Here is a 576716-nt window from a genome sequence, read left to right on the forward strand (position 1 = left end):
TCTGCCTATTGGGGACCTGTGCTGCCTATTGGGGACCTGTGCTGCCTATTGGGGACATTTACCTGCCTATTGGGGACCTGTGCTACCTTTTGGGGACCTGTATCTGCCTATTGGGGACCTGTACCTGCCTATTGGGGACCTGTACCTGCCTATTGGGGACCTGTACCTGCCTATTGGGGACCTGTGCTACCTGTTGGGGACATTTTTCTGCCTATTGGGGACCTGTGCTGCCTATTGGGGACCTGTGCTGCCTATTGGGGACATTTACCTGCCTATTGGGGACCTGTGCTGCCTATTGGGGACATTTACCTGCCTATTGGGGACCTGTACTGCCTATTGGGGACATTTACCTGCCTATTGGGGACCTGTACTGCCTATTGGGGACCTGTGCTACCTATTGGGGACCTGTTCCTGCCTATTGGGGACCTGTGCTGCCTATTGGGGACCTGTGCTGCCTATTGGGGACATTTACCTGCCTATTGGGGACCTGTGCTACCTATTGGGGACCTGTGCTGCCTATTGGGGACCTGTGCTGCCTATTGGGGACATTTACCTGCCTATTGGGGACATTTACCTGCCTGTTGGGGACCTGTTCCTGCCTATTGGGGACCTGGTGCTGCCTATTGGGGACCTGTTCCTGCCTATTGGGGACCTGTGCTGCCTATTGGGGACATTTACCTGCCTATTGGGGACATTTACCTGCCTATTGGGGACCTGTGCTGCCTATTGGGGACCTGTGCTACCTATTTGGGACCTGTGCTGCTTACTGGGGACATTTACCTGCCTTTTAGGGACCAATGCTGCCTCTTGGGGATTCTTGCACCACACTAGTCTGAGCCTGAGGTAAAAGTGGAGTTCCACCAATATGGGCACTGGTGAGGCTGCATTGATGGGCACTGATCAGGCTGCTTTGATGGGCACTGATCAGGCTGCATTGATGGGCAGTGCAGTCTGTATGTCTCTGTATGGGCAATTTTATTGCTGGTATATTGTTTTTGTAGCGCTGTATATATGTTGGTATTTTACTAATAGCAATTTTGAATCCCTAGGAAACAATGATATCAAGAAAGAGAAAAAATTGACTCGAAGTGTAGGATATTCGAAGAACCCAAAAGAATCGGTAAGTTTGATGATTTAACTTTACTTCTTCATTTTTAATATTGTATTTGTTCCTATTTTGTTTTATGATTTCTAAATAAGATATGTGCAGAGTGCCTATGAATTTGGTGCTAATTTTTTTTAAACTATATTCCGGCCCACCAATGGTCCGAGAGACCGTGATCTGGCCCCCTGTTTAAAAAGTTTGAGGACCCCTGGCCTAGAATCAGTCTTTCGTTGATATAACAGTGGGATTCCCTGACTGCTGTGGCCTTGCAACGACACCTCAACATTTGCTGCTGTGCTAACCGGTGGGCTTACAGTGGGGGAAACAATGTAGCGTTGCTGACTACCTTCGTTGTGATCAGTTGCACATGTGGCACTTGAGGTTTGGTGTTGTGTCCACGCTTGCAAGTGCATGCTGGTTAAATGTCTAAGCATGCAACTGGTATTCAAATTTTTCAGATTTTTCCCTCGGCTAAAGGTCTTTGCGCACTTCTTACAGATAACCTTGGCCTGATCATGAGGATTTTGTTCAAAAAAGTGCCACACTGCACTCTTCCTACTTTGGCAGACATTTTGCAGCCTAGCACGCGGTGATCTTTTGACCCTCTGGACAAGCTGTCCAGCAACTCTTTTGATGTTTGGAACCTGTCTTTGGAGTGCTCCGGGCCTGCCAGATAACAGCTGTTGCGATGTCGATGTCTGCTGTGGATGCTCCTCATCTGAGCTATTGGAAGCAGCACCCTCTTCCCCCAATGGATGCCAATCTGGGTCAACAACTGGGTCATCCATCACCTCCTCTTCTATGTCATGTGCACCTTCCTCTGTGTCACCGTGTATGGTGGTATAGTGTGCGGGAAGGGGCACCTGAGTCTCATCAGGGTCAGAATCTGGCTCTGTACACTGCGAGGACAATGTATTGTTCTGAGTGAATGTACCAGCAGAATCATCCATCAGCGGCTGTGCATCAGTGCACTCCATGTCAGATTCATCTTGGCCTGGGTAATTCACCATTTGACTTGATAATCCAGGCATGGTATGTGAAAACAGCTCCATGGAGAAATCAGTAGTATGGCCTGCGTCATCCTTCAATCTTGGTTGGGGTGAAGGACACAAGGAAAGGTGTGGTTCATGAACATGAGCCTCCAATGACGACTCAGTGCTTTTACTTTTTACAACTGAAGAAGAGGAGGCGATAGAGCTGGAGGCTGAGTCAGCAATGTAAGACAAAACTTTTTCCTGATGCTCTGGCTTTAAAAGCGGTTTGCCAACTCCTAGAAAACTAAGCGTTCGAGGCCTTATGTAGCCAGACGATGACGCAGGCTCAACACCTCCTGTATTCGGTCCTATTTTGCTCTTGCCACTACCATCAGATCCACCACCAACACCATCATTACCAGCTGCCAACCCCCGCCCAATTCCACGGCCTCTTCCACCAGCCTTCCTCATTTTTGGTAGAAATGTAGACAAAATCCAACAAACTATATAGTAATGTAAAACAAGGTACAAAGTGTCTATAGGACAGGGGAGATTTTGAATTTCTGCAGACACTTGTGGACACTGGACACTTTTGGATTGTGTGAGGCCCAATGAATATCTGAGCGCTATGTGACAGGCTCGATGGCACAGCTGTGACCAAAGTGACTAGAGGATAAGGGAGATTTTGAATCTCTGCACACACTTTTGGACACTGGACACTTTTGGATTGTGTGAGGCCCAATGAATATCTGAGCGCTATGTGACAGGCTTGATGGCACAGCTGTGACCAAAGTGACTAGAGGATAAGGGAGATTTTGAATCTCTGCACACACTTTTGGACACTGGACACTTTTGGATTGTGTGAGGCCCAATGAATATCTGAGCGCTATGTGACAGGCTCGATGGCACAGCTGTGACCAAAGTGACTAGAGGATAAGGGAGATTTTGAATCTCTGCACACACTTTTGGACACTGGACACTTTTGGATTGTGTGAGGCCCAATGAATATCTGAGCGCTATGTGACAGGCTCGATGGCACAGCTGTGACCAAAGTGACTAGAGGATAAGGGAGATTTTGAATCTCTGCACACACTTTTGGACACTGGACACTTTGGGATTGTGTGAGGCCCAATGAATATCTGAGCGCTATGTGACAGGCTCGATGGCACAGCTGTGACCAAAGTGACTAGAGGATAAGGGAGATTTTGAATCTCTGCACACACTTTTGGACACTGGACACTTTTGGATTGTGTGAGGCCCACTGATATCAGAGCGCTATGTGACAGGCTCGATGGCACAGCTGTGACCAAAGTGACTACAGGATAAGGGAGATTTTGAATCTCTGCACACACTTTTGGACACTGGACACTTTTGGATTGTGTGAGGCCCAATGAATATCTGAGCGCTATGTGACAGGCTCGATGGCACAGCTGTGACCAAAGTGACTAGAGGATAAGGGAGATTTTGAATCTCTGCACACACTTTTGGACACTGGACACTTTTGGATTGTGTGAGGCCCACTGATATCTGAGCGCTATGTGACAGGCTCGATGGCACAGCTGTGACCAAAGTGACTAGAGGATAAGGGAGATTTTGAATCTCTGCACACACTTTTGGACACTGGACACTTTTGGATTGTGTGAGGCCCAATGAATATCTGAGCGCTATGTGACAGGCTCGATGGCACAGCTGTGACCAAAGTGACTAGAGGATAAGGGAGATTTTGAATCTCTGCACACACTTTTGGACACTGGACACTTTTGGATTGTGTGAGGCCCACTGATATCTGAGCGCTATGTGACAGGCTCGATGGCACAGCTGTGACCAAAGTGACTAGAGGATAAGGGAGATTTTGAATCTCTGCACACACTTTTAGACACTGGACACTTTTGGATAGTGTGAGGCCCACTGATATCTGAGCTCTATGTGACAGGCTCGATGGCACAGCTGTGACCAAAGTGACTAGAGGATAAGGGAGATTTTGAATCTCTGCACACACTTTTGGACACTGGACACTTTGGGATTGTGTGAGGCCCAATGAATATCTGAGCGCTATGTGACAGGCTCGATGGCACAGCTGTGACCAAAGTGACTAAAGGATAAGGGAGATTTTGAATCTCTGCACACACTTTTGGACACTGGACACTTTTGGATTGTGTGAGGCCCAATGAATATCTGAGCGCTATGTGACAAGCTCGATGGCACAGCTGTGACCAAAGTGACTAGAGGATAAGGGAGATTTTGAATCTCTGCACACACTTTTAGACACTGGACACTTTTGGATTGTGTGAGGCCCAATGAATATCTGAGCGCTATGTGACAGGCTCGATGGCACAGCTGTGACCAAAGTGACTAGAGGATAAGGGAGATTTTGAATCTCTGCACACACTTTTGGACACTGGACACTTTTGGATTGTGTGAGGCCCAATGAATATCTGAGCGCTATGTGACAGGCTCGATGGCACAGCTGTGACCAAAGTGACTAGAGGATAAGGGAGATTTTGAATCTCTGCACACACTTTTGGACACTGGACACTTTGGGATTGTGTGAGGCCCACTGATATCTGAGCGCTATGTGACAGGCTCGATGGCACAGCTGTGACCAAAGTGACTAGAGGATAAGGGAGATTTTGAATCTCTGCACACACTTATGGACACTGGACACTTTTGGATTGTGTGAGGCCCAATGAATATCTGAGCGCTATGTGACAGGCTCGATGGCACAGCTGTGACCAAAGTGACTAGAGGATAAGGGAGATTTTGAATCTCTGCACACACTTTTGGACACTGGACACTTTTGGATTGTGTGAGGCCCACTGATATCTGAGCGCTATGTCACAGGCTCGATGGCACAGCTGTGACCAAAGTGACTAGAGGATAAGGGAGATTTTGAATCTCTGCACACACTTTTGGACACTGGACACTTTTGGATTGTGTGAGGCCCAATGAATATCTGAGCGCTATGTGACAGGCTCGATGGCACAGCTGTGACCAAAGTGACTAGAGGTTAAGGGAGATTTTGAATCTTTGCACACACTTTTGGACACTGGACACTTTGGGATTGTGTGAGGCCCACTGATATCTGAGCGCTATGTGACAGGCTCGATGGCACAGCTGTGACCAAAGTGACTAGAGGATAAGGGAGATTTTGAATCTCTGCACACACTTTTGGACACTGGACACTTTTGGATTGTGTGAGGCCCAATGAATATCTGAGCGCTATGTGACAGGCTCGATGGCACAGCTGTGACCAAAGTGACTAGAGGATAAGGGAGATTTTGAATCTCTGCACACACTTTTGGACACTGGACACTTTTGGATTGTGTGAGGCCCACTGATATCTGAGCGCTATGTGACAAGCTCGATGGCACAGCTGTGACCAAAGTGACTAGAGGATAAGGGAGATTTTGAATCTCTGCACACACTTTTAGACACTGGACACTTTTGGATTGTGTGAGGCCCAATGAATATCTGAGCGCTATGTGACAGGCTCGATGGCACAGCTGTGACCAAAGTGACTAGAGGATAAGGGAGATTTTGAATCTCTGCACACACTTTTGGACACTGGACACTTTTGGATTGTGTGAGGCCCAATGAATATCTGAGCGCTATGTGACAGGCTCGATGGCACAGCTGTGACCAAAGTGACTAGAGGATAAGGGAGATTTTGAATCTCTGCACACACTTTTGGACACTGGACACTTTGGGATTGTGTGAGGCCCACTGATATCTGAGCGCTATGTGACAGGCTCGATGGCACAGCTGTGACCAAAGTGACTAGAGGATAAGGGAGATTTTGAATCTCTGCACACACTTATGGACACTGGACACTTTTGGATTGTGTGAGGCCCAATGAATATCTGAGCGCTATGTGACAGGCTCGATGGCACAGCTGTGACCAAAGTGACTAGAGGATAAGGGAGATTTTGAATCTCTGCACACACTTTTGGACACTGGACACTTTTGGATTGTGTGAGGCCCACTGATATCTGAGCGCTATGTCACAGGCTCGATGGCACAGCTGTGACCAAAGTGACTAGAGGATAAGGGAGATTTTGAATCTCTGCACACACTTTTGGACACTGGACACTTTTGGATTGTGTGAGGCCCAATGAATATCTGAGCGCTATGTGACAGGCTCGATGGCACAGCTGTGACCAAAGTGACTAGAGGTTAAGGGAGATTTTGAATCTTTGCACACACTTTTGGACACTGGACACTTTGGGATTGTGTGAGGCCCACTGATATCTGAGCGCTATGTGACAGGCTCGATGGCACAGCTGTGACCAAAGTGACTAGAGGATAAGGGAGATTTTGAATCTCTGCACACACTTTTGGACACTGGACACTTTTGGATTGTGTGAGGCCCAATGAATATCTGAGCGCTATGTGACAGGCTCGATGGCACAGCTGTGACTAAAGTGACTAGAGGATAAGGGAGATTTTGAATCTCTGCACACACTTTTGGACACTGGACACTTTTGGATTGTGTGAGGCCCACTGATATCTGAGCGCTATGTGACAGGCTCGATGGCACAGCTGTGACCAAAGTGACTAGAGGATAAGGGAGATTGGATTGCTTTTAAAAAAGCAGTATGCGGAGCAGTGGGTAAACAGCAATGCCAGCCTGTCAGGAAGCCTTAAAAGGCAGCCCAACAACCAACACCACTGATACACCACAATGTAGCCTCCCCTTGCACTGCAAACACAGTGACTGGTGTGTTGTGCAGGCCAAATTGCTAGCAGCAGAAGTAGTTTTTTTTTCTTCTCAGCAGGACAAAAAAAAAATTGGGATTGCTTTTAAAAAAGCAGTTTGCGGAGCAGTGGGTAACAGCAATGCAGGAATGTCAGGAAGCCTTAGAAGGCAGCCCAACAACTAACACCACTGATACACCACTATATAGCCTCCCCTTGCACTGCACACACAGTGACTGGTGTGTTGTGCAGGCCAAATCGCTAGCAGCAGAAGCAGTTTTTTTGTCTTCTTCCCTGCCTAACGCTCTCCCTACAGAATCAGCAGCAACCTCTCCCTATACTGAGATCGGCAGAAGTAATATGGCGGTCGGCGTGCACGCCCTTTTATACCCCCTGTGACGCCCACCAAAGCAAGTCAATCACTTGCATGCCCTTCTGAAAGATGGTGGTGACCCCTGCCTATGTCATCACGTTGCCCACAGTGTCCGTGGATCCTGATTGGCTGAAAAAGAGCGCAAAACAAACTTTTGAAACGCGACTTTGGCGCGTAAGTCGCCGACCTCGTGGCCGACCTCATCCTAGGGTCGGGTTTCGTTTCATGAAACCCGACTTTGACAAAAGTCGGCGACTTTTGAAATTTTTCGACCCGTTTCGCTCAACTCTACTAATAAGTATGATATGATGAGGACAGAGATACATATGGAATCATGAGGAAAAATGAAAACCTTTAAGATAAGTGATTCTAGAGGATCCACAATTATGCCAGTGTGCCCAAGGTACATCGCCTTAAAGGTAAAAACATACACATAATGACATGTAAATAGCGAGATCTATTGGTGGTGCAGCGGTGGTTATGGGAATCTCTTCCATGTTACTCACAATCATTGGTGGCAGTGGTGGATGCAGGCACCGCCGTGCCTGTGCAGTGAATGAGCGCTGTGTCTGTATCAGCGCTCTTTAATGGTGGCAGGGTCGGTCATCTGACCGGAAGTGACGTCAGACGCCGGTGCCTGCGCAGTAAGGAGTGGAACATGTCGCCCATAAGGGGAAAACCACCAAGAAAATGGCGCGGGTAACCCGCGCATGCGCAGTAGCGCTTGGGGAGAGACTTACTCACAGGAGAGGCGCCGAGGGGCGGGAGCAGATATCGCCATGGGCAAAGTTAGATAAAAGGAGATGAAAGCTCCATATGGAGCGGATAAAAATACATACATATCGGTTGTAAGGCACAACATGGTGAACATGAGAGATATAAACCAATGACAATACTTACAGCAATACATTACACAGATTTAATAAAAATGACAATACTCTATTGTAGGAGTCCAAACTGAAACGAAGGGAGAAAAGGAAAGGGAAGAAAAGAAAAAAGGGAAATAAAGGAAAAAAAAGGGGGGAGGGAAAGAAATGTTTTAATGATATTATGTAAAAAAGGGAAAGGAGGGGGGAAAAAAGGGGGGAAAAAAAAGGGGAAAAAAATATATATAAATAAGGGAAAAAAGTGGAGAATACACAAAAAAAGAGGTGGTTGAACCTAAACGGATAAAGATATACTCAAATCATGCTAAAAAGTGGAAACAAATAGAAAAAAGTAAAAAAGAAAAAAGAAAAATTGAAATATAAAATAGAAAATAAATATAAATAAGAAGACCCAGCACCAAGATGCTTCCGGTCAAGAAATCGTCGCCAACCGGGAGGATACACAGCCTCCGGGGGATCCTCTCCTGTCGGAGGGTCTTCACCAGGTTCCGGGAGCGATGCTGGTGGAACATCTCTTCCAAGAGCTCCTTTTTTAGGCCAAAGAATAGGCCAACAAGGCGGTCGAGGAGGAGGAGAACAGAATCGACAGATGATACTCCGATCACAACAGGTAGGAGTCCAAACCTAGTCATCAACATTTCTGATTACTCTCTCTCCCTTAGAACTGAAGGTACTTAATCTGGGCCTCTCCTTTTGCCCAACACCCAGATGGGATTCCTTCCAGTTAGAAAAAGATCTACAACAGTTCTATCGGAACATTAGACTCAAGGTACACTTTGAGGACACAACATCAAAAACGACCAACACTGTAGGTATAGCCCCGAGTCGTGACACTAACCCTTCCATCTCCATAGATTCTCTAGGACTACGAAATCCTAGTAGTTTTATTCCACCTAAAACAAACCATGCTGTCGAGACCTTTGTGAATCTACTCGATAGAGACATTAAACAAACTATACATGAACAACGTTTGGGCCTACTCCCTGTCCGCCACAATTTACCATCAGCCGAGAAACAAGCAATTATATCCTTAAAAGACAATCCAAACATCATCATAAAACCAGCAGATAAAGGTGGCGCCATCGTTGTCATGAATAAAAACCAATATGTTGACGAAATTAGGAGACAGCTCTCTGATACAAAAACTTACAAAAAAATTCATAGTGATCCTACATATCAGATTCGTAAGAAAATCGATTGCATCCTTAATAAACATACACAACAAAGGACCATTGATACCAAAACCAAGACTTTTTTGACCAATTTACATCCAGTAACGCCAGTTCTGTATATTCTTCCCAAAATCCATAAAAATCTACATAATCCACCCAGACGTCCCATCATCGCATCCACAGATTCAATTCTCAATCCCTTATCCATTTTCTTAGAAAAACTGTTAACCCCCTATACCCACATCACCAAATCGTTTATCCTGGACACAGGAGACTTTCTTAGTAGAATTCGTACTATCAATTGCATTCCACCTAATAGCATCCTTTGCACATTTGATGTCAATAGTTTGTACACATCTATTGCACATGACAAAGGAATTGATGCAGTCTCATTAACCCTAGACCAAGCTGGCATTGATTCAGGCATACATGAATTGTGTCTAGACCTATTGAATTTAGTTTTACGTGAAAACTTCTTTCGCTTTGAGGATGATTTTTTTGTCCAGATATGTGGGACCGCTATGGGCTCTAACGTAGCCCCTGCATATGCTAATCTTTACATGGACAAGTTCGAACATGATTATGTATATTCTAATACATTATTCCAACAATTCGCTGTTGTCTGGTACCGATATATCGACGACATTTTTTGTATTTGGCAAGGTGATTCTAATAGCCTATTCACATTCTACAACATAATCAATAGCGCCAGACAGGAACTGAAATTCACCATTTCACACAGTTTAGAATCCATCAATTTTTTGGACACCACAATACATAAGGGTTCAAACGGTCAACTTACCTCTGATATTTACACCAAACCTACAGATTGTAATAATCTTCTTCTGTATGACAGCTGTCACCCGAAATCTACCCTCAACAGCCTCCCCCGGTCTCAATTTAAGAGAGTCACCAGAATTGTATCAGATCCCACTACCAGAGACTCAAGACTGCGGGAGATGTCAACAAAATTCAAAACAAGACACTACCCATCCACACTTTTAGCCTCCGAGATGACGAAGGCACTCACTATTCCTGGCGACACCACTCACACTACATCAAAACCACCGAGACTCCCATTTGTCCATGGCCACCATCCTTCCATGCGAAGAATCCACAACTTAATTCGTAAGCATTGGTCTTTACTTACCAAGTCATATCCTAGAATTGAGATCTTTAAATCTCCACCTCTTATGTGTCTAAGAAGGCCCCAAAACATCAGGGACAAATTGGTTAGGGCTGATTTAGGATCTACCAATCAGACCACTCAACGTACACTTACAGGACAAAAGAGAACAGGCACCTTCCCGTGTCTTAGCTGCATGAGTTGCTCCAACATCATTAAAGGAAACGAAATTATTCACCCACGCACTGGTAAACCTTATCCCATCAGGGATTACTTCACCTGTGAATCAAATTTTGTCATATATATTATCAAATGTCCCTGTGGTTTACTGTATGTAGGTGAAACCACCCAAGCCATTAGAGATCGCATCTCTAGTCACAAGTCGACCATCAGGTGCGGAAAAACATGGCTTCCACTCCCTGCCCACTTCAAGGAAGCCCGGCATAATGTATCCCAGTTGAGGTACCAGATCATAGAAAAAGTTCCTAGGCCCAAGAGGGGGGGCAACCATGTTCGCTTATTAAAACAACGCGAAACCTACTGGATCTATACCCTTGACACTTTATATCCCAAGGGTCTCAACCGCGAAATTGATTGGTTAATCTAATAACCCCTTTTTTTCTTTTTAGACCAATTGATCGTTTTCTTATATGGGTCTCTTTTGACATCCTCCATGGCGGTAAGACATATCAACCCCATTTTTCTTATTTTACTTTTATTTTTATTTTTATTTTCATTTTTTCATTTCTTATTTTTATTTATATTTTTATTTTTATTTTTATATTTTTTTATTTTTATTTTTCATCTATTTTTTCATCCATTTATTTTTTTCATCCCCTTTTTCCTTCGTTTACCATTATTTTATTTTATTTTTTCATCCCACCTTCCCCCCCCCCAACTTTTTTTCCCCCAAATTTCCCATAATTTTTTCTCTCTCCATTTCTTATTTATATTTATTTTCTATTTTATATTTCAATTTTTCTTTTTTCTTTTTTACTTTTTTCTTTTTGTTTCCACTTTTTAGCATGATTTGAGTATATCTTTATCCGTTTAGGTTCAACCACCTCTTTTTTTATGTATTCTCCACTTTTTTCCCTTATTTATATATATATTTTTTCCCCTTTTTTTTCCCCCCTTTTTTTTCCCCCTCCTTTCCGTTTTTTACATAATATCATTAAAACATTTCTTTTCCTCCCCCCTTTTTTTTCCTTTATTTCCCTTTTTCCTTTTTTTCCCCTTTCCTTTTCTCCCTTCGTTTCAGTTTGGACTCCTACAATAGAGTATTGTCATTTTTATTAATTCTGTGTAATGTATTGCTGTAAGTATTGTCATTGGTCTATATCTCTCATGTTCACCATGTTGTGCCTTACAACCGATATGTATGTATTTTTATCCGCTCCATATGGAGCTTTCATCTCCTTTTATCTAACTTTGCCCATGGCGATATCTGCTCCCGCCCCTCGGCGCCTCTCCTGTGAGTAAGTCTCTCCCCAAGCGCTACTGCGCAGGCGCAGGTTACCCGCGCCATTTTCTTGGTGGTTTTCCCCTTATGGGCGACATGTTCCTCTCCTTACTGCGCAGGCGCCGGCGTCTGACGTCACTTCCGGTCAGATGACTGACCCTGCCACCATTAAAGAGCGCTGATAAAGACACAGCGCTCATTCACTGCACAGGCACGGCGGTGCCTGCATCCACCACTGCCACCAATGATTGTGAGAAACATGGAAGAGATTCCCATAACCACCGCTGCACCACCAATAGATCTTGCTATTTACATGTCATTATGTGTATGTTTTTACCTTTAAGGCGATGTACCTTGGGCACACTGGCATAATTGTGGATCCTCTAGAATCACTTATCTTAAAGGTATTCATTTTTCCTCATGATTCCATATGTATCTCTGTCCTCATCATATCATACTTATTAGTATGCCTTTTTGGCGCATACCTATAAAAGATTTTCTCTTTTAAGGCAATTAGCTTTTGGCACATTCACACAGTTGTGGATCCCCTTGAACCAGGACCACTTGCTACAAAGGTATTCTAATTTTCCTGTTGATTTCATTCCTTTATTATACAAACTAGTCATTTAGAGTGTTACATCAGTTTACCATAGGCCTACACCGTATATCCCACATTTACATGATCAATATACAAGTTTCCATTGGTCACACTATAAATGAAATATTTCTGTCTACATTTCTGATCTTAGTAGTACTAGGAACCATACGGTCTATAGACTCTTATAAAGACCTTTTCATTACTTTGTAACATGTTTGTCGACATTGCAATCATTATACTCTAGTATTGGTTCCCATCTAATTATATTCCCATCTAATTATATTCTCAAGTATTGGCCCCCATCTAATTATATTCTCATTCAACCTCCACTTACAGGACAATCCATTTACTCTAAAAACATTGTCTAACAGTGAAACTATCTAACCGATGACTACAATCTTTCTTCTCGAAGGGGTATGATATCAATATTTACTTATCGAGTGATACTCTGTCTATCGCCATGCTTTCCTTTTCTCTGTTTTTTGTCTTAAAAATGTCTCTATACTCTCTAATGATCGTTTGGCACATAACATAAAGATGCTCCTCAACGAGATACTTATTCTAAGATCTATTCTACATGTTATTTTTATTGTATATATTTGTCTGTAATTTTTATTGTATATATTTTATTTTTTCAGCGACTATATGATAAAGGCCATTGTGAGGCTGAAACGTCAAAAAAGCTGTCGCTTCTTCACCGTCCAATAGAAATAAAGATTTTCCACTTTTGCAAAAATCCACGTGTGCAGTGACTTTATATTTGACCTAGGTCTAGGTAGTAATCGAGGAGGCTACCCAGACCTTCAGGTACAATTTTCCTCATGTGCAAAAATGGTGCTGCAGGTGGAACTGGAACTTGGTTATGGTCCTGTTCAGACTACTGCTTTTATTGACTGCGGTTCGGCTGTAAACCTGATTGATACCAAGGTTATGACTCTTTATAAGATAGGGACAGTCAGGCTTCACGATCCTGTTAAACTTGTGGCAATTGACTCATCTCCTCTTACCCAAGACGGTATCTGTTGCAGGTCTGAACTTTTTTCTCTAAAAGTGGGTTCCACTCATGTGGAGAAACTAGGTTGTCTGGTGGTAGATAACTTGCCTGCAGGACTGGTACTGGGGATGCCTTGGCTTCAACGCCATAATCCTACCATTGATTGGGTTACAGGGGAAATCACTCAATGGGGATGCAATAGTAAATGTGGTAACCGGGGACATCTTGTTAACGCTGTTAAATCAGTGTCTGTGTCGTCTGTCGATCTGGAAGGTATTCCGGAGTACCTGAAAGATTTCGAAGACGTTTTTTCCGAAAGTGAGGCTGAGGCGCTGCCACCACATAGACCCTATGATTGTGCCATTGATTTAGTACCCGGAGCCAAGTTACCTAAGGCTCGATTGTTCAATTTGTCTGGGCCTGAGCGCCAAGCCATGAAGGAGTACATAGCTGAGAGTCTCCGCAAAGGGCATATCAGGCCTTCTGTGTCACCTATGGCAGCAGGGTTCTTCTTTGTGAAGAAAAATGATGGTGGTTTGCGGCCGTGCCTCGACTTTCGGGAACTGAACAAGATAACGGTTAGGAACTCTTACCCGCTTCCCCTCATCCCAGACTTATGTAACCAGGTAGCTGGGGCCCAATGGTTCTCCAAGTTGGATCTGCGGGGTGCCTACAATCTGATAAGGGTTTGGGAAGGGGACGAGTGGAAAACGGCATTCCTCACATCAGAAGGACTCTTCGAGAACCTGGTAATGCCAATTGGGTTAACTAATGCACCCGCTATTTTCCAAAATTTCATCAATGTTGTGTTTTCTGATCTGATAGGCCGTTTTGTTATTATTTATTTGGATGATATTTTGGTGTATTCCCTGGACAGTCAATCTCACTTGCAACATCTAAAGACAGTTCTCCAGAGACTCAGGGAGAACCAATTGTTCGCCAAATTGGAAAAATGTTCATTTTTTGTACAGGAGCTGTCTTTTTTGGGGTTGATTGTGTCCTGTGAGGGGTTTCGTATGGATCCTAAGAAGGTGCTGGCGATCGCTGACTGGGTTCAGCCTCGAGATCTCAAGGGGCTCCAGCGCTTCTTAGGATTTGCGAACTATTACCGGAGATTCATTAAAGGTTTCTCACAAGTGGTTAAACCACTCACGGATCTTACCCAGAAGGGAGCTGATGTAAAAAATTGGTCTGTACTCGCTAAGGAATCCTTCTCAGCTATTAAGAAATGTTTTATGTCTGCCCCGGTGTTGGTGCAACCTGACCCGTCCAAACCATTCATTGTGGAGGTGGATGCTTCTGAAGTGGGGGTGGGGGCTGTGCTGTCCCAGGGTCCGGCCACCCTTACCAATCTCAAACCCTGTGCCTTCTTCTCCAAGAAGTTCTCTTCAGCTGAGAAAAACTATGATGTAGCCAATAGAGAACTTCTTGCGGTCAAGCTGGCATTTGAGGAATGGAGGCACTTTTTGGAAGGGGCGGCTCACCCTATCACGGTTGTCATAGATCACAAAAATTTGGCATACCTTGAATCTGCTAAGAGGCTTACTCCTAGACAGGCCCGTTGGTCACTTTTTTTTTTTCACGATTTCAGTTCTCAATTACTTTTCGACCGGGATCCAAAAATGCTAAAGCGGATGCCCTGTCCAGAAGTTTTGATCCAGTGTCTCCCCCTGAGCCGCCGTCCTCCATTCTTCCCCCAGGGGTGGTAGTGGCGGGGGTCTCAACTGAGTTGGAACAAGAAATCCTAAGGGCTCAGGCCCTAGCTCCGGCAACCAGGCCAAGCGATAAACTGTTTGTTCCAGATTCATTGCGGTCTAGACTTCTGCAGGAGTTTCATGATTCTAGGCTGAGTGCTCATCCAGGTATCATGGCCACTAGAGAGGCAGTAACCAGGGGTTTTTGGTGGCCTTCATTAAGGTCCGATGTCAAGGAATTTGTTTCTGCTTGTGGCATGTGTGCCCGTTCCAAAAGCTCGCATAACCGACCGGCTGGGGAACTCATACCTCTACCGGTTCCTGATAGGCCATGGACTCATCTTTCCATGGATTTTATTACCGGTCTTCCACCTTCCAGGGGCAATACCGTGATCTGGGTGGTGGTGGACAGGTTTTCTAAACAGGCCCATTTCATTCCCTTGGCAGCATTACCTTCAGCAGAAACATTGTCAAGGTTGTTTGTGCAGCATGTGGTCCGATTGCATGGGGTACCCCTGAATGTTGTGTCTGACAGAGGTGTGCAGTTTGTGGCCAAATTTTGGAGGGCGTTCTGTATGAAATTGGGCATCTCACTCTCCTTCTCGTCGGCATATCACCCGGAGAGCAATGGTCAGACCGAACGCACCAATCAATCCCTGGAACAAATTCTCAGGTGTCTGACCTCCGCCAGACAGGAGGATTGGTGTGATGCGTTACCGTTGGCTGAATTCGCTTTTAACAACCGGGTGAGTCAGTCCACCAACATGTCCCCATTCCTGATTAACTACGGCTTTAATCCGCATTTTGGGGAGTTTTCTCGGGTGGATTCTGGTTGTCCAGGAGCAGAGGGGTCCGTTCAGCGGTTAAAAAACCTCTGGGCTGAAGTCCGGCGTAATATCTCTCGGGCCCAGGGGAGATACAACTATTTTGCGGACAAAAAGAGAGCCTCGGGAGACATGTTTCAGGTGGGAGAGAAGGTTTGGCTCTCCACGCGTAACATCAACTTAAAGGTACCATCAGTTAAGTTGGGACCAAAGTTCATTGGTCCGTACGAGATTATGGAGATAGTCAACCCTGTGGCATATAGGTTGCGTCTCCCCACCTCCTTAAAAATATCTAATGTGTTCCATAAGTCTCTGTTGAAACCAGCAGGATCTGTCAAAGAGAACTCTGAGACTGTTGTTCCTCCAGTGCTGGTGGAGGGTCAATTGGAGTATGAGGTCGGACATATTGTGGACTCTCGGCGGGTGCGCCGCTCTTTGCAGTACCTGGTCCACTGGAAGGGATATGAACCAGAAGAGCACTCATGGGTCCCTGCTCGTTCGGTACATGCAGATCACCTGGTTCAGGCGTTCCATGCCAAGTACCCGGGAAGCCTGGGGGTCCAGAGGCCCCCCGTTGAGAGGGGGGTACTGTCATGATTCCAGTGCAGGTTTTTGAGCTGCACACCGGGGGTTAATGTCTGGAGCTCTGTGCAGGTTTTGACCTGCACACTTGGGGTTAATGATTGTGGCCTCTTTCTGGTTCTGGAAGAGCTTCATAAACCTCTGGGTAGCTTCAATCCCTGCCAGTTATACTTTTGTCTTTGGCCTAGTGTGCTGACCCCCGTGTGCCTGTATATTGCTATAGCTTGTTTATATGGTCCTGACCCGATTCTGTTTCCCGTTGTGAGTTTGCCTGTTGATTTTGTACTGCGTTATTATCTGTATATGACTCATTGCCTGTGACCTGACTACTCTCTGCTCGCCCCTCTTGTACCCTGCAGCTATCTCTGTGTATGACTCATTGGCTACGTCCTGACTATTCTCCCTGTCTATGCCCCTTGGTAACTTTGTCTCGCAGTTACTCTGCTAGGAATTGTCTTGCAGCTCCTAGCTCTGTGGAGTTTAGGCCACGCCTCTAGCAGTCACGTGCTTCAGGTCCTGCGGGTCTGAAGTACACATCTATTCGGTTGCTGCCCGCTCCACAGGTATCTTTGAGCACGCTTTCGCTTTACTCAGGGCACGCGCACTGGCTCAGTGAGCAAGTTCAGTGCGGTGTCTCGGACATTGTGGTTCGTTTGCATGGGATTCCTTTGAACATTGTGTCGGACAGAGGAGTCCAGTTTGTTTCCAGATTTTGGAGAGCTTTTTGTTCCAAACTGGGAATTCAGTTATCTTTCTCCTCTGAATTTCATCCTCAGACTAATGAGCAGACTGTGAGGACAAACCAGACTTTGGAATCCTATTTGACATGTCTCATATCTGCTGATCAAGATGACTGGTTCTCATTTTTGCCCTTGGCTGAATTTGCACTAAATAATAGGGCTAATTCTAGCACTTTGATGTCTCCTTTTTTCTGTATCTTTGGGCTTCATCCTCGATTTTCTTCGGAGTAGGTGGAAACTTCGACCCGCCCAAGTGTGGATTCTGTGGTAGAGAGAACGCAGCAGATTTGGGCCCAAGCAGTGGATAAGTTGTCCCACTCTCAGGAAAAGGCCCAACGGTTTTCCAACCGGCATACGACCATTGGTCCCCAGTTTAAAGTGGGAGATATGATTTGGTTGTCCTCAAAAAATATTCCTATCAAGGTTGCATCTCCAAAATTCAAGCCAAGGTTCATTGGACCTTATAAGATTTAGGAAATCCTTAACCCCATTTCTTTCTGTTTGACTCTTCCAGTTACGTTTAAGATTCATAACGTTTTTCATAAATCTTTGTTGAAATGGTTTGTGGAGCCAGTAGTTCCCATGGCGGCACCCCCTAACCCTGTATTGGTTAAGGGTAATTTGGAGTATGAGGTAGAGAAGATATTGGATTCTCATCTGGCTAGACCGAGACTCCAGTACTTGGTCAAGTGGAAAGGTTATGGCCAGGAGGATAATTCTTGGGTCTCTGCTTCTGACATTCATGCCGAGAGAATGATTCGTGCTTTTCACCAGGTCCATTCTGATCCGCATGGTGGTGTGAATGAGGGTTCGGCAACCCCTCCTCAAGGGGGGGTACTGTTGTGAATTCTCTGGATCTGACTTCTGAGTCGGGGCTCCCTCTGGTGGTTACTACGGGTAGTGGAGCTGGCCGGGTTGACAGAAGTCTGCCACCTGACGACGATGATTGGAAATCAAGGGTTACTGACTGGGAGGATATAAATGAGCAGGCTTCCCTCAGTTGCTGAGATTCCAAACAAGTACAAACCTCAAATTCTATTCAATAGTAATCCCTTCACTAATAGAACACTATACCAAAAAGAGAAAAATGAAGGAACATGATCCCAATATATAACAAATTTTATTGCACCATGATTAAAAAGTATATATCATACAACACCATATTTTAATAGTACAGTACAGAGTATATATATAGGGAGGAAAATACCTCACCCTAATGTCGGCAAACTTATGGTTAGTGGATAAGAAACAAACTGTATGACGGTACCCAACACCTAAATAGGGCGCAGCATAGGTCTATTATATATTGTTATGCTGAATATACAGCCTAAAAATGACCTACAAGATGCAGCAAATTTGCTATAGGAAAGAGGCACACTCAAAAATCGCCATATAAAGAAATACCAGTGTACCTGTAGTCATGCTGCCACCCAGGTGGAGGGGACCTGTGAACACACCCCGACGCGCGTTTCACCGCCTCTGCAGTTTCATCATGTTGATAAAGCATCCCACGAAACGCACGTCCAGGGTCTCTCCTAGGGAACTGTTCAGCACTTGCGATTACTAATATGGGTAAGCTTGCCTAAATGGCTGTGATTAAAATATTTGCACTATGCACTTTATGCTCACCTTATGTACCTTTTTGTAGTTACTGCTCTAATTTTGTGTCCCGTTTGGGTGAAACAGCAACCATTGATATAGTTCCAATTATTGCATAGCTTTCCCATGTCAATTTTCCCTAGGAGTATTTTTGTGGAATCTTGCCTTGCTTCATGTATTGTGTGTCATATATGATTATTTACTTAATAAAAATTATTGCTATTTATGTAATATTGAAGTCAGCACTCCATTTCTTCGTTTTAAACATTGAAATAAGCCCTGAAATCTGTTTGGTGACTATAATTTTGCAAATGTAAATGTCCATGATTGAGAAAACCAAGTGTTAGGGGTCAGGTGGCAATGGAAAATGAACAATAGCTACAGTAGTTATGACAGATGTTCACCCTTGTTTTCAGGCAAGATTTTATACAGTAATATGGGCATTATTTAAAATAGGCCAGCATATAAATAAATGGGCAGCGGCAAAATCTGTTTTAAATAATAAAGCAACACAAGGGTGAAAAGTGTGAATGGCAAATGAAAAAATCCATATGTCTAATGTATACCGGAAATCTACCATGGCTTCCAGCATAGATACAATGTAAGTGGCAGTTTTGGGTGACGGTGGTGTACCCCTTTACATTTACTTTAGGCTGCAGTGGCCCTTGGTGATTGAGAGGTTAACCTTGCAAGCATGGTGGAAGAATGCAGGCACACATTATCAACTGCAGAAGGATTTTTCTCTCAGAGAGGCAACTAGCTCGATGGTTACAGAATCTCATAAGGGTAGATGAGCTCGAAAAAATAGAAAAAGGCAACAAATTCACTTACATAGAGGGAGACCATTATAGAAGTCAATTGTGAGCTACAACTTATGACACTTTAACTTACACTGACAGTTTCACAGTCCAATACTCCGGTACATATTCTGCATCACTCTATTGGTAGCACAGTACTCACTACTAGAGTTGAGTGAAATAGGTCGGTCAGATTCAAAAATCGCCGACTTTCGCCAAAGTCGGGTTTCACCCATCGAAACCCGACCATAGCGTGAGGTCGGCCATGAGGTCGCCAATCAGCGCGCCAAAGTCGCGTTTCAAATGATGCTTTCAGCGCCTTTTCTCAGCCAATGATGGAGGACGCACACTGTGGGCAACGCGAAGACATACGCAGCGGCCACCACCATCTTAGAGAAGGGCATTGAAGTGATTGGCTGGCTTTGCGTGGCATCACAGTGGGTAAAAAAGGCTGTGACCGCCGACCGCCATCTTACTTCTGCCGATCTTACAATAGGGAGAGGTGCTGCTGCTGATTCTGAGAAGGGAGAGCGTTAGGCAGGGAAGAAGAAAAAAAACTGCTTCTGCTGATAGCGCTTTTCACTGTACATTAGTGTGCAGTGAAAGGGGAGGATTTTTGTTGTGTGCAGCAGCGCTGGTGGTGATTAGGCTGTCTTTTAAGGTTACCTGCTAGCTGCATTGCTGTGTGCACACTGCTGTTCAAACTGCTTTTTCAAAGCACTCCAACTTTTATTATTTTGTCCTGGTGAGTTACTGAGCATTCATTTTTTTCACACACCATATAGCGGTGTACGCTCCTCACACACTACCGTGCACCGGCTGGTATCACGGACAAATAGAAGCTATCTGGGTGTGACTCTGGAAGAACAAGCCGAGGAGATTTTCCATTTTTCCAGACCTACACCTTAGAGTGCTGTCCGTTTTTCAAACAGTTTCATATATCTGCTGTTTGATGATGGTCAAAACTAGACAGAGACAGCATGTGTCAGTCTGTATACAAATACACGGAGATTGACAATTTTCCATACACACACACCGTATAGAGCTGTCCGATTCTCAAACAGTATTGTATACCTGCCGTTCGCATTACAGTCACATTTATACAGAGTCAGCGTGTGTGTGTGTGACACTCCGTAAATACATATACGGAGATTGTTAGTTACACAAAAAACGTATATAGCTGTACACTTCTGATACAGTTCCGCATATCTGCTTGTTGGATTACGGTCCAATACATACTGTGAGAGCGTCGGTGACTAACATAATATATACTGTACGTTGATTTAATTTTTTTAATACACGTTACACAGCTGGACGCTCCTCATACAGTACCATCTCTCTGCTGGTATTTTTGGTACATTTTCTCAAACATGAGGAAGTATGGTGGAAGAGGTCGCGGAGGTGGGCAGGAGGGCGTAGCTGGTACTGATGGTGGTGGTGCATAGGCTGGTTCTGGCAAAAGCACAATAGCAGCTAAGGCAGGAGGTGTTGAGCCTGCGTCATCCTCTGGCCCAAGAAGGCCTGTAAAGATTCCTTTTCTTGGAGAAGGAAAACCGCTTTTAAAGTCGGAGCATAAGGAACAGGTTTTGGCGTACATTGCCGAAACAGCCACCAGCTCTATTGCCTCCTCTTCTGACCATTCGAAACCTGCAAGCACGGAGTCATCAGTGCAGGGTTCTGGTCAGAAAAAACACCTTTCCTTGTGTCCTTCACCCCCATCAAAAGTTAAGGATGCAGCAGCCCACACTACAGATTACTCTATGGAGCTCTTTTCACATACCATGCCTGGGTTATCCAGTCAAATCCTGAATTCCCCAGTCCAAGATGAATCTGACATGGAGTGCACTGATGCACAGCCACTGCTAGATGATTCTGCTGGTACATTGACCCACAGCACTACATTGCCCTTGCAGTCTATTTAGCCAGAATCTGACTCTGATGAAACTCAGGTGCCCCTTCCCGCATACTATACCTCCTTTCACGGTGACACAGAGGAAGGTAAAGAGGAAGGTGCAGATGACTTTGAAGAGTAGGTGATGGATGACACAGTTATGGACCCGGATTGGCATCCATTGGGGGAGAAGGGTGGCGCTGGCAATAGTTCAGATAAGGTGAAGGATCCGCAGCAGGCATTGACATTGCAGCAGTGGTTATCTGGCAGGACCGTAGCTGTCCTAAAATGTGGAACAAAAACTAAAAGAGTTGCAGGACAGCTTGACCAGACGGTCAACTTAGCACAGCGTGCAAGGCCAGAAAATGTTTACCATAGTAGGAAGAGTGCAGTGTGGCAATTCTTTGTCCAAAATCCTACTGATGAGGCAAAGGTTACCTGTAAGAAGTGTGGAAGGACTTTTAGCCGAGGTAAACAACTCAGAAATTTGAATACCAGTTGCATGCTTAGACATTTAATCAACATGCACTTGCAAGCGTGGATGGACTACAAAACCTCAGGTAGCACATGTGCACCTGCTCCGACTGAAGGTAGACAACAATGCTCCATCGCTTCCCCCACTGTAAGACCACCGCCACCGTTAAGCACACCACCAGCACTAAATGTGGAGGTCTCGTCGCAAGGCCAAAGCACTCAGGGAATCACAATGGTTTTGCAACACAACACTGAATCTAGGCCATCACTACCAATACCATCACCAACTCCCTCTCACTCCATCTGGTCCACCACTACTTCCCCCATATGCAGCTCTCCAGACCAGCTCACCCTACCAGACAATCTGAGTAGGACAAGAAAGTACTCATCCTCTCATCCGCGTACACTTTGTTTGAACGCCTACATTACCAAACTAATATCATTAGAGATGATGCCCTACCGTTTGGTTGAAAGCGAAGCTTTCTGCGACCTCATGGCCTACGCTGTCCCACGCTATGACCTACTCAGTCGGCACTTCTTTTCTCGAAAAGCCATCCCTGCCCTCCACCGGCATGTTAAAGACCGCATTGTCCATGCACTAAAACAGTCAGTGAGTGGAAAGGTGCACCTCACAACAGATGCATGGACCAGTAGGCATGGCCAGGGCTGTTACGTGTCGATCACTGCGCACTGGGTTAATGTGGTGGATGCAGGCTCCACTGGGGACAGCACCAGTGGAACAGTGCTGCCTAGGCCATGGTATAGGAAACAGTTGGCTGAAGGCTTTCGCTCCTCCTCCTCTATCAGCGAAAGCTCGTCCACAGAGCGCAGTCGCACGAGCACTCCATCCGCAGCTGCCAGTGTTGCACACGAGCTGTCCCACTATCGAACAGCTAGTGGTAGGCGTCAGCAGGCTGTGTTAAAGATGATGTCTTTGGGCGACAACAGACACACCGCGGATGTAATGGCCAACTGCTTGCAGCGACAAACAGAGTCATGGCTGGGCAGTCTACATCTTGAGGCAGGCAAGGTAGTCAGTGATAACGGCCGTAATTTTGTGGCAGCCATAGCCCTTGCAAAACTCACACACATACCTTGCTTGGCTCACACTTTGAACCTGGTGGTGCAGTGCTTCCTTAATAATTATCCGGAGTTAACATCCCTGCTCCATAAGGTGCGAAGACTGTGCTCACTCATCCGTCACTTGGCCATACACTCCAATTGTATGCAGAAGCTGCAGCGATTGCTCCACCTCCCCAAGCACCACCTAATCATAGTCATTGCAACAAGGTGGAACTCCACCCGGCACATGGCTGAGAGGCTGTGTGAACAGAGGCAGGCTGTAATTCATTTGTGGGAGGATACACGGGCAGGCAGTTTGAGGGAAGACATGGAATTGTCGGGTGTGCAGTGGTCAAAGCTGAAAGACCTCTGTAAAGTCCTTCAGTGTTTTGAGGAATGCACACGGCTGGAAAGCACAAACGACGCCATCATAAGCATGAGCATCCCACTTATGCATCTCCTCATGCAAAGTTTGATGCACATTAAGGATCCGGCGTCTGTAGCGGAGGAGGAGGAGGAAGGAAGCCATGATGACAGTCAGCCATTGTCTGGTCAGGGAACTGTCCTGGACGAGGTGAAGGAAGAAGAGGAAGAGGAGGAGAAGGAAGATGAGGGGGATGATTATTTTGGGCAGGAGGATGCTTCTCAGGGGGCAAGAGAAATTGTTGGCATTCCAAGGTCAGGTACAGTGTTTGTGCGTGACTATAGGGATGTGGATTTGCCAGAAAGTGCTCCTCCACCCACCACTGGCAGTGCATCATTGACACCTGGAACATTGGCCCACATGTGCGATTATGCCTTGAGGATCCTAAAAAGGGACCCCAGCATTGCCAAAATGATGAGGGATGACGACTGCTGGCTGGCCAGCATCCTCAATCCACCCTGCAAAGGCAAATTACACAACATCATGCCACAGGAGAACCTAGAGATAATATTGGCTAACAAACAAGCAACTCTAATAAACCATTTGTTTAAGGCTTTCCCAGCACACAGCAGCAGTGCTGGTTCTCCCACGAGATGCAGTGAGCACAATGGAAGAGGTGTTCATGGTGCACACAGCCAAAGTGGCATTGGAGACAGGGGTTTAATGACCATGTTGTGGAATGATTTCTCAAGTACCGCTCACTAGAGCTGAACGACTTTTGGTTTTTTAGGGTCGCGTTTCGTTTCGTGAAACCCGACTTTTCCAAAAGTCGGGTCGAGCAAGATCGTCCGATTATAGGGAAAAGTCGGGGTCGTCCCGAAACACGAAACCCAATGTAAGTCAATGGGGAATAAAAGTTGGCAGTGAGAGGAGGACAGGAAACACACCTACAGTGCCCATTTGAATGCCAAAAGCATCAATTCTTCTTACTTAAGCTTGTCAACCTTAATTAACTTCATAATACAAGTTACGCACTGAAAAATGGGGGTTATTTGGCTAAAGTTGTGGGGGGGAGGGCTGGCTGCAGGTTTTCATGTGCCCTGGGCGAAAGAGCGCCCCTTTAACACATGCCACAACTCATCATGCTCCGATACGGCAGAGAAATAGCGGTATAGTACAATGAAAAATACCTCACTTTTTACATCTCATGACGAGGCCCATCTATTTCTCCATACAGAATCATTGGTCCCATATAATGTTTGAAACAGTATATGATGAGCTCCACATAATGCTACAGTATATGTTGGTCCCCATGGATGAAGCTCCACTGTCTTATGGGCCCAAATAATGCTCCAAACATAATGGGCCCCATTTCTAATGCTCTAGTGTATAATGGGCCCTGTAAATGCTGCTCCAGTGTCTGATGTCCACCTTTGGAATGTTCCAGTGTATGGTGGGCCCCATCTATCATTCTCCAGAGTATAGTGCTCCCCAAAAATTGCTGTCCCAACATTGAAAACAATCAAATAAGTCTCCTCGCTAGGGAATCCCTGTACTTCTCTGGATTCCTCGTCGTCCCCATCTTCCATCTCACTGCACAGTATTTCAACTTTGCAAGTGCTGTGATCCAGGGCAAGCAGGGGGGGCCCACTCGTTGGCTACGGCACTGGCACAGGGCCCATGATAGTACGGTGGTGTGTCTGGTGGCGGGTGGGCGAACCTGCACTTTCATCTGCAGCTTCCTCTTTGTCACCGTGTAAGATGGAACTGTATATGGGAAGGGTAACCTAAGTTTCATCAGGGTCAGATTCAGGTCGTGTAGCGTGCGAGGGGAATGTAGTGGTCTGGGTCAATGTACCAGCAGATTCATCGAGCAGTGGCTGGGCATCAGTGCACTTGTGTCGCCCCCAGGAGTACGGTCGCCACAGTGGCATTACCTTCTTCCTAGGGAGTGTGATGTCATGCTTGGGAGCAATGAAGGATCTCTCTAGCAGGTTAACTGAGTGGGCGGCGTTATTCCCACGAGTCATGACCCTCCAAACAGCGTTCATGAAGGCAAAGTGTTTGTTTTACGTGGGCAGTATGGTTGCAAAGCTGAATCTTAAAGGAATGTCCAGAAGGGCACCACCAGGAGTGGAGCCTACGGTTAAATTCGACTCCACCTGGGAAACCTCAACCATGCCAGCTACAGAACAGATGCACACATTGCAAGTTTAATTCCGTTAACGAACGAGACTCCGTCATGCCCCGCGGTCCGGCTTACTAGAGGGACACGTGAGGCTCTGGCACATGAGATTGGCCAATAACTGGTGTGTCATGCCCTTACATGTCCGTGGCTGCATGTGCGCTACACTGAAAAGGCCAGCGTTTGTCGCTTACTGGTGCAGATAACCTGCTGAACAACGTTAGTGATGGGGATCACTGATTACAATTATTACCCGCGAACGATGATTTCCCAGTAAGTGCAAGTCAACCGCAGTTCCGGAATTAGGCCTAACCGTCATTCCTGAAAAAATTAAAAACTTACGTGTGCAAACCACAGGTGCTGTAGCTTGCTTAACAGCTCGCCAGCCGTTCTCACGCCCAGTATGGATTACACGTGATTGCACCAAGGTGAGAAAGGGTACCGTATCCCCAGATAACATGTATGGATAGCGTAATCATTCAAAATATATGTCTATACATCAGGAGGCAGGCTCAGACGGTGTTAGGCCCAGTATGGATTGCATGTGATTGCACAAAGGTTAGAAATGGTACCGTATCCCAAGATAACATGTATGGATAGCGTACACATTCAAAATATATGTCTCAGGAGGCAGGCTCAGACGGTGTTAGGCCCAGTATGGATTGCACGTGATTGCACAAAGGTTAGAAAGGGTACCGTATCCCCAGATAACATGTATGGATAGCGTACACATTCAAAATATATGTCTCAGGAGGCAGGCTCAGACGGTGTCAGGCCCAGTATGGATTGCACGTGATTGCACAAAGGTTTGAAAGGGTACCGTTTCCCCGGATAACATGTATGGATAGCGTACACATTCAAAATATATGTCTCAGGAGGCAGGCTCAGACGGTGTCAGGCACAGTATGGATTTGACGGCCCAGATTACACAGCGGAGGAGCAGGGAGAGGTAAAGATTGCAAATGCTGGGGCCCTGCCCAAGCAAGGGGGGCCCACTCGTGGGCGTCGGTACTGGCACTGGGCCCCTCATAGTACGGCGGTGTGTCTGACGGCGGGTGTGCACCACCACCGTCAGAGACACTTGATTGCACTATGAGGGACCCTGTGCCAGTGCCCGCACCCAAGAGTCGGCCTACCCACCTGTCCAGGGCAACGGCACTCGCACGGTGTCGTGCGCTAGGTGGTGACCCCGGCCATGGGGGGGAGGCAGTACAGTTAGGGAGTTTTAGAAAGTGGCATATGTTGATGTTGGACATTCAGCTGATGCAAAAGGCGAAATAGGTGAAGTCCCAGGAAGAGGTGGACCAAAGCAAGCCATTTTTCTGTCACCCTATGTGTCATCAGGGGAAGGTGGGACAAAATCCTTGGAAACCCATGCATGGTTCATTTTAATGAAGGTTAGATCATCCACATTTTGGGTTGACAGACGGGTCCTTTTTTCTGTCAGGATTGATCCAGCTGCACTGAAGACTCTTTCCGATAGCACACTTGCAGCTGGGCAAGCGAGCTCCTGTAAGGCATATTGGGCCAATTCAGCCCAGGTGTCCAGTTTAGCGGCCCAATAGTCAAAGGGGAATGACCTGTGTGGGAGAACATCGATATGGGAGGAAAAGTAGTTTGTAACCATAGTTGACAACTGCTGTCTCCTGTCACTTTCCATCGATGCAGTATTACCAGTTGTGTGAGCGGTATTTGAAAAATCAGTCCACAACATTGTCATGAAACCCCTGTCTCCAACGCCACTTCTGCTGTGTGCACCACGAACACCTCTGCCAAGCTGCCCCCGGCCCGTACGGCTCGTGTGAGAACCATCACCGCTGCTGTATGCTGGGAATGCCTCAAGCAACCGATTTACCAGAGTTGCTTGTTTATTAGCCAATATTAGGTCAAGGTTCTCCTGTGGCATGATGTTTTGTAATTTGCCTTTATAGCGTGGATCCAGGATGCTGGCCAACCAGTAGTCGTCATCGTTCATCATTTTGGCAATGCGGGGGTCCCTTTTTAAGATCTGCAAGGTATAATCTGACATGTGGGCCAATGTTCCCGGTGTCAATGATGCACTGCGAGTGCTGGGTGGAGGAGCATTTTCTGGCAAATCCACATCCCTCCAGTCACGCACAAACCCTGTACCAGACCTTGCCACGCCAACATTTTCACTTGCCCCACGAGATGCATCCTCCTCCCCTAAGTAATCATCCCCATCATCATCCTCCTCCTCCTCTTCTTCCTCCACCTCGTCCAGGAGAGGTCCCTGAGCAGACAATGGCTGAATGTCATCAAGGATTCCCTCCTCCTCTTCCTCCTCATCAACATTGGCTGCAGACGCCTGCTCCAAAAGGTGCGTCAAAGTTTGCTTGAGCAGACGCATAAGTGGGATGCTCATGCTTAGGATGGCGTCGTCTGCGCTTACCAGCCATGTGCATTCCTCAAAACACTGAAGGACTTTACAGAGGTCTTTCAGCTTCGACCACTGCACACCTGTCAACTCCATGTCTGCTCTCAAAGTGCCTGGCCGTGTATCCTCCCACAAATGCATTATGGCCTGCCTCTGCTCGCACAGCCGCTCCACCATGTGCAGGGTGGAGTTCCACCTTGTTGCAATGTCGATAATGAGGCGGTGGTTGGGAAGGTGGAGCAATCGCTGCAGCTTCTGCATACGAACGGAGTGTACAGGCGACCGGCGGATGTGCGCGCACAGTCTTCGCACCTTCTGGAGCAGGGCTGTTAACTCCGGATAATTTTTGAGGAAACACTGCACCACCAGGTTCAAGGTGTGAGCCAAGCAAGGTATGTGGCTGAGTTTTGAAAGGGCTATGGCTGCCACAAAATTACGGCCTTTATAACTAACTACCTTGCCTGCCTCAAGATGTACACTGCCCAGCCATGACTCAGTTTGTCGCTTCAAGTACTCGGCCAGCACCTCGGCGGTGTGTCTGTCGCCCAAACACATCATCTGCAACACAGCCTGCTGACGCTTTCCACTAGCTGCTCGATAGGGAGACACATCGTGTGCAACAGTGGCAGCTGCAGTTGGAGTGCTCGTACGACTGCGCTCTGTGGACGAGCTTTCGCTTCTGGAGGAGGAGGAGGCGGAGGAGGGTCGAACGCCTACAGCCAACTGTTTCCTATACCGTGGGCTAGGCAGCACTGTCCCACCACCGCTGTCCCCTGTGGACCCTGCATCCACCACATTAACCCAGTGCGCAGTGATGGACACGTAACGGCCCTGGCCATGCCGACTGGACCATGCATCAGTTGTGAGGTGCACCTTTCCGCTCACTGACTGCTTGAGTGCATGGACAATGCGGTCTTTCACATGATGGTGGAGGGCTGGGATGGCTTTGCGAGAGAAGAAGTGGCGACTGGGTAGGTCATAGCGTGGTACTGCATAGGCCATGAGTTCGCGGAAAGCTGTGCTTTCCACCAACCGAAAGGGCATCATCTCAAACGAGATTAGTTTGGCAATGTGGGCGTTCAAACCCAGTGTACGCGGATGAGAGACTGAGTACTTTCTTGACCTACTCATAGTGTCTGGGAGGGTGAGCTGGACTTGAGAGCTGCATATGGTGGAAGTAGCGGTGGACAGGGCGGACTGAGAGAGGGTTGATGATGGTGATGGAGTTGGTGTTCTTTCTGATGGCCTAGAATCAGTCTTTCGTTGATATAACAGTGGGATTCCCTGACTGCTGTGGCCTTGCAACGAAACCTCAACATTTGCTGCTGTGATAACCGGTGAGCTTACAGTGGGGGAAACAATGTAGCGTTGCTGACTACCTTCGTTGTGATCAGTTGCACATGTGGCACTTGAGGTTTGGTGTTGTGTCCACGCTTGCAAGTGCATGCTGGTTAAATGTCTAAGCATGCAACTGGTATTCAAATTTTTCAGATTTTTCCCTCGGCTAAAGGTCTTTGCGCACTTCTTACAGATAACCTTGGCCTGATCATGAGGATTTTGTTCAAAAAAGTGCCACACTGCACTCTTCCTACTTTGGCAGACATTTTGCGGCCTAGCACGCTGTGATCTTTTGACCCTCTGGACAAGCTGTCCAGCAACTCTTTTGATGTTTGGAACCTGTCTTTGGAGTGCTACGGGCCTGCCAGATAACAGCTGTTGCGATGTCAATGTCTGCTGTGGATGCTCCTCATCTGAGCTATTGGAAGCAGCACCCTCTTCCCCCAATGGATGCCAATCTGGGTCAACAACTGGGTCATCCATCACCTCCTCTTCTATGTCATGTGCACCTTCCTCTGTGTCACCGTGTATGGTGGTATAGTGTGCGGGAAGGGGCACCTGAGTCTCATCAGGGTCAGAATCTGGCTCTGTACACTGCGAGGACAATGTATTGCTCTGAGTGAATGTACCAGCAGAATCATTCATCAGTGGTTGTGCATCAGTGCACTCCATGTCAGATTCATCTTGGCCTGGGTAATTCACCATTTGACTTGATAATCCAGGCATGGTATGTGAAAACAGCTCCATGGAGTAATCAGTAGTATGGCCTGCGTCATCCTTCAATCTTGGTTGGGGTGAAGGACACAAGGAAAGGTGTGGTTCATGAACATGAGCCTCCAATGACGACTCAGTGCTTTTACTTTTTACAACTGAAGAAGAGGAGTCGATAGAGCTGGAGGCTGAGTCAGCAATGTAAGACAAAACTTTTTCCGGATGCTCTGGCTTTAAAAGCGTTTTGCCAACTCCTAGAAAACTAAGCGTTCGAGGCCTTATGTAGCCAGACGATGACGCAGGCTCAACACCTCCTGCATTCGGTCCTATTTTGCTCTTGCCACTACCATCAGATCCACCACCAACACCATCATTACCAGCTGCCAACCCCCGCCCAATTCCACGGCCTCTTCCACCAGCCTTCCTCATTTTTGGTAGAAATGTAGACAAAATCCAACAAACTATATAGTAATGTAAAACAAGGTACAAGGTGTCTATAGGACAGGGGAGATTTTGAATTTCTGCAGACACTTGTGGACACTGGACACTTTTGGATTGTGTGAGGCCCAATGAATATCTGAGCGCTATGTGACAGGCTCGATGGCACAGCTGTGACCAAAGTGACGAGAGGATAAGGGAGATTTTGAATCTCTGCACACACTTTTGGACACTGGACACTTTTGGATTGTGTGAGGCCCAATGAATATCTGAGCGCTATGTGACAGGCTCGATGGCACAGCTGTGACCAAAGTGACGAGAGGATAAGGGAGATTTTGAATCTCTGCACACACTTTTGGACACTGGACACTTGTGGATTGTGTGAGGCCCAATGAATATCTGAGCGCTATGTGACAGGCTCGATGGCACAGCTGTGACCAAAGTGACGAGAGGATAAGGGAGATTTTGAATCTCTGCACACACTTTTGGACACTGGACACTTGTGGATTGTGTGAGGCCCAATGAATATCTGAGCGCTATGTGACAGGCTCGATGGCACAGCTGTGACCAAAGTGACGAGAGGATAAGGGAGATTTTGAATCTCTGCACACACTTTTGGACACTGGACACTTGTGGATTGTGTGAGGCCCAATGAATATCTGAGTGCTATGTGACAGGCTCGATGGCACAGCTGTGACCAAAGTGACGAGAGGATAAGGGAGATTTTGAATCTCTGCACACACTTTTGGACACTGGACACTTGTGGATTGTGTGAGGCCCAATGAATATCTGAGCGCTATGTGACAGGCTCGATGGCACAGCTGTGACCAAAGTGACGAGAGGATAAGGGAGATTTTGAATCTCTGCACACACTTTTGGACACTGGACACTTGTGGATTGTGTGAGGCCCAATGAATATCTGAGCGCTATGTGACAGGCTCGATGGCACAGCTGTGACCAAAGTGACGAGAGGATAAGGGAGATTTTGAATCTCTGCACACACTTTTGGACACTGGACACTTGTGGATTGTGTGAGGCCCAATGAATATCTGAGCGCTATGTGACAGGCTCAATGGCACAGCTGTGACCAAAGTGACGAGAGGATAAGGGAGATTTTGAATCTCTGCACACTTTTGGACACTGGACACTTGTGGATTGTGTGAGGCCCAATGAATATCTGAGCGCTATGTGACAGGCTCGATGGCACAGCTGTGACCAAAGTGACGAGAGGATAAGGGAGATTTTGAATCTCTGCACACACTTTTGGACACTGGACACTTGTGGATTGTGTGAGGCCCAATGAATATCTGAGCGCTATGTGACAGGCTCGATGGCACAGCTGTGACCAAAGTGACGAGAGGATAAGGGAGATTTTGAATCTCTGCACACACTTTTGGACACTGGACACTTGTGGATTGTGTGAGGCCCAATGAATATCTGAGCGCTATGTGACAGGCTCGATGGCACAGCTGTGACCAAAGTGACGAGAGGATAAGGGAGATTTTGAATCTCTGCACACACTTTTGGACACTGGACACTTGTGGATTGTGTGAGGCCCAATGAATATCTGAGCGCTATGTGACAGGCTCGATGGCACAGCTGTGACCAAAGTGACGAGAGGATAAGGGAGATTTTGAATCTCTGCACACACTTTTGGACACTGGACACTTGTGGATTGTGTGAGGCCCAATGAATATCTGAGCGCTATGTGACAGGCTCGATGGCACAGCTGTGACCAAAGTGACTGCAGGATAAGGGAGATTGGATTGCTTTTAAAAAAGCAGTTTGCGGAGCAGTGGGTAAACAGCAATGCCAGCCTGTCAGGAAGCCTTAAAAGGCAGCCCAACAACCAACACCACTGATACACCACAATATAGCCTCCCCTTGCACTGCACACACAGTGACTTGTGTGTTGTGCAGGCCAAATCGCTAGCAGCAGAAGCAGTTTTTTTGTCTTCTTCCCTGCCTAACGCTCTCCCTAAAGAATCAGCAGCAACCTCTCCCTATACTGAGATCGGCAGAAGTAAGATGGCGGTCGGCGTGCACGCCCTTTTATACCCCCTGTGACGCCCACCAAAGCAAGCCAATCACTTGCATGCCCTTCTGAAAGATGGTGGTGACCCCTGCCTATGTCATCACGTTGCCCACAGTGTCCGTGGATCCTGATTGGCTGTAAAAGAGCGCAAAACAAACTTTTGAAACGCGACTTTGGCGCGTAAGTCGCCGACCTCGTGGCCGACCTCATCCTAGGGTCGGGTTTCGTTTCATGAAACCCGACTTTGACAAAAGTCAGCGACTTTTGAAATTTTTCGACCCGTTTCGCTCAACTCTACCGCTCACACGACTGCTAATACTGCATCGATTAAAAGTGACAGGAGGCAGCAGTTGTCAACTATGGTTACAAACTACTTCTCCTCCCATATCGATGTTCTCCCTCACAGGTCATTCCCCTTTGACTATTGGGCCTCTAAGCTGGACGCCTGGCCTGAATTGGCACAATATGCCTTACAGAAGCTCGCTTGCCCTGCTGCTAGTGTGTTATCTGAAAGAGTCTTCAGTGCTGCTGGATCAATCCTGACAGAAAAAAGGACCCATCTGTCGACCCAAAATGTTGATGATCTAACCTTCATTAAAATGAACCATGCAAGGATTTTGTCCCACCTTCCCCTGATGACACATAGGTTGCCAGAAAACTGCCTCGCTTTTGTCCTCCTCTTCCTCGGACTTGCCCAATTACGCCCTTTGCAGCTGCTGAATGTCCAGCCAACTCATCAACATATGACATTTTTTAAACCTCCCTAACTGGGCTGCCCATCCCCCTCCTCCAACGGCTGGGGTCAAGACCTGGCGCACTCGGGCACGTGCCATCGCTCTGAACTGGTGGATGGGCCCACTGATGGCCGAAGGCACTGGCACAGGGTCCCTCATAGTACAATACAGTGTTTCTGACGGGGGGGGGCCCACTCGCCGTTAGACACACCAGCGTACTATGAGAGGCCCTGTGCCAGTATCGTCACCCACAAATGTACCCCCCTGCTTGGTCATGGCCACAACACTTGCAAATAGCAATACTTACCTCTCCCTGCTCCAATGCTGTGTAGTCTGCGCAGATAAATCCTTCACAGGGACGGCCACTAGAAATTTGGTGCATTGATCGATGATGTTTAAGATGTAGCTATGGCCTGTTGTGCTGGCCTCTACCTTTAGATAATCAATGGCTACCATTTGAAATGGGCGTCAACTTACAAGCGGATGCAGTGGTGGTTTATGATCACCTTTCACAGTTGTGATAGTCACAGACGTGTGACCTTCCTGCCACCATTTTTCAATATCTCCTCTCATGCCAATCCAATAGAATCGCCTACGGCCTGTGGCTTCTGTCTTTTGCACTCCAAAATCACCAGACACATCATGATAGGCAGTGAGGACCATGTGCACATCTCTCCCTGTGATCACAATTTGATGGAGACGAGTAACGGTGATGTGATCCACGCTACAGCGATAAAGCAATCCTTTCTTCACAAAGAACCTTTTTCGCTTTCTCCACAGACACAGTAAATGAGGGTCTGCATCGCCTCTGCAACATCTTGCAGCTGAAAAGAGGAAATCGGTAAACCAGGGGAAGAGTCCTGAGGAGATCATTTGCATATTCCCAGTGCCTTCTGGGATAAGTAAAGAGTCTCCGCGAGCTCAACGATCATTGGATTTTGACTGTTGCAGCTGAAAAGAGGAAATCGGTAAACCAGGGGAAGAGTCCTGAGGAGATCATTTGCATATTCCCAGTGCCTTCTGGGATAAGTAAAGAGTCTCCGCGAGCGCAACGATCACTGGATTTTGGCCGTTGCAGCTGAAAAGAGGAAATCGGTAAACCGTGCGCCGAATTTTGGCTCATTTTTCATCATTTTGAAATCTCTTTAACCATAACAATATGGAAGAGGCTAGAAACCATTTGGTGAGCTGCATTTCTTGCTACATGTTCACCAGGGCTGCCACTAGGTTTTTCGGGGCCCCATACTGGCAAAATTTTTGGGGCCCCCTTGAGACTCTGCCCAGGCTCCGCCCCAGCCCCACCTACACCTTTCGAACTGTCCACAGTCCCACCACTCTCTCTTGGAAAAACGCAACTTCTCACCTATCACACATTAACAGTCCCCATCTCCAGATCACACATATAGAAAGCAGCACTTGTTCTGGCCAAAAGATTTTTTAAATCCACCACCACAAGGCAGACTCTTTTGGCCAGGCCCTACTCTACTCTAACCTATTAAACATTTGTTACAATATCCAATATAATTTAGGTATATTTGTATTTATTTTTCAATTTTTAAAATGACCAATAATATCACAGGCAAGGAACTAATACCACCGCACCATGTCCAGATCACATATTACCACCACATGGTGACTGAATACTATAATACTGATCATTAATTATAAAAAAACATAATACTATCACCATAAGTGCCACTATACACATGAGATCTGTACTTAGTATGCAGTGTCTGTGTACAGGTAATACAATGATCACTGATGACATTATACACAGGAACTCTGTATATAGTGTCAGTGCACAGGTAATACAGTGATCACTGGTGACATGTACACAGGAACTCTGAATATAGTGTATAGTGTCAGTGTACAGGTAACACAATGACTCATCAGTGATGTCTCTAGGTGAGGTCCTTCAGCTTCGCTTTTCATATTTCATCCAGCACTAACCGCCATCCTGTCTTCCAGCCAGGGCTCGTCTATGCAGGAAATAACAGAGTTATCTAGAGCTCCACTTGAAGAACACATTACTTAATTTTTTCCCAACTTCTACACTACACCAAGATGAAGAAAATAAACAAAACAGTGTCGCTTTGCACAGTAACAGGACCTCCCCCCATTTAAAACAGCATCCTCAAAAAAATAAAATAAATACATCATCCCTTAATTAATATCCCTTAATTAGCCCCTATGATAATAATCCTGGCCTCCTGTATCTCATTTCTGGCTCCAGCCATATGTTCTCCCGTCCTGCCTTCATGAGTATCCATTATGCCCCATATGATCTCCCAATCCTGGCCCATCTGTCCCATGATTCTGCCGCCCCATCCGTCTGCATTCTGCCCTATGACCCTGCACCATGTGTCTCCCATCCTGCCCCCTCCTGTGTCACATATTCTGCCCCGTATGTCCATTCTGCCCCGTACCTCCATTTTGCCCCATCTCCATTCTGCCCTGGGTAGACCATTCTGCCCCCGTGCCTCCATTTTGCCCTGTGTAGTTCATTCTGCCCCCATGCCTCCATTTTGCCCCATGTAGTCCATTCTGCCACCTGTGTCCATTCTGCCGCCGTGTCCATTCTGCCCCATGTCCATTCTTCCCCCGTGTCCATTCTCCCCCGTGTCCATTCTTCCCCCGTGTCCATTCTTCCCCCGTGTCCATTCTTCCCCGTGTCCATTCTGCCCCTGTGCCCATTCTTGCCCCTCTGTGTCCATTCTTGGCTCCCTGTGTCCATTCTTGCCCCCTGTATCCATTCTGCCCTCCAGTGTCCATTCTGACCTCCAGTGTCCATTCTGCACTCCTGTATCCATTTTGCAATCCTGTGTCCATTCTGCCCCCTGTGTCTATTCTGCCCCCTGTGTCCATTCTGCCCCAAACCTCCATTTTGCACCCTGTGTCATCCATTCTGCCCAATGTTGTCCATTATGCCCCTGTGCCTCCATTCTGCCCCCTGTGTCATTTATTCTGCCCCCTGTGTCATCCATTCTGACCCCTGTGTTGTCCATTCTCCCCCTGTGCCTCCATTCTGCCCACTGTGTTGTTCATTCTGCCCCCTGTGTCGTCCATTCTGCCCCCGTGCTGTCCATTCTGCCCCCGTGCTGTCCATTCTGCCCCCTCTGTTCTCCATTCTGACCCCTGTGTCGTCCATTCTGCCCCCTGTGTCGTCCATTCTGCCCCGTGTCGTCCATTCTGCCCCCTTTGTCATTCATTCTGCCCCCTGTGTCATCCATTCTGCCCCCTGTGTCGTCCATTCTGCCCACTGTGTCGTCTATTCTGCCCCCTGTGTCGTCCATTCTGCCCCCGTGCTGTCCATTCTGCCCCCGTGCTGTCCATTCTGCCCCCTATGTTCTCCATTCTGACCCCTGTGTCGTCCATTCTGCCCCCTGTGTCGTCTATTCTGCCCCGTGTCGTCCATTCTGCCCCTTTGTCATCTATTCTGCCCCCTGTGTCGTCCATTCTGCCCCCTGTTTCCTCCATTCTGGCCACTGTGTTGTTCATTCTGCCCCTGTGTTGTTCATTCTGCCCCCGTGTCGTCCATTCTGCCCCTGTGTCATCCATTTTGCCCTGTGTCGTCCATTCTGACCCCTGTGTTGTCCATTCTGCCCCCTGTGTCTTCCATTCTAACCCCTGTGTTGTCCATTCTGCCCCTGTGCCTCCATTCTGCCCACTGTGTTGTTCATTCTGCTCCCTGTCTCGTCCATTCTGCCCCATGCTTTACATTCTGCCTCCGGCTTGCCGCTTTCAATAGTAATAAAAAAAAACCCACTTTCTCCTTACCTGGCCGCGGTCCTGCGGTGAAGATCCATGAACTCCGTCTTCATGTTGCGCACTGCCGGCTACTGACAATGATGTCAGATGCCGGCGTGCGTTCACTGACGTCAGCTGCCAGTCTCCGATTGTCTGGTAGCTTTATCTATTGCCGTGCGCGGGCCCGCGTACGGCAATAGAGTAACTGAGCCTGTGTCTCGGACGCTGGTTCAGTTACTTGATGGGCAGTGGGGCCCGATGGGCGAAAGTGACGGGGCCCGATGTGGGCCCCCTCTGCCCACTGGGCCCCATACACCAGTCAGGGCAGTCATGCCCTGATGGCGGCCCTGATGTTCACAGACTTACCAGTGGAAAAGCCAAACTTCACATGCCACAAATGCAAGCTTGTGTCCCTGTTGGAGGAAAAGTTACAAAATCTTGAAGAGAGGTTAGCTACATTGAAGATCAATAAGGAAGGTGAAGAGTTCTTAGAGAGAGCAGAATTATCTCTTCATGTTACAGAAAGAGAAGAAATTCGAAGTGCACCTGGAGAAACAGAGGAATGGAAGCATGTGACCCAGAGAAGCAGGAGGATCGGGAAGCAGTCAGCACCCATACTGCTCAGGAACCAGTACCAGGCTCTCATGCAGGAGAACGATGAAGAAATACATCAGGATAAGACTTTGCCCACAAACAGCAACCTTGTACGCCTTCAGAATCCTCCTGGATGGAGAAAGAAAAATGTTGTGAAGAAGAAACGGAGAGTGGTGGTCATGGGGGATTCCCTGTTGAGATGAACAGAGGCCGCTATCTGCAGACTGGATATAACCTCAAGAGAAATGTGCTGTGTTCCAGGTGCAAAAATTAAAGATGTGTCTGACAGGATATCAGGACTCTTCAGACCTACAGATGACTACCCATTCCTGCTACTACATGTGGGGACAAATGACACCGCAAGAAACGACCTGGAGACCATCTGCAGTGACTTTGAAAACTTAGGCAAGAAAGTGAAAGAACTGGGAGCGCAGGTGGTCTTCTCTTGCATCCTCCCAGTGGATGGCCATGGAACAAGGAGGTGGAATAAGATTCTGCAGGTGAAAAACTGGCTACGTCGATGGTGCCATCAGCAAGGATTTGGATTTCTGGATCACGGAGTGAATTACCTATACGATGGACTACTTGCTAGAGATGGGGTGCACCTTACGAAGACTGGAAAACATGTATTTGGAAGTTGCCTTGCTACACATGTAAGGAGAGCTTTAAACTAGAACAATGTGGGAAGGGAAGCAAAAGGCCAGAAAAAGCCATACACCTGATAAATGCTCTTGAGAACTCAGCTATAAGAAGTGGAAAGGAAGAACAAAGACAAAAGAATCTAAATAGTAAAAATATTGGAGAAAGAGAAACCAATCACAAACTAAAATGTTTCTATACTAATGCACAAAACATGGGCAACAAGCAAGGAGAATTGAAACTACTAACACGGGAAAAGAAATATGATGTCATTGGAATCACTGAAATTTGGTGGAGCGATACACGTGATTGGAATACAAGGCAAGAAGGATACAACTTATTTGCAAGAAACAGACTTGATAAATGAGGAGGAGGTGTCGCTTTGTATGTTAGAAACGTGTATATCTGCACAGAGTTTGAAGCTTCAGAGACTGGGAGTTCTGTGGAAACTGTTTGGGTAAGAATACAAGGACAGAACAATGGAAAGGACACCATTGTAGGCATTTACTACAGGCCACCTGTGCAAGCTGAAGATATGGATGAACTCTTTATGCATCAAATGGCCAAGTTCTCCAAAAAATATGACAGTTGTCATGGGAGATTTCAACTATCCAGACATTTGATGGGAATCGCTCTAAGGCAAAACTAACAGGTCAAGGAAATTCTTATCCTCTCTTGCTGACAACTTTATCTTCCAAAAGGTAGGGGAGAAAACAAGGGGATCTGCTACCTTGGATATAATCCTTATAAACAGGGAGGAAATGGTTGAGGAGGTAAAAGTGGCTGGGACCCTAGGAGGTAGCGACCATGCTATTTTAGAATTTTGGATAACTAGGGGAGGAAGACCTGTGAAGATTCAGATGTCAAGGTTAGATTTCAGAAAGGCAGATTTTAAGGGATTCAGAAAGAGAATTGGAGGGATCCAATGGCAGGATATCCTTAAAGACAAAAATGTCCAAGAAGGATGGGAAATCTTGAAAAATGAAATTCTCAAAGCACAATTGTCAACAATTCCGAAAAGAGGGAAGAATAGGAAGCATTTAAGAAAACCAGGATGGATGAACACAGAACTTAAGCACATGCTAAAAAGGAAGAAAGAAATGTTTATAAAATGGAAAGAGGGAGGCATATCTAAAGAAGAATATAATGCTGTCTGCAGAACCTGCAGGGCACAAATCAGATTACTAAAGCTGACAATGAATTGAGGCTTGCAAGAGACATCAAAAGCAATGAAAAAGGATTTTGGGGATATGTCAAAAGTAAAAGAAAAGTCAAAATGCTATAGGATTTTTACAGGATGAAAATGATGAAATGGTAAGACAGGATGTTGAGAAGGCCGAACTTTTAAGTTCCTATTTTGCATCTGTTTTCTCTCAGAAAGGAAATGTAACATCAACTATTCTTCACTGTCCTATTAAGGGAATAGAAGAATCCAGGATATCTCTAAACAGAGACTTAGTGAGGAAACACTTAGCTTACCTAAATGAATTCAAGTCTCCAGGTCCAGATGAATTACACCCCAGAGTACTGAAGGAGACAGCAGAAGAAATTTTTGAACCCCTCTCCATAATCTTTGAAAATTCTTGGAGAACAGGAGAAGTCCCAGAAGACTGGAGAAGAGCAAATGTTGTTCCTATCTTCAAAAAGGGGAAGAAGGTGGACCCAGGCAGCTATAGGCCGGTGAGTCTGACTTCTATACCAGGTAAGATCTTTGAACAAATTATTAAACAACATGTATGTCAGTACCTGGATAAGAATGAAGTGATTAAACAGATTCAGCATGGGTTTGTAACTAATAAGTCATGTCAGACTAACTTAATTTCCTTCTATGACAGAATCACTGATTGGGTATATCAGGGAAATGCTGTAGATGTAGTATATCTTGACTTCAGCAAAGCATTTGACAAAGTATCTCACACCATCCTTATTGAAAAAATTACTAGGTATGGAATGGACAAAGCAACTGTTAAGTGGATTCATAAATGGCTTAGTGATCGGACCCAAAGAGTAAACTGATTAAATTTGCTGATGACACAAAGCTAAGAGGGATAGCTAATACTAGAGAAGGGAGAGAGAGGATTCAAAAAGATATAAATAAACTGGAGCAGTGGGCAGCAACTAACAGAATGGTTTTTAACAGGGAAAAATGCAAAGTACTACATCTGGGAAATAAAAATGAAAAAAGCATATACAGAATGGGAGGAATAGGGCTAAGCAACAGCACATGTGAAAAAGACTGGGGTATACTTATATATCACAGACTGAATATGAGTCAACAGTGTGATGCAGCAGCGAAAAAGGCAAATGCAATTCTGGGATGTATTAACAGAAGCATACAGTCTAGATCACGTGAAGTCATTATTGCCCTCTACTCCTCTTTGGTCAGAACTCATCTGGAATACTGTGTCCAGTTTTGGGCACCACATTTTAAAAAAGACATCAAGAAACTGGAGCAAGTTCAGAAAAGAGCGACCAGAATGGTGACCGGTCTGCAAACCCTGTCTTATGAGGAAAGGTTGCAGGATTTGGGAATGTTTAGCTTGCAGAAGAGAAGATTGAGAGGAGACTTAATAGCTGTCTACAAATATCTGAAGGGCTGTCACATTGTAGAAGGATCATCTTTATTCTCATTTGCACAAGGAAAGACTAGAAGCAATGGGATGAAACTGAATGGGAGGAGACACAGATTAGATATTAGAAAAAACTTTTTGACAGTTAGAGTAATCAATGAGTGGAACAGGCTGCCACGAGAAGTGGTGAGTCCTACTTCAATAGAAGTCTTCAAACAGAGGATGGACAGACTTCTGTCTGGGATGATTTAGCAAATCCTGCTTTGAGCAGTGGGTTGGACCAGATGGCCCAGGAGGTCCCTTCCAACTCTACTATTCTATGATTCTATGATTCTATGATCTACCGGGAGGTTTTCCCGCGATGAGTATTCCAAAACTTTTCGTCTGTACTTGTATCCATGTAGTTTTCAGTAACGGAGAGTCTGGACTGGCTTACTGAGATTGAAATATATACGAAGATTTAAAAGTACTACAACACTGTATACTGGTGTACACTTTGAATACCTTTCCCTTTTTCTACTTTTTTAATTTTGGTGCAATACATAGTGAGCCTGTGAGTGTCTGTGTCTGACTCCGGAAGTATTGATGGAAATTTACCCCTAGACTGGATACACCTGGCATGTGCTGATACAGTACCTTGGTTCAAAAATTTGTATTACGGTATCATCTGTAGGATAACCAACTGGGGGGGACCCTCTTCTTGCCGCAGACAAACACGAGACTGAGACAGAGTTTGTATTGAACAGGTCCGTTTTTATTGCCCATCCTTCTGTTGACCACAGCAATTCACCACAGCCGTTTCACATTTCTCTGTACAAAGGCCCCGGGACCTTCACTTCCTTTGTTACTATAATCGTGGTGTGCTCTGTGGCTTTTCCACTGGGGCTGCCCTAGGCCCATCCACCACAGCGCTTCACCAGTCTGAGCACACCGTCCGTATGATAGCCCCAGGCTATCTTCGTCTGCGGCTACCATCCTCTGGGCCACCCCTCGTGAATGCCTCAACTGTCAGTCCTCTCTGGAGCCTTTCCACTGTCTCTATTACCTCAGCAGAACTTCCTCTTTACTGTGCTCCCTTCGCTGACTGACTCTTCCAGAACCTTCCCTCAGTCTTTTATACTTCCAATTCTGGTAACTCTGCCCACCATCACCTGACAGTTTCTCTGACCAATGGCAGTTATTCAGTCCCACTCCTACACTCTCCACTGCCCTCCAATGGGTAAGCTAAAACACTGCACCCTTTCTCTTTATCTCAGCGGTTTAACACCTACACTGCGCTACACCTCTGCTTCTCACTACAGGCAGGTTTGTCTGTCAGTCCACCTTCCCTACATCATCCATAGTGAGTGAGCGTGTGTGGATTACGCCTTCTATCTATACAGTGAATCGGAGATACCAATTTTTACACTATAATCAATGCAGCTTGTATCTTGTTATACAGTACGTTTGTTCGACATTTAGCATTACGGTCAAATGCATACTGAGTAAGCATCTGAGAGTGACTACGGGACTATTTATAAGGAGATTTCAATTGTACCCTAAAATATATATACTTGCTATCTCGTTATCCAGTACCTTTTTTACAACATTTTTTATTATGGTCAAACCCAGACTGAGTGAGCATCTGAGGGTGACTCCGGAAATATATACCGAGACTTTCAATTTGGACAACACTGTATACAGCTGTACGCTATTGATACAGTAACCTTTTTAGCTATTTAGATTCTGGTGTAATCCATAATGAGCCTGTAAACGTCTGTCTGTTACTCCAGCAATATATTTGGAGCTTTAAGATTACCCCAACACTGTATACAGCTGTATGCTTGTGCTACATTACCCATTTACAGCTTTTCATATTCTTGTGTAATCCATACTGGTCCTGAGAACGTTTGTGTCTGCCTCCTGAAATGTATACGGAGATTCAGAATGTTTACACTATACTATATACAGTATACCTTGTATCTGGTGATACTGTACCCTTTTTCAGCTTGTTATTTTATTGGGTAATCCATATTGAGCCTGTGAGCATCTGTGTATGACTCATGAAATATATACGGAGATTTATTGTTATCCATAGATTGTATAGAGCTGTACGCTTCTGATACAGTACCATATATCTGCTGGTATTTTGGGTCCATTTTCAAAAACATGAGGAAGTATGGTGGAAGAGGATGCGGACGTGGGCATGGGGGGCCACCTGGTACTGATGGTGGTGGTGGTGCATCTGCTGGTAGTGCCAAAAACACAATAGCAGCTAAGGCAGGAGGTGTTGAGCCTGCATCATGGTGTAGCTATGGAAGGCCTGTAAGGCTCCCTTTTCAGGGAGTAGGTAGTCTGCTTTTAAAGCCGGAGCATCAGGAACTGTTTGTTACATTACATTACTGAAACAGCCTCCAGCTCTATCGCCTCCTTTTCTGAAGTTGTAAAAAATGCAAGCACTGAGTCGTAACTGCAGGCTTCTGGTCAGGAGCAACCTCTTTCCTTGTGTCCTTCACCCACACCAAAAGTGAAGGATGTGGCAGGACACACTTCAGATTACTCCATGGAGATCTTTTCACATACCATGCCTGGGTTAATTAAAAATAGGGCCCATCAGATACTGGCGCATTATAAATGGGGCAGATCAGACACTGGGGCAGCATCTAATAATATTATAGGTAGATGGTCTATTAGATGTGCCAATTGTGGCACTTTGCTCCACTCTGCCCACTTGCCCTGTAGTGGTGGCAAGTGGGGATCATATTTGTGGGGTTGAAGTTACATTTGTATTGTCTTGTGACATCAAACCCACGGCTTAGTAATGGAGAGACGTCTATAAGACACCTATCCATTACTAATCCTATATTTGTATGGTAAGTAAAAAAGCAAGTATAAGGCTGGTTTCACATTTGCGTTTTTTTTCGCGGTAATTTAGCGCTAAATAGCGCATGCGTTTTTTTCCCTATACTTTGCATGGGATGCGCTTATGTGCGCATACACATGCGTTTGTACGCGTTTTACCGCGCATGCGTTTTTTTGCGGTATGCGCTCGGGCGCACAAAATGCAACTTGTTGCATTTTTTGTGCGTCCGATTTGCCTCAAAAAAACGCATGCGCGCGCAATGCATTTTTTTACAGCAAGACACCCATTATAAGTCTATGGTGAGCATATGTGCGCATTGGCATGCTTATGTATGCGTTTTTTTGCACATGCGTTTTTTTTTTACCATTAGTTTAGACAATGGAATTTAGGGGTTTGGGTAAAGTTAGGGTTAGTTAAGGGGGTTTAGGGTTAGGGTTAGGGTCAGGGTTAGGGTTAGGGTCAGGGTTAGGGTTAAGTATGGTTTGGTTAAGGGTTAGGGTCAGGGTTAGGGTTAGGGTCAGGGTTAGGGTTAAGTATGGTTTGGTTAAGGGTTAGGGTCAGGGTTAGGGTTAGGGTTAGGGTTAGGGTCAGGGTTAGGGTTAAGTATGGTTTGGTTAAGGGTTAGGGTCAGGGTTAGGGTTAGGGTCAGGGTTAGGGTTAAGTATGGTTTGGTTAAGGGTTAGGGTCAGGGTTAGGGTTAAGTATGGTTTGGTTAAGGGTTAGGGTCAGGGTTAGGGTCAGGGTTAGGGTTAAGTATGGTTTGGTTAAGGGTTAGGGTCAGGGTTAGGGTCAGGGTTAGGGTTAAGTATGGTTTGGTTAAGGGTTAGGGTCAGGGTTAGGGTTAGGGTTAAGTATGGTTTGGTTAAGGGTTAGGGTCAGGGTTAGGGTTAAGTATGGTTTGGTTAAGGGTTAGGGTTAGGGTCAGGGTTAGGGTCAGGGTTAGGGTTAAGTATGGTTTGGTTAAGGGTTAGGGTCAGGGTTAGGGTTAAGTATGGTTTGGTTAAGGGTTAGGGTCAGGGTTAGGGTTAGGGTCAGGGTTAGGGTTAGGGTTAAGTATGGTTTGGTTAAGGGTTAGGGTCAGGGTTAGGGTTAAGTATGGTTTGGTTAAGGGTTAGGGTTAGGGTCAGGGTTAGGGTCAGGGTTAGGGTCAGGGTTAGGGTTAAGTATGGTTTGGTTAAGGGTTAGGGTCAGGGTTAGGGTTAAGTATGGTTTGGTTAAGGGTTAGGGTCAGGGTTAGGGTTAGGGTTAGGGTCAGGGTTAGGGTTAGGGTTAAGGTTAGTTAGGGTTTGGGTTAGGGTTAAGTATGGTTTGGTTAAGGGTTAGGGTCAGGGTTAGGGTTAAGTATTGTTTGGTTAAGGGTTAGGGTCAGGGTTAGGGTTAGGGTCAGGGTTAGGGTTAGGGTTAAGTATGGTTTGGTTAAGGGTTAGGGTCAGGGTTAGGGTCAGGGTTAGGGTTAAGTATGGTTTGGTTAACGGTTAGGGTCAGGGTTAGGGTTAGGGTTAGGGTCAGGGTTAGGGTTAAGGTTAGTTAGGGTTTGGGTTAGGGTTAAGTATGGTTTGGTTAAGGGTTAGGGTCAGGGTTAGGGTTAAGTATGGTTTGGTTAAGGGTTAGGGTTAGGGTCAGGGTTAGGGTTAGTAAAGTCATGGTTTGGGTTAGTGTGAGGGGCCACCTAATGTTGGAAAAAAACGCAAACGCGGTAAAAACGCACTAAAAAAGCATACAAACGCATAAAAACGCTGCGTTTTTTTCATGCATGCTCATAAAAATGCTTGAAAAAAACGCAGCAGTTGTATGCTTTTGTATGCGTTTTTCAATGCGTTTTTTTGCGGGAAAAAAAAAGCAAGTGTGAAACAGGCCTAAAGTCCTTGAAATCAAAACAAAGCACACTTTTCCATTTTTATTTAAAAATAGCAAACACATTTATACTTACCTAATACCCATTAAACTGAATCCCAAATCTCCTGTAATAAAACAAAAATAAAAAAAATATCCCTCAGCTGCTGATTGTTCTGTCCCAAGCCGTATTCCATGTGTGGGGATAAATAGTTTTCAACCTGGATGGTGCCAAGATGTGACTGTCCAGGCTGAAAACTGTGCTGAAGTCACCGCAGTTCAGCCCTGCTGGGAACGCAGCCTCAGTGAGGTCACCGTTGATCACTGATGCAGCACTTGCAGCAGCTCATTCTCCAGTGGTTCTATGCCTGGGCGGTAACATCTTGGCACTGTCCAGGTTGAAAACTGTTTATCAATTACAGCGTGGGACAGAATGATGGACAGGGATATTGTTGCTTTATTGATTTTTGCTTTTTTTTACAGGTGATGAGAGATTAATTGCATTACAGAAGACGTGGGATGCTGGGGTAGAGTACATTAAGGCTAAGTTCCCACTATGAGTATTTGGTAACTGTTTGATGTTGCAGAATTTCTGAGCTTTTGACACTTCATATTTTTGTTAGACAAAAAATGCAGCATCTCAGACTACGTTACCATCATGAGCTTCTGTTGAGTTTTTGATGTTGCTGAATTTCTGCAGCATTTATTCATTTTATTATTGCCGCTATTTTGTGTGCTTTTTTTAACATGTGTTTTTATTACGTTTTTGAGGCTGTGGTTTTTGTCTTTTGTTGGCGTGTAATGTTTTAAATAAAGCCGCTTTGTTTTTGACACTTCCTGGGATTTGACATTGACAAAACTTTATTGAAATACTTAGGTGCAGATTACATGTATTTTTGATGTGTTTCCACCATGGCAGTGGACTTAAAATGCATGTGCATTTTTTAGCACAAATTTCCACATCTGATTCAAGGCTATGGGTAAATTCTGAACAGAAAACTCAGTGTACTCGCAAGAGAAATTGACATGCTGAGACTATGAAACCCGCCCTGCAGCATTAAAAAGAAGCACAGGGGGCGTGAGATTTTTATAAATCCCATTCACTTTGCTGGGACAGGTAAGACACTGCATTTTTAATGCAGCAAAAATATGCAGCATTAAATACGCACCAAAAGCTCATTGTGGGAACGCAGCCCTAAAGTTCTAGCAAGGTGGATGGGATTTAGAGAAATCTCATGTCCACTGTGCTTTTCTTTACACAGTGTAATCTGACCTGAAATGCGTGTTTGAAATCCTCAACATGTGAAAATCTATGTTTTATTTGTGGATTTTTCCCATAGACTTGAAGAAGATCCACAGGTAAAGAATGCATGTGTATTTTTAGCACATTTCCACAGCTGGAATGAACTAAAATTGCAAATGACTGTATCACTTCAATTTTATCAAAGCAAAGCAATGGGAAGTATCCAAAACAAAGCAGTTTTATTTAAACTATGTCATACAAAAAGGAGACAAAAACTGCAGTAGAAAGAAACGTAATAAAAAAATACATGTTGAAAAAATGCACTCAAAAACGCAATGAAAAAATTCAAGCAACCTAAGGGCTCGCTCACACTGGCGCATAATTCACAGGAGTGCATTCCATTCTCACCAATGTTATTAAATGAGTCAGTGCTCATTTGAAAGTTTTTCCTCAGCTCTAATCATACAGAGAAAAAAATTGCAGCATGCTGCGACTGGTTATGAGAATCGGATTCCACTTGATAATGCAAGTGAAAAGGTGCGAGAAAAAATTTGAATGGCACACGGACCATGGGTGTGCTGATCGATTTTTATGCACACATCTCAAAGGAAGAGGAAGTACAGTAAATTCACAGCCAGATCCATCAGAATAGAATAGATAGATGTCCTGTAGATATTTAATGTCACAAGCCCCCTACATATAATAAACTAGCACTCTATAATGCCTTTCATGTATCAATAAAATGTATTTTTAGCCTCATTTAATCTAGTAAATAAATAATTAAACAAAAATTATGTGGGGTTCCTCCTATTTTTGATAACCAGCCAAGGTAAAGCTGACAGCTGTGAGTTTATATTATCAGCTTGGGAAAGTGTCTGGTTATTGGGATTTTCCCAGCCTAAAAATAACAGACAGCAGCCACCCAAGAACGATGCTCCATAGGTTGCAGTCCAGAATCAAAGTTGCCGGCTCCCGTGAGACCCGGCGGCTCCGAACAGCAGTGAAATCAATAACTACACCGTTCACCAGAGTTGCCAAGTCATGCTGCCCTCCATGAAATTGGAAACTCTGATGAGTTCAGAGCAGCCGGATCTAGCATGAGCCAGCAACTTTCATTCTGTACTGCAACCTATGGAGTGTTGTTCTGAGAATGACACTTCATAGATCACTCTTTGACAGGTCTCGTTACTGAATTACTGATGTCATGGCTTATGATACATACTGTTACACACTTAACATTATGGCTGGTCCAAACAATCAGGGCAACTGTTACCACCCACCTTTCGTGACTACCTTTTTTTCCTCAAAGATTGTAAGCTTGAGAGCAGGGCTCTCATTCCTCTTGGTATCTGTTATGATCTATGTGATTATTGTTATGCTGTAATGTCTATCGTCTGTACAAGTTCCCTCTGAAATGTAAAGTGCTGCGGAATATGTCGGTGCTATAGAAATAAAAATTATTATTATTATACATGACCGGGAGTGACCTATGAAGCGTTGTTCTCAGAACGACGCTCCATGGATTGCAATACAGAATCGGAGGACGCTGTGGAAACGCCATGGATTACGTCGGAGTGGCGGGGATTATTTTTTAATAATAAATTGATGAATGAGGGATTGTTTCTTGTTTTTAGTTCTTTAACTCTCTCATTTTATGTCTTTCAGGTTCCTTTTTGTGGACTACTTTGGATTTGATGGACTACATCGGAATCTCCGCACTGGATGGCTTTTTTTAATTTTTTTTAATAAAATAGTGAGATAGGGCTAGAGTTGAGGGGTGTTTTTTTAAATTTAAATATTAGTGTATGTTTTTTTTTTACTTACCAGTATAGTAATGGGGGTGTCTGACAGACACCTCTCAATTTATAACACCAGAGCTGTATGACGGCTGACATTACAAAGCTGACATCAACCTCATAAACCATTACCCCGATTGGAACCACACCAGCTCAATCAGGATGAGCCGGGGCGAAGTTCCAGAACTGGCGCACCTAATGTGATGGACCAATTCTGGGGTAGCTGCAGGCATATATTTTTAGGCTGTGAACGGCCGAATAACCAGGAGCTTTACTAGCCTGATAATATAAGCCCACAGCTATCTGCTTTAACTTGACTGGTTATCAAAAATTGGGGAGATCCAAAGTAACTTTTTTAATTATTTACCATATTTGTCCGACTATAAGATGTACTGGACCATGAGTCGCAACTAGATTTTAGAGGAGAAAATAAGAAAAAAAATTGAAGTAAAAATTGTGGTCAGTTCTGTCCTTATATACAGTGAGTATAGAAAGTATACAGATCCCTTTAAATTTTTCACTCTTTTTTTCATTGCAGCCATTTGGTAAATTCATAAAAGTTCATTTTTTTCTCATTAATGTACACTCTGCAAACCATCTTGACTGAAAAAAAACAAAAGTGTTGAAATTTTTGCAAATTTATTAAAAAAAACTGAAATATCACATGGTCATAAGTATTCAGACCCTTTGCTCAATATTGAGTAGAAGCTCCCTTTTGAGCTAGTACAGCCATGAGTCTTCTTCGGAATGATGCAACAAGTTTTTCACACCTGGAATTGGGAATTCTCTGTCATTCTTCCTTGCAGATCCTCTCCAGTTCCAGCAGGTTATATGGTGAACCTTGATGGACAGTCATTTTCAGATCTCTCCAGAGATTCTCAATTGGGTTTAGGTCAGCACTCAGGCTGGACCAGTCAAGAATGGTCACAGAGTTGTTCTGAAGCCACTCCTTTTAGCTGTGTGCTTAGAGTCATTGTCTTGTTGGAAGGTGAACCTTCAGCCAAGTCTGAAGTTCAGAGCACTCTGGAAGAGGTTTTCATACAGGATATCTCTGTACTTGGCCACATTCATGTTTCCTTCAATTGCAACCAGTCGTCCTGTCCCTGCAGCTGAAAAACACCCCCATAGCATGATGCTGCCACCACCATGTTTCATGGTTGGGATTGTATTGGGCAGATGATGAGCAGCGTCTGGTTTTCTCCACATAAACCGCTTAATATTATCACCAAAAAGTTCTATCTTCATCTCATCAGACCAGAGAATCTTATTTCTCATAGTCTGGGAGTCCTTCATGTGTTTTTAGCAAACTCTAGGGGGCTTTAATATGTCTTGCACTGAGGAGAGGCTTCCGTCGGGCCACTCTGTCATAAAGGCCGGGCTGGTGGAGTGCTGCAGTGATAGATGACTTTGTGGAACTTTCTCCCATCTCCCTATTGAATCTATGGAGCTCAGCAGCAGTGATATTGGGGTTCTTATTTAGCTCTTTCACCAAGACTCTTCTCCCACAATTGCTCAGTTTGGCTGGATGGCCAGGACTAGGAAGACTTATGGTGATCCCAAACTTATTCCATTTAAGTATTATGAAGGCCAATGTGCTCTTAGGAACCTTGAGTATGACAGAAATTTTTTTTGCAACCTTGACCAGATCTGTGCCTTGCCACACTTCTGTCTCTGAGCTCCTTGGCCAGTTCCTTTGACCTCATGATTCTCATTTGGTCTAACATGCTTTGTGAGCTGTGAGGTCTTATATAGACAGGTGTGAACCTTTATAAATCAAGTCCTATCGGTTTAATTAAACACAGTTGGACTCCAATGAAGGAGTAGAACCATCTCAAGGAGGATCACAAGGAAATGGACAGCGTGTGTTTTAAATATGGGTGTTTGAGAAAAGAGTATGAATACTTAAGGCCATGTGATATTTCAGTTTTTCTTTTTTTAATAAATTTTCAAGAATTTCTACATTTCTGTTTTTTTTCAGTCAAGATGGGGTGTACTGTAGAGTGTACATTAATGAAAAAAAAGAACTTTTTTGAATTTACCACATGGATGGAATGAAACAGAGTGAAAAATATATAGGGATCTGAATACTTTCTGTACCCACTTTATGTTGGCCAAAACCTAAATCGCACAGTTAAATAACAGATTTAGTTATGACAAGTGTATTTTTTTTAGTAAAAAAGCCATATTCAAATCATATCACAACTTAGGATAATATTACATGGAAACATTAAACAAAGAAAGACATTACCCACGAAAGTACACTTTTTTTTTTACAAATTTTGGTAGGAATGTGGAGGTGATGGTGGTAGAAAAGCATGACTTGTTTGATGATGTTGGTTTCCTACATGATTGGGCCCCTGAAAGGTGGATGAGGCTGGATTCTGGGACAAGGCAGGGCCCTGTTGTGGTACATTGTATTGACCACTTAGGTAATGGTATCTATACTCATGTGGATTTGTGTTTGGCATTTGCCTGAACCTCCCAGAATGGCCAAATCGAACATACCCTTGTTGAGACCAGTCTCCTACAGTGAGTATGTTTAAGTGGCCATATTGTGCAGGTGCAGCTGGATTTGAGAAGTGTGAAATGTGATTGTGGTTGGAGGTGTCAGTACAGTATTTGATGTGGCTGAGATGATGGGATCCGTGATGGAGGTGTCTCTGGGATTATTGTAGGCTGGTCATCATGGCTTCCAGGCATGTATAGGTGGTTGTCAGCCTTGGATTGTTAGTTTCTGTGCACGAATCTATCACAATTTGCACTGCATCTCTGGCACGTAGGCTCACCTCGCAGGGAATTGTGTGCATATACCATGCATGACTCCACCTATAGGCATCCTCACCATCATCAGTAACAGTGCGCAATAGATATTCTAAAACACCAGTGTCTACTTGGCACCTGTCACCGGTGGTGGGAAGCTCCCTTCCGGCACCAGCGTTGGATGGCCGCAGCCTGTGGTGAGGTATCCAGGGGGAGTGTAGGATTACTGCTATGTCCACGTTAATCTTAATCTCCATTGGACTCCTGTCCTGCAGAAGATCATGTAGGTGATGTTTGGTCTGTTGTTGATTGTGCAGAAGAAGGTCCAGTCTCCTCTTCAACTTTGCCAACAGGGTCCAAGTTGACCTTGGAATATGATGCTGTTTCTCGTTCAGTAATGTCGGATTCTGCTCTGTTATTTTCCCAAAATCAAAGGAAAGTAAACATTAATTTTTATAGCTTAAGGCCAAGTTTTAAAATGTATGTCAGCCATGCACTTACGAACGGAGATCCAGAATGGGAGCAAGGAAATTCAATCGATATAATATATATTTCTGCTTTTTACTGGCTGCGGCACCATTCCTGGCCCACTGCAGGCGCTCACTGCAATACGGATCACGGCAGCTGTGCACCGTCTTGTGAAATTAGCTACTGCAAAGTGACACAATAAATAAATCTAAGTATTATAACCTTGTTTGCGCTTTTAATGATAGTTTACAGTGTAATCGCATTCAGTTTGCTAAGTGTGTATGACCAAACATGCCAGATATTCTAAATAACATCATGAGGAATAATAAACTTACACTTTTCTTTGCTTGTTTTTACTTACTAATGTCCTGCTGCACCTCTCGTGGACTTTTGGGGAACATCTGGCAGTATATGCTTCTCCCAACTGCATCATTTCTATTGCAGTCCACGTAGTTGGAGTCGCATTGGTCCCAGATTTCAGGTCTCTTCTGCACCAGAACAATCAGGATTTCCACATTAATATGTGTGGCCATTTCTCTGGTATTCGTGGAGGCATGTTCCTGGATTTTTTAAAAGTTGCCAGGACAATCTGCTTGCCAAGCTTCCTGTTCTTGGCTGATGCAATTTCCTTCAGGAAAATGAATGCATATTTGTTGCATGCTATACGGATGGTCCGTGCGGCGTCTGAGTTTTTATGGCACCCATAGGCTTGCATTGGCGAGTCTCGGACGATATACACGCACAATCGCAGCTTGCCGATATGAGCTGCCCTATAGATTAACACTGGGCCGAGTTCTATGCAATGTTTTTTCGCTTTGCACTCGGCCGTATTCTATGGTAGTGTGACTCCAGCCTAACTGCCTAACCTGATCGTGACTGCCTCACAGGCATACATGAGGCTGTCAAGTTCAGGTCAAGAAAGTACTTGGACCTTGTATTGTGGTCCATGCTGGGGCCAAGTTTCACAGACATCTGCACGAGCCCTTATAAATCACATGACATGTTTTCCATGCATTTTAACTGCATACCAAAATAAGTCAGTTTTCATTGTATTCAGTGTTAAATAATCAGTTAACTAAAGTTCCATTTTATTATTGCATTGATAATCACTATATTGTTTCTGTTTCTGAAAAATATACAGCGTACTTACATGCAGTACAATAATTTTCCTTTTCTGACATCCACTTTAATGATACAAAATAGATAAATAAGCTAGCATGCGTACTTTGTGTGCTCTGGGCAGTAGAAAAACCATTTAGAAGCCTGTCTTTGTTACACTATTAATTAGTCTGTCTTGTAAAATGGATTCATCAAACTACCCATAATTTAATGCATAAAAAGTATAATATTAAAGCAATACCTATTATTAACAGTGTAGACTTGATGGATATCATATCATTATGCACATATTATGTGACAAGGTTATGTGACATTGGGGAAGTATAGTAGTTTCAGCGTTTTTAGATGTCACTATATTACATTGCACAGGCCAGTATAATGTACATTCAGTGTGAAACTGAAATACTACAAAGCTGTTATCCTTACACATATATTTAATGGTGTATAACTATGAGAAATGAAGCACATAATCAAAGAAAGACAACTAGTCTGATGTAAATGTGGCCTCAAAATAGAGGATGAGTGGATCAGTCAAAATTCAAATTCCTGTTTGCACATTTCTTTCTGGGGAAATTTGATCCGCAAAGAACCTATTCCCACAAATGTAATGTCTTTTATAAAGGCTAAGTAGACAGCTGTGAGCTGATATTAATGGGCTGGGAAGCCCCAAGGTTATCGGGTTCTTCCAGGTCTGATAATATAATTCAGCGGATGTCTGCTTTCCCTTAGCTGGTTATTAAAAAGATAGGGGACCTCACATCATTTTTTATCCAAAAAATATATTTATTTAATAGGACAAATAAAGCTAAAAACCCTTTAATGCCACATTAAAGGCACTAAAGGGTGATAGTCTATTATAAGTAGGGGGCTTGTGACATTAAATCTCTACATTACATCTGTTTACTATTTATTCTGTCAATGCTCATTCATCAGTGGATCTCAGCCTGGATGGTTGCATCGTGGCACTGTCCAGGTTGAAAACTGTAAATCCCCAGACATGGATTATGGTGTGGGACAGAACGACAGACAGATGATGGATATTGTAAAAATGGAAAAGTGTGTTTTGTTTTTCATTTCAAATAAAATCTTTCTTCTTGCTGGGTCTTTATTTACCAGATAACTATAGGATTAGTAGTGGATAGGTGTCTTATAGATGCTTTTCCATTAGTAATCCATGGGATTGATGTCTTCTGACAATACAAAGGTGACATCAACCCTAAAAATATGAACCAACTTGCCACCGCTACAGGACAAGTGGGAAGAGCTGGGCAAAGCGCCAGAATTGTAGCATCTAATAGATATGCATTTTTCAGGGTGGCTGCAGGATGCTATTTTTAGGCTGGGGGGCCAAAATAAGAATACCATCCCCCAGCTGTCTGCTTATGCTAGACTGGTTGTCATAAAAGGGGGGACATCATACCTTTTTTAAATTATTTATTGAAATAATTAAAAAACACAGTATGAGGACCCCTCTATTCTTGATATTCAACCTTGCTGAAGCTGACAGCTGAGGGTTGCAGCCCCCAGCTGTGAGTTTTGCCTGGCTGGTTATCAAAAATACAGGAGGACTTACAACATTTTTTTAAATTATTATTTTACTGGCATCAGCCGCTCCTGCTCTCACTGTTATTATGCAAAACCACATGTGTGAACATGGACATACAAAAGTGTCCAGTGCACCACAAAAGAACCATATGGCAAAAAGGTTTGTTTAAAAAATCATGTTTTATTGATATATTCATAAAATAAATGAACCATTAGCTTTCAAAATTATCCACAAGGTGCCTCACAACAAGAAAGGAACATTCCAAGCACTATAAATTCATCAAAAGTACAAATGGGTACTATCCCTTAAAAATCTACTGAGCAGCATATCAAAATACCGCAATACAATCATACATAGTAATGAAATTCCATGCTCCAATGTATCACATATGTAGGAAGGGAAAAAATTACCTATTTTAAATTCCCATAGTGCTATTCACAAGAAACATAGAGTTTCAAGAAAAAAGATTATATTGCATGTTACATTAATTTAGAGACAAAAGTGCAATAGCGCTCAGGATTCAATAAAGTGCTGCAGTGCTAATGGTGTTCTTTCATACCCCGACGCACGTTTTGTGATTCCTTCTTCAGGGGGTGTGTTTAGATGTGGGGAATCGTGATTTAAATAGTGTTGCATAACCAATGACGTGCCGCTACGGGAATTTAACATTAAGTACAGCTGCACAAGGAAGACAAATGCCCTGATACATATAGTGCGCTGTCCGCTCTGCGCATGACTGTAAGACAGGCCTCCCGTCCCCGGTAGTTGGAACGCAGGAGACCAGCGCCATCAATATAATGACAGCGGTGCGTTGCAGCGGCCATGGCACCGGAAATCGTCAGACCTCAGTCACCACCCAGCAATCGGCGCACTGATCTAGGACAATTGCTTGCCGTTCAGTTCCATAAAGTTGCCCTAATTCTAATATCTTTTTTGCGGTACCTTATGGAAATAATCTATATATGTGCTGTTTTTCTGGCCCTTCCCACTTTTTTGCTTTTGTTTTGTAAACCTTTTTTTCAAAGAGCTGCTTGATGAATAACAACTTTATGGAACTGAACGGCAAGCAATTGTCCTAGATCAGCACGCCGATTGCTGGGCGGTGACTGAGGTCTGACGATTTCCTGTGCCATGGCCGCTGGAATGCACCGCCGTCATATTGATGGCGCTGGTCTCCTGCGTTCCAGCTACCGGGGACAGAAGGCCTGTCTTACAGTCATGCGCAGAGCGGACGATGCGCTATATGTATCAGGGCATTTGTCTTCCTTGTGCAGCTGTACTTAATGTGAAATTCCCTTAGCGGCGCGTCATTGGTTATGCAACCCTATTTAAATCACATGATTCCCCACATCTAAACACGCCCCCTGAAAAGGAATCACGAAACGCGCGTCGGGGCACGCTGTTATGAATGAGTCACCGTAGGAGGCAAAAGCAGAAATACAAGCTAAGTCCAGAAAACCAGAGAAGTTGGCAACTATCAGATTGCAGACCCCTGAACCTATCAACACAACTAGCAGTAGCTGTGGGGGGTTCCTACGATGCCCTAGACCCCTCGATCACAGCCGGAGAAATAACTAGGCCTAAAGAAAGAAAGGGGAAATCTAAACTGCCCCAGAGCAGACTCCAAAGCAATAGGCAGCCCCCAACATATAATGATGGTGAAGCAAGATGAAAACACTAACACAGACAGAAAGATAGACTGAGCAAAGACGGGGCCCAAAACTACCTAGATAGGAAAGGACAGGAAGGCTGCTGTCTGCAATCTGCCAAAACCCTATCCAAGACATAAGCCAACAAGCTGATATGAAAAAGGCCCTGAAGCAGCTAGGTTTCAAAAACTAAATCAGCACTCAGGTATTTTCAGAAGACAGAGCTAAAGGAATTCAGCACACCCCAGCAGGGAATGGCAGAAATCCAGAAAAACAAAGCAAAACAAAGTCAAAGCACAAATGCAAAAGGCTGAGCAGCAAACTTAGCTTTAGAGGAGCAGGAATTCAGACTGGTCTCCAAGGATCCCACAGAGCAATCACACGCAGGGCAGAAGGGCGTCGGCAGCCTTATATCCAGTCAGTAACTCCACTCAGCCAGTCATCATCATTAGCCTCAGGTGTTTGATAATCAGGCTCACTACCTTTCTTTACCACAAGAGGGAGTTCCTCGGGCCTCAGTAATGAAGGGGAAAATGAACTCACAACAGTACCTCCCCCTTGAGGAGGGGTCACCGAACCCTCAATTACGCCACCAGGGCGATCAGGGTGAGCCCGATGAAAGGCACGCACCAATCTTTTGGCATGAATATCAGAGGCAGAGACCCAGGAATTATCCTCCTGACCATAACCCTTCCACTTAACCAAATACTGGAGTCTCCGTCTAGCCAGACGGGAATCCAGTACTTTCTCTACCTCATATTCCATGTTACCTTCAACCAATACAGGGTCTGGAGGTGCCACCCCCGGAACAACAGGTTCAACAAACCTCTTCAACAAAGATTTATGGAACATATTATGGATTTTAAATGTGACAGGAAGAGCCAAACGAAAAGAGACCGGATTAATAATCTCCACAATCTTGTAAGGTCCAATAAATATAGGCTTAAACTTAGGAGAAGCCACCTTCATAGCAATATTTTTTGATGATAACCACACCATATCACCAACCTTAAACTGGGGACTAGTGTTGAGCATTCCGATACCGCAAGTATCGGGTATCGGCCGATATAAGCTGTATAGGAATTCCGATACTTAGTTCCGATACTTTTTTCATATCGAATACCGGAGTCGGAAGTTCCCATAATGCTAGGAGCCCGCTCGATTTGATTCAGCCAATGGGGATCCTCAGAAGTGTGGGCATACCATGTTAGGCATGTAGGCATGTTAACTACTGGCATGGCTGTGATTGGCTGCTGAAATGATGTCATGAAGCACTATAAAAAGCGCTGCAGCCGCCATTTCTGGTCACTCTGCTGTGAATTCAGTTAGGGACAGGCTGCTGTTGAAGACTGTGAGGGACAGTTAGAAATAGCGATTCCACAAAACATATAGTGCTTAACCCATGCTACATAAACCACCACTGTAGCTTGCTTTTCCCTAGCAGCGCTGTTTTCACAGCTGTCTGCAAGGGCTGTGTGAGTGCAGACCCACGCTGTGTAGTGTGTCCTGCAGGCACGTCTGCTTGTAGGCCGGCCAGCGTGTGTCTCTGCCTCATACACATTTTTCTTTTATTGCTGCTTTTTTTTTCTCCTGTATAGTGTGCTTCCATATGTATCCATATACGTTGGTTGCAAACACTAAAGGAGTGGACAGCGGAGCCTTTCAGCAGCCTTTCAGTGCTATAGCCCATTTCTCTGCACTGTTTTTGGCTGTCTGATAGGTCTCTCTGTGAGTGCAGCTCACGTTGCAGTGTGTTCTACAGCCACCGCTAGCTGTAGTCCGCTCAGCGTGCGTCACTGCCTCATACATAGTCCTTTTTTTGCAGCAAATTTAGCCAGATTTTTGCTCCTATATTAGTGTGCTTCCAACCGCATCCATTGTCATTGGTTGGTTGCAAACACTATATAGGATTAGATAGAGGAGCCTTTTTGCTGGCTTGTGCCCTTCAGGGCCAGCCAGGCTAGTATCACCCTATTTTTTGGAGCCTCATCAATTGCATTGTAGGTTAGCTTCCTGCATTGTAATCGCTCCAAAAAGTTTGTGATACTATAGCTTTCAAACTTTGGTCACTTCCTTTCCTTTCCCCCCACCCAAAAAAAAAAAAAGGAAATAAAGTTCACCAAACACTCCACTTTACAGTTGTCTAGGCCACATTAGATCATATTAAAGTGTAGTACACACACTCTTAGCCAAATTAGTGTTTCTTATACTGGTTAGCAGGTGTTCAGGAATAAGAACACTAAGCCACCCCTTTTTTACTTTTCTGCCTATCTTTATCAGTCTACCAAGATGAAGAAGGCAGGGAGTAAGGCACGTGGTCGTGGCCGTGGAGTTTCAGCAGGGAGAGGACGGGGGGATTCAGCAGGGAGAGGACGTGGGGATTCGGTATCTGCTGCGGCAACCAGTGACCCGGCATCCCCCACTTTTACCAGGCAACAGTCCTTCATGCGCAGCTTTGTAGGACCTCGCCGTACCCCACTGCTGCGTGACGAACAAAGTGAAGCCGTTGTCGGATGGATGGCAGCTAACGCATCCACTTCAATGACTTCCGCATCCTCCCAAGGCCAGAGCACTGAAGAGCAACCATCTGTCTCTTCACCACCTGCCAAATTGCCCAGGCAGTCTGAGAGCCCTGGACAGGAGCCATCTCAATCTTTACTTCTGTTCTCAGAATCTGTTGGCTTGGAAAGAGGTGGCCAGCCAAGCAGCATTCTAGAGCGTGAAGAAGAGGGAGTATGCAGTGATGCGCAACTGCTTTGTCCCTCTGAATCTGAAGAGGCGGGTGGGCCAGTGCCTATGGTCAGCACACCTCAGTATGCATCAGATAATGATGAGACTCAGTTGCCAATTTCTGGTGCGCACGGTGCTGGCGAGACAACCCAGGACCAGCCGGTGCTTGAAGAGGGGAGTGGAGATGATGAGGTCCTTGACCCATCATGGCGTCAGCCACAGGAAGGTGGTGGGAGCAGCTCTGAGGAAGAGATTCCCCGAACGGCCAAAAGAGGAGGGAGAGGGCGGGGGCAGACTTGGTTGCCTGTAGCCTCCACTTTGGCACCCGTGAGGAGCAATCCTCTTCCAAAACACAAAACGGGCGCTCCCAGGACTTGCAGTGCGTGGTCTTTTTTTGACACAGTTGCAGATGACATTTGCTTTGTCAAATGCAAGCTGTGTCATCAGAAAGTGAAACGAGGGAAAAATGTGAGCAACCTCAATACCACAAATATGTGGAAACATGTGCGTACCAAGCACGAGGTGGAGTTACACAGACACAATGAAGATGTAGGCCAACCTTCAGCAGCACCTACCACCTCTTCAGCTCGTGTTGGGGCCTCTTCCTCCAGCTCACACACAGCTGGTTCGGCTTCCTCACTGGAACGCCATGGAAGAACCACTGCCACTGTTGTCCAGAGACCCAGTGAAATTCCACTCACTGAACCACGTTCGCAGTCATCAGCACCCTCCCAGGCCACTCACCAGCAATCGGTAGCACAGGCATGGGAGAAAAAGCGGCCATACTCGGCAAACCATCCCCGAGCACTGGCTCTGAATGCCGGCATTGCCAAACTGTCATTCAGGCTGGTGGAGACTGACACATTCCGGAACTTTATGTCATTGGCAGTTCCACAATACAATGTGCCCAGCCGCTTTTATTTCAGCAGGCAAGCTGTCCCTGCCCTGCAAAAGCATGTGGAGGGAAAAATTAAAAATGCGCTACTAAATGCCGTCAGTAGCAAGGTCCACCTGACCACCGATGCGTGGACCAGTAGCCATGGACAGGGACGATACCTTTCCCTCACTGCCCATTGGGTCAATGTTGTGGAGCCGGGTACAGATCTGGAGAGTGGCTCTGTACGTATTCTGCCAACTCCAAGGATTGCAGGAATGCAGTCTGTACATATTGAGTCCTCCTCCTACTCTAGTTCCTCGGAATCAGCACTGCGTGAGCCTGTTAGGCCAGATATGAGCACAGGTGTGGCCAAACGTCAACAGGCCATCCTTAAATTAATTTCTTTGGGGAATCGGAGCCACACAGCACAGGAGCTCTGGAATGCCATCAAGCAGGAGAGCGATGTGTGGTTTGTGCCAGCGAATCTCCAGCCAGGTTTGGTAGTGAGTGACAACGGCCGAAATCTAGTGGCTGCTCTGGGCCTAGGCAACCTCACTCACATACCATGTCTGGCACACGTGCTCAATTTGGTCATGCAGAGCTTTCTGAGGGACTATCCGGATCTTGATGCACTGCTGCACAAGGTTCGCCTAGAGTGTGCTCACTTGCGGCGTTCCAGCATGGCAAGATCGCGCATTGCATCTCTGCAACGCCAATTCCGCCTGCCAGAACATCGCATCATATGTGACCTCCCCACCAGGTGGAATTCAACGTTACATATGTTGGAGCGGTTGTGTGAGCAGCAGGCAGCAGTAATGGAGTACCAGCTGCATCAGGCGCAAACAAGTCGCACTGTGCGCGGGACACACTTCACCACCACTGAGTGGGCCACTATGAGGGACATCTGCCAAGTTTTGCGTGCCTTCAATGACTCCACGCAGATGGCCAGTGCAGATGATGCACTAATCAGCATGACTGTCCCCCTCATCTGTCTGCTTCAAAAAACCTTACAAGCACTAAGTGAGGAGGTTTTTGAAGAGGTCGAGGATGAGCAGTCAGAAATGCCATCTGCTTCAGGCAAGTCTGCGCAACGTGCTTCCACACAAAGGCCCAGGCAGGGGACACTTAGTGAGGAGGATGACGAGGAGTCAATGGAGGAGGAGGAACACATCTCTCCAGAGGAGGGAGGTACACAAGGCTCTAGTAGTCAGTGTGTACAGCGAGGGTGGGGTGATGCTGAGCAGGCAGAGATGCTGCCTCAAGCTGGGGACAGCATTTCCGGTCCAGTTGGCAGTCTGCAGCACATGGTTGATTTCATGCTGCAGTGCTTGTTAAATGACCGCCGCATCGCCAACATTCTCCACACGGCTGATTATTGGGTGTACACCCTCCTAGATCCTCGCTACCGGGACAGCTTACAAAGCCTCATACCACAGTTGAACCGGGAGCGAAAAATGCGGGAGTACCAAGAAACACTTGTGCAGGCCATCATGTTCTCCATTCCCCCCACAAGTGTTGCTGGTAGTGCTTTTCAAAGCAGCCATGTGGGTAGAGGCAGTGGAGGAAGCTCTGCACAAAGAGGTAGCAGAGGCAGTGCCGCAGGACAAGGCAAGGCCAGTATGGCCCAAATGTGGAAAAGTTTTGTGGGACCGCCACAAACGGCTACACCATCACAGACGGCTCCAGTCAGCAGGAGGCAACGTTTCCGTCAGATGGTGACAGACTACTTGTCGTGCCCTGTTAGTGTTCTCCCAGACGGCTCTTCCCCGTTCAAGTATTGTGTCTCTAAGCTGGATACATGGCCAGAGCTTAGCCAGTATGCATTGGAGGTGCTGGCTTGCCCTGCTGCCAGTGTATTATCGGAACGTGTCTTTAGTGCTGCAGGTGGTGTGGTAACAGACCGTCGCACGCGACTATCAGCCGATAATGTTGACTGGCTTACTTTTGTGAAAATGAACAAGGCCTGGATCTCACCTGAATTTGCCAGTCCTCTTCCAGAATAAATAATTGGCTGGCAACAGGATCCAGGTCTCCTGTTGTGTTCATGTTTCTATGACCTGAACTTTATTTCCTGGGCTACAGCAACGCCCGTTGTTGCTCAGAAGTGCTGTCCGCACAGACAAAACACTCGCTCATATGTAAGTGGGGTTCGGTAACGTCAGCTGATCCCCTGCTGTGTGTACGGCAAACTCTCCTGCTGCCTACAACTTCTGACTACCTCTGATTTAATATGTTCTCTGATTTGCCCTCTGTCTCCACTCTGTTTTGAGCATTTCCTCTGGCCTACAACACCGCCTGTTTCTGCTCTCAAGTGCTGTCTGCACAATCCACACTTGTTCCTGTGGTACCTGGGTCCTGTAACATCTGCTCATCTCCAGAGTTGAGCACGGCAATGTCTCCTGCTTTGTCTACATTCCCACTACTTGTAGTGGAAATGTGGACAGAGCAGGAGACATTGCCTGACTCACCTCTAGGGAGAAGCTGCTGTTACAGAACCCCAGTAACACAGGAACAAGTGTGGGTTGTGCAGACGGCATTTCAGAGCAGCAACTGGCGTGGTTGGAAGCCAGAGGAAATACTCGAAACAGAGTGAAGACAGAGGCCTAATTGGAGTACGTTGACAGTTAGTAGTAGTCTAGAAACAATCGCAAACTGCCACCAAGTAGGCCTCGGCCTACTACCTGATTTTCCCTGGGCTCCGACATCGCCAGTTGGTGCTCAGAAGTGCTGTCCGCACAGACAAAACACTCGCTCACGTGTAAGTGGGGTTCGGTAACGTCAGCTGATCCCCTGCTGTGTGTATGGGAAAGTATCCTGCTCCCTCCACAGTCAAACAACCTCAGATTTACACCTGGCTCCAAGTAGGCCTCGGCCTACTACCTCATTTTCCCTGGGCTCCGACAACGCCAGTTGGTGCTCGGAAGTGCTGTCCACACAGAAAAACACACTCGTTCATGTGAAAGTGGGGTTCGGTAACGTCAGCTGATCCCCTGCTGTGTGGAGGCCAAACTGCTGCTGCCTCCAAATTTTAGCTACTTCAGATTTAAACATTCTCTGATTTGGCCTCTGTCTCCACTCTGTCTCTAGTATTTCCCCTGACCTCCAACACCGCCAGTTCCTGCTCACAGTTGCCGTCCACGCATTCCACACGTGTTCCTGTGTTACTGGGGTTCTGTTACGTCAGCAGATCCCCCAATGTGTGTCCGCCACTGTCTCCTGCGCTGTCCACCTTCCCACTGCAAGCGGTGGGAATGTGGACAGAGCAGGAGACAGTGGCAGACACACATCAGGGAATCTGCTGACATTACAGAATCCCAGTAACACAGGAACACGTGTGGATTGGGCAGACGGCTACTGTACGCATAAACTGGCGGTGTTGGTAGTCATGTGAAATCCTGGAAACAGAGTGGAGACAGATGCCTAATTGGAGCACGTTGACAGTCTGTTGTAGCCTACAAACAATCTAAAACTACCACCAAGTAGGCCTCGGCCTGCACCCTGGTTCTCCCTGGGCTCCAACAACGCTAGTTGGTGCTCGGAAGCGCTGTCCACACAGAAAAACACACTCGTTCATGTGAAAGTGGGGTTCAGTAACGTCAGCTGATCCCCTGCTGTGTGGAGGGCAAACTGCTACTGCCTCCAAATTCAAACAACGTCTTATCTTAACCTGCCTCCAAGTAGGCCTCAGCCTACAAAATGACTATCCCTGGGCTCCAACATCGTCAGTTGTTGCTCTGAAGTGCCGTCCATACAGAAAAACACACTCGTTCATGTGAAAGTGGGGGTCAGTAACGCCTGCTGATCCCCTGCTGTGTGGAGGGCAAACTGCTGCTGCCTCCAAATTTTAGCTACTTCAGATTTAAACATTCTCTGATTTAGCCTCTGTCTCCACTCTGTCTCTAAGTATTTCCCCTGACCTCCAACACCGCCAGTTCCTGCTCACAGTTGCCGTCCACGCATTCCACACGTGTTCCTGTGTTACTGGGGTTCTGTTACGTCAGCAGATCCCCCAATGTGTGTCCGCCACTGTCTCCTGCGCTGTCCACCTTCCCACTGCAAGCGGTGGGAATGTGGACAGAGCAGGAGACAGTGGCAGACACACATCAGGGGATCTGCTGACATTACAGAATCCCAGTAACACAGGAACACGTGTGGATTGGGCAGACGGCTACTGTACGCATAAACTGGCAGTGTTGGTAGTCACGTGAAATCCTGGAAACAGAGTGGAGACAGATGCCTAATTGGAGCACGTTGACAGTCTGTTGTAGCCTACAAACAATCTAAAACTGCCACCAAGTAGGCCTTGGCCTGCACCCTGGTTCTCCCTGGGCTCCAAAAACGCTAGATGGTGCTCGGAAGTGCTGTCCACACAGAAAAACACACTCGTTCATGTGAAAGTGGGGTTCAGTAACGTCAGCTTATCCCCTGCTGTGTGGAGGGCAAACTGCTACTGCCTCCAAATTCAAACAACGTCTTATCTTAAACTGCCTCCAAGTAGGCCTCAGCCTACAAAATGACTATCCCTGGGCTCCAACATCGTCAGTTGTTGCTCGGAAGTGCCGTCCATACAGAAAAACACACTCGTTCATGTGAAAGTGGGGGTCAGTAACGTCTGCTGATCCCCTGCTGTGTGGAGGGCAAAGTGTCCTGCTCCCTCCAAAGTCAAAATACCTCAGCTTTACACATGGCTCCTAGTAGGCCTCGGCCTGCACCCTGGTTCTCCCTGGGCTCCAACAACGCTAGTTGGTGCTCGGAAGTGCTGTCCACAAAGAAAAACACACTCGTTCATGTGAAAGTGGGGTTCAGTAACGTCAGCTGATCCCCTGCTGTGTGGAGGGCAAACTGCTACTGCCTCCAAATTCAAACAACGTCTTATCTTAACCTGCCTCCAAGTAGGCCTCAGCCTACAAAATGACTATCCCTGGGCTCCAACATCGTCAGTTGTTGCTCGGAAGTGCTGTCCACACAGAAAAACACACTCGTTCATGTGAAAGTGGGGTTCAATAATGTCAGCTGATCCCCTGCTGTGTGGAGGGCAAACTGCTGCTGCCTCCAAATTGTAACTACTTCAGATTTAAACATTCTCTGATTTGGCCTCTGTCTCCACTCTGTCTCTAGTATTTCCCCTGACCTCCAACACCGCCAGTTCCTGCTCACAGTTGCCGTCCATGCATTCCACACTTGTTCCTGTGTTCCTGGTGTTCTGTAACGTGAGCTGATCCCCCAATGTGTGTCCGGCACTGTCTCCTGCGCTGTCCACCTTCCCACTGCAAGTGGTGGGAACGTGGACAGAGCAGGAGACATTGGCAGACAAACATCAGGGGATCTGCTGACATTACAGAACACCAGAAACACAGGAACACGTGTGGATTGGGCAGACGGCTACTGTACGCATAAACTGGCGGTGTTGGTAGTCACGTGAAATCCTGGAAACAGAGTGGAGACAGATGCCTAATTGGAGCACGTTGACAGTCTGTTGTAGCCTACAAACAATCTAAAACTGCCACCAAGTAGGCCTCGGTCTGCACCCGGGTTCTCCCTGGGCTCCAACAACGCTAGTTGGTGCTCGGAAGTGCTGTCCACACAGAAAAACACACTCGTTCATGTGAAAGTGGGGGTCAGTAACGTCAGCTGATCCCCTGCTGTGTGGAGGGCAAACTGCTGCTGCCTCCAAATTGTAACTACTTCAGATTTAAACATTCTCTGATTTGGCCTCTGTCTCCACTCTGTCTCTAGTATTTCCCCTGACCTCCAACACCGCCAGTTCCTGCTCACAGTTGCCGTCCACGCATTCCACACGTGTTCCTGGGGTTCTGTTACGTCAGCAGATCCCCCAATGTGTGTCCGCCACTGTCTCCTGCGCTGTCCACCTTCCCACTGCAAGTGGTGGGAATATGGACAGAGCAGGAGACATTGGCAGACAAGCATCAGGGGATCTGCTGACATTACAGAATCCCAGTAACACAGCAACACGTGTGGATTGGGCAGACGGCTGCTGTGCGCATAAACTGGCGGTGTTGGTGGTCACGTGAAATCCTGGAAACAGAGTGGAGACAGATGCCTAATTGGAGCACGTTGACAGTCTGTTGTAGCCTACAAACAATCTAAAACTACCACCAAGTAGGCCTCGGCCTACACCATGATTGTCCCTGGGCTCCAACAACGCCAGTTGGTGCTCGGCAGTGTCTTTGGCACGGGGACTCCCTGTTGCCCAGCCTGGTTCCAGCACGCCTGCTGTTTCCGGGTAGTGTCAAGGTCACTATGCCACCAATCCGTTGTCCTGTCGTCTTGCGGCCGGGTTAGCCGACTCTACGGTGCCTGCAGTTTAGGTGACTCCTATGTGGGCTGCGGGAACTGGCACTGAAGGCTGGATCCGTAGTGCCAATGGGACAGGGACCCCCTTTAGGACTGTGGGTTTAGGTAACTGCGGCCGGCTTGCGGCCTGGCTACTTTGATTTCAATGGGTACCTTCTGCTACCCACCCGGGTTCCAGCACTGTCTGCTGGTTCTCGCCAGAGCCTTTGGCCTAGGTGCCTCCATCTCGGTATCCGAGGTCCAGCACCGTCAGCTGGTCCTTGGTAGGGCTTTCTAGCACAGGTACCTCCTGCCTAGTAACCGTGGTCCAGCACCGTCAGCTGTTCCTCGGTAGTGCCATTGGTTCTTGTAGCTTTTGATACCCATCTGGGTTCCAGCACCGTCAGCTGGTTCTCGGCAGTGTCTTTGGCACGGGGACTCCCTGCTGCCCAGCCTGGTTCCAGCACGCCTGCTGTTTCCGGGTAGTGTCAAGGTCACTATGCCACCAATCCGTTGTCCTGTCGTCTTGCAGCCGGGTTAGCCGACTCTACGGTGCCTGCAGTTTAGGTGACTCCTATGTGGGCTGCGGGAACTGGCACTGAAGGCTGGATCCGTAGTGCCAATGGGACAGGGACCCCCTGTAGGACTGTGGGTTTCGGTAACTGCGGCCAGCTTGCGGCCTGGCTACTTTGCTTTCAATGGGTTCCTTCTGCTACCCACCCGGGTTCCAGCACTGTCTGCTGGTTCTCGCCAGAGCCTTTGGCCTAGGTGCCTCCATCTCGGTATCCGAGGTCCAGCACTGTCAGCTGGTCCTTGGTAGTGCCATTGGCTCTTGTTCCTTCTGCTACCCATCCGGGTGCCAGCACTGTCTGCTGGTTCTCGCCACAGCCTTTGGCCTAGGTGCCTCCATCTCGGTATCCGAGGTCCAGCACCGTCAGCTGGTCCTTGGTAGTCCTTTTTAGCACAGGTACCTTCTGCTTAGTAACCGTGGTCCAGCACCGTCAGTTGGTCCTCGGTAGTGCCATTGGCTCTTGTTCCTTCTGCTACCCATCCGGGTGCCAGCACTGTCTGCTGGTTCTCGCAACAGCCTTTGGCCTAGGTGCCTCCATCTCGGTATCCGAGGTCCAGCACCGTCAGCTGGTCCTTGGTAGTCCTTTTTAGCACAGGTACCTTCTGCTTAGTAACCGTGGTCCAGCACCGTCAGTTGGTCCTCGGTAGTGCCATTGGCTCTTGTTCCTTCTGCTACCCATCCGGGTGCCAGCACTGTCTGCTGGTTCTCGCCACAGCCTTTGGCCTAGGTGCCTCCATCTCGGTATCCGAGGTCCAGCACCGTCAGCTGGTCCTTGGTAGTGCTTTTTAGCACAGGTACCTTCTGCTTAGTAACCGTTGTCCAGCACCGTCAGTTGGTCCTCGGTAGTGCCATTGGCTATTGTTCCTTCTGCTGCCACTATGGGTTCCAGTACTGTCAGCTGGTTCTCGCATGAAGACAACCACCAAGATACAGAACAAAAGACAGAAGAACAAGAAGCAGAAGAAGCAAAAGCAGAAGAACAGAAAGCAGAAGAACATTAAGCATAAGACAAAAAATCAGCATAGAAGAAATCAAAATTATAAGCAGAAGAAGACTAAGCAGTAAATGGGGGTGAGTCCGTTCCTCCTCGTGGTGCCCCTGGAAAATGCCTGCTGCTGCAGGCCAAACTGAACGCGGACAAATCCTGTTGTAAATCTTTAGTGACAGGCAGAATGTAAGGTGTAATCTTATAACTTTTATAGATAAGTACTACAGGAATGCCTGTCACCATAAGAAAATGAAGAAAAAGAAGAATAGGAAGAAGATGAAGAAATAGCATATGAAAATTAATAATAGCTGAATAAGAAGAATATGAAGAATGGAAAAAAAAAATTAATGGGAAGAAGGTGAAGAAGATGAATAAGGTGAAGAAAAAGTTGATGAAAAAAATGCTACTGCTGCGGATCATGAAGGAGAAAGTGTGGGAGAAGTACAAAAGAAGGTGAAGAGCATGGAAGTTGCGAAACATACATATCTGACTAAATATAAAAAAGTTAACATAGTCAATATCTTTTTAACTCCGAACGTCTTGAAAAAAAAAATTGGAATTAATGCTATGCCATGTGATTTGAATAAACCACTATGCTTTTAATGTCTCCTCCACCTCCCACAATACATTCTACATGATTCTTATTTGTTTTCAATTATGTAGAATTAGCCAACAAGGAAATAAAGGCCTTTTTTTAATTCCGATACCGGAAGTCCCATTGACTTGAATGGGACTTCTGGTATCGGAATCGGTGATACCCGATATTTTTTTCGTATCGGGCGATACCATCCGATACAATATTTTTGGGTATCGAACGGTATCGCTCAACACTACTGGGGACCAATAGTCCTATGTCGGTTGGAAAACCGCTGGGCCTTTTCCTGGGAGAGAGATAACTTATCCACCACTTGGTCCCAGATCTGGTGCATTCTCTCCACCACAGTGTCAACACCTGGGCAGGCAGAGGGCTCCACCTGCCCTGAAGAAAATCGAGGATGAAACCCAAAGTTACAAAAAAAAGTTGACATCAAAGTGGCAGAACTAGCTCTATAATTTAAAGCAAATTCGGCCAAAGGCAAAAATGAAACCCAGTCATCCTGATCAGCAGAAATAAAACATCTCAAATATGACTCCAAGGTCTGGTTTGTTCTCTCTGTCTGCCCATTGGTCTGAGGGTGAAAAGCAGAGGAGAAGGACAACTGAATTCCCAGCCTGGAACAAAAAGTTCTCCAAAATCTAGACACAAACTGGACTCCTCTGTCAGATACAATGTTCTCAGGAATCCCGTGCAAACGAACCACCTGTTGTAAAAACAGGGGCACCAACTCAGAGGAAGACGGCAACTTAGGGAGTGGTACAAGATGAACCATCTTAGAGAACCTATCACAAATCACCCAAATAACAGTCATCCTTTGAGAGACAGGCATATCAGAGATGAAATCCATTGAAATATGGGTCCATGGCCTCTTGGGGACAGGCAAAGGCATCAACAACCCGCTAGAGCGAGAACACGATTTAGACCGGGAGCACGTCCCACAGGACTGCACAAAATTCCTGACATCACGAGACAAGGAGGGCCACCAAAAAAAACGACTCACCAGATCTCTAGTACCAAAAATACCTGGATGACCAGCCAAAGCAGAGCAATGAACTTCAGACATCACTCTCTTCTTCCACTGGTCAGGAACATACAACTTTCCACTGGGACAACGCTCAGGTTTGTCCTCCTGGAACTCTTCCAGAGCACGTCTCAAATCGGGCGAGATGGCAGAAAGAACTACCCCTTCGCCTAAGATGGTAGCAGGCTTGGTCACCACAGGAGAATCAGCAAAGAAGCTCCTAGAGAGGGCGTCTGCCTTGACATTCTTCGTTCCAGGAAGAAAATAAACCACAAAATCAAAATGTGTAAAAAACAAGGCCCACCTAGCCTGTCTAGGGTTCAAGCGCTTAGCCGACTCTAGGTAAATCAAATTCTTGTGGTCAGTGAGTACCACGACTTGATGCTTAGCTCCCTCCAACCAATGTCTCCACTCCTCAAATGCCCATTTCATGGCCAACAGTTCCCTATTCCCCACATCATAGTTACGTTCAGATGGAGAGAACTTTCGGGAAAAGAAAGCACAGGGATTCATTTTAGATGTTACAGGATCCTTTTGGGACAAAACAGCTCCTGCACCAATCTCAGAAGCATCCACCTCTACCTGGAATGGAAGTGAGACATCAGGTTGCCGCAAAACCGGGGCGGAGGTGAATCTTCGCTTCAGCTCCTGAAAGGAAGAAACAGCCTCCGGAGACCAATTTAACACATCAGCACCCTTCTTAGTCAAATCAGTCAATGGCTTGGCAATACTAGAAAATTTTGCTATAAATTTCCTATAAAAATTAGCAAAACCCAAAAACTTCTGGAGGGCCTTCAAAGAAGTGGGCTGAACCCAATCGTAAATGGCCTGTACCTTGGCCGGGTCCATTTCAATAGTTGACGGGGACAAAATAAATCCCAAAAAAGAAATCCTCTGTACTCCAAAAAGGCATTTAGATCCTTTGACATACAGGGAATTCTCCCTCAAGATACAGAACACAGTCCGAATATGTTCCACATGAGAATCCCATTCCTTGGAGAAGATCAAAATATCATCCAGATAGATAATCAAAAATTTATCGACAAAATCTCGGAAAATATCGTTCATGAAGCACTGGAAGACAGAGGGGGCATTAGTGAGCCCAAAAAGCATCACCAGGTACTCAAAATGTCCCTCCGGAGTATTAAAGGCCGTCTTCCATTCGTCCCCATGCTTAATGCGAATAAGATTATACGCCCCCCTGAGGTCAAGCTTGGTAAACCAGCAAGCACTAGTGTTGAGCATTCCGATACCGCAAGTATCGGGTATCGGCCGATATTAGCTGTATCGGAATTCCGATACTTAGTTCCGATACTTTTTTCATATCGAATACCGGAATCAGAAGTTCCCATAATGCTAGGAGCCCGCTCGATTTGATTCAGCCAATGGGGATCCTCAGAAGTGTGGGCATAACCTGTTAGGCATGTAGGCATGTTAACTACTGGCATGGCTGTGATTGGCTGCTGAAATGATGTCATGATGCACTATAAAAAGCGCTGCAGCCGCCATTTCTGGTCACTCTGCTGTGAATTCAGTTAGGGACAGGCTGCTGTTGAAGACTGTGAGGGACAGTTAGAAATAGCGATTCCACAAAACATATAGTGCTTAACCCAGGCTACATAAACCACCACTGTAGCTTGCTTTTCCCTAGCAGCGCTGTTTTCACAGCTGTCTGCAAGGGCTGTGTGAGTGCAGACCCACGCTGTGTAGTGTGTCCTGCAGGCACGTCTGCTTGTAGGCCGGCCAGCGTGTGTCTCTGCCTCATACACATTTTTCTTTTATTGCTGCTTTTTTTTTCTCCTGTATAGTGTGCTTCCATACGTATCCATATACGTTGGTTGCAAACACTAAAGGAGTGGACAGCGGAGCCTTTCAGCAGCCTTTCAGTGCTATAGCCCATTTCTCTGCACTGTTTTTGGCTGTCTGATAGGTCTCTCTGTGTGTGAGTGCAGCTCACGTTGCAGTGTGTTCTACAGCCACCGCTAGCTGTAGTCCGCTCAGCGTGCGTCACTGCCTCATACATAGTCCTTTTTTTGCAGCAAATTTAGCCAGATTTTTGCCCTATATTAGTGTGCTTCCAACCGCATCCATTGTCATTGGTTGGTTGCAAACACTATATAGGATTAGATAGAGGAGCCTTTTTGCTGGCTTGTGCCCTTCAGGGCCAGCCAGGCTAGTATCACCCTATTTTTTGGAGCCTCATCAATTGCATTGTAGGTTAGCTCCCTGCATTGTAATCGCTCCAAAAAGTTTGTGATACTATAGCTTTCAAACTTTGGTCACATCCTTTCCTTTCCCCCCACCCAAAAAAAAAAAAGGAAATAAAGTTCACCAAACACTCCACTTTACAGTTGTCTAGGCCACATTAGATCATATTAAAGTGTAGTACACACACTCTTAGCCAAATTAGTGTTTCTTATACTGGTTAGCAGGTGTTCAGGAATAAGAACACTAAGCCACCCCTTTTTTACTTTTCTGCCTATCTTTATCAGTCTACCAAGATGAAGAAGGCAGGGAGTAAGGCACGTGGTCGTGGACATGGAGTTTCAGCAGGGAGAGGACGGGGGGATTCAGCAGGGAGAGGACGTGGGGATTCGGTATCTGCTGCGGCAACCAGTGACCCGGCATCCCCCACTTTTACCAGGCAACAGTCCTTCATGCGCAGCTTTGCAGGACCTCGCCGTACCCCACTGCTGCGTGACGAACAAATTGAAGTCGTTGTCGGATGGATGGCAGCTAACGCATCCACTTCAATGACTTCCGCATCCTCCCAAGTCCAGAGCACTGAAGAGCAACCATCTGTCTCTTCACGACCTGCCAAATTGCCCAGGCAGTCTGAGAGCCCTGGACAGGAGCCATCTCAATCTTTACTTCTGTTCTCAGAATCTGTTGGCTTGGAAAGAGGTGGCCAGCCAAGCAGCATTCTAGAGCGTGAAGAAGAGGGAGTATGCAGTGATGCGCAACTGCTTTGTCCCTCTGAATCTGAAGAGGCGGGTGGGCCAGTGCCTATGGTCAGCACACCTCAGTATGCATCAGATGATGATGAGACTCAGTTGCCAATTTCTGGTGCGTACGGTGCTGGCGAGACAACCCAGGACCAGCCGGTGCTTGAAGAGGGGAGTGGAGATGATGAGGTCCTTGACCCATCACGGCGTCAGCCACAGAAAGGTGGTGGGAGCAGCTCTGAGGAAGAGATTCCCTGAACGGCCAAAAGAGGAGGGAGAGGGCGGGGGCAGACTTGGTTGCCTGTAGCCTCCACTTTGGCACCCGTGAGGAGCAATCCTCTTCCAAAACACAAAACGGGCGCTCCCAGGACTTGCAGTGTGTGGTCTTTTTTTGACACAGTTGCAGATGACATTTGCTTTGTCAAATGCAAGCTGTGTCATCAAAAAGTGAAACGAGGGAAAAATGTGACCAACCTCAATACCACAAATATGTGGAAACATGTGCATACCAAGCACGAGGTGGAGTTACACAGACACACTGAAGATGTGGGCCAACCTTCAGCAGCACCTACCACCTCTTCAGCTCGTGTTGGGGCCTCTTCCTCCAGCTCACACACAGCTGGTTCGGCTTCCTCACTGGAACGCCATGGAAGAACCACTGCCACTGTTGTCCAGAGACCCAGTGAAATTCCACCCACTGAACCACGTTCGCAGTCATCAGCACACTCCCAGGCCACTCACCAGCAATCGGTAGCACAGGCATGGGAGAAAAAGCGGCCATACTCGGCAAAACATCCCCGAGCACTGGCTCTGAATGCCGGCATTGCCAAACTACTGGCCCTTGAGATGCTGTCATTCAGGCTGGTGGAGACTGACACCTTCCTGAACTTTATGTAATTGGCAGTTCCACAATACAATGTGCCCAGCCACTTTTATTTCAGCAGGCAAGCTGTCCCTGCCCTGCAAAAGCATGTGGAGGGAAAAATTAAAAATGCGCTACTAAATGCCGTCAGTAGCAAGGTCCACCTGACCACCGATGCGTGGACCAGTAGCCATGGACAGGGACGATACCTTTCCCTCACTGCCCATTGGGTCAATGTTGTGGAGCCGGGTACAGATCTGGAGAGTGGCTCTGTACGTATTCTGCCAACTCCAAGGATTGCAGGAATGCAGTCTGTACATACTGAGTCCTCCTCCTACTCTAGTTCCTCGGAATCAGCACTGCGTGAGCCTGTTAGGCCAGATATGAGCACAGGTGTGGCCAAACGTCAACAGGCCGTCCTTAAATTAATTTCTTTGGGGAATCGGAGCCACACAGCACAGGAGCTCTGGAATGCCATCAAGCAGGAGAGCGATGTGTGGTTTGTGCCAGCGAATCTCCAGCCAGGTTTGGCAGTGAGTGACAATGGCCGAAATCTAGTGGCAGCTCTGGGCCTAGGCAACCTCACTCACATACCATGTCTGGCACACGTGCTCAATTTGGTCGTGCAGAGCTTTCTGAGGGACTATCCGGATCTTGATGCACTGCTGCACAAGGTCCGCCTAGAGTGTGCTCACTTGCGGCGTTCCAGCATGGCAAGATCGCGCATTGCATCTCTGCAACGCCGATTCCGCCTGCCAGAACATCGCATCATATGTGACCTCCCCACCAGGTGGAATTCAACGTTACATACACTCACTGGCCACTTTATTAGGTACACCATGCTAGTAACGGGTTGGACCCCCTTTTGCCTTCAGAACTGCCTCAATTCTTCATGGCAGAGATTCAACAAGGTGCTGGAAGCATTCCTCAGAGATTTTGGACCATATTGACATGATGGCATCACACAGTTGGCGCAGATTTGTCGGCTGCACATCCCTGATGCGAATCTCCCGTTCCACCACATCCCAAAGATGCTCTATTGGATTGAGATCTGGTGACTGAGGAGGCCATTTGAGTACAGTGAACTCATTGTCATGTTCAAGAAACCAATCTGAGATGATTCGAGCTTTATGACATGGCGCATTATCCTGCTGAAAGTAGCCATCAGATGTTGGGTACATTGTGGTCATAAAGGGATGGACATGGTCAGCAACAATACTCAGGTAGGCTGTGGCGTTGCAACGATGCTCAATTGGTACCAAGGGGCCCAAAGAGTGCCAAGAAAAAATTCCCCACACCATGACACCACCACCACCAGCCTGAACCGTTGATACAAGGCAGGATGGATCCATGCTTTCATGTTGTTTACGCCAAATTCTGACCCTACCATCCGAATGTCGCAGCAGAAATCGAGACTCATCAGACCAGGCAACGTTTTTCCAATCTTCTACTGTCCAATTTCGATGAGCTTGTGCAAATTGTAGCCTCAGTTTCCTGTTCTTAGCTGAGAGGAGTGGTACCCGGTGTGGTCTTCTGCTGCTGTAGCCCATCTGCCTCAAAGTTCGACGCACTGTGCGTTCAGAGATGCTCTTCTGCCTACCTTGGTTGTAACGGGTGGCAATTTGAGTCACTGTTGCCTTTCTATCAGCTCGAACCAGTCTGCCCATTCTCCTCTGACCTCTGGCATCAACATGGCATTTCCGGCCACAGAACTGCCGCTCACTGGATTTTTTTTCTTTTTCGGACCATTCTCTGTAAACCCTAGAGATGGTTGTGCGTGAAAATCCCAGTAGATCAGCAGTTTCTGAAATACTCAGACCAGCCCTTCTGGCACCAACAATCATGCCACGTTCAAAGGCACTCAAATCACCTTTCTTCCCCATACTGATGCTCGGTTTGAACTGCAGGAGATTGTCTTGACCATGTCTACATGCCTAAATGCACTGAGTTGCCGCCATGTGATTGGCTGATTAGAAATTAAGTCTTAACACACAGTTGGACAGGTGTACCTAATAAAGTGGCCAGTGAGTGTATGTTGGAGCGGTTGTGTGAGCAGCAGGCAGCAGTAATGGAGTACCAGCTGCATCAGGCGCAAACAAGTCGCACTGTGCGCCGGACACACTTCACCACCACTGAGTGGGCCACTATGAGGGACATCTGCCAAGTTTTGCGTGCCTTCGATGACTCCACGCAGATGGCCAGTGCAGATGATGCACTAATCAGCATGACTGTCCCCCTCATCTGTCTGCTTCAAAAAACCTTACAAGCACTAAGTGAGGAGGTTTTTGAAGAGGTCGAGGATGAGCAGTCAGAAATGCCATCTGCTTCTGGCAAGTCTGCGCAACGTGCTTCCACACAAAGGCACTTAGTGAGGAGGATGACGAGGAGTCAATGGAGGAGGAGGAACACATCTCTCCAGAGGAGGGAGGTACACAAGGCTCTAGTAGTCAGGGTTTACAGCGAAGGTGGGGTGATGCTGAGCAGGCAGAGATGCTGCCTCAACCTGGGGACAGCGTTTCCGGTCCAGTTGGCAGTCTGCAGCACATGGTTGATTTCATGCTGCAGTGCTTGTTAAATGACCGCCGCATCGCCAACATTCTCCACACGGCTGATTATTGGGTGTACACCCTCCTAGATCCTCGCTACCGGGACAGCTTACAAAGCCTCATACCACAGTTGAACCGGGAGCGAAAAATGCGGGAGTACCAAGAAACACTTGTGCAGGCCATCATGTTCTCCATTCCCCCCACAAGTGTTGCTGGTAGTGCTTTTCAAAGCAGCCATGTGGGTAGAGGCAGTGGAGGAAGCTCTGCACAAAGAGGTAACAGAGGCAGTGCTGCAGGACAAGGCAAGGCCAGTATGGCCCAAATGTGGAAAAGTTTTGTGGGACCGCCACAAACGGCTACACCATCACAGACGGCTCCAGTCAGCAGGAGGCAACGTTTCCGTCAGATGGTGACAGACTACTTGTCGTGCCCTGTTAGTGTTCTCCCAGACGGCTCTTCCCCGTTCAAGTATTGGGTCTCTAAGCTGGATACATGGCCAGAGCTTAGCCAGTATGCATTGGAGGTGCTGGCTTGCCCTGCTGCCAGTGTATTATCTGAACGTGTCTTTAGTGCTGCAGGTGGTGTGGTAACAGACCGTCGCACGCGACTATCCGCCGATAATGTTGACCGGCTTACTTTTGTGAAAATGAACAAGGCCTGGATCTCACCTGAATTTGCCAGTTCTCTTCCAGAATAAATAATTGGCTGGCAACAGGATCCAGGTCTCCTGTTGTGTTCATGTTTCTATGACCTGAACTTTATTTCCTGGGCTACAGCAACGCCCGTTGTTGCTCAGAAGTGCTGTCCGCACAGACAAAACACTCGCTCATATGTAAGTGGGGTTCGGTGACGTCAGCTGATCCCCTGCTGTGTGTACGGCAAACTCTCCTGCTGCCTACAACTTCTGACTACCTCTGATTTAATATATTCTCTGATTTGACCTCTGTCTCCACTCTGTTTTGAGTATTTCCTCCGGCCTACAACACCGCCTGTTTCTGCTCTCAAGTGCCGTCTGCACAATCCACACTTGTTCCTGTGGTACCTGAGTCCTGTAACATCTGCTCATCTCCAGAGTTGAGCACGGCAATGTCTCCTGCTTTGTCTACATTCCCACTACTTGTAGTGGAAATGTGGACAGAGCAGGAGACATTGCCTGACTCACCTCTAGGGAGAAGCTGCTGTTACAGAACCCCAGTAACACAGGAACAAGTGTGGGTTGTGCAGACGGCATTTCAGAGCAGCAACTGGCGTGGTTGGAAGCCAGAGGAAATACTCGAAACAGAGTGAAGACAGAGGCCTAATTGGAGTACGTTGACAGTTAGTAGTAGTCTAGAAACAATCGCAAACTGCCACCAAGTAGGCCTCGGCCTACTACCTGATTTTCCCTGGGCTCCGACACCGCCAGTTGGTGCTCAGAAGTGCTGTCCGCACAGACAAAACACTCGCTCATGTGTAAGTGGGGTTCGGTAACGTCAGCTGATCCCCTGCTGTGTGTATGGCAAAGTGTCCTGCTCCCTCCACAGTCAAACAAACTCAGATTTACACCTGGCTCCAAGTAGGCCTCGGCCTACTACCTCATTTTCCCTGGGCTGCGACAACGCCAGTTGGTGCTCGGAAGTGCTGTCCACACAGAAAAGCACACTCGTTCATGTGAAAGTGGGGTTCGGTAATGTCAGCTGATCCCCTGCTGTGTGGAGGGCAAACTGCTGCTGCCTCCAAATTTTAGCTACTTCAGATTTAAACATTCTCTGATTTGGCCTCTGTCTCCACTCTGTCTCTAGTATTTCCCCTGACCTCCAACACCGCCAGTTCCTGCTCACAGTTGCCGTCCACGCATTCCACACGTGTTCCTGTGTTACTGGGGTTCTGTTACGTCAGCAGATCCCCCAATGTGTGTCCGCCACTGTCTCCTGCGCTGTCCACCTTCCCACTGCAAGCGGTGGGAATGTGGACAGAGCAGGAGACATTGGCAGACAAACATCAGGGGATCTGCTGACATTACAGAACACCAGTAACACAGGAACACGTGTGGATTGGGCAGACGGCTACTGTACGCATAAACTGGCGGTGTTGGTAGTCACGTGAAATCCTGGAAACAGAGTGGAGACAGATGCCTAATTGGAGCACGTTGACAGTCTGTTGTAGTATACAAACAATCTAAAACTGCCACCAAGTAGGCCTCGGCCTGCACCCTGGTTCTCCCTGGGCTCCAACAACGCTAGTTGGTGCTCAGAAGTGCTGTCCACACAGAAAAACACACTCGTTCATGTGAAAGTGGGGTTTGGTAACGTCAGCTGATCCCCTGCTGTGTGGAGGGCAAAGTGTCCTGCTCCCTCCAAAGTCAAAATACCTCAGCTTTACACCTGGCTCCTAGTAGGCCTCGGCCTGCACCATGATTGTCCCTGGGCTCCAACACCGCCAGTTGGTGCTCGGAAGTGCTGTCCACACAGAAAAACACACTCGTTCATGTGAAAGTGGGGTTCAGTAACGTCAGTTGATCCCCTGCTGTGTGGAGGGCAAACTGCTGCTGCCTCCAAATTGTAACTACTTCAGATTTAAACATTCTCTGATTTGGCCTCTGTCTCCACTCTGTGTCTAGTATTTCCCCTGACCTCCAACACTGCCAGTTCCTGCTCACAGTTGCCGTCCACGCATTCCACACGTGTTCCTGTGTTACTGGGGTTCTGTAACGTCAGCAGATCCCCCAATATGTGTCCACCACTGTCTCCTGCGCTGTCAACCTTCCCACTGCAAGCGGTGGGAATGTGGACAGAGCAGGAGACAGTGGCAGACACACATCAGGGGATCTGCTGACATTACAGAATCCCAGTAACACAGCAACACGTGTGGATTGGGCAGACGGCTGCAGTACGCATAAACTGGCGGTGTTGGTGGTCACGTGAAATCCTGGAGACAGAGTGGAGACAGATGCCTAATTGGAGCACGTTGACAGTCTGTTGTAGCCTACAAACAATCTAAAACTACCACCAAGTAGGCCTCGGCCTACACCATGATTGTCCCTGGGCTCCAACAACGCCAGTTGGTGCTCGGCAGTGTCTTTGGCACGGGGACTCCCTGTTGCCCAGCCTGGTTCCAGCACGCCTGCTGTTTCCGGGTAGTGTCAAGGTCACTATGCCACCAATCCGTTGTCCTGTCGTCTTGCGGCCGGGTTAGCCGACTCTACGGTGCCTGCAGTTTAGGTGACTCCTATGTGGGCTGCGGGAACTGGCACTGAAGGCTGGATCCGTAGTGCCAATGGGACAAGGACCCCCTGTAGGACTGTGGGTTTCGGTAACTGCGGCCGGCTTGCGGCCAGGCTACTTTGCTTTCAATGGGTACCTTCTGCTACCCACCCGGGTTCCAGCACTGTCTGCTGGTTCTCGCCAGAGCCTTTGGCCTAGGTGCCTCCATCTCGGTATCCGAGGTCCAGCACCGTCAGCTGGTCCTTGGTAGTGCTTTCTAGCACAGGTACCTCCTGCCTAGTAACCGTGGTCCAGCACCGTCAGCTGTTCCTCGGTAGTGCCATTGGCTCTTGTAGCTTTTGCTACCAATCTGGGTTCCAGCACCGTCACCTGGTTCTCGGCAGTGTCTTTGGCACGGGGACTCCCTGTTGCCCAGCCTGGTTCCAGCACGCCTGCTGTTTCCGGGTAGTGTCAAGGTCACTATGCCACCAATCCGTTGTCCTGTCGTCTTGCGGCCGGGTTAGCCGATTCTACGGTGCCTGCAGTTTAGGTGACTCCTATGTGGGCTGAGGGAACTGGCACTGAAGGCTGGATCCGTAGTGCCAATGGGACAGGGACCCCCTGTAGGACTGTGGGTTTCGGTAACTGCGGCCGGCTTGCGGCCTGGCTACTTTGCTTTCAATGGGTACCTTCTGCTACCCACCCGGTTTCCAGCACTGTCTGCTGGTTCTCGCCAGAACCTTTGGCCTAGGTGCCTCCATCTCAGTATCCGAAGTCCAGCACCGTCAGCTGGTCCTTGGTAGTGCTTTTTAGCACAGGTACCTTCTGCTTAGTAACCGTGGTCCAGCACCGTCAGTTGGTCCTCGGTAGTGCCATTGGCTCTTGTTCCTTCTGCTACCCATCCGGGTGCCAGCAATGTCTGCTGGTTCTCGCCACAGCCTTTGGCCTAGGTGCCTCCATCTCGGTATCCGAGGTCCAGCACCGTCAGCTGGTCCTTGGTAGTGCTTTTTAGCACAGGTACCTTCTGCTTAGTAACCGTGGTCCAGCACCGTCAGTTGGTCCTCGGTAGTGCCATTGGCTCTTGTTCCTTCTGCTACCCATCCGGGTGCCAGCACTGTCTGCTGGTTCTCGCCACAGCCTTTGGCCTAGGTGCCTCCATCTCGGTATCCGAGGTCCAGCACCGTCAGCTGGTCATTGGTAGTGCTTTTTAGCACAGGTACCTTCTGCTTAGTAACCGTGGTCCAGCACCGTCAGTTGGTCCTCGGTAGTGCCATTGGCTCTTGTTCCTTCTGCTACCCATCCGGGTGCCAGCACTGTCTGCTGGTTCTCGCCAGTTTCTCAGCCTTCTTGAACCTTCTGCTACATTTCCAAGATCAAGCTTTTTGAAATTGTCTTTGGTAATCCTTATTGATCTCCATGACGATGACCCTGATGATGACGACCCTGAAGACCACACCAAAGAAGACCAGAAATATGACCCTAAACAATAAGACCAAGAGGACAAAGAACATGAAGACAACCACCAAGATACAGAACAAAAGACAGAAGAACAAGAAGCAGAAGAAGCAAAAGCAGAAGAACAGAAAGCAGAAGAACATTAAGCATAAGACAAAAAATCAGCATAGAAGAAATCAAAATTATAAGCAGAAGAAGACTAAGCAGTAAATGGGGGTGAGTCCGTTCCTCCTCGTGGTGCCCCTGGAAAATGCCTGCTGCTGCAGGCCAAACTGAACGCGGACAAATCCTGTTGTAAATCTTTTGTGACAGGCAGAACGTAAGGTGTAATCTTATAACTTTTATAGATAAGTACTACAAGAATGCCTGTCACCATAAGAAAATGAAGAAAAAGAAGAATAGGAAGAAGATGAAGAAATAGCATATGAAAATTAATAATAGCTGAATAAGAAGAATATGAAGAATGGAAAAAAAAAATTAATGGGAAGAAGGTGAAGAAGAAGAAGATGAATAAGGTGAAGAAAAAGTTGATGAAAAAAATGCTACTGCTGCGGATCATGAAGGAGAAAGTGTGGGAGAAGTACAAAAGAAGGTGAAGAGCATGGAAGTTGCGAAACATACATATCTGACTAAATATAAAAAAGTTAACATAGTCAATATCTTTTTAACTCCGAACGTCTTGAAAAAAAAAATTGGAATTAATGCTATGCCATGTGATTTGAATAAACCACTATGCTTTTAATGTCTCCTCCACCTCCCACAATACATTCTACATGATTCTTATTTGTTTTCAATTATGTAGAATTAGCCAACAAGGAAATAAAGGCCTTTTTTTAATTCCGATACCGGAAGTCCCATTGACTTGATTGGGACTTCCGGTATCGGAATCGGCGATACCCGATATTTTTTTCGTATCGGGCGATACCATCCGATACGATATTTTTGGGTATCGAACGGTATCGCTCAACACTAGCAAGCACCTTTAACTCTGGAGAATAGATCAGAAATCAGGGGTAACGGATACTGATATTTAACAGTAATTTTGTTGAGGGCACGATAATCAATACAAGGTCTTAAAGATCCATCCTTTTTGGCTACAAAAAAAAAAACGGCACCTAAGGGTGACGAGGATGGTCAAATATGACCCTTCTCCAACGCCTCCTTAATATAGGATCGCATAGCCTCATGCTCGGGTACAGATAAATTGAAGAGCCGACCCTTGGGAAATTTACACCCCTGGCTCAGTTCAATTGCACAGTCATAACTCCTATGAGGAGGCAGAGACGCAGACTCATTCTCACTAAATACATCATAAAAGTCCGCCAAATAGTCAGGAACATCATGCGACTGAGGAGAGGTGGAAAACACCGGAGCCTCACTAAAGGCACACCGACAACCCCAACTCACCAAAGACACAGATTTCCAATCCAAAACTGGATTATGAATTTGTAACCAGGGAAACCCCAGAACAATAGTATCATGCAGATTATGCAACACCAAAAATCTGCAATTTTCTTGATGGTCTGGGGCGACCCGCATTACCACCTGGGTCCAAAACTGAGGTTTATTTTTAGCCAAAGGAGTAGCATCAATCCCCCTCAAAGGGATAGGCGTCTGCAGAGGTGTCATCGGAAATCCACAACATTTAGCAAAATCCAAGTCCATTAGGTTTAGGGCTGCTCCCGAATCCACAAAAGCCTTGGCGGAAAATGTGGACAGGGAGCAGATCAGAGTAATAGCCAGAAGAAACTTAGGTTGAACACCCCCAACAGAAAACGTGTGTGCAAAGCGTTTCTCTCATTTAGGACAGACAGAAATAATATGCGAGGCATCTCCACAGAAAAAACACAACTTATTACGCCTTCTGAACTCCTGACGCTGTTCTCTGGAAAAAACTCTATCACATTGCATAGGTTCAGACATTTGATCAACAGGTGGCAACACCTCTCGTGCAGCTTTGCGCTCGCGCAAACGCCGATCAACTTGAATGGCTAATGACATAGAATCGTCAAGACCAGAGGGAACAGGGAATCCCACCATAGTATCTTTTACGGCTTCTGACAAACCCTTCCGAAAGAGAGCAGCCAAGGCATTATCATTCCAGGTAGTAAGTACTGCCCACTTTCGGAATTTTTGACAGTACAATTCTGCAGAATCACGACCCTGGTTCAATGCCAGCAGGGTCTTTTCAGCCTGATCAATGGCATTAGGTTCGTCATACAACAACCCCAAGGCCTGAAAAAATGCGTTCACATTAGTCAGAATAGGATCATCTGGTTTCAAAGAAAACGCCCAATCCTGGCGATCGCCACGCAGCAAAGAGATGACAATTTTAACCTGCTGCGCGGAGCTCCCTGACGAGTTAGGCTTCAAGGCAAAAAATAATTTACAATTATTTTTGAAATTCAAAAATTTAGACCGATCCCCAAAAAATACATCAGGTGTAGGAATCTTTGGTTCAGCAGCATGTGAATGAGCAAGGTAGGCGGAAATTCCCCGCACTTCCGCAGCGAGCTGCTCCACACGATCAGACAATTGCTTTATCTCCATTGAGAGAAAAAAAAATTCCTCCTACGGCCTCAGAGATATAGAGGAGAAAATATACACACTTTTTTTTTTTTTTTTTTTTTTACAATTCTTTCTTGCTATAGAGTACCCTAGGATCTGCGGTATGGCGGGTGATTCTGTTATGAATGAGTCACCATAGGAGGCAAAAGCAGAAATACAAGCTAAGTCCAGAAAACCAGAGAAGTTGGCAACTATCAGATTGCAGACCCCTGAACCTATCAACACAACTAGCAGTAGCCGTGAGGGGTTCCTACGATGCCCTAGACCCCTCGATCATAGCCGGAGAAATAACTAGGCCTAAAGAAAGAAAGGGGAAATCTAAACTGCCCCAGGGCAGACCCCAAAGCAATAGGCAGCCCCCAACATATAATGACGGTGAAGCAAGATGAAAACACTAATACAGACAGAAAGATAGACTGAGCAAAGACGGGGCCCAAAACTACCTAGATAGGAAAGGACAGGAAGGCTGCTGTCTGCAATCTGCCAAAACCCTATCCAAGACATAAGCCAACAAGCTGATATGAAAAAGGCCCTGAAGCAGCTAGGCTTCAAAAACTAAATCAGCACTCAGGTATTTTCAGAAGACAGAGCTAAAGGAATTCAGCACACCCCAGCAGGGAATGGCAGAAATCCAGAAAAACAAAGCAAAACAAAGTCAAAGCACAAATGCAAAAGGCCGAGCAGCAAACTTAGCTTTAGAGGAGCAGGAATTCAGACTGGTCTCCAAGGATCCCACAGAGAAATCACCCGCAGGGCAGAAGGGCGTCGGCAGCCTTATATCCAGTCAGTAACTCCACTCAGCCAGTCATCATCATTAGCCTCACGCCATTAGCACTGCAGCACTTTATTGAATCCTGAGCGCTATTGCACTTTTGTCTCTAAATTAAGGTAATATTCAATATAATCTTTTTTCTTGAAACTCTATGTTTCTTGTGAATAGCACTATGGGAATTTAAAATACTGTCGGTAATTTTTTCCCTTCCTACATACGTGATACATTGGAGCATGGAATTTCATTACTATGAATAATTGTATTGCGGTATTTTGATATGCTGCTCAGTAGATTTTTAAGGGATAGTACCCATTTGAACTTTTGATGCATTTATAGTGCTTGGAATGTTCCTTTCTTGTTGTGAGGCACCTTGTGGATAATTTTGTAAGATAATGGTTCATTTATTTTATGAATATATCAATAAAACATTATTTTTTAAACAGACCTTTTTGCCATATGGTTCTTTTGTGGTGCACTGGACACTTTTGTATGTCCATGTTCACACATGTGGTTTTGCATATGTTATAACTAGAGTTGAGCGATACCGTCCGATACTTCAAAGTATCGGATCGGAATGGATCGGCCGATCTTTAAAAAAAGTATCGGTATCGCCGATTCCGATACCGGAAGTCCCATTCAAGTCTATGGGACTTCCGGTATCGGAATAAGAAAAACCCTGTTTTTGCCTTGTACAGCCTCTCTGGGGTCTGTACGGGCCTTTCGGGGGGCTGTGCCGGCCTGCCAGGGGGTCTGTGCAGGCTCCGGTGGTCTGTGCCGGCCTGCCGGGGGGCTGTGCCGGCCTGCCGGTGGTCTGTGCAGGCTCCGGTGGGCTGTGCCGGCCTGCCGGGGGGCTGTGCCGGCCTGCCGGTGGTCTGTGCAGGCTCCAGGGGGCTGTGCCGGCCTGCCGGGGGGCTGTGCCGGCCTGCCGGTGGTCTGTGCAGGCTCCGGGGGGCTGTGCCGACCTGCCGGGGGGCTGTGCCGGCCTGCCGGTGGTCTGTGCAGGCTTCGGGGGTCTGTGCAGGCATCGTCCGATGGGACTACAAGTCCCATCGGGCGATGCCTGTTACCATGACAGTGATTGACACATTAGCCAATGATGGGACAGTAGTAGTCCCATCATCCGGCTAATGTGTTAAATGTTAAAAAAAAAAAAAAAAAATACTACATACATACTACATGCATGCTACATACATACTACATGCTACATACATACTACATGCTACATACATACAACATATATACTACATGCATCCTACATACATACTACATGCTACATACATACTACATGCTACATACATACTACATATATACTACATACATACTACATACATGCTACATACATGCTACATACATACTGCATGCTACATACATACTACATACATACTACATACATACTACATGCATGCTACATGCATGCTACATACATACTGCATGCTACATACATACTACATACATACTACATACATACTACATACATGCTACATGCATGCTACATGCATGCTACATACATGCTACATACATACTACATGCTACATACATACCACATACATACTACATACATACTACATACATACTACATGCATGCTACATACATACTACATATATGCTACATACATACTACATACATACTACATGCATGCTACATACATACTACATGCATGCTACATGCATGCTACATACATACTACATGCTACATACATACCACATACATACTATATACATACTACATGCTACATACATACTACATATATACTACATGCATGCTACATACATACTACATGCTACATACATACCACATACATACTACATACATGCTACATGCTACATACATACTACATATATACTACATGCATGCTACATACATACTACATACATACTACATGCTACATACATACCACATATATACTACATACATACAATACATTCATACAATACATACATAGACATACAGTACATATAACATAGAGTAACATACTTACCAATACTTGTCACATTGTTCCCCGAAGCCATTGTCTTTTCCGGAATAAATATTAACATAACAAACCACAAAAATACTCACCCACGATCCGAAGCAGTCCACGAGTGTGTCCCACGACGATCTTGGGTAGAGAACTGCAGCATCAGATGATGCTGCCGTTCTCTACGGGCTGCAGGAATCCAATGACGGAAGGTAGGTATTCTTCCGCACTGTATTCCTCCGCCACTTAAAAAAAAAAAAGTCCCTAGTCTCACTTTATGCCATTGCTGCGTGGGAAATTTTTGTGGTTTGTTATGTTAATATTTATTCCGGAAAAGACAATGGCTTCGGGGAACAATGTGACAAGTATTGGTAAGTATGTTACTCTATGTTATATGTACTGTATGTCTATGTATGTATTGTATGAATGTATTGTATGTATGTAGTATATATGTGGTATGTATGTAGCATGTAGTATGTATGTAGTATGTATGTAGCATGCATGTAGCATGCAGTATGTATGTAGCATGCATGTAGTATATATGTAGTATGTATGTAGCATGCATGTAGTATATATGTAGTATGTATGTAGCATGTAGCATGTATATAGTATGTATGTAGTATGTATGTGGTATGTATGTAGCATGTACTATGTATGTAGCATGCATGTAGTATGTATGTAGCATGCATGTAGTATGTATGTAGCATGTATGTAGTATGTATGTAGTATGTATGTAGCATGTAGCATGTATGTAGTATGTATGTGGTATGTATGTAGCATGTAGTATGTATGTAGCATGCATGTAGTATATATGTAGTATATATGTAGTATGTATGTAGTATGTATGTAGTATGTATGTAGTATGTATGTAGCATGTAGTATGTATGTAGCATGCATGTAGCATGCATGTAGTATGTATGTAGCATGTAGTATGTATGTAGCATGCATGTAGTATATATGTAGTATGTATGTAGCATGTAGTATGTATGTAGTATGTATGTAGTATGTATGTGTTATGTATGTAGCATGTAGTATGTATGTAGCATGCATGTAGCATGCATGTAGTATGTATGTAGCATGCATGTAGTATATATGTAGTATGTATGTAGCATGTAGTATGTATATAGTATGTATGTAGTATGTATGTGGTATGTATGTAGCATGTAGTATGTAAGTAGCATGCATGTAGCATGCATGTAGTATGTATGTAGCATGCATGTAGTATATATGTAGTATGTATGTAGCATGTAGTATGTATGTAGTATGTATGTAGTATGTATGTGGTATGTATGTAGCATGTAGTATGTATGTAGCATGCATGTAGTATGTATGTATGTAGTATGTATGTAGCATGCATGTAGTATGTATGTAGTATGTATGTAGTATGTATGTAGCATGCAGTATGTATGTAGCATGTATGTAGCATGTATGTAGCATGTAGTATGTATGTAGCATGCATGTAGTATGTATGTATGTAGTATGTATGTAGCATGCATGTAGTATGTATGTAGTATGTATGTAGCATGCAGTATGTATGTAGCATGTATGTAGCATGTATGTAGCATGTATGTAGTATATATGTAGTATGTATGTAGCATGTAGTATGTATGTAGCATGCATGTAGTATATATGTAGTATGTATGTAGCATGTAGTATGTATGTAGCATGCATGTAGTATGTATGTAGCATGTAGTATGTATGTAGTATGTATGTAGTATTTTTTTTTTTTTTTTTTTTAACATTTAACACATTAGCCGGATGATGGGACTACTACTGTCCCATCATTTGCTAATGTGTCAATCACTGTCATGGTAGCAGGCATCGCCATATGGGACTTGTAGTCCCATCGGACGATGCTTGCACAGACCCCCGGACATCAGCACAGCCCCCCGGCAGGCCGGCACAGCCCCCCGGCAGGCCGGTACAGACCCCCACAGGGTGCACAGACCACCGGCAGGCCGGCACAGCCCCCCGGCAGGCCGGTACAGACCCCCACAGGGTGCACAGACCACCGGCAGGCCGGCACAGCCCCCCGGCAGGCCGGTACCGACCCCGGGCAGTCCACACAGCCCCCCGGCAGGCCGGCAGAGACCCCCGGAAGGCCCGAAATGACGGCGCATCATGATGCGCACACACCGCGCATCATGATGACGTCAGGCCGTCAATCAACTTTGAACTTCCGATTCCGATGCCGAATTCCGATATTGAAAAAATATCGGAAGTCGGTATCGGAATTCCGATACAGCAAGTATCGGCCGATACCCGATACTTGCGGTATCGGAATGCTCAACACTAGTTATAACTGAACTATAAAAAATATTTTTGTGGACTTTTTTCAAGCTGATATTCATGTATTGTTTTCTGTTTAAAGACAGACGTCCATCCATTGTGAAAGCTATTATGGATTTTAAAGCCAGGGAATTGGCCTGGCGGAACAAAGCTTCTGACCTCTTCAAACGTGGTGCCTCCAATACGTTTAATGATACTACTGGTTCTCACAAAGAATTGAAACAGCAGTATCAAAATATACTATTGACGAAAAACAAAATTTGGTGGACTAAAACGTCTCTGGATAATTATTATGAACGCAGGATCATTCCCAGAGGTTTAAGAGTTCAATTATATCCTTCTTTTGACCTCAACAATTAAATTCTGATTAAACGTTGGATAGAAGCAGCAACTAACTGCTCTCTGACATTTATTCAAATTATCAGTGAACACAATACATTGTCCCTGAAGGCATTAGATGATGATATCACTAAATTACAGGAATCCATAAATAAAGAAATTCAAGCTGATGCCTTGGACAAATATTTGAAAGAAATAGAGAAAGACTTGGAAAAATGGAAATCTGATATCAGTAATGGCAAATTCAAAAAATTTTCCAGGGATGTATCAGATTATGATACTAATAAAATATTTTGATGGCAATTCATTAATAAAACTAAAAAAAGTTCCATTTCTAGAAGTGAATCTTCTAATTCTATGATGTCATTGGCCGAGAGTAGCACCTCTAGGAGTGATAATGAGGGTACATCGATTTCTGGTCATGTTACTAGATTTTCGTAGAGAAGGAGATTCTTCCAACCACCCAAACAGCAAAGGAGGGAAAGGAGATTCAATCAGGATAAGAGTAAGGTAATTAACCTCTCAACACATATCCTTTCTGATACTCAATTGCAGGTTCTTGAAAGAGGTCTAACCTTCTCTCCATCTCATTCCTTAGATCCATTTCTAGTCACTAAGGATGTGCATTTATTTGCTAGGAAAATTATCCTACTTAAATTACATCACAAACCTGATTGACATGAAAGTTTTCCTACTACTGTGGAGCAGGAGGCACTCCGTAATCTTGAGTTCCTTCTTGATGAGAATTTGACATCTACTGAGGTTAGTAATTTTCCTAACCAACTTTTCATTATTACATCTGATTTGGAACTACTGACTAGAACAAAAAAGCGATCCTTTAATTTGAACTATGATGAGCACAAAGCCTTGAATGAATTACAACAAAGGCGCGATGTGGTTTTCATACCGGCCGATAAAGGCGGAAATTTAGTTATCTGGCCTTGCTCCCAATATGAGAAACAAGCCAAAAAACTTTTAAATGACACTAGATGTTACAAAAAACTTTCATGTAACCCAATTTCCGAATTTCAGGCTGAGTTGATTCACATTTTAGAAAGAGCTTTCCAGGAGGGTATTATTCCTAAAAAAAATTTTGGAATTTTTTTCAGAATTTTTCTCCTAAACTGCCAACTCTATCTCATCCCTAAAATTCACAAGGACCCCCAGGACCCTCCAGGGAGACCCATAGTCTCGGGTAATGGGGGTCTCTGTGAGTTAATATGTGACGGAGTTGATTTCTTTCTGAAACCCCTTGTGACCACTCTCCCGTCATATATAAGGGACACCACATCTGCCTTACAAAGATTGGACCATGTCAATCTTTCAGATGACATGATAATGGTTACGGCGGATGTGGAGACCCTGTATACAGCCATTAAACATAATGATGGGATTGCGGCGGTATCTTTAGTTTTGCGGTCTAGCAATATAGAGCCACAATATATCCTGATATTATTAAAATATATCCTTACTCACAATTGTTTTATTTTTAATAAACAAATTTTTTACAACTACAAGGCACTGCTATGGGCTCTTCTTGCGCCCCATCCTATGCTAACCTTTTTATGGGGGCATGGGAAATGGAAATCTTTGTCTGTAATGAGGTATCTGGAATTGATCATGTTCATCAATGGATGAGATACATTGATGACGTTTGGTTTATCTGGGAGGGTAATATAGCAGAGCTAGAGTTATTGATGGGTAGATTGAATTCAAATGATAAAAACATCAAGTTGACGTATAAAGCAGGTGGATCACTGGAATTCTTAGATATCCAGATTAATACTTTAGCTGATGTTGAAATTACCCCTGATATTGACCGGAAACCCACGTCCACAAATTCTTTACTTGAGGCATCATCTCATCCCCCTTCCACAATTAAAGGAATACCGATAGGGCAATTTTTGCGTGCCAAATGGATATGTTCCAGTAATAATCTTTTTGAACATCAGGCATTGGATCTTAAGCGGCGATTTCAAAATAGGGGATATTCACGTCACTCCATCCAAAATGGCTATAATCGAGCCAAACCTTTGACATTCGAACAGCTCCTATACAATAATAATCAATGTAAAGAAAAATCTAAAGATATCAGACTGATAACTACATATAACAACCAGTGGTCTGATTTGATCAATATCGTTCATAATCATTGGCCGGTATTGATGTCGGATCCTATTCAGAAAAAATGCCTTCCTGAGAAATGACTAATAACTTCAAGACGGTCCAAAAATTTAAAAGACCTGTTAGTGAAAAGTCACTACGAGAAATGTAACAACAATGAAAATCATAACTGGTTGGATATTAAGGGCTTTTTTCCTTGTGGCCACTGCAAGGCCTGCAGTAATATGGAAAAGAGCAAAACCTTTTCTAATGCTAAGGGAGACAGGGTCTTTGACATTAGACATCATCTCTCTTGTTACTCCAAGGGAGTGATATATTATGCACAATGTCCTTGTGGCAAAATATATATCGGTCTAACCACAAGAGAATTACGTGTAAGGACCAGAGAACACGTAAGAGATATTGAAAAAAGTGCATCAGCAGAAGATCCATCTGGCCTCAAAACACTCCCAAGACACTTTTTTACTCATCATCAAAGTAATTCAAGCCTTCTCAAGGTAAAGGGTATTGATATGGTGTCTTTAGGCTCACGGGGAGGAGATTTGGGCAAAATTTTAGCCCAAATAGAAAGCAAGTGGATCTTCAGGTTGGGGACCTTGACCCCCATGGGTTTAAATGAAAACTTTGGCTTTGGTGCATTTCTTTGATGCATATATATATATATATATATATATGCATGTGTATATCTATGTATTTTTATTTTATTTCAGTAGCATCTTTTTATGGGTTGGGTTATATGGTTTTATAATTTCATGTATTTTTTATATTAATTGATTCTGCTTATATTTCACAGATATATAGGATTTTCAATGAAATATGATGACATCTTTGAATTACCTTCTTAAGGGTCAGCTATATGGCCGGGAGGCTGAAGATCTCAATTTAATCACAATGGACACTTTCACTGTATTTTTACAGGGCACTATTGACTGTATTTTTTACAGGACACTATTGATTGCACTTTATAATCCTGCATTATTTTGTGTTTATCACTTTATTTAAAAATGTTTTGTATAACATTGCATGCAATTGTAATATATATATATTTGTATAGATATTTATTTGCACTTATATAATTGTATTCATGCACTTGCACTATACATGTATTTGCACTATATACAGTATGCATTACATTGATATATTTGTATACATTCACATTTATATATTTATATCATATGTTAATATTTTTTATATTTTCACATTTTGCATTTCTATGCATTGTGTAGGTGTGTACACGTTAATGTGTGTTTGTAGTTTATATTGCTACACATATGTGGATTACTGTCTCCTCTTATGTGGCTTATAATTATATTCATGCATTGCTTTTATATTAATGTGCACTCACGGTACTTTTTTTGAGATAAAAAGGCCCCTATATTGTAAAGTTGCCCTAATTCTAATATCTTTTTTGGGGTACCTTATGGAAATAATCTATATATGTGCCGTTTTTCTGGACCTTCCCACTTTTTTGCTTTTGTTTTGTAAACCTTTTTTTCAAAGAGCTGCTTGATGAACAACAACTTTATGGAACTGAACGGCAAGCAATTGTCCTAGATCAGCACGCCGATTGCTGGGCGGAGACTGAGGTCTGACGATTTCCTGTGCCATGGCCGCTGGAATGCACCGCCGTCATATTGACGGTGCTGGTCTCCTGCGTTCCAGCTACCGGGGACAGAAGTCCTGTCTTACAGTCATGCGCAGAGCGGACGATGCGCTATATGTATCAGGGCATTTGTCTTCCTTGTGCAGCTGTATTTAATGTGAAATTCCCTTAGCGGCGCGTCATTGGTTATGCAACCCTATTTAAATCACATGATTCCCCACATCTAAACATGCCCCCTGAAAAGGAATCACGAAACGCGCGTCAGGGCATGCCATTAGCACTGCAGCACTTTATTGAATCCTGAGCGCTAATGCACTTTTGTCTCTAAATTAAGGTAATATGCAATATAATCTTTTTTCCTGAAACTCTATGTTTCTTGTTAATAGCACTATGGGAATTTAAAATAGGTAATTTTTTCCCTTCCTACATATGTGATACATTGGAGCATGGAATTTCATTACTATGTATAATTGTATTGCGGTATTTTTATATGCTGCTCAGTAGATTTTTAAGGGATAGTACCCATTTGTACTTTTGATGCATTTATAGTGCTTGGAATGTTCCTTTCTTGTTGTGAGGCACCTTGTGGATAATTTTGTAAAATAATGGTTCATTTATTTTATGAATATATCAATTAATCATGATTATTTTAAACAGACCTTTTTGCCATATGGTTCTTTTGTGGTGCACTGGACACTTTTGTATGTCCATGTTCACACATGTGGTTTTGCATATTTTATAACTGAACTATAAAAAATATTTTTGTGGTCTTTTTTCAAGCTGATATTCTCACTGTTATTAGCAGCGGCATGCGTCGGCTGATGGCAGCAGTAGTCCCATCAGTTGACACCAGTGACATTATACCTCCGATCACAGCTGCACATTTAGGCTGTCTTTTGACAGCATGGGGACCAGCGTTGATGATTATAGTACCGATCAGAAGTTGAGTTTGCCACGCTGTCATGCACATGACAGCATGGCCAATATTAGATGTTCGGAAACCCCACTCAAGTGAATGAGGTCCAGGATTGGGTTCAGGTTCAGGTACTGTTCTGGTACTTGAACCTGAACTTTTTTGGAACTGTTTGGCCAAACCCGCCGGACCCGAACATCCAGGTGTCCTATCTCTAGCCACAAACAAATATATAGATGGCAAAAGGACATGAAACAAAGATCTCACCAGGATGTGTGAAGGAGGCCTTATTGTGATGCGGCTGGCCTGCATAGATTCAATAGTCCAGCACCTCGGCAGACTTATTCAACTGCTTGCTGACCGGCCAGGAGGCATGTACCCCTCGGCCCAGCCATCCATGATGTAGACAGACCTGCAGTGTGTTTTTGAAATTTACAACATGTCAATTTCTATTGCTGCAAATATGCATTTTATTTGCAGGTTTTCCCAACACATTTAAATGAGATTATGAAAATCCCCAGAGGAAAAAAGAATATGTGTTATTGTGCATTTCCACAGTGTAAACGAATAGCAAAATGCATGTAATGAACACAGTACTTGATCATTAAAAGTTTATCAAATGCTAAATAGCAGAAGGGAAGTATCCAAAACACAGCAGTAGTATATAAAATAGTGCAAGCCAAAAATAAACAGCGCAAACACAATAAAAACACATATAATCTTCCAATAACTGTACCAATAAAATTAGGTAAAAGTCAAATACCAGGAAGTATCAAAAACAAAACAGCTCATTGAGTCCATGAGGTGTCATGGACCCTAAGGTGACTATCCATCGGCACTCCAGCTGGGCTAAGATCTTCTTGTAATCTCCACCCCTAGTCCCAAAATGTACTCTATCGATCCCTTTAACTTTGAATGTCCGTGGATCGCAATTATGGACTTGCTTAAAGTGCCGAGGGATAGTCTTCAGTATTGTAACATCTGAGATCTCCTTTGCCGCCCTTATGTCCCTTACATGTTCCCTAACCCTGGTGCGGAGCTCCCTAGAGGTGAGGCCCACGTAGATCAAGTCACATGCACATGCAATAATTTTGAAAGAAATATTTCAGCAGCTTCAAAGCATTTCATTGATTGTCATGCTAGAAGTACATTACACTTTAGGGTACAAGGAATTGAGCATGTGAACCTGTCTTCTCGGGGGACAGACGTCAGACGATGCCTTCTCACCCGAGAGGCACTTTGGATTTACCATTTAAATAATAGATATCCGAATGGCTTAAATAAAAGACACGATTTATTGTTGCCCTATTGTTATATGTTTTAGCATATGTGTTGTTGGATGTATTTTTTATATGTCATGTTTTGTTCATGCGAAGGACCTGTCGGAAATGTCATGTGATTTGTATAAGCAATTTCATTGGTTGATCGCATATATATATATCCGATTTGTGATGTTTGTTGAGTATGGGTTTGATATAGACCATGTAGGTCAAAACGCGTAGCCTCTTGTCCTGTTCTGGTGTGGTTACACGGAGAGTCTTATGATGTGTCAATTTTACTTCATTTAATAAAGAAGAATTCCTTGCAGCTGGAGCCACACTTCTTTTTTCTGATTTCCTGACGTTGGTCTGTACGGAGCTCCGTGATACTGCTTCTGCTTACTGGTGAGCTGGCTTCTTCCATTATTTTCTATCATTGCACAGTCTGATTGCCGTGCCCCCAGTTTTTCTCTCCATCCAAAGTGAGTATTATTGCATTGCACAACCCACCAGTCTTGGAACTTTGTTATGTTTTAAAAGGGGCAACATGGCCACGGATATCATGAAAGATTGATCCAAAAAAGCCGCACAGGTGTTCTCGTCAGTCTGATCAAGGTGCGGTGGATTTTGATGAGAGTCTCAGTAAGTTGAAAAAAGCTATTAATACAAGAGAGCAAAATATGGTGGGACCATGCCACTTTAAACAACTATGTGGCTAAAGATATGATACCAAGAGGTCTACGTATAAAAAAATTGCCGACCACTATCTACTCAGAAGAATTTAAAAATGAGTGGAATATGGTCTTAAGCAATTGTTCATTAAACCTGATGAAATTAATAATTAAACACGAGGACTTGAAACTCAAGGAAGTTCAACATGAAATGAGTGCATTAAATGCCTCAATGGTGGAGTATAAATCATTGACACAATTTGACTCTCTTGTAGCTTCCATGAATCATAAGGTTTCCATGTTGGAGGAAGAGATTATGGATCGAAAGAAAAGGAAGTTTGCCAGAGACTTAAATGACTACTCCACAAATAAGGTTTATGAATGGGGCAATTGGGATAATACTAATAAAACTCCAAATCCATCTTGAAATATAGCCAGGCTGACAGTAAACGCAGAAACTTCAAAAGGACATTTAAATCACATGTGTCATTCACCTCGTTGGATTTGGATTCTTCGGATAATCCTCTAAGTGCCTCAGATGTTTATATTAATGAGAACACTCCAGGTCCATCGAAACAAGGTTATCAGCGCTCAAAAAACGCCAAAGGCGTGGGGGCAGAAAGCATCGCAGGAGGTCAAGGGGTAATTACCCGAAGGAAGAAGTACCAGTATTAACACAGGACTATAACAATGTTCTTAATTTATCCTCAGTCAATCTTACAGAAAAAAAAAATCCAAATCCTTTTTGTTAGGTCTTAATTTTGTCCCAGACCAGGACTTCGATCTCTTTTCCACCATTTTGGATGTGAATAAATTTATGCGCAACTTAACAGTTAAAAAGCATTTTTTTTAGTGACATTAATTCATATGAGCATTCTTATCAAATACAACATAATTATTCTCATGGTATTTGTAATGAATATACTGATATGAATTTTAAAGAGCAATTAATTTACAAGACTTGGAATCCCCACCTAAGGAGGGAGAATACGATCAGTCTTTTGCTTTTGTCGCTAAGAATCCTTATTTTTACCCAGTACAGGCAAGACCTAACTGTATGGAGTGATTTCAAGAGATGGTTGAGAGGGATTTGCTCATTCTCTATAACCAAACTAGGTCTTCAAATAAATCAAATAGAAATTTATCTATTCATCAGCATATGATATTAAAGGAATTAAAGGATAATTCTAGTTTGTGACATATTTGAATTCTAATAAATATAATATCCAATTTTCGTATCAATGTGATTCCAAGAAAATTTCATTCCTGGATTTGGATTTGGTGGGTGAGGCAGGTGCCATTATTCACACAAAACTGTCACGCGGGGCTTAGGTCAACTAAGGCAGAAATACCCGGGGCCCCTGTGTTGTCCCTTTAACTAGGGGAAACCCTGTCTGACCCTCAACCCAGGGTTTTTGCTGAAGGTGCAAATGCCTGAGCCTCCACCCTTTCCTTATCTCCTGCTCAGCCCTAAGCTTAACCCTCCACCCTCCACCCAGTGAGGAGACAAACCACCAAAGCCCCAAACAATAAAGACAGACAGGGAGAACTTAAACTGCACCGTGCCGCATACACACAGGACTATACAGTAATGTGAACAGGGCACAACAAAACACAAATATGGGAAGGCGAGAAGGTAACAATGGATCATACGACACCAGATATGAATCTCTCTCTCTCCAACACCTCCACTCCAGACCGGAACCACTTGGTATGAAACATAAGCTATAATCGGCGACGCCCATAGGCCAGCACGACTATTTAAAGACCATGGGCGTGACCAAACATCCAACCTGATCTTCAGCTAGATTAACCCCCGATAGCCTGAGAAACTCAAGCCGGCGCCACTGAGGCTATAGTGGACGGAGGTGGAACTACCTCTGCCTGCCGGACGCTGTGGTGTGAATAGTGTCCGACATGACAGTACCCCGTCTTATACGAGGGACCCCAGGGCCCTCAAGACTCATCGGACCCGGCTTGTCCGGATGACGACGGTGAAAAGAACTGACCAGCCGATCTGCATGTATGTCCGAGGCTGGTACCCAAGACCTCTCCTCCGGACCATACCCCCGCCAGTGTACCAAATACTGAAGAGTACGGCGCACTACTCGAGAGTCCACTACCTTGGAGACCTCAAACTCTAAATCGCCATCCACCATGACTGGAGGTGGCATCGGCGTCGTGTCCACAGAGCCTACCACCTTTTTCAATAAAGCCCTGTGAAACACGTTGTGTATCTTGTATACTGCAGGGAGTTCCAACCGATAAGCAACTGGGTTAATGATGGCAGCAATCTTAAAAGGCCCAATAAACCTTGGACCCAATTTTAAAGATGGAATTTTGAGTTTTATATTTTTAGTCGCTAACCACACCCATTCACCCACACACAGGTCCGGACCTGGCACGCGTCTACTGTCAGCCACCCGCTTGTACCTCGCACTCATGCTCAACAAACGCTGTTTCACCCTCCTCCAGACCGATGATAATTGAGCTCCAAGCTGGTCCTCCTCCGGGATGCCCCCCGAGTCACCCTGACGTAAGGTACAAAATTGAGGATGTTGACCGTAAACACAAAAGAACGGAGACTCTCCCGATGACTCTTGACGGTGATTATTTAACGCGAACTTGGCCAGAGGAAGGAAAGTAGACCACTCCTCTTGGTTGTCGGACACAAAGCATCGTAAATACTGCTCCAGATTTTGGTTCATGCGCTCAGTTTGACCATTTGACTGTGGATGAAACACCGATGAATGTGACAACTTGATCCCCAAACGTGAGCAAAAAGCTTTCCAAAACCTCGCAACAAATTGAGTTCCCCTATCAGATACTATGTCCGACGGAACTCCGTGGAGTCTGACCACCTCCTGCACAAACACCTGAGCCAACGTCTTCGCATTGGGCAAGGAGGGCAATGAGACAAAATGCGCCATCTTTGAAAATCGGTCAACCACCACCAGGATGACCGTGTTCCCCGCCGAGACTGGCAAGTCAGTGATAAAATCCATGGAGATTTCTGTCCATGGCCTATTAGGTACCCCCAGAGGCTGTAGCGTGCCAGCAGGATGGGCTCGGGGCGACTTGGCCCTGGCGCACGTGATGCAAGCTGCCACGTACGAGACCACGTCCTGCCAGATTTTGGGCCACCAGAAACGACGCGATACCAGCTCCAAGGTGCCCTTAACCCCTGGATGACCAGCCAGTACTGAGTCGTGATGTTCCCTCAACACCTTAAGACGAAGATGAAGGGGTACAAATGATTTGTTGGCGGGAAGTCCTGGCGGTACCTCCTCTTGGGCCTCGGCAATCTCCGCCTCTACCTCAGTCGTGAGAGCCGAAACCACTACACCTTCCTGGAGGATGGGTACCGGCTCTTCCCGAGGTTCTACCCCCGGAAAACACCTGGACAAGGCATCCGCCTTGGTGTTTTTAGCCCCGGGACGGTAAGTCACCAGAAAATTGAAACGTGTAAAGAACAATGCCCAGCGAGCCTGCCTAGGAGACAGACGCTTGGCCGACTCCAGATAGAGCAGGTTCCTATGGTCGGTGATGACTGTGACCTGGTGAGCCGCCCCCTCCAAGAAGTGTCGCCATTCCTCAAAAGCCAATTTGATGGCCAACAACTCCCTGTTGCCGATATCATAATTCCGTTCGGCCGGCGACAGCTTCTTGGAGAAGTAGGCGCATGGATGCATATCGCTCAAAGATGAGCCCTGTGACAGTACTGCCCCCACTCCCACCTCAGACGCATCAACCTCCACCACAAAAGGTTTAGACACGTCCGGTTGCACCAGAATGGGGGCTGAAGCAAAACTGTTCTTCAGACGCTCAAATGCACGTATCGCCACCTCAGACCAGCTAGTCAGATCGGTACCTTTTTTTGTCATGTCCGTGAGCGGTTTGGCTATAGTAGAAAAGTGTTTTATAAATTTCCTATAATAATTAGCAAACCCAAGGAACCGCTGGAGCGCTTTCAGATTATCAGGCCTTTCCCATTGTAGCACCGCTTGCACCTTAGCGGTGTCCATTTTAAACCCTGCGGCGGACACAATATATCCCAAAAAAGGCAACTCCTGAACAAAAAATAAGCATTTTTCCAGCTTAGCATAGAGCTTATTCTCACGGAGCAACTGTAACACCTGCCTGACATGCTCTAAATGAATGTCCCGGCCGCTCGAATAAATGAGGATATCATCCAGGTATACAATCACAAATTTCCCCAGGACATGAGCAAACACGTCATTAATAAAATGTTGGAAAACAGCAGGCGCGGTTGTCAACCCAAATGGCATAACCAGGCTCTCAAAATGACCCTCAGGAGTGTTAAAGGCCGTCTTCCACTCATCCCCCTGAAGGACCCTTATGAGATTATACGCCCCCCTGAGGTCAAGCTTGGAAAACCACTTTGCCCCCGCCACCTGGTTGAACAAATCAGGGATCAAAGGCATCGGGTATGGATCACGGATCGTAATCTGGTTTAACTCCCGGAAATCCAGACACGGCCGTAACCCCCCATCTTTCTTCTTAATGAAGAAAAACCCCACTGCTACAGGCGAGGACGAAGGCCGGATGTGTCCTTTGCTCAGACTCTCCGCGATGTAGTCTTTCAGAGCTTGTCTCTCTGGACCAGAAATATTAAACATCCTGGCCTTAGGTAATTTGGCCCCGGGTTTTAACCTAATCGCACAGTCATAGGCTCTATGTGGAGGCAGTTCTGAGCAACCCTTTTCAGAGAAAACATCCGCGAAATCCTGCAAAGCCTCCGGAAGGCTGGGTGTCACGGCGGACACACATGTGGCCAAGCAATTGTCCTGGCAAAAACCACTCCATTGGACTATGTCCTGAGTTTTCCAATCAATCACTGGGTTGTGCCTGGACAACCATGGAAATCCCAAGACCATTTGTGCTGGGAGATTACGGAGGACCCTACATGTAACCCACTCCGAATGTAGGACCCCAATGTGGAGTTTCACCACAGCCACAAACTCCGTAATCTCCCCCTGAGGGAGGGGAGTGGCATTAATGGTAACCACCTGAATAGGATGAGGGAGTTTTTCGATCTTAAACCTGGCAGTGCGTGCAAACTCCTCATCTATGAGATTGGTGGCGGAACCGCTATCCACAAACACTGATATTGGTAGCTCTCTGCCCGCGATAATAACCTTGGCAGGGAGCATACATTGAGATACCATCATGGAGGATATGCATACGCTCAGCTGGGTCTCCTCCATACCCACTGAGCTTAGTAGTTTTCCGCCGGTGTGACCTTCTTCGGTAGCACAGGACAAGCGTTAACATAATGATTCCTTTTACCACAGTAAAAACATGCTCCAGGCTTCGTGAACCCAGGGACGCGACGCTTAACCTGTGACACCCCTGCAATTTGCATAGGTTCAGTGGGCTCACCTGCAGCAACCACACTTGCACCCCTGCTTTCCCCCAGGGGTAGGGTCTCCTGTGCCCCTGACGCAAACGGCGATCAATACGTATAACCAAACTCATGGCAGACTCCAACGATGCAGGAGTCTCATACATCAGGAGGGCCTGTTTAACTCTTCCTGAAACCCCATGAATAAACTGACTCCGCAGCGCTGGGTCGTTCCACTGTGTGTCTACTGCCCAACGGCGAAATTCGGAGCAATAGTCTTCCGCCATACGTTCCCCCTGACGGAGGGCGCGGATTTTAGATTCTGCTAGAGCTAATCTGTCGGGATCATCATAAATGAGTCCGAGTGCAGAAAAAACATTATCGACAGAATGAAATGTAGCAGAGTTAGCTGGTAAGGAAAATGCCCATGCTTGGGGGTCCCCACTCAGTAATGATAACACCAGGCCCTCCCGCTGAGCCTCATTACCTGAGGAGACCGGGCGCATGCGGAAGTATAACTTGCAGGCCTCCCGAAATATGACAAATTTGCTGCGTTCCCCTGAGAATCGTTCTGGCAGCGGGATCTTCGGCTCTGCACCGACACCTGCAGATGCCGTTTGCACCTTCGCTACTACCAGGCCCTGCTGCTGAACTGCCCCTTTCAACTCGGAGACCTGTAAGGACAGCGCCGCCAACTGGCGGGTTATGGAATCCATGGGATCCACGGACTCCTGAAAAATGTAGGCCGATTATAATGTCACGCGGGGCTTAGGTCAACTAAGGCAGAAATACCCGGGGCCCCTGTGTTGTCCCTTTAACTAGGGGAAACCCTGTCTGACCCTCAACCCAGGGTTTTTGCTGAAGGTGCAAATGCCTGAGCCTCCACCCTTTCCTTATCTCCTGCTCAGCCCTAAGCTTAACCCTCCACCCTCCACCCAGTGAGGAGACAAACCACCAAAGCCCCAAACAATAAAGACAGACAGGGAGAACTTAAACTGCACCGTGCCGCATACACACAGGACTATACAGTAATGTGAACAGGGCACAACAAAACACAAATATGGGAAGGCGAGAAGGTAACAATGGATCATACGACACCAGATATGAATCTCTCTCTCTCTCCAACACCTCCACTCCAGACCGGAACCACTTGGTATGAAACACAAGCTATAATCGGCGACGCCCATAGGCCAGCACGACTATTTAAAGACCGTGGGCGTGACCAAACATCCAACCTGATCTTCAGCTAGATTAACCCCCGATAGCCTGAGAAACTCAAGCCGGCGCCACTGAGGCTATAGTGGACGGAGGTGGAACTACCTCTGCCTGCCGGACGCTGTGGTGTGAATAGCGTCCGACATGACAAAAACGCACCACAAACCCTTTAGTGGGAACACTGTTTTACATGCAACAAGTAGTCACAATAAACATAAAATAAAATCAATCCCAGTAGGAGAGTATACCCGGGTTAAACGAAATTGCAGTTCTGATGAGGTTTTGAAGGAAGAGTTCAGGCATGTCACTAACACATTGAAGAACCGCAGGTATCCGAATTGGACTTTAACTACAGCACAAAAAATAGTGCAAAAAAGACACGAGAGGAATTAATTATGCCATCTTTAATGAGGAACAGAAATAAGGATATAGGGAACAAACCATACATCTGTTTTCAATTTAGTCTACAATTTTCATGCATTAAAAAAATAGTCCATAAATTTTTACCTGTTTTATATGAGGATGAGAAATGAGCGCAGATTTTGGCATCCGGTGTAAATGTGGTGTCCAGGAGAGCTCCTTCATTGGGGAACATATTTTCTCCAAGCATGTTTTCATTGGATCGCAAAAAATCTAAAGAAAATTGGCTCACTATCAAAGGTTTTTACAAATGTGGCGCAAATATATGTAAAACGTGCAAACATGCGCAGGTATCCAAAGAATTCAGCAATAGTGATCACACTTCAGTTTTTAAAATTAAAAATTACATTAATTGCAACTCATACAATATCTAATATATAAAGCTCAAAGTGTGTATGAATGTGTGTATGTGTGTATGTGCGTATGTCCGGGATAGGCATCCGCACCGTCGCAGCTACAGCCAAAAAATTTGGCACAGTCGCACGTCTGGACCCCAAGAGCATCCTAAGCTATGTTGTGAGGTGAAATTTTAACCCCGCACATTCCAATTCACCAAACAATTTTGCCCCTATCTACATACTGGGGAAAAAGTGTGTGCGTGTCAAGCCCCGCCCCTCATTATGATGTCATAATGCTCCTATTTGCATAATGGGGAAACAGTGTGTGTGTATCAAGCCCCGCCCCTCATTATGATGTCACAACGGTTGCCATGACGACGCTGATGTCATCATAGGTTGCAAGCCCCACCGCCGCTCATTATGATGTCATAAAGGTTGACTATGGGTTGGAGGATGTGTGACGGGTATATGGGCACTTGACTATGGGATGGAGGATATGTTTGATGGGTATATGGGCACGGGACTATGGGATGGCGGATATGTATATGGTCACGGGACTATGGGATGGAGGATGTGTGATGGGTATATGGGCACTGGTCTATGGGATGGAGGATATGTATGACGGGCATATGGGCATGGGACTATGAGATGGCGGATATGTATGATGGGTATATGGGCACGGGACTATGGGATGGAGGATATGTATGATGGATATATGAGCATGGGACTATGGGATGGAGGATGTGTGATGGGTATATGGGCACTCGACTATGGGATGGAGGATATGTATGATGGGTATATGGGCACGGGCCTATCGGATCGTGGATATGTATGATGGGTATATGGGCACGGGACTATGGGATGGAGGATAATTATAATTTGCTATAACTAACCACAGTTAGTTACTATGCCCGGGCAGCACCGGGCTCTTCAGCTAGTAGTATATAAAATTAACTGTGATCAGTGCAATGTAGCTTATGTCGGGTGTACATCCAGACAACTAAAAATACGGATTAGGGAGCACTTGCATGACATAGTCAATATAAATAATTTTGAAATAAATATTTCAGCAGCTTCAAAGCATTTCATTGATTGTCATGCTAGAAGAACATTAGACTTTAGGGTACAGGGAACTGAGCGTGTGAACCTGTCTTCTCGGGGGGGAGACATCAGACGATGCTTTCTCACTAGTGTTGAGCATTCCGATACCGCAAGTATCGGGTATCGGCCGATATTCGCGGTATCGGAATTCCGATACTGAGTTCCGATACTTTTAGCATATCGAATACAGGAATCGGAAGTTCCCATAATGCTATCAGTCAGTTTGATATGATTCAGCCAATGATGAATCCTCAGAAGTGTGGGCACATCCTGTTAGGCATGTAGGCATGTTAACTAATGGCATGGCTGTGATTGGCTGCTGAAATGATGTCATGATGCACTATAAAAGCCGCCGCCGCCATTTAGGGATCACTCTGCTGTGAATTCAGTTAGGGACAGGCTGCTGTTCAAGACTCTGAGGGACAGTTAGAGATAGCGATTTTCCAAATAATACTGTGCTTTACCCAGGCTACATTATCAATCAGTGTTGCTTTCTTTTGCCTTGCAGCGCTGTTCACAGCTGTCTTCAAGGTCTGTGTGAGTGCAGCTCACGCTGTGTAGTGTGTCCTGCAGCCACGTCTGATTGTAGGCCGCTCAGCGTGCTTCACTGCCTCATACATATTTTTCTTTTATTGCTGCTCATTTTTCATTAATTCTCCTATTAGTGTGCATCCATCCGTATCCATATACAGTCATATGTTAAAGTTTGGGCACCCCTATTAATGTTAACCTTTTTTCTTTATAACAATTTTGGTGTTTGCAACAGCTATTTCAGTTTCATATATCTAATAACTGATGGACTCAGTTATATTTCTGGATTCAATTGAGGTTTATTGTACTAACAGAAAATGTGCAATCTGCATTTTAACAAAACTTGACCGGTGCAAAAGTATGGGCACCTCAACATAAAAGTGACATTAATATTTCGTAGATCCTCCTTTTGCAAAAATAACAGCCTCTAGTCGCTTCATGTAGCTATTAATGAGTTCCTGGATCCTGGATGAAGGTATTTGTGACCATTCCTGTTTACAAAACAATTCCAGTTCAGTTAAGTTTGATGGTCGCCGAGCATGGACAGCCCGCTTCAAATCATTCCACAGATGTTCAATGATATTCAGGTCTGGGGACTGGGATGGCCATTCCAGAACATTGTAATTGTTCCTCTGCATGAATGCCTGAGTAGATTTGGAGCGGTGTTTTGGATCATTGTCTTGCTGAAATATCCATCCCCTGCGTAACTTCAACTTCGTCACTGATTCTTGCACATTATTGTCAAGAATCTGCTGATACTGAGTTGAATCCATGCGACCCTCAACTTTAACAAGATTCCCGGTGCCGGCATTGGCCACACAGCCCCAAAGCATGATGGAACCTCCACCAAATTTTACTGTGGGCAGCAAGTGTTTTTCTTGGAATGCTGTGTTTTTTAGCCTCCATGCATAACGCCTTTTTGTATGACCAAACAACTCAATCTTTGTTTCATCAGTCCACAGGACCTTCTTCCAAAATGTAACTGGCTTGTCCAAATGTGCTTTTGCATACCTCAAGCGACTCTGTTTGTGGCGTGCTTGCAGAAACAGCTTCTTTCACATCACTCTCCCATACAGCTTCTCCTTGTGCAAAGTGCGCTGTAGTGTTGACCGATGCACAGTGACACCATCTGCAGCAAGATGATGCTGCAGGTCTTTGGAGGTGGTCTGTGGATTGTCCTTGACTGTTCTCACCATTCTTCTTCTCTGCCTTTTTGATATTTTTCTTGGCCTGCCACTTCTGGGCTTAGCAAGAACTGTACCTGTGTTCTTCCATTTCCTTACTATGTTCCTCACAGTGGAAACTGACAGGTTAAATCTCTGAGACAACTTTTTGTATCCTTCCCCTGAAAAGCTATGTTGAATAATCTTTGTTTTCAGATCATTTGAGAGTTGTTTTGAGGAGCCCATGATGCCACTCTTCATAGGAGAATCAAATAGGAGAACTACTTGCAAGTGGCCACCTTAAATACCTTTTCTCATGATTTGATACACCTGGCTATGAAGTTCAAAGCTCAATGAGGCTACAAAACCAATTTAGTGCTTCAGGAAGTCAGTAAAAAGTAGTTAGGAGTGTTCAAATCAAGAAAATGATAAGGGTGCCCATACTTTTGCACCAGTCAAATTTTGTTAAAATGCAGATTGCACATTTTCTGTTAGTACAATAAACCTCATTTGAATCCAGAAATATAACTGTGTCCATCAGTTATTAGATATATGAAACTGAAATAGCTGTTGCAAAAGCCAAAATTGTTATAAAGAAAAAAGGTTAACATTAATAGGGGTGCCCAAACTTTAACATATGACTGTACATTGGTTGCAAACACTATAGGAGTAGACAGCGGAGCCTTTCTGCAGCCTTTCAGTGCTAGTGCTCAGTTATCTGCACTGTTCACGGCTGTCTGAGAGGTCTCTGTGTGTGAGTGCAGCTCACGTTGTAGTGTGTCCTGCAGAAACCTCTGGTTGTAGGCCGCTCAGCGTGCGTCACTGTCTCATACATAGTCCTTTTTTTGTTTTATTGCAGCTCATTTTTCCTGAATTTTTGCTCCTATTAGTGTGCTTCCATCTGTATCCATCTACATTGGTTGGTTGCAAACGCTACATAGGAGTAGATAGAGGAGCCTTTTTTCTGGCTTGTGCCCTGCAGCTGCAGCCAGATTAGTATTAGCCTATTTTTTGGAGCCTCATCTATTGCATTGTAGGTTACCTTCCTGCACTGTAATAGCTCCAAAAAGTTTGTGATACTATCGCTTTCACATCTTTGGTCACATCCTTTTTGCTTTTTAGAAAAAAAACATGTAAATAAAGTTCACCAAACACTCCACTTGACAGTTGTGTAGGCCACATTAGCTCATATTAAAGTGTAGTCCACACACTTTATAAAATTAGTGTTTCTTATACCTGTTAGCAGCTGTTCAGGAATAAGCACATTAAGCCCTCCCTTTGTACTTTTCTGCCCATCTTTATCAGTCTACCAAGGCACGTGGTCGTGGGTGCGGAGTTGCAGCAGGGAGAGGACGTGGGGATTCAGCAGGGAGAGGACGTGGGGATTCTGTGCCTGCTGCGGGCACCAGTGACTCAGCATCCCCCAGTTTTACCAGGCAACATGTGCAGCTTAGTAGGACCTCGCCGTACCCTACTGCTGCGGGACGAACAAATTGAAGCCGTTGTTGGATGGATGGCAGCTAACGCATCGACTTCAATGACTTCCTCATCCTCTCAGAGGCAGAGCACTGAAGAGCAACCATCTGTCTCTTCACCACCAGCCAAATTGCCCAGGCAGTCAGAGAGCCCTGTACAGGAGCCATCTCATTCTCTACTTCTGTTCTCTGAATCTGTTGCATTAGAAAGAGGGGGCCAGCCAAGCAGCATTCTAGAATGTGAAGAAGAGGGAGTATGTAGTGATGCGCAACTGCTTTATCCCTCTGAATCTGAAGAGGCAGGTGGGCCAGAGCCTATGGTCAGCACACCTCAGTACGCATCAGATGATGAGACTCAGGTGCCACTTTCTGGTGTGTACGGTGCTGCCGAGACTACCCAGGAGAAGCAGATGTTTGAAGAGGGGAGTGTAGATGATGAGGTCCTTGATCCATCATGGCATGAGGAACAGGAAGGTGGTGGGAGCAGCTCTGAGGAAGAGATTCCCCGAATGGCCAAAACAGGAGGGAGAGGGAGGGGGCAGACTTGGTTGTCTGTAGCCTCCACTTTGGCACCCGTTAGGAGTAGAGTTGAGCGAAACGGGTCAAAAAAATTCAAAAGTCGCCGACTTTTGGCAAAGTCGGGTTTCATGAAACGAAACCCGACCCTAGGATGAGGTCGGCCACGAGGTCGGCGACTTACGCGCCAAAGTCGCGTTTCAAAAGTTTGTTTTGCGCTCTTTTTCAGCCAATCAGGATCCACGGACACTGTGGGCAACGTGATGACCTAGGCACGGGTCACCACCATCTTTCAGAAGGGCATGCAAGTGATTGGCTTGCTTTGGTGGGCGTCACAGGGGGTATAAAAGGGCGTGCACGCCGACCGCCATCTTACTTCTGCCGATCTTAGTATAGGGAGAGGTTGCTGCTGATTCTGTAGGGAGAGCGTTAGGCAGGGAAGAAGACAAAAAAACTGCTTCTGCTGCTAGCGATTTGGCCTGCACAACACACAAGTCACTGTGTGTGCAGTGCAAGGGGAGGCTATATTGTGGTGTATCAGTGGTGTTGGTTGTTGGGCTGCCTTTTAAGGCTTCCTGACACGCTGGCATTGCTGTTTACCCACTGCTCCGCAAACTGCTTTTTTAAAAGCAATCCAATCTCCCTTATCCTCTAGTCACTTTTGTCACAGCTGTGCCATCGAGCGTGTCACATAGCGCTCAGATATCAGTGGGCCTCACACAATCCACAAGTGTCCAGTGTCCAAAAGTGTGCGCAGAGATTCAAAATCTCCATTATCCTCTCGTCACTTTGGTCACAGGCAGCTGTGCCATCGAGCGTGTCACATAGCGCTCAGATATCAGTGGGCCTCACACAATCCACAAGTGTCCAGTGTCCAAAAGTGTGCGCAGAGATTCAAAATCTCCATTATCCTCTCGTCACTTTGGTCACAGGCAGCTGTGCCATCGAGCGTGTCACATAGCGCTCAGATATCAGTGGGCCTCACACAATCCACAAGTGTCCAGTGTCCAAAAGTGTGCGCAGAGATTCAAAATCTCCATTATCCTCTCGTCACTTTGGTCACAGGCAGCTGTGCCATCGAGCGTGTCACATAGCGCTCAGATATCAGTGGGCCTCACACAATCCACAAGTGTCCAGTGTCCAAAAGTGTGCGCAGAGATTCAAAATCTCCATTATCCTCTCGTCACTTTGGTCACAGGCAGCTGTGCCATCGAGCCTGTCACATAGCGCTCAGATATCAGTGGGCCTCACACAATCTACAAGTGTCCAGTGTCCAAAAGTGTGCGCAGAGATTCAAAATCTCCATTATCCTCTCGTCACTTTGGTCACAGCTGTGCCATCGAGCCTGTCACATAGCGCTCAGATATCAGTGGGCCTCACACAATCCACAAGTGTCCAGTGTCCAAAAGTGTGCGCAGAGATTCAAAATCTCCATTATCCTCTCGTCACTTTTGTCACAGGCAGCTGTGCCATCGAGCCTGTCACATAGCGCTCAGATATCAGTGGGCCTCACACAATCCACAAGTGTCCAGTGTCCAAAAGTGTGCGCAGAGATTCAAAATCTCCATTATCCTCTCGTCACTTTGGTCACAGGCAGCTGTGCCATCGAGCGTGTCACATAGCGCTCAGATATCAGTGGGCCTCACACAATCCACAAGTGTCCAGTGTCCAAAAGTGTGCGCAGAGATTCAAAATCTCCATTATCCTCTCGTCACTTTGGTCACAGGCAGCTGTGCCATCGAGCGTGTCACATAGCGCTCAGATATCAGTGGGCCTCACACAATCCACAAGTGTCCAGTGTCCAAAAGTGTGCGCAGAGATTCAAATTCTCCATTAACATCTCGTCACTTTCGTCACAGGCAGCTGTGCCATCGAGCGTGTCACATAGCGCTCAGATATCAGTGGGCCTCACACAATCCACAAGTGTCCAGTGTCCAAAAGTGTGCGCAGAGATTCAAAATCTCCATTATCCTCTCGTCACTTTGGTCACAGGCAGCTGTGCCATCGAGCGTGTCACATAGCGCTCAGATATCAGTGGGCCTCACACAATCCACAAGTGTCCAGTGTCCAAAAGTGTGCGCAGAGATTCAAAATCTCCATTATCCTCTCATCACTTTTGTCACAGGAAGCTGTGCCATCGAGCCTGTCACATAGCGCTCAGATATCAGTGGGCCTCACACAATCCACAAGTGTCCAGTGTCCAAAAGTGTGCGCAGAGATTCAAAATCTCCATTATCCTCTCGTCACTTTGGTCACAGGCAGCTGTGCCATCGAGCCTGTCACATAGCGCTCAGATATCAGTGGGCCTCACACAATCCACAAGTGTCCAGTGTCCAAAAGTGTGCGCAGAGATTCAAAATCTCCATTATCCTCTCGTCACTTTGGTCACAGGCAGCTGTGCCATCGAGCGTGTCACATAGCGCTCAGATATCAGTGGGCCTCACACAATCCAAAAGTGTCCACTGTCCACAAGTGTGTGCAGAAATTCTAAATCTCCCCTGTCCTATAGACACCTTGTACCTTGTTTTACATTACTATATAGTTTGTTGGATTTTGTCTACATTTCTACCAAAAATGAGGAAGGCTGGTGGAAGAGGCCGTGGAATTCGGCGGGGGTTGGCAGCTGGTAATGATGGTGTTGGTGGTGTATCTGATGGTAGTGGCAAGAGCAAAATAGGACCGAATGCAGGAGGTGCTGACCCTGCGTCATCGTCTGGCTACATAAGGCCTCGAACGCTTAGTTTTCTAGGAGTTGGCAAACCGCTTTTAAAGGCAGAGCATCAGGAAAAAGTTTTGTCTTACATTGCTGACTCAGCCTCCAGCTCTATCGCTTCCTCTTCTTCAGTTGTAAAAAGTAAAAGCACTGAGTCGTCATTGGAGGCTCATGTTCATGAACCACACCTTTCCTTGTGTCCTTCACCCCAACCAAGATTGAAGGATGACGCAGGCCATACTACTAATTACTCCATGGAGCTGTTTTCACATACCATGCCTGGATTATCAAGTGAAATGGTGAATTACCCAGGCCAAGATGAATCTGACATGGAGTGCACTGATGCACAGCCGCTGATGGATGATTCTGCTGGTACATTCACTCAGAGCACTACATTGTCCTCGCAGTGTACAGAGCCAGATTTTGACCCTGATGAGACTCAGGTGCCCCTTCCCGCACACTATACCACCATACACGGTGACACAGAGAAAGGTGCACATGACATAGAAGAGGAGGTGATGGATGACCCAGTTGTTGACCCAGATTGGCATCCATTGGGGGAAGAGGGTGCTGCTTCCAATAGCTCAGATGAGGAGCATCCACAGCAGACATCGACATCGCAACAGCTGTTATCTGGCAGGCCCGGAGCACTCCAAAGACAGGTTCCAAACATCAAAAGAGTTGCTGGACAGCTTGTCCAGAGGGTCAAAAGATCACAGCGTGCTAGGCCGCAAAATGTCTGCCAAAGTAGGAAGAGTGCAGTGTGGCACTTTTTTGAACAAAATCCTCATGATCAGGCCAAGGTTATCTGTAAGAAGTGCGCAAAGACCTTTAGCCGAGGGAAAAATCTGAAAAATTTGAATACCAGTTGCATGCTTAGACATTTAACCAGCATGCACTTGCAAGTGTGGACACAACACCAAACCTCAAGTGCCACATGTGCAACTGATCACAACGAAGGTAGTCAGCAACGCTACATTGTTTCCCCCACTGTAAGCCCACCAGTTAGCACAGCAGCAAATGTTGAGGTGTCGTTGCAAGACCACAGCAGTCAGGGAATCCCACTGTTATATCAACGAAAGACTGATTCTAGGCCATCAGAAAGAACACCAACTCCATCACCATCATCAACCCTCTCTCAGTCCGCCCTGTCCACCGCTACTTCCACCATATGCAGCTCTCAAGTCCAGCTCACCCTCCCAGACACTATGAGTAGGTCAAGAAAGTACTCAGTCTCTCATCCGCGTACACTGGGTTTGAACGCCCACATTGCCAAACTAATCTCGTTTGAGATGATGCCCTTTCGGTTGGTGGAAAGCAAAGCTTTCCGCGAACTCATGGCCTATGCAGTACCACGCTATGACCTACCCAGTCGCCACTTCTTCTCTCGCAAAGCCATCCCAGCCCTCCACCATCATGTGAAAGACCGCATTGTCCATGCACTCAAGCAGTCAGTGAGCGGAAAGGTGCACCTCACAACTGATGCATGGTCCAGTCGGCATGGCCAGGGCCGTTACGTGTCCATCACTGCGCACTGGGTTAATGTGGTGGATGCAGGGTCCACAGGGACAGCGGTGGTGGGACAGTGCTGCCTAGCCCACGGTATAGGAAACAGTTGTCTGTAGGCGTTCGACCCTCCTCCTCCTCCTCCAGAAGCGAAAGCTCGTCCACAGAGCGCAGTCGTACGAGCACTCCATCTGCAGCTGCCACTGTTGCACACGATGTGTCCCCCTATCGAGCAGCTAGTGGAAAGCGTCAGCAGGCTGTGTTGCAGATGATGTGTTTGGGCGACAGACACACCGCCGAGGTGCTGGCCGAGTACTTGAAGCGACAAACTGAGTCATGGCTGGGCAGTTTACATCTTGAGGCAGGCAAGGTAGTTAGTGATAACGGCCGTAATTTTGTGGCAGCCATAGCCCTTTCAAAACTCAGCCACATACCTTGCTTGGCTCACACCTTGAACCTGGTGGTGCAGTGCTTCCTCAAAAATTATCCGGAGTTAACAGCCCTGCTCCAGAAGGTGCGAAGACTGTGCGCGCACATCCGCCGGTCGCCTGTACACTCCGTTCGTATGCAGAAGCTGCAGCGATTGCTCCACCTTCCCAACCACCGCCTCATTATCGACATTGCAACAAGGTGGAACTCCACCCTGCACATGGTGGAGCGGCTGTGCGAGCAGAGGCAGGCCATAATGCATTTGTGGGAGGATACACAGCCAGGCACCTTGAGAGCAGACATGGAGTTGACAGGCGTGCAGTGGTTGAAGCTGAAAGACCTTTGTAAAGTCCTCCAGTGTTTTGAGGAATGCACACGGCTGGTAAGCGCAGACGACGCCATCCTAAGCATGAGCATCCCACTTATGGAGCAGGCGTCTGCAGCCAATGTTGATGAGGAGGAAGAGGAGGAGGGAATCCTTGATGACATTCAGCCATTGTCTGCTCAGGGACCTCTCCTGGACGAGGTGGAGGAAGAAGAGGAGGAGGAGGAGGAGGATGATGGGGATGATTACTTAGGGGAGGAGGATGCATCTCGTGGGGCAAGTGAAAATGTTGGCGTGGCAAGGTCTGGTACAGGGTTTGTGCGTGACTGGAGGGATGTGGATTTGCCAGAAAGTGCTCCTCCACCCAGCACTCGCAGTGCATCATTGACACCGGGAACATTGGCCCACATGTCAGATTATGCCTTGCGGATCCTAAAAAGGGACCCCCGCATTGCCAAAATGATGAACGATGACGACTACTGGTTGGCCAGCATCCTGTATCCACGCTATAAAGGCAAATTACAAAACATCATGCCACAGGAGAACCTTGACCTAATATTGGCTAATAAACAAGCAACTCTGGTAAATCGGTTGCTTGAGGCATTCCCAGCACACAGCAGCGGTGATGGTTCTCACACGAGCCGTACGGGCCGGGGGCAGCTTGGCAGAGGTGTTCGTGGTGCACACAGCAGATGTGGCGTTGGAGACAGGGGTTTCATGACAATGTTGTGGACTGATTTTTCAAATACCGCTCACACAACTGGTAATACTGCATCGATGGAAAGTGACAGGAGACAGCAGTTGTCAACTATGGTTACAAACTACTTTTCCTCCCATATCGATGTTCTCCCACACAGGTCATTCCCCTTTGACTATTGGGCCGCTAAACTGGACACCTGGCCTGAATTGGCCCAATATGCCTTACAGGAGCTCACTTGCCCAGCTGCAAGTGTGCTATCGGAAAAAGTCTTCAGTGCAGCTGGATCAATCCTGACAGAAAAAAGGACCCGTCTGTCAACCCAAAATGTGGATGATCTAACCTTCATTAAAATGAACCACGCATGGGTTTCCAAGGATTTTGTCCCACCTTCCCCTGATGACACATAGGGTGACAGAAAAATGGCTTGCTTTGGTCCACCTCTTCCTGGTACTTCACCTATTTCGCCTTTTGCATCAGCTGAATGTCCAACATTAACATATGCCACTTTCTAAAACTCCCTAACTGTGCTGTTCTCCCCCATGGCCGGGGTCACCACCTACCGCACGACACCGTGCGAGTGCCGTTGCCCTGGACAGGTGGGTAGGCCGACTCTTGGGTGCGGGCACTGGCACAGGGTCCCTCATAGTGCAATCAAGTGTCTCTGACGGTGGTGGTGCACACCCGCCGTCAGACACACCGCTGTACTATGAGGGGCCCAGTGCCAGTACCGACGCCCACGAGTGGGCCCCCCTTGCTTGGGCAGGGCCCCAGCACTTGCAATCTTTACCTCTCCCTGCTCCTCCGCTGTGTAATCTGGGCCGTCAAATCCATACTGTGCCTGACACCGTCTGAGCCTGCCTCCTGAGACATATATTTTGAATGTGTACGCTATCCATACATGTTATCCAGGGATACGGTACCCTTTCTAACCTTTGTGCAATCACGTGCAATCCATACTGGGCCTAACACCGTCTGAGCCTGCCTCCTGCTGTATAGACATATATTTTGAATGTGTACGCTATCCATACATGTTATCCAGGGATACGGTACCCTTTCTAACCTTTGTGCAATCACGTGCAATCCATACTGGGCCTAACACCGTCTGAGCCTGCCTCATGCTATATAGACATATATTTTGAATGTGTACGCTATCCATACATGTTATCCAGGGATACGGTACCCTTTCTAACCTTTGTGCAATCACGTGCAATCCATACTGGCCTGACACCGTCTGAGCCTGCCTCCTGAGACATATATTTTGAATGTGTACGCTATCCATACATGTTATCCAGGGATACGGTACCCTTTCTAACCTTTGTGCAATCACGTGCAATCCATACTGGGCCTGATACCGTCTGAGCCTGCCTCCTGAGACATATATTTTGAATGTGTACGCTATCCATACATGTTATCCAGGGATATGGTACCCTTTCTAACCTTTGTGCAATCACGTGCAATCCATACTGGGCGTGAGAACGGCTGGCGAGCTTTTAAGCAAGCTACAGCACCTGTCCAGACAAGTACAGGGATTCCCTAGCGAGGAGACTTATTTGATTGTTTTCAATGTTGGGACAGCAATTTTTGGGGAGCACTATACTCTGGTGAATGATAGATGGGGCCCACCATACACTGGAACATTCCAAAGGTGGACATCAGACACTGGAGCAGCATTTACAGGGCCCATTATACACTAGAGCATTAGAAATGGGGCCCATTATGTTTGGAGCATTATTTGGGCCCATAAGACAGTGGAGCTTCATCCATGGGGACCAACATATACTGTAGCATTATGTGGAGCTCATCATATACTGTTTCAAACATTATATGGGACCAATGATTCTGTATGGAGAAATAGATGGGCCTCGTCATGAGATGTAAAAAGTGAGGTATTTTTCATTGTACTATACCGCTATTTATCTGCCGTATCGGAGCATGATGAGTTGTGGTATGTGTTAAAGGGGCGCTCTTTCGCCCAGGGCACATGAAAACCTGCAGCCAGCCCTCCCCCCCCCACAACTTTAGCCAAATAACCCCCATTTTTCAGTGCGTAACTTGTATTATGAAGTTAATTAAGGTTGACAAGCTTAAGTAAGAAGAATTGATGCTTTTGGCATTCAAATGGGCACTTTAGGTGTGTTTCCTGTCCTCCTCTCACTGCCGACTTTTATTCCCCATTGACTTACATTGGGTTTCGTGTTTCGGGACGACCCCGACTTTTCCCTATAATCGGACGATCTTGCTCGACCCGACTTTTGGAAAAGTCGGGTTTCACGAAACGAAACGCGACCCTAAAAAACCAAAAGTCGCTCAACTCTAGTTAGGAGCATTCCTCTTCCAAAACCCAAAATGGGCGCTCCCAGGACTTGCAGTGCGTGGTTCTTTTTTGACACAGTTGCAGATGACATTCGCTTTGTCAAATGCAAGCTGTGTCATCAGAAAGTCAAAAGAGGGAAAAGTGCCGGCAACCTCAATACCACAAATATGTGGAAACATGTGCGGATCAAGCACGTGGTGGAGTTACAAAGACACACTGAAGACGTAGGCCAACCTACAGCAGCACCTACCACCTCTTCAGCTTGTGTTGTAGCCTCTTTCTCCAGCTCACACACAGCTGGTTCGGCTTCCTCACAGGATCGCCATGGAAGAACCTCTGGCACTGTTGTACAGAGACCAAGTGACATTCCACCCACAACACCACGTTCCCTGTCATCCTCACACTCCCAGGCCACACTACAGCCATCGGTAGCTGTTATGATTGAGTCACCGAGGAGGAAAAAACAAAACACAAGCTCAGCCCAGAAAATCAGAGAGGTTGGAAACTAGGGGATTGCAGACCCCTAATCCTATCACACAGCTAGCAGTAGCTGTGGAGTGTTCCTACGGTGATCCTAGACACCTCGTCACAGCTGAAGATCTTAATAAGCCTAAAGAGAGAAAAGAGAAAAACTGACTGCCCCAGAGCAGACTCCAAAGCAAAAGGCAGCCCCCAACAGATAATGATGGTGAAGCAAGATGAAAACACTAACACAGATAGAAAGATAGGTTGAGCAAACGATGGGGCCCAAGCTAACTAAAAAGGACAGGACAGAAAGGCTGCTGTCTGCAATCTGAGAAAACCCTGCTAAAAATATTACCAACACAACTGATAAGCAAAAAGGACCCTGAAGTCACTAGACTTCAAACCCTATATCAGCACTCAGAATATTCTGAATGCAGAGCAAAAGAGAACACTGATCAAGGAATAAGAATCCAGCACACCCCCGGCCGGGGATGGCTGAACTTAAAAAAACAAGGTAAACAAAACCAAAACTAATAAGTTCAATAGCAGAGCAAAAACTTATCTTTGGGAAGCAGGAATCAGACTGGTCTCCAAGAATCCAGCAGAGAAATCACCAGCAACTCAGAAGGGCGTTGGCTGTCTTATATCCAGTCTGAAGTTCCTGTTACCCAATCACAATCCACCTGATCAGGTGTTTGGTTTCTTTCATCCAAATCAGCCTCACTACCTTCCTTCACCAGAAGAGGGAGATCCTCGGACACAAAAGGTGAATGAACAGATGAGCTCACAACAGGTAGCACAGGCATGGGAGAAAAGGCGGGCATACTTGGCAAACCATCCCCGAGCACAGGCTCTGAATGCTGGCATTGCCAAACTACTCGCCCTTGAAATGCTCTCATTCAGGCTGGTGGAGACTGACACCTTCCGTAAATTCATGGCATTAGCAGTCCCACAATACACTGTGCCCACCCGCTTTTATTTCAGCAGGCAAGCCGTCCCTGCCCTGCAAAAGCATGTGGAGGGAAAAATTAAACATGCACTACTAAACGCCGTCAGTAGCAAGGTCCACCTGACCACCGATGCGTCGACCAGTAACCATGGACAGGGACAATACCTTTCCCTCACTGCCCATTGGGTCAATGTTGTGGAGCTGGGTACAGATCTGGAGAGTGGCGCTGTACGTGTTCTGCCAACTCCAAGGATTGCAGGAATCCAGTCTGTACACATTGACTCCTCCTCATACTCCAGTTCCTCAGAATCAGTGCTGCAGGAGCCTGTTACGACCGATATGAGCACAGCCTTGGCCAAACGTCAACAGGCCGTACTGAAATTAATTTCTTTGGGGAATCGAAGCCACACAGCACAGGAGCTCTGAAATGCCATCAAGCAGGAGAGCGACGTGTGGTTTCTGCCAGCGAATCTCCAGCCAGGCTTGGTAGTGTGTGACAATGGCCAAAATCTGGTGGCAGCTCTGGGCCTAGGCAACCTCACATACATCCCATGTCTGGAACATGTGCTCAACTTGGTCGTGCAGAGCTTTCTGAGGGACTATCCGGATCTTGATGCACTGCTGCACAAGGTCCGCATAGAGTGCGCTCACTTGCGGCGTTCCAGCATGGCAAGATCGCGCATTGCAGCTCTGCAGCGCCAATTCTGCCTTCTGGAACATCGCATCATATGTGACCTACCCACCAGGTGGAATTCAACGTTACGTATGTTGGAGCGGTTGTGTGAGCAGCAGTAATGGAGTACCAGCTGCATCAGGCGCAAACAAGTCGCACTGTGCACCGGTCACTGAGTGGGCCTCTATGAAGGACATCTGCCTTGTTTTGCGTGCCTTCGATGATTCCACACGGATGGCGAGTGCAGATGATGCACTAGTCAGCATGAATGTCCCCCTTATCTGCCTCTTTCAAAAAACACTGCAAGCACTAAGGGAGGAGGTTTTGGAAGAGGTGAAGGATGAGGAGTCACAAATGCCATCTGCTTCTGGACAGTCTGCGTAACGTGGTTCCTCACAAAGGCCTAGGCAGGGGACACTATGTAAGGAAGATGAGGAGGAGTCAATGGAGGAGGAAGACATCTCTCCAGAGGAGGGAGGTACACAATGCTCTAGTAGTCAGTATGTACAGCGAGGGTGGGGTGATGCAGAGCAGGCAGAGATGACGCCTCAAGCAGGAGACAGTGTTTCTTGGGCAGTTGGGAGTCTGCAGCACATGGTTGATTTCATGCTGCAGTGCCTGAAAACGACCGCCGCATCGCCCACATTCTCAACAAGGCTGATTATTGAGTGTACATCCTCCTAGATCCTCACTACCAGGACAACTTACAAAGCCTCTTAACACCGTTGAACAGGGAGCGTAAAATGCGGGAGTACCAAGACACACTGGTGCATTCCATCATGTTCTCCATTCCACCCGAGAGCAGTGCTGCTAGTGCTTTACAAAGCAGCTCTGTGCATCAAGGCAGTGGAGGAAGCTCTGCACAAAGAGGGAGCAGAGGCAGTGCCTCAGCACAAGGCAAGACCAGTATGGCCCAAATGTGGCAAAGTTTTGTGTGTCCGCCACAAATGTCTACACCATTACAGACGGCTCCAGTCAGCAGGAGGCAACGTTTCCGTCAGATGATGACAGACTGCATGTCTTGCCCTGTCAGTGTACTCCCAGACGGCTCTTCCCCCTTCAAGTTTTGGGTCTCTAAGCTGGATACATGGCCAGAGCTCAGCCAGTATGCATTGGAGGTGCTGGCTTGCCCTGTTGCCAGTGTATTATCGGAATTCGTCTTTAGTGCCGCAGGTGGTGTACTAACAGACCGTCGCACGCGACTATCCTCCGATAACGTTGACCGGCTTACTTTTCTGAAAATGAACAAGGCCTGGATCTCGCCGGAATTTGCCAGTCCTCTTCCAGATTAAATAATTGGTTGGCAACAGTATCCAGGTCTCCTGTTGTGTTCATGTTTCTACCACCTGAACTGTAATCTCTGGGCTCCAACACTGCCAGTTGTTGCTCAGAAGTGCCGTCCGCACAGAAAAAACCACTAGCTCTTGTGTCAGTGGGGTTCAGTAACGTCAGCTGCTCCCCTGCTGTGTGTCCGGCAATATCTCCTGCAACCTCCAAAATCACACTACATCAGATTTTAAACTTGCTCCAAGTAGGCCTCAGCCTACACCATGATTGATCCTGGGCTCCAACACCACCAGTTGTTGCTCAGAAGTGCCGTCTGCACAGAAAAAAACACTAGCTCCTGTGTCAGTGGGGTTCAGTAACGTCAGCTGCTCCCCTGCTGTGTGTCCAGAAATATCTCCTGCTCCCTCTACATTCAAGCTACATCACATTTTACACTTGCTCCAAGTAGGCCTCAGCCTACACCATGATTGATCCTGGGCTCCAACACCACCAGTTTTTGCTCAGAAGTGCTGTCTGCACAGAAAAGAACACTAACTCCTGTGTCAGTGGGGTTCAGTAACGTCAGCTGCTCACCTGCTGTGTGTCCGGTAATATCTCCTGCTCCCTCCAAAATCACACTACAACAGATATTAAACTTGCTACAAGTAGGCCTCGGCCTACACCATGATTGATCCTGGACTCCAACACCGCCAGTTGATGCTCAGAAGTGCCGTCTGCACAGAAAAAAACACTAGCTCCTGTGTCAGTGGGGTTCAGTAACATCAGCTGATCCTCTGCTGTGTGTCCAGCAATATCTCCTGTTCCCTCCACATTCAAACTACATCATATTTTACACTTGCTCCAAGTAGGCCTCAGCCTACACCATGATTGATCCTGGGCTCCAACACCGCCAGTTGTTGCTCAGAAGTGCCGTCTGCACAGAAAAAAAACACTAGCTCCTGTGTCAGTGGGGTTCAGTAACGTCAGCTGCTCCCCTGCTGTGTGTCCGGCAATATCTCCTGCTCCCTCCAAAATCACACTACATCAGATTTTAAACTTGCTCCAAGTAGGCCTCAGCCTACACCATGATTGACCCTGGGCTCCAACACCGCCAGTTGTTGCTCAGAAGTGCCGTCTGCACAGAAAAAACACTAGCTCCTGTGTTAGTGGGGTTCAGTAATGCCAGCTGCTCCCCTGCTGTGTGTCCGGCAATGTCTCCTGCTGCCTCCACATTCAAACTACATCACATATAAAACTTGCTGCAATTAGGCCTCAGCCTGCTCCATGATTGACCCTGGGCTCCAACATCGCCAGTTGTTGCTCGGAAGTGCCGTCTGCACAGAGAAAAACATGCTCCAGTGTTAGTGGGGTTCAGTAATGCCAGCTGCTCCCCTGCTGTGTGTATGGCAGTATCTCCTGCTGCCTCCACATTCACACTACTACTGATTTCAAACGTGCTCCAATTAGGCATCTGGCTCCACTCTGTCTCTAGTATTTACCCTGGCCTCCAACACTGCAAGTTGCTGCTCAGAAGTGCCGTCTGCACAATCAACACTTGTTCCTGGGGTTCAGTAACGTCAGCTGAACCCCTGATGTGTGTCCGGCAATGTCTCCTGCTCTGTCCACATTCCCACTACTAGTGGCAGTGCCTTTGGCTTAGGTGCCTCCTTCTCGGTATCTGAGTTCCAGCAACATCTGCTGGTCCTTAGTAGTGCTTTCTAACACAGGTACCTCCTGCTTAGTAACCGTGTTCCAGCACCGTCAGCTGGTCCTCGGTAGCTCCATTGGCTCTTGTTCCTTCTGCTGCCCCTCCGGGTTACAGCACCGTCAGCTGGTTCTCGGCAGTGTCTTTGGCTTGGGTACTCCCTCCTGCCCAGCCTGGGTCCAGCACGCCTGCTGTTTCCAGGTAGTGTCAACGTCACTTTACCACCAATTCGTAGTCCTGTGGTGTTGCGGTCGGGTTAGCCGAGTCTATGGTGCCTGCAGTTTAGGTGCTTCCTATGTGGGCTGCGAGTACTGGTAATAAAGGCTGGTTCCGTAGTGCAAATAGGACAAGCACCCCCTGTAAGGACTGTGGTTTCGGTAACTGCGGCCGGCTCATGGCCTTGCAACTTTGTTTTTCATGGGTACCTTCTGCTACCCATCCGGGTTCCAGTACCGTCAGCTGGTTCTCGGCAGTGCCTTTGCCTTTGGCTTAGGTGCCTCCTTCTCGGTATCTGAGTTCCAGCAACATCTGCTGGACCTTGGTAGTGCTTGCTAGCACAGGTACCTCCTGCTTAGTAACCGTGTTCCAGCACCGTCAGCTGGTCCTCGGTAGTGCCATTGGCTCTTGTTCCTTCTGCTACACATCCGGGTTCCAGTACCATCAGCTGGTTCTCAGCAGTTCCTAAGCCTTCTTGTACCTTCTGCTACTTTTCCAAGTCCAAGCTTTTGGAAATGGCTTTTGGTTATCACTCTGGATCTCCCTGACGACGACCCTGAAGACGACGACCCTGAAGACCACCCCGAAGAAGACGACGACCTCGAAAAGGTTGACCCTGAAGACGACGACCCGGAAGACCACCCCGAAGAAGACCAAAAAGATGACCCTGAAGAAGATGACAAAGAGGACAAAGAACATGAAGACAACCACCAAGATACAGAACAACAAGAGACAGAAGACAAAGATTCAGAAGAACAAAAAGCAGAAGAACATTAAGCATAAGACTAAAAATCAGAGCAAAAGATATTATCTAAAATATAAGCAGAAGAAGGCTAAGCAGTGTATGGGGGTGAGTCCTTTCCTCCTTGTGGTGCCCCTGGAAAAAAAGAATAATAGGAAGAAGGTGAAGAAGAAAAAGAAGATGAATAAGGTGAAGAAGTTGATAAAAAGATGCTGCTGCTGCTGCTGCTGAGGATCATGAAGGAGAAAGTGTGGGAGAAGTAAAAAAGAAGGTGAAGAGCATGGAAGTAGTGAAACATACATATCTGACAAAATATAAAAGAGGTTAACATAGTCAATATCTTTGTAACTCCGAACGTCTTTAAAAGAAAAAAAATATTCCTGCTATTCCATTTGGATTGGGCTAAACCTCTATGCTTTTAATATCTCCTCCACCTCCCCCAATACATTCTACATTATTCTTAGTTGTTTTTCTTCATGTAGAATTAACCTACAAGGAAAGAAAGGGTTTTTTTTTAATTCCGATATTTCTGTCCCATTGACTTGCATTGGTTTCCGGTATCGGAATCGGCGATACCCGATACTTTTAGGGTATCGGTCCAATCCAATCTGATCCGATATTTCACGATATCGGAAGGCATCGCTCAACACTACTTCTCACCCGAGAGGCATTTTGGATTTACCATTTAAATACTAGATATCCGAATGGCTTAAATAAAAGACACGATTTAATGTTGCACCATTGTTAAATGTTTTAGCATATGTGTTGTCGGATGTATTTTTTATATGTCATGCTTTGTTCATGCGAAGGACCTGTCGGAAATGTCATGTGATTTATATAAGCAATTTCATTGGTTGATCGCATATATATATATATATATATATATATATATATCCGATTTGTGACGTTTGAGTATGGCTTTGATAAAGACCATGTAGGTCGAAACGCGTAGCCTCTTGTCCTGTTCTGGTGTGGTTACATGGAGAGTCTTATGATGTGTCAATTTTACTTCATTTAATAAAGAAGAATTCCTTGCAGCTGGAGCCACACTTCTTTTTTCTGATTTCCTGACGTTGGTCTGTACGGAGCTCCGTGATACTGCTTCTGCTTACTGGTGAGCTGGCTTCTTCCGTTATTTAAAACGTGACATACCAAAAAGAGACAAAAAACGGAAAACAGCGTGCACAAAAACGCAGTGGGAAAAAGTAAGTAACCTAATTTACCTAATAGATGCAGAAATGCTACAGATAATCTAGAACCTCAAAAACTCTTCAAATAGTCATCATTTATGATGAATTATGGATCTAAAGATGTCCAGTAACAATGGACGGCCTTATTTGTTTTGATGTGTTTGATATAACAGCTATTGAATGTGTTTGGACATCCTAAAAGGATTTTCCTATCTTGGAATTTTATTCGGACTTTCCCCCCACAAAGCATAAGACGAAAGAGGAATCAGTGCTGACGTAACGCTGCGTTCCTTTCTATTTTTCTCCCTAGAACTTTAAATAAATCTATTTTAATTTACACGTAGCAGATTCTAAATGAATGGAGCGAAAATTAATTAACATATTCCTGTGAATGTGTAGCTGCCACAAGAACGGGTTAAATGCCTGTGATTAGTTTGCCTAAGAAAACATATTAAACATGAAAAATAACAAAAACAATAGCAAAATGTTTACCCCGGCCTGAAATCCTCCCTTTTTTGTCTTAATACTGGGAATTGTGATAATACTGCCGCCTCTTTGAACACATTTTAGGCAAAGCTGCTGGCGAAGAATTCCTAGTGATGCCTTATTGCATTATCTCCACTGCAGTCTTTTTAGTGAAGACCAAAGCAGTCTCTTGCCTTTGGAAAAATTACATTTCTCTGTGCAGCTTTTCATGTGGATAGGATTTCTGAACTACTGTCTTATCTCAGCCTTTCTCTTCTTTTATCATCACAAAGAAATTAATAAGGAGAGTATTTGTGTGTTTCCTGCAGATGGAGCTTCAATGGCACGCCGAAAACAAGCAAGACTTTAAATTGTTGTGCGTGCAGCATTTTCGGATTAAACAGGGATGCGTAAACTCTTCTATGAAAAACCAATTAACGTTTGGTGTCGGAAAAAGCAGTAAACAAGATTTTCTAGAAAGAGATATTTTTCGTGCTGCTGAAAATACTTTTCTCAGTAATTTGACATTAGGTGAGGGAAATAAGAAAATTCATAAGATGCTTTCCGCCATGATAGAAAGCAAACACTTTGCCTACAGTAAACAAAAATGATTCATGGCAACTCCTATAGGTAAAATGGGCAATATTATTGCTATAGTCTAACACTTCATTAATTGCATCATTTAGATAAACCTTGTAGGACACAGCTTAGGAAGAGCATTAAAATGCTTCTATTACTACTTCATTACTTCACAGCATGTTAAGAAGTCATGGACCCCAGGCTAGTGCTATCGGGCAGCCGTAGACTCACCAGATGGATGATTGGCTAAGTAGATGGCTTATAGAAGCAGCAAGGGCACAAAGCCTCTTTATCAGTACACAAAGACTGTAAGGATACTTACTATGGATTAGTAAATGCTCTGCTTTTGGGGAGACCGACTCAATACTTCAAGAGTACATAGAGTCTAATGGAGCATGTTATATTTCGTACATAAGAGGTGATCGGGAATATGCCTCTGATCATCACCCACCATTAACGGTTTACGTTACACTAATACTCAATTTACAGCTGCTGTTCTGATTTAATAACAATCAATGTATATGGCATTGCACTGCATGAACATTAAGAATGATTGTTGCCTGTAGTACTAACCACCGGCCACAAGGGGCCACTGTTTACCTGTTACTCTCATAAAGACTTTACTTGTGACTTGTATACAGGATGTACAAGTGCTTCTCAAAAAATTAGAATATCAGCAAAAAATTAATTTATTTCAGATCTTCAGTACAAGAAGTGAAACTCATATATCATGTAAAGTCATTACAAACAGAGTGATCTATTTCACATGCTTATTTCTGTTAGGCTGTGTGCCCATGTAGCGTTTTTTAAGCGTTTCCGCCGCGTTTTTAAACGCGCGATTCTACCGCGTAAACGCTTAATAAAAGTATTCCGTTCAATCATAATTGAAAACGCATATGTTGTGCCAATGGTGCGTTTTTTACCGCTGCGGAATCGCTTAGTGGTAAAAAACACAGCATGTTCATTAATTTTGCGGAATTGCATGCATTTCCGCATAACCATGAATTGTATGCGCAAAAACGCTTAGGAAAACGCATGCTAAAACACTTGACAAACGCTTAAAAAAGCGCGTAAAAAAACGCATTCGTTTTCCCGGGAGTAGGGTGGGCGATTCTGCTCAGGAATATTCTGCTTAAGAATCGCTACATGGGCACATAGCCTTAATGTTGATGACTATGGCTTACAGCCAATGAAACCCCAAAAGTCAGTATCGCAGTAAATTAGAATACTTTATAACATCAGCTTGAAAAATTATTTTAAAATCCGAAATGTTGGCCTACTGAAATGTTTGCTCAGTAAATGTCCTTAATACTTGGTCAGGGCTCCTTTTGCATCAATTACTGCATCACAGCGGCATGACAAGGAGGCGATCAGCCTGTGGAGCTGCTGAGGTGCTATGGAAGCCCAGGTTGCTTTGATAGAAGCCATGAGCTTGTCTTCATTGTGGGGTCTGGTGTCTCTCATTTTCCTCTTGACAATTCTCTATGGGGTTAAGGTCAGGCGAGTTTGCTGGCCAATAAAGCACAGTCACACTGTTGTTTTTAATCCAGGTTTTTGTACTTTTGACAGTGTGGATATGTGCCAAGTCCTGCTGGAGAATGAAATTTCCATTTCCAAAAAGCTTGTCAGCAGAGGGAAGCATGAAGTGCTTTAAAATTTCCTGGTAGATGGGTGCGCTGACTTTGGTCTTGATAAAACACAGTGGACCTACACCAGCAGATGACATGGCTCCCCAAACCATCACTGATTGTGGAAACTTCACACTAGACCTCAAGCAGCTTGGATTGTGTGCCTCTCCACTCTTTCTCCAGACTCTGGGACCTTGATTTCCAAATGAAATGTAAAATTTACTTTCATCTGAAAACAAACCTTGAACCACTGATCAACAGTCCAGTTATTTTTCTCCTTGGCTCAAGAAAGATGATTCTGGAGTTGTCTATTGGTAATGAGTGGCTTAACACAAGGAATGTGACACTTGTAGCCCATGTCCTGGATACGTCTGTGTGTGGTGGCTCTTGAAGCAATGACTCCCAGCAGCAGTCCACTCCTTGTGAATCTCCCTCAAATTTTTGAAAGGCCTTTTCTTAACAATCCTTTCAAGGCTGCATTTATCTCAGTTGCTTGTGCACCTTTTCTACCACAATTTTCCCTTCCACTCAACTTTCCATTAGTATGATTGGATACAGCATTCTGTGAACAGCCAGCTTCTTTAGCAATGACCATTTGTGGCTTACCCTCCTTGTGGAGTGTGTCCATGACTGCCTTCTGGATATCTGTCAAGTCAGCAGTCATCTCCATTATTGTGGAGCCTATTGAAACAGACTAGGGCTAGATTCACATTTGCGTCTTTGTGCGCAGCTCATCGTGCGCAAGTTGAAATGCATGCAAAAATGCATCATGCGTTTTTGCATGCGTTTGCGTTTTTATGTGCATTCCTTCTCTAGTTGTTAAACCAGTGATTACACATGTTTACTCTTAAAACGCATGTGTACACAAACACAGGTGTGAGCATGGACTTGCGCACACCTGCATTCCCATAGACTGTAATGCGTTGTTTTGATGCATTCCGTGCGCAAGCGTACGCATGTGTTTTTTTTATGCCTTTGGGCAGACCCAAAAATGCAACAGGTTGCGTCCTGCGCATCTAGACGCACACCTTGAAAAACGCATGTGTCCGAAAACACAGACGAGCACATGCAAACGCAAGACCATGCGTGCGTCATGTTAAACATAGGTACGCATGACGCATGCGCACGGATGTGCACGATGCGCTGCGCAAAAAAACGCTAATGTGAAACCAGCCTAAGGGACCTTTTTAAATGCTTAGGAAGCCTTTGCAGGGGTTTATGTTAATTATTCTAATATACTGAGATATTGACTTTTGGGTTTTGATATGTTGAAAGCCATAATCATCATCATTAACAGAAATAAACACTTGAAATAGATCACTCTGTTTGTAATGACTCTATATAGTATGTGAGTTTCACTTTTTGGAATGAAGAACTGAAATAAATTAACTTTTTGATGATATTCTAATTTTGTAAGAAGCACCCATATCTGTACAGTAGGTATATGGAGTTCAGTGAGGAGACGTAAAAACAGCTTGTCTGTTAACAGAGACTTGTGCCATGTTAAATGGGCTCTGTTCTGCTAGTTAGGACTGTACTTTGACAGCAGCACATATACCCTAGGCCTAGAGCAGAGGTCTCAAACTGCATTCCTCGAGGGTCACAAACCATGTGTGTTTTTGAGATTTCTTTAGCATTGCACAAGGTGCTGGAATCATTATCTGTGCAGGTGATTAAATTATCACCTGTGCAATACAAAGGAAATCCTGAAAACATGACCTGTTTGCGGCCCTTGAGGAATGCAGTTTGAGACCTCTGGCCTAGAGGACGCGCAAGCAATTAGGAGGAAGTGCATAACAGGAAAGGGATGATCGCCATGATTGGAAGAAGAAGATGAGAGCTAGAAGAGGAAGGATGTGTTGAATCTCCATCCAGTGTCATCCGCAGAGTCGTGTGTCTTAGGGAAACGAAGACAACACCGGAAAACAGACGATAGCGTAACATTCCATCTACAGGGGATAAGTTTACAGTGACATTGTCGGCAGGAGAGCAGAGGGGAAATCCCTGGGCTCCAGTATCAGAGACGCAGCAAGAGGGCCTTCCAGCAAGTCAGCAGAGGTACCTCGCATTGGCTGGAGACTCACCATAACCTGCTCACGCAGTAGTCAGTCGGGCAGACACAACTCTGCAGTGTTATAGCAACCAAACACATATTGGTAAGTTCTGAGCTCATGGCCACTGCCGAGATCATGATGGGAGCATACACACACACACGCACAGAGTTAGTTTGACTGCAAACTCAGACAGGCAGACACAGGCACTTGATAGCACCAGTGTCCAGCAGAGTCAGCTTTCTGAGCCACCAGTGCCTTACAGAGACCATAGCAGTAATTCAGAATCTACTGGAATATACAGTAGTGTTTAGGGGAGAAGCCCCATTGTGCTCACGTGGTTATTAAAGGAAACACCACTGCATATAATCCGTTCTTGATGTGAATTTACCTACACTTAAGAAATCCTTCATTGGGATACACCGTTCATTGCAGAATTAAATCAATAACTGGATTCTACCTAAGTGGGTTCCCCCCTCCACCACGGTGCCAACTGCAACAGAGCAGTACTCGTTTACCCACCAATAGGGAGAAATGTGGGCGTGGCTGTGCTGCAGTAACAATAGGCCATCCCTGACATTCATTTGATTACTACCGAGTCCCATATGAAAGCTCCCATATGAAAGTTGCTTCAAGGCCTACTGATACTGGTCAGACCTGAATGGCTGTGTGTGAGTTAAATGGGCTGTCTGGTCCAAATCGCTCTGTGTGATTGTAGATGTATGAATCCCCCCAGTGCAAGCACTGTGCACTCTGAGGACTCACCGGTTTCTGACCAAGGTCTGGTGGGTATGTATGAGTTATACATACTCCAAGCCAGTTCTGTCACGGTATCTCTGGCTCTGCATGATGCGACCCGACGATCGGTCGGTCACAAAACCACAAGACAGACAAGGGGACACCAGGGAAACAAATAAAACAGTGGGCCCTATAATAGGAAACAGGGAAGTGGACACCTCCTTCACTCCCTAAAGAAGAGCCCTGAACTCTCCTCACGTTCCCTATACAGGTTCTTTCAACCTCTCACCCACCATTATACCTCAGTCCCTCACTTGCCCTGCACCTATCCCTTACTAGGGAACTGGCAAGTGTGGACACTGGTCCTCACCGCTGTACTGGTAAAACACCAGGGAAGACAACAGACAGGGAAAAACAAACAACTTAGCTTTCTCTGCTGCCAATGCTCCTGAGGCAGTAGAGTATGGCACCCAGACAAAGCTTCCAGCAAAAACACCAAGGCTCCAGATAAGCTGCAACAGGACTGCTCCAAATAGCTCCTCTCTTCTCAAAGGTTGGTTAGTGAATGACCAGTATTACCAACAATGAGCAAAGCACCTGATGACCTTTTATAGGAAGGAGGGGGGAGGTCACTACCTGCTGGCTAATTAAACATGCAGTAACACCAGCGGCCACCGGGGGAAAACCAGCAGCAGAGCAGCTACAGTTGTAGTAACAACAGCGGCCACCGGGGGGGAACCCATCAGCAGACAAACTACAGTTGTAGTAACACCGACGGCCACCAGGGGCAAAAACTAACATTAAACCCTAATGGGCCTAAAAGGAAAAAAGGTTATAACAGAAAATCCAGAATCTGACAGATGCAAAAATGGATTGTGACAAGTTCTTGTCTAGTGGGTGTGACACACTTGCATAGAGCAAGGTCATGCCCCATCTAGTGATGCAGCCATGCAGTCAGCGTGGCCAACTAGTGGGCGTGACCTCATTCCTTACATGTTGCCCACTGGCCAGGAGTATGCATAACTCATACAAACCCTCCGGTTCAGGGTCTGAAACCAGCGAATTCCAGTGCACTGGGGGGATTCATAAACCTGCAGTCACACAGAGTGACTGCAGACATACAGTATCAGTTTTGACCGGACAACCACTGTGTCAATTCATTTCATCAGTGTTTTGCTAAGGAATGTAACCTTAAAAGTTTTTAGCACATTATTAAAAAGTCTACATAAATAACTTTTTAGTATATTTTTGGCATGCCTTTGGTTTAGCATTTCTTTGTGGTGATTTTTTGGATTATACAATTTTCATAGGACTTAAAAACGAGATGTTACAGATTAAAATATGTGCTCAAAATCGCCTATATAAATACAATATAAAGGAGATCTTGGTGTTTTGCCAGTATTTAAATGCCTAATAGGGCACTGTGTACGACACCATGACAGAAGAGAATAGTTCCACAGCTATCCTTAACACCTTTCCGCTTTATATTATTTATTCCCTCTAATGTCTGAGAGTTCTCACATTTGTACACTGAGCATTCAGACTTCAAGCATGTTCTTTTTATTTATTACAGCTAGCAGACAAGCATAGTCCTAGAGGCCACTTTCTGTCTTGTAAAAATGAATAGTTGCATAATATGACAGAGATACTCAGACATTTTGACACATATTTGGCAAATACTTACATTTGTGGTTCCCAATCTAATATGTGCATTTGGCTCTGCCACGCAAACATGCATTGTTATGTACGGACTGTCCTGCAATACTAATATTCAGTCTTGTAAATCAATGGTTTTCAATACTTGGTGTGCCTGGTGTGCTCTATATGAGCTGATGTGGGCAATGAGGCTTCATGGTTTCGCACCATATGTTATTCCAGGTCTGTGAGTGACAGACATAACTAATACAATTCTGCACCAATCAATAAACACGGTTTAGTAAGATACCTATTACCTAGCAGCGTCGCTTTCTGACAGCACAACAGCGTGCTTCATTACACACAAGGCAAGACATCCAATTTCTGATAATTAGCCAAAACAATCCAATCTGATCGATAGTAATCAGGTAACGTCAATTTAAAGCAGAGTGGCCACCGACTGATCAATAAGATCAATTTGAATGAATCAACGGCAGCAGACGCCAAGCGAACTAACACCATTATGGACAATGCTGCCTACAAGTCTTTATATAGAGGCCGTTTCATTGAATTGAGAGAAGTAAGAAAATATATCAAACTCCAATGACTTTAGAATGTAAGTTCATCTTTGAACATTTTTCACAGTCATTGTATACTGCAGAATACAGACTAGAATAGATATAACATGAGTAAATAAATTGCCTTTCCAAACTTGTACTGATACATTACATCCTATATTATCATTCATAGCTGCATTTACAATTAAGCTATGCTGCAGAGCTGAAATCTCTCAGATTTGGGTCCTGGGTAGCTTTGATTCCTGGCACTATACAACAATATGATAAACGGTAATATTCTCAAGGGGTATTCCGGTTGGCTGCAGTCATCACCCATAAATGAAAAATGTGATGACTTGTAGATCAATGCTGGAACCCCACAATCACCAGAACAGATTACTTTTATTCTTGCTATGATTGCAGCTTCATTTATTTTCTATAGGACTGGAAAAGTGTTGTACTCGCTTGTCAATGACAGTACCATAGAGAATAGTTGGAACGGTGGTTGAGCATGAGCACTGCTGCTCCTTTTTAATAGCGATTAATGCACCCCATTTTTACAATCAATTAAGGTTCCACTGGTCATACCACTACTGATCTAAAAGTAACTTCTTCCAACTGGAACACCACTTTAAGGGGATTCTGTCAATAAGATCAACCTTCCCAAATCACATATATGGTCTGCGAAATGTAAATTCTCTTTTATATATTCTATCTGTTGCTGCATTCCTGGGTAGTCAGCATTTTTACTCATATGCAAATGAGGTATTAAACCTCTGTCTCCTAAGATTGATTTGCCGCATACCACCAACTTCTTTATTTTGATTTATAACTCTCTGTCTTATTTTTTTGCTTTCCTCCTGTAGGACCACAAGCTGTATAAGGATGTGGTCCCCGACTGTGGGTAAAGTGCGAGATAACCCCCCTTTCCGTCAGTCCTCTAATAAGTCTAGGTATGCGATGAGTTAAATTGGGTAATCTCATCTGTGAAAACGTGGGGGAGGAGACAGAGTTACTGGGTGTTATAATAGGATTGATGCCCCCTTTTGTTTCTCCTCCCCTTTTATACCCCTGCCCATTTAAGTTATATGGAATAGTTCGGGGTATAAGGTTCTTCCCATGCCTGTGCCTTCCCTCTTCACCGGATACCGCTGACAGCGTTGCATATGGCTACCAGCGTGATGGCCGACGAGGAGTTAATGGCTGCCATTAAGACCAGGTTAGCAGTAGAAGCTAAGGGTTTTATGCAGGGTGTGTTGACTTTTCTTAATGACCCCGCCAGGATTCTGGCTCTGTAAACACACAATTTACTGCTGGCAGGAGGTCTGAGAGGATCTCCCTTTTAGTCCTGAGTTACCAGTCTCAGGGCACAGGAGGGGCAGGGTAAGATCAGACAGTAAACTCATATATTAAATCCCTAAAACGATACTTTATTGTTTAAAAACCACAAATGTGGTACACACCAGAAAAAATGTGAAAGAAAATGAAAAAAAAAAAAAAAAAAAAAAAGAGGTGTTCAAAAATAGCCCACACTAGGGTAACCCCTGTGAGTCCCTAATTGTTTACTGAGCTGTACCCTGCCTGGCTGCGGAGGTTGGCACCCTAAGGGGGGAACGTTGTGGCGCCCCCGCTCACGATGGCTATCCCTGGGGGCCCTGACAAACCCTACAGCCACTAGTGGTCCCTTCTACCCGATATAAGGGAACCCCTAGTTCTAGACAGAGATCAAGCCTGCTCTATAGAGGACCCTGTGTCCCAAGAAAAGAGGTTAAAAACAATTTAGAACACACATGGCATGGGGTGGCATGTTAAAGTCCCACAAAAAAATATAGAGACAACTTCAAGGCAGCCCAGTGGGATAACTCAGTTCAGATCATGCCTAAATCTTATACACAAGATAAGGAGAGGCATCTTTTACTCAATTGAAAGCCATAGCTCAAAAAATGATTGAGAAATTGCTAAAAAATGCCATCAATAGTCTCCCACTAATAGAAATATATGGGGAACGCAGAGCTGCAACAGCGGTACTTATCTGCGTTTTTCGCCACCTGCCATCAAATCATGAATGCCTCAACGCGTTTCGCCTTCCAGGGCTCATCAGGAGGCCCGATGCTACGATAATTCGTGTCCCATAAAGGTGCAAATAGCTTATTTGATGGCAGGTGGCGAAAAACGCAGATAAGTACCGCTGTTGCAGCTCTGCGTTCCCCATATATTTCTATTAGTGGGAGACTATTGATGGCATTTTTTAGCCATTTCTCAATCATTTTTTGAGCTATGGCTTTCAATTGAGTAAAAGATGCCTCTCCTTATCTTGTGTATAAGATTTAGGCATGATCTGAACTGAGTTATCCCACTGGGCTGCCTTGAAGTTGTCTCTATATTTTTTTGTGGGACTTTAACATGCCACCCCATGCCATGTGTGTTCTAAATTGTTTTTAACCTCTTTTCTTGGGACACAGGGTCCTCTATAGAGCAGGCTTGATCTCTGTCTAGAACTAGGGGTTCCCTTATATCGGGTAGAAGGGACCACTAGTGGCTGTAGGGTTTGTCAGGGCCCCCAGGGATAGCCATCGTGAGCGGGGGCGCCACAACGTTCCCCCCTTAGGGTGCCAACCTCCGCAGCCAGGCAGGGTACAGCTCAGTAAACAATTAGGGACTCACAGGGGTTACCCTAGTGTGGGCTATTTTTGAACACCTCTTTTTTTTTTTTTTTTTTTCATTTTCTTTCACATTTTTTCTGGTGTGTACCACATTTGTGGTTTTTAAACAATAAAGTATCGTTTTAGGGATTTAATATATGAGTTTGATTTGAGAACCCTTTAAGGATTACATTTCAGATTGTTAAGATCAGACAGTAAGCAGAGGAAGGTTAGGACAGTTGAGAGAGTGAGTGAACAAGACACGCTCCCCTTTATCCCAGCACCATCTCTGAACCTGCAGGAGCTGTCCTCAAGAGCTTGTGCTGCACAGCCTGCTGCAGACCTGATTATGGGTACTAGGCAGAGTTCATCTGCAAGTGAGGATTTATTAACCCCTCCTGCAACTCAAGCCACAGCACAGTTGGCAGCCCCTGGGGAGTAGCTTTCAAATGAAGGTGTGTTCAGCTACCAGGAAGCCTCTGAAACACTGCACCCCCTGCCCCCACAATTAACTCAGCATAACACTCAGGCAGTCATTCCCCGATCTGCTCCAGATACTGTCGCAGGCAGGTACCGCAGGAGGTCGGCGACACGGTCGCGGTCCAGGTCAAGAAGGCTTGAAAGAAGAGATAGTAGCAGGTCATTGGATTGCAGACGCTGCCGTGGTCGGTCCCATAGCAGCAGGACATCAAGGCATTCAAGATCATCAAGATGGAGGTCACCATCTACGTCGGGTAGTTCTCAAAGTCCAGAGAAAGTGAGTCAATGGCGGGAATTGCCAGTGTCGACCAGTGGGTTGTTTCATGGTGCCAGCCAGGCACGCGTGGTGCCAAATTCCGTGCATGGGCCTCAGAATGCTGCAACAGGATCCGGTGAGTTTAACTTTGCTGGGGCATGGGAGGTGGGTGGTGTAGGCAGCAGCTTGGTTGCTTTTTTGAAGATGCTTTTGGCAAAGTGCCAGCCACCCCCTCCATTGTCGCCTGCGGTGCCGGTAGCCCATGGACTGCAGGCTAGCTTGCATAAGGAAGCCTTTTTCTGCGGAGTTAGCGTGCTGGGATCTCACTTGAGCGTCGAAACCAAAGAGAAAATTTGGGATAATAAGTATGTTGACATTTGGTCTTTAATTTCTACTGACCAGCACACCGTCGATAAGGAGCGCAGACCATCGGTTGGCGATCGCATGTTCGACCGACGTCCAAAGGTAGCGCATACAATGAGCAACTGGCTTCAAGCCTTTGCCGTTCTTGGCTGTGTTATGGGCCAGAGGCACTCTGAGCGCTGAGTTATTTTTCTATTTCTATTCCGTGTACAATGCGTATAAATCCTTCGGTGGTAGTGCTTGGTACTGGTACGATAAAGAGTTCCGCCGTAGGTTGGATCTACAACCTGATATTGGCTGGGGTGTTAAAGCAACTGATATATGGCTGCATCTCATAACTTCCCAGAGGGCTAACTCATTTCAGTTTGCGACCGCTGGATCGGCAACTCACTCCCTGGGTGCAGTGCTCGTTCGGCGACCTGGGGCGTGCTGGCTGTATAATGAGGGCCACTGTTGATTGTACAGTGCAGGTAAGTACAGGCACGAATGTTCAGCCTGCGGCGGGCCTCATACCACTGTCAGATGTACTAAGTCAGGAAAAACCCCCAACAGGCAGAACTCGGCTACCGAAGGGAAAGACTCCAGTGAACATAGAAGTGAAGGGCCTTTGGTTAGACCTTTACCCCAATCAACACGCAGCTGCTGCCCTACGGGTGGGTTTTATGTTCGTTTTTTTCATTCCTTTTGTTTATTCCAAACTTCCATTTTTTTGCTACCAACCTAAAATCGGCTATTGAAAACCCCGCAATTCTAAGAGACAAAATCAGAAAGGAGGTTGAGGTGGGTAGGATATTTGGGTCGTTTAGCACATTACCTTTTCCAAATCTGAGGATTTCCCCCCTCGGGATAGTGCCTGAAAAAGAGCTGCACAAATTCAGTTTAATTCAGCATCTGTCGCACCCGAAGGGTTCTTCGGTAAACGACGGAATAGCAAAGGAAGACTGCTCGGTGACGTACGTGTCATTTGATCGTGCGGTGGCCCTACTAAGGGTGGCCGGCCAAGGAGCCATGATGGCAAAATTGGGCATTGAATCCGCTTTCTGCCTGCTTCCTCGTGCATCCAGATTGCTACCACGTTCTGTTGTGCTCCCTGGATGAGGAATTTTAATATTACACCTATCTCCCCATGGTATGCGCAATATCTTGTTTCTACTTCGAATTGTTCCTTTCTTTCCTCGAATGTGCTATTCGTTATGAGACAAGTTGTAGTGCCGTTACACACTACCTTGATGATTTCCTGTTTGTTTCCCCCGGAGACAGCAGCCAATGTCAGATGATGCTCAATTCCTTCTGGTCATTGATGGGGAAATTCGGTGTTCCCTTTTCAGAGGAAAAAACAATAGGCCCTCTGACATGGTTATCCTTTTTGGGTATTGAACTTGACTCTGTTGAAATGGTTTTTAGGCTCCTGCCTGATAAAGTTGAAAAGATGTTATCCATAATTGGTGACTTCCTGGGAGTTAAAAAGGTAACATTGAAGCAGGTGTGGTCCCTTTTAGGTTTGCTCAATTTTGCGTGCAGAGTAATGCCAATGGGGAGAGCTTTTTCTAGGTGATTGTCACTCGCTACCAAGGGCATTACCCAACCTGTACACCACATTGGTCTGAGCAGGTCCATGAAAGAGGATTTGAGAGTGTGTGGAGCATGTTTCTGCAGTCTTACACCGGGCTCACTTTTTGCGAACACACAGAGGTATCAAATGAGGAGTTGTCATTGTTCACAGACGCTGCGGGCACTGTTGGTTTCGGTGCCATCTTTGGACATGGATGGTGTGCTTGCAAATGGCCGGATGAATGGCAGACCGGCGGTGTGTGCAAAGACATAATATTCCTTGAATTATTCCCAATAGTCGTGGCAGTCGAAATTTGGACGTGTTTGCTTCTGGTCCGACAATGCGAGTGTTGTTCATTCCATCAATCATGTGACATCATCCTTGCGGCCAATTCTGGCTTTGCTTAGGCACTTAGGACTTCGATGCTTGCAGAACAACATATGGTTTAGGGCGCGTCATGTCCCAGGTATACAAAATGTTTCAGCTGACCCCTTGGCCCGTTTTAATTGGCAGGAATTTCATCGTTTAATGCCAGCTGCAGCCCGGGAGGGCAGGGAATGCTCTTCGCAGATGTGGGAGATCCTGGAGAAAGTGTGATGTCTCTCGTGAGAGTGTCAGTGGTACCTGCGACTTGGAACAACAATGGTAAGGTGTGGCGAGAGTGGTGTGTATTGTTGGGCGAGTCATCGGTTTTGAATGATCTGAGATTTCTTCAGTCACGTATGGTAAGGTACCTAGATTACCTAAGAGAATGTGGAATATCTCACGCTGGAGCCCAGTGCATGTTGGCGGGTTTAAGTTTCCATTTGCAGTTACGGGGGTTTCACGATGCTACTAAAGCGTTCATTGTTCGGCAGGCACTAAAACGCTGGAGGAAAGAACGGGTAGTTAGGGAATGTAGGAATCCGGTATCCCATAACCTGCTCAAGGGTATCATATCGGCAACTCATAGTGTTTGTCAAACCGTTTTCGAATCTCTTTTTTGGTGCTTTCCATCTTTGCGAGCTTGTTGCTCCGTCAAAAGATAAGTCGGGTGGTTTACGTTATGATGATGTCATAGTAACCAATAGTAAAGTAAGGATTCGTGTTTGCAGATCTAAAACCGACCAGTTTAGTTGGGGGGCCCTGGCTGCCCCTTAACCGGGTCAGTGACGTTACATGCCCTGTGCGTGCGGTCGCGTCATACATGTCGGTTAGAAAGTGCGGTGTTAATTTTTTATCGCACAAAGACGGGACCCCTTTGACTCGCTATAAATGTCATACGGTCTTTAACCCCTTCCCGACCTGTGACACAGCGTATGCGTCATGAAAGTCGGTGCCAATCCGACCTATGACGCATACCCTGTGTCATGAATTCAAAGCCCCCCTGCGGGTCTGGTGACCGGGGTCAATGAAAGGTCACCTGACCCGCAGATACAGGGGGCTTTGTAATTCACCACAGGGGGCGTGGCTTCGCCCCCACGTGGCTACGATCGCTCTGATTGGCTGTTAAAAGTGAAACAGCCAATCAGAGCGATAGTAATATTTCATTCCATGAAAATTGATGAAATATTACAATCCAGCCATGGCCGATGCTGCAGTAGCATCGGACATGGCTGGAGACACCGATTTGACCCCCCCACCGGCGATCGCCCCCCCTGCCACTGAATGACAGCGGCGATCTGCCGCCGCTGTCATCATCTGCCCCCCCTCCCATTCCCTTCGCTCCCCGCCAGCTTCCGATCCTCCCCTCACCCACTCTCACGGCCCCCGGCACCTTCCAAGTCCCCCCCGTCGCTCCCGGTGGCCGGCGGGTCCGGTTCATGGGCGCCGCCATCTTGGAAAATGGCGGGCGCATGCGCAGTGCGCCCGCCCGAATCTGCCGGCTGCAGATTCCATTATTTCATTTTGATCACTCTCAGAGTGATCAAAATGAAATAAAAAGTAAATGAACCCCCCGATTATCACCCCCATAGGTAGGCAGAACTAATAAAATAAAGAAAATATTTTTATTTTTCCATCAGGGTTAGGGTTAGGGTTGGAAAGAGGGTTAGGGTTAGGGTTGGAAAGAGGGTTAGGGTTGGAAAGAGAGGGTTAGGGTTAGGGTTGGAAAGAGGGTTAGGGTTGGAAAGAGGGTTAGAGTTAGGGTTGGAAAGAGGGTTAGGGTTGGAAAGAGGGTTAGGGTTGGAAAGAGGGTTATGGTTGGAATTAGGGTTAGGGTTGGAATTAGGGTTAGGGTTGGAAAGAGGGTTAGGGTTGGAAAGAGGGTTAGGGTTGAAAAGAGGGTTAGGGTTGAAAAGAGGGTTAGGGTTAGAATTAGGGTTAGGCTTGTGGTTAGTGTTATGGTTAGTGTTGGGGTTAGGGGTGTGTTGGGGTTAGGGTTAGGGTTGGGATTAGGGCTAGGGATGTGTTGGGGTTAGGGTTGTGGTTAGGGGTGTGTTGGGGTTAGGGTTGGAGTTAGAATTGAGGGGTTTCCACTGTTTAGCCACATCAGGGGGTCTCCAAACGCGACATGGTACAACCTTTGATTCCAGCCAATTTTGCGTTCAAAAAGTCAAATGGTGCTCACTCCCTTCCAAGCCCCGACGTGTGCCCAAACAGTGGTTTACCCCCACATATGGGGTATCAGCGTACTCAGGAAAAATTGCACAACAACTTTTGGGGTCTAATTTCTCCTGTTACCCTTGGGAAAATAAAAAATTGGGGGCTAAAAAATTATTTTTGTGGAAAAAAAATGTTTTTTTCATTTTCATGTCTCTGCATTATAAACTTCTGTGAAGCACTTGGGGGTTGAAAGTGCTCACCATACATCTACATAAGTTCCTTGGAAGGTCTAGTTTCCAAAATGGGGTCACTTGTGGGGGGTTTCCACTGTTTAGGCACATCAGGGGCTCTGCAAACGTAATGACGACTGCAGACTATTTCATCAAAGTCTGCATTTCAAAACGTCACTACTTCCATTCCAAGCCCTGACGTGTACCCAAACGATGGTTCCCCCACACATATGGGGTATCAGCGTACTCAGGACAAACTGGACAACAACTTTTTGGGTCCAATTTATCCTGTTACCCTTGTGAAAAAAAAATGCGGGCTAAAAATCATTTTTTTTGAGGGAAAAAAAAGATTTTTTATTTTCACGGCTCTGCGTTATAAACTTCTGTGAAATACTTGGGGGTTCAAGGTGCTCACCATACATCTAGATAAGTTCCCTGGGGGGTCTAGTTTCCAAAATGGGGTCACTTGTGGGAGGTTTCTACTGTTTAGGCACACAGGGGCTCAGCAAATGTAACATGACGCCCGCAGACCATTCCATCAAAGTCAGCATTTCAAAATGTCACTACTTCCCTGCTGAGACCCAACGTGTGCCCAAACAGTGGTTTCCCCCCACATATGGGGTACCAGCGTACTCAGGACAAACTGGACAACAACTTTTGGGGTCCAATTTCTCCTGTTACCCTTGTGAAAATAAAAAATTGCGAGCTAAAAATTCATTTTTTGAGGAAAAAAAAAAGATTTTTTATTTTCATGGCTCTGCGTTACAATCTTCTGTGAAGCATTTCGGGGTTCAAGGTGCTCACCACACATCTAGGCAAGTTCCTTATGGGGTCTAGTTTCCAAAATGGGGTCACTTGTGGGGGGTTTCCACAGTTTAGGAACATCAAGGGCTCTGGAAATGTAACATGATGCCCGCAGACCATTCCATCAAAGTCAGCATACCAAAACGTCACTACTTCCCTTCCGAGCCCTGACGTGTGCCCATACAGTGGTCATCCCCCACATATGGGGTATCAGCGTACTCAGGACAAACTAGACAACAACTTTTGGGGTCCAATTTCTCCTGTTACCCTTGTGAAAAAAAAAATTGCGGGCTAAAAATCATTTTTTTGAGGGAAAAAAATGATTTTTTATTTTCACGGCTCTGCGTTACAATCTTCTGTGAAGCACTTGGGGGTTCAAGGTGCTCACCACACATCTAGATAAGTTCCTTGGGGGGTCTTGTTTCCAAAATGGGGTCCCTTGTGGGGGGTTTCTACTGTTTAGGCACACAGGGGCTGAGCAAATGTAACATGATGCCCGCAGACTATTCCATCAAAGTCAGCATTTCAAAATGTCACTACTTCCCTTCCGAGCCCCGACGTGTGCCCAAACAGTGGTCTCCCCCCACATATGAGGTATCAGCGTACTCAGGACAAACTGGAAAACAACTTTTGGGGTCCAATTTATCCTGGTACCCTTGTGAAAATAAAAAATTGCAGACTAAAAATTTTTTTTTAGGAAAAAAAAAAGAATTTTTATTTTCACTGCTCTGCATTATAAACTTCTGTGAATCACCTGGGGGTTCAAAGTGCTCACTATGCATCTAGATAAGTTCCTTAGGGGGTCTAGTTTCCAAAATGGGGTCATTTGTGGGGGAGCTCTAAAGTTTAGGCACACTGGGGATCTCCAAACACGACATGGTGTCCGCTAACGATTGGAGCCAATTTTCATTTCAAAAAGTCAAATGGCGCTCATTCCCTTCTGCGCCCTGCCGTGCACCCAAACAGTGCCCCCCCCCCACATATGGGGTACCAGCGTACTCAGGACAATCTGGACAACAACTTTTGTGGTCCAATTTCTCCTGTTACCCTTGTGAAAATAAAAAATAGCGTGCTAAAAAATCATTTTTGAGGAAAAAAAAATGATTTTTTATTTTCACTGCTCTTTGTTATAAACTTTTGTGAGGCACTTGGGAGTTCAAAGTGCTCACTACACATCTAGATAAGTTCCTTAAGGGGTCTAGTTACCAAAATGGTGTCACTTGTGGGGGAGCTCCAATGTTTAGGCACACAGGGGCTCTCCAAAAGCGACATGGTGTCCGATAACGATTGGAGCTAATTTTCCATTCAAAAAGTCAAATGGCGCTCCTTCCCTTCCGGGCCCTGCCCTGCACCCAAACAGTGGTTTATGACCACATATGAGGTATTGGTGTGCTCAGGAGAAATTGCCCAACAAATTTTACGATCCATTTTATCCTGTTGCCCATGTGAAAATGAAAAAACTGAGGCTAAAAGATAATTTTTGTGAAAAAAAAGTACTTTTTTTTTTTACAGATCAATTTGAGAAGCACCTGGGGGTTCAAAGTGATCACTATGCATCTAGATAAGTTCCTTGGGGGGTCTAGTTTCCAAAATGGGGTCACTTGTGGGGGAGCTCCAGTGTTTAGGCACACAGCGACTCTCCAAACCCGACATGGCAACCGCTAAATATTCCAGCATATTTTCCATTCAAAAAGTCAAATGGTGCTCCTTCCCTTCTGAGCCCTGCCGTATGCCCAAACAGTGGTTTATAACCACATATGAGGTATCGGTGTACTCAGGGGAAATTGCCCAACAAATTTGAGGATCCATTTTATCCTGTTGCCCATGTGAAAATGAAAAAATTGATGCTGAAAGGAAATTTGTGTTGGAAAAATTAAAATGTCCATTTTTTCCTTCCACATTGCCTTAGCTGTTGTGAAACACCTGAAGGGTTAATAATCTTCTTGAATGTGGTTTTGAGTAGCTTGTGGGGTGCAGTTTTTAGAATGGTGTCACTTTTGGGTATTCTCTGCCATATAGACCCCTCAAAGTGACTTTAAATGTGAGGTGGTCCCTAAAAAAAATGGTTTTGTAAATTTTGTTGTAAAAATGAGAAATCGCTGGTCAACTTTTAACCCTTATAACTTCCTAACAAAAAAATATTTTGCTTCCAAAATTGTGCTGATGTAAAGTAGACATGTGGGAAATGTTATTTAGTAACTATTTTGTGTCACATAACTCTCTAGTTTAACAGAATAAAAATTCAAAATTTGAAAATTGCGAAAATTTTCAAAATTTTCACCAAATTTCTGATTTTTTCACAAATAAACGCAAAAATTATCGACCTAAATTTACCACTAACATGAAGCCCAATATGTCACGAAAAAACAATCTCAGAATCGCTAGGATGCGTTGAAGCATTCCAGAGTTATTACCTCATAAAGGGACACTGGTCAGAATTGCAAAAAATGGCCAGGTCATTAAGGTCAAAATAGGCTGGGTCATGAAGGGGTTAAGCGGTGCCTGTCAGCATTGAGCTACCCTCCCCAAGAATTCGGTACACATTCCTTCAGAATTAGCGCAGCGACGGAAGCGGCTCATGCTAGTTTGTCAAATGAGGAGGTTAAGCGGATAGGGAGATGAAAGTCTGATTGCTATGTCTCATATATTAGACCCGAATTATTGTTGTAAATATCATTTGCTTTAGGTTCATGGCATCCCACAGCTTTCATTCTCGGGCACTCTTTTATTTTCTGGGCATCTCAACGTGCTGCTTCAAACCCAGGTGTTTAAAGATGAGAGAAAGGTTATAACATGGAGGACCGTGAAACCAAGTATAAACACTATAGAGAAAAAGGTCCTCCAAGGATATTATATAAAATATTCAAATTTTATTAAATAACACAAAAAATAAAAAGAAACAGCAAACCATACAGAAAGTGGAAAATAGCATGACACTGGGTGACAAACATAAGAACTATAAAATGACTGGTACAATAATGTAGCACATGAGGGAATATAAAACAATTCTTAAAGTGCTGGTGCAGCAAGCAGAAATAGATAATATTAATGATATAATCTCACATATTAGAGCCTAATAGCATGTTAAATGAAGCCTGCAGCGACATTATGCACAATGAAATAGATGAAACCCAGACATTGCTGGTTTTCCCATAGCTGATCTCCTCAGAAGGAAAAAATCCTTCCTAAAAATGAATGATGTGGGCATAGAGAGGATCAAGTAAGGGAAATACAGCTCATGGTTAGAGAATTAAAACAATAACATATTTACCAGAATGAAAGAATCACCCAGGGTCCCCCTTAACGCGCGTTTCGATGAATATCTTCCTCAGAAGGGGTGCACCTGGGTGATTCTTTCATTCTGGTAAATATGTTATTGCTTTAATTCTCTATTAGGCTCTAATATGTGAGATTATATCATTAATATTATCTATTTCTGCTTGCTGCACCAGCACTTTAAGAATTGTTTTATATTCCCTCATGTGCTACATTATTGTACCAGTCATTTTATAGTTCTTATGTTTGTCACCCAGTGTCATGCTATTTTCCACTTTCTGTATGGTTTGCTGTTTCTTTTTCTTTTTTGTGTTATTTAATAAAATTTGAATATTTTATATAATACCCTTGGAGGACCTTTTTCTCTATAGTGTTTATTCAAGACCAGGTGGCAAGACCCTCGGATTTCTTGCCGTTGACATAGCTTGGAGAGGAATTTGAGGTCTCATGTGGTCTCAGGTGCTGTCCGAGATAATGTACTTCAGCAGGCATGCTCGTTCGCCGGTCATTTTAGTCATCCATGCTGGAGGAAATGATTTGTGCTCTCTCAAATGTGCCGAATTAATGACATTAATGAAAGCTGATATTGGTCAAATGTTGAGTTTATTTGATGAGGCCATACTGGTCTGGTCTGAAATAATACCCCAGGCAACCTGGCAGGGTGCCAGAGATGCGGTGGCTGTGGAACGGGCCCGTAGAACCATGAATTGTAGGGTTTCTTGTTTTGTCCAATCATTGGAAGGGGTAGTAGTTAGGAACAGGCAGTTAGAGGGTAATAACCAGCGGGCGTCTGATGATACAAGACGGGATACACCTAAACGATATTGGTTTGGATATAGTCCTATCCGGGTTACAGGACAGGGTTGAGCAGGCCTTATTTTTATTGGTGGGGTGGGGGCTCGATGTAAGGATACACCGGCCCCTTCGTGGCGGTGAAAAAGTACAAGTTCAGAGCTTGTTCCAATGATGTACTTGTCCTCCGGGAGTCCGGATTTACATACCGTGTTGGAGAGTTTTAAAATTTGATGGAAATATGAGAGAACAGTTAAAAGTTTGTTGCAAAGATAATAATAAAAGCCGTGGAAAACCCCGTCCACAAAAAGGTCAAATTGTTTGAGTTTTAATTGTATTGATTAAGAGGGAAAGGTTATGTTTAAGCTATGGGTATAACCGCAGTCTGACGTTACACAGGCATGATTTACTTGCATACCAGACATGGTCCATGGACAACGTGGTACTTGTTTAGACAAAAAACCACACCTTTTTAAAATTTCTCACTGTTGCAACTAAGCAGGGATCAGAAGGTATGTATGACTTATACATACCCACGGCCAGAGGGCAGCCACACTTCCATACACTTGTAATGAGCTGAGGCCGCATCCCGTCTAGTGACGCGGCTGGTCAGTGGGTTTGTCCATCTAGAAGCAGCGGTTTATGGAGGCTAGGCCGCCCACTCATACCCTTTGATACCTGGTTAGAAACCTGCGAATCCCCACAGCACATAGTGCGTGCCCTGGGGGGGATTCTTAAGACTGCAGTCACACAGAGCAACTGCAGACAGTTTTGACCGGACAATCCCTTTAAATTATATAGAAAATAACTCCCCTCAATATTGAAATTCTTCATCACAGGGTTTTGGATGTAAAAACAGAATGGTGGATATGTGGATATAATATACATGTAGCGTGTTTGTTGCTGCAATAGACCTTTTTGCAGTATAGTACATACAAATGCATGCCAATAACAGAACACAATGAACAACATAACGGTTAAAACACTTTGGCATGCCATAAATCTTAAAATCTGGGCTGCCTATCTCTGAGATAATTCTGTTTTCCATTACAAAATAAGATCCAGAGTTTAACGCTAATCAACATTCTAGACATTTGCTGCAATCTGCAGATTTGCCTCGTCCACAATACTGCATTGTTCTAGTCCAGCTGTAGAACCTGATCGGGAATATACAATCAGATTCGCTTACATCTGTGTCATTATTAGTTTTCATAGCTCTGACAGCCTGGATTAATAATGGCTTTCTGGAATTCCTGCCTTTTCTCTAATTGCAGCTGTATACTGAATCGGTAGCTGGTGGAAATTAGTTTTCAGAGGGTTACAAAAACACAGTAAAGAAAAGCATTGTTGCTGGTAATTCATCTCTAGCTGCCAGTGTCAAAAGTGATTCATTATTTCCAATTTGCTCTCTGTTCTGGATCTAAAGTAGATCGGGAGAGGGAAATCTTGCCCTTTATACATGGGCCTTCTTTCTGACAAAAGCAAGTCTTCAATTAGCATATCTACAACATTCATCTTGTCTGGTTCTCATAGCATAGCTTCAACACGTGTCCTACACAGACCACTGGAAGGACATCCATTTCTACTTGTCAGTGCACACAAAAGGGCTTTAATACAAAGGTGATGGTAAAAAAGTACACAAACATGATTCTGAATCCCACAACTACTAGGGAATCCCACTGTTATTGTGGAAGAGTATAACATAAAAGTTCATTTTCCGTGATCTTTTATGGCATTTGTTTGGGTCATAGAGAACCTTTGTCTATGAAAATCAGATTGCATCACATGGAGTCATGTATGCAAATAGCCCCTTCAGAGAGGAAGAGGACAGGGACTCTATTGTAGGGAACAAATCCTAAAAATCAATATTGATCCTTGCAACATGACTTAGGGTACCGTTACACCTAGTGATGCACCAGCGATCCCGACCAGCGATATGACGCGGTCAGGATCGCTGGTGCATCGCTAGGTGGTCGCTAGTGAGCTGCCGCACAGGCAGATCTCACCAGCGACATCGCTGGGGACGGGGATCGCTACTTACCTGTCAGACGCGGCGATCCTGCGTCCTCACGCCCGGCTCCACGCGTCGCTCGTCGGCGCCACAGGAAGCGCCGCAGGAAGCTGACGACGAGAAATGGTCCAGGAGCTTCTTACGCGATCAGCGATAACCAGCGGGGGAGCCGGTCGGAGGTAAGTATCACATGCAGCGATATCGCTAGTAATATGGCTGCTACGTCACAAAATCGGTGACTTTAGAGCAATATTGCTAGCGATATCGCAGTGTGTAACGGGGGCTTTAGGATAAGAAGCCAATCCATAGACTCCATTTGGATATACATGTCTCAGGATGTTTGCCTTCCATTTATATACAGCAGGAGTGCTGGTTCGGCTGGAATGGAGACCTATGACAGGGGTTATAAAAAGTGTATTTTCTCCTTGTAGTAAGTTCCAAGCCAGTGTAAAGAGATACTGTACAAAAGCAATGCAATCCTACGCTGGGAATTTAAATATGCAAATTAGTTCTTCTGAGAGGGCGACTTTAACTCTAGTGTCATCCATTGGATGTAACAATCCTAAAAGTCAATATTGATTCTTTAAAAAGCCTTGCCACATGACTTAGAATAAGACAAGAAACTCCATTTGCAAACATGCATGTTGTGGTGTTTGCCCCTCATTAGTGCAAAGCAGGAGTACTGCTTTGATTGGGTGAGAGGCTTCAGATAGGAGACCTTGGGGGAAATTTTTCTCTATGTGGAGGGTATGGAGAGAGACCTATAACTGTAAGTTTGAGGAGACTTATAATGGGCTTTGTGAAATGACTACTCAGTTCTACTGTATTTGACATAAAAAATACCTTATGGGTATGTTCACACAGCAAAATGTTCACCTGGGTTTTGGAGCACATTCAAAATATATATTTAATCAGTGTGAAATTTTCTACTATTGTTTTATTTGGAAATCTTTGTCATTGTTCAAATGGTTCATATTTTTCCCATGAACTTCAAATCCAAATTATGGTAGCCTTCAAGGGAATCTGTCATCAGGTTTTTGCTACCTCATCTGAGAGCAGCATGATCGAGGAAAAAGAGACCCTGATTCCAAAAAGGTATCTCAAAGTCTTTGCCTCACTGTGCATGCAGGTACACTTACACTGGCAATATGCTGCCCTTCCCGAGCCAGATGTGCACTGGTGTTGAATCGATCCTGAAGCTGAATCCTCTTTAGACCCTGGCACTTGCAATGACTTTTTTGGTTGCCCTGAAGCCTTCTTCACAGCTATTAAACCTCTCTAGTTTGGGTTTCTTAATGATCTGATAAATTGTTGATTTACGGACTGTCTTTCATGCAGCAATGTTCTTGCCTTTGAAGCCCGTTTTGCCTGTTTTTTATAATTTAATCAGCATGACTCAATAACATCACATGCCTTGTTGTCATTGACACTTTGTACTGATCTAATGAGAAGATCACTGAAATTATGTAAGCAGGTCATTCTGTAGCAGCGCCGAAAATCAGTGGAAATGGGATTTTTGTGATGAATTTAATGTTCATGCCAAGGCATGACTTTGTTATGAAGAGTGATCAGATAAATTGCCATTTCATTGCAATCTGGGCTAAATAGAATTTGCCCGTTTAAAACTGAAGATGCAAACTTTGTGAAAACTAAATTTTGTGTCCGTCTAATAATTTTGCCCATGACTGTACACTGAGCATACTGTAGGAGGAAAACTGCTATTCAGTGATGGGGATCTGGGATATCCAAAGCTCATGTGTAGGAGGGTGGACTGACATGTGGACCTGTCTGATAAAGAAGGAACTTGTAAAATATGTTGTGTACACTGTTTGATGAGAATTTGTATACATGTCTAAGGAAACAGCTAGAATTAGTAGGAGATGGCGTAGGTACCGGGTTTTGGCCACTAGATGGAGATATAGGATAGTGAGTAAAGGGATTAACAGCAGCTGAAGCTGGGAAATGCAGAGTCATGGTGGGCAGAGTTATGGGACTGAGAAGGGGAATTCCAGAGTGAGGAGATAAAATGAAAGAGAGTCCCAGGGTCAGGCAGACACCCAGGAGGAGACTGAAGAGAGAAGAGACGGAAAGCCTGGGGGTGGCCCTGACAGGACAGCTGCTGACTAAAGGACACCTGGTATACCGGACGGCTGGACACTGAAGGGGCAGTAAGTGTCACAGTGGGCCGACTCGACCGGGGAAAGCGCTGTAGCCATGGGCCTAATGGCAGCCATGGTGAAAGAACTCAGAGGGTCATCGCAAACAGAAGTAAGAGGAGGTGATAGGTACCCGGGCCAAGGTGCAGAAGCTGTCATATTGCTGTGGATGTCCAAGAACACACCTAATAATGTGGACTGGATTGAACGTGTTTCTGCGTCTGTCGTTAGTCTGCCTCGCAGCCGAAAGGGACCACCCCCAGTCAGCACACGTACTACACATGATTAGCAAGGTCTCTTAATACTAAGAGAAATAGCTAAGCTGCAGCAGATAAAACTATTTTTTACCAATGCTACAGTAAGATACCAAGTGACAATGCATTAGAATCTGTCACGGTCACGTGTGTCTGGACGCAGCGAGTACCGCAAGGCGAACCTATATGACACACGTGACCCTGGATACACCGCCTCCAGTGGGGCGAATTTAAATACTAAGACATGCAGCTGGATACACCGCCTCCAACTGGCGAATTTAGATATTACACGTATATATAAAAGTCTGGAAACCCCGCCTCCAGTAAGGCGAATTTAAATAATAAAGTGAAACCTGGGAAACAATAACAATGGAGAGCACTGCGATAGGGAAACGGGGAAGTGGAGACCTCCTGCACTCCCCTGAGTCAGTGTCTCTACACTCCTATCGTTCCCTATGCCGGTTCCGCACCGGGCGATGCACAGGAACCTCAAAACCTTGACTCGCCCTGCACCTAAACACTCACTAGAGAATTGGTTGGTGCAGAAACTTATCCCACCACTACACTAAACACACATAAGGAAAAATGACAATACAGGGGGACACCACTTTGCTTTGCTCTGTTGCTTATGCTCCCCACAACAGAGCCCACCACCTGCGTGCATCTTCTTCAACTGGATCCATCACCATAACCGGATCCATCACCATAGTGCAGCCTTGGAGCAGAGTCCACCACCATTTGCAGCTGCCCAGTAAACAGAGTCCCAAAGATGAGTCCAGCTTCTGCCAAAAAGTCCAGCATGCTTGAGTCCAACCTTCAGCAACCAAGTCCAGCATGCTGAGTGCAACTCTCACCATAGTCGCCACTCCACCAAGCCATGCAAGCACTTCCTGCTGACACCATAAACTGCGACTCCACCACGCCATGCCAGCCCTTCTTGCAGATCCCATCGTTGGACTCCATCAATCCATACCAGCACTCCTTGCAGACTCCATAGCTGCCACTCGTCCCCTCTGGCTGGGCTGCCCAGGACTCTAGTTCAGCTCCAACTTTCACCCAGGCTTACTTGTGAATGACTTACTGAAGACCTATCACCAACAGTGATTGATACACCTGACGCTCTTTTATAGAGCATTCACACCTGCTTTATAATTACGTGCACTTAACCAAAGAAACTAAAGTGCACTACCGCTCACCACCACTGGGGCAACTTGACACCACAGTAAAATAATTCTAATGGCCACCGGGGGCAATCACACCACTTTGGCACACAGCCGAAGCAAAAAAGTTCACTTGTGCATTTAAAACTGTCATATCAAACCTGGATCATGACAGAATCATGGTATGTACCTCTACATTATTATGTTTCTAAATGGGGCAGCTTAAACCTAGTGACAAGTTTGCTTTATATATCTAGTACTATATTCTGATTAAGATGTGTTGATATTTGTACCAAGCATCTTTGAACAGGTTTAAAGGGAACCTGTAATGTAAGGGAGTGGAAGTGTTACTCAAACTCCCCATAAAGAATCATAGAATGTTAGACTTGGAAGGGACCTCAAGGGTTATTGTGTCCAACCCCCTGCTCAATGCAGGATTCACTAAACCATCTCAGACAGATCTTCCCATCCTCTCTTTGAAGATTTCCATTGAAGATATGTGAAATGATATAATGTATTGCCGTGTTTGGAATGTCTTACATTGCTAGTGATAGAGTTGTGCTCTGCCCAGCACTAGGTAGCTAACAGGAAAAAAAAGAGTTAGAGAGGTTGTCCACTATTTTTTTGTTGATTACTTATCCTTGGCATAGGTCATCAATGTCTAATTGGCCAGGCTCTGGCATTCCCTCACGTGCCGTTGTTGCCGGTGCCACCGTTGGAACCCTGAGACGCTGCACACCAGAAAACTACAGTCTGATATGTTTTCCCTTTTCTTTCTGAACTATCGTTAGTCTCTGTCCTATCCTGTTCAAACTTCCTGTCCCATCCTTTGTCCTAACATACCCCTTCGTGCCCTGTTACTCCATGTGTGGCGTGTATTTGTTGTTAATAAATTCCTGTTATCTCTTGATCTGTGTCCTGTCCGCGACAACATCCCACGTTCCTGCCATTTCTACAATCACAAGTCTACACTCCCAGCCAGGACTCCCACTTTAACGTTGTGTGTCTGGTCGTGAAGCACTAATACTATAAAGTGCAGATGTGGAGTTAGTCTGCAGGTAAATAGTTTTCTTAAGATGTTTGGCTACTGTACTGAAAGACTGACTACCGAGAGGAAATTAACTTCATATTTCCAAGTAGTCTTCAATGCTCAGTCTAAACATATGAAAAATCGGTCTGAGTCTCCCTGCCGAGAGTCGCACAAGTGTTCACGTGTGGTAATCCATGTGTAATGTGTTTTCAATACAATGATGCAATTTTCTTCCACCCATTTATCTGTATGCCATCCATATGACATCCATATTACATGCGTATGACTTGGCATTTCTCACTGATTTTTAACATTGAATTAAATTGCTCAGTGGGCTGAAATGAATAAAAACATAATCAAGGAGCCTATATTTTGGCTCCACAGCAAGTTCCCTCCTCCAATCTTTCAAATAGAAGCCCTGCTAATGTATTGGTTTTGCTAGTTTGTGTCAAACATGTGTGACAGGCTAAACTTTCAACACAACTGAGCGGGTTCTTTTCATGTGGGTCTTGTCTCAACGTTTTGGGGAGCCTTACCCAGGGATTGTTGATCTGAGAAGGCGGAGACAAATGTGAGTACATCCACTTTTGAGGTGACAGCTGACTAAAGGACATTTCCACCGACTCTATGGTTCTCTATGCAGCCATCCTGACAAGTTCTACCAGTACTGTCAGATGAGCCTTGCTATATTTGACCCTCTTCTGGAGGCTGTAAGACCTGGCATAACCTTCAAGGACACAAAGATGCGCAAATGTATTTAGAGGAGCGTCTTTTACTTTACTTGATAACTATGTTACTATACTTGTGGGATCTTAAATGTCTTTTGAAATTTCAAACCCGCTCCGGCCTTCTTTTTTTGCAAAATATTGTCTGTATGTGTGGAGCCCCTGAGGGTCCTGTCACCACAGAGGTACTTGTTGTGAGTTCATTTTCCCCTTCGTCACTGAGGTCTGGTGAACTCCCTATTCTGGTGAAGGAAGGTAATGAGCCTGATTATCAGGCACCTGAGCCTGATGAAGATGACTGGCTGAGTGGAGTCACGGACTGGATATAAGGCTGCTGACGCCCTCCTGTCCTGCGGGTGATTTCTCTGTGGACTTCTAGGACACCAGTCTGATTCCTGCTCCTCTAAGCTAAGTTTTTCTGCTTTGCCTGTTTGCATTAGTGTTTTGTATTTGTTTTCCTTGCTTTTCTGGATTCTGCCATTCCCTGCTGGGGTGAGCTGAATCTCCTTTTGCCTGTAGCTCTGTCTTCAGAATATTCCTGAGTACTGACATAGCTTTTCTGAAGCCTAGCGTCTTCAGGGCCTTTTTCACTGTCAGTCTGTTGGCTCTTATTTTCATAGGGTTTTTCACGGATTGCAGACAGCAGCCTTCCTGTCCTTTCCTATCTAGGTAGTTTGGGCCCCGTCTTTGCTCAGTCTATCTTTCTGTCTGTGTTAGTGTTTTCATCTTGCTTCACCGTCTGTTGGGGTCTGCCTATTGCTTTGGGGTCTGCTCTGGGGCAGTTTAGTTTTCCCCTTTCTTTCTTTAGGCCTAGTTATTTCTCCGGCTGTGATCAAGGGGTCTAGGGCATCGTAGGAACCCTCCACGGCTACTGCTAGTTGTGTTGATAGGTTCAGGGGGCTGCAATCCGATAGCTGCCAACTTCTCTGGTTTTCTGGACTTAGCTAGCAGTTCTGTTTTTGCCTCCTACGGTGACTCAATCATAACAGAATCACCCGCCATACCGCAGATCCTAGGGTACTCAATAGCAGGAAAGAATTGTGTTTAAAAAAAAAAAAAATAAAAAAAAGGTGTTTTTATATTCTTTCCTCTATATCTCTGAGGCCGTAGGGGGAATTTTTTTTTTTTCTCTCAATGGAGATAAAGCAATTGTCTGATCGCGTGGAGCAGCTCGCTGCGGAAGTGCGGGGAATTTCCGCCTACCTTGCTCGTTCGCATGCTGTTGAACCAAAGATCCCTACACCTTATGTATTTTTTGGGGATCGATCTAAATTTTTGAGTTTCAAAAATAATTGTAAATTATTTTTTACCTTGAAGCCTAACTCGTCAGGGAGCTCCGCGCAGCAGGTTAAAATTGTCATCTCTTTGCTGCGTGGCGATCCCCAGGATTGGGCGTTTTCTTTGAAACCAGATGATCCTATTCTGACTAATGTGAACGCATTCTTTCAAGCTTTGGGGTTGTTGTATGACGAACCTAATGCTATTGATCAGGCTGAAAAGACCCTGTTGGCATTGAACCAGGGTCGAGATTTTGCAGAGTTGTACTGTCAAAAGTTCCGAAAGTGGGCGGTCCTTACTACCTGGAATGATAATGCCTTGGCTGCTCTCTTTCGGAAGGGTTTGTCAGAAGCGGTAAAAGATACTATGGTGGGATTTCCTGTTCCCTCTGATCTGGACGATTCTATGTCATTAGCCATTCAGGTTGATCAGCGTTTACGTGAACGCAGGATTGCACGAGAGGTGTTGCCACCGGTTGAACAGACGTCTGAACCTATGCAATGTGATAGAGTTTTGTCTAAGGCGCAACGTCAGGAGTTCAGAAGGTGTAATAAGCTGTGTTTTTTCTGTGGAGATGCCTCGCATATTATTTCTGTTTGTCCTAAACGAGAGAAACGCTTTGCACACACGTTTTCTGTTGGTGGTGTTCAACCTAAGTTTCTTCTGGCAATTACTCTGATCTGCTCCCTGTTCACATTTTCCGCCAAGACTTTTGTGGATTCGGGAGCAGCGCTAAACCTAATGGACTTGGATTTTGCTAAACGTTGTGGATTTCCGATGACACCTCTGCAGACGCCTATCCCTTTGAGGGGGATTGATGCTACTCCTTTGGCTAAAAATAAACCTCAGTTTTGGACCCAGGTGGTCATGCGGGTCGCCCCAGACCATCAAGAAAATTGCAGATTTTTGGTGTTGCATGGTCTGAATGATGCCGTTGTTCTGGGGTTTCCCTGGTTGCAAATTCATAATCCAGTTTTGGATTGGAAATCTGTGTCTGTGGTGAGTTGGGGTTGTCGGTGTACCTTTAGTGAGGCTCCGGTTTTTTCCACCTCTCCTCAGTCGCATGATGTTCCTGTCTATTTGGCCGACTTTTATGATGTATTTAGTGAGAATGAGTCTGCGTCCTTGCCTCCTCATAGGAGTTATGACTGTGCAATTGAACTAAGCCGGGGGTATAAATTTCCCAAGGGTCAGCTCTTCAATTTATCTGTACCCGAGCACGAGGCTATGCGGTCCTATATTAAGGAGGCGTTGGAGAAGGGTCATATTAGACCATCCTCTTCACCCTTAGGTGCCGATTTTTTTTTTGTGGCCAAAAAGGATGGTTCTTTAAGGCCTTGTATTGATTATCGTGCCCTCAATAAAATTACTATTAAATATCAGTATCCGTTACCCCTGATTTCGGATCTATTCTCTAGAGTTAGAGGTGCTTGCTGGTTTACCAAGCTTGACCTCAGGGGGCGTATAATCTTATCCGCATTAAGCAGGGGGATGAATGGAAGACGGCGTTTAATACTCCGGAGGGACATTTTGAGTACCTGGTGATGCCTTTTGGGCTCACTAATGCCCCTTCTGTCTTCCAGTGCTTCATGAACGATATTTTTCGAGACTTTGTTGATAAATTTTTGATTATCTATCTGGATGATATTTTGATCTTCTCCAAGGATTGGGATTCTCATGTGGAACATATTCGGACTGTGTTCCGGATCTTGAGGGAGAATTCCCTGTATGTCAAAGGATCGAAATGCCTTTTTGGAGTACAGAGGATTTCATTTTTGGGATTTATTTTGTCTCCGTCAACTATTGAAATGGACCCTGCCAACGAACAGGCCATTTATGATTGGGTTCAGCCCACTTCTTTGAAGGCCCTCCAGAAGTTTTTGGGTTTTGCTAATTTTTATCGGAAATTTATAGCAAAATTTTCTAGTATTGCCAAGCCATTGACTGATCTGACTAAGAAGGGTGCTGATGTGTTGAATTGGTCTCCGGAGGCTGTTGCTTCCTTTCAGGAGCTGAAGCGAAGATTTACCTCCGCCCCGGTTTTGCGGCAACCTGATGTCTCACTCCCGTTCCAGGTAGAGGTAGATGCTTCTGAGATTGGTGCAGGAGCTGTTTTGTCCCAAAAGGATCCTGTAACAGCTAAAATGAATCCCTGTGCTTTCTTTTCCAGAAAGTTCTCTCCATCTGAACGTAACTATGATGTGGGGAATCGGGAACTGTTGGCCATGAAATGGGCCTTTGAGGAGTGGAGACATTGGTTGGAGGGAGCTAAACATCAAGTTGTGGTCCTCACTGACCACAAGAATTTGATTTGCCTAGAGTCAGCTAAATGCTTGAACCCTAGACAGGCTAGGTGGGCCTTGTTTTTTACACGTTTTGATTTTGTGGTCTCTTTTCTTCCTGGAACTAAGAACGTCAAGGCAGACGCCCTCTCTAGGAGTTTCTTTGCTGATTCTCCTGTGGTGACCAAGCCTGCTACCATCTTAGGCGAAGGGGTAGTTCTTTCTGCCATCTCGCCCGATTTGAGACTTGCTCTGCAAGAGTTCCAGGAGGACAAACCTGAGCGTTGTCCCAGTGGAAAGTTGTATGTTCCTGACCAGTGGAGGAAGAGAGTGATGTCTGAAGTTCATTGCTCTGCATTGGCTGGTCATCCAGGTATTTTTGGTACTAGAGATCTGGTGAGTCGCTCTTTTTGGTGGCCTGCCTTGTCTCATGATGTCAGGAATTTTGTGCAGTCCTGTGGGACTTGCTCCCGGTCTAAATCTTGTTCTCGCTCTATTGGGTTGTTGATGCCTTTGCCTGTCCCCGGGAGGCCATGGACCCATATTTCAATGAATTTCATCTCTGATATGCCGGTCTCTCAAAGAATGACTGTTATTTGGGTGATTTGTAATAGGTTCTCTAAGATGGTTCATCTTGTACCACTCCCTAAGTTGCCATCTTCCTCTGAGTTGGTGCCCCTGTTTTTGCAACAGGTGGTTCGCTTACACGGGATTCCTGAGAACATTGTATCTGACAGAGGAGTTCAGTTTGTGTCTAGATTTTGGAGGACTTTCTGTTCCAAGCTGGGAATTCAGTTGTCCTTCTCCTCTGCTTTTCACCCTCAGACCAATGGGCAGACAGAGAGAACAAACCAGACCTTGGAGTCGTATTTGAGATGTTTTATTTCCGCTGATCAGGATGATTGGGTTTCATTTTTGCCCTTGGCCGAATTTGCTTTAAATAATAGAGCTAGTTCTGCCACTTTGATGTCACCTTTTTTTGTAACTTTGGGTTTCATCCTCGATTTTCTTCAGGGCAGGTGGAGCCTTCTGCCTGCCCAGATGTTGACACTGTGGTGGAGAGAATGCACCAGATCTGGGACCAAGTGGTGGATAAGTTATCTCTCTCCCAGGAAAAGGCCCAGCGGTTTTCCAATCGACATAGGACCATTGGTCCCCAGTTTAAGATTGGTGATATGGTGTGGTTATCATCAAAAAATATTGCTATGAAGGTGGCTTCTCCTAATTTTAAGCCTAGATTTATTGGACCTTACAAGATTTTGGAGATTATTAATCTGGTCTCTCTCCGTTTGGCTCTTCCTGTCACATTTAAAATCCATAATGTGTTCCATAAGTCCTTGTTGAAGAGGTTTGTTGAACCAGTTGTTCCTGGGGTGGCACCTCCAGACCCTGTATTGGTTGAAGGTAACATGGAATATGAGGTAGAGAAAATACTGGATTCCCGTCTGGCTAGACGGAGACTCCAGTATTTGGTTAAGTGGAAGGGTTATGGTCAGGAGGAGAATTCCTGGTTCTCTGCCTCTGATATTCATGCCAAAAGATTGGTGCATGCCTTTCATCGGGCTCACCCTGATCGCCCTGGTGGCGTGGTTGAGGGTTTGGTGACCCCTCCTCAAGGGGGAGGTACTGTTATGAGTTCATTTTCCCCTTCGTCACTGAGGTCTGGTGAACTCCCTATTCTGGTGAAGGAAGGTAATGAGCCTGATTATCAGGCACCTGAGCCTGATGAGGATGACTGGCTGAGTGGAGTCACGGACTGGATATAAGGCTGCTGACGCCCTCCTGCCCTGCGGGTGATTTCTCTGTGGACTTCTAGGACACCAGTCTGATTCCTGCTCCTCTAAGCTAAGTTTTTCTGCTTTGCCTGTTTGCATTAGTGTTTTGTTTTTGTTTTCCTTGCTTTTCTGGATTCTGCCATTCCCTGCTGGGGTGAGCTGAATCTCCTTTTGCCTGTAGCTCTGTCTTCATAATATTCCTGAGTACTGACATAGCTTTTTTGAAGCCTAGCGTCTTCAGGGCCTTTTTCACTGTCAGTCTGTTGGCTCTTATTTTCATAGGGTTTTTCACGGATTGCAGACAGCAGCCTTTCTGTCCTTTCCTATCTAGGTAGATTGGGCCCCGTCTTTGCTCAGTCTATCTTTCTGTCTGTGTTAGTGTTTTCATCTTGTTTCACCATCATTATATGTTGGGGTCTGCCTATTGCTTTGGGGTCTGCTCTGGGGCAGTTTAGTTTTCCCTTTTCTTTCTTTAGGCCTAGTTATTTCTCCGGCTGTGATCGAGGGGTCTGGGGCATCGTAGGAACCCCCCACGGCTACTGCTAGTTGTGTTGATAGGTTCAGGGGGCTGCAATCCGATAGCTGCCAACTTCTCTGGTTTTCTGGACTTAGCTAGCAGTTCTGTTTTTGCCTCCTACGGTGACTCAATCATAACAGGTACTGCACCTCATCTACAGGTGTGTTATCCCACCCTCCGTTAAGAAGGGAGCACCACCCAGGACTCCTAACATTTACAACCAAGACACATCAGACTGGCCAGGAAAGGGTGTTGGGGAGTTAGTGGGGAAGGTAGGTAGAAGGGGAGGAGCTTAGGAAGTGGAGTGATTGAGGACATCCAATCAGTGACAGTGAGGTGACAGTTAGTGGGAGGAGTTACTGTGAGGTAAATGGATCATCCTGGAAACATCCAGTCAGCTGGTGACAGGACTGCGGAGGAGCAGGACTGACGTGGAGAGTGGAGGAGTGAGGAGGGAAACATCTAGAAGGAAGGAAGCTCCTAGTTGAATAGAAGGGGTCCTTGGGGCACAGATAGTATGGAAAGCCATCCGTGGGGCCTGTATCCAGACGTGGAAGGACCAGGCCACAGTGAGGAAGCCGGCCCCTAAGCATAGTGGAGGAGAACAAATGAGGCTCAGCTAGCAAACCGGAGGCTGAGGTCACTTCAAGTGCCTCAACTGCAACCACAGGCATTCTCTAAAAATGCAGCCAAAATAGGAGCAAGGGGACACTGAGAACGTCACCCAACAGGGTCCGAGGCTGCTGGATTGGGTACACTGCTGTGAGGGCGCAGGGCAGGAGAAGAAGAGGTGAAGAGCAGTGCGGAGAGATGGCCAGAAAAGGAGAACACAAAGAGGAGTTCTGAAACAGTGTCACCAATCTACCTGGGAGTTAGCTGGACCCCTCCCCTAGAGGACAAAGTACCAAGTGGGTCATCGTGTGCACAAGAGTTGTGAGTAAAAACCCAGAAACTGCACCCAACTGTGTCCTTCATGTTATTAACATTTCGCCTGCTTTACACCACATTCACCATCACTGTCTCAACTGCCCTGAGACACAGCTCTGCCCGTGGAGAGCTTCACCATCTCTGCTGCCCTAACACCATCCCAGTGGATCTGCATTGCAGTGTCGGCTGCCCTTGCAGAATACCACAGGTGGCATCACGATTCCCCTTTTCCAACTATTTTCCTATCATTTCCCCCTCCATTAAACATCCATCTTTACTGGACGACCAGGGCCACGGACTGGGTCACTGCCACCATGACACATCCCCCTTTAAAGAACCTGACCAGCCCATTACTGAGTAACCTAAGGCACTGTGGGGGTGCTGCATATGTTTCTCGCATCTTAAGTTTAATTGCATCACCACATTATGTCATTTTCACTCCCTGATGTTTGTCAAAATGATCTGTTCCTTAGCATGTAATAGTGTTGTCTCTTGTTGAGCCAGGGCTTAGTTTGCTATGTTGCTTACATTTATGATGGACTACACGGTTAATATTATTCGATAAGTTTTTTTCTGAATTTGTGTTTGTTTATTGTTAATTTTAGATTTCTATCCACCAGTCTCTCCTATGCGGCATTTCATCTGAAATTTCTGATTGGGAAATCGAACATCTCAGGCATTGTATGTGTAGGGGGAATAGTTTCCACTGTGTAACCGGGCCGGAACCAAGGAGACTGTCACCAGGTTCCTAGGGGAACTGTTTCCAGGGGACATAATTAGAGGACGGACCAGGCACAGTTCGAGAAGGAGTGGGGGCGGAGCAAGTATAAAAGAATATCCGAACGCCAGCAGGGGGCACTCAACAAAGTGGGAGAGAAGGAGAAGGAAGCCTAGGTGGCGCCAGAGAACCAGAAGGAGCGAGCATCTATCAGAGAGATTGGACGGGAACTCACCGGTATTAGGGAGCAGACGACACCGAGCAGCCCAGCAGGGGGACGCTGACCGGATGACCGCGCTCCCACTCCCGACACTCAGACCCGCGGCTGCGGCCTGCCATCTGCCATCCACGGCCACTGCTGCCTGACTCCAACCCGTGGCTGCGGCCTGCCCACTGCCATCCGTGGCCACGACTGCCCGACTCCACCCTGCGGCTATGGCCTGCCCGCTGCTATCCGAAGCCGCCACTGCCCGACTCCAGCTCGCGGTTGCGGCCTGCCCACTGCCATCCGTTGCCACCGCTTCCTGACTCCGGCCTGCGGCTGTGGCCTGCCTGCTGTCATCCACGGCTGCCGCTGCCCAACTCCAACCTGCGGCTGCGGACCACACCTCCAGGCCCCCGGCCGCCACCATCTCGCCTCTGCCAGGAGGCCCAACACTGAGGAACTATTCAGTGGCCTGTTGTGCCCTTGCTCCACCAGGGCGTAGGAATGCCAAAAGCTTACGTCGTTGGCTGGGCCCAGCGGCTGAGGCACATCTCCAACCACTCTGCCGGACGTCATAGAAGGATAAGTGACACGTCATAGTTAGCTAGTTATAGTTCTCGAACTTATAGTCGGCCATACCGCGGCCTGATAGTTACCTGTTCCAACCGGGTAGTTAATATTGTGTTATCTGTGTATAATTGTTTGCATCCCTGCGAGGACAACTGTTGTCAGCTTGCTAGTTACTCAAATAGCCCCTATATAAAAGTTGCATTTAAGCTAGCTCCATCTCTGTCTCATCACTGCATCCTGCGTACCTGTGAATCCTACATTTGGCGTAGTTGGCAGGATGCAGTCTCCGAACACGAGTGGAGATGCTGCGGATCAAGGGGGCGAGGGAGGACCCTGCTCCAGATTATCTTTAGGAGCTATGCTGAGTAACCTGCCCAGGTTCTCTGGCAGCAATACCACGCTGTGGAGCTGGACGGAACGGATGCAAGGGCTGTTTAGGATGCATCCGATGACCCCTGACCTAGAGGTCTAGGTGGCTCTAATGTCGCTGGACGGGGAGGCCCAGGATTCTGTGATGTTGAGGCCCCGGGACAGCAAAATACCTTTATCAGGGTATTGCAGATCTTGGAGGAGACCCATGGGGACCCAACGGACGTGGGAGAATTGAGAACCCGGCTATTCAGTAATATGCAATGGGAAGGGGAGACGGTCACCCAATACATGAACGTCCTGCAAGAGTTATACACGGCCATTGAGCGAAAGGACGGTGTAGGCGTAGGACCGATTGACATAACCCTACGCGACCTCTTAGTGAACAGGCTCCAAGACCCCCTGACTAAGCAAGCATTGTGGGAGTGGGTACTGTTAAACCCACATATGGCCTTCTCCGAAGTAGGGAGTGAGGCACGCGCCTGGGAACAAGAACAGAAGGCAACAGTCCCTGTGGGGAAGGTCCGGAGCACTGAAGTCTCCATGAATGCCATCAGTGAGCCCCAATGGGTGGAAGAAATGAAACAGGAGCTGAAGAGCATTAGTGGCGAATTGGCCGAAGTGAAGAGACGGGCCGAGAAAACAAGTGGCGGGCCTGGGCCGGGCGCGACACCCTGGGGCCCTCGTAATGCCAGAGGCAGTCGGTCCCATGGCCTCTGGTGTGCTTTGAATGTGGCGAACTGGGCCACTTTGCCCGAGAGTGCCCTCAGCATGGGTGATACCCACCCCAGCGGCCATTAAAGTAAAGGGCTCTAAGCTGGGGGGACACTGCTCGGAGCCAGAACCCACAAAGCAGGGTGGTGGAAGTCCCGACGATCTGATTGCAGTGTCCGCTGATATGGGCAGAGTTCGAAGGATGTGCAATGCGCTGCCTGGTGGACACGGGGTCTCAGGTCACAACCATGCCGGAAACCTACTTCTGGCAGCACTTTCCCGAGGCTGTAAGGCCCCAGTGGGGGTCCGTGATAAAGCAGGCCGCCAACCAGCTACCAGTCCCTGTCAGAGTAGCCTGGATACAAATTTTGTTGTGCGGCAAACAACTCGACCGGCGAGGTATGGTCATGACCCATGGAGAAGCAAGCGAAAGACACACTGTCACCCTGGGTATGAATATTTTGAGGTAGTTTGGCAGTGTGCTCCTTAGCGAACCGACGCAAGAGACTTTGAAACAATGGGGACCCCGCACTCCCCAAGAGCAGGTTTTCCAATAGCTGGTGTGAGGGGTGCAGGTCCAACAAGACTGCCAAGAGGGGGAGGTGCTGGGGAGAGTGATCGTGCCTGCGCCCCCTCAGCTCGTGCTGCCGCCAGGACAGACGGTAGTAGCCCTGTCCGTCCAGGCCCATGTACCTCTGGAGTGAGTAGAGGTGCAGGTGGAGCCGTGCTTCTCTGAGCACCTACCCCCCGGAGTCCTAGTGGCCCACGCCCTGGCCACCGTGAGGAAGAGGACAGCCCTCGTACATTGTGTCAACCTAGATCAAGACGTCATCCTAAAACCACGTGCCGAAATGGCGAAACTGGTGAAACCTTTGGAGGAAGTGCTCCCGACCCCAGCGTTACAGTTAAAAGTGAATGCGGGGGACCCATGGGCTCTAACTGTACATTTCATCCAAACCACCGGGTCCCCACCTGAAGAGAAGGGCCAAGCCATCTTAGAGAAAATGCTAGCAGAACTCTCTGGCCTAGCCCCGGCCCAAATACTCCTGGGCTAGTACCGAGAGGTATTCGCCAGCCACGAAGGCGACTTCGGGTGCACCACAGCAATCACACACGGCATTCCCACCGAAGGAACGGCCCCTATCAGAGAACGATACTGGCAGATTCCCCCACAACTACCAAGAGGTAAAAACACTACTGGGTAAGATGCTGCGGAAAGAGGCTATCCGGGAGAGCCAGAGCCCTTGGGCTGTCCCCATTGTGTTGGTGCGAAAGAAAGACGGCACCTTGCGGTTCTGCGTAGATTACCAAAAGTTGAACGCCTGTACCATCAAAGACTCATACCCGCTTCCCCGTATAGAGGAGTCCTTATCGGCCCTGGGGAAGGTGACATACTTTTCTGCCCTGGATCTGGTCAGTGGCTACTGCCAGGTACCAATGTCAGAAGAAGATCTCACTAAGACCGCTTTCATCTTGCCCATGGGACTGTTCGAATTTAATCGCATGCTGTTCGGGCTAGCCAACGCCCCGGGGACCTTCCAACAGTTAATGGAGTGATCTCTGGGAGATGTCAACTTTGAAGCCACTTTGATATACCTGGACAACATCATCATCTACGATGCCACGTTTGAGGACCACTTGCGGCGGTTGGGGCAGGTGCACGGCCGGCTGCAAAAGTACAGGTTGAAGGTAAAACCCCAGAAATGCTACCTGTTCTGCACGCAGATCAAATACCTAGGGCACGTCGTCTCTGCCGAGGGCATTAGACCGTCTTTTGAGCAGGTCGCTGCAATACAGGAGTGGCTTACTCCAGAGACGGTAAAATATATATGAGCCTTTCTGAGGTTGGCCGGATTTTACCGTTGCTTCGTAAAAAACTTTGCCCGCCGGGCCCGTGCCATGCAAGACATGCTGAAGGGGGCCCCTGCTGGAGCCAATAGTTGGAAGATGATAGACTATCCAACCACCAGCCCAGCTCACCAAGGGTACTAGCACTGTCTTGTCATGGTCGACCATTTTACCAAATTCGCCGTGGTGACCTTCAACTCGGGATCAGTCGGCCGCCTTCACGATCTATAGGAATTTTATTCAGGTAAACGGCTGCCCCCAGCGAATTCACTCAGACCAAGGTGCGTGCTTCCTGGGCAAAGTGATGGAAGAACTACATCACTTATACGGCATCGACAAATCCCGAACCACACCATATCATTCACAAGGGAACGGGGTCTGTGAGCGATTTAGCCAGACCTTAATTCAAATGTTACATAGCCTGGAGGACGACTGAAAGGCCTGCTGGCCCAAATACATCCCCGAACTGGTCTGGGTATTTACCAACACCGAGTCACCAGCTACACCCCATACAACCACTCTGCCGGATGTCAGAGAAGGATAAGTGGTACGTCATAGTTAACTAGTTATAATTCTCGGACTTATAGTCGACCATACCGCGGCCTAATACTTACCGGTTCCGACCGGGTAGTTAATATTGTGCTATATGTGTATTATTGTTTGCATCCCTGCGAGGAGAACTGTTATCAGCTTGCTAGTTACTCAATAGCCCCTATATAAAAGTTGCATTTAAGCTTGCTCCATCTCCGTCTCGTCACTGCATCCTATGTACCTGCGAATCCTACATATGTTCTACTTCTACAGAAATATGGGCCTGCCTTCATAATTCTGTAATGCCTGAACTCAAAATAGAAGACTGGCTGTGCATTACCTGTGGCTTTGAGCAAATCTGCCAGTTCCCCAAATGCATACGATCCCTTGATGGGAAGCACATCTGCTTTCGTAAGCTGCCATCTCAGTGTCCCAATATTACAATTATAAACAATATTTTTCTGTAGTGCTGTTGGCCCAGGTTGACAGCACATACATGTTTATAATTGTCAGTATTGGGGCCTATGGAAAAACTGGAGACTCCAGAGTCTTCAATTCTTCCAAAATGGGTCGGTGGCTGCGAAATATTGATTTGGACATCCCACCCCCACGTCTCTTACTGGGTTCAACTTTGGAAGAAGTTCCTTATGTAATGGTTGCTGATGAGGCATTTCAATTGAACCGAAATGTAATGAGGCCATATCCACGGTGAGCCCTGGACCACCCATGCAGAATTTTTAATTATCAGCCATCCAGCACACGACGAATGGTGGAGTGTGCCTTTGGAATTCTCTGTGCAAGATGGAGGGTCCTGATGTTATCCATATAACTAAGTGAAGCAAATGTAAATCTTGTCATTAAAGCCTGTGTCATCCTTCACAATTTCACTAGGATCCATGACTGTTTATCAAATGATGCTGATGATGGATTCTATGGAAATAATGGCATGGCTACAACACATCTTCATAATCCACGTCTTCAGCCCTCTGGCCTTAAAGTGTGGAACATGTTTACACATTATTTTTCATCACCAGAGGGATATACTCCATGGCAAGACAATGCTGTGTCTATGTTATAATAGCCTTTTTGGCTTAATTTATTAGCGAGTTAAACAATATGATGTCAAATTTTTCATCAAAAGACACCCTGGATATCAGAAAAATCAGGTACCCATGGTCCGGTCAACCTCCTTACATTCCCCTCTCTTTGAACTTGCCATTCCACGGGCGAGGTTTCTTCGTACTCCAGGATGCTCACTTGAAGGCCTACAGCTGCTCTCAACTTTCGTAATTCCTCCTACCTCTCTGGCACCAGTTTCTTCCAGTAAGGCTGGTTAAAGACACTCCAATGCTCATCTTCATCCTCAACAGCTGCAAGAAGAAAATACTTCGGACGAACTTGGCTTTGCCTTCTTCTGCTTCTTTTTAGCTTTGCCGCTAACAGACGTTTAAGTCCTTTGTCGTTATTAGAAACTTTAGGGACTCTTTGCTCAGGTTCCTCAGTCTGGGGGCTTAGTACAGGTAATTCTTCTCCACAGCTCCCCCTCTCTTTGACAGGAGCATCCTCGTCCAAACTAGAATCAGATGGATTAAGACCATGCAGGCCGGACCCTTCGTCATCTGTGCCAGGCTCTGTGGGCATCACTTCCCATGGCTTCTCAGTCACACTCTCTGTGTCACACAGCTGCTTCAACTCTTCCATCAGGTCTGGATCTCGTGAGCTGACGGCCGGCACACTCTCCACCTCAAGGGTTGACACTGACGGGTTTGAGATTTGATTCTTATCTCTCAATGGGAGATCGATATGCTGGAGGGTTGCCAGATTATTGGTTTGAGGCCTACTCGAGTAGTGGTGGACAAATACACAGAGACAAGTTAATGTATCTGCAAATGCCACACCTGGCTGATTTAATCAGGTCAAGCTTATATACTCCTTTGAGTAGGCGGTTACATTACATCATCATATTTCATTGGACAGTTGATTATTCAAGAGTAAGTATAAATGGTTTCAACCAATCATATTCATATTCCATAACCAATCAGAATGTATAGTACTGTTAATTATTAGTGGCTGTTAGGACGTGATGGACATGATGGAACTTTTTAGCAGAACAAGTGATAGTTATATAAGACCCCAATATCAATCTCATTAATCTATCTTCATGACGGTTATAGCTCCGTTATCTATGTTATTGAGGGTTACTGAGTGCTATATCCCCAGTATCTATCTAGCATGTGGACTCTACCCCTATTAGACATGTTCCTGTAGTCTCAATGTCCAACTAGGTGCAGTAACTCGTTTATCCATCATGTACAATTTCTTATGAAGAATAAGGTTATAGTTAGTGTTGAGCGATACCACCCGATACTGAAAAATATCGGATCGGAATGGATCGGCTGATCTAAAAAAAGGATCGGGTATCGCCGATTCCGATCCCGGAAGTCCCATTCAAGTCAATGGAACAGAAATATCGGAATTAAAAAAAACCCTTTTTTTCCCTGTAGGTTAATTCTACATGAAGAAAAACAACTAATAATAATGTAGAATGTATTGTGGGAGGTGTAGGAGACATTAAAGCCATAGAGGTTTAGCCCAATCAAATGGAATAGCAGTAATTTGTTTTTTTTTAAAGACGTTCGTAGTTACAAAGATATTGACTATGTTAAAGTCTTTAATATTTTGTCAGATATGTATGTTTCACTACTTCCATGCTCTTCACCTTCTTTTTTACTTCTCCCACACTTTCTCCTTCATCATCCTCAGCAGCAGCATCTTTTTCATCAACTTCTTCTTCACCTTATTCATCTTCTTCTTCTTCTTCACCTTCTTCCTATTTTTTTTTTTTTACATTCTTCATATTCTTCTTATTCAACTATTATTCTTCTTCATATTCTACTTCTTCATCTTCTTCCTATTCTTCTTCTTCATCATATTCTTATTTGTGTCAGGCATTCCTGTAGTTGTAATCTATAAAAGTTTGAAGATTACACCTTCCATTCTGCCTGTCACATAAGATTTACAACAGGATTTGTCCATGTTCAGTTTGGCCTGCAGCAGCAGGCCTTTTCCAGGGGCACCACGAGGAGGAACGGACTCACCCCCCATACACTGCTTAGTCTTCTTCTGCTTATAAACTAGATAATATCATTTGCTCAGATTTTTAGCCTTATGCTTAATGTTGTTCTGCTTTTGGTTTTTAAGCTTCTTGTTCTTCTGTCTCTTGTAGATCTGCATCTTGGTGGTTGTCTTTATGTTCTTTGTCCTCTTGGTCATCTTCTTCAGGGTCATCTTTTAGGTATTCTTCTGTGTGGTCTTCAGGGTCGTCGTCTTCAGGGTCATTGTCAGGGAGATCCAGAGTGAGAATCCAAACCCATTTCCACAAGCTTGAACTTGGAAAAGTAGCAGAAGGTACAAGAAGGCTGAGGAACTGCCGAGAACCAGCTGACGGTGCTGGAACCTGGATGGGTAGCAGAAGGAACAATAGCAAATGGAACTAGCGAGGACCAGCTGACGGTGCTGGAACCCGGAGGGGCAGCAGAAGGAACAAGAGCCAATGGCACAACCGTGGACCAGCTGACGGTGCTGGAACACGGTTACTAAGCAGGAAGTACCTGTGCTACAAAGCACTACCAAGGACCAGCAGACGTTGCTGGAACTCGGATACCAAGAAGGAGGCACCTAGGCCAAAGGCTCTGCCAAGAACCAGCTGACGGTGCTGGAACCTGGATGGGTAGCAGAAGGAACAATAGCAAATGGAACTAGCGAGGACCAGCTGACGGTGCAGGAACCCGGATGGGTAGCAGAAGGAACAATAGCAAATGGAACTAGCGAAGACCAGCTGACGGTGCTGGAACCCGGAGGGGCAGCAGAAGGAACAAGAGCCAATGGCACAACCGTGGACCAGCTGACGGTGCTGGAACACGGTTACTAAGCAGGAAGTACCTGTGCTACAAAGCACTACCAAGGACCAGCAGAGGTTGCTGGAACTCAGATACCAAGAAGGAGGCACCTAGGCCAAAGGCACTGCCGAGAACCAGCTGACGGTGCTGGAACCCGGATGGGTAGCGGAAGGTACCCATGAAAAAAACAAAGTTGCAAGGCCGTGAGCCGGCCGCAGTTACTGAAATCCACAGTCCTACAGGGGGTGCTTGTCCAATTGGCACTACGGAACCAGCCTTTATTACCAGAACCCACAGCCCACATAGGAAGCACCGATACTGCAGGCACCATAGACTCGGATAACCCGACCGCAACACGACAGGACAACGTATTGGTGGCAAAGTGATGTTGACACTACCCGGAAACAGCAGGCATGCTGGAACCAGGCTGGGCAGGAGGGAGTGCCCGTGCCAAAGACACTTCCGAGAACAAGCTGACGGTGCTGGAACCTGGATGGGTAGCATTAGCTACAAGAGTCAATGGAACTACCGAGAACCAGCTGACGGTGCTGGAACCCAGAGTGGCAGCAGAAGGAACAACAGCCAATGGCACAACCGTGGAACAGCTGACGGTGCTGGAACACGGTTACAAAGCAGGAGGTACCTGTGCTACAAAGCACTACCAAGGACCAGCAGACGTTGCTGGAACTCGGATACCGAGAAGGAGGCACCTAGGTAAAAGGCTCTGCCGAGAACCAGCTGACGGTGCTGGAACCCGGATGGGTAGCAGAAGCTGCAAGAGCAAATGAAAGTAGCGAGGACCAGCTGTCGGTGCTGGAACCTGGAGGGGCAGCAGAAGGAACAAGAGCCAATGGCACAACCGTGGGCCAGCTGACGGTGCTGGAGCACGGTTACTAAGCAGGAGGTACCTGTGCTACTAAGCACTACCAAGGACCAGCAGATGTTGCTGGAACTCGGATACCAAGAAGGAGGCACCTAGGCCAAAGGCTCTGCCGAGAACCAGCTGACGGTGCTGGGACCCGGATGGGTAGCAGAAGGAACAAGAGCCAATGGCACAACTGTGGACCAGCTGACGGTGCTGGAACACGGTTACTAAGCAGGAGGTACCTGTGCTACAAAGCACTACCAAGGACCAGCAGACGTTGCTGGAACTCGGATACTGAGAAGGAGGCACCTAGGCCAAAGGCACTGCCGAGAACGAGCTGACGGTGCTGGAACCCGGATGGGTAGCAGAAGCTGCAAGAGCAAATGAAAGTAGCGAGGACCAGCTGCCTGGGAGTGTGAGGATGACTGGGAACGTGGTGCTGTGGGTGGAATGTCACAGGGTCTCCGGACAACAGTGCCAGAGGTTCTTCCTTGGCGATCCTGTGAGGAAGCCGAACCAGCTGTGTGTGAGCTGGAGGAAGAGGCCCCAACACGAGCTGAAGAGGTGGTAGGTGGTGCTGTACGTTGGCCTACGTCTTCAGTGTGTCTGTGTAACTCCACCTCGTGCTTGGTCTGCACATGTTTCCACATATTAGTGGTATTGAGGTTGCTGACATTTTTCCCTCTTTTGACTCTCTGATGACACAGCTTGCATTTGACAAAGCAAATGTCATCTGCAATTGTGTCAAAAAAGGACCACGCACTGCAAGTCTTGGGAGCGCCCATTTTGCCTACCGGGTGCCAAAGTGGAGGCTACAGGCAACCAAGTCTGCCCCCTCCCTCTCCCTCCTGTTTTGGCCATTCGGGGAATCTCTTCCTCAGAGCTGTTCCCACCACCTTCCTGTTCCTCACACCATGATGGGTCAAGGACCTCATCATCTACACTCCCCTCCTCAAACACCTGCTTCTCCTGGGTTGTCTCGCTAGCACCGTATGCACCAGAAAGTGGTAACTGAATCTCGGCATCATCTGATGCATACTGAGGTGTGCTGACCATAGGCACTGGCCCACCCGCCTCTTCAGATTCAGAGGGACAAAGAAGTTGCGCATCACTGCATACTCCCTCTTCTTCACATTCTGGAATGCTGCTTGGCTGGACCCCTCTTTCCAAGCCAACAGATTCTGAGAACAGAAGTAGAGACTGTGAGGGCTCCTGTCCAGGGCTCTCTGACTACCTGGGCACTTTGGCAGGTGGTGAAGAGACAGATGGTTGCTCTTTGGTGCTCTGGCCCTGAGAGGATGTGGAAGTCATTGAAGTCGATGCGTTAGCTGCCATCCATCCGACAACGGCTTCAATTTGTTCCTCCCGCAGCAGTGGGGTGCGGCGAGGTCCTGCAAAGCTGCGCATAAAGGACTGTTGCCTGCTAAAACTGGGGGCTGCTGACTCACTGGTGCCCGCAGTAGGCACAGAATCCCCATGTCCTCTCCCTGCAGAATCCCCACGTCCTCTCCCTGCAGAATCCCCATGTCCTCTCCCTGCTGAAACTCCACGCCCACGTGCCTTACTCCCTGCCTTCTTCATCTTGCTAGACTGATAAAGATAGGCAGAAAAGTACAAAGGGGGGGCTTAGTGTGCTCATTCCTGAACAGCTGGTTACAGGTAGAAGAAACACTAATTTTATGAAGTGTGTGTGTGGACTACACTTTAATAGGAGATAATGTGGCCTACACAACTTTCAAATGTAGTGTTTGGTGAACTTTATTGTTTTTTTTGTGAAAAAATGCTAAAAGGATGTGACCAAAGATTTGAAAGTGATAGTATCACCAACTTTTTGGAGCTATTACAATGCAGGCAGGTAACCTACAATGCAAAAGATGAGGCTCCAAAAAAATTGGGTAATACTAATCTGGCTGCAGATGAAGGGCACAAGCCAGAAAAAAGGCTCCTCTATCTACTCCTATATAGTGTTTGCAACCAACCAATGTAGATGAATACGGATGGATGCACACTAATAGGAGAAGAAAAAATGAGCTGCAATTAAAGAAAAATGTGTGAGGCAGTGACAAACGCTGAGCGGCCTGCAACCAGACGTAGCTGCAGGACACACTACTCAGTGTGAGCTGCACTCACACAGTCAGAGACCTCTCAGACAGCCGTGAACAGTGCAGAGAAATGGGCACTAGCACTGAAAGGCTGCAGAAAGGCTCCGCTGTCTACTCCTAGAGTGTTTGCAACCACCGTATATGGATACGGATGGATGCACACTAATAGGAGAAAAAATGAGCTGCAACAAAAGAAAAATGTGTGAGGCAGTGACACGCTGAGCGGCCTACAACCAGACGTAGCTGCAGGACACACTACTCAGCGTGAGCTGCACTCACTGTTATGAGTGGCGGAAGGCACTAAAAAAAAATAATTAAAGTGCCTTCGCCACTCGGGGTCCACCGTGCGGCAGATGGCAAAACCGCTGCTAAGGGAGGCAGTGCACTACAGCGGTAGTGTGCACAGGGTTCTAAATCACCCAAGTGCAAAAGAGGCAGTCACTGTTATGGGACACAGAGCTGCACAGAAAAATAATAAAGAAAAGGTAACGCTGAGCCTGTTAAACGCACAGGGACACAGCGGCACACGTACTGTAGCCGAGCACAGGAGTAGTTAAAGTGGCACTACAACCAAACGGACTTACCGTGAATGAGCGCGCGCACGGCATCGCAACTGCGAACGCCACAGAAGTCTGCAACCGCAATAACGCAAGCGCGATGCAGGACGCTTTGCTGCTGAGATGGCTGAAGCCTGAGCGCGCTGGCGCTAGCGCTGCTACTGGCTGATCCAATCACTCACACACTCGTAATAACCGAGGGAAGGGGTTTCATAATAAGTCATACACCAGACCAAACATCCATCAACAAACATACAGCAGCAAGTATCAGAAAATACTAGCGCATGGCATAACGGCCATGCGCACTTTTTATAGTGACCGGGACCTTCCGGAAATCTCCAGAGACCTGAGCTGAACCAATGGAATCAGGAGCAGGACCTGAGCACCTGACTCCCGAACTCCAATGGGAGCTCATTCCAGGAGCATGCTCACAAGCTGGCAGAAAGGACTTAGCCTCTGGAGATGAATGTGAGGATCTGGATCTCTGCATTAGTATGGCAGGACACAGATTCCTAACATTACCCTCCCTCCTAAGGCCCCCTCCTCCCTGAGCCCTGGTAGGAGTTACAGTAACCCGAGACACCTGGAAGGCATCAGAGGAACCGAGGTCACCAGGTTTCAAGAGGGACACTTGGGAGATAGTAGGAGCGGAAGTGACAGAGGAACGCTGCCGCGTGTCGGCAGATGTCATCACCCTCTGTCTAGGAGGGTTAGGCTAAGCACACAAGGTGCAAGCCTGGATAAATCTTTTTATGTCCCGAGCTCTATGGGGCCACCAATACGCACCAGCCAGCTGTTTTGAGACCTGCATATAGCCCCGATGGTGGTGCGTGTTAGGCACATGTGCCCAGGCGAGCACCTGAGCCCTAAGATGAGGAGGAACAAAGGTCTCGATTACCGGTTCAGACTCCAACCTTTGCGGGGAGCCAGCTTCTGGAGAAACCGCACAGACATGATGACAACCGCAGATGGATTCCTGGTCGGAGTCTGAATTAAGGTTGGTACGAGATATCTCAATGGGCTCAGGAGGTAGAACCTCTGGCTCCGTCAGCTCAAGAGGTTCAAAAAATTTGGGAGCTGAAACGGATTTGCGCTTGGAGTGCGCCCGCTCCATACCGCGCTCCGAAAAACGGAGGTCTATCCGTGAGGAGACGGAGATTAGCTCCTCTAAGCTGGTGGGGATCTCTCTAGTAGAGAGAGCATCCTTCACATACTCCGCTAGACCTCGCCAAAAAATGGGGATTAGGGCCTTGTCGGACCATTCCAACTCGGACGCCAGTGTCCGAAAACGGACGGCATACTGGCTAACCGATAGTGACCCCTGAGTAAGGGCGAGTAGCTGCAGGGACGTATCACGTGTGACCCGAGGACCGAGAAAAACTTGCCTGATGGCAGTCAGCAAGTTAGCCGCGGACCGAATCTCGGGGTCACCATGCTCCCACAGAGTCGTAGCCCATTCCAGCGCCTTGCCCGACAGTAGGGAGATGACAAAAGCCACCTTAGCCCGCTCCGTAGGGAACTGCGCAGCCAGCAGCTCTAGGAGTATCGAGCACTGTCTGATAAAACCCCTACAGGAGGCGCCATCCCCAGCATATTTATTGGGCAACGGGAGGCGGGTAACTGTCAGCGCAAGGGCGGACATGGACATACGCCCTACTGCGTCCGTAAGCTGAGCCTGTTAAACGCACAGCCACAGCGGCACACGTACTGTAGCCGAGCACAGGAGTAGTTAAAGTGGCACAACAACCAAACGGACTTACCGTGAATGAGCATGTGCACGGCGTCGCAACTGCGAATGCCACAGAAGTCTGCAACCGCAATAACGCAAGCGCGATGCAGGACGCTTTGCTGCTGAGATGGCTGAAGCTTGAGCGCACTGGCGCTAGCGCTGCTACTGGCTGACCCAGTCACTCACACACTCGTAATAACCGAGGGAAGGAGTTTCATAATAAGTCATACACCAGACCAAGCATCCATCAACAAACATTCAGCAGCAAGTATCAGAAAATACTAGCGCATGGCATAACGGCCATGTGCACTTTTTATAGTGACCGGGACCTTCCGGAAATCTCCAGAGATCTAAGCTGAACCAATGGAATCAGGAGCAGGACCTGAGCACCTGACTCCCGAACTCCAATGGGAGCTCATTCCAGGAGCATGCTCACAAACTGGCAGAAAGGACTTATCCTCTTGAGATGAATGTGAGGATCTGGATCTCTGCATTAGCATGGCAGGACACAGATTCCTAACACTCACACACAGTCAGAGACATTTCAGACAGCCGTGAACAGTGCAGCTAAGTGGGCACTAGCACTGAAAGGCTGCAGAAAGGCTCTGCTGTCTACTACTAGTGTTTGCAACCAACGTGTATGGATACGGATGGAAGCACATTAGATATAATTTTTTAAAAATAAGCAGATCAAAAAGAAAAATATGTATGAGGCAGCAGTGAGGCACGCTGGGCGGCCTACAACCAGACGTGGCTGCAGGAACCACTCCACAGCGAGAGCTGCACTCACACAGCCCTTGCAGACAGCTGTGAACACTGCTGCTAGGGAAAAGAAAGCTACAGTGGTGGTTTATGTAGCCTGGTTAAAGCACAATATGTTTGGTAGAATCGTTATTTCTAACTGTCCCTCACAGTCTTCAACAGCAGCCTGTCCCTAACTGAATTCACAGCAGAGTGACCAGAAATGGCGGCGTTGGCGGCTTTTATAGTGCATCATGACATTTCAGCAGCCAATCACAGCCATGCCAATAGTTAACATGCCTACATGCCTAACAGGATGTGCCCACACTTCTGAGGATTCCCATTGGCTGAATCAAAGCGAGCGGGCTCATAGCATTATGGGAACTTCCGATTCCGGTATCCGATATGAAAAAAGTATCGGAAGTCAGTATCGGAATTCCGATACAGCTAATATCGGCTGATACCCGATACTTGCGGTATTGGAATGCTCAACACTAGTTAGGGGTGATTATCATCGTGAGACAGCATTTTCATATACATAGTGTGTATGCAAGACCCCAAAAGTACATAAAGATACAAGAGAACTTATAGGATTCTGTATCAACACTAGCGGCTCTTCTTTCTCATTGACAAGAACCGTAGGAGCGTGCGTCTCCGGAACTCTTGTCACCTCTTCTCCTTAGCCAGTAGCTTGTGGCGAGCTCGGTGGTGACTTACTCTGATGGACAACTCAGGCAGTCGTCCTTTCCTCCTCTTCAGGTTTAATCTCACCGTCGGGACCTCTAGACCCAGGTTGGAGTTCTGATAAACTCACCTCCATGTGTCGGGACAGCACAGACATTTGACCGTGGACAGTCGGCACCCTCTCTATCTCTTCTTGGCGTCCCATGTCGTGACACTGTCTTGCTCTGAGTGGGGCTCTTCTGCCGCTGTACCATTCCCTCCAGGGGCGACGTTCCCTCCAACTAGCAGGACCTTTGGAGGGGTAAGCAGATCTTTGCCGTGGCTTTTCTCGGGTAGAGCAATTTCTGGACAGGTCTCCCACTCTTCCGCACGCCCAGCACCCATGTCTGCATCTGTCTGATGGGCGCTTAGGTCTGGTTTGTCGACCGCGGGGGGAAGCATCTCTCATCTGCAGTTGCTCTTCACTCCTGGACACGGGGTTATACTCTGAGGCCGCCACTGAAGCCTTTTTCATGCTCCGCACCTCTCCTCTAACTTCCTTCACCTGCTTCCATGCGTTACCCCGGGATATGATGCTAGACACCAAGACAGCAGTAAGGGCTTCCCCCAGGCTCTCGACTTTTTCTTAAATTCTTCTCATTTCCATCTGTAAATCACAGGTCCATGTCGGCTCTTCTTTATTCGGGCTAGGTACTCCGCAATGCCGGACCATCCCTGTCAAGACTGCAATCTCCTGCTCCTGCTCGCCTATGCGCACTTCTGCCCCTATGTCAGAGAAAGTCAAACTGGGTTTTATGCGCAAGCACTTCCTCAGAGCCTGCTTCAGCCGCACGTGACTTAGGCCTGTCACTAGCTGGTCTCGCAGCGCTATGTCAACGGACCATACACCTGCACCATCTTGGCGAGCAATGACAGTATGTAGTTCCTGCAGCACATTCATAAACTGGGTCATGGTCTCCCCTTCTCTTTGAATATGCCTGAACAGACATTTACGCAATTCTCCTACGTTCGTAGGCTCCCAATACGTCTCCTCAAGTATTAACAACACTTTTCCCATGGTGTCTCTCATCTGGGGTGGTCGAAACATGACAGAGTTCCTGGCCTCCCCATCTAAAACCATCAAAGCCACCTCTGCTTCTAGGGCTGGAGTCATGGGATACATCTTCATCACCCCCCTTACACGTTCAATCCAACTCCACAGCATAATATCATTCCCAGTGAACTTATGGAGATTGTTCAATATTGTCCCCAGCAATATACTGGCCCTTGGAGCTCCCCCAACTGCTTGGTCTGCCACCCCTGCATTCAGGGACTGCATCCTGCCGACTACACCACTTGTAATAACCTGCAGAAACGCGGGATGCAATTACGCACGTGGAGGCAGAGCAAGAGTTTAACAGGTGTATTTACAGGGGGATGTGCTCCACACAGGGAGTGAGGGATTGTAGGGTGACGGCGAGGAAAGAGGCAGAACTGGAAAGTTGGCAGGGTAGGTGAGGGATGAACGGGAGTTCAGTAATTAAGAGGTTAAACTTATTGGACTGTAGTCTTCAGTTGTGAGGGAGTGCAGGGTTCCAACGGTGGCACCGGCAACAGTGGCACGGGTCATCACGTCGCAGTTCTGACAGGCGGGAATCCAACGGTGGCACCGACAACAGCGGCACATGCAGTCTCTCAAGTCTCTGTCCACGATAAAGAAACAGCTTCCGGGGAAAACAACAAGATGCTGGGCGGTGAGAGGGGGTTCTGCTCTCACCACTCTTAGTAACGTCCACATTCAGAATGTGTCACTGCAGGGACAGTGCCGTACTCCTTGGTCAGTCCAGCTACTACTCTCAGGGGCTCATATCTGTCACTGCGCACGCCAGCCTGCACGCACTAGCGACAGTCTCAGGATTGTCAAGGGAGTCTCCTCCGGTCACGGAGGCAGGTGGGTCCACGTTTACACAGAGAGCGCTCACCACATACTGTCAGTCTGTCTCAGTCTGTCTCAGTCCTCAGCAGGAGGTCTATTTTGAGTATACGGTCACTCTTGGGCGGAGCGGGTGCAGTACTCACTGTCTCCTAGCGTACAGCACCTGGCTTAGCCCCGCTCGCTCCGCTCTTCTGACACAGCTCCGCACACACTGCTCTGCTGGCATGGCTCCGCACACTCCACTCTGCTGACATGGCTAATTCCCCCAGCAACATAGCTCCTGTTCCGGGCAGCAGCAGCACGGCCTGTCACATGGCCAGCACTCTCTGGAGGGGGAAGCAGAGCACGCTTTCCTCTGCTCTGCGCACTGCACTTACTTGGCGTCAACGCCTGTTGCAGCGTGCACTTATTCTCCTTATTCCCCTGTGTCAGCGTGCTCTCTCTGGGCTCTCCCTGCCCCCTTCTGTCAGCAGGAAACTCCATCTCTCCTCTCCTTCCTTCCTGCAGCAGGAGAAGGTCTACCTCCTTCAGTCTTCCCCCCAGAAACAGAGGATACAGCCCCTGCAGTTTCAGACCAGGCATACAGGTACCCACGGACGGTCCACCTCCTTACAGGCATGCTGGCATGGCTTCAGTCACTGCTCAATATACAGTGCAGAGATGCAGAGAGAGCTGTCATTCAAAGTGCTAGGACATGCTTAGGGTCCCATTACACTAAACGACGCACCAGCGATCCCGAGAACGATACAACCTGGTCAGGATCACTGGTGTGTCGCTACATGATCGCTGGTGAGCTCTCAAACAGGCAGAGTCACCAGCAATCAGGACCAGCGAGGACGCTGGTATCCAGGGTAAATAGCTGGTAACTAAGCACGTGCGTCGCTTAGTTACATGTTGTTTACCCTGGATACCAGCGTGCTCGCGCTGGGATCTGGTATCCAGAGTAAACAGTGGGTAACTAAGCGCACGTGCGCTTAGTTACCCGCTATTTACCCTGGATACCTGCTCCCAGCATCTGCTTACAGAGCTCGCTGATCGTTGGTCTCCCGCTGCCACATGCAGTGCTGGCCAGCGGGAGACCAACAATCAAAAAATGGCCCAGGACATTTCTGCACGATCAGCGATACCCGGCGGGGGGGCCAGTCGCTGATGCGTGCCACACACAGCAAGATCGCTGGCGAGATCGCTGATGCGTCACAAAATCGGTGATGCATCAGCGATCTTGCTAGCGATCTCACTTAGTGTGAAGTACCTCTTACAGCAACCACTCATGCCTCTATGATGCTCTGTTCACACCTGCCTTTCCAGTGTAATTTTCTGCTCAGATTTAGGAAACAAGTTGCACTTTTTGTTCAGTTGAAAAGACTTACACAGAATGGAAACCAGGCAGACACCAATAAAGTCAGTGGGGCCCTTCTACATTTTGCATCCATTCTGTAACAGATTAAAAGTCCATATAATTTCCAGCTACTAAAAAAGCAGATGTGAACGGAGTCTTAGCAGAATATTTTTCTTACCATATTATCAGTGGCTGAGTGACCAAAATATTGTAGGAATCTCAAATGTAAACCTTGACCAATTTGAAGGGACACACATCACTGTGATTAGAGTTTAATTGAATTTGCCTCAAGTTTTACAAAGAAAAAATAAAATTCTCCAGAATCTTATCTTTTGTGATTCACTTCTATAGGAATCCAACAAAAATGGGATCTAGCTGCAATTTAGCTGAAATGTATAGGATCAGGAGTCCATTAACCCCTTTCTGACATCAGGTGTAATAGTAAGCCGATCTTGGACTCCCTCCCTTTGATGTGGGCTCCGACATTGAGCCATCATCTTTCCCGGGACAAGTCAGCTGTTTTGAATAGCATACATGTGCCCGTAATAGCGCTCGAGTGGATTCGCGGATCCACCCGCGGCAATTAATCAGTTAAATGCAGTTGTCAAACTCTGACAGTGGCATTTAACAAGTGCTTCTGGCAACGCGGAAATCAACGTGCTGGAAATACACACACCGGTGACCCGCGTCATGTGATCGCGGGTCACCAGTGTGTCGGCATGACAACTGGAGGTCTCCAGGAGAACTCTATGGTTATCAGAGCCGGATTGCTGTGAGCACCACGCAGTGGTCTGCGCTCTTAGCAAGTCAGCAATTCTACTACATAGAGGTGATTTGACCATCGCCTCTAAGTAGCAGAGTCGATCGGGTTGTGGCAGCTTCTTGTCTCCCATGGAGACTATTGAAGCATGCCAATTAAAGTAAAAAATAACAAAATATAAAAGTTCAAATCACTCCCCCTTCGCCCCATTCAAAATACAACTATAAAATCAAACATACACATTTGGTATTGTCACTTTCAGAATTGCCCTATTTATCAGTAAAAAAGATTAACTTGATCGCTAAACGGCGTAGCGAGAAAAAGTCAAAATGCTATAATTACATTTTTTATGTCACCACAACATTGCAATAAATTCCATAAATGGAGATTAAAAGATTGTATCTGCACCAAAATGGTATCATTAAAAACATCAGCTCGGCACGCAAAAAATAAGCCCTCACCCAACCCAATATCATGAAAAATGGAGACTCTACGGGTATCAGAAAATGTCACAATTTTCTTTTAAACAAAGTTTTGAATTTTTTTTCACCACTTAGATAAAAAAGAACCTAGACATATTTGGTGTCTATGAACTTGTAATGACCTGGAGAACAATAATGGCAGGTCAGTTTTAGCATTTAGTGAACCTAGTAAAATAGCCAAACAAAAACAAGTGTGGGATTGCACTTTTTTTGCAATTTTCCCATTTTCTAGTACCCGACATGGTAAAACCAATAATGTCGTTCAAAAGTGCAACTTATCCTGCAAAAAACAAGTGCTCAAATGGCCATATTGATGGAAAAATATAAAAGTTATGGCTCTGGGAAGGAGGGGAGCGGAAAAAGAAAATGAAAAAGCTCCGGGCGTTAAGGGGTTAAAAATAATACCTCGCCACACTATTGTCCTGCCAATGCAGCCCCCCCATATAGTCCCTCCCACTGGTCTCTTTTTTTTTGCTTCTTTAGGCCCCTTTACATGTCAGCTTAAAAAAAATGTACGTGTGAGGCGGTCTGTTTTTACTATCCATGTGATTTTCTTTTGGCCTTCTGTGTGTACATGTGTACCATCTGTGTACCATTCGTGTGCACAAACGTATCATCTGTGTTACAGTTGTATGTACGTGTGTACCAAAAAAATGACAAGAACTTTGGCACTCAAAAGACAGCTTTATTGTCCAATATGAAAAGATGAGTCAAGAACCACCACCATACAAAAATCAGGGAAACCAAAATTTGACCCTATGGAAAAATAAATATATTTCTGCAACATTTCGGCATGGACATGTCTTTTTCAAGCTGAATCTGTATTAAAATATATACACAAAATTAGAATTTGCATGCGACAAGTTGCTCATGTTGGCCAAAGAGATGAATCATAGACACAAAAAATGATGAACAGTAACAATTATCAAAATTAACGGGAATACATGCGTCACCAGCAGTTCCAGTGGTAGAGATAGTAAAAACAAAAATTATAAAAATAATAATAATAATAATAATAATACAGTTAGGTCCATATATATTTGGACAGAGACAACATTTTTCTAATTTTGGTTATAGACATTACCACAATGAATTTTATACAAAACAATTCAGATGCAGTTGAAGTTCAGACTTTCAGCTTTCATTTGAGGGTATCCACATTAAAATTGGATGAAGGGTTTCGGAGTGTCAGCTCCTTAACATGTGCCACCCTGTTTTTAAAGGGACCAAAATTAATTGGACAATTGACTCAAAGGCTATTTCATGGACAAGTGTGGGCAATCCCTTCATTATGTCATTCTCAATTAAGCAGATAAAAGGCCTGGAGTTGATTTGAGGTGTGGTGCTTGCATTTGGAAGGTTTTGCTGTGAAGAAAATGTAAGGGGGTGAAGCACCGAAGGAGCCGAGGGGGAGTTGCCTTCCTAGCTCCGTGCCCGGAACCATCGAGCAGGGCATTAGGTTCCCCGGGGGATGTTTTTGGGAACTGTACTAGAATCAGGAACAGGAAGAGGGCAGGACTGAGAGCGGGGGAATTGCGTGTGCCTTCAGCAGAGCAGTGCAGGGACGGGAGCAGAGAGGAGGCTGACACAGGAGAGGAGAGGAGACGGGTGCAGCGACTGAACACTGAGCACGAGGCTGAGAACGAGAAGCCTGTCACTGCACCGCTTGGAGGGCTGGTTGCTCCCCTCCTGGTAGAGACTTTGTCACACCGACAGACCGCGTGCCTTGACAAGATGCTCCCCTGCAGTGAGACCCTGCCTTATTCTGAGACTAGTGTTGAGCGATACCTTCCAATATCTGGAAATATCGGATCGGATCGGATTGGATCGGACCGATACCCAAAAAGTATCGGATATCGCCGATTCCGATACCGGAAACCAATGCAAGTCAATGGGACAGAAATATCGGAATTAAAATAAACCCTTTCTTTCCTTGTAGGTTAATTCTACATGAAGGAAAACAACTAAGAATAATGTAGAATGTATTGGAGGAGGTGGAGGAGACATTAAAGGCATAGAGGTTTATGCCAATCAAATGGAATAGCAGGAATTAATTTTTTTTTAAGACGTTCGCAGTTACAAAGATATTGACAATGTTAACCTTTTTTATATTTTGTCACATACGTATGTTTCACTACTTCCATGCTCTTCACCTTCTTTTTTACTTCTCCCACACTTTATCCTTCATGATCCTCAGCAGGAGCAGCATTCTTTTTCATCAACTTCTTCACCTTATTCTTCTTCTTCTTCTTCTTCACCTTCTTCCTATTATTCTTTTTTTTTTACATTCTTCATATTCTTCTTATTCAACTATTATTCTTCATATTGTACTTCTTCATCTTCTTCCTATTCTTCTTCTTCATCATATTCTTATTTGTGACAGGCATGCCTAAGGTTGTTATCTATAAAAGTTTGAAGATTACACCTTCCGTTCTGCCTGTCACAAAACATTTACAACAGGATTTGTCCGCGTTCAGTTTGGCCTGCAGCAGCAGGCATTTTCCAGGGGCACCACGAGGAGGAATGGACTCACCCCCATACACTGCTTAGTCTTCTTCTGCTTATAATTTAGATAATATCTTTTGCTCTGATTTTTAGTCTTATGCTTCATGTTCTTCTGCTTTTTGTTCTTCTGCTTTTTGTTTTTCTGCTTCTTGGTCTTCTGTCTCTTGTTGTTCTGTATCTTGGTGGTTGTCTTCATGTTCTTTGTCCTCTTGGTCATCTTCATCAGCCTCATCTTTTTGGTCTTCTTTGGGGTGGTCTTCAGGGTCATCGTCTTTAGGGTCGTCGTCTTTGGGGTCGTCGTCTTCTTCGGGGTGGTCTTCAGGTCGTCGTCTTCAGGGTCGTCGTCAGGGAGAATGATTACCAAAAACCATTTCAAAAAGTTTGAAATTGGAAATGTAGCAGAAGGTACAAGAAGGCTGAGTAACTGCCGAGAACCAGCTGACGGTGCTAGAACCCGGATGGGTAGCAGAAGGAACAAGAGCTAATGGCACTACCGAGGACCAGTTGGTGGTGCTGGAACCCGGTTACTAAGCAGGAGGTACCTGTGCTAGAAAGCACTACCAAGGACCAGCAGACGTTGCTGGAACTCGGACACCGAGAAGGAGGCACCTAAGCCAATGGCACTGCCGAGAACCAGCTGACGGCGCTGGAACCCGGATGGGTAGCAGAAGCTACAAGAGCCAATGGAACTACCGAGGACCAGCTGACGGTGCTGGAACCCGGAGGGGCAGCAGAAGGAACAAGAGCCAATGGCACTACCGAGGACCAGCTGATGTTACTGGAACCCGGTTACTAAGCAGGAGGTACCTGTGCCAGAAAGCACGACCAAGGACCAGCAGACGTTGCTGGAACTCTGATACCGAGAAGGAGGCACCTAAGCCAAAGGCACTGCCGAGAACCAGCTGACGGTACTGGAACCTGGATGATTAGCAGAAGGTACCCATGAAAAACAAAGTTGCAAGGCCGCGAGCCAGCCACTGTTACCGAAACCCACAGTCCAACAGGGGGTGCTTGTCCTATTGGCACTACGGAACCAGCCTTTATTGCCAGATCACGCAGCCCACATAGGAAGCACCTAAACTGCAGGCACCATAGAGTCGGCTAACCCGACCGCAACACGACAGGACAACGTATTGGTGGAAAAGTGACGTTGACACTACCCAGAAACAGCCGGCGTGCTGGAACCAGGCTGGGCAGGAGGGAGTACCCGTGCCAAGGACACTGCCGAGAACCAGCTGGCGGTGCTGGAACCCGGATGGGTAGCACAAGGAACATGAGCCAATGGCACTACCAAGGACCAGCTGATGGTACTGCAACCCGGTTACTAAGCTGGAGGTATCTGCGCTGGAAAGCACAAACAAGGACCAGCAGACGTTGCTGGAACTCGGATACCGAGAAGGAGGCACCCAAGCCAAAGGCACTGCCGAGAACCAGCTGATGGTGCTGGAACCCGGATGGGTAGCAGAAGCTACAAGAGCCAATGGAACTACTGAGGACCAGCTGACGGAGCTGGAACCCGGAGGGGCAGCAGAGAAAACAAGAGCCAATGGCACTACTGAGGACCAGCTGATGGTACTGGAACCCAGTTACTAAGCAGGAGGTACCTGTGCCAGAAAGCACTACCAAGGACCAGCAGACATTGCTGGAACTCAGATACCGAGAAGGAGGCACCTAAGCCAAAGGCACTGCCGAGAACCAGTTGACGGTGGTGGAACCCGGATGGGTAGCAGAAGGTACCCATGAAAAACAAAGTTGCAAGGCCGCGAGCTGGCCGCAGTTACCGAACCCCATAGTCCTACAGGGGGGGCTTGGCCTATTGGCACTATGGAACCAGCCTTTATTGCCAGATCCCGCAGCCCACATAGGAAGCACCTAAACTGCAGGGACCATAGAGTCGGCTAACTCGACCGCAACACGACAGGACAACGTATTGGTGGCAAAGTGACGTTGACACTACCCGGAGACAGCGGGGTGCTGGAACCAGGCTGGGCAGGAGGGAGTACCCATGCCAAAGACACTGCCGGGAACCAGCTGGCCATGCTGGAACCCAGGGTAAATACTACAAACAGAGTGGAGACAGGCCTAATTGGAGCAAGTTTAAAATCTGTAGTTGTGTGAGTGTGGACAGAGCAGGAGAAATTGCCGGACACACAGCTGGGGATCAGCTGACATTACTGAACCCGAATAAAACTGGAGCATATGCTGACTGTGCAGATGGCACTTCTGAGCAGCAACTGACAGTGTTGGAGCCCAGGGTCAATTGTACAAACAGAGTGGAAGCAGAGGCCTATTTGGAGCAAGTTTAAAATCTGTAGTTGTGTGAGTGTGGACAGAGCAGGAGAAATTGCCGGACACACAGCTGGGGATCAGCTGACATTACAGAACCCCAAAAACACTGGAGCATATGTTGACTGTGCATACAGCACTTCTGAGCAGCAACTGGTGTTGTTGGAGCCCAGGGTCAATAGATCAAACAGACTGGAGGCAGAGGCCTATTTGGAGCAAGTTTAAAATCTGTAGTTGTGTGAGTGTGGACAGAGCAGGAGAAATTGCCGGACACACAGCTGGGGATCAGCTGACATTACTAAACCCCAATAACACTGGAGCATATGTTGACTGTGCAGACGGCACTTCTGTGCAGACGACTACTATGTGGACAGAGCAGGAGATATTGCCAGACACACAGCCGGGGATCAACTGACGATACTGAACCCCAGTAACACAGGAGCAAATGTTGATTGTGCAGACGCCACTTCTGAGCAGCAACTGGCGGTGTTGAAGCCCAGGGTAAATACTAGAGACAGAGTGGAGCCAGAGGCCTAATTGGAGCAAGTTTAAAATCAGTAGTAGTGTGAATGTGGACAGAGCAGGAGACATTGTCGGACACACTGCAGGGGAGCAGCTGACATTACTGAACCCCACTAACACAGGAGCTAGTGTTTTTCTCTGTGCAGACGGCACTTCTGAGCAGCAACTGGCGGTGTTGGAGCTCAGGGTCAATCAGGGTGTAGGCTGAGGCCTAATTGGAACAAGTTTAATATCTGATGTAGTGTTAAAGTGGAGGGAGCAGGTGACATTGCCGGACACACAGCAGGGGAGCAGCTGACTTTACTGAACCCCACTAACACAGGAGCTAGTGTTTTTCTCTGTGCAGACGGCACTTCTGAGCAGCAACTAGCAGTGTTGGAGCCCAGGTGTCAATCAGGGTGTAGGCTGAGGCCTAATTGGAGCAAGTTTTATATCTGATTTTGTGTGAACGTGGACGGAGCAGGATATATTTCCGGACACACAGCAGGGAAGTAGCTGGCGTTACTGAACCCCACTAACACAGGAGCTAGTGTTTTTCTCTGTGCAGACGGCACTTCTGAGCAGCAACTGGCGGTGTTGGAGCCCAGGGTGAATCAGGGTGTAGGCTGAGGCCTAATTGGAACAAGTTTAATATCTGATGTAGTCTGAATGTGGAGGGAGCAGGTGACATTGCCGGACACACAGCAGGGGAGCAGCTGGCTTTACTGAACCCCACTAACACAGGAGCTAGTGTTTTTCTCTGTGCAGACGGCACTTCTGAGCAGCAACTGGCAGTGTTGGAGCCCAGGGTCAATCAGGGTGTAGGCTGAGGCCTAATTGGAACAAGTTTAATATCTGATGTAGTGTGAATGTGGAGGGAGCAGGTGACATTGCCGGACACACAGCAGGGGAGCAGCTGCCTTTACTGAACCCCACTAACACAGGAGCTAGTGTTTTTCTCTGTGCAGACGGCACTTCTGAGCAGCAACTGGCAGTGTTGGAGCCCAGGGTCAATCAGGGTGTAGGCTGAAGCCTAATTGGAACAAGTTTTATATCTGATGTTGTGTGAATGTGGACGGAGCAGGAGATATTGCCGGACACACAGCAGGGGAGCAGCTGACTTTACTGAACCCCACTAACACAGGAGCTAGTGTTTTCTCTGTGCAGACAGCACTTCTGAGCAGCAAATGGCAGTGTTGGAGCCCAGGGTCAATCACGGTGTAGGCTGAGGCCTAATTGGAACAATTTAATATCTGATGTAGTGTGAATGTGGAGGGAGCAGGTGACATTGCCTGACACACAGCAGGGAGCAGCTGGCGTTACTGAACCCCACTTACACAGGACCTAGTGTTTTTCTCTGTGCAGACAGCACTTCTGAGCAGCAACTGACAGTGTTGGAGCCCAGGGTCAATCAGGGTGTAGGCTGAGGCCTAATTGGAACAAGTTTAATATCTGATATTGCATGAATGTGGAGGGAGCAGGTGACACTGCCGGACACACAGCAGGGGAGCAGCTGGCGCTACTGAACCCCACTAACACAGGAGCTAGTGTTTTTCTCTGTGCAGATGGCACTTCTGAGCAGCAACTGGCGATGTTGGAGCCCAGGGTTAATCAGTTCAGGTGGTAGAAACATGAACACAACAGGAGACCTGGATACTGTTGCCAACCAATTACTTAATCTGGAAGAGGACTGGCAAATTCCGGCGAGATCCAGGCCTTGTTCATTTTCAGAAAAGTAAGCCGGTCAACGTTACCAGAGGATAGTCACATGCGACGGTCTGTTAGTACACCACCTGCGGCACTAAAGACACATTCCGATAATACACTAGCAGCAGGGCAAGCTTAGAGACCCAAAACTTGAAGGGGGAAGAGCCGTCTGGGAGTATACTGACAGGGCAAGACATGTAGTCTGTCACCATCTGATGGAAACTTTGCCTGCTGCTGACTGGAGTCGTCTGTGATGGTGTAGACATTTGTGGCGGGGACACAAAACTTTGCCACAATTGGGCCATACTGGTCTTGCCTTGTGCTGAGGCACTGCTTCTGCTCCCTCTTTGTGCAGAGCTTCTTCCACTGCCTCGACGCACAGAGCTGCTTTGTAAAGCACTAGCAGCACTGCTCTCGGGTGGAAAGGAGAACATGATGGAATGCACCAGTGTGTCTTGGTACTCCCGCATTTTACGCTCCCGGTTCAACGGTGTTATGAGGCTTTGTAAGTTGTCCCGGTAGTAAGGATCTAGGAGGGTGTACACCCTATAATCAGCCGTGTTGAGAATGTGGGCGATGCGGCGGTTGCTTCTCAGGCACTGCAGCATGAAATCAACCATGTGCTGCAGACTCCCAACTGGCCAAGAAACGCTGTCCCCTGCTTGAGGCGTCATCTCTGCCTGCTCTGCATCACCCCACCCTCGCTGTACATACTGACTACTAGAGCATTGTGTACCTCCCTCCTCTGGAGAGATGTCTTCCTCCTCCATTGACTCCTCCTCATCCTCCTCACAAAGTGTCCCCTGCCTAGGCCTTTGTGAGGAACCACGTTGTGCAGACTGTCCAGAAGCAGATGGCATTTGTGACTCCTCTTCCTCCACCTCTTCCACAACCTCCTCCCTTAGTGCTTGCAGTGTTTTTTCAAGCAGGCAGATAAGGGGGACAGTCATGCTGACTAGTGCATCATCTGCACTCGCCATCCACGTGGAATCATCGAAGGTACGCAAATCATGGCAGATGTCCTTCATAGAGGCCCACTCAGTGGTGGTGAAGTGTGAACGGCACACAGTGCGACTTGTTTGCACCTGATGCAGCTGGTACACCATTACTGCTGCCTGCTGCTCACACAACCGCTCCAACATATGTAACGTTGTATACCACCTGGTGGTTAAGTCACATATGATGCGATGCTCCCGAAGGCGAAATCGGCGCTGCAGAGCTGCAATGTGCGATCTTGCCATGCTGGAACGCCGCAAGTGAGCGCACTCTATGCGGACCTTGTGCAGCAGTGCATCAAGATCCGGATAGTCCCTCAAAATACTCTGCACGATCAAGTTTAGCACATGTGCCAGACTTGGGATGTGAGTGAGGTTGCCTAGGCCCAGAGCCGCCACCAGATTTCGGCCATTGTCACACACTACCAAGCCTGGCTGGAGATTCGCTGGCACAAACCACACGTCGCTCTCCTGCTTGATGGAATTCCAGAGCTCCTGCGCTGTGTGGCTTCGATTCCCCAAAGAAAGTAATTTCAGTATTGCCTGTTGACGTTTAGCCACGGCTGTGCTCATATCGGTTGTAACAGGTAAGCGTTCACGGGTCCATGTGGAGGTAGACCGTGATGGCTCCTGCAGCGCTGATTCAGAGGAACTGGAGTATGAGGAGGAGTCAATGTGTACAGACTGGATTCCTGCAATCCTTGGAGTTGGCAGAACACGTATAGCGCCACTCTCAAGATCTGTACCCGGCTCCACAACATTTACCCAATGGGCAGTGAGGGAAAGGTATCGTCCCTGTCCATGGTTACTGGTCCACGCATCATGGTCAGGTGGACCTTGCTACTGACGGCGTTTAGTAGCGCATGATTAATTTTTCCCTCCACATGCTTTTGCAGGGCAGGGACGGCTTGCCTGCTGAAATAAAAGCGGCTGGGCACATTGTATTGTGGGACTGCCAATGCCATGAAGTTACGGAAGGTGTCAGTCTCCACCAGCCTGAATGAGAGCATTACAAGGGACAGTTTTGCAATGCCAGCATTCAGAGCCTGTGCTCAGGGATGGTTTGCCGAGTATGGCCGTCTTTTCTCCCATGCCTGTGCTACCGATGGCTGTAGAGTGGCCTGGGAGTGTGAGGATGACAGGGAACGTGGTGCTGTGGGTGGAATTACACTGGGTCTCTGTACAACAGTGCCAAAGGTTCTTCCATGGCGATCCTGTGAAGAAGGCGAACCAGCTGTGTGTGAGCTGGAGGAAGAGGCTACAACACGAGCTGAAGAGGTGGTAGGTGGTGCTGCAGGTTGGCCTACGTCTTCAGTGTGGCTTTGTAACTCCACCACAAGCTTGGTCCGCACATGTTTCCACATATTTGTGGTATTGAGGTTGCTGACACTTTTCCCTCTTTTGACTTTCTGATTCCACAGCTTGCATTTCCCAAAGCAAATGTCATCTGCAACTGTGTCAAAAAAGGACCACGCACTGCAAGTCCTGGGAGCGCCGTTTTGGGTTTTGGAAGAGGAATGATCCTAATGGGTGCCGAAGTGGAGGCTACAGGTAACAAAGTCTGCCCCCTCCCTCTCCCTCCTGTTTTGGCCGTTTGGGGAATCTCTTCCTCAGAGCTGCTCGCACTACCTTCCTGTTCCTCACGCCATGATCGGTCAAGAACCTCATCATCTACACTACCCTCTTCAAACACCTGCTTCTCCTGGGTAGTCTCGCCAGCACAGTACGCACCAGAAAGTGGCACCTCAGTCTCATCATCAGATGCGTCCTGAGATGTGCTGACCATAGGCACTGGCCCACCCGCCTCTTCAGATTCAGAGAGACAAAGCTGTTGCGCATCACTGCATACTCCCTCTTCTTCACATTCTAGTATGCTGCTTGGCTGGCTTCCTCTTTCCAAGTCAAGAGATTCAGAGAACAGAAGTAGAGATGGCTCCTGTCCAGGGCTCTCTGACTGCCTGGGCAATTTGGCAGGTGGTGAATAGACAGATGGTTGCTCTTCAGTGCTCTACTGTAGACCTGAGAGGATGTGGAAGTAATTGAAGTCGATGCGTTAGCTGTCATCCATCCGACAACGGCTTCAATTTGTTCCTCAAGCAGCAGTGGGGTACGGCGAGCTCCTACAAAGCTGTGCATAAGGGACTGTTCCCTGGGAAAACTGGGGGATGCTGAGTCACTGGTGCCCACAGCAGGCACAGAATCCCCACGTCCTCTCCCTGCTGAAACTCCACGCCCACGACCACATGCCTAAGGCTAGTTTCACATTTGCGCTTTTGAGCGCAGCGACAGCCTGCGCATGGCCGCCGCTAAGCCCCGCCCCTGCCGTGCCTCCACCAGTAGCTCCGCCTACCGGTGCATGACGCTGCATGCGTCCTGCGTCCCCTATCTTTATCACTTGGGGCGCAGGCCGTGCGCAGTATGCGTTTGGCGGCGCATGCGTCCTTTTCACGGTGCGCCGAGCGCAACCAAACTGCAGCAGGTTGCGTTTGGTGCTTGTCGGCGCACCGTGAAAAGGACGCATGCGCCGCCAAACGCATACTGTGCACGGCCTGCGCCCCTCAAAAGTGCAAATGTGAAACTAGCTTTACTCCCTGCCTTCTTCATCTTGGTAGACTGATAAAGGTAGGCAGAAAAGTACTAAGGGCTTAGTGTGCTTATTCCTGAACAGCTGCTAACAGGTATAAGAAACACTAATTTTATAAACTGTGGACTACACTTTAATATGAGCTAATGTGGCCTACACAACTGTAAAGTGTAGTGTTTGGTAAACTTTTTTTTACTTGTTTTTTTTTCACAAAAGAAAAAGGATGTGACCAAAGATGTAAAAGCGATAGTATCACAAACTTTTTGTAGCTATTACAATGCAGGAAGGTAACCTACAATGCAATAGATGAGGCTACAAAAAATAGGCTAATACTAATCTGGCTGGGGCTGCAGGGCACAAGCCAGCAGAAAGGCTCCTCTATCTACTCCTATATAGTGTTTGCAACCAATCTAGCTGGATACGGATGGAAGCACACTAATAGGAGAAATTCAGGAAAAATAAGCAGCACTACTGAAAAAAAGGACAATGTATGAGGCAGTGACGCATGCTGAGCAGACTACTACCAGAGGTGGCTGCAGAACACATTACAGCGTGAGCTGCACTCACACACAGAGACCTCACAGACAGCCGTGAACAGTGCAGAGAACTGTGCACTAGCACTGAAAGGCTGCAGAAAGGCTCCGCTATCTACTCATATATAGTGTTTGCAACCAATGTAGATGGATACAGATGGAAGCACACTAATAGGAAAAGTGAGCAGCAATAATACAAAAAAGTACTATGTGTGAGGCAGTGACGCACACTGAGTGGACTACAACCAGAAGTGGCTGCAGAACACTACAGCATGAGCTGCACTCACACACACAGACCTTGCAAACAGCTGTGAACAGCACTGCAAGGCAAAATAAAACTACAGCGGTTGATAAAGTAGCCTGGGTAAAGCACTATATAGAAAATTGCTATCTCTAACTGTCCCTCAGAGTCTGAACAGCAGCAGCGTCCTGTCCCTAACTGAATTCACAGCATAGTGAACCCAAAATGGCGGCGGCGGCTTTTATAGTGCATCATGACATCATTTCAGCAGCCAATCACAGCCATGCCATTAGTTAACATGCCTACATGCCTAAAAGGATTCCTCATTGGCTGTATCAAATCAAACTGGCTCATAGCATTATGGCAACTTCCGATTCCGGTATACAATATGCAAAAAGTATCGGAACTCAGTATCGGAATTCCGATACCGCGAATATCGGCCGATACCCAATATTTGCAGTATTGGAATGCTCAACACTACCTGAGACGCTTCCCTGTGACCAAGGGACGTACCGTAACGTGATTCTGACCTGCCAAGAGAGACTGTCCCAGGCAGAGCCCCTGACCCTGGTGAGAGAACGCCGCTGCCGTAGCAGAGGAAAGGACCTTGAGAACAGGGGGATACCGCCATCTGCATACCCTTTGGGCTCCCACGTTAACCCCCCATACGCCAGTTGGACTATACCTAGGACCCCAGAGACAGAAGACATCAAGCACTACATGTGCCTCGGTGCCTACGTGGGAGAAGAGTGATCTCTGCAATCAAGACCTCCAGGAACTGATGTTTCTTCCCCATAAGTGAATAACTTTCTGTTGTTTTGCACCTCTGTTATTTCTCCAGTTTCTGATATAACCTTTTACAGCATTTTCTCTGTTATATTATATGTTTACCAGTATTACGCCCTGTAAATAAACCTCCGCTTTTACTGTTGGTCTGCCTTCTCCGTGTTGACATATATTCCTCCTGCATGTTATTACAGAAACATGCGGTCAAAGGAGCTCTCCATGCAGGTGAAACAAGCCATGATTAAGATGCAAAAACAGAAAAAACCCATCCGAGAAATTGCTACAACATTAGGAGTGGCAAAATCTACAGTTTAGTACATCTTGAGAAAGAAAGAAAGCACTGGTGAACTCATCAATGCAAAAAGACCTGGGCACCCACGGAAGACAACAGTGGTGGATGATCGCAGAATAATCTCCATGGTTAAGAGAAACCCCTTCACTACAGCCAGCCAAGTGAACAACACTCTCCAGGAGGTAGGCGTATCAATATCCAAATCTACCATAAAGAGAAGACTGCATGAAAGTAAATACAGAGGGTTCACTGCACGGTGCAAGCCACTTATAAGCATCAAGAATCCAAAGGCTAGACTGGAATTTGCTAAAAAACATCTAAAAAAGCCAGCACAGTTCTGGAAGAAGTTTCTTTGGACAGATGAAACCAAGATCAACCTCTACTAGAATGATGGCAAGAGAAAAGTATGGCGAAGGCGTGGCACAGCTCATGATCTAAAGCATACCACATCATCTGTAAAACACGGCGAAGGCAGTGTGATGGCTTGGGCATGCATGGCTGCCAGTGGCACTGGGTCACTAGTGTTTAGTGATGATGTGACACAGGACAGAAGCAGCCGAATGAATTCTGAGGTATACAGAGCCATACTGTGTGCTCAGATCCAGCAAAATGCAGCCAAACTGATTGGTCGTCGTTTCATACTACAGATGGACAATGACCCAAAACATAAAGCCAAAGCAACCCAGGAGTTTTTAAAGCAAAGAAGTGGAATATTCTTGCATGGCCAAGTCAGTCACCTGATCTCAACCCAATTGAACATGCATTTCACTTGTTAAAGACTAAACTTCAGACAGAACGGCCCACAAACAAACAGCAACTGAAAACCACCGCAGTGAAGGCCTGGCAGAGCATTAAAAAGGAGGAAACACAGTGTCTGGTGATGTCTATGAGTTCAAGACTTCAGGCATTCCTTGCCAACAAAGGGTTTTCAACCAAGTACTAGAAATGAACATTTTATTTACAATTATTTAATCTGTCCAATTACTTTTGGTCTCTTTAAAAGCAGGGTGGCTCATGTTAAGGAGCTGAAACTCCTAAACCCTTCATTCAATTTTAATGTGGATACCCTCAAATGAAAGCTGAAAGTCTGAACTTCAACTGCATCTGAATTGTTTTGTTTAAAATTCATTGTGGTAATGTCTAGAACCAAAATTAGAAAAATGTTGTTTGTGTCCAAATATATATGGACCTAACAGTAATAACCACCATAGTGATAATAATGACCACATCCACCTCAATCACTTCAGTGACGTGGTTCAAAAGCAGTAATGTCAATGACATGGTTAAAAAATATAATATATAATATCTAATATACAAAATCGATGCATAAACTAAAGCAAAGAAAATTTAACAACAAAGGACCCACGATGAGGGGCGGAGAAAATAATGAAAATGCAGCAGAAAAGCACCAGAGGTATGAAGTAAGCCTAATGTTACCTGTTATGGAGAGGTGCCTCAGATGATGGGAACTAGTTTTCATTTAAGCCTATGGATGGATGACATGTATCTAGTAATGAGACGTTCACAAGAAAAAACAAGAAGAAGAAGAAGAATGGAGCTTGTCTTTAAAATAAGCTTCCATGTAACCGGAGCGTAACTGGAAAAACGTTGGTAGTGCGCCAAACTATTAAGAAGCCAGAAAGTTGCTGTACCAAAGGACCTTACATACAGGTAATAGAGGCTAACAATATATAGCAGCGGTAAATAGTGGCAAGTTGTACCTGTATGGCGTAGGAGTGCCAGCTGCGAGTGCCGGTATCAGGTAGTGTCAGCTACAGACTGTCTTTTAAGCGCTTCCAGGTCCTGCCAGTGGAGGTCACGTTTAAAAGTGCGCCTGCGCGGGTCTGTCAGCCGGCGGTACTCGAGAATTCTTTGTCCGTATCAGCAGGGACTGGGAATCCAACTACACAGGCGCAATGTTGTAAAGCCAAAAGAAGCCGAACACCTCAGTGTGCAAAGCCGATTGCGGGGTAGCACATGCGCAAATGGAACTGTCATCAGTAAAGTGGCCGATCAAAGTTGTATCTGCGGGGAAACCCGAATGCATTGTCCAGAGCCGAATAATTAGTGGGGCTGGAAGCTCATAAGTGGGGTTGGAAGCTAACTTAGTAAAAATGTCTTCCATGGGGGGAACAACTGGTGTTGTGTTATTAGTAGGGTAAGAACCTATTATTACAAAAAAGAAAAAAACTGATGGCACTCACCGGTTAAAAACTTATTTATTCTAATACTTTAAAACATCAGCATAGGGAGGATGGGAGCAGGAGTGGAAAGGATGACAGTCGTTTTGCGCTGCAGTAGCGCTTCTACTTGCCTAGAAGCGCTACTGCAGCGCGAAACGGCTGTCGTCCTTTCCACTCCTGCTCCCATCCTACCTATGCTGATGTTTTAAAGTATTGGAATAAAGAATTTTTTAACCGGTGAGTGCCATCCATTTTTTTCTTTTTTGTATCGATTGTGGCTAATTCCTTTGGAGTGGCACCCCGGTTTATGGAGCACTTCCTGCGGTACGCACGTTTGCAGTACCAGCTCACACAATTACTTGTGCAATGAATGGGCTTCCCCGCTGAGCGGATTAACACTTTGTTGGAGCTATTAAGAACCTATTATTAGTTGAGAGCCACAGACAAGGAACAAATAAGAACAAGAAAAATTTTTTTTTGCAATGGTACATGAGTACCATCCATGTGACATGTACAAGAATAAAAAGCAGAATAGAAATTACAGATTTTTAGGTGTTACAGATGTGCAAAGATAGAGCTAGAGGTTGATGTCAGCTGTGAATTGTCAAAAAACACAGCTAGCATCAAAACCTGGTGTTAGTAAAGGAGAGGTGTCTATTAAAGTTGAGCGAAACGGGTCAGTCAATTTCAAAAGTCGGGTTTCATAAAACGAAACCCGACCATAGCGTGAGGTCGACCACGAGGTCGGCGACCATGGCGCCAAAGTCGCATTTCAAATGATGCTTCAGCGCCCTTTTTCAGCCAATGATGGAGGACACACACTGTGGGCAACGCGATGACATAGGCAGCGGTCACCACCATCTTTGAGAAGGGCCTGCAAGTGATTGGCTTGCTTTGTGTGGCGTCACAGGGGCTATAAAAGGGCGTGCACGCCGACCGCCATCTTACTTCTGCTGATCTCAGAATAGGGAGAGCTGCTGCTGCTGATTCTGTAGGGAGAGTGTTAGGCAGGGAAGAAGATACAAAAAACTGCTTCTGCTGCTAGCGATTTTGCCTGTACAACACACCAGTTAGTGTGCAGTGCAAGGGGAGGCTATATTTTGGTGCATCAGCTCTGTTGGTTATTAGGCTGCCTTATAAGGCTCCCTGATAGCTGCATTGCTGTTTTCACACTGCTGTGCAAACTGCTTTCTTAAAAGCAAAAATACTTTTCATCCTCTTTTTTGCCCAGTTACCAAGTGTTCATTTTTCCACACTTTTGTGCGCAGCAGTCCTGCTTATTAGGCTGCCTGCTGCCATACTTGGGACTGAGAGCATCATTGTCAGCTTGCTAAAATCTCTAGGGAGATTCAAATTCTCCCCAGTCCTAGATAGACATTTTATACACCATCCAATTTCAGCCTGTAATATTGAGATGTAATCTACACTGGGCCTGAGATAATAGTTCAGTGTCCTCAAGTCTGTAGGGAGATTCAAATTCTCCCCAGTCCTATATAGATATTTTATACACCATCCAATTTCAGCCTGTTATATTGAGGTGTAATCTACACTGGGCCTGAGATAATAGTTCAGTGTCCTCAAGTCTGTAGGGAGATTCAAATTCTCACATCAACATATGCCATTTTTTAAACCTCCCTATCTGGGCCACCTCCCTCCTATGGCCGGGGTCACCACCTAGCGCACACAACCGTGCGAGTGCCATTGCCCTGGACAGGTGGGTGGGCCGACTCTTGGGCACCGGCACTGGCACAGGGTCCCTCATAGTGCAATCAAGTGTCTCTGACGGTGGGGGTGCACACCCGCCGTCAGACACACCGCCGTACTATGAAGGGCCCAGTGCCAGTACCGCCGCCCACGAGTGGGCCCCCCTTACTTGGGCAGGGCCCCAGCATTTGCAATATTTACCTCTCTCTGCTCCTCTGCTGTGTAGTCTGGGCTGTCAAATCCTTCTCTGGGACTGCCACTACAAATTTGGTGAACTGATAGATGATGGTTAAGACGTAGCTATGCCCTGTCCTGCTGGCCGGGCTCTAGCTTCAGATGATCAATGGCTTCCATTTCTTATGGATGTTGACTCACAATGAGATGCAGTGGTGGTTTATTATCAGCTTTCACAGTTTTCCTACTCACAGACGTGTGACATTCCTGCCCACATTTTTAAATGTGCCCTCTCATGCCAATCCAATAGAATCGCCTACAGCCTGTGGCTTCTGTCTTTTGCACTCCAAAGTTACCTGACAGATCATGATAGGCAGTGAGGACCATGTCTACATCTCTCCCTGTGATCAAAATTTGATGGAGATGAGTAACGGTGATGGGATCAACGGTACTGCGATACAGCAACCCTTTCTTCACAAAGAATTGTTTTTGCTGTCACCACACACAAAGTAATTTAGGGTCAGCATCGCCTCTGAGAATTCTCCAGGGTGTTTTTCCCATGATTGGTAATTCTTAAATTTCTGCAATCACTCGACTTTATGTCTGCACTTTTATCTATCTTGTTTCCTCTTGCGGAGAGTCTGGACTGTCTTACTGAGACAGAAATATATATGAAGGTTTAAAAATACTCCAACAGTGTATACTGGTGTACGCTTCAAAAACATTTCCTTTTTTCTACTTTTTAGATTGTTGTCTAATCCATACTGAGGCTGTGAGTGTCTTTGTCGTACTCCGGAAATAAACACGGAGATTTTAAATGTTTAAACTATGCTATATATACCTGATATCCGGTGATACTGTACCCTTTCTCAACTTTCTGCAATCTTGTCGAATCCATACTGGGCCTGAGACCGTCTGAGTCTGCCTCCTGATTACAGATGAGTGGTGTTTGAGTGGAACTGTTGGCCAAGTCCAAATTCTAGCTGTTTTGGGCAGTGTTAGATCCGTTCATCGAACTACAACACTATGATTAAAATTCGGCTGTTCGAGTTTCCGTTCAAGAATGTTTCGTAAAACAAAAGCATTTTTTTTTTCACATTAATAATGGTTTTCAATGATAATAGACAGTTTTAGGGAATAGTAGCGGTGTCTGGTAGCCAGCGGTGTAGAACACCTGTGAAGGAGCTATACCATGTGTGTTTCTAATAATTTTTTACCGCATATTGTCCTGATAAACCTTTTGGGCCTAGTAACTGTGTCTGCTACTCAGAAGAGGAGCCCACCCGTGAACCGAGCTATGCTGCCTGTTTATGAAAGAACCAGTTTTTGACAGCTGTGAGAATCATATGGGAATAGTGGATGAGGGCAGGTATATCTCGCCCAGATTCCTTTCCTATGTGGCCTAGTCTGGTCAGTATCGCACCTGCTTGCTAATGAATAATGGGAGGTGGATATAAAAGGATGCCAGGTGGTTGTGTGAGTGTCTCAGCCTGGGAACACAGAGAGCCTGTCTGTGTGAGAGACACACGTGAGTGAAAGCAGTGCCCACTGCAACTGTGGTTTGGCTGGACGGGAGAAGCCCGCCAGTTGGTAGTTAGGTTGTCCATTGTTTAGTTAGTGCAGGACAGGCAAGGATTTGTTTTATGTTTTATTTCCTTTTGCATTGCTTTCACCATTAATAAACCTGACCCAGGGTCAGTTACACCCGAATCCCAGCTCTGCGCCTGAGTTTCATGCTGAACGCACGTGACCTTTGACCCCAGCAAAGCCGATCCCGGAGTGTTTTATCACATTGTGGTGGAGAACGCGGGCATCACTTTGCAAGCATGAGCATGGAGGACGTGGTGAAAGCGCTGGTACAGTCCACCGCCGTCCAGCAAGAAGCTAATCGGGTGATGATGGCCCAGCTGAAGGAGTTGGTGGACATGACAATTACCGATCGTTCGCTTCTCCAGGTGGTGGCGCAGCGCTTGGCAAGCTTACCTGAGCTTAACCTGGAAGCAGAGTCGAGAGTGATTCACGTGAGTCGGTACTGGCAGAAAATGACGACCGAAGATGACGTCGAGACATACCTGACCACGTTTGAACGGACGGTGGTGCGAGAAAAATGGCCGAAGGCACGATGGGCCGGCCTGATTGCCCCGTTTCTTTCCGGTGAGGCCCAAAAGGCTTATTATGACTTAGAGCCTGAAGCCGCGCAGGACTTTGACAAATTGAAAGCCGAGATCTTGGCCCGGCTGGGAGTGACGACCGCTGTCCGTGCACAGAGAGTGCATCAATGGACTTATCAGCCGGATAAACCACCGCGGTCACAGATGTTCGACCTGATCCACGTGACGAAGAAGTGGCTACAACCCGAGGTGCTGACAGCGCCAGAGATAATCCAGAGAGTCGTCATGGACAAGTACCTGAGAGCTCTGCCGCCAGCCCTGAGGAAGTGGGTAAGCCATGGAAATCCTACGACGGCAGATCAACTGGTGGATCTGGTTGAACGTTACTCCGTGGCGGAAGGACTCCGAGACGACGCTACCCCACCTCGTTCTTCATCATCTCCACGTGGAACCGGTAAGACTGTTCCAGGGAGTAGGGGAGAAGGAAAAATCCCTAAGACAGTGGGGGAGGAAAACGGGACTGCCCGCACTGCGAGGCCGAGAGTAACAAACTATGGTCTAAGCAAGGGGCCCGTTAGGTGTTTCCGCTGCCAAGAGATGGGACATATTGCTGCAAACTGTCCGGTCACTACTGAACCCATGCAGTGCGACCTCACAGACTCTAAAAACCGCATGTCTATGGTTGCACGGGTAGTGAGTGTGAATGCCGGTCAAAAGGATGTGGAAAAACACTTGTGTGATTTAACTGTTGATGGCAAAAAGGTGGTGGCATTGTTAGACTCGGGAAGTGTGGTGACTCTGGTGAAGGCCAGTCTGGTGTCAGCCCCGACTGGACCATCAGACAAATTTTCTGTAACGTGTGTGCATGGAGACACCTGTTCGTACCTCACCACGGTCATATGCATTACTACTTCCTATGGGTCTGTGCAACATAAAGTGGGACTCGTCCCGGCGTTATTGCATGATGTTATCCTGGGCCGGGATTTTCCCCACTTCTGGCAATTGTGGGAGAATCAGTTGATACCCCAGGGTAATAGTGTACATGATTCTTCTCCCAGGGCGCGTGTGGGTCCCGAACCCCTGGAAGAGGTCTCCCCGGAAGACTCTGGGGAAGAGTCTGCAGGAAATGACCTGCAGTTCCCGTTTTCAGTCATGGCGGGTGATACGGAGGAGACCGGGGAAGAGGAGGAGGCCGACAGCCGTCCACCTCCCCATTTGCCGGATTTAGAAGTTCAGAAAGATGACTTCCAAAGCGAGCAAATAAAGGATCCTACCCTTTCTCAGGCTAGGACAAATGTAAAAGTGATAAATGGGGTACCCGTAGAACCTGGCTCTAGGCTGGCATATCCTTACATGGTTCTGGAGAATGATTTACTCTATCAGATAGAGAAAAATGGGGAAGATACAGTGCAACTATTAGTCGTGTCAAAACCCTACCGGCGGCAGGTGCTGGACCTGGCCCACGGACATGTGATGGGAGGTCACCTGGGAGTCCAGAAAACCACTGAAAGGATATTACACTGTTTTGTTTGGCCAGGCATGCATCACGATATTCGAGTATATTGTGAGTCTTGTCCTGACTGCCAAGCCTCTGCACCTAAGCCCCGGTTCTGTAGCCCTTTGGTACCCCTACCTATTATTGAAGTCCCGTTTGAGAGGATTGGGATGGATTTAGTTGGGCCCCTTCCACGGTCTGCACGTAGACACCAACATATCCTGGTCATCTTGGATTATGCCACTCGTTACCCGGAGGCCATCCCTTTGCGTAACCCGGCCACCAAGACGATTGCCAAGGAACTGGTGCATGTGTTTAGTCGGGTCGGTATACCAAAACAGATACTCACCGACCAGGGGACCCCCTTTATGTCCAGGGTAATGAAGGAGCGCTGCCGATTGTTACAAATCGAACCGTTACGCACATCCGTGTATCACCCTCAAACAGACGGGCTGGTCGAACGGTTCAATAAAACTCTGAAGCAGATGCTGAGAAAGGTGATAGACAAGGATGGGAAGAACTGGGACTATTTACTTCCGTATTTGCTTTTTGCCATCAGGGAAGTACCCCAGTCTTCCACGGGATTCTCGACTTTCGAGTTATTGTACGCCCGACGTCCTTGCGGACTGTTAGACGTTGCAAAAGAAACCTGGGAGGGTCAGGTCACTCCGTTTAAAACAGTGATAGATCACGTCACACAAATGCAGGACCGTATTGCGGCTGTTATGCCTATCGTCAAAGAACACATGATACAGGCTCAAGGAGCCCAAAAAAGAATCTATGATAGGGGCGCCAAGATCCGTACGTTTGCACCCGGAGATAGGGTGTTGATCCTGGTCCCCACGGCGGACAGTAAGTTCCTGGCAAAGTGGCAGGGCCCCTTTGAGATCAAGGAAAGAGTTGGTGAAGTAAACTACAAAGTATACCAGGCAGGTAAACGGAAACCTGAACAGATTTATCATGTAAATCTGATAAAGCCCTGGAAGGATCGGTCTGCCTTGTCAGCGGAGCTGGCCCGTCCTGTCTGCTCGCACACCGTACCGGAGGTATGGGTTGCAGAGACTCTCTTGGAGCGGCAAAAGACTGAGGTCAGGCAGTTTCTACTTCACAACCAAAAGTTTTTCTCAGAAAAACCCAGGCAGACTATGCTAATGAAACATGACATCGTAACGGAACCTGGTGTCACAGTTCACGTAAAGCCCTACCGAATCCCGGAAGCGACGTGAAGCCGTTTCCCGAGAAGTGAAGGCAATGTTAGAGTTAGGAGTCATTGAGGAATCGCACAGTGCGTGGTCCAGCCCGATTGTGCTAATTCCTAAACCGGACGGCACCATCCGGTTCTGCAATGACTTCAGGAAACTGAATGCGATCTCAAAATTTGATGCCTATCCTATGCCCCGGGTCGACGAGTTAATAGATCGGTTAGGAAAAGCCCGGTATATTACGACCCTAGATCTAACAAAGGGGTATTGGCAGATCCCTCTGGCTGAGGCTGCCAGAGAAAAGACGGCATTTGCTACGCCGGAAGGTTTATTTCAGTATGTGTATATGCCGTTTGGACTGCACGGGGCACCGGCGACCTTCCAGAGACTGATGGATCGAGTCCTGAGGCCACATAGGCGGTACGCTTCGGCCTATTTGGATGACATTGTCATTTACAGCTTGGACTGGGAAACTCATCTCCAGAAAGTACAAGCTGTGATTGACGACCTGTGGGAGGCAGGTCTAACCGCGAACCCCAAGAAATGTCACATCGGGCTAGAAGAAGGCCGGTATTTGGGGTATGTAATTGGGAGGGGTGTTGTTAAACCCCAGGTTGATAAGATTCAGGCGGTTCAGCACTGGCCACAACCTGTCAACAAGAAGCAGGTGCAAGCCTTCCTGGGGATCGCCGGCTATTATCGCCGGTTCATACCCAATTTTGCAGCCATCGCTACCCCCCTGACGGATCTTACAAAAGGGAAAGACTCCGTCATGATTAAATGGAGTTTAGCGGCTGAAGAAGCCTTCCATAGCCTAAAACGGGCACTTTGCTCTCAGCCCGTACTGGTGACTCTGGACTTCCGCAGTGAGTTTGTGGTACAAACGGATGCCTCTGATACCGGTATCGGGGCCGTACTCTCACAAGTGAGGGACGGAGTGGAACACCCAGTCCTCTATCTCAGCAGGAAGCTGAATAAACACGAGCAAAGGTATGCAGTCATAGAAAAAGAGTGCCTTGCCATTAAGTGGGCTCTAGAGGCCCTCAAATATTACCTGGTGGGCCAAAAGTTCAGGCTGATCACTGACCATGCCCCTCTCAAGTGGATGCACTTAAACAAGGAACAGAATAGCCGGGTGACCCGGTGGTTCCTTGCCCTGCAGGCCTACACTTTTACGGTGGAGCACCGCCCAGGGGAACAGATGGTAAATGCAGATGCCCTGTCCCGAGTGCACTGTTTGGCGGGTGTCATTGCTCGACCAGAGTGGTCTGAGCAGAGGGGGGGGATATGTGAGAATCATGTGGGAATAGTGGATGAGGGCAGGTATATCTCGCCCAGATTCCTTTCCTATGTGGCCTAGTCTGGTCAGTATCGCACCTGCTTGCTAATGAATAATGGGAGGTGGATATAAAAGGATGCCAGGTGGTTGTGTGAGTGTCTCAGCCTGGGAACACAGAGAGCCTGTCTGTGTGAGAGACACACGTGAGTGAAAGCAGTGCCCACTGCAATTGTGGTTTGGCTGGACGGGAGAAGCCCGCCAGTTGGTAGTTAGGTTGTCCATTGTTTAGTTAGTGCCGGACAGGCAAGGATTTGTTTTATGTTTTATTTCATTTTGCATTGCTTTCACCATTAATAAACCTGACCCAGGGTCAGTTACACCCGAATCCCAGCTCTGCGCCTGAGTTTCATGCTGAACGCACGTGACCTTTGACCCCAGCAAAGCCAATCCCGGAGTGTTTTATCACACGGCATTTACACCACTTAATACTTTGGGCCTAGTAACTGTGTATGCTACTCAGCAGAGTTGGCCACCCGTGAACCAAGCTATGCTGCCTGTTTATGTAAGAACTGTGTGCTACTCAGCAGAGGAGCCCAGCTGTTAAGCAAGCTACAGCACCTGTGGTTTGGACACTTAATTTTTTCACATTCTTTCTGGAATGCCGTTTAGGCCTAATTCCGGAATTAAAGTTGACCTGCACTTACTGGGTAATGTTTGTTCGCGGGGAAGAATTGTAATCCCAGATCCCCATCACTAATGGGGTTCAGCGTGTTATCCGCACCTGTAAGCGATACACGCTGGGTCCTTTCATTGTAGCACGCGTGCAGCCCCGGACATGTAAGGGCATGACAGACCTGTTTTTGGCCGATCTCGTGTGCCAGAGCCTCGCATGTCCCTCTAGTAAGCTGGACGCGGACCGCGGGGGCATGCCTGAGTCTCGTTCGTTAACGGAATTAAGCTTGCAATCTGTGAAGCTTTTTTGTGGATGGCATGGTTGAGGTTTCCCGTGTTGAGTCCAATTAAGCCGCAGGCTCCACTCCTGGTGGTGCCCTTCTGGACATTCCTTTAAGGTTCAGCTTTGCAACCATACTGCCCCTGGAAACCAAACACTTTTCCTGACAGTGACATTCTGGTCAAAGAGCGCGATGACATCACGTCTGTACGCCCTCTGCCTAAACAGTCCAAGTGCAGAGAGATGGAAGATGGGGACGACGAGGAGTCCAGACTAGTACAGGGATTCCCTAGCGAGAAGACTTATTTAATTGTTTTAAAGTTTGGGAGCAATTTTTGGGGAGCACGATACTCTGGAGAATGATATCTGGGGCCCACCCTACACGGGAGCATTCCAAAGGTGGACATCAGTCACTAGAGCAGCATTTACAGAGGCCATTATACACTGGAGCATTAGAAATGGGGCCCATTATATATGGAGCATTATTTGGGCCCATAAGACACTGGAGCTTCATCCATGGTGAACAACATATACTGTAGCATTTTGTGCAGCTCATCATATACTGTATCGAACATTATATGGGACCAATGATTCTGTATGGAGAAATATATGGGCCTCATTACTCTGTATAGCGCACTATGCGGTGGCCATAATACTGTATGGAGTAATATACTGTCTGTTTTTGGAGTTATTGGAGAATATAAAATGGATATGTCATGTAATGTAATAATTGAAGTATTTTTCATTGTACTGTACCGCTATTTCTCTGCCGTATCAAAGGATCATGAATTGTGTCATGTGTTAAAGGAGCCCAGTGGCACTCTTGGGCCCTGGGCCCACGAAAATCTGAAGCCAGCACTACCCCCCCCCACAACTTTAGCCAAATAACCCCCTGTTTTCAATGCCTAACTATTATTATAAAGTAAATTAAGGTTGACAAGCTTAAGGAATAAGAATTGATGTTTTTGGCATTAAAATGGGCACTGTAGGTGTGTTCCCTGTCCTCCACTCACTGCCGACTTTTCTGCCCCATTGACTTGCATTTAGTTTCGTGTTTCAATCGGACTTCGACTTTTCACAATAATCGGCCGATTTCGTTCGACCTGACTTTTGCAAAAGTCGGGTTTCGTGAAACCCGACTCGACCTGAAAAAAGGCAAAGTCGCTCATCTCTAGTGTCCATCAGACACCCGCATTGCTAACCCAATAATTAAAAAAACACATAAAAAATAATAATTTAAATAAACACTCCCCAATCCTTCCATGGCTCACCAATTTATTTTAAAAAATCCCAAGCAGGGTCGACAAAGTCCAGGGAATTCGAAGTAGTCCACGAATGGAAACCTGAAAACATGAAAAGAGAGAAATAAAAACAAAACTCTGTCCCCTTTTCACAAATTTACTGACATCAGCCTTCATCAGAGTCACCAGGTTTCACATAGCTGCATGACCCGGCGACTCTGATGAGTGGTGACGTTCTGTTATATGTTGCTGCTGAAGCAAGTTAAAAGGGTATTCCCATCTCCAAGATCCGATCCCAATATGTAGTAGGTGTAATAATAGTATTAGCAAGTACCTCCAATTGGAAATGTAGTGTAGTTTTCCTGATTTGCTATATCTCTTTCCCCATGTGCTGGCATTGCAGGACCTTAAGTATGCATGGTTACGACCACAAGCAGCTAACTAACTGTCACAATACCTGTGGTCGTAACCATAGATACCTAAGGTCCCGCAATGCTTGCACATGAGGAACGAAACAGTGTATCAGAAAAACTGTACTACATTTCTAATTGGAGATATATGCTAATATTATTAATATTACACCTACTACAAGGATAGGATGGTGGAGATGTGAATACCCCTAGATCTGATGGGTTATCAGTTCATGGAATAGCAATATACAGGTGAGTATAGGAAGAGTAATACATTACATGTCCAGTATCTGTATCAGGCCATCTCACATAAGAGAAGGACATTACTAAACTTAGATTTTGCAGCCTTTAATGTACTTCCATTACGTACTAATTCCCTTTGTTGTCATGAAACAGACAGTATTTTTAAGAAAGAACCATGACACTGGAAGAAAATAACGAAAACCTATGAACTTGGGAACATAAGTGAAAGGAACATTTCTGGATTGATGCAAAACACATTTTTGCCTTTAACAGTAGGAACTGCAAGATTATAACCTTGGTATGAAAGCGACTTGACATTTGCAGTATCTCATTTTCCAAGTCAGTCATTGTTATCATTAACATTGTGGTCAGTGTTTCTTGCTGTAACCCACGCACACCATTAGATGGCACCAGAGTATTTCTTTGACCTTTTTATTTCAAATTCCTTGGGGAAAGAGGAATTCTACTTTTCTGTAATTTCTGCATTTTGTGCTATTTGTAGCTCTTCTCATTCAAAGATTTGCCCTTTTTAGCTTTACTTCAAAACAAAATGGAGCCCAAGAGTGTAATTAATAAGTAGCCTCCGCAGAGTCCGTTTATAGAAAAATGTGAAGCTGTTGTTACACGGAGAAACGTTCCTTATTCATTTTTAGTGCTTCTCTGAAATGTATGCGAAAAAGAAAGCGTTAGCATTGTTCTTACAGTAGCTAGGCACACGATACTGCAACCACAGGCTAGGGTGCAGCTATAGGGAGTACAGAGTGATCAGTCACAACTAAAACCTCAGGGGTCCAGAAGGCCCCTCCTGCAGATAAGAAGACACCAGACTCAATTATATGGCACATATGATAGGTGGCAGCCTTTGTGTAAATGCTACAGTGGGGCCCAAGGGCTTTATAAACGTATATTTCTATAGGATTAGAAATGAGGGAATCGTTAAACGCGTTGTCCAGCCTTCTACTGCAAGTCTCCTTCACTTCCTCTTCCCAAAAATCAATTAATCAATGCGATCATCCCTATTGATGAGAAAATTATCAAATATTCTCTCCTGAATGCTTGGATCTCGATAATCAAGTTATAACTAATTATAGCTAAACTTGTTTCATGGAATCTGTTTAAAGGTTTTTGATACCCCATCTGAGAGCAGCTTGATGTAGGGACAAAGACCCTGATAAATGATGTATCGCTTATTACGATTCTTGCTGCAGTTTTGATCAAATCAGTTTGTTATCTGCTGCAGATCTAGCAGTTCTCTTAATTCTGGGCCCTGTATCCCAGCAGTGCCAAACAGCAGATTAATACTGGATTGGTTAAATCCACATATACTGTATATACTTAAGAGAACGATAATAGCATATAGTGCATTATTAAAAGTGCTGGTGTAAAGTTAAATGAAATATAGCCAATATCTAGTAATTAGATATCAGACCTATTGCTATAAGGAGTGTACCTCTCCATTCACCATAGCTACATATACAGTATATAGTAATCAGACATGTCGCTATACAGAATGTATATCTCACGAAGCTCCAATGTATTCCACATTATCCAAATCTGGCTCATGCGACTGTAAATAGCAGTAAACTGACCGGCCGCTATTCACATGCGCCTGGTAATGATAACAATAGAGTTGAGTGACTTTGGTCGGATCGGGTTTCATGAAGCAAAACTTGTTTCAGATGAAACTGGTCCGACTAGGGCAAAAAAAGTCGGAGTTTCGTCCAAAACCTGACCCCAATGCAAGTCAATGGGGAATAAAAGTCGGCATTGAGTAGATGAATGTCATCCGCTCAATGCCGACTTTTATTCCCCATTGACTTGCATTGGGGTCGGGTTTCGGACGAAACTCCGACTTTTTTTGCCCTAGTCGGACCAGTGTCATCTGAAACAAATTTTGCTTCATGAAACCCGATCCGACCAAAGTCGCTCAACTCTAGATAACAATGCTCATCAGAGCCGTCGGGTCTCATTGACTGCAGCGCGAACCAGAGATGCTGATGGGCAATGTCATGAATCACAGTTGCTTTACTGCTTTTCACAGTCGTCAAAGCCAGATTTGGGGAACGTTGACTACATTGGAGCTTTGTGCGAACATTTATGGCAATAAATTGATGAACAAGGTAGTCTCTTGTGTTTATTTTGTCTTTTTACGTTTTTTTCAGGTTTCCATTTCTGGACTACATCTTATTTGTTGGATTGTGGCGGACCTGCATGGGATTTTTTTTTCAAATAAATTGGTGGAGGAGGGTAGTGTGGTAGAGTCTTTATTCAAATAAAGTTTTTTCTTGTGGGTGATTTTCTTTTAGATTAATGGGTTGTGTAAGGCAGCAGCTTTCACATCAGTATGGTTATGAGGCAGTGATCCAAGACACTCTAAAAAGCATTTATTTGCCAGCTTACGAAATAAATTCATACTTCTATCATCTGGTTTGCAGCCAGAATGTCCGAAACCCATCCATTACCGTGGGCAACTGCACCATCGTATAACTTGAGGCTGTGGTAATGGTTTTCCTCAAGTCTCTGGGTTTTGGTCTGTGTTCAATTTCACACACCAAACCTCCTGCTCTGCTGCTTGAAAACCAACTCTGACACACCCAAACCCTTACCTGCAGGATTAAATGTGAATCCATGGTCCACTTGTAAGACCCGAAATAGAGGGAGAGATTCGTCCCACTACCTTCCTACAGATCTTTTCAAAAATAAAAACCCATGTCAGGTTTTTCTAATCTTACTTGGTCAAATAACTTGACCCAATCCACACTTATTTTGTGTTATAACCAGAGCTGCGGCTGTAATTAAAACTCTACAGCAGGTTCAGTATGTTTCTACACACATCTTAGAGACACATAATGACCCTTGTTTTAGATTCCCATCACTACCTTACAGTTGGTATTTGTGGTATTAGACACCTCTCCATTAATAACCCCAGGGGTTCGTGGCAGCTGTGATTTTTGACAAATTGCAGCTGTCATCAAACCCAACTACCATTACTCCAATAGTCACCACACAAGGGCATATGGAAAGAGCAGGGAAAAGCACCAGAATTGTTGCTTCTAATGTGATTTGCCAATTCTGGGGTGGCTGCACGCTTGTATTTTTAGGCTCGGAAGGGCCCTTTAAACAGGGACTTTCCGGGGATGATGATATAACTCTGCAGATTTCTGCTTTACCTTTGCTGGTTATCAAAAATATGGGGGGTACCCCACATCATTTTTTAAAGATTATTTTTATTTAATAGGTTAAATAAGGCGAAAGATCCTTTAGTTCCACATGAAAGTGAGGGCCTTTGACATTATATATCTACAGGAAATCTATCTTATCTAGCTATTTTATCTCTCTAGCTATCCATTTTATCTATATATCTATTCTGACAGTTCTGGCTGTGAATTCACTGTACTTACCTGATAAAATTTTGGGTTTCCTTTGAGATGTGTGCGTAAAAATATGGCAGTATGCGCACGGTCCATGTGTCATCTGCTTTTTTTTTTCCGCACCCAGAGACTTGCATTGGCGAGTCTGGTCCGATATACTCAGTCAATCACAACATGCTGAGAGTTTTTTCCTCAGTCCCACTAAAGCTGCGGAAAAACTTGCAGATTAGCACTGACTCATTTAATAACATTGGTCAGAGTACAATGCGATGTTTTCTCACATTGCAGTGGTCTGATTTAAACGCTTGTGGGAGCAAACCCTTAAAGTAGTTGTTCAGGCTTGAGACAAAGGTCTGAAGGTAGTTTATGTGACTCCAGATTGCTGAATCATGACATTTGTTATGGCTCCCCGGGATTATAGATTCGAGCATGGGGCCACCTGATAGAATGCATGTTATTTACAAACTAATGGCCGCCGCCACTCACTAGACTCAGTCAGCTATTCTTAATTCATTTCCATGGAGAAAAGCCAAACATGATGAGATTATATATGATCGCTAGCATGCAACTAGCAAACATGTGGTCACAAGACTATCCGCTCACACCGGCAATGCCAGGAAATTATGACATGGTTACTTTATTAAGTAAATAATAAAGTGAATTTCCAAGAAAGAAGATCTGAATTTTGGGAGCTAGGAGCACTTTTAATTTTATTTTGCATCTAAACAAATTTCTATTTATTCCTGGCATATACTCTGATCCTCTAAAGGATAGGAGAATTTTCTGTAGCTAAATGCCTTGATTAGGCGCAAAAGAGGATTAGATTTTCAGCTACTCATGTTCGTACTCTTTAGGTTAAGAATGTTCATTAAATGTGGCACTTTTAGGGCAGCTATTGGTAAAGTAGAAGAAAATCACTATGTAGGCTTTAAATGGGATAAGATTATAGTAACATGCTATAATTGGTAAGCGATAGCAGAAACAAATGAGGTGATAGCATCAGGAAAAGTTCCTGTATCCCATTTCCCATGTCACTAGACAATGTACAGTGTACAGGAGGAGCAATTTCAACAGACAGTGATGTGTTTTCCTTATACAACAGACAGGTTCGCTATTCCCATCCAAGTTTTAAACCATTCATGCTGCTTTTTGACTTCAAATCCAAGCTGCTTCCCAATTCCAAGATCTGATTATAAGCTTTTCAAGTTATGTGGCCTGAATCATCAAGATTGGCGCTGTTCTTGCTGGTCTTGATGATGGGGCATACTCGAGTCAGATGTTCCTGACTCATGAGTAGGTGCACGCCTTTTGAATTTGGAGCATCTGACAAGTGGATGCTCCTCCTCAGTGTGCTATGCCAGAAATCTCAGTCCACTCGATGACTGGAGTGAGATTCATGTGGTACAGTATGCCACACGTTGTCATGGATTAAACAAGGTGCTCCGTCATGCTTTCTCTGTGCCCTCATCCCGCCCCAGCTCCAACCATTTAGACAGAGCTGTAATAAACTGACTTCAAAGCTTTGGCGAATCAGGCTCATCATGCACCACATATGCCTCTGGCAATGAAAAAGTTTAAAGCACTGGCTAGAGTAAAAATACCTAGATTTAATAAAAATGGGCAGGCATATCTGGGTTTGGCAGAATGTTACAGTTGATCTGTCACATGATTGTAAAATGTGGGCAGTATCTATTATTAAATAGATGTCTTAGTCTTAGACCTAATGAGACTAGTGGATTTAATTTGAAAATCCATTTATTATTATTATTATTATTATTATTATCTATTTTTATAGCACCATTGATTTCATGTTGTACATGAGAATGGGTTAAAAGCAAAATACATATAAAAATGACACTGAATGAACTTACAATGACAGACTGGTACAGAAGGGAGAGTGCCCTGCTCTTGCCAACCTACATTCTACAGGATAATAGGGAAGGAGACAGTAGGTCGGGGGGTGTAAGAAGCCACCGGACAGGTCATTGAGGGGAGATATGTGTCATTGTGGCTGTTAGCTGCGGTGATGTGAGCTCAGAAGTATGCTCTAGCACCTATAGTGTTGAGAGAGTTATCTGGGCTGCTCCAGGGCTGGGTTTTACGAGCGGTCATAAGAGATGGGTAGGAATGACCACTCACATATCCCAGCCCCAAGGGGTGTGGTTTGGCTAATAAAGTGGAGGCATGATGTCTCATTCAGTGTCTGTGGCTGGAGGTATGGAGACCTCCCGTGTGTGTTGCTAAAGACACTGACCTGAGCGGGCGGACCTGCAGTGCTGTATGGACTGGTTATTTTCTATTTGCTTTTCACTTTGTGCCGGGAAATGCTGTTCATTTGTTTTGCTATCCAGAGGAGCTTTTGCAGTTGCAATAAACTTGCTTGGACATTTCAGCCATACCACTTCCTGAGCCTACCTCAATCACAGCCGAGTGAGTACAGATCCCTACAGGGGGGTGCGGTGGGCCAGCTTCGGTAATGGTGAGGTGGGTTATTTCAGGCTGCAAGCTTTCTTGAAGCTATGCGTTTTTAAGTTCCATCTGAAAGTTCCGAATGTGATGGATAATTTTACATGTTGGAGCACAGAGTTCAAGAGGATGGGAGTTACTCTGGAGAAGTTTTGGAGGCAATTGGATGAGGAACGTATAGTTGTGGAGGAGAGAAGCAGGTCCTGGGTGGACCGGAGATTATGTGTTAACGGATAATGGGAGATTAGATCGGAGATACACGGAGGAGACAGATTATGGACAGCTTTGTAGGTCAATGTCAGTAATTTGAACTAGATCCATTGGGGAATTGGTAGCTAATGAAGGGAGAATAATAATAATAATCTTTATTTATATAGCGCTAACATATTCCGCAGCGCTTTACAGTTTAACAATTTCAAAACACAAGTCATAAGTAACAACGTTAACAATACAATAATTAAAACGAAATAAAACGACTCTGCTCGTGAGAGCTTACAATCTACAATGTGGTGGGGGAGATACAAAGTACAGGTGTGTATTTACAGTGATGTATTTACAATGATGGTCCAGCCATCTTGAGGGAGTGAGGGATGGATGGAGATAGTGAATGGGCTACTCATGCACACTTACACATAGAATGATTTTGATTAGTGAACGTGATAGGCTGCTCTGAACAAATGTGTTTTGAGGGAGCGCCTGAAACTATGCAAATTGTGGATAGTCCTAATTTCTTGGGGTAGAGCAGTCCAGAGGATTGGCGCAGAACGAGAGAAGTCTTGGAGTCGGGAGTGGGAGGTACGGATTAATGCAGAGGTTAGTTGATAGATGTTTGCAGAGCGCAGTGGTCGGTTAGGCCGATAGACAGAAATGAGGGAGGAGATGTCGGGGGGTGATGCACTGTGGAGAGCTTTGTGGGTGAGAACAAGTACTTTGAAATGGATCCTATAATGAATGGGCAGCAAATGTAAGGACTGGCGAAGAGCAGGCGCGTCCGAGTACGGATTAGCCAGATAGATAACCCTGGCTGCTGCATTAAGTATGGACTGGAGAGGGGATAGTCGCGTAACAGGGAGGCCAATTAGTAGAACATTGCAGTTATCCAGGCGGGAGTGGATCAATGCTACAGTGAGGATTTTTGTTGTTTCCATGGTGAGAAAAGGGCGGATTCTAGAGATGTTCTTTAGGTGTAAGTGGCAAGAGCGGGCAAGAGATTGTATATGGGATGTTATGGAGAGATTGGTGTCAAACATAACACCCAGACAGCGCGCCTGCTGCCGGGGTGTTATTATAGTGCCACCCACGGAGAGGGAAATGTCAGATTTAGGGAGGTTAGTAGACAGCAGAAGCAGAAGAAGCTCAGTTTTGGAGAGGTTGAGTTACAGATAGAGAGCGGACATAATGTTGGAGACTGCGGACAGACAGTAACTGGCGTTCTGTAGTACAGTGGGGGTAAGGTCGGGGAATGACGTATATAGTTGTGTGTCATCAGCATAAATATGGTTCTGAAAGCCAAATCTGCTGATAGTCTGTCCAATTGGGGCCGTGTAGAGAGAGAAGAGAAGGGGGCCAAGGACTGAGCCCTGGGGTACCCCGCCAGCGAGAGGAAGAGGAGATGACGTGGAGCCAGAGAACAAAACACTGAAGGAGCAGTCAGAAAGATAGGAAGAGAACCACGAGAGAGCAGTGTCCTTAATGCCTAGTGACTGGAGCCAAGAAAGTAGGAGATGGAGGTCAACAGTGTCAAAAGCTGCAGATAGGTCAAGAAGAATGAGCAGAGAGTGATGACCATTATGTTTTGCTGTCAGAAGATCATTGGTCACTTTGATGAGTGCAGCTTCAGTCGACTGTAGGGGGCGGAAGCCAGACTGAATAGGGTCTAGGAGAGAGTGAGTGGAGAGGTAACGGGTAAGGCGGGAGTAAACTAGGCGCTCCAAAAGTTTAGAGATGAAGGGGAGATTGGAAACTGGTCTGTAGTTGTTTGTGCAGGATGGGTCGAGAGTGGGTTTCTTTAGTAATGGAGTAACAATGGCGTGTTTGAAGGAGGATGGGAAAATGCCCGAAGAGAGGGAGAGATCAAAGATTGTAGTTAGGTGAGTTGTGACGACTGGAGAGAGACTGGAGATGTGAGGGAATGGGGTCGGTAGTGCATGTGGTCGGACGAGAGGAAGAGTGGAGTCTGGAGACTTCTTCTGTGATGGGATCAAATGCGGAAAGTGAGCCAGGGGAGATGCAGGAAGGGATGAGAGTCACAGCTCTTGGTGGTTGGAAGCAGATTTCCTGCTGGATATTATCTATTTTTTCTGTAAAGTGGGAGGCCAGGTCATCAGCACAAATGTCTGTGATAGGGGCTTGTGCTTTTGGCCTGAGGAGGGAGTGATAAGTGTCAAAAAGTTTCTTGGGGTTGGTTAGCTAGTGAGGAGATCAGGGTGGTGAAGTAGGTCTGTTTGGTGAGGTGAAGGGCAGCGTTATAGGTTCTTAACATGAATTTGAAGTGGATGAAGTCTTCTGGTGTGCAGTGTGAGCCAGGGCTGTTTTATTATGTGCTTGGAGGTTCTGAGGGTAAGGGGAGCTACTTGGTCAAGGGTGCTTCTAAGAGTGTCGCTGTAGTGATGAACAGCCAGATCAGGACAGGAAAAAGAGGAGATTGGGGACAGTGATGAGTGTAGGGAGTCTGAAAGTGTCTGAGGGTTAATGACTTGTAGATTTCTGATTGTGTGGTAAGTAGGAGTGAGCTGGGGTGGGCGAGGATTTGTGAGCATGAAGGAGAGTATGTTATGGTCAGAGAGTGGAAGTGGTGAGTTATTTAGGTGGGAGATTGAACAGAGCCGGACAAAGACCAGATCAAGGGTGTTACCGTCCGTGTGTGTCTCAGAAGCTGAGAGCTGCGAGAGGCCTAGAGAGGTGGTTAGTTATAGAAGCTGGGATGCAGATGTGGAAGTAGGGCTGTTAATAGGGATGTTGAAGTCTCCCAGGATAAGAGTTGGTAGTTCTGAGGACATGAAGTGCGGCAGCCAGGCAGAAAAGTGGTCAAGGAAGTGGGTGGGTGAGCCTGGGGGCGGTATATGACCGCTACTCTGAGGGAGAGGGGATGGAAGAGCCTGATGGTGTGGACCTCAAAAGAAGGGAATGAGAGTGATGGAACTGGGGGGATGACCTGGAAAGTGTATTGTGAGGACAGGAGTATGCCGACTCCACCGGAGAAGTAAAGTAGTAGCTAGGAAAGAGGTGGAATACTCAGGCAGTAGAGTGAGGGATGGACTGGAGATGTGTGTGAGAGTGTTAGCAGGGAGGCCACAGAGGAGAATATTGCAGCAGTGGGAGATGATGAGGGCATGCACTAATATGTTTGTAGATTGAAGGTTGAGGAAAGGATGGATTCTTGAAATATTTTAGAGTTAGAGGTGGCAGGAAGAAAGCTGTGATGTGTGCGGGGTTAGCTTTCCTAGTTCTACTACATGCTACATCTAAAAACTTTGATGGTGGAACAACTGCTTCACCCAGTAAACAAAGTGATAAAGCGTTGGGATCAAGGTCACTTTCCTACATTATCTTGCTCTCAGATGAGGTAGCAAGAACCCAGAGACAGGTTCCATTTAAAGGAAACCTGTCATGTTGACAATGGAATCTGATCTGTTGGCAGAATGTTATAGAGTAGGACAAGCGAATCAGATTGATATGCATTTTGTTTGGGAGAAGTTCTGGTAAAACTTACATTTTATAAATTGAAGTCTCCGGTGTTTTTTGCACAAGTACAAGGGGCAGTCCCACTCTGAGATTGACAGTCTTCCCTGTATAAATGTGCATATAGATATAGGTGTCAATCACTGAGTAGGACCACTCACTGTAGTCATATCCATGCAAGCAACATGGTTTTTAATGAATAAAGTTAAACTGAAACTTTTCCAACAAAACCTATATATCATTTTGCTAAGCTTCAGTAAGAAAGAAAAATGCTGGCACTGCTCAACACACCCAATTCAATATGGAAAAAATACAATAAATCAAATTATTCAAAGTGTGTTCAGATTGTAGGGTGCTCATCTTAAAAATACCACAGACTACTTTCAGCCTCATCATATCCATTTCGCCTAGCTTCCCATTCTCTATGCCATGCTGATTTATACATTGTAACATAGCAACATAGTAAGGCCGAAAAAACACATTAGTCCATCCAGTTCAGCCTATAAAATTCTGTCAGAATAAATCCCCAGATCTACGTCCTTCTAAAGAACCTAGAAATAACTGCAAGATACAATTTTGTTACGCTCCAGGAAGACATCCAGGCCTCTCTTGAACCCTTCGACTGAGCTCGCCATCACCACCTCCTCAGGCAGATTCTCACTGCCCTAACAGTAAAGAATCCTCTTCTATGCTGGTGGAAAAACCTTTTCTCCTCCAGACGCAGAGAATGCCCCCTTGTGGCCGTCACCTTCCTTGGTATAAACAGATCCTCGGAGAGATATTTGTATTATCCCCTTATATACAGTACTTACACATGGTTATTAGATCGCCCCTCAGTCGTCTTTTTTCTAGACTAAATAATGCTAATTTTTCTAATCTCTCTGGGTATTGTAGTCCCCCCATCCCCTTTATTAATTTTGTTGCCCTCCTTTGTACCCGCTCTAGTTCCATTATATCCTTCCTGAGCACCGCTACCCAAAACTGTACACAGTACTCCATGTACGGTCTAACCAGAGATTTGTACAGAGGCAGTATAATGCTCTCATCATGTGTATCCAGACCTCTTTTAATGCACCCCATGATCCTGTTTGCCTTGGCAGCCGCTCCCTGGCACTGGCTGCTCCAGGTAAGTTTATCATTAAATAGGATCCCCAAGTCCTTCTCCATGTCAGATTTACCCAGTGGTTTACCTTTCAGTGTGTAATGGTGATATTGATTCCTTCTTCCCATGTGTATAACCTTACATTTATCGTTGTTAAATGGCATCTGCCACCTTTCGGCCCAAGTTCCCAACTTATCCAGATCCATCTGTAGCAGAATACTATCTTCTCATGTATTGACTGCTTTACATAGTTTTGTATCATCTGCAAATATCGATATTTTACTGTGCAAACCTTCTACCAGATCGTTAATAAATATGTTGAAGAGAATAGGTCCCAACACCGACCCCTGCGGTACCCCACTGGTCACAGCGACCCAGTTAGAGAATATACCATTTATAACCACCCTCTGCTTTATATCACTAAGCCAGTTACTTACCCATTTACACACATTTTCCTCAAGACCCAGCATTCTCATTTTGTGTACCAACCTCTTGTGTTTCAAACGCTTTGGAAAAATCAAGATATACCACATCCAATGACTCACCTTGGTCCAGTCTATAGCTTACCTCTTCATAAAAACTGATTAGATTGGTTTGACAGGAGCGATTCCTCATAAACCCATGCTGATATGGCGTTAAACAGTTATTCTCATTTAAGATAATCCAGAATAACATCCCTCAGAAACCCTTCAAATATTTTACCAACAATAGAGGTTAGACTTACTGGCCTATAATTTCTAGGTTCACTTTTAGAATATTGGTACCACATTTGCTATGCGCCTGTCCTTTGGAACAGACCTCGTCGCTATAGAGTCTCTAAATATAAGAAATAATGGTTTGTCTGTTACATTACTTAGTTCTCTTAGTACTCGTGGGTGTATGCCATCCGGACCTGGAGATTTATCTATTTTAATCTTATTTAGCCGGATTTGCACCTCTTCTTGGGTTAGATTGGTGACCCTTAATATAGGGTTTTCTTTATCTCTCGGCTTTTCACCTAGCATTTCATTTTCCACCGTGAATACCATTGAGTAGAAGGTGTTTAATATATAAGCGTTTTCCTCATCATCTACAAGCATACTTTCCTCACAATTTTTTAATGGGCCTACACTTTCACTTTTGATTCTTTTACTATTGCTATAGTTGAAGAACAGCTTGGGATTAGTTTTACTCTCCTTAGCAATGTGCTTCTCTGTTTCCTTTTTGGCAGCTTTAACCCCTTACCTACAATTGACGTAATATTCCGTCCATGTGACCATGGACCTAATTACCATGGACGGAATATTACGTCATCGCGATCAGCGGCGCCCACGTGGTGAGCGCCGCTGATCGCGGCCGAGTGTCAGCTAATTATCATAGCTGACACCCGGCACAATGTGTCAGGGGCGGTCACGGACCGCCCCCGACACGTTAACCCCTTGCACACCGCGATCAAACGCTATCGCTGTGTACCGGGGGTTAAAGGGAAGCATCGGCAGGGAGGGGGCTCCCTCCGTGCTTCCCTGAGCCCCCCACGGCAGCGCAGTGTGCAGCGCTGCTGCGGGGGACTCCCTTCCTCCAGGCCCCCGAATCCAAGATGGCGACGGGGGCCTTCGGGGGCCTGAGGAAGCTGGCTTCCTCAGTGCCTGCAAAGCGCAGGCATGAGGAAGTCTGCAGCAGTGCCTGTGACAGATCGCTGATCTGTCACAGTGATCTGTGATGTGACAGATCAGCGATCTGTCACAGGACAGTGATGTCCCACCTGGGACAAGGTAATAAAGTAAAAAAAAAAAAAAAAAAAGTGTTAAAAATAATTTAAAAAAAATCGCTAAATAAATTAGTTAAAAAAAAAAAAAATATTCCCCAATAAATCCATTTTTTGAAAATAAAAAAAAACCAAAACAATAAAAGTACACATATTTGGTATCGCCGCGTCCGTAACGACCTGCCCTATAAAACTGTCCCATTAGTTAACCCCTTTAGCGAACCCCTTAAAAAATAAAAATAAAAAACGAAGCAAAAAATAATGATTTATTATCATACCACCGAACAAAAAGTGCAATAACGCGCGATCAAAAAGACGCATATAAATATCCATGGTACCGCTGAAAACGTCATCTTGTCCCGCAAAAAACGAGCCACCATACAGCATCATCCGCAAAAAAATAAAAAAGTTATAGCTTGCAGAATAAAGCGATACAAAAATAATTATTTTTTATATAAAATTGTTTTCATTGCAAAAAACCGACAAAACAAAAAAAACTACCTAAATGAGGTATCGCTGTAACCGTACTGACCCAAAGAATAAAAACGCTTTATCAATTTTACCGCACGCGGAACGGTGTAAACGCACCCCCCAAAAGAAATTCATGAAAAGCTGGTTTTTGTTCATTCTGCATCCCAAAAATCGGAATAAAAAGCGATCAAAAAATGTCACGTGCCCGAAAATGGTACCAATAAAAACGACAACTCGTCCCGCAAAAAATAAGACCTCACATGACTCGGTGGGTCAAAATATGGAAAAATTATAGCTCACAATATGTGGTGATGCAAAAACTATTTTTACAATGAAAAGCGTCTTTTAGCGTGCGACCTCCGCCAAACATAAAAACCGCCATAAATCGTAAATCAAACCCCCCGTTATCACCCCTTTAGTTAGGGAAAAATAATAAAACTAAAAGAAAATGTATTTATTTCCATTTTCCCGCTAGGGTTAGGGTTAGGGTAGGGTTAGGGCTAGGGTTAGGGTTAGGGCTAGTGTTAGGGCTAGGGTTAAGGCTAGGGTTAGGGCTAGGGTTAGGGCTAGGGTTAGGGCTAGGGTTAGGGCTAGGGTTAGGGTTAGGGATAGGGTTAGGGATAGGGCTCAGATTAGGGTTAGGGGTGTGTTGAGGTTAGGGTTGGAGTTATAATTGGGGGTTTCCACTGTTTGGGCACATCAGGTGCTCTCCAAAGGCAACATGGCGTCTGATCTCAATTCCAGCCAATTCTGCGTTGAAAAAGTCAAATGGTGCTCCTTCCCTTCCAAGCTCTGCCATGTGCCCAAACAGTGTTTTACCCCCACATGTAGGGTATCAGCCTACTCAGGACAAATTACAAAACAACTTTTGGGGTCCAATTTCTCCTGTTACCCTTAGGAAAATAAAAAATTGGGGGCAAAAATATAATTTTGCGGAAAAAAATGTTTTTTTTATTTTCACGCCCAGGCGTTATAAACTTCTGTGAAGCACTTGGGGGTTCAAAGTGCTCTCCACACATCTAGATAAGCTCCGTGGGGGGTCTAGTTTCCAAAATGGGGTCACTTGTGGGGAGTTTCAATAGTTTAGGTACATCAGGGGCTCTCCAAACGCACATGACACCCGCATACCAATCCATCAAAGTCTGCATTCCAAAACGTCACTACTTCCCTTCCGAGCCCCGATGTGTGCCCATACAGTAGTTTTCTCCCACATATGAGATATCAGCGTACTCAGGACAATTTGGACAACAACTTTTGGGGTCCAATTTCTCATGTTACCCTTGGGAAAATAAAAAAAATGGGGACTAAAAGATGATGTTTGTTGAAAAAATACGATATTTTTATTTTCACGCCCGGTCGTTATAAACTTCTGTGAAGCACTGGGGGGTTCAAAGTGCTCACCACACATCTAGATAAGTTCATTAGGGGGTCTAGTTTCCAAAATGGGGTCACTTGTGGGGGGTTTCCACTGTTTAGGTACATCAGGGGCTCTCCAAACGCAACATGACACCCGCAGACCATTCCATCAAAGTCTGCATTCCAAAACGTCACTACTTCCCTTCCGAGCCCCGACGTGTGCCCATACAGTAGTTTTCTCCCACATATGAGGTATCAGCGTACTCAGGACAAATTGGACAACAACTTTTGGGGTCCAATTTCTCCTGTTACCCTTGGGAAAATAAAAAAATGGGGACTAAAAGATCATGTTTGTGGAAAAAAATACGATTTTTTTATTTTCACGCCCGGTCGTTATAAACTTCTGTGAAGCACTGGGGGGTTCAAAGTGCTCACCACACATCTAGATAAGTTCATTAGGGGGTCTAGTTTCCAAAATGGGGTCACTTGTGGGGGGTTTCCACTGTTTAGGTACATCAGGGGCTCTCCAAACGCAACATGACACCCGCAGACCATTCCATCAAAGTCTGCATTCCAAAACGTCACTACTTCCCTTCCGAGCCCCGACGTGTGCCCATACAGTAGTTTTCTCCCACATATGAGGTATCAGCGTACTCAGGACAAATTGGACAACAACTTTTGGGGTCCAATTTCTCCTGTTACCCTTGGGAAAATAATAAAATGGGGACTAAAAGATCATGTTTGTGGAAAAAATACGATTTTTTTATTTTCACGCCCGGACGTTATAAACTTCAGTGAAGCACTGGGGGGTTCAAAGTGCTCACCACACATCTAGATAAGTTCCTTGGGGGGTCTAGTTTCCAAAATGGTGTCATTTGTGGGGGGTTTCTACTGTTTTGGTACATCAGGGGCTTTCCTAATGCGACATGGTGTCCGATCTCAATTCCAGCCAAAAACGTCAAATGGCGCTGCTTCCCTTCCGAGCTCTGCCATACGCCCAAATAGTGGTTTACACCCACATGTGGGGTATCAGCGTACTCAGGATAAATTGCACAATATCTTTTAGGGTCCTGTTACTTTTGGAAAAATAAGAATTGAGGGTGAAAAGATCATTTTTGTGGAAAAAATATGATTTTTTAATTGTACTGCTGTACGTTATAAACTTCTGTGAAGCCCTTGGGGGTTCAAAGTTCTCACCACACATCTAGATAAGTTCCTTGGGGGGTCTAGATTCCAAAATGGTGTCATTTGTGGGGGGTTTCCACTGTTTTGGTACATCAGGGGTTTTCCAATCGCGACATGGTGTCCGATCTCAATTCTAGCCAAAAACGTCAAATGGCGCTGCTTCCCTTCCGAGCTCTGCTATGCGCCCAAATAGTCATTTACACCCACATATGGGGTATCAGCATACTCAGGACAAATTGCACAATAACTTTTAGGGTCCTGTTACCCTTGGAAAAATAAAAATTGTGGGTGAAAAGATCATTTTTGTGGAAAAAATATGATTTTTTAATTGTACCGCTGTACGTTATAAACTTCTGTGAAGCCCTTGTGGGTTCAAAGTTCTCACCACATATCTAGATAAGTTCCTTGGGGGGTCTAGTTTCCAAAATGGGGTCACTTGGGGGGGTTTCCACTGTTTAGGTACATCAGGGGCTCGCCAAACGTGACATGGCGTCCGATCTGAATTCCAGCCAATTTTGCATTGAAAAAGTCAAACGGCGCTCCTTCCATTCTGAGCTCTGCCATGCGCCGAAACAGTGGTTCCCCCCCACATATCAGGTATCAGCGTAGTCAGGACAAATTGCACAATAACTTTTGCAGTCCAATTTCTCCTGTTACCCTTGGTAAAATAAAGAAAATTGAACCTGAAGTATTTTTTTTGTGAAAAAAAGTTAAATGTTCATTTTTTTTTTAATATTCAAAAAATTCCTGTGACGCACCTAAAGGGTTAATAAACTTCTTGAATGTGGTTTTAAGCACCTTGAGGGGTGCAGTTTTTAGAATGGTGTCACTTTTGGGTATTTTCTATCATATAGACCCCTCAAAGTGGCTTCAAATGTGAAGTGGTCCCTAAAAATAAAATGGTGTTGCAAAAATGAGAAATCGCTGGTCAATTTTTAACCCTTATAACTTCCTAGCAAAAAAAAATTTTGGTTGCAAAATTGTGCTGATGTAAAGTAAACATGTGGGAAATGTTATGTATTAAGTTTTTTGTGTGCCGTATCGCTGTGATTTAAGGGCATAAAAATTCAAAGTTGGAAAATTGCGAAATTTTCAAAATTTTCGCCAAATTTCCGTTTTTTTCACAAATAAACGCAAGTTATTTGAATGCAATTTTACCACTAACATGAAGTACAATATGTCACGAGAAAACAATGTCAGAATCACCAGGATCCATGAAAGCGTTCCAGAGTTATGACCTCATAAAGGTACAGTGGTCAGAATTGTAAAAATTGGCCCGGTAGTTAACGTGCAAACCACCCTTGGTAGTGAAGGGGTTAATTATTTTTTTAGATAAAGAATTTTTCTCCTCATAGTTTTTTAGAGCTTCATCAGTGCCATCCTGCTTTAGTAGTTTAAATGCTTTATTTTTACTGTTAATTGCCCCTCATACTTTTTTGTTTAGCCACATTGGGTTTTTCCTGTTTCTTGTCCTTTTATTCCCACAAGGTATAAACCGCTTACAGTGCCTATTAAGGATGTTCTTAAACATTTCCCATTTATTTTCTGTATTCTTATTTCTGAGGACATTGTCCCAGCCAACCAGAATAAGGGCATCTCTAAGCTGGTCAAACTTTGCCTTCCTAAAGTTCAGTGTTTTTGTGACTCCCTGACATGTCTCCCTAGCGAAAGACAAGGGAAACTGTACAATATTGTGGTCGCTATTTCCTAGATGCCCAACAACCTGCAGATTTGTTATTCTGTCAGGTCTGTTAGATAGTATTAGGTTTAAAAGTGCTGCTCCTCTGGTTGGATTCTGCACCAATTGTGAAAGATAATTATTCTTGGTTATTAGCAGAAACCTGTTACCTTTATGGGTTTCGCAGGTCTCTGTTTCCCAGTTAATATCCGGGTAGTTAAAGTCCCCCATAACAAGGACTTCATTATGGGTTGCAGCTTCATCTATCTGCCTTAGTAGTAAACTTTCCATGATTTCTGTTATATTTGGGGGTTTGTAACAGACCCCAAAGAGAATTTTGTTACTATTGTTCCCTCCATGTATTTCGACCCATATGGACTCGACATCCTCATTCCCTTCGCTAATATATTCCCTTAAAGTGGACTTTAGACAAGACTTTACATAAAGACTTTACATAAAGACAAACCCCTCCTCCACTCCGATTTTTACGATCCTTTCTAAACAGACTGTAACAATGTAAATTAACTGCCCAGTCATAGCTTTCATCTAACCATGTCTCATATTCCCACTATGCCATAGTTACCTGTAGATATTTCTGCTTCTAGTTCTTCCATCTTGTTTGTCAGGCTTCTGGCGTTTGCGAGCATGCATTTTAGAGAATTTTCCTTTGTTTCAATCTCCTCCCTGTTGATTGTTTTAGAAATTTTCTTACCTCCCTTCTGAGTATGTTGTCTTGGATCTTCATTGCCACACCTCATATCATTCATCAGTATAATATCTGGTTTCATGTTCGTGTCTAACGTTTTTCTTCCCATCCCCTCTTCTTCTAGTTTAACGCTCTCCTGATGAGTGTAGCGAGTCTTCTGGCAAATGTGTGTTTCCCAGGTTTGTTGAGGTGTAGTCCATCTCTGGTGAGGAGTTCATCATACAGGTAATTCACACCGTGGTCCAGGAATCCAAATCCTTGTTGTCTGCACTATTGTCTTAGACAGTTGTTCGCATCAAGGATCCTGTTCCATCTCCTGGTGCCATGCCCGTCTACTGGAAGGATAGAAGAAAAAACTACCTGTGCATCCAGTTCCTTTACTTTCTTCCCCAACTCTTCAAAGTCCTTGCAGAGAGTTGGTAGGTCCTTCCTTGCCATGTCATTGGTGCCAACATGTATCAGAAGAAATGGGTGGACGTCCTTGGAACTGATGAGCTTTGGTATCCTATCGGTCACATCCTTGATCTTCGCACCTGGGAGGCAGCATACTTCTCTTGCGGTTATACCCGGTCTGCAGATGGCTGCTTCTGTGCCTCTCAGTAGTGAGTCTCCCACCACTACCATGAATGTTGCTGTGTATGAAGCCCTTGACTGACCGTTCATTTCTATCGGTAGGATGCCTTCTTCTATGTCTGACATAGTCTGACTAAGATACTGAAATGAGAAGAACACCAGAAGAACACGGAAGGATTGTAGAGCACTTTCTTGAGATATAGTTGGCCCTATGCAGTTACTGAGCAGCATGGTGGATCAGTGGCTAGCGCTGTTAATTTGCGGTTCTGGACAACACCAGCATGGAGTTTGTATGTTCTCCTCGTGATTGCAAGGGTTTCCTCTGGGTTCTCTCGTTTTCTCCCACACTCCAAAACCATACTGATAGGGAATTTAGATTGTGAGCCCCAATGGGACAGTGATGATGACTGTAAAACGCTGCAGAGTATGATGATGCAATATAAGTGAGTAAAATAAATAAATAATTGGCACTATAGTGAACAGTGTTTGTCGGTCGACTGTACATTGAACACATATATATGATGTCACCAAAATATGTAATGTTTACCCTGCTTATTTAAAGAGGACTTAAACATAGTGGGCACAGAGCTGAATAAAAAAGACATTTCCCATATTTTAATTTCTCATCAGATATTTGCTTGTAAAGTTTAGATTCTAATTTTCACTAAGACCAAGGGTGCGTTAGGAGAAATTTACCTCCTACTTATGATTGGGCAACATCATGCATGGGAAAAACATCAACATCCCCTGAAAGACATTTCTGCTAATGGCCTCTGGGTGAAAGGCCCTCTTTAACAAACAATAATACAAAATAATACATGTACATCAATTGCCACAATTCTAAACAAATACAAACTAAAGCATCTATAAACAATACAACCTCAAGGGAATGAACAACGGCCATCAGAGCCGAAAAAAGTAAGAGATCTGGTTCTAGAGTAGAAGACTTTATTTGATGCAGTATAAAGAATAAGTAGTATAGCTGGAAGAATTAATCTTGAATAAAAGAAATCTTTTATTTACTGTGGGTGACACTTTCCCAGTGATTGTCTCTTAGCAAGAAAACAAAAAATACACGTCTAGGCGAGAACGTCAAAGAACTGGTCTTTCAGATATTTTTCTGAGAGTTCTTGGATGACACTGACGGCATGTGGAACAGTTGTATGTGACATTGCTGTGTGCTGCGCATCACAGCTGCTTTCTTGTTTATCTTTCACTTGATGATATTTTAGAGTTATTTGCAGTGTACAGAGCAGACGCCAGCGAGAGATCAGGGCACAAGCATTGCAATTCTCTTTTATACATTAGAGGTTTCTTTATACTGTGAATCTGAGATATAATTAGTAAACGTCCCTCCTCAGTCCCCCTTCACCCTGTTATAGTGGTTCTTCTATATCTCTGAACCTTAACCTCTTTGACTGCTAAAATCAAAAGCGTATCTTGAACAGAACTTGCCAAATCTCAAGTGGCAAGAGAGCAGGGAAAGAAATATTATTGCTCTTTTCATACCAAAATGATTGGCAGATTTTTCCCTTCAGTGCTGCAGACGCTCACTCCATCAATTAATTGAAACTTCATAGCAGAAATTTCAATGTAAAGTAGAAGAGTGTCTTTTTTAGTAAATATAAACTCAGTGCACCCGAATACCCTTGGGGTACGTCTGTGAAGTAACTTCTCAGTTATGTAAGCTCTAAATATGTCTCAGCCACTTAAAGCCTTCAAGTTTTTAAGACGAATCTTAAATCTAACAGAATGTAGCCATGTTTGCTAGTTAGGAAACTTGGTGAATATTTTTCATTAGAAGTCCTTTTATTTACCGGTATATATGAAAATCAATCAATAAATCAGCATTTTTTTCAGTCTTATTTTAGGTACTTTTATAAATGATCTCACATTTCAGCATCTTGATGTTCCAAATGAATTGTATACCTTTAACTGTGTAGAAGAGAATACTCAACAATGTTATTCTACTCTGTGACATCTCACAAAAAAGCATTTATTTAAAAGAGGTGATCATATTGTTTTTAGGTAGTTGATTGATTTTAGATTAAAATAAAAAACTTCATAGCCAAAGCAAAAGTATATGTCGGGAATTGTTAAAGGGAATGTGTCAGTAGATTCCTTCCTGTTACAAGACAACGTGCACACATTCAGAATTTGGTCAGTATTTTACATCAGTATTTTTAAACCAAAATCAGGAATGGAACAGTCAAAGGAAAAGTATAGTAGAAACATGCACAATACTCCAAAATGTATCCTGATTTTGGCTCAAAAGTACAGATATGAAACGCTGACTAAATACTTAAGGTGTAAATGTGGCTTAACATTAGTAACGTAGCTTAAAAATATGAGAAAACACACCTTTCTTTGAGCTGATTAATAAACTATTTCAAAGATGATTATCTTTTCATATGTATATAAAATAGGTGTTTGGTCTAGACGCAGGTGTGTTCTCTTACTGGTATCATACATCTCTCTTTAAAGGCGTTGTCCACTACTCAAAAAACCCATTGTCAATCACTATGCTTCACATCAGTAATATAATAACACCTATAGTCACCTCCAATACTGGTTGTCCAGGGGCTTGTGTGACATTGCTATGCCACGTGATCACTTTGGCCAAATAGTGGCCACCTCAATTTCCCTTCTTTCAGACAAATCAGACATCTGGAGGAAGTGACAGCGCAGTAGCTCTGACTTCTTACAGTTGCCAGACTAGAGGTGAGTATAGGTGCTACTTAGTGATAAGCGAGCGCTGTCGTCATTGCTCGATCGAGCATTGGGGTACTCGGTTACATTCATTACTCGATTAGGTATCGCAGGTGCTCGACCACCATGCCCAAGTCCCCGACCCGCATATTTTGCTGCTGTTAGCCAATAAACATTCTGGGATTGCTTGCCAAATGCACAGTAATGCCCTAGTAATGTTGGCCACTGGCATTACTGTAATTGGAAGGCAGCAGCGCGTCATCAGGTCTTATATAATACCTGGTGACGCAATGCTCACTCTCTTCTGCAAGAAGTTCAGGGAGAGTTGATCTAGGAGGGAGAGTTTAGATTACAGCAGACATATAGGCAGTGTTTGTGCTCAGGCATAAGTAATCAAAGCACCCGACTAGGTGGGCGGAATGCCTGGATCCACAATCAGTGTTTGCGGGTGAAACCACTGCCTCTTCTCCTGAGCTACATGCTTGCCCATGTGCTGTCCATGATGTACGAATACTTCCAGCCCTGCACTTTTCATTGCACATTCACAAGCACCATCAGCAGCCACATCAAATTTTTGTTCAGCTGCCCTCACCCCAGGCCTTGGAATGCAAACACAAATACTGAGCCCCCCACACACAGGCCCAAGGACTAATTTGGTACATTTCCAGACTTGTGGACACTTTAGGCTTGTGGACACTGAGGCTTTCCACAACCTCATAGGAGCAACTATCCCTCTATACTCGGACCCCAGCCGCCACTATTCTTCCTGGTGTTCCATCCCTGTCTGATAATAGCATGTGTCCCAGAGCATCACCAGTGTCCTGACTAACACAGTTACTGTGAAGGTCCACCTAAGAACCACAACATGGACAAGTGTTTGAGCCAGGGACGTTACATTTCTCTGATGGCTCACTGGATGAACCTTATGAAGGCCAGGACGACGTCAGACCCTGGGATGGCACACGAGCTATTGACACTGAGGATTGCGGATTGTAGTTCCATCAGGGTTTCCTCCACCTTCTACACCAGTTGCTGCACCCCCTCCTCCTCTTGTACTGCGATACACATCACTGGCCAATTAGAGGCCGGCAGCTGACATTGGCTTGCCCATCACAGGTGGCGCATGACAGAGACATTGTGCTCCACCTGTGGAGGGCACGTCTAGGTTAGCTACTGACTATAGAAGTGGATGTCACATGTCATGGGAGCAGAGGAAAGTTAGAGGAACTTTAAAAAAAAATGCATAGGAAAATAGCTGTAGAACAGCGAATATTATTACTGGAGGAGGTAGAGCATGTGATGAACACACGATAATGGCAAATAGCATATCTAAAATGTCTAAGATGAAAAGGTTTATGATGCTGTAGTACAATGAGGGAGGAGATACCCTATAATCATTTGTGTTCCACTTGGAGGAAGGATCAGTAGAGTTTACTGCTGAGTTTTTGGCCTGCTCCTCTAGTGCTTAGCGGTTGTGTGTTGCTGGAATCAGTGCATCAGGAATAATGGTGATGCTGACAGATAATCTCAAGTGGCAAATCCAAACCATGGCTATGGCGTATGAACAGAACAAGTGAGTGTGCAGTGATGATCTCCTATTCTACACTCCATGTAGATACACTGCTAACAAGCACAAGAGATAGAAGATGATCTTTGCCACATTAAGGGGTACCTGGAGTACTGACAACATAACTAGCAAGGTAGAAGATGGCATTGTTTCAGTTTGAGGTGGTGGATTGTCCAAGAGTTTTTCTGGTGTAATTTAATTTCAAGAAATTCCTGCCTATTCTCTTCAGATGCTGTGCACATCGATTCACTGGTAACTATTCAGTTATCAAACTATACTTTGTGTACTGTAGTGCACTCATTGAAAATGTTTTATTAGTTACATGTTTTGCAAGTTCAGCAAAGGCGGAGTTAATTGCATCCAAATTTCCCAAATTTAGGTTAATAATTTCTTTATAACAATTCACTTTAAAATTTTATTGTGGGCTTTGAAAATGGAAGAATGTAGATTTTCTAGTATTTGTAGCTAAATTATTTCAACGTTTCATAGGACGGTATATGTTAAGTTAATATATTATTTATTCATTCAGAACAGAAACCTTTCATCCCCTGCAAATTTTATTTTCTGCTATTATTGTTCCTAGATATTGCTAATTACGTAAAATTATAGGTTGAGAAAATAATTCATAGTCAGTTTTCTTATGTAGCAGTATGTAATTAGTTATGCATTCTTTTTTGTGCCACCATCTACATGTTTTCTGTACTGGTTATGTTCTAGAAGACTTGTTATTTAAAAGTAAGTTATGTGATATTATTCGGAGCATATAAATATGAAGCTGGGAGTAACAAATATAAATATATCTTTGTCAGTTTGTTTTTTTCAGATTAGATATAAATAATGCATAATCTGCTAATGCAGATATATGCAAATTTCTAATAAACTTGAAAATAGTAAGATTTCTGCAGACAGGATGATATAGAGAGGGGGAGATGATCAAATTTACCCTATATACTCGAGTAAAAGCCTACCCGATTATAAGGCGAGGCCCCTAATTCTGCCACAAAAAAACTGGGGAAACTTATTAACTCAAGTATAAGCCGACGGTGATGCTGCACAAGGGTTAACGGTGGTCCAAAAAGATGCTCCATAGATAAATACCCCCCATAAAATGCTGCACAAGGGTTAATGGTGGCCCAAGAAGATGCTTCATAGATAAATACCCCCCATAAAATGCTGCACAAGGGTTAATGGTGGCCCAAGAAGATGTTCCATAGATAAAAACGGCCCATATATTGCTGCTGCCGTTGCTGCTCCAATTAAAAAAATAAAAATGACATACTCACCTCTCATTGCTGGGGGCCAGGTGCCGATGTCCTGAGCAGGCGGGGACACCATCGCGCTATGTGGGCCAGGTGTCAGTGTCACCACTGGCTCAGGCCCCTGGTACTGGCAATATTGACCTGTCCCCATTACATCGCCGTGTGCCACTCTGTCTTCCGGCTCTCTGCAGTGACATTCAGCAGAGGGCGCGCACTGACTATGTCATCACGCCCTCTGACCTGAACGTCACAGTCAGAGGATATGGTGGACAGAGAAGCGCGTGGCGGTGGAATAGGGACAGGTGAATATGGCTCCCCGTCATACTCACCCCCTCCTGGCGCACGATCTCTGCAGCCCTTTTTCTCCCATGGTGTCATGCTGCAGCTCTTCCAGGTTTCAGCGGTCACGTGGTACTGCTCATTAAAGTCATGAATCTGTGCATATTCATGACTTTAATGAGCAGTATCATGTGACTGCTGAACGCAGGAAGAGCTGGGGTGCCGAGACCATGGAAGAAGCAGGAGCTGCAGAGACCGCTCCAGGAGGGGATAAGTATGAACTCTGACACCCACGCTCCCCCTCACCCGTCGACCCCCTATATGACTTGAGTATAAGCCGAGAGGGGGACTTTCAGACTTACAAAATGGCCTGAATATTTCGGCTTATACTTGAGTGTATATGGCAAATCCAATCAAACCAGAAGAAAGAGGTGCATATAAATGGACGCAAATGCAAGTAATTTTATTAATGCCCATAATTGAAAAATGACAAAGAGAAGAAAACAAACAGGTGAAAAAATCACCAGGTAAAACACACTGAAGTTAACACCATGTGAGCTGTATAGATAAAATAACATGTGTACAATGTGCACAAATATAGTACAAGTACCCAATAGAGATCCTTTAGCAAAAGTACAAAAAAGAGCATATATGCCAAATAGCAATCACATGACTCCTATAGATGGTGTTATGAAAATCAAAGTGCAGCCTCTAATGAGGTATAACCCCCACAGAAAAAAAGTATAATGACAAAGTCATAATAGAAGTCCGGGGAAAAAAGTACAGTATATGTGCACAACACATGTACCCAAAAGAGATATAAAAGCGGAAGTATAGAAAATACATGTATGTCATATGGCAACCACACGACTCCTAGAAGGGGTATATAACTCACAGTGTAGCCTCAAATGAGGTATGCACACCCAAAAAATATATATATATACTGACCAGTGTCAGAAGAAGTCCTGAGAAAATATATATAGGGATAGTATTACATATATGCCATATAGCAACCACAAGACTCCAATCAAAAGGGGGCATGTAGGTCAAAATACAACCACTAATAGTGTATGTCCCCCTAAAAAAATAATGACAAAAGTCATGAAAGTCCGGCAAAAATGTGCAGGGGCCTCTACACACATAATGTGGGGCCTCTACACACATAATTGCACCAATGCCCACTTAAAACCAGCCCACAAGGCAATGAACATGGTAATTAATAAAGTGCTGTGTGCATACCTGGTGACAGAGAACAAACCCCGATGCACGTTTCGCGTCAGCTTCCTCAGGGGGTTATGAGTATATGCAGTATATATTTTTATGGGAAAAGATTCAATAAGATTCATATGAGTCCAGTGGGTGGTGCTATTCAGTGATTGACTGCCTTCCCTGTATGACTGTCCATGCAGTTGTCAATAACACTGTTACCAAGGTTTTGTCCCTTGGACAATTTTGAGTGTTCCTGATAGATTTTTTTCATGCTGATTTCAGAAATGACTTCAGATTTTTCCTATCACGTAAGGTTTTTGAGAAATGATACAAAACATTATAATATTGTGTTATAATTCTAAAAATGCATATGAACTTCTTCTGAAGCAGTATATTCTGAATTTTCCACTGAAATAACATAAATTGCTGATCTACACATATGCAAGCACTTATTATGCGAATTCCGCACAGGCAAAGAGAATCATTCGGCTGACCGTGTATGGAACATACCAAATCTCCTGGGAAGGGGAGGAATCAAAAGACAATACTGACATACTTAGAGCATAAAAAAAATAAACTTGGCAAGTGATAAGGTTTTAAATACTAGAGTAGGGACTGTCCCACAAGGGTTGCCGTGACGTGGCGGGATGGCTTGTACATTATTTTGATCAAAATTATGTTTACTAAATACCCTTATTATTATTATTATTATTACCTTTATGCATTATTTGCAGTATATTTTTTACTTTTAGTTCAGGATATTTGTGTTTTTTGCTTTCTGTTTTCTCTGGTTAATGGTCATGTGTTAAAATGCACTTACATTGTGCATACACATTAACTTACTTGTCTCAGTTCAGATTTGTTTTTTTATTCATTTCATTGTGCATTCAGTGCATATATGGGTGTGACCGCCCTTTTTCTGAGCTGGGAAAGCCATCCAGTCTGGCCTAAGCTGTTACAAGTGGTTCAGCCGCTCGACCCTTATTCACATTCACGCCACTTGGCAAGTGAAAAGGTTTTAAATACTAGAGTAGGGACTGTCCCACAAGGGTTGCCGTGACGTGGCGGGATGGCTTGTACATTATTTTGATCAAAATTATGTTTACTAAATACCCTTATTATTATTATTACCTTTATGCATTATTTGCAGTATATTTTTTACTTTTAGTTCAGGATATTTGTGTTTTTTGCTTTCTGTTTTCTCTGGTTAATGGTCATGTGTTAAAATGCACTTACATTGTGCATACACATTAACTTACTTGTCTCAGTTCAGATTTGTTTTTTTTATTCATTTCATTGTGCATATAGGGGTGTGACCGCCCTTTTTCTGAGCTGGGAAAGCCATCCAGTCTGGCCTAAGCTGTTACAAGTGGTTCAGCCGCTCGACCCTTATTCACATTCACGCCACTTGGCAAGTGATAAGGTTTTAAATACTAGAGTAGGGACTGTCCCACAAGGGTTGCCGTGACGTGGCGGGATGGCTTGTACATTATTTTGATCAAAATTATGTTTACTAAATACTATTATTATTATTATTATTATTATTATTATTACCTTTATGCATTATTTGCAGTATATTTTTTACTTTTAGTTCAGGATATTTGTGTTTTTTGCTTTCTGTTTTCTATACTTAGAGCATAGTTGAATGGATCACGACCTTAAATGTCATTCGCTGTCCCAATGATATGGAGAGAGCAGAGAGATCATATAACAGATTGCTACTTCTGCCTTACAAATGTAACAGGATGTTCAGCAAAGAACTAGAAATCAATAGAATATCCTAATCTTCCTTCAGTCTTAAGACCAGTGCCACACAATGAAAGTCTTCGTGTTCCAAAGCTGCCCAAAGTATCGACAATGGAGGATGATGAAGATGAACTAACAATGTCAGTGGAAAAAAATCTGCTGCATACCCAGACTTTGAGCTTTCTGCATCTGATCCATATCTTTTCAGTCAAGCTGATCTGAGTGACTTGGTCAGAGATTTGAAATTGTCAAAGAGGCAGGCAGAATTATTGGGATCAAGGCTACAAGAGCGGAAACTCTTATTACCAGGAACAAGAGTTTGTTTTTCACAGTCGCCAATTTTTCAACTATGTCGACAGTTTAACCTTTTGCAACTTCGTCTTGGGGTTGTTTGGTGCTCTTGGATGCAAACATGACCCAAAGGAATGGCGACTGTTCATTGACTCGTCAGTTTTAAGTCTGAAGGCTGTTAATCTACACAACGGAAATATCTATCCTTCTCTACCTATTGGACATGCCGTACACATGAAAGAAACGTATGAGAATATGGAGTTGCTGCTGACCCACATTAATTACAGAAATTATAACTGGAACATATGTGGTGATCTAAAAGTTGCTGCACTTCTTCATGGACTGCAGCTTGGATTTACCAAGTATTGTTGGCATTTGCTAGAGGTACCACGCTTTCTTTACTTTGTCACTCATAGCATTCCTCCACATGGATCATCCACCACTAAATGGGGTACTAGTTGCTTTTATACTACACATGTTTTTATAGCCCATGTCCTTCTAATACATGTTCTTATCCTGCAGATAACAAGTCACACTTAATAGCACCTCCTGAGAATTAAAAATACCTTTTAAAGGGAGCCAGTGGCGTAGCAACTGTTTGTGGCGCCCGGGGCGGTCGAAAAATTTGCCGCCCCTTTGGTCGTTGATAATTCGGAAGCATCCGAAGAGCCCACACTACACTCAAAGATCTAATTTTTAGTCTGCTACTAACTCTGCTGTTATTATTTTTCTAAATTTCTAGACTTTCATCTTCTTGCAGTTCTCTATATATATGTATGTATTAGCTTGATGATGCTGGATGAAGACCTAATGGCTTTTTTAATAATAATTTTTAATAATGTGACAGAAAAAAACCCAGAAAGTACAAATTATTTGGGCGGACACTGACAGCTTGGGGCCCCTGTGCAAGAAATGTGTCCGGGCCCCCCTCCTTTTATGGCGTCAAAGCTACGTGTGTGTGTTTGTGTGTGTATATATAGATAGATAGATAGATAGATAGATATAGATAATATTGATATTATTTAGCCACACACATACAGGTATATATATTACATAGTCTCCTTTATTATGTATATTGCTGTCCCTTACGCAGTGCCCTCTCTTGTCATGTACAGTGCCGTCCCTTACACATTGGATTATATAGAGCCCTGTTTTTTATTACATACCGTCCTGTCTTGTTGGCTGTATAATGCAATGATGGCTGATGGAGCATGGGAAAGCTTCCTTTCTAATGGAGGAGCTGATGGACTGGTAGTTTGGTCACCGGCTCCTCGATCAGCAGTCATTTTATATCTAAAAAGAGAGGGGACTATGTAATAAAAGAGGGCACTGTAAATAACAAAATTAACAAGAATACACTATGTAAGAGACAGCACTATACATAACAGCAGAGGAAGCTATATAATAAGGGACGGCATCATATATAACTAGAGAGGATGATACGTAATAAGGGATGGTGTTATACATAATAAAAGAGGAAGCTATGTAACTAAGGATGGTGTTATACAGAATTAGTGAGTACACTATATACTAAGGGACTGTGTTAGACATAGTGAGTACACTATATACTAAGGGACTGTGTTAGACATAGTGAGTACACTATATACTAAGGGATTGTGTTAGACATAATAAGCGATAATGTCTTCCTCCACCTCCCCCTGTTCCTAAGGCCATTATAAGTCCCCCTTCCTCCCAACCCAATCCCCCACAACCCTCATTGTCCTCCTCCCCTCACATCCCATTATTGTCCTCTCCCCCACCCCATCATTGCCCTCTTCACCACCTCCGTCATTTTCTTCTCCCCCACCACTATCTTTGCTTTCTCCCCCACCACTTCCATCATTGCCCATTCCACCACCTCCATCATTTCCTCCTCCTCCATCATTTCCTCTTCCACCACCCCCATTTATTGCCCTTTCCACCACCACCATCATTGCATTCTCCCCCACCACCCCTTCATCATTTAATTTTCCCCCACCACTCCATCATTGCCTTCTCCCCATCACCCCCACCATTGCCTTCTCCCCATCACTCCCATCATTGCCTTCTCCTTCACCCCATCACTGCCTTCTCCCCATCACTCCCATCATTGCCTGCTCCATCACCCCATCATTGTCTTCTCCCCATCACTCCCATCATTGCCTTCTCCATCACCCCATCACTGCTTTCTCCCCATCACTTCCATCATTGCCTTCTCCATCACCCCATCACTCCCATGATTGTCTGCTTCATCACCCCCATCATTGCCTGCTCCATCACCCCATCACTCCCATCATTGCCTTCTCTGCATCACCCCCATCATGGCCTTCTCCCATTACCCCCTCAAGGCCTTCTCCCATTATGCCCACATGGCCTTCTCCCATTACCCCCTCAAGGCCTTCTCCCATTACCCCCATCATGGCCTTCTTCCTTTACCCCCTCTTGGCCTTCCCCCATTACCCCCATCATGACCTTCTCCCATTACCCCCTCATGGCCTTCTCCCATTACCCCCCTCATGGCCTTCTCCCATCACCCCAAGCATCATGGCCTTCTCTCCCCATCATGGTCTTCTCATGTCCCCATCTCCTCCAGGGCCAGGCTAACCTACAGACACTCACACAGACATACACACACAGACAGATATACACACACACACACACACACACAGACATACATACATACACACACACACATACACACACAGACATACATACACACAGACACCACTTCTCTCCTCTCACCTGTCTGCAGCATCGCCCGCGCTTCCTCGCTCACACAGCAGCGGCCACTGAATGATGACGTCATTCAGCTGCGCTCCTCTGTGTCAAACAGGAAGCAGGACGGACCTTTTCAGCTCCGCTCCTGCTATTCCCTCTTGCAGGCAGTGGAGCTGCTGTGATCGCTCCCTGCCCACCGCTGCACTGCACTGTGCCTCTGCGCTTCTCCACAGAGAGGAATTGCTGCTGCTGCCACGCCGCCCCCACACACGTGCCGCCTGGGGCGGACCGCCCGCCCACCCACGCTACGCCACCGAAGGGAGCACCAATACATCAAAATAAGTTGATACTGTGCCTTAATATATCGCAAGTTTATTAAATATCCTGTTTTTCTCACTTTAGCTTGACAGTGTACATCTCTGATCCAACCTTCTCTGCCATCAAAATATCTTCAATTATTATCTCCATTAACCAGGTACCTAATTTACATATTTCTAGTATTCAATTAACGCATTTCGAGGGTAAATTATTTTTCTTCTTATAGTACTATATCCCCCTAGGTGGTTCTAGGTTTTACTTGCAGCTGACCATATGCGTCTACATTTAGTGCTGCTACACATTAATTCTACTTATCAAGGTATTTTATTGTCCCACAGATCAGAGTTATAATGAATAAGAGTAGCTTTGATGGTCTTTTGCAAGGTGCTGAACAAGTGGCATGGAGAGCCTTTAAAGATGTGACCTTCAACTTCCTGGGCAACAGCAGGGCACCAAACTTTGACCAACTCGTGGACAACATGCTCACAGCATATCATTTGATGAAATGCAATATGTCACTAAAAATGCATTTTCTACATTCTCACTTGGACTTTTTTCCAGCCAATCTTGGTGCCTTTAGCGATGAACATGGTGAAAGATTTCATCAAGACATTGTGCTGATGGAGAAAAGGTACCAGGGAAAGTAGAGTACGTCAATGCTGGCTATTGCTGGAATCTTATTCGAGAAGCATCTGACATGGATTAAAAAATGAAAGTAGTCATAGAATCATAGAATCGGAGAGTTGGAAGGGACCTACTGGGCCATCTGGTCTAACCCCCTGCTCATAGCAGGATTCGCTAAATCATCCCAGACAGATGTCTGTCCAGCCTCTGCTTGAAGACTTCCATTGAAGGAGAACTCACCACTTCTCGTGGCAGCCAGTTCCGTTCATTGATCACTCTAACTGTCAAAAAGTTTTTTCTAATATCTAATCTGTGTCTCCTCCCATTCAGTTTCATCTCATTGCTTCTAGTCTTTCCTTGTGCAAATGAGAATAAAGATGATCCTTCTACAATGTGACAGCCCTTGAGATATTTGAAGACAGCTATTAAGTCTCCTCTCAGTCTTCTCTTTTGCAAGCTAAACATTCCCAAATCATGCAACCTTTCCTCATAAGACAGGGTTTGCAGACCGGTCACCATTCTGGTCGCTCTTTTCTGAACTTGCTCCAGTTTGTTGATGTCTTTTTTAAAATGTGGCACCCAAAACTGGACACTGTATTGCAGATGAGGTCTGACCAAAGAGGAGTAGAGGGCAATAATGACTTCACGTGTTCTAGACTGTATGCTTCTGTTAATACATCCTAGAATTGCATTTGTCTTGTTTGCTGCTGCATCACACTGTTGACTCATATTCAGTTTGTGATCTATTAGTATACCCAAGTCTTTTTCACATGTACTGTTGCTTAGCCCTATTCCTCCCATTCTGTATATGTTTTTTTCATTTTTATTGCCCAGATGTAGTACTTTGCATTTTCCCTGTTAAAAACCATTCTGTTAGTTGCTGCCCACTGCTCCAGTTTATTTACATCTTTTTGCATCCTCTCTCTCTTCTCTAGTATTAGCTATCCCTTCTAGCTTTGTGTCATAAGCAAATTTAATCAGTTAACCCTCAACTCCTTCATGTAAATCATTGATAAAGATGTTGAACAATACAGGGCCCAAAACAGAGCCCTGTAGACATTCTTCCAACTGGATGTGCAGCCATTTATGACAACTGTTTGGGTCTGATCACTAAGCCAGTTAAGAATCCACCGAACAGTTGCTTTGTCCATTCCATACCTAGTCATTTTTTCAATAAGGATTGTGTGAGATACTTTGTCAAATGCTTTGCTGAAGTCAAGATATACTATATCTACAGCATTTCCCTGATCCACCCAATCAGTAATTCCATCATAGAAGGAAATTAAGTTAGTCTGACATGACATTAGTTACATACCCATGCTGACTCTGTTTAATCACTTCATTCTAAGGCTAGTTTCACACTAGCGTTTATGAGCGCAGCGACAGCCTGCGCACGGCCGCCGCTAAGCCCCGCCCCCTGCCGCGCCTCAGCCGGTAGCTCCGACTACCGGCACATGACGCTGCATGCGCCCTGCGTCCCCTATCTTTATCACAGGGGGCGCAGGCCGTGCGCAGTATGCATTTGGCGGTGCATGCGCCTTTTTGACGGTGCGCCGACGCAACCAAACTGCAGCAGGTTGCGTTTGGCGCAGGTCGGCGCACCGTCAAAAGGACGCATGCACCGCCAAACGCATACTGCGCACGGCCTGCGCCCCCTGTGATAAAGATAGGGGACGCAGGGCGCATGCAGCGTCATGCGCCGGTAGGCGGAGCTACCGGCGGAGGCGCGGCAGGGGCGGGGCTTAGCGGCGGCCGTGCGCAGGCCGTTGCTGCGCTCATAAACGCTAGTGTGAAACTAGCCTTAGTTAGGTACTGACATACATGTTGTTTAATAATTTGTTCAAAGATCTTTCCTGGTATAGAAGTCAGACTCACTGGCCTATAGTTGCCTGGGTCCACCTTCTTCCCCTTTTTGAAGATAGGAACAATATTTGCTCTTTTCCAGTCTTCTGGGACTTCTCCTGTTCTCCAAGAATTTTCAAAGATTATGGAGAGGGGTTCAGAAATTTCTTCTGCTATCTCCTTCAGTACTCTGGGGTGTAATTCATCTGGACCTGGAGACTTGAATTCATTTAGGTTAGCTAAGTGTTTCCTCACTATCTTTCTGTCTGCAAAACACTTTTGAACAATTGCTTTTGCTACTGACATCGATGCACATGTATGTAGTGTCTCGGAAATCATAATGTTGACTACAAACTGTTGTTTCTGAAAAACCTTACGTGATACCGACTTTTGGAGCACCTATTCATGTTCAGCATATCAAAATCTATAAGATACAATAAAATTTTCTCAGGGGACAAGAACTTCCCTGAAATTTGTTGTGTAGTGTTATTCTTAATATGAGTGGTCTACTGTTAGTACCAAAAGTAAGTGTAACCCCTTTAGTGAGAGAATGGTGCACAGAAACTGAGACAGATAGGAGCAGCCAGTGTTTCTTATTAGAGACATTAATTCCTGGAGCTTCACCACAACTAAAGACCAGGCAGGTTGCCTGGGGTAGCCCACCTCCAACTGGATTCTTTTCAAGGAAAAGAGTGCTGCCTTCCATTCCCAAGGGACAGGATCCTGAAGCTCTAGGCTGGAACCTTATGTGAATGCGGAACTGCTGCATCAAGGAGTGAGAATCTACTGCTGGGACATGTTGTTCCACTTCGGGAAAGTACATTAGAGCTTTCTATAAAGGAACATTGCCGAGACTTGTGGTTCAATGCATTAGTATTATAATAGGACCAGCCGTGGATGGGGAGGTTGTTCTTATTGTATTAGGTGCACCAATGGTTTCTGCAAGTGCACCAACATCCTCGGCAATGGGATCACAACATTGGACTGTGTTGTTTCCATTGTTGCAGCCATTTGTAGTTTAAGTCAAATTAAATTGGAGTTTGCATATTATAATTTCAAGGGGAAGCAAAATCTCAAACATTCAGGATTACTGCAAAGCACCATTTTGTATCTGTATACAAAATTCAGTAATGCCTTTGTACACCTGCCTGTCCGAAAAACCTTGTCTAAATCCATGATGGCTCAATGAAGGACAACGTATTTTCAGCAATCTGGTGAGTATCGCATCACTGTCCTTTGATTCAATTCAATGACTTTTATACATATTGTGTGTGCATAACACTTATTGATCTAAATGCAACTTACATGTCATATGATCTATATCATAGAATTATAGAATGTTAGAGTTGAAAGAGACCTCAAGGGTCCTTGTCTCCAACCCCCTGTAGTGTTCACTAAACCATCTCAGACAGATCTCTGTCCAACCTCTGTTTGAAGACTTCCATTGAAGGAGAACTCACCACATCTCACGGCAGCCTGTTCCACTCATTGAACATCCTCACTGTCAAAAAGTTTTTTCTAATATCTAAGGCTACTTTCACATAAGCATTTTTTAGCGCAGCGCTTTGTGCGCAATAGGAATGCATGCAAAAAACGCATCATGCGTTTTGCATGCGTTTGCTTTTTTAGGCGCATGCGTTTTAACCAGTTTCTAGCCATGTTAACTCTTAAAACGCATGCGTATGCCTTCGTTCCAATAGACTGTAATGCATTATTTTATCGCATTCCGTGCGCAAGTGTGCGCATGCGTTTTTTTTACGCCAATCGGACGGACCCAAAAATGCAACAGGTTGCGTCTGGTGCTCCTAGGCGCACACCTTAAAAATATGCATGTGCACGAAAATGCATATGAGCGTGTTCAAAAACATATGAACGCATGTTAAACATAGGTGCGCATGACGCATGCGCATGGACACGCACGATGCGCTGTGTAAAAAAACACTAATGTGAAACCAGCCTAATCTGTATCTTCTCACTTTCAGTTTCATTCTATTGCTTCTCATGTTTCCATGTGCAAATGAGAATAAGGACAATACCTCTACACTGTGACATCCCTTAAGATATTTGTAGACAGCTAATAAGTCTCTTCTTAGCCTTTTATTTGCAAGCTAAACATTCCCAGATCCTTTAATCGATCCTCGTAGGACATGCTTGGCAGTCCACTCATCATCCTGGTAGCTCAGCTTTGAACTTGCTCCATTTATTTACTGTCTTTTTTAAAATGTGGTGCCTAGAACTGGACACAGTATTCCAGATGAGCCCTGACCAAGGAGGAGTAATTACTTCACGCAATCTAGACTCTATGCTTCTCTTTATACATCCTACAACTATGTTTGCATTTTTTTGCTACTGCATCACACTGTTGACTCATGTGCAGTCTGTGACCTATTAGTATTCCTAATTCTTTTTCACATGTGCTGTTGCTCAAGTCTATTCCTCCCATTCTATAGATGTCATTTTCGTTTTTCTTGCCCAGACGTAGAATCTTGCATTTCTCCCTGTTAAATACCATTCTATTAGTCGCTGCCCATTGGTCCAGCTTATCTAGATCCTTCTGAATTCTTTCTCTGTCTTCTCTAGTGTTAGCTATCTCTCATACCTTTGCATCATCTACAAATTTGATTAGTTTACCTTCTTTTCCCTTATCTAGATCATTAATATGTTGAACAACACTGGGGCCAGGACAGAGCCTTGTGGTACCTCACTTGAAATAATTTTACTATAGGATGTGCAACCATTTATCATGTATCTTTATATATGATATACTGCAGTAACAGTACCTTAATAAGTACAATTATTTTATTTTTCACACACTGCAAACAAAGAGTGCAGCTTAATACTTATATTTCCTAATTTTACTTCTGAAGAAAAAAGCTGAAACCAAGGCTTGGGTGTCAGAGAGAGTTCTTCCTGGCTTGTGATGTCAGCAAGCCATAGTTTTTTTTTAAGACAAATGAAAACTATCAACATTCCAGAAATGTAAATGCAACTGTGTACCTTAAAAAAAGTGCACGTTCTAAATAAAACATTTTTTATTTGTCCACAATTTTTGTTTGTCCAATATTACATTGTATACATAATCAGCAATGCAAGCCTAGAAAGGGATAATTTTTGAATATTTTCTGCAATTTAAGGAGCCTAAAAAGTCTGTTAGCATAGTGTGCAGTTAAAAAGATTTTGCTCACCACTAATTACCATTAGTTTTCTTCTAGCCCAGATAAGTAGAGGTTGCTTATACCTTAAATATAGCAAATGAATAAAATGTAACTTTTAATGAGAATACTAAAAAGATCCACAGACAAACATCACCCTTGTGACAAAAACAACCAACCACAACAACGTAGACAATGATAAAAAAATACTCATAGGTGAGCACCTGTGCAGTATTAACCCCTTCACCCCCAAGGGTGGTTTGCACGTTCATGACCGGGCCAATTTTTACAATTCTGACCACTGTACTTTTATGAGGTCATAACTCTAGAACGCTTCCATGGATCCTGATGATTCTGACATTGTTTTCTCGTGACATATTGTACTTCATGTTAGTGGTAACATTTCATTCAAATAACTTGCGTTTATTTGTGAGAAAAACAGAAATTTGGCCAAAATTTTGAAAATTTCGCAATTTTCCAACTTTGAATTTTTATGCCCTTAAATCACAGAGATACAGCACACAAAAAACTTGATAACTAACATTTCCCACATGTTTACTTTACATCAGCACAATCTTGGAACCAAAATTTTTTTTTGTTAGGAAGTTATAAGGGTTAAAAGTTGACCAGCGATTTCTCATTTTTACAACACCATTTTATTTTTAGGACCACATCACATTTGAGGTCACTTTGAGGGGTCTATATGATAGAAAATACCCAAAAGTGACACCATTCTAAAAACTGCACCCCTTAAGGTGCTCAAAACCACATTCAAGAAGTTTATTAACCCTTTAGGTGTGTCACAGGAATTTTTTTGAATATTTTTAAAAAAATGAACATCTAACTTTTTTTCACAAAAAAAATATTTCAGGTTCAATTTTTTTTATTTTACCAAGGGTAACAGGAGAAATTGGACTGCAAAAGTTATTGTGCAATTTGTCCTGAGTACGCTGATACCTGATATGTGGGGGGAGCCACTGTTTCGGCGCATGGCAGAGCTCAGAATGGAAGGAGCGCCGTTTGACTTTTTCAATGCAAAATTGGCTGGAATTCAGATCGGACGCCATGTCACGTTTGGAGAGTCCCTGATGTACCTAAACAGTGGAAACCCCCTACAAGTGACCCCATTTTGGAAACTAGACCCACCAAGGAACTTATCTAGATATGTGGTGAGAACTTTGAACCCACAAGGGCTTTACAGAAGTTTATAACGTACAGCGGTACAATTAAAAAATCATATTTTTTCCACAAAAATGATCTTTTCACCCCAATTTTTATTTTCCCAAGGGTAACAGGACCCTAAAAGTTATTGTGCAATTTGTCCTGAGTACGCTGATACCCCACATGTGGGGGTAAACCACTATTTGGGCGCATGGCAGAGCTCAGAAGGGAAGCAGCGCCATTTGACGTTTTTGGCTGGAATTGAGATCGGACATCATGTCGCGATTGGAAAACCCCTGATGTACCAAAACAGTGGAAACCCCCCACAAATGACACCATTTTGGAAACAAGACCCCCTAAGGAACTTATCTAGATGTGTGGTGAGAACTTTGAACCCCCAAGGGCTTCACAGAAGTTTATAACATACAGCCATACAATTAAAAAATCATATTTTTTCCACAAAAATGATTTTTTCACCCTCAATTCTTATTTTTCCAAGGGTAACAGGACCCTAAAAGTTATTGTGCAATTTGTCCTGAGTACGCTGATACCCCACATGTGGGGGTAAACCACTATTTTGGCGCATGGCAGAGCTCGGAAGGGAAGCAGCGCCATTTGATGTTTTTGGCTGGAATTGAGATCGGACACCATGTCGCGATTGGAAAACCCCTGATGTACCTAAACAGTGGAAACCCCCCACAAATGACACCATTTTGTAAACTAGACCCCCCAAGGAACTTATCTAGATGTGTGGTGAGCACTTTGAACCCCCCAGTGCTTCACAGAAGCTTATAACGCCCGGGCGTGAAAATAAAAAATTCGTATTTTTTCCACAAACATGATCTTTTAGTCACCATTTTTTTATTTTCCCAAGGGTACAAGGAGAAATTGGACCCCAAAAGTTGTTGTCCAATTTGTCCTGAGTATGCTGATACCCCATATGTGGGAGAAAACTACTGTATGGGCACACGTTGTGGCTCGGAAGGGAAGTAGTGACATTTTGGAATGCAGACTTTGATGGAATGGTCTGCGGGTGTCATGTTGCCTTTGGAGAGCCCCTAATGTACCTAAACAGTGGAAACCCCCCACAAATGACCCCATTTTGAAAACTAGACCCCCTAAGGAACTTATCTAGATGTGAGGTGAGCACTTTGAACCCCCAAAGGCTTCACAGAAGTTTATAATGCCAGGGCATGAAAATAAAAAAATCGTATTTTTTCCACAAACATGATCAATTAGTCGCCAATTTTTTTATTTTCCCAAGGGTAACAGGAGAAATTGAACCCTAAAAGTTATTGTCCAATTTGTCCTGAGTACGCTGACACCCCATATGTGGGAGAAAACTACTGTATGGACACATGTCAGGGCTCGGAAAGGAAGTAGTGACGTTTTGGAATGCAGACTTTGATGGAAAGGTCTGCGGGTGTCATGTTGCCTTTGGAGAGCCCCTAATGTACCTAAACAGTGGAAACCCCCACAAATGACCCCATTTTGGAAACGAGACCCCCTAAGGAACTTATCTAGATGTGTGGTGAGCACTTTGAACCCCCAAGGGCTTCATAGAAGTTTATAATGCTCGGGCGTGAAAATAAAAAAATCATTTTTTTCCACATGGGCCCGGGTCCCATGGACGGGATAGTACGTCTCATGTCAGGAAGGGGTTAAATGAAGAGGCCTCCTTTATCACAGCGGTATGGCATAGGTATAATCAAGTATGGTATACATCACTTAAATGCCGCGTCCATTAAAACCTTCATTAGAGCAAGGTATGAATATTGCCACATGTTAGAGTAGTGGCCACCAAAAATAATACGTGCGCTCAACAACCTTTTTCAGGGTATCAATAAAGTGCTTGGTGCAACTTTTTAAACCCTCACAGGGAGAATGCTTAATGTTGCACAGAATAAATATCATTCATTACTAACACAAAAGTACATTCAGTATGTAATAGTTGTGCATCAGACACTTGCCATACGTAGAGACCTGTGATGGACTGAACCAAATTTAGCAGCAAAATGGGGTAGGCAGAACTATGAGATCGCTCTATACATGGTCACAAAAAACAGAACCCTGCTACCTCACTAATACAGTGAGCATTCCAAATGACCATTATTGAGCATTAATCATGCCGTATACTTAAGTGCCATAACAGTTTAAATTTATCTGATCTCACCCAATTGGAGGAACCCCGTCACTCCATATTCACTTGCAATGACCACGAGCCTGCATGGTGTGAATAGCCCGATACTGCCTCCCTCATGGAATGCGTCTCCCGACGCGTTTCGTTATATTAATCACTCATCAGGGGAGTCTTTGCAAGGTTCTAGCTGCATGCTATATAGAGCGATCTCATAGTTCTGCCTACCCCATTAGGCAACATTAAGCATTCTCCCTTCATTTAATACTGCACAGGTGCTCACCTGTGAGTATTTTTTATCATTGTCTACGTTGTTGTGGTTGGTTGCTTTTGTCACAAGGGTGATGTTTGTCTGTGGATCTTTTTAGTAATCTCATTAAAAGTTACATTTTATCCATTTGCTATTTTTGACTTATATTTCTGGATAATAAGTCCTGCTATATACAAGTCGCTTATACCTTACTAACGACGTTTGCATTAAACAGCTCAAAGGGGGTTCAATATAGACCTTGCAGACCTCAGCGTATTATACACTTAAGGGCCTTTTACACATAGCGATATCGCTAAAGCTCACCGATTTTGTAATGCAGCAGCGATATCACTACCGATATCGCTACATGTGATACTTACCTCCGACCGGCTCCCCCGCTGGCTATCGCTGATCGCGCGAGATCGGCCTGGTCCATTTCTTGTTGTCAGCTTCCTGCTGGCGCTGACGAGCGAGCCAAGGACGCAGGCGGAAGACGGTCACCCTCGCCGTGTCTGACAGGTGAGTACGACCATCGACCGCTGCTGCATCGCTAGTGAGATCTGCCTGTTTGGCAGCTCACTAGCGACCATTTAGCGATGCACCAGCGATCCTGACCGCGTCATATCATGGTCGGGATCGCTGGTGCATCGATAAATGTAACGGGGCCTTTATTTTGTGGAAATTAGTGGCTTTGCAGTATTGTGAATAAATTAGCTGCAAATTTATTTTTGAGGAAAACTTGGTGCAGTGGGCTAATTTAAATTTAAAACAATTTGCTTATTTCTATTTATGGGAATAAGACACAATCACACCTGACATCAAGTCAGCCCAGTCTCTGGCTGATGTGATCTTCAGCAATGTGAAATGATGCAGGGTTTTTTTTCCAAGCATGCAAATCAATGGAATCACAAATTCTTTGAATTTGCAGGTACGTTGTAATTTCAGCACATTAGTTTGATCTTCTCTACCAGTTAGACTTATGATGTAAAACTAGATCACTACTGTCAGTAAGTTTCCTCAGAGATTTCTCTTATGACAGGTGATTTCTAGATCTCCCCATATTTTAAGCAGACAGGCGGCCATTTGCAGATTGTGAGTTTCATCATGGCAGAAGCCTGGTTACTATTTGCGACTACCACACCACCCTTTATCTTAAAGGGACTCAGTCACACAGAGACATAAAAGACCTATTAATATGGGCATACAGGTAATAGTTACACTAGTCCTACCTGTATGCCTCATATTAATGGTCTTGTGGTACGAGGTATGTATTTCTGAGGAAGTGCAGGGCGCAGGATTCCAGGGCCATAACTGATGCTGATGGTAAGGGGTAGTTTTACTATGAAGATCAGAGGCTGGGATTTCTTCTAAACACCGAAGCCTGGAAGAAATCATTAGCATAAAGACAGAATATAATATTTCTCAACAACAAGATCATTAATATGAGGCATATTTGTAGGGCTAGTGTAACATTTCTATTACCTATATGCCCATATTAATAGTTCTTATACATCTCAGGGGGTGACAGACTCCCTTTAATCACCTGGGTCTCTGGGAAAGGCTGGATATATGTTGTGCAGTGTGACTTCTGGGTGGCACTGTAAATTGAGGCTGCAGTTTCTGGTGGATTACAAGGTTGTAACGAGGGCCGGGGTGCCAGCTGTGATGAGGGGCTTTAACTCTTCATCACCCGGGCGCCCGATGCTACAACTTTGGAGTGTGTCTTGGTGTTGGTGCGGCATGTGTGCAATTCTTCACCCCCCTGCTGGGCTAGAGCCTGATTAGGATACAGTGTCCCATGGGGATCTGAGCACAAACAAATGTCCGCAGAATCCTTGTTCTTTTTCTTTAAGGTTTTATTTGAAACAGGTTCTAGCAGCACAGTTACAGTCCTTCCATTCCAGTAAAATGTAAACATGACATCTTCTGTACAGTCCCTGGTCTGACCCTGCCACTTCTTGTCCTGCAAGTTCTCTGAGCCCAAGGCCTGCAGAATCCTCCTGTTAGCAGTCACTGGGCACTCCCCGTCTACATTGCCCATCTTTGGCAAAAGAATCAGACTGCCGTTCGCAGCCTCAACTGGACCTTAGGTCCCTGACAGTTCCCGATGGTGTCCCCAGTCTTCAACCCGAGATCCTCTTCCTGGCCTCTCCCAGAGAGTGCTCCCCAGAAGCCAAACTTCAATCTTTCTTCAGACCACTGTACCACATCTTGTCTGTTCTCACACTCCACTGCCACAGTAACTCCAACCTGCAAAGCTGTTCACTGCTCACACACACTCTGATTAACTTTTCTAGAACAATTCTGTCTCCTCTGGGTAACTCCTCCCACCAATAATCCCATTGGTACAGCTAATTTACTGTTTCTATTCTTGCTAAAACCAGCTAACTATTGCTGTCCTATCTAGCATCTAATCTCCCTAACTTTACAGTACCCCCTAGTGTCCTAACTACATATCTATGCTGTCCCTACATTACTTTAGCATTACAATAACACATATTATATATACAGCAATTAAAGGGGAAGGCGCAAAGCACATACAGCACCCTCTTTACAAGGTCATAATCTCAAGTATGAGTGTTAACCCACAAAAGGCATCTCAAAAAGCTTGGGAAAGGATACTGGATGTACTTGAAAGGGTTGTGTAGATGTTCACTGGGGAAAGATTGCAATTGATTTTACTCTGGCACGGTGGACGTCTTTGGTATTGTGTCCTCCTTGTTGTGAGCTTATACAGAACCATTTTACGCTGTCTTTTTTTGTGCTTATTTTGCAAAATTTTAAAATGCTGCAAAAAAATAAAATTAGTGCAAAGAACACATTATAGGTGGGAAAAAATTAGAAGATCATATTTGAGCTGTAAATGTTAACCCCTTTACCCCCTAAGGTGGTTTGCACGTTAATGACCAAGCCAATTTTTACAATACTCACCACTGTCATTTTATGAGCTAATAACTCTGGAATGCTTCAAAGGATCATGGTGATTCTGAGACTTTTTTTTCATGACATATTCTACTTCATGATGGTGGTAAAAAAATTTTGATATGAACTGAAATTTGGCAAAAAATTGTGAAAATTTTGCAATTTTCCAAATTTGAGTTTTCATGCCCTTAAATCACAGAGATATGTCACATAATATACTTAATAAGTAACATTTCCCGCAAGTCTACTTTACTTCATCACAATTTTGGAAACAAAATTTTGCTTTGTTAGGAAGTTATAAGGGTTAAAAGGTTGACCAGCAATTTCTCATTTTTACAGCAAAATGTACAAACCATTTTTTCAGGGACCACATCACATTTGAAGTCCCTTTGAGGGGTCAATATTAGTGTTGAGCATTCCGATACCCCAAGTACCGGAATCGGAAGTTCCCATAATGCTAGGAGCCCGCTCGATTTGATTCAGCCAATGGGGATCCTCAGAAGTGTGGGCACATCCTGTTAGGCATGTAGGCATGTTAACTACTGGCATGGCTGTGATTGGCTGCTGAAATGATGTCATGATGCACTATAAAAAGCGCTGCAGCCGCCATTTCTGGTCACTCTGCTGTGAATTCAGTTAGGGACAGGCTGCTGTTGAAGACTGTGAGGGACAGTTAGAAATAGCGATTCCACAAAACATATAGTGCTTAACCCAGGCTACATAAACCACCACTGTAGCTTGCTTTTCCCTAGCAGAGCTGTTTTCACAGCTGTCTGCAAGGGCTGTGTGAGTGCAGACCCACGCTGTGTAGTGTGTCCTGCAGGCACGTCTGCTTGTAGGCCGCCCAGCGTGTGTCTCTGCCTCATACACATTTTTCTTTTATTGCTGCTTTTTTTTCTCCTGTATAGTGTGCTTCCATACGTATCCATATACGTTGGTTGCAAACACTAAAGGAGTGGACAGCGGAGCCTTTCAGCAGCCTTTCAGTGCTATAGCCCATTTCTCTGCACTGTTTTTGGCTGTCTGATAGGTCTCTCTGTGTGTGAGTGCAGCTCACGTTGCAGTGTGTTCTACAGCCACCGCTAGCTGTAGTCCGCTCAGCGTGCGTCACTGCCTCATACATAGTCCTTTTTTTGCAGCTAATTTAGCAAGATTTTTGCTCCTATATTAGTGTGCTTCCAACCGCATCCATTGTCATTGGTTGGTTGCAAACACTATATAGGATTAGATAGAAGAGCCTTTTTGCTGGCTTGTGCCCTTCAGGGCCAGCCAGGCTAGTATCACCCTATTTTTTGGAGCCTCATCAATTGCATTGTAGGTTAGCTTCCTGCATTGTAATCGCTCCAAAAAGTTTGTGATACTATAGCTTTCAAACGTTGGTCACATCCTTTCCTTTCCCCCCACCCAAAAAAAAGGAAATAAAGTTCACCAAACACTCCACTTTACAGTTGTCTAGGCCACATTAGATCATATTAAAGTGTAGTACACACAATCTTAGCCAAATTAGTGTTTCTTATACTGGTTAGCAGGTGTTAAGGAATAAGAACACTAAGCCACCCCTTTTTTACTTTTCTGCCTATCTTTATCAGTCTACCAAGATGAAGAAGGCAGGGAGTAAGGCACGTGGTCGTGGCCGTGGAGTTTCAGCAGGGAGAGGACGGGGGGATTCAGCAGGGAGAGGACGTGGGGATTCAGTGTCTGCTGCGGCCACCAGTGACCCGGCATCCCCCACTTTTACCAGGCAACAGTCCTTCATGCGCAGCTTTGTAGGACCTCGCCGTACCGCACTGCTGCGTGACGAACAAATTGAAGCCGTTGTCGGATGGATGGCAGCTAACGCATCCACTTCAATGACTTCCGCATCCTCCCAAGGCCAGAGCACTGAAGAGCAACCATCTGTCTCTTCACCACCTGCCAAATTGCCCAGGCAGTCTGAGAGCCCTGGACAGGAGCCATCTCAATCTTTACTTCTGTTCTCAGAATCTGTTGGCTTGGAAAGAGGTGGCCAGCCAAGCAGCATTCTAGAGCGTGAAGAAGAGGGAGTATGCAGTGATGCGCAACTGCTTTGTCCCTCTGAATCTGAAGAGGCGGGTGGGCCAGTGCCTATTGTCAGCACACCTCAGTGCTCATCTGATGATGATGAGGCTCAGTTGCCAATTTCTGGTGCGTACGGTGCTGGTGAGACAACCCAGGACCAGCCGGTGCTTGAAGAGGGGAGTGGAGATGATGAGGTCCTTGACCCATCATGGCGTCAGCCACAGGAAGGTGGTGGGAGCAGCTCTGAGGAAGAGATTCCCAGAACGGCCAAAAGAGGAGGGAGAGGGCGGGGGTAGACTTGGTTGCCTGTAGCTTCCACTTTGGCACCCGTGAGGAGCAATCCTCTTCCAAAACACAAAACGGGCACTCCCAGGACTTGCAGTGCGTGGTCTTTTTTTGACACAGTTGCAGATGACATTTGCTTTGTCAAATGCAAGCTGTGTCATCAGAAAGTGAAACGAGGGAAAAATGTGACCAACCTCAATACCACAAATATGTGGAAACATGTGCGTACCAAGCACGAGGTGGAGTTACACAGACACACTGAAGATGCAGGCCAACCTTCAGCAGCACCTACCACCTCTTCAGCTCATGTTGGGGCCTCTTCCTCCAGCTCACACACAGCTGGTTCGGCTTCCTCACTGGAACGCCATGGAAGAATCACTGCCACTGTTGTCCAGAGACCCAGTGAAATTCCACCCACTGAACCATGTTCGCAGTCATCAGCACACTCCCAGGCCACTCACCAGCAATCGGTAGCACAGGCATGGGAGATAAAGCGGCCATACTCGGCAAACCATCCCCGAGCACTGGCTCTGAATGCCGGCATTGCCACACTACTGGCCCTTGAGATGCTGTCATTCAGGCTGGTGGAGACTGACACCTTCCGGAACTTTATGTCATTGGCAGTTCCACAATACAATGTGCCCAGCCGCTTTTATTTCAGCAGGCAAGCTGTCCCTGCCCTGCAAAAGCATGTGGAGGGAAAAATTAAAAATGCGCTACTAAATGCTGTCAGTAGCAAGGTCCACCTGACCACCGATGCGTGGACCAGTAGCCATGGACAGGGACGATACCTTTTCCTCACTGCCCATTGGGTCAATGTTGTGGAGCCGGGTACAGATCTGGAGAGTGGCTCTGTACGTATTCTGCCAACTCCAAGGATTGCAGGAATGCAGTCTGTACATATTGAGTCCTCCTCCTACTCTAGTTCCTCGGAATCAGCACTGCGTGAGCCTGTTAGGCCAGATATGAGCACAAGTGTGGCCAAACGTCAACAGGCCGTCCTTAAAATAATTTCTCTGGGGAATCGGAGCCACACAGCACAGGAGCTCTGGAATGCCATCAAGCAGGAGAGCGATGTGTGGTTTGTGCCAGCGAATCTCCAGCCAGGTTTGGTAGTGAGTGACAATGGCTGAAATCTAGTGGCAGCTCTGGGCCTAGGCAACCTCACTCACATACCATGTCTGGCACACGTGCTCAATTTGGTCGTGCAGAGCTTTCTGAGGGACTATCCGGATCTTGATGCACTGCTGCACAAGGTTCGCCTAGAGTGTGCTTGCTTGCGGCGTTCCAGCATGGCAAGATCGCGCATTGCATCTCTGCAACGACGATTCCGCCTGCCAGAACATCGCATCATATGTGACCTCCCCACCAGGTGGAATTCAACGTTACATATGTTGGAGCGGTTGTGTGAGCAGCAGGCAGCAGTAATGGAGTACCAGCTGCATCAGGCGCAAACAAGTCGCACTGCGCCGGACACACTTCAACACCACTGAGTGGGCCACTATGAGGGACATCTGCCAAGTTTTGCGTGCCTTCGATGACTCCACGCGGATGGCCAGTGCAGATGATGCACTAATCAGCATGACTGTCCCCCTCATCTGTCTGCTTCAAAAAACCTTACAAGCACTATGTGAGGAGGTTTTTGAAGAGGTCGAGTATGAGCAGTCAGAAATGCCATCTGCTTCTGGCAAGTCTGCGCAACGTGCTTCCACACAAAGGCCCAGGCAGGGGACACTTAGTGAGGAGGATGACGAGGAGTCAATGGAGGAGGAGGAACACATCTCTCTAGAGGAGGGAGGTACACAAGGCTCTAGTAGTCAGTGTGTACAGCGAGGGTGGGGTGATGCTGAGCAGGCAGAGATGCTGCCTCAAGCTGGAGACAGCGTTTCCGGTCCAGTTGGCAGTCTGCAGCACATGGTTGATTTCATGCTGCAGTGCTTATTAAATGACCGCCGCATCGCCAACATTCTCCACACGGCTGATTATTGGGTGTACACCCTCCTAGATCCTCGCTACCGGGACAACTTACAAAGCCTCATACCACAGTTGAACCGGGAGCGAAAAATGCGGGAGTACCAAGAAACACTTGTGCAGGCCATCATGTTCTCCATTCCCCCCACAAGTGTTGCTGGTAGTGCTTTTCAAAGCAGCCATGTGGGTAGAGGCAGTGGAGGAAGCTCTGCACAAAGAGGTAGCAGAGGCAGTGCCGCAGGACAAGGCAAGGCCAGTATGGCCCAAATGTGGAAAAGTTTTGTGGGACCGCCACAAACGGCTACACCATCACAGACGGCTCCAGTCAGCAGGAGGCAACGTTTCCGTCAGATGGTGACAGACTACTTGTCGTGCCCTGTTAGTGTTCTCCCAGACGGCTCTTCCCCGTTCAAGTATTGGGTCTCTAAGCTGGATACATGGCCAGAGCTTAGCCAGTATGCATTGGAGGTGCTGGCTTGCCCTGCTGCCAGTGTATTATCGGAACGTGTCTTTAGTGCTGCAGGTGGTGTGGTAACAGACCGCCGCACGCGACTATCCACCGATAATGTTGACCGGCTTACTTTTGTGAAAATGAACAAGGCCTGGATCTCACCTGAATTTGCCAGTCCTCTTCCAGAATAAAAAATTGGCTGGCAACAGGATCCAGGTCTCCTGTTGTGTTCATGTTTCTATGACCTGAACTTTATTTCCTGGGCTACAGCAACGCCCGTTGTTGCTTAGAAGTGCTGTCCGCACAGACAAAACACTCGCTCATGTGTAAGTGGGGTTCAGTAATGTCAGCTGATCCCCTGCTGTGTGTATGGCAAAGTGTCCTGCTCCCTCCACAGTGAAACAACCTCAGATTTACACCTGGCTCCAAGTAGGCCTCGGCCTACTACCTGATTTTCCCTGGGCTCCGACACCGCCAGTTGGTGCTCAGAAGTGCTGTCCGCACAGACAAAACACTCGCTCATGTGTAAGTGGGGTTCAGTAACGTCAGCTGATCCCCTGCTGTGTGTACGGCAAACTCTCCTGCTGCCTACAACTTCTGACTACCTCTGATTTAATATGTTCTCTGATTTGCCCTCTGTCTCCACTCTGTTTTGAGTATTTCCTCCGGCCTACAACACCGCCTGTTTCTGCTCTCAAGTGCCGTCTGCACAATCCACACTTGTTCCTGTGGTACCTGGGTCCTGTAACATCTGCTCATCTCCAGAGTTGAGCACGGCAATGTCTCCTGCTTTGTCTACATTCCCACTACTTGTAGTGGAAATGTGGACAGAGCAGGAGACATTGCCTGACTCACCTCTAGGGAGAAGCTGCTGTTACAGAACCGCAGTAACACAGGAACAAGTGTGGGTTGTGCAGACGGCATTTCAGAGCAGCAACTGGCGTGGTTGGAAGCCAGAGGAAATACTCGAAACAGAGTTAAGACAGAGGCCTAATTGGAGTACGTTGACAGTTAGTAGTAGTCTAGAAACAATCGCAAACTGCCACCAAGTAGGCCTCGGCCTACTACCTGATTTTCCCTGGGCTCCGACACCGCCAGTTGGTGCTCAGAAGTGCTGTCCGCACAGACAAAACACTCGCTCATGTGTAAGTGGGGTTCGGTAACGTCAGCTGATCCCCTGCTGTGTGTATGGCAAAGTGTCCTGCTCCCTCCACAGTCAAACAAACTCAGATTTACACCTGGCTCCAAGTAGGCCTCGGCCTACTACCTGATTTTCCCTGGGCTCCGACACCGCCAGTTGGTGCTCGGAAGTGCTGTCCACACAGAAAAACACACTCATTCATGTGAAAGTGGGGTTCGGTAACGTCAGCTGATCCCCTGCTGTGTGGAGGGCAAACTGCTGCTGCCTCCAAATTGTAACTACTTCAGATTTAAACATTCTCTGATTTGGCCTCTGTCTCCACTCTGTCTCTAGTATTTCCCCTGACCTCCAACACCGCCAGTTCCTGCTCACAGTTGCCGTCAACGCATTCCACACGTGTTCCTGGGTTACTGGGGTTCTGTAACGTCAGCAGATCCCACAATGTGTGTCCGCCACTGTCTCCTGCGCTGTCCACCTTCCCACTGCAAGCGGTGGGAATGTGGACAGAGCAGGAGACAGTGGCAAACACACATCAGGGGATCTGCTGACATTTCAGAATCCCAGTAACACAGGAACACGTGTGGATTGGGCAGACTGCTGCTGTACGCATAAACTGGCGGTGTTGGTGGTCACGTGAAATCCTGGAAACAGAGTGGAGACAGATGCCTAATTGGAGCACGTTGACAGTCTGTTGTAGCCTACAAACAATCTAAAACTGCCACCAAGTAGGCCTCGGCCTGCACCCTGGTTCTCCCTGGGCTCCAACAACGCTAGTTGGTGCTCGGAAGTGCTGTCCACACAGAAAAACACACTCGTTCATGTGAAAGTGGGGGTCAGTAATGTCAGCTGATCCCCTGCTGTGTGGAGGGCAAACTGCTGCTGCCTCCAAATTCAAACAACGTCTTATCTTAAACTGCCTCCAAGTAGGCCTCAGCCGACAAAATGACTATCCCTGGGCTCCAACATCGTCAGTTGTTGCTCGGAAGTGCTGTCCACACAGAAAAACACACTCGTTCATGTGAAAGTGGGGTTCGGTAACATCAGCTGATCCCCTGCTGTGTGGAGGGCAAAGTGTCCTGCTCCATCCAAAGTCAAAATACCTCAGCTTTACACCTGGCTCCTAGTAGGCCTCGGCCTGCACCATGATTGTCCCTGGGCTCCAACAACGCCAGTTGGTGCTCGGAAGTGCTGTCCACACAGAAAAACACACTCGTTCATGTGAAAGTGGGGTTCGGTAACGTCAGCTGATCCCCTGCTGTGTGGAGGGCAAACTGCTGCTGCCTCCAAATTGTAACTACTTCAGATTTAAACATTCTCTGATTTGGCCTCTGTCTCCACTCTGTCTCTAGTATTTCCCCTGACCTCCAACACCGCCAGTTCCTGCTCACAGTTGCCGTCCACGCATTCCACACTTGTTCCTGTGTTCCTGGTGTTCTGTAACGTGAGCTGATCCCCCAATGTGTGTCCGGCACTGTCTCCTGCGTTGTCCACCTTCCCACTGCAAGTGGTGGGAATGTGGACAGAGCAGGAGACATTGGCAGACAAACATCAGGGGATCTGCTGACATTACAGAACACCAGTAACACAGGAACACGTGTGGATTGGGCAGACGGCTACTGTACGCATAAACTGGCGGTGTTGGTGGTCACGTGAAATCCTGGAAACAGAGTGGAGACAGATGCCTAATTGGAGCATGTTGACAGTCTGTTGTAGCCTACAATCAATCTAAAACTGCCACCAAGTAGGCCTCAGCGTGCACCCTGGTTCTCCCTGGGCTCCAACAACGCTAGTTGGTGCTCGGAAGTGCTGTCCACACAGAAAAACACACTCGTTCATGTAAAAGTGGGGGTAAGTAATGTCAGCTGTTCCCCTGCTGTGTGGAGGGCAAACTGCTGCTGCCTCCAAATTCAAACAACGTCTTATCTTAAACTGCCTCCAAGTAGGCCTTAGCCTACAAAATGACTATCCCTGGGCTCCAACATCGTCAGTTGTTGCTCGGAAGTGCTGTCCACACAGAAAAACACACTCGTTCATGTGAAAGTGGGGTTCGGTAACGTCGGCTGATCCCCTGCTGTGTGGAGGGCAAAGTGTCCTGCTCCCTCCAAAGTCAAAATACCTCAGCTTTACACCTGGCTCCTAGTAGGCCTCGGCCTGCGCCATGATTGTCCCTGGGCTCCAACACCGCCAGTTGGTGCTCGGAAGTGCTGTCCACACAGAAAAACACTCGTTCATGTGAAAGTGGGGTTCGGTAACGTCAGCTGATCCCCTGCTGTGTGGAGGGCAAACTGCTGCTGCCTCCAAATTGTAACTACTTCAGATTTAAACATTCTCTGATTTGGCCTCTGTCTCCACTCTGTCTCTAGTATTTCCCCTGACCTCCAACACCGCCAGTTCCTGCTCACAGTTGCCGTCCACGCATTCCACACTTGTTCCTGTGTTCCTGGTGTTCTGTAACGTGAGCTGATCCCCCAATGTGTGTCCGGGACTGTCTCCTGCGCTGTCCACCTTCCCACTGCAAGTGGTGGGAATGTGAACAGAGCAGGAGACATTGGCAGACAAACATCAGGGGATCTGCTGACATTACAGAACACCAGTAACACAGGAACACGTGTGGATTGGGCAGACGGCTACTGTACGCATAAACTGGCGGTGTTGGTGGTCACGTGAAATCCTGGAAACAGAGTGGAGACAGATGCCTAATTGGAGCACGTTGACAGTCTGTTGTAGCCTACAAACAATCTAAAACTGCCACCAAGTAGGCCACGGCCTGCACCCTGGTTCTCCCTGGGCTCCAACAACGCTAGTTGGTGCTCGGAAGTGCTGTCCACACAGAAAAACACACTCGTTCATGTGAAAGTGGGGGTCAGTAATGTCAGCTGATCCCCTGCTGTGTGGAGGGCAAACTGCTGCTGTCTCCAAATTCAAACAACGTCTTATCTTAAACTGCCTCCAAGTAGGCCTCAGCCTACAAAATGACTATCCCTGGGCTCCAACATCGTCAGTTGTTGCTCGGAAGTGCTGTCCACACAGAAAAACACACTCGTTCATGTGAAAGTGGGGTTCGGTAACGTCGGCTGATCCCCTGCTGTGTGGAGGGTAAAGTGTCCTGCTCCCTCCAAAGTCAAAATACCTCAGCTTTACACCTGGCTCCTAGTAGGCCTCGGCCTGCACCATGATTGTCCCTGGGCTCCAACACCGCCAGTTGGTGCTCGGAAGTGCTGTCCACACAGAAAAACACTCGTTCATGTGAAAGTGGGGTTCGGTAACATCAGCTGATCCCCTGCTGTGTGGAGGGCAAACTGCTGCTGCCTCCAAATTGTAACTACTTCAGATTTAAACATTCTCTGATTTGGCCTCTGTCTCCACTCTGTCTCTAGTATTTCCCCTGACCTCCAACACCGCCAGTTCCTGCTCACAGTTGCCGTCCACGCATACCACACTTGTTCCTGTGTTCCTGGGGGTCAGTAATGTCAGCTGATCCCCTGCTGTGTGGAGGGCAAACTGCTGCTGCCTCCAAATTCAAACAACATCTTATCTTAAACTGCCTCCAAGTAGGCCTCAGCCTACAAAATGACTATCCCTGGGCTCCAACATCGTCAGTTGTTGCTCGGAAGTGCTGTCCACACAGAAAAACACACTCGTTCATGTGAAAGTGGGGTTCGGTAACGTCGGCTGATCCCCTGCTGTGTGGAGGGCAAATTGTCCTGCTCCCTCCAAAGTCAAAATGCCTCAGCTTTATACCTGGCTCCTAGTAGGCCTCGGCCTGCACCATGATTGTCCCTGGGTTCCAACAACGCTAGTTGGTGCTTGGAAGTGCTGTCCACACAGAAAAACACACTCGTTCATGTGAAAGTGGGGGTCGGTAACGTCGGCTGATCCCCTGCTGTGTGGAGGGCAAAGTGTCCTGCTCCCTCCAAAGTCAAAATACCTCAGCTTTACACCTGGCTCCTAATAGGCCTCGGCCTGCACCATGATTGTCCCTGGGCTCCAACAACGCCAGTTGGTGCTTGGAAGTGCTGTCCACACAGAAAAACACACTCGTTCATGTGAAAGTGGGGTTCGGTAACGTCAGCTGATCCCCTGCTGTGTGGAGGGCAAACTGCTGCTGCCTCCAAATTGTAACTACTTCAGATTTAAACATTCTCTGATCTGGCCTCTGTCTCCACTCTGTCTCTAGTATTTCCCCTGACCTCCAACACCGCCAGTTCCTGCTCACAGTTGCCGTCCACGCATTCCACACGTGTTCCTGTGTTACTGGGGTTCTGTAACGTCAGCAGATCCCCCAATATGTGTCCGCCACAGTCTCCTGCGCTGTCCACCTTCCCACTGCAAGCGGTGGGAATGTGGACAGAGCAGGAGACAGTGGCAGACACACATCAGGGGATCTGCTGACATTACAGAATCCCAGTAACACAGGAACACGTGTGGATTGGGCAGACGGCTGCTGTACGCATAAACTGGCGGTGTTGGTGGTCACGTGAAATCCTGGAAACAGAGTGGAGACAGATGCCTAATTGGAGCACGTTGACAGTCTGTTGTAGCCTACAAACAATCTAAAACTACCACCAAGTAGGCCTCGGCCTACACCATGATTGTCCCTGGGCTCCAACAACGCCAGTTGGTGCTCGGCAGTGTCTTTGGCACGGGGACTCCCTGTTGCCCAGCCTGGTTCCAGCACACCTGCTGTTTCCGGGTAGTGTCAAGGTCACTATGCCACCAATCCGTTGTCCTGTCATCTTGCGGCCGGGTTAGCCGACTCTACGATGCCTGCAGTTTAGGTGACTCCTATGTGGGCTGCGGGAACTGGCACTGAAGGCTGGATCCGTAGTGCCAATGGGACATGGACCCCCTGTAGGACTGTAGGTTTCGGTAACTGCGGCCGGCTTGCGGCCTGGCTACTGTGCTTTGAATGGGTACCTTCTGCTACCCACCCGGGTTCCAGCACTGTCTGCTGGTTCTCGCCAGAGCCTTTGGCCTAGGTGCCTCCATCTCGGTATCCGAGGTCCAGCACCGTCAGCTGGTCCTTGGTAGTGCTTTCTAGCACAGGTACCTCCTGCCTAGTAACCGTGGTCCAGCACCGTCAGCTGTTCCTCGGTAGTGCCATTGGCTCTTGTAGCTTTTGCTACCCATCTGGGTTCCAGCACCGTCAGCTGGTTCTCGGCAGTGTCTTTGGCACGGGTACTCCCTGTTGCCCAGCCTGGTTCCAGCACACCTGCTGTTTCCGGGTAGTGTCAAGGTCACTATGCCACCAATCTGTTGTCCTGTCGTCTTTCGGCCGGGTTAGCCGACTCTACGGTGCCTGCAGTTTAGGTGACTCCTATGTGGGCTGCGGGAACTGGCACTGAAGGCTGGATCCGTAGTGCCAATGGGACATGGACCCCCTGTAGGACTGTGGGTTTCGATAAATGCGGCTGGCTTGCGGCCTGGCTACTTTGCTTTGAATGGGTACCTTCTGCTACCCACCCGGGTTCCAGCACTCTCTGCTGGTTCTCGCCAGAGTCTTTGGCCTAGGTGCCTCCATCTCGGTATCCGAAGTCCAGCACCGTCAGCTGGTCCTTGGTAGTGCTTTTTAGCACAGGTACCTTCTGCTTAGTAACCGTGGTCCAGCACCGTCAGTTGGTCCTCGGTAGTGCCATTGGCTCTTGTTCCTTCTGCTACCCATCCGGGTGCCAGCACTGTCTGCTGGTTCTCGCCACAGCCTTTGGCCTAGGTGCCTCCATCTCGGTATCCGAGGTCCAGCACCGTCAGCTGGTCCTTGGTAGTGCTTTTTAGCACAGGTACCTTCTGCTTAGTAACCGTGGTCCAGCACCGTCAGTTGGTCCTCGGTAGTGCCATTGGCTCTTGTTCCTTCTGCTACCCATCCGGGTGCCAGCACTGTCTGCTGGTTCTCGCCACAGCCTTTGGCCTAGGTGCCTCCATCTCGGTATCCGAGGTCCAGCACCGTCAGCTGGTCCTTGGTAGTGCTTTTTAGCAAAGGTACCTTCTGCTTAGTAACCATGGTCCAGCACCGTCAGTTGGTCCTCGGTAGTGCCATTGGCTCTTGTTCCTTCTGCTACCCTTCCGGGTGCCAGCACTGTCTGCTGGTTCTCGCCACAGCCTTTGGCCTAGGTGCCTCCATCTCGGTATCCGAGGTCCAGCACCGTCAGCTGGTCCTTGGTAGTGCTTTTTAGCACAGGTACCTTCTGCTTAGTAACCATGGTCCAGCACCGTCAGTTGGTCCTCAGAAGTGCCATTGGCTCTTGTTCCTTCTGCTACCCATCTGGGTGCCAGCACTGTCTGCTGGTTCTCGCCACAGCCTTTGGCCTAGGTGCCTCCATCTTGGTATCCGAGGTCCAGCACCGTCAGCTGATCCTTGGTAGTGCTTGTTAGCACAGGTACCTTCTGCTTAGTAACCGTGGTCCAGCACCGTCAGTTGGTCCTCGGTAGTGCCATTGGCTCTTGTTCCTTCTGCTACCCATCCGGGTGCCAGCACTGTCTGCTGGTTCTCGCCACAGCCTTTGGCCTAGGTGCCTCCATCTCGGTATCCGAGGTCCAGCACCGTCAGCTGGTCCTTGGTAGTGCTTTTTAGCACAGGTACCTTCTGCTTAGTAACCATGGTCCAGCACCGTCAGTTGGTCCTCAGAAGTGCCATTGGCTCTTGTTCCTTCTGCTACCCATCTGGGTGCCAGCACTGTCTGCTGGTTCTCGCCACAGCCTTTGGCCTAGGTGCCTCCATCTTGGTATCCGAGGTCCAGCACCGTCAGCTGATCCTTGGTAGTGCTTGTTAGCACAGGTACCTTCTGCTTAGTAACCATGGTCCAGCACCGTCAGTTGGTCCTCGGTAGTGCCATTGGCTCTTGTTCCTTCTGCTACCCATCCGGGTGCCAGCACTGTCTGCTGGTTCTCGCCAGTTTCTCAGCCTTCTTGTACCTTCTGCTACATTTCCAAGATCAAGCTTTTTGAAATTGTCTTTGGTAATCCTTATTGATCTCCATGACGACGACCCTGATGACGACGACCCTGAAGACCACACCAAAGAAGACCAGAAATATGACCCTAAATAATAAGACCAAGAGGACAAAGAACATGAAGACATCCACCAAGATACAGAACAAAAGACAGAAGAACAAGAAGCAGAAGAAGCAAAAGCAGAAGAACAGAAAGCAGAAGAACATTAAGCATAAGACTAAAAATCAGCATAGAAGAAATCAAAATTATAAGCAGAAGAAGACTAAGCAGTAAATGGGGGTGAGTCCGTTCCTCCTCGTGGTGCCCCTGGAAAATGCCTGCTGCTGCAGGCCAAACTGAACGCGGACAAATCCTGTTGTAAATCTTTAGTGACAGGCAGAACGTAAGGTGTAATCTTATAACTTTTATAGATAAGTACTACAGGAATGCCTGTCACCATAAGAAAATGAAGACAAAGAAGAATAGGAAGAAGATGAAGAAATAGCATATTAAAATTGATAATAGCTGAATAAGAAGAATATGAAGAATGGAAAAAAAAATTAATGGGAAGAAGATGAAGAAGAAGAAGATGAATAAGGTGAAGAAAAAGTTGATGAAAAAAATGCTACTGCTGCGGATCATGAAGGAGAAAGTGTGGGAGAAGTACAAAAGAATGTGAAGAGCATGGAAGTTGTGAAACATACATATCTGACAAAATATAAAAAAGGTTAACATAGTCAATATCTTTTTAACTCCGAACGTACTGAAAAAAAAAATTGGAATTAATGCTATGCCATGTGATTTGAATAAACCACTATGCTTTTAATGTCTCCTCCACCTCCCACAATACATTCTACATGATTCTTATTTGTTTTCAATTATGTAGAATTAGCCAACAAGGAAATAAAGGCCTTTTTTTAATTCCGATACCGGAAGTCCCATTGACTTGAATGGGACTTCCGGTATCGGAATCGGCGATACCCGATATTTTTTTCGTATCGGGCGATACCATCCGATACGATATTTTTGGGTATCGAATGGTATCGCTCAACACTAGTCAATATGATAGGAGATAAACAAAAATGACACCATTCTAAAAACTGCACCCTCAAGGTGCTCAAAACCACATTCAAGAAATTTATTAACACTTCAGAAGCTTCACAGGAATCTTTGGAATGTGAAAAAAATGAACATTTACCTTTTTTTCACAAAAAATTTAATTCAGATACAATTTTTTTTATTTTGACAAGGGTAAAGGGTAATTTCTCCTGAGCATGCAGATACCCCATATGAGGGTGAAGAACACTGTTTGGGTGTATGGCAGAGCTTGGAAGGGAAAAAGCGCCATTTGACTTTTTGAATGCAAATTTTGCTGGAACAAAGGGCGGAAGCCATGTTGTGTTTGGAGAGTCTCTGATGTGCCTAAACAGTGAATATCCCCCATAAGTGACACCATTTTGGAAACTAGACCCCTCAGGGAACTGATCTAGATGTTTTTTGAGCACATTAAGCCCTCAGGTGCTTCACAGAAGCTTATAATGTTCCAAAAAAATAAAAAAAATCAAATTTTCCCCACAAATATGCTTTTAGCATAAAATATTGCATTTTCATAAGTGTAACAGGAGAAATTGCACCATTTAATTTGTTGTGCAATTTCTCCTGAGTATGCCAAAAGCCAATATGTGGGAGAAAACTACTGTTTGTGCACACAGCAGGGCTCAAAAGGGAAGGAGTGTCATTTGACTTTTTGAATTGTAAAATTTCCTGGAATAATTAGTGTCCTATTTGGAGAGCCCCTGATGTGCCTAAACATTAGAAACCCCCACAAATGACCCCATTTTGGAAACTAGATGCCCCAAGGAATGTATTTGGATGCATGGTGAGCACCTTGAACTCCCAGGTGCTTCACAGAAGTTTATAACGTTGAGTAGTGAAAACAAAAAATTTTTTGCCCTAAATTTTGAACTTTTATAAGGGTAACAGTAAAAATTGCACCATTTAATTTGTTGTGCAATTTCTCCTGAGTACACTGATAACCAATATGTGGGGAAATACTACTTTTAGGCACAGTGCAGAGCTCAGAAGGGAAGAGGCACAATATTGGAGTTAAGATTTTGCTGGAATGGTTTGAGGGTGCCACATCATATTGGCAGAGCCCTTGAGATGCCAGAACAACAGAAACCCCCTATATGTGAACTCAATTTACAAAGTACACTCCCCAATGAATTCATCTAGTGGTGCAGTGATCATATTGACACCACATGTGCCTCACAGAATTTTATACCACTGAGCAGTGAAGAAAGAATAAATTACATTTTTACCACTAAAATTTGGATTCAGCTCCAAGTTTTAAATTTTTCTAAGGGCTAGAAAGAAATTGAGGTCCAATTTTTCCTGAGTGTGACAAATACTCTACATGTAATCGGGAAATATTTTTCATGCAAATTGCAAAGCTCAGAAGGCAAGGAGCGCCAGATTTTACTGTCATGGTTTGCAGGTGCCATGACCCACTGGGAGAGTAAATGATGTGCCAGAACAGCAGAACTGTGGCGCTCCTAGGAGTACGGTCGCCACAGTGGCATTATCTCCCTCCTAGGGAGTGTGATTTCATGCTTGGGAGCAACTAAAGGGTCTCTCTATAAGGTAAATCCAGCACACAGCACACTTCCTACTCCAGGCCAGCAGAGGGAGCTCTGAACCTAACTGCTGAGGAGCTGCTCTCTGTGGTCTGGAGGAAGGTGTCATGATCCCAGTGCAGGTTTTTGAGCTGCACGGCAGGGGTTAATGTCTGGAGCTCAGTGCAGGTTTTGACCTGCACACCTAGGGGTTAATGATTGTGGCCTCTTTTTGGTTCTGGGAGAGCTTCTTAAATCCCTGGGAAGCTCCAATTCCTGTCAGTTATACTTTCACCCTTGGCATAGTGTGGTGACCCCTGAGTGTGTTTGTGCTGTGTTCTGGTTGCTTGATACTCTGTGTATGACTCGGTCTGTTCTCTGGATATTGCTTGTTGGATTCTGCTTGGTACCTTCTATGTCTGTTTGGTTTTGACCCCTGCTTGGCCTCGACTATCCGTTCTGTCTCATCCCTGGTACCTTACTGCTATCTCTGTGTATGACCTCCGTTTTGCCTGACTCTGAGTATTTCTGTTTAGTGTCCTGCCATCTCTGGAAGCAGGACGCTAAGCCCTGCCCCTTGCAGTCACATGACCATAGGTCCTTCTCAGCTATTAAGAAATATTTCATGTCCGCCCCGGTGTTGGTACAACCAGACCCATCCAAATCATTCATTGTGGAGTTGGATGCTTCTGATGTGGGGGTGGGGGCTGTGCTGTCCCAGCGTCTGGCCACACTTACCAATCTCAGACCCTCTGCCTTCTTCTCCAAGAAGTTCTCTTCAGCTGAGAGAAACTATGATGTAGGCAATAGAGAACTTCTTGCGGTCAAGCTGGCGTTTGAGGAATGGAGGCACTTTTTGGAAGGGGTGGCTCACCCTATCACGGTTGTCACAGATCACAAAAATTTGGCATACCTTGAATCTGCTAAGAGGCTTACTCCTAGACAAGCCCGTTGGTCACTTTTTTTTTTCACGATTTCAGTTCTCCATTACTTTTCGACCTGGGTCCAAAAATGTTAAAGCGGATACCCTGTCCAGAAGTTTTGATCCAGTGTCTCCCCCTGAGCCCCCGTCCTCCATTCTTCCCCCAGGGGTGGTAGTGGCGGGGTTCTCATCAGAGTTGGAACAAGAAATTCTAAGGGCTCAGGCCCTAGCTCTGGCAACCAGGCCAGGGGATACATTGATTGTTCCAGATTTATTGCGGCCTAGACTTCTGCAGGAGTTTCATGAGTCTAGGCTGAGTGCTCATCCAGGTATCACGCCAACTAGAGAGGCAGTAGCCATGGGTTTTTGGTGGCCTTCACTAAGGTCCGATGTCAAAAAATTTGTTTCTGCTTGTGGTGTGTGTGCCCGTTTGAAAAGCTCGCATAACCGGCTGGCTGGGGAACTCAAACCTTTACCGGTTCCTGATAGGCCATGGACTCATGTTTCCATGGATTTTATTACCGGCCTTCCACCTTCCAGGGGCAATCCCGTGATCTGGGTGGTGGTGGATAGATTTTCTAAACAGGCCCATTTCATTCCCTTGGCAGCATTACCCTCAGCAGAAACATTGTCAAGGTTGTTTGTGCAGCATGTGGTCCGATTGCATGGGGTACCCCTGAATGTTGTGTCTGACAGAGGTGTGCAGTTTGTGGCGAAATTTTGGAGGGTGTTCTGTATGAAATTGGGCATCTCACTCTCCTTCTCGTCGGCATATCACCCAGAGAGTAATGGTCAGATGGAACGCACCAATCAATCCCTAGAACAAATTCTCAGGTGTCTGACCTCAGCCAGACAGGAGGATTGGTGTGATGTGTTACCATTGGCAGAATTCGCTTTTAACAACCGGGTGAGTAAGTCGACCAACATGTCGCCATTCCTGACTAACTATGGGTTTAATCCAAATTTTGGGGAGTTTTCAAAGGTGGATTCCGGTTGTCCAGGGGTAGAGGAGTCCGTTCAACGGTTAAAAAACCTCTGGGTTGAAGTCCAGCGTAATATCTCTCGGGCCCCGGGGGAGTACAAATATTTTGCTGACAAAAAGAGAGCCTCGGGAGACATGTTTCAGGTGGGAGAGAAGGTTTGGCTTTCTACACGTAACATCAACTTAAAGGTACCATCAGCTAAGTTGAGACCAAAGTTCATTGGTCGATATGAGATTATGGAGATAGTCAACTGTTATGAATGAGTCACCGAAGGAGGAAAAAACAAAAATACAAGCTAAGTCCAGAAAACCAGAGAGGTTGGTAGCTATCGGATTGCAGACCCCTGATCCTATTCACCACAACTAACAGTAGCCGTGGGGGGTTCCTACGGTGCCCTAGACCCCTCGTTCACAGCCGGAGAACTAAATAAGCCTAAAGAAAGAAAGGGGAAATCTAAACTGCCCCAGAGCAGACCCCAAAGCAATAGACAGCCCCCAACATGTATTGTCGGTGAAAAGCAGATGAAAGCACAAACACAGACAGAAAGACAGGTTGAGCAAACGATGGGGCCCAACTAACTAAATAGGAAAGGACAGAAAAGATGCTGGCTGCAATCCGCAAAAAACCCTACCAAAAATGTCCCAACCGTCTGATAGGGAATAAGGCCCTGAAGTCGCTAGACTTCAAAATCACTATATCAGCACTCAGGTATATTCTGAAAACAGAGCAAAGAGATAAACTGATCAGAGACAAAAATGGAGCTCAGCCCATCCCAACAAAGGCAGGCTGAACACAAAACACTAAGCAAACAAACAAAATCTCATGGAAAAATAGCAGAGCAAAAACTTAGCTTTCAGTAGACAGGACTAACTGGTTGCAAGAGCTCAGAGCAGAAAGGATCACCAGCACCCCTGTAGGGCGTCGGCTGCCTTATATCCACTCAGTGATTCCGGGTGTCCAATCAGGCTCCACCTGTTCAGATGACAGGTTCTTCTCAACCCAATCAATTTCACTACCTCTCTTCACCAGCAGAGGGAGATCATCAGACATCAACGGTGAAGGGGAAAATGAACTCACAACAGTCAACCCAGTGGCATATAGGTTGTGTCTCCCCGCCTCCTTAAAAATAGCCAATGTGTTCCATAAATCTATGTTGAAATCCGTAGGGTCTGTCAAAGAGGACTCCGAGCCTGTTGTTCCTCCAGTGCTGGTGGAGGGTCAATTGGAGTATGAGGTCGGACATATTGTGGACTCTCGGCAGGTGCGCCGCTCTTTGCAGTACCTGGTCCACTGGAAGCTATATGGACCAGAGGAGCGCTCATGGGTCCCTACTCGCTCTGTACATGCAGATCGCCTGGTTCAGGCTTTCCATGCCAAGTACCCAGGGAAGCCTGGGGGTCCAGAGGCCCCCCGTTGAGAGGGGGGTACTGTCATGATCCCAGTGCAGGTTTTTGTGCTGCATGGCAGAGGTCAATGTCTGGAGCTCAGTGCAGGTTTTGACCTGCACACCTGGGGTTAATGAGTGTGGCCTGTTATGAATGAGTCACCGGAGGATGAAAAAGCAAAAACACAAGCTAAGTCCAGAAAACTGGAGAGGTTGGTAACTAGCGGATTGCAGACCCCTGATCCTATTCACCACAACTAACAGTAGCCGTGGGGGGTTCCTACGGTGCCCTAGACCCCTCGTCACAGCCGGAGAGCTAAATAAGCCTAAAGAAAGAAAGGGGAAATCTAAACTGCCCCAGAGCAGACCCCAAAGCAACAGACAGCCCTCAACATGTATTGTCGTTGAAAAACAGATGAAAACACAAACGCAGACAGAAAGACAGGCTGAGCAAATGATGGGGCCCAACTAACTAGATAGAAAAGGACAGAAAGGATGCTGGCTGCAATCACGCAAAAAACCCTGCCAAAAATAATGTCCAACATGTCTGATAGAAAAGGCCCTGAAGTCACTAGACTTCAAAATCTCTATATCAGCACTCAGGTATATTCTGAAGACAGAGCAAAGAGATCAACTGATCAGAGACAAAAATGGAGTTCAGCCCGTCCCAACCAGGGCAGGTTGAACACAAACACTAAGTACACAGACAAAATCTCATGGAAAAATAGCAGAGCAAAAACTTAGCTTTTAGTAGACAGGAACTAAACTGGATGCCAGAGCTCAGAGCAGAAAGGATCACCAGCAGCCCTGCAGGGCGTCGGCTGCCTTATATCCACTCAGAAATTCCGGATGTCCAATCACACTCCACCTGTTGAGATGACAGGTTCTTCCCATCCAGATCAATTTCACTACCTCCTTTCACCAGCAGAGGGAGTTCATCAGACATCAGAGGTGAAGGAGAAAATGAACTCATAACAGTGGCCTATTTTTGGTTCTGGGAGAGCTTCTTAAACCCATGGGAAGCTCCAATCCCTGTCAGTTATACTTTCGCCCTTGGCATTGTGTGGTGACCCCTGAGTGTGTTTGTGCTGTGTTCTGGTTGCTTGATACTCTGTGTACGACTCGGTCTGTTCTCTGGATATTGCTTGTTGGATTCTGCTTGTTACCATCTATGCCTGTTTGGTTTTGACCCCTGCTTGGCCCCAAATATCCGTTCTGTCTCATCCCTGGTACCTTACTGCTATCTCTGTGTATGACCTCCGTTTTGCCTGACTCTGAGTATTTCTGTTTAGTGTCCTGCCATCTCTGGAAGCAGGACGCTAAGCCCTGCCCCTGGCAGTCACATGACCATAGGTCCTTCACTGCTTGGTAAACTTCAGCGTCCCCAGGTCCTGTTTGTACTATCCGGCTGTACCTGACCCCGGGCCCCCCTACAGTGCGAGTGAGTCCCTGCTCAGCGGAGGCTGCATGCCGGCGCTGACGGGACCCTGACAGAAGGAGGTTTGTTGTGAATTCACTTTGTGGCCTACCTCTGGTTACTAGTGAAGGTAGTGGAGATGGTTATATTGACAGAGGGGTCATGAGTTCTCTTTCCAGGCTCCCTCTGGTGGTTACAGGAGGTAATGGAGCTGATCTAATTAACAGAGGCCTGCCACCTGATAATGAGGAGGACGATTGGACATTGCGAGTTTCTGACTGGATTTAAGAGAACCGACTCCCTCTATCCCTGCTGGTGATTTTTTCTTGCCTCCTGAGGTCTTAGTTTCCAGCTCAGTCCCTGCATACTCAAGCTAAGTGTTCTTTTGCTATTGTTCACATTTGATTTGGTTTTGTCTATTTCAGTGTTGTGTGGTCAGCCAGCCCCGGCAGGGGCTGTGCTGAATTTCCATCCTTATGTTACTGTTTGTGCCAGTTTGTTTTTGTCCCTTATTAGATTTGCCTCTTTTTGCTCTGCTTTCAGAATATACCAGAGTGCTGATATAGTGGGTAAAGTCTAGTGACTTCAGTATTTTTTCTATCAGACGTATTGGGCATTTTTTGCAGGGTATTTTGCGTGATTGCAGACAGTGTCTTTCCTTTCCTGTCCTGTCTAGTTAGTTTGGGCCCCATCGTTTGCTCAGCCTATTTTCCTACCTGCGTTTGTGTTTTCATCTTGTCTCACCAACAATATAAGTTTGGGGGCTATCTCTTCCTTTGGGGTCTGCTCTGGGGCAGTTTAGATTTCCCCTTTCTTGCTTTAGGCTTGTTTAGTTCTCCGGCTGTTTCGAGGCATCTAGAATCATCGTAGGTATGCTCCACGGCTACTGCTAGTTGTGTGGATAGGATCAGGGGGTCTGCAATCTGCTTAGTTACCATCCTCTCTGGTTCTCTGTGGCTTAGCTTGGTCTTGCTTTCCTCCTCGGTGACCCAATCATAACAGAATCACCAGCCTAAACCGCAGATTCTAGGGTACTCAAAAGCAGGAGAGAATTGTAAAAAAAAAGAAAAAAAAAGTGTCAAAATTTTTTTTTATATATATATATATTTTCCTCTTTTTCTCTGGGGCCGTAGGAGGATTTTTTTTTTCTCTAATGGAGATTAAGCAATTGTCTGATCGTGTTGAGCAGCTCGCTGCTGAAGTGCGGGGAATTTCCGCCTATCTCGCTCAATCACCTGCTGTTGAGCCAAAAATCCCTACTCCTGATGTGTTTTCTGGGGATCAGTCAAAATTTTTGAATTTTAAGAATAATTGTAAACTATTTCTTGTCTTGAAGCCTAACTCATCGGGGAGCTCTGTGCAGCAGGTTAAAATTGTCATCTCCTTGCTGTGCGGCATTCCCCAGGATTGGGCTTTTTCTCTGACACATGGAAATCGTATTCTGACTAATGTGGACACATTTTTTCAAGCCTTGGGGTTGTTGTATGATGACCCTAATGCTATTGATCAAGCTGAGAGAACCCTATTGAAATTGAACCAGGGTCAGGATTCTGCAGAGTTATAGTGTCAAAAATTCAGAAAGTGGGCTGTCCTTACTACATGGAATGACGGTGCCTTAGCAGCTCTCTTTTGGAAGGGTTTATCAGAAACCGTAAAAGATGTTATGGTGGGATTTCCTGTTCCCTCTGGTCTTGATGATTCTATGTCAATAGCCATTCAAGTTGATCGGCGATTACGTGAACGTAAAACTACACGAGAGGCGTTGCCGCCTTTTGAACAAACGTCTGAACCCATGCAATGTGATAGGGCTTTGTCTAGGGCGCAACATCAGGAGTTTAGAAGGCGTAATAAGCTGTGTTTTTTCTGTGGAGACGCCACTCATACTATTTCTATCTGCCCTAAATGAGAGAAACGTTTTGCGCACACATTTGCTGTGGGCAGTGTACAACCTAAGTTCCTTTTGGCAATTACTCTGCTCTGCTCCTTATCTACATTTTCCACTAAGGCTTTTATAGATTCAGGAGCAGCTTTGAATCTGAGGGATTTGGACTTTGCTAAACGTTGAGGTTATCCCATGATACCCCTGCAGACTCCTATCCCTTTGAGGGGTATTGATGCTACTCCTTTGGCGGAGAATAAACCCCAGTTTTGGACCCAGGTGATAATGCGGGTCGCCCCGGACCACCAAGAAAATTGTAAATTTTTGATTCTGCACAATTTGCATGATACTAGAGATGTGCGACTTTGCCTTTTTTCGGGTCGAGTCAGGTTTCACGAAACCAGACTTTCGCAAAAGTTGGGTCGAACGAAATCGGCCGATTATTGTGAAAAGTCGAAGTCCGACTGAAACACGAAACCCAATGTAAGTCAATGGGGAAGAAAAGTCGGCATTGAGATGAGGACAGGAAACACACCTAGAGTGCCCATTTTAATGCCAAAAACATCAATTCTTATTCCTTAAGCTTGTCAACCTTAATTTACTTTATAATAATAGTTAGGCATTGAAAACTGTGGGTTATTTGGCTAAAGTTGTGGGGGGGTAGTGCTGGCTCCAGATTTTCGTGGGTCCAGGGCGAAAGAGTGTCACTGGGCTCCTTTAACACATGACACAATTCATGATCCTTTGATACGGCAGAGAAATAGCGGTACAGTACAATGAAAAATACTTCAATTCTTACATCACATGACTGATATCCATTATTCTCCAATAGCTCCAAAAACAGACAGTATATTCCTCCATACAGTATTATGGCCACCGCATAGAGCGCCATACAGAGTAATGAGGCCCATATATTTCTCCATACAGAATCATTGGTCCCATATAATGTTCAATACAGTATATGATGAGCTCCACATAATGCTACAGTATATGTTGTTCACCATGGATGAAGCTCCAGTGTCTTATGGGCCCAAATAATGCTCCATATATAATGGGCCCCATTTCTAATGCTCCAGTGTATAATGGGCCCTGTAAATGCTGCTCCAGTGATGATGTCCACCTTTGGAATGCTCCAGTGTATGGTGGGCAACAGATATCATTCTCCAGAGTATCGTGCTCCCCAAAAATTGCTCCCAACCTTTAAAATAATTAAAAAAGTCTCCTCTCTAAGGAATCCCTGTACTCTGGACTGCTCGTGGTCCCCATCTTCCATCTCTCTGCACTTGGACTGTTTAGGCAGAGGGCGTACAGACGGGATGTCATCGCGCACTTTGACCAGAATGTCACTGTCAGGAAAATTGTTTGGTTTCCGGGGGCAGTATGGTTGCAAAGCTGAACCTTAAAGGAATGTCCAGAAGGTCACGACCAGGAGTGGAGCCTGCGGCTTAATTGGACTCAACACGGGCAACCTCAACCATGCCATCCGTAAAAAAGCTGCACAGATTGCAAGCTTAATTCCGTTAACGAACGAAACTCAGGAATGCCCCCGCGGTCTGCGTCCAGCTTACTACAGGGACACGCGAGGCTCTGGCATGTGAGATCGGCCAATAACAGGTCTGTCATGCCCTTACATGTCCGGGGCTGCATGCGTGCTACAATGAAATCACCAGCGTGTATCGCTTACAGGTGCGGATAACACGCTGAACACCGTTAGTGATGGGGTTCTAGGATTACAATTCTTCCCCGTGAACAAGCATTTCCCAGTAAGTGCAGGTCAACTGTAATTCCGGAAGTAGGCCTAAACGGCATTCCAGAAAGAATGTGAAAAATTAAGTGTCCAAACCACAGGTGCTGTAGCTTGCTTAACAGCTGGGCTCCTCTGCTGAGTAGCACACAGTTCTTTCATAAACAGGTGGCATAGCTCGGTTCATGGGTGGGCTCCTCTTCTGAGTAGCAGACACAGTTACTAGGCCCAAAAGGATTTTCAGGACAACATGCGGTAAAAAATTATTAGAAACACACACGGTGTAGCTCCTTCACAGGTGTACTACACCGCTGGCTACCAGACACCGCTACTATGCCCTAAAACTGTCTATTATCATTGAAAACCATTATTAATGTGAAAAAAAGATACGCTTTTGTTTAACGAAACGTTCTCGAATGGAAACTCGAACAGCCGAATTTTAATCAAAGTGTTGTAATTCGATGAACGGATCTAACACCGCCCAAAACAGCTAGAATTTGAACTTGGCCAACAGTTCCACTCAAACACCACTCATCTGTAATCAGGAGGCAGACTCAGACGGTCTCAGGCACAGTATGGATTCGACAAGATTGCAGAAAATTGAGAAAGGGTACAGTATCACCGGATAACAGGTATATATAGCATAGTTTAAACATTTAAAAATCTCCATGTTTATTTCCGGAGTCCGACAAAGACACTCACAGCCTCAGTATGGATTAGACAACAATCTAAAAAGTAGTGAAAAGGAAATGTTTTTGAAGCGTACACCAGTATACACTGTTGGGGTAATTTTAAATCTTCATATATATTTCTGTCTCAGTAAGACAGTCCAGACTCTCCGCAAGAGGAAACAAAATGGATAAAAGTACAGACATAAAGTCGAGTGATTGCAGAAATTTAGGAATTACTAATCATGGGAAAAACTCCCTGGAGAATTCTCAGAGGCGATGCTGACCCTCAATTACTTTGTGTGTGGAGACAGCAAAAACAGTTCCTTGTGAAGAAAGGGTTGCTGTGTCACAGTACCGTTGATTCCATCACCGTTACTCATCTCCATCAAATTTTGATCACAGGGAGAGATGTAGACATGGTCCTCACTGCCTACCATGATCTGTCAGGTAACTTTGGGGTGCAAAAGAAAGAAGCCACAGGCTGTAGGCGATTCTATTGGATTGGCATGAGAGGGCATATTTATAAATGTGGGCAAGAATGTCACACGTCTGTGAGTAGGAAAACTGTGAAAGCTGATGATAAACCACCACTGCATCTCATTGTGAGTCGACGTCCATAAGAAATGGAAGCCATTGATCATCTGAAGCTAGAGCCCGGCCAGCAGGACAGGGCATAGCTATGTCTTAACCATCATCTATCAGTTCACCAAATTTGTAGTGGCAGTCCCAGGGAAGGATTTGACAGCCCAGACTACACAGCAGAGGAGCAGGGAGAGGTAAATATTGCAAATGCTGGGGACCTGACCAAGCAAGGGGGTCCCACTCATGGGCGTCGGTACTGGCACTGGGCCCCTCATAGTACGCCGGTGTGTCTGACGGCGGGTGTGCACCCCCACCATCAGAGACACATGATTGCACTATGAGGGACCCTGTGCCAGTGCGGGCGGCCAAGAGTTGACCCACCCACCTGTCCAGGGCAATGGCACTCGCACGGTTGCGTGCGCTAGGTGGTGACCCCAGCCTTGGGGGGGAGGCAGCCCAGTTAGGGAGGTTTAAAATATGGCATATGTTGATGTTGGACATTCAGCAGCTGCAAATGGAGGAATTGGAGAAGTCCGAGGAAGAGGAGGACAAAAGCGAGCCATTTTTCTGGCAACCTCTGTGTCATCAGGGGAAGGTGGGACAAAATCCTTTGAAACTCATGCATGGTTCATTTTAATGAAGGTTAGATCATCAACATTTTGGGTCGACAGACGGGTCCTTTTTTCTGTCAGGATTGAGCCAGCAGCACCGAGGACTCTTTCCGATAGCACACTAGCAGCAGGGCAAGCGAGCTCCTGTAAGGCATATTGTGCCAATTCAGGCCAGGCGTCCAGTTTAGAGGCCCAATAGTCGAAGGGGAATGACCTGTGAGGGAGAACATCGATTTGGGATGAGAAGTAGTTTGTAACCATAGTTGACAACTGCTGTCTCCTGTCACTTTCAATCGATGCAGCATTACCAGTCGTGTGAGCGGGACTTGAAAAATCAGTCCACAACATGGTCATGAAACCCCTGTCTCCAACACCACTTCTGACGTGTGCACCACAAACACCTCTTCCATGTTGCCCCCTACGGCTCATTGGAGAAACATCACCGCTGCTGTGTGCTGGGAATGCCTCAAACAAACAGTTTACCAGAGTTGCTTGTTTGTTAGCCAATATTAGTTCAAGGTTCTCCTGTGGCATGATGTTTTGGAATTTGCCCTTATAGCGTGGATCCAGGATGCTGGCCAACCAGCAGTCGTCATCGTTCATCATTTTGGCAATGCGGGGGTCCCTTTTTTAGGATCTGCAAGGCATAATCTGACATGTGGGCCAATAGTCCAGGTGTCAATGATGCACTGCGAGTGCTGGGTGGAGGAGCACTTTCTGGCAAATCCACATCCCTCCAGTCATGCACAAACCCTCTACCTGACCTTGCCACGCCAACATTTTCTCTTGCTCCACGAGAAGCATCCTCCTCCCCTAAATAATCATCCTCATCATCATCCTCGCCCTTCTCTTCCTTTTCTTCCTCCACCTCGTCCAGAAAAGGTCCCGGAGCAGACAATGGCTGACTGTCATCAAGGCTTCCCTCCTCCTCTTCCTCATCCTCCTCGGCCACAGAAGCCTGGTCCTTAATGTGCGTCAAAGTTTGCATGAGCAGACGCATAAGTGGGAAGCTCATGCTTATGATGGCGTCGTCTGCACTTACCAGTCATGTGCATTCCTCAAAACACTGAAGGACTTTACAGAGGTTTTTCAGCTTCGACCACTGCACACCCGACAACTCCATGTCTGCCCTCAAAGTGCCTGGCCGTGTATCCTCCCACAAATGCATTACAGCCTGCCTCTGTTCACACAGCCTCTCAACCATGTGCAGGGTGGAGTTCCACCTTGTTGCAACGTCGATATTTAGGCGGTGCTTGGGAAGTTGGAGCAATCGCATACGACTGGAGAGTACGGGTAACCGGCGGATGTGCGAGCACAGTCTTCGGACCTTCTGGAGCAGGCCTGTTATCTCCGGATAATTATTGAGGAAGCACTGCACCACCAGGTTCAAGGTATGAGCCAGGCAAGGTATGTGTCGGAGTTTTGAAAGGGCTATGGCTGCCACAAAATTCTGGCCGTTATCACTAACTACCTTGCCTGCCTCAAGATGTAGACTGCCCAGCCATGACTCAGTTTGTCGCTGCAAGTAGTCGGCCAGGACCTCCGCGGTGTGTCTGTTGTCACCCAAACACATCATCTTCAACACAGCCTGCTGACGCTTACCACTAGCTGTTCGATAGTGGGACACCGAGTGTGCAACACTGGCAGCTGCAAATGGAGTGCTCGTGTGACTGCGCTCTGTGGACAAGCTTTTGCTTCTGGAGGAGGAGGAGGAGGGCTGAACGCCTACAGCCAACTGTTTCCTGTACCTTGGGCTAGGCAGCACTGTCCCACCACCGCTGTCCCCTGTGGACCCTGCATCTACCACATTAACCCAGTGTGCAGTGATGGACACGTAACGGCCCTGGCCATGCCTACTGGACCATGCATCTGTTGTGAGGTGCACCTTTCCACTCACTGATTGCTTGAGTGCATGGACAATGCGGTCTTTCACATGAAGGTGGAGGGCTGGGATGGCTTTGTGAGAAAAGAAGTGCCGACTGGGTAGGTCATAGCATGGTACTGCGTAGGCCATGAGTTCACGGAAAGCTTCGCTTTCAACCAACCGGTAGGGCATCATCTCTAACAAGATTAGTTTGGCAATGTCGGTGTTCAAACCCAGTGTACGCGGATGAGAGGATGAGTACTTTCTTGTCCTACTCATAGTCTATGGTAGGGTGAGCTGGACTTGAGAGCTACATATGGTGGAACTAGCGGTGGACATGGTGGACTGAGAGAGGGTTGATGATGGAGATGGAGTTGGTGTTCTTTCTGATGGCCTAGATTCAGTCTTTCATAGCAATAACATTGTGATTCCCTGACTGCTTTGGCCTTGCGACGACACCTCAACATTTGCTGCTGGTGGTGTGCTAACCGGTGGGCTTACAGTGGGGGATTGATGTAGCTTTGCTGACTACCTTCACTGCCAGATAACAGATGTTGCGATGTCGATGCCTGCTGCGGATGCTCCTCCTCTTCTGAACTATCGGCAGCGGCACCCTCTTCCCCCAATGGATGCCAATCTGGGTCAACAACTGAGTCATCCATCACCTCCTCTTCAATGTCATGTGCACCTTCCTCTGTGTCACCATGTAAGATTGTATAGTATGCGGGAGGGGGCACCTGAGTTTCATCAGGGTCAGATTCTGGCTCAGTACACTGGGAGGACAATGTAGTGCTCTGAGTGAATGTACCAGCAGATAAATCTAGCAGTGGCTGTGCATCGGTGCTCTCCATGTCAGATTCTTCTTGGACTCGGTAATTCACGATTTGACTTGATAACCCAGGCATGGTATGTGAAAAGAGCTCCATGGAGTAATCTGTAGTGTGGCCTGTTGCATCCTTTACTCTTGGTAGGGATGAAGGACACAATGAAAGGTGTGGTTCCTGACCATGAGCCTCCAATGACGACTCAGTGCTTTTATTTTTTGAAAATTCAGAAGAGGAGGCGATAGAGCTGGAGGCTCTGTCAGCAATGTAAGTCAAAACTTGTTCCTGAAGCTCTGGCTTTAAAAGCGGTTTACCTACTCCCAGAAAAGGGAGACTTCGAGGCCTTGTGGTGCCAGACGATGACGCAGGCTCAACACCTCCTGCATTAGGTGCTATTGTGCTTTTGCCACTACCAGCTGATCCACCACCACCACCAACACCATCATTACCGGCTGGCAACCCCCGCCCACTTCCATGGCCTCTTCCAACACACTTCCTCATTTTTGGGAAAATGTACCCAAAATACCACCAGCAATATGGTACTGTAAAACAAAGTATAAGGTGTATATAGTATTGGGGAAAATTTGAATCTCCCTACAGACTTGAGGACACTGAACTATTATCTCAGGCCCAGTGTAGATTACACCTCGTTATAACAGGTTGAAATTGGATGGTGTATAAAATGTCTATATAGGACTGGGGAGAATTTGAATCTCCCTACAGACTTGAGGACACTGAACTATTATCTCAGGCCCAGTGTACATTACACCTCAATATAACAGGCTGAAATTGGATGGTGTATAAAATGTCTATATAGGACTGGGGAGAATTTGAATCTCCCTACAGACTTGAGGACACTGAACTATTATCTCAGGCCCAGTGTAGATTACACCTCAATATAACAGGCTGAAATTGGATGGTGTATAAAATGTCTATATAGGACTGGGGAGAATTTGAATCTCCCTACAGACTTGAGGACACTGAACTATTATCTCAGGCCCAGTGTAGATTACACCTCAATATAACAGGCTGAAATTGCATGGTGTATAAAATGCAAAAGACCCCTGTTTGGGAGAGAAGAACAGACAATTTGCGGCGCCCTAAGTGCGTAAACACAATATTGTAGTCTTTAAAGGGTGCACAATTTTATGCACTCACCTGATAGAAGACTAATATAGCTTTGGATTATGTATCCTCAAAAATCCTTCCTTTTGGGATATTTCTCAGAAGACAGGGCTTGCAGCTTGCCTCGGGTGGATCCAAGTGAAAGAGCCAGGTTCAGGCTCACACAGGATGAGTAAATCAAGAAAAACACATCCAGCCCATAAACGGCAGCGCTTCCCAGGACTCACATCCAAAGATGATATTCCATATTTTTTTATTTCATAGGTTAAAAAAGAGATACAACGCGTTTCGGATACAGTGTATATCCTTCATCAGGTATCATAAAAACACAGTACAAATCCTAATAGTATAAAATTCAGTTACACTTATATATAGTAGCAACTTTTTATCCCAGTCTCAGAAACTTGATTTAGGGTGTGGACCAAGTTCAGGAACACAGTTCAGGAACACACCCACTGATTGATCCAACCTTGACAACACGGATGCAAGACAGAAAAAAAAAAAAAAAAAGCAACATTCAAACTCTCTCTATGATATCATTCAATCCATTTGGATATAATGTTCCCAGACGATATATCCAAAACGTTTCTTTCCAGTTTAAAAGAGCATTCCTATTTGCAACCCCAGAGGGTATCTGCTCCACTGGAGTTACTTTTATGTTAAAAATTTTGTTATGTTTAATTAGTAGATGCCTTGAGAGACTATGTTTTAAAAAGCCGTTTTTTGCTCTATTTCTGTGACCATTAATGCGTGACCGCAGTGTCTGCACAGTGCGTCCCACATATTGCAACCCGCAACTGCATGTGATTACATATACAACAAAATCACTGTTACAGCTGAGTCTTTGTGAAATCTCAAAGACCTCACCAGTACTATTACATTTGATGGTTTTAGCCCCGTGATCTAGGATCCCACAGGTACAACATTTTTTAGAGGTGCATTTAAAAACTCCGGTTCCTTGAGAAACACCACATAAAATTTGATCCATACTTTTTTTTTATAGTTTTTTCCTTTTGAATCCAACTGTTTATTTAATTTACTGGGGGCCACCAAATTCTTCAAAGTTTTCCCCCTTCTATATGTAATCCCTGGTTTATCAGGGAGATGTTTTCCCAAAACAGGGTCACGCTTCAAGATATACCAATATTTTGAAAGCACAGTTCTTATTACTTTATTTCCCCTATTGAATGTGGTCACAAAATTCAATTTCCAGCGATCATCACTTTTTTCTTTACCAATAGTCAAATTATCCCCCTTCCTATTTTTTCCTTTTAAACATTCCTCCTGTGTTTTTACTTTGTTATCCCTATATGCACTAATTATCAAGTTTTTTGGGTATCTTTTTTCCTTAAATTTTCTTTTTAGAATTTTAGACTGAGCTACATAATCAGATTCTCTCGTACAATTCTTTCTTATACGAAAAAATTGGCTGTGGGGTATATTAACCTTCCACTTCTTGTAATGTGCACTGTTAAAATCTAAAAAGCCGTTTGAATCCACCTTTTTAAAGTGGGTTTTTGTAATAATTTTTTTCCCACTATGGCTGATCTCTAGATCAAGAAACACCATTTTTTCTTTATTAATTTGTGATGTAAAGGTAATCCCCCAGGCGTTATTATTGAGCTCCTTTATTAACTGTACCGCTTCCTCCTCTGTCCCCTTCCATATAATGATCAGATCATCAATGAAGCGCTTATAAAGCCTTATTTTGTCATTAAAAACAGGCTTAGAGAGTGACGATGAGGACTCGAATCGCCCCATGAACACAGGAGGAATGTTTAAAAGGAAAAAATAGGAAGGGGGATAATTTGACCATTGGTAAAGAAAAAAGTGATGATCGCTGGAAATTGAATTTTGTGACCACATTCAATAGGGGAAATAAAGTAATAAGAACTGTGCTTTCAAAATATTGGTATATCTTGAAGCGTGACCCTGTTTTGGGAAAACATCTCCCTGATAAACCAGGGATTACATATAGAAGGGGGAAAACTTTGAAAAATTTGGTGGCCCCCAGTAAATTAAATAAACAATTGGATTCAAAAGGAAAAAACTATAAAAAAAGTATGGATCAAATTTTATGTGGTGTTTCTCAAGGAACCGGAGTTTTTAAATGCACCTCTAAAAAATGTTGTACCTGTGGGATCCTAGATCACGGGGCTAAAACCATCAAATGTAATAGTACTGGTGAGGTCTTTGAGATTTCACAAAGACTCAGCTGTAACAGTGATTTTGTTGTATATGTAATCACATGCAGTTGCGGGTTGCAATATGTGGGACGCACTGTGCAGACACTGCGGTCACGCATTAATGGTCACAGAAATAGAGCAAAAAACGGCTTTTTAAAACATAGTCTCTCAAGGCATCTACTAATTAAACATAACAAAATTTTTAGCATAAAAGTAACTCCGGTGGAGCAGATACCCTCTGGTGTTGCAAATAGGAATGCTCTTTTAAACCGGAAAGAAACGTTTTGGATATATCGTCTGGGAACATTATATCCAAATGGATTGAATGATATCATAGAGAGAGTTTGAATGTTGCTTTTTTTTTTTTTTTCTGTCTTGCATCCGTGTTGTCAAGGTTGGATCAATCAGTGGGTGTGTTCCTGAACTGTGTTCCTGAACTTGGTCCACACCCTAAATCAAGTTTCTGAGACTGGGATAAAAAGTTGCTACTATATATAAGTGTAACTGAATTTTATACTATTAGGATTTGTACTGTGTTTTTATGATACCTGATGAAGGATATACACTGTATCCGAAACGCGTTGTATCTCTTTTTTAACCTATGAAATAAAAAAATATGGAATATCATCTTTGGATGTGAGTCCTGGGAAGCGCTGCCGTTTATGGGCTGGATGTGTTTTTCATGGTGTATAAAATGTCTATATAGGACTGGGAAGAATTTGAATCTCCCTAGAGATTTTAGCAAGCTGACAATGATGCTCTCAGTCCCAAGTATGGCAGCAGGCAGCCTAATAAGCAGGACTGCTGCACACAAAAGTGTGGAAAAATGAACGCTTGGTAACTGGGCAAAAAAGAGGATGAAAAGTATTTTTGCTTTTAAAAAAGCAGTTTGCACAGCAGTGTGAAAACAGCAATGCAGCTATCAGGGAACCTTATAAGGCAGCCTAATAACCAACAGAGCTGGATGCACCAAAATATAGCCTCCCCTTGCACTGCACACTAACTGGTGTGTTGTACAGGCAAAATCGCTAGCAGCAGAAGCAGTTTTTTGTATCTTCTCCCTGCCTAACGCTCTCCCTACAGAATCAGCAGCAGCAGCAGCTCTCTCTATTCTGAGATCAGCAGAAGTAAGATAGCGGTTGGCATACACACCCTTTTATAGACCCTGTGACGCCACACAAAGCAAGCCAATCACTTGCATGCCCTTCTCAAAGATGGTGGCGACCGCTGCCTATGTCATCGCGTAGCCCACAGTGTGCGTCCTCCATCATTGACCGAAAAAGGGCGCTGGAAGTATCTTTTGAAATGTGACTTTGGCGCCATGGTCGCTGACCTCGTGGCCGACCTCACGCTATGGTCGGGTTTCGTTACATGAAACCCGACTTTTGCGAAAGTCGGCGACTTTTGAAATTGACCGACCCGTTTCGCTCAACTCTACTGAGGACATGGTGATGAGTGTGTGCCAGGGGAAGCACTCAGCCAAGTGGTTTTGCTCAGAGTTGAGACGCTGGGCTTCTAATGAGGTCTGCTGGAATGATGCCACCCTCTGGGTTTGTTCCATAGAGGCCTGTCTGAACACCTGAAAGATGCCTTGGCTCTCCACCCTCCGCCTGATTCCCTGGAGGAGGCTATGACACAGGCCGTCCGAATGGATAGCAGGCTACGGGCGAGGGGAGTGATGCAGATTGAGACCCCGTTATTCTCCCAAGGAAGGGGAGCCAGTCCTACATTGGAAACCATGGAGATGGGAACCATCTACCTCAAGGAGAAAGAAAGGAGACAATGGCGCTTGGGAAAATGCTGTTTTCACTGTGGCGATTCTGGACATTGGAAAAAGGATTGCTCTTCCTGTCCACTGACCAACAAGCGACTGAGCCCGGGTGATTGTCGTGGAGGTCACCCACACTCTCAGGTACCTTTTTCTCCATTTTCAAAAATGTTGTTGCAAGTGGAACTTTGCTGGGGGAGTGTCTCCACATCCACTTCTGTCTTCATGGATTGCAGATCGTCGTTGAACTTTATTGACTCTGACTTGGTGTCCAGGTGTAAATTAGGGACAGTTAGGCTAGAGACTCCTATCCATGTTGTTGCCATTGACAAAACACCACTGGCTAAGAATGACATCATATTTCTTACAGAGGAGTTTCTCCTTAAAGTGAATTCCTTGCACCAGGAACGTATTTCATGCTTTATTATGGACAACCTGCCTGCGGGATTGGTGTTGGGGTTCCCCTGGTTACAATTACATAATCCTGTGATTAATTGGGAATCTCGGGACATTGTTAAATGGGGTCCCTATTGTTCTGAAAAATGTCTTGCTACTGTGTCTGTGTCGTCCGTTGGTCTGGAAGGTATTCCGGAGTACCTATAAGACTATACGGACATTTTATCTGAAAAAGAGGCTGAAGTTTTACCACCACACCGCCCATTTGATTGTGCCATTGACCTAGTTCCAGGTGCTAAATTGCCCAAGGCCTGCTTGTATAACCTTTCGGGTCCCGAGCGGGCTGCTATGAAGGAATACATTTCCGAGAGTCTCCGTAAGGGACACATTCGTCCTTCTGTCTCTCCCGTGGCGGTGGGGTTCTTTTTCATAAAGAAAAAAGACAGTGGTTTGCGCCCATGCCTCGATTTTCGAGAGTTAATTAAGATAACTGTGAGAAATACGTATCCCCTCCCACTTATTCCTGATTTGTACAACCAGTTGTCTGGAGCTAAGTGGTTTACAAAATTAGATCTACGGGGAGCGTATAACCTTATCCGAGTCTGGGAAGGAGATGAGTGGAAAACTGCTTTTCTCACTACTGAAGGGTTGTTTGAAAATTTTGTCATGCCTTTCGGTCTGACCAATGCTCAAGCGGTCTTCCAAAATTTTATTAATCACGTGTTCTCTGATTTTATTGGACATTTTATGGTTGTGTATTTGGATGACATACTGGTCTACTCACCTGATAAACAGGCTCACATTGGTCACATTCGGGCAGTTCTCCAAAGGCTTTGGGAGAACTGTCTCTTTGCTAAGCTAGAGAAATGTTTATTTTTTGTGCAGGAACTGTCTTTTCTGGGATGCATTGTGTCTGCTGAGGGGTATTGCATGGATCCTAATAAGGTGCAGGCCATTGTCTATTGTGTTCAATCTTGTGATTTGAAGGCTCTGCAGCGTTTCCTAGGATTCGCCAATTATTATCGCAAATTTATAAGGGGGTTCTCACAGGTGGTTTAACCCCTCACAGACATGACTCAAAAGGGGGCCGATATCAAGAATTGGTCAGCTGCAGCGATAGCGGCGTTTCAGTTTTTAAAAAAATGTTTCATATCTGCTCTGCTCCGGTTCTTATTCAACTGGACCCGTCTGAACCATTTATTGTTGAGGTGGACGCTTCATAGATAGGGGTGGGGGCGGTATTGTCCCAGGGACCCGCCACTTTGACTAATTTGAGACCCTGCACTTTTTTCTCGAAGAAATTCTCCCCTGCGGATAAAAACTATGATGTTGGGAATCGAGAACTTCTGGCCGTGAAGTTGGCCTTTGAAGAATGGAGGCATTTTTGGAGAGGCCTGTCCATCCTATAACCGTAATTGCGGACCACAAGAACCTAGCTTACATTGAGTCATCTAAAAGGTTGACTCCTAGAGAGGCTAGATGGTCACTTTTTTTCCCCAGTTCCACTACTCTATCACTTTTTGGCCAGAATCCAAAAATGTCAGAGCTGATGCCTTGTCACGCAGTCTAGATCTGGTGTCCCCCCCGAACCTTCATCCTCCATTCTTCAGCCCGGGGTGGTGGTGGCAGGTATTTCTAATATGTTGGAAAGGGAGATTCGGGAAGCCCAGTCTCTTGCACCTCCGGCTAAACCGGTGGATAAACTTTTCGTACCAGCTCAATTTCGTCTCAAGGTCCTACGGGAGTTCCACGACTCAGTTCTGGGTGGACATCCAGGGATCTCGGCTACCCGGAAGGCCATCGCTAGAATATTCTGGTGGTCTTCTTTAGCCTCTGATGTTGGGGAATATGTGTCTGCTTGTGATGTTTGTGCCCGTGTGAAAACCCCACCATAACCGGCCGGCCGGGGAATTGGTACCACTGCCAATTCCTGAGAGACCATGGACTCATTTGTCCATGGATTCATCACCAACCTTCCCCCCTCCAAGGGTAATACCGTCGTTTGGGTTGTGGTGGACAGGTTTAGTATGCAGGCACATTTTGTACCCTAATGTGGAAACGTTGTCCAAATTGTTTGTTGAGCATGTGGTGCGATTGCATGGGGTACCCTTGAATGTGGTGTCTGATAGGGGAGTACAATTTGTTTCCAGATTTTGGAGGGCATTTTGTAAGAGGTTGGGTATTGGTCTGTCCTTTTCATCGGCTTACCATCCAGAGACTAATGGGCAGACTGAGCGGATCAATCAGTCTCTGGAGCAAATTCTGCGTTGCTTGACCTCAGCCCGACAGGATGATTGGTGTACTGCGTTACCTTTGGCCGAGTTTGCATTTAACAACCGCATTAACCAGTCTACGGGTACATCTCCCTTTTTCTGCAACTGTGGGTTTCATCCACATTTTGGAGAGTTTTCCCATTTGGACTCTGGGTGTCCTGGGGCGGATGAGACAATCCAGCGGTTGGGGGAGGTATGGCGGGAGGTCCAGAGTAGCATTACGAAGGCCCAGGATAAATATAAGTTTTTTGCAGACAAAAAACGGTCCATGGGGCCAGTGTTCCAAGTTGGGGATAAGTTATGGTTACCTACCAAGAATATAAGGCTCAAGGTCCCCTCTGCGAAGCTTGGTCTTAAATTTATTGGTCCCTATGAAATTAACGAAGCAGTTAACCCGGTGGCTTTTCAGTTGCATCTCCCGCCATCTCTACGGATCCCCAATGTTTTCCATAGGGCCCTTTTAAAACCTGCGGGGTCCTGTGGGGAGGAGTCATCGTCTTCCCCGCCACTGGATTTGGTAGACGGGCAGTCTGAGTACGAGGTGGAACGAATTGTTGATTCTAGGTTGGTCTGTCGTGCCCTTCAATATTTTGTACATTAGAAAGGCTACGGTCCTGAAGACCGGTCATGGGTTCCTGCTCGTTCGGTTCATGCATATCGGTTGGTCTGGGCCTTTCACGCTAAGTATCCTGAGAGACCTGGGGGTCCAGTGGCCCCCTGTTGAGAGGAGGGTACTGTCATGATCCAGGATGGGGATTGTCTTTGACCCATCCTGGTCAGACAGGGGTTAATTGTTTCTGCCTCTCTCTGGCACGGCTATTTAATGCTCACTTGACCTAGGTCCGGGGTCAGTTATACTCCTGCCCTCGGCTGAGTTAGTTGACCTCGTGCGCACATGTGCCTTGTACATGATAACTTGTTGCTTGTTTGGTTTTGATCCGGTTCTGTCCCTATTTCGAGTTCTGCCTGTCCCTTTTGTACTGCGCTACCTCTCTGTGTATGACCCTCTTCCTGTGACTTGACTATTCTCTGCTCGTCCCTCTGGTACCGCTCAGCCCTCTCTGTGTACGAACCCTCGCTTGTCTGACCTGCATTTTCCTCTCCTCTACAACAGTTTCCCTGCAGTAGGTACATTACATCATCTGCAGCAGTAGGACACTAAGCCCCGCCTCCTGCAGTCACATGATCGTAGGTCCTGGGACTCCTTACTATTTTCAGTGCCGCAGGTCCTGTCTGCTTGAACCATCACTATAGTATTGGACCCCGTGCTCTCCCATAGTGTGGGTAAGTCCCCCTGCTCTGCGTGGCAGTTTGCCGACGCTGACAGGGTCCTGACATTAGAGTCCTGACAGCGCCAAACCATACTGCTATCTTTGTAGACACAATGAAAAATCAACAGCAGGTGAAGAATTGGTTTTATTTTTTTATGCCGTTCCTCGTGTGGTACAAGTGATTAGGTGTCTATTCTTCTGGTCGGTGCGATTACTGCGATACCAGATTTATATTGGGTTCGGCTGCTGCAACACAGTAAAAGATGCTTTTTATTACAAAAAATAGTTTTTGCATCATCATATTTGGAGAGCTATAATTTTTCCATATTTTGGCCCACAGAGTCATGTCAGGGTTTATTTTTTGCAGAACGAGTTGACGTTTTTATTGGTATCATTTTCAGGCATGTGACATTTTTTGATCGCTTTCTATTCCGATTTTTGTGAGGCAAAATGAACAAAAAACAGCAATTCAGGATTTTTTTGAGGGGAGGTATCTGCCGTTCTGCATGTAGTAAAAGTCAGTACGATTACAGCAATACCTCATTTATATCATTTTTTCATGTTTTGCTGCTTTTAAACAATAAAACTATTATGTAGAAAAATAAATATTTTTGCATCACTTTATTCTGAGCGATAAAACTTTTTTATTTTTCCACTGATGGAGCTGTGTAGTGACTAGTTTTTTGCAGGACAAAATGAAGTTTTCAGCTGTACCATGTTTATTAATATGTCTTTTTGATCACGTTTTATTCCACTTTTTGTTCAGCGGTTTGATCATAAAGCATTGTTTTTAGCCTTGCTTTCTATTTATTTTTTATGGTGTTCATTAACCCCTTAACGACCGCCGATACGCCTTTTAACGGCGGTAGTTAAGGGTACTAAAACCACAGCACCGTTAATTCACGGCGCTGTGGAGAAAGTGCATAGCGCCCCCCAGTGTCGGATTTTCTCCGGGGTCTCGGCTGCCAGGGGTAGCCGAGACCCCAGAGAACATGAATCGGTCGGTTTTTACTGACCCCGCTTTTGCGATTGCCGTTATTAACCCTATAACGGCAACTGCAAAAAAAAAAAGCTGCGATTATGCATTAAATTTCTCTTTCCTCTGATGTGATCGCACATCAGAGGAGAGAGAAATAGGGTCCCCGATCCCCCCAATCCCCCCGGTACCTCTCCGTGGTCCTCCGTCCCCTCCCGGTGGTCCCACGTCCCGCCGGCATCCTCCGATGGGCACCACCATCTTGAAAATGCGCAGTGCACCCGCCGGGAATCTGCCGGCTCCGGCTGGCAGATTCTATTCATTATTTTGATCACTATGATAAACGATCATAGTGATCAAAATAAAAAAAAATAGTACATAACCCCCCGTTTATCACCCTCTTATATAGGCAAACATGAAATAAAGAAAATATTTTTTTTCAGTTTTCCATTAGGATTAGGGTTAGGGCTAGGGCTTGGGTTGGGCAAGGGTTAGGGTTGGGCTAGGGTTAGGGTTGGGTTGGGCTAGGGTTAGGGTTGGGCTAGGGTTAGGGCTAGGGTTAGGGTTGGGCTAGGGTTAGGGTTGGGCTAGGGTTAGGGTTAGGGTTGAGCTAGGGTTACGGTTAGGCTAGGGTTAGGGTTGGGCTAGGGTTAGGGCTAGGGTTAGGGTTGGGCTAGGGTTAGGGCTAGGGTTAGGGTTAGGGCTAGTGTTAGAGCTCGGGTTAGGGCTAGGGTTAGAATTAGGGTAAGGGCGAACTAGGATTAGGGTTAGAATTAGGATTAGGGATTAGGGTTGGGATTAGGGATAGGGTTGGGATTAGGGTTAGGGGTGTGTTGGGGTTAGGGTTGGAGCAAGAATTGAGGGGTTTCCACTATTTACCAACTTTGGGGGGGTCTAAAAATTGGGGTCTAAAAAATCACTTTTGTGGAAACAAAAAAGACTTTTTATTTTAACGGCTCTGCGTTTATAAACTTCTGTGAAGCGCTTGGGGGTTCAAAATGCTCACCACACATCTAGATAAGTTCCTTAGGGGGTCTAATTTCCAAAATGGGGTCACTTGTGGGGGGTTTCCACTGTTTAGGCCCATCAGGGGCTCTGCAAACGCAACATGATGCCCGCAGACCATTCTATCAAAGTCTGCATTCCAAAATGGCACTCCTTCCCTTCCGAGCTCTCCCATGTGCCCAAACAGTGGTTTCCCCCCACATATGGGGTATCAGCGTACTCATGTCAAATTGCACAACGACTGTGGCGGTATGATTTCTCCTGTTACCTTGTAAAAATAAAAATTTGGGGGCGAAATATCATTTTTGTAGAAAAAAAATGGATTTTTTATTTTCACGGCTCTACGTTATAAACTTCTGTGAAGCACTTGAAGGTTCAAAGTGCTCACCACACATCTAGCTAAGTTCCTTAATGGGTCTAGCTTCCAAAATGGGGTCACTTGGGGTTTCCACTGTTTAGGCCCATCAGGGGCTCTGCAAATGCAACATGGCATCCAATCTCAATTCCAGCCAATTCTGCGTTGAAAAAGTCAAACGGCGCTCCATCCCTTGTGAGCTCTGCTGTGTGCTGAAAAAGTGGTTTACCCCCACATATAGGGTATGAGCGTATTCAGGAGAAATTGTACAACAAATTTTGTGGTTGATTTTCTCTTTTAACACTTGTGAAAATAAAAAAAATTGGTTCTGAAGTAAATTTTTTGCAAAAAAAAGTTAAATGTTAATTTTTTCCTTCCACATTGCTTTTCCTGTGAAGCACTTAAAGGGTTAATAAACTTCTTGAATGTGGTTTTGAGCACCTTGAGGGGTCTAGTTTTTAGAATGGTGCCACTTTTGGGTATTTTCTGTCATGCACACCCCTCAAAATGACTTTAAATATGATGTGGTCCCTAAAAAAAATGGTTTTGAAAATTTTGTTGTAAAAATGAGAAATCGCTGGTCAACTTTTAACCCTTATAACTTCCTAACGAAAAAAAATTTGCTTCCAAAATTGTGCTGATGTAAAGTAGTCATGTGGGAAATGTTATTTATTAAGAAATTTGTGTGACACATCTCTCTGATTTAATGGCAGAAAATTTTAAAGTTTTAAAATTGCAAAATTTTCAAAATTTTCTCCATATTTCCATTTTTTTCATAAATAAACACAAGACCTATCGAAGAAATTTTTACCAATAACATGAAGTACAATATGTCACAAAAAAAATTCTCAGAATCCGCAGCATCCATTAAAGCATTCCAGAGTTATAACCTCATAAAGGGACAGTGGTCAGAATTGTAAAAATTGGCCTGGTCATTAATCTGCAAACTGGCTCTGTAGCTAAGGGGTTAAAGGGGTTAACTAATGGGACAGTTTTATAGGTTAGATCATTGCAGACGTGGCAATACCAAATATGTGTACTTTTATTGTTTTCATTTTTTTTTCATACAAATATTTATTTATAGATATAATATCTTTTGATTTTTTTTATGATTTTTTCCTATTTTTTAAAAAATATTTTTACAATTGTTTCAATATTTGTATTACTTTTTTACTTAGTCCGACTATGGGATTTTCATTTTTTGCAGGCTTATCGCTTGTACAGCATGGGGATTCAGCAGCATCCCTATACTGTATAACCTGTCAGCTCTGCACTGTCACTGACATGGTTTGTGGAACCAATGTGCCACAGACCGCGGAGAGCCTGAGGGGCATGACTAGGTGAGCACTGCACTGTTCACTAGAGCCTCTGATCGTGAGGTTAGACTTGGCTCCCGATGCACGCCAGGTGCCACTCCAGGACAGACCAAAGATCACGCAACAGCTGGAGCTAGAAGGATGGAATGGACGGAGTAGCAGGTAAGGCTTGTATCAGAGTGCAGCTGACCAAGTTCGTATCTGAGTGCAGCAGGCAGGAATTACACTAGAGTGCAGCAAGCAGGACTTGCATCCGAGAGCAGCAAGTAGAATTTGTATCTGAGTGCAAGTAGCAAGATTAGTACTTAGAGTACAGCATGCAGGATTTGCGTCTGAGAGCAGCAAGTAGAATTTGTATCTGAGTGCAAGTAGCAAGATTAGTACTTAGAGTACAGCATGCAGGATTTGCGTCTGAGAGCAGCAAGCAGGATTTGTACTTAGAGTACAGCAGACAGCTGGAGGTGGTCTCCTGTCGGTTGCTAATCGTCATTTCTCCTATAATATGGTTGTGTGATGGAATTGGGTTTATTCGCTATGTACCAGTCCATATGCCATCGGACAAAGGGAGGGGGGTGTTATGGGGGAAGGGAATGTTTGACAACATGTTGTAAGTTGTACATGCCTGTCATTTCTAAAACTTTTAATAAAAATTATCTGATTAAAAAAAAAAAAGAGTACAGCAGACAGGATTGGATCTGAGCACAGCAAGCAAGGATTTGCAAATAGGACTTGCACTGATATACAACCATTCACAACATAGACTGTAAACAGGAAGATTGTCCCAGTGGAGAGGAAGCAATATATACATAATGCCTCATAACCATTGGCTGGGAAGGAAATAGCAAGTGCATGCGCTTAGGACATGGCTAGAGACCCAGCTGGAAGTTCTGGGAGCATGCAGAGCATGAGGAAGAGAGGAACCAACTACAATGCGGGTGTCACGACTCACAGGTATTACTGCTGTGGGGACAGCTGCATACAGCAGCAAGGGAGCTGAGCAAAGTGCCAGGTAGCTAACCAGGTAACAACCAGGACCTGAACCATGTGACGGAGTAGGAGCCAGATGCTGGGGTGCAGAGGAGATGATAAACACAGGAGAGTAGTCAAACAAGCTAAGATCAGATCCAAGAGATCACGAGGTACCAATGGGGTGAGACAGGGGATTGTCAGAAGGGAAGCCAGAGGTCAAAAAGCCAGAATGAGCAGTGCGGTACAATAGCGACAACAATAGCCAACCGAAGAAGACAAGAGTACCAAAACAAAAGACAGAGAACAGAGTGAGTGGACAGACCAGGTCATACATGGGAGGTAATCAAGCAATGCAGTATACATGCACATCAGAGGGTCAGATACACAGTCAGAACAACAGTATAGCTGAGAGGGAATCCTAGTCTGGAGTGAGTATAAATACCCCTCCCAGATGCAGAGGGAGGCCAGCAAAAATTAACCCTGAGAGAACAGGATATTAACCATATCCTAACCATGACAGAACCCCCTTAACAGGGGGGCCACTGGACCCCCAGGATGCTCAGGGTATCTGGCATGAAAAACCCGCACCAGTTGATCAGCGTGCACAGAACTGGCCGGAACCCATGACCGATCCTCAATGGAATATCCATTCCAGTGGATTTGGTACTGAAGCCTCCGGCACACATATCATGAATCAATTATGCGGAACATTGGATGAGGAATCTTCTCTAAACGTCTCCACAGGTTTTAATAGCGACCTGTGGAAGACATTAGATATTTTGAAGGAGGTGGGCAACTGTAATCTATAGGCCACTAGGTTGATCACCTCTACAGTCTTGTATGGACCTATAAACCTGGAGCCCAACTTCATAGAGGGTATCTAAAATTGATGTTATGGGTAGACAACCACACCTTCTCCACCACAGCCAAGACAGGAGCTGACCCCCTCCTCCTGTCCACAAAATGTTTGTACTTCTTCAGGACTTTGGAGATGTTCCCCTGAACCTCACTCCAAAGGGTTCTTAACTGTTGCACCATACCCTCGGCACCAGGGCAACCAGAATCCATGCGGGAAAATTCTCTAAACTGCAGAACAAACCCATAATTGACCTGAAAGGGAGATTTGCCAGTAGACTTATTAATATGGCAGTTGAACGCAAATTCTACCATGGGCAATACTTCACATCAGTCCTCCTGTCTGGAAGAGGCCAGGCATCTTAGAATTTTTTCCAATGACTGGTTGGTGCATTCAGTCTGTCCGTTAGATTCCGGATGATAAGAGGAGGCGAATGACAACGTGACCTATTATGATTCGGTCACCGAGGAAGATTACCGGGGAATTAGTTAGCAACCAGCAAACCAGAAAGGTTGGCAACTGAGCGTATTGCAGACTCCTAAACCTAACAACACAACTAGCATTAGCTGTGGGACATGCCTACGATGCCCTAGACACCTCGGCACAGCCAAAGAGTTAACTAAGCCTAAAGCAGGAAAAGGGAAAGCTAAACTGCCACGGAGTAGAATCCCTAAGGAATAGATAGCCCCCAAACATATATTGTCGGTGAGACAAGATAAGGCACAAAAGCAGGCAGAAAATAGAGTGTGCAAATGATGGGGCCCAAACTGTCTAGATAGGACAGGACAGAAAAGATACTATCTGCAATCACGCAAAAACCCTAAAAAATCCAACGACCCCTTAACATACAGAGCGTTTTCTCTCAAAATCCGGAACACAGTCTGTACATGTTCCACATGAGAATCCCAATTACTGGAAAAAATCAAAATTTCGTCCAAATAAAAGATCAAAAACTTATCCAGAAAGTCCCGGAAAATATCGTTCATGAAAGATTGGAAGACGGAAGGGGCATTAGTGAGTCCAAAAGGCATCAATAGGTACTCAAAATGTCCCTCAGGAGAATTAAACGCCGTCTTCCATTCATTACCGTGCTTGATGCAAATAAGATTATACGCTACCCTAAGGTCAAGCTTGGTAAATCAGCTAGCACCTAAAGGTGAAGAGGATGGTCTGATATGACCCTTCTCCAATGACTCCTTGATATAAGATTGCATAGCATCATTTTCAGGTACAGATAAGTTGAAAAGCCGACCCTTCGGAAATTTACAGCCGGGCACTAAGTCAATTGCGCAATCATAACTCCTATGAGGAGGCAAAGACATGGACTTACTGTCACTAAATACATCAGAAAAATCAGCCAAATAATCAGGAACATCATGAGACTGGGGAGAGGTGGAGAAAACAGGAGTGTCACTAAGAAGACATTGACAACCCCAACTCACCACAGACACAGATTTCCAATCCAAAACATGATTATGGGTCTGCAACCAAGGAAAACCCAGCACAATATTGTCATGTAAATTATGCAACACCAAAAATTTACAATTCTCTTGGTGGTCCGGGGCGACCCGCATTATCGCCTGGGCCCAAAACTGGGGTTTATTATCCGCCAAGGGTGTAGCATCAATAACCCTCAAAGGAATTGGGGTCCGCAGGTTATCATGAGAAACCCACAACGTTTGGCAAAGTCAAAATCCATCAGATTCAGAGCTACTCCTGAATCAACAAAAGCTTCAGCAGAAAATGAAGACAAGGAGCAGATCAAAGAAACCACCAAAAGGAATTTAGGCTGTACACTACCCTTAGGAAATGAGTGGGAAAAACATTTTTCCCGCTTAGGGCAAACAGAAATAGCATGAAAGGCATCTCCACAAAAGAAGCATAACTTATTATGCCTTCTAAACTCTTGACGTTGCGCCCTAGAAAAAACCCTATCACATTGCATGGGCTCAGAAGTTTGTTCAAAAAGCAGCACCTCCTTTCACATAGTTTTACGTTCACGTTGATCAATTTGAATGGCTAGTAACATAGAGTCGCTAAGACCAGAGGGGACCGAAAATCCCACCATAACATCTTTTACAGTTTCTGCCAAACCTTTCCGAAAGTGGTTAAAACTAAAAGAGAAAGAGCGCAATAGGGTCTTACCCAGGTAAAAGAGATACAGTTCAAGCTATTATACTCACCAATAGCAGGAGAGTTAGAGGCATAAAGGAATAGAGGTCAAAGCTGCTGCACATCCAAATGGCCCCGCCGTGACCATAGATCATCAGATATCAAAGAAACAATTTTCGGATTTAAACGTGCGCTGCTAGACAAAACGACTCCTTTCCAGATTGTGTACTTGTATACTTTTATTTTCCCAACGCGTTTCGAAGTCTCAAACTTCTTCCTCAGGGGATGACATGACAGGGGATGACATGTACATGTCATCCCCTGAGGAAGAAGTTTGAGACTTCGAAACGCGTTGGGAAAATAAAAGTATACAAGTACACAATCTGGAAAGGAGTCGTTTTGTCTAGCAGCGCACGTTTAAATCCGAAAATTGTTTCTTTGATATCTGATAAACCTTTCCGAAAGAGAGATGCTAGGGCGTCATCATTACATTTAGTAAGGACCGCCCACTTTCAGAATTTTTGACAATATAACTCTGCCACATCCTGACCTTGGTTCAATGCCAATAAAGTTTTCTCAGCTTGATCAATAACATTACATTCATCATACAACAACCCAAAGGCTTGGAAAAACACATCCACATCAGCCAAAATAGGATTCCCAGGTGTCAGAGAAAAAGCCCAGTCCTGGGGTTCGCCGCGCAACAGGGAGAATACAATTTTAACCTGCTGCACCGAGTTCCCCGAGGAGTTAGTTTTCAAGGCAAAAACAGTTTACAATTATTCTTAAAGTTCAAAAATTTAGATCGATCTACAGAAAATACATGAGGAATAGGAATTTTTGCTTCTACAGCAGACGATTGAGCGAGATAGGCAGAAATTCCCGGAACCTCAGCAGCGAGCTGGTCAACACGATTGGACAATTAGTCTCCAGTAAAGAAAAAATCCTACGGTCCCCAGAGAAAAAGAGGAATAAGTATATACAAAATTCTGACACTTTTTTTTAACAATTCTTTCCTTCTTTAGAGTACCCTAGAATCTACAGTTTAGGCTGGTGATTCTGTTATGATTCGGTCACCGAGGAGAATTACCGGGGAATTAGCTAGCAACCAGGAAACCAGAAAGGTTGGTAACTGAGCGGATTGCAGACCCCTAAACCTAACAACACAACTAGCATTAGCCGTGGGACGTGCCTATGATGCCCTAGACGCCTCGGCACAGCCAAAGAGTTAACTAAGCCTAAAGCAGGAAAGGGGAAAGCTAAACTGCCTCGGAGTAGAACCCCAAAGGCATAGATAAAAAAAGAAAAGAAGCCAGCGCTGCTTAAGGTTAGAACGCATAACATTTTCTTTTTTTTGTATGTTGGTATGTGGCTGACCACCACTTTTGCCATGCGCGCTGGGTTATGTTCGCCATTTTTTCTGTGTTCACTGTGATGGATCAAGGCTGCTGTGCACACACACAGCAGCCCCGCCCTGCCCCAAGCTTTATTTAATTGTGCACCTGTGTCTGAACCTGCATTGCCCTCCATCTCTGTTTGCTGGTCGGACAATGTGTGGAGGCTAAACCCGATATGTCTGCATTCAGACCTGGTTGGCCTTCATCTGCACTTGCTTTTTCTGGCTTCATGGGAGCGATCCAGAAATGCTCAGGTACGGATTGCACTTAAAGTGGTCTTGCTTTTAATGAATCTAGGATGCCGTAATGGCACAGTGTTTATTAAAAACGTAGAGTAGGACCCCCCACATGAGATTGCCTTGGCGCGGCGGGGTGGCTCAATTGAATTGATCAATTTTTTTGCCAAATGTCTCATTTTGAATACAGTTAGATATTATGTGCATATGCACTTTATGTTATGCGTTCTGACCTTAAGCAGCGCTGGCTTCTTTTCTTTTTTTTTGTATAAAGGAATAGATAGCCCCCAAACATATATTGCCGGTGAGACAAGGTAAGGCACAAAAGCAGGCAGAAAATAGAGTGAGCAAATGATAGGGCCCAAACTGTCTAGATAGGACAGGACAGAAAATATACTGTCTGCAATCAAGCAAAAACCCTAAAAAATCCAACACGTCTGATATACAAAAATACTGAGGCCACACGACCTCTCCCCCACTAGATCAGCATTCTGGTGTGAACTGGAGGCAAGCAAAAGATACTAATTTAACAGGGAATTAGCAATACTGAACAGAATGACATAAGCTGTTACATATGAGCGGGGTCCAGCACAAATCCCAGCAGGGAATAAACAAGCGAGCAGAAGGTAACGCAGGTAACAGCACAAATTGGGCATTCTTAGAAAACCTATCATCCACTACCCACACTACTGAGTTGCCCTTGGAAGGGAGAAGATTAGTGATAAAGTCCATGGACAGGTGAGTCCATGGTTTATCCGGAAATGGCAAAGACACCAATTTCCTGGCCGGACGGACCTGAGAGCATTTAGAGCGAGCTCACACCCCACAAGTATTTATAAACCTTTTGATATCAGTACCCATAGAGAGCCACCAAAAACCCCTAGCCACTGCCCCCCAGGTAGCTGCAATACCAGCGTGTGCACTTAACACAGAATCATGAAATTCTTGCAGGAGTGTGAGACAGAATGTTCGGGTACAAACAATTTACCTGGGAGTTTATTCCTGGGAGCTTGTGCTTCCAGAATCTCTCTTTGTAACTGAGATGAAACTTCTGCCACAACCACTCCCGGTTGAAGAATGGAGGAAGGAGGTTCTGGAGGGGACACAGAATCAAAACTTGGGGATAAGGCATCCGCCTTTACATTTTTACACCCTGTTCGGAATGTAATGGTAAAATGAAGCTGACAAAAAAAAAAATGTCCACCGAGCCTGTCTAGCTGTCAATCTCTTAGCAGACTCGATATAGGCCAGGTTTTTATGATCAGTGATGACCGTAAAGGGATGAACAGCCCCCTTCAGAAAATGCCTCCATTCTTCGAAGACCAATTTAACCGCCAACAATTCCCTGTTGCTGACATCATAATTTCTCTTGGCTGAAGAGAATTTTTTTAGAGAAAAAGGCGCAGGGTTTAAGGCTAGTAAGGGTGAACAGACCCTGGGACAACACTGCTCCCACCCCCACCTCCAAGGCACCGACCTCCACGATAAAAGGTCTTGACGAATCATTGTCTGGAAGGAATTTTTGGGGGCTACGGACCAATTTTTTACATCCGCCCCATTTGAGAGTGAAGTCGATCAAGGGTTTCACCACCTGCGAAAACCCTTTAATGAATTTCCTGTAGTAATTAGCAAAACCCAGGAATCGTTGCAACCCCTTCAGGTCATGAGGTTGCACCCAATCTGAAATGGCCTGAACCTTCCCTGGAACCATGCAGAATCCCTCCCCTGATTCAATTAAACCCAGAAAAGAGAGTTCTTGCATAAAGAATGAACACTTCTACAGCTTATCGTATAAATGGTTCTCCCTGAGTCTTACAAGAACCATACGTAGATGTTGTAAGTGTGACTGACTGCCTCTGAGTATATCAAGATGTCATCCAGGTAAATTACCACATAGCGCCAAATCAGCTCAGAAAAAAACAACATTAATGAAATTCTGGAAAACAGAAGGGGCGTTAGTGAGACGGAAGAGCATAACCAAATTTTCGAACAACCCCTCGGTCATCAGAAACACTGTTTTTCATTCATGTCCCTCCTGGATCCCTATAAAGTTATAAGCCCCTTAAAAGTCAAACTTAGAAAACCATTTGGCCCCTGTGAGTTGATTACATAAATCAGGAATCAGAGGGACAGGGTAGGTGCTTTTCACAGTAATCTTATTCAGTTCCCGAAAGTTGAGGTACGGTCGCAAACCACAATCTTTTTTCTTTTTTCTTCACAAAGAAAAACCCTGCTGCCACGGGTGAGACAGAGGGCTGAATATGCCCCTTGCGGAGTCTCTCTGTGATGTACTCTTTCATGGCTTGGTGCTCAGCCCGGACAAATTGTACAGACGAGCCTTGGGTAATTTGGCTCATGGGGCTAAATCAATAGCACAATCACAAGGTCGATGTGGTGGAAGCGCCTCAGCCTTGCTTTCGGAAAACACATCTTCGAAGTCCTTCAGGTAGTCCGGAATACCCCCAGCCGACAGACGTCACAGATACAGACTTTACCGGGTTAACAAAAGGTCCCAGGTTACAACACGGACTGTTATCATTACATCCCCATTGAGTGATCTCCCCCGCCACCCAATCAATGACAGGATTGTGGCATTGCAGTCAGGGCATCCCCAATACAAGTCCGGCAGGCAGATTATTCATAACGAAACAACTTAGTTTTTCCACATGAGTGGAACCCACTTTCTGAGAAAAGACATCAGTCCTGAAACAAACTCCATCCCGGGTAAGGGGAGATGAATCAACAGCCGCACTTTTAACAGGATCTTTCAGCCTGACTGTCCCTATCTGTTTATGAGTCACAACTTGGGCATCAATCAAATTAATGGAAGAACCGCAGTCAACAAAGGCGATGGTCGCCACAGGACTACCTGCAAGTTCCAATTCCACCTGGATCACAATTTTTGCAAGCGAGAAAAAATGTACCTGGGAGTCTGGAAACCTCCTCGATTGTTGCCCAGACTCAGTTGTTTCTCTGAAGAAGGGCAGGAGGAGCAGTTACTTTTCCAATGTCCAGAGGCTCCACAGTAAAAGCATAGTAGGTTGTCTCTACAGTGCCTTCTCTCTTTCTCCTCAACCGAGACTGACCGAATCTCCATGGGCTCAGATACAGGTGCAGTGTCACACAATTTGGAGAACAAGGGAGACTCTTGTTGCATCAGTCCCTAACACGGAGTCTCCAGTCCAACAGTACTGCCTGCTTCATGGTGTCCTCCAGGGTATCAGGAGGAGGATGAAGTGGCAGAGCGTCTTTTAGATGGTCAGACAGGCCCTTGCGGAGCAACCCCCTCAGAGCGGCGGTGTTCTGTGATGCTTTGGCTTAATGTCTAAATTCTGAGCAGAACCATTCAGCAGAGTGCTTTCCCTGTGTCACACTCATCACCATATCCTCTGCCATTCATTTTCAGAGGCCCGGTGATGCAATTCGAAAAACAGCTTGCATCCATTCCTGAAGACCCTAAACAATTTTTTATCTCCGGAAAAATTGACGGGTAACTTTACCGGTGGCTCGGGGTCCGCTAGGGATACATTAGTGGGGCCCCCCTCCCGGAACCCCAATGTAGCAGACACCTGTAAAGCACCTGTTGGTGAGAGTGGACCAAGGCTTGCTGCTCCAGGGACAGCTTCTGCATAAGCTGGGAGAGGTCATTAACCTGCATCGTGAGAGCCTGTATCGGTTCCATAGCATACTAACACCCCACCACCAGGGAAAAACTGTACGGTCAGCTGTAATGTCACGACTCTCAGGTATTACTGCTGCGGGGAGAGCTGCACACAGCAGCAAGGGAGCTGAGCAAAGCACCAGGTAACTAACCAGGTAACAACCAGGACCCGAGTCATGTGACAGAGTAGGAGGTGGTTGGGGCGGAGCTTAGTGCTGGAAAGCACATAATCTGTGCATGGCGCCGTACACACAGATGCTGTGACACATGCGGTACTGTGATGCTTGTGCTGTCTGGTGCCCACTGGCGCTAATGGATGAGAGAGCTGACTGCACTGCGGCGCTAAGTAGTACCAGTACTAGGCGCTGACTCTAACTCTGCGACCCAAACTCATACACAACCGAGGAAGGGGAGTCATAATGAGTCATTCACCAGTCTCATACATCCATCATCACACACACCACTATAACAATAAGAATTAATCTCTATCATAGCGCATGGCGGGGTGGCCATGCAAGGCTTTTATAGCCATGACCTTCCAGGACCTTCCTGATGATCCAATCAGAGCAGGAGCAGGACCTGAGCATGTGACCTCCGATCTCCAATGAGAGGTCGTCCCATGGGCATGCTCAGTGGACTGAAAGAAGGACTTAGTCCCTGGAGTTGCTCGCTGCTGTCCAGCATGCGTTGCTATAGCTGGACCAGAGGTGGCAGCAGCAACAAAACCCACAGTGCTAGTCTGAGCACGGCGCCGGGATTGACGGCCCTGCTGAGCAGCCTCCTCTGCGCCGGAGAGGAATGGGAGACCACAGAAGGCAAGGTTCGGGATTCCTCCTGTGCAGCAGCAGGAACCATACACCTAACAGTGTCAGCAGTCAGAATCAGCTGACACCTGGCGTTGATCGACCATGCACCACCCATGTGTGCGGGCAATCAAAATGACATAATAAAATCCATCCCTGGTCAAATAAGTCCAGAGCACACGGACGGATTATTACATCTGATGTCAGAAAGGGTTTAAAGTAACCCTATAAAAATTGCCTTATTAATTATTAACTTAGTATTTCTAGTGGAAACAACAAAAAAAAAGTCACATTTTTCTAGCATTGCATGAGCCTAATAAGTCATAATAAGTAGAGATTGGCAAACTTTACAGTTCGGGGTTCGAACCGTACACTTATTGTGCGGTGTTGAACTTCCAGCATGGACTTCTTCTGGAAGTGTGTTTTACAGTTGGGGAGAGGAGAGAGAGATTGGAATACACTCTGATTTCACTCAAGTGCAGTCCGATGTATGCGCACAGAGACAAAGGATAATACGTCGGACCTGTGCTGCAATACTCTCATGTTTGATAGGCAGGTAAATATATATATTTTTTTGTAGGTTACAGTTTCCCTTTAGCACAAAAAACAAAACTTTCTGGTAATACTGTCATGTGATAACATTTTGCTATTCCTTTCACATTTAATTATTATTGCAGTACTGTAAAATGGGACTTTAGAATAGAGCACTGAAGGCCAGTGAATGTCAAAGTTCTGATAGGCTGAAATGTGTTCAATACAATTGAAATTTACACAGTTTATCAGGGCAGAGATCAGCTTGTTCCTAGAGCTGTCAATGAATCACTGTGATAGTTAAGATCACTTTCCACTAGCTTAACAGGTGAAGAGCAACAATGAAATGACAATGTCTTTGACCCTCCACTTATTACTGAACACTTGAGGGGCTGGTATCATTACTAATAGGTTCAGAGTGAATCATGTGCTGCATGTTAGTAAAGAAGAGCAATAGATTTACAGCATTTATTTCAATCATCCTTGTACGTTTGTATTTTCCCAGCACGGCATCACTGATAGCAGACATATAATAAGTATTGTTTTCCACTTTTGGTTTAACTGCTATCATGTTAATTTTCTGTTCATAACAATATACTAAAAGCAAAATGATATATCAAAGCATCTTGGCCCTGAATTATCAATGCCTTTGCATCTTTTTTTTTTCCTGTAGTAAAACTGTTTTTATAATTGGACTTTATTTATTATTTAGTTTGCAATTTTTTTCTTAAGTTTAACTTTTTTTTCTTAGAATATTGGTTTGGTTTTACTTATAGACTAACAAAAACTAGCAAGAAAGTGAGGGGTAAAGCAAATGTCTAACATAATCAAAATCTCCATCCAATAAAAATTATGCTTTATTAATAACAATAAAAGGAGACTACCTATTACATTTCCAAAAGCAACATCATATATACATAGTGGTCCAAGTAATTTGGATGTCTACTATTATACCACACTAAAACAGAACTCAGGAGGTCAGGCAGAGAAGTGCCTAAATACTTTTCCTAAATAATATATCCTCTGAATAGCCCTACTTGACCAGGAGTTTGGCACTCGCAAGTTTGGTGCCCTCATTCACTGTCGTCTTAACCTAGCTGACCGTAAGGAGTCCTACAAACCACATACCCCTGATGTGGATGAAAAAAACTTGATTTGAGGAAAACAGAACGTCCATAAACATTGGTAATGTAGTGATTATCCTTGCATGGAAAAACGCCTACTGTCAAATGTAAATCCCCAAATAACTGCTATTGGTGGGGGTGTTGAATCAAAGTTCATCATGCTTAGCTGATAATAAAAGGCAAAAATTATTGTCTTCCCCTGTGTTGATCACGCACTTTATTATCAATTGTGTGGTTACGGTATTTTTTTATATGGTATAAGTGTTATTATTATTTAATAGCCTTCTGCCATGTAAATAAGGATAAGACTAAAAACAGCTGGAATGCCTGTTCAGATTATGCGTTTGGACATAGTGGCCCTAATTTACACCTTTGCTTGGCATCATTCATTCTAGCAGAAATTGCAAAAAGTTAAATTACATTGCATTCAATTATTAGGAGTATTTGTAAAAGAGCATGAATAATTTTTAGCTAAAGAAGGTTATTCCAATAGTTTCCCTGTAAATAATAATCCAAAAGACATTCAAGAAGCTCCTGCTAAATCTTAACATATCTTTCCACAGACAACATTGGTTGTAGACGAAGTTATTTCAGTCTGATATAATGTAAAGCTTTGCATTTTCCTCCTTTTGAGCAATGGTTCTGCACTTGGAAACATACAGTATGGAAATATGTTCCCGAGACACTTTGTTGCAGAGCTATTGACTCAGCACAAGTTTCACTAATGGTCTCAGAGGGCCATTAGAATTCCCAATATGTTGTGTTTATGGAAATTCAGTAAGTTTTCATATTGTTTTCAAAAAGTCATCTGTATAAAGAATTTCAGTTCCAAAGTGTAATTTACGGCCAGTTACATTTATACTAAGAAATATTAAATCTTATATATCTAACATGTCAAAAAAATCTTGCTAATAATAAAAGATGGAGATAAAATTACATCATGTTCATTTTACACTAGAGCTCCTGTGATATCTGAACTAGCATACACATTTGCACAGACTTAAAGCCCATTTGCACAGACCAATTGGTGGCACTAAACGATCCCCAATTGTAAACCTTTGCAGATTGGTGGTCATTTAAAAGCCTGTATAAATTTTGGTGTTTGGGTATTAACTCTTTTGAAAGACAGGGCAGAAAATGCTAGTGACGCACCCAAGAGGCCATGGGATACTTGCTACCGGGCCGGTCATCTTGAAGGGATGTGTCACAGTGGCAGTGACCCGGTCCGTGGCCCCAAGCGGTCATGTTAAAGGGGTAGAATTGAATGGGGATAAAATTTATGTAGTGATTCGTGACGCCAGTTGGAGTGTTCGACTGTAGTACAGCCGGCACTGCAGATGATCCCTGGGGGAGTAGATGGTGATGGCAATGCAGATGTTTATCCCTCTCCAACGAGGGCTGACCCCCAGAGATTGTGATGGAAGTAGAAGGAATGGAGTAATAAGGCAGGAGACAAGGAAAGTCACTTTATCATTTACTGTAGTTCAGGTGCAGGTCAGAGGAGATATTACAACTCTCACCAGGTTACAGTCTACTTTGCAAAATGGGAGTTATCCATCACTCTGCTGTGACTCGGTGCAAGCTTCCTGCTATTCTAATCCCTTCTGGGACCAAGGCTTCCCAGAGTCTAGAACTTCCAGTATAACCCCTACTCACTGTGTATTCCTCCTCTGGCAACTTGCAGCTTGGATTCTGTGTAAAGTTCGAGTTCCTTCTTGCACAATCCTGCACTGATCCTAGTTTGCTGCAGTCTTCCTGGGGAAAACACTCTGCTGTTGGTTGTATAAACTCACACAGTCTCTCAGCTTACCACCCTGCTCTGAAAGCATGGATGGCCTAGGGGCTGACTCCCTGATTCTTATTAGCTTTGCTCCTGGAGGAAGCGCATGGCATGGCTTCCAAAAGCGTTCTCCATCTTCTCCTTCTTCACTGAAAACAACAGCTCTCAACTCCTCCCCCTCCCAGGTAGGGTATGTCTGCAAAGCTCTAAGCTTCAGACAAGTAAGGGAGTGGGGTTAATTCTGTGTGTGTTGTGTTTTCTAGCAGAGAAAGCATATCTCCCATTGCTTGTAAAATACAGTCAAAATAGTACATATTTAACCCTTTTGTGGCGGTAAAGATTTAGGGCACCACACTGGGATCAATTTCAATGGTTCACCAATTACCTTGTTGAAACCTTGGCCATAGGAAACACACTCTCAACAATCTGAGGTAGATCACTTAGTGTGAATAGGCTGTGTTTACCAAGAATGATGCACTGCTGAGAATAAAAATCTTCTGCGCATTGCAAAAAATCATTTCATCCGATGAACAAGCATTTTTCTTATTCATTGGTTAATCAGCAGCGTGTTCACAGATTATTGTGACTTCCCCTGACGAAGCTGCACATGCTGCAGCGATACGCGTGGGGTATGGTTCTGGGCAGGGCGCCCACTCATCTGATCCTTCCACGGTTTTTAGCCTGCTGAGGCCTTGTTTCATTTTCAGCTTGTTTATCCTGGGGTATTATCCCATTATAGGGATGCTTATGTGTTTAATTGGTTAATCTTGGACATTACCCTTTTATAGGGTCTCCTTAGCTCCCTGGGGATCACTTAGGTGGCTTATTATGGCCCATATATCCATACTAGGTTGCTGAGGGATTTATACCTTTCTTGCTGAATTATGTCAGGATCTTATGGTCCCTATGAGCCCAATAGCAGGATATAGATACATTCCGTTGTGGGATTAGTTGTGATACGTAATTATATTATACATGATTTTGTGTCTTATTCATCATTATTGCACATTGTGGGATGTCTCTGTGTGTGTTTTTTAATGTTTTTATGCATAACCCTTTTGCATCAATAAATTTCTAAATATCATATGGGGATAGTGTGCGTTATTATACAGTGGTGCTTTTTCTTTCTTCAAATTGTTTCAGTGGTTATTCCACTGTAACGGCACCTACCCTCTATATATTGTATAGTATATTGCACAGATTGTGCGCCCCGGCCTTGTTGTTGAGATTATTGTGAACAGGTGACAATTAGAGATGAGCAAACCTGTTAAAGGGAACCTGTCACCAGTTTTTTGGCTATTAACCAAAAATATCATCTAATAGAGTGTGAGCTATACATACCCCAACTTCTTGTGAAACGTCCTGACTCCCCATGAATCCCCCATAAAACCTTTTATATTTCTCCAGCGCTGTATGTAGATATCTTCAGTCCAGTCTGATGGGTGTTGGTCCTGGTCCCTCTCTCCACCTCAAATCGGCATGCTGTATGCTTTCTCTTTTGTGAATAGCGTTGTTCACGTACAGGTCCTGCGTGTGCGCATTCAAATTGCCTCTCGCGTGTGCGCAGTATGTTTTGCCCAACTGCGGGCAAAGCCGAAAAGTTAATACTTTAAAAGTTAATTGCTTTAGTTAATCTGTTGGCCATGGAAATGCTGCCTTTCCTCCTGGTAGATGCAGACAGTTTCCCAAAGCTGATGGCAGTCGTAGTCCCCCCAGTACCATTTACCCAGTCGCCATTACTTTTCTAAGAAAGCTGTGCCAACACTACACCAGCATGTCACAGACAACATCACCCATTCCTTGACAAAATCTCTGTCTACAAGAGTGCATTTCACCACAGACACTTGGGCGAGTAAACATGGCCAAGGGAGTTACATATTGCTGACTGGGTGACTCTGGTGGCTGTGGGGACAGATGCTACTCCGCAAGTCTTGGAATCCCCAAGGCTTGAAGGACAAACCTCTACATTAAACACTTCCTCCACTGCTTCTACCTCCTCTTTCTCCTCTAGGGCATCCACCTGCGCCCTCAACCTCTGCCTTCATGAGACATACGTTCCAACAGTGCAGAGCAAATCCCCACCACCTCCTACTGCGTAGCCAGGGCTTACCGCAATCAGGCAGTATTAAAATTGATATGCCTTGGAGATTGCTGTCATACACCTGAAGTGTTGCTTATTCAATTGCTGTCTCTGCTGGATGCTGGCATCCAGGGAAGGTCATGTCCAATGAGGGTGCGAACCTGGTGGCGGCCATAAAGCGAGGAAAGCACACACACGTGCATTGCATGGCTCACGTCCTCAACCAGGTGATACAGCGTTTTCTCTGCAACTATCCTGGCCTGGGTGAGCTGCTTCAGAAAGTACGTAAGCTTTGTGCTCATTTCTGCTGTTCGCACCCCTCTGGTCATCGACCTGCATTGATACAGAGGTCTTTGTCCATACCAGTTAACAGTTTGATATGCGATTTGCCGGCACAGTGGAATTCCACTCTGCACATTTTGCAGCCACTGTGGCACCAGCAATGAGCTCTGATGCAGTATGTCATGTCGTATAGCTTGGACCAATGCAGTACGGACGTGGTACATATCACCTTTACAGAGTGGGCACAGATTAAGGACCTCTGCACCCTTCTGCACAGTTTCGAAATGGCTACTAAGATGGATAGCGCTGACAACGCCATCATCAGCATCACTATTCCGGTCATCTATACGCTGGAGCAGACTTTGAATAGTCTCTAGAAGGAGATGATGGTCCCAGAAGAAGAGGAGGAAGCAGAGGAGGATGCAGAAGGGATAACATGGTCTCTATCAAGACTGTCGTCACACAGGCGGGTGCCAATGGAGGGTGGATTACTGCAATCAAGGGGGGCTGGTGATAACAGACAAACTGTTATCGAAGGTGCAAGATCTGAGGAACAAAAGAAAGAGGGAGAGGTGATGGGCAAGCAACTGTCAGATGAAGAGGATAGTCCTCCCCTCTCTATTGTTCATGGTTGGCGGGAGGTGACAGAGGAAACGAGCCTCACTGTTACCCAGCCACCAACACAGCATGGGCTTGGACCTCATGGTAGAGCCCGACGAATGAATGCCTTCTTGCTGCACTACCTGCAACATGATCCCCGTATAGTTATGATTAGGAATAATGCTGACTTATGGGTTGCCACTCTGTTAGATGCACATTATAAAACCAAATTTTGTCAGATGATTCCCGCCCTAGAAAGGGACTCGCAAATGCTGGAGTATCAAAACATGCTTTTACACAACCTTAAGAGAGCTTTTTCCAATACAGCAGTGAAGCACACAGTTCACATCGCAGCTCTACACTTCCAACTTCCGGCACGTCAATTTGTCAACACCAAAATATTAGCAGCAGCAGCAGTGGTGAAAGTGGAAGAAACAACACCTGTGAGTCCTTTTTTTTTAGATCAACTTGTGCACCAGCACAATAGAGACCAAGTCTTACATGTGGTGAATGAATGGAGAGGATGGTGCAGGAGTATCTAGAACTGTATATATAAATACTGCACTAATCTCTTAGCTTTGTTTTGCGAAGGAGGAAACAATCTTTTTCGTGACCACAACTGCGGAACCGTGGGCTGGCTGCAGTGCTGAGAGAGGGCAGAGTACAGCGAACCAGACAAACTGCTGGACCGTGAGAGAGGTGAGGGCGGAGATGCTAAAGTGGATTGAGAAATTGCGGTGTTCTTGTACTCTGAGTTCAGTCAAAAACAGCAAGCATGTCCACTTCTGTTACAGCTGAAGGCAGGCTCTCAGTCAGCGTGACTGGAGTGGGTAAAGAACCAGAGGTTCTGTGGTCAAAGACCTACATCTCAATAGTTTTCATGGTAACAGAGGAGGAGGAAGAAGCAGCAGATGCGAATGAAGAGATGGCTGGTGGTTGTTGATGTCCGCTGGTCTGCATTTTTGAACAGTGGGATTCCCACAGTAAAGCATGTTGATTGCATTTGTGAAGGTTCATACATGTAGTAGTCAAATTATTGCACTTTTTTTTACCTTTTTTTTGCAAAGTTTGTAGAGTATATGATTTATCTCATCCTTTGCAGTGTCTAAAAAGGCCCAGGTCAAGCAACCCTTGCCACCCCTGCGAGAAGCAGACCCACAGACACTGCTGGGCACAGGCACAGGGACAGAGGATGTATTGCTCATCATGGCTGCATCACTACGTGTCTGCCATGTACAGTGCAACGTAACCTCTTCGTCTTCCTCCTCAGATGACCTACTCAGCTGTGTGCCTCTATGTTCATGCCAACTGGGATCTAACACCTCCTCATCATCCTCTGTGTTATCACATTCCTGGCCCTTGGAGTCACCCACCTCCTCTTCTTGCCCTGAGAGCACAGTACAGTCCATGTGAGCCTCAGATATCTGAGTATCATCAAGACCACCTCCCCCAGGGGTTAACGTCTGATGACGAGGTTCAGGATGCTATTCAGACTGTACTTTGTCCTTCCCCGGATCCAGGATAAAAAAAATTTGGGGCATCAGTGCATATTTACTCCTCTTGACTTGTGATGAACATGGCATAGAATGTGTGAACAGATCTTCAGACTCATCCATCTGTGGATCAAGCTTGTGTCCCTGTTGGAGGAAAGGTTGCAAAATCTAGAAGAGAGGTACATTGAAAATCATTAAGGAAGGTGAAGAGTTCTTAGAGCAGAATTATCTCTTCATGTTACAGAAAGAGAAGAAAATCGAAGTGCACCAGAAGAAACAGGAATGGAAGCATGTGACCCAGAGAAGAAGGAGATCAAGAGGCAGTCAGCACCCATACTGCTAAGGCCTGTTTCACACTTCCGTTTTTGACCATCAGTCAAAATCCGCCGTTTTTAAAAAAAAACGGATCCGCCATTTTTTTGGGCGGATCCGTTTTTTTTCCCCATTGAGATGCATTACCGACGGATCTTGACAGATGGCCATCCATTGGATTCGTTTTTTTGCGGATCCACCAAATTTTTGCGTCCGCCGACATGCCCGGACGGACCATGCAACATTTTTTTTGCTGCAGGATCCGCATTTTAGAGTGCGCATGCCCGGAGGAAGGAAGTCAGCAGGAAATTTAACCCTGAAATAATTTCTGGCGGACGGAAAAAACTCTCTCTCTCCTCCCCGTGCTACGGTTCCTTTAAAATTCTTCATTCATCGGATCAGTCAAAAAAATGGTCCGGTGGCATCCGTTCACATCAGTTTAGCAACGGATCCGCTTTCTGCCATTTTGGCGGATTTTGACTGACACAAAAAACTGAAGTGTGAAACAGGCCTAAGGAACCAGTACCAGGCTCTCACGCAGGAGACCGATGAAGAAATACATCAAGATAAGACTTTGTCCACAAACAACAACCTTGTACACTCTCAGAGTCCTCCTGGATGGAGAAAGAAAAATGTTGTGAAGAAGAAATGGAGAGTTGCGTTCATGGGGGATTCCCTGTTGAGAGGAACAGAGGCTGCTATCTGCAGACAGGCTTTAACCTCAAAAGAAATGTGCTGTCTTCCAGGTGCAAAAATTAAAAATTTGTCTGACAGGTTATCAGGACTCTTCAGACCTACAGATGACTTCCCATTCCTGCTCATATATGTGGGCACAAATGACACCGCAATAAACTACCTGGAAACCATCTGCTGTGACTTTGAAAACTTAGTTAAGAAAGTGAAAGAACTGGGAGAACAGGTGGTCTTCTCTTCCATCCTTCCAGTGGATGGCCATGGAACAAGGAGGTGGAATAAGATTCTGCAGGTGAACAGCTGGCTACGTCAATGGTGCCATGAGCAAGGATTTGGATTTCTGTTTCATGGAGCAAATTACCTATATGATGGACTACTTGCTAGAGATGGGGTGCACCTTACGAAGACTGGAAAACATGTATTTGGAAGTTGCCTTGCTACGCTCATCAGGAGAGCTTTAATCTAGAACAATGTGGGAAGGGAAGCAAAAGGCCAGAAAAAGCCATACACCTGACAAATACAGTTGAGAACTCTGCTATTAGAAGTGGAAGGGAAGAACAAAGGCAAAAAAATCTAAATGATAAAAAATATAGGAGAAAGAGAAAACAATCACAAACTAAAATGTTTCTATACAAATGCACAAAGCATGGGCAACAAACAAGGAAAATTGGACTACTAATGCAGGAAAAGAAATATGATGACATTGGAATCACTGAAACTTGGTGGGATGATACACATGATTGGAATACAAGGCTAGAAGGATACAACTTATTTGCAAGAAACAGACTTGATAAACGAGGAGGAGGTGTCGCATTGTATGTTAGAAAAGCGTATATCTGCTGTGGAGTAGTGACCACTGTGTCCGCTAGGGGGCGCTGTGTGGGTGGTCCAGGACAGGCGTATAAGCATTTCCAGTGTCCTGATGGGAGTAGGATGCTGAATGATCGTAATGTATCTCAAGGTGGGTGGCCTTGAGATGAAGACTTGTGTATGTGTTGATCAGCAGTGATATTGCTGAGGCTCTGTGTCAATGTGTCAGGGTGAAGTCTTCAGGTAGCTGGAGAGACAGGCGTGACCAGCTACCTACAAATCCACACAGGGGTGTGTCTAGAATGCCATACTAAAGAATGTATGAATGCTTGTAGGACCTGTGATGAGGTCATAGCCATGTGACCCGGTGGGTGTGGCTACGGACCATATAAGGTGGCCAGGGTAGGTCACATGAGTGAATGCTTGGACCCGGTTGGTCCGTTGTGGAAGGTCCCGCTGGGAGATGGGGCTTCCTGCCTAACAGCACGTCGAGTGGCTGTGTTTAATGGCTGCAAGTTCCCTGGAGGGAATGAACGTCTGCAGTGAGCTGAAGCAGCCATGAGGTAATCCCTGATGGGGTGAGATATCTGTGAGGCTGAAGAGCCTGAGTACTGGACATTGCGTAACCTGTGTGACCACAGGCTTAACAGAGGGAAGCTCTGTCATGAACGCTATGCTGATTATATGAACTTTATGTTGCTGCTGTGGGTTTATGATGCCTGAATAAACCACATGGATTGTTATTGTTTTATGGGAAACCCGTGCCGGATGTGATTATTTGGCTGCCAAGCGAGTGTCCCCAACTAGAGTTGAGCGAAACGGGTCGGTCAATTTAAAAAATCGCCGACTTTCGCCAAAGTCAGATTTCATGAAACGAAACCCGACCATAGTGTAAGGTCGGCCATGATGTCGGGGACCTGAGCGCCAAAGTCGCATTTCAAATGATGCTTCCAGAGCCTTTTTTCAGCCAATGATGGAGGACGCACACTGTGGGCAACGCGATGACATAGGCAGTGGCCACCACCATCTTAGAGAAGGGCATTGAAGTGATTGGCTGGCTTTGTGTGGTGTCACAGTGGGTATAAAAGGCTGTGACTGCTGATCTTAGCATAGGGAGAGGTGCTGCTGCTGAGGCTGAATAGGGAGAGCGTTAGGCAGGGAAGAAGAAAAAAAAACTGCTTCTGCTGATAGCGCTTTTCACTGTACAGTTAGTGTGCAGTGAAAGGGGAGGATTTTTGCTTTTGTGCAGCAGCGCTGGTGGTGATTAGGCTGCATTCTAAGGCTACCTACTAGTTGCATTGCTGTATGCACATTGGAGTTCAAACTGCTTTTTTCCAAGCACTCCAACTTTTATTATTTTGTCCTGGTGAGTTACTGAGCGTTCATTTTTTCACAGACCCTATAGCGGTGTACGCTCCTCACACACTACCGTGTACCGGCTGGTATAACAGACAAAAAGAAGCTATCTAGGTGTGACTCTGGAAGAAAAAGCTGAGGAGTTTGCCCATTTTTCCAGACCTACACATTTGAGTGCTGTCCGCTTTTCAAACAGTTTCGTATATCTGCTGTTTGACCACGGTGAAAACTAGACAGACACAGCGTGTGTCAGTCCCTATACAAATAGTAGGAGATTGACAATTTTCCATACAGACAACGTATAGCGGTGTACGATCCTCACACACTACCGTGTACCGGCTGGTATCACAGACAAATAGAAGCTATCTGTGTGTTACTCTGGAAAAAAAAGCCGAGGAGTTTGTCCGTTTTTCCAGACCTACACCTTAGAGTGCTGTCCGCTTTTCAAACAGTTTTGTATATCTGCTGTTTGACTACGGTGAAAACTAGACAGAGACAGCATGTGTCAGTCCCTATAGAAATAGACGGAGATTGACAATTTTCCATACAGACACCGTATAGAGCTGTCTGATTCTCAAACAGTATTGTATATCTGCCGTTCGCATTACAGTAACATCTATACAGAGTCAGCGTGCGTGTGTGACACTCCGTAAATACATATACGGAGATTGCTAGTTACACAAAAAACGTATACAGCTGTATACTTTTGATACAGTTCCGTATATCTGCTGGTTGGATTACGGTCCAATACATAGTGTGAGAGCGTCTGTGACTAACAAAATATATACGTAGAGTTATTTTTTTTCATACACCTTACACAGCTGGACGCTGCTCATACAGTACCATCTCTCTGCTGGAATTTTTGGTACATTTTCCGAAACATGAGGAAGTATGGTGGAAGAGTCCGCGGACGTGGGCCGGGGATGCAGCTGGTACTGATGGTGGTTGTGCATCAGCTGGTTCTGGCAAAAGCACAATAGCAGCTAAGGCAGGAAGTGTTGAGCCTGTGTCATCGTCTGGCCCAAGAAGGCCTGTAAGGTTGCCTTTTCTTGGAGTAGGAAAATCGCTTTTGAAACCGGAGCATCAGGAACAGGTTCTGGCGTACATTGCCGAAACAGCCACCTGCTCTATTGCCTCCTCTTCTGACCGTTCGAAACCTGCAAGCACGGAGTTGTCAGTGCAGGATTCCGGACAGAAAAAACACCTTTCCTTGTATCCTTCTCCCCCACTAAAAGTTAAGGATGCAGCATCCCACACTTCAGATTACTCTGTGGAGCCTTTTCACATACCATGCCTGGGTTATCCAGTCAAATCCAGAATTCCCCAGTCCAAGATGAATCTGACAAGGAGTGCACTGATGCACAGCCACTGCTAGATGATTCTGCTGGTACATTGACCCAGAGCACTACATTGCCCTCGCAGTCTATTGAGCCTGAATGTGACCCTGATGAAACTCAGGTGCCCCTTCCCGCATACTATACCACCTTACTCGGTGACACAGAGGAAGGTAAAGAGGAAGGTGCAGATGACATTGAAGAGGAGGTGATGGATGACCCAGTTCTTGACCCGGATTGGCATCCATTGGGGGAGGAGGGTGGCGCTGGCAATAGTTCATATAAGGAGAAGGATCCGCAGCAGGCATTGATGTCGCAGCAGTGGCTATCTGCCAGGCCCGTAGCTGTCCAAAAACGTGGATGAAAAACTAAAAGAGTTGCAGGAAATCTTGGCCAGACGGTCAACTTAGCACAGCGTGCAAGGCCAGAAAATGTATACCATAGTAGGAAGAGTGCAGTGTGGCACTTCTTTGTCCAAAATCCTACTGATGAGGCAAAGGTTACCTGTAAGATGTGCGGAAGGACCTTTAGCCGAGGGAAACAACTCAGAAATTTGAATACCAGTTGCATGCTTAGACATTTAATCAACATGCACTTGCAAGTGTGGACGGATTGCAAAGTAATGGATGTCAACTTACAAGAGGATGCAGTGGTGCTTTATGAGCACCTTTCACAGTTGTGATAGTCACAGACGTGTGACATTCCTGCCACCATTTTTCAATGTCTCCTCTCATGCCAATCCAATAGAATCGCCTACGGCCTGTGGCTTCTGTCTTTGGCACTCCAAAATGACCAGACATCAAGATAGGCAGTGAGGACCATGTGTACATCTCTCCCTGTGATCACAGTTTGATGGAGACGAGTAACGGTGATGTGATCCACGCTACTGCGATAAAGCAATCCTTTCTTCACAAAGAACCATTTTTGCTGTCTCCACAGGCGCAGTAATTGAGGGTCTGCATCGCCTTTGCAACATCTACCGGGAGGTTTTCCCGCGATGAGTAATTCCCAAATTTCTGATAACACTAGAATTTCCGTCTGTACTTGTATCCATGTAGTTTCCAGTAGCGGAGAGTCTGGACTGGCTTACTGAGATTGAAATATATACGAAGATTTAAAAGTACCACTACACTGTATACTGTTGTACGCTTCGACTACCTTTCCCTTTTTCTACTTGTTAAATTCAGGTGTAATACACGCTGAGCCTGTGAGTGTCTGTGTTTGACTCTGGAAGTATAGATGAAAATTTACAATTACCCCTAGACTGGATACACCTGGTATGTGCTGATACAGTACCTTTGTTCAAAATTTTGTATTACGGTATCATCCATAGTGAGAGAGCATGTGTTAACATGTGTGGTTTGCACCTTCTATATATACGGTGAATCGGAGATACCAATTTTTACCCTATACTTGATACAGCTTGTATCTTGTTACACAGTACCTTTGTTCGACATTTAGTATTACGGTCAAATCCATACTGAGTGAGCGTCTGAGACTGACTACGGGACTATGTTTACGGAGATTTCAATTGTACCCTATAATATATATACTTGCTATCTTGTTATCCAGTACCCTTTTACAACATTTTTTATTATGGTCAAACCCAGACTGAGTGAGCGTCTGAGGGTGACTCCGGAAATATATACCGAGATTTCAAATTTGCCCAACACTGTATACAGGTGTACGCTTGTGTTACATTACCCGTTTACAGCTTTTCATATTTTTGTGTACTCCATACTGGGCCTGAGAGCGTTTGTGTCTGCCTCCTGAATTGTATACGGAGATTCAAAATGTTTTCACTATACTATATATACCTTGCATCTGGTGATACTGTACCCTTTTTCGACCTTTTATTTGATTGGGCAATCCATACTGAGCCTGTGAGCGTCTGTGTATGACTCATGAAATATATACGGAGATTTACTGTTATCCCTAGACTGTATAGAGCTGTACGCTTCTGATACAGTACCATATATTTGCTGGTATTTTGGGTCAATTTTCTAAAACATGAGGCAGTATGGTGGAAGAGGATGCGGACGTGGTCGTGGGGGGCCACCTGGTACTGATGGTGGTGGTGGTGGTGCATCTGCTGGTAGTGCCAAAAACACAATAGCAGCTAAGGCATGAGGTGTTGAGCCTGTGTCATGGTGTAGCTCTGGAAGGCCTGTAAGGCTCTGTTTTGTGGCAGTAGGTAGACTGCTTTTAAAGCCAGAGCATCAGGAACTGTTTTTGGCTTACATTGCTGAACCAGCCTCCAGCTCTATCGCCTCCTCTTCTTAAGTTTAAAAAAATGCAAGCACTGAGTCGTAAGTGCAGGCTTCTGGTCAGGAGCAACCACTTTCCTTGTGTCCTTCACCCACACCAAAAGTGAAGGATGCGGCAGCACACACTTCAGATTAATCCATGAAGCTCTTTTCACATACCATGCCTGGGTTAATTAAAAATGTTGCCCATCATATACTGGAGCATTCAAAATGGGGGACATCTGACACTGGAGCATCAACCATGAGGCCCATCATATACTGGAGCATTCTTAATGGGGCAGATCAGACACTGGAGCAGCATCTATGGGACCCATCATATACTGGAGCATTCCAAATGGGGTATATCTGACACTGGAGCATCATCCATGAGGCTCATCATATAATGGATCATTCCAAATGGGGGACATCTGACACTGGCGCATCATCCATGAGGCCCATCATATACTGGATCATTCCAAATGGGGGACATCTGACACTGGTGCATCATCCATGAGGCCCATCGTATACTGGAGCATTCCAAATGGGGCAGATCAGACACTGGAGCAGCATCTATGGGGCACATGATACACTGGAGCATTAGAAATTGGGCCCATTATATATTGAGCATTATTAGGGCCCATAAGACACTGGAGCATCATCCATGAGGCCCATCATATACTGGAGCATTCCAAATGGGGACATCAGACACTGGAGCAGCATTTACAGGGCCCATTATACACTGGAGCATTAGAAATGGTGCACATTATATATGGAGCATTATTTGGGCCCATAAGACACTGGAGCATCATCCATGGGGCCCATCATATACTGGAGCATTCTAAATGGGGCAGATCAGACACTGGAGCAGCATCTATGGGGCACATTATACACTGGAGCATGAGAAATGGGGCCCATTTTATATGGAGCATTATTTGGGCCCATAACACACTGGAGCATCGTCCATGGGGACCATCATATACTGTAGCATTATGTGGAGCTCATCATATTACTGTATGGAACATTATATGTGACCAATTATTCTGTATGGAGAAATATATGGGGCTCATTATTCTGTATGGCGCACAATGTGGTGGCCATAATACTGTATGGAGTAATATACTGTCCTTTTTTGAGCTATTGTAGAATTTAAAATAGATCAGTCATGTCGTGTAAGCAGTTAAGTATTTGTCATTGTACTATACCTATATTTCTGTGCCGTATCGGAGCATCATGAGTTGTGTTATGTGTTAAAGGGGCGCTCTTTGGCCTAGGGCACATGAAAACCTGGAGCCAGCCCTACCCCCCACACAACTTTATCCAAATAACCCCCAGTTTTCAGTGCGTAACAATTATTATTAAGTAAATTAAGGTTGACAAGCTTCAGTAGTAAGAATTCTTGTTTTTGGCATTGAAATGGGCACTGTAGGTGTGTTTACTGTCCTCCACTCCCTGCCGACTTTGCTTCCCCATTAACTTTCACTGGGTTTCGTGTTTCAGTCGGCCTCCGACTTTTCCCTATAGTCGGCTGATTTTGTTCGACCCGACTTTTGAGAAAGTCGGGTTTCATGAAACCCGACTCGACCCTAAAAAAGGCAAAGTTGCTCATCTCTATCCCCAACCTTGAATGACCGTGCTACCTTACAATTGGTGGAGAATGCTATGGGCAGTGTTGCAGCCTTGTTTCTAGGAGCAACGGAAGAGGACTGCAAAATTCGGTGTTAAGGGCAACAGTTTACAAAGGCACATGGTGCAGTGCTGGCAACGCTGAGCCAGGAGGGCTGACGGTTGTGAAAGCCATGTGATATGCTGACCGGGATCAGAGAAAGAGACTGTGGATTGTGATAGGGTGCCTCTATGGATATGAGTACCCGAGGACCTGTGTGGCTGACACATGTAACGGACATGTGTTTGTGTTGTACTGACCTGGGTCAGTGAGAAAGACTGTGTACCTGGAGGGTTCAGTGAGCAAAGTCCTGGAGGGTCAGTGTTGGGAGGTTCTGAGAGAAGAATCGGATCCCTGGAGCACATGGTATGACCTTGGACCTGATGAGGCATGAGTGTTGGGCAGTCTCAGGTGGAGATGGATGTCCTGAATAGCACCCACTGAGCCCCTGGACCTGGTGAGGCCGGTGTGTTGGGAGACCCTGGGAGGAGGGTTGGCTCCCTGAAAAGCACCCGTTGTGCCCTGTGTGTTGGACGGTCTCAGACGGAGACGGAACGTCTTGAATAGCACACGGACAGGACATGTGAGTTTTGTGTTGCATGTGTGTTTTTTTTTCTTTACCCTTTCAAGTCAGCCTGCGGTGGCTCAGTGGGGGTCAAGAAGGTGACAAGTGGCTTGCTGTAACTAGGCGGGGTTACGAAGGTGACAAGCGACTTGCTGTAACTCGGCGGGGTTACAAAGGGGACAATTGGCTTCCTGTAACTCGTTAGGGTTACGAAGGTGACACCAGCAGCTGTGTGTGAGCGGTAGCCAGAGGTGTCAGAGATCAGTGACAGCTGTGGTGGTGCCAGCAAGGACTTGTGTGGTATCGTAAAAGAGACATAAACTGTGTTGTGTGAACTGTGGTCTAAGGAGACCTGTAGAACGGACATGGGAAAATCCCGACCAAGGGGGTGAGCCACCACGGCAGCTGGACCAGATGGCCGGCTCAGGGAAACAAGACAAGGCAAGACGAGTCATGAATTCAAAGAAACTTCATTAAGGAAGACTTCAGGTACAACAGGTGCAAAACGTGAACACACAGAACATAAGACAAGGTGCGTGCAAGGGCACGCGGGCGGTCCTTACTACATGGAATGATAGTGCCTTGGCAGCTCTCTTTCGGAAGGGTTTGTCAGAAACCATAAAAGATACTATGGTGGGATTTCCTGTTCCCTCTGGGCTTGACGATTCTATGTCATTAGCCATTCAAATTGATCGGCGTTTACGTGAACGCAAAACTACACGAGAGGCGCTGCCACCTTTTGGACAAATGTCTGAACCTATGCAATGTGATAGAGTTTTGTCTAGGGCGCAACTTCAGGAGTTTAGAAGTCGTAATAAGCTGTGTTTTTCCTGTCGAGACATCTCTCATACTATTTCCGTCTGTCCAAAACGAGAGAAACATTTTGCACACACATTTGCTGTGGGCAGTATACAAACTAAGTTTCTTTTGGCAATTACTCTGATCTGCTCCTTATCCACATTTTCCACGAAGGCTTTTGTGGATTCAGGAGCAGCATTGAATCTGATGGATTTGGACTTTGCTAAACGTTGTGGTTTTTCCATGACGCCTCTGCGGACGCCTATTCCTTTGAGAGGTATTGATGCTACTCCTTTGACGGAGAATAAACCTCAGTTTTGGACCCAGGTGACGATGCGGGTTGCCCCAGACCACCAAGAAAATTGTACATTTTTGGTGCTGCATAATTTGCATGATACTATTGTTCTGGGTGTTCCTTGGTTGCAAACTCATAATCCAGTTTTGGATTGGAAATCTGGGTCTGTGGTGAGTTGGGGTTGTCAGTGTGTTCTTAGGGACGCTCCTGTTTTCTCCACCTCTCCTCAGTCTCATGATATTCCTGATTATCTGGCTGATTTCTCTGATGTTGTTAGTGAGAGTAAGTTTGTGTCTTTGCCTCCTCATAGGAGTTATGACTGTGCAATTGAGTTGATCCCTGAGTGTAAATTTCCCAAGGGTCGGCTTTTCAACTTATCTGTACCCGAACATGATGCTATGCGATCCTATATTAAGGCGTCGTTGGAGAAGGGTCATATTAGACCATCCTCGTCACCTTTAGGTGCTGGGGGTTTTTTTGTGGCCAAGAAAGATGGTTCATTAAGACCGTGTATTGATTATCGTTCCCTTAACAAGATGACGGTTAAATATCAGTACCCGTTACCTCTGATGTCTGATTTATTCTCCAGAGTTAAGAGTGCCTGCTGGTTTACTAAGCTTAACCTCAGGGGGGCGTATAATCTTATTCGCATCAAGCACGGGGATGAATGGAAGACGGCGTTTAATACTCCGGAGGGACATTTTGAGTACCTCGTGATGTCTTTTGGGCTCACTAATACCCCTTCTGTCTTCCAGTCCTTTATGAACGATATTTTCCGTGACTTTGTGGATAAGTTTTTGATCATCTATCTGGATGATATTTTGATCTTTTCTAGTGATTGGGATTCCCATGTGGAACACGTCCGGACTGTGTTCCGGATTTTGAGGGAGAATTCCCTGTTTGTTAAGGGATCGAAGTGCCTCTTTGGTGTACAGAGGATTTCATTTTTGGGATTTATCTTGTCTCCATCGGCTATTGAAATGGACCCGGACAAGGTACAGGCCATTTATGATTGGGTTCAGCCTACTTCTTTGAAGGCTCTCCAGAAGTTTTTGGGTTTTTCTAATTTCTATTGTAAATTTATAGGTAATTTTTCTAGTATTGTTAAACCACTGACTTATCTGACCAAGAAGGGAGCTGATGTGCTGAACTGGTCTCCTGAGGCTGCCTCAGCATTTCAGGAGCTTAAGCGGAGATTTACTTCAGCTCCAGTTTTTCTTTTTCGGAATTTTTGACAGTGTAACTCTGCGAAATCCTGACCCTGGTTCAATGCCAACAGGGCTTTCTCAGCTTGATCAATAGCATTAGGTTCGTCATACAACAACCCCAAGGCTTGAAAAAATGCATCCACATTAGTCAGAATAGGATCTTCAGGTGTCAAAGAAAATGCCCAATTCTGAGGATCGCCGCGCAGCAAAGAGATGACAATTTTAACCTGCTGCACAGAGCTCCCCGATGAATTAGGCTTCAAGGCAAGAAATAATTTACAATTATTCTTAAAATTCAAAAATTTAGACCGATCCCCAAAAAACACATCAGGAGTAGGGATCCCTGGTTCAGCAGCATGTGAATGAGCGAGATAGGTGGAAATTCCCCGCACTTCAGTGGTGAGCTGCTCCAAACGATCAGACAATTGCTTAATCTCCATTAAGAAAAAAAAAACAAAAAAAAAAATCCTCCTACGGCCCCAGAGAAAAAGAGGAAAAAATATACATTAAAAAAATAAAAAATTCTGACACTTTTTCTTTTTTTTTTTTTACAATTCTTTCCTGCTTTTGAGTACCCTAGAATCTGCGGTATGGCTGGTGATTCTGTTATGAATGGGTCACCGAGGAGAAAAAAAAACAAAACAAGCTAAGCCACAGAAAACCACAGAAGTTGGTAACTATGCAGATTGCAGATTCCCTGATCTTACCACACAACTAGCAGTAGCCATGGAGCGTGCCTATGATGTCTCATCATGGCCGGAGGACTACATAAGCCTAAAGCAAGAAAAGGGAAAACTAACTGCCCCACACATGAATTGACGGTGAAACAAGATGAAGGCACAAACACAGGCAGGAAAATAGGCTGAGCAAATGATTTGGCCCAAACTAACTAGACAGGAAAGGAAAGGCAAGTCACTGTCTGCAACAAAAAAAATGTCCAACACTTCTGATAGCAAAATTAACCCTGAAGTCACTAGACTTCTCCCACTGTATCAGCACTCTGGAATATTCTGAGACAGAGCAAAAAAAACGAACTAGTAAGGGACAAAAATCCAATTGGCAAAATACTGATAAATAAGAGTGGAAATTCAGATCAGCCGACAGCCAGGGCAGGCAGACCACACAAAAACTGAATAGACCAACAAAATCAAGTGTGAACATTATCAGAAAAACTTAGCTTTAGATGACTGGAACAGAGCTGAAAACCAAGAGCTGACAAGCCAGAAGGAATCTCCAGCAACTTAATAGGGCGTCGGCTGTCTTAAATCCAATCTGAGAATCCCGAGATCCAATCATCATCCCCATCCCCAGGTGGCAGATCTCCACCAATTAAACCAGCTGCACCACCTCCCGACACCACCAGAGGGAGTTCATAGGGGGAAGCAGAGAATGAACTCACAACAGGCGGTGTTCCAAATCGGGGTGGTAGCCCAAAAGTGGGTGGAGTCCCAGAGGGGGCGGTGACCCAAATCGGGGTGGTAACCCAAAAATTGGCAGAGTCCCAGAGGGGGGCGGTGACCCAAATTGGGGTGGTAACCCAAAAAGGGGTGGAGTCCCGGGGGGCGGTGACCCAAATCGGGAAGTGGCAGCACTTCTTGCCTCAGTGTGTATGTCTGGGGAACCGCAGTGTGTGTGTATGACTTTTGAAGAATCGGGGTCTTTACGGATAATGAGGGGCCGCAGGTGTGTACCGTGATGTTGCACCGAGAAGGAGTCTCTGGACGGTAGGACTCAAAGAGTCAGGTGACTCTGACAGGAACTCCTCTTGTTTTTTTCTCTGACCGAGAGAAAAGTCAGGATTCGCTGTTAACACGGGGTCACGGTGGTCTATGCAGTAGACAGAGTAATGTTTGAGGGGACCAAAGGTGGTGAGTGCCAAGGGGGCGGGATACCACGGGACTTAGTGTATGCCTTGGAGAGGGGCCAGGACTTTGTTTTGTTTGATGACGTATGGTCGGACGATGGAGACGTTTCGACTGTGGGGCCAGCAGACACTGAGATGGTGATGCCTCCTAAAGTGGACAGGTCAGAGGTAGAACTGACCGGAAGAAGGGGTATGTCTGCCCGACGGACGGACCTGATGTCTCGTGACAGGACTGACGTTGACTTGATTGATAAAACGGCTGAAGTATTCACACGGTTAGTGGGTAACTGGAAGGATTACTCGACAGATCGGGGTGACTCAAACTCTGGGGGTGACTGTGGCTCTGAGAGAGAAAGGGAGCACAGAATAGAAGAGCTAGAGAAAGAAGTTTCTGAGCTCAAAGGTCACCTGTCAATGTGGCAAAACATGAACAAGACCATTAGGGAAGAGATGGAAGAACTCAGAGGAGTAGTAAAAGGTCTTCCGCGGGAGAAGAGCTTGGAAGGAGATGTACAGTGGCCGGGTCTGACTGGTGGTGGGACGGAGCTGCCGGTGCCTATCTTGGCAGAGGGTCATGAAGAGATGAGATCTCGTGAAGTTGGGGAGCTAAGAACTGAAGAAGACAGTCACCCGGTTGGGTCAACTGTAGTAAGGGAAGTGTCCGTGGTAGAGCCAGAGCCTCCTGGCCAGGAAGAGAGCAAGGCCATGACCTTCAAGTCTGTGATTGATGTGCCCGAGGACATGCAAGAAGCCTGTGCTGAGGACGGTGTGTATGAGGCTTTTAAAGAGGCGGTCAAGGCGTGTAAGGTGCACTGGACACCTGAGACTCGGCATTTGGTGATAGTATCAGCCAGGGAAGACACAGCAAAGCTGGTAGCTGTCCTGAAAAACATTCATCTGCAATGTCTCCACGTCAAACAGCTGGTCAGGCGGAGTAATACGAAAGCTGCTAGATGCCTAGAGTTAGCAAGGGAGGCTATGGATCGGCTGGGTTTGTGGAAAGATGTAGTTCCGGTACCCAAGAGTCTCATTGGGAGAATCATTGGAAGACTCGGGAAGGTAATGCAAGACCTTACAAATGTGTCCGGTGTGGTGAGGGTGAGGATCCCTCCTGATGATGAAGACCAGGTATCCAGTGAAAAGGGTAGGATTCCCATCATGGTGGTTGGCTCCGTGGAAAGCCTGAGAAACTTTCGGATGCTCTTGTAGTATCAAGTGGGGTACCTGCAAGAGATTGAGCAGTTGAGGCTGGACCATCGGCGGATCAAAAAAGAGGTACGGAACACAAGGTGACGGCCGCCTTCAACCCAAGATGTAAGGACCCGAAGGGTTCCTACAAGTAGTGAGATGGCAGGTAGCCGAAGAATGTCAGCAAGTGGCAGTGTAACGGGCAGTACAAGGCTGAGAGACCTTAGGCCCTGTGAGACTAAACAGTGTCTGATGACGCAGACAAACTGACTGGAGGGCCAAAGATCAGGGCCGATAATCTGACCGCTGGTGGCGGGGGAGGCCTAACTTAGAGATGAGGCTGGATGACAGACCGAGATGGTTCTCTCGACCTGTGGGGCAAGGTGTAATGAGTGCCCGGTCTCGAGATCCCGGGGTATTGTTGTCTGTTCAACCCCACAAGTTTGAACAGAGGGTGAAGTATGTGGTGTAGTGACCACTGTGTCCAATAAGGGGTGCTGTCATGAACTCATTTTCTGCTCCACCAGTTGAGAGTTCCCCTTCCGTTCTCCCTCTGGTGGTGACAGGAGGTAGTGCTGTTGGTTTAAGTGGTAGTGATCTGCCACCTGGTGAGGAAGATAACGATTGGATCTCTTGAGTATCAGACTGGATATAAGACAGCCAACGCCCTATCCGGGTGCTGGTGATTCAGTCTGCTTCTCAGGTCCTGGACTTCATCTCTCTTCCAGTCTTCTCAAGTTAAGTTTGTTTTTTGCTAATGTTCACACTTGCACTTGTTGGTCAATTCAGTTTTTTGTGTAATCAGCCTGCCCCTGCTGGGGTTACGCTGAAATTCCACTCCTATTAATCAGTATTTGCCAATCTGCTTTTTGTCCCTTATTAGATTGGCCTCTTTTTTGCTCTGTCTCAGAATATTTCAGAGTGCTGATATAGGTTTAGAAGTGTAGTGACTTCAGGGTTAATTTTGCTATCAGAAGTGTTGGACAATATTTTTGTAGGTTTTTTTGGCAGATTGCAGACAGTGTCTTTCCTTTTCTGTCCTTTTTAGTTAGCCGGGCTCCATCGTTTGCTCAGTCTATTTTTCTGCCTTTGTTTGTATTTTCATCTTATTTCACCGTCAATACATGTGGGGGGCTGTCTTTCCTTTGGGGTTTGCTCTGGGGCAGTTAGTTTTCCTCTTTTCCTGCTTTAGGCTTATGTAGTTCTCCGGTTGTGACGAGGCGTCTAGGACCAACGTAGGAACGTTCCATGACTGCTGCTAGTTGTGCGGGTAGGATCAGGGATCTGCAATCTGCATAGTTACCAACTTCTCTGGTTTTCTGAGACTTAGCTTGTTGTCTTTTTTTCCTCCTTGGTTTCCCATTCATAACAGAATCACCAGCCTTACCGCAGATTCTAGGGTACTCAAAAGCAGGAAAGAATTGTTAGAGAAAAAAAAAAAAGTGTCAGAATTTTTTTTTTATTATGTATTTTTTCCTCTTTTTCTCTGGGGCCGTTGGAGGATTTTTTTCCTAATGGAGATTAAGCAACTGTCTGATCGTGTGGAGCAGCTTGCTGCTGAAGAACAGGGAATTTCCACCTACCTTATTCAGTCACATGCTGCCGAACCCAAGATTCCTACTCCTGATGTGTTTTCTGGGGATCGGTCTGAATTTCTGAATTTTAAGAATAATTGTAAATTATTTCTTGCTTTGAACCTAATTCATCGGGGAGCTCTGTGCAGCAGGTTAAAATTGTCATCTACTTGCTGCGCGGCGATCCCCAAGATTGGGCTTTTTCTCTGACACCTGAAAATCCTATTCTGACTAATGTGGATGCATTTTTTCAGGCCTTGGGGTTGTTGTATGATGAACCTAATGCCGTTGATCAAGCTGAGAGAACCCTGCTGGCATTAAACCAGGGTCAGGATCCTGCAGAGTTGTACTGTCAAAAATTCAGAAAGTGGGCGGTCCTTACTACATGGAATGATGGTGCATTGGCAGCTCTCTTTCGGAAAGGTTTGTCAGAGACCGTAAAAGATGTTATGGTGGGATTTCCTGTTCCCTCTGGTCTGGATGGCTCTATGTCATTAGCCATTCAAGTTGATCGGCGCTTACGTGAACGTAAAACTACACGGGAGGCGCTGCCACCTTTTGAACAAATGTCTGAACCTATGCAATGTGATGGGGTTTTGTCTAGGGCGCAACATCGGGAGTTTAGAAGGCGTAATAAGCTGTGTTTTTTCTGTGGAGACGCCTCTCATACTATTTCTGTCTGCCCTAAACGAGAGAAACGTTTTGCACACACATTTGCTGTGGGCAGTATATAACCTAAGTTCCTTTTGGCAAATACTCTGATCTGCTCCTTGTCCACATTTTCCACAAAGGCTTTTGTGGATTCAGGAGCAACTCTGAATCGGATGGATTTGGACTTTTATAAACGTTGTGGTTTGTCCATGACACCTCTGCAGACGCCCATTCCTTTGAGGGGTATTGATGCCACTCCTTTGGCGGAGAATAAACCTCAGTTTTGGACCCAGGTGATAATGCGAGTTGCCTCAGACCACCAAGAAAATTGTAAATTTTTGGTGCTGCTTAATTTGCATGATACTATTGTTCTGGGGTTCCCCAGGTTGCAAACTCATAACCCAGTTTTGGAATGGAAATCTGTGTCTGTGGTGAGTTGGGGTTGTCAGTGTGTTCTTAGGGACGCTCCTGTTTTCTCCACCTCTCCTCAGTCTCATGATATTCCTGATTATCTGGCTGATTTCTCTGATGTTTTTAGTGAGAGTAAGTCTGCGTCTTTGCCTCCTCATAGGAGTTATGACTGTGCAATTGAGTTGATGCCTGGGTGTAATTTTACCAAGGGTCAGCTATTCAACTTATCTGTACCCGAACATGATGCTTTGCGATACTATATTAAGGAGTCGTTGGAGAAGGGTCATATTAGACCATCCTCGTCACCGTTAGGCGCTGGTTTTTTTTGTGGCCAAGAAAGATGGTTTATTAAGACCGTGTATTGATTATCGTTCCCTTAACAAGATGACGGTTAAATATCAGTACCCGTTACCTCTGATGTCTGATTTATTCTCCAGAGTTAAGAGTGCCTGCTGGTTTACTAAGCTTGACCTCAGGGGGGGGCGTATAATCTTATTCGCATCAAGCATGGGGATGAATGGAATACGGCGTTTAATACATTGGAGGGACATTTTGAGTACCTGGTGATGCCTTTTGGGCTCTCTAATGCCCCTTCTGTCTTCCAATCCTTTATGAATGATATTTTCCGAGACTTTTTGGATAAGTTTTTGATCATCTATCTGGATGATATTTTGATCTTTTCTAGTGATTGGGATTCCCATGTGGAACATGTCCGGACTGTGTTCCAGATTTTGAGGGAGAATTCCCTGTTTGTTAAGGGATCGAAGTGTCTCTTTGGTGTACAGAGGATTTCATTTTTGGGATTTATCTTGTCTCCATCGACTATTGAAATGGACCCGGCCAAGGTACAGGCCATTTATGATTGGGTTCAGCCTACTTCTTTGAAGGCTCTCCAGAAGTTTTTTGGTTTTTCTAATTTCTATCGTAAATTCATAGGTAATTTTTCTAGTATTGTCAAACCACTGACTGATCTGACCAAGAAGGGAGCTGATGTGCTGAATTGGTCTCCTGAGGCTGTCTCAGCATTTCAGGAGCTTAAGCAGAGATTTACTTCAGCTCCAGTTTTATGGCAATCTGATGTCTCACTTCCATTTCAAGTGGAGGCGGACACTTCTGAGATTGGTGCAGGAGCTGTGTTGTCCGAAAAAAACCCTGTGCCTTCTTTTCTCGAAAGTTTTCCCCATCTGAACGCAACTATGATGTGGGGAATCGGGAATTGTTGGCCATGAAATGGGCATTTGAGGAGTGGAGACAATGGTTGTTTGGAGCTAGACATCAATTTGTGGTCCTCACTGATCACAAGAATCTGATTTATCTGGAGTCGGCCAAACACTTGAATCCTAGACAGGATAGATGGGCCTTGTTTTTCACGCGTTTTAATTTTGTGGTCTCTTTTCTTCCGGGCACTAAGAATGTTAAGGCAGACACCCTTTCTAGGAGTTTCTTTGCTGAGTCTCTTAATGTGACTGAGCCTACTACTATCCTAGGTGAGGGGGTAGTTCTTTCTGCCATTTCGCCCGATTTGAGATGTGCCCTGGAGGAATTTCAGGAGGATAAACCTCAGCATTGCCCTATGGGAAGATTGTATGTTCCTGACCAGTGGAGAAAGAGAGTGATGTCTGAAGTCCATTGCTCCGCATTGGCTGGTCATCCAGGTATTTTTGGTACCAGAGATTTGGTGAGTCGGTCATTTTGGTGGCCTGCCTTATCTCATGATGTCAGGAATTGTGTACAGTCCTGTGGGACTTGTTCTCTAAACCCTGTTCTCGTTCTAGTGGGTTGCTGATGCCCCTGCCGGTGCCCAAGAGGCCATGGACCCATATCTCAATGGATTTTATTTCTGATCTTCCTGTCTCTCAGAGAATGACTGTTATCTGGGTGATTTGAGATAGATTTTCGAAGATGGTCCATCTTGTACCACTCCCAAAGTTGCCATCTTCCGAACATTGTGTCCGATAGAGGGGTCCAGTTTGTTTCCAGATTCTGGAAAGCCTTTTGTTCCAATCTGGGAATTCAGTTATCCTTCTCCTCCGCGTTTCATCCCCAGTCCAAGGGGCAGACTGAGAGAACAAACCAGACCCTGGAGTCTTATTTAAGATGTTTTATATCTGCTGATCACGATGATTGGGTTTCATTTTTGCCCTTGGCCGAATTTGCCCTGAACAATAGAGCTAGTTCTGCCACTCTGATGTCACCCTTTTTCTGTAATTTTGGGTTTCATCCTCGATTTTCTTCAGGGCAAGTGGAATCTTCGTACTGCCCAGGTGTGGACACTGTGGTTGCGAGAATGCAGCAGATATGGGACCAAGTGGTGGATAAGTTGTCACTCTCTCAGGAAAAGGCCCAGCGTTTTTCCAACCGGCGTAGGACCATTGGTCCCCGGTTTAAAGTGGGTGATATGGTTTGGCTGTCGGCTAAGAATATTCCTATGAAGGTTGCATCTCCAAAATTTCAGCCAAGATTCATTGGACCTTATAAGATTTTGGAGATTCTTAATCCTGTTTCTTTTCGATTGGCTCTTCCAGTTACATTCAAAATCCATAACGTATTTCACAGGTCACTGTTGAAGAGGTTTGCTGAGCCAGTAGTTCCTGTGGCGGCACCTCCTGATCCTGTATTGGTTAAAGGCAATGTGGAAAATGAGGTAGAGAAAATATTGGATTCTCGTTTGGTTAGACGGAGACTCCAGTATTTGGTCAAATGGAAGGGTTATGGCCAGGAGGATAATTCTTGGGTCTCTGCCTCTGATATTCATGCAAGTAAATTGGTTCGTGCTTTTCACCGGGCCCATCCTGATCGGCCTGGTGGCATGGGTGAGGGTTCAGTGACCCCTCCTCAAGGGGGGGTACTGTCATGAACTCATTTTCTGCTCCACCAGTTGAGAGGTCCCCTTCCGTTCTCCCTCTGGTGGTGACAGGAGGTAGTGCTGTTGGTTTAAGTGGTAGTGATCTGCCACCTGATGAGAAAGATAACGATTGGATCTCTGGAGTATCAGACTGGATATAAGACAGCCGACGCCCTATCTGGGTGCTGGTGATTCAGTCTACTTCTCAGGTCCTGGACTTCAGCTCTCTTCCAGTCTTCTCAAGTTAAGTTTGTTTTTTTCTAATGCTCACACTTGTGCTTGCTGGTCAATTCAGTTTTTTGTGTAATCAGCCTGCCCCTGCTGGGGTTATGCTGAAATTCTACTCCTATTAATCAGTATTTGCCAATCTGCTTTTTGTCCCTTATTAGATTGGCCTCTTTTTTGCTCTGCCTCAGAATATTTCAGAGTGCTGATATAGGTTTAGAAGTCTAGTGACTTTAGGGTTAATTTTGCTATCAGAAGTGTTGTCATGTCCGCCATGTCTGCCCTGTCTGTTTTCTCTCAAGAACTCCTGGAGCAAGGTGCATGCGCATATCTTGTCTGCTATCCTGCTCGTTCCCTAGAGCAGTGTGCACACTCACCTCATGTCTGAGCTGCAGGATGCCTGCGTTTCTGCTCTGTCTTCTGTGATCTTCTCGTCATGTCTAGAATCTCTGATCAGGTGTCCCTGTCTGGATCCTGCACTGTCTGGTTCTGCAATCATCTCGTCATCTCTGGAACGCTGATCATGTGACCTTTCCTAGGATCCTGCACTGTCTGGTTTGGTAATCATCTCGTCATGTCTAGAACTCTGATCATGTGACCTGTCTAGGTTTCAGCACTGATTCTGCAGTCGTCTCGTCATGTCTGGAACTCCGATCATGTGACTACGCTCTGTTATCCTGTGGATCTGAACCCGGAAGTGCTCCCCTGGTCCTGACCTGGAAGAGGAGGTGCTATGCCCTATATCAGGCCGCCCCCTCCTATGCTCAGGGCCTGAGTATTGTGTTGTGTCCCTGCATGGCTGCTTGGTCTGTGGGGCGCTCCCTCTATTCTGTGCCCTTGCACTCTGCTCTGTTGTGCGTCTCTGCACACGCTCCGTGCTCGTATTCCGTCTCTTGTTTCGTGCCTTGTCTAGCATTTGTCCTTCATGCCATGTTTTGTCCCTGCTCTGCTTTGTCTTGTAGTCCTTGTTTGCTCTGTTTCTGTTCCGTGTTTATGTCCTCGTGTCATGTCTCGCTCTGCTTTGTGGCTTCAGGTACCCTGCCTCTGTCTCTGTCCCTGGCGTGTCCTTATACGTGCAGGTCTCCGTCTCTGTACTGTGCCCTGATGTGTCTCCCTACATGTGCATGCCTTCGTCTCTGTCCCTGTCCCTGGCGTGTCTCTACACGTGCAGGCCTCGCTCTGTACCCTGTCTAGTCCCAAGGTCCTTCCTTGGCCCGGCTCTGGGCTTCGGCCTACGCTCCGCTGCTAGACTGTCCCTGTCCCTGGCATGCTCTCCGCATGCGCAGGTCTCTGCCTAGTTCTTTGTCTTGTCCCTGTTGTTTCGTGCGCTCTTGCACATTTCGTACTAGGCTTTTCCATGCTGTCTCGCATGTGGCTCTGTCCTGTACCCTTTGCCTAGCCCTGCCTTGTGGTTCCGTGCATGTGCCTGGTCGCCTGGGCCTGCCTGGTGTGCCTCAGCCGTGCCGCCTCTAGCAGTGCTCGCCTGTGTGCCCCAGCCGTACCCCGTCCAGTGCTATAGTGGTCTGGCTGCGTGGCCCCACAGCGTTGCCGCCTCTAGTCGTGCCCGCTTTCAACTGCCATCGTCGGTACCACCTGCCCGTGCTCCACGCCCTGGTCTCTGTGCTTCCTTGCACTCACGCTGGTTCTCGCACTGTGCCTTTTCGTGCTACTCTTGCACAAACCCTTTGTCTCTTTTGCTCTTCTCTGACCCCTAGTTTGCCTGCCGGATTCCATAACCTGCCGACCGCTGCCAGAGGTCTGGACCTAGATGCCTGCGGCCTGATGTCCGGAGCTGATGTCCGTAGCCAGATACCTAGACCCTGTCGGTCGATGCCAGCATTTGGATTCCGATGCCACCGTACTCTGTGCCTCTCTCTGGCATGCCCCTTGGCATGCACAGGCCACCGTCCTGTGAACCTGACCCATCCCTGGCATGCCCCTTGGCATGCGCAGGCCACCGTCTTGTAAACCTGACCCGTCCCTGGCATGCCCCTTGGCATGCGTAGGCCACCGTCCTGTGAACCTGACCCATCCCTGGCATGCCCCTTGGCATGCGCAGGCCACCGTCCTGTGAACCTGACCCGTCCCTGGCATGCCCCTTGGCATGCTCAGGTCTCTGTTTTGTGAACCTGATCCTGGCGTGTCCGTTGACACGCACCATGTCACTAACTATCTTGTTTCCTTGCATGGAACCCTAGCTGACTTCTGGATGTCCGGATCCTGCCGATTATCCTCTGAGCTACAGACCCTGATGCCCTGGTTGATCGTGGACTGTTGTTCGGAGTCCGATGTCCCCATACCATCTGCACGTTCCATGCTTGAACCTCAGCATGCCATTGCACGCACCCTGTTCCACGAACCCTGTGTGTTCACGTTTGCTCCTGTTGCACCCTGAAGAGTTCCTCAAGTCTTGGACCTCGGCGTGCTCTTGCACGCACCTTGCCTTATGTTCTGTGTGTCCACGTTTTGCACCTGTTGTACCTGAAGTCTTCCTTAATGAAGTTCCTTTGAATTAACGACTTGTCTTGCCTTGTCTTGTTTCCCTGAGCCGGCCGTCTGGTCCAGCTGCCATGGTGGCTCACCCCCTTGGTCTTGCCCCTGACACTCCCTGTATAGGGGTGGTTCTCATTAGGTCAGCTCGCCCTAGGTGGGTGGGTGCCACGGCCCAGAGGGTCCACTCTTTCTAAGAAGAATGACTCAGCGTAAGCTGACACTCGTCACAAGTGTTGGAAAATATTTTTGTAGTTTTTTTTTGGCAGATTGCAGACAGTGTCTTTCCTTTTCTGTCCTTTTTAGTTAGCCGGGCCCCATCGTTTGCTCAGCCTATTTTCCTGCCTTTGTTTGAATTTTCATCTTGTTTCATCGTCAATACATGTGGGGGGCTGTCTTTCCTTTGGGGTCTGCTCTGGGGCACTTAGTTTTTCTCTTTTCCTGCTTTAGGCTTATGTAGTTCTCCGGTTGTGACGAGGTGTCTAGGACCAAAGTAGGAACACTCCACGACTGCTGCTAGTTGTGCGGGTAAGATCAGGGATCTGCAATCTCCATAGTTACCAACTTCTCTGGTTTTCTGAGACTTAGCTTGTTGTCTTTTTCTCCTCCTCGGTTTCCCATTCATAACAGGGTGCTGTGTGGGTGGTCCAGGACAGGCGTATAATCATTTCCAGTGTCCTGATAGGAGTAGGATGTGAATGATTGTAATGTATCTCAAGGTGGGTGGCCTTGAGATGAAGACTTATGTATGTGGTGATCAGCAGTAATACTGCTGATGTTCCATGTCATTGTGTCAGGGAGAAGTGTTTAGGTAGCTGGAGAGATGTGCAGGACCAGCTACCTACAAATCCACCCAGGGGTGTGTCTAGAACACCATACTAAAGAATGTATGAATGCTTGTAGGACCTGTGATGAGGTCATAGCCATGTGACCTGGTGGGCGTGGCTACAGACCATATAAGATGGCAAGGGTAGGTCACATGAGTGAATGCTTGGACCCGGTTGGTCCGTTGTGGAAGGTCCCGCTGAGAGATGGGACTTCCTGCCTAACAGCACGTCGAGTGGCTGTGTTTAATGGCTGCAAGTGCCTGATAGTTCCCTAGAGAGAATGAACGTCTGCATTGAGCTGAAGCAGCGATGAGGTAAACCCTGACGGGGTGAGATATCTGTGAGGCTGAAGAGCCTGAGTACTGGACATTGCGTAACCTGTGTGACCACAGGCTTAACAGAGGGAAGCTCTGTCATGAACGCTATGCTGATTATATGAACTTTATGTTGCTGCTGTGGGTTTATGATGCCTGAATAAACAGCATGAATTGTTATTGTTTTTGGAAAACCAGTGCTGGACATGATTATATGGCTGCCAAGCGAGTGTCCCCAACCTTGAATGACAGTGCTACCTTACACTACACAGAGATTGAAGCTTCAGAGACTGTTAGTTCTGTGGAAACTGTTTGAGTAAGAATACAAGGTCAGAACAATGGAAAGGACACAATTGTAGGCATTTACTACAGGCCGCCTGTGCAAGCTGTAGGTATGGATGAACTCTTTATGAATCAAATGGCCAAGTCCAAAAAATATGACATATTTGTCATGGGAGATTTCATATATCCAGACATTTGTTGGGAATCTCTCAGGCAAAACTAATAGGTCAAGAAAATTCATATCCTCTCTTGCTGACAACTTTATCTTACAAATGGTAGGGGAGAAAACAAGGGGATCTGCTACCTTGGATCTAATCCTTACAAACAGGGAGGAAATGGCTGAGGAGGTAAGAGTGGCTGGGACGCTAGGAGGTAACGACCATGCTATTTTTGAATTTTGGATAACTAGAGGAGGAAGACCTATGAAGACTCAGACGTCAAGGTTAGATTTCAGAAAGGCAGATTTTAAGGGACTCAGAAAGAGAATTGGAGGGATACAATGGCTGGATATCTTTAAAGACAAAAATGTTCAGGAAGAATGGTACAGGAAAGATCTATATCTTTGTACCATATTAGCCAGTAGATAGAAAAATATTCAGAATTGAGAGTCCTCAGTGGTTGATACCTTTTAATGGCTAACTGAAAAGATGGTAACACTCGAAAGCTTGCAATGTGTTACCAGCTTTTCAGTTAGCCATTAAAAGGTATCAATCATTGAGGACTCTCAATTCTGAATATTTTTCAGGAAGGATTGGAAATCTTGAAAAATGAGATTCTCAAAGCACAATCGTTAACAATTCCGAAAAGAGGGAAAAATAGGAAGCATTTAAGGAAACCAGGATGGATGAACACAGAACTTAAACACATGCTAAAAAGGAAGAAATAAATGTTTTTTTCAAATGGAAAGAGGGAGGCATATCTAAAGAAGAATATAATGTTGTCTGCAGAACCTGCAGGGCACGAATCATATTATTTAAGCTGACAATGAATTAAGGCTTGCAAGAGACGTCAAAAGCAATAAAAAGGGATTTAGGGGATATGTTAAAAGTAAAAGAAAAGTCAAATATGCTATAGGATTTTTACAGGATGAAAATGATGAAATGGTAAGAAAGGATGTTGAGAAGGCTGAACTTTTAAATTCCTATTTTGCACCTGTTTTCTCTCAGAAAGGAAATGTAACATCAACTGCTCTTCACTGTCCTATTAAGGGAATTGAAGAATCCAGGATATCTATATACAGAAAGATAGTGAGGAAACACTTAGCTAACATAAATGAATTCAAGTCTCTAGGTCCAGATGAATTACACCACAGAGTACTGAAGGAGATAGCAGAAGAAATTTTTGAACCACTCTCCATAATCTTTGAAAATTCTTGGAGAACAGGAGAAGCCCCAGAAGACTGGAGAAGAGCAAATGTTGTTTCTATCTTCAAAAGGGGGAAGAAGGTGGACCCAGGGAACTATAAGCCGGTGAGTCTAACTTCTATACCAGGAATGATCTTTGAACAAATTATTAAGCAACATGTATGTAAGTACCTGGATAAGAATGAAGTGATTAAACAGAGTCAGCATGGTTTTGTAACTAATAAGTCATTTCAGACTAACTTAATTTCCTTCTATAAGGAAAGTAAAGTACGGCTGATTAGGGCGCTCAGACCAAGACAGACACTTGTTTTAGTTGGAAAAGAAACTTCTTTACTTGGTCATTATGTCCTCAAAAAGCTTTTCGGCGGTGAATGCGCCTTCATCAGGTGACGAGCACCTGATGAAGGCACGGCACCTGATGAAGGCACGTCACCTGATGAAGGCGCATTCACCGCCGAAAAGCTTTGTGAGGACATAATGACATAGTAAAGAAGTTTCTTTTCCATCCAAAACAAGTGTCTGTCTTGGTCTGAGCACCTTAATCAGCCATACTTCTCTTTCCTTCAATTTTACACCCTTCTTGGGTGATCGGCTTGGTGCATCACGGACCCAGCAGGCTTCCAACCATCCAGCCAGACCTGAAAGACGGAGGACCTGTGGTGACATCAGCATCATGTGATGCCCCTTGTGACAAGCTAACCTTGAAACCTGGAAGCCAGGATGACGAATGGTGCACAATAAGCACTGCAGGCTCTGCAAACGTGGTTATGCCGGCAGCATAACCACGGCAGGTTAGTGTACTCTGTTCCTATCCTACTCTATTTGACCACTGGGTATCACACCAGGAGTGCCCCCTCCTCCTATTTTGTTTCTCTTAATTTCCTTCTATGACAGAATCACTGACTGTGTAGATCAGGGAAATGCTGTAGATATAGTATATCTTGTCTTCAGCAAAGCAGTTGACAAAGTATCTCACATAATCCTTATTGAAGAAATGACTAAGTATGGAATGGTCAAGTCAACTGTTAGGTGGAATCATAACTGGCTTAGTGATTGGACACAAAGAGTGGTTGTTAGAGTTGAGCGAAACGGGTCGAAAAATTTCAAAAGTCGCAGACTTTTGGCAAAGTCGGGTTTCATGAAACGAAACCTGACCCTAGGATGAGGTCGGCCACGAGGTCGGCAACTTACGCGCCAAAGTCGCGTTTCAAAAGTTTGTTTTGCGCTTTTTTTCAGCCAATCAGGATCCACGGACACTGTGGGCAACGTGATGACATAGGCAGGGGTCACCACCATCTTTCAGAAGGGCATGCAAGTGATTGGCTTGCTTTGGTGGGCGTCACAGGGGTTATAAAAGGGCGTGCACGCCAACCGCCATCTTACTTCTGCCGATCTTAGCATAGGGAGAGGTTGCTGATTCTGTAGGGAGAGCGTTAGGCAGGGAAGAAGAAAAAAAAACTGCTTCTGCTGCTAGCGATTTTGCCTGTACAACACACCAGTCACTGTGTGTGCAGTGCAAGGGGAGGCTATATTGTGGTGGATCAGCAGTGTTGGCTGTTAGGCTGCCTTCTAAGGCTTCCTGACAGCTGCATTGCTGTTTACCCACTGCTCTGCAAACTGCTTTTTTAAAAGCAATCCCAATTTTTTTTTTTGTCCTGCTGAGGTACTGAGCGTGCATTTTTTCACACCATACAGCGTCAGTGGGCCTCACACAATCCAAAAGTGTCCAGTGTCCACTAGTGTCTGCAGAAATTCAAAATCTCCCTTATCCTGTAGTCACTTTTTTCACACCTGTGCCATCGAGCCTGTGACATAGCGCTCTGATATTCAGTGGGCCTCACACAATCCAAAAGTGTCCAGTGTCCACTAGTGTCTGCAGAAATTCAAAATCTCCCTTATCTTGTAGTCACTTTTTTCACACCTGTGCCATCGAGCCTGTGACATAGCGCTCTGATATTCAGTGGGCCTCACACAATCCAAAAGTGTCCAGTGTCCACTAGTGTCTGCAGAAATTCAAAATCTCCCTTATCCTATAGTCACTTTTTTCACACCTGTGCCATCGAGCCTGTGACATAGCGCTCTGATATTCAGTGGGCCTCACACAATCCAAAAGTGTCCAGTGTCCACTAGTGTCTGCAGAAATTCAAAATCTCCCTTATCCTGTAGTCACTTTTTTCACACCTGTGCCATCGAGCCTGTGACATAGCGCTCTGATATTCAGTGGGCCTCACACAATCCAAAAGTGTCCAGTGTCCACTAGTGTCTGCAGAAATTCAAAATCTCCCTTATCCTGTAGTCACTTTTTTCACACCTGTGCCATCGAGCCTGTGACATAGCGCTCTGATAGTCAGTGGGCCTCACACAATCCAAAAGTGTCCAGTGTCCACTAGTGTCTGCAGAAATTCAAAATCTCCCTTATCCTGTAGTCACTTTTTTCACACCTGTGCCATCGAGCCTGTGACATAGCACTCTGATATTCAGTGGGCCTCACACAATCCCAAAGTGTTCAGTGTCCACTAGTGTCTGCAGAAATTCAAAATCTCCCTTATCCTTTAGTCACTTTTTTCACACCTGTGCCATCGAGCCTGTGACATAGCGCTCTGATATTCAGTGGGCCTCACACAATCCAAAAGTGTCCAGTGTCCACTAGTGTCTGCAGAAATTCAAAATCTCCCTTATCCTATAGTCACTTTTTTCACACCTGTGCCATCGAGCCTGTGACATAGCGCTCTGATATTCAGTGGGCCTCACACAATCCAAAAGTGTCCAGTGTCCACTAGTGTCTGCAGAAATTCAAAATCTCCCTTATCCTGTAGTCACTTTTTTCACACCTGTGCCATCGAGCCTGTGACATAGCGCTCTGATATTCAGTGGGCCTCACACAATCCAAAAGTGTCCAGTGTCCACTAGTGTCTGTAGTAATTCAAAATCTCCCTTATCCTGTAGTCACTTTTTTCACACCTGTGCCATCGAGCCTGTGACATAGCGCTCTGATATTCAGTGGGCCTCACACAATCCAAAAGTGTCCAGTGTCCACTAGTGTCTGCAGAAATTCAAAATCTCCCTTATCCTGTAGTCACTTTTTTCACACCTGTGCCATCGAGCCTGTGACATAGCGCTCTGATATTCAGTGGGCCTCACACAATCCAAAAGTGTCCAGTGTCCACTAGTGTCTGCAGAAATTCAAAATCTCCCTTATCCTTTAGTCACTTTTTTCACACCTGTGCCATCGAGCCTGTGACATAGCGCTCTGATATTCAGTGGGCCTCACACAATCCAAAAGTGTCCAGTGTCCACTAGTGTCTGCAGAAATTCAAAATCTCCCTTATCCTGTAGTCACTTTTTTCACACCTGTGCCATCGAGCCTGTGACATAGCGCTCTGATATTCAGTGGGCCTCACACAATCCAAAAGTGTCCAGTGTCCACTAGTGTCTGCAGAAATTCAAAATCTCCCTTATCCTGTAGTCACTTTTTTCACACCTGTGCCATCGAGCCTGTGACATAGCGCTCTGATATTCAGTGGGCCTCACACAATCCATAAGTGTCCAGTGTCCACAAGTGTGTGCAGAAATTCAAAATCTCTGTGATCCTGTAGTCACTTTTTTCACACCTGTGCCATCGAGCCTGTGACATAGCGCTCTGATATTCAGTGGGCCTCACACAATCCCAAAGTGTCCAGTGTCCACTAGTGTCTGCAGAAATTCAAAATCTCCCTTATCCTGTAGTCACTTTTTTCACACCTGTGCCATCGAGCCTGTGACATAGCGCTCTAATATTCAGTGGGCCTCACACAATCCAAAAGTGTCCAGTGTCCACTAGTGTCTGCAGAAATTCAAAATCTCCCTTATCCTGTAGTCACTTTTTTCACACCTGTGCCATCGAGCCGGTGACATAGCGCTCTGATATTCAGTGGGCCTCACACAATCCAAAAGTGTCCAGTGTCCACAAGTGTCTGCAGAAATTCAAAATCTCCCCTGTCCCATATACACCTTGTACCTTGTTTTACATTACTATATAGTTTGTTGGATTTTGTCTACATTTCTACCAAAAATGAGGAAGGCTGGTGGAAGAGGCCGTGGAATTGGGCGGGGGTTGGCAGCTGGTAATGATGGTGTTGGTGGTGGATCTGATGGTAGTGGCAAAAGCAAAATAGGACCGAATGCAGGAGGTGTTGAGCCTGCGTCATCGTCTGGCTCCACAAGGCCTCGAAGGCTTAGTTTTCTAGGAGTTGGCAAACCGCTTTTAAAGCCAGAGCTTCAGGAAAAAGTTTTGTCTTACATTGCTGACTCAGCCTCCAGCTCTATCGCCTCCTCTTCTGAAGTTGTAAAAAATAAAAGCACTGAGTCATCATTGGAGGCTCATGTTCATGAACCACACCTTTCCTTGTGTCCTTCACCCCAACCAAGATTGAAGGATGACGCAGGCCATACTACTGATTATTCCATGGAGCTGTTTTCACATACCATGCCTGGATTATCAAGTGAAATGGTGAATTACCCAGGCCAAGATGAATCTGACATGGAGTGCACTGATGCACAGCCGCTGATGGATGATTCTGCTGGTACATTCACTCAGAGCACTACATTATCCTCGCAGTGTACAGAGCCAGATTCTGACCCTGATGAGACTCAGGTGCCCCTTCCCGCACACTACCACCATACACGGTGACACAGAGGAAGGTGCACTTGACATTGAAGAGGAGGTGATGGATGACCCAGTTGTTGACCCAGATTGGCATCCATTGGGGGAAGAGGGTGCTGCTTCCAATAGCTCAGATGAGGAGCATCCACAGCAGACATCGACATCGCAACAGCTGTTATCTGGCAGGCCCGGAGCACTCCAAAGATAGGCTCCAAAAATCAAAAGAGTTGCTGGACAGCTTGTCCAGAGGGTCAAAAGATCACAGCGTGCTAGGCCGCAAAATGTCTGCCAAAGTAGGAAGAGTGCAGTGTGGCACTTTTTTGAACAAAATCCTCATGATCAGGCCAAGGTTATCTGTAAGAAGTGCGCAAAGACCTTTAGCCGAGGGAAAAATCTGAAAAATTTGAATACCAGTTGCATGCTTAGACATTTAACCAGCATGCACTTGCAAGCGTAGACACAACACCAAACCTCAAGTGCCACATGTGCAACTGATCACAAAGAAGGTAGTCAACAACGCTACATTGTTTCCCCCACTGTAAGCCCACGGGTTAGCACAGCAGCAAATGTTGAGGTGTCGTTGCAAGGCCACAGCAGTCAGGGAATCCCACTGTTATATCAACGAAATACTGAATGTAGGCCATCAGAAAGAACACCAACTCCATCACCATCATCAACCCTCTCTCAGTCCGCCCTGTCCACCGCTACTTCCACCATATGCAGCTCTCAAGTCCAGCTCACCCTCCCAGACACTATGAGTAGGTCAAGAAAGTACTCAGTCTCTCATCCGCGTACACTGGGTTTGAACGCCCACATTGCCAAACTAATCTCGTTTGAGATGATGCCCTATCGGTTGGTGGAAAGCGCAGCTTTCCGCGAACTCATGGCCTATGCAGTACCACGCTATGACCTACCCAGTCGCCACTTCTTCTCTCGCAAAGCCAGCCCTCCACCATCATGTAAAAGACCGCATTGTCCATGCACTCAAGCAGTCAGTGAGTGGAAAGGTGCACCTCACAACTGATGCATGGTCCAGTCGGCATGGCCAGGGCCGTTACGTGTCCATCACTGCGCACTGGGTTAATGTGGCGGATGCAGGGTCCACAGGGGACAGCGGTGGTGGGACAGTGCTGCCTAGCCCACGGTATAGGAAACAGTTGGCTGTAGGCGTTCGACCCTCCTCCTCCTCCTCCAGAAGCGAAAGCTCGTCCACAGAGCGCAGTCGTACGAGCACTCCATCTGCAGCTGCCACTGTTGCACACGAGGTGTCCCCCTATCGAGCAGCTAGTGGAAAGCGTCAGCAGGCTGTGTTGCAGATGATGTGTTTGGGCAACAGACACACCGCCGAGGTGCTGGCCGAGTACTTGAAGCAACAAACTGAGTCATGGCTGGGCAGTGTACATCTTGAGGCAGGCAAGGTAGTTAGTGATAACGGCCGTAATTTTGTGGCAGCCATAGCCCTTTCAAAACTCAGCCACATACCTTGCTTGGCTCACACCTTGAACCTGGTGGTGCAGTGCTTCCTCAAAAATTATCCGGAGTTAACAGCCCTGCTCCAGAAGGTGCGAAGACTGTGCGCGCACATCCGCCGGTCGCCTGTACACTCCGTTCGTATGCAGAAGCTGCAGCGATTGCTCCACCTTCCCAACCACCGCCTCATTATCGACATTGTAACAAGGTGGAACTCCACCTTGCACATGGTGGAGCGGCTGTGCGAGCAGAGGCAGGCCATAATGCATTTGTGGGAGGATACACGGCCAGGCACTTTGAGAGCAGACATGGAGTTGACAGGTGTGCAGTGGTCGAAGCTGAAAGACCTCTGTAAAGTCCTTCAGTGTTTTGAGGAATGCACACGGCTGGTAAGCGCAGACGACGCCATCCTAAGCATGAGCATCCCACTTATGCGTCTGCTCATGCAAACTTTGACGCACCTTAAGGAGCAGGCGTCTGCAGCCAATGTTGATGAGGATGTATTCAAACTAAAGGAACAAAAAAGCGCAATAGGGTCTTATCTGGGTTATTTCTGGAGAAGTAGATTAGAATTTACTCACCCTTTTTAGGAGAGGTTCAGGCATGTGGGATCAGTAATCTGCTTGCTGCACGTCCAAAGGTCAGCTCTGTGACCACTTAAAACATCAGATTTTGGAATAAATTCTTGGACTTTTGTGCGCTGCCAGATAAAATCACTAATCCAGTTTATGAGAAAGATTAATCCATTTTATTTCCCAACGCGTTTCGAAATGTATACCATTTCTTCTTCAGGGGATGACATATATGATCTAACAGCTGTCACAGGTTATATACAACAAGAATTCAAAAAACGGCGCCAAAGGATCACATGTCATCTGGTGCAAATGTCAGGGTTCAAAGTACCACAGATAAACTGATGTATTAGTTAGTCTAAATTTATTAAAAACATATTATTTTTATTTTTTCATAGATAAAAAAGGAAAAAAGGAAGAAGGAAAAAAAAGAAGAAGATAAAAAACGAAAAAATGGAATATATATAAAACAAAGAAAATATAAAAACGAACTCTTGACATCTGGGAATAAAAGTAGCATACTAGGTGTCTTGGACCACTATACCAAGCTCAGGTCATACCTGACAATAAAGAAGAAAAGAAGAAAAGGATTTAAAAATGAATAAAAAAAGTTACTGATTAAAATGATATGTATAATTTATATGACAATAAAGGAAGCTTTCTCTTTTTATTAAAAAAAAAAAAAAAAATGTGTGTATGAATCACCATATATTTATTATAAACATGAATACGGCCAGTTATAAAAATGTGGCCGAAAAGGGTCAATCAATGCGATCGATTATAAAGTATTCACACACCACTCAAGAGGGTAGGTATTGATTTCATTCAAAAATCATCAGAGTGTCTGATGGGAAATGCACAGAGACACCGACCACGGAGAGCTCAAGCAGCGCCCAAACTATAATATAAAAATAATATATAAAAGAGATGTGCACATTAAAAAAGTATAAAAAATAGAAAAAAAATATTTCAACCACATTACAGGAATAAAAAGTCACATACAGAAAAGAGGTTAAACATACAGGATACAATAAAAATCAATATAAAAGACATATGAAAACATAATTAAAAATTATTAAAAGAGAAAATTATTGAATTTATCCCATTTTAAAGAAAAACCTCTGAAATATCGTTCAATCGATATGGCTAAAGTGTATTCAACCTATAAATTCAAAAAACTTCTTTTCTATTTAGTTGCCCTATTCTATCAGGAATGTCAACAGGAATATGTTCAATTGGACTGATTTTTAATCCACTCGGATCTTTATTATGTTTAATAGCGAAATGTCTAGAAAGACCATGTTGTAAGAAACCCTTCTTAATGTTATATCTATGTGAATTAACCCTTGAGTGTAAGGGTTGGGTTGTTCTTCCAACATACTGTTTTTTGCATCCACATTCAATTAAATATATAACAAATTCCGTGGTACAGTTCAAATAATTTTTTATAGGAAAGATTTCATTGGTAGTAGATGATTTTACAGATTTTTCTCTGTGTGTAATAATATTACAACAGAGACAATTTCTCTTTCCACATTTGTAAATCCCTCTTAAAGGGACATGAATTGGATTCAATGTAGATTCAGTTTTTAGTCGACTGGGGGCCACCAATCCCTTATAGTTGGTGCCCTTCTAAAAGTTATTCCTGGATTGCTAGGTAAAAATTTCTGTAAAATAGGATCACTTAAAAGTATGTACCAATTATTACATAGAATTTTGCGTATTCTTGTGTGTTCAGCACAATATTGGGTGATAAAATTGGTCATAAATTTTTTATTATCTGGTTTAACTATTTTTTGTTCATTAATGAGAGTGTCTTGTGATATATTGACACACCTATTATAGGCACTTTTGATTAGATTATTAGGGTATTTTTTATCTACAAACCTATTTTTTAAAATATCAGCTTGGTCCTTAAAATCCTCAATGCTAGAACAATTTTTTCTGATCCTCCTAAACTGATTCTCTGGAATATTCCTCAGCCATTTTCCAAAATGTCCACTATTAAAAGGAATATAACTATTAATATCAACATTTTTAAAAAAGGTTTTAGTTAAAATAATATTGTCCTTAATAAAAACAGTTATGTCTAAAAAGTTGATACTGTTCTGTTCATATACTGAGGAGAATGATAGACCCCAGTTATTATTATTAATATCATGGATGAAATTGTCAACATTACTATCAGAGTTATCCCAAATAAAGAAAAGGTCATCAATGAATCTCTTATACATGATCAAATTATTGCACCACTTGGAATTAAAAATATAAAAATCTTCGAAAACCCCCATAAAAACATTTGCATAAGTCGGTGCGACCTTTGAACCCATCGCGGTCCCGCGCTTCTGATGGTATAAATATCCATCAAATGTGAAATAATTGTTCCTCAGAATAAAATCCATACCTTTTAATAAAAACTTTTTTTGATCTTTAGACAACCTACTGTCTCTTATTAAAATTTTGTTAAAACAGGCTAAACCCAAGTTGTGTGGTATATTTGAATATAATGAGGATACATCCATAGTAAGTAATAAATAGCTCGATTTCCATTTAATTTGTTGTAAGAATTGAATAAGATGAGTGGAATCTCTAATATAACTTTTTAAAAAAGGAACATTGGTAAAAATGATTCTATCAATATAGTGGGATAGGTTACTCGTTAATGAGCCTATACCTGAAATAATCGGTCTCCCTGGGGGGTTTATTAAGTTCTTATGAATTTTCGGTAGATGATAGAAGAAAGGGATTCGTGGATTTTGAATAGTAAGGAATTTTAGTTCCTTTTTATTAAAGATGTTCATATTTTTACCCTCCTGGATTAATATATCATAATTTAATTTTATTACTGGAATAATGTCAAATGAGTTTTTACTATAGTATTTTTCAGCAGATAAAATTCTCCTTGCCTCATTACAATAATCAGATCTATTCTGAATAACTATCCCACCTCCTTTATCTGCTGACCGAACTATAATATCAGTATTAGTCTTTAATGTTTGTAAGGCTAATTTTTCACCTCTACTTAAATTATTTTTATAATGATATTTGTCTTTCGTGGAAGTAATTTCCTTAAATTTCTTTTGTACAACATCATTAAATACATTCAGAAAATGGCCCTTATTTTCAATGGGGTAAAAATTGGACCTAACAGGTACATCCAAATGAAATCCAGTTTCAATAGTATCATTATTTGTAAAATTGCATTCTTTAGAGATGTTGTCACCTTTAGAGCCTGATATCTGATTTAACTCTTTTAAAAGAAAATGTCGTTTTAATGTTAATTTCCTAATAAACACTTGTAAATCCAGGAAGAGATCAAAGTCATTTGTTTTATGCATAGGACAAAAAGTTAAACCTTTGGAAAGAACTTCCTTTTCCTCTGTTGTGAGGTGATGTGATGATAAATTAAAAATATTACTCCCATGACCAATAATATTTTTACTTTTGTTATTTTTTATTTTACTTTCCCTTTCTTTTCTTCTCCCCCCTCTACTTCCTCTAAAAGACCTTTTCTTTTTCCATTTTTTGGAGAAAAATTTTTTTTTATATCTTTCATCTGCATGCTTTTCAGTGCTCGTGGTAAAAAAGGAACAGTGGCTGTATTATTTGTGTTAGAATTATCAATTAGAATCATGTCACTATTGGTTGTATTAGATGAATCATTATCATAAATGGAGAAATCCAATAGTGAAATCGGTGTAGATTCAGGAAATTCTATAAGTGCCGGTGATACAATTTCTATTGGAGTGGGTGTGATAATTTTGCTTATATCTGTGATAAGATTCATTGTGTCAATGAGATTACTAGTGGTCTTATTCTCATGTAATCGTTTCATTTGTTCCTTGATGCTCTCCAGGTGTTTAATAGCTTCAACAAGCGGTGCTGTCATTTTAGTGGTCTTGATAGGTGGTGGTTTGAAAAAAATATTTTTTTCTCCATTTGTCATCTCTTCAGAGTTAATTACAAATGTGGAAAGAGAAATTGTCTCTGTTGTAATATTATTACACACAGAGAAAAATCTGTAAAATCATCTACTACCAATGAAATCTTTCCTATAAAAAATTATTTGAACTGTACCACGGAATTTGTTATATATTTAATTGAATGTGGATGCAAAAAACAGTATGTTGGAAGAACAACCCAACCCTTACACTCAAGGGTTAATTCACATAGATATAACATTAAGAAGGGTTTCTTACAACATGGTCTTTCTAGACATTTCGCTATTAAACATAATAAGGATCCGAGTGGATTAAAAATCAGTCCAATTGAACATATTCCTGTTGACATTCCTGATAGAATAGGGCAACTAAATAGAAAAGAAGTTTTTTGGATTTATAGGTTGAATACACTTAAGCCATATGGATTGAACGAAATTACAGAGGTTTTTCTTTAAAATGGGATAAATTCAATAATTTTCTCTTTTAATAATTTTTAATTATGTATTCATATGTCATTTATATTGATTTTTATTGTATCCTGTATGTTTAACCCCTTTTCTGTATGCGACTTTTTATTCCTGTAATGTGGTTGAAATATTTTTTTTCTATTTTTTATACTTTTTTAATGTGCACATCTCTTTTATATATTATTTTTATATTATAGTGTTACAAGAAAAAGAAGTTAGTTTTGCTGTATTGTAGGTGAGCGGTCTCCCTTTTTCCTCCTTCATTTCCTCTCTTTGTGCCGGGACATCGCGGGGAGCGATCCTGGTCTCTTCATTTGGGCGCTGCTTGAGCTCTCCGTGGTCGGTGTCTCTGTGCATTTCCCATCAGACACTCTGATGATTTTTGAATGAAATCAATACCTCCCCTCTTGAGTGGTGTGTGAATACTTTATAATCGATCGCATTGATTGACCCTTTTCGGCCACATTTTTATAACTGGCCGTATTCATGTTTTTAATAAATCTATGGTGATTCATACACACATTTTTTTTTTTTTTTTAATAAAAAGAGAAAGCTTCCTTTATTGTCATATAAATTATACATATCATTTTAATCAGTAACTTTTTTTATTCATTTTTAAATCCTTTTCTTCTTTTCTTCTTTATTGTCAGGTATGACCTGAGCTTGGTATAGTGGTCCAAGACACCTAGTATGCTACTTTTATTCCCAGATGTCAAGAGTTCGTTTTTATATTTTCTTTGTTTTATATATATTCCATTTTTTTGTTTTTTATCTTCTTCTTTTTTTTCCTTCTTCCTTTTTTCCTTTTTTATCTATGAAAAAATAAAAATAATATGTTTTTAATAAATTTAGACTAACTAATACATCAGTTTATCTGTGGTACTTTGAACCCTGACATTTGCACCAGATGACATGTGATCCTTTGGCGCCATTTTTTGAATTCTTGTTGTATATAACCTGTGACAGCTCTGTTAGATCATATATGTCATCCCCTGAAGAAGAAATGGTATACATTTCGAAACACGTTGGGAAATAAAATGGATTAATCTTTCTCATAAACTGGATTAGTGATTTTATCTGGCAGCGCACAAAAGTCCAAGAATTTATTCCGAAATCTGATGTTTTAAGTGGTCACAGAGCTGACCTTTGGACGTGCAGCAAGCAGATTACTGATCCCACATGCCTGAACTTCTCCTAAAAAGGGTGAGTAAATTCTAATCTACTTCTCCAGAAATAACCCAGATAAGACCCTATTGCGCTTTTTTGTTTCGTTAGTTTGAATACATTGGATTTTCTCCGACGGTTCTTGGATAGCACCGCCGTTGTTTAGGAACGTTCAGCAGCAGAGGGTCCGTTCCTGTGAGTCAGGATGGAATATTTTCAAAGCAGACTTTCATCGAGAGAATGACTGATCCTGCAAACTATTGGTAATATTGGATTTTCGAACCACACAGAGGGAAGTACTAATTTATTTAGTGAAGAAGAGACTAGGACTTTTCGAAAAACCTTCTTGAACTTAAAAGAAGCTATTAAGGAGGAACTGCATAATAGCCTGGACGCCCGCTTCTTATCCATTTATTTAGAGGAGAACATTTGTCCTCGTGGACTAAGGTTAGTCTTTGACTCTCCTTTTGATAATGACTCAGAATTTACACACGAATGGGACACTAATTTAAATAATTGCATGCATAGGATGATTTTACTTTTATACAAAAAAAGATCCAAACTTGCAGAACTGGCAACAATTAAGGTACTAGATCTATCAAATAAATTGAGTTCTTTTGTGAAACATCCTGAGTATAAAAAAATCAACTCGACTGTTATAACACATGTCATGCAAAGTGAGCATGAAACAATTCTTAAAAAATCAAAAAAACTGCAGAGAGATAGGGAAGACTATAGGAAAATTAATGATAAAAATAATAAAAGGGAGACTGTTACTGATAATTCAATTAAAATGGATACTACTAAATCAGCAGAGAATAATGACAATAATATTAAAAATAAAGAGACAGTGAAACCAATAGAGATAATAAAAAAATCTGTGAAAACAATAGAGACTGTTAATATCAATGATAAAGATACTGTGAAATCTGATGATAATAGTGAATGCAATATTAATAAGATAAATATGAGCGAACATATTGTAATTAACTCTGAAGAGATGACAAATGGAGAAAAAAATTTTTTTTTCAAACCACCACCTATCAAGACCACTAAAATGACAGCACCGCTTGTTGAAGCTATTAAACACCTGGAGAGCATCAAGGAACAAATGAAACGATTAAATGAGAATAAGACCACTAGTAATCTCATTGACACAATGAATCCTATCACAGATATAAGCAAAATTATCACACCCACTCCAATAGAAATTGTATCACCGGCACTTATAGAATTTCCTGAATCTACACCGATTTCACTATTGGATTTCTCCATTTATGATAATGATTCGTCTAATACAACCAATAGTGACATGATTCTAATTGATAATTCTAACACAAATAATACAGCCACTGTTCCTTTTTTACCACGAGCACTGAAAAGCACGCAGATGAAAGATATAAAAAAAAATTTTTCTCCAAAAAATGGAAAAAGAAAAGGTCTTTTAGAGGAAGTAGAGGGGGGAGAAAAAAAGAAAGGGAAAGTAAAATAAAAAATAACAAAAGTAAAAATATTATTGGTCATGGGAGTAATATTTTTAATTTATCATCACATCACCTCACAACAGAGGAAAAGGAAGTTCTTTCCAAAGGTTTAACTTTTTGTCCTATGCATAAAACAAATGACTTTGATCTCTTCCTGGATTTACAAGTGTTTATTAGGAAATTAACATTAAAACGACATTTTCTTTTAAAAGAGTTAAATCAGATATCAGGCTCTAAAGGTGACAACATCTCTAAAGAATGCAATTTTACAAATAATGATACTATTGAAACTGGATTTCATTTGGATGTACCTGTTAGGTCCAATTTTTACCCCATTGAAAATAAGGGCCATTTTCTGAATGTATTTAATGATGTTGTACAAAAGAAATTTAAGGAAATTACTTCTACGAAAGACAAATATCATTATAAAAATAATTTAAGTAGAGGTGAAAAATTAGCCTTACAAACATTAAAGACTAATACTGATATTATAGTTCGGTCAGCAGATAAAGGAGGTGGGATAGTTATTCAGAATAGATCTGATTATTGTAATGAGGCAAGGAGAATTTTATCTGCTGAAAAATACTATAGTAAAAACTCATTTGACATTATTCCAGTAATAAAATTAAATTATGATATATTAATCCAGGAGGGTAAAAATATGAACATCTTTAATAAAATGGAACTAAAATTCCTTACTATTCAAAATCCTTTGAACCCTTTGCACCAGATGACATGTGATCCTTTGGCGCCGTTTTTTGAATTCTTGTTGTATATAACCTGTGACAGCTCTGTTAGATCATATATGTCATCCCCTGAAGAAGAAATGGTATACATTTCGAAACGCGTTGGGAAATAAAATGGATTAATCTTTCTCATAAACTGGATTAGTGATTTTATCTGGCAGCGCACAAATGTTGATGAGGAGGAAGAGGAGGAGGGAATCCTTGATGACATTCAGCCATTGTCTGCTCAGGGACCTCTCCTGGACGAGGTGGAGGAAGAAGAGGAGGAGGAGGATGATGATGGTGATGATTACTTAGGGGAGGAGGATGCATCTCGTGGGGCAAGTGAAAATGTTGGCGTGGCAAGGTCTGGTACAGGGTTTGTGCGTGACTGGAGGGATGTGGATTTGCCAGAAAGTGCTCCTCCAACCAGCACTCGCAGTGCATCATTGACACCGGGAACATTGGCCCACATGTCAGATTATGCCTTGCAGATCCTAAAAAGGGACCCCCGCATTGCCAAAATGATGAACGATGACGACTACTGGTTGGCCAGCATCCTGGATCCACGCTATAAAGGCAAATTACAAAACATCATGCCACAGGAGAACCTTGACCTAATATTGGCTAATAAACAAGCAACTCTGGTAAATCGGTTGCTTGAGGCATTCCCAGCACACAGCAGCGGTGATAGTTCTCACACGAGCCGTACGGGCCGGGGCAGCTTGGCAGAGGTGTTCATGGTGCACACAGCAGAAGTGGCGTTGGAGACAGGGGTTTCATGACAATGTTGTGGACTGATTTTTCAAGTACCTCTCACAAAACTGGTAATACTGCATCGATGGAAAGTGACAGGAGACAGCAGTTGTCAACTATGGTTACAAACTACTTTTCCTCCCATATCGATGTTCTCCCACACAGGTCATTCCCCTTTGACTATTGGGCCGCTAAACTGGACACCTGGCCTGAATTGGCACAATATGCCTTACCGGAGCTCGCTTGCCCAGCTGCAAGTGTGCTATCAGAAAGAGTCTTCAGTGCAGCTGGATCAATCCTGACAGAAAAAAGGACCCGTCTGTCAACCCAAAACGTGGATGATCTAACCTTCATTAAAATGAACCATGCATGGGTTTCCAAGGATTTTGTCCCACCTTCCCCTGATGACACATAGGGTGACAGAAAAATGGCTTGCTTTGGTCCACCTCTTCCTGGGACTTGACCTATTTCGCCTTTTGCATCAACTGAATGTCCAACATCAACATATGCCACTTTCAAAAAATCCCTAACTGTGCTGCCTCCCCCCCCATGGCCGGGGTCACCACCTAGCGCATGACACCGTGCGAGTGCCGTTGCCCTGGACAGGTGGGTAGGCCGACTCTTGGGAGCGGGCACTGGCACAGGGTCCCTCATAGTGCAATCAAGTGTCTCTGAGGGTGGTGGTGCACACCCGCCGTCAGACACACCGCCGTACTATGAGGGGCCCAGTGCCAGTACCGACGCCCACGAGTGGGCCCCCCTTGCTTGGGCAGGGCCCCAGCATTTGCAATCTTTACCTCTCCCTGCTCCTCCGCTGTGTAGTCTGGGCCGTCAAATCCATACTGTGCCTGACACCGTCTGAGCCTGCCTCCTGATGTATAGACATATATTTTGAATGTGTACGCTATCCATACATGTTATCCGGGGATACGGTACCCTTTCTCACCTTTGTGCAATCACGTGCAATCCATACTGGGCCTAACACCGTCTGAGCCTGCCTCCTGATGTATAGACATATATTTTGAATGTGTACGCTATCCATACATGTTATCCGGGGATACGGTACCCTTTCTCACCTTTGTGCAATCACGTGCAATCCATACTGGGCCTAACACCGTCTGAGCCTGCCTCCTGATGTATAGACATATATTTTGAATGTGTACGCTATCCATACATGTTATCCAGGGATACGGTACCCTTTCTCACCTTTGTGCAATCACGTGCAATCCATACTGGGCCTAACACCGTCTGAGCCTGTCTCCTGATGTATAGACATATATTTTGAATGTGTACCCTATCCATACATGTTATCCGGGGATACAGTACCCTTTCTCACCTTTGTGCAATCACGTGTAATCCATACTGGGCCTAACACCGTCTGAGCCTGCCTCCTGATGTATAGACATATATTTTGAATGTGTACGCTATCCATACATGTTATCCAGGGATACGTTACCCTTTCTCACCTTTGTGCAATCACGTGCAATCCATACTGGGCCTAACACCGTCTGAGCCTGCCTCCTGATGTATAGACATATATTTTGAATGTGTACGCTATCCATACATGTTATCCGGGGATACGGTACCCTTTCTCACCTTTGTGCAATCACGTGTAATCCATACTGGGCCTAACACCGTCTGAGCCTGCCTCCTGATGTATAGACATATATTTTGAATGTGTACGCTATCCATACATGTTATCCAGGGATACGGTACCCTTTCTCACCTTTGTGCAATCACGTGCAATCCATACTGGGCCTAACACCGTCTGAGCCTGCCTCCTGATGTATAGACATATATTTTGAATGTGTACGCTATCCATACATGTTATCCGGGGATACGGTACCTTTTCTCACCTTTGTGCAATCACGTGTAATCCATACTGGGCCTAACACCGTCTGAGCCTGCCTCCTGATGTATAGACATATATTTTGAATGTGTACGCTATCCATACATGTTATCCAGGGATACGGTACCCTTTCTCACCTTTGTGCAATCACGTGCAATCCATACAGGGCCTAACACCGTCTGAGCCTGCCTCCTGATGTATAGACATATATTTTGAATGTGTACGCTATCCATACATGTTATCTGGGGATACGACACCCTTTCTCACCTTTGTGCAATCACGTGTAATCCATACTGGGCCTAACACCGTCTGAGCTTGCCTCCTGATGTATAGACATATATTTTGAATGTGTACGCTATCCATACATGTTATCCAGGGATACAGTACCCTTTCTCAGCTTTGTGCAATCACGTGCAATCCATACTGGGCCTAACACCGTCTGAGCCTGCCTTCTGATGTATAGACATATATTTTGAATGTGTACGCTATCCATACATGTTATCCGGGGATACGGTACCCTTTCTCACCTTTGTGCAATCACGTGCAATCCATACTGGGCCTAACACCGTCTGAGCCTGCCTCCTGATGTATAGACATATATTTTGAATGTGTACGCTATCCATACATGTTATCCGGGGATACGGTACCCTTTCTCACCTTTGTGCAATCACGCGTAATCCATACTGGGCCTAACACCGTCTGAGCCTGCCTCCTGATGTATAGACATATATTTTGATTGTGTACGCTATCCATACATGTTATCCAGGGATACGGTACCCTTTCTCACCTTTGTGCAATCACGTGTAATCCATACTGGGCCTAACAGTGTCTGAGCCTGCCTCCTGATGTATAGACATATATTTTGAATGTGTACGCTATCCATACATGTTATCCAGGGATACAGTACCCTTTCTCAGCTTTGTGCAATCACGTGCAATCTATACTGGGCCTAACACCGTCTGAGCCTGCCTCCTGATGTATAGACATATATTTTGAATGTGTACGCTATCCATACATGTTATCCAGGGATACGGTACCCTTTCTCACCTTTGTGCAATCACGTGTAATCCATACTGGGCGTGAGAACGGCTGGCGAGCTGTTAAGCAAGCTATAGCACCTGTGGTTTGCACACGTAAGTTTTTCATTTTTTCAGGAATAACGGATAGGCCTAATTCCGGAACTGCGGTTGACCTGCACTTACTGGGAAATCATCGTTCGCGGGTAATAATTGTAATCAGTGATCCCCATCACTAACGTTGTTCAGCGGGTTATCTGCACCTGTAAGCGACAAACGCTGGCCTTTTGAGTGTAGCGCACATGCAGCCACGGACATGTAAGGGCATGACACACCAGTTATTGGCCAATCTCATGTGCCAGAGCCTCACGTGTCCCTCTAGTAAGCCGGACTCGGACCGCGGGGCATGACGGAGTCTCATTCGTTAACGGAATTAAGCTTGCAATGTGTGCATCTGTTCTGTAGCTGGCATGGTTGAGGTTTCCCAGGTGGAGTCGAATTTAACCGTAGGCTCCACTCCTGGTGGTGCCCTTCTGGACATTTCTTTAAGGTTCAGCTTTGCAACCATACTGCCCACGTAAAACAAACACTTTGCCTTCATGAACGCTGTTTGGAGGGTCATGACTCGTGGGAATAACGCCGCCCAATCAGTTAACCTGCTAGAGAGATCCTTCGTTGCTCCCAAGCATGATATCACACTCCCTAGGAGGAAGGTAATGCCACTGTGGCGACCGTACTCCTGGGGGCGACACAAGTGCACTGATGCCCAGCCACTGCTCGATGAATCTGCTGGTACATTGACCCAGACCACTACATTCCCCTCGCACGCTACACGGCCTGAATCTGACCCTGATGAAACTCAGGTTACCCTTCCCATATACAGTTACATCTTACACTGTGACAAAGAGGAAGCTGCAGATGAAAGTGCAGGTTCGGCCCACCCGCCATCAGACACACCACCGTACTATCAGGGGCCCTGTGCCAGTGCCGTCGCCAACGAGTGGGCCCCCCCTGCTTGCTCAGGATCACAGCACTTGCAAGGTTGAAATACTGTGCAGTGAGATGGAAGATGGGGACGACGAGGAGTCCAGACTAGTACAGGGATTCCCTAGCGAGGAGACTTATTTGATTGTTTTCAATGTTGGGACAGCAATTTTTGGGGAGCACTATACTCTGGAGAATGATAGATGGGGTCCACCATACACTGGAACATTCCAAAGGTGGACATCAGACACTGGAGCAGCATTTACAGGGCCCATTATACACTAGAGCATTAGAAATGGGGCCCATTATGTTTGGAGTAGAGTTGAGCGAAACGGGTCGAAAAAATGCAAAAGTCGCCGACTTTTGGCAAAGTCGGGTTTCACGAAACGAAACCCGACCCTAGGATGAGGTCGGACACGAGGTCGGCGACTTACGCGCTAAAGTCGCGTTTCAAAAGTTTGTTTTGTGCTCTTTTTCAGCCAATCAGGATCCACGGACACTGTGGGCAACATGATGACATAGGCACGGGTCACCACCATCTTTCAGAAGGGCATGCAAGTGATTGGCTTGCTTTGGTGGGCGTCACAGGGGGTATAAAAGGGCGTGCACGCCGACCGCCATCTTACTTCTGCCGATCTTAGTATAGGGAGAGGTTGCTGCTGATTCTATAGGGAGAGCGTTAGGCAGGGAAGAAGACAAAAAAACTGCTTCTGCTGCTAGCGATTTGGCCTGCACAACACACAAGTCACTGTGTGTGCAGTGCAAGGGGAGGCTATATTGTGGTGTATCAGTGGTGTTGGTTGTTGGGCTGCCTTCTAAGGCTTCCTGACACGCTGGCATTGCTGTTTACCCACTGCTCCACAAACTGCTTTTTTAAAAGCAATCCAATCTCCCTTATCCTCTCGTCACTTTGGTCACAGGCAGCTGTGCCATCGAGCGTGTCACATAGCGCTCAGATATCAGTGGGCCGCACACAATCCACAAGTGTCCAGTGTCCAAAAGTGTATGCAGAGATTCAAAATCTCCATTATCCTCTCGTCACTTTGGTCACAGGCAGCTGTGCCATAGAGCGTGTCACATAGCGCTCAGATATCAGTGGGCCGCACACAATCCACAAGTGTCCAGTGTCCAAAAGTGTACGCAGAGATTCAAAATCTCCATTATCCTCTCGTCACTTTGGTCACAGGCAGCTGTGCCATCGAGCGTGTCACATAGCGCTCAGATATCAGTGGGCCGCACACAATCCACAAGTGTCCAGTGTCCAAAAGTGTACGCAGAGATTCAAAATCTCCATTATCCTCTCGTCACTTTGGTCACAGGCAGCTGTGCCATCGAGCGTGTCACATAGCGCTCAGATATCAGTGGGCCGCACACAATCCACAAGTGTCCAGTGTCCAAAAGTGTACGCAGAGATTAAAAATCTCCATTATCCTCTCGTCACTTTGGTCACAGGCAGCTGTGCCATCGAGCGTGTCACATAGCGCTCAGATATCAGTGGGCCGCACACAATCCACAAGTGTCCAGTGTCCAAAAGTGTACGCAGAGATTCAAAATCTCCATTATCCTCTCGTCACTTTGGTCACAGGCAGCTGTGCCATCGAGCGTGTCATATAGCGCTCAGATATCAGTGGGCCGCACACAATCCACAAGTGTCCAGTGTCCAAAAGTGTACGCAGAGATTCAAAATCTCCATTATCCTCTCGTCACTTTGGTCACAGGCAGCTGTGCCATCGAGCGTGTCACATAGCGCTCAGATATCAGTGGGCCGCACACAATCCACAAGTGTCCAGTGTCCAAAAGTGTACGCAGAGATTCAAAATCTCCATTATCCTCTCGTCACTTTGGTCACAGGCAGCTGTGCCATCGAGCGTGTCACATAGCGCTCAGATATCAGTGGGCCGCACACAATCCACAAGTGTCCAGTGTCCAAAAGTGTACGCAGAGATTCCAAATCTCCATTATCCTCTCGTCACTTTGGTCACAGGCAGCTGTGCCATCGAGCGTGTCACATAGCGCTCAGATATCAGTGGGCCGCACACAATCCACAAATGTCCAGTGTCCAAAAGTGTACGCAGAGATTCAAAATCTCCATTATCCTCTCGTCACTTTGGTCACAGGCAGCTGTGCCATCGAGCGTGTCACATAGCGCTCAGATATCAGTGGGCCGCACACAATCCACAGGTGTCCAGTGTCCAAAAGTGTACGCAGAGATTCAAAATCTCCATTATCCTCTCGTCACTTTGGTCACAGGCAGCTGTGCCATCGAGCGTGTCACATAGCGCTCAGATATCAGTGGGCCGCACACAATCCACAAGTGTCCAGTGTCCAAAAGTGTACGCAGAGATTCAAAATCTCCATTATCCTCTCGTCACTTTGGTCACAGGCAGCTGTGCCATCGAGCGTGTCACATAGCGCTCAGATATCAGTGGGCCGCACACAATCCACAAGTGTCCAGTGTCCAAAAGTGTACGCAGAGATTCAAAATCTCCATTATCCTCTCGTCACTTTGGTCACAGGCAGCTGTGCCATCGAGCGTGTCACATAGCGCTCAGATATCAGTGGGCCGCACACAATGCACAAGTGTCCAGTGTCCAAAAGTGTACGCAGAGATTCAAAATCTCCATTATCCTCTCGTCACTTTGGTCACAGGCAGCTGTGCCATCGAGCGTGTCACATAGCGCTCAGATATCAGTGGGCCGCACACAATCCACAAGTGTCCAGTGTCCAAAAGTGTACGCAGAGATTCAAAATCTCCATTATCCTCTCGTCACTTTGATCACAGGCAGCTGTGCCATCGAGCGTGTCACATAGCGCTCAGATATCAGTGGGCCGCACACAATCCACAAGTGTCCAGTGTCCAAAAGTGTACGCAGAGATTCAAAATCTCCATTATCCTCTCGTCACTTTGGTCACAGGCAGCTGTGCCATCGAGCATGTCACATAGCGCTCAGATATCAGTGGGCCGCACACAATCCACAAGTGTCCACTGTCCACAAGTGTGTGCAGAAATTCTAAAACTCCCCTGTCCTATAGACACCTTGTACCTTGTTTTACATTACTATATAGTTTGTTGGATTTTGTCTACATTTCTACCAAAAATGAGGAAGGCTGGTGGAAGAGGCCATGGAATTGGGCGGGGGTTGGCAGCTGGTAATGATGGTGTTGGTGGTGGATCTGATGGTAGTGGCAAGAGCAAAATAGGACCAAATGCAGGAGGTGCTGACCCTGCGTCATCGTCTGTCTACATAAGGCCTCGAACGCTTAGTTTTCTAGGAGTTGGCAAACCGCTTTTAAAGGCAGAGCATCAGGAAAAAGTTTTGTCTTACATTGCTGACTCAGCCTCCAGCTCTATCGCCTCCTCTTCTTCAGTTGTAAAAAGTAAAAGCACTGAGTCGTCATTGGAGGCTCATGTTCATGAACCACACCTTTCCTTGTGTCCTTCACCCCAACCAAGATTGAAGGATGACGCAGGCCATACTACTGATTACTCCATGGAGCTGTTTTCACATACCATGCCTGGATTATCAAGTCAAATGGTGAATTACCCAGGCCAAGATGAATCTGACATGGAGTGCACTGATGCACAGCCGCTGATGGATGATTCTGCTGGTACATTCACTCAGAGCACTACATTGTCCTCACAGTGTACAGAGCCAGATTTTGACCCTGATGAGACTCAGGTGCCCCTTCCCGCACACTATACCACCATACACGGTGACACAGAGAAAGGTGCACATGACATAGAAGAGGAGGTGATGGATGACCCAGTTGTTGACCCAGATTGGCATCCATTGGGGGAAGAGGGTGCTGCTTCCAATAGCTCAGATGAGGAGCATCCACAGCAGACATCGACATCGCAACAGCTGTTATCTGGCAGGCCCGGAGCACTCCAAAGACAGGTTCCAAACATCAAAAGAGTTGCTGGACAGCTTGTCCAGAGGGTCAAAAGATCACAGCGTGCTAGGCCGCAAAATGTCTGCCAAAGTAGGAAGAGTGCAGTGTGGCAGTTTTTTGAACAAAATCCTCATGATCAGGCCAAGGTTATCTGTAAGAAGTGCGCAAAGACCTTTAGCCGAGGGAAAAATCTGAAAAATTTGAATACCAGTTGCATGCTTAGACATTTAACCAGCATGCACTTGCAAGCGTGGACACAACACCAAACCTCAAGTGCCACATGTGCAACTGATCACAACGAAGGTAGTCAGCAACGCTACATTGTTTCCCCCACTGTAAGCACACCGGTTAGCACAGCAGCAAATGTTGAGGTGTCGTTGCAAGGCCACAGCAGTCAGGGAATCCCACTGTTATATCAACGAAAGACTGATTCTAGGCCATCAGAAAGAACACCAACTCCATCACCATCATCAACCCTCTCTCAGTCCGCCCTGTCCACCGCTACTTCCACCATATGCAGCTCTCAAGTCCAGCTCACCCTCCCAGACACTATGAGTAGGTCAAGAAAGTACTCAGTCTCTCATCCGCGTACACTGGGTTTGAACGACCACATTGCCAAACTAATCTCGTTTGAGATGATGCCCTTTCGGTTGGTGGAAAGCACAGCTTTCTGAGAACTCATGGCCTATGCAGTACCACGATATGACCTACCCAGTCGCCACTTCTTCTCTCGCAAAGCCATCCCAGCCCTCCACCATCATGTGAAAGACTGCATTGTCCATGCACTCAAGCAGTCAGTGAGCGGAAAGGTGCACCTCACAACTGATGCATGGTCCAGTCGGCATGGCCAGGGCCGTTACGTGTCCATCACTGCGCACTGGGTTAATGTGGTGGATGCAGGGTCCACAGGGGACAGTGGTGGTGGGACAGTGCTGCCTAGCCCACAGTCTAGGAAACAGTTGGCTGTAGGCGTTCGACCCTCCTCCTCCTCCTCCAGAAGCGACAGCTCGTCCACAGAGCGCAGTCGTACGAGCACTCCATCTGCAGCTGCCACTGTTGCACACGATGTGTCCCCCTATCGAGCAGCTAGTGGAAAGCGTCAGCAGGCTGTGTTGCAGATGATGTGTTTGGGCGACAGACACACTGCCGAGGTGCTGGCCGAGTACTTGAAGCGACAAACTGAGTCATGGCTGGGCAGTGTACATCTTGAGGCAGGCAAGGTAGTTAGTGATAACGGCCATAATTTTGTGGCAGCCATAGCCCTTTCAAAACTCAGCCACATACCTTGCTTGGCTCACACCTTGAACCTGGTGGTGCAGTGCTTCCTCAAAAATTATCCGGAGTTAACAGCCCTGCTCCAGAAGGTGCGAAGACTGTGCGCGCACATCCGCCGGTCGCCTGTACACTCCGTTCGTATGCAGAAGCTGCAGCGATTGCTCCACCTTCCCAACCACCGCCTCATTATCGACATTGCAACAAGGTGGAACTCCACCCTGCACATGGTGGAGCGGCTGTGCGAGCAGAGGCAGGCCATAATGCATTTGTGGGAGGATACACGGCCAGGCACTTTGAGAGCAGACATGGAGTTGACAGGCGTGCAGTGGTCGAAGCTGAAAGACCTTTGTAAAGTCCTTCAGTGTTTTGAGGAATGCACATGGCTGGTAAGCGCAGACGACGCCATCCTAATCATGAGCATCCCACTTATGCGTCTGCTCATGCAAACTTTGACACACCTTAAGGAGCAGGCGTCTGCAGCCAATGTTGATGAGGAGGAAGAGGAGGAGGGAATCCTTGATGACATTCAGCCATTGTCTGCTCAGGGACCTCTCCTGGACGAGGTGGAGGAAGAAGAGGAGGAGGAGGAGGAGGATGATGGGGATGATTACTTAGGGGAGGAGGATGCATCTCGTGGGGCAAGTGAAAATGTTGGCGTGGCAAGGTCTGGTACAGGGTTTGTGCGTGACTGGAGGGATGTGGATTTGCCAGAAAGTGCTCCTCCACCCAGCACTCGCAGTGCATCATTGACACCGGGAACATTGGCCCACATGTCAGATTATGCCTTGCGGATCCTAAAAAGGGACCCCCGCATTGCCAAAATGATGAACGATGACGACTACTGGTTGGCCAGCATCCTGGATCCACGCTATAAAGGCAAATTACAAAACATCATGCCACAGGAGAACCTTGACCTAATATTGGCTAATAAACAAGCAACTCTGGTAAATCGGTTGCTTGAGGCATTCCCAGCACACAGCAGCGGTGATGGTTCTCACACGAGCCGTACGGGCCGGGGGCAGCTTGGCAGAGGTGTTCGTGGTGCACACAGCAGAAGTGGCGTTGGAGACAGGGGTTTCATGACAATGTTGTGGACTGATTTTTCAAATACTGCTCACACAACTGGTAATACTGCATCGATGGAAAGTGACAGGAGACAGCAGTTGTCAACTATGGTTACAAATTACTTTTCCTCCCATATCGATGTTCTCCCACACAGGTCATTCCTAGTGTTGAGCATTCCGATACCGCAAGTATCGGGTATCGGCCGATACTTGCTGTATCGGAATTCCGATACCGACTTCCGATATTTTTTCAATATCGGAATTCGGCATCGGAATCGGAAGTTCAGTTGATTGACGGCCTGACGTCATCATGATGCGCGGTGTGTGCGCATCATGATGCGCCGTCATTTCGGGCCTTCCGGGGGTCTCTGCCGGCCTGCCGGGGGGCTGTGCCGGCCTGCCGGGGGGCTGTGTGGACTGCCCGGGGTCTGTACCGGACTGCCGGGGGGCTGTGCCGGCCTGCCGGTGGTCTGTGCACCCTGTGGGGGTCTGTACCGGCCTGCCGGGGGGCTGTGCCGGCCTGCCGGGGGGCTGTGCTGATGTCCGGGGGTCTGTGCAAGCATCGTCCGATGGGACTACAAGTCCCATCGGGCGATGCCTGCTACCATGACAGTGATTGACACATTAGCCAATGATGGGACAGTAGTAGTCCCATCATCCGGCTAATGTGTTAAATGTTAAAAAAAAAAAAAAAAAAAACTACATACATACTACATGCATGCTACATACATACTACATGCTACATACATACTACATATATACTACATACATACTACATACATGCTACATACATACTGCATGCTACATACATACTACATACATACTACATACATACTACATGCATGCTACATACATACTACATGCATGCTACATACATACTACATGCATGCTACATACATACCACATACATACTACATGCTACATACATACTACATATATACTACATACATACTACATACAGGCTACATACATACTGCATGCTACATACATACTACATACATACTACATGCATGCTACATACATACTACATATATACTACATACATACTACATACATACCACATACATACTACATGCTACATACATACCACATATATACTACATACATACAATACATTCATACAATACATACATAGACATACAGTACATATAACATAGAGTAACATACTTACCAATACTTGTCACATTGTTCCCCGAAGCCATTGTCTATTCCGGGATAAATATTAACATAACAAACCACAAAAATACTCACCCACGATCCGAAGCAGTCCACGAGTGTGTCCCACGACGATCTTGGGTAGAGAACTGCAGCATCAGATGATGCTGCCGTTCTCTACGGGCTGCAGGAATCCAATGACGGAAGGTAGGTATCCTTCCGCACTGTATTCCTCCGCCACTTAAAAAAAAAAAGTCCCTAGTCTCACTTTATGCCATTGCTGTGTGGGAATTTCCCACACAGCAATGGCATAAAGTGAGACTAGGGACTTTTTTTTTTTAAGTGGCGGAGGAATACAGTGCGGAAGGATACCTACCTTCCGTCATTGGATTCCTGCAGCCCGTAGAGAACGGCAGCATCATCTGATGCTGCAGTTCTCTACCCAAGATCGTCGTGGGACACACTCGTGGACTGCTTCGGATCGTGGGTGAGTATTTTTGTGGTTTGTTATGTTAATATTTATCCCGGAAAAGACAATGGCTTCGGGGAACAATGTGACAAGTATTGGTAAGTATGTTACTCTATGTTATATGTACTGTATGTCTATGTATGTATTGTATGAATGTATTGTATGTATGTAGTATATATGTGGTATGTATGTAGTATGTATGTAGCATGCATGTAGTATGTATGTAGCATGCATGTAGTATGTATGTAGTATGTATGTAGTATGTATGTAGTATATATGTAGTATGTAGTATGAATGTAGTATATATGTAGTATGTATGTAGCATGTAGTATGTAGCATGCATGTAGTATATATGTAGTATGTATGTAGCATGTAGTATGTAGCATGCATGTAGTATATATGTAGTATGTATGTAGCATGTAGTATGTATGTAGCATGCATGTAGTATATATGTAGTATGTATGTAGCATGTAGTATGTATGTAGCATGCATGTAGTATATATGTAGTATGTAGCATGTAGTATGTATGTAGCATGCATGTAGTATGTAGCATGTAGTATGTATGTAGCATGCATGTAGTATATATGTAGTATGTATGTAGTATGTATGTAGCATGCATGTAGTATATATGTAGTATGTAGCATGTAGTATGTATGTAGCATGCATGTAGTATATATGTAGTATGTATGTAGCATGCATGTAGTATATATGTAGTATGTAGCATGTAGTATGTATGTAGCATGCATGTAGTATGTATGTAGCATGCATGTAGTATATATGTAGTATGTATGTAGCATGTATGTAGTATGTAGTATGAATGTAGCATGTATGTAGTATGCATGTTGTATGTATGTAGCATGTAATTTTTTTTTTTATTTTTTTTTTTTTACATTTAACACATTAGCCGGATGATGGGACTACTACTGTCCCATCATTGGCTAATGTGTCAATCACTGTCATGGTAGCAGGCATCGCCCGATGGGACTTGTAGTCCCATCGGACGATGCCTGCACAGACCCCCGGAGCCTGCACAGACCACCGGCAGGCCGGCACAGCCCCCCGGCAGGCCGGCACAGCCCCCCGGAGCCTGCACAGCCCCCCGGCAGGCCGGCACAGCCCCCCGGCAGGCCGGCACAGCCCCCCGGCGCCGGCACAGCCCCCCGGCAGGCCGGCACAGCCCCCCGGCAGGCCGGCACAGCCCCCCGGCAGGCCGGCACAGCCCCCCGGAGCCTGCACAGACCACCGGCAGGCCGGCACAGACCACCGGAGCCTGCACAGACCCCCTGGCAGGCCGGCACAGCCCCCCGAAAGGCCCGTACAGACCCCAGAGAGGCTGTACAAGGGCAGGAAAGGGTTTTTCTTATTCCGATACCGGAAGTCCCATAGACTTGAATGGGACTTCCGGTATCGGAATCGGCGATACCGATACTTTTTTTAAAGATCGGCCGATACCATCCGATACGATACTTTGAAGTATCGGACGGTATCGCTCAACTCTAGTCATTCCCCTTTGACTATTGGGCCGCTAAACTGGACACCTGGCCTGAATTGGCCCAATATGCCTTACAGGAGCTCGCTTGCCCAGCTGCAAGTGTGCTATCGGAAAGAGTCTTCAGTGCAGCTGGATCAATCCTGACAGAAAAAAGGACCCGTCTGTCAACCCAAAATGTGGATGATCTAACCTTCATTAAAATGAACCACGCATGGGTTTCCAAGGATTTTGTCCCACCTTCCCCTGATGACACATAGGGTGACAGAAAAATGGCTTGCTTTGGTCCACCTCTTCCTGGTACTTGACCTATTTTGCCTTTTGCATCAGTTGAATGTCCAACATCAACATATGCCACTTTCTAAAACTCCCTAACTGTGCTGCCTCCCCCCCCATGGCCGGGGTCACCACCTAGCGCACGACACCGTGCGAGTGCCGTTGCCCTGGACAGGTGGGTAGGCCGACTCTTGGGTGCGGGCACTGGCACAGGGTCCCTCATAGTGCAATCAAGTGTCTCTGACGGTGGTGGTGCACACCTGCCGTCAGACACACCGCTGTACTATGAGGGGCCCAGTGCCAGTACCGACGCCCACGAGTGTGCCCCCCTTGCTTGGCCAGGGCCCCAGCATTTGCAATCTTTACCTCTCCCTGCTCCTCCGCTGTGTAATCTGGGCCGTCAAATCCATACTGTGCCTGACACCGTCTGAGCCTGCCTCCTGATGTATAGACATATATTTTGAATGTGTACGCTATGCATACATGTTATCCGGGGATACGGTACCCCTTCTAACCTTTGTGCAATGACATGCAATCCATACTGGGCATAACACCGTCTGAGCCTGCCTCATGCTGTATAGACATATATTTTGAATGTGTACGCTATCCATACATGTTATCCGGGGATACGATACCCCTTCTAACCTTTGTGCAATGACGTGCAATCCATACTGGGCCTAACACCGTCTGAGCCTGCCTCATGCTGTATAGACATATATTTTGAATGTGTACGCTATCCATACATGTTATCCGGGGATACGGTACCCCTTCTAACCTTTGTGCAATGACGTGCAATCCATACTGGGCCTAACACCGTCTGAGCCTGCCTCATGCTGTATAGACATATATTTTGAATGTGTACGCTATCCATACATGTTATCCAGGGATACGGTACCCTTTCTAACCTTTGTGCAATGACGTGCAATCCATACTGGGCCTAACACCGTCTGAGCCTGCCTCATGCTGTATAGACATATATTTTGAATGTGTACGCTATCCATACATGTTATCCGGGGATACGGTACCCTTTCTAACCTTTGTGCAATGACGTGCAATCCATACTGGGCCTAACACCGTCTGAGCCTGCCTCATGCTGTATAGACATATATTTTGAATGTGTACGCTATCCATACGTTATCCGGGGATACGGTACCCCTTCTAACCTTTGTGCAATGACGTGCAATCCATACTGGGCCTAACACCGTCTGAGCCTGCCTCATGCTGTATAGACATATATTTTGAATGTGTACGCTATCCATACATGTTATCCGGGGATACGGTACCCCTTCTAACCTTTGTGCAATGACGTGCAATCCATACTGGGCCTAACACCGTCTGAGCCTGCCTCATGCTGTATAGACATATATTTTGAATGTGTACGCTATCCATACATGTTATCCGGGGATACGGTACCCCTTCTAACCTTTGTGCAATGACGTGCAATCCATACTGGGCCTAACACCGTTTGAGCCTGCCTCATGCTGTATAGACATATATTTTGAATGTGTACGCTATCCATACATGTTATCCAGGGATACGGTACCCTTTCTAACCTTTGTGCAATGACGTGCAATCCATACTGGGCCTAACACCGTCTGAGCCTGCCTCATGCTGTATAGACATATATTTTGAATGTGTCCGCTATCCATACATGTTATCCGGGGATACGGTACCCCTTCTAACCTTTGTGCAATGACGTGCAATCCATACTGGGCCTAACACCGTCTGAGCCTGCCTCATGCTGTATAGACATATATTTTGAATGTGTACGCTATCCATACATGTTATCCGGGGATACGGTACCCTTTCTAACCTTTGTGCAATGACGTGCAATCCATACTGGGCCTAACACCGTCTGAGCCTGCCTCATGCTGTATAGACATATATTTTGAATGTGTACGCTATCCATACATGTTATCCAGGGATACGGTACCCTTTCTAACCTTTGTGCAATGACGTGTAATCCATACTGGGCCTAACACCGTCTGAGCCTGCCTCATGCTGTATAGACATATATTTTGAATGTGTACGCTATCCATACATGTTATCCAGGGATACGGTACCCTTTCTAACCTTTGTGCAATGACGTGCAATCCATACTGGGCCTAACACCGTCTGAGCCTGCCTCATGCTGTATAGACATATATTTTGAATGTGTACGCTATCCATACATGTTATCCGGGGATACGGTACCCCTTCTAACCTTTGTGCAATGACATGCAATCCATACTGGGCATAACACCGTCTGAGCCTGCCTCATGCTGTATAGACATATATTTTGAATGTGTACGCTATCCATACATGTTATCCAGGGATACGGTACCCTTTCTAACCTTTGTGCAATGACGTGCAATCCATACTGGGCCTAACACCGTCTGAGCCTGCCTCATGCTGTATAGACATATATTTTGAATGTGTACGCTATCCATACATGTTATCCGGGGATACGGTACCCCTTCTAACCTTTGTGCAATGACGTGCAATCCATACTGGGCCTAACACCGTCTGAGCCTGCCTCATGCTGTATAGACATATATTTTGAATGTGTACGCTATCCATACATGTTATCCAGGGATACGGTACCCTTTCTAACCTTTGTGCAATGACGTGCAATCCATACTGGGCCTAACACCGTCTGAGCCTGCCTCATGCTGTATAGACATATATTTTGAATGTGTCCGCTATCCATACATGTTATCCGGGGATACGGTACCCCTTCTAACCTTTGTGCAATGACGTGCAATCCATACTGGGCCTAACACCGTCTGAGCCTGCCTCATGCTGTATAGACATATATTTTGAATGTGTACGCTATCCATACATGTTATCCGGGGATACGGTACCCTTTCTAACCTTTGTGCAATGACGTGCAATCCATACTGGGCCTAACACCGTCTGAGCCTGCCTCATGCTGTATAGACATATATTTTGAATGTGTACGCTATCCATACATGTTATCCAGGGATACGGTACCCTTTCTAACCTTTGTGCAATGACGTGTAATCCATACTGGGCCTAACACCGTCTGAGCCTGCCTCATGCTGTATAGACATATATTTTGAATGTGTACGCTATCCATACATGTTATCCAGGGATACGGTACCCTTTCTAACCTTTGTGCAATGACGTGCAATCCATACTGGGCCTAACACCGTCTGAGCCTGCCTCATGCTGTATAGACATATATTTTGAATGTGTACGCTATCCATACATGTTATCCGGGGATACGGTACCCCTTCTAACCTTTGTGCAATGACGTGCAATCCATACTGGGCCTAACACCGTCTGAGCCTGCCTCATGCTGTATAGACATATATTTTGAATGTGTACGCTATCCATACATGTTATCCAGGGATACGGTACCCTTTCTAACCTTTGTGCAATCACGTGCAATCCATACTGGGCCTGAGAACGGCTGGCGAGCTGTTAAGCAAGCTATAGCACCTGTCCAGTTAAGTACAGGGATTCCCTAGCGAGGAGACTTATTTGATTGTTTTCTATGTTGGGACAGCAATTTTTGGGGAGCACTATACTCTGGAGAATGATAGATGGGGCCCACCATACACTGGAACATTCCAAAGGTGGACATCAGACACTGGAGCAGCATTTACAGGGCCCATTATACACTAGAGCATTAGAAATGGGGCCCATTATGTTTGGAGCATTATTTGGGCCCATAAGACAGTGGAGCTTCATCCATGGGGACCAACATATACTGTAGCATTATGTGGAGCTCATCATATACTGTTTCAAACATTATATGGGACCAATGATTTTGTATGGAGAAATAGATGGGCCTCGTCATGAGATGTAAAAAGTGAGGTATTTTTCATTGTACTATACCGCTATTTCTCTGCCGTATCGGAGCATGATGAGTTGTGGTATGTGTTAAAGGGGCGCTCTTTCGCCCAGGGCACATGAAAACCTGCAGCCAGCCCTCCCCCCCACAAATTTAGCCAAATAACCCCCATTTTTCAGTGCGTAACTTGTATTATGAAGTTAATTAAGGTTGACAAGCTTAAGTAAGAAGAATTGATGCTTTTGGCATTCAAATGGGCACTGTAGGTGTGTTTCCTGTCCTCCTCTCACTGCCGACTTTTATTCCCCATTGACTTACATTGGGTTTCGTGTTTCGGGACGACCCCGACTTTTCCCTATAATCGGACGATCTTGCTCGACCCGACCTTTGGAAAAGTCGGGTTTCATGAAACGAAATGCGACCCTAAAAACGCAAAAGTCGCTCAACTCTAGTTTGGAGCATTATTTGGGCCCATAAGACAGTGGAGCTTCATCCATGGGGACCAACATATACTGTAGCATTATGTGGAGCTCATCATATACTGTTTCAAACATTATATGGGACCAATGATTTTGTATGGAGAAATAGATGGGCCTCGTCATGAGATGTAAAAAGTGAGGTATTTTTCATTGTACTATACCGCTATTTCTCTGCCGTATCGGAGCATGATGAGTTGTGGTATGTGTTAAAGGGGCGCTCTTTCGCCCAGGGCACATGAAAACCTGCAGCCAGCCCTCCCCCCCACAAATTTAGCCAAATAACCCCCATTTTTCAGTGCGTAACTTGTATTATGAAGTTAATTAAGGTTGACAAGCTTAAGTAAGAAGAATTGATGCTTTTGGCATTCAAATGGGCACTGTAGGTGTGTTTCCTGTCCTCCTCTCACTGCCGACTTTTATTCCCCATTGACTTACATTGGGTTTCGTGTTTCGGGACGACCCCGACTTTTCCCTATAATCGGACGATCTTGCTCGACCCGACCTTTGGAAAAGTCGGGTTTCATGAAACGAAATGCGACCCTAAAAACGCAAAAGTCGCTCAACTCTAGTTTGGAGCATTATTTGGGCCCATAAGACAGTGGAGCTTCATCCATGGGGACCAACATATACTGTAGCATTATGTGGAGCTCATCATATACTGTTTCAAACATTATATGGGACCAATGATTCTGTATGGAGAAATAGATGGGCCTCGTCATGAGATGTAAAAAGTGAAGTATTTTTCATTGTACTATACCGCTATTTCTCTGCCGTATCGGAGCATGATGAGTTGTGGTATGTGTTAAAGGGGCGCTCTTTGGCCCAGGGCACATGAAAACCTGGAGCCAGCCCTACCCCCCCACAACTTTAGCCAAATAACCCCCATTTTTCAGTGCGTAACTTGTATTATGAAGTTAATTAAGGTTGACAAGCTTAAGTAAGAAGGATTGATGCTTTTGGCATTCAAATGGGCAATGTAGGTGTGTTTCCTGTCCTCCTCTCACTGCCGACTTTTATTCCCCATTGACTTACATTGGGTCTCGTGTTTCGGGACGACCCCGACTTTTCCCTATAATCGGCCGATCTTGCTCGACCCGACTTTTGGAAAAGTCGGGTTTCACGAAACGAAACTCTACCCTAAAAAAACAAAAGTCGCTCAACTCTAGTGGTCGTAAATGGCTGCACATCCACTTGGAAGAATGTCTCAAGCGGGGTACCACAGGGCTCTGTCCTGGGCCCTGTATTGTTCAACATTTTTATCAATGATTTAGATGAAGGAATTGAGGGTAAACTGACTAAATTTGATGATGACACAAAGCTAGGAGGGATAGCTAATACTAGAGAAGAGAGAGAGAGGATTCAAAAACATATAAATAAACTGGAGCAGTGAGCTTCAAATAACAGAATGGTTTATAACAGGGAAAAATGTAAAGTACTACATCTGGGCAATAAAAATGAAAAAAGCATATACAGAATGGGAGGAATAGGGCTAAGCAACAGCACATGTGAAAAAGACTTGGGTATACTAATAGATCACAGACTGAACATGAGTCAACAGTGTGATGCAGCAGCAAAAAAGGCAAATAAAATTCTGGGATGTATAAACAGAGGTATACAGTCTAGATCACGTGAAGTCATTATTGCCCTCTACTTCTCTTTAGTCAGACCTCATCTGGAATTTTGCGTCCAGTTTTGGACACCACATTTTAAAAAAAGACATCAACAAACTGGAGCAAGTTCAGAAAAGAGTGACCAGAATGGTGACCGTTCTGCAAACCCTGTCTTATGAGGAAAGGTTGCATGATTTGGGAATGTTTAGCTTGCAAAAGAGAAGACTGAGAGGAGACTTAATAGCTGTCTACGAATATCTCAAGGGCTGTCACATTGTAGAAGGATCATATTTATTCTCATTTGCACAAGGAAAGACTAGAAGCAATGGGATGAAACTGAATGGGAGGAGACACAGATTAGATATTAGAAAAAACTTTTTGACCGTTAGGATGATTAAGGCCTCTTTCACACATCAGGTTTTCTGCTTCAGGCGCGATCCGGCGCTTTTGACTAAAACCGGATCCGTCGAAATGCAATGCCGAATCCGGTTTCCCCCCCATTGACTTGCATTAGAGCCGGATCGAGCCGGATGGCCATGCGTTTCATCCGATTTTCGCCGGATCCGGCAATGTGACGCGATCCGGCGTCTGGAAAAAACGGTTACTGTAACGTTTTTTGTATCCGTCGAAAAAGGCGGACACGCCGGATTCGGCGTGTCCGGCTTTTTCATACAATGAAAGCCTATGAGCGCCGCAATGCGCCGGATCCGGTTTCTTTGGTCTGAGCATGCTCAGTAGCTCTGTCCACAGGACATATATAAAAGCAAGACAATGGGACCCTCAGCCACACCCAACATGCCACCCAAGCCAAGAACCAGGAGCAGGAGAAGGCAGCAGACATCTGCAGCAGCAGCACCATCAGCACCACCCCAAATGGAGCAGCATGCTGAACAGCGGGAGGGGAGTCCAGCAGCAGATGAGAGACGGTAATTATCAAATCCCCCATTCCTCCAAACTAGGGCTATGGAATATCAAGATATTCATTGGCCCTTTGTTTCTCTTTATTCAACAGCCGCCCAATAGATGCAGCAGCAGCAACAGCAGCAATGGCAGCAGCAGAAACACCACCCACAGCCATGGAGTCTGGCCATGAGGAAGACAGCACATCTTCAGGGAGCCCTCCCTCGCATCGTCAGCGTTTGACGGTAAGTTTTTATTTCCAAAATCCATCATCTCTGTAATATATGTGTATTCATTGCCTTTTATTTCAAAACAGGAATCACAAGATGAAGAGGAGCTCCCAGAAGAAGAAGGAAGGGGTGGACAGACACTTGGAGTGGGCTCACAATTGGTAAGTTTTTTGCATCAAACGCAGAAACACAACATCACACTACACACAACACATAGAAAACAATGTTCTGCAGACCACACACAGCAAACAAATGCCTACATCCAAAGACATAACATTTTTTGTTTTCTTCTCTAGTCTTCCCAATCTGGTGCTCGGCCAAGAGGTCCTCGCAGTGCCTCCCAGGGTCGTCGGCGACAGCAACGCGGCGGTCACCAGCGTGTAAGTATAAATATTTTTGCTTTGTTTTTTTTGCACTTTTTATTTCATTTCTTTTGTGGAGGCTAATTATGTTATTTTTGTCTTTTTCTTTAACAGCCTTCACAGCGTGCTCCCGACTCTGACGGTGAGGATGGAGGGATTGATGTGGACCGCCTCATCGATCTCGTCAGAGAAAGGGAGCCGCTCTGGAATATGGCTGACCGACGCCACGCTGACCTGATCGTTACCCGACGACTCTGGGAGGAAATCTGTTCGCTCCTTGTGGACCGCTGGGAGGACCTCGAAGCTCGGGCCCAGATTAAAGAGCGTAAGTATATACAGTACCGGTTGCTTGATTTAAACCAGTGTTTCCCGAACTCCAGTCCTCGTGGTCCCCACGGATCATGTGTTCAGGATTTCTATTTACTTTGGAAATCCTGAAAACATGACCCCTGGGGACCATGAGGACTGGAGTTTGGGAAACACTGATGTTGTATACTAACCACTTTGTCCTTTCTCGTTTCAGGGGAGAGAATTGTGAAGCGGTGGCGGTCTGTGAGGGATCGTTTCAAGAAGGAGTTCAATAAAGAGATGTGGGCCCCGAGTGGATCTGGAGGACGCAGGAGCAAGTACAAGTACGCACGAGCCCTGTCGTTCCTCCGGGAGACAATGCTCACCAGAAGGTAAATATTACACACCACATGTGACAAAAAAATGTTTAGATGTAACTTTTTTTTTCAGCCAGGGCCATACCATGTCACTATTTTAATTGTTTTTTTTTCTCTTTATTCCACAGCACGGTGAGCAGCACTCGGGAGCCTGCACGATTGGACCCTTCTGAGGCGATCCCTGAGGAGACTGGCACCGAGGGACACTTCGACCGCCCCGGTACATCTGCACCTTCCCAGCCTTCCCACACATTCGACCCATCTGTCCCATCCACCAGCACAGGAGCATCGTGGCCGCCTACATTACATGAAGCTGCTGGTGAGGAGATCGCTTTCCCTTTACCCCACCCTTCTGCCCCTGCCACCTCTAGTACACCTGCGGGTACTGGGCGGCAGCGGCAGAGGGGTCAGGAAAAGACTTATGCGCCAGAGTTCTTGCATCTGAATGCATCTTTCCAGAACTGTCTAAAAGTCTTGTCAGAGCAAATCTCCGCAGGCTATCAGCAGATCAACTCCAGCATTCTGGAGGTGAAGACACTTCTGCAAACCATGCATTCAGAAGCAAGATCTTCGCCAAACCACCCCTTTTTCAGGTCTGTTGTGGAGCGCATGGAAACGCTCTCTCCTGCCCAGCAGATGCATGTAATGCATTCATGCCACGCTGCTCTCCAGCAAGTTACCTCCCAACCTCCTCCTCCCACCACAGTAGTGCCTCCACCTGCACCCCCTCCAGCCACTTTCCATCCTCCCCCTCCTATTACATCTACACCCCCTCCAGCCACTTTCCATCCTCCCCCTCCTATTACATCTACACCCCCTCCAGCCACTTTCCATCCTCCCCCTCCTATTACATACCATCCACCTCCCCAGCACCATCCACCTCCCCAGCACCATCCACCTCCCCAGCACCAGCAACCTCCCCAGCACCAGCAACCTCCCCAGTACCAGCAACCTCCCCAGTACCTGCAAACTCCCCAGTACCAGCAACCTCCCCAGTACCAGACATCTCCCCACTTCCAGCAACCTGCCCCGTACCAGACATCTCCCCACTTCCAGCAACCTGCCCCGTACCAGACATCTCCCCACTTCCAGCAACCTGCCCCGTACCAGACATCTCCCCACTTCCAGCAACCTGCCCCGTACCAAACTCCTTCCCCATACAACTTGCCATCAACATCATCTGCTCCTACAGTCCCTGCCCAACCCACCACCCACCACCTCTTCTGCTTCCCACATGTCCACCCATTCTGTAGTTTTTTCCACACCTTCACCTCTAACTGTTCCTTCCCCACCACGATCCCAGTCCTCTCTCCACACTCCCAGTGTCGAAGTGTCCCGCAGCCCCTACAGCAGTATTTCCACCACACACTACACAGATTTATAATGTGTGTATTTAAATAAAAATGACCAGTTTATGGTTTCAAAGCTTTATTAAACAAGTTTATTAAAATTTTAAAAAAGTTTACTAAAAAAAACATTTTTCAATAAAAGTTAAATTATTTTACACTGGTTGTCTGTCATTTCTTTCTGCGGCGAAAAAGGTTAAATACAGGGTATTTAAAAGGTGAAATGGTATTCAAAACTAGGTATATAACTGTGGGTAAATTTTAGCTTTTTGCCACAGTTGTGTTCCTGGTTGTGTTTGAAGCAAAGTATTTCACCTAAAAAGTTGTGTTTATTGTTGGTGATTTCATAACAATGTACACAACTTTTGTTAAAAGGTGAAATACTTTGCATAAAACACAACCAGGTACACACCTGTGGCCTAAAGCTAAAAATAGAGACCATGACAAGATAGCCAACTTTGGTTGGCAAAGGTATATACTGTTGGTACAGAAGGTACACAAGTTTGGTTGGGCACAAATCTTTCACACTCTGTCATCCTGCCAGTGTACTCTGCCTTGAGGTGACATAAAGTATAGTGCAAAATTGTCCCTCATTACTGAAACCGTCACAGAACATCTAGTGGTAATGTCATGGTAATCTTGCAAGGTGGTTTCTTCAGAGGTGTCCTCAATGGAAATGGGTTCCTTGCAGATAACAAAATTGTGGAGTACCACGCACGCTTTGATCACCTCGTCCACAGTTTCTGTCTTGAGGTTGATCGCAGTCAATAGGACCCGCCATTTGGCTGTCAGAATACCAAAGGTACATTCAACCATTCTTCTTGCTCTTGTGAGGCGGTAATTAAAAATGCGTTTTGGTCTTGTCAATCCTCTGCTAGAGTACGGTTTCAAAAGGTGTTCTGACAGCTGGAAGGCTTCATCCCCTGCACAGACAAATGGCATAGGTGGACCAGATGTTTGCGGCAGTGGTCTAGGTGGTGGGAACTGGAAGGTGTTTCCATACAGTTTACGCCCCATGGCAGACAGTTTGAAAACTTGAGAGTCATTGGAGCGGCCATAGGCCCCAATATCAACCGCAATAAATTTGTATTCCGCGTCAGCGATGGCCATGAGGACAATTGAAAAATATTTCTTGTAATTGAAATATTCCGATCCCGATCCAGCTGGCTTTACAATGCGGATATGTTTCCCGTCCACAGCGCCCAAGCAGTTGGGAAACTGACATATCTGTTGAAACTTGTCAGCAATTTCAATCCACCTCTCTGTTGTGGGCTCTGGTAAAAACTCTTCAGCTAAGGAGTCCCACAGTGCACGGCATGTGTACTTCACTATTCCAGATATGGTGGAAATCCCGAGTCTGTACTGGAAATGCAGTGATGAAAGGGATTCTCCAGTTGCAAGAAATCTGTGGGGAATTAAAAAACAATAAATTAGTTTTAAATCACAGCATTACATACCAAAACTGAGCTATAACACTTGGAGATACAAACTACCACCAACAAGATTGCAGTGAAAGTGTGCTCTGACGCGATCACATCCAATAAATGTGGCTTACCTTAAAGTCACCATCAGACGCTCTGTGGGTGAAACAGAGAAGCGGCAATAGGTGTCCGCTTTTCTTATGAGGTGTGCAATGCGCTCCACCAAGTAATCAAAATTCTCCATTTTCATCCTAACATATCCAAAAAATTTATCCGGGTTTCGTCGAAGGTCCATGCAGAGTGTAGAATAGACCCCACGCGTCATTCTCTTGGCTGTGATGGGGTGGATCCACAAACATCGTCTACGATGCCTGATGCGCTGCTGTCTCGCTCTCTCCTTCTCCAGAACAATCACCCTCAAACGATTCGCCTCCGCTATAAAATCCACCAAATTCTTCAAAATATTTCCAATGACAACATCCATCTTCGCCAGTAACTTGCTCTTCTCTCCAACCTGCACTTTCTCCTCTACAACCTGTCAAAGAAGGGCTGTAGGAACATGCTATATATAGTTTTCCAGTAGCCAATCCCGTTCGGAAGGCCACAAGGGTCAATTTTAAAAACCGGATCCGGCGTAATCCGTCGAAAAACGGATAGAAAAACGGATGAACCGGATGAGACGGATCCGGTTTTGTCTGTCAAGAAAAAGACGGATCCGGCAGAAAACCGGATCCGTCACATCCGGTTTTACTAAACATTTGCCGGATCCGGCGTTCCGGCACGACGCCGGATCGCGCCTGACGCCGAAAACCTGAAGTGTGAAAGTAGCCTAATGAGTGGAACAGGCTGCCACGAGAGGTGGTGAGTCTAATTCATTGGAAGTCTTCAAACAGAGGCTGGACAGACATCTGTCTGTGATGATTTAGTGAATCCTTCTTTGAGTAGGGGGTTGGACTAGATGACCCAGGAGGTCCCTTCCAACTCTACCATTCTATGATTCTATGATTCTGGTTCCGTACAGTTAGTTGAACAGTTGGATAGTTGGGATGCGAGGGGATGCAAGGGGAATTTGGATGCCACCTCTGTGGCTCAGTGGACTGTACTGGGTATGATGTTGAGGTGGAGAAAGAGGAGGAGAGACCACTTGAAGCTGCCCTTGCCATTCACTCAAGTACATGCTCTTTCTGGGCATCATCCACAAGGCATGCAGCTGTGCGTCTGCCAAAGAAAGGAAGTGGTGCAGCCCGTCCAGTAACATAAGTTGTCAGTTGTTTTTTCATAGGACGTGACGTTGCTTCATTAGTGCTTTCACAAACATTACCACCTACCCCACGTACACCTTGAACACCAAGCCTAGCTCCCCTTCCACCACGGCCTCGCTTTTTCCAAGTCATGTTGCTCATATAGTGTGGTAGGAGCACAGTATTAGCAACAAAAGAATTAGATTTACTCCTTTACTGTATCTTTTGTCGGTTCCTCCTCCTCTCACCTTCCCCTTACTGTTGGAGTTCCTCAAGGATCGGCTCTAGGCCCCCTCCTCTTCTCCTTGAACACTGCCCCTATTGGTCAAACAATCAGTAGATTTGGTTTCCAGTACCATATCTATGCTGATGAGACCCAATTATACGCTTCTTCTCCTGACATCACGCCAGCCTTTCTAGAAAACACCGGCGATTGACTAAACGCTGTGTCTAACATCATGTCCTCACTATATCTGAAGCTGAACCTGTTAAAGACTGAACTCCTTGTGTTTCCTCCCTCTACTAATGTACCTATACCTGACATTGCCATTTCTGTGTGTGGTTCCACTATTACTCCCCAGCAAAATGCCTGCTGTCTTGGGGTCATCCTTGACTCCAAGCTTTCCTTTGCCCCCCACATTCGATCACTGGCTCGCTCTTGTCATCTGCACCTCAAAAGCATTTCTAGAATTCGACCTTTTCTTATTTTTGCCTACGCAAAAACTCTGTTTCTCTTATTCATTCTCGTCTATTGTAACTCTCTTCTAATCGGTCGCCCTCTTACCAAACTCTCCTCTCTCCAATCTCTCTTGAATGCTGCAGGCAGGATCATATTCCTCACCAATCGTTACACCGATGCCTCTACCTTGTGCCAGTTATTACACTGGCTACCCATCCACTCCAGAATTCAGTATAAACTTATTACCCTCACCCACAAAGCCCTCCATGGCTCAGCACCACCCTACATCTCCTCCCTTGTTTCAGTATACCACCCTACCCGTGCCCACCGTTCTGCTGATGACCTGAGGTTAGCATCCTCAATAATCAGAACCTCCCTCTCCCGTCTCCAAGACTTTACACGTGCTGCGCCAATTCTTTGAAATGCACTTCCAAGGTCAATACGATTAGTCCCCAATCCCTACAATTTTAAGCGTGCCCTGAAAACGCATTTATTCAGACTGGCATACCGCCTCAACACATTAACCTAATCTATCCCTGGGTGGCACAGTCAAAAGATTTACCATAACCAGGTTCCCTGCATCATGTTCCCACATGCTTTATGCATCCATTAGCCCTCTGTGTCTGTACTGTTACAGACATAACATTATGGCTGGTCCAAACAATCAGGGCAATTGTTACCACCCACCTTTCGTGTTTACCTCTTTCCTCATAGACTGTAAGCTTGCGAGCAGGGCCCTCATTCCTCTTGGTATTTGTTATAATCTACAGTTGTGGCCAAAAGTATTGACACCCCTGCAATTTTGTCAGATAATACTCAGTTTCTTCCTGAAAATGATTGCAAACACAAATTCTTTGGTATTATTATCTTCATTTAATTTGTCTTAAATGAAAAAACACAAAAGAGAATGAAGCAAAAAGCAAAACATTGATCATTTCACACAAAACTCCAAAAATGGGCCAGACAAACGTATTGGCACCCTCAGCCTAATACTTGGTTGCACAACCTTTAGCCAAAATAACTGCGACCAACCGCTTCCGCTAACCATCAATGAGTTTCTTACAATACTCTGCTGAAATTTTAGACCATTCTTCTTTGGCAAACTGCTCCAGGTCCCTGATATTAGAAGGGTGCCTTCTCCAAACTGCCATTTTTAGATCTCTCCACAGGTGTCCTATGGGACTCAGATCTGGACTCATTGCTGGCCACCTTAGAAGTCTCCAGTGCTTTCTCTCAAACCATTTTCTAGTGCTTTTTGAAGTGTGTTTTGGGTCATTGTCCAGCTGGAAGACCCATGACCTCTGAGGGAGACCCAGCTTTCTCACACTGGGACCTACATTATGCTGCAAAATTTGTTGGCAGTCTTCTGACTTCATAATGCCATGCACAAGGTCAAACAGTCCAGTGCCCGAGGCAGCAAAGCAACCCCAAAACATCAGGGAACCTCTGCCATGTTTGACTGTAGGGACCGTGTTTTTTTCTTTGAATGCCTCTTTTTTTCTCCTGTAAACTCTATGTTGATGCCTTTGCCCAAAAAGCTCTACTTTTGTCTCATCTGACCAGAGAACATTTTTCCAAAACGTTTTAGGCTTTTTCAGGTAAGTTTTGGCAAACTCCAGCCTGGCTTTTTTATGTCTAGGGGTAAGAAGTGGGGTCTTCCTGGGTCTCCTACCATACAGTCCCTTTTCACTCAGACGCCGACGGATAGTACGGGTTGACACTGTTGTACCCTCGGACTGCAGGGCAGCTTGAACTTGTTTGGATGTTAGTCGAGGTTCTTTATCCAACATCCGCACAATCTTGCGTTGAAATCTCTTGTCAATTTTTCTTTTCCGTCCACATCTAGGGAGGTTAGCCACAGTGCCATGGGCTTTAAACTTCTTGATGCCACTGCGCACGGTAGACACAGGAACATTCAGGTCATTGGAGAGGGAATTGTAGCCTTGAGATTGCTCATGCTTCCTCACAATTTGGTTTCTCAAGTCCTCAGACAGTTCTTTGGTCTTCTTTCTTTTCTCCGTGCTCAATGTGGTACACACAAGGACACAGGACAGAGGTTGAGTCAACTTTAATCCATGTCAACTGGCTGCAAGTGTGATTTAGTTATTGCCAACACCTGTTAGGTGCCACAGGTAAGTTACAGGTACTGTTAATTACACAAATTAGAGAAGCATCACATGATTTTTCGAACAGTGCCAATACTTTTGTCCACCCTCTTTTTTATGTTTGGTGTGGAATTATATCCAATTTGGCTTTAGGACAATTCTTTTTGTGTTTTTTCATTTAAGACAAATTAAATGAAGATAATAATACCAAAGAATTTGTGTTTGTAATCATTTTCAGGAAGAAACTGAGTATTATCTGACAAAATTGCAGGGGTGTCCATACTTTTGGCCACAACTGTATGTGATTATTGTTATGCTGTAATGTCTATTGTCTGTACAAATCCCCTCTGAAATGTAAAGTGCTGTGGAATATGTCGGCGCTATAGAAATAAAATTTATTATTATTATTATTATTATAGATTTTAAACTCTGCACCACCTCTGTAAACAGCTGAATTTCAGCAACAGTAAATTCCAAGTTGAAATATGGCATGCTGTATCTGTGATGTAGAAATTTATATGAGTAGATTTACCCCTGTGCGTACTGTGGCCTGCCCAGATTAAACAGAGTCTTATTGAGAGCTCAACTGGAAGAAAAGAACTGTACACAGAGACAACAATCGATTCTTTCAATGCTCTGTAGCTTTATTAAGCATACCTATATTTATGGATACATGTAGGAAGGGGAGGTTATCTGATTAACATAAAGGCTGAACTTCTAGTTTAATTGGTCAGTTTGAATACATGAACATATATGGAAGAGTTTACCCAAAAAAGCTGATTCTAGCAGTGTAATTTACGGCCTATTGTTCTGTAGTGTCAGCATGTTCTGGTATCGACTGGCACATCTGGCCTTACTTCCTCATTCCCTATGTCTGCTAGATGTTTCTCAAGTCACAAGACAATGCTATCACGCTGATTGTCCAGACAGACTTCATGGGGTTAGGTCAGCTCCAGTAACTAGTTACAAAGTTCAAGACAGCTATGATTATATCTCTAAGTGCGCATATATGAATATATAGAGTGTTTATGAGAGTACATAAGTATATAGCCTATAGCAGGCAAGTGAGAGCTAGATGAAATACATATACATACATATTTCCATAAACTCCTGTACTCCTGTACTCCTGTACTGCAGCACAGGACTAGGGTAGGAGGGGGGAAAACTCACCCTGAACTGGGACTAGGCTGGTACCTTATGATGGAGTGGGTGACCCATTCCTTGTGAATAGACCCACCGACGATCCTAGGTTAATCACAAGCGAAGACCTATCGATAGGGGGAAGGGGGTCCCCGAAAGATCTAAGGACTGGGTACAAAAACGGGTCCCCTCCTAATAGAAAACATAGAGAAGGCTCCAGAAACAAACTGAAAACAGAAACTAAGACTTTCAGAGCCGGAGGTCCCAGCGCTGCAGTAATTAAACCCACAGAAGGCAAAGTTGAGCTCCAAGCCAGAACTCAAGTGAATAACACTGTTGTCCAGCAAGGACAACAGGTGCAGGTTAATAAAGGGTGATACAATCACCTGACCCAAGACAAACCAAGCACCAGAGGAAAAAGACCAGTAGCCAGAACACTACAAGAAAATGGCGGATAGTCACAAACTGAAGAGATTCTAACAGTATCATGTTCATCACAGAAAAAAGAATTGTTTGAGTGTGGATAAGGCCTGCATGACAAAGAAGTTATGTGCCAAAGAATTTTTAAGTCAGGTCCCCTACTGTATAACACTAGGAACAGAATAATTTTTGTGGCCTCTAGATTAGGCCTCTATAGCACCCTAGATGCTACAAACTATTTTAATGTCAGGTCCCTTACTGTATGATGTTAATAACAGAAGAAATGTTTGTGGCCAATGGATCAGTCCTCTATAACACATGAGATGCTGCAAACTATTTTATAGTCAGGTCCCTTACTGTATGATGTTAATAACAGAAGAATTTTTGTGGCCTATGGATCAGGCCTTTATAACACATGAGAAGCTACAAACTATTTTAAAGTTGGTCCCCTACTGTATGACACTAATAATAGAAGAATTTTTATGGCCTCTTGATCAGGCTCCCATAACTCACAAGATGCTACAAACTACTTTAAAGTCAGGTCCCTAACTGTATAGGGTAAATAACAGAAGAATTTTTGTGGCCTCTGGATCAGGCCTCAATAACACACTAGATGCTGTAACGAATGGAAGCGGAGGCACAGATAGTGAAGTGCGCATTCGTTTATTGCTATTTTGGTGGAACCACTGGACCACGGTCCGGGGGGCTCCGAAGGGGGCATGACTATTTGAACCCCAGACACCCATAGTAAGACCCCTCAAACAGGATCAGAGCGGAATGTCTGAGGGACACAGATGCTACCTCCAGATAGACCTCGGACACGTGGAAGCTGGCCCAGTGAAATGGGTGCACCGACAGGGATAACAGATAGTGTAGAACTCGACAGGAGGGATGCGACTGGACAGGAGAGAGCTGGCAGGCAATACTGATGTTGTCGTAGGTAATGGAGAGACGGATGTCTAAGCCAGATGGAACTTGCACAGGCAGCACTGATGTTGTCCCGAGGATGGAGTAGCAAGCAGCAGATAGTATAAAAAGACAAGCAGAATTAGCTGGGTACTGGCGGGATACAGTCAAAGCACAACAGATCCCATGAACGTCAGATCACTGAACCGGAAACTAGCAACAGGAAACACTTGTTGATCTGGCACCCTCTCTAATGACAGAGGGGCCAGAAGTAGTACACACAATGCTATCATTGGTTAATCACATTTTGAAAAATGTGCGCTGTCTCTTTAAGAGACCGAGAAAGTGCACATGCGCGCGGCCTTAGTCTCATACCAATGGATGTGCTGGCCCCGCGCCAAGAAGCAGGAGCAGCCATCTCCTACATCCACTATTAGGGTGCGTCACTGAGTTGTAATCAAAGTTACCTGGTTAGGGGCCCACCCAGAAGTTTTGTCCCCCCTGAACCAAAACCCTAGCTAGTGCTATGCCTCTGGTCAGGTACCTTACTGTATGACATTAATAACAGAAGAATTTTTTGTGGCCTCTGGATCAGGCCTCTTCAGCTTAGTTTCAACACAACCAATTGACAAATTAAGATATGGCGGGTTGTCTAACCTTTTGCAACTGAAATATTATAATTTTTTCAATGTGCCTTAGGTCTGCAGACACATTCATATCACCGACACAAAATGACAACATGGGATACAGCAGGCTGTTTCACATTTAGCAACAGAAAAAATTATAACTTTTTATAATGTGCCTTAGGTCATCAGATACCTTTATATCACCACAGCTCTAGATGGCAAGGTTGGATACAGCAGGCTACTTCACATTTAGCTTGTGAAAAAATATTAATTAGAATGCTATACTCGTGCATGGAGCATAATAGAAACGGTGCACTTGTAGGACATGTGCCCTGTTGGCTTTGTCTGTGGACCTCAGTAATGACACAAAAAACAAAATAATTGTTGGAAGGTAAATTTAACAGCCACACTGGACACTAGCTAGCTACACTATCTGACTGATATACAGTTAGGTCCACATTTATTTGGACAGAGAAAACATTTTTCTAATTTTGTTCTAGACATTACCACAATGAATTTTAAACAAAATAATTCAGATGCAGTTGAAGTTCAGACTTTCAGCTTTCATTTGAGGGTATCCACATTAAGGGTTTAGGAGTTTCAGCTACTTAACATGTGCCACCCTGTGTTTAAAGGGGCCAAAAGTAATTGGACAGATTAAATAATTGTAAATAAAATGGTCATTTCTAGTACTTGGTTAAAAACCCTTTGTTGGCAATGACTGCCTGAAGTCTTGAACTCAGGGACATCACCAGACGCTGTGTTTCCTCCTTTTTGATGCTCTGCCAGGCCTTCACTGTGGTGGTTTTCAGTTGCTGTTTGCTTGTGGGCCTTTCTGTCTGAAGTTTAGTCTTTAACAAGTGAAATGCATGCTCAATTGGGTTGAGATCAGGTGACTGACTTGGCCATTCAAGAATATTCCACTTCTTTGCTTTAATAAACTCCTGGGTTGCTTTGGCTTTATGTTTTGGGTCATTGTCCATCTGTAGTATGAAACGACGACTAATATGTTTGGCTGCAATTGGCTGGATCTGAGCACACAGTATGGCTCTGAATACCTCAGAATTCATTCGGCTGCTTCTGTCCTGTGCCACATCATCAATAAACACTAGTGACCCAGTGACACTTGCAGCCATGCATGCCCATGGTATCACACTGCCTCTGCCGTGTTTTACAGATGATGTGGTATGCTTTGGATCATGAGCTGTACCACGCCTTCGCCATACTTTTCTCTTTCCATCATTCTGGTAGAGGTTGATCTTGGTTTCATCTGTCCAAAGAATGTTCTTCCAGAACTGTGCTGGCTTTTTTAGATGTTTTTTTAGCAAAGTCCAGTCTAGCCTTTAAATTCTTGATGCTTATGAGTGGCTTGCACCGTGCAGTGAACCCTCTGTATTTACTTTCATGCAGTCTTCTCTTTATGGTAGATTTGGATATTGATACGCCTACCTCCTGGAGAGTGTTGTTCACTTGGTTGGCTGTTGTGAAGGGGTTTCTCTTCACCATGGAGACTATTCTGCGATCATCCACCACTGTTGTCTTCCGTGGGCGCCCAGGTCTTTTTGCATTGATGAGTTCACCAGTGTTTTCTTTCTTTCTCAGGAAGTAACAAACTGTAGATTTTGCCACTCCTAATGTTGTAGCAATTTCTCGGATGGATTTTTTCTGTTTTTGCAGCTTAAGGATGGCTTGTTTCACCTGCATGGAGAGCTCCTTTGACCACTTGCTTCCTTCACAGCAAAACCTTCCAAATGCAAGCACCACACCTCAAATCAACTCCAGGCCTTTTATCTGCTTAATTGAGAATGACATAACAAAGGGATTGCCCACACCTGTCCATGAAAAAGCCTTGGAGTCAATTGTCCAATTACTTTTGGTCCCTTTGAAAACAGGGTTGCACATGTTAAGGAGCTGAAACTCCTAAACCCTTCATCCAATTTTAATGTGGATATCCTCAAATGAAAGCTGAAAGTCCGAACTTCAACTGCATCTGAATTGTTTTGTTTAAAATTCATTGTGGTAATGTCTAGAACCAACATTAGAAAAATGTTGTCTCTGTCCAAATATATATGGACCTGACTGTACAACCACCTAGCTAGCTAGCTAAAATGTGGGATACAGCTGGCTTTTTTACATTTAGCTAGTGACAACATATTAATTAGAATGCTATACTAGTGCCTGGAGCACAATAGAAGCAGTGCACAACATGTGTCCTGCTGGCTTTCTTTGTGGACCTCAGTAATATCCAAAAAAAGAAAAAAAAAAGTGCTGAAAGGTAAATTTAACACTAGAACTACTGTACTCGTGACACCTACTAGAACTACTGAATGTAGTCATTTTGACTACTGACTTGTTTTTGTTTATTATTAGAGTTTCATTTGTGGTTATTTATTAATAATTATATTTTTTTAATGTATTATTATTGTGAGATCCAACAGTAATGCTTTGGAATGTTTTTTTTCTGAATTTTTTTCATATTTTTCTACAGGAAATAACAAAAGTAAACTAAGTAAAACAATAATAATTGACGTTTTAAAATAATTTATTATTAAAGTGCACACATATAAACAACAACTCAAGAACAACAAGCAGAGAAAATGTAAGTGAAGGAGAAGAAAAATGAAAATATGGCGCAGAATCTCAATAAAACCGACCAACCGTTATTATGAAGTACAACCGGTAACTTTCTAAACATTTGTTGATTCGCATTTCAGGCATCGTCTTTCAATTACAGCGGTACATTGCCCACACAAAGACTTATGGCAGGTCATACAATTTCCAACAGATCGATTATTTTTGCATTTTGCTTTTATCTGGCAAAATTTTTTTTGAGACATCACATCTGAAGATGTAGCAACTTGGGACATGCCACCCTTTCCCCTAGATACAACATACGGACCACTCAACTCTGTGACAAGCTTTTGCAAAAATGCCTTGCGTGACATTTGTCCGGTGGTCATCTCCTTGTATAATATCCAAGCATTTATACCCGCTAAGTCTAAGGTATTTTCAAATGCGTGAACAGGCCATCTCCTAGTACCTGTTCTTGTGCTGTATTTGCGTGCCATCTGATCTACTACATCTACTCCATATTTTGTTTCATTATAAAACTTTACAGTTTCTGGAGTTTTTTTTGGAGATTCAGAAGCAACAAGAACATCGTGATGGACGGAACTCAGAATTATCACATTTTTGATTGGCTTACCTTGATACACGGTAAGTGTAAAATTATCCTCATTTTTATAGACTTTAGTGCTGTACAACTTTTCTTTCATTGTTTTTATTTCTTTAGGCACTTCTCGTCTTATCTTATTTAGCGTTCCCACGATAGTCGTTCCCTGGCTTTTTAGCTGTTTGGCAAGTTTTACTGATGCAAAATAATTATCAGTGGTTAGTTACATTTCGACCATTTTTCAAAAACGGCTGCAATAGTTTCATGACTACGTGGTCAGCTAAACGGTCATCAGCACAGCGTGAATCATCTTTACCCAGAAAAGGGAAGCCATTTACAACATATTTACTATCCTTATCTACAGCTAGCCAAAATTTATGGCCATATTTATCTGGCTTGGAAGGTATATACTGAAAGGATACCTGGTTTTGCTTGGGAAAAGTTGTTCATCAACCGTAATGTATGGGCCAGGTTTGTAACAAGCAATGCAATTGGCAATAAACCTGTCCCACACAATAGAAAAGAGAGCAAATTTGTCGGTTTGCAGTCTCTGCGATCGATTGGACTTCTCATCAAATCTGAGGTAATGCATAATTTCTACAAAACGGTCCTTAGACATTATCGCTTTGCATAACGGTATTCCCCAGTCATTTGACCATATAGTTGCAATAGAGTGATGGCTCGTGGCCGATAGTCCACGGACATAAAATATTGCTAGAAATGCATCTAGCTCCTCATCAGAAAGAGTAAACTCTTCATTATTGTTCCGGCGTGCTTCTGCAATAGTACAGTTCTTTATGTGAGTCAAGATAAATGAATAAAAAAATAATCTCCATGTACTCAAAGGACTATCACTAATTATATTTCTTCTGGCGTATCCTCTAGGCCGGGTGCTTCTCTAAGAATGTTTTGTTTAGCCCGCCTACCAGGTAAGTTTTCTCCAATCTCAAGAGGTTTCCATTGAATACCATCAGCTGAAACTAGTATTCCTGGAGATTCGCCTTCTGTGGTGTTGGTTGCATCGCCTTCGCCACCATCGTCTTCTGTTGTGGATACATATCTGGGAAGTTTTGCAGATTTTTTCTGTCCACGACCTGGAGGATGGTTGCGAGGCAACATCAACGCATGAGCCTGATCCCCAGTTGATGAGCTTGCAACGTCTGGCAAAAAAGTTGATGAATATTTAGAATTTTTGTTTAGTAACTCAGTGTGTGGAAGAACAAATAAATACACATAACTACTTACCTTCCAGATTTGTTTCTTCTGAGTCTTCAGATTCACTCGAAATGTTGTGAGGATTGAAATCTTCATCACTGTCCGTATCAATTTGAGTATCCTGACATTCGGATTCTGATTCATCCTCTGGTATGGATTGCAAAATAGCCAGAATATCTTCAGGCTTTACCGCACGTCTTCTAGCCATATTAGTAAATTGGAGAAATTCAACTTGAGAGTTCACTGGTTCACTGCTGAAAAATAGAAATGAAATGAAAAGGTGAGGTAGATGCAGGGGGTCCTTTACAACTTTTATTGCTAGGATCATTGTAAAACTACAACAGAAAATAGCAATACTGGACATATATACAGTATATATTCATATAACACATCATACAATGATAATCACCAGTAACATATCCCTGCTGTTCTGTTTGCTACCACTATACAAATATAATGTTCAGTCATTTTTGACTGGACCTATAAAAGTCTTGATGTTTTAGTTTATTTATACATTTTTTCCAGAAATATACTGTATGTGAACATGGTTGATCATAAACAAAAGAAAAATGAAAAAACACGTAATTTGTATCGTTTTCGCCTCATAAACCATTATATTGCATTATTGCTATATTCATGCATATTGCCCATTTGCAGATAAAAAAATATTCTTTCTAGCTGTAAACTATAACTAATAACATCAAGCTGTATGCAAATATAGTTTTTCCCCCAAAAAATTGCTGCTTCACACTATACAGTACAAAATAATCGAATAATATGACAATAAAATGTTGTATATACCTGTAGGAGTTTTCAGAGCTCTTATGTCTGCATCTGTTGTCTTTGTCTCTCCAAGTGAAATGAAAGTAATTTACTATCCAGACTTACTGTCTACTGCTAGGACCAGAGAAAAACACCTCCCTTCGTTAGCATAAGATAAGAGCCTACAGTTTTACAAAAAAGCTCTATTCAGATCAGCATTACACAGTAATACAACCAGGTAACACAATGAAAATGTGAAAAGTTGACATCTGAATTGAACTACATCTATATGAACATCAGGGTAAATAAGATACAGTGAAAAAATTATGCACAAAACTTTACAGCAACTTTTAGTGACAAAAGGACAGCAAAATATAGCAGGTAGTCAAAATGACTACCTTTAGTAGTTATAGGTGAATGTTGAAATAAATGCGCAATTTTTGCACCTAAATTATTTATTGCCACAAAATCTTTTTTAACATCCTATTTGAGGAAAAGTCACCGAGTCTCAAGCCGGAATTCCAAAAAATGTAGTCACAGAGGAGAAATACATAGTGCGAAGTAGTCAAAATGACTACCTCAGTAGTTCTAGTGTTAACAGCCACACTGGACAGTAGCTAGCTACACTCTCTTACTGATAAACAACCGCCTAGCTAACTAGCTAAAATCTTGCTGTTACTTGGGCCAGCATCAGGAGCAGCCTTTCTGTGCTGTTACAGTGTCAAAATTGCGGAAAACCAAGATGTCCTTTATTTAAATGGAGAGGAACATGTCAAGCCGTTGTGTCAGGACTAGAGTTGAGCGATACCGTCCGATACTTCAAAGTATCGTATCGGATGGTATCGGCCGATCTTTAAAAAAAGTATCGGTATCGCCGATTCCGATACCGGAAGTCCCATTCAAGTCTATGGGACTTCCGGTATCGGAATAAGAAAAACCCTTTCCTGCCCTTGTACAGCCTCTCTGGGGTCTGTACGGGCCTTTCGGGGGGCTGTGCCGGCCTGCCAGGGGGTCTGTGCAGGCTCCGGTGGTCTGTGCCGGCCTGCCGGTGGTCTGTGCCGGCTCCGGGGGGCTGTGCCGGCCTGCCGGGGGGCTGTGCCGGCCTGCCGGGGGGCTGTGCAGGCTCCGGGGGGCTGTGCCGGCCTGCCGGGGGGCTGTGCCGGCCTGCCGGGGGGCTGTGCAGGCTCCGGGGGGCTGTGCCGGCCTGCCGGGGGGCTGTGCCGGCCTGCCGGGGGGCTGTGCCGGCCTGCCGGTGGTCTGTGCAGGCTCCGGGGGTCTGTGCAGGCATCGTCCGATGGGACTACAAGTCCCATCGGGCGATGCCTGCTACCATGACAGTGATTGACACATTAGCCAATGATGGGACAGTAGTAGTCCCATCATCCGGCTAATGTGTTAAATGTAAAAAAAAAAAAAAAAAAAATTACATGCTACATACATACAACATGCATACTACATACATGCTACATTCATACTACATACTACATACATGCTACATTCATACTACATAAATACTACATGCAACATACATGCTACATACATACTACATACATACTACATGCTACATACATACCACATATATACTACATACATACTACATGCATGCTACATGCATGCTACATGCTACATACATAACACATATATACTACATGCATGCTACATACATACTACATGCTACATACTACATGCATGCTACATACATACTACATGCTACATACTACATATATACTACATGCATGCTACATACATACTACATGCTACATACATACTACATATATACTACATGCATGCTACATACATACTACATGCTACATACTACATGCATGCTACATACATACTACATGCTACATACTACATATATACTACATGCTACATACTACATGCATGCTACATACATACTACATGCTACATACTACATATATACTACATGCATGCTACATACATACTACATGCTACATACATACTACATATATACTACATGCATGCTACATACATACTACATGCTACATACATACTACATATATACTACATGCATGCTACATACTACATGCTACATACATACTACATATATACTACATTCATACTACATACTACATATATACTACATACATACTACATACATACTACATGCATGCTACATACATACTACATGCATGCTACATACATACCACATACATACTACATGCTACATACATACCACATATATACTACATACATACAATACATTCATACAATACATACATAGACATACAGTACATATAACATAGAGTAACATACCAATACTTGTCACATTGTTCCCCGAAGCCATTGTCTTTTCCGGGATAAATATTAACATAACAAACCACAAAAATACTCACCCACGATCCGAAGCAGTCCACGAGTGTGTCCCACGACGATCTTGGGTAGAGAACTGCAGCATCAGATGATGCTGCCGTTCTCTACGGGCTGCAGGAATCCAATGACGGAAGGTAGGTATCCTTCCGCACTGTATTCCTCCGCCACTTAAAAAAAAAAAAGTCCCTAGTCTCACTTTATGCCATTGCTGTGTGGGAAATTCCCACACAGCAATGGCATAAAGTGAGACTAGGGACTTTTTTTTTTTAAGTGGCGGAGGAATACAGTGCGGAAGGATACCTACCTTCCGTCATTGGATTCCTGCAGCCCGTAGAGAACGGCAGCATCATCTGATGCTGCAGTTCTCTACCCAAGATCGTCGTGGGACACACTCGTGGACTGCTTCGGATCGTGGGTGAGTATTTTTGTGGTTTGTTATGTTAATATTTATCCCGGAAAAGACAATGGCTTCGGGGAACAATGTGACAAGTATTGGTAAGTATGTTACTCTATGTTATATGTACTGTATGTCTATGTATGTATTGTATGAATGTATTGTATGTATGTAGTATATATGTGGTATGTATGTAGCATGTAGTATGTATGTGGTATGTATGTAGCATGCATGTAGTATGTATGTAGCATGCATGTAGTATGTATGTGGTATGTATGTAGCATGCATGTAGTATGTATGTAGCATGCATGTAGTATGTATGTAGCATGCATGTAGTATGTATGTAGTATGTATGTAGCATGTATGTAGCATGCAGTATGTACTGTATGTAGCATGTATGTAGTATGTATGTAGTATATATGTAGTATGTATGTAGCATGTAGTATGTATGTAGTATATATGTAGTATGTATGTAGCATGCATGTAGTATGTATGTAGTATATATGTAGTATGTATGTAGCATGCATGTAGTATGTATGTAGTATGTATGTAGCATGCAGTATGTATGTAGCATGTATGTAGCATGCATGTAGTATGTATGTAGTATGTATGTAGCATGCAGTATGTATGTAGCATGTATGTAGTATGTATGTAGTATATATGTAGTATGTATGTAGCATGTAGTATGTATGTAGCATGCATGTAGTATATATGTAGTATGTATGTAGCATGCATGTAGTATGTATGTAGTATATATGTAGTATGTATGTAGCATGCATGTAGTATGTATGTAGTATGTATGTAGCATGCAGTATGTATGTAGCATGTATGTAGTATGTATGTAGTATATATGTAGTATGTATGTAGCATGCATGTAGTATGTATGTAGTATGTATGTAGCATGCAGTATGTATGTAGCATGTATGTAGTATGTATGTAGTATATATGTAGTATGTATGTAGCATGCATGTAGTATGTATGTAGTATGCATGTAGTATGTATGTAGTATTTTTTTTTTTTTTTTTTTTAACATTTAACACATTAGCCGGATGATGGGACTACTACTGTCCCATCATTGGCTAATGTGTCAATCACTGTCATGGTAGCAGGCATCGCCCGATGGGACTTGTAGTCCCATCGGACGATGCTTGCACAGACCCCCGGACATCAGCACAGCCCCCCGGCAGGCCGGCACAGCCCCCCGGCAGGCCGGTACAGACCCCCACAGGGTGCACAGACCACCGGCAGGCCGGCACAGCCCCCCGGCAGGCCGGTACAGACCCCGGGCAGTCCACACAGCCCCCCGGCAGGCCGGCACAGCCCCCCGGCAGGCCGGCAGAGACCCCCGGAAGGCCCGAAATGACGGCGCATCATGATGCGCACACACCGCGCATCATGATGACGTCAGGCCGTCAATCAACTGAACTTCCGATTCCGATGCCGAATTCCGATATTGAAAAAATATCGGAAGTCGGTATCGGAATTCCGATACAGCAAGTATCGGCCGATACCCGATACTTGCGGTATCGGAATGCTCAACACTAGTCAGGACATTGTGAGTGTTTCCTGCGCCGTGATTGACAAGCCGCAATGTGCACACATAAAGTTAGGGAAAAAAAATGACTGTTTACAAGAACTCTGCACGCACCTCTGAACTCTGCAAACCCCCTCCCCTCATCAAACACGTGCCAAACGCTCATGATACACCACCATTATCATTGTTAAAGCGCTGAAAATACTTTTGTGGCAACGCAAAAATATTTTCCCGCACATTTACCGAACGTTACTGATTTTATAAAATTTTGCTTGTGTTTCCGATCACTAATCCGAATGTGTCATATTCTTGCCGAATTTATTTTGGCGATCGTTTTCCGAAAAAATTCGCTCATCACTAGTTTTTACCACGGTATTTGTAAGCCAAAACCAGGAGTGGGTGATAAATACAGAAGTGGTGATGTGTTTCTATTATACTTTTTCTCTTGATTGTTCCACTCCTCGTTTTGGCTTACAGATACTGAGGTAAATACTGACCAAATACTGAACGTGTGAAAATGACCTTATACTTTTCCTCTGATTGTTCCACTACTGATTTTAGCTTGCAAATCTTGATGTGTAATACTGACCAAAATGCTTCAGTGTGAACGTGTGCTTATTGAAAAGACATTTGTCCTAATGATGTCAGTTTTTTTATAGACAGTACTCGGACTGAAAATACTGACATGTGAACTTATTCTTAGTGTATGTTTCCACACTGCAGTGAAAGCATATGGCCAAACTAAGGGTACCGTTACACTTAGCGATGCACCAGCGATCCCGACAACGATATAGACCGCTGGTGCATCGCTAAGTGGTCGCTAGTGGGCTGCCACACAGGCAGATCTCACCAGCGACATAGCTGGGGTCGGTGGTCGCTACTTACCAGTCAGACGCGGCGATCCTGACGTCCTCCCGCCCGCATCCACGCATCGCTCGTCGGCGCCACAGGAAGCGCAGCAGGAAGCGCCTCACGAGAAATGGTCCAGGACATTCTCACGCGATCAGCGATAATCAGCGGGGGAGCCGGTCGGAGGTAAGTATCACATGTCGCAATATCGCTAGCAATATCGCTATAACATCACAAAACCAGTGACGTTACAGCGATATTGCTAGCGATATCGCTATGTGTAAAGGGGGCTTAAGTCTGCTCCTTATTTGTGCAGCTTTTAAATGGAGTGTTAGGCTAAGTTTACATAAGCGCGCAAAAAATCTTTTGAGTTTTCTCTAGAAAATTTGGACAATTTTCATCCATGTTGTAACCTGCATGCAAGCCGTGTGCCATTCGTGTGCTTGGTTTGTTTTTTACGTCTGCGTGACATGTATGTGGCATCCGTTTTTATACATCAACTTTATAAATACAGTTTTTTAAGTTAATAATTGCAATGTGTCCATAAAAAATAGATGCTATATTGTTGATGCGTAATGGTTATGTCCCGTGAATAACACCATAGATAATAATGGATATATGCAACATGGACATCTGGATGAGGCCTCAGGCGACGTGCACACGGATATTTGGTGAGTTTTTTACCTCAGTATTTGTAAGCCAAAACCAGGAGTGAGTGATAAATACTGAAGTGGTGACAGGTTTTTATTATACTTTTCCTATTATTTAATCCACTCCTGGTTTTAGTTTACACATACTGAGGTAAAAATCTTACCAAATACTGAATATGTGAACGTGGCCTAAGAGGATGAAAATATGCATTAGGCCGGGGTCACACTAGAGTTAAATACGGACTAGTGAGAGGTGTAAAAGCCACGCATTACACACGGACAAATGATTCTCTATGGGGTAGCTCCCATCAGCCGTATATTTCTCGGCCATATTCTACGGTCTGTGCCAATCGCAGCATGCTGCAATTGTCAGCGTACTACGCCCATAGTACACCAATGCAAGTCTATGGGTGCGCAAAAAATACGCATTACACACGGACCACACGTGTGACTTGCGAGAAATACGCAGGTCTTTGGCAGGTGACAGGAAATGGGCCAATCCATCATCAGGAAGCTTAGACATGCTAATTAGCTCAAAAAGCGCTCCAGACATCCAGGAAGTATGCCTCCACGGAGTAGAGCATCATGGCACCCTACTACCTCAATGTGGAGATGCTTATTGTCTTGCTGCAGGAGCGCCCGGAAATCTGGGACCAATGTGATGCACATTATGCCAACCGGGCAAGAAAGGAGGTGTCATGGAGGTGCATATGTCGCCAGATGTTCCACGAATTTGGTGATCGGCCACGTGAGGAGCAGCAGCAAATCAGTAAGTACAACCAAAATAGTGTTTAAAATTACCTCACATCAAAAAAGGCATTTGGAATAAGCCCCCCCCCCTTCCTTCCTTTGGTTGGCTTTTTTGCCTCATGAGGCGTGTAGATTTTTATTTGAACCATTGTTTTACACTGACATAATTTGTCCCTGGCCACAAGCTTCTCATCCTCCTAGGCAACCCAGTTAAGAGTAGTTACTTGACCCCTAAACTATTGTGACCCTGTGTATCTGGCCTGGATGCCACAATTATATATGCCACCCTGGGTAGAAAGCACACCCTAGAAGGCCACATGACTAGGCTACTTTTTGCAAATTTTAGCTAGCAAATATGTGAAATTTAGAATATTTCCTGTCACATTGCAGTGGAAGATGTGATGAGACGCTGGCGCAGCATCCGTGACCAATACCGGCGCGAACGTCAGCAGCGGGCCAGGAGTGGTGATGCGGGCCACACAAAGAGAAAATATATATATTATGATCGCCTCTCCTTCCTCGATCCTATTCAGGATCTGAGACTGTAAGTAGATACCTCACACCACATTACACCGATACTTTACAGGGAGAAAACTAATGTTTGGAATTTTGGCTATGATCTATTTCATAACAGAAATCAGTCAAACCTTACGGAAAGGGAAACTGGCTCAGATACAGAGCCCATCATTCCTGTGGCTGGAGGAGAAGAGGTGGCTGGCCCATCTTCTCCCCCTCCAAGAAGCATGGGTGAAGTTTCCTCTCCTGAAAACCCAGTGCCTGCACCACAAAGCCCACCACTAGGAGCACATCAACAAGCAGGACCGTCTGCTGCAGCACCATTCGCCATACAGGAGGAGCAGGGCAACATCAGCAGCACCCCAACTGCCCAGATACAGGGCTTCCCACAGCCTGCTAGACCATCCCGATGAGGAAGAAGAAGGCGCCAGATCCCTGCCCAAGATACCAGTACCAATGTTGACACAGGGGTACTGAACTACATTGCTCGAGTCAATAATGATGATGGGGAGGAGGCGTACTCACGCTGCCTGGCCCTTTCCTGTGAGGTGAGGCTACGTATTCGAGGATGTTTTCAGATCCTGCTTGATGCAAGCACACACCCCAATACCCCATATGAGTTATTTGAATATCTGGAGAGGTGGCAGCTTTCCCCAAGGAATCTGATGCGCCTTAGATACCCCACACACATGCTTGCTCAAGCAGGCTCTGAGGATCCTGAAACACGTGGGGCTACACCTCACCCCCTTCCTCCCCCTACCCAACCTTGCCCACAGCAGCCACATATGTCTGCCTCTAGCCAACCTCACCAATATGGCCACTTGTTCCCACCCAGTGTTGGAGGCTGGTCCCAACCGGGTTGAGGACGACATGGCTATTTTGGTGGGTATGAGCCACGGGCCTACCAGCCCCAACAAGAGGCCCCTCTCCAGTTTCAGTCAGCCCAGTACCTACCACAATCACAGGAGGCAGTACACTACCCACATCATGGGCAACAGTATGCCCCACACAGGGCGATGGCCAAGTTGGCCAATGTAGCCATCAGCAAACACAGGCTGGTCTTCCGCCTTCTCCTCCCCCGACCTACCAACATTTGTAATGTAGGAATATTGGTCTTGCATAATTGCTTTTTTGTTTTTTTTTGTTTTCTGAAAATGTTTTGCTTTTAATTTTGCAAATCTGCAAAAAGGCTACTTTGGGCCATTACCACATTTACCATATGGCAATATGTGTTTAAAAAAAAAAGACAAAAGGAAAAATTTGTCTACTACATTTTACGCCTCTGTCTCAATTATGAAAAAATTTACCAGCCTACTAACATACGCTTACCAAGGCAATTAAACAGTCAGAGAATCATAAGGGGTTGAAAGATATATATGTCATGTCCGCCATATCTGTCATGTCCGCCATGTCTGTCATGCCGCAAGATGCCTGGAGAAGTGTGCATGTGCGCCTTACCTCATGGCTGCACGCTGTTGCTGGGTAACCATCCGTCTCTGCTCTGGTTCTGCAATCTGCTGTATTCCTGGAACCACTGATCATGTGACCTTCTCTATGATCCTGGGGGATCTGAACCCAAAGTTCCTCCCAGGTTCTGACCCGGAAGTACTGGTGCTATGGTGCTATATCAGACTGTCCCTCCCTATGGTCAGGGCCTGAGTATTGTGTTGCTTCCCTGCATGGCTGCTTGGTCTGCTCGGTCACTCCCTGTATTCTGTGCCCCTGCACTCTGCCCTGTCGTGGGTCTCTGCACACGCTCTGTGCTTGTACTCTGCCTCTTGTCTCGTGCCATGTCTTGTGTTGTCTCTCGTGCCATGTTTGTCCTTGCCTTGCTTTGCCTTGTAGTACTTCCGCTGTTCTCTGCCTTAGACTCTTTCACCATGTCTGGTCTTTGCTATTCTGAGCCATGCAGTACTTCTCATGTTTCTTGTCTATGCCTGGTTTTCCATACCCTGCTTAGCTTTGCTTTGTTTCTTGCTTTGCCTTGCCTTGTTTCTTCGTGTGCCCTTTGCATGCGCCTGGCCTTCCTAGCCTCCTGCTTGTGCCACAGCCGTGCCCGCCCTAGCCGTGCCCGCCTGCTTGTGCCTCAGCCGTGCTCGTCGGTCAGTGACAGCTGTGTAGCCTGCTATGCCACAGTCAGGTTCGCTGGAGTCTTACCCGCCTGTTTGTGCTGCAGCCCGTCCAGCTAGCCAGTGCTCAGCCATGCTCTTTGTGCTTCTTTGCACCTACGCTGTCTCTGCACTGTGCTCTCTGTGTTTCTCTTAGCACCCGCAGGCCCTCGCCTGGCCCGTGGCATACCTCCCCATGCTTCTGTAAAAGTATGCGCAGGTTTTGCCATGTACCCTGTCGTGCCCTCTCGCACGTACAGGTCCTTGCCTGTCCCTGTCCCTGGCGTGTCCGTCTACACGCGCAGGCCTCTGTCCTTGTACCTGTCCCTGGCGTGTCCCTCTACATGCGCAGGCCTCCGTCCTTGTACCTGTCCCTGGCGTGTCCCTCTACACGCGCAGGCCTCCGTCCTTGTACCTGTCCCTGGCGTGTCCCTCTACACGCGTAGGCCTCCATCCTTGTACCTGTCCCTGGCATGCCCTCTGCACGCGCAGGCCTTCGTCCTTGAACCTGACCCTGGCGTGTCTCCTAGCATGCACCATGCCTCATATCCTGGTTTGTCTGCCGGATTCCCGAAGCCTGCCGACTGCTGCCAGAGGTCCGGAACCAGATGACTACATCCTGATGCCTGGATCCTGTCAGTCCTTGCCAGTCTTCCAGAGTCTGATGCCTTCGCACCCGCCTTGGACCCTGGCGTGTCATCTTGCATGCACTCTGCCTTGGACTCTGGCGTGTCTCCAAGCACGCACCTTGTCTTGGACTCTAGCGTGTCCTAGCATGCATCCCTCCTAGGAACTCTGGTGTGACCCCTAACACGTACCCTGCCCTGGACTCCGGTATGTTTTCTGCACATGTTATGTCTGGAATATTTGGCGTGCCCTTGCACGCACCTTGCCGTGTTTCACCGTTTGTTCCCTGCATCTGATTCTCTGTTTTGCCTTGTATCTGATTAAAGTGTGTAACCACATTTGCTGAAGAAACCCTGTGACCTCGCTTATGTTTCATATCCTGTTCATCCTGTTGCTAGACACACAATGGTGTCTCCCTGAGCCGGACGCCAGCTGCCGTGATGGCTCACCCCCTTGGTCTTGCCTCTGACACTCCCTGTACAGGGGGTGGGTTCTCACTAGGTCAACTCGCCCTAGGTAGGTGGGTGCCACGGCCCAGAGGGTCCACTCTAAGAAGAAAAATGACTCAGCGTATGCTGATGCTCGTCACAATATATTTACACAGACAGAAATCAAAAATTTATAACATAGACACAGCATGCTCTTGCCAAGAAGTTTCCCCCTCAGGTGGCATAAAATAATTTGTGAAAATTTCACGCATATTGAGCCCAGAGAGCGGTGTACGTTGAGGGTTGATATGTGGTCTCGCCCTATGCACATTGTCCTACCCACGCACAACACCAGCAGAGGAGGAACAATCATGTATCCTGGTGAAGTGTTAGGCGCAAGTTAAAAATTCTGCGCCGGTGGTCCAGGTTGCGCCAGGGATATGGCCTCATGACATTGCGTGTTAACTGAAATGCCTCATCTGCCACAAGGACATAAGGGACTGATTCTTGAGTGGAGCCTGGTAGCTGGCGTGGTGGGGGTAGATCCAACTGGTTGGTGCGTAGCCACCGACCCATAATGGAAGTGATGAAGACTCTAGAGTCTCCACTCCTTCCATAGGCCCCAATGTCGACAATTATAAATTTGTATTGAGGGTCGGCCAGAGCCAAAAGTACAACAGAAAAGTATTTCTTATAATTGAAGAATTGGGAGCCAGAGTTCGGCGGCTTACGCACCCGAATATGTTTCTCATCCAGGGCCTCAATACAATTAGAAAACTGGCATTCCTCCTCAATGTCCCTTGAGATCCTCAACCAGTCTTCCATCCTGGGTTCGGGCATGACGTGTTGTTGGAGTCTTAACCATATTTCAGTACATGTCGACTAGACTATGCCAAAAATGGTAGATCTTCCAATGAGAAACTCATGGTGGAGGGTGGCATAAGACAGGCCAGTGGACAGAAAGCTGAAGAACAACAGAAATGGAACATTTTAGAAGGCAAAAATGATAAAAAGACCAGCTACAGACATACCAAACTTTTTTATAGTTTCAGATCTACTAGCACACATACTTTTTCTAGCATAATGACTAAGTGATATTCAGTACATATTACACATAACATTCTGGTATGTAATTTTTAATATGTCTGGAGTAAGATGAGGGCAAAAAAATATTCCAAAAACAAAAATACACATACTTTGGGCAACACATTATGAACATAGAGAATGTGGTTGTGTAGTACATGCCATAATGTGAGTAGAAGTTGCTCCTCTGCAGATATAGCTTTGCGCATCCTTGTGTCCTGAAAGGTTATCCCAGGGCACACTGTCTCCAAGAGGAGATCAAATGTTGCAAGGCTCATGCGACAATATTGGAAACATTTTTCCGGATGATCCCGCAGAGAAGAATAGAGGTGGTGAAAATGACCTCTTGTCAGTCGTTGCATCAAAAGTGGATGGACCCACATGCATCTCCTCCTCTGCAGATCCACTATCACTGGGTATGGATGACCAAAGCGGCGTGACAAAAGCCAGTTGAAGAGAACCTGCTCAGTTGTGCTGAAATTCAGACTGTCTGCCATGTTGCACATAAAACACCAACACACCTAGTCAAGGCAAGGTCACAAATGGACAGAATGGAGGCAGCCATCTGTTCCAGAGCCAATAAATAGGGTGTAGGCTAATGATTTAAATGCTGTAGCTTGCAGGCCTCAAAACCGTTAAATGTCCATTTTGCAAACCTGCGAGAAAATCTCGCCATACGGATTACATACGGATTACATACGGATGCTGACATGCGCAAAATACATGACCACACCTTGCTTACAGATGACATACGAAGCACTATTTAGGGGACAGTTCTCCATATTACGCATGTAAAATACGGACAGTATTTTGCATCGGTTAGTGTGACCCCTGCCTTATAATGTCAATTTGACTTGCAGTATAACATTGGGCCGGGTGCGATCCGATAAAACATCACAGATCTGCACTGCCTCATAGTATAACATTGGGCCGAGTGTTATCCGACAAAACATCACAGATCTGCATTGCCCCATAGTACAATATTGGGCTGAGTGCTATCTGATAAAACATCACAGATCTGCATTGCCCCATAGTACAATATTGGGCTGAGTGCTATCTGATAAAACATCACAGATCTGCACTACCCTATAGTATAACTTTGGGCTGAGTGCTGTCTGATAAACATCACAAATATGCACTGCCCCATAGTATAACAATGGGCCAAGTGCTATCTGATAAAACATCACAGATCTGCACTGCCCCATAGTATAACATTGGGCCAAGTGCTATCTGATAAAACATCACAGATCTGCACTGCCCCATAGTATAACATTGGGCCGAGTGCTATCTGATACACATCACAGATCTGCACTGCCCCATAGTATAACAATGGGCAGAGTGCTTTCCGGCAAAACTTCACAGATATGCACTGCCCATAGTACAATAGATATATAAACATAGAATACATATATATATATATTTATATATAGATGACAGTGACACACACATACAGTATATATATACATATATATATATATACTATATGTAATATATATATATATATACACATATCATACATATAGTATATGTATATAGCACTTGTGTATACAGTGTACAGTTGTGTATTACAATGTAATTTTAACATGAGCTTTTACATACAGAGAACTGCTGTATGTAAAAGCTCATGTTATAATCGCATTTCATATGGATTGCAAAAGGATGTCACATGGATACTAGATGTGAGGAAATCGCATCATCGCACTGCAAATGGATTACATGCGGATCACCATACGGAAAACATTTGTGCGATTCTCAGCCGTCAAAATCGAACCGATTTTTTTATACTATAAGTGTGACTCCAGTCTAAGTGTGAGCGAGCCCTAAGGCCGGGGTCACACTTGTAACTGCAATGCAAGAAACTCGCGCAAGTCTCTCGCCTCAATTCCTGGCACTGCTGCCGGCGGTTCGGACTGGAGCGTTCAGCTGTATAGAAGTACATGCAGCTGCACACTCCGGTCCCGGATGCTGATGGCAGTGCCGGGTATTGAGGCGAGAGACTTGCGGGAGTTTCTCGCATTGCAGTTGCAAGTGTGACCCCGGCCTAAAAGATATGACCTGACCACTCTCCATGCAGCTTCAGCTTGGAAGCCTCTCAATATCAGAATGTGCAAAAAAAACCCCGCTAAGGCTATGTGCCCACGTTAGCGTTTTAAAACTGAAATAAAACCGGACTCCTTCCCAGAAAACGCGCGTTTTATTTCTGTGCAAATAAAACCGCAAATTTTTTATGCATTTTTTTCTGCGCATCTTCTGGACTCATAGGAAACAGCTAAAAACGTGGACTGAAGTGGAAAATAATGAGCATGCTGCGTTTTTAGCCGCTAAGCGCTTCCTATGCGGAAAAAAACGCATCAATTGGAACAAAAATGCAGAAATGCATTAAAATGAATGGGATGCTTATTTTAAGTGTTTCTGAAGCGTCTGATCAAACGCTTCAAAAACGCTTAAAAAACGCAACGCGGGCACACAGCCTAATAAAAACGATGAAAAAAGTGATTTAAAAGATGCCGGGTAAAGATACCCCTGAACCTAAAACGCCAACGAGTCTTAAAACTTCTTCCTCTGGCGAAACTCAACAGGCACACCAGGGACTAAAATATGCCATGACTATATAACTTGAGAGTACTTTCACACTTTTTTTATTTTTATTTTTTTAGTTTTTTATTCGGATTTTTCTTGCAGAAAATTTAAAAGCTTAAAAAAAGTTGTTTTTTTTTGTGTATGGGGCATTTTCCATGCTTCAACTTTTTTCGTTATCAAATTTGGAACAGAAACTCTACAAGAATTTCCAAAAATTTTTTTCCACTTGAAAGAAAAGACATGCTTAAAGGTTTAAAGTGTAAACACAAAATTTTTATGGTGTTTTAATTTTCAGCTGTCCATGGAGAAAATCCTCAAGTTGCATATTTACCACAAGAGGGTTTTGCATATTGTAGAAAAGATTTCAAAATTGCACTTCAGATCAGTTTCCGTAGTGTAGAAAAACCACAGTGAGCCTAAAGCTATGTTCACGTTGTGTTTGCACTTTTTTATGCAAATTCTAATTTATTGCACACACTTGGTATTTTTTCCTGAAATAAAGCTGCAGTATGTCATTTTCATTTTTTTCATCATTTTTGCAGTGTTTTTTTCACCGTAGAAAGAAATGAGAACATTTTAGTTTTCTGCAAAAAATGCAATTATACATTTTGCTGAGTTCTTGTTGCGGTTTTGGTGAATAAAACTAACTTTATGCAACATGTATTGTAGACAAATTACACATGTAATCCTCACCAAAAAACACAGCAAAAATGTGGCATAAATGCACCAAAAAAAGCAGCAAAAATTTAGCAAAATCTAATTTTTTTTTGTAAGCAGCGTCTTTCCTGCCAAGAGAACTGGTTTTGCCTCCAGAATAAAACGCTGCAGAAATACAAGGTGTGGACAAAGCCTAAGACTTACATAAATCCCACCCACTTTGCTGGAATTGTGATTTTCTACTTTTTTTGCTCCCGAAAATGCACAGTGGAAAAAAATGCACCATATACTCATAGTGGGAACCTAAACTTATTGGCTTATCTTTGTTTGCATAACATCAGAGTTTTGGAGGCTTTTTTCTCCGATAAGTACAAATTTTCAGTTTTTGATATAAACCCAGCATTTGTATATAAATATGAGAGTTCCTATGAGTAATAATACAGTCTGCTAATGATTTAGAAGCTGTCATTTATTAACTTCATGTTATTCTATGTTTATATGAATATTGTTGTGCCACAATTTTACTTAATTTTTAATATAAGTAACAGAAGTTCTAGCATTTTTACAAACATATGAAGCAAAAGAAGTGTAATGTAAAAGAACACTTGTTTTCTTTTTCATTTAACTCTGTATAATGTAAAGCTAGCAGCAAATTAGAGGCCACTCATACAGTGTAGATTCTGCACATGTCACTCAAATGCCAAGCCAATTAGAGAAACTAACCTGTCAAGGAGAGCTAGTATGTGATAAATTAAGTGCTCACGTTTAATTGAAGTTAAATCCTCTGGGCCATATAAATCAAGGGCTTGTTGATTTTCCTTCTGAGTTAGTTTGAGAGGAACAGAAAGGGAAATGGCACCTGCTAGGAAAAAGCAAAAAGTTGAAGTGGTTGAAAGAGAATTGCCAACAAATGATGGCCACGTAAACAGAAGTGTTAATTTTTCAAGTGAGACGCTCCTAGCAAGGCCAGATGAGCTTCGAAGGAAAACCTATTTTATCTATGGAGAAGACACATCTGTGGAAAATGAGTCCTGTGTTATGCATGATGCCCAAATAGAAGCTTCTAATAATGTGGACAGACGCCTGACGTATGTTATTCAACCACATGGTGACAATGACTTGGTTGATTGCAGTCCAGGTACGTTTTTTGTTTTTTTAAACTAAGAGTGCCAGCCATATATGAAACACTGTAGCTTTAAATATAAATTAAGTACAAACCTAGAAAAACCAAGGACAATACAGGCATTGAAAATTGCACATACAGAGGTAGGTAAAAAGACCCTTCTACTAAATGACCCCAGATGAAGCTGTGACGAAACGTGTGTTGGGTGGGTATGTATAGCTGACACGTGGCTTTTACTCTTCTCCTATTTCTGTTAGTTTTATTCTTTTGGTAGCTTTGATTTCCAGTCTGGGAATGGCCTAATATGCTAATATTTTTATAATAGTTTTATGCCTTTTAAGAAATATTTTGGCTGGCTATTGCCTCTGAGAACTCCTTTTTTGTTTTTGGCAGATGGAAACTATAGTGCAAATCTAGCTTTAATTTAACTCAGCGGTCATCATGCAAGGCTGGGGGTATGATGAGGGTAAATTCACACTTTGTTGCAGGAACTTTTGTGACTGTCCTATTCAACTGAATACATCGTGAACAAATCTATGTGCTTGGTGTCAAAATGAGCCCATTTAGATGTCTGGCACTGACTTTCAATAGCAGAAATTTCTGCGTCGACAGTTACTTGTGTGAATTCACCCTTCGGCCATGCTTACATGGGAGTCGTGACTGGATTTGTCACTTTTTTTTTTTTTTTTTTTTTTTTTTTTTTTTTTTTTGTCAACCAGCCCCTAAATTCATGACTGGAGAGAGGAAAAAAAAAAAATGCAAGAGTCAAACTCACACACTGCTTGGAGCTTGGTCCGTATATGGCTCAAGCTGTATGGCCTGGCCATATATACTGGCCAGAGCAGTCAGGCCCCACATATCAGTAAATTATTCCCTACCCTACAGATGGGTATTAAGTTTTAAATATGGAAATAACCCCTTTTCTTGATGCCAGATGCACTTTGTATGTTATATCTTTGTTTTAATACAGTGCCATTAATCTTTATCTTTATTTTGCTTTCAAACAGGAATAGAGATGAACCAGTCAGAAAATGCGATAGCAGAAATACGGTTGCAGGTATATTGTGAAATTTTTGTTTGATAATAAAATGGTTTATATGCTGAAGCTTTCAACCACCCGATCCCAATAAATTCCACTATTGGCTCTAAAGACTACAGAATGTCTAAGTTTACATCAATTAATCTGAGCTCATGAAAATACTTATGAATGTTAGTAAAATAAAGGGGCCCAATTCACTTGTGTGGTTCCCCCCCCCCCCCCCTTTCTTCCCATTGCTTCAGAATATTTTCAAGCATATTTTGATTAAAACCTGTGGTAGGAGTTCCAAAGAGATTGAGCTCAATTTAATTTTTTGTCCTTTGCTAAGGGTGTGTTGCTCACAAGATTCTCTGGGGGAATTTCTTTAGGCTTCTCATTTCCCAGTGCTCTCTTGCTATGGACCAGAAAAATTGGTGCTAAAGACCTAGCTCTCGACCATTACGGCCGGTTTAAAGAATAATCTGGGAAATAAAAGCAAAATCTGTCAATTTTTGATCTGCTAACTCATCCGTTTTAGGTTCCTAGTGGTCCTGTTAGAGATGGTCTTAGGCCAAAGCTTCTCATTTCTTCTGGGTATGCATGAGTAACACACTATGGCTGGGTTCCCATTGCATTAGATGCCATGCGTTTAAGGCTAGCTTCACACTAGCGTTTTGTCCTGCTGCGCCCCCTCCGGTCATCTCCTCCTAGTATCGCACATCGCTGCATGCGATCTGCACACCCTATCTTTAGCACAGGGTGAGCAGACCGTGCGCTGCACCCTTTTGACGGTGCGCCGAACGCACCATGTTCCATTTTGGTGCGCTTGGAGCACTGTCAAAAGGGAGCAGCGCACGCAAAATCTTACTACCGCACCCTATCCTAAAGATGGGGTGTGCAGATCGCATGCAGCGATGTGCGATACTAGAAGATGACAGCAGGGGGCGGATTTGACTTTTGTGCATATTTGCTGGTAAGAAAGAATTACCCTGCATATTAGATGCTTGAAGAAACATGCAGTAGATGTGTAATGCTTAACCCTTTACTGCCAAACTGTCTTCACCTTCTACAGAGCCCTGTTTTTCAAATCTGATGTCATTTAATTGGTAAAAACTTCTGTATACCTCCACATATTCACGTGTTTCTGACTCTTTTAATTGATTAGGACTAATGAAAATTTTCATTTGTTCATGAAAACCTAAAAAAAATTTCAAGCACATTTTAAACTTTTTTTTTTTTTTTATTACATTTTCCCTAGTCGCCATGGAGTTTCGACACACTACAATCCCAGTCAGTGTATAGATCGACACATGGGGAAGCTCCCATCCTCAAACGTGTAGATGCTGTGTTAGAGCGGTAAAGACAGCTGCTAAAGTGGATCATGGGCGTTACTGCAGGGTGTTGGCTATGATGAATAGCTAATTTGCCAGCTATGCTTATGAGCTGGCAAGATCACTGTGCTGTATATGTGTGGCAGATATTGGGAAGGGGTTAATTTATTATTTTTTTGCGCCCCCCCCCCCCCCAAAGAAAAAAAAAACTACACTAGTAGCCTTTGTGGAGCTTCAGGCACTACGTACAATTCCCTATTGTTTATAATGGTTAGCAAGTGCTTTTAATACTCCTAAACTATGAGTTACCTTCTTGCTGTCTATCAGGTTATCCCAGTGTGGTCTTCATGCTCATGTCTGGCGTAAATCCAAAGTAGCATTGTTCTGTCACAAGCTGATATAACTAATTGCATAGCATTTTGAGCCTCTGTGTATTTTATATTTAGTCTTTTCATTTAATTCGTAAACTCCCTTAATGGTGCTTGTAGATGCTGTGTTATTGGCAACTTAAAATGAGATCTTGGGAAAAATTAATAGATGCTGTGAAACGAGCAATTAAAATACTCATAATGGTAACTTCCTATATCTTTCTAGAAAGCAATTGCCCAGCACTTTTTAATACAGTATTTTCAATATCTACCTTCCATCTGTTAAAATTGCAACATTAAGATTGTGCTGATTGACTATATTTTATAAGGACCAATCCTCCAATTTAGAGAAGCGCTGTACACTCTATTATGGTATGATGGCTTTTGCCTAACTTTTATAAAATTAAGTATACAGATTTCTTTACTCTAGCTGTTGATGGGCTATACCGTTCACCTACTGTATTTACCCATCATAAAATGGGACTGTAGTGAACTCCTTTTTGTTCAATATCTTTAATACTACCCATAATGGGTAGCTTGTTTTAATTACATATAAAATGACACCTCTTCTAGCTTGATATATTATATCCAGAGGAGACAACAAATAAGTCATAATTTAGAGCACCCATATTATGAACACAACTGACTCAAACCCAATACCAGGACCTCCCATGGTTCTGCAGAATGCTTTAAAGCACTATATACTTTTATGCACCAGTTCTCATAAAAAAGGGGGGTGGGTTTGGGTGTCATATCTATATTAATGCAAGAAAGTACCTATGTTGCAAATGACTTAAAGGGGTATTCTCAATTTCTTTAAACAGTATGGAGACAAAATTTACTTGCTCTAAGTGTTTTTTTAACTTGCAATTTTACTAAAATTAGTGCTCCTTAAGTGTCCACTGGTTTCCATGGAGCTTGACCATTAGTGCCTGCTCAAACCCTAGTTGATTGTATAGTAGCTGCATGCCAGAAGAGCGGGGGGGGGGGGGGGAAATAACAGTCCTAAGATACCAGTCCTCTCTCCCGCCTATCTTCTAAACTGCAGTGATTATTATTTATATAGCACCATTAATTCCATGGTGCTGTACATGAGAAGGGGGTTACATACAAAGTTATAGATATCATTAACAGTAAACAAATTTACAATGATGGACTGGTACAGAGGGGAGAGGACCCTGTCCTTGCGGACTTACATTCTACGGGATAGTGGGGAAGAGACAGAAGGTCGGGGGTGCAGCAGCTCTGGTGGTGGTGAGGCGGCAGAATGGTTATTGCAGGCTGTAAGCTTTCCTGAAAAGATGCGTTTTCAGGTTCCGTTTGAAGGATCCGAGGGTGGTGGATAATCGGACGTGTTGAGGCATGGAATTCCAGAGGATAGGGGATATTTGGGAGAAATCTTGGAGACAGTTGTGTGAGGAATGAACAAGTGTGGAGGAGAGTAGGAGGTCTTGGGAAGATATTGGGAGATTAGTTCAGAGACATAGGGAGGGGAAAGGCTGTGGATGGATTTGTAGGTCAGTGTTTGTAGTCTGAACTGGATTTGTTGGGGAATTGGGAGCTGTAACGGGGTCTACCAAGCTGGAGTACCTCTTTCAGTACCACCCCGTGTTTTCGGAGGTCCGCTCTGCGTTGGCTGGAGTATGAATGAATGACACTGGCTGGAATTCCTTGGTTACATGGGCGAATATAAAAGATCACTGCTTCTCCACGTATTTCCAGTCTGACAACACTTTACTCACAGGACACAGAATATATCACAGATACAGAGGGCAGGCCAATAGAAAAGCGGCAGGCCAGACATGCATTACAAAAGCCGCAGGTGGCCGGAGCCTGCCGATGTTTACTGTGGGAATTACAAAGGTGGGGGGAGGGCGGACAAAAGGAGAATATTGTGTCCCCTCTGCCCAGGAGCGCAGCCTGTGGGCTGATGCATTAGGGACATGCATCTCACATAGAACCTATTATACATACATATAACTGCACAACATATTCTGGGTGCTGAGTGGTTCTGTAACACGAGCCAATGGAAGTATTTGCCGAGGGGAGAGACAAGGGAGCAGCGAGTGATCTGCTCTCCCCATCCTGCTCCCTCATGTCTTTCCAAGCTGCTGTTATAGGTCCTGCTAAATCACCAGCCTACGGCATTGGGATCTCCTGTACAGATCCTTAAATCACAGTATTCAAATGTCCTGTTATTGGTATAAACTTAAGTGTATACGTAAGACAAACAATGGAGGACAGAACTTGTTGCAGCAAAACTTGAGTAGCTTTATAGTTCTAATGGTAAAGTTAGCTACAAATCTAGATTTTTCCTGTACCCACTGCAAAATTTCAGCTTTGTGGTTCTTATACCCATTAGGGCTTGTTAAAACTAGTGTGTGGCTTTTTTTTTTTTTTTTTTTTTTTTTTTTTACCAGGTGTAGGTAACACAACACTTCATAGTAACAACACAGTGAATGAGACTTAGAAAAGTCCATGTTGCTTACTTGTTACATACTATTCCTAATTTCAGGTTTCATGAAAAACTGCAGCCCCTGCTTCATTAAAGAAGCAGGAAGAAAAGCTAGTTAGTATGAAAATTGCATTTTACAGACAAGTGGTCATGTATAGTGATTGGGGATAGTTTTTCGAACAAATTTGCTCAACGTAAAATCGGCACGAATATGGCACATTTGAATTTGAGATTAGAAACGCAAGCAAAATTTTATAAATTCGGAAACCTTCTGTAAAGTGTGGGAACATATTTGCGTTGCCACTAGTGATGAGCGAGCAGGCTCGGTAATGCTCGTTACTCGCCCGAGTATCGCTGTACTCAGCAAGCGCTGAGCAATTCTGGGATTATTGGGCGGGAGCTCAGGTCTCCGACCTGCAAGTTCGTCACTCTATAGAGCGCCAGTCAACAAGCGGGGATTGTCTGTCAAGCACTTTAATGTCGCAGCCATCTTTGAGTGTGCAAATTTTGGTCAGACCTTGTATTCACTTCATGGGCAAACTTTAGAAAAAAAAATCAGAATAATGGGAACTCTAGTGGCCATCCAGTACAAGTGTTCAAAGGCTTATTAGGGTGCGGGTAACTTTGGTGCAGGGCAGGTCTTGCATTCATTGAGGAAGCAAATAGTATGAGAATGCCAAATGAATACTTGGAACTTTGCTTGCATGTGGTCATCCATGATGTCTGTTCAATGGGGGCGTCCCAAGTTTGGGCAGCCCTGCCACTCACTGCATATGCAATAACAGTATAAGGGACCCAATGTTTAATAATGAAAACAAAGCATAGCCGGCTGATGACTCTCTAAGAATAGTGAGGGCCTACTGCTGGCCCTCCAAAAATACTTTGTGACTTTCAGAGTCCCTCCTTCATAAATGAAACAGGATGTGTCTGTGTCACACAACACATGGCCAAATAAGGTTGTAAACTGTTAAAATGACAATTCCCAGTGAATGCATTTGTCTTGGTTGAAGGCAATGGTAAAGTTGAAAAACGCATCAAAAAGCTACGTGTACATAGCCCAAGTGAAAGAACTTTTTTTTTTTTTTTTTTTTTTTTTTTAAATTCATCTTGCCTTGTATAAAACTCACTACCCTGGAAAGGATGTTCCTTAACTTATTTCCCAGGGAAATTCATTTTGGTTCAGTTTTTGAATGTTTTATTATGCACCTGTGAATGGTGTAGACTCTGACAACATTGTTCACAGCTGTGACCTGGGAGTCAGAAATGCTTCCAGGGGTCTTCACCATGATGTTCCCATGTCATTTGAACAGTTTCCATCATTTTCAGACATTTTTAGAGTCTAAAAGAACCCCTGGGGGAGAGCCGGGTTAAAAATACTCAGTTTTTCCTTAGACTTGCATTGGGCTCGTTGCTCAGGTTGAGTACCCAAGTATTCCAATTTGCTGCACCCAAGCTTTTTTTTTTTTTTTTTTTTTTTTTTTTTCTTTTTTTTTTTTTTCCCTTCTAACTTTGTGGCTAGCTGCAATGTGCAGTCAGGGCACAGGCAACAGCCACAATGTCTTGACACAACGACTTGTTTCATTGGCTTCTCAAATCACATGTCCGTCACCATATAAAGAGTAGACGTCTTGTTTTAGTGCCATTTTTAACACTGTAACTGTGCAGAGAGGCTACTCCTGATGCTGGGACTGTTTGCTAGAATTTAGCAGTGGACACACAGGTCAGGCGACTACAGTGCAGGCCTGCGCTGTAATCACATCTCTCCCAGGAGAATGAACCAACCTTCTCCCGCTGCGCACAGTCTTCCTGCCAAGTGTCCCCCTTTCCCACGTGCCATCCCTTTTTTTTTTTTTTTTTTTTTTTTTTTTATATCCCTGATATGCCCCCTACTGTTGAGTGCAAAGGTCTGTCCAGTTCAGAAAGCTTTCCCCCGGCCAACAATGATGACAGCCCCAACAGTTCTGGAACCGGAGCAGGAGAGGTACCACCGGCCCGGTCCATCTTCCTACAATTCAGCATGCCATATCTTACCTTGTTAGTGGCGTTGAAATTTCAGTGTATGCGTAGCTCATGCAGATTTAATTAAAAAAAAAAAAAAAAATCTATTGCTAAACAAGATACAACTTGCCATATCCCACATTGTAATTCTGTGGCTGTGAAATTTGTGTGCAGAGCTGTTGCACATTGAAAGTACTTTTTATTTTTGTTACTCTATATAGCAGGCTAGATGAGAGTTTGAAATATCTTCTAGGCTATACAGGCCTCATCCACAGGCCCAAAAAATATTTCTTCAGTTACTAACGCCATACAGTAGGGTAGATCTCACTTTAAAATTAAGTATATCTTCTTATCATACAGGCCGCATCCACACTCAAACAGTTCTTTCATGACTATTGTGATTCAGCACGCCATATATCAACTTGTCACTTACTGCCGCTGAAATTCAGCTGTGTAGTTATGTGATGAGGCTCAAAAAAACATGCACTCGAGTGGATGGCAAGCACAGCTTCAAGTGGCCCCTCCTCCTCATCCTCTACCTCAACATCACACCCAGTACAGTCCACAGAGGTGGCACCCCCAATTACCCTTGCTTTCAAGTGTGACAGCTCTAAAACCAGCCAACAGACTGTAGGGAACCACAACAGATGGGAGAGTCTGAAGAGCTGCTCATACATTCTATGCCATTGGCATCAGAAGAGTACTCAAAAGCTTCAGTCAAGAGGAGGAAATCTGCATCGCTGACCTTATATTTGATAATGTGAAACGTCGTCGGTTGTAGACTTTCTATTATACTGGTGCTTCTCTCAAAACTAGCATATCAAAAAGCTAATTTCAGTTCTTCAATGCAAAAAGTGACTTGTATATTAGTCATTACACAGTGATCTATTTCAAGTGTTTTTCTGTTAATGTTGATATGGCTTACAGCCAATGAAAACCCAAAAGTCATTATCTCAGCAAATTGGAATACTTCATAACACCAGCTTGAAAAATGATTTTAAAATCTGAAATGTTGGCCTACTGAAATGTACGTCCAGTAAATGCACTCAATTCTTGGTTGGTGCTCCTTTTTGCATCAATTACTGTATCAATATGGCATGGAGGTGATCAGCCTGTGGCACTGCTGAGATGTTATGGAAGCCAGGTTGCTTTGGTAGCAGCTTTAAGCTCGTCTGCATTGTCTTGTGTATCTCCTCTTCCTCTTGATAACTCTATAGGGAATCTATGGGGTATTAAGGTCAGGTGATAACTGTTTTAAAACCAGGTATTGGTAATTTTGTCAGTGTGGACAGGTGCCAAGTCCTGCTACAGAATGAAAATTCCATCTCCAAAAACCTTGCCAGCAGAGGGAAGCATGAAGTGCTCTATAATTTCCTGGTAGATGAGTGTGCTGACTTTGGTGATGATAAAACACAGTGGACCTACACCAGCAGCTGACATGGCTCCCCAAACTATCGTTGATTGTGGAAACTTCACACTAGACCTCAAGCAGCTTGGATTGTGTTCCTCTCCACTCTTCCTCCAGACTCTGGGACATTGATTTTTCAAATTAAATTTACTTTCATCTGAAAACACCTTGGACCACTGATCAACAGTCTAGTTCTTTCTTCTTGGCCCAGGTACCATGCTTCTGGTGTCTATTGGTCATGAGTGGCTTGACACAAGGAATGCAACACTTGTAGCCCATGTCCTGGATATGTGCTTCAAGAGCTGCCACACACACTCCAGCAGCAGTCCACTCCTTGTGAATCTCCTCAATTTTTGAATGGCCTTTCTTAACAATCCTTTTAAGGCTGAGGATATCCTGGTTGCTTGTGCTCCTTTTCATCACACTTTTTCCTTCCACTCAACTTTCCATTAATATACTTGGAAATGGCACTCTGAACAGACAGCTTCTTAAGCAATGACATTTTGTGGCTTACCCTCCTTGTGGTGTGTCAATGACTGAATTCTGGACATGTCAAGTCGGCAGTCTTCCCCCTTAATTGTGGAGCCTACTAAAACAGACTAAGGGTGTGTGCACACTCTGCGGTTCTGCAGCAGATTTTGCCGCTGCGGTGTACAGTACAATTATTCCCTATGGGAATACAAAACCGCAGTGCAGATGGTGCGGATTTTTCTGCAGTTTTCCTGCGGTTTTGAAACCGCAGAAAGAATTGACATGTCAATTCTTTCTGCAGAATCCGCAGGGATTTCGCTATCTCCACCATTGTGCAGATGGTGAAACCGCAGGGCCAAACCACAGGATAATCCGCAGGTCTTTTGACCTGTGGATTTTACAAAATCTGCACTGCCAAATCCACACCCCATTCCACAGCGTGTGCACGTAGCCTAAGCGACCCTTTTAAAATCTTAGCCTTTGCAGGTGTTTTTCTTAATTATTCTAATTTTATTGAGATAATGACTTGGGTTTTCATTGGCTGTAACATAAAGACTTGAAATAGATCACTCTGTTTGTAATGTCGCTATATAATTTGAGTTTCCTTTTTTTTTTTTTTTTTTTTTTTGTATTGAAGAACTGAAATTAACTTTGATATTCTAATTTTGTGTATTTTCCAACAAGGTATTCTTTAATACATACACTGTAACAATGTTGGGTAAGAGCAGTAAAGCATAGGGCCCAATGGCCTACCTCTAAATATGTAATGGCAAAGAATGAGAAAACCTTAATAAAGATAAAGCATGATGCAAAAGAGCCCCTAATCACAGTATGAATTCCTCCACACGTGCAGTATGATAACCCTATTGTACACACTTTTCTTCAATCCCCTGACAAAGAATGATGACCCATCAGTATGATTTTGAAACTGTACTCCCTAGACTGTCTTCCATACAGTATAATGAGCCACACATAAACAAAAAAACTCACCTCTACCCTTTCACTTGCTGCTCTGTTATCTTTATGGTGTCTTCAGAGCCTTTGCACATCAGGGTACAGCGGGCACATTGTAATGATTCAGTCATGCCCGCTTCTTTAAGACTTCAGCCACAGAAGGGGAATGATGTTCCTTCTTTCATTGCTTTTAACAGGATCAGCATGTAGAATGCTGATATAGTTGCAAGTGCAATACCCGGTGAAACTGATGTCAGGCTGGGCACCCGATAAGCATTCCTGGCCAAATGTACTTGAGGGTGGGGAGGGACTGTTTAGCATCATAGGCCAAATGTATTTGCTCTGTGGGCCAGAGTTTGACATGTGCACTGTAGAAATATGAAATGTACATTAATCTTGGAAGAGTTATAAGGTTAACAATTGTTTCTCGAAGATCATTGCTGATGTCTCAACTCCTTGGAAATTTGTTTAACATATGCCTGAATGCACTACAACTTCACACTACTTCCGTATTTTAGCCTAATTTCAGTTTAAAAGTTACCTATTGCCAGTTTTTTTAATGTCTGCTGTAAGACTAGCACCTTAATCAGTGCCTGTACTGCATTCTATAATGGCGTATAAAACTCCCTGATTCTTACAATTTCCATAGACTTACACAAAAAAATAAAAAAATCTTGAATCTGAGATCAAATGGGCATCCTTACTGAAGAATCTATCCATCCTCACGTGTTGGACTCTGCTGCAGTAGGGCAGAGCGAAGTGCAGCGAGAGTAAGAAGGCGATTTTCTCTGTGCAGGCTTGAGATGTCACGCAGCAAGCAACTCTCACTCAAATCAGCCCTCACCTTTGCTAAACAGGCCTAGTTCACAACCTTCGTCTCTTGCTTATCCTACAGACCCAAATATCACACTGCCCCCATTCGCTTCCAAACTCGTTGAACAGCATGTTCATGCTGAAGCTTCCTCCCACTTATCTATTTGATACCCTACAATCTGGCTTCTGTCCCGACCATTCCACTGAAACTGCCCTGACCAAAACTACTAATGACTTGCAGCCCAAGCTAACAGACAATTCTCCTTCTTGACTTGTCCTCTGCCTTTGACAGCTTACCACAGACTCCTACTACAGTGTATCTTCTCTTCCTTTGGCATTAGAGCTTGCCCTATCCTTGAACTCCTGGTACCTTTACAACTGCACATTTAGCATTGCCCTCTCCCACACTACTGCCTCATACCACTCTGTTGAAGACTCTCAAGGCTCTGTCCTAGGACCCCTACTCTTTGCCATATATACCTTTAGCCAGGGAAGATTCCTAAAGTTCTGTGGCTTCCAGTATCACCTATATGCTAACACTCAAATCTTTCTGCTGCCCAGAATTTTGGAGTGTATCGGCCATATCCTTCTCTCGTTTCCTCATGCTCAGTGTGGACAAATCTGAACTCATTATTGTTTCTCCATCTTGCATAGCTTCTCTACCTGTCACAATAAATGACATCACACTTCAACTGTACCGGAAATCTTCTGCTTCAGAGTAATCCAGAGTCAACCTGTCCTTCAAACTGCACATGAAGGCTCTCATCACCTCCTGTTACCTCAGCTCAAAAATATTTCCAGAATCTGTCCTTTCTTCAACCCTTAATCTACTAAATCCTTGTACATGGCCTTGCCTACCTGCTAATACACTCACACCTCTCCAGTATGTAATTTACTCTGCTACCCAACTAGTTTGGCTCTCTCCTCATTAGACCGCTTCTCCTTTGCAAGCCTTCCCTGACTCCCATTTCCCCATCGTATCCATTTTAAATTACAAATGCTAACCTACAATGCCTTTCATAACCTGTCTCTGCTGAACATCTCCAAAACTAATCTCCACGTATTTGGAGTGCCCCGCAGGGTACCAGGCCCGTTGACTTCAATGGTGGATGTCGCGGTGGCTGTGACCCGTTCCGTGGCCCTGAGGCGTCCAGTAATAAAATAGGGGAAAGTTGTGTGGTGTTTAAGTGTGACGCCACCCATGGTGTTAGGCAATTAATGGCCGACGCTGCGGTTTGTAGTCCCCTGGGGCTGATTGTGATGCAGCTAAGATGGTTCAGCTCCCCACGGGTAAAGTGGGGAGCCCCAGAGCAAATATATCAATAGTTTCAGATGGCAGTGAACGTTGGGGTGCAGAGAAATAAGAGAAGGACACAGAGGTGCAGTTTCTCTAACTTTTACTTGCAAGTGGTTGCAATCCAGAGTACCACATACAGGTGATGGATTGAGTCTGGCTCACCTGGAGGCATTCAGGGAATCCACCCTGCCAGGTGGAGGTTTGGGACCTTCCTTCTGCGCTTTGTTTTCAGTCTCTGCTGTTTGTAACTAAGCTGCAACCCTCTATTGCGTGATGGTTTCTCTAACCTGTATGGCTGTCAGCGTGAGCCTATTCCTCGGGTACTGTACTTTTCGCCATCAGCCCATGGCTCCTGATCCACTGCCGTGCCTTCAGGTGTTTTGTGTTCCAGAACTTGAAGTCCCCTACATTTCCAGATTCGGCAGTCAGGACATACAGCTCCTGCCCACCCACGACTCTGGCGTCCTTTTCTCTCTATTAGAGCTTCACTCTGGGGTCTGCTATATGCAGTTTTTAGCTTCCCCGGAGCATCTTGTCTCTGATCCTGTCCTTCCCCCTCCTCACAGATCAGCTTCAACTGACTGGATCTTCCAGAAAGATCCTTTACCTCAGGCTTAACTGTCTTGTCATCTCCTCAGCTGCTCTCGTTTCCATGACTACTCCCCTGTTCACTCTCTCAGCTGAATTTATAAGGCAGCTCCCCTTTCTGACCTGCAGCAGGAATTTTCATGTAATCTGTATTACCTGGCATGGGGGGGGCCCCCCCTCCTGCCTCCAGGCATGACTTTACCCCTTAGAGGGAGGCAATGTCACTGTGACAACTGGACTTTGGGGTGTCACATTCGCCGGTCCTCCCAAGACCTCCTTCTCTATGTCACAACTTATTCCTCACCCGATTGCCTCCAACTTCTGAAACCCCCCCCCCCCCCCCCCATCCTGTGGAATTCTGTGCCCCAACATGTCCGATTATCCAGAACATTTTAATTCTTCAGACAGAACTTGAAAACCCCTTTCTTCAAATAAGCTTACAGGCTGCAAAGTCCCCTTCTGCCTCAACACCACAAACTACTGCACTTCTCCCCCCACAACCTATCTCCTTCCTCATAATCCTGTAGCATGTAAGCCTCTTCACTCTGTACCAGTCTGTTTGCTTTCAATTATAGCTGTATTTTGTAAGTAACACCTTCTCATATGGTGCTATATAAATAACGAATAACGTAGGAGGTGTCAATAGCCAGGAGGCAGGATACACCTATTAGAACAGACTGGTAGAATTTACATAGTGGGAGACTTTCAAAACCTATTGGGGGGGCATAAAGGGGAGTCACTGGGGTTATATACCCCTTTATGGAATGCAGCACAGGCGATTATTAAGATTAGTCTTGGTTCAGACATGAAAAGACTGATGTCTGAATCCTTTTGAACAACTTTGTAGTAATACAATACAGATTAAAGAAGGTGCACTTAGTTTTGTGATAACTTCTGAAAAGAGATTTGTTCTCAGTGGGAGTAAAAAAAAAAAAAAAAAAAATTGTCAGCCATTAAAAACCTAAGTGTTCCAAAGCAAGCTTTTGAGACTGCTTGGGTCTAAATCAGGTATGGTATAACAAAGTGTCTGGAGAAACAAATATATTTAATATATTACCTGCTTGAGACCTACTGTAACTAGTCTCAAGTTGGTTTTCTAACTACTTTTTTAATTTTTTTTTTTTTTTTTTTTTTTTTTTGCTATTAAAAGCAATCGGGTTTTTCAACTGGCTAACTCTGTACCATAACTTTTTTCAGATGTTACTAAAAATTTTTTAACCCCTTACCAACAAATACTGGAAGTCATATGCCAGCTTGGCACACAAGTCCACATCTTTTTCAGCACATGATAGCTGATTTAGGCTGTGTGCCCACGTAAGCGTTTTTCTTGCGTTTTACAGGCAAACGCTTAATCGCTTAAAAGATGCATCCCGTTCATTTTAATGCATTTTGCACTTTTTGTGCATATTGATGCGCTTTTTTTGGCTGCAGATAACACATCGTGGTAAAAGCAGCATGCTCATTAATTTTGCGGAAAAGTCCGCTTTTAGCTATTTTCTGTGAGACTGGGGATGCGCAGAAAAAATGCGCGTTTCTGCACAAACGCCGGAAAACACGCGTTTTCTGGGAAGGAGTCCGGTTTTCATGCAGAAATTTTCTGCATACGTGGGCACATAGCCTTAACACTAGACCCTTTTGCTATTTTTCCTATAATTTCTAAAATTTTAAGAGTTCTGACTTTTTGTGACTTTTATTCACGGTAGTGTATATTTTAGGACACAAAAATGAATTGTAACTTTTTTAGAAGCCCGGATTTTACAATTCTTACCTATAAGTACTGAAGGCGTCAATTTGACCCCATATGTAAAAGTAGTAGTAGGCAAGTCACCTAATATTACAGACTACAGAAAATCACAGTGCTTCTCCCTAGTTGTAGAGTAATTGCATCTTTGCATATCAGGGAAGATTCAGCATTTTGTTCTGTCTAAACTTGTCTGAACATGTATGATCCATGTCTCTTGTAGCGATTTCTGTCTGCACTTCAGTAGCAAACATTACAGTTGAAGCTACAACTCTGCATGTTTGTACAGTGTCGTTTTATTACTTCTGCGATCTTACAAGTCCCTTTTTGCGACGTATATTTGAAGCATGAGTAAGCAGAGGGGTCTGACAAGTGATGAAATTTTGAAATGTCTTCAGAATTTATCTGAAAATGAGTCAGAAGTGGCCCATCATCCGCAATGTCTGAACCACAAACAAAAGGACAAGAAATCCGCAAGCGTTGAAAATGTGGAGTTGGAAGATGCAACTAAAACGTGCGCAAGCTGTAACAAACCAGTTTGTGAAAAATGTACTGGGAAAGTGGCAGAAAGTACTGTTTGTGTTAACTGTTGGACACCGCATGCTATGACCATGTAAAAGGAAAATGCGTGCTGGACTTGATCTTAACACTGTTCCTACTAGGTTAAAATAAATGTTCTTTAATTTGTTGGCGACAAAGTTATTTTTACTCCAGAGTCTGTACTTTTGAATGGGGGTCAAAATGACCCCTAATGGTAGTTATAGGTATTATGAAACATGCGGCAGTTCTGGTTTTAATCATCCCTAATGTACCTCTAGTAGGTGGAGCTACACTTTGCCCAAAGCAAACACACTAAATGCCACTGTCAATCTATACACCATATAACATGTGACGGCAGAGGGGCAGGGCGCTGATGGGTTGCTGTGATAGCCTGGAATATGCTGAAGATCCCTGTAATGTTCATTATAATACTGTGATTTTTCACTAAGCGCTGGCTTTCAGAGAGGTCTCCTATGAATGTCGGTTATGTATAGCATGCTACTTCACTGCTAGGTTTGGCACAAGCAATCGGCAGCTTCAAGTCCTCTAAGGAGACTACTATTAACCCCTTCACCCCCAAGGGTGGTTTGCACGTTCATGACGGGCCAATTTTTACAATTCTGACCACTGTACCTTTATGAGGTCATAACTCTGGAACGCTTCCATGGATCCCGGTGATTCTGTTTTCTCGTGACATATTGTACTTCATGTTAGTGGTAAAATTTAATTCAAATAACTTGCGTTTATTTGTGAGAAAAACAGAAATTTGGTGACAATTTTGAAAATTTCGCAATTTTCCAACTTTGAATTTTTATGCCCTTAAATCACAGATACGGCACACAAAAAACTTGATAACTAACATTTCCCACATGTTTACTTTACATCAGCACAATTTTGGAACCAAAATTTTTTTTTTTGTTAGGAAGTTATAAGGGTTAAAAGTTGACCAGCGATTTCTCATTTTTACAACACCATTTTATTTTTAGGACCACATCACATATGAAGCCACTTTGAGGGGTCTATATGATAGAAAATACCCAAAAGTGACACCATTCTAAAAACTGCACCCCTTATGGTGCTCAAAACCACATTCAAGAAGTTTATTAACCCTTTAGGTGCGTCACAGGAATTTTTTTGAATATTTAAAAAAAAAAAAAAAAAATGAACATCTAACTTTTCTTCACAAAAAAATTCGGGTTCAATTTTTTTTATTTTACCAAGGGTAACAGGAGAAAATGGACTGCTAAAGTTATTGTGCAATTTGTCCTGAGTATGCTGATATGTGGGGGGGACGACTGTTTTGGCGCATGGCAGAGCTCAGAATGGAAGGAGCGCCGTTTGACTTTTTCAATCCAAAATTGGCTGGAATTCAGATCGGACGCCATGTCATGTTTGGAGAGTCCCTGATGTACCTAAACAGTGGAAACCCCCTACAAGTGACCCCATTTTGGAAACTAGACCCCCCCCCCCCAAGGAACTTATCTAGATATGCGGTGAGAACTTTGAACCCACAAGGGCTTCACAGAAGTTTATAACGTACAGCAGTACAATTAAAAAATCATATTTTTTCCACAAAAATGACCTTTTCACCCCAATTTTTATTTTCCCAAGGGTAACAGGACCCTAGAAGTTATTGTGCAATTTGTCCTGAGTACACGGATACCCCACATGTGGGGGTAAACCACTATTTGGGCGCATGGCAGAGCTCGGAAGGGAAGCAGCACCATTTGACGTTTTTGGCTGAAATTGAGATCGGACATCATGTCTCGATTGGAAAACCTCTGATGTACCAAAACAGTGGAAACCCCCCACAAATGACCCCATTTTGGAAACTAGACCCCCTAAGGAACTTATTTAGATGTGTGGTGAGCACTTTGAACCCCCAAGGGCTTCACAGAAGTTTATAATGCCCGGGCATGAAAATAAAAAAAAATCGTATTTTTTCCACAAACATGATCAATTAGTCCCCAATTTTTTTTTTTTATTTTCCTAAGGGTAACAGGAGAAATTGAACCCCAAAAATTGTTTTGCAATTTGACCTGAGTAGGCTGATACCCTACATGTGGGGGTAAAACACTGTTTGGGCGCATGGCAGAGCTTGGAAGGGAAGGAGCACCATTTGACTTTTTCAACTCAGAATTTGCTGGAATTGAGATCAGACGCCATGTTGCATTTGGAGAGCCCCTGATGTGCCCAAACAGTGGAAACCCCCAATTCTAACTCCAACCCTAACCCTAATGGAAAAATGGAAATAAATACTTTTTATTTTATTTTTCCCTAACTAAGGGGGTGATAATGGGGGGGGTTTGATTTACGATTTATGGCAGTTTTTATATTTGGCAGCTGTCGCACGCTAAAAGACGCTTTTTATTGTAAAAATAGTTTTTGCATCACCACATATTGAGAGCTATAATTTTTCCATATTTTGACCCACCGAGTCATGTGAGGTCTTATTTTTTGCGAGACAAGTTGACGTTTTTATTGGTACCATTTTCAGCCACGTGACATTTTTTGATCGCTTTTTATTCCGATTTTTGGGACGCAGAATGAACAAAAACCAGCGTTTCATGAATTTCTTTTGGGGGAGTGCGTCTACACCGTTCCGCGTGCGGTAAAACTGATAGAGGTTTTATTCTTCGGGTCAGTATGGTTACAGCGATACCTCATTTAGGTCATTTTTTTTTTTTTGTTTTGTTGGTTTTATGCAATGAAAACTATTTTATATAAAAAATAATTATTTTTGCATCGCTTTATTCTGCGAGCTATGACTTTTATTTTTTCGCTGATGATGCTGTGTGGTGGCTCGTTTTTTGCAGGACAAGATGACGTTTTCAGCGGTGCCATGGATATTTATATGCGTCTTTTTGATCGCGCGTTATTACACTTTTTGTTTGGCGGTATGATAATAAATCATTATTTTTTGCTTCGTTTTTTATTTTTTAAGGGGTTCGCTAAAGGGGTTAACTAATGGGATAGTTTTATAGGGCAGGTTGTTACGGACGCGGCGATACCTAATATGTGTACTTTTATTTTGTTTATTTCCAAAAAAGATTTATTTGGGGGAATATTTTTTTTTTTTTTTTTTTTTTCTAATTTGGCGTTTTTTTTTTTTTTTTTTTTTTAACCCCTTACCTACAATTGACGTAATATTCCATCCATGTGACCATGGACCTAATTACCATGGACGGAATATTACGTCACCATGATCAGCGGCGCCCACGTGGTGAGCGCAGCTGATCGCGGCCGGGTGTCAGCTATGATAATGTGTCAGGGGCGGTCACGGACCGCCCCCGACACGTTAACCCCTTGCACACCGCGATCAAACGCGATCGTGGTGTACCGGGGGTTAAAGGGAAGCATCGGCAGGGAGGGGGCTCCCTCCGTGCTTCCCTGGGCCCCCCACGGCAGCGCAATGTGCAGTGCTGCTGCGGGGGGGCTCCTTTCCTCCAGGCCCCCGAATCCAAGATGGCGACGGGGGCCTTCTGGGGCCAGAGGAAGCTGGCTTCCTCAGTGCCTGCAAAGCGCAGGCATGAGGAAGTCTGCAGCAGTGCCTGTGACAGATCGCTGATCTGTCACAGTGATCTGTGATGTCACAGGACAGTGATGTCCCACCTGGGACAAGGTAATAAAGTAAAAAAAATAAAAAAAGGGTTAAAAATAATTTAAAAAAAAAATCGCTAAATTAGTAAAAAAAAAAAAAAAAAAAATTCCCCAATAAATCCATTTTTTCAAAATAAAAAAAAACAAAAACAATAAAAGTACACATTTGGTATCGCCGCGTCCGTAAAGACCTGCCCTATAAAACTGTCCCATTAGTTAACCCCTTTAGCGAACCCCTTAAAAAATAAAAATAAAAAACGAAGCAAAAAATAATTTATCATACCACCGAACAAAAAGTGCAATAACGCGAGATCAAAAAGACACATATAAATATCCATGGTACCACTGAAAACTCCATCTTGTCCCACAAAAAACGAGCCACCATACAGCATCATCCGCAAAAAAATAAAGTTATAGCTCGCAGAATAAAGCGATACAAAAATAATTATTTTTTATATAAAATTGTTTTCATTGCAAAAAACCGACAAAACATAAACGACCTAAATGAGGTATCGCTGTAACCGTACTGAGCCGAAGAATAAAACCGCTTTATCAATTTTACCGCACGCGGAACGGTGTAAACGCACCCCCCCCAAAAGAAATTCTTGAAATGCTGGTTTTTGTTCATTCTGCGTCCCAAAAATCGGAATAAAAAGCGATCAAAAAATGTCACGTGCCCGAAAATGGTACCAATAAAAACGTCAACTCGTCCCGCAAAAAATAAGACCTCACATGACTCGGTGGGTCAGAATACGGAAAAATTATAGCTCTCAATATGTGGTGATGCAAAAACTACTTTTACAATAAAAAGCGTCTTTTAGCGTGTGACAGCCGCCAAACATAAAAACCGCCATAAATAGTAAATCAAACCCCCCGTTATCACCCCCTTAGTTAGGGAAAAATAATAAAACTAAAAGAAAATGTATTTATTTCCATTTTCCCGTTAGGTTTAGGGCTAGGGCTCAGATTAGGGTTAGGGGTGTGTTGAGGTTAGGGTTGGAGTTATAATTGGGGGGGTTTCCACTGTTTGGGCACATCAGGTGCTCTCCAAAGGCAACATGGCGTCTGATCTCAATTCCAGCCAATTCTGAGTTGAAAAAGTCAAATGGTGCTCCTTCCCTTCCAAGCTCTGCCATGTGCCCAGTGTTTTACCCTACATGTGGGGGTATCAGCCTACTCAGGACAAATTACAAAACAACTTTTGGGGTCCAATTTCTCCTGTTACCCTTAGGAAAATAAAAAATTGGGGGCAAAAATATAATTTTGCGGAAAAAAATGTTTTTTTTATTTTCACGCCCAGGCGTTATAAACTTCTGTGAAGCCCTTGGGGGTTCAAAGTGCTCACCACACATCTAGATAAGTTCCTCAGGGGGTCTAGTTTCCAAAATGGGATCATTTGTGGGGGTTTTTCACTGTTTAGGTACATTAGGGGCTCTCCAAAGGCAACATGACACCCACAGACCATTCCATCAAAGTCTGCATTCCAAAACGTCACTACTTCCCTTCCGAGCCCTGACATGTGTCCATACAGTAGTTTTCTCCCACATATGGGGTGTCAGCGTACTCGGGACAAATTGGACAACAACTTTTGGGGTCCAATTTCTCCTGTTACCCTTGGGAAAATAAAAAAATGGGGACTAAAAGATGTTTGTGGAAAAAAATATGGTTTTTTTATTTTCACGCCCGGACGTTATAAACTTCAGTGAAGCACTGGGGGGTTCAAAGTGCTCACGACACATCTAGTTAATTTCCTTGGGGGGTCTAGTTTCCAAAATGGTGTCATTTGTGGGGGTTTCTAGTGTTTTGGTACATCAGGGGTTTTCCAATCGCGACATGGTGTCCGATCTCAATTCTAGCCAAAAACGTCAAATGGCGCTGCTTCCCTTCCGAGCTCTGCTATGCACCCAAATAGTCATTTACACCCACATATGGGGTATCGGCGTACTCAGGACAAATTGCACAATAACTTTTAGGGTCCTGTTACCCTTGGAAAAATAAAAATTGGGGGTGAAAAGATCATTTTTGTGGAAAAAAATATGATTTTTTAATTGTACCGCTGTACGTTATAAACTTCTGTGAAGCCCTTGTGGGTTCAAAGTTCTCACCACATATCTAGATAAGTTCCTTGGGGGGGGTCTAGTTTCCAAAATGGGGTCACTTGGGGGGTTTCCACTGTTTAGGTACATCAGGGGCTCTCCAAACGCGGCATGGCGTCCGATCAGAATTCCAGCCAATTTTGCATTGAAAGTCAAACGGCGCTCCTTCCCTACTGAGGTCTGCCATGCGCCGAAACAGTGGTCCCCCCCCCCCACATATCAGGTATCAGTGTACTCAGGACAAATTGCACAATAACTTTTGCAGTCCAATTTCTCCTGTTACCCTTGGTAAAATAAAGAAAATTGAACCTGAAGTATTTTTTTTGTGAAAAAAAGTTAAATGTTCAGTTTTTTTTTTAATATTCAAAAAATTCCTGTGACGCACCTAAAGGGTTAATAAACTTCTTGAATGTGGTTTTAAGCACCTTAAGGGGTGCATTTTTTAGAATGGTGTCACTTTTGGGTATTTTCTATCACATAGACCCCTCAAAGTGGCTTCAAATGTGAAGTGGTCCCTAAAAATAAAATGGTGTTGCAAAAATGAGAAATCGCTGGTCAATTTTTAACCCTTATAACTTCCTAACAAAAAAAATTTTGGTTCCAAAATTGTGCTCATGTAAAGTAAACATGTGGGAAATGTTATGTATTAAGTTTTTTGTGTGCCGTATCGCTGTGATTTAAGAGCATAAAAATTCAAAGTTGGAAAATTGCGAAATTTTCAAAATTTTCGCCAAATTTCCGTTTTTTTCACAAATAAACGCAAGTTATTTGAATACAATTTTACCACTACCATGAAGTACAATATGTCACGAGAAAACAATGTCAGAATCACTGGGATCCATGGAAGCGTTCCAGAGTTATGACCTCATAAAGGGACAGTGGTCAGAATTGTAAAAATTGGCCCGGTAGTTAACGTGCAAACCACCCTTGGTAGTGAAGGGGTTAAATGGTCCCAGGTGGGACATCACTGTCCTGTGACAGATCACTGATCTGTCACATCACAGATCACTGTGACAGATCAGCGAGGAAGCCAGCTTCCTGCAGGCCCCCGAAGGTCCCGTCGCCATCTTGGATTCGGGGGCCTGCAGGAAAGGAGCCCCCGCAGCAGCGCTGCACATTGCGCTGCCGTGGGGGGCTCAGGGAAGCACGGAGGGAGCCCCCTCCCTGCCGAAGCTTCCCTTTAACTCCCGGTACACCGCGATCGTGTTTGATCGCGGTGTGCAAGGGGTTAACGTGTCGGGGGCGGTCCGTGATCGTCCCTGACACATTGTGCCGAGTGTCAGCTATGATAATCAGCTGACACCCGGCCGCGATCAGCGGCGCTTACCACGTGGGCGCCGCTGATTGCGGTAGACGTACTATCCCGTCCATGGGCCTAGGGGCCCGGGTCCCATGGACGGGATAGTACGTCTGTCAGAAAGGGATTAAATACAGTTGCTATTAAAAATATAAACATTGGTTGCAATCACAAAATAAAGAAGGATTTTTCCAGCGTCTCCAGGAGATAAAATAATTGCTTTATTGAGAATATAAAATTTTCTTACCATCAGGTAAAAACGACATAAAGAGGCGTATGAAGGGGAGCAATTTCCTACACGTTTCACCCTAAGAGGGCTTAATCGCCCCCTTTTTGCCTCATTAAAAGTAAAACCATTTAAATCTTTTAAACGCTTTGGTATCACTGCATTTGTAAAATGTAATATTTTTAAATGGCATAACAAGAAAATCGAAACTCCTGAATTCCTGGCTTATTGCAATGTTACGATGGCCAGCAAACCAATTTACCCCAAAATGGTAAAAACATCAGCTCATGGTGCAAAAAATAAGCCCCCACGCAGCCTTGAATGTAAAACGTTACTGGTCTCTTGGGGGTCACTACTTTACAAAAAAAATAAAAAAATTACACATTTGATAGCTGTGCACTCGTACTGATCTCAATCATACTGCCAGGTCAGTTTGCCTGTATTAGTGGACATGGTAAATAATAAATAAATTAAAAAAAAAATAAAATTTGGAATTGCACTTTTTTAAATTTCAACGCACTTGGGATTTTTTTTATAATGCTTTCCAGTGAAGACATTGGTAGTATTAGGTTTAATTAGAGAAGTTTTATCACAGTATTGTTCTAGACACATTATCTCAATGTAGCCAATAGAGAAGTATTTTCAGAAGCATGTTCCTTAATACATTTGGTGGTACACATATAACTTTTTTTTTTTTTTCTCTATCATACACTTTTCAAATAAGGAAAATGAAAGTCTTCTTTCTGCTGCTGGTAAACCTACAAAACGTCATCAAAAGAAGTCTGCAAGTAGCAAGGATTCGCAGTTAAAGATGCTAGAATCTGAAAGTGGAACAAAGATTTCTGTCAAGGCCAAAGCTAAAAGGGTAAAGTTGCAGAATGTGTCAACTTAACAAGATCTTGTTGGTGTGTGTTTTTTTTTTTTTTTTTTTTTTTTTTTTTTTTTTTTTGTAGTCATGGAATATAATTAGTAAAGGCAGGACTGCCACTAGGAATTTCAGGGCCCAATACTGGCAACATGTTTGGAGCCTGTTTGAGGCTCAACCCCTCAAACTGTCCACAGCCCCACCGATCTCTCTTGGAAAAACTCCACTTCTCACCAATCACACATTACCAGTTCCCATCACCAGATCACACATAGCCAGCAGCTTTTGTTTTGGCCAAAAGACTTTTTCTAAGCTGCCAATATGACAAGGTAGATTCTTTTGGCCGAGCACTACTCTATCCTATTAACCATTTGTTAAAATATCCAATACAACTTGGGTATACACTTTATTTTTTTTTTTATTCTTTCAATTTTTGAATGACCAATAATATCACATACAAGAGACAAATACACTACATCATATTGCCACCACGTACAAGGGACAGATCCGCCACACCATGTCCAGACCGCATATTACCACCACATAGTGACTAAATAGCACAGACAAAGAGCAAATACCACCACACCATGGCTTGACAACATATTACCACCACATAGTGACTGAATACTAAATGCTGATCGTTGTTAAAAAATACTATTATCACCATAAGTGCCTTTATACACAGGAGATCTGTACTTGGTATTCAGTGTGTTCAGGTAATAGTGATCACCAGTGACACTATACACAAGCACACTATATATGGTACAGGTTATACAGTGATCAATGACCTTATACACAGCAGCTCTGTATATAGTGTTAATGTAATACAGTGATCACTGGTGATATTGTACACAGTACTGCTGTGTATAGTCAGTGTACAGGTAACACACTGACTCTGCAGTGATGTCTCTAGGTGAAGTCCTTCATCTTTGCTTTTCATCTTCATCCAGCACAGACCTCCATCACTCCTTCCAGGCAGGGCTTGTCTCTGCAAATAAGTTATCTAGAGCACCACTTGCAGAACACATTACTTAATTTTTTACCAGCTTCTACACTGCACCAGATGATGGAAAAAAAGGTGACAGTGTCGCTCTGCACAGTAACAGGACCACCCCCCATTTAAAACAGTGTCCTTAGAAAATAAAATTAATTCATGACTGCAGTAATATCTCTTAATTAGCCCCTAGAGTAATAATATCCCCAATACTGGCCTCTCTCATTCCTGGCTCCAGGCATATGTTCGCCCACCCTGCCCTCATGAGTATCCATTCAGTCAGTATCCCCTGCTGATGGGGCCCCATACACCAGTCAGGGCAGTAATGCCCTGATGATGGCCCTGAGTAAAGGCACAGGGATCTTTTATCTTGGAGCTCCCTCTACCATTACTACAATTGTCAAAGGTACACTAAATATTTCCTCACTCAATGCCAAATTAAGTCACAATTTTAATACTAGAACATTTCAGTCAAAGCAAACATTTTAAAAAAGATCTAATCACCTTTCCTTTTGTGCATCTGATTGTGTGCCCGAAGTCCAAATATTCTGTAGATTTTTAATGTCTGTTGGGATTCCCTGTTAAACAAAACACCATAAAGTCTATACCCTTAGTACCTGACAGTACTCGGGCAAGAGGGGATAAAGCTCCTCCTTGAGACTGGGTTGTAATAACTTGCTATAATACAGTATATAACCCTTCAAATATTTTTAGCAACATTTTCTTAATTTTCCTGCAGGCACAACGTTTAGACAGTGAAAATATTTCCAATGGACCTAATGTTCAGAAGAAGCCCATGAAGAAAAGTAGGAAAAGGAAAAATGCAGACTCAAAAAAGACAACTTGCTAAGATATATATGTATATATGTAAAAGAATAACAGTCATTGTCTGTACTTGATGGTCAGAAGTTGAGCATTCTATAGAAAGTTTGTCTTTTTTGAAACTAGTGAAAGTATTTCCCTATGTGCTTTTATACATGTAATGAACATATTTTTTTATAAAATGTCAGGTGTCAATATTTTGATAAATAAAAATTAAGTGATTTACTATAGAAAATCATGTGATTAGAATTTCTAAAAATGTAAAATAAGTGTAAAACACAAGATGAAATTGGGCACCGAGGATTTAAAAAAAAAAAAAAAAAATTATTCAAGGCTGGTTTTAGATATGACTAAAGTGAGTTAAAAAGTTCTCTAACTGTTAATCCATGCCTCTGAATTTGGGAGGTGCATTTTTGACAAAGGGTGTACTCGCCTTTTGGTATTTTACTCATGTTAGCCTCTGTCTAATGTGATAAGAGTTGGCCATGCCCCAATAGGTTTGTGTGAATGCCTTGTGTTTGATCAGACTAGAGTGACACAGGGTAAAGGCCCTGTCACACACAGCAAGATCGCTGATTTTGTGACGCCACCGCGGCTCTTAGTTACCCGCTGTTTACCTTGGATACCAACTTGATCGCTGGTGAGTCTGTCTAACCAGGGCTGCCATTAGGAATTTCAGGGCCCCATACTGTAAAAATTTTTGGGCCCCCTTGAGACTCCGTCCAGGCTCCACCCCAGCCATGCCTCCACCCCTCAAATCTTCCAGAGTCCCACTGCCCACTCTTGGAAAAACTCCACTTCTGCACCACATCCTCATCAATCACACATTAACATTTCCCAGATCATACATATAGCCAGCAGCTTTTGTTCTGGCCAAAAGAATTTTAAGCCGCCACCACAACAAGGTAGACTCTTTTGGATGAGCTCTACTTTACTGTAACTTATTAATCATTTGTTAAAATATCCAATACTCTGTTTAGGTATATTATTTTTCTTTAAGGAAATGAGTCACATACTTTTTTTAAAAATAATTGAACCCAGATTGTGACTTTTTTTTATAATCTGTATTTCTAATTGTAGATTATTGTATTGTTTTCTGTACATGTATGAAGCTGTCGGTGGATATCTATCTGCGCTCGGACCGCAGTGCATGGACAGGCTGCGGGTCTCCTGACTAGAACTCAGCAGACTCACAGCATGTATGAGGATGCAGGCCAGGAGATCGGCGCCCAGTCCATGCACCGCAGTGCGAGCGTAGAACAATTTCCCAAATAAAGAGGTTTCCCAGTCATATATACCCACTTTTTATTTTTCCATCAATATGGCCGTGTGAGGGCTTGTTTTTTGCAGGACGAGTTGTACTTTTGAATGACATTATTGGCTTTACCAAATAGCGTCCTGGAAAATGGGGAAAAAAAATTCAAAGTGCGGTGAAATTGAAAAAAATGGAATTCTAGAATTTTTTTTTGGTCACGTCAGCAGATTCCCATCTCCGCCTTCCTGCAAGTCCTCACACACTGCCCGCCTCCTCTGCCGATTTCAGAATCTTCTGTCTCCCAGAAACGTGACATGTTGCTGCTCTGCTCCAGAATGAAGAGCGCGCAGTGTCACATGACCTGCGTCAGGACCATGATGCACTTGGTCCTGCTGCTGCTTTAAAGGTACAGCACTGATTCTCCCTCACCCATGACAGCACCACGGAGAGAGGGGGTCCGCCCATCAAGGACAGGAACCTACAGACAAAAGAGCGGCACCTCTCCTCCGCCCCCAGTTGGGTTCCTGTCCTTGACGGGTGAACCACGGCAGCAAGAGCGCAGCGCTTACCGGGAGGTGAAGATCCGGGACCGCCCCGTCCGCGGTCAGACAGCGGGAAGGCCCCTGTCGCGGCGGGGTCGGTTGCCGAAGCCGCCACCGCTGCAGCTGAGGGGCTGTCCAGGGTGAGCGGGCGGGGAGGACCGGGCCGCCGCTCCGGGAGTAGGGGCCGAGGGACGCCGGATAGGGGCAGCGCTGGGTACACAGGTGTACCAAGATGGCGCTGCCCCGGAAGTAGAATGAGGAACTTCCGGGTCCCCGCGGTCGGCACATGCGCAGTACGCACTCCCCGGGGGAAGAGCGGTGCAGGCCGGGAAGACAGGTGACGCCAGGGCGGCTTATTCAAATTGGGAACGCTAAAGCAGCCTCAGAGCTGGAAGCGTTCAGGCGCGATGGATAGCGACCAGCATGAGGAGCTACAGCAGCCTAAGCAGCAGCAGCAGCAGCAGCAACAAAGGCAGCATCACCAGCGCCACCAAAAGGATAAAGACGGACGGGGGAGCAGGTCCAGCAGCCACTCCACGCAGCAGTCTACTGCAAGGAGCAAGTCACCTGCCGTGGATCGCCCAGTGAGGGATTTGGATCCACTTCCAGAACTGGTACCTGCAACCGCGCATGAGGGGTAAGTGGATCTTCGTGAATGTTCCCCATTGTAATAGACTTCTTTCCCTTATCAGGGAAAGAAGAAAGAAAAGACCAAGAACAGGGAATGCCCCACCTGTGGGAAACCATTACCAACGCCCTGGGAGAAAAAATTGTGTGACTCCTGTATACAGGAGGTCCTCGGCGGTGAAACCCCGGATCATGCCGCAGACCTAAGGGCGGTAATCCGCGCAGAAATTCAGAGTGCCCTTTCATCCAGAAAACGGGAAAGGAAGGGAAGGAAGGGGGACGTGGTGATAGAGTCCCAATCAGACAGCTTATCGTCAGGGGAAGTCACCTCCCATACTGTAAATACCGACTCGTCATCCTCCGATGAGGAGACGGAAGGTCGTCATTGTTTCCCCCTGGACGAAGTGGATGCCTTAGTAAAGGCGGTAAGATCCACTATGGGGGTGGAAGAACCCCGGACTGATAGATCAGTCCAGGACATTATGTTCGGGGGACTGAGTCAAAAAAAACGGAAGGTATTTCCGTTAAATAAGAACGTCCAAGGCCTCATAGATAAAGAATGGGAAAAACCGGATAGGAAAAGCTCCACAGTTCCTTCCATCAAAAGGAAGTACCCATTTGAGGAGGAAGCATCCACATCATGGGATAAGGCCCCCAAACTAGATGTGGCGATAGCCAAAGCTTCAAGAAAGTTTGCACTCCCCTTTGAAGATATGGGTACCCTGAAAGACCCGTTAGATAAAAAAGCGGATACCCTACTTAAGGGCACCTGGGAATCAGCCGGGGGAAACATCAGGCCAGCGGTAGCGGCAACCTGTACCTCCAGAGCTCTTATGGTATGGATAGACCAATTGGAGAGACAGATAAGGGAAGGGGTTCCCAGAGATAAAATCCTGGAATCCATGCCAATGATAAGAGGGGCGGCAGCCTACCTGGCCGACTCTTCGGCTGATTCGATAAGATTGTCATCTAAAACAGCAGCCTTGTCGAATGCAGCTAGACGAGCTTTATGGTTAAAATGTTGGCCTGGGGATCTCCAGACAAAAATAAAATTATGCGCCATTCCCTGTGAAGGAAAATTCCTCTTCGGGGAAACCTTGGATGACATCCTCGAAAAGGCAGGCGACAAAAAGAAAGGCTTCCCAAACCTAGGACCTGTGACCGCCACAGGCTTTAAACGGTCCTTTCGGAACAAAAAGTTCTTCCAGAGGAGACCCCCGAGAGACCAAAAATGGGAAGACAGAAGAAGGGACAGGGGGTTCATCTTCGGTAACTCGTCCCGGGATAAAAAACCCGCCAAGTGACTGTGGGCCCAGGGTGGGAGGGAGACTAAGGTTTTTCCTCCCAGCCTGGGAGAAAATATCCAACAATCCCTGGCTGATAAATCTTGTAAGATCGGGATTAAGGATAAACTTTTATTCTCTCCCGCCGCAAAAATACATAATTACCCCGATAAGGTCGTCAAAAAACGAACAGGACGCCCTCGAAAAGGAGGTTCTGAGTATGTTGGACAAAAAAGTCCTACAGGAGGTTCCCCCACAGGAGAGAGGCAGGGGGTTCTACTCGCCTCTCTTCCTGGTAACCAAACCAGACGGCACCTTCCGCACCATCATAAATTTAAAAAGACTGAATTGCTATATCAAGAACGAAAAATTCAAGATGGAATCGATCAAATCGACCATCAAAATTCTCTTTCCGCAATGCTTTATGGTGGTCCTAGACCTCAGCGATGCCTACTACCATGTCCCCATTCACAAAGAATCCAGGCAATACCTCAGGCTAGCAGTCTCGATAGCAGGAGAAATAAGAGAATTCCAATACAAGGCCCTGCCATTTGGGATCTCAGTGGCTCCACGGGTCTTTACGAAATTGGTGGCAGAGATGATGGCTCACATAAGAGAACAGGATGTTCTGATAGTGCCTTATTTGGACGACTTTTTAATAGCGAGCAACTCAGGCCAGAAATGCACAGAACAGAGGGACCGAGTGATGAGCACTCTAAAAAACCTCGGGTGGCTTCTGAACCTGAAAAAGTCAAGGCTGGAACCAAAGAGAGTCCAGGAGTTCCTAGGCCTGACACTGGATTCAAACATCCAAGTGTGTTACTTGCCAGATCACAAAAGGGACAGAATTATTCATATAGTACAAAAAGCGAGGCAAAACCCCTCTATGACACTAAGACGAGCAATGTCCCTGTTAGGGTCCCTCTCTGCATGCTTGCCGGCGGTCCAGTGGGCACAAATACATATGAGGGATCTGCAATGGGATATCCTGACCAACCAGCGGACCTTAGGAGACCACTTGGAACATCATATTACGCTAGGTTCAAAAACTATTCTTTCCCTAGCCTGGTGGGAGGACAAAAACAACTTGTCCAAAGGGATCCCCTGGGAGGCCAAAATCACACATGTAATTACCACCGACGCCAGTCCTGTGGGTTGGGGAGCACACATGGGCATCAGCGTGGCTCAAGGGGGATGGAGAAGTCAAGAACTAAAAGCCTCCTCGAATCAAAAAGAACTGCTAGCAGTAAATTATGCCTTGAGTCACTTTTTGCCAGCATTAAAAGGCCATCATGTCCGGATATTCTCGGACAACCGAGTAACAGTGGCCTATATAAACCACCAGGGGGGAACCAGGTCCAGAACGCTAATGGAGGCATCCTTCGAGATATTCGGGTTGGCAGAGAAAAACTTACTGTCCCTATCGGCGCTACATATACGGGGAGTAGAGAACCAAACGGCAGACTTTCTGAGCCGTACCCAACTACATCAGGGGGAGTGGGCTCTAAATCAGTCCGTTTTTCAGAAGATTGTGGAAATGTGGGGAACCCCAGACATAGACTTATTTGCAGACCACAAAAACAAAAAAGTGGAAACATTCTGTTCTCTAAATCCCAAAGGGAATCCTCACACCCTGGACGCATTTATGCTCCCATGGACACGGGGTTTACTGTATGCCTTCCCACCGACCATTCTCCTTCCGGCGGTGATAAGGAAAGTCAGGGAAGAGGGGGCTCGGGTAATACTTATAGCCCCTTTCTGGCCAAAAAGAACATGGTTTTCATGGCTCAGAATAATGTCAGTAACCGACCCCTGGGTTCTACCAGATCTCCCCGACCTTCTATCGCAGGGCCCTGTGCTACACCCCCAAGCAGTGAACCTCCATTTAACAGCATGGAATTTGAAAGGTCACTGCTGAGGGGGAAAGGATTTTCAGAAAATCTAATTTCCACGTTACAAAAAAGTAGAAAACCAGTTACAATCAAAGCCTATGGTAGAACCTGGAGAAAATTCCTATCCAGTTCGGGGGCAAAGGTTCAGGATGGAATACAAATGGATAAAATCCTGGAATTCCTCCAAAGGGGGTTAGAACAGGGACTAGCGACTAACACACTGAGGGTACAGGTAGCGGCCCTGGGCGCCCTCTATAATCAGGAGGTAGCGAGCGACCCTTGGGTGGCACGGTTTATGAGGGCCGCAGCCAGGTCTAGACCAATAGCTACCCAGAAAGTACCATCATGGGATCTGAACTTAGTGTTGTCAGCCCTAACAGGACCCCCATTCGAGCCTATTCAGTCAGCTCCACTAAAGACCCTATCATTAAAAACGATACTGCTAGTGGCCCTAACATCGGCCCGCAGAGTAAGTGACATTCAAGCCTTATCGGCAATACCCCCATTCATTAAAATTATGGAGGATAGAATTATATTGAAACCTGACCCTGCATATTTGCCCAAGGTAGCAACACACTTCCATAGATCACAGGAGGTAGTCCTTCCTTCCTTCTGCCCAAACCCTACGAATAGAGGAGAGGAGAAATTTCACACATTAGATGTGAAGAGGTGCTTAGTGCATTACCTAGAGGCCACCAAGGGATGTAGGAAGGAAGGATCTCTCTTTGTGTGTTTCCAGGGACCTCGTAAGGGGCTCGGGGCGTCCAAAAGTACCCTGGCAAGATGGATAAGAGACGCGATTGCCCTGGCATACTCATGCAGCGGGAATACCATCCCGGAGGGTCTAAAAGCCCACTCTACAAGAGCAATGGCGACCTCATGGGCAGAAAGATCAGAGGTATCGATAGAACAGATCTGTAAGGCGGCCACCTGGTCAACACCTTCTACCTTTTTCAAACACTATCGCCTAGATCTAGCCTCTGCGTCTGACCTGACCTTCGGGAGAAGGGTCCTTCAGGCGGTGGTCCCTCCCTAAGCTACCAATCTCTGAAATTCTCTCCGTGGTGCTGTCATGGGTGAGGGAGAATAGCTTAGTTACTCACCGATAACGGTGTTTCTCGGAACCCATGACAGCACCCGCTTAATTCCCCCCCTCTTTTCACGTGTGCGGTGAGCACGATTTAATGTGTGTAGAGTGTGTTCTTAGTCACGAGGTTTCTCTATAAGTATGCAAATTATAATGTTATGTATATACTTTTGTTATTAACTAACCGGGAGACCCTCTGATGCTCTGTAACCAACTGGGGGCGGAGGAGAGGTGCCGCTCTTTTGTCTGTAGGTTCCTGTCCTTGATGGGCGGACCCCCTCTCTCCGTGGTGCTGTCATGGGTTCCGAGAAACACCGTTATCGGTGAGTAACTAAGCTATTTCTGGCCGCTGCATTCACTAACAACACTGTAGGTGTATCTTTAAATCACCACAGGGTTGTTATGTATCTGGCTTGCAGCGGCCATGAACTATTGCACCTGTAGCCCAAACGGCAGTATCAAGAGAGGAGGGCCCGGGCTGCCAGCGTATCCGGGCCCCTCTTTTTGCTACTGTTCATGGGGCCCCATACAGTAGTAAGGGCAGTAATCCCCTGATGGCGGCCCTGTGTCTATGTCCAAGCGATCCCATCTACATTGGATCGTAGGTGGGATCGCTGGGACATTGAAGCGTGTAACGGGGCCCTAAGACTTGAGCATGTTCACACGTAGCATTTTTTATGCGTTTTTCAACGCTGCCATTGCTTTCAAACAATGCAAATACACTTACTGTGAAAAGTCATTGTAGCATTTAACAACCTTAGCTGGCCATGTAGTGTGTGTGTGACACATCAGGCACATTTTGTTTAATTTAGGAAGAAGTGCCTCTTGGTCACAAAGCCTATTTTTATTGGGTCATCAGTTGACCTTACTATTCATAAATGGCCAGTATTAAACAGTAGGTCTCCAGTACTGTTATTGCCTATGCATTGAGTGGCTGGGCTGCCAAAAATTAGGACGCACTCAATACCCCTTTGATGTGAAATACAGGAGGGCCTCATGAAAGCGTTCCCAGTATAAGAAAATGGGTCTCCCATAGTTTTGGCCTGTGAATTAAATGTAAGGCCTGCCCTGCAGCAAAGTAACACGCACCCCATAAAGCCTTTGAACCAACATACTGGATGGACACAGGAAAACCAAGTTCAAATTATTCTTTTGGCACTGCCATACTGTTAGCCTATGCATTGAATGCAAGGCATGCCCCAAATTTGGACAAACCGAAACACCACTTGGAAGAGACGTGTATGAAGTCCTCCTAAAAAGTTATTTCCATTACAAAGGAGTGGATCTCCTATTCTTGTAATGCCCATACAGTAAGTGTATGGGCTGACAAACATTTTCCCCTGGGGGTGGGGGACACATCAACCTACTGTGTAGCTAATTATTATGGACATCCTAAACACCCTTGCAAAACAATCTAGTGGCTGTTTTGTTACAGAACATGATCACCCTGGTGATCTAGGGGTGGTGTAGGAAGAGACGTGGAGCATGGCCTGTGAAAAAGGTCTTCCCAGTTTAAAGGAGCAGGTCTGCTATACTTGTAATGCCCACACACTAAGTGCATAGGCTGGGGAAAAAAAAAAAAAAAAAAAATTCCCCTTGGGGTAGGGGACACATCACCATAGATTGTAAACATTTTTGGAATGGACATGAAAACACTCTTGAGAAAATGTCTACTGGCTGTTGCATCATGGACCACAGTCACCCTCATGTTATAATGGTGGTGAAGGAGGATAATACACAAAATAGTCAGTCAAGAAGCGTATACCCATGTGTGGGTGTGAAGAGGTGCATGGTAATACACCTCCCAAAAAATACTGAATTGGAGGTTGTTTTGCTGTTATCACTTGGTGGTGCACAGAAGTCTTCCCCCAATCCAGGCATTGTTCATTTTTATAAGGGTCAGCCTGTCAGCATTTTCAGTTGACAGGCAGCTGCGTTTATCAGTAGTTATTCCACCAACAGCACTAAAAACCTGCTTTGACAAAATGCTAGTGGAAGGGCAGGCCAGGACCTCCAAGGTGTAGCGAGCCAGTTCACGCCACGTGTCCAGCTTGGATACCCAATAATTAAAAGGCACAGATGAATCATGGAGGATATTGGTACGGTCGGTAAGGTACTCCTTCAACATCTTCCCAAACTTTCCAGGCCTTGTGGGACTACCCACGACTCTGTGCCAGGGAGATGGGAGGGTCTGAGAACTGTCCCAGATCTTTGCCAGTGTTTCCATACCTCTGCTGGGACTGTAGTTGGGTCAGTCTTACCGCTACTCCTTGGTTGTCCAACGAACTGACCTCTGCCGCCAGCATTTTCAGAAGGAAACTTTTTCACTAATTCTGCAACAATAGCCCTCTGGTACTGCATCATTTTATTACACCTTACTGACTCTGAAATAAGAAAGTGAAAGTTCTCCTTGTAGCATGGGTCTAGAAGTGTCACCAACGAGTACTGAGTGTCAGCAAAAATTTTGATAATGCATGGGTCACTGGAAAGGCAGCACAACATAGTCTGCCATGCGTGTCAGACTGATAACTGTCAAGCCGTCAGTGTCCTCACCAACAGGACGGCTGACCATGGTTCACACCTCTGCCCTGTCCTCAGGCCATCCACGCTGAACAGACTGTATGACAGTTGTGCTTTTAGTACCGTCTATAGTGCAGGAAAGTAGCTCCTGTTCTTCCTCCTCATTTTCAACCAATCCACGTTGAGATAACATGAGGCTGGACTGTGTGTAATCACGCTGTATGGTTCCTTGCTCCATCTCATCATGCTACGCCTGTAATGTAATACATACTTTTTTTTTTCATAGTGAGCAGAGAGCTTTTCAGAATGCAGAGAAGCGGATGGTGATGCTAATTATGGCGTAATCACCGCTCACTATCTTGGTGGACTCCTCAAAGTTGTGTGGGATGGTACATATGTCTGACATCCATGTCCACTCCTGAGGCCTTATGTGTGGATTCTGAACTGAATACTGACGCCCTTGTTGATGCTGGTAGTCAACAACTGCCCTCTTCTGCGCACAAATCCTTTCTCTTTACCCCATGACGGCACCACGGAGAGAGAGGGATCCGCCCTCAGGGACAGGAAACCTACAGATGAAAAAGGCGGTACCTCTCTCCCACATCAGTTGGTTTCCTGTCCCTGACGGGGAACCTACAACACGTACCTGGAGTCGTCGCAGGATCCGGGGACCGATCCAGTCCGGCAATAAGGCAGTGGGGCGCCCTGCCTCGGCTGGATCGAGGCCTTGAACAGGCTCTTCCCCCCCCCCCCCCCCCGAAGCATCACTATCGGGGTCGGCGGGCCTTGAGGGTGAGTGGGGAAATGCAGTGAAGACTCATGGAAGCCTGCCGATCCCGGGAAAAAGGGGAAGAAAAAAAGAGAGCCCAGCCGATCTGATAAGGGGCCGGGCAGGTGGCGGCGGTCACCGAGGACCATACAGCAGAGCCTGCTATACCGGGGCAGAGGTGGGGGCGGCCCATCGAGAGCCACGGACCGGACGGGCCTCTGCGGCACACAGCGGGGTGGCGGCAGCCACCGGAGCCAGGTGTGCAGCGCCGGGAGGCCGGCGGGACGTGCGGAACACCGGGGGACGCGCGCGCACCATGTCTGCTCCCTTAAGGCGCACGGTGCACCGTTGGGTAATCTCGCGGTGCGCATGCGCGAGACTTCCGGCGGGCCACGGTACTTCCGGGAGCGCGGGGATCCCTGGGAAGGCGGCGGCGGTAAATTTAAAAAAAAAAAAAATTTCTTTTTCCTCTAAGAGTTTAAAAAAGAGGGGAAAGCGGTCACCATGAGTGGGAAACCACAGAAGGAGACACGGCGGCGGTCCCCGAAGCAGGGACCTCAGCGAGCGCAAGAACAGCGCCAGCGCGACTCTTCCCAGCAGCGCAGCAGCAGCGGTCACACGAGATCGCGGCGCAGCCAAAGCTCCACCATGGCAGCGCAGCCAGAAGTGGATGCAGCAGTGGAGATAATCCCTACGCCTGAGACGGTATCATTCGTTCCACAGGAGGGTGAGTGATCTCCATGAATGCCGTCTGCTAAATTGCGACCATTAATTTTTTCTCTTGCAGGGGCGTAAATGCACAACAAAATCTAAACATGCGGTATGTGCTATATGTACGGAGGAATTACCCCCTAAATGGGAGAAAAAGCTCTGTGCGGCTTGCATAGAGCAGACGATACAGGAAGAATCCTCAGGGTTTGCCCTAGACCTCAGAACGTTAATAAAAACCCAGGTTGAAGACGCCCTTAAGGGTGCCAGGTCCTCAAAAGAGAAACGCCGGTCCAGGCATAGATCCCCAGAGTCGAGCACCAGTGAGTCAGAAAACGAGCTATCCGACTCAAGTGATTCTTCATCCTCCCAATCCTCTTTGTCATCATCAGAAGGGGGACGCAGCTGCTTTCCCATTGAGGAGACAAAGCCCTGGTAAAGGCTGTGAGGACAACTATGGGGCTGGTAGACGAACGCCCAAGATATAATGTTCGGCGGCCTAGAGCAAAAGAAACAGAGGGCTTTTCAGATTAATGAAAAAATCCACTCCCTCATCAAGCGAGAGTGGAAAAAACCAGACAAAAAAGTCCTCCTAACACCAAAGAGGAAATACCCCTTTGACGACCCGGCCTGCTCCTTTTGGAGCAAAGCTCCTAAGTTAGACATAGCGGTTGCAAAGGCCTCAAAAAAGTTTGCCCTGCCCTTCGAAGACATGGGCACCCTGAAGGACCCAATGGACAAGAAGGCTGAAACCTTTTTAAAAAATGCTTGGGAAGCAGCAGGAGGGGGGTTAAAGCCAGCCATAGCAGCGACATGTACAGCACGGGCCCTGATGGTATGGCTGGACCATTTAGATTCTCAAATAAAGGAGAAGGTTCCGAAAGAAACGATACAGAAGTCAGTTGCCGTAATGAAGGGAGCAGCAGAGTTTCTGGCAGATGCGTCGGTTGACTCAACCAGACTGGCAGCCAGGACGGCGGCCTTTTCAAATGCCGCAAGACGCGCCTTATGGCTGAAGTGCAGGCCGGGAGATTTGCGGACAAAAACCAATTTGTGCGCAATCCTGTGCGAAGGGGAATTCTTGTTTGGCCCAACACTGGACAACATCTTAGACAAGGCTGGGGAAAAGAAAAAATCCTTTCCTGGGTTCCCCAGCCAGGCATACAGACGTCCCTTTCGGAGCAAGAGGTTTATGCGACGTAAACTCCCAAAAGGGAACAAAGAAAGTTGGGAAGACAGAAGGAACAAGAGTAAGGGGTTTATGTTTAACAAACCCCCCGACAACAAGAAGCCACAATGAAGGTACTCCCCAGGTCGGGGGAAGATTATCATACTTTCTCCAGGCCTGGGAGAAAATATCGGCAAGTTGTTGGATACTGGACATAATAAAGGAAGGCCTGAGGCTAAAATTCATCTCCCTTCCAAACAACTCTTTCGTGATAACCCCTCAAAGTTCGTCACAAGAGCAGCTGGCTCTACAACAAGAAATAACGAACCTAAGGGAGAAAAACGTACTGCAAGAGGTCCCCTACCTAAGGGAGAAAAACGTACTGGAAGAAGTCCCCTACCTAGACAGGGGCAAAGGCTTCTACTCCCCTCTTTTCCTTCGCAAGAAGCCAGACGGTTCGTACAGGGTTATCATAAATCTCAAAAGGCTGAACAAATTTCTAGAAATTCAGCACTTCAAAATGGAGACGATAAAATCTTGTATAAAAATGCTTCCCCCAGCTTGCTTCATGGCCGTATTAGACCTGAGGGACGCATATTATCATGTGCCTATCCACAGAGACCACAGGAAATACCTCAGGGTGGCAGTGACGATTCAGGGGGAGGTAAAACACTATCAGTTCAGAGCCCTCCCCTTCGGGCTAGCTATTGCTCCAAGGGTATTTACGAAGGTAATGTCGGAAGTAATGGCCCACGTAAGACAGCAAAACATCCTGATAGTCCCATACCTAGACGATCTCTTAATAATAGGGGTTACCTCCCAACACTGCAAACAACAATTGGACATTAGTGATGAGGGCCCTACTGAGCCTAGGGTGGATGATGAACTTGCCCAAGTCCAAACTCATACCAGGTCAGGTGCAGGAGTATTTGGGGATAACACTAAATTCAATCGAATAGAAATGTTACCTGCCACAGACAAAGGTTCAAAAAATGACACAAATGACATCCCAAATGATAACCTCCCCAAACACTACCTTAAGAAAAGCGATATCACTGTTAGGATCCATGACAGCCTGCATGCCAGCAGTTCAGTGGGATCAGAGCCATACGCGGGAGTTACAATGGGAAATACTAGACGCAAACACTTCCTTACACGGGAATTTAGACACGCAGTTAAACATCTCACCAGAGACAAAACATTCCTTGAAGTGGTGGACAAATCCAGCCAACCTAGTCAAGGGGGTGCCTTGGACATTGCCGGCAACAAAGATCCTAACCACAGACGCAAGCCCCTGGGGGTGGGGTGCACATCTAGACAACAAAGTGGCACAGGGGGCCTGGTACCAGGGAAGAGAGTCCACTGCCTCAAATATGAGGGAAATACTGGCAGTAAAACTAGCTCTCAATCATTTTCTGGTCTCCCTTTGTTCCCATCACACAAGGGTCTTCTCAGACAACCAGGTAGTGGTGGCATACCTAAACCACCAGGGAGGAACCAGATCTCGACCTCTGATGGAGGTAACAAAATCCATCTTCCACCAGGCAGAGCACAACCTACAATCCCTGACAGCCCTTCACATAAAAGGTGCAGAAAATCAAACGGCTGACTTTTTAAGCAGGACACGTCTAAAACAGGGGGAGTGGGAACTAAGCCAGTTAATCTTCAATCAAATCGTGAAACTCTGGGGCCTGCCACAAATAGACTTATTTATTATTATTATTATTATTATTATTATTATTTATTGTTATAGCGCCATTTATTCCATGGCGCTTTACATGTGAGGAGGGGTATGCATAAAAACAAGTACAATAATCTTAAACAATACAAGTCATAACTGGTACAGGAGGAGAGAGGACCCTGCCCGCGAGGGCTCACAATCTTCAAGGGATGGGTGATAATACAGTAGGCGAGGGTAGAGCTGGTCGTGCAGCGGTTTGGTCGATCGGTGGTTACTGCAGGTTATAGGCTTGTCGGAAGAGGTGGGTCTTCAGGCTCTTTTTGAAGGTTTCGATGGTAGGTGAGAGTCTGATATGTTGTGGTAGAGAGTTCCAGAGTAGGGGTGATGCGCGAGAGAAATCTTGTATGCGATTGTGGGAAGAGGAGATAAGAGGGGAGTAAAGAAGGAGATCTTGTGAGGATCGGAGGTTGCGTGCAGGAAAGTACCGGGAGACGAGGTCACAGATGTATGGAGGAGACAGGTTGTGGATTGCTTTGTATGTCATGGTTAGGGTTTTGTAATGGAGTCTCTGGGCAATTGGGAGCCAGTGAAGGGATTGACAGAGGGGAGAAGCTGGGGAATAGCGGGGGGACAGGTGGATTAGTCGGGCAGCAGAGTTTAGAATAGATTGGAGGGGTGCGAGAGTGTTTGAGGGGAGGCCACAGAGCATGAGGTTGCAGTAGTCAAGGCGAGAGATGATGAGGGCATGGACTAGGGTTTTTGCAGATTCTTGGGTGAGGAATGAACGGATGCGTGAAATATTTTTGAGTTGAAGTCGGCAGGAAGTGGAAAGGGTTTGGATATGTGGTTTGAAGGAGAGATCAGCGTCAAGGATTACTCCGAGGCAGCGAGCTTGTGGGACTGGGGAGAGTGGGCAGTCATTTACTGTAATTGATAGGTTCGTAGGGGGGGTCACGTGAGATGGGGGAAAGATGATGAATTCTGTTTTGTCCATGTTGAGTTTCAGATATCTAGTGGAAAAGAAGGATGAAATAGTGGACAGACATTGAGGGATTCTGGTTAGTAGGGAGGTGATATCTGGTCCAGAGATGTAGATCTGTGTGTCATCAGCATAAAGATGATACTGAAAGCCATGAGATTCTATGAGCTGTCCCAGGCCAAAGGTGTAAATAGAGAACAGCAGGGGCCCAAGGACTGAACCTTGTGGGACTCCGACAGATAGGGGGCGAGGTGAGGAGGTGGTGTGTGAGTGGGAGACGCTGAATGTCCGGTCTGTTAGGTATGATGAGATCCAGGAGAGGGCCAAGTCTGTGATGCCGAGGGATGAGAGGGTCTGTAATAATAGGGAATGGTCCACTGTGTCAAAGGCAGCCGACAGGTCCAGGAGGAGGAGGACAGAGTAGTGTTGCTTGCTCTTGGCAGTTAAGAGGTCATTGGTGACCTTAGTAAGGGCAGTTTCAGTGGAGTGGTGTGACCGGAAGCCAGATTGTAAGCGGTCGAAGAGGGAGCAAGAAGAGAGATGGGAGGACAGTTCAAGGTAGACGTGTTGTTCCAGTAGCTTGGAGGCGTATGGGAGAAGTGATATAGGGCGATAGCTAGATACAGAGGATGGGTCAAGAGAGGGCTTTTTGAGGATAGGTGTGATGGAGGCATGTTTAAAGCTTGAGGGGAAAACACCAGTTGTTAGTGACAGGTTGAAGAGATGGGTTAGGGTTGGGATGAAGACTGTGGTGAGGTTTGGGATGAAGTGGGATGGGATCGGGTCGAGTGCACAGGTGGTGAGATGTGATCTTGAGAGTAGAGTGGAGAGTCGATCTTCTGTAATGGTGGAGAAGTTGGTTTTGAAGGTGGAGGGCTGGGAAGTCGGGAGGAAGGGCTCTGGGGGTTGTTGACCAAAACTGTCCCTGATGTTATCAATTTTCTGCTTGAAAAATGAGGCAAAGTCTTCAGCTGAGATGAGTGGGGAGGGAGGAGGTGCTGGGGGGCGGAGGAGAGAATTGAAGGTGTTGAATAACTGTTTAGGGTTGTGAGACAGGGAGGATATGAGAGATGAGAAGTAGGTTTGTTTAGCTGTGGCGAGTGTGGTCTTGAAAGTAGTGAGGGACTGTTTGAATGCGATGAAGTGCTTGTTGGAGTGGGATCTTTTCCATCTGCGCTCAGCAGCCCTGGAAGCTCGCCTCAGCTCTTTGGTCAGGCTGGTGTGCCAGGGCTGTCTGTTGATTTTGCGAGTTTTGGTATGTGTAAGTGGGGCAGCGGATTCCAAAGCTACAGCTATTGTGGTGTTATATAGAGCGGCAGCGTCATCCGCATTGTGTAAGGAACTTATATCTGTAAGAGGGAGGAGGGATTCAGAGAATGAGTGTAGGTCAAGGTGTTTAAGATTCCTGCGAGGGTGTGAAAGTTTGTGGGGTGGGGATTGTAGACATGGAGTGAAGAGGGAAGAGAATGTGAGCAGGTTGTGGTCAGAGAAAGGAAGAGGTGAGTTAGAGAGGTTAGATAGGGAGCAGAGGCGGGTGAAGATGAGGTCCAGTGTGTGGCCATCTTTGTGGGTGGCTGTAGAAGACCATTGAGTGAGGCCGAAGGAGGAAGTGAGAGATAGAAGTTTAGTGGCAGCTGAGAGGGAAGTGTCGATGGGGATGTTGAAGTCGCCCATGATGATAGTAGGGATGTCCGCGGAAAGGAAATGAAGTAACCAGGTGGTGAAGTGGTCAAAGAAGGTGGTGGCTGGCCCTGGGGGGCGGTAGATGACAGCCAGTTGGAGGTTGGAGGGGGAGTAGATGCGCACAGAGTGCACCTCAAAGGAAGGGAGGGTAACAGAGGGTGGCAGTGGGATTGGGGTGAAGGAGCAGGTATCTGACAGGAGAAAACCAACTCCTCCACCATGTTTGCTGCTGGGGCGGGGGGTGTGAGAAAGGTGGAAGCCGCCATACGAAAGTGCAGCAGGAGAGGCTGTGTCAGAAGGGGTGAGCCAGGTTTCGGTGATGGCGAGGAAGGAGAGTTTGGTAGTAACAAAAAGATCATGGATGTAGGAAAGCTTGTTGCAGACAGAGCGAGCGTTCCACAGAGCTCCTGTTAGTGGGACTGGGGAAGCGGGGGCTGGGTGAATGGGTATAAGGTTGGAGAGGTTACGGAAGGTTGTGATAGAGTGTGGATGGGAGGTAGAAATGACTGTGGGAATGTGGTGAGGAGGACCAGGATTTGGGGAGATATCGCCAGCAGTGAGAAGGAGCAGAGAAAGTGTTAGCAGGTGGGAGCAGGAGAGGGCATGAGGGGGCTGTCTGTGTTTGGAGACAGAGGATTGTATGTTAAGGAACAGTTTTGAGGCGGAGGTGAGGTGGATGGGGAGGATTGAAGAAGAGATGAACAGTTCCTTACTAGGAGTAGGGATTAGGGGAATTAGCAGAAAGTGAAGGATTATTGGGGTGAAAGTGAAAACAAACAGAAACATTGTTTACAGTGACTGTGTCCAGTTACCTTCAGTTCCCTTCTGGTTCAATTCTGGTTTTAATTCTTAAATTAATCTTCACACTTCTAGCACACACTTCTAGCAATCACAATGCAGACTGAAGTCTATGCAGACTTGTGCTCTGCAATATATGTACAACTAAGTGCAGTCAGGTGTGAAGCAGAGAGGAGTGGTCTCTGCTCATTTTGGTCAGCCAATTAAGAGTGGACCAGATGTATATGATCAAGCCAGAGTAAACAAGGTCATAAATAACACTGGGGTAAGCTGGGGTTAGCTGAAAGGCATACCATGTGAATGCTAGGTGCAGAGGCAAGTCTATGTGCAAAGCTGGGTGATGCACTGTGTGTCCTTCATAGACAGAGAGCAGGAGAGCTGGGTGGATGGACATACCATGTGAATGCTAGGTGCAGAGGCAAGTCTATGTGCAAAGCTGGGTGATGCACTGTGTGTCCTTCATAGACAGACAGCAGGAGAGCTGGGTGGATGGACATACCTGTCGGAAGAATAGAGATGCTTGTTAGAGTGCGATGGTGGCAGGTAGCAGGGCACAGTCTGTATACATCCTTCTGGTTTTAATTTGCAAACAGTCAGAACCGGAAGCTGGAAACCTTCTGCTCAATCGATCCCCGGGGGGGCCCAGTAGCCCTAGACGCCTTCACGATACCCTGGGAGTATCATCTGGCCTACGCCTTCCCCCCAATATCGCTCATTCCCTTAGTACTGAGGAAAATACGGGAGGACAAGGCGACAGTAGTGGTAATAGCGCCCTTCTGGCCACGGAGAATATGGTTCTCCTGGCTGAGAAGAATGTCCGTGACAGATCCCTGGGTTCTACCAGAAAATCCAGACCTGTTATGCCAGGGTCCAGTTTATCACCCACACATAAAAAACCTACACCTGACAGCTTGGCTTTTGAGAGGGAGCTCCTAAGCAACAGGGGCTTCTCATCAAACTTGGTAACCACGCTACTACAGAGTAGAAAGCCAGTAACCACCAAGGCATATGGCAAAGTGTGGAAGAAATTCATATCAGTGTCAGGCTCCGACCCAACGGGCGAAATCCATGTAGATAAAATTCTAGAATTCCTACAAAAGGGGGTTGGAGAAGGGGTTAGCTACCAGCACCTTAAAAGTACAGGTGGCGGCCTTGAGAGCTTTGTATAACCACGACCTAGCTAAAAATAGATGGGTTAAGAGATTCATTAGAGCTTCAAGTAGATCCAGGCCGATCCTTCTACACACCATCCCACCCTGGGATCTAAATCTGGTGCTGAACGCACTAACCAAATCTCCCTTCGAACCCCTAGAAAAGGCTCCCTTAAAAATATTGTCGCTTAAGACTTCCCTGCTAGTAACCTTAACTTCGGCCCGCCGCTTTAGTGACATGCAAGCTCTGTCTGCCCACGCACCCTTCACGCAAATTTTGGAGGATAGGGTAATTCTTAAAACCGACCCAGCTTATCTCCCCAAAGTATCTACACAGTTTCATAGGACCCAGGAAATCTCCCTACCCTCTTTCTGTCCCAATCCCAAAAACAAAACAGAAGAGGTGTTACACACTATAGATGTAAAAAGATGCCTGGTCCATTATTTAACAACCACGAGGGAGTTTAGGAAGGATAGGGCTCTGTTTATCTGTTTTTAGGGGCCTCGGAAGGGTCAAAAAGCATCAAAGGCCACACGGGCGAGGTGGATAAGAGAGGCCATCACCCTATCCTACTCCTCCTGCGGGGCGGCCATACCGGAGGACGTAAGGGCCCATTCAACCAGGGCAGTGGCATCATCCTGGGCGGAGAAAGCTGGCGCTTCAATAGATCAGATATGTAGAGCGGCCACTTGGTCTTCCCCCTCTACATTTTTCAAACATTACCGTCTAGACTTGACCTCCTCTTCAGATCTCACCTTTGGGAAAAGGGTTCTGGAGGCGGTGGTCCCTCCCTAGATGTACAATCTTTGTAATTCTCTCCGTGGTGCCGTCATGGGGGAAAGAGAAAATCGTAGTTACTTACCGATAACGGTATTTCTCTGATCCCATGACGGCACCCGTACATCCCCTCCCTTTCACACACACACAGGTGTGCACGTTAGAGTGAGTTAGTTAACTTAGTACTTAGCCACACGGTGCCTCTATTAAGCTTAAGTTGAGTAAATTGATTAATTTTGGATTTTTTATAACCATTTGAGTTGCCACTGAAAGTTCTGGGTAATGCTCTGTAAACCAACTGATGTGGGAGAGAGGTACCACCTTTTTCATCTGTAGGTTTTCTGTCCCTGAGGGCGGATCCCTCTCTCTCCGTGGTGCTGTCATGGGATCAGAGAAATACCGTTATCGGTAAGTAACTACGATTTTCTAGCATATGCAGTGTAGAGTTCCAACACATGAGGACATCACACATCAGTCGGTGAGCCAGCAGCTGCAAATGCTGTTGAAGCACGGCAAGGGTGGCTGAAGCTGTAGGTGACTAAATTGGGCACACAGGAGGTGTACTTTCACAAGCCGCTCTGGGAAGGTTTTGAGAAACCACTGAACCACGAGGTTAAGCACATGGGCCAGGCATGGTATGCGTTTGAGCTCGCCTCACCTCAGAGCTGCCAACTGGTTCTGTCCATTGTCACACACGACAATGCCTGGCTGTAGGTTCAGTGGTGTCAGCCACAAATCTGCCTGCTCTTTCTGAACTGTCCACAACTCTTCCGCATTGTGAGGTTTGTCACCTAAGCATATGAGCTTCAGCACAGCCTGTTGCCGCTTGGCTGAGGCAGTGCTTCCAGCTTGCAACTGATGTGGTTAATTCAGAGATGCAGGCTGAGGAGGAGGATGATGTGCAGGAGCTGTTAACTGTGGGGGCAACCCTGATTAACCTAGGACCCGAAAACCTCGGTGTTGGTAGAACGTGTTCCATCCCAAGGTTAGACTGGGTCCTGGCTTCCGCTATGTGAACTCAGTGTGCCGTCGGCAAGATGTACTGTCCCTGCCCAGAAGCACTTGTCCACGGTTAAGTGTAATTTCCATCTAACTGCATTGTTGAGAGCATGGGTAATGTTGTGGAACACGTGCTTGTGAAATGCCGGAAGGCACACCGGGGAAAAATGGTGTCGGCTGGGGACAGAGTACCTTGGGACAGCTGCTGCAATCAGGTTGCGGAAAGCTTTAGTCTCCACGAGCCTAAAAGGCAACATTTTGAACGCAAGCAGACGAGAAATGTTTGAATTTAGTACTGTGGCCTGTGGGGCGTTGGCTGCATATTTCCACGCACAACAGCGGAGGAAGCAGTGTTGTCCCCTGCAGACACTGTTCCTAGGGTTCAGCCCACAGTCGGGTGCTTCTGTCATGGGCCTGATCATGCTGGTGGTCAGGCTGGTAGTTTTGCTGCCTCTGCTGATGCGGGCATGGCAGGTGGTGCAATTGGCTTGTTTGGGGTTATCGGCAGAATCTTTAAAAAAAACAACCAGACTCTGGAAGACCTAACAGTTGTAACAACAACTTCTGTTGTGTTGGTGTTATGAGGAACGGTTGCCCACCTTCTGTCGGCGGACACCACACTGCTTCTTCCTGCCTTTTGGGGTGCTATGACTCCCTCCCCCTGTGTGCTGCTGTCATCGCTCTGCATGTCCTCCTGCCAGGTTGGGTCAGTTACTATTTCATCCACCACCTCATCTTCCACTTCCGCACCCTGGTCCTCCTCCTGACTTTCTGGCAATTGTCTCATCATCATTTATCTCTTGTGACACATTCCCACCATCGCTTTCGTGTGAACGTGGCTGCTCAAATATTTGGGCATCACTTCATGCAGTCTCAGTTTGCCCCGCTTCAAGTGGAAGGGCAAGAGGCCCGATTCTATAAATGGACCATTGAACAGCTCTTCGGAGTGTTCAAGTGTGAGATCAGTTGTCTGCGGGCGCTCAGCATGGGAGGAGGAAGGAGGATCAGGGAGAGGAAAATGTGGTCCAGATTCAAAGCTACTCAGACTTGACCATGTGGAAGACAGGAGGGTGGTGGTGGCAAAGTGACTGGAAGCATTATCTGCCATCCAACCAACTACCTGCTTTGGTGTCTGGAGTGCTGTCCTGCTGTCCCCTATGAATTCTGACAGGAATCTGTTGCGAGAAGATGTGGGTGTTTGTTGTGGCACAATTGCAGCTTGCCCACGGCCTCTGCATGCACCATCACATCCACTTCCCTGTCCCTTGCCACATGCCTTTCCCATTTTAAATGTAGTACAATATTTTCCACATTCAATAAAAAAGGCTGAATTGGGAGCAAACTTAGATGTGATCCATGTGCGGGAATAAACGCACTTTCAAATATCTGGAATGTACTTTATTTGTTTAACAAACTGATGTAAATAACTGTTACGACTAAGAAAAAACTGTGTCATGTAGGGCTGAAATGCCACAACGTTTAGCACACAGAGATAGGAGAGTGACACAGATAACACACCGGTCATTATGTGGGCTGGATTTATTTATTTTTTACCACAAAATAGTGTGCAGAGCTAGGGTAACAGACAGCAAAACAGTGGAATGTAGGCCTGAAAAGGAACTATTTGTAGAGCACAGATCATGCGTCTTATAGCGATACCAGACTGTGGCCTTTCTTTTTTTTTTGGTCTAAGAACTCTTTATAAAAGTACCAGACTGGGGAACACCTAACTCTTTGACAGAGAAATTAGAGGGCTGTCGATGCTCTGCAGAACAGGTGCCCACCTTCTCCCTCTGGTCACCCCACTGCCTCTTCCTACCTGTTTTGGTGCTGCTGATCCCTCCCCCTCAGCTCTGCTGGCCTTGCTCTGTGTTCCCAGGTTGGGTCGTTGATATTGCCATCCACAATCTCATCTTCCAGTGCCGCACCCTGGTCCTCCTGACATGATGACCTAACAATAACCTGACTTATGGGCATCTGTTTCAACATTATCTACATCCTTTAGACAAAATTTGTATTCACCACCAATATTTTCTTACAGGAAAGATGTATATCTTTGTACCGTGTTAGCCAGTGGATAGAAAAATATTCAGGATTCAGAGTCCTCAGTAGTTGATACCTTTTAATGGCTAACTGAAAAGATGGTAATACATTGCAAGCTTTCGAGACTACTCAGGTCTCTTCTAATATTTTCTTGTGGCTGCTCTAAGTTCTGTGCATCATTAAACATCATCTCCTTCTGTGCCTATTGGAACATGCAGGATGAGACACCATAAACAAGAAATGATTTAAAAAGCTCCTTGGAGTGTCAATGCTGATTTTGCAAGTTTCCCACCTACTGGGAATGTGTGAATAAGGTCCCGAGGAAGAGGGGGAAAAAATGATATACACCTGATGAAGGCCTACATGGCCAAAACACGTTGTTTTTTTTATAGCAAAAAACGTTTTAATGTTTTTGTCTTTCATAAAATTTTGCATTTTATTAGCCAATAAAATATCATCTGATTTAACATCAGAAATACTCAGGTACTTGGCCATATAACCTTCTTGGGTTAAGGATCCTCTAAAGGAAGTGCCCTGAAACTACCATATTTGCACCTACAGGTAGAGTTGAGCGAAACGGGTCGGTCAAATTAAAAAATAGCCGACTTTAGCTAAAGTCGGGTTTCGCCGATTGAAACCTGACCATAGCGTGAGGTCAGCCATGAGGTCACCGATCAGAGCGCCAAAGTCGAGTTTGAAATAATGCTTCCAGTGCCTTTTCTCAGCCAATGATGGAGGATGCACAATGTGGGCAACGCGATGACATGGGCAGCGGCCACCACCATCTTAGAGAAGGGCATTGAAGTTGGCTGGCTTTGTGTGGCGTCACAGTGGGTTTAAAAGGTTGTGACCACTGACCGCCATCTTACTTCTGCCAATCTTAGAATAGGGAGAGGTGCTGCTGCTGATTCTGAACAGGGAGAGCGTTAGGCAGGGATGAAGAAAAAAAAACTGCTTCTGCTGATAGCACTTTTCACTGTACCGTTAGTGTGCCGTGAAAGGGGAGGATTTTTGTTGTGTGCAGCAGCGATGGTGGTGATTAGGCTGCCATTTAAGGCTAGCGGCATTGCTGTGTGCACACTGCTGTTCAAACTGCTTATTTCAAAGCACTTCAACTTTTATTATTTTGTCCCGGTGAGTTACTGAGCGTACATTTTTTCACACACCGTATAGCGGTGTACGCTCCTCACACACTACCGTGTAACGCCTTGTATCACGGACAAATAGAAGTGATCTGTGTGTGACTCTGGAAAAAAAAGCAGAGGAGTTTTTCCATTTTTCCAGACCTACACCTTAGAGTGCTGTCCGCTTTTCAAACAGATTCCTATATCTGCTGCTTGATTACGGTCAAAACTAGACAGAGACAGAATGTGTCAGTCCATATACAAGTAAACGGAGATTGACAATTTTCCATACACACATCGTATAGAGCTGTCCGATTCTCAAACAGTATTGTATATCTGCCGTTCGCATTACAGTCACATCTATACAGAGTCAGCGTGTGTGTGTGACACTCCATAAATACATATAAGGAGATTGTTAGTTACACAAAAAAAGTATACAGCTGTACACTTCTGATACTGTTCCGTATATCTGCTTGTTGGATTACGGTCCAATACATGCTGTGAGAGCGTCTGTGACTAACAAAATCTATACGTAGATTTAATTTTTTTAATACACCTTACACAGATGGACGCTTTTCATACAGTACCATCTCTCTGCTGGTATTTTTAGTACATTTTCCCAAACATGAGAAAGTATGGTGGAAGAGGCCGTGGACATGGGCAGGGGGGTGCAGCTGGTACTGATGGTGGTGGTGCATGGGCTGGTTCTGGCAAAAGCACAATAGCAGCTAAGGCAGGAGGTGTTGAGCCTGTGTCATCGTCTGGCCCAAGAAGGCCTGTAAGGATGAATTTTCTTGGAGTTGGAAAACCGCTATTAAAGAAGGAGCATCAGGAACAGGTTTTGGCGTACATTGCTGAAACAGCCACCAGCTCTATTGCCTCCTTTTCTGAATGTTCGAAACCTGCAAGCACGGAGTCGTCAGTGAAGGGTTCTGGTCAGGAAAAACACCTTTCCTTGTGTCCTTCACCCCCACCAAAAGTTAAGGATGCGGCAGCCCACATTTCAGATTACTCTATGGAGCTCTTTTCACATACCATGCCTGGGTTATCCAATCAAATCCAGAATTCCCCAGTCCAAGATGAATCTGACATGGAGTGCACTGATGCACAGCCACTGCTAGATGATTCTGCTGGTACATCAACCCAGAGCACTACATTGCCCTCACAGTTTTTTGAGCCAGAATCTGACCCTGATGAAACTCAGGTGCCCCTTCCCGCATACTATACCACCTTACACGGTGATACAGAGGAAGGTGCAGATGACTTTGAAGAGGAGGTGATGGATGACCCAGTTCTTGACCCGGATTGGCATCCATTGGGGGAGGAGGGTGGTGCTGGCAATAGTTCAGAGAAGGATCCACAGCAGGCATTGACATCTCAGCAGTGGTTATCTGCCAGGCCCGTAGCAGTCCAAAAACGTGGACTGAAAACTAAAAGAGTTGCAGGACAGCTTGGCCAGATGATCAACTTGTATACCATAGTAGGAAAATGTATACCATAGTACAAAGAGTGCAGTGTGGCAATTCTTTGTCCAAAATCCTACTGATGAGGCAAAGGTTACCTGTAAGAAGTGCGGAAGGACCTTTCGCCGAGGTAAACAACTCAGAAATTTGAATACCAGTTGCATGCTTAGACATTTTATCAACATGCACTTGCAAGCGTGGAAGGACTAAAAAACCTCAGGTAGCACATGTGCACCTGCTCCGACTGAAGGTAGCCAGCAACACTCCATCGCTTCCCCCACTGTAAGACCACCGCTACCATTAATCACACCACCAGCACTAAATGTGGAGGTGTCGTCGCAAGGCCAAAGCACTCAGGGAATCACAATGGTTTTGCAACACAACACTGAATCTAGGCCATCACCACCAATGCCATCACCAACCCCCTCTCACTCCGTCCGGTCCACCGCTACTTCCCCATATGCAGCTCACCTGTCCAGCTCACCCTACCAGACACTCTGAGTAGGACAAGAAAGTACTCATCCTCTCATCCGCGTACACTGTGTTTGAACATCTACATTGCCAAACTAATCTCATTAGAGATAATGCCCTACCGTTTGGTTGAAAGCGAAGCTTCCCGCAACCTCATAGCCTACGCTGTCCCACGCTATGACCTACCCAGTCGTCACTTCTTTTCTCGAAAAGCCATCCCTGCCCTTCTCCGGCATGTGAAAGACCGCATTGTCCATGCACTAAAACAGTCAGTGAGTGGAATGGTGCACCTCACAACAGATGCATGGACCAGTAGGCATGGCCAGGGCCATTACATGCCCATCACTGCACACTGGGTTAATGTGGTGGATGCAAGCTCCACTGGGGACAGCGGCGGTGGAACAGTGCTGCCTAGCCCACGGTATAAGAAACAGTTGGCTGTAGGCTTTCGATCCTCCTCCTCTATCAGCAAAAGCTCGTCCACAGAGCGCAGTCGCACGAACACTCCATCCACAGCTGGCAGTGTTGCACACGAGGTGTCCCACTATCGAACAGCTAGTGGTAAGCGTCATCAGGCTGTGTTAAAGATGATGTCTTTGGGCGACAACAGACACAGCGCGGAGGTACTGGCCGATTACTTGCAGTGACAAACTGAGTCATGGCTGGGCAGTCTACATCTTGAGGCAGGCAAGGTAGTCAGTGATAATGGCTGTAATTTTGTGGCAGCCATAGCCCGTGCCCAAACTCCCCCACATACCTTGCCTGGCTCACACTTTGAACCTTGTGGTGCAGTGCTTCCTTAATAATTATCCGGAGTTAACATCCCTGCTCCATAAGGTGCGAAGACTGCGCTCACACATCCTTCGCTCAAATGTCCGCTCCACTCGTATGCAGAAGCTGCAGCGATTGGTCCACCTCCCCAGGCATCACCTAATCATAGACGTTTCAACAAGGTGCAACTCCACCCTGCACATGGTTGAGAGGCTGTGCGACCAGAGGCAGGCTGTAATGCATTTGTGGGAGGATACATGGGCAGACAGTTTGAGGGAAGACATGGAATTGTCGGGTGTGCAGTGGTCAAAGCTGAAAGACCTCTGTAAAGTTCTTCAGTGTTTTGAGGAATGCACACGGCTGGTAAGCGCAGACGATGCCATCAAAAGCATGAGCATCCCACTTATGCTTCTGCTCATGCAAAGTTTGACGCACATTAAGGATCAGATGCCTGCAGTGGAGGAGGAGAAGGAGGGAAGCCTTGATGACAGTCAGCCATTGTCTGGTCAGGGAACTGTCCTGGATGAGGTGGAGGAAGAAGAGGAAGAGGAGGAGGATAAGGGGGATGATTATTTTGGGCAGAAGGATGCTTCTCAGGGGGCAAGAGAAAATGTTGGCGTTCCAAGGTCAAGTACAGTGTTTGTGCGTTACTGTAGGGATGTGGATTTGCCAGAAAGTGCTTCTCCACCCACCACTGACAGTGTATCATTGACACCTGGAACATTGGCCCACATGTGCGATTATACCTTGCGGATCCCAAAAAGAGACCCCCGCATTGCCAAAATGATGAGGGATGACGACTTCTGGCTGGCCAGCATCCCCGATCCATGCTACAAAGGCAAATTACACTACATCATGCCACAGGAGAACCTAGAGATAATATTGGCTAACAAACAATCAACTCTGCTAAACTGTTTATTTGAGGCTTTCCCTGCACACAGCAGTGGTGCTGTTTCTCCCACGAGCCATAGTGGGCACAATGGAAGAGGTGTTCGTGGTGCACACAGCAGAAGTGACATTGGAGACATGGGTTTAATGACCATGTTGTGGAATGATTTCTCAAGTACCGCTCACATGACTGCTAATACTGCATTAATTAAAAGTGACAGGAGACAGCAGTTGTCAACTATGATTACAAACTACTTCTCCCATATCGATGTTCTCCCTCACAGGTCTTTCCTAGTGTTGAGCGATACTTTCCGATATTGGGAAATATCGTATCGGATTGGATCGGACCGATACCCAAAAAGTATTGGGTATCGCTGATTCCGATACCGGAAACCCATGAAAGTTAATGGGACAGAAATATCGGAATTAAAAAAAACCCTTTCTTTACTTGCATATCCAGTTCGGGAGGGGCGAAGAGTGTGGGCGGTGCGTGGGCGGAAACTGTGCGTGTCTGTGTGTGCGGGCGGGGTCTGTACGGGCCTCTCGGGGGTCTGTGCGTGCCTGCCGGGGGTCTGTGCGTGCCTGCCGGGGGTCTGTGCAGGCTTGTCGGGGTCTGTGCGGGCCTGCCGGGGGTCTGAGCGGGCCTGCCGGGGCTCTGTGCGGGCTGCCGAGGGTCTGTGCGGGCCTGCCGGGGGTCTGTGCGGGCTGCTGGGGGTCTGTGCAGGCTGCTGGGGGTCTGTGCGGGCTGCCGGGGGTCTGTGCAGGCCTGCCGGGGGTTGTGTGTGTGTGTGCAGGAATCATCCGATGGGACTACAAGTCCCATCGGGCTATGCCTGCTACAATGACAGTGACACATTAGCCAATGATGGGACAGTAGTAGTCCCATCATCCGGCTAATGTGTTGAATGTAAAAAAAACCATACATATTACATATATACAACATACATACATTCTACATACATACTACATATATACTACATTCTTACAACATACATACATACTACATATATACTACATTCATACAACATACTACATACATACTTCATATATACTGCATTCATACAACATACATACTACATACTTCATATATATTACATTCATACAACATACATACATACTACATACATACTTCATAGATACTACATTCATACAACATACATACTACATATATACTGCATTCATACAACATACATACTACATATATACTACATTCTTACAACATACATACATACATACATAGTACATACTACATACATACAACATACATAAAACATGCTACAGACATACAACATACATACTACATACATACTACAAACAATACATTCATACAATACATACATATAGACATACAGTACATATAACATAGAGTACATACTCACCATCACTTGTCACTTTGATCCCCAAAGCCAGTGTCATCTGTAAAAAAATATTAAAGTAACAAACAACTGATATACTCCCTGATCCGCAGAAATCCACGAGTGTCCCACGACGATCTCCCATGGAGAACAGCAGCATCAGCTGATGCCACCGCTCTCTAGGGGCCACAGGAATACAATGACGGGAGGTAGGTATCCTTCTGCACTGTATTCCTCCACCACTGTAAAAAAATAGTCCCTAGTCTCACTTTTGGCATTGCTGTGTGAGAAAGTTCCCACGCAGCTTTTGCCATAAAGTGAGACCAGTGAACTATAGTAACCTCTCAGTGATGCACTGCAGGAGATCGTCATGGGACACTCGTGGATTTCTGCGGATCAGGGAGTATATCGGTTGTTTGTTATTTTAATATTTTTTACAGTGAGATGACACTGACTTCGGGGATCAAAGTGACAAGTGATGGTAAGTATGCACTCTGTGTTATATGCACTGTATGTCTATATGTATGTATTGTATGAATGTATGAATGTATTGTATGTAGTATGTATGTTGTATGAATTCAGTATATATGTAGTATATATGTAGTATGTATGTATGTTATATGAATGTAGTATATATGTAGTATGTATGTAGTATGTATGTATGTTGTATGAATGTAGTATGTATGTATGTAGTATGTATGTATGTTGTATGAAAGTAGTATATATGTAGTATGTATGTATGTTGTATAAATGTAGTATATAGTATGTATGTATGTTGTATGAATGTAATATACAGTGGGGAAAAAAAGTATTTAGTCAGTCAGCAATAGTGCAAGTTCCACCACTTAAAAAGATGAGAGGCGTCTGTAATTTACATCATAGGTAGACCTCAACTATGGGAGACAAACTGAGAAAAAAAAATCCAGAAAATCACATTGTCTGTTTTTTTTTCATTTTATTTGCATATTATGGTGGAAAATAAGTATTTGGTCAGAAACAAAATTTCATCTCAATACTTTGTGATATATCCTTTGTTGGCAATGACAGAGGTCAAACGTTTTCTGTAAGTCTTCACAAGGTTGCCACACACTGTTGTTGGTATGTTGGCCCATTCCTCCATGCAGATCTCCTCTAGAGCAGTGATGTTTTTGGCCTTTCGCTTGGCAACACGGACTTTCAACTCCCTCCAAAGGTTTTATATAGGGTTGAGATCTGGAGACTGGCTAGGCCACTCCAGGACCTTGAAATGCTTCTTACGAAGCCACTCCTTCGTTGCCCTGGCGGTGTGCTTTGGATCATTGTCATGTTGAAAGACCCAGCCACGCTTCATCTTCAATGCCCTTGCTGATGGAAGGAGGTTTGCACTCAAAATCTCACGATACATGGCCCCATTCATTCTTTCATGTACCCGGATCAGTCGTCCTGGCCCCTTTGCAGAGAAACAGCCCCAAAGCATGATGTTTCCACCACCATGCTTTACAGTAGGTATGGTGTTTGATGGATGCAACTCAGTATTCTTTTTCCTCCAAACACGACAAGTTGTGTTTCTACCAAACAGTTCCAGTTTGGTTTCATCAGACCATAGGACATTCTCCCAAAACTCCTCTGGATCATCCAAATGCTCTCTAGCAAACTTCAGATGGGCCCGGACATGTACAGGCTTAAGCAGTGGGACACGTCTGGCACTGCAGGATCTGAGTCCATGGTGGCGTAGTGTGTTACTTATGGTAGGCCTTGTTACATTGGTCCCAGCTCTCTGCAGTTCATTCACTAGGTCCCCCCGCGTGGTTCTGGGATTTTTGCTCACCGTTCTTGTGATCATTCTGACCCCACGGGGTGGGATTTTGCGTGGAGCACCAGATCGAGGGAGATTATCAGTGGTCTTGTATGTCTTCCATTTTCTAATTATTGCTCCCACAGTTGATTTCTTCACTCCAAGCTGGTTGGCTATTGCAGATTCAGTCTTCCCAGCCTGGTGCAGGGCTACAATTTTGTTTCTGGTGTCCTTTGACAGCTCTTTGGTCTTCACCATAGTGGAGTTTGGAGTCAGACTGTTTGAGGGTGTGCACAGGTGTCTTTTTATACTGATAACAAGTTTAAACAGGTGCCATTACTACAGGTAATGAGTGGAGGAAAGAGGAGACTCTTAAAGAAGAAGTTACAGGTCTGTGAGAGCCAGAAATCTTGATTGCTTGTTTCTGACCAAATACTTATTTTCCACCATAATATGCAAATAAAATGAAAAAAAAACAGACAATGTGATTTTCTGGATTTTTTTTTCTCAGTTTGTCTCCCATAGTTGAGGTCTACCTATGATGTAAATTACAGATGGATCTCATCTTTTTAAGTGGTGGAACTTGCACTATTGCTGACTGACTAAATACTTTTTTTCCCCACTGTATATGTAGTATGTATGTATGTTGTATGAATGTAGTATATATGTAGTATGTATGTATGTTGTATGAATGTAGTATCTATGTAGTATGTATGTTGTATGAATGTTGTATGAATGTAGTATATATGAAGTATGTATGTAGTATGTAGTATGTATGTTGTATGAATGTTGTATATATGTAGTATGTATGTTTTTTTTTTTTACATTCAACACATTAGCCGGATAAAGGGACTACTACTGTCCGATCATTGGCTAATGTGTCAATCACTGTCATTGTAGCAGGCATAGCCCGATGGGACTTGTAGTCCCATCGGACGATGCCTGCACACACACACAGCCCCCGGCAGGCTCTGTATGTTATATGAATATAGTATATATGTAGCATGTATGTAGTATGTATGTATGTATGTTGTGTGAATGTAGTATATATGTAGTATGTATGTATGTTGTATGTATGTAGTATGTATGTATGTTGTATGAATGTAGTATGTATGTATGTAGTATGTATGTATGTTGTATGAATGTAGTATATATGTAGTATGTATGTATTATGTAGTATGTATGTATGTTGTATGAATGTAGTATATAGTATGTATGTTGTATGAATGTAGTATATAGTATGTATGTATGTTGTATGAATGTAATATATATGAATTATGTATGTATGTTGTATGAATGCAGTATATATGTAGTATGTATGTATTATGTAGTATGTATGTATGTTGTATGAATGTAGTATGTATGTACAGTCATGGCCAAAAGTTTTGAGAAAGACACAAATATTAACTTTTACAAAGTCTACTGCTTCATTTTTTCTAATGGCAATTTGCATATACTCCAGAATGTTATAGAGTGATCAGCTTAACAGCAATTACTTGCAAAGTCAATATTTGCCTAGAAAATGAACTTTATCCCCCAAAACACATTTCAACATCATTGCAGCCCTGCCTTAAAAGGACCAGCTAACATCGTTTCAGTGATTGCTCCATTAACACAGGTGTGGGTGTTGATGAGGACAGGGCTGGAGATCAGTCTGTCATGATTAAGTAAGAATGACACCACTGGACACTTTAAAAGGAGGCTGGTGCTTGGCATCATTTTTTCTCTTCTGTTAACCATGGTTATCTCTAAAGAAACACGTGCAGTCATCATTGCACTGCACAAAAATGGCCTAACAGGGAAGAGTATCGCAGCTAGAAAGATTGCACCTCAGTCAACAATCTATCGCATCATCAAGAACTTCAAGGAGAGAGGTTCCCTTGTTGCCAAAAAGGCTCCAGGGTGCCCAAGAAAGACCAGCAAGCGCCAGGACCGTCTCTTAAAAGTGTTTCAGCTGCGGGATCGGGCTACCAGCAGTGCAGAGCTTGCTCAGGAATGGCAGCAGGCAGGTGTGAGTGCATTTGCACGCACTGTGAGGCGGAGACTCTTGGAGCAAGGCCTGGTCTCAAGGAGGGCAGCAAAGAAGCCACTTCTCTCCAGGAAAAACATCATGGACAGACTGATATTCTGCAAGCGGTACAGGGAGTGGACTGGGGTAAAGTCATTTTCTCTGATGAATCCCCTTTTCGATTGTTTGGGACATCTGGAAAACGGCTTATTCGGAGAAGACCAGGTGAGCGCTACCACCAGTCTTGTCTCATGCCAACTGTCAAGCATCCTGAAACCATTCATGTGTGGGGTTGCTTCTCAGCCAAGGGAATGGGCTCTCTCTCAGTCTTGCCTAAAAACACAGCCATGAATAAAGAATGGTACCAGAATGTCCTCCAAGAGCAACTTCTCCCAACCGTCCAAGAGCAGTTTGGCGATCAACAATGCCTTTTTCAACATGATGGAGCACCTTGCCATAAAGCAAAGGTGATAACTAAATGGCTCAGGGAACAAAACATAGAGATTTTGAGACCATGGCCTGGAAACTCCCCAGATCTTAATCCCATTGAGAACTTGTGGTTAATCATCAAGAGACCGGTGGACAAACAAAAACCTTCAAATTCAGACAAAATAAAAGCATTGATTTTGCAAGAATGGACTGCTATCAGTCAGGATTTGATCCAGAAGTTGATTGAGAGCATGCCAGGGAGAATTGCTGAGGTCCTGAAGAAGAAGGGTCAACACTGCAAATATTGATTTGCTGCATTAACTCATTCTAACTGTCAATATAACCTTTTGCTACTCATAATATGATTGCAATTATATTTCTGTATGTGATAAAAACATCTGACAAACACACATAAAAACCAGAGGCCAGCAGATCATGTGAAAATATAATATTTGTGTCATTCTCAAAACTTTTGGCCATGACTGTAGTATGTATGTTGTATGAATGTAGTATATATGAAGTATGTATGTAGTATGTATGTTGTATGAATGTTGTATATATGTAGTATGTATGTTTTTTTTTACATTCAACACATTAGCCGGATGAAGGGACTACTGTCCGATCTTTGGCTAATGTGTCAATCACTGTCATTGTAGCAGGCATAGCCCAATGGGACTTGTAGTCCCATCGGACGATGCCTGCACACACACACAACCCCCGGCAGGCCCGCACAGACCCCCGGCAGGCTCATACAGACTCCTGGCAGCCCGCACAGACTCCCGGCAGGCCCGTACAGACCCCCCCGGCAGGCCCGCACAGACCCCCGGCAGCCCGCACAGACCCCCGGCAGCCCGTACAGACCCCCGGCAGGTCCGCACAGACCTCCGGCAGCCCGCACAGACCCCCGGCAGGCCCGCACAGACCCCCGGCAGCCCCGCACAGACTGCGCATCATGATGCGCACAGACCGCGCATCATGATGACATCATTTCAGCAGCCAATCACAGCCACAACACTGGCTCATTGCATTATGGGAACTTCCGATTCCGGTATTTGAAATTGTAAAAATATTGGTACTCGGTATCGGAATTCGGATACAGTGAATATCGGCCGATACCCGATATTTGCAGTATCGGAATGCTCAACACTAGTCGTTCCCCTTTGACTATTAGGCCTCTAAACTTGACACCTGGCCTGAATTGGCACAATATGCCTTACAGGAGCTCGCTTGCCCTGCTGCTAGTGAGTTATCTGAAAGAGTCTTCAGTGCTGCTGGATCAATCCTGACAGAAAAAAGGACCCGTCTGTCTGCCCAAAATGTTGATTATCTAACCTTCATTAAAATGAACCATGCATGGGTTTCAAAGGATTTTGTCCCACCTTCCCCTGATGACACATAAGTGGCCAGAAAACTGCTTCGCTTTTCTCCTCCTCTTCCTCGGACTTGCCCAATTCCGCCCTTTGCAGCAGCTGAATGTCCAGCCAACACATCAACATATGCCATTTTTTAAACCTCCCTAAGTGGGCTGCCCACCCCCCCAATGGCTGGGGTCAACACCTGGCGCACCCGGGCAAGTGCCGTTGCTCTTATCAGGTGGATGGGCCCACAGATGGCAGATTGCACTGGCACAGGGCCCCTCATAGTACAATACAGTGTCTCTGACGGTGGGGGGGCCCACTCGCCGTCAGACACACCAGCGTACTATGAGGGGCCCTGTGCCAGTACCGTCGACCACGAGTGTGCCCCCCCTGCTAGGTCATGGCCACAGCACTTGCAAGTTGCAATACTTACCTCTCCCTGCTCCACCGCTGTGTAGTCTGGGCAGTTAAATCCTCCACAGGGACGGCCAATAGAAATTTGGTGTACTGATCGATGATGGTTAAGATGTAGCTATGGCCTTTCCTGCTGGCCTCTATCTTCAGATGATCAATGGCTACCATTTGTAATGGACGTCAACTTACAAGTGGATGAAGTGGTGCTTTTTGATCACCTTTCACAGTTGTGATTGTCACAGACGTGTGACATTCCTGCCACCATTTTACAATGTCTCCTCTCATGCCAATCCAATAGAATCGCCTACGGTCTGTGGCCTCTGTCTTTTGCACTCCAAAATGACCAGACATATCATGGTAGGCAGTGAGGACCACATCTACATCTCTCCCTGTGATCACAATTTGATGGAGACGAGTAATGGTGATGTGATCCACGCTACTGCGATAAAGCAATCCTTTCTTCACAATTCACCATTTTCACGGTCTCCGCAGACACAGTAATTGAGGGTCTGCATCGCCTCTGCAACATCTACTGGGAGGTTTTCCCGCAATGAGTAATTCCCAAATTTCTGCTAACACTCAACTTTCCGTCTGTACTTGTATCCATGTAGTTTCCAGTAGCGGAGAGTCTGGACTGGCTTACTGAGATTGAAATATATTCGAAGATTTAAAAGTACCACAACACTGTATACTGTTGTATGCTTCGAAGACCTTTCCCTTTTTCTACTTGTTAAATTCTGGTGTTATACATACTGAGCCAGTGAGCCTGTGAGTGTCTGTGTCTGACTCCGGAAGTATAGACGGAAATTTACAATTACCCCTAGACTGGATACACCTGGTATGTGCTGATACAGTACCTTTGTTCAAAATTTTGTATTGCGGTATCATCCATAGTGAGTAAGCGTGTGTGGTTTATGCCTTCTATATATACGGTGAATCGGAGATACCAATTTTTACCCTATACTCGATACAGCTTGTATCTTGTTATACAGTTCCTTTGTTTGACATTTAGTATTACGGTCAAATCCATACTGAGTAAGCGTCTGAGAGTGACCACGGGACTATGTATATGGAGATATCAATTGTACCCTATAATATATATACTTGCTATCTTGTTATCCAGTACCTTTTTTGCAACATTTTTTATTATGGTCAAACCCAGACTGAGTGAGCGTCTGAGGGTGACTCCAGAAAGATATACCGAGATTTCAAATTTAGCCAACACTGTATACAGCTGTACGCTTGTGTTACATTACCCATTTACAGCTTTTCATATTCGTGTGTAATCCATACTGGGCCTGAGAGCATTTGTGTCTGCCTCCTGAAATGTATACGGAGATTCAGAATGTTTACATTATTCTATGTATACCTTGTATCTGGTGATTCTGTACCCTTTTTCAATTTGTTATTTTATTGGGTAATCCATACTGAGCCTGTGAGCGTCTGTGCTTGACTCATGAAATATATACGGAGATTTACTGTTATCCCTACACTGTACAGAGCTGTAACTTGGCGGCTAACTAGCATGGATATGATTTGTTTAGGAGGGATCGTAAATAAAGGAAAATGGGTGGAGTCTGTCTATACAGTGGGGCAAAAAAGTATTTAGTCAGTCAGCAATAGTGCAAGTTCCACCACTTAAAAAGATGAGAGGCGTCTGTAATTTACATCATAGGTAGACCTCAACTATGGGAGACAAACTGAGAAAAAAAATCCAGAAAATCACATTGTCTGTTTTTTTTTCATTTTATTTGCATATTATGGTGGAAAATAAGTATTTGGTCAGAAACAAGCAATCAAGATTTCTGGCTCTCACAGACCTGTAACTTCTTCTTTAAGAGTCTCCTCTTTCCTCCACTCATTACCTGTAGTAATGGCACCTGTTTAAACTTGTTATCAGTATAAAAAGACACCTGTGCACACCCTCAAACAGTCTGACTCCAAACTCCACTATGGTGAAGGCCAAAGAGCTGTCAAAGGACACCAGAAACAAAATTGTAGCCCTGCACCAGGCTGGGAAGACTGAATCTGCAATAGCCAACCAGCTTGGAGTGAAGAAATCAACTGTGGGAGCAATAATTAGAAAATGGAAGACATACAAGACCACTGATAATCTCCCTCGATCTGGTGCTCCACGCAAAATCCCACCCCGTGGGGTCAGAATGATCACAAGAACGGTGAGCAAAAATCCCAGAACCACGCGGGGGGACCTAGTGAATGAACTGCAGAGAGCTGGGACCAATGTAACAAGGCCTACCATAAGTAACACACTACGCCACCATGGACTCAGATCCTGCAGTGCCAGACGTGTCCCACTGCTTAAGCCTGTACATGTCCGGGCCCATCTGAAGTTTGCTAGAGAGCATTTGGATGATCCAGAGGAGTTTTGGGAGAATGTCCTATGGTCTGATGAAACCAAACTGGAACTGTTTGGTAGAAACACAACTTGTCATGTTTGGAGGAAAAAGAATACTGAGTTGCATCCATCAAACACCATACCTACTGTAAAGCATGGTGGTGGAAACATCATGCTTTGGGGCTGTTTCTCTGCAAAGGGGCCAGGACGACTGATCCGGGTACATGAAAGAATGAATGGGACCATGTATCGTGAGATTTTGAGTGCAAACCTCCTTCCATCAGCAAGGGCATTGAAGATGAAACGTGGCTGGGTCTTTCAACATGACAATGATCCAAAGCACACCACCAGGGCAACGAAGGAGTGGCTACGTAAGAAGCATTTCAAGGTCCTGGAGTGGCCTAGCCAGTCTCCAGATCTCAACCCTATAGAAAACCTTTGGAGGGAGTTGAAAGTCCGTGTTGCCAAGCGAAAAGCCAAAAACATCACTGCTCTAGAGGAGATCTGCATGGAGGAATGGGCCAACATACCAACAACAGTGTGTGGCAACCTTGTGAAGACTTACAGAAAACGTTTGACCTCTGTCATTGCCAACAAAGGATATATCACAAAGTATTGAGATGAAATTTTGTTTCTGACCAAATACTTATTTTCCACCATAATATGCAAATAAAATGAAAAAAAACAGACAATGTGATTTTCTGGATTTTTTTTTCTCAGTTTGTCTCCCATAGTTGAGGTCTACCTATGATGTAAATTACAGACGCCTCTCATCTTTTTAAGTGGTGGAACTTGCACTATTGCTGACTGACTAAATACTTTTTTGCCCCACTGTATATATAAAGTCTACTTTAAAGCCCACACTAAGAGAAGATATACAAGAGGGAAATGAAGAGGTGAAGTCTCTATGGGTGGAGATACAAGGAGGGAAAAGTAATAAAATCCTCATAGGGGTTTGTTATAAGCCACCAAATATAACAGAAACCACTGAAAAAGTATTATTGAAACAAATAGACAAAGCAGCAAATCACAATGATGTGATTATTATGGGGGACTTCAACTACCTCGACATAGACTGGGAAACTGAAACCTGCGTATCTCAGAAAGGAAACCAATTTCTGTCAGTGACAAAGGATAATTATCTGTCTCAACTAGTGTTGAGCATTCCGATACTGCAAATATCGGGTATCGGCCGATATTCGCTGTATCGGAATTCCGATACCGAGTACCGATATTTTTACAATATCGAATACCGGAATCCGAAGTTCCCATAATGCAATGAGCCAGTGTTGTGGCTGTGATTGGCTGCTGAAATGATGTCATCATGATGCGCGGTCTGTGCGGGCCTGCCGGGGGTCTGTGCGGGCCTGCTGGGGGTCTGTGCGGGCTGCCAGGGGTCTGTGCGGGTTGCCAGGGGTCTGTGCGGGCCTGCCGGGGGTCTGTGCGGGCTGCCGGGGTCTGTACGGGCCTGCCGGGGGTCTGTACGGGCTGCCGGGGGTCTGTGCGGGCCTGCCGGGGGTTGTGTGTGTGTGCAGGCATCATCCGATTGGACTATAAGTCCCATCGGGCAATGCCTGTTGCAATGACAGTGATTGACTCATTAGCCAATGATGGGACAGTAGTAGTCCCATCATCCGTCAAATGTTTTGAATGTAAAAAAAAAAAAACATACATACTACATACATACAACATGCATACATACTAAATATATACTACATTCATACAGCATACATACTACATACATACTACATATATACTACATTCATACAACATACATACTACATATACTACATATATACTACATTCATTACAGCATGTAATTTGGGTAATTAACAGCACCTGTAACTTACCTGTGGCACCTAACAGGTGCTGGCAATAACTAAATCACACTTCCAGCCATTTGACATAGATTAAAGTTGACTCAACCTCTGTCCTGTGTCCTTGTGTGTACCACATTGAGCATGGAGAAAAGAAAGAAGACCAAAGAACTGTCTGAGCCCATGGCACTGTGGCTAACCTCCCTAGATGTGGACAGAAAAGAAAAATTGACAAGAGATTTCAACGCAAGATTGTGTGGATGTTGGATAAAGAACCTTGACTAACATCCAAACAAGTTCAAGCTGCCCTGCAGTCCAAGGGTACAACAGTGTCAACCCGTACTATCCACCGGCATCGCCGTCTGAATGAAAAGGGACTGTATGGTAGGAGACCCAGGAAGACCCCACTTCTTACCCCGAGACATGAAAAAGCCAGGCTGGAGTTTGCCAAAACTTACCTGAAAAAGCCTAAAACATTTTGGAAGATTGTTCTCTGGTCAGATGAGACAAAAGTAGAGCTTTTTGGGCAAAGGCATCAACATAGAGTTTACAGGAGAAAAAAGAGGCATTCAAAGAAAAAAACACAGTCCCTACAGTCAAACATGGCGGAGGGTCCCTGATGTTTTGGGGTTGCTTTGCGGTCTCTGGCACTGGACTGCTTGACCATATGCATGGCATTATGAAGTCTGAAGACTACCAACAAATTTTGCAGCATAATGTAGGGCCCAGTGTGAGAAAGCTGGGTCTTCCTCAGAGGTCATGGGTCTTCCAGCAGGACAATGACCCAAAACACACTTCAAAAAGCACCAGAAAATGGATTGAGAGAAAGCACTGGAGACTTCTAAGATGGCCAGCAATGAGTCCAGACCTGAATCCCATAGAACACCATTTTTGGAGTTTTGTGTGAAATGATCAATGTTTTGCTTTTTGCTTCATTCTCTTTTGTGTTTTTTTATTTAAGACAAATTAAATGAAGATAATAATACCAAAGAATTTGTGATTGCAATCATTTTCAGGAAGAAACTGAGTATTATCTTACAAAATTGCAGGGGTGTCAATACTTTTGGCCACAACTGTATGTTGTATGTAGTATGTATGTTTGTATGTTGTATGAATGTAGTATCTATGCTGTATGAATGCAGCATATATGTAGTATGTATGTATGTTGTATGAATGTAGTATATATGTAGTATGTATGTATGTATGTTGTATGAATGTAGTATATTTGCAGTATGTAGTATGAATGTATGCTGTATGAATGTAGTGTATATGTTGTATGTAGTATGTATGTATGTATGTTGCATGAATGTTGTATATATGTAGTATGTATGTATGTTTTTGTTTTTTTTTAACATTCAACACATTAGCCGGATGATGGGATTACTACTGTCCCATCATTGGCTAATGTGTCAATCACTGTCATTGTAGCAGGCATAGCCCGATGAGACTTGTAGTCCCATCGGACGATGTCTGCACACACACACAACCCCCGGCAGGCCCGCACAGAACCCCGGCAGCCCGCACAGACCCCCGGCAGGCCCGCACAGACCCTCGGCAGGCCCGCACAGAACCCCGGCAGCCCGCACAGACCCCCGGCAGGCCCGCACAGACCCTCGGCAGGCCCACACAGACCCCCGGCAGGCCCGCACAGACCCCCAGCAGCCTGTACAGACCCCCGGCAGCCCGCACAGAAGACCCCCGGCAGGCCCGTACAGACCCCCGGCAGCCCGTACAGACCCACGGCAGCCCGCACAGACCCCCAGCAGGCCCGCACACACCCCAGGCTGGCCTGCGCAGACCCCCGAGAGGCCCGTACAGACCCCGCCCACACACACAGACACGCACAGTGTCTGCCCACGCACCGCCCACTCTTTTCCCCCCTCCCGAACTGGATGTGCAAGGATAGAAAGGGTTTACTTTCATTCCGATATTTGTGCCCCATTGACTGGCATGGGTTTCCGGTATCGGAATCTGTGATACCCGATATTTTTGGGGTATCGGTCCGATCCAATCCGATCCGATATTTCCCGATATCGGAAGGTATCACTCAACACTAGTCACAACTTGTGCAGGGCCCAACTAGAGGGACAGCCCTTCTGGACTTAATTTTAAGCAACCGGCCCAATAGAATAACAGAAGTACGAGTCGATGGGCACCTAGGGAACAGTGACCACAATATAATACAATTCCACTTGTCCTTCAGTAAGGTGCCCTGGAAGGGGGTTACAAAAACGCTGAATTTCAGGAAAGCAAAGCTTGATCTGCTTAGAGAGGACCTTGGCCGAATTGATTGGGACAATGTGCTCAAAAATAGGAGCACAGAAAATAAATGGGAAATATATAAATCAGTTTTACACACCCACTGCGAGCTAGCCATACCGTACAGAAATAAAAGGGCTAGGAACAGAAGAACACCAATGTGGCTAAATAAGGATGTAAAAAGGGCAATAAATAACAAGAACAAGGCATTTAGGAAGCTAAAACAAGAAGGCAATGAAGAAGCATTAAAAAGTTATAGAGAAAAAAATAAAATGTGTAAAAAACAAATACATTTAGCAAAAGTGGAAACTGAGACACTCATTGCTAAGGAAAGTAAAACAAACCCCAAACTATTCTTTAATTATATAAACAGTAAAATGAATAAAATTGATGGTGTCGGCCCTTTAAAGAACAATGAGGGTGAAATCATAGAGAGCGATGTGGGAAAAGCAAATCTTTTAAATACTTTTTTCTCAACAGTGTTCACACAGGAAAAGGATTTGCCAGGGGAAATGCAGAGTGATAATGTAAACTCCCCATTAAGTATTACCTGCCTAACCCAGGAAAAAGTGCAGAACCGCCTTAGTAAGATTAAAATTGACAAATCACCAGGCCCAGATGGCATTCACCATCAGGTATTAAGGGAGTTAAGTAAGGTGATAGACAGGCCTCTATTCCTTATATTTAAAGACTCTAGAAACAGGGTCTGTTCCTTTTGATTGGCGGCAAGCAAATGTGGTACCAATATTCAAAAAGGGGTGTAAAAGGGAACCTGGAAACTATAGGCCGGTAAGCTTAACATCTGTTGTGGGTAAAATTTTTGAAGGGTTTCTAAGGGATACCATTATGGAATATCTCAGTGTTAATAAATGTTTAACTCCATATCAACATGGATTTATGAAGGATCGCTCCTGTCAAACTAATCTGATCAGCTTCTATGAGGATGTAAGCTCTCAAATGGACCAAGGAGAATCATTGGATGTCATTTATCTCGACTTCTCTAAAGCGTTTGACACTGTCCCACATAAAATATTGGTAAGTAAGATGAGAAAGTTTGGGCTAGGGGAAAATGTGTGTAGATGGGTAGGTAGCTGGCTTAGTGATAGAAAACAAAGAGTGGTTATTAATGGTGCATACTCAGATTGGGCCAGGGTTACTAGTGGGGTATCACAGGGTTCTGTATTGTGCCCCCTACTATTTAATATATTTATTAATGATCTAGTGGATGGCTTACACAGTAAAATATCAGTATTTGCAGATGATACAAAACTATGTAAGGTAGTTAACACAAAGGAGGACAGTTTGCAACTACAGACAGATTTGAGTAAATTGGAGAATTGGACTGAAAAATGGCAAATGAGTTTTAGCACAGATAAGTGTAAGGTTATGCACATGGGAAGGAGAAACAGATGCTACAATTACTTTCTAAATGGGAAAATGCTGGGGAAATCAGACATGGAAAAAGACTTATGCATCTTAGTCAATAAGAAGCTAAATTGGAGTGCCCAGTGTCAGGCAGCTGCCACCAAAGCGAATAGGGTCATGGGTAGTGTTGAGCGATACCATCCAATACCCTAAAATATCGGATCGGATGGTATCGGCCCGATACGAAAAAAGTATCGGGTATCGCCGATTCCGATACCGGAAGTCCCATTCAAGTCTATGGGACTTCCGGTATCGGAATAAGAAAAACCCTTTTCTGTCCTTGTACAGCCTCTTGGGGGTGTGTACGGACTGCCGGGGGGCTGTACCGGCCTGCCAGGAGGCTGTGCCGACTGTCCGGGGGTCTGTGCGGACTGCCGGGGGTCTGTACCGGCCTGCCGGTGGTCTGTGCCAACTGTCCGGGGGTCTGTGCCGACTGCCCAGGGGTCTGTGCAGGCTGCGGGGGTCTGTGCCGACTGCCCGGGGGTCTGTGCGGACTGCCCGGGGGTCTGTACCGGCCTGCCGGGGGACTGTGCCGGCCTGCCGGTGGTCTGTACCGACTGTCCGGGGGTCTGTGCAGGCTGCGGGGGTCTGTGCAGGCATCGTCCGATGGGACTGCAAGTCCCATCGGGCGATGCCTGCTACCATGACAGTGATTGACACATTAGCCAATGATGGGACAGTAGTAGTCCCATCAACCGGCTAATGTGTTGAATGTAAAAAAAAACATACTACATACATACTACATGCTACATACATACTACATACATGCTACATATATGCTACATACATGCTACATACATGCTACATACATGCAACATACATACTACATACATGCTACATACATACTACATACATGCAACATACATACTACATACATGCTACATACATACTACATACATACTACATGCTACATACATACTACATGCATGCTACATACATGCAACATACATACTACATACATGCTACATACATACTACATACATGCTACATACTACATACATGCTACCTACATGCAACATACATACTACATGCATGCAACATGCGTACTTACAACATATATACTACATGCATGCAACATGCATGCTACATATATACCACATATATACTACATGCATACTACATATAGACCACATGCATGCAACATAGATATATACAACATATATACTACTCAGACTCAGTGCCCACAGTCTGGCCATCGAATCCGGCCGACACAGGCAGAGCTACAAGCCCAGGGAGGAAAGAGTATGCCAACACTGTGACCAGGATGCCCTGGAGGATGAGACCCACTTCCTGCTACACTGCTCCAAGTACTCAGCAGTGAGGGACACTCACTTCAGGAGACTCTCACATCTCTTCCCGGATTTCACCACCATGAAGGAGGAAGAGAAAACATACATCCTGCTGGGGAAGAAGAGAGAGCAGTGGAGATAGCAGCGCAATATGTGAGCGAATGCCATAGACTGCGAGAAAGAGAACTATGATATGCCATGGACTTCTATAGCCTCATCCTGGATATGCCCCAATCCCCCATCCACCTTCCCTATGCCATGGACTTCTATAGCCCCATCCTGGATCTGCCCCATCCACCTTCCCTACAGTCCCTATCCCAATTCCCTTCTGTACACCTGCTTTGGCAAAACTAATGTATATTTAGTCCTGCCAATAAAGCTTCTTTGAATCTTGAATCTTGAATCTACTACATGCATGCAACATACATATATACTACACATATACTACATGCAACATACATACTACATATATACTACATGCATGCAACATACATACTACATATATACTACATATACACCACATGCAGGCAACATACATATATACAACATATATACTACATGCAACATACATACTACATATACACTCACTGGCCACTTTATTAGGTACACCATGCTAGTAAGGGGTTGGACCCCCTTTTGCCTTCAGAACTGCCTCAATTCTTCGTGGCAGAGATTCAACAAGGTGCTGGAAGCATTCCTCAGAGATTTTGGACCATATTGACATGATGGCATCACACAGTTGGCGCAGATTTGTCGGCTGCACATCCCTGATGCGAATCTCCCGTTCCACCACATCCCAAAGATGCTCTATTGGATTGAGATCTGGTGACTGAGGAGGCCATTTGAGTACAGTAAACTCATTGTCATGTTCAAGAAACCAATCTGAGATGATTCGAGCTTTATGACATGGCGCATTATCCTGCTGAAAGTAGCCATCAGATGTTGGGTACATTGTGGTCATAAAGGGATGGACATGGTCAGCAACAATACTCAGGTAGGCTGTGGCGTTGCAACGATGCTCAATTGGTACCAAGGGGCCCAAAGAGTGCCCAGAAAAAATTCCCCACACCATGACACCACCACCACCAGCCTGAACCGTTGATACAAGGCAGGATGGATCCATGCTTTCATGTTGTTTACGCCAAATTCTGACCCTACCATCCGAATGTCGCAGCAGAAATCGAGACTCATCAGACCAGGCAACGTTTTTCCAATCTTCTACTGTCCAATTTCGATGAGCTTGGGCAAATTGTAGCCTCAGTTTCCTGTTCTTAGCTGAGAGGAGTGGTACCCAGTGTGGTCTTCTGCTGCTGTAGCCCATCTGCCTCAAAGTTCGACGCACTGTGCATTCAGAGATGCTCTTCTGCCTACCTTGGTTGTAACGGGTGGCAATTTGAGTCACTGTTGCCTTTCTATCAGCTCGAACCAGTCTGCCCATTCTCCTCTGACCTCTGGCATCAACATGGCATTTCCGGCCACAGAACTGCCGCTCACTGGATTTTTTTTCTTTTTCGGACCATTCTCTGTAAACCCTAGAGATGGTTGTGCGTGAAAATCCCAGTAGATCAGCAGTTTCTGAAATTCTCAGACCAGCCCTTCTGGCACCAACAATCATGCCACGTTCAAAGGCACTCAAATCACCTTTCTTCCCCATACTGATGCTTGGTTTGAACTGCAGGAGATTGTCTTGACCATGTCTACATGCCTAAATGCACTGAGTTGCCGCCATGTGATTGGCTGATTAGAAATTAAGTCTTAACACACAGTTGGACAGGTGTACCTAATAAAGTGGCCAGTGAGTGTATACTACATGCATGCAACATACATACTACATATATACCACATATATACTACATGCATACTATATATATACCACATGCATGCAACATACATACAGTGGGGCAAAAAAGTATTTAGTCAGTCAGCAATAGTGCAAGTTCCACCACTTAAAAAGATGAGAGGCGTCTGTAATTTACATCATAGGTAGACCTCAACTATGGGAGACAAACTGAGAAAAAAATATCCAGAAAATCACATTGTCTGTTTTTTTTTTCATTTTATTTGCATATTATGGTGGAAAATAAGTATTTGGTCAGAAACAAAATTTCATCTCAATACTTTGTGATATATCCTTTGTTGGCAATGACAGAGGTCAAACGTTTTCTGTAAGTCTTCACAATGTTGCCACACACTGTTGTTGGTATGTTGGCCCATTCCTCCATGCAGATCTCCTCTAGAGCAGTGATGTTTTTGGCTTTTCGCTTGGCAACACGGACTTTCAACTCCCTCCAAAGGTTTTCTATAGGGTTGAGATCTGGAGACTGGCTAGGCCACTCCAGGACCTTGAAATGCTTCTTACGAAGCCACTCCTTCGTTGCCCTGGCGGTGTGCTTTGGACCATTGTCATGTTGAAAGACCCAGCCACGTTTCATCTGCAATGCCCTTGCTGATGGAAGGAGGTTTGCACTCAAAATCTCACGATACATGGCCCCATTCATTCTTTTATGTACCCGGATCAGTCGTCCTGGCCCCTTTGCAGAGAAACAGCCCCAAAGCATGATGTTTCCACCACCATGCTTTACAGTAGGTATGGTGTTTGATGGATGCAACTCAGTATTCTTTTTCCTCCAAACACGACAAGTTGTGTTTCTACCAAACAGTTCCAGTTTGGTTTCATCAGACCATAGGACATTCTCCCAAAACTTCTCTGGATCATCCAAATGCTCTCTAGCAAACTTCAGACGGGCCCGGACATGTACAGGCTTAAGCAGTGGGACATGTCTGGCACTGCAGGATCTGAGTCCATGGTGGCGTAGTGTGTTACTTATGGTAGGCCTTGTTACATTGGTCCCAGCTCTCTGCAGTTCATTCACTAGGTCCCCCCGCGTGGTTCTGGGATTTTTGCTCACCGTTCTTGTGATCATTCTGACCCCACGGGGTGGGATTTTGCGTGGAGCACCAGATCGAGGGAGATTATCAGTGGTCTTGTATGTCTTCCATTTTCTAATTATTGCTCCCACAGTTGATTTCTTCACTCCAAGCTGGTTGGCTATTGCAGATTCAGTCTTCCCAGCCTGGTGCAGGGCTACAATTTTGTTTCTGGTGTCCTTTGACAGCTCTTTGGCCTTCACCATAGTGGAGTTTGGAGTCAGACTGTTTGAGGGTGTGCACAGGTGTCTTTTTATACTGATAACAAGTTTAAACAGGTGCCATTACTACAGGTAATGAGTGGAGGAAAGAGGAGACTCTTAAAGAAGAAGTTACAGGTCTGTGAGAGCCAGAAATCTTGATTGCTTGTTTCTGACCAAATACTTATTTTCCACCATAATATGCAAATAAAATGAAAAAAAAACAGACAATGTGATTTTCTGGATTTTTTTTCTCAGTTTGTCTCCCATAGTTGAGGTCTACCTATGATGTAAATTACAGACGCCTCTCATCTTTTTAAGTGGTGGAACTTGCACTATTGCTGACTGACTAAATACTTTTTTGCCCCACTGTATATACAACATATATACTACATGCACGCAACATGCATACTACATATATACCACATATATACTACATGCATGCAACATACATATATACTACATATATACTACATGCAACATACATACTACATATATACTACATGCATGCAACATACATACTACATATATACCACATATATACTACATGCATACTATATATATACCACATGCATGCAACATACATATATACAACATATATACTACATGCATGCAGCATACATATATACTACATGTATACTACATGCTACATACATACTACATATATACTACATGCATGGAACATGCATACTACATATATACTACATGCATGCAACATACATACTACATATATACCACATATATACTACATGCATACTATATATATACCACATGCATGCAACATACATATATACCACATATATACTACATGCATGCAGCATACATATATACTACATGTATACTACATGCTACATACATACTACATATATACTACATGCATGGAACATGCATACTACATATATACTATATGCATGCAACATACATACATACTACATATATACTACATGCAACATGCATACTACAGATATACTACATATATACTACATGCATGCAACATACATATACAACATACATACTACATGCATGCAACATGCATACTACATATATACCACATATATACTATATGCATGCAACATACATATATACTACATATATACTACATGCATGCAACATGCATACTACATATATACTGCATATATACCACATGCATGCAACATACATCTATACTACATATATACTACATGCAACATGCATACTACATATATGCCACATATATACTACATGCATGCAACATACATATATACAACATATATACTACATGCATACAACATGCATACTACATATATACTACATGCATGCAACATGCATACTGCATATATACTACATATATACCACATGCATGCAACATGCATACTACATATATACTACATGCATGCAACATACATACATACTACATATATACCACATGCATGCTACATATATACTACATATATACTACATGCATGCAACATACATACTACATATATGCCACATGCATGCAACATGCATACTACATATATGCCACATGCATGCAACATGCATACTACATATATACAACATATATACTACATGCATGCAACATGCATACTACATATATACCACATATATACTACATACATGCAACATACATATATACTACATATATACCACATGCATGCAACATGCATACTTCATATATACTACATGCATGCAACATGCATACTACATATATACCACATGCATGCAACATGCATACTACATATATACTACATGCATGCAACATACATACATACTACATACATACTACATGCATGCAACATTCATATATACTACATACAATACATTCATACAATACATACATATAGACATACAGTACATATAACATAGAGTACATACTCACCATCACTTGTCACTTTGTTCCCCGAAGCCATTGTCATCTATGGAATAAATATTAAAATAACAAACCACCAATATACTTACCCCTGATCCGCAGAAGTCCACGAGTGTCCCAATACGATCTTGCATGGAGAACAGCAGCATCAGCTGATGCTACCATTCTCTACAGGCTCCAGGAATCCAATGACGGGAGGTAGATATCCTTCCGCACTGTATTCCTCCTCCACTGTAAAAAAAAAATCCCTAGTCTCACTTTATGGCATTGCTGTGTGAGAAATTTCCCACGCAGCTTTTGTAGTATATAGTATATATGTACTGTATTTCTATATGTATGTATTGTATGAATGTATTGTATGTGGTATATATGTATGTTGCATGTACGTAGTAAATATGTAGTATATATGTAGTATGCATGTGGCATGCATGTGGTATATATGTAGTATGTATGTATGTTGCATGCATGTAGTATATATGTAGTATATATGTAGCATGCATGCTGCATGCATGTGGTATATATGTAGTATGTATATAGTATGTATGTTGCATGTATTAGATATGTAGTACATATGTATGTTGCATGCATGTGGTATATATGTAGTATGCATGTAGTATATATGTAATATGTATGTAGTATGTATGTTGCATGCATGTAGTGTATATGTAGTATGTATGTTGCATGTAGTATACATGTAGTATATATGTATGTTGCATGCATGTAGTATATATGTAGTATGTATGTTGCAAGTAGTATATATGTTGTATATATGTATGTTGCATGCATGTAGTATATATGTAGTTTGTATGTAGTATGTATGTTGCATGCATGTAGTATATATGTAGTATGTATGTTGCATGTAGTATATATGTATGTTGCATGCATGTAGTATATGTGTAGTATGTATGTTGCATGTAGTATATATGTTGTATATATGTATGTTGCATGCATGTAGTATACACTCACTGGCCACTTTATTAGGTACACCTGTCCAACTGTGTGTTAAGACTTAATTTCTAATCAGCCAATCACATGGCGGCAACTCAGTGCATTTAGGCATGTAGACATGGTCAAGACAATCTCCTGCAGTTCAAACCGAGCATCAGTATGGGGAAGAAAGGTGATTTGAGTGCCTTTGAACGTGGCATGATTGTTGGTGCCAGAAGGGCTGGTCTGAGAATTTCAGAAACTGCTGATCTACTGGGATTTTCACGCACAACCATCTCTAGGGTTTACAGAGAATGGTCCGAAAAAGAAAAAAAATCCAGTGAGCGGCAGTTCTGTGGCCGGAAATGCCATGTTGATGCCAGAGGTCAGAGGAGAATGGGCAGACTGGTTCGAGCTGATAGAAAGGCAACAGTGACTCAAATTGCCACCCGTTACAACCAAGGTAGGCAGAAGAGCATCTCTGAACGCACAGTGCGTCGAACTTTGAGGCAGATGGGCTACAGCAGCAGAAGACCACACTGGGTACCACTCCTCTCAGCTAAGAACAGGAAACTGAGGCTACAATTTGCACAAGCTCATCGAAATTGGACAGTAGAAGATTGGAAAAACGTTGCCTGGTCTGATGAGTCTCGATTTCTGCTGCGACATTCGGATGGTAGGGTCAGAATTTGGCGTAAACAACATGAAAGCATGGATCCATCCTGCCTTGTATCAACGGTTCAGGCTGGTGGTGGTGGTGTCATGGTGTGGGGAATTTTTTCTGGGCACTCTTTGGGCCCCTTGGTACCAATTGAGCATCGTTGCAACGCCACAGCCTACCTGAGTATTGTTGCTGACCATGTCCATCCCTTTATGACCATAATGTACCCAACATCTGATGGCTACTTTCAGCAGGATAATGCGCCATGTCATAAAGCTCGAATCATCTCAGATTGGTTTCTTGAACATGACAATGAGTTTACTGTACTCAAATGGCCTCCTCAGTCACCAGATCTCAATCCAATAGAGCATCTTTGGGATGTGGTGGAACGGGAGATTCGCATCAGGGATGTGCAGCCGACAAATCTGCGCCAACTGTGTGATGCCATCATGTCAATATGGTCCAAAATCTCTGAGGAATGCTTCCAGCACCTTGTTGAATCTCTGCCACGAAGAATTGAGGCAGTTCTGAAGGCAAAAGGGGGTCCAACCCCTTACTAGCATGGTGTACCTAATAAAGTGGCCAGTGAGTGTATATGTTGTATATATGTATGCTGCATGCATGTGGTATATATGTAGCATGCATGTAGTATATATGTGGTATATATGTAGTATGCATGTTGCATGTATGTGGTATATATGTAGTATGTATGTATGTTGCATGCATGTAGTATATATGTTGTATGTATGTTGCATGCATGTAGTATATATGTGGTATATATGTAGTATGCATGTTGCATGCATGTAGTTTATATGTTGTATATATGTATGTTGCATGCATGTGGTATATATGTAGTATGCATGTAGTATATATGTAGTAAGTATGTAGTATGTATGTTGCATGCATGTAGTGTATATGTAGTATGTATGTTGCATGTAGTATATATGTAGTATATATGTATGTTGCATGCATGTAGTATATATGTAGTATGTATGTTGCATGTAGTATACAGTATATGTTGTATATATGTATGTTGCATGCATGTAGTATATATGTAGTATGTATGTTGCATGCATGTAGTATATATGTAGTATGTATGTTGCATGTAGTATATATGTATGTTGCATGCATGTAGTATATGTGTAGTATGTATGTTGCATGTAGTATATATGTTGTATATATGTATGTTGCATGCATGTAGTATATATGTTGTATATATGTATGTAGCATGCATGTGGTATATATGTAGTATGCATGTAGTATATATGTGGTATATATGTAATATGCATGTTGTATGCATGTGGTATATATGTAGTATGTATGTTGCATGTAGTATATATGTAGTATGCATGTTGCATGTAGTATATATGCATTATATATGTATTTTGCATGCATGTAGTATATATGTGGTATATATGTAGTATGCATGTTGCATGAATGTGGTATATATGTAGTATGCATGTTGCATGTATGTAGCATGTATGTTGCATGTATGTAGCATGTATGTAGTATGTATGTATCATGTATGTAGTATGTATGTTGCATGTATGTAGCGTGTATGTAGTATGTATGCAGTATGTATGTTGCATGTATGTAGCATGTATGTAGTATGTATGTAGCATGTATGTAGTATGTATGTTGCATGTATGTAGTATGTATGTAGTATGTATGTTGCATGTATGTAGTATGTATGTAGCATGTATATAGCATGCATGTTGCATGTATGTAGTATGTATGTAGTATGTATGAGCATGTATGTAGCATGTATGTAGTATGTTTGTAGCATGTATGTAGCATGTAATATGTTTGTAGTATGTTGTTGTTTTTTTTTACATTCAAAACATTAGCCGGATGATGGGACTACTGCTGTCCCATCATTGGCTAATGTGTCAATCACTGTCATAGTAGCAGGCATCGCCCGATGGGACTTGTAGTCCCATCGGCGATGCCAGCACAGACCCCCGCAGCCTGCACAGACCCCCGGACAGTTGGCATAGACAACCGGCAGGCCGGCACAGCCCCCCGGCAGGGCGGTACAGACCCCCAGCAGTCCGTACAGACCCCCGGGCAGTTGACACAGACCCCCAGGCAGTTGGCACAGACCCCCGGCAGGCCGGTACAGACCCCCGGGCAGGCCGGTACAGACCCCCGGGCAGTCGGCACAGACCCCCCGGAAGGCCCGAACAGACGGCGCATCATGATGCGCACAGACCGCGCATCATAATGACGTCATTTCGGCAGCCAATCAGAGCCACAACAGTGGCTCATTGCATTATGGGAACTTCCGATTCCGATATCCGATATTGAAAAAATATCAGTACTCGGTATCGGAATTCTGATACAGCGAATATCGGCCGATACCCGATATTTGCAGTATCGGAATGCTCAACACTAGTCATGGGATGCATTAGAAGAGGTCTGGGGACACGAGATAAAAACATAATTCTCCCTCTGTACAAATCACTCGTCAGTCCACACTTGGAGTATTGTGTGCAATTTTGGACGCCGGTGCTCAAGAAAGACATTACTGAACTTGAAAGGGTTCAAAAGCAGGCTACTAAAATGATAAATGGAGTTGGTTCACTACAATACCCAAAAAGGTTATCAAAATTAGGTCTCTTTACTCTAGAAAAGAGAAGACTTAGGGGAGACCTAATATATATGTACAAGTATATCAGAGGGCAATACAGAGATCTCACCAATGAATTGTTTGTACCAAGGACTGTGACAAGAACAAGGGGGCATTCTCTTCGTTTGGAGGAAAGACAATTTCTGCACCAGTATAGAAGAGGGTTCTTCACGGTAAGAGCAGTGAGGCTCTGGAATTCTCTTCCTGAGAAAGTGGTGATGGCCAACTCACTGAATGAATTTAAGAAAGGAATGGATGCTTTTCTTGTGAGTAACAGTATAGAAAGTTATGAATAACATAATATTATAGGTAGATGGTTGACCCAGCTTAGGGGAAGGAATTTTTTCCCTATGGAGAAAATTGGCTTCTTCTGTGTGGGTTTTTTGCCTTCCCCAGGATCAACAATGCAGAACAGCTGCACTAAAAATAGGCTGAACTAGATGGACATAAGGTCTTCCTTCAGCCTTCAAAACTATGTTACTATGTTAAGCTTCTGATACAGTACAATATATCTGCTTTTATTTTTGGGTCAATTTTCTAAAACATGAGTAAGTATGGTGGAAGAGGACGTGGACGTGGGCATGGGGGGGCCACCTGGTACTGATGGTGGTGGTGGTGTATCTGCTGGTAGTGCCAAAAACACAATAGCATCTAAGGCAGGAGGTGATGAGCCTGCATCATGGTGAAGCTCTGGAAGGCCTGTAAGGCTCCATTTTCTGGGAGTAGGTAGACTGCTTTTAAAGGCGGAGCCTCAAGAACTGTTTTTGGCTTACATTGCTGAAACAGCCTCCAGCTCTGTCGCCTCCTCTTCTGAAGCTTAAAAAAATGCAAGCACTGAGTCGTAAGTGCAGGCTTCTGGTCAGGAGCAACCACTTTCCTTGTGTCCTTCACCCACACCAAAAGTGAAGGATGCGGCAGCACACACTTCAGATTACTCCATGGAGCTCTTTTCACATACCATGCCTGGGTTAATTAAAAATGGGGCCCATCATATACTGGAGCATTCAAAATGGGGGACATCAGACACTGGAGCATCATCCATGAGGCCCATCATATACTGGAGCATTCTAAATGGGGCAGATCAGACACTGGAGCAGCATCTATGGGTCACATGATACACTGGAGCATTAGAAATGGGGCCCATTATATATGGAGCATTATTAGGGCCCATAAGACACTGGAGCATCATCCATGAGGCCCATCATATACTGGAGCATTCCAAATGGGGGACATAAGACTCTGGAGCAGCATTTACGGGGCGCATTAGACACTGGAGCATTAGAAATGAAGCCTATTACATGTGGAGCATTATTTGGGCCCATCATACACTGGAGCATCATCCATGAGGCCCATCATATACTGGAGCATTCCAAATGGGGCATATCAGACACTGGAGCAGCATCTATGGGGCACATGATACACTAGAGCATAAGAAATGGGGCCCATTACATATTGAGTATTATTTGGGCCCATCATTCACTGGAGCATCATCCATGAGGCCCATCATATACTGGAGCATTCCAGATTGGGGACCTCAGACACTGGAGCAGCATTTACAGGGCCCATTATACACTGGAGCATTAGAAATGGAGCCCATTATATGTGGAGCATTATTTGGGCCCATAACACACTGGAGCATTGTCCATGGAGACCATCATATACTGTAGCATTATGTGGAGCTCATCATATACTGTATGGAACATTATATGTGGCCAATTATTCTCATTCTGTATGGTGCACAATGTGGTGGCCATAACATTGTATGGAGTAATATACTGTCCTTTTTTTGAGCTATTGTACAATTTAAAATAGATCAGTCATGTCATGCAAGCAGTGAAGTATTTGTCATTGTACTATACCTTTATTTCTGTGCCGTATCGGAGCATCATGAGTAGTGTTGAGCGATACCTTCTGATATCAGGAAATATCGGATCGGATTGGATCGGACCGATACCACAAAAATATCGCCGATTCCAATACCGGAAACCAATGCAAGTCAATGGGACACAAATATCGGAATTTAAAAAAACGCTTACTTTCCTTGTAGGTTAATTCTACATGAAGGAAAACAACTAAGAATAATGTAGAATGTATTAGGGGAGGTGGATGAGACATTAAAGGCATAGCGGTTTAGCCCAATCAAATGGAATAGCAGGAATTAATTTTTTTTTTTAAATTTTTTTAATTCTTCAGGGTGGTCTTCAGGGTCGTCGTCTCCAGGGTCATCGTTTTCGGGGTCATCGTCTTTTTCGGGGTGGTCTTCTAGGTCGTCGTCTTTAGGGTCGTCATCAGGGAGATCCAGAGTGATTACCAAAAACGATTTCAAAAAGCTTGAACTTGGAAATGTAGCAGTAGGTGCAAGAAGGCTGAGGAACTGCAGAGAACCAGCTGACGGTACTGGAACCTGAATGGGTAGCCAAAGGTACAAGAGCAAATGGAACTACCGAGGACCAGCTGATGGTACTGGAACCCAGTTACTAAGCAGGAGGCATCTGTGCCAGAAACCACTACCAAGGACCAGCAGACATTTGTGGAACTCCGATACCGAGAAGGAGGCACCTAAGCCAAAGGCTCTGCCTGGAACCAGCTGACATTACTGGTACCCAGGGGGACATATTCAAGATTGACTTCCAAAGAACCAGCTAATGGTACTGGAACTCAGATAGGCAGCAGAAGGTACACATAAAAAAAAATTTGCAAGGCCGCAAGCCGGCCGGAGTTACCGAAACCCACAGTCCTACAGGGGGAGCTTGTCCTATTGGCACTACGGAACCAGCCTTCTTTGCCAGATCCCGCAGCCCACATTGGAAGCACCGAAACTGCAGGCACCATAGAGTCGGCTAATCCAACCGCAACACGACAGGACAACATATTGGACGCAAAGTGACGTTGACAGTACTCGGAAACAGCTGGCGTGCTGGAAACAGGATGGGCAGGAGGGAGTACCCATGCCAAAGACACTTCTGAGCAGCAACTGGCGGTGTTGGAGCCCAGGGATTACGGTAGAAACAGAGTGTAGCCAGAGGCCTATTTGGAGCAAGTTTAATATCTGTAATAGTGTGAATGTGGACAGAGCAGGCAAAATTGCCGGACACACAGCAGGGAATCAGCTGACGTTACTGAACCTCAATAACCCAGGAGCAAGTGTTGACTGTGCAGACGGCACTTCTGAGCAGCAACTGGCAGTGTTGGAGACCATTGATTACAGTTCAGGTGGTAGAAACATGAACACAACAGGAGACCTGGATACTGTTGCCAACCAATTATTTAATCTGAAAGAGGACTGGCAAATTCCTGCGAGATCAAGGCCTTGTTCATTTTGAGAAAAGTAAGCCGGTCAACGTTATCGGAGGATAGTCGCATGCGACGGTCTGTTAGTACACCACCTGCGGCACTAAAGACGCGTTCTGATAATACACCAGCAGCAGGGCAAGCCAGCACCTCCAATGCATACTGGCTAAGCTCTGGCCATGTATCCAGCTTAGAGACCCAAAATTTGAAGGGGGAAGAGCCGTGTGGGAGAACACTGAGAGGGCAAGACATCTAGTCTGTCACCATCTGACGGAAACGTTGCCACCTGCTGACTGGAGCCGTCTGTGATGGTGTAGACATTTGTGGCAGGGACACAAAACTTTGCCACATTTAGGCCATACTGGTCTTGCCTTGTGCTGAGGCACTGCTTCTGCTCCCTCTGTGCAGAGCTTCCTCCACTGCCTCGATGCACTGAGCTGCTTTGTAAAGCACTAGCAGCACTGCTCTCGGGTGGAATGGAGAACATGATGGAATGCACCAGTGTGTCTTGGTACTCCCGCATTTTACGCTCCCGGTTCAACGGTGTTATGAGGCTTTGTAAGTTGTCCCGGTAGCGAGGATCTAGGAGGGTGTACACCCAATAATCAGCCGTGTTGAGAATGTGGGCGATGCGGCAGTCGTTTCTCAGGCACTGCAGCATGAAATCAACCATGTGCTGCAGACTGCCAACTGGCCAAGAAACGCTGTCCCATGCTTGAGGCGTCATCTCTGCTTGCTCTGCATCACCCCACCCTCGCTCTACATACTGACTACTAGAGCATTGTGTACCTCCCTCCTCTGGAAAGATGTCTTCCTCCTCCATTGACTCCTCAACCTCCTCACAAAGTGTCCACCGCCTAGGCCTTTGTGAGGAACCACATTGCGCAGACTGTCCAGAAGCTGATGGCATTTGTGACTCCTCATCCTCCACCTCTTCCACAACCTCCTCACTTAGTTCTTGCAGTGTTTTTTCATGCAGGCAGATAAGAGGGATAGTCATGCTGACTAGTGCATCATCTGCACTCGCCATCCACGTGGAATCATCGAAGGCACGCAAAACGTGGCAGATGTCCTTCATAGAGGCCCACTCAGTGGTGGTGATGTGTGAACGGCGCGCAGTGCGACTTATTTGTGCCTGATGCAGCTGATACTCCATTACTGCTGCCTGCTGCTCACACAACCTCTCCAACATATGTAACGTTGAATTCCACCTGGTGGGTAGGTCACATATGATGCGATGTTCCGGAAGGCGGAATCGGCGCTGCAGAGATGCAATGCGCGATCTTGCGATGCTGGTACGCTGCAAGTGAGCGCACTCTATGCGGACCTTGTGCAGCAGTGCATCAAGATCCAGATAGTCTCTCAAAAAACTCTGCACGACCAAGTTGAGCACATATGCCAGACATGGGATGTGAGTGAGGTTGCCTAGGCCCAGAGCTGCCACCAGATTTCGGCCATTGTCACACACTACCATGCCTGACTGGAGATTCATTGGCACAAACCACACGTCGCTCTCCTGCTTGATGGCATTCCAACGCTCCTGCGCTGTGTGGCTTCGATTCCCCAAAGAAATTAATTTCAATGTGGCCTGTTGACGTTTGGCCACGGCTGTGCTCATATCGGTCATAACAGGTAAGCTTTCACAGGTCCATGTGGAGGTTGACTATGACAGCTCCTGCAGTGCTGATTCAGGGGAACTGGAGTATGAGGAGGAGTCAATGTGTACTGACTGGATTCTTGCAATCCTTGAAGTTGGCAGAACACGTACAGCACTACTCTCAAGATCTATACCCGGCTCCACAACATTTACCCAATGGGCAATGAGGGAAAGATATCGTCCCTGTCCATGGTTACTGGTCCACGCATCGGTGGTCAGGTGGACCTTGCTGCTGACCGCGTTTAGCAGCGCATGTTTAATTTTTCCCTCCACATGCTTTTGCAGGGCAGGGACAGCTTGCCTGCTGAAATAAAAGCGGCTGGGCACGTTGCCAATGCCATGAATTTACGGAAGGTGTCAGTCTCCACAAGCCTGAATGAGAGCATTTCAAGGGACAGTAGTTTTGCAATGTCAGCATTCAGAGCCTGTGCTCAAGGGTTGTTTGCCGAGTATGGGTGCCTTTTCTCCCATGCCTGTGCTACCGATGGCTGTAGACTGGCCTGGGAGTGTGAGGATGACAGGGAACGCGGTGCTGTGGGTGGAATGACACTGTGTCTCTGTATAACAGTGCCAGAGGTTCTTCCATGACGATCCTGTGAGGAAGCCGAACCAGCTGTGTGTGAGCTGGAGGAAGAGGCTACAACACGAGCCGAAGAGGTGGTAGGTGGCGCTGTTGGTTGGCCTTGGTCTTCAGTGTGCCTTTGTAACTCCACCACGTGCTTGGTCCGCACATGTTTCCACACATTTGTGGTATTGAGGTTGCTGACACTTTTCCCTCTTTTCACTTTCTGATTACACAGCTTCCATTTGACAAAGCAAATGTCGTCTGCAACTGTGTCAAAAAAGGACCAAGCACTGCAAGTCTTGGGAGCGCCCGTTTTGGATTTTGGAAGAGGCATGCTCCTAATGGGTGCCGAAGTGGAGGCTACAGGCAACCGAGTCTGCCCCCTCCCTCTCCCTCCTTTTTTGGCCGTTTGGGAAATCTCTTCCTCAGAGCTGCTCCCACCACCTTCCTGTACCTCACGCCATGATGGGTCAAGGACCTCATCATCTACACTACCGTCTTCAAATGACTGCTTCTCCTGGGTTGTCTCGACAGCACAGTACACACCAGAAAGTGGCACTTGAGTCTCATCATCAGATGCGTACTGAGGTGTGCTGACCATCGGCACTGGCCCACCCGCCTCTTCAGATTCAGAGAGACAAAGCTGTTGCGCATCACTGCATACTACCTCTTCTTCAAATTCTCGAACGCTGCTGTGGCGCCCCTGAGGCTTCAGTCGCCACAGAGGTACTGCACCTTCTCCTAAGGTGTAGTGCCCCACCATCCAGGTAGGCTGGGAACTCCTTTCCGCATTCCAACACCTGCACGCCAAACACAGGATAGTTCAGCAGGGACCCATCCATGCTTTATGCTTGAAAGGTCATAGGGTGCCTTTTGTGTGTCCCTGGCTTCGTAATACGAGAGGTGCTGGGGAGGCGGGTGGAGTTAGATATAAAAGAGTGGGAAGAGTGAAAGTTAGGAGTTAGTTGGTTAGAGGAGAGAGAAGATGGGTGTCTGTGGGACGTGCTGAAGCAGGTCCCAGTGATCTGGGCTGCTGGCACGAGAAAGACCAGAGAAAGAGACTGATAAGATTGATAACCTAACCTTCCATGAGAGAGATAGAATAGATCGGAACGAAGGAGAACAGAAAGATGGTGGGAAGCAGGTTGAGAAAGAGAGAGAACCCTTCCAGTCCAGAGAGCGCAAAGGCCGGGGCCCGGTCCCCGAGGTTGATTGGATCTTTATGTCCGGCAACAGACACCGGAGGAGTAGTGAGCCGCTAACGCCTTGCTCCCATCATAGACTTGGGACACAACAGCAACTGAATAGAGAGCCGGGACACAGTGAGGAGTCCCCGAAGCAGGCTACAGCTGTCTGTCATACAAGTAAAGACTAGGAACAACTAGAGAGAGGCATTCCAGGGTAACTAAGTACTGGAGTGCTTCGCACCTAAAGGCGCATTGTAGGAGTCGTTCAGTAAGGTACATGTTGGCGGAGTGTGGAAGGGAGAATCCTATCCTGCCTGGAGGTTGGCTGGAGCCCTGACCTGGAGAACACAGTATGGAGGCAGGCAGTTGTGTGAAGTGCAAACAGTGAGTAAAGCTTTGGAACCGCATACTCTGGTGTCCTCCAGTTATTCCAGCACCACTACACCTGGGTACCAGCCTCCATACCTTCTGCGCCTCTCCTCATCCATTGCACCTACACTGCCCTGGGACTACAGCTCCACCTGTGGGGAGCTATACCATCTCTGCTGCACCACTCCATCAGTCCCAGCGGATGGTATGCAGCGTTGGCTTACCATCTTACTTGCCAAACACCACGGGTGGCGTCACGAACTATTCATATAAACTTTAACACCATTAACATCACCGCCATTGATATTGGGCGCCCAGGGCCACGGACCGGGTCACGGCTGCTGTGACACATTCCCACCTTGACACCGGCCCGGTACCGAGTACCCCGCAGCCCTGGGTGTGTGAGGGCGACCCACTGCTTGGCTGGCCCCCTCTTTCCAAGCCAACAGATTCAGAGAACAGAAGTAGAGATGGCTCCTGTCCAGGGCTCTCTGACTGCCTGGGCAATTTGGCAGGTGGTGAAGAGACAGATGGGTGCTCTTCAGTGCTCTGGACCTGAGAGGATCTGGAACTAATTGACGTTGATGCGTTAGCTGCCATCCATCTGACAATGGCTTCAATTTGTTCGTCCTGCAGCAGTGGGGTACGGTGAGCTCCTACAAAGCTGCGCATAAAGGACTGTTCCCTGGTAAAACTGGGGGATGCTGAGTCACTGGTGCCAGCAGCAGGAACAGAATCCCCACGTCCTCTCCCTGCAGAAAGTCCACGCCCATGACCAAGTGCCTTGCTCCATGCCTTCTGCATCTTGGTAGACTGATAAAGATAGGCAGAAAAGTACTAGGGGCTTAGTGTGCTTATTCCTGAACAGCTGCTAACAGGTATAAGAAACACTAATTTTATAAAGTGTGGACTAGACTTTAATATGAGCTAATGTGGCCTACACAACTGTAAAGTGGAGTGTTTGGTGAACTTTATTAACTTTTTTTTCTCACAAAAAGACACTGGATGTGCCCAAAAGATGTAAAACCGATAGTATCACAAACTTTTTGTAGCTATTACAATGCAGGAAGGTAACCTACAAAGCAATAGAGGAGGCTCCAAAAAATAGGCTAATACTAATCTGGCTGGGGCTGCAGGGCACAAGTCAGCAGAAAGGCTCCTCTATCTACTCCTATATAGTGTTTGCAAATATTCTAGCCGGATACGGATGGAACCACACTAATAGGAGAAATCTGGAAAAATAAGCAGCACTAATGCAAAAAAGGACAATGTATGAGGCAGTGACGCACGCTGAGTGGACTACAACTGGAGGTGGCTGCAGAACACACTAAAGCGTGAGCTGCACTCACACACAGAGACCTCACAGACAGCCATTAACAGCGCTGCAAGACAAAAGAAAGCTTCTCACACAGCGGTTGCTAAAGTAGCCTGGGTAAAGCACAATAAAGCAAATCGCTAGCTCAAACTGTCCCTCAGAGTCAGAACAGCAGCGTCCTGTCCCTAAGTAAATTCACAGCAGAGTGAACCCAAAATGGCGGTGGCAGCTTTTATAGTGCATCATGACATCATTTCACACATCTTAGGATTCCTCATTGGCTGAATAAAATCAAACTGGCTCATTGCATTATGGGAACTTCCGATTCCGGTATTTGATATTCTAAAAGTATCGGAACTCCGATACAGCGAATATCGGCCGATACCCGATATTACAGTATCGGAATAATCAACACTAATCATGTGTTTTGGTATGTGTTAAAGGGGTGCACTGACACTCTTTGGCCCAGGGCACATGAAAACCTGGACCCAGCCCCACCCCCCCACAACTTTAGCCAAATAACCCCCTGTTTTCTAATGAAGTAAATTAAGGTTGACAAGCTTCAGTAATAAGAATTGATGTTTTTGGCATTGAAATGGGCACTGTAGGTGTGTTTACTGTCCTCCACTCCCTGCCAAATTTGCTTCCCCATTGACTTGCATTGGGTTTTGTGTTTCAGTCGGCCTCTGACTTTTCCCTATAGTCGGCTGATTTTGTTCGACCCGACTTTTGAGAAAGTCGGGTTTCATGAAACCCGACTCGACCCTAAAAAAGGCAAAGTCGCTCATCTCTACCTACAGGGAATGGATAGGTCTGTAATTTTAGGTATGCATCAACTGTGAAAGACAGAAACTTACAATATGATTTTCTGGATTTTTTTTATGATTTTTAAATATTTAGATTGCAATTTATTGCATGAAATAAATATTTGATCACCTACCAACCAGCAAGAATTCTGGCTCTCGCAGACCTGTTAGTTTTTCTTTAGGAAGCTCACCTACTCTGCACTCATTACCTGTATTTATTGCACCTGTAGAACTGTTAACTGTATGAAAGACACCTGTCCACACACTCAATCCAACACACTCCAACCTCTCCATCATGGCCAAGACCAAAGAGCTGTGAAAGTGTAGGTAGGGTGACCGACAGGGGGTGAACCGCTTCTTGCCGCTGACAGACACGAACACAGAGACAAATTTCTGTTCAACAGGTCCACTTTTATTGGCCGTCCTCCTGACGACCACAGCAATACACCACAACAGCTTCAGACTTCTTCATACACAGGCCCAGGTACCTTCACTCTCTTTTCCTGTAGTCGTGACGTCCTCCGTGGTTCTCTCCAGCTGTCCTAGGCCTATCTACCACAGTGTTTCATCAATCTGAGTACGTCGTCTGTTTGATACCCCCAGGTCGTTTCCCTCTGTGGCTTCTGTCGTGTTGGCCACCCCCCGTGACCGTCTCAACTGTCAGTCCCCTACGGAGCCTCTTCTCTGTCCTTTCTCCTCAGCAGAGCCTCCTATCTCTTGCGCTCCCCTCACTGACTGACCCTTCCAGAACCTTCTCTCAGCCTTTTATCCGTCTCGTTCTGGTAACCCCGCCCACCATGACTTGACAGTTCCTTCAACCAATGGCAGTTATTCAGTCCCATTCCTACACTCTCCACTGCCCTCTAATCGTCAAACTACAATACTACACTCTTCCTCTTTATCTCCGGCTGCTTCCCATCTTTCCCTCTAACAGTCCACACAGAATACACTACACCTCTGCCTTCCCACTGAAAACAGGTCCGCCCATCAGTCCACCTTCCCTACACTAAGGACACCAGGTACAAAATTGTAGACCTGCACAAGGCTAGGATGGGCTACAAGGCAATAAGCAAGCAGCTTGGTGAGAAGGCAACAACTGTTGGCTGGGTCTTCCAGGAAGGAGTGGTAAGAAGCATTTCAAGGTCCTGGAGTTGTCTCCAGACCTGAACCCAATAGAAAATCTTTGGAAGGAGCTGAAACACAGTGTTGCCCAGTAACAGCCCACAAACCTGAAAGATCTAGATAAGATCTGTATGGAAGAGTGGGCTAAAATCTTTTCTGCAGTGTGTGCAAACTTGTTCAAGAACTACAGCAAATGTCTGACCTCTGTAATTGCAAATAAATATTAAGTTCTGCTTTTCTATTAAATCAAATGCTTATTTAATGCATTAAAATGCAAATTATGTAAAAAATCATACAGTGTGATTTTCTAGATTTATTTTAAGTTTGTCTCTCACAGTTGAAGTGTGCCTATAATAAAAATTACAGACCTCTCCATTCTTTGTAGGTGGGAAAACTTGCAAAATCAGCAGTGTATCAAACACTTTTTTCCCCACTGTATGGATTCGTATTTTTGCATAATTAAATAGTTAGCAATTTTTGCACATTCATCCAAAAAAGCAATTATGAGGTCAGACACTGATGTTCAGTGTAGGAATTGGCTCACAACTACTATTCTGGTTTATTTCCAAGTTGTTTGATACAGCTGAGATCAGGGCTTTGTGCAGGCCATTCAACTTTTTCCATAACAAACTCGCCCAACTATGATTTTTATGGACCTTGCTTTGTGCACTGGCTCTTGATATGCTGCAACATTACAATATCCTTTCACTGGAACTGAGAGGCCTTGGCCTACCCCTCAAATAACTCTATAGTATCATCTCTCCTCTACCAAACTTTAGTTATCACAATGAAGTCAAACAGGTTATGTTCTTTTTGAATTTGCCAAACCCAAACTTATCCATTAGACTGACACATAGAGAAGCCTCGTTCATCACTCCACAAAACACGTCTAATGGTGGTTTGCTATATACTACTTCATATCATGCTGACATTGTGCTTGGTTATTCTGAAACTTACAGTTAGGTCCATATATATTTGGACAGAGACAACATTTTTCTAATTTTGGTTCTAAACATTACCTCAATGAATTTTAGGCAAAACAATTTAGATGCAATTGAAGTTCAGACTTTCAGCTTTCATTTGAGGGTATCCACATTAAAATTGGATGAAGGGGTAAGGAGTTTCAGCTCCTTAACATGAGCCACCCTGTTTTTAAAGGGACCAAAAGCAATTGAACAGATTAAATAATTGTAAATAAAATGTTCATTTCTAGTACTTGGTTGAAAACCCTTTGTTGGCAATGATTGCCTGAAGTCTTGAACTCATGGACATCACCAGACGCTGTGTTTCCTCCTTCTTGATGCTCTGCCAGGCCTTCACTGCGGTGGTTTTCAGTTGCTGTTTGTTTGTGGGCCTTTCTGTCTGAAGTTTAGTCTTTAACAAGTTAAATGCATGCTCAATTGGGTTTAGATCAGGTGACTGACTTGGCCATTCAAGAATATTCCACTTCTTTGTTTTAATAAATTCCTGGCTTGCTTTGGCTTTGTGTTTTGGGTCATTGTCCATCTGTAGTATGAAATGACGACCAATCAGTTTGGCTGCATTTGGCTGGATCTGAGCACACAGTATGGCTCTGAATACCTCAGAATTCATTCGTCTGCTTCTGTCCTGTGTTTCATCATCAATAAACACTAGTGACCCAGTGCCACTGGCAGCCATGCATGCCAAAGCCATCACACTGCCTCCGCTGTGTTTTACAGATCATGTGGTATGCTTTGGATCACGAGCTGTACCACGACTTCACCATACTTTTCTCTTTCCATCATTCTGGTAGAGGTTGATCTTGGTTTCATCTGTCCAAAGAATGTTCTTCCAGAACTGTGCTGGCTTTTTTAGATGTTTTTTAGCAAAGTCCAGTCTAGCCTTTTTATTCTTGATGCTTATGAGTGGCTTGCACCGTGTAGTGAACCCTCTGTATTTACTTTCATGCAGTCTTCTCTTTATGGTAGATTTGGATATTGATATGCCTACCTCCTGGAGAGTGTTGTTCACTTGGTTGGCTGTTGTGAAGGGGTTTCTCTTCACCATGGAGATTATTCTGCGATCATCCACCACTGTTGTCTTCCATTGGCGCCCAGGTCTTTTTGCATTGATGAGTTCACCAGTGCTTTCTTTCTTTCTCAGGATGTACCAAACTGTAGATTTTGCCACTCCTAATGTAGCAATTTCTCGGATGTGTTTTTTCTGTTTTTGTAGCTTAAGGATGGCTTGTTTCACCTGCATGGAGAGCTCCTTTGACCACATGTTTCCTCACAGCAAAACCTTCCAAATGCAAGCACCACACCTCAAATCAACTCCAGGCCTTTTATCTGCTTAATTGAGAATGACACAACAAAGGGATTGACCACACCTGTCCATGAAATAGCCTTGGAGTCAATTGTCCAATTGCTTTTGGTCCCTTTAAAAACAGGGTGACACATGTTAAGGAGAAGAAACTCCTAAACCCTTCATCCAATTTTAATGTGGATACCCTCAAATGAAAGCTGAAAGTCTGAACTTCAACTGCATCTTAATTGTTTTGTTTAAAATTCATTGTGGAAATGTCTAGAACCAAAATTAGAAAAATGTTGTCTCTGTCCAAATATATATGGACCTAACTCTATATGCAGCTGCTTGGCCGTGAAAACCTGTATCTTGGAGCTCATGATGTATGAGTTTTTACTGATACTAATGCCAGAAGAAGTTTGGAATGCTGCAGTTATTAACTCACCAGAGCATTGGCAGACTCTGCATTCTGTAACTCTACATGGTCTACTACTTTGTGGTTCAGCAGCTGTTGTTCCACTTTCACTTTTCAATAATACCACTAAAGTTGATTGTACAATGTTTTCTCTCCTAAATATTGCACAAACTGACTTTATGAAAAAGCAGTAACGAATTCAGTGAGCTCTTTAGAACAACCCATATTTCACAAATGTTTGTAAAGTCTTACTGCATTTTCTCTCCTTTATATTTTAAGGTATTTGTCCACAATAACAGTATACAATTTATCCATGGTATTAGTCATAAGCTTTTGATTGCTCAATATTAAAGCGCTAGGATGCTGATAGATCTGAGGATGGGGTCTTAGAATACTGGTGTGAAGTTGATCATGCGCTCCACCACTCCTTTTACTATGCAGTGTTCAGGTATGTCAGTGCCATATACGAGCGTACAATGGAATAGAGCGATGGTGCTCATAGTTGAATTCAGTTCTCGGGATCACAAAGATAACTTATTTGGCCGGCTACTCCCTTTAATTACAGACTTTACTCATGTACATGAATTCTTACATGGATTATCTACCCTACAGCAGTTCTTTATCAACCCTTCTTAAATGTACAAGAATATTTCATTTATAGTCAAAATATATTAACTATGTGTTAATTTACAGTCTTTACAGACCTCAATAGTCATTGGATTATTATTAAAACATGAAATGCATAATTTGAATTCAGACAATAAGTCACATTATACAAAACAATGTTTCATTTCACATAATGGTGTTATGCATATTACACTTTCACTTAAAATGTCACTTCTCTATCTGATTTTAAAGGTCAAATTTCATGGTTTATTTTTATTAACAAATATACCGTAAATACCAAAATGGTATCATTTGGCTTGCTGTATTATACTTGAAAGTTTATAAATGTGAAAAAGTGACATTTTCTCGAATGCCTTGAGGGTGCAGTGCATTTGTATTTCCATTCATGGAATAATAGTTGTTAAATATAAGAGACACAAAACTGTAAATTATATTTAATATTTGGTTATAATTCATTTTTAAATAATTAAATTCATAATCATTTATACATCCCAAGCCTCCCGTCATCCTTCATTCTGACCAATATATATAGAAGTAGCATATACAGTTGCATGTAGCTTTGGATTTCTTTTTCCATGAATAATAAACACCTTGATTTAACCCCTTAGCGACATAGCCAGTTTGCAGCTTAATGACCAGGCCAATTTTTACAATTCTAACCACTGTCCCTTTATGAGGTTATAACTCTGGGACACTTTAATGGATCCCGCTGATTCTGAGACTGTTTTTTTGTGACATATTGTACTTCATGTTAGTGGTAACATTTCTTCGATAAGTCTTGTGTTTATTTATGAAAAAATGGAAATATGGCGAAAATTTTGAAAATTTTGCAATTTTAAAACTTTAAATTTTTATGCCCTTAAATCAGAGACATGTGTCACAAAAATTTCTTAATAAATAACATTTCCCACATGTCTACTTTACATCACCACAATTTTGGAAGCAACATTTTTTTTTGTTAGGAAGTTATAAAGGTTAAAAGTTGACCAGCGATATCTCATTTTTACAACAAAATTTACAAAATCATTTTTTTTAGGGACCACATCATATTTAAAGTCATTTTGAGGGGTGTACATGACAGAAAATACCCAAAAGTGGCACCATTCTAAAAACTAGACCCCTCAAGGTGCTCAAAACTACATTCAAGAAGTTTATTAACCCTTTAAGTGCTTCACAGGAACTAAAGCAATGTGGAAGGAAAAAAATTAACATTCAACTTTTTTTGCAAAAAATTTACTTCAGAACCAATTTTTTTTATTTTCACAAGTGTTAATAGAGAAAATCAACCACAAAATTTGTTGTACAATTTCTCGTGAATACGCCGATACCCCATATGTGGGGGTAAACCATATTTTCAGCACACGGCAGAGCTCGCAAGGGATGGAGCGCCGTTTGACTTTTTCAACGCAGAATTGGCTGGAATTGAGATCGGATGCCATGTTGCATTCGGAGAGCCCTTAATGTGCCTAAACAGTGGAAACCTCCAACAAGTGACCCCATTTTGGAAACTAGACCCCCCAAGGAACATATCTAGATGTGTGGTGAGCACTTTGAACCTTCAAGTGCTTCACAGAAGTTTATAACATAGAGCCGTGAAAATAAGAAATCCATTTTTTTCCACAAAAATGATATTTTTGCCCCAAATTTTTATTTTTACAAGGGTAACAGGAGAAATCATACCCCCACAGTTGTTGTGCAATTTGTCCTGAGTACACCGATACCCCATATGTAGGGGGAACCACTGTTTGGGCGCATGGGAGAGCTCGGAAGGGAAGGAGTGCCATTTTGGAATGCAGACTTTGATGGAATGGTCTGCGGGCGTCATGTTGCGTTTGCCGAGCCCCTAATGGGCCTAAACATTGGAAACCCCCCACAAGTGACCCCATTTTGGAAATTAGACCCCCTAAGGAACTTATCTAGATGTGTGGTGAGCACCTTGAACCCCCAAGCACACAGAAGTTTATAAACACAGAGTCGTGAAAATAAAAAGTCTTTTTTATTTCCACAAAAGTGATTTTTTAGACCCAACTTTTAAACCCCCCAAAGTTGGTAAATAGTGGAAACCCCTCAATTCTTGCTCCAACCCTAACCCCAACACACCCCTAACCCTAATCCCAACCCTAACCTTAATCCTAACCCTAATCCCTAATCCTAATTCTAACCCTAATCCTAGTTTGCCCTAACTGTTGTGAGTTCATTTTCCCCTTCACCATTGAGGTCTGATGAACTCCCTCTTCTGGTGAAGGAAGGTAGTGAGGCTGATTACCAAGCACCTGGGCAGGATGATGATGACTGGGTGACGGGAATTACTGACTGGATATAAGGCAGCCGATGCCCTTCTGCCTTGCTGGTGATCTCTTTGAGGGATTCTAGGAGACCAGTCTGATTCCTGCTCCTCAAAAGCTAAGTTTTTTGCTCTACTTTTTGCATTTGTGTTTTGGTTTTGTTTTGCATTGTTTTCCTTGATTTCTGCCATTCCCTGCTGGGGTGAGCTGAATTCCTTTTTGCTCTGTCTTCAGAAAATACCTGAGTACTGATATAGTCTTTTTGAAGCCTAGCGTCTTCAGGGCTTTTTTCCCTATCAGCTGTTGGCTCTTGTTTTGATAGGGTTTTGGCGGATTACAGACAGCAGCTTTTCTATCCTGTCCTATCTAGTTAGCTTGGGCCCCATCATTTGCTCAGCCTATCTTTCTATCTGTGTGAGTGTTTTTTCATCTTGCTTCACCGTCATTATATGTTGGGGGCTGCCTATTGCTTTGGGGTCTGCTCTGGGGCAGTTTAGATTTCCCTTTCTGTCTTTAGGCTATGTAGTTCTCCGGCTGTGATCAAGGGGTCTAGGGCACCGTAGGAACCCCCCACGGCTACTGCTAGTTGTTGTTGATAGGTTCAGGGGTCTGCAATCCGATAGCTGCCAACTTCTCTGGTTTTCTGGACTTAGCTAGTATCTCTGTTTTTGCCTCCTACGGTGACTCATTCATAACAGGGAGACCAGCGATCAAAAAATGGCCCAGGACGATCGAGCATGATCAGCAATACCCGGCAGGGCGGCCGGTCGCTGATCCCCGTCACACACAGCGATCTCGCTGTGGCGTCACAAAATCAGCGATCTCGCTAGCTAGATCGCTGTGTGTGACGAGGCCTTAAGAGGAGCTTATGGTGGTCTGCCCATGTACTACAACAGGAACTCCAACAGTGCCGACCGGCCCAGTACTAACTTTCCCCTCCTCATGTTTAGTCCTCGGCATAGGCCGGTCTCGTCGCGTTCCGTCATAACATTTATGTACCTTAAAGAGCTCACTTGAAAAGCTCTTTTTGGTTGCCTGGTTGCTCACATTGGAAACAATACACTTCATGTAAATTTGATAAAGCAATGCTGTTATGTAGGCTCAGTATTTCATTACAAACATTTCTTTGTCCACTATATTTGTTTATCGCCTTGAGAGCCCTAACTTTGGCTGCATCATATAGTAAGAGTTCAATAAAAAAACAGTGATGGCTGAATGCTTGTAGATGCTGAGGACCTAATCAAATTGTGAAGCGATAACTTCTATGAGTGAGACTGCATGTTCCTTCTTTACTGGATTATAACTGGAAAATAAAAAAAATGATCTTATTATTTCTAAATTACTTTGTTGAAACCCTATGTGATCATCTGTGGTGTCTCCAATATTTACTCCACAGCTGAAAGGAACAGTTAGGGAAAAAATTGGCATGGTCACAGTTCTTTTTCAGAACATCTTCACATTATTGCACTTCTCTCTTATATTTCAGGAATACATAGTAGCAGCTGTTTTGTACATCCTGGGAAACTTGAATGTAATGATTCTCCCCAGTACTCAATGGGTTAAGCTTCTGTTTTTCTGGAAAGGCTGAATAAACATATGATTGCTGTTGATCGACATATTCTCCTGAAAATAATTCTTCATAGAGGGTCACATCATACCATAAAAAATTATGAAATGTTTTTCGTCCAAGAATATATTGCCTACAGCTCTCAACATATTGTCAGGTTTCCATAACTATTTGCAATTTCAGGAAGGCTTTCACAGCTTGATGTTTCAGGGTACACTTTAAAAATGTTTTTAGATTTTTTAAACTAACTGCCTCCTGTCCACAGTCATGTTATTCAAACTGAATTGTTTCTTCTTCTCATGAGCTTTAATGAAAGCATCCCTAATTTTCTGGCACGTACTTTACAGATTTCCTAACATTTAAAGGAATCGGTATATTGGTTTTTTGACCAATTTAGGTGTTGTATTTCAGTATTTCAGTTCAGAAGTGTTTCTTTTTCCTTACTGGCAGTCAAATTTTTGACAAAGGTGTCTATGATGCCCAGAATATAGCATTTACAAATGTGTACCCCCCATTGGGAACAGGTTGGGCATTATAACTCTAAGAGACATTTGAGTTCATTTGTTACTGAACCCTTTTCAATGTCTACCTCTTTTCTGCAACGACATGACCAGGGTAAACGTGGTTTGTGCTGTTTATGGAACTACAATTTTGGGCAAGGGTGTCTGATTGCACAAAAAATTTGGTTACAAAGTTCCATACCAAGGGGAAATGTTTGTCAGCCAATGCACTGCGTGTATGGGCATTACTAGTGTAGGGGACCAGGTCCTTTACATTTGGCCTACTTCATACTGAGGCCTGTCTCCTACTTAACAGCCAATAGATGACCAGGGGGAACGTCTTCTGTGCAGCTATAGGCAGTACAATTTACGGTAAGTGTGTCAGTGAAGACAAGAGTATATTTGTTACCAAGGTACCCCCACATGTGTAAACCACATCCTGGTTTGCAAATACTACATAAAGTTGGGTGCTTTAACCCCTTCACCCCCAAGGGTGGTTTGCACGTTCATGACCGAGCCAATTTTTACAATTCTGACCACTGTCCCTTTATGAGGTTATAACTCTGGAACGCTTCAACGGATCTAGGCGATTCTGAGATTGTTTTCTCATGACATATTGTACTTCACTTTAGTGGTAAAAATTTTTCGCTATAACTTGCGTTTATTTATGAAAAAAACAGAAATATGGCAAAAATTTTGAAAATTTTGCAATTTTCAAACTTTGAATTTGTATGCCCTTAAAACAGAGAAATAAGTGACACAAAATAGTTACTAAATAACATTTCCCACATGTCTACTTTACATCAGCACAATTTGGGAAACAACATTTTTTTTTGTTAGGAAGTTATAAGGGTTAAAATTTGACAAGCGATTTCTAATTTTTACAACAAAACTTACAAAACCATTTTTTTTAGGGACCACCTCACATTTGAAGTCACTTTGAGGGGTCTATATGGCAGAAAATACCCAAAAGTGACACCATTCTAAAAACTGCACCCCTGAAGCTACTCAAAACTACATTCAAGAAGATTGTTAACCCTTCAGGTGCTTCACAGGAGCAGAAGCAACATGGAAGGAAAAAATGAACATTTAACTTTTTAGTCACAAAAATAATATTTTAGCAACAATTTTTTTATTTTCCCAAGGGTAACAGGAGAAATTGGACCCCAAAAGTTGTTGTCAAATTTGTCCTGAGTACGCTGATACCCAATATATGGGGGGGAACCACTGTTTGGGCACATGGCAGGGCTCAGAAGGGAAGGAGCCCCGTTTGACTTTTTCAACCTAAAATTGGCTGGAATTGAGATCGGACGCCATGTCGCGTTTGACGAGTGTCTGATGTGCCTAAACAGTGGAAACCCCCCACAAGTGACCCCATTTTGGAAACTAGACCCCCTAAGGAACTTATCTAGATGTGTGGTGACCACTTTGAACCCCCAAGGGCTTCACAGAAGTTTATAACACCCGGGCGTGAAAATAAAAAATCATATTTTTTCCACAAACATGATCATTTAGTCCCCAATATTTTGTTTTCCCAAGGGTAACAGGAGAAATTGGACCCCAAAGGTTCTTGTAAAATTTGTCCTGAGTACGCTGATACCCAATATGTGGGGGGAACCACTGTTTAGGCACATGGCAGGGCTCAGAAGGGAAGGAGCCCCGTTTGACTTTTTCAACCTAAAATTGGCTGGAATTGAGATCGGACGCCATGTCACGTTTGACGAGCGTCTGATGTGCCTAAACAGTGGAAACCCCCTACAAGTGACCCCATTTTGGAAACTAGACCCCCTAAGGAACTTATCTAGATGTGTGGTGACCACTTTGAACCCCCAAGGGCTTCACAGAAGTTTATAACACCCGGGCGTGAAAATAAAAAATCATATTTTTTCCACAAACATGATCATTTAGTCCCCAATATTTTGTTTTCCCAAGGGTAACAGGAGAAATTGGACCCCAAAGGTTGTCAAATTTGTCCTGAGTACGCTGATACCCAATATGTGGGGGGGAACCACTGTTTAGGCACATGGCAGGGCTCAGAAGGGAAGGAGCCCCGTTTGACTTTTTCAACCTAAAATTGGCTGGAATTGAGATCGGACGCCATGTCACGTTTGACGAGCGTCTGATGTGCCTAAACAGTGGAAACTCCCCACAAGTGACCCCATTTTGGAAACTAGACCCCCTAAGGAACTTATCTAGATGTGTGGTGAGCACTTTGAACCCCCAAGTGTTTCACTAAAGATTATAATGCCCAGGCGTGAAAACATAAAATCCTGTTTTGTTCCCACATAAATGATCATTTAGTCCCCAATTTTTAATTTTCCCAAGAGTAACAGGAGAATTTGGACCCCAAAAGTTGTTGTCCAATTTGTCCTGAGTACCCTGATACCCCACATGTGGGAGAAAACTACTGTTTGGGCACACGTCAGGGCTCGAAAGGGAAGTAATGACGTTTTGGAAAGCAGACTTTGATGGAATGGTCTGCGGGTGTCATGTACTATTTGCAGAGCCCTTGATGTTCATAAACAGTAGAAACCCCCCATAAGTGACCCCATTTTGGAAACTAGACCCCCTAAGAACTTATCTAGATGTGTAGTGAGCACTTTGAACCCCCAAGTGTTTCACTAAAGATTATAATGCCCAGGCGTGAAAATATAAAATCCTGTTTTGTTCCCACATAAATGATCATTTAGTCCCCAATTTTTAATTTTCCCAAGACTAACAGGAGAAATTGGACCCCAAAAGTTGTTGTCCAATTTGTCCTGAGTACCCTGATACCCCACATGTGGGAGAAAACTACTGTTTGGGCACACGTCAGGGCTCGAAAGGGAAGTAATGACGTTTTGGAAAGCAGACTTTGATGGAATGGTCTGCGGGCGTCATGTTCCATTTGCAGAGCCCTTGATGTTTCTAAACAGTAGAAACCCCCCATAAGTGACCCCATTTTGGAAACTAGACCCCCTAAGGAACTTATCTAGATGTGTGGTGAGCACTTTGAACCCCCAAATGTTTCACTAAAGATTATAATGCCCAGGCGTGAAAATATAAAATCCTGTTTTGTTCCCACATAAATGATCATTTAGTCCCCAATTTTTAATTTTCCCAAGACTAACAGGAGAAATTGGACCCCAAGAGTTGTTGTCCAATTTGTCCTGAGTACCCTGATACCCCACATATGGGAGAAAACTACTGTTTGGGCACACTTCAGGGCTCGAAAGGGAAGTAATGACGTTTTGGAAAGCAGACTTTGATGGAATGGTCTGCGGGCGTCATGTTCCATTTGCAGAGCCCTTGATGTTTCTAAACAGTAGAAACCCCCCATAAGTGACCCCATTTTGGAAACTAGACCCCCTAAGGAACTTATCTAGATGTGCGGTGAGCACTTTGAACCCCCAAGTGTTTCACTAAAGATTATAATGCCCAGGCGTGAAAATATAAAATCCTGTTTTGTTCCCACATAAATGATCATTTAGTCCCCAATTTTTAATTTTCCCAAGACTAACAGGAGAAATTGGACCCCAAAAGTTGTTGTCCAATTTGTCCTGAGTACCCTGATACCCACATGTGGGAGAAAACTACTGTTTGGGCACACGTCAGGGCTCGAAAGGGAAGTAATGACGTTTTGGAAAGCAGACTTTGATGGAATGGTCTGCGGGCGTCATGTTCCATTTGCAGAGCCCTTGATGTTCCTAAACAGTAGAAACCCCCCATAAGTGACCCCATTTTGGAAACTAGACCCCCTAGGGAACTTATCTAGATGTGTGGTGAGCACTTTGAACCCCCAAGTGTTTCACTAAAGATTATAATGCCCAGGCGTGAAAATATAAAATCCTGTTTTGTTCCCACATAAATGATCATTTAGTCCCCAATTTTTAATTTTCCCAAGAGTAACAGGAGAAATTGGAGCCCAAAAGTTGTTGTCCAATTTGTCCTGAGTACCCTGATACCCCACATGTGGGAGAAAACTACTGTTTGGGCACACTTCAGGGCTCGAAAGGGAAGTAATGACGTTTTGGAAAGCAGACTTTGATGGAATGGTCTGCGGGCGTCATGTTCCATTTGCAGAGCCCTTGATGTTCCTAAACAGTAGAAACCCCCCATAAGTGACCCCATTTTGGAAACTAGACCCCCTAAGGAACTTATCTAGATGTGTGGTGACCACTTTGAACCCCCAAGTGTTTCACTAAAGATTATAATGCCCAGGCGTGAAAATATAAAATCCTGTTTTGTTCCCACATAAATGATCATTTAGTCCCCAATTTTTAATTTTCCCCAAAAGTCGTTGTCCAATTTGTCCTGGGTACTCTGGTACCCCACATGTGGGAAAAAACTGTTTAGGCACACGTTGGGGCTCGAAAGGGAAGTAGTGTTGTTTTGGAATGCAGACTTTGATGGTCTGCTGGCGTCATGTTCCATTTGCAGTCCCTGATGTGCCTAAACAGGAAAAAAACCCCACATATGACATCATTTTGGATACTAGACCCCCAATGAACAAATCTAGATGTGCCCCCAACTAATCTAATGTAAACTAGTAGTGCATGGAGGTGTGGTACAATTTGAAGCAATCCTTCATGCACAGGCCAGGTTTTTCGGGGCAGGTGTCGCACCGGTAAATGGTGTCCCTGTGTATTCCTTTTTTGTAACACACTCGACACCTTTTTTGCGGCTTACCTTTTTTTTGGGTTGGCGGGACCACCCCCGGAAAATGCTGACCTGGGACACAACGAGCACCTTCAGTTCCTGAAGTACTGGGGCCCGCTCCTTCCTGAGCGCCAAACATCATGGCCTTAACCACTACCTCCTGGAAATGAAGGTACGACGTATCGCTGGAGCATGCACATTGTGACAGCAGGAATGCGTTGAGCATTGCCATTTGGACGATGTGCACGGCCAGCTTTTTGTACCACACCTTGGCCTTCCTCAATGCATTGTACGGTTGGAGGAGTTGATCGGAGAGATCAACTCCCCCCATTTTTTTGTTGTACCCCACTACACATGTCGGTTTGAGGACCTGTGTAGAGGTACCCCGTACAGTGCAGAGGGTACTGCCATCACCGTGTATGGTGGTCAAGAGATGGACATCTCTCTTGTCCTTGTACTTGACCACCAGCAGGTGGTCGCTACATTGGGCTCTGCTCTCACCTTTTCCGAGCATCTGCCCAAGTAGCGTCTTTGGGAGGCCTCTCTGATTTTTGTGGACAGTACCGCAGGCTGCGGTACGTCGCTCAGAGAGGGATTTGTAGAGTGGGATGCTGGTATAAAAGTTATCAGTGTAGAGGTGATAACCTTTATCCAGCAGTGGGTGCACCAAATCCCACACAATTTTCCCACTCACTGCCAGGAAAGGAGGACACTCAGGGGGTTCAATCCGGGTGTCCTTCCCTTCGTAAACTCTAAACTTGTGGGTGTACCCTGAGGTACTCTCACACAACTTATAGAGTTTGATTCTGTACCTGGCCCTCTTACTGGGCAGGTATTGACGGAATCGCAGTCTTCCCTTGAAGTGTACCAAGGACTCATCCACGCAGATGTCCCTTTGGGGCACGTACACTTCAGCAAACTTTTTGTTGAAGTGTTCGATGACCGGCCGAACTTTGAACAGACGGTCAAAGTTGGGGTCATCTTGTGCTGGACACTCTGCATTATCAGTATAATGCAGAAACTTGTGGATGGCCTCAAACCGCGTCCGGGCCATGACCATTCGGAACACTGGAGTGTTGTATAAAATATCAACACTCCAATATTGCCGAATTTCCGGCTTCTTCAGTATCCCCATATGGAGGACCAGGCCCCAAAACTGCGTCATTTCAACTGCGTCTACAGGAGACCAGTTTGAAAATGTTGAACGCGGGTTTTGCTCCAAAAATTGACAAGCGTACAAATTAGTTTGCTCCACCATGAGGTTAACAAAATCCTCAGAGAAAAAGACTTTGAAAAAGTCAATTTCTGTGAGGCCGGTGGTGTCAAACTTGATTCCTGATTCTGCCACAAAATCAGGAATCAGTGGCTCGTAATTTTCGGGGGGCGAGGTCCATATGGGGAGCACTGGGTTAGCTGCGGGCATGGTGGGCGCTGCCTCATCTTCTGTCCTGGAGCGTCTGCATGGTGGTTCCGCAGGACCCGAGGAGGAAGATGAGGAGGGGGAAGAGGAAGAAGAAGAGGATGAAGAATCCGAAAAATAAAGAAAAGTCGGATCGTCATCCAAATCGCTATCAGTTTCGGAGGCAAGTATAGCATATGCCTCCTCCATTGTATAGCGCTGTTGGGATGAATTTGATGACATTTTTGTGTAAATATGGTGCTTGGGTGTACACTTTATTGAAAACTGTATGTGTACATGAGGGGGGGAGTGATTGGTGTAAACTTTCTGTAAAGAAAAAGCTGTGGAAAAAAGTCTAAAACAGCAGGCCCTAGCTGATAAGTGTCACTTATCAAAACTAGGCTGCTGGATGTGCACACGGGGTGGCGCAAGGGGGGGGTGGAAAAAAAAAAAGGAAAACGGCAAACTCTGATAAGTGAACTGTGTCACTTATCCAAGTTTCGCAGCTGCGGGATGTGTGTACGGAGGGGCTAAGGAAAAAAAAGCGAGCTCAAGTGTTGATCGGTGAACTGCGTCACCAATCAACGCTCGGCGGCTGCGCACGGAGGTGGCGCAAAAGTGGGGTGGAGGGGGGTAAAAATAGGGGGAAGGGGGATGGGGGGATTGGGGTGGATGAAGAGAGATTGGGCAGGGATCAACAGGTAGGGTTGTAGTTAGATGGCACAAAGGGGGGTGAAAAAAATGAAAAGCGGCAGGCACAAGCTTGGATAAGTGACGTGTGTCACTTATCCAACTTTTGCAGCTGCGGGATGTGTGTACGGAAGTGGCGCAAAGGGGGCTAAGGAAAAAAAAGCGAGCTCAAGTGTTGATCGGTGAACTGCGTCACCAATCAACGCTCGGCAGCTGCACACGGAGGTGGCGCAAAAGTGGGGTGGAGTGGGGTAAAAATAGGGGGAAGGTGGATGGGGGGATTGGGGTGGATGAAGAGAGATTGGGCAGGGATCAACAGTTAGGGTTGTAGTTAGGTGGCACAAAGGGGGGTGAAAAAATGAAAAACGGCAGGCACAAGCTTGGATAAGTGACGTGTGTCACTTATCCAACTTTTGCGGCTGCGGGATGTGTGAACGGAAGTGGCGCAAAGGGGGCTAAGGAAAAAAAAGCGAGCGCGAGTGTTGATCGGTGAACTGCGTCACCGATCAACGCTCGTCGGCTGCGCACGGAGGTGGCGCAAAAGTGGGGTGGAGGGGGGTAAAAGGGGGTGAAGGGGGGTAAGAGGGGGGGTGAAGGGGGGTAAGAGGGGGGGTGGAGGGGGGATGGGGGGATGAAGATAGATTGGGGGGGTGAAGATAGATTGGGCAGGGGATCAGGGATCAATTAACACTTACAATTGTAGTTTTCTTTCTTCTTCTTCTTTCTTCTGCAGGGATTGTGATGCTACAAGCTGTGGCACCACAATACCCAGCACAGGAGCTCTTGCTGCGTCCGACCTCTCTGCAGGAATCCACAGCTAGAGTGAGGACCCCTGCAGACAGGTCAGACAGGTCAAAGGCAGGTCAGGGGGCAGGTCACAGAGCGGTCACATCGCTGCTGTGACCTGTCATTGGTGGGATCGAATGATTACATCGATCCCACCAATCCCTGATCTGCCTGGTGACCATGGCAACTGCCTAGAATCGGAGCTCACAGCTCCGATTACTAGGCAGGTCATGCCCAGGTCACCAGCAGGGCACAGAGCGGTCACATGGGCCTGCATCAGGCTCCAGCACGATCGGTGCTAATATAGCACCGATCCTGGCCGGTACTGGCAGGGCACAGCGGCGATATAGCGCCGCTGTGCACTGCGATTGGCGCGATCGATCAGATCGGCGATCGCGCCAATCCGGGTGCTTTTTGCCGGTGCCTGGCGTTGCCAGGCACCGGCTCTAGGATCGAGTACATCGGTACTCGATCCCAGCCTAGGACATCATTGTTTCAGCCAAGCTGATTGGCTGAAACAATGAGAAACGCTGCGATTGGCTGTTCAGAATTGAACAGCCAATCACAGCGCTCTGGATGCCGGGGAGGCGCGATCGCAGCCCGGGATGCCGACGCCATCTTTTCTAAGGTGAGATGGCGTCAGAATTTTAATGCGATCACAACGACTTTAGTCGCGGTATCGCATTAAGGGGCCCAACGTACTATCCCGTCCACGGTCATACGGGCCCGGGTACCGTGGACGGGATAGTACATCGGATGTCAGGAAGGGGTTAAAGACCTCACTTGTAAAGTTCAGTTTTTGGTTGACTGGTTGATCATATTGGACACAATATAATGCTCAATAGAAATATATCTTTTAACACAATATCTTTTCTCGTATTGAAAGCCGTTACTTTGGCTGCATCAAATGGAGAGTGTTTAATAGCAAAAAGTGAGAGCTGAATGCTTGTAGATGCAGAGTACGTAATCTAATCATTTTTGGCTGAGATAACTTGCATGAGGGAGACTGCATGTTCCTTCTTTCTTCCTAGGAGGCTAAACAGGAATAATAATATATGCTATTTTTATCTGTTAAGAAATTTTTGGAAAGGATGTCAGATCATCTATTGAGTCTCCAATATTTACTACACAGCAGAACAGAACAGTTATGGAATATTGAGCATGGTCACAGTTATGTTTTATAACATCTTCACATTCTTGCAGTTCTCACTTTTATTTCCAAAATACATAGTAGCAGCTAGTTTTAACATTACTTACCTATAGATACTGATCAAGAAGATTGTCATGATTATCCATAGTAGTCTATGGGTTAAGCTTAAGTTTTTCAAGAACGGCTGAATATAGATATGATTACTGTTAATAGTGTATTGCGAATATACAAATGGCTCTTTTGAATCCATATTGAAATGTACAGAATGCATTCAGACAATTACATAGCTGCATTTCTGGTAAAAGATGTACAGGGGTGAAAGAAAATGTTCATCCTGCCATAATCTGGAGAACTGTTTGTTTATTGACTTCACAAACATTTCTAATCTTCCATATGTTAGTGGTTTGTGATTGTAAAACTTTACGGTTTACTTACACTCTGTATGTGGTGGTTAAGGGTTTAGGGAGGCTCAGGAGGGAGGGGGCTCACTCCGTGCTTCCCTGAGACCCCCACAACAGCGCAATGTGCAGCGCTGCTGCGGTGGTCTCCTTCCCTTCAGGTCGCCGAATCCAAAATGGCGGCGGGGACGTTCGGGGGCCTGCAGGGAGCCAGCTTCCTCAGTGCCTGCAAAGCGCAGGCTTGAGGAAGCCTTCTGCAGTGCCTGTGAAAGATCGCTGATCTGTCACAGCGATCTGTGATGTGACAGATCAGCGATCTGTCACATGACAGTTATGTCCCCCTGGGACATTGTAATAAAGTTAAAAAAAAGTGTAAAAATAATTTATAAAAAATCGCTAAATAAATAAAAAAAAAAATTCCCTAATAAATTCATTTTTTGGAAATAATAAAAAAAAACAATAAAAGTACACATGCTTGCTATCGCCGCCTCCGTAACGACCCTCCCTATAAAACTGTCCCATTAGTTAACCCCCTTATTGAACCACTTAAAAAAAAAAATAAAGCTTTATCATCATACTGCCGAACAAAAAGTGCAATAAAGCGCGATCAAAAAGACGGATATAAATAACCATGGTACCGCTGAAAACATCATCTTGTCCCGCAAAAAACGAGCTGCCATACAGCATCATCAGTGAAAAAATAAAAAAGTTATAGCTCACAGAATAAAGCGATGCAAAAATAATTTTTTATATAAAATTGTTTTCATTGCATAAATGCACCAAAACATAAAAAAAACATAAATGAGGTATCGCTGTAACCGAACTGACCTGAAGAATAAAACTGCCTTATTAATTTTACCACACGCGGAATGGTGTAAACGCACCCCCCAAAAGAAATTCTTGATATGCTGGTTTTTGTTCTTTCTGCGTCACAAAAATCGGAAAAAAAAGCGATCAAAAAAATGTCACGTGCCCGAAAATGGTACCAATAAAAACGTCAACTCGTCCTGCAAAATCAAGACCTCACATGACTCGGTAGGTCAAAATATGGAAAAATTATAGCTCTCAAAATGAGGTGATGGCAAAAACTATTTTTACAATAAAAGCGTCTTTTAGCATGTGACAGCAGCCAAACATAAAAACCGACATAAATAGTAAATCAACCCCCCCTTTATCACCCCCTTAGTTAGGGAAAAATAATAAAATAAAAAAAATGTATTTGTTTCCATTTTCCCATTAGGGCTAGGGTTAGGGTTAGGGCTAGGGTTCGGGTTAGGGTTAGGGCTGAGATTAGGGTTAGTGGTGTGTTGGGGTTCGGGTTGGAGTTAGAATTGGGGGTTTCCACTGTTTGGGCACATCAGGGGCTCTCCAAATGCAACATGGCGTCTGATCTCAATTCCAGCCAATTCTGCGTTGAAAAAGTCAAATGGTGCTCCTTCCCTTCCCAGCTCTGTCATGTGCCCATACAGTGTTTTACCCCCACTTATCGGGTATCAGCCTACTCAGGACAAATTGCAAGACAACTTTTGGGGTCCAATTTCTCCTGCTACCCTTAGGAAAATAAAAAATTGGGGGCAAAAATATCATTTTTGTGGGAAAAAAATGTGATTTTTTTATTTTCACGCCCGGGCGTTATAAACTTCTGTGAAGCACTTGGGGGTTCAAAGTGCTCACCACACATTTAGATAAGTTCCGTGGGGGGTCTAGTTTCCAAAATGGGGTCACTTGTGGGGAGTTTCAACAGTTTAGGCACATCAGAGGCTCTCCAAACGCGACATAACACCCGCAGAGCATTCCATCAAAGTCTGCATTCCAAAACGTCACTACTTTCCTTCCGATCCCTGACGTGTGCCCATACAGTAGTTTTCTCCCACATATGGGTTATCAGCGTACTCAGGACAAATTGGACAACAACTTTTGGGGTCCAATTTCCACTGTTACCATTGGGAAAATGAAAAAATTGGGGACTAAATATCATGTTTGTGGAAAAAATGATTTTTTTATTTTCACACCCGGGCGTTATAAGCTTCTGTGAAGCCCTTGGGGGTTCAAAGTGCTCTCCACACATCTAGATAAGTTCACTGCAGGGTGTAGTTTCCAAAATGGGGTCATTTGTGGGGGGTTTCCACTGTTTAGGTACATCAGGGGCTTTCCAAATACGGCATGGCGTCCAATCCCAATTCCAGCCAAAAAAGTCAAATGGCGCTGCTTCCCTTCTGAGCTCTGCCTTGCTCCCAAATAGTCATCTACACATATGGGGTATCAGCGTACTCAGGACAAATTGCACAATAACTTTTAGGGTCCTGTTACCCTTGGGAAAATAAAAATTGGGGGTGAAAAGATCATTTTTGTGGAAAAAATATGATTTTCTAATTGTGCGGCTGTACGTTATAAACTTCTGCGAAGCCCTTGTGGGTTCAAAGTTCTCACCACATATCTAGATGAGTTCCGTGGGTGGTCTAGTTTCCAAAATGGGGTCACTTGTGGGGGGTTTCCACTGTTTAGGTACATCAGTGGCTCTCCAAACGTGACATGGCGTCTGATCTGAATTCCAGCCAATTTTGCATTGAAAAAAGTCAAACGGCACTCCTTCCCTTCTGAGCTCTGCCATGCGCCGAAACAGTGGTTCCCTCCCACATATCAAGTATCAGTGTACTCAGGACAAACTGTCCAATTTCTCCTGTTACCCTTGGTAAAAGAAAAAAAAATTGAACCTGAAGTATTTTTTTTTGTGAAAAAAAGTTGTGTTCATTTTTTTTAAATATTCAAAAAATTCCTGTGAAACACCTGAAGGGTTAATTAACTTCTTGAATGTGGTTTTGTGCACCTTAAGAGGTGCAGTTTTTAGAATTGTGTCACTTTTGGGTATTTTCTATCATATAGACCCCTGAAAGTGGCTTCAAATGTGATGTGGTCCGTAAAAATAAAATGGTGTTGCAAAAATGAGAAATCGCTGGTCAACTTTTAACCCTTATAACTTCCTAACGAAAAAAATGTTGGTTCCAAAATTGTGCTGATGTAAAGTAAACATGTGGGAAATGTTACTTATTAAGTTTTTTGTGTGCTGTATCTCTGTGATTTAAGGGCATAAAAATTCGAAGTTGGAAAATTGCGAAATTTTCAAATTTTCGCCAAATTTCCGTTTTTTTCACAAATAAATGCAAGTTATATGAATGAAATTTTACCACTAGCATGAAGTACAATATGTTCCGAGAAAACATTGTCAGAATCACTGGGATCCATGGAAGCGTTTAAGAGTTATTACCTCATAAAGGGACAGTGGTCAGAATTGTAAAAATTGGCCCGGTCATGAACGCGCAAACCACCCTTGGGGGTTAAGGGGTTAAACTCTTACACTAGGTGTCAGTGTATCTATCCACATATAAGAAATGAATAAAAAAATGAATAAGAAGTAGGGACAACGAAAATGTCCCTATAAAGTGCGTGTGTATGTAAACCATAAAGAGCAGTGCAAAATATAGTGAAACAAGCTGTGATAAAAGTGTTAACTTTCAGTGAATACTGCTTGAATTGCTCCTGTTCACCTGGAATAAGACGCCCTGCCCCAACGTGCGTTTCGGCGCTAAGCCTTCATCAGGGGGTGGCGCCTATCAGAGACCGTTGCTTGTTTATATAACTAAGACCCAATGAGAAACAAGCACTTGATCTAAAGGCAAGGTTTTATGCTAGGGGTTATAGTCGACGTATGGTCGAAAGTGCATACTTAATAGCAAAACATTCGCCCGGAACTCACTTTTATATACTAATAAATCTAAAGAAACAACAAATAAAGTGAGGTTCTTTACAAAATATAATGCTCAGGCAGACTCAATCAGGGAATGTTTGAGTAAGGCATGGCCTATTCTGCGTGCCGATCCTACCCTGGCTACATATCTGCCGAGTAAACCACAGATAACTTGCGGATAATTTGCGTGACCATTTGGTTAGGAGTTTTTATATGCCAGCTCCAAAAACCAACCTTTTTGGATACATTTCCTAGTAAAGAGGTTGGCTGTTATCCGTGTGGCAATTGTGTTGCCTGTTCGAATATAGAACGGAACAAAACATTCTTTAATCAGGATATGACTCAAACTTTTAACCCCTTCACCCCCAAGGGTGGTTTGCATGTTCATGACCGGGCCAATTTTTACAATTCTGACCACTGTACATTTATCAGGTCATAACTCTGGAACGCTTCCATGGATCCCGTTGATTCTGACATTGTTTTCTCGTAACATATTGTACTTCATCATAGTGGTAAAATTTCATTCAAATAACTTGTGTTTATCTGTGAGAAAAATGGAAATTTGGCGAAAATGTAGAAAATTTCGCAATTTTCCAACTTTGAATTTTTATGCCCTTAAATCACAGAGATACGGCACACAAAAACTTGATAACTAACATTTCCCACATGTTTACTTTACATCAGCACAATTTTGGAACCAAAATTTTTTTTTGTTAGCAAGTTATAAGGGTTAAAAGTTGACCAGTGATTTCTCATTTTTACAACACCATTTTATATTTAGGACCACATCACATTTGAAGCCACTTTGAGGGGTCTATATGATAGAAAATACCCAAAAGTGACACCATTCTAAAAACTGCACCCCTTAAGGTGCTCAAAACCACATTCAAGAAGTTTATTAACCCATTAGGTGCGTCACAGGAATTTTTTTGAATATTTAAAAAAAAATGAACATCTAACTTTTTTTCACAAAAAAAATACTTTAGGTTCAATTTTTTTTATTTTACCAAGGGCAACAGGAGAAATTGGACTGCAAAAGTTATTGTGCAATTTGTCCTGAGTACGCTGATACCTGATATGTGGGGGGGAACGACTGTTTCGGCGCATGGCAGAGCTCAGAATGGAAGGAGCGCCTTTTTCAATGCAAAATTGGCTGGAATTCAGATCGGACGCCATATCACGTTTGGAGAGTCCCTGATGTAACTAAACAGTGGAAACCCCCTACAAGTGACCCCATTTTGGAAACTAGACCCCCCAAGGAACTTATCTAGATATGTGGTGAGAACTTTGAACCCACAAGGGCTTTCCAAAAGTTTATAATGTACAGTGGTACAATTAAAAAATCATATTTTTTCCACAAAAATGATCTTTTCACCCCAATTTTTATTTTCCCAAGGGTAACAGGACCCTAAAAGTTATTGTGCAATTTGTCCTGAGTACGCTGATACCCCACATGTGGGGGTAAACCACTATTTGGGCGCATGGCAGAGCTCGGAAGGGAAGCAGCGCCATTTGACATTTTTGGCTGGAATTGAGATCGGACATCATGTCGCGATCGGAAAACCCCTGATGTACCAAAATAGCAGAAACCCCCCACAAATGACACCATTTTGGAAACTAGACCCCCAAAGGAACTTATCTAGATGTGTGGTGAGAACTTTGAACCCCCAAGGGCTTCACAGAAGTTTATAACATACAGCCGTACAATTAAAAAATCATATTTTTTCAACAAAAATGATCTTTTCACCCTCAATTCTTATTTTTCCAAGGGTAACAGGACCCAAAAAGTTATTGTGTAATTTGTCCTGAGTACGCTGATACCCCACATGTGGGGGTAAACCACTATTTGTGTGCATGGCAGAGCTCGGAAGGGAAGCAGCGCCATTTGACGTTTTTGGCTGGAATTGAGATCGGACACCATGTCGCGATCGGAAAACCCCTGATGTACCAAAACAGTAGAAACCCCCCACAAATGACACCATTTTGGAAACTAGACCCCCTAAGGAACTTATCTAGATGTGTGGTGAGAACTTTGAACCCCCAAGGGCTTCACAGAAGTTTATAACATACAGCCGTACAATTAAAAAATCATATTTTTTCAACAAAAATGATCTTTTCACCCTCAATTCTTATTTTTCCAAGGGTAACAGGACCATAAAAGTTATTGTGTAATTTGTCCTGAGTACGCTGATACCCCACATGTGGGGGTAAACCACTATTTGGGCGCATGGCAGAGCTCGGAAGGGAAGCAGCGCCATTTGACGTTTTTGGCTGGAATTGAGATCGGACACCATGTCGCGATTGGAAAACCCCTGATGTACCTAAACAGTGGAAACCCCCCACAAATGACACCATTTTGTAAACTAGACCCCCCACGGAACTTATCTAGATGTGTGGTGAGCACTTTGAACCCGCTAGTGCTTCACAGAAGTTTATAACGCCCGGGCGTGAAAATAAAAAATTCGTATTTTTTCCACAAACATGATCTTTTAGTCACCATTCTTTTATTTTCCTAAGGGTACCAGGAGAAATTGGACACCAAAAGTTGTTGTCCAATTTGTCCTGAGTATGCTGATACCCCATATGTGGGAGAAAACTACTGTATGGGCACACGTCGGGGCTCGGAAGGGAAGTAGTGACGCTTTGGAATGCAGACTTTGATGGAATGGTCTGCAGGTGTCATGTTGCCTTTGGAGAGCCCCTAATGTACCTAAACAGTGGAAACCCCCCACAAATGACCCCATTTTGAAAACTAGACCCCCTAAGGAACTTATCTAGATGTGAGGTGAACACTTTGAACCCCCAAGGGCTTCACAGAAGTTTATAATGCCAGGGCATGAAAATAAAAAAATCGTATTTTTTCCAAAAACATGATCAATTAGTCCCCAATTTTTTTATTTTTCCAAGGGTAACAGGAGAAATTGAACCCCAAAAGTTGTTGTCCAATTTGTCCTGAGTACACTGACACCCCATATGTGGGAGAAAACTACTGTATGGACAGACGTCAGGGTTCGGAAGGGAAGTAGTGACGTTTTGGAATGCAGACTTTGATGGAATGGTCTGCTGGTGTCATGTAGCCTTTGGAGAGCCCCTAATGTACCTAAACAGTGGAAACCCCCACAAATGACCACATTTTGGAAACTAGACCCCCTAAGGAACTTATCTAGATGTGTGGTGAGCACTTTGAACCCCCAAGGGCTTCACAGAAGATTATAATGCCCGGGCATGAAAATAAAAAAATCGTATTTTTTCCACAAACATGATCAATTAGTCCCCACTTTTTTATTTTCCCAAGGGTAACAGGAGAAATTGAACCCCAAAAGTTGTTGTCCAATTTGTCCTGAGTACGCTGACACCCCATATGTGGGAGAAAACTACTGTATGGACACACGTCGGGGCTCGGAAGGGAAGTAGTGACGTTTTGGAATGCAGACTTTGAGGGAATGCTCTGCGGGTGTCATGTTGCCTTTGGAGAACCCCTAATGTACCTAAACAGTGGAAACCCCCCACAAATGACCCCATTTTGGAAAAAAGACCCCCTACGGAACTTATCTAGATGTGTGGTGAGCACTTTGAACCCCCAAGGGCTTCACAGAAGTTTATAATGCCCGGGCATGAAAATAAAAAAATCGTATTTTTTCCACAAACATGATCAATTAGTCCCCAATTTTTTCATTTTCCCAAGGGTAACAGGAGAAATTGGACCCCAAAAGTTGTTGTCCAATTTGTCAGGAGTACGCTGACACCCGATATGTGGGAGAAAACTACTGTATGGACACACGTCGGGGCTCGGAAGGGAAGTAGTGACGTTTTGGAATGCAGACTTTGATGGAATGGTCTGCGGGTGTCATGTGCATTTGGAGAGCCCCTGATGTACCTAAACTATTGAAACTCCCCACAAGTGACCCCATTTTGGACACTAGACCCCCCACGGAACTTATCTAGATGTGTGGTGAGCACTTTGAACCCCCAAGGGCTTCACAGAAGTTTATAATGCCCGGGCATGAAAATAAAAAAATCACATTTTTTCCACAAACATGATCAATTAGTCCCCAATTTTTTTATTTTTCCAAGGGTAACAGGAGAAATTGAACCCCAAAAGTTGTTGTCCAATTTGTCCTGAGTACGCTGACACCCCATATGTGGGAGAAAACTACTGTATGGACACACGTCGGGGCTCGGAAGGGAAGTAGTGACGTTTTGGAATGCAGACTTTGAGGGAATGCTCTGCGGGTGTCATGTTGCCTTTGGAGAACCCCTAATGTACCTAAACAGTGGAAACCCCCCACAAATGACCCCATTTTGGAAACGAGACCCCCTAAGGAACTTATCTAGATGTGTGGTGAGCACTTTGAACCCCCAAGGGCTTCACAGAAGTTTATAATGCCCGGGCATGAAAATAAAAAAATCGTATTTTTTCCACAAACATGATCAATTAGTCCCCAATTTTTTCATTTTCCCAAGGGTAACAGGAGAAATTGGACCCCAAAAGTTGTTGTCCAATTTGTCAGGAGTACGCTGACACCCCATATGTGGGAGAAAACTACTGTATGGACACACGTCGGGGCTCGGATGGGAAGTAGTGACGTTTTGGAATGCAGACTTTGATGGAATGGTCTGCGGGTGTCATGTGCGTTTGGAGAGCCCCTGATGTACCTAAACTTTTGAAACTCCCCACAAGTGACCCCATTTTGGACACTAGACCCCCCACGGAACTTATCTAGATGTGTGGTGAGCACTTTGAACCCCCAAGTGCTTCACAGAAGTTTATAACGCTCGGACGTGAAAATAAAAAAATCATTTTTTTCCACAAAAATGATATTTTTGCCCCCAATTTTTTATTTTCCTAAGGGTAACAGGAGAAATTGGACCCCAAAAATTGTTTTGCAATTTGTCCTGAGTAGGCTGATACCCTACATGTGAGGGTAAACACTGTTTGGGTGCATGGCAGAGCTTGGAAGGGAAGGAGCACCATTTGACTTTTTCAACTCAGAATTGGCTGGAATTGAGATCAGACGCCATGTTGCATTTGGAGAGCCCCTGATGTGCCCAAACAGTGGAAACCCCCAATTCTAACTCCAACCCAAACCCCAACACACCACTATCCCTAATCTCAGCCCTAACCCTAACCCTAGCCCTAACCCTAGCCCTAACCCTAGCCCTAGCCCGAACCCTAACCCTAGCCCTGGACCTAACCCTAGCCCTAACCCTAACCCTAATGGAAAAATGGAAATAAATACATTTTTTTTATTTTATTATTTTTCCCTAACTAAGGGGGTGATAACGGGGGGGTTTGATTTACTATTTATGGCGGTTTTTATGTTTGGCAGCTGTCGCACGCTAAAAGACGCTTTTTATTATAAAAATAGTTTTTGCATCACCACATATTGAGAGCTATAATTTTTTCGTATTTTGACCCACCGAGTCATGTGAGGTCTTATTTTTTGTGGGACGAGTTGACGTTTTTATTGGTACCATTTTCGGGCACATGACATTTTTTGATCGCTTTTTATTCCGATTTTTGGGACGCAGAATGAACAAAAACCAGCATTTCATGAATTTCTTTTGGCAGGGTGCGTTTACACCGTTCCGCGTGCGGTAAAATTGATAAAGCGGTTTTATTCTTTGGGTCAGTACAGTTACAGCGATACTTCATTTAGGTCGTTTTTTTATGTTTTGTCGGTTTTATGCAATGAAAACTATTTTATATAAAAAATAATTATTTTTGCATCGCTTTATTCTGCGAGCTATAACCTTTTTATTTTTTCGCTGATGATGCTGTATGGTGGCTCTTTTTTTGCGGGACAAGATGACGTTTTCAGCGGTACCATGGATATTTATATGCGTCTTTTTGATCGCGCGTTATTACACTTTTTGTTTGGCGTTATGATAATAAATCATTATTTTTTGCTTCGTTTTTTATTTTTATTTTTTAAGGGGTTCGCTAAAGGGGTTAACTAATGGGACAGTTTTATAGGGCGGGTCGTTACGGACACGGCGGTACCTAATATGTGTGCTTTTATTGTTTTTTTTTTTTAGTTCCAAAAAATGGATTTATTTGGGGAATATTTTTTTTTTTTCTAATTTATTTGGCGATTTTTTTAAAATTATTTTAACACTTTTTTTTTTTAACTTTATTATATAGTCCCAGGTGGGACATCACTGTCCTGTGACAGATCGCTGATCTGTCACTCACAGATCACTGTGACAGATCAGTGATCTGTCACAGGCAGTGCACAAGGCTCCTCATGCCTGCGCGTCGCCATCTTGGATTCGGGGGCCTGCAGAAAAGGAGCCCCCCGCAGCAGCGCTGCACATTGCGCTGCCGTGGGGGGCTCAGGGAAGCACGGAGGGAGCCCCCTCCCTGCCGATGCTTCCCTTTAACCCCCGGTACACCGCGATCATGTTTGATCGCGGTGTGCAAGGATTTAACGTGTCGGGGGCGGTCCGTGACACCCCTGACACATTGTGCCGGGTGTCAGCTGTGATAATCAGCTGACACCCGGCCGCGATCAGCGGCGCTCACCACTTGGGCACCGCTGATCGCGGTAGACGTACTATCCCGTCCATGGGCATAGGGGCCCGGATCCCATGGACGGGATAGTACGTCGGATGTCAGGAAGGGGTTAATATCAGACAAAACATTACATGCACTTCTAAGGCAGTTGTGTATTTTGCAGTATGCCCATGCCAAAAGATTTATGTCGGTATGACTACAAGACAACTCAAAATAAGAGTGCGTGAACATGTTCTTGGGATCAAAGCAGCGGCTGGTGAAAATTATATTAATTCCTTAAAACCAATTCCAAGGCATTTCAAACAGTATCATAACTGTGATAGTTCCAAATTAAGAGTCCGTGGAATTGATATGATATCCATGATATCCACCAATATAAGAGGGACTCGGGTTAGCCGCAAACTTGGACAATGTGAGACCAAGTGGATTTGGACCCTCAAAACAGTCCAACCACTTGGTCTAAATGAAAATAACAGTTTTGTCCCGTTCCTCTGACTGTCACTAAATATATTATACATTTTTCTGAAGGATGTATTTTTATGCACCTAGATACAAGTAGTTATTATTTTACTTTATATTATCTTAATTATACTATGACCTATAGCTTAGGATATATATATATATATATATATATATATTTTAGTGGTATATAATTGATTATATCTTTACATATGCTGTATATACTGTATCAGTATTTGTTATTAATTATCTTTTTATTTTTTATTATATTCTTAGTTTTATATCAATTCTGGATATTATTTGATATCGAAGTGGATTACTACTGACACCTTTCCAGATTTGCGGTTATATTGGATGAAGCTCTCTGAATTTCAAATGCATGAAACATATCTTATATACGTAGACAACATTTGCACAGAATTTAACCCCTTCCTGACATCAGACGTACTATTTCCATGGGACCCGGGACCCTATGCCCATGGACGGGATAGTACATCTCAGCGATAAGCAGTGCCAACGTGGTGAGCGCCACTGATCGCGGCCGGGTGTCAGCTAATTATCACAGCTGACACCCGGCACAATGTGTCAGGGGCGGTCACGGACCGCCCCCGACACGTTAACCCCTTGCACACCGCGATCAAACATGATCGCGGTGTACTGGGGGTTAAAGGGAAGCATCGGCAGGGAGGGGGCTCCCTCCATGCTTCCCTGAGCCCCCCATAGCAGTGCAATGTGCAGCGCTGCTGCGGGGGGCTCCTTCCCTGCAGGCCCCCGAATCCAAGATGGCGACTGGGGCCTTCGGGGGCCTGTAGAGAGCTGACTTCCTCACTGCCTGCAAAGAGCAGGCATGAGGAAGTCTGCAGCAGTGCCTGTGACAGATCGCTGATCTGTCACAGTGATCTGTGATGTGACAGATCAGCGATCTGTCACAGGACAGTGATGTCCCACCTGGGACTATGTAATAAAGTTAAAAAAAAAAAAGTGTTAAAATAATTTTAAAAAAATCGCCAAATAAATAAGAAAAAAAAAAAATTCCCCCAATAAATCCATTTTTTGAAAATAAAAAAAACAAAACAATAAAAGTACACATATTAGGTATCACCGCGTCCGTAACAACCTGCCCTATAAAACTGTCCCATTAGTTAACCCCTTTAGCAACCCCTTAAAAAATAAAAATAAAAAACGAAGTAAAAAATAATGATTTATTATCATACCGCCAGACAAAAAGTGCAATAACGCGCGATCAAAAAGACGCATATAAATATCCATGGTGCCGCTAAAAACGTCATCTTGTCCCGCAAAAAACGAGCTGCAACACAGCATCATCAGCGAAAAAATAAAAAAGTTATAGCTCGCAGAATAAAGCAATGCAAAAATAATTATTTTTTATATAAAATAGTTTTCATTGCATAAAACCGACAAAACAAAAAAAAATGACATAAATGAGGTTTTGCTGTAACCATACTGACCCGAAGAATAAAACCGCTTTATCAATTTTACCGCACACGGAACAGTGTAAACGCACCCTGCCAAAAGAAATTCATGAAACGCTGGTTTTTGATCATTCTGCATCCCAAAAATCGGAATAAAACGTGATCAAAAAATGTCACATGCCTGAAAATGGTACCAATAAAAACGTCAACTCGTCCCGCAAAGAATAAGACCTCACATGACTCGGTGGGTCAAAATACGGAAAAATTATAGCTCTCAATATGTGGTGATGCAAAAACTATTTTTACAATAAAAAGCGTCTTTTAGCGTATGACAGCTGTCAAATATAAAAACCGCCATAAATAGTAACTCAAACCCCACGTTATTACCCCCTTAGTAAGGGAAAAAATAATAACATTAAAAGAAAATGTATTTATTTCCATTTTCCCATTAGGGTTAGGGTTAGTGCTAGGGTTAGGGCCAGGGCTAGGATTAGGGCTATGGTTAGGGCTAGGGTTAGGGCTAGGGTTAGGGCTAGGGTTAGGGCTCAGATTAAGGTTAGGGGTGTGTTGGCGTTAGGGTTGGAGTTAGAATTGGGGGTTTCCACTGTTTGGGCACATCAGGTGCTCTCCAAATGCAACATGGCATCTGATCTCAATTCCAGCCAATTCTGAGCTGAAAAAGTCAAATGGTGCTCCTTCCCTTCCAAGCTCTGCCATGCACCCAAACAGTGTTTTACCCCCACGTGTAGGGTATCAGCCTACTCAGAAGAAATTGCAAAACAACTTTTGGGGTTCAATTTTTCCTGTTACTGTTAGGAAAATTAAAAATTGGGGGCAAAAATATCATTTTTGTGGAAAAAAATGATCTTTTTATTTTCACGCCCGGGTGTTATAAACTTCTGTGAAGCACATGGGGGTTCAAAGTGCTCACCACACATCTAGATAAGTTCCTTAGGGGGTCTAGTTTCCAAAATGGGGTCATTTGTGGGGGGTTTCCACTGTTTAGGTACATTAAGGGCTCTCCAAAGGCAACATGACACCCGCAGACAATTCCATCAAAGTCTGCATTCCAAAACGTCACTACTTCCCTTCCGAGCCCCGACGCGTGCCCATACAGTAGTTTTTTCCCACATATGGGGTGTCAGCGTACTCAGGACAAGTTGGACAACAACATTTGGGGTTCAATTTCTCCTGTTACCCTTGGTAAAATAAAAAAAGTGGGGACTAATTGATCATGTTTGTGGAAAAAATACGATTCTTTTATTTTCATGCCCTGGCATTACAAAATTCTGTGAAGCCCTTGGGGGTTCAAAGTGCTCACCACACATCTAGATAAGTTCCTTAGGGGGTCTAGTTTCCAAAATGGGGTCATTTGTGGGGGGTTTCCACTGTTTACATACATTAGGGGCTCTCCAAAGGCAACATGACACCCGCAGACCATTCTGTTGTGAGTTCATTCTCTGGTTCACCAGTTTTGAGTTCCCCTTCTGGACTCCCTCTGTTTGTGACAGGAGGTGGTGCGGCTGGTTTGATCAGTGGAGATCTGCCACCTGAGAATGAGGATGACGATTGGATCTCAGGATTCTCAGATTGGATTTAAGACAGCCGATGCCCTATTCAGTTGCTGGTGATTCCTTCTGGCTTGTCAGCTCTTGGTTTTCAGCTCTGTTCCAGTCATCTAAAGCTAAGTTTTTCTGCTAATGTTCACACTTGATTTTGTTGGTCTATTCAGTTTTCTGTGTGGTCTGCCAGCCCCGGTAGGGGGCTGAGCTGAATTTCCACTCTTATTTATCAGTATTTTGCCAATTGGCTTTTTGTCCCTTACTAGTACGATCTCTTTTTCCTCTGTCTCAGAATATTTCAGAGTGCTGATATAGTGGGAGAAGTCTAGTGACTTCAGGGTTAATTTTGCTATCAGAAGTGTTGGACATTATTTTTGTAGGGTTTTTTGCAGGTTGCAGACAGTGTCTTCCCTTTCCTTTCCTGTCTAGTTAGTTTGGGCCCCATCATTTGCTCAGCCTATTTTCCTGCCTGTGTTTGTGCCTTCACCTTGTTTCACCATCAATACATGTGTGGGGGCTATCTATTCCTTTGGGGTCTGCTCTGGGGCAGTTAGTTTTCCCTTTTCTTGCTTTAGGCTTATGTAGTCCTCCGGCCGTGACGAGGCGTCTAGGTTCATCGTAGGCACGCTCCATGGCTACTGCTAGTTGTGTGGTAAGATCAAGGATCTGCAATCTGCATAGTTACCAACCACTCTGGTTTTCTGTGGCTTAGCTTGTTTTGCTTTTTTTTGGGGTTCAAAGTGCTCACCACACAACTAGATAAGTTCCTTAGGGGGTCTAGTCTCCAAAATGGGGTCATATATGGGGTGTCAGCGTACTCAGGACAAATTGGACAACAACTTTTGGGGTCCAATTTCTCCTGGCACCCTTGGGAAAATAAAAAGATTGGTGACTTAAAGATCATGTTTGTGGAAAAAACACTTTTTTTATTTTCACGCCCGGGCATTATAAACTTCTGTGAAGCACTGGAGGGGTCAAAGTGCTCACCTCACATCTAGATAAGTTCCTTAGGGGGTCTAGTTTCCAAAATAGTGTCATTTGTGGGGGTTTTCACTGTTTTGGTACATCAGGGGCTTTCCAAACGCGACATGGTGTCAGATTTCAATTCCAGCTAAAAACGTCAAATGGCGCTGCTTCCCTTCCGAGCTCTGCCATGCGCCCAAATAGTGGTTTACCCCCACATGTGGGGTATCAGCGTACTCAGGACAAATTGCACAATAACTTTTAGGGTCCTGTTACCCTTGGGAAAATAAAAATTGGGGGTGAAAAGATCATTTTTGCAGAAAAAATATGATTTTTTAATTGTATCGCTGTACATTATAAACTTCTGTGAAGCCCTTGTGGGTTCAAATTTCTCACCACATATCTAGATAAGTTCCTTGGGGGGTCTAGTTTAAAAAATGGGGTCACTTGTGGGGGTTTCCACTGTTTAGGTACATCTGGGGCTCTCCAAACATGACATGGTGTCCGATCTGAATTCCAGCCAATTTTGCATTGAAAAAGTCAAACGGCGCTCCTTCCTTTCTGAGCTCTGCCATGCACCGAAACAGTGGTTCCCCCCCACATATCAGGTATCAGCGTACTCATGACAAATTGCACAATAACTTTTGCAGTCCAATTTCTCCTGTTACCCTTGGTAAAATAAAAAATTTGAACCTGAATTATTTTTTTTGTGAAAAAAAGTTAGATGTTCATTTTTTTTTAAATATTCAAAAAATTCCTGTGACGCACTTAAAGGGTTAATAAACTTCTTGAATGTGGTTTTGAGCACCTTAAGGGGTGCAGTTTTTAGAATGGTGTCACTTTGGGGTATTTTCTATCATATAGACCCCTGAAAGTGGCTTCAAATGTGATGTGGTCCGTAAAAATAAAATGGTGTTGCAAAAATGAGAAATCACTGGTCAACTTTTAACCCTTATAACTTCCTAGCAAAAAAAAATTTTGGTTCCAAAATTGTGCTGATGTAAAGTAAACATGTGGGAAATGTTACTTATCAAGTTTTTTTGTGTGCCGTATCTCTGTGATTTAAGGGCATAAAAATTCAAAGTTGGAAAATTGCGAAATTTTCAAAATTTTTGCCAAATTTCCATTTTTTCACAAATAAACACAAGTTATTTGAATGAAATTTTACCAGTATCATGAAGTACAATATGTCACGAGAAAACATTGTCAGAATCACCGGGATCCATGGAAGCGTTCCAGAGTAATTACCTCATAAATGGACAGTGGTCAGAATTGTAAAAATTGGCCCGGTCATGAATGTGCAAACCACCCTTGGGGGTGAAGGGGTTAATCACTATTTGTAATATATTGCTTGGTAATGTACATAAGCATTTTATTTACTACTATATGTTATTTGTTTATATAATATATATTTTGCAATATTTTTATCTATATTTGCATATATGCCTAAATAATTTGTATTGTTATAATATTATGACATATAACATGCAATGCATACTGCCTCTTTATGTAGAATTGTGGTAGATGTATTTTGTCTAGCGGGGTACGCATGGGTGGCAGTGGTAGTCGGTGGTTCCATCTGTGGTCGAGTCTTTATGTTCCCTGGTATGCAAAAATCATTTTCGACCAGGTGAAACCTCCTGGGGCTTCTGCCTTCCACTGCCACTCATGCATCAGTTATCGCTTTTGACTTTTGCACATTGCCAATTATTCAGCATTCCTTATTTATTTATTTATTTTGTTTATGATTTTCTTTTCCTTTGTATTTGTTACATAATACGATCGAGAACTTCCTCCAATGTTCTCTTTATTTTTGTAGCGCTGTTGCTTAGTAATATATATGGCAGCTCCATGATATGGGGAGTGTCCTTTTTGTCTGGTCACATGATTATTAGTATACCATCTCCAGGCAACGGCCGCCTGTTTATCGGCGGCCATCTTCTTCTGGTTTGACGCTGGCTGACTTCCAGTATCTATGGACATAATTTCCTCCCCTGACAACGGCGGCTATCCTCTTCCATTTTGACGGGGTTGTACCTTTAGTTTCTATGGACGCAATCTCCTCCCTTAACAATGGCGGCCATCTTCTTCCAGTTGTATGTGAGTGTACCTTTAGTCGCTATGGACGCAATTTTCTCCCTTAACAACAGGGAGGTCGTTTTTTGATAGTATAAGCATATAGACCTTCCGTTTATGCGCAGCATACAGCATTTAGGATCCTTTTGGTCCATTGGTTAGTTCTTTACACACCTCTCTTTTCCTATTGGGTCTTAGTTATATAAATGAGTACTGGTCTCTGAATAGGCGCCACCCCCTGATGAAGGCTTAGCGCCGAAACGCACGTTGGGGCAGGGCGTCCTATTCCAGGTGACCAGGAGCAGTTCAAGCAGTATTCACTGTAAGTTAACACTTTAATCACAGTTTGTTTCACTTTATTTTGCACTGCTCTTTATGGTTTACATACACACGCACTTTATTGGGACATTTTTGTTGTCCCTTCTTCTTATTCATTTTTTTATTCATTTCTTATATGTGGATAGATACACTGACACCTAGTGTAAGAGTTTAAAATCACAACAACAAATTATTTAATTGCACTGTGAAGCTTGTTAATGCATTCATTGAATTTTTTATATGCACTTCAGTAAGTGTGTATATATATATATGTATATAGGTACCTGATTTTAAATAATTTTTATATTAAGAGAGATTTTTGATATATATCATGATATATTAATAAATATTATTTTTAATGGGACATATGGTCGTATGTGGTCTTTTTGTATGCTGGTTCTTTAGTGAAATTTGCGACTGTCCCACAATATGTGTCCAGTTACTGTTTGGTCTAAGTACCAATTATATTTGTAACAATTAATAAGGTCTCCTTTTCTTCTTTCTTGTGTGGTGGTATATCAGGTATCAGCATTCTCAGGAGAAATTGCACAATAACTTTTGCAGTCCAATTTCTCCTGTTACCCTTGGTAAAATAAAAAAAAATTGGACCTGTAGTAATTTTTTTGTGAAAAAAGTTAAATGTTCATTTTTTTTAAACATTCAAAAAATTCCTGTGAAGCACCTGAAGGGTTACTTCTTGAGTATGGTTTTGAGCACCTTGAGGGGTGCAGGTTTTAGAATGGTGTCACTTTTGGGTATTTTCTATCATATAGACCCCTCAAAGTGGCTTCAAATGTGATGTGGTCCGTAAAAATAAAATGGTGTTGCAAAAATGAGAAATTGCTGGTCAACTTTTAACCCTTATAACTTCCTAACAAAAATACTTTTGGTTCCAAAATTGTGCTGATGTAAAGTAAACATGTGGGAAATGTTATTAAGTTTTTTGTGTGCCGTATCTCTGTGATTTAAGGGCATAAAAATTCAAAGTTAGAAAATTGCAAAATTTTCACCAAATTTCCATTTTTTCACAAATAAACACAAGTTATTTGAATGAAATTTTACCACTAACATGAAGTACAATATGTCACGAGAAAACATTGTCAGAATCACCGGGATCCATGGAAGCATTTCAGAGTTATTACCTCATAAAGGGACAGTGGTCAGAATTGTAAAAATTGGCCCGGTCATGAACGTGCAAACCACCCTTGGGGGTTAAGGGGTTAAATAATTCAGCAAAGAGGGAACCATAATACCATTAAAAAGCAAGAAAAGTTGATTATCCTTCAATGTAGTGCATCCTGCTCTCTTAACATTTTGTGGGGATTCCATTACCATTTGAAAACCAAGAAAGTGTTTGAAAGCTTGAGGTTTCATGGTACACTCCTTTTTTTTTAAATAACAGTTTCCTGTCTCCAATCACATCATTCACGCTGCATTGTAGGCTATTCTCAAAAGCGTAACTGAAAACATACACAATTTTGTGTCACATTAGAAAATTTTATAGTCTTGCAAGAATTTAAAGTAATTTGTTTCACTCGCTTTTGAACTAATTGATGAGATTTTTATCATCCACAACTCTGAAGTGTTAGCAAGTTTCGGTGGAAGAGATGCTGATTCTTTCATTTTTTTTACTTGCCGTCAGTTCTCCTAAACTCTATGTGATTTTATATGTGATTTTTTTATTTGAAGATTGAGAAATGTAATTGGTAGGGGAAGAACACACTTTTCTGACATTTGAAAATAAGCTTTTGGAACCATGCCTTGTGTAACGTCCACCATCTTGCAATGTGCGATTTTTGCCTACAGTTTCACAGTTCACCGAATGCTTTTCTTTGCCATCAGAAGGTGATTTCAGTGAAGCCACATTATTTTCTTTATCTGATACACTAACATTTGAAAAAAAAAAAGATCTTCAAGTGTTTCTATTCAGAAAACAAACACTATGCATGGAGGTGTAATTAATGTTTTGGCATGCAATTGCATTTTGCAATTTGAGCATTGTTTCCATAATTTTCAGACGTTTCTAGACCTTAACCCCTTACCTACAAAGGACGTAATATTCCGTCCATGTGACCCTGGACCTAACTACCATGGACGGAATATTACGTCCCAGCGATCAGCGGCGCCCACGTGGTGAGCGCCGCTGATCGCGGCCGGGTGTCAGCTAATTATCATAGCTGACACCCGGCACAATGTGTCAGGGGCGGTCACGGACCGCCCCCGACACGTTAACCCCTTGTACACCGCGATCAAACGCGATCGCGGTGTACCGGGGGTTAAAGGGAAGCATTGGCAGGGAGGGGGCTCCCTCCGTGCTTCCCTGAGCCCCCCACGGCAGCGCAATGTGCAGCGCTGCTGCGGGGGGCTCTTTCCCTACAGGCCCCCGGATCCAAGATGGCGACTGGGGCCTTCGGGGGCCTGTAGAGAGCTGACTTCCTCACTGCCTGCAAAGCGCAGGCATGAGGAAGTCTGCAGCATTGCCTGTGACAGATCGCTGATCTGTCACAGTGATCTGTGATGTGACAGATCAGCGATCTGTCACAGGACAGTGATGTCCCACCTGGGACAAGGTAATAAAGTAAAAAAAAAAAAAAAGTGTTAAAAATAATTAAAAAAAAATCGCTAAATAAATTAGTAAAAAAAAATATTCCCCAATAAATCCATTTTTTCAAAATAAAAAAAAACAAAAACAATAAAAGTACACATATTTGGTATCGCCGCGTCCGTAATGACCTGCCCTATAAAAATGTCCCCTTAGTTAACCCCTTTAGTGAACCCCTTAAAAAATAAAAATAAAAAACGAAGCAAAAAATAATGATTTATTATCATACCACCGAACAAAAAGTGCAATAACATGCGATCAAAAAGATGCATATAAATATACATGGTACCACTGAAAACGTCATCTTGTCCCGCAAAAAACGAGCCACCATACAGCATCATACGCAAAAAAATAAAAAAGTTATAGCTCGCAGAATAAAGCGATACAAAAATAATTATTTTTTATATAAAATTGTTTTCATTGCAAAAAGCCGACAAAACATAAAAAAACTACCTAAATGAGGTATCGCTGTAACCGTACTGACCCAAAGAATAAAAACGCTTTATCAATTTTACCGCATGCGGAACGGTGTAAACGCACCCCCCAAAAGAAATTCATGAAACGCTGGTTTTTGTTCATTCTGCGTCCCAAAAATCGGAATAAAAAGCGATCAAAAATGTCACGTGCCCGAAAATGGTACCAATAAAAACGTCAACTCGTCCCGCAAAAAATAAGACCTCACATGACTTGGTGGGTCAAAATACGGAAAAATTATAGCTCTCAATATGTGGTGATGCAAAAACTATTTTTACAATAAAAAGCGTCTTTTAGCGTGCGACAGCTGCCAAACATAAAAACCGCCATAAATAGTAAATCAAACCCCCCGTTATCACCCCCTTAGTTAGGGAAAAATAATAAAACTAAAAGAAAATGTATTTATTTCCATTTTCCCGCTAGGGTTAGGGTTAGGGTAGAGTCAGGGTTAGGGTTAGGGCTAGGGTTAGGGCTAGGGTTAGGGCTAGGGTTAGGGCTAGGGCTCAGATTAGGGTTAGGGGTGTGTTGAGGTTAGGGTTGGAGTTATAATTGGGGGGTTTCCACTGTTTGGGCACATCAGGTGCTCTCCAAAGGCAACATGGCGTCTGATCTCAGTTCCAGCCAATTCTGCGTTGAAAAAGTCAAATGGTGCTCCTTCCCTTCCAAGCTCTGCCATGCGCCCAAACAGTGTTTTACCCCCACATGTAGGGTATCAGCCTACTCAGGACAAATTACAAAACAACTTTTGGGGTCCAATTTCTCCTGTTACCCTTACGAAAATAAAAAATTGGGGGCAAAAATATAATTTTGCGGAAAAAAATGTTTTTTTTATTTTCACGCCCGGGCGTTTCCAGAATGGGGTCACTTGTAGGGAGTTTCAATAGTTTAGGTACATCAGGGGCTCTCCAAACGCACATGACACCCGCAGACCAATCCATCAAAGTCTGCATTCCAAAACGTCACTACTTCCCTTCCGAGCCCCGACGTGTGCCCATACAGTAGTTTTCTCCCACATATGAGGTATCAGCGTACTCAGGACAAATTGGACAACAACTTTTGGGGTCCAATTTCTCCTGTTACCCTTGGGAAAATAAAAAAATTGGTGACTAATTGATCATGTTTGTGGAAAAAATACGATTTTTTTATTTTCATGCCTGGGCATTATAACCTTCTGTGAAGCCCTTGGGGGTTCAAAGTGCTCACCACACATCTAGATAAGTTCCTTGGGGGGTCTAGTTTCCAAAATGGTGTCATTTGTGGGGGGTTTCTACTGTTTTGGTACATCAGGGGCTTTCCTAACGCGACATGGTGTCCGATCTCAATTCCAGCCAAAAACGTCAAATGGCGCTGCTTCCCTTCTGAGCTCTGCCATGCGCCCAAATAGTGGTTTACACCCACATGTGGGGTATCAGCGTACTCAGGATAAATTGCACAATATCTTTTAGGGTCCTGTTACTTTTGGAAAAATAAGAATTGAGGGTGAAAAGATCATTTTTGTGGAAAAAATATGATTTTTTAATTGTACTGCTGTACGTTATAAACTTCTGTGAAGCCCTTGGGGGTTCAAAGTTCTCACCACACATCTAGATAAGTTCCTTGGGGGGTCTAGATTCCAAAATGGTGTCATTTGTGGGGGGTTTCCACTGTTTTGGTACATCAGGGGTTTTCCAATCGCGACATGGTGTCCGATCTCAATTCTAGCCAAAAACGTCAAATGGCGCTGCTTCCCTTCCGAGCTCTGCTATGCGCCCAAATAGTCATTTACACCCACATATGGGGTATCAGCGTACTCAGGACAAATTGCACAATAACTTTTAGGGTCCTGTTACCCTTGGAAAAATAAAAATTGGGGGTGAAAAGATCATTTTTGTGGAAAAAATATGATTTTTTAATTGTACCGCTGTACGTTATAAACTTCTGTGAAGCCCTTGTGGGTTCAAAGTTCTCACCACATATCTAGATAAGTTCCTTGGGGGTCTAGTTTCCAAAATGGGGTCACTTGGGGGGGTTTCCACTGTTTAGGTACATCAGGGGCTCTCCAAACGCGACATGGCGTCCGATCTGAATTCCAGCCAATTTTGCATTGAAAAAGTCAAACGGCGCTCCTTCCCTACTGAGGTCTGCCATGCGCCGAAACAGTGGTTCCCCCCCCACATATCAGGAATCAGCGTACTCAGGACAAATTGCACAATAAGTTTTGCAGTCCAATTTCTCCTGTTACCCTTGGTAAAATAAAGAAAATTGAACCTGAAGTATTTTTTTGTGAAAAAAAGTTAAATGTTCATTTTTATTTTAATATTCAAAAAATTCACCTTAAGGGGTGCAGTTTTTAGAATGGTGTCACTTTTGGGTATTTTCTATCATATAGACCCCTCAAAGTGGCTTCAAATGTGATTTGGTCCCTAAAAATAAAATGGTGTTGCAAAAATGAGAAATCGCTGGTCAATTTTTAACCCTTATAACTTCCTAACAAAAAAAAATTTTGGTTCCAAAATTGTGCTGATGTAAAGTAAACATGTGGGAAATGTTATGTATTAAGTTTTTTGTGTGCCGTATTGCTGTGATTTAAGGGCATAAAAATTCAAAGTTGGAAAATTGCGAAATTTTCAAAATTTTTGCCAAATTTCCGTTTTTTTCACAAATAAACGCAAGTTATTTGAATGCAATTTTACCACTATCATGAAGTACAATATGTCACGAGAAAACAATGTCAGAATCACCGGGATCCATGGAAGCGTTCCAGAGTTATGACCTCATAAAGGTACAGTGGTCAGAATTGTAAAAATTGGCCCGGGAGTTAACGTGCAAACCACCCTTGGTAGTGAAGGGGTTAAAAGGACCCACGGGAGGGATCGCGGCAAAAATGCTCGGGTATCCCATAGACTTAAATTGGGCTCGTTGTTCTGACTGAGTAACCGAGCATTACAATTTACTCCACCTGAGCAACGAGCACCCGGGCATTTTAGTGCTCGCTCATCACTATTCACAGCAGTTCACTTTGAGAAATTTATCAGGGTGAACTCACCGCTGCACCGAGAGGCTATCTCTCACTGCTGCCCTATTACAACAAAGCCCAATATCCCCCACCCCTTATCAACAAAGCCCAACACCCCCCCTTTTCCACAAAATCCATCATTGGTCTTTTCTACACAGCTTCTCATCTTCCCTACTTCTTCGCACAGCACCTCATCATCACTCGCCTTTTCCACACAGCCTCTCATCACGTTCCCTATGCAACCTCACTAAGGTACATCAACCCTTTCCAAAATACATACTCAGAGCACTCATACTGAGTCCTGTGTCCTCATTCCCTTTTGTACAGGGGTCCATTGTGCAGCCCCCTCAGTCCTTTTCCCACACGGCTCAATGGTGCAACCCCTCAGTCCTCTCCTCACACAGCTCCATGGTGCAGTCTCTCATTTCCCTCCTCTCCAGCAGCCTCAGCACAGTGCTGCTTCCTGCTATGGCCTCTTTCACACATCAGGTTTTCGCCGTCAGGCGCGATCCGGCGCTTTTGACAGAAACCGGATCCGGCGAAATGCAATGCCGGATCCGGTTTCCCCCCCCATTGACTTGCATTTGCGCCGGATCGCGCCGGATGGCCATGCGTTTCATCCGGTTTTTGCCGGATCTGGCAATGTGTCGCGATCCGGCGTCTGGAAAAAACGGTGACTGTAACGTTTTTTGTCTCCGGCGAAAAAGCCGGACACGCCGGATCCGGCACGTCCGGCTTTTTCACACAATGAAAGCCTATGAGCGCCGCAATGCGCCGGATCCGGTTTTTTGGTCTGAGCATGCTCAGTAGCTCTGCCCACAAGACATATATAAAAGCAAGACAGTGGGACCAACAGCCACACCCAACATGCCACCCAAGACAGCAACCAGGCGCAGGAGAAGGCAGGAGACATCTGCAGCAGCACCATCAGCACCACCCCAATTGGAGCAGCATGCTGAACAACGGGAGGGGAGTCCAGCAGCAGATGAGAGACGGTAATTATCAAATCACCCATTCCTCCAAACTAGGGCTATTGAATATCAAGATATTCATTGGCCCTTTGTTTCTCTTTATTCAACAGCCGCCCAATAGATGCAGCAGCAGCAGCAGCAGCAGCAATGGCAGCAGCTGGAACACCACCCACAGGCATGGAGTGTGGCCACCAGGAAGACAGCACATCATCTTCTGGGAGCCCTCCCTCGCATCGTCAGCGTTTGACGGTAAGTTTTTATTTCCAAAATCCATCTTCTCTGTAATATATGTCTATTCATTGCCTTTTATTTCAAAACAGGAATCACAAGATGAAGAGGAGCTCCCAGAAGAAGAAGGAAGGGGTGGACAGACACCTGGAGTGGGCTCACAATTGGTAAGTTTTTTGCATCAAACGCAGAAACACAACATCACACTACACACAACACATAGAAAACAATGTTCTGCAGACCACACACAGCAAACAAATGCCTACATCCAAAGACATAACATTTTTTGTTTTCTTCTCTAGTCTTCCCAATCTGGTGCTCGGCCAAGAGGTCCTGGCAGTGCCTCCCAGGGTCGTCGGCGACAGCAACGCGGCGGTCACCAGCGTGTAAGTATAAATATTTTTGCTTTGTTTTTTTGCACTTTTTATTTCATTTCTTATGTGGAGGCTAATTATGTTATTTTTGTCTTTTTCTTTAACAGCCTTCACAGCGTGCTCCCGACTCTGACGGTGAGGATGGAGGACTCGATGTGGACCACCTCATCGATCTCGTCAGAGAAAGGGAGCCGCTCTGGAATATGGCTGACCGCCGCCACGCTGACCTTATCGTTACCCGACGACTCTGGGAGGAAATCTGTTCGCTCCTTGTGGGCCGCTGGGAGGACCTCGATGTTCAGGCCCAGATTACAGAGCGTAAGTATATACAGTACCGGTTGCTTGATGTAAACCAGTGTTTCCCGAACTCCAGTCCTCGTGGTCCCCACGGATCATGTGTTCAGGATTTCTATTTACTATGGAAATCCTGAAAACATGACCCCTGGGGACCATGAGGACTGGAGTTTGGGAAACACTGATGTTGTATACTAACCACTCCTTTCTCGTTTCAGGGAACAGAATTGTGAATCGTTGGCGGTCTGTGAGGGATCGTTTCAAGAAGGAGTTCAATAAAGAGATGCGGGCCCCGAGTGGATCTGGAGGACGCAGGAGCAAGTACAAGTACGCAGAAGCCCTGTCGTTCCTCCGGGAAACAATGGTCACCAGAAGGTAAATATTACACACCACATGTGAAAAAAAATGTTAGATGTAAATTTTTTTTTCAGCCAGGGCCATACCATGTCAGTATTTTAATTGTTTTTTTTTCTCTTTATTCCACAGCACGGTGAGCAGCACTCGGGAGCCTGCACGATTGGACCCTTCTGAGGCGATCCCTGAGGAGACCGGCACCGAGGGACACTTCGACTGCCCCGGTACATCTGCACCTTCCCAGCCTTCCCACACATTCGACCCATCTGTCCCATCCACCAGCACAGGAGCATCGTGGCCGCCTACATTACATGAAGCTGCTGGTGAGGAGATCGCTTTCCCTTTACCAAACCCCTTCTGCCCCTGCCACCTCTAGTACACCTGCGGGTACTGGGCGGCAGCGGCAGAGGGGTCAGGAAAAGACTTATGCGCCAGAGTTCTTGCATCTGAATGCATCTTTCCAGAACTGTCTAAAAGTCTTGTCAGAGCAAATCTCCGCAGGCTATCAGCAGATCAACTCCAGCATTCTGGAGGTGAAGACACTTCTGCAAACCATGCATTCAGAAGCAAGATCTTCGCCAAACCACACCTTTTTCAGGTCTGTTGTGGAGCGCATGGAAACGCTCTCTCCTGCCCAGCAGATGCATGTAATGCATTCATGCCACGCTGCTCTCCAGCAAGTTACCTCCCAACCTCCTCCTCCTCCCACCACAGTAGTTCCTCCACCTGCACCCCCTCCAGCCACTTTCCATCCTCCCCCTCCTATTACATCTACACCCCCTCCAGCCACTTTCCATCCTCCCCCTCCTATTACATCTACACCCCCTCCAGCCACTTTCCATCCTCCCCCTCCTATTACATACCATCCACCTCCAGCCACTTTCCATCCTCCCCCTCCTATTACATACCATCCACCTCCCCAGCACCATCCACCTCCCCAGCACCATCCACCTCCCCAGCACCATCCACCTCCCCAGCACCAGCAACCTCCCAGCACCAGCAACCTCCCCAGTACCAGCAACCTCCACAGTACCTGCAAACTCCCCAGTACCAGCAACCTCCCCAGTACCAGACATCTCCCCACTTCCAGCAACCTGCCCCGTACCAGACATCTCCCCACTTCCAGCAACCTGCCCCGTACCAAACATCTCCCCACTTCCAGCAACCTCCCCCGTACCAGACATCTCCCCACTTCCAGCAACCTGCCCCGTACCAAACTCCTTCCCCATACAACTTGCCATCAACATCATCTGCTCCTACAGTCCCTGCCCAACCCTCCACTCCACCACCCACCACCTCTTCTGCTTCCCACATGTCCACCCATTCTGTAGTTTTTTCCACACCTTCACCTCTAACTGTTCCTTCCCCACCACGATCCCAGTCCTCTCTCCACACTCCCAGTGTCGAAGTGTCCCGCAGCCCCTACAGCAGTATTTCCACCACACACTACACAGATTTATAATGTGTGTATTTAAATAAAAATGACCAGTTTTATGGTTTCAGTTTTATAGTTTCAAAGTTTTATTAAACAAGTTTATTAAAATTTTAAAAAAGTTTACTAAAAAAAACATTTTTCAATAAAAGTTAAATTATTTTACACTGGTTGTCTGTCATTTCTTTCTGCGGCGAAAAAGGTTAAATACAGGGTATTTAAAAGGTGAAATGGTATTCAAAACTAGGTATATAACTGTGGGTAAATTTTAGCTTTTTGCCACAGTTGTGTTCCTGGTTGTGTTTGAAGCAAAGTATTTCAAATAAAAGTTGTGTTTATTGTTGGTGATTTCCTAACAATGTACACAACTTTTGTTAAAAGGTGAAATACTTTGCATAAAACACAACCAGGTACACACCTGTGGCCTAAAGCTAAAAATAGAGACCATGACAAGATAGCCAACTTTGGTTGGCAAAGGTATATACTGTTGGTACAGAAGGTACACAAGTTTGGTTGGGCACAAATCTTTCACACTCTGTCATCCTGCCAGTGTACTCTGCCTTGAGGTGACATAAAGTATAGTGCAAAATTGTCCCTCATTACTGAAACCGTCACAGAACTTCTAGTGGTAATGTCATGGTAATCTTGCAAGGTGGTTTCTTCAGAGGTGTCCTCAATGGAAATGGGTTCCTTGCAGATAACAAAATTGTGGAGTACCACGCACGCTTTGATCACCTCGTCCACAGTTTCTGTCTTGAGGTTGATCGCAGTCAATAGGACCCGCCATTTGGCTGTCAGAATACCAAAGGTACATTCAACCATTCTTCTTGCTCTTGTGAGGCGGTAATTAAAAATGCGTTTTGGTCTTGTCAATCCTCTGCTAGAGTACGGTTTCAAAAGGTGTTTTGACAGCTGGAAGGCTTCATCCCCTACACAGACAAATGGCATAGGTGGACCAGATGTTTGCGGCAGCGGTCTAGGTGGTGGGAACTGGAAGGTGTTTCCATACAGTTTTCGCCCCATGGCAGACAGTTTGAAAACTTGAGAGTCATTGGAGCGGCCATAGGCCCCAATATCAACCGCAATAAATTTGTATTCCGCGTCAGCGATGGCCATGAGGACAATTGAAAAATATTTCTTGTAATTGAAATATTCCGATCCCGATCCAGCTGGCTTTACAATGCGGATATGTTTCCCGTCCACAGCGCCCAAGCAGTTTGGAAACTGACATATCTGTTGAAACTTGTCAGCAATTTCAATCCACCTCTCTGTTGTGGGCTCTGGTAAAAACTCTTCAGCTAAGGAGTCCCACAGTGCACAGCATGTGTACTTCACAATTCCAGATATGGTGGAAATCCCGAGTCTGTACTGGAAATGCAGTGATGAAAGGGATTCTCCAGTTGCAAGAAATCTGTGGGGAATTAAAAAACAATAAATTATTTTTAAATCACAGCATTACATACCAAAACTGACCTATAACACTTGGAGATACAAACTACCACCAACAAGATTGCAGTGAAAGTGTGCTCTGATGCGATCATATCCAATAAATGTGGCTTACCTTAAAGTCACCATCAGACGCTCTGCGGGTGAAACAGAGAAGCGGCAATAGGTGTCCACTTTTCTTATGAGGTGTGCAATGCGCTCCACCAAGTAATCAAAATTCTCCATTTTCATCCTAACATATCCAAAAAATTTATCCGGGTTTCGTCGAAGGTCCATGCATAGTGTAGAATAGACCCCACGCGTCATTCTCTTGGCTGTGATGGGGTGGATCCACAAACGTCGTCTACGATGCCTGATGCGCTGCTGTCTCGCTCTCTCCTTCTCCAGAACAATCACCCTCAAACGATTTGCCTCTGCTGTAAAATCCGCCAAATTCTTCAAAATATTTCCAATGACAACATCCATCTTCGCCAGTAACTTGCTCTTCTCTCCAACCTGCACTTTCTCCTCTACAACCTGTCAAAGAAGGGCTGTAGGAACATGCTATATATAGTTTTCCAGTAGCCAATCCCGTTCGGAAGGCCACAAGGGTCAATTTTAAAAACCGGATCCGGCGTAATCCGTCGAAAAACGGATAGAAAAACGGATGAACCGGATGAGACGGATCCGGTTTTGTCTGTCAAGAAAAAGACGGATCCGGCAGAAAACCGGATCCGTCACATCCGGTTTTACGAAACATTTGCCGGATCCGGCGTTCCGGCACGACGCCGGATCGCGCCTGACGCCGAAAACCTGATGTGTGAAAGTAGCCTATCTGGTCTTCACTGGACTGAAGGAGGCCTGGCCCCTTCCAGTGACATCATTCCCTCACAAAATCAACTACATTTTAGACGCTACTGTGCTGTGTGTGTATGCAGCTTCACAGTCAGCTGAGTATGTGTTTGAGCCAGCCTTTCTATGCGTGAGTGCGTTATTCCATACCCGATGCAGGTGGGCCATCTGCACTACTCAGGAACAAGTGATGTGAAGTGAAGTGAGTGATTTCTCATCACCGGCTGCTGCCGGCTTCTATTGATCTCATCGAGCACTCCACAGCAGAGAGTGCGGTGAGCACAATGAGATCAATAGAAGACAGCAGCAGTAGGTGATGAGAAATCACTCACTTCACGTCACATCACTTGTTACTGAGCAGTGCAGATGGCCCGCCGGCTCTGGGTATGCAGTAACGCACTCACAGATTGTTACATGCAATCGGAATACAGGGCAGAGCAGGCACTAATGTGAAGGAGGCAGGAGTTGTGATGCTGGTCAGAGGGCGGGCCCACAGGAGGATTCTCCGATTTCTCGGTGGGCCGTTCCGACCTTGGATGCGCAGACCTCCTGTCTATCTGCCAGGTAGAACTGACCTGCACGGTGGACCAGAATCCTGCAAATTGATCCCCTCATCTCTAGCTGCAATGAATAAAGTAAGTTTAGAGTACAATGTGCAAGATTAGCGAGCATGCAGAAACTCGAGGATAAGGAGAAAGCAATGTTGTCTGTATATATCTATGTACTGTGTATATATATATATATATATATATATATATATATATAAATAATTGAGTGTATGTGTGTACCACCAACCAATCACGAAGCATCTCTCATTTCACCAGAGCTGCTTAAAAGAAGCTGAGCTGTGATTGGTTGCTATGAGCAACAGTTTTCTCGCTCGACAACACCTCAGCAGACACTGACCTGGTGGGAGAAATCTAGCATCCCCAGGAACATAAGCTCCCAGCTAGAGTTGGATTTCATGAAACAAAATTTGTTTGAGATGAAACTCATCCGACTAGGGCAAAAAAAGTCGGAGTTTCGTCCGAAACCCGACCCCAATGCAAGTCAATGGGAAATAAAAGTCGGTATTGAGCAGATGACATTCATCCACTCAATGCCGACTTTTATTCCCCATTGACTTGCATTGGGGTCGGATTTCGGACGAAACTCCGACTGTTTTTGCCCTAGTCGGACGAGTTTCATCTTAAACAAATTTTGTTTCATGAAACCTGATCCGACCAAAGTCGCTCAACTCTATTCCCAGCCATTACCTGCCCCCCAGAAAGGAGCAAAGAGCACATGACAGAAATGAATCACCCCCTCCCGTGCACATATACCCATCACACATCCTCCATCCCATAGGCACATCTTCCCTCTTAAAGGGATCTCCGGTATGGAAGTCAGGGCAAATCCATCCAGCGCTTTGGTTTTGACCCCAGGCCTCTTTTAAAGGAATCATTGGTATGGAAGTTAGAACCGTTACACTCAGCACTGTGGTTTTGACCCCTGGGTTTCTTAAAGGATCATTGGTATGCAAGTTAGGGCTATTCCTCTAAGTACTATGGTTCTGACCCGAGGCCTCTCTTAAAGGGATCCCCGGTATGGAAGTTAGGACCATTCCACTCAGCTCTGTGGTTCTGACTCCAGGGTCTCTTAAAGGGATCATTGGTATGGAAGTTAGGGAAACTCCACTAAGGGCTCAGGTACTGACCCCAGTCCCCTCTTAAAGGGATCCTTGGTACGGAAGTGAGGGCAAATCCATTCTGTGCTTTGGTTCTGACCCCAGGCCTCTCTTAAAGGGATCTCCGGTATGGAAGTTAGAGCAAATCAGGTATGGAAATCAGGGCAATTGCCTTCAATTGCTCTGGTACTGACCACAGGCTCTCTTAAAGGGATCTCCTGTATGGAAGTTAAGGAAAATCCCTCAGCGCTCTGATTCTCACCCCAGTCTCTCTTAAAGGGATCATTGGTATGGAATTAAGGGCAATTCCTCTCAGCACTCTGGTTCTGAGCTCAGGCCCCTCTTAAAGGGATCCCTGGTATTGAAGTGAGGGCAAATCCACTTTGCGCTTTGCTACTGACCCCAGGCCTCTCTTAAAGTGATGTCTGGTATGGAAGTTAGGGTAAATCCCTCAGCACTCTGATTCTCACTCCAGGCTTCTATTAAAGGGATCACTGGTATGGAAGTCAGGGCAAATCCACTTAGTGCTCTGGCTCTGACGCCTGGCCTCTCTTAAAGGGATCCCCGGTGTGGAAGTTAGGACCGTTCTACTCAGCGCTCTGGTTCTCACCCAAGGCTGACAGGATAATGTGGGATATTAGTGGTAGTAGTCAGGCAGCTGTGACGGGATGATGTGAGATAATAGTGGTAGTTGTCCGGTGGCTCTGGCTGATGGGATGATGTGGGATTTTAGAGGTAGTAGTCCGGTGGCTCTGGCTGATGGGATGATGTGGGATATTAGTGGTAGTTGTCCGGTAGCTCTGGCTGATGAGATGATGTGGGATATTATAGGGAATGTGGCTATGCGGAGTGGGCGGGGCTCTACACTCAGCTTTATATATAGATATAATCATTATAATTTGTTATAACTAACCGCAGTTAGTTACTATGCCCGGGCAATGCAGGGCTCTTCAGCTAGTACTATAGTAGATATTCTAGCATACCAGCAAATTAATTCCACTAAATGTTTTTCTGTATTATACCGTAAATGATTTGTGTATACTTTCTCGTGCATCCTCTAACAACTTTTTCTTATATTTTACCCTGGTGTAGAAATTTTTATTATGTGACCCTGATTTACAAGATTTTCACATCTAATAATTCCAAATCTCTAAAAACTTGAAGCAGAACATTGAGCAGAGAAGCATTGTCGAGACATCTCAAGGTTATAGTACCATTATCTTTGTATACTACTTTTCTTTGGGCTGAACTTCATTATTTATTTCTATGTGCACCCACTTATTTGGAATATTTAGTAACCCATAACTACTGCAGTGTCAGATTTTAGAAATTGCCTTAGACATACTAACTTTTAACTGTACACACATGAACAAAAATAATTAGAGACCTATTCATAGGAAATGTCACATACCTTTTACATTTAAAAACGTCCAGTCTGGCATTGTACGAGTATATTGCTATGTGTCCTTCTTGTCATTTGCTATGACTCGTCGTTTCATGGATGCTGGCTTTAATAACCATTGTAAAATCTTTAGAAGAAATAATAAAAGTAAATTTCAGTTTCACTTCAAAATTGATGGTGGGTGGTGAAAAGGAAATTTTTTTATGTATTTGACCTGTACAATAAATAAACAAAATTATATTTGTCCAAAAAAACCCCGCTTATGACAAAGTATAAAATCAATCTGGAGCAAAAAAAATCACCAATCATAATGGAAATATGTTTACAAATTACAGTCATACACAGCTCTGGCACCATAAGAGCTGTCATTGTAAGAAATAAGGAGTTGAATTGAGAGCTGTTAGCAAATGCATACATTAGTGTCTTATGCTAATAACTTAAATTTAAGGGGTTGTCTGGTCTAAAATGAAAAGTCTGCAGTCACTCTGTATGCAGACTAACGAATCCCCCCAGCACCCGCACTGTGCACTGCGAGGAGTTGATGGTTTCTGATCAGGGAACAGCGGAGATATATGTGTTATACATACTCTCGAGCAGAGCCCATCTAGTGGGTGCGGCCTTGCTCCATACACTAATAAAGAGAGGCCTTGCCCATTAGATGGCCGTGCCCATTAGATGGCTGCGTCACCTAATGGGGTGCCAGCTTGCTCAGTAAAAGTGTATGGAGCGAAGCCGTAACCATTAGATTGTTTTTTCCTGGAGCATGCATATTGCATACATCAACGACATTCCTAGCTTAGATAAGTGCAAATTCCCATAGCGCACAGTGCGTGCGCTGCAGTCATTCATAAGTCAGACTGCTGTCTCATCAATTAAGACAGGACAATCCCATTAAGCTTACCTTATTGTAAAAAACAAAAATATATATTTTTAATGACAAATTAATACACTAGTCTCTTCCTAACTGGTGAAGGTAAATAAATGTTGGCGCTTGCTGGGCTTTGTGCAGCACCGATGTTTGATTATTGTCTGCGGTCTTGCAGTGAACAGGATCCCCACACACTTCCAAGGGATTTCGGTGCAGAATGCTAGCACCTAAGATATCATTGGGACCTGATTGGTTCAAGTTCCAATGATGTTAACCCTTTGTTATCTTATAGATGTCGCATTCAATAGCATTGCAACATTTTGGAAATTTTGAGAGGGTGTGGGTTCCCTCACTCAGTCCTCAGACATCCATGGGATGTGATCATGGGGAGCTGAGGATTGTCATGGCAGTAAAGGGTCAAATGATGACCTCAGGGTCTCCCAATTCAGGTGACCTGTTAGACCCAGCCAGCAGTAGGGTCTAACAGGCGATCTGCCAGTGTAAAACTGAGAGGTGTCATGCATTGCAATGCATGCATGTGTAGGGTCTAGCAGATTCTCACGATGCAGTGACGAGACACGGTATGACTTGTGTAATTAACTTTTATAAACTGGCGCCACTAGGGCTATGCTGAACAGGCAGAAGAAGGGGTAACACAAATCTGCCCTCGCAGGGACTCAATAAAATAAACAATACATTTCTAAGTAGCGGGAAGTACCCGGCTAGTCAGGGTGTCAAAGACCGAAATATGGCCAAACTATGGTACTTATTACTATAGTCCACGTATCCTTCCTTGCGTCTCTCGGGATCGCAGATGCGGCCGCTTTGAGGTCGTTGATGCGGCTGTCTTGATGCCTCGATATTCCGGGAAGACTTGGGGCGTAACAGGCCCTGAAGAAGTGATGCCGGTGGGGCGCAACAGGCCCTGAAGAAACGATGCTGATGGGGCGCAACAGGCCCTGAAGAAATGATGCCGGTGGGTGCAACAGGCCCTGAAGAAACGATGCCGGTGGGCGCAACAGGCCCTGAAGAAACGATGCCGGTGGGGCGCGGTAATGACGCAGTTTCCCTAAATGTCCAGTGGCTGTCCTCCGCTAAGGGACCCACCGTAGCTGGGACAAGGGCCTCTAATGTCGCCTATGGCGAGGTGGCGTCCCCTGAGGCCGGTGATGACAGGGTCGCCGCGGTGGGAGAAGGCCGGAGAGCAGTGTCCAAGCCTCTGTGGCCGTTTTATGCATCGCTGCAGCCACGACTTGAGGTAAGGGATCTGTCTCACAGGGGTGGGGGATGATGGGCGTGGCTCTCTGTGAACGTGGGTGGGAAGCGGCCTCCGGTAAAAGTCTCTCATGTCTCACTTGTCGGTGAGTGCGCAGTATCCTCCTCACAGGACCCTGTCCATGTCTCCTCAAGTCACCCGGTTTCCTGCCTCCTGTCACACTCTCTCCCAACTGCCACTTGAGCGTGCCCCCTGCTTCTTTCATCCTCGCCCCGCCCCCTGTTGCCCTGACAACTCCAGTCCTGTCTCTCCCTTTACTGTCCTCCCAGTATTGTTCTCTCAGGAACCCTAAAAAAAGTAGAAATATTTGATAACGACCCGATCAATAAAACTATCACATTAGTTAATCCATTCTGTGAACAACGTAAAAAAATTAAAAAAAGACAAAAAAACTATGCTTTTTCATCATACTGCTAAAAAAATAGTGGAATAAAATGCAATCAAAAAGTCGAATGGAAATAAAAATGATACAATTAAAAATATCTTATTATTAGTCAAAAAACAAGCTGTCATATAGCTCAGTCAGTGGAAAAATAAAAATGATATACCTCTCAGGATACAGCGATGCAAAAACAATTATGTTTTCTATTAAATAGTTTTTGTTTTGTAAAAGCACCAAAACATAAAACAAATTATTTAAATGTGGTATCACTGTAATCATATTTACCAAAATAATAAATTGCTGGGTTTTGCTGGTTCTACATCCAAAAAAATCAGAATAAAATGTGATAAAAATGCCTGTAAATGGTAGCAATTAAACAACTCATCCTGCAAAAAAAGAAGCCCTCACGTGACTCTTCCAGCAGAAATATTGAAACATTATAGCTTTCAACATATGGCAATGCAAAAACTTTTTTTTTCGGAAAAATAGGTTTCTTAGTGTATGATAGTAACCAAACATATATTTTTATATGTTTATACTCAACATAAATCTTGTATTGCTGTAATTGCACAGACCCAATAATAAAGTCATCTTAATAATAAATAATAATAAAAAAAAACAATTCTTGACCTGCTGTTTATTTGTTCATTCTGCCTCCAAAAGCTCAAAGTAAAGCTCATCTCACATTTATCTTGTGCTCTATGCTGAGCGCTTACATCAGGGTTTATTTCTTTGAATCAAGTCAGTCAAAGAATTAGATAGAAGCCTCGATGTAGGTGATCAGCATAGAGCACAAGAAAAATGTGATCCAAAATTTCATGTAAAATGTCCCTCTCCCAAAAAAGATGACATCCAGCAAAATCAGCACTCCCAAGTCCAAATGTGCCTCTCCCTTCTGAGCAGCACAGTGTGCCTAAACCACATTTAGTGCTCACATTTTTGGCATCTCAAAACTTACAGGAAGCATATCTCCAGAAGTACAAGCTGGACATAATGCATTGGACACTACAACGTACTAGCAACTACAACAGTAGATATGCAATTTTCACTCACAAGCATGTATAGCTGTTTGCTTCTGAAAAACATATTTGGAGTCAAAATCATCACTAAACCTGTAGAAAAATTCCTGGAGGGGTGTAATTTAAATTCTGTGCTCCAAAAGTCAAATATAATAATAATCTCTTTATATAGCGCCAACATATTCAGCAGCGCTTTACATATATTATCAAATGCTGCTGCTTCCATTCTGTGCCCTGCCTTGTTCCCAAACAGTAGATTTCCACCACATGTGGGTTATCTGTGTACTCAGGAGAAATTTTATGGTCCATTTTCTCTTGTTAGCAGTGTGAAGATAAGGCATTTGGGGCTAAATTAACATTTTTGTGGGAAAAAGTAATTTTTTTTTCCTTTTACATTGCTCTAATTACTGTGGAGCACCTAAAGGGTTATTTTGAGAATTTGAGAACATGGTTTTGTAAATTTTCTTGGAAAAATAAGAAATTGATGATAAACCTTTAACCTTTCAAATTCTGAAAAATAAATTATGATTCAAAAATGATGCTGAAGTGAATTAACCCCTTAACCCCCAAGGGTGGTTTTCACTTTCATGACCGGGCCAATTTTTACAATTCTGACCACTGTCCCTTTATGAGGTTATAACTCTGAAACGCTTCCATGGATCCCGGTGATTCTGACAATGTTTTCTCGTGACATATGGTACTTCATGTTAGTGGTAAAATTTCAGTCAAATAACTTGCATTTATTTGTGAAAAAAACAGAAATTTGGCGAAAATTTTGAAAATTTCGCAATTTTCCAACTTTGAATTTTTATGCCCTTAACCCCTTACCTACAATTGACGTAATATTCCGTCCATGTGACCATGGACCTAATTACCATGGACGGAATATTACGTCATCGCGATCAGCGGCGCCCACGTGGTGAGCGCCGCTGATCGCGGCCGAGTGTCAGCTAATTATCATAGCTGACACCCGGCACAATGTGTCAGGGGCGGTCACGGACCGCCCCCGACACGTTAACCCCTTGCACACCGCGATCAAACGCGATCGCGGTGTACCGGGGGTTAAAGGGAAGCATCGGCAGGGAGGGGGCTCCCTCCGTGCTTCCCTGAGCCCCCCACGGCAGCGCAATGTGCAGCGCTGCTGCGGGGGGCTCTTTCCCTACAGGCCCCCGGATCCAAGATGGCGACGGGGGCCTGCAGGGAGCTGACTTCCTCACTGCCTGCAAAGCGCAGGCATGAGGAAGTCTGCAGCAGTGCCTGTGACAGATCGCTGATCTGTCACAGTGATCTGTGATGTGACAGATCAGCGATCTGTCACAGGACAGTGATGTCCCACCTGGGACAAGGTAATAAAGTAAAAAAAAAAAAAAAAGTGTTAAAAATAATTAAAAAAAAAAATCGCTAAATAAATCAGTAAAAAAAAAAAAAATATTCCCCAATAAATCCATTTTTTCAAAATAAAAAAAAACAAAAACAATAAAAGTACACATATTTGGTATCGCCGCGTCCGTAATGACCTGCCCTATAAAAATGTCCCATTAGATAACCCCTTTAGTGAACCCCTTAAAAAATAAAAATAAAAAACGAAGCAAAAAATAATGATTTATTATCATACCACCGAACAAAAAGTGCAATAACGCGCGATCAAAAAGACGCATATAAATATGCATGGTACCGCTGAAAACATCATCTTGTCCCGCAAAAAACGATCCACCATACAGCATCATCCGCAAAAAAATAAAAAAGTTATAGCTCGCAGAATAAAGCGATACAAAAAGAATTATTTTTTATATAAAATAGTTTTCATTGCAAAAAACCGACAAAACATAAAAAAACGACCTAAATGCGGTATCGCTGTAACCGTACTGACCCGAAGAATAAAAACGCGTTATCAATTTTACCGCACGCGGAACGGTGTAAACGCACCCCCCAAAAGAAATTCATGAAACGCTGGTTTTTGTTCATTCTGCGTCCCAAAAATCGGAATAAAAAGCGATCAAAAAATGTCACGTGCCCGAAAATGGTACCAATAAAAACGTCAACTCGTCCCGCAAAAAATAAGACCTCACATGACTCGGTGGGTCAAAATACGGAAAAATTATAGCTCACAATATGTGGTGATGCAAAAACTATTTTTACAATAAAAAGCGTCTTATAGCGTGCGACAGCCGCCAAACATAAAAACCGCCATAAATCGTAAATCAAACCCCCCGTTATCACCCCCTTAGTTAGGGAAAAATAATAAAACTAAAAGAAAATGTATTTATTTCCATTTTCCCGCTAGGGTTAGGGTTAGGGTAGGGTTAGGTCTAGAGTTAGGGTTAGGGCTAGGGTTAGGGCTAGGGTTAGGGCTAGGGTTAGGGCTAGGGTTAGGGTTAGGGCTAGGGTTAGGGCTAGGGCTCAGATTAGGGTTAGGGGTGTGTTGAGGTTCGGGTTGGAGTTATAATTGGGGGTTTCCACTGTTTGGGCACATCAGGTGCTCTCCAAAGGCAACATGGCGTCTGATCTCAATTCCAGCCAATTCTGCGTTGAAAAAGTCAAATGGTGCTCCTTCCCTTCCAAGCTCTGCCATGTGCCCAAACAGTGTTTTATCTCCACATGTAGGGTATCAGCCTACTCAGGACAAATTACAAAACAACTTTTGGGGTCCAATTTCTCCTGTTACCCTTAGGAAAATAAAAAATTGGGGGCAAAAATATAATTTTGCGGAAAAAAATGTTTTTTTTATTTTCACGCCCAGGCGTTATAAACTTCTGTGAAGCACTTGGGGGTTCAAAGTGCTCTCCACACATCTAGATAAGCTCCGTGGGGGGTCTAGTTTCCAAAATGGGGTCACTTGTGGGGAGTTTCAATAGTTTAGGTACATCAGGGGCTCTCCAAACGCATATGACACCCGCATACCAATCCATCAAAGTCTGCATTCCAAAACGTCACTACTTCCCTTCCGAGCCCCGACGTGTGCCCATACAGTAGTTTTCTCCCACATATGAGGTATCAGCGTACTCAGGACAAATTGGACAACAACTTTTGGGGTCCAATTTCTCCTGTTACCCTTGGGAAAATAAAAAAAATGGGGACTAAAAGATGATGTTTGTTGAAAAAATACGATATTTTTATTTTCACGCCCGGTCGTTATAAACTTCTGTGAAGCACTGGGGGGTTCAAAGTGCTCACCACACATCTAGATAAGTTCATTAGGGGGTCTAGTTTCCAAAATGGGGTCACTTGTGGGGGGTTTCCACTGTTTAGGTACATCAGGGGCTCTCCAAACGCAACATGACACCCGCAGACCATTCCATCAAAGTCTGCATTCCAAAACGTCACTACTTCCCTTCCGAGCCCCGACGTGTGCCCATACAGTAGTTTTCTCCCACATATGAGGTATCAGCGTACTCAGGACAAATTGGACAACAACTTTTGGGGTCCAATTTCTCCTGTTACCCTTGGGAAAATAAAAAAATGGGGACTAAAAGATGATGTTTGTTGAAAAAATACGATATTTTTATTTTCACGCCCGGTCGTTATAAACTTCTGTGAAGCACTGGGGGGTTCAAAGTGCTCACCACACATCTAGATAAGTTCATTAGGGGGTCTAGTTTCCAAAATGGGGTCACTTGTGGGGGGTTTCCACTGTTTAGGTACATCAGGGGCTCTCCAAACGCAACATGACACCCGCAGACCATTCCATCAAAGTCTGCATTCCAAAATGTCACTACTTCCCTTCCGAGCCCCGACGTGTGCCCATACAGTAGTTTTCTCCCACATATGAGGTATCAGCGTACTCAGGACAAATTGGACAACAACTTTTGGGGTCCAATTTCTCCTGTTACCCTTGGGAAAATAAAAAAATGGGGACTAAAAGATCATGTTTGTGGAAAAAATACGATTTTTTTATTTTCACGCCCGGACGTTATAAACTTCAGTGAAGCACTTGGGGGTTCAAAGTGCTCACCACACATCTAGATAAGTTCCTTGGGGGGTCTAGTTTCCAAAATGGTGTCATTTGTGGGGGGTTTCTACTGTTTTGGTACATCAGGGGCTTTCCTAACGCGACATGCTGTCCGATCTCAATTCCAGCCGAAAACGTCAAATGGCGCTGCTTCCCTTCCGAGCTCTGCCATACGCCCAAATAGTGGTTTACCCCCACATGTGGGGTATCAGCGTACTCAGGATAAATTGCACAATATCTTTTAGGGTCCTGTTACTTTTGGAAAAATAAGAATTGAGGGTGAAAAGATCATTTTTGTGGAAAAAATATGATTTTTTAATTGTACTGCTGTACGTTATAAACTTCTGTGAAGCCCTTGGGGGTTCAAAGTTCTCACCACACATCTAGATAAGTTCCTTGGGGGGTCTAGATTCCAAAATGGTGTCATTTGTGGGGGGTTTCCACTGTTTTGGTACATCAGGGGTTTTCCAATCGCGACATGGTGTCCGATCTCAATTCTAGCCAAAAACGTCAAATGGCGCTGCTTCCCTTCCGAGCTCTGCTATGCGCCCAAATAGTCATTTACACCCACATATGGGGTATCAGCGTACTCAGGACAAATTGCACAATAACTTTTAGGGTCCTGTTACCCTTGGAAAAATAAAAATTGGGGGTGAAAAGATCATTTTTGTGGAAAAAATATGATTTTTTAATTGTACCGCTGTACGTTATAAACTTCTGTGAAGCCCTTGTGGGTTCAAAGTTCTCACCACATATCTAGATAAGTTCCTTGGGGGGTCTAGTTTCCAAAATGGGGTCACTTGGGGGGGTTTCCACTGTTTAGGTACATCAGGGGCTCGCCAAACGTGACATGGCGTCCGATCTGAATTCCAGCCAATTTTGCATTGAAAAAGTCAAACGGCGCTCCTTCCATTCTGAGCTCTGCCATGCGCCGAAACAGTGGTTCCCCCCCACATATAAGGTATCAGCGTACTCAGGACAAATTGCACAATAAGTCTTGCAGTCCAATTTCTCCTGTTACCCTTGGTAAAATAAAGAAAATTGAACCTGAAGTATTTTTTTTGTGAAAAAAAGTTAAATGTTCATTTTTTTTTTAATATTCAAAAAATTCCTGTGACGCACCTAAAGGGTTAATAAACTTCTTGAATGTGGTTTTAAGCACCTTAAGGGGTGCAGTTTTTAGAATGGTGTCACTTTTGGGTATTTTCTATCATATAGACCCCTCAAAGTGGCTTCAAATGTGAAGTGGTCCCTAAAAATAAAATGGTGTTGCAAAAATGAGAAATCGCTGGTCAATTTTTAACCCTTATAACTTCCTAACAAAAAAAAATTTTGGTTCCAAAACTGTGCTGATGTAAAGTAAACATGTGGGAAATGTTATGTATTAAGTTTTTTGTGTGCCGTATCGCTGTGATTTAAGGGCATAAAAATTCAAAGTTGGAAAATTGCGAAATTTTCAAAATTTTCGCCAAATTTCCGTTTTTTTCACAAATAAACGCAAGTTATTTGAATGCAATTTTACCACTAACATGAAGTACAATATGTTACGAGAAAACAATGTCAGAATCACCGGGATCCATGAAAGCGTTCCAGAGTTATGACCTCATAAAGGTACAGTGGTCAGAATTGTAAAAATTGGCCCGGTAGTTAACGTGCAAACCACCCTTGGTAGTGAAGGGGTTAAATCACAGAGATATGGCACACAAAAAACTTAATACATAACATTTCCCACATATTTACTTAACATAAGCACAATTTTGGAACCAAAATTTTTTTCGTTAGGAAGTTATAAGGGTTAAAATTTGACCAGCGATTTCTCATTTTGGCAACACCATTTTATTTTTAGGGACCAAATCACATTTGAAGCCACTTTGAGGGGTCTATGTGATAGAAAATACCCAAAAGTGACACCATTCTAAAAACTGGACCCCTCAAGGTGCTCAAAACCACATTCAGGAAATTTATTAACCCTTCATTAAAAGAGGCATAGATGCTCATGAGAAGAACATAATTTTACCTGTATATAAGTCACTAGTGCGACCACACTTAGAATACTGGTCTCCGGTGTATAAGAAAGACATAGCTGAACTGGAGCGGGTGCAGAGAAGAGCGACCAAGGTTATTAGGGAACTAGGGGGTCTGCAATACCAAGACAGGTTATTAATCGAAGTCTTTTTTGATCTTTTTACTCTTAGACCTGTGACGGGGACAAGGGGGCATCCTCTACGTCTGGATGAAAGAAGGATTCTTTACTGTAAGAGCAGTGAGACTATGGAACTCTCTGTCATATGATGTTGTAATGAGTGATTCCCTACTAAAATTTAAGAAGGGCCTGGATGCCTTTCTTGAAAAGTATAATATTACAGGGTATATGCACTAGTTTCCTTAATATTGCGTTGATCCAGGGAGCTAGTCTGATTGCCGTATGTGGAGTCGGGAAGGAATTTTTTTCCCCAATGTGAAGCCTACTGTTTGCCACATGGTTTTTTTTGCCTTCCTCTTGATCAACATGTTAGGGTAGGTTAGGACAGGATATGGGTTGAACTATGTCACGGGGTCCTTCTCTGGTATCACACAATCAACAGAGCGAGCGAAGAGTGAACAATTCCAAGACCTTTATTCAGGCAAAAATACGAAAAGGTCCATATTCAGTCCACCACACAAAGGATAAGATAGTGCAGAATAAGAATGCAGTCCAGTATCAGGATAAAATGTCCAGGGAAACGAGATTTCAAAACTCTAGAACCAGAGGATAAAAATGGGTCCTTCTCTCTGAAATGCAGCCTTTTCACCATCTTGTCTCTACCGGAACTGACTTGTCCAGCTGCCGTTCTTCCCCCCACCCCCTTCCTTGTTCAGGGTTTGTCAAACAAGTTGCCTCCCAGAGGAGAACAAAAGGCCTTAGGGATTAATGCACTACAGGGGGTCATCAAGAGACAAATACAGTGAGGCTGTAGACTTACAATGTAATAAGAAAAACACTATGAAAATAACTGGAATTGTTAAAAATAGGAATATACAAAAAATGACATCCACATAACATATCACACCATCACAACCTCTCCCCCCCATAATAAGTGAGCACGCCATGAGGTCTACTACTTTAGTCCACATTGCTCAGTTATTTATAGTTCCTTGTACAGTGGCAGGGGTAGGTCGGCCTATGGTTCTTCTTGTCGAGACAGTCCATCGGCGTTCTGGTGTTCGCTTCCCCGCTTGTATTGGATGGAGAAGCTGTAGGGTTGTAAGGACAAGCTCCACCCCAGCAATCTTCCATTGTCCCCTGATACGCGATTCAGCCATGTGAGGGGGTTGTGGTCTGTAACAATTGTAAAGTCTCTGCCATACAAGTAGGGCTGCAATTTTTTTTAGCGCCCATACGATGGCAAGGCACTCCTTTTCAATAGTGGCATAGGCAACTTCCCGATCCAGTAGTTTCCGACTGGCAAAAGCAACAGGATGTTCTTCTCCGGCGGCGTTCACTTGGCTAAGTACTGCCCCAATCCCAAAGGTGGATGCATCTGTCTGCACGAGGAACCTGCGTTTATAATCCGGGGCAGCCAAGACAGGAGCAGTGACGAGGGCAGTCTTTAACGCTGAAAAGGCATCCTCGCATGCCGTCGTTCACGTCACATTCCTAGGCATGTTCTTGCGGGTCAGGTCGGTTAGTGGCTTGGCCAAGGTGCGACTCTGATGCGGTTCGTGGTGGTTGCTCCCCGGTGGGGTCCGGATGACGTAGTGCTTGAAGGGCCTGTAGTCGGGTGACTGCTCCCACAAATTGGCACTGTAACTCGCCAATGTCGTTCCCAAGGAGGATATCTGCAGGAAGTCCTCCCATAACTCCAATCCAACACAGTTTTTCTCCACAACCATAATCCAAACGCACAGAAGCTCGCTGTATATATTTGCGGGCACCACCCGCCATGACAATGGGAATTCTCGGTCCCTGGTAAATTGCCTCGGGTCGAACCACACGGGGGTCAGCGATAGTCAAGAATGCCCCGTGTCTCTAAATCCTGACACTTTGTATCCATCAATAAAGACATCCTACAGGTGGCGTTGCCATTGCTCTGAGTAGCTAAAGGACAGAGGCCGGAGTCTGTATACTCCAGGAGGGGTATCTATGGTGCCGTGGTCGGTGGTCGACTCTGATGGGGTGGTGATAGCTCTTCCTCAGGTGTGGTGGAATGTACAAGATGCACTGGACGAGGTGGGGCTGCGTGGGGCTCCCTCTGAATCCTGGAGGGACAGCCATACTGCAAATGTCCAGGTTGCCCACACCCATAACACCTCCTCTCTGTGATACCCCCAGGTCATGGTCGGAACTGTTGGGGCCTAGGATTGTGAGGCGTGATTGTCATCGGCTTGCTACTAGGTGGAAGGGCAGATATAATTGGAGGGGGACGGGGTGTGGGAGCAGGCCGTGGTTCATTGAGTGGGGCACCTCCATCACAGCACACTGCTGCTCAAAGTCTTCGGAGAACCCCTCCACATCTCCAGAAGCCTCATCAAATGGCTTAAACTCTGTCCGGGTGATCCGTACAGGCTCCCGGATTGTTGGGGTTACACTCCACATTGTGTTACTCCCTTTTTCAAGCTCCATTGCTTCCTGTCTCTGCTGTGCCCGGCGGGCAGCCTCCTCCTTGTACTCCTGAGAGACGTCGGGGCCCAGAACCGCCATCTCTTCTTCATACCACACCAACCACTGGCTTTTCTGGATGGGGATCCCTGTCTCCAGTGCTCGTCCTTCAGACATCTGGGAGGAGGTGTCCGGGCTAGCGCCCACCAGTAGATCGATTAAGGCCTCTTTAGTCAGTCCCTGGTAGTTCAGGCCCAGGTCTCTGGCTCTCTCCTGTAAACTGGATACAGTCCAATTTCTGTACTCACTCTGTGGGTGGTTCTCCATTGGGTGACGCTCTGTTGATCCCACTGCTGCCACCAGTTGTCACGGGGTCCTTCTCTGGTATCACACAATCAACAGGGCAAGCGAAGAGTGAACAATTCCAAGACCTTTATTCAGGCAAAAATACGAAAAGGTCCATATTCAGTCCACCACACAAAGGATAAGATAGTCCAGAATAAGAATGCAGTCCAGTATCAGGATAAAATGTCCAGGGAAACGAGATTTCAAAACTCTAGCACCAGAGGATAAAAATGGGTCCTTCTCTCTGAAATGTAGCCTTTTCACCATCTTGTCTCTACCGGAACTGACTTGTCCAGCTGCCGTTCTTCCCCCACCTCCTTCCTTGTTCAGGGGTAGTCAAACAAGTTGCCTCTCAGAGGAGAACAAAAGGCCTTAGGAATTAATGCACTACAGGGGGTCATCAAGAGACAGATACAGTGAGGCTGTAGACTTACAATGTAATAAGAAAAACACTATGAAAATAACTGGAATTGTTAAAAATAGGAATATACAATAAATGACATCCACATAACATATCACACCATCACAAACTAGATGGACTTAAAGTCTCCCTTCAACCTTAATAACTATGTTACTATGTTACTATGTTCAGGTGCTTCACAGGAATTTTTTGAATGTTTAAAAAAATGAACATTTAACTTTTTTTCACAAAAAAATTCATTCAGGTCCAATTTTTTTTAATTTTACCAAGGGTAACAGGAGAAATTGGACTGCAAAAGCTATTGTGCAATTTCTCCTAAGTACGCTGATACCTGATATGTGGGGGGACCACTGTTTTGGTGCATGGCAGAGCTCAGAAGGGAAGGAGCACCGTTTGACTTTTTCAATGCAAAATTGTCTGGAATTCAGATCGGACGCCATGTCACGTTTGGCGAGCCCCTGATGTACCTAAACAGTGGAAATCCCCCACAAGTAACCCCATTTGGGAAACTAGACTCCCCAAGGAACTTATCTAGATATGTGGTGAGAACTTTGAACCCACAAGAGCTTCACAGAAGTTTATAACGTACAGCTGTACAATTAAAAAATCATATTTTTTCCACAAAAATTATCTTTTCACCCCCAATTTTTATTTTCCCAAGGGTAACAGGACCTAAAATTTATTGTGCAAATTGTCCTGAGTATGCTGATACCCCAGATGTGGGTGTAAACGACTATTTGGGCGCATGGCAGAGCTCGGAATGGAAGCAGCGCCATTTGACTTTTTTTTGCTGGAATTGAGATCGGACACAATGTCGCATTTGGAAAGCCCCTGAAGTGTCAAATCAATGGAAACCTCCCACAAATGACACCATTTTGGAAACTAGACCCCCCAAGGAACTTATCTAGATGTGTGGTGAGCACTTTGAACCCCCAAGGGCTTCACAGAAGTTTATAATGCCCGGGCGTGAAAATAAAAAAAATCATATTTATTTCCACAAACATGATTTTTAGTCCCCAATTTTTTATTTTCCCAATGGTAACAGGAGAAATTGGACCCCAAATGTTGTTTTCCAATTTGTCTTGAGTACGCTGATACCCTATATGTGGGAGAAAACTACTGTATGGGCACACGTCGGGGCTCGGAAGGGAAGTAGAGACGTTTTGGAATGCAGACTTTGATGGAATGGTCGGCGGGTGTCATGTTGCCTTTGGAGAGCCCCTGATGTACCTAAACAGTGGAAACCCCCCAGAAGTGACCCCATTTTGGAAACTAGACCCCCTAAGGAACTTATCTAGATGTGTGGTGAGCACTTTCAACCCCGCAGTGCTTCACAGAAGTTTATAACGCCCGGGCGTGAAAATAAAAAAATCATATTTTTTCCACAAACATGATCTTTTAGTCTGCAATTTTTTTTATTTTCCCAAGGGTAACAGGAGAAATTAGACCCCAAAAGTTGTTGTCCAATTTGTCGTGAGTACGCTGATACCCCATATGTGGGAGAAAACTACTGTATGGGCACACGTCAGGGCTCGGAAAGGAAGTAGTGACGTTTTGGAATGCAGACTTTGATGGAATGGTCTGTGGGTGTCATGTCGCGTTTGGAGAGCCTCTGATGTGCCTAAACTGTTGAAACTCCTCACAAGTGACCCCATTTTGGAAACTAGAACCCCCACGGAACTTATCTAGATGTGTGGTGAGCACTTTGAACCTCCAAGGGCTTCACAGAAGTTTATAATGCCTGGGCGTGAAAATAAAAAAATCATATTTTTTTCCACAAAAATGATATTTTTGCGCCCAATTTTTTATTTTTGTAAGCGTAACAGGAGACATTGGACCCCAACAGTTGTTTTGCAATTTGTCCTGAGTAGGCTGATACCCCATATGTGGGGGTAAAACACTGTTTGGGCGCATGGCAGAGATTGAAAGGGAAGGAGCACCATTTGACTTTTTCAACGCAGAAATGGCTGGAATTGAGATCAGACGCCATGTTGCGTTTGGAGAGCACCTGATGTGCCCCCAATTCTAACTCCAACCCTAACCCCAACACACCCCTAACCCTAATCTCAGCCCTAACCCTAGCCCTAACCCTAATGGGAAAATGGAAATAAATAATTTTTTTAAATTTTATTATTTTTCCCTAACTAAGTGGGTGATAAAGGGGGGTTTGATTTACAATATATGGCTGGTTTTTATGTTTGGCAGCTGTCATACGCTAAAAGACGCTTTTTATTGTAAAAATAGTTTTTGCATCACCACATTTTGAGAGCTATAATTTTTCCGTATTTTGATCCACAGAGTCATGTGAGGTCTTATTTTTTGCGGGACAAGTTGAGGTTTTTATTGGTACCATTTTCGGGCACGTGACTTTTTTGATCGCTTTTTATTCCGATTTTTTTGGATGCAGAATGAACAAAAACCAGCATTTCATGAATTTCTTTTGGGGGTGCGTTTACACTGTTCCGAGTGCGGTAAAATTGATAAGGCGGTTTAATTCCTCGGGTCAGTACGGTTACAGCGATACCTCATTTATGTCTTTTTTATATTTTGGCGCTTTTATGCAATGAAAACAATTTTATATAAAAAGTAATTATCTTTGCATCGCTTTATTCTGCTAGCTATAACTTTTATACTTTTTCGCTGATGATGCTGTGTGGTGGCTCGTTTTTTGCGGGACAAGATGACATTTTCAGAGGTATCATGGTTATTTATATCCGTCTTTTTGATGAAAAAGCTTTATTTTTTGCTTCGTTTTTCATTTTTATTTTTTAAGGGGTTCAATAAAGGGGTTAACTAATGGGACAGTTTTATAGGGCAGGTCGTTACGGACGCGGCTATACCTAATATCTGTACTTTTATTGTTTGTTTTTTTTTATTTCCAAAAAATGAATTTATTAAGGAATATTTTTTTTTCAATTTATTTAGCGATTTTTTTTTCAAATTATTTTTATACTTTTTTTTGTTAACCTTATTACAATGTCCCAGTGGGGACATAACTGTCATGTGACAGATCGCTGATCTGTCACATCACAGATCACTGTGACAGATCAGCGATCTGTTACAGACACTGCAGAAGGCTTCCTCGAGCCTGCGCTCTGCAGGCACTGAGGAAGCCGGTCCCCTGCAGGCTCCCGAAGGTCCCTGCCACTATTTTGGATCCGGGGACCTGCAGGGAAGGAGACCCCCGCAGCAGCGCTGCACATTGCACTGCTGCGGGGGTCTCAGGGAAGCACAGAGGGAGCCCCCTCCCTCCAGATGCTTCCATAAACCCCCAGTACACTGCGATCGTGTTTAATCGCAGTGTGCCAGGGGTTAACGTGTCGGGGGCGGTCCGTGACCGCCCCTGACACATAGTGCCAGGTGTCAGCTGTGATAATCAGCTGACACCCTGCCGTGATCCGCAGCGCTCACCAATTTTTCAAAGCTTTCGCCAAAAATCCCATATTGTCACTAATATTTGCAAAAAATATTGACTTAAATTTACAACTATCATATAGTACAATATGTCACAAAAAACGCTCTAAAAATAATTAAAGATACTTTGAAACATTCTAGTGTTATTGCCTCAAAAAATGGCACTCGTCAGAATTAGAAAAACTGGCCTGGTCAGGAAGGCGAAAACAGACTCTGGTGCTAAAGGTCTAGATTATAGGCCCCTCCATTAATACACAGGCAGTTGTATGGGCATACGATAAACTGTGAAATCACAAGTTAAACTGTTAAAATTAGAGATAAGCAAACAGATTAAAGTGTAATTAAATTATACTAAAACTACAAAAATCTGCATTTACCATAATGCAGGTTTTAATGTAATTTGTTCTCACGTGGATTTAGCAAAATGTTGGTCAATGGACATCATTTTTCTATAACTGTAAAGGGCCATCAAAAAGTTTTTTTTGTTTTTTTTTTAAATTACATTCACATCACTGCTCACTTGTCTGTCCCCTCCACTCTTCACTGTCACCTGTCCAATCCTCGTTTCAACTTCTAATCTATGCAGCGAGTGTGAAATTCACAGAGCATAATTAGGGACTTTACATTTGTGTAAAATAAGTTAGTGATGGGCGAGAACTGAAATGCTCGGGTGCTCGTTGCTCGGGTCGAGCAAATGGGAATGCTCGGGTACTCTACCCGATCAACGAGCCCAATGTAAGTCTATGGGAAACTTGAGCATTTTGCCGTGACCTCCTTTTAGGGTCTAAAAACATCTGAAATTGATGGTAACAGTGCTCAAATAATATGGGAACATCATGAGGAAGACCCCTGGAAGCATTTCTGACTCCCAGGTCACAGCTGTGAACAATGTTGTCAGAGTCTTACACCACTTTTACAGGCGCACAATAAAACATACAAAAACAAAATGGATTTTCCTGGGAAATATGTTAAGGTACATCCTTTCCAGGGTAATGATTTGTATCTAAGGCTGGTTTCACACCTGTGTTTTTTTGCGCTGTATTTTAGCGCTAAAAAACGCATGCGTTTTTTCCCTATATTTTGCATGGGATGTGCTTATGTGCGCATACACATGCGTTTGTATGCGTTTTTTCGCGCATGCGTTTTTTGTGGTGTGCACTCGGGCGCACAAAATGCATCCTGTTGCATTTTTTGGGCGTCCGACTTGCCTCAAAAAAACACAGGCGCGCAATGCGTTTTTTTACAGCAAGACACCCATTATAAGTCTATGGGTGCGCATATGTGCGCATTGGCATGCTCATGTATGCGTTTTTTTGCGCATGCGTTTTTTTGTTGACCATTAGTTAGACAATGGAATTTAGGGTTTTGGGTTAGAGTTAGGGTTAGTTAAGGGGGCTTAGGGTTAGGGTTAGGGTTTGGGTTAGGATTAGTATGGTTTGGATAAGGGTTAGGGTTTAGGGTTAGTTAGGAATTTAGGGTTAGGGTTTGGGTAGGGTTTGGTTAAGGGTTAGGGTTAGGGTTAGTATGGTTTGGTTAAGGGTTAGGGTTAGGGTCAGGGTTAGGGTTAGGGATAGGGTCAGGGTTAGGGTTAGGGTATGGTTTGGTTAAGGGTTAGGGTCAGGGTTAGGGTTAGGGTTAAGGTTAGTAAAGTCATGGTTTGGGTTAGTGTGAGGGGCCAACTAATGTTGGAAAAAAACGCAAACGCGGTAAAAACGCACTAAAAACGCACTAAAAACGCATACAAATGCATAAAAACGCTGTTTTTTTCATGCATGCTCATAAAAATGCTTGAAAAAAATGCAGCATTTGTATGCGTTTGTATGCATTTTTTCTATGCTTTTTTTTGCGGGAAAAACACGCTGCAAAACAAAGCAAGTGTGAAAGTAGCCAAAGGCAAAATAAATAACTCAAAACATCAAAACAAAAAATGTTCCTCCACCACTTAGACTATGTTCGCACATAACATTTTTGCTGCGTTTTTCAACTTTAGCATTGCTTTCAACCAAGAGAAATGCATTCACTGAGATATATCATTTGATCCTTTTATAACTTCATCTGGCCATGTGGTGTGTGACACATCGTCAGACACATCCTGTTTCATTTATAAAAGAGGGACTCTGAAAGTAACAAAGCCTATTTTTATAGGGCCAGCAGTCGGCCTTCAGTATTCTTAGAGAGCCATCAGCCGACTATGCTTTGTTATTCCCAGAATTAAACAGTGGGTCTCTTATACTGTTATTGCGCATGCAGTGAGTGGCAGGGCTGCCCTAAATTTGGACGCACCCCAATAACCCATTGAACAGATGTCCTGGATGGCCACATGAAAACAAAGTTCCCATTATTTATTTGATACTCCTATACTATTTGTTTATGCATTGAATGCAAGGCCTGCCCTGCACCAAAATTACACACACCTCAATAAGCCTTTGAACCAATGTCTTGAATGGTCATATGAAAACAAAGTTCCCATTATTAGTCATTTGGTACTCCCCAAAAGTTTGCCCATGAAGTGTATGCAAGGCCTGCCCCAAATTTGCACGCACCCCAATCCCCCTTGGAATACATGTGGACTATGGCCTACGAAAAATGTTTTCCCTTTTTAAAGCAGAAGTTCTCCTATACTTGTAATGCCCATACACTAAGTGTATGGGCTGCTAAACATTTCCCCCTGGGGGGTACACCTCAACATACTGTGTAAACATTTTTTGTTCTTGCATCATAAAAACCCTTGAAAAAAATTATTTGGCTGTTGCATCATGGAACAAGATCACCCTGGTAATCAAGTGGTGATGTCGGAAGAGACGTGGAGGATCAACTACTAAAAATCTTTTTCCCAATTTAAAGGAGCGGGTCTCCTATGGTTGTAATGCGCAAACACTAAGTGTATGGGCTGACAAACATTTCCCCCCGGGGGGTACACATCAATATACTGTGTAAGGCTGGCTTCATACTTGCGTTGTGAAACACTGTGGATGGCAGCCTACTTTCTTCTTTCTTCCTCCGATAAGCCCCTCCCACGGCCTCACCTCTTGCTTCAGCCCCACCTACGTCTGCATGCATCCTGCGTACCTTTTTAACATTGGGTACGCAGGCCATGCGAATGTATGCTGACACATCTGCATGTGTCATTTTGAAGCTACGCCAAGCTGCACCAAGCTGCACCGACCACAAGTTGCATTTTGTTGTAGCCGGCGGGTGCATCAAAATGGCACATGCGGATGCATCAGCATGCGTCTGCATGACCTGCATGCCCAATGTTAAAAATAGGTATGCAGGATGCATGCAGACGTAGGTGGAGCTGTAGGAAGAGGTGTAGCAGTGGGCAAGGCTTAACGGAGGAAGAAAGAAGGAAGTAGACTGCTATCTGCAGCCCTGCGAACGCTAGTATGAAGCTAGCCTAAAATTTTTTTCGTGGGCATCGAAAACACCCTTTAACACAATAATATGGCTGTTGCATCACTGACCACGGTCACTATGGAGATCTAGCAGTGGTGGCTGATGAGGAGAAGGCGGAGGATAACGTCAAATAGACAAAATCAGGAAGAGCAGACCCATGTGTGGGTGTGAAGATATGCATGGGAATATACCTCCCAAAAAATGACAATGGATTTGAGGTTATGTTCACTGCTATCATTCGGTGGTGTAGAGAAGTCTGGCCCAATCCAGCCCTTGTTCATTTTTATAAGAGTCAGCCTGTCAGCATTTTCAGTTGACTGGCAGATGCGCTTATCAGCTATAATTCCACCAGTGGTACTAAAAACCAGCTCTGACAAAACGCTAGAGGCAGGACAGGCCAGAACCTGAAAGGCATAGAGAGGCAGTCCATGCCACATGACCAGTTGGATACCCAATAATTAAAAGATACAGAGGAATCATGGAGGACATTGGTACGGTCAGCAAGGTACTGCCTCAGCATCTTCCAAAACTTTGCACTTCTTGTGAGAGTACCCCGCACCTCAGAGCCAGTGCAATGGGAGGGTCTGAGAAAACTCAGTCAGCAATAGTGCAAGTTCCACCACTTAAAAAGATGATATGTGTCTGTAATTTACATCATAGGTAGACCTCAACTATGGGAGACAAACTGAGAAAAAAAAATCCAGAAAATCACATTGTCTGTTTTTTTTTCATTTTATTTGCATATTATGGTGGAAAATAAGTATTTGGTCAGAAACAAAATTTCATCTCAATACTTTGTGATATATCCTTTGTTGGCAATGACAGAGGTCAAACGTTTTCTGTAAGTCTTCACAAGGTTGCCACACACTGTTGTTGGTATGTTGGCCCATTCCTCCATGCAGATCTTCTCTAGAGCAGTGATGTTTTTGGCTTTTCGCTTGGCAACACGGACTTTCAACTCCCTCCAAAGGTTTTCTATAGGGTTGAGATCTGGAGACTGGCTAGGCCACTCCAGGACCTTGAAATGCTTCTTACGAAGCCACTCCTTCGTAGCCCTGGCGGTGTGCTTTGGATCATTGTCATGTTGAAAGACCCAGCCACGTTTCATCTTCAATGCCCTTGCTGATGGAAGGAGGTTTGCACTCAAAATCTCACGATACCTGGCCCCATTCATTCTTTCATGTACCCGGATCAGTCGTCCTGGTCCCTTTGCAGAGAAACAGCCCCAAAGCATGATATTTCCACCACCATGCTTTACAGTAGGTATGGTGTTTGATGGATGCAACTCAGTATTCTTTTTCCTCCAAACACGACAAGTTGTGTTTCTACCAAACAGTTCCAGTTTGGTTTCATCAGACCATAGTACATTCTCCCAAAACTCCTCTGGATCAGCCAAATGCTCTCTAGCAAACTTCAGACGGGCCCGGACATGTACAGGCTTAAGCAGTGGGACACGTCTGGCACTGCAGGATCTGAGTCCATGGTGGCGTAGTGTGTTACTTATGGTAGGCCTTGTTACATTGGTCCCAGCTCTCTGCAGTTCATTCACTAGGTCCCCCCGCGTGGTTCTGGGATTTTTGCTCACCATTCTTGTGATCATTCTGACCCCACGGGGTGGGATTTTGCGTGGAGCACCAGATCGAGGGAGATTATCAGTGGTCTTGTATGTCTTCCATTTTCTAATTATTGCTCCCACAGTTGATTTCTTCACTCCAAGCTGGTTGGCTATTGCAGATTGAGTCTTCCCAGCCTGGTGCAGGGCTACAGTTTTGTTTCTGGTGTCCTTTGACAGCTCTTTGGTCTTCACCATAGTGGAGTTTGGAGTCAGACTGTTTGAGGGTGTGCACAGGTGTCTTTTTATACTGATAACAAGTTTAAACAGGTGCCATTACTACAGGTAATGAGTGGAGGAAAGAGGAGACTCTTAAAGAAGAAGTTACAGGTCTGTGAGAGCCAGAAATCTTGATTGCTTGTTTCTGACCAAATACTTATTTTCCACCATAATATGCAAATAAAATGAAAAAAAACCAGACAATGTGATTTTCTGGATTTTTTTTTCTCAGTTTGTCTCCCATAGTTGAGGTCTACCTATGATGTAAATTACAGACGCCTCTCATCTTTTTAAGTGGTGGAACTTGCACTATTGCTGACTGACTAAATACTTTTTTGCCCCACTGTATGTGATGGACAAACCATAGTTGTAAATAGCTGGCCTGTAGGTAACTATTTTTACCAGCAAACTGGTATCAATAACTTCGCTAACACACTGCAACAAAATTTAAAGGGAGGCCGGAAATGGCAGAATTTTGAGCTTACTTTTTTGTATGATCCGGGTGATGGACAAACCACAGTAGTAAATAGCTGGCCTGTAGGTAACTATTTTTACCAGCAAACTGGTGTCAATAACTTCGCTAATACACTGTAGCAAAAATGTAAAGGGAGGCCAGAAATGGCAGAGTTTTGAGTGCACTTTTTAACTCTGATCAGTGTGATGGGCAAACCCCAGTTTTAAATAGCTGGCCTGTAAAAAAAAATATATTCCTGGCTCCTGAAAACTGGGGCTATGTCTAGAAATAAATTTAACAGCAGCAACAGACAGAACTGGAATAGACCCTCTTGTTATGTAGGTACATGTGCCGACTGGAGGGTGGCCCCTTTTTGCCCTGAACAGACTGGAGACAGAAACCAACGTGCGTTCAAACAGGTCCTCTTTATTGGCCGTCCTCCTGACGACCACAGCAGCACGACAGCTTCTATACACAGACCCGGATACCTTTTCACCTCCTGCTATCCCTTAAAGCGACGTCCCTCATGGTTCTTTCACTGTGGCTGCCTTAGGCCCACCACCACAGTGCTTCCCCTGACCAAGTCCGTCTGTCTGGTACCCTCAGACGACCTCTGTCCTGTGGCTATTTTGTCAGGGCCACCCCCTGACTGTCTCTCCTTCCAGTCCCTTCCGGAGCTCATCCTTCTTCCGTCTCTTCCTGTGCTGGACTCCTCCTCCTGGACTGGCTTCCCTGGGGCTCTCGCTCTTCCTTTTTATTCTCCTGCCTGGGAATTCCCCTCTCGAGTCCCCGTAACTCCACCCCCCATGACTATGCGGTTTCTTAAGAATTAGCTGCTGTCCTTTCCCTGCTTTCTTTTGTCTCCCTCTAGTGGCCAAACCTCAGTACTGCACCGTCTCTTCCTAATCCCAGCTGTTTCCCCATACGTATATACAAATTCACACCAAATATATTTACTGTCCATCTTACATTCACTGTTCCTCTTCAGACAGGTCCATAGGTCAGTCCACTTCCCTACATACCACCTTCCTTTTACCATTGTCATCTCCAACAATCTCATACCCTTCATTTTTCCTTTTTAAACTTCCCCACTTTCTTTTGTCCATGTGACTGGTTGTCGAGCAGAGCCCGGAGCCTTATAGGTCTACTTGGGATGCTGAACAGAGGCGGGAGCAATCATGCTCTGAGTAGCTTAAGGCTACCCACAAGCGCTTGCTCCTCTATGACAATTATCATTCATTGGGGTAGGACCACTTGGACTTCTTAATGGTTGCTCTCCCCTACTTTTCTCACTTTCAGAACCGGCTTCAGATCTGGGGTGAAATGACCGAGGCTCTGGCCTATCAGGTCACTGTGTGCTCCCCTCCTTCACTTTGGGGTATTTGTGCTACTTAGGACCTGACCTATGGACCGCTGTCTGTTCCAATTTCACAAACCATCTTGTACCTTCAGCTATAATCAGTCTTGGCAAGCTTTTTCCTCCAATTAGTACCCGGGACCTGTTGAACCTTTTTTCATTTCTAATACAGACAACATTTGAGCTAGTCACTGTCACCATTTTTCACGGACAACATTTCTACAACCTTATTAAATTGCACATCATTATTAAACTTCTTCATGGTGCAACATTTCAAACATTTTCCAACATTTTAAACAGAGGTGCGCCCCCTTACTTTGTGGGAAACACCCCCACACATCCCCTCCATATCAGGAGATGGGGTCTCTTACCCCAAGGGGAACAGTTCCCCATGCTGCACAATAGCGCACAGCAGTCCCGGTAGTCCTTATTCAGCGGTGCTTCGGGCGGTCTCCTGATGTTCTACCAACAGCAAGAAACTCCACAGCCGTGGAGCCCCCGGGATGTCTTGACTGTGCCTGGGACCGAGACCCAGGAGTCCTCATCCCCTTTATGGAGGTCCATGCTCCTCGGGGTATACAATCAAGGCCACAGCATAGTAACTGCGGGGGCAGTACTCTTTATAAAAGGATATATGGTCCCCCATCCGCAGGGCCCTCCCATGTTGGATGGAGGCCGTGTTGAGGTAGACTTTATGCCCGGTTTGCATTTCTCGGATGAAACCGCAGTGCCACTCGACATTTATATAGACAAGCTATCCATGGCACCGAGGGACAGAAATGGCCATCTCCCCCTTCTCATGCAGCAGTGCCCAGACTACCCGCTCTTTGGCCTTCTTCTGCGAGATGACATCCGCAATCCAAACAGAGAGGGCCTAGTATAGGCTGCGGGGCCTGGCGGAAAGGCCGCAGCCAGAGCCAAGAGCGGGGCAGGGGTAGCCGTGGGCATCGGCGAGTAGGTCGCAGCCGGGGCCGAGAGTGGAACAGAAATGGCCGCAGGCACCGGTGAGTAGACCGCCGCCGGGGCCGAGAGTGGGGCAGAGACGGCAGCAGGTTCCAGTGGGCTGACCACAACCGGAGCCAAGAGTGGGGAAGAGCACGGTCTGCAGTGGGGCCAAAGTGGCGGCGGGCCTCAATGGATAGGCTGCTGCCGTGGTATGGGGTGCAGCAGAGGTGATCGTGGGCCTCAGTGAGCAGGCCGTGGATCTGCTCTGCACTGGAGGCATGGGACGGGGCGCCGCCAGGCAGGGCAGCTTGGGGTCGATGGCACGGACATCGGTCGGCCCTGCATGGGCCGCGGATCCATTGGGAGCCTGGGGCGCTGGATGAGGGGAGGTCGAGCGGGGAGGCTGAGGGCTGGTGTCGGGGCCCTTGGGCCTGTCTCGTGTACGGGGCATGGGGGAGGGAACTGTCTGCGGGGCTGCCGGCTTGTCCGGGGGAAAGCTCACCTTCCCCGGCACCGCAGCTCCTTTCAGGCCGTCCCGCAGCCCCTCCAGAAGCAGGTGCATCCGTGCGACCGGAGGGCCCAATGTTGTGAGTTCATTTACCCCTTCACCATTGAGGTCTGATGAACTCCCTCTTCTGGTGAAGGAAGGTAGTGAGAAAAAATCACTAATTCATGGAGATTGGAAAAGACTTAGTGTACATAAAAATCCCCTTAAAAAACAATTTTATTAATGATCATAAAAACACACCTTCCCAGTGACGTTGAAAAAATGTCAAAAAATAAACCTAGTATAAGGTGCTGCATAGCCCTACATTAAGGCCTAACTGATACCTTCCTATCCGTGGAGGTTGGCACCCTAATAGTACGATATTGGCGCCCCCACTCAAACGAGGACTATCCCTCACTTCCCTAGTGATCCCTAGTATCACAGAGGGGAAAACAATTTCCAAGATAGAACAGTAATGAAAAGATCAGAATGCCCTAGGACTTATGCAGACCAAACAGATAATACAGCAATAAAAACATTTACCACATCATGATATCATGTGACCCACAAAGATAGCAGCTATTCTCACTTGGAGAGATAAACATCCTCAAATACAATCAGCAATTAATAAAAAGGTCACTTATCATGTCTCATGGGGGACCCTCAACGCGTTTCCCCGCCGTAGCGATTCATCAGGAGGAATAGTCCTATCAAAGATATTGTTGCTGCTTCATGCCTGATACCTTCAATAATAGTGGCACCAGAATTCTAGGAAACCGGATTTAAATAACCGGTGTGATTATTTTGCATACCACCCACTATCCGGCAGTCCAATCGGTGTGAAGATGCAAATAACTGAGAGCCAGGTGTGCAGCAAAAAATGTCATATACCTGAGAGCCCGCCGCTGCATTCGAAATTCAAAGCGGAAGGAGGGGTCATTAGCGCGCGTTCCACCGTGGGGCGTATCCAATATGGCGCCCATACTTCCGGTCGCGCAACCCCCTCAGCGGGTTGTAGCCTCCGGAACCATCCTGTGCGGGCAGAGCAGAGGGGAATCAAAGATGGCGCCGGAACTTCCGGTCACATGTTTCCCCTTTGCTCCCGGACACGCCCATAGTAACCAGCAATGGGCGCATCACCAATGTGGGCCGGACCTTTCGATCACATGTTTTCTCCCTACTCAATGATGTAAACAGACAGAGCGCATCACATGAAATCGCCAGGAAATAAAGAGTCTGCCCGCAATACAATGTCCCACAGATTTATCACAGTAAGGATGACCCCAATAAATCTAGTAGTACCAATGTCCTCATATTCGGCATAATGCTGCACATCAGAAATTCAAGGAATGTAGAAAAATAAAAATATGCATATTGCTATGCGATAAATCAAATCAACCATACAATGTGGTCCATGCCATACAGGCATCATCCAATATGCCAGACATATAGAACCCCTTATCATAACCCCCTATAACAGAAAAAAGGGCAAGTTCAACCAACCAGAGAATCAAAAGATCATAAAAAACAGGCATATGAGATGCATTCATTCATCCCATTAGGGAAGACCGATTGCAGTCTGAACATCCATTCACACTCCCGTCTCAGAATTAAATTGTCCAGATTACCTCCCCTAGCCCTTGGTTTGATTAATTCTATCATATTAAAAGTGATGTCACCCATTCGACCCTGATGTATACCATTGATGTGTCTGGCGACAGGGGTATCACGTTTATTTCTGATATCCCCCAGGTGTTCACCCACCCTCACCCTTAATTCTCTAGTGGTTTTTCCCACATAATCCAATGGGCAGGTACACGTGGCCTTATAGACCAGACCTGTTGATTTACAGTTTCCAAAATCCCTCAGATAAAAGGTCTTACCATTGTGTGAACTCATAAAGGTTTTACATTGAAGCATATATTTGCATTTAGTACAGTCCCCACACTTGAAGAAGCCCAAAGGTTTTCTATCTAACCATGTACCCGTTCCCTTGGGTCTTTGGTAGAGGCTGTGCACAAGCCGATCCCCTATAGATCTCCCTTTTCTATATGTAATAGAGGGTTTAGATGGTACCAGCCCCTTCAAGTTCGGGTCAGCTAAGAGTATCCCCCAGTGCTTTTTAAGAACATGGTACACCCTGTCTGACTGACCATCATACGTGCCAATAAGTCTGACAACAGTGTCCCTGACAGTATCTTCTTTTTTTGACTGGAGGAGAGAGGGCCTATCCGCTATGAATGCTTCATGCCATGGCCCATTCAAGAAACGTGGGGGATAACCCCTGTTTCTAAATCTATTATATAGGTCATTGGCTTGTTTTCTATAGACACTCAACTCCGTGCAGTTCCTTCGAACCCTAAGGAACTGCCCTTTGGGTATCCCCCTCCTCAAAGGTTCCGGGTGATGGCTTGTCCATCTCAACAGACTATTTGTTGCAGTAGGCTTCCGATAGGTACACGTACTAATCCTTCCATCATCATTCTTTGAAATCGTCAAATCCAGGAAGTTAATACTTGTGGTGTGACACTCTGAGGTAAATCTAAGTCCCACTATATTCCCATTGATACATTCAATGAAACGAAGAAAATCTGACTCAGGGCCAGACCAGAATATCAGAATGTCATCGATATATCTGGCCCATAGATTGATAAACGGAGTCCACCACTCCTCTTCCCCCCCAAAAATGTGGGTTTCCTCCCACCAGCCCAGGAAGATATTAGCATACGTGGGGGCACAGGGGCTCCCCATCGCAGTCCCCCTGAGCTGGTGGAAGTACTTACAATCGAAGAGGAAGTAATTCCTGGTGAGGACAAATCCCAACAATTTTTTAATGAAACAATTATGTGTTTGACACTCAACTGCTCTCATTTGTAGAAAATGGGTAACCGCCTTCAAGCCCCACTCATGTGGAATACAACTATACAGTGCCTCCACATCGATAGACGCCAGCAGGGTGTTTTCCTCCAGAACAACACCCTCCAGCAGGTTCAACAAATGTGATGTATCACGTATATAGGACGGTAATGTGGTCACAAATGGTCTTAGGACTTTATCCAGATATACACCACTATTCTGAGTGAGCGAGTCTATTCCAGAAACTATAGGGCGACCTTTAAGTGGTTCAAACCCCTTATGAACCTTTGGTAATGCATAAAAAGTTGCTATTGTGGGAGAATTCGGAAATAAAAACCGAAATTCATTATCCGAAATCACCCTATTCTCTTTTGCTTCACTTAGAATGGATAATAACTCATTTTTGTATCCAGATGTTGGATTATCCCGTAGGACCTCATAAGTGTCCTCATGATTCAGGAGCGCATAGCACATTGCCCTATATTTATTATGATCCAGAAGCACCAGGTTACCCCCCTTATCCGAGGCTTTAATAATTATTCTGGCATTTTTTTCAAGTCCCTCAAGAGCCAACTCTTCAGAACGGGAAAGATTAGATGGATGACTCTGATTTATACTTGAAATTTTACGGAGATCCTCCTCCACCATCTTGGTAAAAATATCAATGCTCAAAACCTCATTATTAGGTGGCATCCTGGTGCTCCTATTTTACAGGGTAGTGAAGGGGACCAAACCCCGTGGTTGCTCGTTCTCCCTTAGGAGACTAGTCAGAGCTTCCAGGCCCTCTATGTCTTCTTCAGCTAAACCCAATTGGAGACACTGTTCACGGTCATGTTGCTTGAAGAAAAGTTTCCATTTCAGATTGCGACAAAATAAGTTCAGATCTTTGACCCAATTAAAGCAGTTAAATGTATTAGTTGGTACAAAATTAAGACCCTTCTGCAACACACAATATTCATCTTTAGACAATTCATATGATGACAAATTGATAATTTGCCCCTGATCAATTACATTTTTCTCCTCAGGTCGTATCCTACTGTTGGACCTCTGTCCAAAAAAGATTGTGATACAGAGGATGATGATCCCGAGGAGGAATGTTGTACCCCCCTTCCTCCCCCCATATCCCTTTGTCTGTGCTGATTTCTTGATGGACGCCATCTCGACCTATTGTGTCCACTTCTTCCCCGGAGACTGTTTGAGTTATCTACTCGTTCAGTATCAGATGTATCAATATCTGAGGAAGATACCTCAGTTTGATTCACCACTTGATACCCGTAGGCCCTGTTCTCTTTAAAGTCAGTCAGATCACGTGTAAATTGTAAGTGTTTACGATCCTTAAGATTGGTCTGAAATTTCTCGACTGATGTTTGAAGAATATCCTCCCTTCGTACAAAATCAGGATCAGTTTTAAATTTTTTTGCCTTTTCAATTAGATCATTTAACTTTTTGGTAGATTCCTCAAACAACCTTTTCTCCTCGGTTAGGAGAAGTAACATAAAACGAGTAGAGGACTCAACAGACTCTTTAATCCAATTAGCAAGAAACTCAGGATTGGCCGTTCGGGGAGAGGGCTGTATATTAATACGTAAGCCCTTGGGTACAATTTTATTTTTAATGTAACTTTCCAACCCCCTTATCTCCCACCAGGATTTTATATTTTCCTTGTAGGCATGATAGAGATCTTTAAATAAAGTTTTAAGAGAGGGGCTATCAGAATTATCAAGTAATGGATTTGTAGAAAACACCTGGTTGGCATCCTGTGCCCAAAGCTCAGTATTAATTGGGGTTGATAAGAAACTGGCCATATCAGAACAAACTTAAACCAGAAAAAATCACTAATTCATGGAGATTGGAAAAGACTTAGTGTACATAAAAATCCCCTTAAAAAACAATTTATACTATTATACTAATTCTGTTATGGGGGGTTATGATAAGGGGTTCTATATGTCTGGCATATTGGATAATGCCTGTATGGCATGGACCACATTGTATGGTTGATTTGATTTATCGCATAGCAATATGCATATTTTTATTTTTCTACATTCCTTGAATTTCTGATGTGCAGCATTATGCCGAATATGAGGACATTGGTACTACTAGATTTATTGGGGTCATCCTTACTGTGATAAATCTGTGGGACATTGTATTGCGGGCAGACTCTTTATTTCCTGGCGATTTCATGTGATGCGCTCTGTCTGTTTACATCATTGAGTAGGGAGAAAACATGTGATCGAAAGGTCCGGCCCACATTGGTGATGCGCCCATTGCTGGTTACTATGGGCGTGTCCGGGAGCAAAGAGGAAACATGTGACCGGAAGTTCCGGCGCCATCTTTGAAGGAAGGTAGTGAGGCTGATTACCAAGCACCTGAGCAGGATGATGATGACTGGGTGACGGGAATTGCTGACTGGATATAAGGCAGCCGACGCCTTTCTGCCTTGCTGGTGATTTCTCTGAGGGATTCTAGGAGACCAGTCTGATTCCTGCTCCTCAAAAGCTAAGTTTTCTGCTCTGCTATTTGCATTTGTGTTTTGGTTTTGTTTTGCCTTGTTTTTCTGGATTTCTGCCATTCCCTGCTGGGGTGAGCTGAATTCCTTTTTGCTCTATCTTCAGAAAATACCTGAGTGCTGATATAGTCTTTTTGAAGCCTAGCGTCTTCAGGGCTTTTTTCCCTATCAGTCTGTTGGCTCTTGTTTTGAGAGGGTTTTGGCGGATTGCAGACAGCAGCTTTTCTATCCTGTCCTATTTAGTTAGCTTGGGCCCCATCATTTGCTCAGCCTATCTTTCTATCTGTGTGAGTGTTTTTTCATCTTACTTCACCGTCATTATATGTTGGGGGCTGCCTATTGCTTTGGGGTCTGCTCTGGGGCAGTTTAGATTTCCCTTTCTGTCTTTAGGCTATTTAGTTCTCCGGCTGTGATCGAGGGGTCTAGGGCACCGTAGGAACCCCCCACGGCTACTGCTAGTTGTTGTTGATAGGTTCAGGGGTCTGCAATCCGATAGCTGCCAACTTCTCTGGTTTTCTGGACTTAGATAGTATTTCTGTTTTTGCCTCCTACGGTGACTCATTCATAACAGCCCGAGGTGTCGCTGGTCTCTTTCACTCCTCCATTGCTCCTGATCCCGTCGTCTTGAGTGCACCTCTGCTCTTCATCCCGGCATCTGGCAGGACCAGCCTCCAGGCCCGATGGTTCCGCAGGGAGAGTCGGCAAAGGTTCCTCCAGTGGTTGACCTGGCACAGCCTGTGCTGTGGGCGAGCACACCGTCACCTCCAGCTCTGCAGCTCCAGCCGCCGGCAGCTGCAGTGGGGTCCCAGGTCGGTCTTCCTCCAGGGTGAGTGTCCAGTACACCGGCAGTGACTCCCAGGCGCAGGCACTGCGGCGGGCCTCAACCTCCTGCCGCCATTGCCACTCCAGTCGCCCAAGGCCATGGCAGCTGCAGTGTCTCATCATGCCCGATGTCTAGAAGCTTAATGGTGCAAGGCAGCCACACCCAGCCTTTTCATCAGAGTCACTCCCGTTCCAGGGTGGGGCATGGACCGGCCTCTCCACCCATTTTCCAGCATTCAGTGGGAACGGGTGGCTATCACTAGATGTACACCGCTCCCCCCAGGGGCGGGCTTGGCATAGCTCACCCCAGCAGTCTCTTTTGGAGCTGTAGTCCTCCACTTCGACAGCGGCCATTTCACTGGTTCGCCAAAGTCACTTTCAGGGTTCCTTTTAGTCTGATCCGGCAATTTCCAAGCACAGTCCCAATTTGTAATCCACTCCAGGCACAGTCTTCAACCTGTTCAGCTCAGGTCCTTTTAAGCTTCGGCACGGTCTCACCGCTGGTGTTGGTGGATTAGGCAGTGATGATCCTCCCGACTACGCCAATTGTAGGTACATGTGGCGACTGGGGGGTTGACCCTTTTTGCTGTGAACAGACTGGAGACAGAAACCAACATGCATTCAAACAGGTCCTCTTTATTGGCCATCCTCCTGATGACCACAGCAGCACAACAGCTTCTACTCACAGGCCCGGATACTAGAGTTGAGCGAAACAGGTCGGTCATATTCAAAAGTCACCGACTTTCGCTGAAGTCGTGTTTCATGAAACGAAACCCGACCATAGCGTGAGGTTGGCCATGAGGTCGGCGACCAGAGCGCCAAAGTCGCGTTTCAAAAGATGGTTCCAGTGCCCTTTTTCAGCCAATGATGGAGGACGCACACTGTGGGCAACGCGATGACATGGGTATCGGTCACAATCATCTTTGAGAAGGGCATGCAAGTGATTGGCTTGCTTTGTTTGGCGTCACAGGGGCTATAAAAAGGCGTGCACGCCGACCGCCATCTTACTTCTGCCGATATTAGCACTAGGGAGAGGTTGTAGCTGCTGATTCTGAATAAGGGAGAGCGTTAGGCAGGGAAGAAGAACAAAAAAACTGCTTCTGCTGTTAGCGATTTCCACTTACAACACAACACTTTGTGTGCAGTGACAGGGGAGGCTCTATTTTTGTGCATCAGCTCTGTTGGTTATTAGGCTGCCTTATAAGGCTCCATGATAGCTGCATTGCTGTTTTCACACTGCTGTGCAAACTGCTTTTTTAAAAGAAAAAATACTTTTCTTCCCTTTTCTGCACAGTTACCAAGGGTTCATTTTTCCACCCTTTTGTGTGTGCACTGTGCAGCAGTCCTGCTTATCAAGCTGCCTGCGTCCATACTTGGACTGAGAGCATCATTGTCAGCGTCCTCAAATCTCTAGTGAGATCCAAAATCTCACCAATCCTATAGACACCCTCCACCTTGTCATACACCATCAAATTTCAGTCTGTTACATTGAGGTATAATCTCTCCTGGGCCAGAGACAATAGTTCTGCGTCCTCAAATCTATAGTGAGATTCAAATTCTCACCAATCCTATAGACACCCTCCACCTTGTCATCCACCATTCAATTTCAGCCTGTTCCATTGAGGTGTAATCTCTACTGGGCCTGAGTCAATAGTTCAGCGTCCTCAAAACTATAGTGAGATTCAAATTCTCACCAATGCTATAGACACCCTACACCTTGTCATACACCATCCAATTTCAGTCTGTTACATTGAGGTGTAATCTCTACTGGGCCAGAGACAATAGTTCTGCGTCCTCAAATCTATAGTGAGATTCAAATTCTCACCAATAGTACAGTAGGTACACCTTCAACCTTGTTTTACAGTACCATATAGCTGGTGGTATTTTGGGTACATTTTCACAAAAATGAGCAAGTATGGTGGAAGACGCCATGGAAGTGGGCGGGGGTTGCCAGCTGGTCCCGATGGTGGTGGTGGTGGTGTTGCATCTGTTGGTAGTGGCAATAGCACAATAGCACCTAAGGCAGGAGATGTTGAGCCTGCGTCATTGTCTGGCTCCACAAGGCCACGAAGGCTCTCTTTTCTGGGAGTAGGTAAACCACTTTTAAAGCTGGAGCTTCAGGAACAAGTTTTGGCTTACATTGCTGACACAGCCTCCAGCTCTCTCTCCTCCTCTTCTGAAGTTTCAAAAAATAATAGCACTGAGTCGTCATTGGAGGCTCCTGGTCAGGAACAACAGCTTTCCTTGTGTCCTTCACCCCTACCAAAAGTGAAGGATGTGGCAGGCCACACTACCGCTTACTCCATGGAGCTCTTTTCACATACCATGCCTGAGTTAGCAAGTCAAATCGTGAATTCCCCAGTCCAAGATGAATCTGACATGGAGTGCACTGATGCACAGCCACTGCTAGATTTTTCTGCTGGTACATTCACTCAGAGCACTACTTTGTCCTCGCAGTGTACTGAGGCAGAGTCAGACCCTGATGAAACTCAAGTGCCCCTTCCCGCATACTATACCACCTTACACGGTGACACAGAGGAAGGTGCACATGAAATTGAAGAGGAGGTGATGGTTGACCCAGTTGTTGACCCAGATTGGCATCCATTGGGGGAAAAGGGTGCCGCTGCCAATAGCTCAGAAGAGGAGGAGGAGGATCCGCAGCAGGCAACGACATCGCAACAGCTTTTGGGGTCCAATTTCTCCTGGTACTCTTGGGAAAATAAAAAAATTGGGGACTAAAAGATCATGTTTGTGGAAAAAATACGATTTTTTTATTTTCACGCCTGGGCATTATAAACTTCTGTGAAGCACTGGGGGGTTCAAAGTATTCACCACACATCTAGATAAGTTCCATGGGGGGTCTAGTTTCCAAAATGGTGTCATTTGTGGGGGGTTTCCACTGTTTTGGTACAGCAGGGGCTTTCCAAACGCGACATGGTGTCCAATCTCAATTCCAGCCAAAAACGTCAAATGGCGCTGCTTCCCTTCCGAGCTCGGCCACGCGCCCAAATAGTCGTTTACATCTACATATGGGGTATCAGTGTACTCAGGACAAATTGCACAATAACTTTTAGGGTCCTGTTACCCTTGGAAAAATAAGAATTGAGGGTGAAAAGATCATTTTTGTGGAAAAAATATGATTTTTTAATTGTATGGCTGTACGTTATAAACTTCTGTGAAGCCCTTGGGGGTTCAAAGTTCTCTCCACATATCTAGATAAGTTCCTTGGGGGGTCTAGATCCAAAATGTAGAAATGTGCCCATACAGTAGTTATCTCCCACATATGGGGTATCAGTGTACTCAGGACAAATTGGACAACAACTTTTGGGGTCCAATTTCTCCTGGTACCTTTGGGAAAATAAAAAAATTGGGGACTAAAAGATCATGTTTGTGGAAAAAATAAGATTTTTTTATTTTCACGCCCGGGCATTATAAACTTCTGTGAAGCACTGGGGGGTTCAAAGTGCTCACCACACATATAGATAAGTTCTTGGAGGGTCTAGTTTCTAAAATGGTGTCATTTGTGGGGGGTTTCCACTGTTTAGGTACATCAGGGGCTCTCTAAACGTGACATGGCGTCCGATCTGAATTCCATCCAATTTTGCATTGAAAAAGTCAAACGGCGCTCCTTCCCTTCTGAGCTCTGCCATGCACCGAAACAGTGGTTCCCCCCACATATCAGGTATCAGCGTACTCAGGAGAAACTGCACAATAACTTTTGCAGTCCAATTTCTCCTGTTACCCTTGGTAAAATAAAAAAAATTGAACCTGAAATATTTTTTTTGTGAAAAAAAGTTAAATGTTCATTTTTTTTTAAATATTCAAAAAATTCCTGTGAAGCACCTGAAGGGTTAATAAACTTCTTGAATGTGGTTTTGAGCACCTTAAGGGGTGCAATTTTTTAGAATGGTGTCACTTTTGGGTATTTTCTATCATATAGACCCCTCAAAGTGGCTTCAAATGTGATGTGGTCCGTAAAAATAAAATGGTGTTGCAGAAACGAGAAATCGCTGGTCAACTTTTAACCCTTATAACTTCTTAACAAAAAAAATGTTGGTTCCAAAATTGTGCTGATGCAAAGTAAACATATGGGAAATGTTACTTATTATGTTTTTTGTGTGCCATATCTCTGTGATTTAAGGGCAGAAAAATTCAAAGTTGGAAAATTGCAAAATTTTCAAAATTTTGCACCAAATTTCTGTTTTTTTCACAAATACAAGTTATTTGACTGATATTTTATCAGTAACATGAAGTACAATATGTCACGAGAAAACATTGTCAAAATTACAGACATCCATTGAAGCGTTTCAGAGTTATTACCTCATAAAGGGACAGTGGTCAGAATTGTAAAAATTGGCCCGGTCATGAACGTGCAAACCACCCTTGGTAGTGAAGGGGTTAATGATGGACGAAATCTTGTAGCAGCTCTGGGACTAGCTGCTTTGAATCTTGTTCCTTGGCTAGCACATTTGCTGAATTTGAAATTGTAGAGCTTCATTAAAAATTACGCAGACATGTCAGAGCTGCTGTGCAAGCTTTCAGCCTCTCATTCTGATGAAGCTTACTTGTCTGCTCTGCTGCTTCATTTCTGCCTTTTCGCTCACAGCCTCATATGTCACATACCCACAATGTGGAACTCCACCTTGCACATGCTGGAGAGACTATAATACTGGAGTTTGAGCTGCAGGGATGAGTCACTCTGCATCACGTAACAACCAACAAGTGAGACTCCATGCAGGACGTGTGTGCAGTGTTGCGCTGTTTCGAGTACTCCATGAACATGGCCAGTGCTGGTGATGCCATCAGCGTTACTATTCCACTTCTATGACTTCTAGAAAAGCAAAGCTTCAGACAATGATAGATGAGGTGGTGGCACAGGAGGAAGACAAGGAGGAACAGGGACCAAGTACACTATTATCAGGCATCCGCACATGGCTTGGAGGATGAGTTCCTGTAACAACAGAAGCCAGGTACACATGTCCAGCCAAGAGACAGTTTTGGAGGAGGAGGGGTAGGAGGAGGATGAGGATCAACTGTGTCTACTGCAGGGTGGCCCTCAAAGCAGCTCATGGGCTTCTCTGGAGCATGGCTGGGGGATACAGAGGACCCAGACGATACACCTCCCGCCGAGGACAGCTTGTTTTTGCCTCTGGGCAGCCTGGCACACATGAGGCAATACATACAAGTGATAATTACTATGTGGCTACCCGACTGGATCTCCACTACAAGCAGAATGTACCATCCTTACTTCAATAGAGTGTGATTGGAAAAAGCAGGAATACAAGTGCACGCTGATAGATACACTACTGAAGGTGTTCTCACCTGACAGCAGGAGCTCAGTGGAAACACAAGGCAGAGGCAGAGCAGGAAGTCGCCAACACAGCTGGGGCACCAACACCACCTTGGAAGGGAGGGATAGCATGGCAGAAATGTGTAAAACTTACTAGGCATGTGAGGCAGCATTTGCTTTATGCCTGTGTAGCAATTCACTCAGGATTAATAGGTTGGACACTAAAAAAATCAACTGAGCCTGCCGATTCCTGTACAGGCTAGATATCCTGTCACCGCAGTCTCTAGTAGTGTCTTTTTGTACAGAGATAGCCCTCACTAAAGAACTATTAGATGGAAGCTCAGACTTAAACTCCCTAAATGGCCATTGAGTTGTTTCATTTTTCTCCTAAAGAACCATGGGGCAGAGCAGAGAGTGAATTAATTACAAGAGGAGAAGTGGATGAACAAAGGAAACATGTTTCAGTGAGAAAACTGTAGGTGGCACTAGAGTTCTAGTTCTCTTCCTCTCTGAAGAGACAATTTGCATAATTAGCATATTTCCCAGAGGAGCATTACGGCTTTAAGTCTCCTCATCTCGATATGCTTAGCATGTCATTCCCCGCAAGGAGAAATTATACTTCTTGAAATCTGAACAACACCATATCCAGCCACACAAAAGGATCCGGTGTCACTGGCACATCCCGGATACGCTGCTACGGCTTTTCACTGCACGGCGCCTGGGTACAAAAGCCAGATGTGTGAAAGTAGCCTAAGTCAAGTAACAAGGCTCGTTAAAAGGTCCACATTGACTTTTAGGATTGCTACTTCCAATAGATGGCACTAGAGCTCTAGTTATCTTCCTCTCTGAAGAGACAATTTGCATAATTAGCACATTTCTCAGAGGAGCATTGCGGCTTTAAGTCTCCTCATCTCGACATGCTTAGCATGTCATTCCCCGCAAGGAGAAATGATACTTCTTGGATATCGGTCAGATGCCTCTCTCACAGCCAAACAAGATCTCACACTTTGCACTGACGAGGGGCAGTACAACGAAACACAGTGTCTGAAAATTGAGATTCTGGCTTGGCTTTTTTCCTAAGTCATGTAACAAGGCTCGTTAAAGGGTCGACATTGACTTTTAGATTGCTGCTTCCAATAGATGGCACTAGAGTTCTAGTTCTCTTCCTCTCTGAAGAGACAATTTGCATAATTAGCATATTTCCCAGAGGAGCATTGCGCCTTTAAGTCTCCTCATCTCGACATGCTTAGCATGTCATTCTCCACAAGGAGAAATGATACTTCTTTGATATCGGTCAGACACCTCTCTCACACAAACCAGATCTCACACTTTGCACTGACGAGGGGCAGTACCCTGAAACACAATGTCTGCAAATTGAGATTCTGGCTTGGCTTTTATCCTTAGGCTACTTTCACACATCCAGCTTTTGTAATCTGGCACGATGCGGTGAAATTTGTAACAACCGGATCCGGCACCAGATCCGGTTTTGTACCATAGACTTTTATTCTTGCCACATTGTGCTGAATGGTTATGCGTCGCGTCCGGTTTTTGTCGGATATAGCAAAAATTAGCCGTCCGGCGTCTGCAGAAAACGTTCCCTGCAACGTTTTTTCCCAGCGCCGGACTGGTTTTTTGTACAGTGCATGCCCGGATACTGTGAGTTTAACCCTAAAAGTGGCAAATGAAAGGAAAAAATTCTCTCTCGCGCGCGCTGCTCCTTGAAATCTGAACAACACCATATCCAGCCACACAAAAGGATCCAGTGTCACTGGCACATCCCGGATACGCTGCTACGGCTTTTCACTGCACGGCGCCTGGGTACAAAAGCCAGATGTGCTAAAGTAGCCTAAGTCATGTAACAAGGCTTGTTAAAGGGTCCACATTGACTTTTAGGATTGCTACTTCCAATAGATGGCACTAGAGCTCTAGTCCTCTTCCTCTCTGAAGAGACAATTTGCATAATTAGCACATTTCTCAGAGGAGCATTGCGGCTTTAAGTCTCCTCATCTCGACATGCTTAGCATGTCATTCTCCGCAAGGAGAAATGATACTTCTTGGATATCGGTCAGATGCCTCTCTCACAGCCAAACCAGATCTCACACTTTACACTGACGAGGGCCAGTACCCTGAAACACAGTGTCTGCAATTTGAGATTCTGGCTTGGATTTTATACTAAGTCATGTAACAAGGCTCGTTAAAGGGTCAACATTGACTTTTAGGATGGCTATTTCCAATAGGTGGCACTAGAGTTCTAGTCCTCTTCCTCTCTGAAGACACAATTTGCATAAACAGTGAGAAAATTAAACAGCAAAATTCTAAAACAATCAAGCAATTACTCTTAGCAAATATTCAGTCTACTTACTAAAGTTAAACAGAAGAGATGTGCAAAGAAACAACAAAGTGAACATTTTTAGCTCAAAGCTCACAGACTGGCTTCAAACATCAATACAATGTCAGAATATCTAAATGAATCTATCACCAGCAAGAAACGCACACTGGAGGACAGAATATAAAGCTAAACCCAAAAGGTAGAGTTGAGCGACTTTTGGTTTTTTAGGGTCGCGTTTCGTTTCGTGAAACCCGACTTTTCCAAAAGTCGGGTCGAGCAAGATCGTCCGATTATAGGGAAAAGTCGGGGTCGTCCCGAAACACGAAACCCAATGTAAGTCAATGGGGAATAAAAGTCGGCAGTGAGAGGAGGACAGGAAACACACCTACAGTGCCCATTTGAATGCCAAAAGCATCAATTCTTCTTACTTAAGCTTGTCAACCTTAATTAACTTCATAATACAAGTTACGCACTGAAAAATGGGGGTTATTTGGCTAAAGTTGTGGGGGGGGAGGGCTGGCTGCAGGTTTTCATGTGCCCTGGGCGAAAGAGCGCCCCTTTAACACATACCACAACTCATCATGCTCCGATACGGCAGATAAATAGCGGTATAGTACAATGAAAAATACCTCACTTTTTACATCTCATGACGAGGCCCATCTATTTCTCCATACAGAATCATTGGTCCCATATAATGTTTGAAACAGTATATGATGAGCTCCACATAATGCTACAGTATATGTTGGTCCCCATGGATGAAGCTCCACTGTCTTATGGGCCCAAATAATGCTCCAAACATAATGGGCCCCATTTCTAATGCTCTAATGTATAATGGGCCCTGTAAATGCTGCTCCAGTGTCTGATGTCCACCTTTGGAATGTTCCAGTGTATGGTGGGCCCCATCTATCATTCTCCAGAGTATAGTGCTCCCCAAAAATTGCTGTCCCAACATTGAAAACAATCAAATAAGTCTCCTCGCTAGGGAATCCCTGTACTTGTCTGGACAGGTGCTGTAGCTTGCTTAACAGCTCGTCAGCCGTTCTCACGCCCAGTATGGATTGCACGTGATTGCACAAAGGTTAGAAAGGGTACCGTATCCCTGGATAACATGTATGGATAGCGTACACATTCAAAATATATGTCTCAGGAGGCAGGCTCAGACGGTGTCAGGCCCAGTATGGATTGCACGTGATTGCACAAAGGTTAGAAAGGGTACCGTATCCCTGGATAACATGTATGGATAGCGTACACATTCAAAATATATGTCTCAGGAGGCAGGCTCAGACGGTGTCAGGCACAGTATGGATTGCACGTGATTGCACAAAGGTTAGAAAGGGTACCGTATCCCTGGATAACATGTATGGATAGCGTACACATTCAACATATATGTCTATACAGCATGAGGCAGGCTCAGATGGTGTTAGGCCCAGTATGGATTGCACGTGATTGCACAAAGGTTAGAAAGGGTACCGTATCCCCGGATAACATGTATGGATAGCGTACACATTCAAAATATATGTCTATACAGCATGAGGCAGGCTCAGACGGTGTTAGGCCCAGTATGGATTGCACGTGATTGCACAAAGGTTAGAAAGGGTACCGTATCCCTGGATAACATGTATGGATAGCGTACACATTCAAAATATATGTCTATACAGCATGAGGCAGGCTCAGACGGTGTTAGGCCCAGTATGGATTGCACGGGATTGCACAAAGGTTAGAAAGGGTACCGTATCCCCGGATAACATGTATGGATAGTGTACACATTCAAAATATATGTCTATACAGCATGAGGCAGGCTCAGACGGTGTTAGGCCCAGTATGGATTGCATGTGATTGCACAAAGGTTAGAAAGGGTACCGTATCCCTGGATAACATGTATGGATAGCGTACACATTCAAAATATATGTCTACACAGCATGAGGCAGGCTCAGACGGTGTTAGGCCCAGTATGGATTGCACGTGATTGCACAAAGGTTAGAAAGGGTACCGTATCCCCGGATAACATGTATGGATAGCGTACACATTCAAAATATATGTCTATACAGCATGAGGCAGGCTCAGACGGTGTTAGGCCCAGTATGGATTGCACGTGATTGCACAAAGGTTAGAAAGGGTACCGTATCCCTGGATAACATGTATGGATAGCGTACACATTCAAAATATATGTCTATACAGCATGAGGCAGGCTCAGACGGTGTTAGGCCCAGTATGGATTGCACGTGATTGCACAAAGGTTAGAAAGGGTACCGTATCCCCGGATAACATGTATGGATAGCGTACACATTCAAAATATATGTCTATACAGCATGAGGCAGGCTCAGACGGTGTTAGGCCCAGTATGGATTGCACGGGATTGCACAAAGGTTAGAAAGGGTACCGTATCCCTGGATAACATGTATGGATAGCGTACACATTCAAAATATATGTCTATACAGCATGAGGCAGGCTCAGACGGTGTTAGACCCAGTATGGATTGCACGTGATTGCACAAAGGTTAGAAAGGGTACCGTATCCCCGGATAACATGTATGGATAGCGTACACATTCAAAATATATGTCTCAGGAGGCAGGCTCAGACGGTGTCAGGCACAGTATGGATTTGACGGCCCAGATTACACAGCGGAGGAGCAGGGAGAGGTAAAGATTGCAAATGCTGGGGCCCTGCCCAAGCAAGGGGGGCCAACTCGTGGGCGTCGGTACTGGCACTGGGCCCCTCATAGTACAGCGGTGTGTCTGACGGCGGGTGTGCACCACCACCGTCAGAGACACTTGATTGCACTATGAGGGACCCTGTGCCAGTGCCCGCGCCCAAGAGTCGGCCTACCCACCTGTCCAGGGCAACGGCACTCGCACGGTGTCGTGCGGTAGGTGGTGACCCCGGCCATGGGGGGGGAGGCAGCACAGTTAGGGAGTTTTAGAAAGTGGCATATGTTGATGTTGGACATTCAGCTGATGCAAAAGGCGAAATAGGTGAAGTACCAGGAAAAGGTGGACCAAAGCAAGCCATTTTTCTGTCACCCTATGTGTCATCAGGGGAAGGTGGGACAAAATCCTTGGAAACCCATGCGTGGTTTATTTTAATGAAGGTTAGATCATCCACATTTTGGGTTGACAGACGGGTCCTTTTTTCTGTCAGGATTGATCCAGCTGCACTGAAGACTCTTTCCGATAGCACACTTGCAGCTGGGCAAGCGAGCTCCTGTAAGGCATATTGGGCCAATTCAGGCCAGGTGTCCAGTTTAGCGGCCCAATAGTCAAAGGGGAATGACCTGTGTGGGAGAACATCGATATGGGAGGAAAACGATCGATATGGGAGTTTGTAACCATAGTTGACAACTGCTGTCTCCTGTCACTTTCCATCGATGCAGTATTACCAGTTGTGTGAGCGGTATTTGAAAAATCAGTCCACAACATTGTCATGAAACCCCTGTCTCCAACGCCACTTCTGCTGTGTGCACCACGAACACCTCTGCCAAGCTGCCCCCGGCCCGTACGGCTCGTGTGAGAACCATCACCGCTGCTGTGTGCTGGGAATGCCTCAAGCAACCGATTTACCAGAGTTGCTTGTTTATTAGCCAATATTAGGTCAAGGTTCTCCTGTGGCATGATGTTTTGTAATTTGCCTTTATAGCGTGGATCCAGGATGCTTGGCCAACCAGTAGTCGTCATCGTTCATCATTTTGGCAATGCAGGGGTCCCTTTTTAGGATCCGCAAGGCATAATCTGACATGTGGGCCAATGTTCCCGGTGTCAATGATGCACTGCGAGTGCTGGGTGGAGGAGCACTTTCTGGCAAATCCACATCCCTCCAGTCACGCACAAACCCTGTACCAGACCTTGCCACGCCAACATTTTCACTTGCCCCACGAGATGCATCCTCCTCCCCTAAGTAATCATCCCCATCATCCTCCTCCTCCTCCTCTTCTTCCTCCACCTCGTCCAGGAGAGGTCCCTGAGCAGACAATGGCTGAATGTCATCAAGGATTCCCTCCTCCTCTTCCTCCTCATCAACATTGGCTGCAGACGCCTGCTCCTTAAGGTGCGTCAAAGTTTGCATGAGCAGACGCATAAGTGGGATGCTCATGCTTAGGATGGCGTCGTCTGCGCTTACCAGCCGTGTGCATTCCTCAAAACACTGAAGGACTTTACAAAGGTCTTTCAGCTTCGACCAATGCACGCCTGTCAACTCCATGTCTGCTCTCAAAGTGCCTGGCCGTGTATCCTCCCACAAATGCATTATGGCCTGCCTCTGCTCGCACAGCCGCTCCACCATGTGCAGGGTGGAGTTCCACCTTGTTGCAATGTCGATAATGAGGCGGTGGTTGGGAAGGTGGAGCAATCGCTGCAGCTTCTGCATACGAACGGAGTGTACAGGCGACCGGCGGATGTGCGCGCACAGTCTTCGCACCTTCTGGAGCAGGGCTGTTAACTCCGGATAATTTTTGAGGAAGCACTGCACCACCAGGTTCAAGGTGTGAGCCAAGCAAGGTATGTGGCTGAGTTTTGAAAGGGCTATGGCTGCCACAAAATTACGGCCGTTATCACTAACTACCTTGCCTGCCTCAAGATGTACACTGCCCAGCCATGACTCAGTTTGTCGCTTCAAGTACTCGGCCAGCACCTCGGCGGTGTGTCTGTCGCCCAAACACATCATCTGCAACACAGCCTGCTGACGCTTTCCACTAGCTGCTCGATAGGGGGACACATCGTGTGCAACAGTGGCAGCTGCAGATGGAGTGCTCGTACGACTGCGCTCTGTGGACGAGCTTTCGCTTCTGGAGGAGGAGGAGGAAGAGGGTCGAACGCCTACAGCCAACTGTTTCCTATACCGTGGGCTAGGCAGCACTGTCCCACCACCGCTGTCCCCTGTGGACCCTGCATCCACCACATTAACCTAGTGCGCAGTGATGGACACGTAACGGCCCTGGCCATGCCGACTGGACCATGCATCAGTTGTGAGGTGCACCTTTCCGCTCACTGACTGCTTGAGTGCATGGACAATGCGGTCTTTCACATGATGGTGGAGGGCTGGGATGGCTTTGCGAGAGAAGAAGTGGCGACTGGGTAGGTCATAGCGTGGTACTGCATAGGCCATGAGTTCGCGGAAAGCTGTGCTTTCCACCAACCGAAAGGGCATCATCTCAAACGAGATTAGTTTGGCAATGTGGGCGTTCAAACCCAGTGTACGCGGATGAGAGACTGAGTACTTTCTTGACCTACTCATAGTGTCTGGGAGGGTGAGCTGGACTTGAGAGCTGCATATGGTGGAAGTAGCGGTGGACAGGGCGGACTGAGAGAGGGTTGATGATGGTGATGGAGTTGGTGTTCTTTCTGATGGCCTAGAATCAGTCTTTCGTTGATATAACAGTGGGATTCCCTGACTGCTGTGGTCTTGCAACGACACCTCAACATTTGTTGCTGTGCTAACCGGTGGGCTTACAGTGGGGGAAACAATGTAGCGTTGCTGACTACCTTCGTTGTGATCAGTTGCACATGTGGCACTTGAGGTTTGGTGTTGTGTCCACGCTTGCAAGTGCATGCTGGTTAAATGTCTAAGCATGCAACTGGTATTCAAATTTTTC

The sequence above is a fragment of the Dendrobates tinctorius genome, unplaced genomic scaffold, assembly GCF_039654945.1.
Source record: "Dendrobates tinctorius isolate UK_male_01 unplaced genomic scaffold, ASM3965494v1 ptg000015l, whole genome shotgun sequence".
Taxonomy (NCBI): Eukaryota; Metazoa; Chordata; class Amphibia; order Anura; family Dendrobatidae; genus Dendrobates; species Dendrobates tinctorius.